Source organism: Manis pentadactyla, chromosome 12, assembly GCF_030020395.1.
Source record: "Manis pentadactyla isolate mManPen7 chromosome 12, mManPen7.hap1, whole genome shotgun sequence".
Lineage (NCBI taxonomy): Eukaryota > Metazoa > Chordata > Mammalia > Pholidota > Manidae > Manis > Manis pentadactyla.
The window spans coordinates 14,136,083-14,548,902 of NC_080030.1; the positions used below are offsets into that span (position 1 = coordinate 14,136,083).

General features: G+C 49.5%; 17 protein-coding genes and 6 long non-coding RNA genes across 42 annotated transcripts; 12 read left to right on the forward strand and 11 right to left on the reverse strand.

Annotated features, from left to right (window-relative positions):
- Nucleotides 1-5,888: 5,888 nt before the first annotated feature.
- LOC130679731 (interleukin-12 receptor subunit beta-1-like) lies at nt 5,889-20,318 on the reverse strand. Its single transcript, XM_057489169.1, has 15 exons — nt 20,270-20,318; nt 19,947-20,061; nt 19,291-19,460; nt 18,066-18,205; nt 15,223-15,322; nt 14,425-14,507; nt 13,354-13,591; nt 11,466-11,633; nt 10,622-10,759; nt 10,126-10,273; nt 8,911-8,918; nt 8,693-8,827; nt 7,671-7,776; nt 7,283-7,364; nt 5,889-6,548 (listed from the first exon to the last, which is right to left on the reverse strand). Exons 1-15 carry the CDS (start codon nt 20,316-20,318, stop codon nt 6,201-6,203), a joined length of 2,028 nt encoding a protein of 675 aa, XP_057345152.1. The 3' UTR covers nt 5,889-6,200.
- An 8,826-nt stretch (nt 20,319-29,144) lies between these two features.
- Nucleotides 29,145-65,144, forward strand: LOC130679732 (uncharacterized). Its single transcript, XM_057489170.1, has 7 exons — nt 29,145-29,176; nt 32,298-32,576; nt 35,820-35,883; nt 36,281-36,402; nt 57,322-57,416; nt 57,724-57,850; nt 64,366-65,144. Exons 1-7 carry the CDS (start codon nt 29,145-29,147, stop codon nt 64,430-64,432), a joined length of 786 nt encoding a protein of 261 aa, XP_057345153.1. The 3' UTR covers nt 64,433-65,144.
- Nucleotides 65,145-77,394: 12,250 nt separating this feature from the next.
- Nucleotides 77,395-272,973, forward strand: LOC130680073 (uncharacterized). 2 transcript variants are annotated; one of them, XR_008993085.1, is made up of 4 exons: nt 77,395-77,770; nt 81,068-81,132; nt 81,530-81,632; nt 271,172-272,973. It is a non-coding gene; the product is annotated as an uncharacterized LOC130680073 (long non-coding RNA). The 2 variants fall into 2 exon arrangements; XR_008993084.1 differs by lacking the exon at nt 81,068-81,132 and having other exon boundaries at nt 81,180-81,632.
- On the forward strand, nt 89,952-129,550 carry LOC130680075 (uncharacterized). The gene is made up of 2 exons (XR_008993087.1): nt 89,952-91,743; nt 128,866-129,550. It is a non-coding gene; the product is annotated as an uncharacterized LOC130680075 (long non-coding RNA).
- On the reverse strand, nt 100,376-105,458 carry LOC130680069 (uncharacterized). Its single transcript, XM_057490080.1, has 4 exons — nt 104,774-105,458; nt 101,202-101,323; nt 100,989-101,093; nt 100,376-100,618 (listed from the first exon to the last, which is right to left on the reverse strand). Exons 1-3 carry the CDS (start codon nt 105,341-105,343, stop codon nt 101,039-101,041), a joined length of 747 nt encoding a protein of 248 aa, XP_057346063.1. The 5' UTR covers nt 105,344-105,458; the 3' UTR covers nt 100,376-100,618; nt 100,989-101,038.
- On the reverse strand, nt 140,153-145,251 carry LOC130680071 (uncharacterized). Its single transcript, XM_057490082.1, has 4 exons — nt 144,551-145,251; nt 140,979-141,100; nt 140,766-140,870; nt 140,153-140,395 (listed from the first exon to the last, which is right to left on the reverse strand). Exons 1-3 carry the CDS (start codon nt 145,118-145,120, stop codon nt 140,816-140,818), a joined length of 747 nt encoding a protein of 248 aa, XP_057346065.1. The 5' UTR covers nt 145,121-145,251; the 3' UTR covers nt 140,153-140,395; nt 140,766-140,815.
- Nucleotides 145,265-193,235, forward strand: LOC130680072 (uncharacterized). Of its 2 annotated transcripts, XR_008993083.1 has the most exons (3): nt 145,265-150,660; nt 152,039-153,359; nt 193,119-193,235. It is a non-coding gene; the product is annotated as an uncharacterized LOC130680072 (long non-coding RNA). The 2 variants fall into 2 exon arrangements; XR_008993082.1 differs by lacking the exon at nt 193,119-193,235 and having other exon boundaries at nt 152,039-153,467.
- LOC130680070 (uncharacterized) lies at nt 179,921-185,019 on the reverse strand. The gene is made up of 4 exons (XM_057490081.1): nt 184,319-185,019; nt 180,747-180,868; nt 180,534-180,638; nt 179,921-180,163 (listed from the first exon to the last, which is right to left on the reverse strand). The coding sequence occupies exons 1-3, from the start codon at nt 184,886-184,888 to the stop codon at nt 180,584-180,586; spliced, it is 747 nt and encodes a 248-aa protein (XP_057346064.1). The 5' UTR covers nt 184,889-185,019; the 3' UTR covers nt 179,921-180,163; nt 180,534-180,583.
- Nucleotides 210,434-265,991, forward strand: LOC130680074 (uncharacterized). The gene is made up of 3 exons (XR_008993086.1): nt 210,434-213,409; nt 258,345-258,627; nt 260,867-265,991. It is a non-coding gene; the product is annotated as an uncharacterized LOC130680074 (long non-coding RNA).
- PDE4A (phosphodiesterase 4A) lies at nt 246,949-288,402 on the reverse strand. Its single transcript, XM_057490079.1, is given in 17 exon segments — nt 246,949-248,520; nt 248,523-248,597; nt 248,600-249,071; nt 250,835-251,017; nt 251,321-251,443; nt 251,651-251,805; nt 251,907-252,006; nt 252,107-252,271; nt 252,348-252,446; nt 253,472-253,695; nt 255,201-255,294; nt 258,428-258,540; nt 258,715-258,764; nt 259,489-259,559; nt 259,668-259,704; nt 260,477-260,668; nt 287,886-288,402. Coding segments are annotated over 17 exon segments (2,562 nt in total). The 5' UTR covers nt 288,200-288,402; the 3' UTR covers nt 246,949-248,425.
- Nucleotides 265,574-279,187, reverse strand: LOC118921411 (zinc finger protein 574-like). Of its 4 annotated transcripts, none has more exons than XR_008993080.1 (3): nt 278,555-279,187; nt 268,603-268,697; nt 265,574-265,660 (listed from the first exon to the last, which is right to left on the reverse strand). XR_008993080.1 is itself a non-coding variant. In XM_057490083.1 (2 exons), exons 1-2 carry the CDS (start codon nt 278,797-278,799, stop codon nt 268,679-268,681), a joined length of 264 nt encoding a protein of 87 aa, XP_057346066.1. In that variant the 5' UTR covers nt 278,800-279,187; the 3' UTR covers nt 267,920-268,678. The 4 variants fall into 4 exon arrangements, 2 of the variants coding, with proteins under 2 accessions (XP_057346066.1, XP_036759048.2); XR_008993081.1 differs by lacking the exons at nt 265,574-265,660; nt 268,603-268,697 and adding exons at nt 277,570-277,644; nt 278,379-278,441; XM_057490083.1 differs by lacking the exon at nt 265,574-265,660 and having other exon boundaries at nt 267,920-268,697.
- A 10,296-nt stretch (nt 288,403-298,698) lies between the features above and the next one.
- On the forward strand, nt 298,699-308,943 carry CDC37 (cell division cycle 37, HSP90 cochaperone). 2 transcript variants are annotated; one of them, XM_036903133.2, is made up of 8 exons: nt 298,699-298,910; nt 303,925-304,206; nt 304,513-304,621; nt 304,741-304,856; nt 304,942-305,064; nt 305,576-305,758; nt 305,853-305,924; nt 306,899-308,943. In XM_036903133.2, exons 1-8 carry the CDS (start codon nt 298,809-298,811, stop codon nt 307,052-307,054), a joined length of 1,143 nt encoding a protein of 380 aa, XP_036759028.2. In that variant the 5' UTR covers nt 298,699-298,808; the 3' UTR covers nt 307,055-308,943. The 2 variants fall into 2 exon arrangements, with proteins under 2 accessions (XP_036759028.2, XP_036759036.2); XM_036903141.2 differs by having other exon boundaries at nt 308,304-308,943.
- A 10,679-nt stretch (nt 308,944-319,622) lies between these two features.
- Nucleotides 319,623-337,995, forward strand: TYK2 (tyrosine kinase 2). 8 transcript variants are annotated; one of them, XM_036903186.2, is made up of 25 exons: nt 319,644-319,746; nt 320,549-320,742; nt 321,022-321,237; nt 323,847-323,970; nt 324,097-324,244; nt 324,596-324,759; nt 326,417-326,783; nt 327,213-327,416; nt 327,496-327,653; nt 329,160-329,268; nt 329,354-329,543; nt 329,624-329,727; nt 329,841-330,023; nt 330,106-330,193; nt 331,102-331,229; nt 332,073-332,208; nt 332,292-332,446; nt 333,204-333,354; nt 333,797-333,894; nt 334,172-334,364; nt 334,636-334,754; nt 335,120-335,292; nt 335,511-335,628; nt 336,571-336,681; nt 336,767-337,995. In XM_036903186.2, the coding sequence occupies exons 3-25, from the start codon at nt 321,042-321,044 to the stop codon at nt 336,899-336,901; spliced, it is 3,552 nt and encodes a 1,183-aa protein (XP_036759081.2). In that variant the 5' UTR covers nt 319,644-319,746; nt 320,549-320,742; nt 321,022-321,041; the 3' UTR covers nt 336,902-337,995. The 8 variants fall into 8 exon arrangements, 6 of the variants coding, with proteins under 6 accessions (XP_036759061.2, XP_057346068.1, XP_036759102.2 ...); XM_036903195.2 differs by lacking the exon at nt 319,644-319,746 and adding an exon at nt 319,756-320,047; XM_036903166.2 differs by lacking the exon at nt 320,549-320,742 and having other exon boundaries at nt 319,623-319,746.
- Nucleotides 337,996-340,455: 2,460 nt separating this feature from the next.
- On the forward strand, nt 340,456-346,649 carry ICAM3 (intercellular adhesion molecule 3). Of its 2 annotated transcripts, XM_036903252.2 has the most exons (7): nt 340,467-341,008; nt 341,623-341,889; nt 344,485-344,790; nt 345,130-345,411; nt 345,668-345,922; nt 346,031-346,279; nt 346,367-346,649. In XM_036903252.2, exons 1-7 carry the CDS (start codon nt 340,927-340,929, stop codon nt 346,558-346,560), a joined length of 1,635 nt encoding a protein of 544 aa, XP_036759147.2. In that variant the 5' UTR covers nt 340,467-340,926; the 3' UTR covers nt 346,561-346,649. The 2 variants fall into 2 exon arrangements, with proteins under 2 accessions (XP_036759154.2, XP_036759147.2); XM_036903259.2 differs by lacking the exon at nt 346,031-346,279 and having other exon boundaries at nt 340,456-341,008.
- LOC118921498 (uncharacterized) lies at nt 341,896-346,482 on the reverse strand. The gene is made up of 3 exons (XR_005028352.2): nt 346,348-346,482; nt 343,972-344,053; nt 341,896-343,439 (listed from the first exon to the last, which is right to left on the reverse strand). It is a non-coding gene; the product is annotated as an uncharacterized LOC118921498 (long non-coding RNA).
- A 222-nt stretch (nt 346,650-346,871) lies between the features above and the next one.
- RAVER1 (ribonucleoprotein, PTB binding 1) lies at nt 346,872-360,076 on the forward strand. Of its 2 annotated transcripts, XM_036903226.2 has the most exons (14): nt 346,872-347,100; nt 348,669-348,735; nt 350,903-351,372; nt 354,270-354,461; nt 354,736-354,865; nt 355,178-355,272; nt 356,011-356,098; nt 356,337-356,548; nt 356,645-356,738; nt 356,814-356,938; nt 357,561-357,635; nt 358,026-358,163; nt 358,537-358,620; nt 358,709-360,076. In XM_036903226.2, exons 1-14 carry the CDS (start codon nt 346,882-346,884, stop codon nt 358,853-358,855), a joined length of 2,136 nt encoding a protein of 711 aa, XP_036759121.1. In that variant the 5' UTR covers nt 346,872-346,881; the 3' UTR covers nt 358,856-360,076. The 2 variants fall into 2 exon arrangements, with proteins under 2 accessions (XP_036759121.1, XP_036759114.1); XM_036903219.2 differs by having other exon boundaries at nt 356,645-356,938.
- Nucleotides 360,077-360,236: 160 nt separating this feature from the next.
- FDX2 (ferredoxin 2) lies at nt 360,237-363,519 on the forward strand. Of its 2 annotated transcripts, none has more exons than XM_036903284.2 (5): nt 360,237-360,417; nt 360,504-360,558; nt 360,689-360,792; nt 362,731-362,818; nt 363,083-363,519. In XM_036903284.2, the coding sequence occupies exons 1-5, from the start codon at nt 360,273-360,275 to the stop codon at nt 363,237-363,239; spliced, it is 549 nt and encodes a 182-aa protein (XP_036759179.2). In that variant the 5' UTR covers nt 360,237-360,272; the 3' UTR covers nt 363,240-363,519. The 2 variants fall into 2 exon arrangements, with proteins under 2 accessions (XP_036759179.2, XP_036759170.2); XM_036903275.2 differs by having other exon boundaries at nt 360,750-360,856.
- Nucleotides 363,520-363,648: 129 nt separating this feature from the next.
- ZGLP1 (zinc finger GATA like protein 1) lies at nt 363,649-366,071 on the forward strand. The gene is made up of 5 exons (XM_057489526.1): nt 363,649-363,770; nt 363,948-364,159; nt 364,410-364,763; nt 365,815-365,908; nt 366,051-366,071. Exons 2-4 carry the CDS (start codon nt 364,023-364,025, stop codon nt 365,837-365,839), a joined length of 516 nt encoding a protein of 171 aa, XP_057345509.1. The 5' UTR covers nt 363,649-363,770; nt 363,948-364,022; the 3' UTR covers nt 365,840-365,908; nt 366,051-366,071.
- A 2,994-nt stretch (nt 366,072-369,065) lies between these two features.
- Nucleotides 369,066-375,962, reverse strand: ICAM5 (intercellular adhesion molecule 5). The gene is made up of 11 exons (XM_036903310.2): nt 375,440-375,962; nt 374,245-374,514; nt 373,734-374,054; nt 373,237-373,524; nt 372,625-372,879; nt 372,244-372,492; nt 371,531-371,773; nt 371,166-371,444; nt 370,843-371,082; nt 370,160-370,426; nt 369,066-369,476 (listed from the first exon to the last, which is right to left on the reverse strand). Exons 1-11 carry the CDS (start codon nt 375,519-375,521, stop codon nt 369,205-369,207), a joined length of 2,766 nt encoding a protein of 921 aa, XP_036759205.2. The 5' UTR covers nt 375,522-375,962; the 3' UTR covers nt 369,066-369,204.
- A 1,116-nt stretch (nt 375,963-377,078) lies between these two features.
- Nucleotides 377,079-378,327, reverse strand: ICAM4 (intercellular adhesion molecule 4 (Landsteiner-Wiener blood group)). The gene is made up of 3 exons (XM_057490087.1): nt 377,859-378,327; nt 377,434-377,739; nt 377,079-377,289 (listed from the first exon to the last, which is right to left on the reverse strand). The coding sequence occupies exons 1-3, from the start codon at nt 378,253-378,255 to the stop codon at nt 377,174-377,176; spliced, it is 819 nt and encodes a 272-aa protein (XP_057346070.1). The 5' UTR covers nt 378,256-378,327; the 3' UTR covers nt 377,079-377,173.
- A 127-nt stretch (nt 378,328-378,454) lies between these two features.
- On the reverse strand, nt 378,455-386,991 carry ICAM1 (intercellular adhesion molecule 1). Its single transcript, XM_036903329.2, has 7 exons — nt 386,797-386,991; nt 385,045-385,308; nt 381,394-381,699; nt 380,778-381,065; nt 380,445-380,699; nt 380,013-380,261; nt 378,455-379,890 (listed from the first exon to the last, which is right to left on the reverse strand). Exons 1-7 carry the CDS (start codon nt 386,861-386,863, stop codon nt 379,718-379,720), a joined length of 1,602 nt encoding a protein of 533 aa, XP_036759224.1. The 5' UTR covers nt 386,864-386,991; the 3' UTR covers nt 378,455-379,717.
- A 6,747-nt stretch (nt 386,992-393,738) lies between these two features.
- On the reverse strand, nt 393,739-400,154 carry MRPL4 (mitochondrial ribosomal protein L4). 2 transcript variants are annotated; one of them, XM_036903363.2, is made up of 9 exons: nt 399,875-400,143; nt 399,723-399,789; nt 399,487-399,637; nt 397,881-397,932; nt 396,673-396,790; nt 395,704-395,810; nt 395,499-395,608; nt 395,346-395,422; nt 393,739-394,586 (listed from the first exon to the last, which is right to left on the reverse strand). In XM_036903363.2, exons 1-9 carry the CDS (start codon nt 399,929-399,931, stop codon nt 394,441-394,443), a joined length of 885 nt encoding a protein of 294 aa, XP_036759258.2. In that variant the 5' UTR covers nt 399,932-400,143; the 3' UTR covers nt 393,739-394,440. The 2 variants fall into 2 exon arrangements, with proteins under 2 accessions (XP_036759258.2, XP_036759263.1); XM_036903368.2 differs by lacking the exons at nt 395,704-395,810; nt 397,881-397,932 and having other exon boundaries at nt 399,875-400,154.
- Nucleotides 400,155-400,333: 179 nt separating this feature from the next.
- LOC118921552 (uncharacterized) lies at nt 400,334-409,036 on the forward strand. 3 transcript variants are annotated; one of them, XR_008993089.1, is made up of 4 exons: nt 400,334-400,578; nt 400,783-400,954; nt 401,164-403,965; nt 408,538-409,036. It is a non-coding gene; the product is annotated as an uncharacterized LOC118921552 (long non-coding RNA). The 3 variants fall into 3 exon arrangements; XR_008993091.1 differs by having other exon boundaries at nt 401,850-403,965; XR_008993090.1 differs by lacking the exon at nt 401,164-403,965 and having other exon boundaries at nt 400,335-400,578.
- Nucleotides 409,037-412,820: the final 3,784 nt, after the last annotated feature.

A 412,820-nucleotide genomic window follows, 5' to 3' on the forward strand; every position in this document is an offset into this window, starting at 1 on the left:
TTCATCTATCGATGGACATTTAGGTTGCTTCCAATTCTTGGCTATTGTAAATAGTGCTGCGATAAACATAGGGGTGCACTGATCTTTCTCATACTTGATTGCTGCATTCTTAGGGTAAATTCCAAGGAGTGCAATTCCTGGGTCAAATGGTAAGTCTGTTTTGAGCATTTTGATGTACCTCCATACTGCTTTCCACAATGGTTGAACAAGTTTACATTCCCACCAGCAGTGTAGGAGGGTTCCCCTTTCTCCACAGCCTCGCCAACATTTGTTGTTGTTTGTCTTTTGGATGGCAGCCATCCTTACTGGTGTGAGGTGATACCTCATTGTAGTTTTAATTTGCATTTCTCTGATAATTAGCGATGTGGAGCATCGTTTCATGTGTCTGTTGGCCATCTGTATTTCTTTTTTGGAGAACCGTCTGTTCAGTTCCTTTGCCCATTTTTTAATTGGGTTATTTGTTTTTTGTTTGTTGAGGCGTGTGAGCTCTTTATATATTCTGGACGTCAAGCCTTTATCGGATGTGTCATTTTCAAAGATATTCTCCCATACTGTAGGGTTCCTTTTTGTTCTATTGATGGTATCTTTTGCTGTACAGAAGCTTTTCAGCTTAATATAGTCCCACTTGTTCATTTTTGCTGTTGTTTTCCTTGCCCGGGGAGATATGTTCAAGAAGAGGTCACTCATGTTTATGTCTAAGAGGTTTGTGCCTATGTTTTCTTCCAAGAGTTTAATGGTTTCATGACTTACATTCAGGTCTTTGATCCATTTTGAGTTTCCTTTTGTATATGGGGTTAGACGATGGTCCAGTTTCATTCTCCTACATGTAGCTGTCCAGTTTTGCCAGCACCATCTGTTGAAGAGACTGTCATTTCGCCATTGTATGTCCATGGCTCCTTTATCACATATTAATTGACCATATATGTCTGAGTTAATGTCTGGATTGTCTAGTCTGTTCCATTGGTCTGTGGCTCTGTTCTTGTGCCAGTACCAAATTGTCTTGATTACTATGGCTTTATAATAGAGGTTGAAGTTGGGGAGTGAGATCCCCCCTACTTTATTCTTCTTTCTCAGGATTGCTTTGGCTATTCGGGGTCTTTGGTGGTTCCATATGAATTTTTGAATTATTTGTTCCAGTTCATTGAAGAATGTTGCTGGTAGTTTCATAGGGATTGCATCAAATCTGTATATTGCTTTGGGCAGGATGGCCATTTTGACGATATTAATTCTTCCTAGCCATGAGCACGGGATGCGTTTCCATCTGTTAGTGTCCCCTTTAATTTCTTTTAAGAGTGACTTGTAGTTTTCAGAATATAAGTCTTTCACTTCTTCGGTTAGGTTTATTCCTAGGTATTTTATTTTTTTTTATGCAATTGTGAATGGAGTTGTTTTCCTGATTTCTCTTTCTGTTGGTTCATTGTTGGTATATAGGAAAGCCACAGATTTCTGTGTGTTGATTTTGTATCCTGCAACTTTGCTGTATTCCGATATCAGTTCTAGTAGTTCTGGGGTGGAGTCTTTAGGGTTTTTTATGTACAGTACCATGTCATCTGCAAATAGTGACAGTTTGACTTCTTCTTTGCCAATCTGGATTCCTTGTATTTTTTTGTTTTGTCTGATTGCCGTGGCTAGGACCTCTAGTACAATGTTAAATAACAGTGGGGAGAGTGGGCATCCCTGTCTAGTTCCCGATCTCAGCGGAAATGCTTTCAGCTTCTCGCTATTCAATATAATGTTGGCTGTGGGTTTTTCATAAATAGCCTTTATTATGTTGAGGTACTTGCCATCTATACCCATTTTGTTGAGAGTTTTTATCATGAATGGATGTTGAATTTTGTCGAGTGTTTTTTCAGCATCTATGGAGATGATCATGTGGTTTTTGTACTCCTCTTTCTTGATGTGATGGATGATGTTAATGGATTTTCTAATATTGTACCATCCTTGCATCCCTGGAATAAATCCTACTTGATCATGATGGATGATCTCTTTGATGTATTTTTGAATTTGGTGTGCTAATATTTTGTTGAGTATTTTTGCATCTGTGTTTGTCAGCGATATCGGTGTGTAACTTTTTGTGTGTGTGGTGGTTTCTTTGCTTGTTTTTGGTATTAGGGTGATGCTGGCCTCATAGAATGAGTTTGGAAATATTCCTTCCTCTTGTAGTTTTTGGAAAACTTTAAGGAGGACGGGTATTAGATCTTCACTGAATGTTTCATAAAATTCAGTGGTGAAGCCATCTGGCTTAGGAGTTTTGTTCTTAGGTAGTTTTTCGATTACCAGTTGAATTTTGTTCCTAGTAATTGGTCTGTTCAGATTTTCTGTTCTTTCTGGGTTAGCCTTGGAAGGTTGTATTTTTCTAGAAAGTTGTCCATTTCTTCTAGGTTATCCAGTTTGTTAGCACATAATTTTTCATCGTATTCTCTAATCATTCTTTGTATTTCTGTGGTGTCTGTAGTGATTTTTCTTTTCTCATTTCTGATTCTGTTCACATGTGTAGACTCTTTTTCCTTGATAAGTCTGCCTAGGGGTTTGTCTCTTTTGTTAATTTTCTCAAAGAACCAGCTCCTGCTTTCATCTATTCTCTATTGTTTTATTCTTCTCTATTTTGTTTATTTATTTTCTGAACTTTATTATGTCACTCCTACTGACTTTGGGGCTCAGTAGTTCTTTTTTTTCTAGTTTCATTAATTGTGAGTTCATATGGGATTGTTCTTTTTACCTTTGGTAGGTCTGTATTGCAGTGTACATCCCTACTAGCACAGCCTTCGCTGCGTCCCACAGATTTTTGCGGTGTTGAGTTACTGTTGTCATTTGTCTCCACATATTGCTTGATGTATGTTTTTATTTGGTCATTAATCCATTGATTATTTAGGAGCATGTTGTTAAGCCTCCGTGTGTTTGTGGGCTTTTTTGTTTTCTTTACATAATTTATTTCCAGTTTCATACTTTTGTGGTCTTAGAAGCTGGTTGGTACAATTTCAACCCTTGTGAATTTACTGAGGCTCTTTTTGTGGCTTCGTAAATGATCTATTCATGAAAATGTTCCATATGCACTTGAGAAGAATGGGTATCCTGCTGCTTTTGGGTGGAGAGTTCTGTAGATGTCCGTTAGGTCCATCTGTTCTAATGTGTTGTTCAGTGCCTCTGCGTCCTTCCTTATTTTCTGTCTGATTGATCTGTCCTTTGGAGTGAGTGGTGAATGTATTGCATTCTATTTCCCCCTTTAATTCTGTTAGTATTTGTTTCACATATGTTGGTGCTCTTACATTGGGTGCATATATATTTATAATGGTTATCTGCTCTTGTTGGGCTGACCCCTTTATCATTATGTAATGCTCTTCTTTGTCTCTTGTTACTTTCTTTGTTTTGAAGTCTGTTTGTCTGATACAAGCATTGTAACTCCTGCTTTTTTCTTCCTATTGTTTGCATGAAATATCTTTTTCCATCCCTTCAATTTTAGTCTGTGTATGTCTTAGGGTTTGAAGTGAGTTCCTTACAGGCAGCATATAGTCAGGTCTTGTGTGTTTATTCACTCAGTGACTGTGAAAAAATCTTCATAAAAATGACAAAACACCAAAAAACAAAAAAAGGAAGAATGGGCAGCTCACAAATTGTGAGGACACCCTCCCAAGCCTAAGAATAAAACCCATAGGTCCCTAGGCTATGACCTATAACCCCCACCCCAGGCAGATGGGACTTATTCTGACCTGTGAGAGAAAGGGGTTCGTATACAACAGGTGCTGAGCACTGACTTCCTACATCAGTGAATGAATGGAGCTCTGAATGAGGTCTCCCACAGTCCTGACTCCTGGAGCTGCTGGGAGGAGCTGCTGGACAGACACTTGTGAGTCCAAAGTATTGTGTATACAGCAGGTACTCAGTTAACCCTGGGCCAGGGCTCTGCCTGGCAGGGTTGCCCAAACCTAGAGATAGGGCCCAAAACCAGTGCTCTGAACTCCTTTCTACTTTACAAAGGCCCAGAGAGGAATCTCCTGTAGGCCATTTTCTAGATGGAAAGACAGAATCTGAGGTGGCTTCAGTAAAAAGAGACTGTGATGAAAAAAAATCCCAGAGTGGTGGGCGTCAGGCATGGCTAGATCTGAGGACTGGGGTCTGTCTGTCTGGGCCGCTGTCCTCCCTGCAGGCTTCTCTTCCAGGCAGTCTCAGCCTGCTCCCGGTAGGAACAGGGTGTCCATTTCCCCGTTCCTTTCAGCAAGAGCTTCAGGTGATGCTCAGTGAGAATCTAATGCCCAGGGCTTGGACCCAGGGGCTGTGTGGGGGGCTGAATTTGTCATCAGTACCAGAGGGCACCAAGCTGGGTGCTCTGCTACTACTGGGCACAAGACTGGATGACCACCATCGGGACATACAGCTTCCTAGAGTTTCCCTGGAGGCTGTTCATGGGGGGCTTAGGTGCCATTCTGGACTTGCGGGTAGCTCTGAGCCCCTGTGAAGTCAGGTCTCTAGGGTCTTTCTCATGTGGTTCCTGACCCGGCATCCCGTCCGGTCTGTCCGCTTGGCCGTGCCACTAGGCTGGAGTCCAGCCCTAAGGAATGAGAATTGGTCTTCAAGGGAGGGCATGCCTGGTGCCCCAAACTCACCCCTGGAGCACGGCTTGAGCAAAAGCTAGGAGGTGGCCAATCCAGGGAAGGGGCACTCGTGGAGCAGTGAGCAGTCACTGTAGCTGGGGCCCTGGGGCCTCCGTCTCCCCTTCTAAAGGCACAGATAGGGAAACTGAGCACCCCGAAAAAGGGCAGGACCTGGCCTTCTGCCTTGGGCCTCCCTAGCCCAGAGGCCTTGTCTCCTTTGCCACAAAATTCAGAGATTCTGGGTTTTAATCTCCACTTCCAACACCATCTTGCCTCGTCCCCCATTAAAACCAAAAACTTGATCTCGTTGAGCATCTCATAAATATATAATTATGGGGTCATCATGTTGTACATCTGAAACCAATATTGTATGTCAAGTATATTTGAATTTTTAAAGGGGAAAAAAAGAAAAAAACGGAGAAGTCTGTTTTGCAAACTCCATGAGAGGTGGCTGGGAGCAGGGCGGGGTGGGCCTGGGGGACATGTGCCACTGCTGCCGCCTGGTGGCCATGGGGGGGGGCGGGGAATCTGCGACAAACTCCTTGAAGGATGGCGCTGTCGGGGTGTGTACGGGGGAGGTGGGCACAGGTCCTCCTGCGTGGCTTTGGGTGTGAGGAGCAAGGAACCCCAGGTCTCGGGTCTGGGCTGATGGACGGACCAAGGCTTCTGTTATAGGGGTATCCCGCCCCATTCCCCCTCCGGCCGTCCCTCCCTTTGCTCAGGCGTGATTTTGCAGAGTTCCGAGTGACCATCCAGCTGTCTCCCCCAGAGTGGGTGCTCCTGGGGCGCCAGGGGGAAAGATTAATAAGTGCACCTGGAAAGAATGAATGAATTTTCCAGCTAGGGGGTTTTGAGCAGCACAGCCAGGCTTTGGCTGGGGGAGCGGATACCTAATAGGAGGTTCATTTATTAAGCCTTAGATGCACCTGCCCCACCCCAGAACAGCTCTGTAAGGTCAACATTACCACCACCCCCATTGTACAGGGGAGACTGAAGCCAGGGAGGGGCCACCACCTCCCTCAGAATGCTTGGGATCCCCCTTGATCCCCCTTCCTTTTCCCACACCGGGATCCTCCCACGTCTTGCAGTGTGGCTGAGCTCTGCACCCAACCTCCCCATCCAGTGCTTCTGGGACAGGACACCCAGCCCAGGGTCCTAGGATCAGCAGCAGCCCCCTTTGGGCCCTCTCCTGCCTATTCCACCCCTGAATAGACCAGTGACAGTGCCTGTCCATGCCCCCTGGATGTCAGGCCAGGGCCCAGTGTAGCCACTCGTTTATGGTGCTTTCTAGGGCTCCCACCACAGGTGCCAGACAGAGTAGGTGGGGGAACGAAGGAGAGTGAGGCCTGAGCTGGGGGCAGGAATGGGGTCTGGGCCCCTTGGCCCCAGTTTGAGTCCTGCCCATGCTGGAATCGGGTTAGCCACCACCCTCTCTGAGCCTTCGTGGTCACATCCGTAAAATACAACAGCCATGCACCTCTCCAGGGGGTTATGGGGGTTCAGGGCATCATGTGAGTGGATGGAACAGGCTGGGTGTACAATAAGCACATAATAACCAGCTTTCATCAGTCTTCCCATCCAAAAGACCAGACAGACGTTCCTGTTTCTCCCTCAGGCCTCCAGGTGCTGGGAGCCACTAAACCTGGGGCTCTGCATTAGATCTCCGAGCAGCAGTGGGAGTCCAGCCAGCTGCGCAGGGCTGCCCTCCAGACCATCCTGCCCACGAGGCTCCAGAGCCCTGGCCGTGGGGTGTCCATGCATCTGTGTCACATCCTCCAAGGGCAGCTCCGTGTCCAGGGCTGGCTGAGGGGTGCCCTGAGGCAGCTGTGTCTTCTCTGTGAAAGGCCCGGGAGTGTCCAGGTCAGCCCTCTCACTTTTGTCCCAGGACATGTTCACCACCAGGATATCTTCTGGTGTTGCCTCCTCCAGGAAGTCCACTGGGCTGGTCCACTGCCATGCCTGGAAAGGGAGAGTAGGGCCAAGGCTGTGGACGGATCCCTACTTCCCATCCACACAATCCCACCCTCCACCTGGGGTGGTCCATGTCCCTGCTGGCTAAATTCTCTTAAAATCCTGAGATCAATTAAAAGATCAAGTCTGCCTCAGTGACCCCCTTCAGACCCTCTTAGGAAGGGACCCCATTTCTTCTTGGGAAATTGCTGCTCCTCTTCGCACTTGATGCGGTAGGGCAGGGCAGTGGTGCCCAGCCAGTCAGAGCACTCCAGCCCCCTGATTCCAGTGATAAGTTCAGGGATGGGCATGTTACCCATGCTGGGCCAATCAGTGATGGCGCTGCGTCTTTTGCTGCAGCGAATGGGGGAAAAGGACAGCCAGCTCCCACAGGGGGAAGACCGAGCTTGCCTGAGAGAGAAGACCCTGCGGGCAGAACAGCAGCCCAGACAGATGGATCCAGCCATACCTGAAGCCTACCACTCTGGATATTTTTTTCCCCCATCGGGGTCCCCTCTGTCAAAATCACTTTGAGCTGTTTCTGTTCCTAGGAAATGACCCACGGGAGGTTCCTCTGTGAGCCACTGCTCCCCCATCTGTAAAACGGGACAGGCGTTTGGAGTCCATGCCTCAGTGGGTTGGGGAGAAAAAAATGAGCTAATGTATGGCCATTACCCTGCAGAGCCCTGGCCCACAGTATGGACCCAATAAGCAGGACCTGGAGTTCTGAAAGGAGCCCTTACCTGCTTCCCCTGGCTGCCAGGGAGGTCGACCGCGCTGCTGGCACAGGGTGTGGGCAGGGGCGGCCACAGGTGCCGTGCGGCCCTGGGAAAGAAGGGAAGCCGGTCAGAGGAACAGTGCTTCCAATGTTACTTTTTAACTTTTCTGATTTATTTTTTTAAATCTCTTATTAGGTTCTAAAGGGAGTGAAGGTGTGGATTGAGGGAGGGGCTACAGGAGTCTAACAGACCCAGGTCCAAACCCCCCACTGCCAGATGCCCTGAACATGACCACCTGGGCCTCAGTTTCCTTATCTGTAAAGTGGGCACAAATACCTAGCTGGTGTGAACAGTTATTACTGTTATGATTATTGCTATTATGGATCGTCTTGGAGGAGAGGGTGCAAGTTACCTGTTCAGGCTGAAGTACCCACAGATGCCCAGGAGAAGGATGCTCACAAAGCTCCCCAGACACACTAGGAATATGGACAAATCCGACAACTCAGAGACCTGGACTTCTGCGGGGGGGGAGAGCTTGGGTTGGGGGAGGGACACCTCCCGCCTCTCCTTGGGGAGGGCGGGGAGGGCAGGCCTCCCATCAACCTGCTGCTGACCCTGGCACATCACAGCCCCTCCATGCCTCGATTTCCTCACCTTTGAAGTGGGAGACAAAGAAACCCCCTTGTGCCATGTCTGTGGGGTAAAGGCCTTGACACGCCGCCAGTGTTCAGGACACCAGCGCCGAGGGCCCGCGGGTGCGGCCTGTATATTGCTGCCCTGGTCCCAGAACTGCCCTCCCCACACCAAGCCTGACTGACTGGCCCTCTTGAGGCCAGATTTCACTGCAAGGACAACAGGCAGGGACCCTAGCAGGAACAGGGGTCATTTGGTCTCCAATCCCTCAGGGTCATGATCCCCAAGACAACAGAGCCCACCTCCTTATCTTTGTGATGACAGAGACACACATTCATTGGTGGTCATTCATTCACTCAATAAATAGCACCCCCTGCTCCCTGCCACTCCCCAGGAGACCCTAGGCTGGGGGAGGCAGAGCCAAGACACACACACTCCTACCTACTCCCAAGGTGCCAGTCAGTCTCTGCTGAGGGAAAGCCTGGAAGGCTTGCTGGAGGAGGAGGCTTTTGAGCTGAGCTTTGAAAGGTGAAAAGGAGTTTGACGATAGAGAGAAGATGCATTCCAGGCAGAGGGGCTTCATGGGCAAGGCTACAGGGGTGTGAGAGAAGGTTCATGAGGGAAAGCGGCAGGTGACAAGCTGGTGAAGGAGGTGGGAGCAGGCCAGGCTGGGACTTTCTCCTGAGAGCAATGCATGGGGGGCCACGGAGCAGGGCCAGGTGGGACTGCTTGCAGAGACGTGGGAAGGGGCAGTACATACTAGGTGACTACCTAGCCCCGCCTCCCCTGCCCTCCACTCACCGATGCTAAAGTGCTGGGGCTGACTCCAGGCGCCCCACTGCGTCACCGCGTGTGCACGCACCTGCACAGTATAGGATGCACCAGCCTGCAGGCTGCCGAGGGTGACCTGGGTCTCTGTGGGCTTCACAGACAGCTCTGCAGGACAGAGGCACGCATGCATCCCTGGTGCAGCTTTACTCCCCAGAGGCTGAGCTTGCATGATGGGATGGCCATGTTGCTGAAAATTCTCCCCTTAATACACCCATTCACCCCCAATTTATTTAGAGAACTGTTCTTCATCAAAATATTCAGGGCATGATGCTATTTTTCTCCAGTTTTCACCTCCACTGGCTCTTTGCTCACTCCCCTCCTGCCCCATCTGCTTTTTCCTCCCAGATGCCTAAAAAATCAGATTCAGTCCTACCTCAGGGCCTTTGCACTGGAGGCTCCCCACACCTGGTTCACCTTTCCCCAGATACCTGCATGGCTTCCTCCCTCACCACTTTAAGGTCAAGGCCAAGGCCAAGGTCAACTTTAACTTTGTTTAACTTGCTCCCCCAGTGTCCCCAGCACTTACCTCAGTGTTTGTGAACTGAACAGCTTTAACGAATACAGCATTCCATAAACATCCTTAAAAAGAGAAGTACAAATTCCTAGAACCCTAAAGCCCTAACTTTTTCCTCTATTCAAGAGGAATATTCTTCAGTGGAAATTTTGGGGCATCTGGTCAGTTTGGCTAAATGGGCATTTGGTACGTTGATCTTCAGCAATTTGGCTTTCTGGCAAATTGATTTTCAGCAAATGGGCTGAGTCCAGCTGTGCCACCCTGAATAAGCCCCGAGTCCAGCTGTGCCACCCTGAATAAGCCCCCAGCCCCCACTTGGCCCCATTTCTGCCCTCTAAACAACGGAGGGATGGCGAGGCTGATGGCAGGATGTGTGTCTTTGATGCCAGAGCATCTCTCCTCCTCCCTCCCAAAGTCCTGCCTTGCCTCCTGCTGGACGCTGGCTGGGAAGGCAAGACACGAACTCACGGCCTCAGTGGCCTGGCCTGTGGCTGTGGGTGCTGGGTGGGCGAGGCTGTATTTGCAAGGCTGTGTCACCCAGGAAGAGAGGACGGGGTAAGTCCTGGTGATAGACCCTCCCCCTACATTCTCACCTCTTGCCTTCCTGAGACTGTCTGCCTCTGCTCTGTGGGAGTTGAGTTGCTGATGCACGTGAGGGCTTGCTACCCATTTGCCCGGCAATCATGAGCACTAAGCCGCTGCCCACTGGGACCTCTCTGGGGGTCTGGAAAGGGTAGCCAAGACCCTTGAGTCCAACCACCTTATTTTATGGGTGTGAAAAGGCCCCGAGTGGGTACAGTGAGGTCCCCTGGTCACACAGCAAGACAGAGCTCAAGCCCAGACCCCCTCCTTCCCCAGCCAGGCCCGTGCTGCCGCACTTACCTGACACTGGTTGCTGTCCTCATTCTGGCAGCGCAGGACGTACTCCTTCAGGGCGCCAGGGCAGAGGCTCAGTGGGGACGGCGTCCAGGCCACGGACACTGAGTCCCGGCTGAGTTTCCTCACCGACACGTGCTGTGGGCTCCCGGCTCCTGAGGCTGCAACCAGAGCCATTGCCGGGGTCAGCTCCCAGAGTGCTGGCTGAGCGCCGCCTGTACGCCCAGCCAGCCCCGCCAGAGGCCCAGGAGAACATGGCCACAGAGTCAGGTGGGACCGGGTTTGAATCTGCCATCACCTGTTCTCCTCTCTGGCCTCAGTTTGCTTATCTATGAAATGGTGCAATGCTGCTTGGGGTGTCTTAGCAATCAACTGAGGTGACTTCTATGTGTCCATCTTCTGGCCAGGGCCTGACACATGGTGCCTCTAAATGCTCGTCCCTCTTCCTGATACCCAAGACCACTGCCACGTCCTCCACAGAGACCACCCTGCAGGTTTGCGCCACTTACCATTGCCCCGAAAGTGGTAGGAATACAAGACTGTGGACCACGAGGTGGGCTTCTCCGGATGTGCAGAGGCAAAGATCATGACGTGATAACACGTCTTCTGCCCCATCGCCCCAGCTGCTTGGCTCCAGGTATGGGATGCTGGAAGGATTAGCAAGGGCCAGGCTAGTAAATAGGCTGTATTTCCACCTCTGCACCTTTGAACTGTCTGTGCCATCTGTCGGGAACTCCTAGAGCACTGCTATTCATGGTTCAAAGCCCTTGCACCAATGTCCCCTCCTCCAGAATCCCTTCCCTTGCCCCCCACAACCTTTTCCCACCCCCTCCGTCCAGCCCAGCCCTTTCTCCTTGGGGCTGTGGATGTTTGTATTTCTGGCTCCCCAGGATGGGAGCTCCTCGAGGGCCAAAACTGAGGTTGAAGTTTCTGGGGGCCCAGCCAGACCCAGGATAGTAAATGGGAGAGTGAGAGGCTGCCATGTGCCCCCAGCCCCCACATTTCCCTATAGAGGCCTCATTAATTTGCCACCAGCAGCTTGTTAGCTGCCACCTTCTCTGCCATGGGGGAATGTTTTACACACACCCTAGGATGTGAGACTCATTACCTGCTGCAGTGCAATCTGCCCGCGGCTGTACCCTGACACCCCAGGATCCCAGCAGGAGGCTCCAGACCCACATGGGTAGGAGAGGATGAGTCATAGGTGGTCCCTACCTCTATGTGACTTGGGGCAAGTGGCAAGACCTCTCTGGGCTTCAGACACTCCACATGGACAGCCCTGCAGGTCTGAGCTGACCAGGAGCTCTAACGGAGGGCACAGAAGCAGAGGCAGGAACCCCGACTTTACAGTACCCATGCCAGCAGGGTTCCGGTCCCGGGGTGCGATCAGGGTGTAGGCAGCGAGGCTTCCGTCCCAGCCCCGAGGTTGCCACTCAATGTAGTATGTCAGGCCCTGGGCCCGGGCTGGCCACTGCATAGTGGTCCCAGCCACTCTAGTCCTGACGCTCAGAGCTCCTGGTTCTGGAAGGAGACAGGCAAGCGCATCAGGATATTGGGTCACTCTCTCCCACCCAAAGGCCCCAGCAGCCCCATCCCACCCTCTGGCCAAGCTCTAAGCCCACGGGGGCAGAAGTGTCTGTGTATGGCTGTCTCCCCAAGCTGGGGGCTGCCAGGTTGGAGGCCGGGCACAGAGGGGGTGACAGCAGCTGTCTGACTGAGCTGAGTCCTCTTCCAGCCTGACCATGGGTTCCCCACCAGGACACCCACCACCAGTGCTCCCTGTGCTGCTGGGCTGCCCTGCCCCCCACCATGCTGGGTGGGCATGGGGCAGGACGGGCCGCCTGGGCTGGCCAAGGCTCGAGGCCCAAGGATACTCCCAGTCAATCCCCTGGGCTCATGTTTCCCACTCCCTACAGCAAGGGCATTAGCCACAAACTCAGAGATGGAGGTGCTGCTTCTGATTCTGAAGACAACTACCGTTTACTGAGCACCACCTTTATGCACCAAACCACTGCTGAGTGCGTACTTTGCTACAAAGTGGGATGTGATCACCCCAACAATACAGAAACTGAGGCTCAGAGAGGGGGAGCCACCAGCCCGTCACACAGCAAAGCCATGGGCCAAACCGGGCCAGGAGCTAAAAGGTGAAGCACCTTACCTTTCTGAGCCTCAGGTATCTCATCTCTGAAAATCGTGTCCTTGTAGCAGACCTGCCCTCCCAGAGCCGCTGGGTGCGCAGCAGGGCTACCGTCAGGGTAAGGCCAGTGAGGCACCGAGTAACTCAAGTCGGATAAAAACCATTTTAATGCAATATTTGTTTAAAAGCCAAAGGAATGCAAGAATATGTGATGGGCAGCAGCCCAAATGTCTGAGGGTGGATTAATAGATAAACAAAACATGGCCCATCCATACAGTGGGATATTACTCGGCCCTAAAAGGAATGAAGCCGTGATCCATGCTACAGTGTGGATGAACCTCAAAAGCATCATGTTGAATGAAAGAAGCCAGACATGAGGCCACACAGTGTGTGATTCCATTTGTATGAAATGTCTAGGATGGGTCAATCTACAGAGCAGAAAGATCGATCAGTGGGTGCCAGGGGCTGCATGAGGGGGGTGGGGGGTGGCTGATCACGGGGATGGGGTCTCATGGGGTGATGGGCATGCTCTCAAACCAGAGGTGGGGTTATACAATTTTGCGAGTGCACTCAATGCCACTGAATCATACATGTTAAAATGGTTAATTTGGTATGTAAATTTCACCTCAATAAGATGTATATGTCAATTACCTACATAGACACATAAATATAAATCTTTATTTTCATTATATAAATATATGTATAAACATATGTACATATGTGTATAATATAAACATATGTGTTCCTATATATAATGTGTGTGTGTATATATATATAATAAATAAAATATAAAGATTTTAAAATTAAGATAGGACCAGTCCTGTACTTGCCTGACTCTCCCTCACACGCCAGACCCTGACCCTGTCCCTGGTCCCAATAAAACTTTATTTATAAAAACAGGCAGTTAGCCTGGCAACTGTAGTTTCCCAGTTCGCCTTTGAAAATACGTTGTGTTATAACATTCTGTGTCTCGATTAAGATTTTTGACATCCTCTGAAACTGGACACCCCTCAGGTATTTGTGCCCCACCGAGCTCACTCTAGTCGCGCTGAGTCGCTCAGCTCCGAGGTGCCCCCCGCAGCCCTTCCTACCCGGAGGAGGCACCTGTGCTGGTGTGGGCAGGAATGTGCCACGTCTGGTTTGAGCCGGGGCCGAAGCAATTCCAGGAGACCACAGTCAGGTTGTAGGCGGCGCCCGAGAGCATAAGCACTTTCCTCAGATGCCGCATCCCCGTGGCCTTGCCCTTGCACGGCCAGGACAGCATGTGCAGGTGGATGTAGTAGGTCACCTCCATGCCAGAGCTGGGCCTGAGGCAGCCTTCCGGAGCCTCCAACTGGGGCAGCTGTCGTGAGTGCCAGAGATGGCTCATGGAGACCTGAACGTGCTCACTGTCCCTGTGATATACCAGGGAGCGGCCCACGGACACAGACCGACCCACAGGCCACAGCTTATGATCTGTGCCAAAATTTTGAAAAATAATAAACCTTGATGCTGGCAAGGCTGCTGGAAAACCGGTATTCTTGTCCAGTGCACATTAGTTTTGGGAGAAAATAATTTGGCAAAACCCACTGAGGGCCAGGGGTAAAAAAATGTTTCCATCTTTGGGCCCAGTTAACTCAAGCCTAGAAATGTTTCCTAATAAGGAATTTAAATTAGAGAAAACCCAGGAAGCAAAGGAACTTCCCAGCGACCTTACTGACAGCCCTTAGGTCCCTGGCTGAATCTATTATGGCAAAGCCAGGGGTGGAATATTTGGTGGTTTTTCCCCGGACTCTGGCAAGAGATTTTCCCTCTGAGCCTCAGTTTCCTTTTTCTGTAAAATGAGGCTAGTCAGACTGTACTTAATGGACTGTTTGGGGAACTTCAGAGAAATCATCTCCCATTCAGACCAACACAGTCGACTCCTTCCTGGCCCTTGACTTCCTCCTGAGCTCCCCACAATCTGTTCTGGCATCCAGACAGATCCTGTGAACACCTGAGTTCAGGCATCTCCTTCCCCTGCTCATACACGCTCCGTGGCTCCCCACTACCTTCAGAGTTACCTGCAGGCCTCCCAGTTCTGCCACCTCCATGTCTCAACCCTCTCTGTCTCCTGCCTGTGCACCTCCACTGCAGCCTCTCGGCTCCTTCCCCACTGCCCCAGATCACCCCATGGCCCTGTAGTGGCCCTGTTACCTGCCAGTGCAGGGCCACCTGCCTTCTCCCTTCCAGGCCAAGGGGCTCCACCGAGAAATTCACCTCAGGCTGTGGGGTAGTTTCTGCAATGAGACACTAAGACAGAGATAATGGGGCCGGTGCCCTTCCTCACAGCCTCCTGCAGACCTAGGTTGGGGGACCTTTACCTTCCTTCCCAAGAAACACGAGATTCCCATGAATTGTTAAATAGCATTCCAGATCTGAAAACCTGGAGATCCATTCCACAACAATGTGAAACTATTTTAAACTGTTGAACTGAACACTTAAAAATGGTTTAAATGGTACATTTTATGTTATGCTTTTTTTTACCACAGTGTTTTTAAAAATCTGAAAACAACCCTTGGAGTTGTTTCCCAGCAGAGAATGTACTTGGGCAGGAGGAGGCCCCAGATTACAGGGCAGAGGGGGCAAATGACAGTCACTCCATCCATCCCTCCCTCCCGGGCCACCTCTCCATTCCCGTCTCGAGCTTCCTGTGCCATTTGGGAAAGAATGTTTTCATGACACAGCCAGTGTCACCTGTCAACACCTCTGTGGCTTTAAAAGAGCAAAACCAACCAAACAAAATGGAAAGAGAGAAAGACAGAGAGATGTCTTCTTTTTAGATATGGACTGGCCACATTTTACAAAGTGAATCTTACTCACTGCCCTGCCACCTTTTGTGAATTTCACTAACTTCTCCTGCTGCCTTATTTCTAACACTCACCGCCTGATTTCAAATACCCCCCACTGGTTTCTAATGCCCGCCCCAGTTCCTGCATCTCCGGGTGCTCTCACCAGGGGGGATGCACACAGAGCTGCTCCAGCCACTCCAGGGACCTCCCGGAGCTGCCGCTGAGAGCTGCCGCCTCCGTGGCTGAAATTCCTGGGATGCATCCTTCTCCAGTGGACAGAGGCATGACTCTGGCAAGAAACAGGCCAAACATCAGGCCAAGGGGCTGTCCCCCATGTGACCAGGGCTTGGCACTGGTCACTGAGCCATCATGTACTTTCCGAGTACCAACTATGTACATGCACTTAGTGACTGCCAACTGTGCTGGGTCCTGGAGTCACAGCAAGAATAGGTTTGGCCCTGTCCTTTTGGGGCCTCAAGGATCCCACACTTCTGTCCCTGCCCCAGGTTCAAGCCCCAGGAAGGCCACCCACTGGGATGTGACCTTGTCCAAGGGCTTCTCACCCTTAAGAATTTGTTTCCTCACCTGTGAAATGGGAATAATCCAATACTGAGCTACAGGGTGGGCCAACAGGCACGCAAAGAATTTAGCACTGGGCCTGGCACACAGTGGGTGCTCAATGAATGCTAACTTGCTGCAGCTGTTGTTACTATTATTCTCACCGAAGCCAGCATCAGCCTGATGTCCGCAGTCACCCTAGGATGAGACAATATTCCTATATTGTTTTACATGTTGGTGTTGACAGGTATTAGCTCTGTTGAAATTTTAAACAATTAACTCTGTGAAATGCAATGTGGAAGCACGGATTGGATCCAGGAGCAAGAAAGGACATTCTTGGAAAACCAGATGACATCCAAATAACCTCTGGAGTTTAGTTGATAGCAACGTAGCAGCGTTCATCTCAGCAATGACAAACGCACTCAGGAATGTAAGACGTGAATACGCAGGGAAGCTGGGAGATGTTTCTACAGGAATTCTCTGTACTTCCTTGTAACTTTTCTGATCATCTAAGATTATTCCAGAATTAGAAAGTTTATTTAAAAGGATTATTTTAGGAGCAAAATTATTATTTTGCATTTCCCTGAAAAAAGAAATTATTTCAGGAGGCAAAATCTGTCTGTCTGTGGTATTGGGGGCGGGCAGAGCCAAGTTAAGCGTCACTACTGCAGAGTGTGCTCAAGGGGCTGGAAATAAAACATAGGGAGATAGATGTCTCTCCCCATCAGGGGTCCCATGTCGCCTGCGTCTGGCTGATCTCTACCCACTGTCCTAGTGGAGAAACCGAGGTTCAGAAAGACACACCACACTTAGGGGGATGAAAGGCCTGAAGCTGGCTTCCTGGCCTCCTGGTGCTCCCAGTCTGAGGGAGGAGGTGATGCCACAACTCAGAGGGTAGGGCTCTCTGTTCCTCCCAAACCACGGGCTCCTTGGGGACTAGGTCAGGGCTGAGGTTTCTTGCGGGCCCAGGCTTGCCCTACCCTTGGGGAGCAGAGGAGGCAATCAAGAGCAGCTGAAGAGTAATGAAGATCCTAAGAAGAGATCCGTGTGGCCAACAGACGTGTCAAAAGATGCTTGACATCACTAATCAGGGAAATGCAAGTCAAAACCACAGTGAGATGCCACCTCACATCTGTAGGAATGGCTATTACCAGAAAGACAAGAAATAACAAGTGTTGGCGAGGATGTGGAGAAAAGGGGACCCTGTGCACTGGTGGTGGGAATGCAAAGTGGCATGGCCACTATGGAAAACGGCACGGAGGTTCCTCAAAAAATTAAATACAGAGCTACCTACCATACAGCAATCCCACTTCTGGGTATTTATCTGAAGGAAACAAAAGCTCACTCAAAAAAGTATCTTGGACCTCTCTGTTCATTGCAACATTATGTACAATAGTCAAGACATGGAAGCAACCTAGGTGTCCATTAACGGATGAATGGATAAAGAAGAAGTGGTATATATCTATGCAATGGAATATTATCCAGCCATAAAAAAGGACATCTTGCCATTTGCAATCACATGAATGGGCCTTCATGGTATTTTGCTAAGTGAAATAAGTCAGAGAAAGACAAATACTGTATGATTTCACTTACATGTGGAATCTAAAACACAAAAAAGCAAAACAAAACCGACTTCAGAAACAGATAACGAATTGATGATTGCCAGCGGTGGGGAGTAGGGGTGGGCAAAATGGGCGAACGGAGGCAAAAGGGGTACAAACTTCCAGTTATAAAATAAGTCACGGGGATGTCATGTACAGCACTGTGACTATAGTTAACAGTACTGTGTTGTGTATTTGAAAGTCTCTAGGAGAGTAGATCCTAAAAGTTCTCATCGTAAGAAAATAAAATGTGTAATTACATGTGGTGATGGATGTTAACTAAGGCTTATTGCAGTGATCATTTCACAACATATACAAATATCGAATCTGTTTTATACCTGAGACTAATGTAATGTTGTATGTCAGTTACATCTCAAAAAAAGAAAAAAGGAAGGGAGGAATGGATGGAAGGTAGCTTCTTGGAAGAGGCAGCCCTTAAGCTGGACCCTGAAGGTGGGCTGGATTCTCATGTGCTCAGATGGAAAGGAGGGCATGCAGGTGAAGGAAACTGTGTGTGCAAAGATAATGTCTCTGGAAATCCAGGGCATGGGCAGAGAATGACAGCCATTCAGGAGGGGCGCAGAGGAAGCAAGAGACAGGTGAGAGCACATGGGGTCAGCCAAGGATGAGAATGCCCTTCTGAAGGTACTAGGGAGCCATGGAGGGTGTGTGAGTCAGAGAGGTCACAATCAGATCTGAGTATCAGAGACACCCCAGTGGCTAGACATGGGGCAAGAGTTGGATTGGGTTCGACGGGTGAGGTTGTAAATATGGTGAAATTAATTTGAGGGGTGAAGGTGTCCTGGGAGAGGGCTCTGCACACCCCTGACCTGGAGAGTGAACTTACCAACTTCCAAGGGCTGCCAGGTGTCCAGTGCCGGAACTGCACTTCAGCCCCATCCTGGCGGGCTGGGGTCTCCCACTCCATGCGCAGCTGCCCTGCTGACGTGGACACCTTGATGTCTTCCGGCAGAGGGTCGTATTTAACTGGAAGCATAAGAGGGGTTGCAGAGGGGAACCAGCATGTGTATGAACTGGTTCTGAAAATTCCAGAAAAACTGTCCATGCCCCACCCAGCCCCAGGTAACCAACTGAGTCCCCCAAATGTGAATCAGGAACACCTTGACAGTTTCTATCCAAGCCTTGGATTCAATGGGCCAAAGAGTCAAGATTTATACACAGCATTTTGATAGTGAAAATCTGCATCCTATTGGTACTCCTCGCTGGTACCAGTGTGGTGAGATAGGCACTTTTGAAAATAATTGATGAGAGGCTTAGTGACTTGATTTCTCTGGAGGTTTTGCCCTCTGACTAGAAGCTGCCCACTGCCGCACCTTTATTCTTTCTGGGTCCTTTTTATTCAGGGTTCGGCATGACCTGGAGGCCCCCTTGACCCCCTACCGGTATCCATCATGTGGCATGATCAGGCCTTGCCCATCATTCCCACCTTACTCTGGGCTCCGTGAAGGCAGAGACTGAGCTGGGATCAGGGGAAGACAAGAGAGGCAAGGCTGTACACATACAGGGGAAGATCCTATCTTTATTTAAAATTTTGATATTTTGTTCTTCATGGACTTTTTTGCATTAATTTTGATCTTATTCAAATATTGCATTACAGTATTGTTTATATTGACAGTACTGAGTTTTTTTTGACACACCCTTAAAATTGTGTGGCCAAGGTGGGTGTCTCACTTGCCTTATCCTAGCCCCACCTGGGCTACAACCTCCATTGACCTTGGCCATGCCTGCTGTGATTCAGCATGGCACCCAGTAGAACTCAATAACTATATGCTAAACGCATGTGTTTGAGTCATGGAAACAGATATTAAAGGCGTAACGGGGTCCTGGTGGCAGCATTTCAGTATCAGGGAGAAAACAAGTAATCCAAATGTCCAGCAGCTGGGGATTGGGGGACTGTGCAAGACTCTGCCATGCCACGCAACAGTGTGTGATGTGAAAATGGTTGGCATTATCAAGCTCCTTGCCAGAATCCCCCAAGGTCTAGGCTTGGAAACCAGAGGCCTCTCTGGGTGAGGAAGTGGGGGCCGAAAAGAGGAGAACAGGGAGCTGACCCAAGCTATAAAGCTTCAGGGTGACCTCAGGCGACTTCTCTGTCCGGTTCGCGGCCCGGGATTCCACGCGGAGCGTGACAGCATAGAGCACGGATACCCCATCCTGGTCGGAGAACTGCAGCTTGGTGGCTGATCCTGCGGCGAAGTAGCAGCAGCGCCCAGGCCTGAGGCTGTGGGAAGGAGGATGTTGGTGCTGAGCCTGGGGGTCCTAGTGGACCCCAGAGTGTCTCAGCAGCCACAGCGGTGTGCATCACATCCCAGCATCCTTTCTTGCCCCTTCTACTCCCCCTTCCCAGCCTGGGGGTTCCCCGGGGAATCATCCTGGGACTGAGGGGCTTGAGGACCCCCAGAATCTCCCAGCATGGGCTGCCACAGAGGGAAGGAAGAAATGAATGGGTGGACAAATGGATGAATAAGTGAGGGGGTGATGAAGGATGGGCTAGAGGGACCCTAACTGCCACCCAACACAGATGCCCACTCACACTGAATACAGGGCCCCCAAAATACAGGGCCCCAACCTTCCCTTCTCACATAAGATACTGAGCCCCAGGAAGGGGCCAGGACCCTGCCAAAGTCACACGTCAGAGAGCAGGGTCACGGAGCCAGGAGCAAGGATGAGATGGGGGTGAGTGTGGGGAATGGGATGGGGTCCTCACCAGCACCTCCGGAAGTGACTGACCCCGGCCGCAGGACCCTCATACTGCCAGGAGCATTCGTAACCAGCGCTGAACACCCGGTAGCAGGTCAGGTCCCTGGGGCCTGAAGCGGAGCCTAGAAGACATGCCAGAGGTTTGAGAATGGGCCATAGGGTGCGGCAGTCTCTGTACTGATGCACCCCCAGGATGGATCTTTGTGACAGTCGTGTAATCTGGTGTCACTGCAGCCTAAACCCACTCCCACTGCCCTCCCTCTGCCCTTCCCACCCGGCTCCTGCCATGTCCACCTGCTCACCTTACTGCAGCCACATCAGCTTCCTCACGGGTCCTCAGGCACATCAGGCTCACTCCCACCTCAGAGCCTTTGCACATGCTTGTCTTGATTACTGTGGCTTTGTAGTAGAGCTTGAAGTTGGGAAGCAAGATCCCCCTTGCTTTATTCTTCCTTCTCAGGATTGCTTTGGCTAGTCTGGGTCTTTCGTGGCTCCATATGAATTTTTGAACTATTTGTTCCAGTTTGTTGAAGAATGCTGTTGGCATTTTGAAAGCAATTGCATTGAATCTGTAGATTGCTTTAGGCAGGATGGCCATTTTGACAATATTAATTCTTCCTACACAAGAGCATGGGATAACTTTCCATTTGTTAGTGTCCTCTCTAATTTCTGTTTAGAGTGTCTTGTAGATTTCAGGGTATAGTAGGTCTTTCACTTCCTTCGTTAGGTTTATTCCTAGGTATTTTATTCTTGTTGATGCAATTGTGAATGGAATTGTTTTCCTGATTTCTCTTTCTGCTCATTCATCATTAGTGTATAGGAAAGCCACCGATTTCTGTGTATTAATTTTGTATCCTGCAGCTCTGCTGAATTCAGATGTTAGTTCTAGTAGTATTGGAGTGGAGCCTTTAGGGTTTTTTATGTACAATATCATGTCATCTGCAAATAGTGAGACTTCTTCTTTACCAATCTGGGTGCCTTGTATTTCTTTGTTTTGTCTGATTGCCGTGGCTAGGACCTCCAGTACTATGTTGAATAACAGTGGGGAGAGTGGGCATCCCTGTCTTGTTCCCGATCTCAGAGGAAAAACTTTCAGCTTCTCGCTGTTAAGTATGATGTTAGCTGTGGGCTTGTCATATATGGCCTTCATTATGTTGAGGTACTTGCCTTCTATACCCATTTTTTTGAGAGTTTTTATCATGAATGGATGTTGAGTTTTGTCGAATGCTTTTTCAGCGTGTGTGGAGATGATCCTATGGTTTTTGTCCTCCTTTTTGTTGATGTGGTGGATGATATTGATGGATTTTCAAATGTTGTACCATCCTTGCATCCCTGAGACGAATCCCACTTGATCATGGTGTGTGATCCTCTTGATGTATTTTTGAATTTGATGTGCTAATATTTTGTTGAGTATTTTTGCATCTATGTTCATCAGGGATATTGGTCTGTAATTTTCTTCTCTGTGGGGTCTTTGCCTGGTTTTGGTATTAGAGTGATGCTGGCTTCATAGAATGAGTTTGGAAGTATTCCGTCCTCTTCTATTTTTTGGAAAACTTTAAGGAGAATGGGTACTATGTCTTCTCTATATGTCTGATAGAATTCAGCGGTCAATCCGTCTGGCCCGGGGGTTTTGTTCTTGGGCAGGTTTTTGATTACCGATTCAGTTTCATTTTGCTGATAATTGGTCTGCTTAGGTTTTCTATTTCTTCCTGGGTCAGTCTTGGAGATTGCATTTTTCTAGGAAGTTCTCCACTTTTTCTTGGTTATCCAGTTTGTTAGCATATAGAGTTTCATAGTATTCTCTAATAATTGCTTGTATTTCTGTGGGGTCTGTCGTCATTTTTCTTTTCTCATTTCTGATTCTCTTTATGTGTGTAGACTCTCATTTTCTCTTAATAAGTCTGGCTAGGGGTTTATCTATTTTGTTTATTTTCTCAAAGAACCAGCTCTTGGTTTCATTGATTTTTTTCTATTGTTTTATTCTTCTCTGATCTTTATTATGTCCCTCCTTTTGCTGACTTTGGGCCTCATTTGTTGTTCTTTCTCCAGTTTCAATAATTGTGACTTTAGACTATTCATTTGGGATTGTTCTTCCTTCCTTAAACAGGCCTGGATTGCTATATACTTTCGTCTTAGAACTGCTTTCGCTACGTCCCACAGAAGTCGGGGATTTGTGCTGTTGTTGTCATTTGTTGGTCTCCATATATTGCTTAATCTCTGTTTTAATTTGGTCATTGATCCATTGATTATTTAGCAGCATGTCGTTAAGCCTCCATGTGTTTGTGAGCCTTTTTGTTTTCTTTGTATAACTTATTTCCAGTTTTATAGCTTTTTGATCTGAGAAGTTGCTTGGTAGAATTTCAATCTTTTTGAATTTACTGAGGCTCCTTTTGTGGCCTACTAATGTGGTCTATTCTGGAAAATGTTCTGTGTGCACTTGAGAAGAATGTGTATCCTGCTGCTTTTTGGGTGTAGAGTTCTGTAGATGTCTGTCTGGTCCATCTGTTCCTGGTGTCTTGTTCAGTGCCTCTGTGTCCTTACTTATTGTCTGTCTGGTGGATCTGACCTTTCAGATAGTGGTGTGTTGAAGTCTCCTAGAATGAATGCATTGCATTCTATTTCCCCCTTTAATTCGGTTAGTATTTGTTTCACATGTATCGATGCTCCCTGTGTTGGGTGCACATATATTTATAATGGTTATATCCTCTTGTTGGACTGCTGCCGTTACCATTCCGTAATGTCCTTCTTTATCTCTTGTTACTTTCTTTGTTTTGATGTCAATTTTGTCTGATACAAGTAGTGCAACAACTGCTTTTTTTTTGTTGTGTGTTTTTTGTTTTTTGGGGGGGTTTTTTTGGTATCATTAATCTACAATCTGCAATTACATGAGGAACGTTATGTTTACTAGATGTCCCCCATCACCAAGTCCCCTGCACAAACCCCATTAAAGTCACCGTCCGTCAGCATAGTAGGATGCTGTAAAATCACTACTTGTCTTCCCTGTGTTGCACAGCCCTCCCCGTGCCCCCCCCGACATTATACATGCCAATCATAAGGCCCCCTTTCTTCTTACCCCCCTTCTCCCTCCCTTCAAACCATCCTCCCCATTCCCTTTCCCTTTGGTAACTGTTAGTCCATTCTTGGGTTCTGTGATTCTACTTCTGTTTTGTTCCTTCAGTTTTTCCTTTGTTCTTATATTCCACATATGAGTAAAATCATTTGGTACTTGTCTTTCTCCGCCCGGCTTATTTCACTAAGCATAATACCCTCTAGCGCCATCCATGTTGTTGCAAATGGTAGGATTTGTTTATGGCTGAATAATATTCCATTGTGTGTATGTACCACTTCTTTATCCATTCATCTACTGATGGACACTTAGGTTGCTTCCAATTCCTGGCTCTTGTAGATAGTGCTGCGATAAACATAGGGGTGCATCTGTCTTTTTCAAACTGGGCTGCTGCATTCTTAGGGTAAATTCCTAGGAGTGGGATTCCTGGGTCAAATGGTATTTCTATTTTGAGCTTTATGAGGAACCTCCATACTGCTTTCCACAATGGTTGAACTAATTTACATTCCCACCAGCAGTGTAGGAGGGTTCCCCTTTCTCCACAACCTCACCAACATTTGTTGTTGTTTGTGTTTTGGATGGTGGCGATCCTTACCGGTGTGAGGTGATATCTCATTCTGGTTTTAATTTGCATTTCTCTGATGACAAGCGATGTGGAGCATCTTTTCATGTGTCTGTTGGCCATCTGAATTTCTTCTTTAGAGAACTGTCTATTCAGCTCCTCCGCCCATTTTTTAATTGGATTATTTGATTTTTGTTTGTTGAGGTGTGTGAGCTCTTTATATATTTTGGATGTCAACCCTTTATCGGATCTGTCATTTACGAATATATTCTCCCATACTGTAGGATACTTTTTTGTTCTATTGATGGTGTCCTTTGCTGTACAGAAGCTTTTCAGCTTGATATAGTCCCATTTGTTCATTTTTGCTTTTGTTTCCCTTGCCCGGGGAGATATGTTCAAGAAGAGGTCACTCATGTTTATGTCTAAGAGATTTTTCCTATGTGTTTTCCTAAGAGTTTTATTTTTTCATGACTTACATTCAAGTCTTTGATCCATTTCGAATTTACTTTTGTGTATGGGGTAAGACAGTGATCCAGTTTCATTCTCTTACATGTAGCTGTCCAGTTTTGCCAACACCAGATATTGAAGAGGCTGTCATTTCCCCATTGCATATCCGTGGCTCCTTCATCGTATATTAATTAACCATATATGTTTGGGTTAATGTCTGGAGACTCTATGCTGTTCCACTGGTCTTTGGCTCTGTTCTTGCACCAGGACCAGATTGTCTTGTTTATTACTGTGACTTTGTAGTAGAGCTTGGTGTTGGGGAGCAAGATCTCCCCTCCCCGACTTTATTCTTACTTCTCAGGATTGCTTTGGCTATTCGGGGTCTTCTCTGGTTCCATATGAATTTTAGAACTATTTGCTCCAGTTCGTTGAAGAATGCTGTTGATGATTTGATAGGGATCGCATTGAATCTGTAGTTTGCTTCCGGCAGGATGGCCATTTTGACAATATTAATTCTTCCTAGCCCAGAGCATGGGATGAGTTTCCGTTTGTTAGTGTCCTCTTTAATTTCTCTGAAGAGTGTCTTGTAGTTTTCAGGGTATAGGTCTTTCACTTCCTTGGTTAGGTTTATTCCTAGGTATTCTATTCTTGTTGATGCAGTTATGAATGGAATTGTTTTCCTGATTTCTCTTTCCATTAGTTCCTCGTTAGTGTATAGGAAAGGGTCAGATTTCTGTGCATTAATTTTTGTATCCTGCAACTTTGCTGTATTCCGATATTAGTTCTAGTAGTTTTGGAGTGGAGACTTCAGGGTTTGTTATGAACAATATCATGTCATCTGCAAATAGTGACTGTTTGACTTCTTCTTTTCGTATCTGGATTCCTTGTATTTCTGTGTTTTGTGTAAATGCCATGGCTAGGACCTCCAGTACTAGCAATACAGTGTCTAGTACTACATGGAGTGGGAGCTTCCCTGTCTTGTTTCCGATCTGGCAGAAAAGCTTTCAGCTTCTCGCTGTTCAATATCATGTTGACTGTGGGTTTTTCCTATATTGCTGTTATTCTGTTGAGGTACTTGCCCTCTGTACCCATGTTGTTGAGAGTTTTTATCATGAATGGATATTGAATTGTGTCGAATGCTTTTTCCCCGTCTATGGAGATGATCAGGTGATTTTTGTCCTCCTTTTTGTTGATGTGGTGGATGATGATGTTGATGAATTTTCGAATGTTGTACCATCCTTGCATCCCTGAGATGAATGCCACTTGATCACGGTGTATGATCCTCTTGATATATTTTTGAAATCATCTTGCTAATATTTTATTGATTATTTTTGCATCTATGTTCATCAGGGATATTGGTCTGTGATTTTCTTTTTTGTTGGGATCTTTGCCTGGTTTTTGTATTAGCGTGATGCTGGCTTCATAGAATGAGTCTGGAAGTATTCGCTCCTCTTCTATTTTTTGGAAAGCTTTAAGGAGAATGGGCATTATGTCTTCTCTGTATGTCTTATAAAACTCCACGGTCAATCCTTCCGGCCCGGGAGTTCTGCTCTTGGGTAGTTTTTTGATTACCACTTCAATTTCATTGCTGTTAATTGGTCTGCTCAGATTTTCTGTTTCTTCCTTGGTCAGCCTTGGAAGGTTGTATTTTTCTAGGAAGTTGTCCATTTCTTGTAGGTTTACCAGCTTGTTATCTTATAGTTTTTTATAGTATTCTCTAGTAATTCTTTATATTTCTGTGGGGTCCTTCATGAGTTTTCCTTTCTCATTTCTGATTATTTTGATGTGCGTAGATTCTCTTTTTCTCTTAATAAGTCTAGCTAGGGGTTTATCTATTTTGTTTATTTTCTCAAAGAACCAGCTCTTGGTTTCATTGATTTTTTCTATTGTTTTATTCTTCTCAATTTTATTTCTTCTCTGATCTTTATTATGTCCCTCCTTCTGCTGACTTTAGGTGTCATTTGTTCTTCTTTTTCCAATTTCGATAATTGTGACTTTAGACTATTCATTTGGGATTGTTCTTCCTTCTTTAAATAGGCCTGGTTTGCTATATACTTTCCTTTTAAAACTGCTTTGGCTGCGTCCCTCAGAAGTTGGGCCTTTGTGTTGTTGTTGTCCTTTTTTCCATATATTGCTTGATCTCTATTTTGATTTGTTCGTTGATCCATTGATTATTTAGGAGCATATTGTTAAGCCTCCATGTGTTTGTGAGCCTTTTTGCTTCCTTTATACAATTTTTTTCTAGTTTTATCCCTTTGTTGTCTGAGAAGTTGCTTGGTAGAATTTCAATCTTTTGGAACTTACTGAGGCTCTTTTTGTGGCCTTGTATGTGGTCTCTTCTGGAAAATGTTCTATGTGCACTTGAGAAGAATGTGTATCCTGTTGCTTTTGGGTGTAGAGTTCTATAGATGTCTATTAGGTCCATCTGTTCTAGTGTGTTGTTCAGTGCCTCTGTGTCCTTACTTATTTTGTGTCTGGTGGATCTGTCCTTTGGAGTGAGTGGTGTGTTGAAGTCTCGTAGAATGAATGCATTGCCTTCTATTTCCTCCTTTAATTCTGTTGGTATTAGTTTCACATATGTTGGTGCTCCTGTATTGGGTGCATATATATTTATAATGGTTATATCCTCTTGTAGGATTGAGCCCTTTGTCATTATGTAATGTCCTCCTTTATCTCTTGTGACTTTCTTTGTTTTGACGTCTATTTTGTCTGATACCAGTACTGCAACACCTGCTTTTTCTCCCTGTTGTTTGCATGAAATATCTTTTTTCATCCCTTCACTTTTAGTCTGTGTATGTATTTGGGTTTGAGGTGAGTCTCTTGTAAGCAGCATGTAGATGTGTCTTGCTTTTTTATCCATTCTGTTACTCTGTGTCTTCTGGTTGATACATTCAGTCCATTTACATTTAGGGTGATTATCAAAACATACGTGCTTATTGCCGTTGTAGGCTTTGAATTCGTGGTTACCAAAGGTTCATGGGTAGCTTCTTTACTATCTGACTGTCTAACTTAACTCTCTTATTAGGCTATTTATAAACACAGTCTGATGATTCTTTATTTCTCTCCCTTCTTACTCTTCCTCCTCCATTCTTTATATGTTAGGTGTTCTATTCTGTACTCCTTTGCGTTTCCTTTGACTGCTTTTATGGATAGTTGATTTTATTTTTTTGCCTTTAGTTAGTATTTGGTTGGTCTGCTTTCTTTGCTGTGATTTTGTTTTTTCTGGTGACATCTATTTGGCCTTAGGTGTGCTTCCATCTATAGCAGTCCCTTTAAAATATCCTGTAGAGGTGGTTTGTGGGAGGCAAATTTCCTCAACTTTTGCTTGTCTGGGAATTGTTCAATTCCTCCTTCAAATTTAAATGATAGTCATGCTGGATACAGTATTCTTAGGTCAAGGCCCTTCTTTCTGTTACATTACATTAAATATATCATGCCATTCTCTTCTATCCTGTAAGGTTTCTTCTGATAAGTCTGATGATAGCCTGATGGGTTTTCCCTTGTGTTGGGAGATCTGTGCACCTCCATGGACTGAGAGACTCTCTCCTCCCATATTGGGTAAGTGTGCAGCAATTACTTCCTCAAAGACACTTTCTATCCCTTTCTCTCTCTCCTTCTTCTTCTGGCACCCCTGTAATACGAATATTGTTCCATTTGGATTGGTCACACATTTCTGTCAGTATTCTTTCATTCCTAGAGATACTTTTTTCTCTCTGTGCCTCAGCTTCTTTATGTTCCTCTTCCCTAGTTTGTATTTTCATTTATCGTCTCCTCCACCAAGTCTAATCTGCTTTTAATACCCTCCATTGTGCTCTTCAACGATTGAATTTCAACGATTGAATCTCCGTCCTAAATTCTTTCCTGAGTTCTTGAATATTTTTCTGTACCTCCATGAGCATGTTTATGATTTTTATTTTGAAATCTCTTTCAGAAAGATTTATTAATTCAGTCTCAGTCCTTTCTCTGGTGGTGAGATTTTGCTTTGAACCAGGGTCCTTTGACGATTTGTATGTGGCGCCCTCTAGTGAACAGAAGCTCTCCTCTCTGGAGCTGCTCAGCCCCTGGAGCCGTGTCGGGGGTGGCAGGGGAGTGGTGCTGGTGCCCTGTTTCATGAAGTCCGCTCTCTTCTCCAGGTGTATGCAGTCTGGTGCAGCCCTCTTTACTGGTGCTCTTTCAGGACTAGTTGTGTTAATTATATTTCGTATTATATGTGGTTTTGGAGGGGGTCTCTGTCTCACCTCTCACGCCGCTGTCTTTAATCCAGTCTCAGTTGTTTTGATGCTCCACCCAGATTTGATGTTCTGACTTGTCAAATCTGTATGGCTCTGTTGGTTGCACTTAATTTACTGTCAGGAGAGGAGCTACTGTGATATCTGGGATTTACCTTTCTGCTTCAGAGTGAAGAAGTAGTAAGATTCTTAACTTATGCTTTAGCAGACAGACAATAACTCAGCCCACCTTGTGGACTGGGCGGGCGGCCTTGTCTGATATGCTCCCCGACCAAGACGCCAATATCCCAGGGAGAAACCAGAGCAGTAAATTTCGTTTGTTACGTTAATTTTAAATATTCAGGGACCACTTAACAAGTCCACACTGTTAAGTCTTTATCCAGTTCCCAAAAATCCTCAACTGCTTATAAAACCCCTAGACAATGCACAACTATGGGCTCTCTTGTCCCCTCCTGGTGCAGGGAGCCAGGAGCTCTGTCCTCTCACTGTATATCTCACTAAAAACCTCTCCTACCTTGGCTTGGGTGTTCGCTAAGTTCATTCTTCACCTCCGCATACAAGAAGAACCCCAGCATTGTTTTGGGAGGCTCGTCCAGGATAACATCGCAGGTGAGTTATCAGCATCCAAGCCTGCCATTTCTTTCACTGTCCTTATAGACGGAAGCCGTCTATGGCACACAACATTGGGTGCTCATCAGCCACTTAAATGGGACTAGCCCGGCTGCTGACCTCAAAGTCTCGAGTGACAGGTTCCCCTGCATCTCCCTCAGTGGATCCCCCGTCTTCCTTGGGAGCCGGGAAAGTCACCTGAGTGGAGGCCAGGATTCCCCTTCAGAGGCATCTCCTTGGACGCCAGGGACTGAGGAAGGCCGTGGGCACCTGCGAGAGTCTAGGCTGAGGATGCGCTTCAACGGCTTCACAAAGGCCCGCGTGTCTGGAATCAGACCCCGACAGCCCGACTGGGTATCCATGAGGAGTGTCTCTCTTTCTGTCTGCCTGACTTCCAGCCTGCTTCTCCAGGCCGCCCTGGCCTCTGAGTGAGGCGGGGGTGCGTCCCTAACTCTCTTCTAACTTCATCAAAGTCATGGAACCCGCTGCTCACCACCGCAGGGTAGGAGATCTACGCTTCGCTCTTATTCCTGATGAAATGCTGTATGTTTTACCTCATAAAAATGTATCTGGTTCATTGAAGAATCCTGTTGGTACTTTGATGGGTATTGCATTGAATCTATAGATTGCTTTAGGCAGGATGGCCATTTTGACAATATTAATTCTTCCTACACAAGAGCATGGGATGAATTTCCATTTATTAGTGTTCTTTTTAATTTCTCTTAAGATTGTCTTGTAGTTTTCAGGGTATCAGTGTTTCACTTCCTTGGTTAGATTTATTCCTAGGTATTTTATTCTTTTTGATGCAGTTGTGAATGTAAATGTTTTCCTGAATACTGTTTCTGCTAGTTCATCATTAGTGTACAGGAATGCAACAGATTCCTGTGTATTCATTTTGTATCCTGTAACTTTGCTGAATTCAGATATTAGTTCTAGTAGTTTTGGAGTGAATTCTTTAATGTTTTTTATATACGACATCATGTCATCTGCAAACAGTGACAGTTTGACTTCTTCCTTACCAATCTGGATGCCTTGTATTTCTTTGTGTTATCTGATTGCTGTGGCTACGACGCTCAATACTATGTTGAATAAAAGTGGGGAGAGCGGGCATCCTTGGCTTGTTCCCAACCTTAGGGGAAAAGCTTTCAGATTCCTGCTGTTAAGTATAATGGTGGCTGTGGGTTTGTCATATATGGCCTTTATTATGTTGAGGTACTTGCCCTCTATACCCATTTTGTTGAGAGTTTTTATCATGATGGCTGCTGAACTTTGTCAAATGCTTTTTCAGCATCTATGGAGATGATCATATGGTATTTTTCTTTCTTTTTGTTGATGTGGTGGATGATGATGATGTATTTTAGAATATTGTACCATCCTTGCATCCCTGAGATGAATCCCACTTGGTCATGGTGTATGATCCTTTTGATGTATTTTTGAGTTCTATTTGCAGATATTTTGTTGAGTATTTTTGCATCTATGTTCATCAGGGATATTGGTCTGTAGTTTTCTCTTTTTGTAGCGTCTTTGCTTGATTTTGGTACTTGAGTGATGCTGGCTTCATTGAATGAGTTTGGGAGTGTTCCCTCCTCTTCTGTTTTTTGGAGAACTTTAAGGAGAATGGGTAGTATGTCTTCTCTAAATGTCTCACAGAATTCAGCAGTCAATCTATCTGGTCCAGGTGGATTTTGTATTTGGATAGTTTTTTGATTACCAATTCAATTTTGTTGCTGTTGATTGGTCTGTTTCGATTTTATGTTTCTTCCTTGGTCAGTCTTGGAAGATTGTATTTTTCTCGAAGTTGTCCAAGTCTTCTAGTCTACCCAGTTTCTTAGCATATTGATTTTCGTAGTATTCTCTAATAAACCTTGTATTTCTATTGTGTCCATAGTGATTTTTTTCCTTTCTCATTTCTGATACTGTTGATGTGTACAGATTCTCTTGTCCTCTTAATAAGTCTGGCTAGGGGTTTATCTATTTTGTCTGTTTTCTCAAAGAACCAGCTCTTGGTTTCATTAATTTTTTTCTATTTTATTCTTCTCAATTTTATTTATTTATTCTCTTGTCTTTATTATTTCCCTCCTTCTGCTGACTTTGGGCCTCATTTGTTCTTCTTTTTCCCGTTTCAGTGATTGTGAAATTAGACTATTCATTTGGGATTTTTCTTCCTTCTTTAAATAGGCCTGGAGTGCTATGTACTTTCCTCTTAGAACTGCTTCGCTGTGTCCCAAAGAAGTTGGGTCGTTGTGCTGTTTTCATTTGTCTCCATATATTGCTTGATCTCTGTTTCAATTTGGTCATTGATTCATTGATTATTTAGGAGCATGTTGTTAAGCCTCCATGTGTTTGTGTGCCTTTTCGTTTTCTTTTTACAATTTATTTCTAGTTTCATACCTTTGTGATCTGAGAAGTTGGTTGGTAGAATTTCAATCTTTTTGAATTTACTGAGTTTCTTTTTGTGGCCTAGGATATGATCTATTCTGGAAAATGTTCCATGTGCTCTTGAGAAAAATGTGTATCCTGCAGCTTTTGGGTGTAGAGTTCTGTAGATGTCTGTTAGATCCATCTGTTCCTAGGATGTTGTTCAGTGCCTCTGTGTCCTTACTCATTTTCTGCCTGGTTGATCCGCCCTTTGGAGTGAGTGGTGTGTTGAAGTCTCCTAAAATGAATGCATTGCATTCTATTTCCCCCTTGAATTCTGTTGGTATTTGTTTCACATATGTAGGTGCTCCTGTGTTGGGTGCATAGATATTTATAATGGTTATATCCTCTTATTCTACTGATCCCTTTATCATTATGGAATGTCGTTCTTTTCTCTCTTGTTATAACTTTCTTTGTTTTGAAGTCTATTTGGCTGGCTGATACAAATACTGCAACTCCTTTTTTTTCTCCCTATTGTTTGCATGAAATATCTTTATCCATCCCTTCACTTTTAGCCTTTGGGTTTGAAGTGAGTCTCTTGTAGGCAGCATATAGCTGGGTCTTGCTTTTTTATCCACTCTAACTCTGTGACTTTTGGTTGCTGCATTCAGTTAATTTGCGTTTAGAGTGATTATCGGTAGTTGTGTACCTAACTGCCTTTGCAGGCTTTGGATTCGTGGTTACCAAAGGGTCAAGGACAGCAGTGCCTGCAGGGCCTGCCGCACGTCACTAGGGGGCGAAGCGGCGCAGGAAGCCGCCCCGGCCTCGCGGCTGTGCGCGAAATTCCAAGCGGGAGACCAGGCGAGTTAGAAAATAGGCGAGGGGGTGGGGGCTTGACGCGGGACCTCAAGCCTCCTCCCCTCGGCCATTCAGCGGCCGCGGCGGCCGCGGCGCGCGCCCTGTGCGGGGCACTTTCTCCTCTGCGCTGGGCGGGGAGGAAGGCAGAACCGGCGTCTCCTCTGCTCCAGTCGGACTCCTCGGGAGGCGCGGCGCGGCCCGGGCGCCCTGGCTGCGGGGCTGCTGAAGGCGGTCTGACGGAATTTCCCTGCTGACAACTTCGCCGCCGCCGCCGCCTTGTCCCGCGAGGCCTGCCGCCCGATATCGGGCCGCCCCGCGAGCGCGTGAGGACTTGGGGCCGGAGGCAGGCGACGGCCGCCCCTCAGTATGGCCCGCGGGGGTCCCCGCCTGGCCCCGAGCGGCGGCGGCGCGGCGGGTGGCCGACTCCAAAGTTGAGCGCAGGCGGGCGGCGCGGGTGGTGGCCTCTCGTGACGCTCTAGCTGCACTTGCTCCAGGCGCTGGTTCAAGGTAGGACGGGCGCTGGCGCGGGGACCCCTTTGGAGCGGGGCGGTGGGGGCGGTGGGTTTTGTGGGATGCGGCCGCCAGGCAGGGCGTTCTGTGAGTGTGCTGGTGTTTTTTCCTTCAGTTTTTCTTAGTTGTTACTCTCCACAAAAGAGGGAAATCACTTGGTACTTGTCTTTCTCCGCCTGGCTTATTTCACTGAGCATAATACCCTCTAGCTCCATCCATGCTGTTGCCAGTGTTAGTATTTGTTTTCTTCTTATCACTGAATAATATTCCATTGTATATATGGAGCACATCTTCTTTATCCATTCACCTAGTGATGGACACTTAGGTTGCTTCCATGTCTAGGCTATTGTAAATAGTGCTGTGATAAACACAGGGGTGTATCTGTCTTTTTGAGTCTGGGAAACTGCATTCTTAAGTAAATTTCTGCAGTGGAATTCCCGGATGAAATGGTATTTCTATTTTGAGTTTTTTGGGGAACCTCCATACTGCTTTCCACAATGGTTGAACTAGTTTACATTCCCACCAGCAGTTTCTCCACAACCTCGCCAGCATTTGTTGTTGTGTGTGATTTGGATGTTGGCCATCCTAACTGATGTGAGATGATATGTCTCTGTGGTTCTAATTTGCATTTCTCTGATGATTAGCGATGTGGAGCATGTTTTCATGTGTCTGTTGGCCATCTGAATTTCTTCTTTGGAGAATTGTCTGTTTAGGTCCTCTGCCCATTTTTTAATTGAATGATTTGCTTTTTGTTTGTTAAGGTGCATGAGCTCTTTATATATTTTGGATGTCAACCCCTTATCGGATATGTCATTTGTGAATATATTCTCCCATACTGTAGCATGTCTTTTTCTTCTACTGATGGTGTCCTTTGCTGTACAGAAGCTTCTTAGTTTGATATAGTGCCACTTGTTTATTTTTGCTTTTGTTTCCCTTGCCTGGGGAGATATGTTCCTGAAGAAATTCCTCATGTTTATGTCTAAGAGACTTTTGCCTGTGTTTTTTTTACCTAGCAGTGTTACGGTTTCATGACTTAGATTCAGGTCTTTCTTTAATACATTTTGAGTTTACTTTTGTATATGGGGTTAGACAATAATCCAGTTTCATTCTCTTACATGTAGCTGTCCAGTTTTGCCAACACCAGCTGTTGAAGAGGCTGTCATTTCCCCATTGCGTATCCATGGCTCCTTTATCGTATATTAATTGACCATATATGCTTGCGTTAATATCTGGACTCTCAATTCTGTTCCCCTGGTCTATGGGTCTGTTCTTGTGTCAGCACCAAATTATCTTCATTACTGTGGCTTTGTAGTAGAGCTTGAATTTGGGAAGTGAGATTTCCCCTGCTTTATTCTTCCTTCTGAGGATTGCTTTGGCTAGTCTGGGTCTTTTGTGGTTCCATATGAATTTTTGAACTATTTGTTCCAGTTCATTGAAGAATGCTGTTGGTATGTGGTAGGGATTGCTTTGAATCTGTAGATTGCTTTAGGCAGGATGGCCATTTTGACAATATTAATCCTTCCTAGCCAAGAGCATGGGATGAGTTTACATTTATTAGTGTCCTCTTTAATTTCTGTTTAGAGGGTCTTATAGTTTTCAGGGTACAGGCCTTTCACTTCATTTATTAGGTTGATTCCTAGGCATTTTATTCTTTTTGATGTAACTGTGAATGGAATTGTTTTCCTAATTACTCTTTTTGCTAGTTTATCATTAGTGTACAGGAATGCAACAGATTTCTGTGTATTCATTTTGTATCCTGCAACTTTGCTGAATTCAGAGATTAGTTCTAGTAGTTTTGGAGTGGATTCTTTATGGCTTTTTATGTACAATATCATGTCATCTGCAAATAGTGACAGTTTGACTTCTTCTTTACCAATCTGGATGCCTTGTATTTCTCTGTTTTGTCTGATTGCCATGGTGAGAACCTTCAGTAGTATGTTGAATAAAAGCGGTTAGAGTGGGCATCCTTGTCTTGTTCCCGATCTTAGAGGAAATGCTTTCAGCTTCTCTCTGTTAAGTATGACGTTTGCTGTGGGTTTGTCGTAAATGGCCCTTATTATGTTGAGGTACTTGCCCTCTATACCCATTTTGTTGAGAGTTTTTATCACGAATGGATGTTGAATTTTGTTGAATAAGTTTTCAGTGTCTGTGGAGATGATGATGTGGTTTTTGTCCTCCTTTTTGCTGATGCGGTGGATGATGTTGATGGATTTTCAAATGTTGTACCATCCTTGCATCCCTGGAATAAATCCTACTTGATGATGATGGATGATCTTTCTGATGTATTTTTGAAGTCAGTTTGTTAATATTTTGTTGAGTGTTTTTGCATCTATGTTCATCAGGGATATTGGTCTGTAATTTTCTTTTTTTATTGTGTCTTTGCCTGGTTTTTGGTATTAGGGTGATTCAGGTCTCATAGAATGAGTTTGGAAGTATTCCTTCCTCTTCTACTTTTTGGAAAAGTTTGAGGAGGATGGCTATTAGATCTTCACTAAATGTTTGATAAAATTCAGCGTTGAAGCCATCTGGTTCAGGTGTTTTGTTCTTAGGTAGTTTTTTGATTACCAGTTCAATTTCATTGCTAGTAATTGGTCTGTTTGGATTTTCTGTTCTGCCTGGGTTAGCCTTGGAAGATTGTAGTTTTCAAGAAAGTTGTCCATTTCTTCTAGGTTATCCAGTTTGTTAGCAGGTAATTTTTCATAGTATTCTCTAATAATTCTTTGTATTTCTGTGGTGTCCACAGTGATTTTTCCTTTCTGACTTCGGATTCTGTTTATGTGTGGAGACTCTTTTTTTCTTGAATAGTCTGGTGAGGGGTTTATCTATTTTGTTTATTTTCTCAAAGAACCAGCTCCTGTTTTCACTGATTCTTTGTATTGTTTTATTCTTCTCGATTTTACTTATTTCTGCTCTAATCTTTATTATGTTCCTCCTCCTGCTGACTTTGGGCCTCATTTGTTCTTCTTTTTCTAGTTTCGTTAATTTTGAGTTTAGAGTGCATATATGGGATTGTCCTTGTTTCCTGAGGTAGGCCTGTATTGCAATATACTTCCCTCTCAGCACCGCCTTGTCTGAGTCCCACAGATTTTGCATCACTGAATAATTGTTGTCATTTGTCTCCATATATCGCTTGATCTCTGTTTTTATTTGGTCATTGATCCGTTCGTTATTTAAGAGCATGTTGTTAAGCCTCCATGTGATGGTGTACTTTTTCGTTTTACTTGCGTCATTTATTTCTAGTTTCATACCCTTGTGGTGTGAGAAGCTGCATCATTTTGGGGGCTCACCCGGGATAACTTCGGAGGTGAGTATCAGCATCCAAGCCTGCCTTTTCTTTCACTGTCCTTATAGAAGGAAGCCGTCTATGGCACACAACATCGGGCGCTCGTCAGCCACTTAAATGGGACTAGCCCGGCTGCCGATCTCAAAGTCTCGAGTGACAGGTTCCCCTGCATCTCCCTCAGTGGATCCCCCGTCTCCCTTGGGAGCCTGGAATGTCACCTGAGTGGAGGCCAGGATTCCCCTTCCGAGGCATCTCCTTGGACGCCAGGGACTGAGGAAGGCCGTGGGCACCTGCGAGAGTCTAGGCTGAGGATGCGCTTCAGCGGCTTCTCAAAGACCCACGTGTCTGGAATCAGACCCTGACAGCCCGACTGGGTATCCGTGAGGAGTGTCTCTCTTTCTGTCTGTCTGTCTTCCAGCCTGCTTCTCCGGGCCGCCCCAGCCTCTGGGTGAGGCAAGGGTGCTCTTTACTTCCTTTACTCGCTCGATGTGTGCCTCTAACTCCGTCAGTGCCACGGACCCCGATGCTCAGCAACGCAAGGTAGGAGATCCACGCTTCACTCTTATTCCTGACTGAATGCTGTACTTTTTATATTTTGATATCGTTTATGTACAATTACTTTAACAACATTATAGTTACTATACTCCCCCTATTATCAAGTCCCCGCCACATATCCCATTACAGTCACTGTCCTTCAGCATAGTAAAATGGTATAGAATCTTTACTTGTCTTTTCTGTACATACTGCTTTTCCCATGTCCTCCCCTGCCCACTACATTATGTGTGGTAATCATAATGCTCCATTTTCCCCCTTATCCTCCCTCCCCACCCGTCCTCCACAGTCCCTTTCCCTTTGGTAACTGTTAGTCCATTCTTGGGTTTTGTGAGTCTGCTGCTGTTTTGTTCCTTCAGTTTTTGCTCTGTTCTTATACTCCACAGATGAATGAAATCATTTGATACTTGTCTTTCTCTTCCTGGCTTATTTCACTGAGCATAATACCCTCCAGCCCCATCCATGTTGTTGCAAATGGTAGGATTTGTTTTCTCCAAACTCTGCACCTGTGTTATGTTTCATTTCCAAAGCTATAATACAGAGTTTCCTCTACTTGAAATTTATTTTCCATCTTCGTTGTCCTGTTCCCTGTCTTCTTAGTAAAGCCTGCTCATCTTTTGCCCGTGGGCATCTCCTGGTCTGGAATGTCTTCTCCTCCTTCCAGATCTTAATAAGCTTCAATGTGCAGCCCCCCAGGTCACTCGGACCTGAAGTGGTGCCCCTCAATGTCCATAATGCCGGCCGGATCATTTTCTTCAAATTTCCTCGGAGGTTATATATTTTATTAGAGATTAATGTGTTTTCTTTAAAAATAGGTTATAAATTCCTCGAGACAGGAACTTTCTTTCTTATCCCCATAAAGGACAGCACAGGAGACACTTTGTACATAATTGTGCTTGTGTTGATTTTAGAGAAAAAGGAAAAAGAATAAAATGAAGTGACCAGTATGTGGCAGGGACTTCGTATAATTATCCCAAGTGCAGTAAAAAGTAAAATAGTTTTTTTTCTGTTGGTTATAATAGCTTTAGAGAAGAAATATATCTTCCTTAATCTCCATGTCCCAATTTGGAAAATGGAGCTTGGCCATATATTTTGTCCACTAGGTTTGACATAAAAAACCTGATGAATGGTTGTAAGCTGCTCGGAAACATTAAATGCAAGGGGAATACTAATTAAAAGGACTATCAATACCGAGTTCAGCTTTAAAATTCTTTCATCTACTAAAACTTTTTCTTGGCAGGGCCCACAAGATCTGGAATTTTTTTTTTTAAAGGAGCAATAGCTCTGTTTATTGATTATTCCATGCTAGATAATTCATACACAACATCTTAGACTCATAGCCACCTAGTCAACCCAGTATCCCCTTTCTCACAAGTAGAGAAATTGAGGTTTAGAGGGATTAAATAGTTCAAGGTCATTCAGTGTGTTGGGGCAGAGCTAGGATTCAAATCCAGGTCTGTCCCGCTCCCAAACCATGCTCTGTCCACTCTCCCATAAGGCAGCCTCAGCCTGGGTTAGGGTAGAAGGAGTGGGCATCGGGACGATGCGGAGGGTGGAGGAAACTTGGGGGAGGCCTGGGCAGGGGCACAGAGGCATCAGAGGCCAGGTGCCCTGTTTCTAGGACAGCGATCCGCTTCACTTGTGTAGGGACAGTCTGGACCCTCAGCCCTGGGATCCTGGGTCTCCCTGGTAATGGGCTCACCCAGATCTTTGGATGTGTTTCCCCTGGAAAAGGCACAGCGAGGGCAGTGCCCCTCCTTTCTCTCTGAGAGGTGGACCAGCTGCCTCCTAGGCTTCCTCTCCCCACTGACTGCTCACTCTCTCCACTCAAGCTGCAAGATCCGGAATGTTTAAAAAATAGTTCTTCTATATGTATTGATTGAACTTATTAAGATGCTTTATACCATAGCCATTGGCTTATGAGAAGACATCCAGCTACGTCAAAAGTAAATCTCAAAAGATAATCAGATAAATGAAAACAGGACAAAGCAGAGATTGCACAGCATTTGCAAACTGCATTTTTATTTGTTTTTATGCAGAGAAAAGAAAAAGAACAAAGGGTTGAAAGCCTTCCAGGGAAGTAAATGCCACAATTTAGTAGAGAAAACACATTTTAACTTGAGAACTTCCTGCACTGAGAGTGACAGAGGGAAAAGCAACTTGGCCTATTGACTCCTTAGCGTCTCAGTGCCTCTGAGGCTGTTAAGGGGACTAGACTGTCAGTTTCAGCCCATGGTCAAATGGAGGAGAAAAGTATGAAGACAGAAGTGTCCCATTCCCATACTGATTGTAAATCAGCCTCTCTTTTTTCTTCTTAAATATCCTATTGCCACTACGCGGATGGACAGTGACTATAATGGGGTATGTGGTGGGGACTTGATAATGGGGGGAGTCTAGTAACCATAATGTTGCTCATGTAATTGTACATTAATGATACCAAAAATATATATGTGTGTGTGTGTGTGTATCCTATTGCCAATTAACCTGTCTCCTGTTGGTCAGAAGCCAGGTTATAAATTTGCATCTACAAATAAGATGGGATTGTTGTGTTCTTTGCAACTGTAAACTGGAATGGTGGCTGAAAAAAGAAAGGAAAAAGTAAATTGGAGGTTTCTTAGGAAGAGGTGCAGTAGCTAAGGAGTATCTATATGAAATGGGATACATGATACATTATAGACCATAGGCAAGACAGCTGGTAAGGAAAAAAATTATACCTAAAGTAGTTGCACAGGATCCAGGTACCAAGGAATAAATGCCGTCCTCGTAGCCCAGGGAGATGTCTAGGAAGGAGCGATAAGGGCATATTAGTTCTTGATATGCATGGAGGTTACCTGGGTGGAACTCCCAGAAAATGACTGAGAGAATGGCCAAGATAAAGCAAAAAAGCCTGAACAGAGAAGCTAAGAATCAGGCTTTCACTTGGACAAAAATAAAACTCAGAGACGGCAAGTAATGATTCTATAGCCTCTTACTATGCTGATGGACAGTGACTGTAATGGGGTATGTGGGGGGAGGGATTTGATAATGGGGAGTCTAGTAACCATAATATTCAAGTAATTGTACAGTAATGATATCAATATAAAATAAAACTCATAGAAATAAATGAAAGAACATGAAATAAATTCCCCAGTAGTAATTCTGCAAATAGAAGATCTGGATCAGGAAAGCAGATGTGGGGTTAAGGTAAGGTGGGGTCAGGTATGTCTCAGAGCTGTATTGATGGCAGGGTAGGGGAAGGCACCAGAATCCCCAGTAAGTTAGACCCTGGGAAGCCTGACTTCAAGGGAAAGCATGAGTGGTGGACAAGACAGCTCATGAGGACCAGAAACCTAAAGATGGGAAAGTGCTAATGCGGCAGGCAAGAAGCGAAAGGGGGAGAGCCCAATGGAGCAGCTGGGATCAGGGATGTGGGCCAAAGGACCTGTCAATGGCCAGCGTGAGCTGGAAGACCAGGGGCAGATTCGGAGCCAAGTTTTTCCTTTAGACCCCAACTTTAAAGTTCCACCTGGGAGGCCCAGTGCCTTTGGGTGATGTTCCTAAAATGTCAGTGTCAGAAAGGATTTCCGAGACCGTCAGCAAAGTCCCTCCAGATGCACCAGGCCCTCGGCAATATTTCCCATAAGGAAAATGGGAACATTTAACGGAGCAGGGAAGAGGGGAGAGAAGTGGAGATTTCTGACTGACTTTATAAATGCCTGACTAGTGAGCTAGGCTATAATATAGTGACATTACAAAATAAGACTCCAAGTCATCTGTAATTTATCTTTTTATTTTGTATCCAAAGAACTCCATAGCTATATTCAATAACTTTTTGCACTGTAACAATCTTCACTGTTCATGTAGTGTTCAGACATTCCATCCGGGGGGTGGGGAGTGGGGCGGGAATTGCTGTATAAGTAGAAAGGAAATACTGCTTGCTCAAAGTCATGGTCCTTATAGGGAGACAGCTCTTCCCTGTGGGTGCTGGTGATGGAGATTTACAAGCCCTTCTATTTGAAGAAATCCTGTTGATTTGTCACACATTCCAACTTTAACTTTTATTTTAAAAAATAAGTTAGTGGATGAAAGATAGATAATTGAAAAAAACCTCAAAACCCTAGTTTTTGACACATGCAAGTACTCTTTTAAGACCATCTAACTCACACTCATAACTCACATAATGTAGGGGATGATCAATGATCATGAGATAAATTCCCATAAGACTTCTTTAAACAGTAAATTCCTTTGCTGTGTGTGGTCCACACATCAATTTATACAGAACTATTTCAGGTAATACAGTCAGTCTCCAGTTTATGAGAAAATACTATGTTTCACAAGTTGATTTTACGTGAATGGAGTCCAAAAGCAAGTGTCCCAAAGAGTAAGTGCTGAATGGGTTAAAGCCTCGGATCAGCGCACAAAAAACTTATTGCAGTAATTAATCTATGAGGCAAGCTTGCTTTATCCCTTTTTAGAAAAAAAGTCAGTGTAAAGCTATGAACCTGCTGTCTTAGTAAATTCACTTGCTATGATACATATGCACACAAAACCTGGCTCACACTTTGAAGGGGGGTGGGAACCCACTCGAATGTCCCCTAATTGAGGAACCCGAAAGTAGAGAATAAAATGGTAACCATATAAAACAAAATTCTTTAGGAGAAGACATACTGTATTTTGGTTTGATATGCTTAATAGGAGAGAGGACTCTCCATCCTTCATGTGGCTAAGAGTGAGCACCAGGGATTTCCCTTAATTCTAAAAATTAAGTAGCCTCTGAGGTGTGGCAGAACCTTTTTTTTTCACCCCGAATGTTGGTTCCAAAAAGGTCCAGCCTGCTTTGTAACCGAATGCCTCAATTGATTGCTTTTAAATCAGGGTTTCCCTTCCGTGTCCCCTGGGGAAGAACTTTCTGCGCTTTTCAGAACACATGAATAAATCTGTCAGTGACAGTGAGAAACCAGTGAGATATGAAGAGTCAGAATCTCTTCTCTTAGGTTCTGTGAAAGGGGGAAAAATGCAGAGAAACGATGACACTGCGCACGCAAAGGTTTGAAGTTAAGACCCAAGTGAGGCTGGCATTTTGGAGATTTCTTCCAACTGGCTCAGAGGTCTAGGCAGAAGCGATGTGTGACACCTAGAAGGACAGGGACACGGGATGGGTGGGGGCAGGGGACTTCATGAGCTTGCCGGCTCCAGGAGTGCAGGAGGAGGCAGGAATCTCCGTGCGTACACGTCCTGTATGCTTGACCTCCTCCTTCGGGCACTGACAGCCTTCTCCATGATGTCCCCTTCAGGGACTCCTCTCTCACTGAGTACAGAAAGGATGGGAAGAAAGAAAAAGGGGGAAATACCAAGGTGTGCCACAGAGGGAGAATTTGAGGGAGGAGTGAGTTCCTGTCTCTGTGGTCTGCCAGCTGACGTCATAGTTCAAGGTAGGCAGAGAAAGTATGGGAAATACGGGCTAGGGATATGCCAGCCAGGAGCTCCCGGAAGTTGTCTCATCAGTAGCAAACTCTCGCATACCGTTTTTTTCTGAGTCAAGAATTCTGATGAAAAGCTGTAAACTCACCTCACTTGCACCTGTATTCCCAGGCATCTGTGACATCACAGAGAGCCTGACGGCGGGAAAACTTCAGAGTCTACGGATACGCTAGGGAAGAAGGTGATAGTCGTGTTTTGTGTTGGGTACCAGGAGAAATCTACGTAAGCCCGATGGCCTGTTGGTGGTCTGGGAAGTAGGGTGGGAGGACTTAACAGTTTAGTTCTAGGGATCGAATAACCTCCTCCTGGGCTACTGAGCTTCCTCCTAAAACAACGAGGTGGGAAAACAACAACAACTGCGTTTCAGTCCCGGTGTTGGGACCAAGGCCTACTAAACATATGCTTTTGGGCAAACAGCAAGCAAGTGCTTCAGTGAAGCTCTGTTTCTCTCAAAGTCCTCTCATTCTCTCTTGGCGGCTTCATCTTTCGGATGAGGAAGATGGAAGTCTGCATACTTTAGAAAAATCAGCGAACGGTGGAGGCGTCAAGACTTGGGGTCCGCTAGCCAGCTCTGAACCCAGGGCCCTATCCCTGGACTATGAGGAAAGCCAGTGCAATTTTGCAGTCTTTCTTTCTCTCCCTCCCTCCCTCTGTCCCTCCCTCCCTGTCTTCCTTCCTTCTCCCCTCTGCAGGGTCTTCTTACCAGTTTCCATCCATTTTCTTATATAAAGCACTTTTGAATTCTAGCCATCTGTTAATATAAGGCAGTGAAAAATGTTGAAGTCACATGAAATTCCACTTGTTCTGCCAGTTAAAAATACAGATGCTTCCTGTTTTATGCTTTCCTTTCACTTTCTCTGAAGTTTAAACATGAAAATATGTTCAATGATAAAACCCAGCACTTACCCCCTTTCCTCAGGAAACATATTCCAAACAATGAAAGGTAAGGGATACTTTCCCAAGTCCAGCAGGGATACATAGATATTGGGGGAATCATATATAGAACCATAATTTCGTAGAACAGGAACATAATTATTCACAGCTATCACATTTTATAGATGAAGAAATTGAGATCGCAGGGCATTATTTGTACTTGTTCTCATATGTGCTATTCACAGACTTGCCAAAGTTCTCGTCAGCTTACATTTTCACGCAACAGAGTTGGGCCTCAATTTTGCCTCAATGTTTTTCGCTTTCAGAAAGGGCTCTTTTGGCTCCTGGGAGAGGCCAAATCACTGAACAGTGGGGCATTAGCTTAAAACCCAGTGATAGTGCTGAAGTGAAAAAAAACACAGGGCTGACAGTCAAGACACTTGGGTTCTAGTTATAACTCTATTACTAACCACCTGACAGACCTTGACAAAAATTCTACTCTTGGTCCATGAAGGCACTAGGTCAAAGGATCTCTAAATTTCCTTCCAGTTCTTTGAATCTTGATTGTTTTTCCTTCTCTTTTCTGCTGACTTAGAGTATATAACCTTGGCCAAGTTATTAACTGCCACAAATCTCAATTTTTCCAAGTGCAAAGGGAGAACACATTCCCCTATTTTCCTAGCAAATAGGTACCGAAAGATCTTACATTAAGTGGATTATCTTTAGAAATCACATTAGGTTTTTTGTATCTGTAGACATTTAACTTGTCCTTAGAGCTAGAATAGGACTATGGTCATGCCACTGGACAATGTCCTGGCTCTGGTTACATTATAAAACATGATGCAGTATGATTCCTACTCCTCTGTGCTTCTATCATGTCTTGTTGATAAGTTATTATAACCCTTAGATTACATTGTATGTCACAGGGCTCTGCTGGTCCGTGTCTGGTTCTATTCTGGTGTTTCTAAATGATTGCAATGATGAGCTCCTCCCTCATTTTACTAATGCAGGAGAGAAACTTTCTTCCTGTTTTTGTATTTCTCACTTCCACATCCAATGGTTCACCAAGTTCTTAATGGATTTTATCTCCGCCATGTCACTCAAATTCATTCACTTCTCCCTCTCCCACTGTGTCCTAGCCCAAGCCACAATGACCCCTCACATCAACCTGCCTATTCGACAGAGAAGTCAAAAAGATGATTTTCAATTGCAAATCTGACCGTGTTAGCCGCGCTACCTAAACCCCCGATGGCTTTCCATTGCTCTTCACGTAAAGACCGAAAATCCTCGCCAATCCCTACCCTGCAGGTGGTTCCTGGCCTTTCCTCTGTCCCCAGGTTCGTCGTCCCCCCTAACCTGCTGCCTTCCTTGGCTCCTCCCTGTCACCACCCTATGTTTGGAGACACAGGTTTTGCTGTTCCCTGTGGTTAGAATGCTCCAACTAGCAGTCATGTAATTCACTCTTACACTTTTGGGTTCTCATTAATGATCATGTGCTTAGAGAAGCCTTCTCTGACCTCCTAAGTCAATTCCCTCTATTATTTGTCCTCATTGCGCTTTTTCTTTTAATTTTGGTATCATTAATCTACAGTTACATGAGGAACATTATGTTTACTAGACTCCCCGCTTCCCCAAGTCCCCCCGCACACACCCCATTAGTCACTGTCCATCAGCGTAGGAAGATGCTGTAGAATCACTACTTGTCTTCTCTGTGTTGTACAGCCCTCCCCGTGTCCCCCCGACATTATACATGCTAATCGTAAGGCCCCCTTTCTTCTTCCCCCCCTTCTCCCTCCCTTCCCACCCATCCTCCCCACTCATGGCACTTTTTATCCTTGTTTTTATTGACTTATCATAGTTGTGATTTTATATATGCTCATTGAATTCTTTTTGGATAGCTTCTCCCCTGTTAGATTGTACATTCTATGTAGTACCATGTCTGTTTTTCTATCACTGTTGTAATTCCAGTGCCAGAACGGTATTTGACATGTAGTGGATACACACTAAAATGCTGAATAAATGAATAAATTAATTAATGAAAACTAAGAATAGAAGCTCCTGAGTTTAGAAGTTATATCCTCATTGTCTCACATTATAGGTTTGGAACCATAGAACATAATTAATAAAATAGTGTCTGAATAAAACTGAAAAGCAGTGAAGTGCCCACAGGGCTAGGAAGGTCAGAGAATTTTTTTAAGTACTGAGATATGTAATTAATGTTTTTAAAGATCAACACTATTAAATATGAAAGAACTATTCATTGATATAGCCTCCAACTAAATGCCAATATACTATAAAAAGAAATACTCCAAATTATTTTCCAATATTATAGCTCCCTTTCTTTGTATATATAAAGAGAAATATCAAGACAAAGTACAAGGGCTAGAAATCCAAATAAGAGAGAGACCAGTAAAAACTAGAGTCCCCGGGAAGCTCTCCCAAGAGGCCACACTTGAACTGTGCTTTGAAAAGTAATTACAGTTTGCACAGGAGATAGTGTGTGGCTTGTTTTTTAAGAGATTTGTTCATGTGATGATGATTCTCCATTTGAACTTCCCAACTGGCTCATTCAGGCTCTGTGGTCTGGGATGTCGGCATCTGTGGGCGGCATTAGCAGGACTCCCTTGCCCTCTGTCTTCAGGTTGCGTTTGTCCAGAGAGGCCCTGGTGAAGAGTTTGTAGGCTGGGGGGAGAGAGTCATAGGCATTCATTCCCGTGAGCTCTCTGCCTGACCACGGCTGGCCAGAGCTATTCCTCTTCTGACGGCCACGCTCCTGCCGGGTGCCTCGTCCTTCCAGCTTACAGTCCGCACTGGGCAACTACAGACCAGGGCTGGTAATGGGTTTTTTTATTCTCTGACCCCCAGAATACACTTCAACTCTCTTTATGTATCCATTATTGAGGTGTCATGTGTTTTCTGCCAAGAATGACAGAATCAGATACAAAAAGATAAAGAAACTTCTCTATCTTCAGAGAAAATAAGCCATGATTGATAATCCCCCACCTCTGCTCCCCTTCCTAGGGACACACATACAAACATTCCGTTTATTCCTGGCAAGACAGACTCAGGGAGGAAAGGAAACCGGAGGCGCTAGCCTGGCTGGAGGGCTTGGGAGCTCAGGGTGGGGGTGGAGAGCACAATTAGGGTGCAGGGGTAGGAACCCGGATGAGAGCTCTCTGTTGCATCCATCCTGATGGTCAGATCCACCCGAGCGCTAGAACGCTGGGCGCCTCCCCACTCCTGTGGCCCAGGAGCCTGCTGGGGGCCCTTGCTGCCTAGCCATGGTCCAGAGCGAGCCTCTGCTACTTCACCTGGCATCGGTTACACCTAGTGCGAGGAAAAGAATGCCAATGCACCCAGAAGCAAGCCTTCCTTGGGATGAACTTCCCAGTTGACTACGCAGTAGAATGCCAATGGATCACCACTTATTAGCATTGTCAGCAGCAGTAGCAAAAAACCAGTAGCTGAGTCAGAATAGTGTAGAACTATAAACTCTTAACTTCTAAAGTACACTAAGTAGTTAAAAAAAGAAATCAAGGTGTTCTGTGCAATTGGAAATAGGACTATTTCCTATAAAATTATTCCCAGTACTTTTTAAAATAGAGAAATGGTGGACAAAAATGGAGACTATGTAAGATAATTAGAATAATTGAATACATTACATAAATGCCTTTTGCCAAAAAGGTTTTATTATTACAATGGTTAGGAAGTCAGTTAATCTGAGTGAATTATTATAACAGTCCTAGTAATCATAATGGAATGAATCGCCCTATAATTATAATTCAAATATATGTATTTTAGAGGTCAACTCTTTCATGATATGTTGGGATGGAAGGTGGCCCTGGGAGAGCCAAGATTTTGGCTAACACATTAGATACTGAGTCAAGCTAGCATAATAGGAGAATTCATTTTCCCTACTGAGGTATTAAAAGTCCAAAGAAGTATTATGGGGCAGATAAAGAAACTGGCACAAGAAAAGAGCATGTTTCTTTCCCTGTGAGGCATTTTGTGGGAGCCAAGGTGGAAAAAGAGTAGAGTAATGAAGGGTGGTGTGGGAGAGAGAGTTCTGGAGGGAAAGCCTAGATCCCCACAGTAGCCGCTGTGCAGGCCGGGCCCCCTCTGTGGGAGGGCTCGGCCGATTTAAAGGGAATGAAGTGGACCGCCCAAGCATGCAGAGGAAGGATAATAAAAATAGCTCATATTTGGTGAGCCCTTGCTGTGTGCCTGCAACTGTGCAGAGTGTTTCCCAGAGATAATTCACATTCCTCCTCCTAACCACTCCTGAGACAAATCATTCTTCATTCTTCAGATGAGCATACTGAGGGTCCGGTGGTGTTAAGAAATATACTCAAGGTCACCCCGGTAGTCATTGTGTGGGGCTGGGATTTGAAGTCAACCTGACTCCAGAGCCATGTCCTTAACCAGGAAGTGAAATAAGATATATCTGCACATTCAGGACATCCGTATATGTATATACACAGTCAACTATTTGGAGGCAATGGGGCCCTAAGTCTAGGGTGGCGCTAATGCCAAAGTACTTATGGACATGTCCTTTATGAGCAAGAGATTTTAATCTTGCCACCTTTTGGTTGTGATTCAATTTCTTATGTACACATTCTTAAAAATGTATGAAAACTAGATTAAGACATGTAAGACATTTCATGGATTTTATAGACCATCTCTGTTTATGAACACTAGTACAGTTAGATGGATTCTTATCTTTCCTGTGAGTGGTGATTCCTAAAGCCTTTAAAAAAATGGTCAGTTCTACTATGGACTTGAAAACTTGTATCTTAGTATATTAATGCCTTTTGTCTTAAGGATGTTCACCTTGAAAATTGACATATTAGATAATGCCTACTCTGTAGATGGAGAAAGCGCGGCTGCAAGTGAAACAGCCTAAAATCCAGCCTAAGATAATTAAGCTCGCCCCTTGTTCCCCTGATCCAGATCACACTGCTGACGTCTTTAAGCATCCTCAGAAGGGAGTTGGTAGCATTCCAGGTCTTCAGTTTCTAACCATTAGCTAGACTTAGGAGAGTAAATGTAAATACTTTGCCTCATGAACCAGACTTTCTGGAGTTCTGGGTACTAATCTAGTTCCACTCCTGGTTTCCTCATCAAGCATTGCTTCCTTAGGAAGGGTTAAAACAATCACTACATTTCTAATCAAATAGTTGATATTGCCTTAAAAATGGTAAGCCATTAGATGAATTGTGATTACAAATTCTAAATGAGGAAACAATGAGAAATTGGAAAGTGTTTGGCAGAGGTTCCTGGAATCAATTAATTAAGGATGGAGAAAGGCCTGTAGAACAAGCTGGCAGTATTGCTGAAATGGGCCAAGAGCCTGTCCTCATATATATGTAGTAAAAGAGCCACTCATAAACCTAAAATTATAAAAATAAGTATAGGAGATATATAATGTTAGAGCATCCTCAGATGAAAAATGATCCTGTGTTTATATCAAAATAATGTGCAACCTAACTCATTTTATCTATGCATAGGCATTTCATTGGTATACTAACTGGTACGTGCAAACTTGAGAAAAAGAAGTTATTTTTATGATTTACTCAGGACATGCTGTTGTAAAAATAATAATAATAATAATGCCTGAATCTTAGTGTTTTAATATAACAAAAACTTGTATCTAGTTGGTTCAAGTTTTAGTAGTTTTTCTTGGTTGGGTTTCTCCTCCAAGAGGTGACTCAGGAATTTATTCTCCTCCTGTGCTGTAAAGGGAAGATGGTGCCTCCATCTTCAACACCTGGCTTCACGGTCATTCCTGCATTATGAAGCCAACATACTGTGGGCAGAATGAGGGTGTGAAAAAAGGCACATGTATGTATCCCCTCACACACACTCATTCTTAGTGCCTTGGTTTGTAAGTGGCACAGACCCGCTCACATTCCATTGGTCAAGATCAGCTACTTGGGCCCCCACCCACATCTAAGGAAGCTGGGAAATGTCGTTTGGTTTTTTGTCCAGGAAAAGGAAACAAATTTGGTACTCATTTAGTCAGTATCTATGATAGGATTGGTTCAAAAAGTGTACCAGTAAAGATAAAAATAATTCCATTTATTACATTCCACAAGATTAATTGATTAAAGTAAAATATATACACATACACTTCTCCCTTTGTATAGAGAAGCAAAGTGAAAAACCGTAATAAGCTAGTAATTTCAAAGCTTATAAGCATAAACTGCATGCACAGGTCTGTGATAAGAAAGAAATATTGGATTTCAGAAAATATTTTATCCATCATCATGGTATGCTGGCAACATAATCTATACCTGAAAATTGCCCAAATATCTGTACCGAAAGAGAGCATATCGGTCATCTCAGTTTTGTGAGAGTGTGTACAAATGTTTCACCATGGTTTCAGTTGTATTTCATGAGCATAGATATAAATTAAGCTAAAATACACAATGACAATACTGCAAAATTCACGGCAAAATCCTTGTTTTTTTCAGACTAAATATAAAGTGTGAAAAAATTCTAAGAACAAAATTATCCCAGGTAAATGAAATTTTTAAAAATTAATAAAACGGAAAACAAGAGTTGAACAGAGAGTATAATGAAAGGCCTCAGTTCCATGGGAAATATTTGCCAGTTGCTTCCATCTTCAGCAAAATTTGAGTTACCATGTGAACTCAAAACTCTTGTGTTATGACTAATCCTATAAGCTTTGTGAATTGGAGACTGGGTAGCAAATTCAGGGTGCAAAAAAATTGTAGGATTTACTCCTAAGTTCTTTTGAATTATAAATTTGAAAGAAAGCTGATGGCTGGACATTTGAGCTGTGTGTGATGACTGCCACCTGCTGGGGAAAATCTTTATTACATGGATATTAAACCTCACTCCCACCATGGGGTGAGGAGAAATGCAGTATAACCCAGCCACATCCCAGAGATAGTGAACATGATCTTTCCTTCAAAGTGGCTCTTGACCATCCCTCCCAACTTCCAAATGTGGCATGATTTAGGCTTGAAACTGCAAGGCAATGCTTATCCTATGAACAAAAGATTTATTTCTCCCCCAAAAGAAAAGCAAATGGGGAAAGACCTGGAGGGACAAATGGATCCACCATATTTATCCAATGGGTGGTTCAACTTGAAGGAAATAATGAGGCAGGAAGGGGACCCTTCTGGCAGGATGGTCCTCGGTCTTGGTTTTCCAGCCTGTGGACCCCAAAGGCGGGAACTTGTCCTTGTTCCTTGAGCGCCCTCCGCATGTACGCTCCCTCAGGCCTTCTTGGTAGATCTGAGAACACTGACTTCAGGAACAGAGAAGAGCTTCTAGCTCTCAAGAGCATTCTCTGCAGAAGAAAGTAGCAGAAATCCACAGGAATACAGTAGAATCCTTGAGCTGAGCATCAAATTATGGGCAGACTTGTTTCTAAGTGGTAGGGATGTTTTCTGTGGACATAGACCCAAAAAAAAAAACCCACATATAAGCATCTATGCTTAATAACTCCTTTCATCCTTGGCAAGAGAAGAAAGAAGTTGGAGGAAAGGCTTAGGAGCAAACATGGTTTGGGTTTTGTTTTCCTTTGCTTTGCTCACACCCCCTGCCCCAACCAGTAGTTTAGGGAGGAGAAGTCCAGAAATGTGATATTCTTTCGTCCCTAAGAATGGGGTCACAGTCCTTCATTGATGTCTGAGGTGTGTATCTACTCCATTTTAACTAATCTTCTCAGCCCTGGAAGAAAGCAGACATTACAAGCAAAGATGAGGACACTGGTGGGTCAGGAAAATAATTCATTTTAGGGTTCCTGACCCCTGAGTTCGGCTATTGCCTGATTGACGAAACTGAAGCAAAGAAAAATCAGGCAACACTGAGTTCCTGAGCTACTGGCTTCTGTATTTTCAGCGGCAATTGTGGTCTTCGTATGTGTGCCCTCGCACCTATACACACACCAATTCAATTTCTTATTTTTATTTTCTCCCTTTATCCACACCCCCCACCACAAACTAAACCTTTTATTCGTTCTTCATTCTATACGTTCTGTTGCCTTCATGTCTTCCTTCTCTTGATTCCCTATTCCCTATGCCCCTTTTTTTCTCTCCTCTCTTCAGCTGACCTATAATCATGTCCTCAGCTGTAAGCACCATGGAAAATGCTAATTTTATTTTCTCTGTTTAAAAAAAATATCGACCAAGGGAGAGGCCAACTATATCTGTCTTCAGTATCTATCTTTGAATTTGGTGGGCTTCCTGCCAAGGAAATTATCTTCTGAAATTCCCTGGATCTGGGCCGACTTTTTGCTGCTAACTGTTCCAGCCAGTGGGAGCAGATACCACAGGCCAGTGTTTCCCAGATAACTGGATTTTATGGAACAGTAAAACTCCAGAAGAAAAACACAGACTCATATAGATTGCCTTTCATTTAAACATTAACAGATAAAACGCTCTTTAAAAACTACTCCATTATCATCATTAGTACATTAAAAAGGAACACTTTAGGAAAGATAAGCTCAACATAAGTTGAATAAATTTAGCCTATGAAAAATCCACCGCTCTACCTTTATTTTCCCATTTTACCAAAAACTGGATATGGATATCAACCAGCACTGATACAACTTCGGGTCCTTAGGTCCAATAAAATTGTCCCTCTTCCCATGCAAATGATTAATGCCTTTGGGCTGATTGTTTTGCTTCTAAGGGGTTCTTATATCCTGATGCCTTTATGTTAAGGATTTCCAATTCATCCTTAAGAGTCTAAATGCTCCACAGGGCTGGGATATATTCTTCCTACAGTATAAATTGAGGCACTAAGAAATGAAATGAGTTTGACATACAGAGAAAAGCTAGTAAATGGGTCAACTTGATATGTCAGTCATATGAAATATATATGTCATTGTGGTAGAAATGGCAGGCATGGGGTAGGTAAGAGGTGGAAGGGAGGGGGTGTGTGAAACTTATTCTTGAGCAGATCGTAGGCCAATAAGAGACATGGGCCTGATTTAATATTAACAAGGCAGGCAGTAGTAAGTGCTGAATGGAGAAACCAGAAAATTACTATAGGAGAACAGAAAAAGGAGCACTTCATTTTACTAGAGAATCAAGGAAGAGATGGGGAAGTATTATGTGCAATTATGCATTCGTGTGATCACTTTGTAACTGTTTCCCTTCACAGCTACAAGATAAGTTCTGTGAGGGCAGCGTCTGTCAGATGTGCGAACCTCTGTATTTCAGTTCTTAGCACGGTACCTGGCATCTAGTACGTGACCCAGAATCTTTCCTGGATGACTAAATGAGTGCCTACAATGATGGGTGCCGGGAAAGATCCCAAGAAATTGATGTTTCATACATTGCCTTTAAAGCATCCGCAAGCAGGTAGGTTTTCAAACATTGCAGATGTGTTCAGTCCACTCATGGCTTGTGTACGAGCTCGCAGATGGTCACACCGGTGTGAAATAGAATAATTTCTTCCTCACTCAGCTTTTTCTCAGGCATGGGTTTTGAGGCCACATTTATCAAGACATCTACTTGGAAGTGAATGTCATGCCGTGAAGAATCATTATAGATAAAAGTTATAGGCACTTGGCAAGTAATGACTTACATTGGGCAGTTGCTTGCAAGGCTGATTTCTTTTTTTTTTTCATTTTATTTGTTACACTCCTCATGTATGTACTGGTTAGGGAGGGTAAGAAGGTTTTGTTTGTTTGTTTGTTTAACCCAGTAATTATCTGCAGAGGTCCTTGGGCAAAGTGCTCAGCTCACACCTGCGAACAGAATCCCAGGTTAGACAGTGGCTGTGGCGGTGCTTGCACATCTCCAGATTGCAGTTTGCCAACTGAAATGTAGACATATGCAGAAATGGCCTCATTGCTCATTCCTTGTTTTTGTAATATTATCCTTAGCTCAACAAGTTCATATTTTTCCTTCTTTTCCTGGCAACACTGTTTCAGCAGTGAGTTATATTATCCGGTGCCATCAGAGGAAGCAAACTTATGTGTGTCCGCTTGGCAGGAATTGTCCACTTGCAGCAAATGTGTGACAAGCTGCATTTTTCTACCATTTTCACCATGAGTGATGAAGTCTCTGTAGTTTAAGGAGACAGCATGGGGTCCCCCTTGATGGCCACAATGCTGGGTCTAGTTGGGCCACCGTGGCTTCAGTACTGGTTGGGAATGAGCCTGTGAATAATCCTTGCCTATCAACAGTGGGAATGTAACCCCAGAGTTGATTGCCTCTATGTATATAGGTAATAGAGACTTAACTGGCATTCTGCAAACTGATGAAATAACCTGAAGAACAATTCATGAACTGCTTATAGAAGAATACCTTTACCATTCAAAATGGACATTAACCTATGAGTGCTTTCATTGCCAGGCACAAGTTTCCCTCTGTATTTTCCATTTAGATCTGTATGCAGCCCACGGGGAATGGCAAAGGCTGTATCTCAGAGGAAAGGGTGAAGCTTTTAACCTAAGGAGTTTAAACTTTTAAGTGTTTTCTGTTATTTTTTTAAAAATCAGGGGTGACACATAATGAGGAGCCAATAAATGAATTTAGATGGAAGTCAAATTGGTATAAATTCAAGTCCAAATCCAGCTAGGGAAAGCCAGATAGGCGCATGGACTTATGATAGCCTCTGCCCCCATCCCTTGACCCACTGAAAGAAGAAAATTTTTGTTAAGATGCCACACCATATGTCATAGCAATCAGGTTCTAGAAAAATGCCTTGCATGTAATAGGCACTCAGTGGTTGATGACTGTATAACCCATCTTTGGTGAAGCAGCTTTGTTTCATTTTTTTTGAGTGGGGGTGGGGAGTTCTTTCAGAAAAAAGGGAGGGGAGAAAAGATCTCTCTAAAAGTATTCAGTACCGGTTGATATTCTTCCCAGATCTACCTTTCTTCACAAAGATCTTTTCCCACAGGGATTTGTGGCAGTTGCCATCCATGATAGGTTTGGATATGATAAAATGTAGAAAATGGCCAAATAGGAGAATACATGCTTTAAGAAATAGAATTTAAAATAATCGCTGTCAGCAGCAGATCTTTGTAGGAAGCACATACTGGGAAAATATAAACCCAACCCTGGTAAATGGCATCCAGTACAAATCTGAGAAATGAACTGGAAGAGAAATCAGAATGTGTCTTCAGCAGCCCTTAAGATCAAACCACTAGCGATAAGCATGGATATTTGGAAAGATCTGTGCGGTTCTGTACCTTCTTTTTGAAACAGCTAAAATCAGTAGGGGACTGAAAAGGAAGTGGCTTTATTTTCTGTGAATAGCTGGTCCCTCCCTTTGGATATCCAACTCTCCAAACGTGCATTTTGATATATTTGGGGAGTTCTCTTTATCTAATAGTTCCATTTAGAGAAAAATACACCCCACCCTGCCTACATCTGGCATTGTTACATCGCTGATTTCTCATCATGCTGATGCATTCAGTAATTTCTCATGTGCCTCAACTGAGAGAACAATCGTGGCCAGTGATGAGCTGGAAACAAGGATGGCCAAGAAAAATGGAAACTTGTAATCGTGGACAAAGCAGATCTTAAGTGGAAAAATCAATCCCAGTGATCAATGAATGCTCCAGTTGAATGGCATAAGTTCAAGAAATCGAATGCAACAGAAATTTATTAAGCACCTACTATGTCGCAGGATACGTCACTGAGCAACATAGTGCTCTTTGTCCTCTGGGGGCTTTTGTTGAGAACATTGCATGTCTCATTGGACTGCAACCATCCCTGTAGAAACCTGGAGCTGGAATAATCATGAAGTGAGGGTCCTTTTGCTGGTTGAATTTAGCCTTCTGCTATGAATGCCAAGCGCCCAATTTTTATCTGCATTCTGACGGCTTCTTACAAAGGGAATGTATTTTGACCTTTAACCAGAACTTTAAATTCTTGGAAAGTGAAATGTTTTAAAACATGAAATCCATGAAAAGAATTATAAAATCAAATGGTCCTTTTTAGAGGAATAGGAAAACTGGCTTGCCACTTCCCTCATATTTCAGCTCAGATATTTTTTTCAGCAAGCTTTTTTTTTCTTTTTTCTTTTTTATTAAGGTATTATTGATATACACTCTTATGAAGGTTTCACATGAGAAAACAATGTGGTTACTACATTTACCCATATTATCAAGTCCCCACCCATACCCCAATGCGGTCACTTTCCATCACTGTAGTAAGACAGCAGGATTTTCTTGACCACCCAACCCCTCCCTCCTTCTGGCACTCCCCAGCCTCCCTTATCTCTCTGTCTGGCTTATACCATCTGACACATTATAAATGTCCTATTTCTTTGCTTATTGTCTATCTCTTCACTCTGGAATATACACCCCATCACCACAGGGACTTTTCCCAGTTGTCCCCAAGGTGGTGTGTTAGAGAGCTCCCATCTAAGGCTGAGAGGAATAGCCCTTACTGGATCTGGAATCGCTGGCACTTTCCTGCCATTATCCCTATCACTACCGAGTTTAAGATTCCCTGTGCTAGTGTCATTGTCACAGATGTCTTTAGGTTTCTAAGACAGTAAGCAAGATGTTACAGTTGATTAAAACATTGCATATTCCCCCGTAAGGGAGCATCTCAGATTGATATGGAAACTTGATAGACTCAGTCTCCAAGTCACAAAACCAACTGATGTGCAACTGTTACAAGATACTCTGCTTTCTCTGCTAAATGTGTGGTTGGGTGGTCTCTTCTCCAGGTACTAAGTCATGGTGCAATTGGTTTTCATAAAACTGATTCTTTAATTCTACTTCTGCAACCATTAGTGAAGGAATTTTGAAAGTTTGTGGTGAGGAAACACTTAGGCATTTGAGATTTGTAAGAGTGAACGTAACAATTTGAGAGCAGGGTCCGACTGGACAAAAGAAAAGATGTTCTCATGTTAATAACAATTTGTCAGGGATTCACTAGGGCCAAGACTTCTGGGACTGAGTTGCTGGGAAGATGATGATTTTGTGATGAGTCTCCTGGTGGTAATTAGTGGGAATTCACCTCCCTAGACTTAGGTGGGGAAGATAAGGGGGAACCCCTGGTCAAAAAGTGAAATAGAAGGCTATAGTCTTACCACTGGAGGTGAAATATGTACGCAGTTGGCAGAGCAGAGAGTTTGCATTTTCTGGAAGCTTGTCCGGTCCTCTGTCTAGTCTAGTAAGAGGAGAAATAGTCAGAGAGTCTCAGCAGGTGAAATATCAGCCGTCAAGCCCAGGTGTCCGTCCGTACTCCTGCTTCTGGCTGCCCAGGTGAAGACTGACTTTCTGATGCCAATTGGGATTAGTCCTGGCTCTACAAAAGCTGGCAAATCGGACCCCAAAATTAGTTTAAAATGCATTGATTAAAGGTAATCACTCTCTTATTTTTCGAGTATGACGCTGATGCCTAAAAATCAACCTAGTACATTTCATCAAGTTGCATCACCTGGTTTTATATTTGATGTCTATAGCCTGTGGTTAATTTAGGGCTATCATGGTGAACAAACAAGGCGGGTTTTATTGAAAACGGTAATGATTTGTATCCAGCCTCCAAAAACGATTGCCCTAGACAACTGATCCACCTGTGTTTCTAGGCAATTTTTGTTTTTACTTTCCCCGAAGATCTTTTTCTGCTTTCCTGTTCAGTGGTAAACAGACTAGGCTGGGAGTTGTTTAACTGTGTCTTTTGCTTTTGGCGGGAAGGGTGTTCCCTGGCCCAGGGCGAATTGCCTGTGAAACCAATGAAACCAAAATAAGTCAAAGGAAAGGATTAGGTTGGGAGAAACTGTTTTTTAATGTGCACGGGTTGCTCAAATTCGCTGGCCAGGCCCGGCCCCTTCAGTCTCCTCCCAACCCCACTCACATTCTGCAACTACAGTGTGCTCTCTACTTCCCGCCCACCTCTTCCAGGAGGAACTCCATTGGTGTGTCCTTTGTGACTGACAGATGCCAGACCAATTATGTACCGGGAACAGAGAGGAGGAAAGAATGACCATTATCTCTTTACCTCTTGCCCCAGCCGCCCGGGGGGAAATCTGCAGCAGTAAATACCTATTGATATGTAAATAGACTAAGACCAGGCAGGAGATTCTGGAAATTCTGCGATTTACCCCAGTCTCTTAAATTCTACATTCTTCATATTACCCCTACATAGTTTCTTCCAATGATACAAGAGTATTATTTACTTCTGTCAATCAGTGGATTTTCTTTACTTCCTTTGTGTCTAGTTTGTTGGGGGGCGGAGAGTAGAAGAGAAAAGATGAGGTTTTATGCGTGTAATAGTTATGCAAAATCTACATCACTTGCTTTCTACACTTTATGAAGAAAAAATATGGACCAAAATACGCAAGAAAGCATATTTTTTAAAAAATTGTTTAGTAAATAATGATTTTTTTGCTTCAGGACTTAATAATAGAATATTCTATCTCTTACTCATTTAGTCAGGAGTCATCAATTCATATTTAGTGATGATGCAAATAGCAAAAATATGACATTTAATTTGACATTCTTAAACATAGATGTAGAAATATTGTCTGGAAAGATTATTACTCTATCAATATTTATTTTAAAGAGCAAATCTTATTACAAGCCTATCTTAGTCATCTATCCATTTAAAAATATTTACTGTCTACCAGATGCTGTGATAGAAGCTGGAAATGCAATGAGAACAAGAAGGTCACCATCCCTGGACTCCTGGGCCTTATCAACGGGGGTACAGACACACAAATAGGTGGGACAAGACTGTCTTCCTCAGAATATCTGCAAGAGGAGAGCTCTCTGGAATTGTGATCTGAAGAGTCAAGGGTATTTGTCAGAATAACAGGGCAGGGGAAAGGGAGGAGAAAGCTCTAAGAAAAGAAATAGTACCTTAAAAAGGCTGCCGTTCCAGGAGCCTGCAGGCCAACGGAGCCAAAAGTAATTTGGTTGAACAGTTTCTTAGTGTGAGAGGGAAGGAGTAGTGAGATGAAGGAAGATAGAATCAGAGGTCATGTTAAAGGACTTGTGCTTTAGTAAGGAATTCCCATTTCATTCTGAAGGCCATGGAGGGCTAAGAAGCAGGACAGTGATTAAGGAAACACACTCCGGCTTTCACGTGGAGAAGTGGCTGTCCTGGACAAAGTCAGCCGCGGCCAGGCCATGCCGGAAGCTGCTGCAGTACCAGAGGTGAGCCATAGGTGGCAGTAGCATTGGAAGTAGGAATGGAGGTAAATATATGAGGTAAAGACACGTTCAGAGGTAAGGTAGATAGGATTTGGTGATTTTATAAGTTTGGAAGTGGAGAAGAGGGAGGGTTTAGGTGCAGGGAAAGGACACAGATGGCGGCTGGAGGCATGAGCTGCTCTGGAAGGTGGTGTCACCCACAGCCTCACACTCAGGGTTCCCGAGGTTTCATGGAATTAAGGGAGGGAAGCACTCAGCTCCCACTGAGTTGGGGAACAGTACAGGGACAGCTGTTCCTGATACCCAACTGGAAAGAGAAAGTACCTTAGCACCCTGATAACTCACCCTCTGGGTTTATCAGCACACTTCAGCCTGAGAGGATTTACCCCTAGAACAACACTAGAAGGTAAACATCTGTTGGAAAATCACCATTTGTTCACACTGCTGAAAGGTTTTCTTATGTCTCTTTATTTGAGAGGAGTGAGGAACTTTCTCAGACAGTAAGTGCTACAGCTAATTATTTACCTAGCTAAGAAGCTTGGAAACTTTTGCCAGGATGCCCTTCTGGAAACTGACTACACCCCTGCAGAGCCCCCTCTTCCCGCGTCAGCGCCAGCAGTGCACCTGCCCTGTCCTCTTCCTCTCAGCTGTAAGATTGTGGGCAAATTACCTAACCTTATATTTAAAAGGATTAGAAGAGTTCTGGGAAATAAGAAGTGCTACAAATGCATTAAAATTTCATAATATTTATTTTATTGAGTAGCTTAGAAAATTATCTTGATGCTTTAAGCTCCTTGCTTCCATTTTCTGGACACTCCTACTGGCCCTTTACATCCTGGGTGAACCTTTCAACATTCGACTGTGTTACAACATGTAGTTACTCTGTTTCCAAAGCTCGGCTGAACAGACTGCTTTTCATATTCAGAATGTGTTCGGGGTCCATTAGCCCAGGCTGTCCAGTCTGACCAGTGACGCTGACAGTGGACCTTGATTCTCCTTCCCTTCAAGCACAAATGCCTTGTATCCCTTGGCTTTTCTCTATTAGTGATCCCTTGTGTTGATACATTATTTTAGGCCTTTTTTTGTTTGTTTTTTGTTTTGCATTTAACCCCAGCATCTTTGTAATTTATAATTCCTTTATTCTTTTTTTCAAAAAGGGTACATATAACAGTTTGAAGACCAGTGTGAGACTAGAAATGTATACAACCCCACACAAATTTGCCTCCATTCTAAGGCCGTTCACATTCTGAAGTTCTGTCTTTTTAAATCTGGGCACACATGTTCATTTTGAGCCTTTTTTACCCTTCTCTTTGTTAATACGGTCTAAAAGGGTCTTGTCAGGTAAATCTATGTTATACCTGGACAAAGCACTGCCTGATTTCCTTCTCAGTTCTTTTTGATACCCTGTTTCTGCATTTTTGGGTTTGGGGTCTGCAGTCCTTTCTAAAGGAATTCTCTTATACATCTCCTGTCACGGGCTTTTGCAGCCAATACATTCTGTTTGTGCGCATATTAACCGTCCTATTCTACTCCAGTCAGTCATATCCTCTCATCGTGATACTAAAAGTTTTGGTGCCCCGTAGACCCCTTGGAATTCTAGTAATGCTCGGGGACCCTTTCTCAGGAGACTGTCTTTAAGTGGATATGTAAAATACAGATGACAAAGACAGCCAATGAAACTGAAAGACAGGTAAATATTTTTTAAATTGTGATGTAGTAATAAATGAGCTTCTTTATTGGTACATTAGGTAATAAGATCTATCAGCAGGGCTAATAGCTGTTATTATTTCAGGAAATTTGATTTTTACTGGTGAGGAAAATCATAGGTGCCATTAATATTACTGTGATTTGTTGCCAACATTCCAAATTGATAGAAATAGTAATTTCCAGTTAGAGTTCAAGGAAAATAAGCATGTAAACATTTTTTTCACATCCCCAAGTGCATAGATCCCCTGTATTCTGTCCATAGCTGCCTAAGCAGGTTTCTATACACTCCGGGTTGATGACTCCCGCTAGTGGCCCTTCAGACTTTCAGACTCAGCTCAAATAACCATCTCCTCTGTAAAACTTTCTGTAAATTCACTGCGCTGTCTTGTACCATATAGGTACTTTGTTCATCCTCTAATACACAATATTCATTTATTATTACTACTACTACTATTATTACATAGTTTCCTGTATCTCTCCTCTTTGTAAATATCTCTGCAGTTTTTTTTTTTTCACTGTCATTTTTTGGTGTCCAGGACACTGTCTGGCATTTTGCAGGAGCTCAATACATATTTGTTTGATAAGTGAATTAAAACCTTACACAGCTCTGCTAAGTTTTCCCAAGTCTCCTTCTCAAGAGAAGTACCTGAATTTAAGTTATTCACTTCTACAAAGATGCAGTGTATAGCGCTGAACTTTATATTTTTACACAAGAGGTGTGCTTTTAGCAATGATTTCTTGACCTAGTCTTACCTTAACCTTTTACTGTGCATGACATATACCTGATCTCGCGTGAAGTCACAGCTACTGATTTATAACTGATTCTTCAAAATATTTTAACACCTTGTGAACATACAAATGGAAAATTAATTCCATTGTTAGATAAAACTGTGTTATAAGGATTACTAACAAACAAATACATATTCTTATTTCTAACTGAGAAAAAAAACCTGACAACAGAACATTAGTTGTTTACAAGCCTCTTATTCTGAATAACGAACGTACTGGGACATTATTAAATAACCTTAAGTGTCAGTAAAAAATGTGCTCACAGAAAAATTTGTTCTAATGAGTCTAAATGTACTAAACTTACCACTATGTAGCATGAAACAGCTACTATTTAAGTGTAGACTTTTGTTTCTGTATCACCCAGGTCTGTTCTGTATGAAGTCAAGCGTCAAAAGATCAGCATGATGTTTAGGCATTATTAGAAGGTGGAGGTGGACACAGTCTTTGTTAAATAATAATGACATGAGTTCTGATTCCAAGCATATTCCACCATCTGCATGATTACAGTAATGGTAAGGGACAATTCCATGCTATCTGAGCGATTAGATGATACTATCACTGAAATTGGAGGCATTAACAAGCAATCTAAAGAAATGCATGCAAAACTGAATGAGGCAAAGACTGCCTTGTGAGGAAGATGAGATGGAAGGAGCCTTAAGAATTCACAGATTAGCAACTGTCCAGTGTTCAGTTAGATTCTTAGAATCAACATGCAAGTCCAGTTAAACAAAAGGCTTCTGATCAACAGCATGCCCGGGGAAAACAGGAAATGGTGTCTTCCATAACGTTTGGCAAATACTTAACAGAACTACTAATGAATCCTATTCTGTCTGCCAGGAAAAGAGTCAATTTGATTTAAAAAATTGTGAGTGTAGAACACCCCCCAAATATGAAAAAGGTAACATTCAAATGAACATTTAAATGAAATCTATGTTTATGTTTTTCTACTTATGTCTATGGTTTTAAAAAATGACTACACACCAATGATTACTGTTATTATTTATCATTATTAATGACTACTTTTATGATTGTAGGGATATATCATAGATTAAAAATGGATTATATAGCTGAATACTAGTGCCTAATTTCTTTTTATGGACTCTGATAAATAGGCTGGTGTCATAAATCTCTTGTAATCAGGAAGGAAGACTTCATAGTTTTCAAAACATTTTCATTTATTTTAAGAACACCATCTCATGCAACTTTCAATTTCTCTTCCTCACCTCCACGCTAATTATCTTTATCTTCCTCAATCCACTTGCCATATATTTAATTCACATGTGTTATGCAAATAACTCAAATTTATATATACATATATATGTACATACACATATACAAACATACATGTGTACATACACCTGTATTTCTGTGTGTGGATACATTCACGTGTGTGGGTGTGTAGTTGTTTCTCTTTTCTGTTTTGGCGATGAGAAGCATCATCTCTATTTGAATGTGAGTCCATTAAAGGCCAGAGATGATATATTTTCTGTCCACTTTTTTCATATTGCTATCCCTTAGAATCCTCAGAGCCACACTTTACATCCAGTAAGCACTGAATAGTTTTGCATGGAATGAATTTCAGATAGAACAGGATAGGTATAAAAAGCCTGGTTCTGATATTACCATTTTCCATTAATCAATGACTCCCCACTTCTGACAGTCATCTTTGGCACCTTTACTGCATCCAGCCCATGCCCAAGTTCTGTGATTTTGACATTAGTCTCCTTTTATCCCTCTTCACCTAATACCACCCAAATCCAAGCCTTCATCTTTGCTTTGCTTTGACCACAGCAAAGGTTTCTCCCTGGAATCTTGATCCCTCCAAATACTTTGCAGAATATAGCAGTCAGAGTACTCTTTTTGAAATGCAAATCTAACCCAGTCACCCTTTGCTTACCAGAATCAGATCTAATGGCCTTGAAGGGTTAGGCTGGGCCTAACTCCAGCCTTATCTCATTGCGCTTCATCCTTCACTCTGTAGTTCATTCAAGGAGGTCTCTTTGCAACAAGCCTCTAACATTTGCCATTCTTTTGGGCCTCCGGGCCTTTGCACTTGCTGTTTCTTCTGCTCAATTTTTCTACAGCTACTACACTTTGCCTAATGCCACTTGCCTTTCAAGCTCCATTTGAATTCCAGTTGCTTGGAAGACCTTTCCATTACCTTGGGAAACCGACTCAATCTCCTATCACACTTTGTATCTCCATAATATTTCTTCCAGTTTGTTATTGCTATATCATTGTTTCTGTATTTTTTTTAAACAACTATCTGTTCCCACTGGGCGTTAATCTCTTTGATGGCAAACACTGTGATGATTTCAAGTTCCATATTATTATCTCTAGCACTGTGCCTGTCTCATCATAGCCAATTGCATACATTTTGTTAGCAGATGAGTAAATGAGGATAAAGAGAATTACTTTCATATGCACGTAAGACTGTGCATACCTGTTGTATTTGCATACTAAAGTTCATTGACCAAATTTTAAAGTGATAATGATGATTATGATACCAGGCATGACACTTGGGTTAACTTCTGTTGAAATAAGCCTTTCCAAGAACAAACACATAACATAAAAATCTTGACTAATAAGTATAATCTCTCAATACTTTAAGAGGTGAGGTAATAACTTTTGTAAAATGGTAAAACCCCAGAAAGGATAATGACATTTTTCCCTAAATTGCCTCTGCAAGTTTCACCTAGATGACATTGATTGTCTCCATTTCCTCTCTTGGATTCTTGGGAGGTGTCAGAGAGACCCATAAAACAGTGCGGTTTTATTTTAGCAAGGATGTTCTAACAAAACGGTAATGGTTGAAAACCTGCAAACTCTGCAAGCATTATTAACAGAGAGTGAAAAACCCCTTTGCAGCCTGGGCATAATCTAAGGCTTCTCTCCCCATAAGATTACTGTTTACTTCACAGACCAGCAGTAAATCTGTATGTGGTCATTGCAGCAAATTGCTCCCTCCCGGTAACCACCCTAGAACTAGCTTTGAATTTAGCTTTAATTCCTCTAATCTTCTTCTACCTTCCCATTGTCCATATCCATACAGCAAACGCAAAGGGATCTCTCCATAGGTATCTGAGGTTCACATTCTGTGTACATGTAATCTACAGCCAAGAGAGTCAGAGCTCTGTCTTTTAAGAGCCATCCCACAAGATCCTCTCTAAAGTTAACATCTTTCAAGAGGCACTTTATTCATTATTGTGAAAAGATTTACCCCTGTGACATTCATAATGATGTTCAAATATAAATTTAATGTCACGAGTGATGATTTAGGACTTCGAATGTCTAAACAGAGTAATTTAACGAATTAACTCTTTTCTTTGGTATGTGCCATAAAAGGCATCTGGTAGAAAGCATTTCCAAAACAGAGTATATCGTACATAGCTAATTACTTCATAATGTCATCATGATAACTGGGCTTTATGGAATGAAACACGGACCCACAACATTCTGTATCTGGCCCAGGCATTTAATAACACCATAGTTATTTTTTTTTCCTTCTTTCCCACATAATTCCTTCTCAGTTGCTTACTAAATCTTTATGACTACTTCCCTAACCCCCCCTTTTCTTTTCAGTTCCTCCTCATGTTAGAGACCAATACTTCATGCATCTGACCTGACTTGGGATTTTTAGTTTTAAGTGAAGAGTCAAGCGTGGAGTTCTCAGTGGAATGTAATAGTCATCTCCACCCCTGGACCCAGGCCTAGAATTCAGTCTTTCTGCTATGGACCAACTTTCAACGCACTGTATATTTGGGGAATTTTGTGTATCTGTGTGTTATATCTTTCAATTCCCATTCATTTGGGAAAAGAACCTCACAAGTATGACCAACTAAAAAAGTCATGTCATCTTTTTAAAGATGACATTAGCTAACAATTAGCTAACTTGACAAAAACCAAATGACTGTCCAAAACATAACTGGTGGCCAGCCCTGCAGAAGATAACATTCTTATGGAAAATGTTGTCTTTTCTGCTTAATCATAAAGATTGGATTTGTTCCAACTCTTTCCCATAGGTTCAAGATGGAAACCACCTCATTCAAGGAGCTCTGGGTCTTGCCTAGGGTCTTACCCAGCATGTAGGATTCTTTGGGGCCCAGAGAAATTCTTCGGGTGATCCTGGACCCTAGGTATACAGCTGGATATCTAAGAATATGTATGGATTAGCATTTGTGAGTGATCTTTGGTTCCAGAGTGGACTGAAATCTCTGAGATCCCATAGGGGCTGATGGATTCAGGCACAAAAATTCTGTCAGTCCAGTTGAGACTCCTGCGTTTAAGACTGACCAAAGCCAGCCCTGGTTTTACAGCTAAGAGGGAAAGTCACTTTTACTTAGGTGTCACTTATCTTGCTTTGGAATTAAATGCTCTTTTGTTCTGTTATTATTTTTGTTGCTTTCAAAAGACAGTCTAACAGAATGAGGGGGAGATTCACTATCACTTAATTTTCATGATAATAAGTAGACCCACTAGTGCCGGCAATGTGCTAGGATTTCCATCAGTGTGTGTTTATTACTATGGGTACTAAAGCTGTATAGTTCTACTTCAGAATGTCAAGAACTTCATATGTATTTTCTAAACCTCATTTTTTTCTTCTAAAATGTACTTGTTTTCCTCTTACCTAAGAAACTTGCATTAAACGGTTACGGATTCTTTCTGTCTCTTGTCCTATTGCTGTGCTCGCCCTGCCAAATGCCAGGTCCCACAGGTCCCGTTTCCTCCATGAACAGCATCCTTCCCCATTCTAACAGAGTAGCCGTGACCAAGCCTTGCTTTTGACTTTTCCTTTCCTCTTACCACCAAACACTCAATTCTTTCTCAGTTATCAGCTCATGGAATCCACCTCCTTCCCACCTCACCACCAATCTTATGAAAGTGCCCCAGATACCCCAGTGCCTTCCTAAGTGTCATAGGAAGTGCCCTCTTTACAGTCCTCATGCCTAGGGAGCACGGATCCCCGCATTATCTTGAAACCCATTCCTGAGACTCAGGTAATAGCTCAGTGGCAGAACTTTCTCTGTCTCTTTTCCTAAAATTCTTTTTTTTCCCCACCTGCCTCTTAAATGCTGGCTCATGGCCCAATATTTTAAACTTGTTTCTTCTTAAATGTATGACAATCCTATAAAAATGACATTCTCTGCCACCATCAGTTATTTTTAGAGGTTAGGTGTCTGGTCCCCATTCCCCTCCACCCCCCAGCGAAAACAGAATAGTATTCTTTTTTTTTTTTTTGTAGATAATTATTTTTTTATTGAAGGGTAGTTGACACACGGTATTACATTACATTAGTTTCAGCTGTACAACATAGTGATTCAACATTTATATACATGACAATTCTAGGTACCAGCTATCACCATACCAAGCTGTTACAATATCTTGACTATATTCATTAAATCCCGGTTACTTATTATTTTACCATTAGAAGTGTATACATTTTTTTTTTGTTTTGTTTTGTTTTTGTGAGGGCATCTCTCATATTTATTGATCAAATGGTTGTTCACAACAATAAAATTCTGTATAGGGGAGTCAATGCTCAATGCACAATCATTAATCCACCCCAAGCCTAATTTTCGTCAGTCTCCAATCTTCTGAGGCATAACAAACAAGTTCTTACATGGAGAACAAATTCTTACATAGTGAATAAGTTCTTACATGGTGAACAGTACAAGGGCAGCCATCACAGAAACCTTCGGTTTTGCTCATGCATTATGAACTATAAACAGTCAGTTCAAATATGAACACTCATTTGATTTTTATACTTGATTTATATGTGGATACCCCATTTCTCTCTTTACTATTATTATTTTTAATAAAATGCTGAAGTGGTAGGTAGATACGAGATAAAGGTAGAAAACATAGTTTAGTGTTGTAAGAGAGCAAATGTAGATGATCAGGTGTGTGCCTGTAGACTATGTGTTAATCCAAGCTAGACCAGGGCAATAAAACATCCATGTATGCAGAAGATTTCTCTCAGGACAGGGGGGGTGAGGTTCTAAGCCTCACCTCTGTTGATCCCCAATTTCTCACCTGATGACCCCCCTGCGACTGTGCCTGTCTTAGGTTGTTCCTCCCTTGAGGAATCTTACCCGTCTCTGGCTAACCAGTCATCTTCCGGGGCCATACAGGGAAATGTAAAGTTGGTAAGTGAGAGAGAAGCCTTATTGTTTGAAATGGTTAGCTTTTTATTTCTTTGCATATTTATGCCCTGTAGCTTCTATATCCAGCATTTGTCTTGAGGTATCTTTACCACTTGGAAGAATTATGATACTCGGTAAATTTGATATGAGGCACGAATTCTATTTAAGGGTTGGAATTAGGAAGGAAGAAGAAAAGCTATAGAAGTAGCAAGCGGAAGAAAACATGGGAAGATTGATTATTTCTTTGGCATATCTTCTTGTAGAGTAACTTCAGCATGTATAGGTTTTAAGCTACTACTTAAATTGCACACACACATTAACATAATAGGAGTATAGTTGCATAACCAAAGCATACCTGTAATTACCAGCCATCTCCAGTGAAACCAAGAAAACCAGTTAGGCACCTTAGGCATTTGTGAAAACTTATCTATGATATGGTGGATATGGTCCAACTGAACCTGAACAGTCTGAGAGAAATCAGGCAAATTAAAACAACCCATTCCTGGGGAATGTTCACATCCCTTATGTTCTTTTAACAGTAAATAGTCTGTAGTTGTAAGATTTTGGAGCGCTACAATTTGCCCTTCTCCTAATTCTTGATTGAGTTCCAACAGTACAGATCCAGTCAAATTTGTTGTTTTACTGTATGCACAGGCCAGCTTAGATATCTCCTTCCTCATTCCCATGGCAAGTCCAGGGACTGGTGGGATGGGTGCATCTACAGCTGTAGCAGTGCGTGGATCTTTGTTGGTGTTTTTTGATGATCATCTTCTGGCATGAGTCTTCCAGAGAGTGCTGATGTTGGAAGTTCTTTTTCATATTGTATCTTAGTTCATTTTCGGGGTAGCCCAATGAGGCTTTGGTCCTCTGTATAAACACAAACAGACCCTTTGCCTACACTTTTATATGCCCTTTATACTCTTGTGTAGAACTCATTGGAGGTTACCACACAGGAACTGCCCTTTTTTTTTTTTTTTTGGTATCACTAATCTACACTTACATGACGAATATTATGTTTACTAGGCTCTCCCCTATACCAGGTCCCCCCTATAAACCCCTTTACACTCACTGTCCATCCGCATAGCAAAATGTTGTAGAATCCCTACTTGCCTTCTCTGTGTTGTACAGCCCTCCCCTTTCTCCCACCCCCCTATGGATGCTAATCTTTTTTTTATTTTTTATTTTTTTTATTTTTTTATTTTTTATTGAAGGGTAATTGACAATTGACAACAGTATTACATTACATTAGTTTCAGGTGTACAACACAGTGATTCAACATTTATATACATGTTAATTCTAGGTACCAGCTATCACCATACCAAGTTGTTACAATATTTTGACTATATTCCTCATGCGATACGTTACATCCCGGTTACTTATTTATTTTACAATTGGAAGTGTGTTTATATATACATATATATATATATATATATATATTTTGTGAGGGCATCTCTCATATTTATTGATCAAATAGTTGTTAACCACAATAAATTTCTGTATAGGGGGGTCAATAGTCAATGCACAATCATTAATCCACCCAAAGCCTAATTTTCATCAGTCTCCAATCTTCTGATGCATAACGAACAAATTCTTACATGGAGTACAAATTCTTACATAGTGAATAAGTTACGTGGTGAACAGTGCAAGGGCAGTCATCACAGAAGCTTTCGGTTTTGTTCATGCATTATGAACTATACACAGTCAGTTCAAATATGAATATTCATTTGATTTTTAAACTTGATTTATATGTGGATACCACATTTCTCTATTACTATTATTTTTAATAAAATGCTGAAGTGGTAGGTAGATACGAGATAAAGGTAGAAAACAGAGTTTAGTGTTGTAGGAGAGCAAATGTAGATGATCAGGTGTGTGCCTGTAGACTATGTGTTAATCTGAGCTAGACGAGGGCAATAAACATCCATGTATGCAGAAGATTTCTCTCAGAATATGAGGGGGGAGGTTCTAAGCCTCCCTCTGCTGCTCCCCATTTTCTCACCAGATGGCCCCCTGCGACTGTGCCTGTCTTAGGTTGTTCCTCCCTTGAGGAATCTTACCTGTCTCTGGCTAACCAGTCATCTTCCGGGGCCATACAGGGAAATGTTAAGTTGGTAAGTGAGAGAGAAGCCTTATTGTTTGAAAAGGTTAGCTTTTTACTTCTTTGCATATTTATGCCCTGTGGCTTCTATGCCCAGCATTTGTCTTGAGGTGTCTTTACCACTTGGAAGAATTATGATACTCGAGAAATTCGACATGTGGCACAAGTTCTATTTAAAGGTTGTGATTAGGTAGGAAGAAGAAAAGCTATAGAAGTAGCAGGCATAGGAAAACCTGGGAAGATTGATTATTTCTTTGACATATCTTCTTGTAGAGTAACTTCAGCATGGATAGGTTTTAAACTACTAATTAAATTGTGCACACACATTAACATAATAGGAATATAGTTACCTAACCAAAGCATACCTGTAATTACCAGCCATCTCCAGTGAAACCAAGAAAACCAGTTAGGCACCTTAGGCATTTGTGAAAACTTACCTATGATATGGTGGATATTATCCGACTGAACTTAAACAGTCTGAGAGAATTCATATAAACTAGAACAACCCATTCCTGGGGACTGTTCATATCCCATATGTTCTTTTAACGATAAATAGTCTGTGGTTGTAAGATTTTGGAGTGCTACAATTTGCACTTCTCCTAATTCTTGGTTGAGTTCCAACATTATAGATCCAGTCCAATTTTTTGTTTTACTGTATGCACAGGCCAGCTTAGATATCTCCTTCATCATTCCCATGGCAAGTCCAGGAACTGGTGGGATGAGTGCATCTACACCTGTGACAGTGCGTGGATCTTTGTTGGAGTTTTTTTTTTTGCTGATCATCTTCTGTCATGAGTCTTCCCGAGAGTGCTGATGTTGGAAGTTCTTTTTCATATCGTATCTTAGTTCATTTTCGGGGTAGCCAAATTAGGCTTTGATCCTCTGTATAAACACAAACAGACCCTTTGCCTACACTTTTATATGCCCTTTATATCATTGTGTAGAACTCATTAGAGGTCACCACATAGGAACTGCTTTTTTTTTTTTCTTCATTAATCTACACTTATATGACGAATACTTTGTTTACTAGGCTCTCCCCTATACCAGGTCCCCCCTATATACTCCTTTACAGTCACTGTCCATCAGCGTAGCAAACTGTTGTAGAATCACTACTTGTCTTCTCTGTGTTGTACAGCCCTCCCCTTTCTCCCACCCCGCTATGGATGCTAATCTTAATACCCCTCTTTTTCTGCCCCCCCTTATCCCTCCCTACCCACCCATCCTCCCCAGTCCCTTTCCCTTTGGTACCTGTTAGTCCATTCTTGAGTTCTGTGATTCTGTTGCTGTTTTGTTCCTTCAGTTTTTCCTTTGTTCTTATATTCCACAGATGAGTGAAATCATTTGGTATTTCTATTTCTCCGCTTGGCTTGTTTCACTGAGCATAATACCCTCCAGCTCCATCCATGTTGCTGCAAATGATTGGATTTGCCCTTTTCTTATGGCTGAGTAGTATTCCATTGTGTATATGTACCACCTCTTCTTTATCCATTCATCTATCGATGGACATTTAGGTTGCTTCCAATTCTTGGCTATTGTAAATAGTGCTGCGATAAAATAGGAGTACATTGGTCTTTCTCATACTTGATTGCTGCATTCTTAGGGTAAATTCCTAGGAGTGCAATTCCTGGGTCAAATGGTATGTCTGTTTTGAGCATTTTGATGTACCTCCATACTGCTTTCCACAATGGTTGAACAAGTTTACATTCCCACCAGCAGTGTAGGAGGGTTCCCCTTTCTCCACAGCCTCGCCAACATTTGTTGTTGTTTGTCTTTTCGATGGCAGCCATCCTTACTGGTGTGAGGTGATACCTCATTGTAGTTTTAATTTGCATTTCTCTGATAATTCGCGATGTGGAGCATCTTTTCATGTGTCTGTTGGCCATCTGTATTTCTTTTTTGGAGAACTGTCTGTTCAGTTCCTCTGCCCATTTTTTAATTGGGTTATTTGTTTTTTGTTTGTTGAGGCGTGTGAGCTCTTTATATATTCTGGACGTCAAGCCTTTATCGGATGTGTCATTTTCAAATATATTCTCCCATACTGTAGGGATCCTTTTTGTTCTATTGATGGTATCTTTTGCTGTACAGAAGCTTTTCAGCTTAATATAGTCCCACTTGTTCATTTTTGCTGTTGTTTTCCTTGCCCGGGGAGATATGTTCAAGAAGAGGTCACTCATGTTTATGTCTAAGAGGTTTGTGCCTATGTTTTCTTCCAAGAGTTTAATGGTTTCGTGACTTACATTCAGGTCTTTGATCCATTTTGAGTTTACTTTTGTATATGGGGTTAGACAATGGTCCAGTTTCATTCTCCTACATGTAGCTGTCCAGTTTTGCCAGCACCATCTGTTGAGGAGACTGTCATTTTGCCATTGTATGTCCATGGCTCCTTTATCAAATATTAATTGACCATATATGTCTGGGTTAATGTCTGGATTGTCTAGTCTGTTCCATTGGTCTGTGGCTCTGTTCTTGTGCCAGTACCAAATTGTCTTGATTACTATGGCTTTATAATAGAGCTTGAAGTTGGGGAGTGAGATCCCCCCTACTTTATTCTTCTTTCTCAGGATTGCTTTGGGTATTCGGGGTCTTTGGTGGTTCCATATGAATTTTTGAATTATTTGTTCCAGTTCATTGAAGAATGTTGCTGGTAGTTTCATAGGGATTGCATCAAATTTGTATATTGCTTTGGGCAGGATGGCCATTTTGACGATATTAATTCTTCCTAGCCATGAGCATGGGATGCGTTTCCATCTGTTAGTGTTCCCTTTAATTTCTTTTAAGAGTGACTTGTAGTTTTCAGAGTATAAGTCTTTCACTTCTTCGGTTAGGTTTATTCCTAGGTATTTTATTTTTTTTGATGCAATTGTGAATGGAGTTGTTTTCCTGATTTCTCTTTCTGTTGGTTCATTGTTGGTATATAGGAAAGCCACAGATTTCTGTGTGTTGATTTTGTATCCTGCAACTTTGCTGTATTCCGATATCAGTTCTAGTAGTTCTGGGGTGGAGTCTTTAGGGTTTTTTATGTACAGTATCATGTCATCTGCAAATAGTGACAGTCTGACTTCTTCTTTGCCAATCTGGATTCCTTGTATTTTTTTGTTTTGTCTGATTGCCGTGGCTAGGACCTCCAGTACTATGTTAAATAACAGTGGGGAGAGTGGGCATCCCTGTCTAGTTCCCGATCTCAGCGGAAATGCTTTCAGCTTCTCGCTATTCAATATAATGTTGGCTGTGGGTTTTTCATAGATGTCCTTTATTATGTTGAGGTACTTGCCCTCTATTCCCATTTTGCTGAGAGTTTTTATCATGAATGGATGTTGAACTTTGTCAAATGCTTTTTCAGCATCTATGGAGATGATCATGTGGTTTTTGTCTTTCTTTTTGTTGATGTGGTGGATGATATTGATGGACTTTCGAACGTTGTGCCATCCTTGCATCCCTGGGATGAATCCCACTTGGTCATGGTGTACGATGGTTTTGATGTATTTTTGAATTCGGTTTGCTAAAATTTTGTTGAGTATTTTTGCATCTACGTTCATCAGGGATATTGGTCTGTAGTTTTCTTTTTTGGTGGTGTCTTTGCCTGGTTTTGGTATTAGGGTGATGTTAGCTTCATAGAATGAGTTTGGGAGTATCCCCTCCTCTTCTATTTCTTGGAAAACTTTAAGGAGAATGGGTATTATGTCTTCCCTGTATGTCTGATAAAATTCCGAGGTAAATCCATCTGGCCCGGGGGTTTTGTTCTTTGGTAGTTTTTGGATTACCGCTTCAATTTCGTTGCTGGTAATTGGTCTGTTTAGATTTTCTGTTTCTTTTTGGGTCAGTCTTGGAAGGTTGTATTTTTCTAGGAAGTTGTCCATTTCTCCTAGGTTTCCCAGCTTGTTAGCATATAGGTTTTCATAGTAGTCTCTAATAATTCTTTGTATTTCTGTGGGGTCCGTCGTGATTTTTCCTTTCTCGTTTCTGATACTGTTGATTTGTGTTGACTCTCTTTTCCTCTTAATCAGTCTGGCTAGAGGCTTATCTATTTTCTTTATTTTCTCGAAAAACCAGCTCTTGGTTTCATTGATTTTTGCTATTGGTTTATTCTTCTCAATTTTATTTATTTCTTCTCTGATCTTTATTATGTCCCTCCTTCTGCTGACCTTAGGCCTCATTTGTTCTTCTTTTTCCAATTTCGATAGTTGTGACATTAGACCGTTCATTTGGGATTGCTCTTCCTTTTTTAAATATGCTTGGATTGCTATATACTTTCCTCTTAAGACTGCTTTTGCTGTGTCCCACAGAAGTTGGGTCTTAGTGTTGTTGTTGTCATTTGTTTCCATATATTGCTGGATCTCCATTTTGATTTGGTCATTGATCCATTGATTATTTAGGAGCGTGTTGTTTAGCCTCCATGTGTTTGTGAGCCTTTTTGCTTTTTTTGAACAGTTTATTTCTAGTTTAATGCCTTTGTGGTCTGAAAAGTTGGTTGGTAGGGTTTCAATCTTTTGGAATTTTCTGAGGCTCTTTTTGTGTCCTAGTATGTGGTCTATTCTGGAGAATGTTCCATGTGCACTTGAGAAGAATGTGTATCCTGTTGCTTTTGGATGTAGAGTTCTGTAGATGTCTATTAGGTCCATCTGTTCTAGTGTGTTGTTCAGTGCCTCTGTGTCCTTACTTATTTTCTGTCTGGTGGATCTGTCCTTCGGAGTGAGTGGTGTGTTGAAGTCTCCTAGAATGAATGCATTGCATTCTACTTCCTCCTTTAGTTCTATTAATATTTGTTTCAGGTATGTTGGTGCTCCTGTATTGGGTGCATATATATTTATAATGGTTATATCCTCTTGATGGACTGAGCCCTTTATCATTATGTAATGTCCTTCTTTGTCTTTTGTTACTTTCTTTATTTTGAAGTCTGTTTTGTCTGATACCAGAATTGCAACACCTGCTTTCTTCTCTCTGTTGTTTGCTTGAAATATCTTTTTCCATCCCTTGACTTTAAGTCTGTGCGCGTCTTTGGGTTTGAGGTGAGTCTCTTGTAAGCAGCATATAGATGGATCTTGCTTTTTTATCCATTCTATTACTCTGTGTCTTTTGATTGGTGCATTCAGCCCATTTACATTTAGGGTGACTATTGAAAGATATGTACATTGCAGGCTTTAAATTTGTGGTTACCAAAGGTTCAAGGTTAGCCTCTTTAGTATCTTACTGCCTAACTTAGCTCGCTTATTGAGCTGTTATATACACTGTCTGGAGATTCTTTTCTTCTCTCCCTTCTTATTCCTCCTCCTCGATTCTTCATATGTTGGGTGTTTTGTTCTGTGCTCTTTCTAGGAGTGCTCCCAATTAGAGCAGTCCCTGTAAGATGTTCTGTAGAGCTGGTTTGTGGGAAGCAAATCCCCTCAGCTTTTGTTTGTCTGGGAATTGTTTAATCCCACCGTCATATTTGAATGATAGTCGTGCTGGATACAGTATCCTTGGTTCAAGGCCCTTCTGTTTCATTGTATTAAATATATCATGCCATTCTCTTCTGGCTTGTAGGGTTTCTGTCGAGAAGTCTGATGTTAGCCTGATGGGTTTTCCTTTATAGGTGACCTGTTTCTCTCTAGCTGCCTTTAAAACTCTTTCTTTGTCCTTGATCTTTGCCATTTTAAATATTATGTGTCTTGGTGTTGTCCTCCTTGGATCCTTTCTGTTGGGGGTTCTGTGTATTTCCGTGGTCTGTTCGATTATTTCCTCCCCCAGTTTGGGGAAGTTTTTTCAGCAATTATTTCTTCTAAGATACTTTCCATCTCTTTTCCTCTCTCTTCTTCTTCTGGAACCCCTATAATACGGATATTGTTCCTTTTGGATTGGTCACACAGTTCTCTTAACATTGTTTCATTCCTGGAGATCCTTTTGTCTCTCTCTCTGTCAGCTTCTATGCGTTCCTGTTCTGTGGTTTCAATTCCATCAATGGCCTCTTGCATCCTATCCGTTCTGCGTATAAACCCTTCCAGAGTTTGTTTCGTTTCTGCGATCTCCTTTCTGGCATCTGTGATCTCCCTCCGGACTTCATCCCATTTCTCTTGCGTATTTCTCTGCATCTCTGTCAGCATGTTTATGATTCTTATTTTGAATTCTTTTTCAGGAAGACTGGTTAGGTCTGTCTCCTTCTCTGGTGTTGTCTCTGTGATCTTTGTCAGCCTGTAGCTTTGCCTTTTCATGGTGATAGGAATAGTTTGCAGAGCTGGGACGAGTGACGGCTGGAAGAACTTCCCTTCTTGTTGGTTTGTGGCCCTCCTTTCCTTGGAGAACAGCGACCTCTAGTGGCTTGTGCTGAGCAGCTGTGCACAGACAGTGTTTCTGCTTCCTGCCCGGCTGCTATGGAGTTTATCTCCGCTGTTGCTGTGGGCGTGGCCTGGTTCGGGCCTCTGCTCCAAAGTGGTGGAGTCGCGTTGGAGGGGGAGCGGCCTGGACGCTATTTATCTCCGTGAGGGGCCTCCCTGCTCCCTGCAGCCCAGGGGTTAGAGTGCCCAGAGATCCCCGGATTCCCTACCCCTGGATTAAGTGACCCGCCCTGCCCCTTTAAGACTTCCAAAAAGCACCCGCCAAAACAAAACAATAACCACCAAAAAAAAAAAAAATTTAAATTAAAAAAAAAAATTTTTTTTTAATTAAAAAAGAAAAAAAGTGGCCGCTCGTTTTTCTTTATTCTCCAGCACCAGCCTCAGGCATCTGCTCACCGGTCTTGCTGCCCTGTTTCCCTAGTATTGGGGTCCCTATCCCTTTAAGACTTCCAAAAAGCGCTGGCCAAAACAAAACAGGAAAAAAAAAATGGTCGCGCGCTTTTCTTATGTCCTCCGGCCTCCGGTACACGCTCACTGTTCTTGCTGCCCTGTTTCCCTCGCATCCAGGGCCCCCTGGGCACGTACTGTGTCTGCACTCTGGTCCGGATGGCTGGGGCTGGGTGTTCGGCAGTCCTGGGCTCCGTCTCCCTCCCGCTCTGCCTATTCTTCTCCCCCCGGGAGCTGGGGGGAGGGGCGCTCGGCTCCCGCCGGGCCGGGGCTTGTATCTTACCCCCTTCGCGAGGCGCTGGGTTCTCTCAGGTGCGGATGTGGTCTGGATATTGTCCTGTGTCCTCTGGTCTTTATTCTAGGAAGGGTTGTCTTTGTTATATTTTCATAGATATATGTGGTTTGGGGAGGAGATTTCCGCTGCTCTGCTCACGCCGCCATCTTCCGCCCCTCAGAATAGTATTCTTATTAGAAGTTTCTAAGACGGGCTAATTCCAGCATGCAAAGTGTGACAGGTCATCGCCGGGAAGTTGAGAACCTGCAGCCATCATCTGGGATGATATATTCCTTCGTGGTCGCTCCTTGCAGCCTGCGGGTCCTCTGTGCCTCCCTCTCCATTAACTCCATTAACATGCAGGGTCCTCATTTGCCCTACAATGGTGCTTCTACCAGATTCTCCAGCACCGAGCAGTCGGCGGCGGCGGGGAGTGGGCTCGGCTCCGCGGGGAGGAGCGCGCGGACGGGCGCGGGGAGGGCGGTGCCGCCCGAACGAAGGGCAGTGCGCAGCTGCTCCCGCCCCTCTTAGCTGAGCCTGAGGAGGAGGAGCCGCCGCCGCTGCCGTCCCACCACCTTTACTGCCTCGGCCCGGGCCCCGCGGCTTCGCGGGGAGGGCGGGGGCGGACGGAGGGGGACCCTGATACTCTTTTATCTCAATGCTTTTCTACATAAAAAATGCTTTTGAAGCAGAGGAGAAGTACATTTTTGCACCAAAATAAAATTCATTGTGGAATACAATTAACACTGTCTTGTAAATATTTTACATTAATTAGATATATAATTATAAGAATTTTGTAGTCACCTAGAAAATGACCCGTCTCCTCCAAGACAACACAGGAGGGAAGAGAAGGGATTGTGGAAAGTATGTGTGGGTGTGTCTGTGTGTGAAAGACAGACACAGGGAAGAGGGCCAGCTTCTAGATCGATCATACCAGCATCCCTGAGAACTAGCAGACGGCCAAGTGCAAGAAATTCATGGATGGCTCTTCCTTGGCTCTAGCTCAGTAGAGGTGAATTTATTTACCAGGAAGCTCATGAAGCTTACTCTTCAGTGGCCTCTCTCACCCTACGACCCCTTGGACATTCTTGGATTTAAATTTGTATTTTTATTTTTGTGTTCTTTTCCTTTTAAAAGATGCCCCAAATGTTAAATGAGTTTTATTTGTAGTATAAGAATTTATTTGTATGCCTTTCTCACACTATTTTAGCTTTGTGAGATAAGGGCAATCTCTTCCTTTTTCTGTTTCTATGTTGTCTAGCATTTAGTTCAGTAAAGGATTGCTGAATGCAGGAATGAATACGTCCTGCACATTTAGGCATTGTTCTGGAGCTGGTTCTGATAAGTGAGATTTTCTTTTGCATTCATGCATCTTTGTTGCCTTCTTTGTCTTGAAGTCCATTTTGTGTGATACAGGTACTGCAACTGCTGCTCTTTTCTCCCTATTGTTTGCATGAAACATCTTTTTCCATCCCTTCACTTTTGGTCTTTGTATGTCTTTGGGTTTGAAGTTGTCTCTTGTAGGCAGCATATAGATGGGTATTGCTTTTTTACCCACTGTGTAACTCTGTGTCTTTTGGTTGCTGCATTCAGTCCATTTACATTTAGGGTGATTACTGATATGTACCTACTGCCCTTACAGGCTTTGGATTTGTGGTTACCAAAGGGTCAAGGGTAGCAGTACCTGCAGGGCCTGCTGCACGTCCCTAGGGGGCGAGGCGGTGCAGGAAGCCGTTCCTAGTGGGCGGGTCAGCGAGTTAGGAAACAGGCGAGGGGGTGGGGGCGGGGCGCGGGGCCGCGAGCCTCCTCCCCTCGGCCAATCAGCAGCTTCGGCAGCCCCTGGGAGGGCGCACTTTCTTCCCTGCACCCGGCGGGGAGGACGACGGCAGCGGCGTGTCCTCAACTGCAGGCGGACTCCTCAGGAGCCGCGGCGCGGCCCTGGCACTGGCTGCGGCGACGCCGAAGGCGTTCTGAGGAAATCTCCCTGCTTACAACGTCGCCGCCGCCGCGCTCCTGGAGGCCCGCCGCTGCCTGATAACGGGCCGCTCTGCTGCACCGTGGCGCCCAAGAGCCCGACAAAGTTGAGCGCAGGCCGGTGGCGCGGGTGGTGGCCGCTCCGGACGCTCCAGCTGCACTTGCTCCAGGCGCTGGTTCAAGGTAGGACGGGGCGCTGGCGCGGGGTCCCCTGAGGAGCGGGCCAGTGGTGCGCGTGGCCCCCTGAGGAGGGGGCTGGTGGGGTTGGTGGGTGTATTGGGATGTGGTCGCCAGGCATGGGTGCTCTGTGAGTCTGCTGCTGCTTTGTTCCTTCATTTTTTCTTTGTTGTTATACTTCACAAATGAGGGAAGTCATTTGGTACTTGTCTGTGTCCGCCTGGCTTATTTCACGGAGCATAATACCCTCTAGCTCCATCCATGTTGTTGCAAATGAGAGGATTTGTTTCTTTCTTATGGCTGAGTAGTATTCAATTCTGTATATTTACCACCTCTTCTTTTATCCATTCATCTACTGATGGGCACTTAGGTTGCTTACATATCTTGGCTCTTCTAAATAGTGCTGCGGTAAACATAAGGGTGGCACATGTCTTTTTGAATCTGAGAAGTTGTTTTCTTTGGGCAAATTCCTAGCAGTGGAATTCCTGGGTCAAATGGTATTTCTATTTCTAGTTTTTTGAGGAACCTCCGTATTGCTTTCCACAATGGTTGAACTAGGTCACATTCCCCCCAGCAGTGTAGGAGGGTTCCCTTTTCTCCACATCCTCGCCAGCATTTGTTGTTCCTAGTCTTTTGGATGCTGACCATCCTAACTGGTGTAAGGTGATACCTCATTGTGGCTTCAATTTGAATTTCCCTTATAATTAGCAAGGTGGAGCATCTTTTCATGTGCGTGTTGACCATCTGAATTTATTCTTTAAGAAGTGTCTGTTCAGATACTCTGCCCAATTTTTAATTGGATTATTTGCTTTTTGTTTGTTGAGGTGCGTGAGCTCTTTATATACTTTGGATGCCAACCCCTTATCGGATATGTCATTTATGAATATATTCTCCCATACTGTAGCATGTCTTTTTGTTCTACTGATGGTATCCTTTGCTGTACAGAAGCTTCTTAGTTTGATATAGTGCCACTTGTTTATTTTTGCCTTTGTTTCCCTTGCCTGGGGAGATATGTTCATGAAGAAATTCCTCATGTTTATGTCTAAGAGATTTTTGCCTGTGTTTTTTCCTGACAGTGCTCTGGTTTCATGACTTAGATTCAGGTCTTTCTTTAATACATTTTGAGTTTACTTTTGTATATGGGGTTAGACAATAATCCAGTTTCATTCTCCTACATGTAGCTGTCCAGTTTTGCCAACACCAGCTGTTGAAGAGGCTGTCATTTCCCCATTGCGTATCCATGGCTCCTTTATCGTATATTAATTGACCATATATGCTTGCGTTAATATCTGGACTCTCAATTCTGTTCCCCTGGTCTATGGGTCTGTTCTTGTGTCAGCACCAAATTGTCTTGATTACTGTGGGTTTGTAGTAGAGCTTGAAGTTGGGAAGCGAGATTCCCCCTGCTTTATTCTTCCTTCTGAGGATTGCTTTGGCTAGTCCGGGTGTTTTGTGGTTCCATATGAATTTTTGAACTATTTGTTCCAGTTCATTGAAGAATGCTGTTGGTATTTTCATAGGGAATGCATTGAATCTGTAGATTGCTTTAGGCAGGATGGCTATTTTGACAATATTAATTCTTCGTACCCAAGAGCATGGGATGAGTTTTTCCATTTATTAGTGTCCTCTTTAATTTCTGTTTAGAGTGTCTTATAGTTTTCAGGGTACAGGCCTTTCACTTAATTTGTTAGGTTTATTCCCAGGCATTTTATTCTTTTTGATGCAATTGTGAATAGAATTGTTTTCCTGATTACTCTTTCTGCTAGTTCATTGTTAGTGTACAGGAATGCAACAGATTTCTGTGTATCAACTTTGTATCCTGCAACTTTGCTGAATTCAGAGATTAGTTCTAGTAGTTTTGGAGTGGATTCTTTATGACTTTTTATGTACAATATCATGTGATCTGCAAACCGGGACAATTTGACTTCTTCTTTACCAATCTGGATGCCTTTTGTTTCTTTGTTTTGTCTGATTGCCGCGGCGAGGACCTTCAGTAGTATGTTGAATAAAAGCGGGTAAAGTGGGCATCCTTGTCTTGTTCCCGATCCTGGAAATGCTTCCAGCTTCTCACTGTTAAGTATGATGTTGGCTGTGGGTTTGTCATAAATGGCCTTTATTATGTTGAGGTACTTGCCCTCTATACCCATTTTGTTGAGAGTTTTTTATCACGAATGGATGTTGAATTTTGTTGAATATGTTTTCAGCGTCTGTGGAGATGATCATGTGGTTTTTGTCCTCCTTTTTGCTGATGCAGTGGATGATGTTGATGGATTTTCAAATGTTGAACCATCCTTGCATCCCTGGAATAAATCCTACTTGATCATGATGGATGACCTTTCTGGTGTATTTTTGAAGTCCGTTAGTTAATATTTTGTTGAGTATTTTTGCATCTATGTTCGTCAGGGATGTTGGTCTGTAATTTTCTTTTTTTATTGTGTCTTTACCTGGTTTTTGGTGTTAGGGTGATTCAGGTCTCATAGAATGAGTTTGGAAGTATTCCTTCCTCTTCTACTTTTTGGAGAAGTTTGAGGAGGATGGCTATTAGATCTTCACTAAATGTTTGATAAAATTCAGCGTTGAAGCCATCTGGCTCAGGTGTTTTGTTCTTAGGAAGTTGTTTGATTACCAGTTCAATTTCATTGCTAGTAATTGGTCTGTTTGGATTTTCTGTTCTGCCTGGGTTAGCCTTGGAAGATTGTATTTTTCAAGAAAGTTGTCCATTTCCTCTAGGTTATGCAGTTTGTTAGCAGATAATTTTTCATAGTATTCTCTAATAATTCTTTGTATTTCTGTGGTGTCCGTAGTGATTTTTCCTTTCTGACTTTGGATTCTGTTTATGTGTGGAGACTCTCTTTTTTCCTTGGTTAGTCTGGTGAGGGGTTTATGTATTTTGTTTATTTTCTCAAAGAACCAGCTCCTGTTTTCACTGATTCTTTGTATTGTTTTATTCTTCTCAATTTTACTTATTTCTGCTCTAATCTTTATTATGTTCCTCCTCCTGCTGACTTTGGGCCTCATTTGTTCTTCTTTTTCTAGTTTCGTTAATTTTGAGTTTAGAGTGCATATATGGGATTGTCCTTGTTTCCTGAGGTAGGCCTGTATTGCAATATACTTCCCTCTCAGCACCGCCTTGTCTGAGTCCCACAGATTTTGCATCACTGAATAATTGTTGTCATTTGTCTCCATCTATCGCTTGATCTCTGTTTGTATTTGGTCATTGATCCATTGTTTATTTAAGAGCATGTTGTTAAGCCTCCATGTGATGGTGCGCTTTTTCGTTTTACTTGCATCATTTATTTCTAGTTTCATACCCTTGTGGTGTGAGAAGCTGCACCATTTTTGGGGGCTCGTCCGGGATAACTTCGGAGGTGAGTATCAGCGTCCAAGCCTGCCTTTTCCTTCACTGTCCTTATAGACGGAAGCCGTCCCTGGCACACAACATCGGGCGCTCGTCAGCCACTTAAATGGGACTAGCCCGGCTGCCGATCTCAAAGTCTCGAGCGCCAGGTTCCCCTGCGTCTCCCTCAGTGGATCCCCCGTCTCCCTTGGGAGCCGGGAAAGTCACCTGAGTGGAGGCCAGGATTCCCCTTCAGAGGCATCTCCTTGGACGCCAGGGACTGAGGAAGGCCGTGGGCACCTGCGAGAGTCTAGGCTGAGGATGTGCTTCAGCGGCTTCTCAAAGGCCCGCGTGTCTGGAATCAGACCCCGACTGCCCGACTGGGTATCCATGAGGCGTGTCCCTCTTTCTGTCTCTCTGACTTCCAGCCTGCTTCTCCAGGCCACCCTGGCCTCTGAGTGAGGCAGGGGGCGTTCCTAACTCTCTTCTAACTTCATCGATTTCCCGGAAGCCGATGCCAACCACCACAAGGTAGGAGATCTACGCTTCACTTTTATTCCTGTCTACATGGTGTTCTTTTTATCTAATAAAAATGTGTCTGTGCATCCGTTACCCACGTAAAAGACAATTATCATCGGCTACCAGTCTTAAGTCTTGCTGAAAGTTTCCTGGTGTCTCCCGTCCATGATCCCCTCCTCTCGATAGATGGGAATGTCGGGCAGTGGCTGCACAGAGCTCCTGCTTTCCTCTCGTAAGCTGCGGGCTGGGACGGCAGACCGGACTAGTAGTCAGTGGTCCTTGGATCTCGGCTCCGGCCAATGGATCCGTTGGCGCGGAGTGAACCTCCGGCTAGGCTGCTGCCTATGGGAGAGTCACAGACGACCTCTGACCTCTTGTCTCACAGATCAGATTTCTTACCATAGGTGACCAGCACGGTGATTCCCAGGCAATGGCAGAAACAGGTGTTTAAGTGTATAGGACCCCCCCCTATAAATGTCCGTGGCAGCCTTTGAATTTTATCTCTCGCTTTGGAAATAGTTCGCTTGCTCCTCATTCAAAGCCATCTTGTTAGGGGTGGGCCACTTTCTCCTGTGTAATGTAAATGAAGTCTGTGCAGTAGTCAGGCTGAAACCTGAGTCCAACATGTAAATGATTCTATGCTATTGACCTCCCTTCCTTAGAGGCAGTCATCCTGGGGCTATGTCATTTCCCTACCTGTAGCCCCAGGGAAGGGAAACAGGCTTGAGTCTGACCAAAGCTCTGACAGAGAGATATCAGACAGTCCCTGCACTTATCGGACAGGCAGGGGACTCTCAAGGAATGATCCTGAGTGCACTATGCTAAAGCTTGTGCAAAGAAAACTACGATCTAGATTACAACTCCCAAAAGGCGTAAAGTAGGAGCACACTGGTAAGGTCGCACTAAAAATCCAGAGCTCTGAGGCGACTCTTGCTTAGTGGGAAGGCAAGAGGGAAATCAAGTCAAGGTGCAGGCCATGGTGGTAAGCAGTGGTGAAACCCAGTAGGCCTGGCAGAGGAGGTGATTGACCACTGTCAGCCAGGCTCCAAGGCAAGGGGACGCCCTCATGGAGAGAGAGGCTGACCAGGTGCTGGATGTGAGGCCCCACACAGGGAGCACCCTGGCTGGCCTGCGGGGGCCGAGACAGGTGCAGGCCCCGTAGGTCTTTGTGCCTGTGTGCTGATGTCACCCCCGTGGTCCGGCCTGGTGGCCATTCTCCAGAGAGCATGGGTAGTCACAGGTAAAGGAGCCTCCTTTTGGGGACACCCAGGGCTGGTGTTGGTTGGTGGCCCTTTGGTTGCTGAGTTGGCAGGCCAGCTAGATTGCTGGGAAACTGCTCCCCTCTGTGCTGTCAAGGTGTGAACATGGCATTTCACTGCATTTAGGCACTTAGATGTGAGTGAGTTCTCTTTGAAATGGAATAGTAGCTTTTAGAGCTATGTTTCTTTCCGTTCCTATGAAAAAGGTGCTGAGCCTAAGGAGTTGGGTGAAAGTGGCAGGAATTCTAGGAATATTTACTTCCTTGCATTTCTGTTTAGGGATGTGATTCTGAAGTAATTTTTTACTCATATATGAAAGTGATGAGTAACGTCACATTAAATCATGTCGAGATTAAGTGATGTAGTAGAAATAAAGCCCCTACACCTTGGCGTGATACATAGGAGACACACCATTGGTGCTCTTTGCACTCCTGTCCTGATTTTTTACCTTAACTAACTTCATGGTTCAGAGTGGTCCCAACCACATTTCAAGGAAAATCTTTCTAAAACTGCATAGAAACACTTGGCAGGATATCCTCAGAAGCTAGTGGAAAAATTACTCTTTCTGATCACTGTTTGTTTGCCAGTTGTTTTCTCTATCCTATGTTCCTTTCCTATTTTTGCGTTTCCTGTGATTGTAGACCGAGAGGGGCAGTGGTGCGCGTCTCTGCTAGACGAACCTTTGGGGCTGTTCAGAGGCCGTGCTTCTGTGGTGTTGGCAGTGCTCTTACCTTAAACATAGCCTGTCCTGTGAATTATTCACGTGGGGTTACTTCTCTTATGCAATCAAAAGTGTAGGAAAACCGTTAACTTTTTCTGTTCTGAGTTGTATTTCAGATCTAACCCGATTTCTTAGGCACGGTGTATGTTCCTTTTGAATTGTAAGCATAAAGCAACAGATCACTTTTTATGTTCACCTACATTATTAGCTATAAAAAATTACATCAACAAGTAAGTTATATCAAATTGTGGAGCATACCAGTGTTCTAGCTTTGAATAATTCTGTGTGATCACTTAAGTATCACTGAGGTCTGGCACACAGTGTACCAACACGTACTATCATTTGCAGGAATGTCTGCCAGTTCTAATTAGATTTTTTTTCACTGTTTGCTCACTTTCACCTAGGAACTGATGTTTGAATATGTTTTAGACATTTTCTGTTTGGAAAATATCAAGATGAACCATAGAATCTCTTCATGGTCACACGTTCTGTTCTCATTATTGTAATCTGAGTATTTGAATTACACTTGATTTTGTTTCATTACTGCTGAAATATAGAAGTATTCTTGGAGTTTGTGAACTAGTCACACTGGACCATTTTATTTTATGTTCTTATAAGCAGTCTTTTGAGTATGTTCAGCTTTGAAGTAAAATACACACCATAGTATCTGAATCTCTACATATATTTATGATGACATTTTTTCAGAGGGACCCCAAGGACACAACCATACCAGTGAAACAATGACTTCAAAAAGACCCTGCAAATAAAATTATGTATAATAAGTAAATATGCACATGCATTCTCCATTGAACGTGAAAACTGTAACACAGTTTGGAAATTATGTATCTTCCTGGGTTAATTATTTCTCTGTGACATAGAGTACTTTTAAAAAACAGTAGAACTAGTTGAGAATCAAAATCAATAGTAATTTCTAGCATATAGTTTAAAGATAGTAAGTGTTGAACTATGAAAATGTTTTAGTACGTTTTTATTTTAAGATAGTTTCAGAATTACAAAAAATTTGCAAAGATAGGGCAGGGTTTCGCAATTTGCTCAGATCACTTCCCCTCTTACTACCATCATTACAGTTCGTTGTTACAGTTACAGACAGTGACACTGCACTGTCACCATCCGCCATCGATTCTTTCCCTCAGATTTCCATAGTTGGACCCTTTCTCGCAGATCCAGTTCAGGACACCTCAGTACATCCAGTGACCTCGTCCCCTTCGGACACTCCTTGTTGTTGGCGTTTCTGAGACTTTCTTTGTTTTGGATGGTCTTTTCCATTTTCAAGATTCTTTGCCATTAATGTTGTAGAATTTTTCCCCGATCGCCCTTAAAGTGACGTTTCTCTTGTGATTACTTGGAGTTGTGTTTTATGGGGAAGAACGTCACAGAGGGCAAGTCCAGTTCACAGCACTTCATGTCAAGGTCAAGTGCTCTGAAGGAGACTTACATTGTTGATGTCCCAAATGGCAGGATTTTTTTTTCTTTTTGAAACCTGAGTAATATGCCACTGTGTGTGCGTGCGCGTGTGTGTTTCATATGTTTATCCATTCATGTATCTTTCAACATTTGGGCTGTTCCCATATGTTGTCTATTGTAAATAAAGCTGCATTGAACAGAGAGATGCATATGTCTTTGAAATTAGTATTTTCACTTTCTTGGGGTAAATACATAAAGCAAAATTGCTGGGTTATATGTGAGTTTTATTTTGAATTGTTTGAGGAGCCTCCATACTGTTCTTCACATTGGATACACCAATTCCTATTCCCAAACAATCAAGGGTTCCTTTTTCTCCACATCCTTGTATAGTTACTTTTTGTCTCCGATTCAAACTTCCATTCTAAAAGATTTGAATTGAGATCTCATTGTAGTTTTGATTTGTGTTTCCCTGACGATTAGTGATACTGAGACTCTTTCCATGTGTCGGTTGGCCATCTACATGTCTTCCTGGGAAAAATGCCTATCTAGGTCCTCTGCCCATTTTTTAAATTGGATTACGTTTTCATTAGTAGTTGTAGGGAGTACTTTGTATGTTTTACATGTTAACCCCAAAATTGAATATGTCATGTGCAGACATCTTCTACCATTGAGTACATTATTCTTCTGTATGGTTGATGGTGTCCTTCACAGTACAGAGCGTTTTAGTTGGATGGAGTCCCATTTGTTTATTTTAGCTTTTATTGTCATCGACTCGGGAGAGAGGTAGAAAAAAACTGTTGCTAAGAGCAGAGTCAAAGAGCTTGCTGCCCATATTTTCTTCCAAGAATTTTGTGGTATCAGGTCTTACATTTAAGTCTTTAATTCATTTTGAGTTTCCTTTTGGATATGTTTTAGGAAAGTGGTCCTCCTTTTATGTAGCTGTCCAGTATAACCCACACCATTTATTGAAGATATTTTTTCCCATTATATATTCTTACCTCCTTTGTCATAAACTACCTGACCATGTAAGTGTGGATTTAATTCTGGGCTCTTTAGTTTGTTCCATTGATATAAGGATCTATTTTTGTGCCAATACCATAATGTTTGGATTACTACAGCTTTGTAGTATAGTTAGAAATTGGGGAGCATCATACTTCCAGCTTTGTTGTTTCTCAGTATTGGTTTGGCTGTTTGGGGTCTTTTGTGGTTCCACAGACATTTTGGGATTATTCTGGCTCTGTGAAGAGTATGATAGGTATTTTTTTTTCAGGACTCTAACCTTCTTTATATTCTCTTTTTATTGGTGAAGGGGATACCTTGGTACATTCTTCAAATTATAAAATAATTTAGTCACAGGGATGGAAATATAGCATAGGTAATGTAGCTCCTAGCATTGTAATATCTTCTTGTGCTATGAGTACTTTGACAGAGATTGCATTGAATCTGTAGTCTGCTTTCCATAGTATGGACATTATCACAATGCTAATTCTTCCAATCCATGAGCGGGGTTTATCTTTCCGCTTATTTGCGTAAGTTCAAATGAATAATTTCAGCTTATTTCATCAGTATTTTGTGGTTTTGAGCATATGGTTATTTTACTTCTGTGGTTAAATTGATTCCTAGGTATTTTATTCTTTCTGCTGCATTTGTAAGTAGGAATGATTTTATAATTTCTTCTATTTTGCAATCATTCTTAGTGTATAGAAACACAACAGACTTTTGAATATTGATTTTGTATCCTGCACCTTTATTGAATTCATTTACTACTTCTAATACATTTTTGGTGGATGCTTTTGAGTTTTCTACATATAGCATGAAACCATCTGCAGATAGTGACAGTTTTACTACTTCCTTTCCAATATGAACATGTTTTATTTTTCTTGGCTAATTGCTATGGCTAGGACTTTGAGTATAATGTTGAACAAAAATGGCAAGAGAGGGTATCCTTGATTTGTTCCTGTTCTCAGAGAAAAGCTTTCAACTTTGCACTGTCGAGTATGATAGCTGTGGGTTTGTCATATATGTCTGTTTTTATGTTTAGGTGTGTTCTCTTCATACCCACTTTGTTTCAAATTTTTATCATAAATGTATATTGAATTTTGTCAAAAGTTTTTCTGCATGTGTTGAGATGACCATCTTTTTATCCTTCATTTTGTTGCTGTGATGTGTCAAATTGATTAATTGTGGATATTAAACTATCCTTGCATCCCCAGAGTAAATCCCACTTGATCATGATGCATGACTGTTTTATTGTATTGTTGAAATTCCCCTTTCTGGTCTCAGCCTATATGTGACCTCCTGGAAATGACTTCCTTTGGCCTGGTCCTCCTTCCCGTCATGAACTGCTATCTCAGTGCCCTGTTTAGTGACTTAATGTAACTGGTTACAACTGGATCTTGTCTTGTTTATCTTTTTTCTCACTTTGTTGACTTTGGTCTTCCTTCCATGCAGAAGACTGGTCTTGCATGATTGTACTCCCCTGGCCTGGCACAGCAGTGAGCATAACACAAGTAATGAACATTGTTTTGAATATTGTGATATAATCAATTATACAACATACATACTTGGTCATTCAGTAACCCAAATATATAATTGCCATGTATATTTCTTCCTCTTCCACACTTCCTGAAAACACTGCAGAGCCTTAAAGGTGAAGTCTGTGTCTTATCATGTTAATGAGAGACTTTTAGACCCCACCTGATGGTGGGGGCTGGAGGTTGAATCAGCCAATGGTAGAGTCAGTCATGACTATACAGTGAAGCCCTCAGCAACATCAGTGAGATGGGTATCTCTCTCGGGATCCTGCTTCTCTGTCGGAGAGAGCTTCCTCGCTTGGGGAACCAAAAGGATTCCGTGTGTAACAGAGCTAGTCCCCAGGCCCCAAACTCCGCAAGGATAGAACCTCCTTTATTTGGGAGCTTGCCCTACGTGTGTCTTCATTTGGCTGTTAAATTGCATTCTTTAGGGCACCCGTTTTTAAACTGCTAAATGTGTTTTTCTGAGTTCTGTGACCCCTCTAGCAAATTAATCAAATCTAAGTGGGAGGACATCGGAACCTGCAATCTGTAGCCAGTTCTGTAGAAGCACAGGTCACTGACTGGGGCCTGTGACAGGCATCTGGAGGGGCAGGTGGGGAGTCTTGTAGGATGGAGCCCTTCACCTGGGGAATCTGGTGCCGTCTCCAGGCAGATGCCATTAGAACTGAGTTGAGTTCTCAGACACACTGCCAGTGTTTAAGAATTGCCTGGTGTCTGTGAGATCTCACATTCACATACACACATGCACGCACATGCGCGTGCAGTGCTGGAATCATGTCCGCAAACTCAAAAGGAGTTGTATTATGATGTGAGAAAACACATTTGATGTCACGGTGCTGGGATTTGCTAGAATTGCCCACGTGCTCTGAAATACGTGGTTTTTGAAGAGGAAGAATGGAAGGGCAGGGAATGAGGAACCTTTGATGCCTGGACGGCTGCCCACTCACCCTTGGTATGAAGGAGCAGCTGCCCTAAAATTGGCTACTAAAGGGTAAAAGTTAGCAGTGGAATTTAGAAATAGCAGTGGACCCACCTCCTAAGGAGCTGGCTTGGTGCCTATGTAAGGAAGAGCAGATGAGTAAGAAGCAGGCTAAATAATCCTTTCCCTGGTTGTTGTTATCTGTAATAGTCAAAATGAAAATGAAAGAAAGTGCTGGGTCAGGGCTTGATGCGGAACCAAGCTGGGATTTGGGTCAACCTGAGCCTCGGCCATGAGCCTCAAAGCCGCCTAGAAAGGGAAAATGGTGTCAAGCAACACAAAGTACCTCTAAGACCTCTAGTCGCCAAGAAAATAATGTAGGAGGAGGCAAAAGCCAGGAAATGTGTGAAAGCAGGGAACATAGTGTAAGGGAACTGGCTCCCTGTGCGGACCGGTGTCCCCAGCCTCCTGAAGAACCTTTGGTAAAGGGCATCGTGAGGGCCCCAGCCTGGGGGCCGTGTCTGGTTTTGAATGCCTCCGAGTGGCAGGGCGTGTTTGGGCTGATGCGGGACCCTCTCTCCCTCTTGGGCAATCACAGGGGGCTGGGAGTGATCCAGACACACGGGAGGTTATTCCCGAGGGAACAGCCTGCCTGGCGGACTGTGTAAAAGCCACTGTGAGGTCTGTATGTCCTGAGAAGGGGGACTGCCCAGCCACCCCTCTAAGTGCAGATGGAGCACCCCAGATGGAAGAGCTGCTAATGCTTCCTATGTGGGACTGGCTTTGCAGTGACCGAGGTAGGCGCCCACTGAATGGTCCTGGTACACAGGTCATGGTGAGCGCTGAGGCTAAGGGCCCCAGTACATGGCAGCCCGTGTAACCTGACGGCTACAAAATCGAGCAGTTTGAGGAGGCTTCTCAGATTTCTTACCTCAGCTTCCCCTCGTGGGTCTTACGATACCAAGAACATGAGCATAACTAGGAAGATGGGGAGAGACAAAGGGGAGAGTGAAGGGACTCGGGCCAAGTGAGTGGGAGTTTTCAGATGGTCTTTGAAAAATTGTGTGAATCAAGCAGACACTGCTGGGGTTGAAAAAAGGTATTCATGCAGCACTACCAGAAATTGGGTGACCCGGTGGGAACCCCTGTTGTTGCTGCAACATTACAGCCCCCCAAAAACTCCACTCTGTGTACCCCAGTTCGGAGGAATTTAAAAAGCCTGAAGGCCATGATTACAATAAGAAAACTGACTGGGAATCCCTGGGAGTGGTGGTCAGGCAGGTTAATCAATCTAAAGATAGACAAAAGTGCCAGGGTCTTCTGGCCGCACCCCAGCCTGGGACCTGAGACCGTTCGCATGTATGTGGGAAAAATGGCCAGGGGGAGGAGGAAAATGGCCCTAGGGCTCCTTGGTACAGGAGCCCAATGCACTATGATACCAAAACCTGTTGGTGAAGTCTTAGCAGGGGCTAAGGTTAGAGTGGGAGGATATGGAGATGCAGTGGCTGATGGTATTGAGGTGGAAGTTTGGATGAAAATTGAGTGTTTGAGCACGTTTTGCTTGAGGTGGTTGCGTCCCCTTTACCTGAAAGGATTATTGGGGTGGATACTGTGTCTGACTGGGGTTGGCTTCCCCTGCCTAATACAGTAACACAGAAGGCATGTAAGCCCACCCTCAGGCCTGTTTAGTCGGACATGCTAAATTGGGAATGGCTGGAACTTGACAAACATATCACTATTCTTAGGAGTGCCATGCTGGAAGCTGGAGCGCTGCTATCCGCAGATCTGCTGTGCAGTAGTCCTGTGTGGCCTGTGCAGAGGTGGACGGCACATAGAGACTATTCAAGCTTAGATGAAGTGCGTGCCGCCCAAGGTCCCAGCAGTTCCAGGCATGGTCTCAGCCGTACAGAAAGTACAGCAGGTTGGAGGAGGCTGGTACCCCTGGATGGACCTTGCAAATGCTTTCTTCTCCATCTCAGTTCCTGAAAAGAGCCAAGCCCGGTTTGCCTTCAGGTGGGAAGGATCCCAGTTTGCCTCTGCTGTGCTAGGCGGGGATCTGAACTCCCCGGCTGATTGTCACTACGCAGTCAGGAGGGATTTGGACTTGGCGCAACGCTCGAGTGTAATAATACATGATGTTGGTGACATTATGATAATACCAGAAACGGAGGAGTGGCTAGGACTCATTTGAATGCAACAAGGACATACGTGCCCAACCAGGGCTGGTTAATAAATCCAGCGAAGGTCCAAGGTCCTGCTCAGTGAAATTCGTAGGAAGAACATGGGCAGGAGCCACCCAGGATATTCCAGAAGTGTGACTATCAATAAACTGCTGTCACTCCCCCACCAGGTCCAAACAAGAAGCACAGCACTTTCTTGGTTTATTTGGATTTTGGAGGACTCATATTCCACAGTGGGGACTATTTCTAGCTCCTGTGTGTAAGACTCCATGAAAGAAAGCTGCATCTGAGTGGGGTCCTGAACAGAAGCGGGCCACGTCAGAACTATACATGGCAGCTGTGTGCTTGACACCATCGGGCCCTTGTGACCCCCACTGAGACAGGATTTTGGTAGTGTCTGCCCCCCACACCCATGCAGACTGCAGCTTGTGGCAGTAAAAAGAAAACGAGCACCTCCCAGCTGTGACCCTTGGGATTCTGGACCAGAAAATTCCCACATGGTGCTGCCTGGTACACACCACTTGGGAGACAATTATGAACATGCTGTTGGGAATTAATCAAGACTGCTTAAGTGACCGAAGTAAATAAAACAATTTTGAAACCTGAGATACCCATACGTGTTGGGTGATGTCAGAGAAACACCCTAATAGGGAAGGCAGAGCCCAGAGGAGTCCCATAATCAAACGGATATGGTTCCTGCAGGGGCAGGCTGCCGGGGGGATGCAAGGAGGCCCCCACGGATCCATGAGCAGGCAGCCTCATCTCCTCTGGGACCGACGCTGGAGCCCCCGGGGAACTGCATGGACGGTGCCCTAGGAGCAGCTCTCAGCTGAACGACAGAGCTGCTTGGTTACAGATGGCAGTTCCAGGAGGCATGGACAGTATCCTGGTTGGAGAGCTGCTGCAGTAAGACCAGGGGATGGCAAGACTGGCTGGGAGGAAAGAGAAAAAAGTGATCTCAGTGGGCTGAATTCCAATCCCTTTTCTGGGCAGTGACGGGAGAATGGAGCAGTGAGGAAAGCCCCTCGTGCTGGGGTTCCTATGACCCGGGGCTGTGGCCACTGGCCTGGCTGTGTGGCCAGGTAGACGGGAAATAGAAACTGGACTATGAAAGGAATGCCTGTGTTGGCGACGGCCATATGAATATTGCCCTGGGAATTTGAGGGGCACATTAAAGCAGGCCATGTTGGTTTGCATCAGAAGAAGCCTTTCTAGGAGTGGGAGGTGACTGTAGCCACCAGGTGGACCTGCTGGTGCGGCCCTTGGAGGCAGCCGCCGGGGTCCATACAAAGAGTGGCTGTGGGGAGCTGCAGCAGCGCGCGCACAGGCTGAGTCTACGCGTATTCCTCTTGCACCCTGTGAGGCACGGAATGCCAGCAAGACCTGTTCCGACTGTCAGCTAAAGAGACAGACACTGCATTTGGCTATGGGGAAAGTTCCCCAGTGGGCACGCCCTGCACATAGCTGGCCAGTGGGTGAGATTGGATCAACGCTGCTACCGCTCGGAGGCTGTAAGTGGGTCGTTAGCAGAGTAGACACTTATTCGGGACTATGCTTTGCATACCCAGTGGTAGGTGAAATGCTGAAGACACCGTTTAAGGTTTGGAACTGAAGATTCTATACCAGTTTGGACAGCCAGGTTACATCTCCGACCAGGGGACACGCTTTACCGACCATGCTGTTCCACGGTGGGCCGAGAAACATCCCATCAGACGGATGTACAGTGTTGCATGTCACTCTCAGAGCAATGGTTTAATAGAAAATTGGAACGGGCTGTGGGAACATTGGCTGTGTAAAATGGGAGATAAAGGCACGAGGGGCTGGCTTACATGCCTTCAAGAGCGGGTGCTCACACTCAACGTGAGGCGGCTAAGGGAGGGTAGGTTCCTCTGCTTCTCCAGGGGTCTGGGGAAGGGGGTCTGGGAGCGGTTGCTAGTGCACTGTTCTGTTCTTACTCACACCACCACAACTTTGTTTTTTCCTAACCCATTCAATGGTTCCAGGAACACAGCTGCTTCTGAGGGTGCCAGCGCAGTGAACTTTACTAATTAAGCAAGAAGATGTAACCACACCCTTAAATCTTTATGCCATAATTCCTAAGCGCCTGCTGAGGTGAATGGTGCCTTGACCCCAGGTAGCCAGGTCAGAACTGATAGCAGAGCTGTGGCCGGGAAAGCCCCCAGGCTCTGCTCCTTGGTAACCCTACCTTCCTCGGGTGGGAGGGGGCTGAGGGGAGGCACTTGTGAGACTGGTATTGCTGCCAGCCATCTGGACCAGCACTGTAGCCAGACCTGATGTCCACTCCACAGGCAGAAAAATCTGGGTAAAGATAAATGGCAAATGAAGAGAGGAGGAAATTACAGCTTAGGGTACAGGGATGGATAAGTGGGTTATGCCTGGAGAGAGATCCAGCATTTTATTAATACCTCAATAGATAGAGCCTCAGACCAAGAAAATAGTACCTGTCGGCCAAAGCACACCACATGCCCCAAAGGGTGAAGCTCTGTGTTTGCCAAGACCACACTGCGTTTGCAGCCTGGCAAGGTTGAATGGCAGCCTGCAAAACGGAGGTACATCACTCTGGGAGAAACTCTGGTCATAAGATAACGTTGACAAACTGAACCAATATAAAATGCTTGTAATGAGTTTATAGGTCAAGTGAGTTATCAGTGTAAATCTGCCCCCACCCCACACTGGCGTCTCGAAATGTCAGGCCTGTTTGCACTGGTACTATCGTTCTATCTGTTGTATGAATGCTATGCCACATGTAAGGTCTGCGACAGGCATGATCGCTTTGCTGTGAGGAATCCGTGTTTGAGACCAAGGAGCGCGCTGCACGAAAATGCACTCCGGTTGCTCTGCTCTCTTCCTCACGTGCTGCCGTCTGCCCTGAATTCTTGCTCCCTGGGATCCTCCTCACCACTGCAACACCAGCGCAGACGGTGTTTAGCTCCGTCCTTCACCTGAGCTGAAAGGCAGGCGAGGAGCTGGCACTGCTGTGGGGCTGGGTAGCTGAGGACAGGACTGGTCCAGGGAGGGGCTGGCTCGTCCTCTGAGGCCTGAAGGTGGGTCGGATTGAAAAGGAACGGCAGGGGCAGGGCCAGAGCCTGGAGGAGTCCCGTGTGACGGCTGCGGAGGGGGCTCGGGCAGTGAGCAGCTTCCCCTGCACCTGGGGCTGCCAGCACACCTCCGGGTCCCATCATGTGGCCTCTCTGACAAGATGTTTTCAGGGGCTTTAAAAGAAAGAAAGAAAATGCTATTGTAATTCTCTTCCTGGTTTACTAAATAACGTGCATGTAAACCATAGAGCGTGACAAAGCAAACCCACTTCTCCCTCTCCCTGAATTGGTTGGGGACTTGGCCCACCCCCACTGCTGTGTAGTCACTGCTTGCCTTACGGCTCCCCCCATGCTCGGTGGGATAGGTGGACTTCAGTCTAGGCTGTTCCCTCTCTCCTGCCTGGCTTCTGGGGGGCCTGTGTGGCTGCCCTTCTGATCACAGCTGGGTTGGGCTGTGGCTCTTGGATACAGGGACAGGGATGTCTGTCCCCAGCCCTGGCCAGGACCCAGGCACGGCTCTCTTAACCTCACCTACCAGGACTGCACAGCCCTGAGGTGACCCAGCTTCCAGTTTCACTGACCAGCTTGAGGTTTCCATATCCCATCTTCTTTGGCCCTCTACTTGCCTTGCTGGAAATACTCCACTTAAAACTTCAGGGTATCTGCAAATACAAGATTTAATACATCCAGGTTATGGCAAAGGATCACTGGTATTTAATGATTGTGTGTGTGTGTGTGAGAGAGAGAGTGGGTGGGGGGTGGAGGGGAGAGGGCGAGGAGAGAGCATAAGCTAGCAGGAGAGCTCTTTAACGGCTTTATGCAGTTTTACCAGCATAATTTGTCAAAGATTCTGTCCTTTCCCCATTCCTGTTTACACTTGGTTCCTTAATAGTTGATTGTACGTGTTTATTTCTGGTCTCTCTCGTCTATTCTGTTGAGTTACATGTGCATCATTATGCCAGGACCTTACTGTTTTAATTACTGTAACTTGTAATATAGTTTGCAGTCCTGAAGTGTGGTTCCTCCCATTTTCTTCTTTCTCTAGATTGTTTAGCTCTTCTGGGTCTTTTGTGGTTCCAACTGAATCTTAGTTTTTGAAAAAGTATTTTTGAAAAGTAATCATTGTGGTATTTGTGGGGACAGTATTGAATCTGCTCATCACTTTAGGTCAGATGCTCCAAAGCACAGGTAACAAACAAAAACAAACGAGGGGCTGCATAAAACTAAAAAGCTCTGTACTGCAAAAGAAATAATCAAATGGAAAAGCAACCTACAGATTGGGGAAAATACTTGAAAATCGTGTATCTGGTAAGGGTTTAATATCCAAAAATATGTAAGTAATTTGTACAACTCAGGCAGGAAAAGAATTGGAACATGAGCCAAGAACTTGAATAGATACTTCTTTAAAAACAGAGAAATGGGATTCACATGAAGAGACGTTCAACATTACTAATAATCAGAGAACTAAATCAAAACCAAAATATAATCACTCCTCATGTAGAATGGCTATTATAAAAAGAAGTGTTGGCAGGGATATAGAAAAATCGGAATCCTTGTACATCCTTGGGCTGTGTCTGCATCTGTCTGTGTCTCAACAATTGATGTGGGAGATTCTTCCTCTGTCAGTAATTATTTGTAAATTCTGATTGCTGTGTGGGGTCCCAGGGGCTGCAGAGAGCACTGTGTATATCCATTCCGTATTCATGAGCATTTGGTTAGTTTCTAGAACAGTGATTTTGACTCTCGTTGTTGGGACCAAACAGGTGCGCAATATTGGGGATGTTTGTGTGCAGGGACCACTGTAGGCGTGTACACAGCCTTAGTAGATGCCGGCTGTTTTCCAAAGAGGTTCTACCAATTTAACTTCTCACTAGGCCTACATGAATGATCTGATTGTTCCAGAACCTGGGGAGCATGTGGTATTCCTGGTATTTTTTCATTCATCTAACCTGGTTTCTGTCTTACAACAGCTCATTGCAACTTTTATTAGCATTTCCCTTAAAATTAAACAGGGTAGAAAGCTTTTTAAAAACACTTCAGTTATTTGCTTATCCTCTTTTATCTAATGTCTATTCTAGCTTTGACGATATTTTTCTAGTGGGCTTTCAGTACTTTGTTTTATTGGATGAAATTATTTACCTAATTTGGCTTGATGTCCTTTAGCAGATGCAGGTAATTTGAGTCTCTCCCACTCAGGCTTTCCACTGCTCTATCTCACTGGTGAACTTTGATAAAAACCAGCTCATAATATATCTTAGTGTGATCCAGGTTGTCATTTTCTCCTCTCTGTGTTTCTCTGTATGAGGAAGGAAATGTTTTTCTCCTCATTGTGAAAGAGCTCTGCTGTGTTCCAAATTAATGGTGTATTTTGTGTTTATGTTAGAACTTAAATTAAGAAGTTAATTTAAGAAGTGATTGATTCCAGCAAAGGCTGGATTCCTGAATGGCAAGACAGTTGAAGAACCAATATCTCAACAAAAGCGCTGTGTGAACAATACTGGAGATGTCAGGACAGAGTGGAAGGAGAAGTGGGATGTGACTGAAAGAGGAGCAGAGGGAATGCGGGGTAAGGAATTGATACCACAGGTGAAAATACACAGCATGCTCCCCGCTGATAAAGGACAGCAATCCACACATGCAGTTAAGATTCCCTAAGCACAATATCTACACTGTATAAACCATAAGGGGTTACAGTATGATAGAAAAACCAGAATTAACGTAAAAGACTTCAGGGAAATCAGAGGCCAACCAAATAAGCAAGAAAAAGGCTGACAGGTGATGTCTAAACATATATGCATAAGGTAGATACATCAACAGAGCACCATTTTTAAAATGCCCCAAGAAATTTTCATGTCAAACCACAATTCTACACCCATCAGCAATATTAACCACAAAGGTGTTTTAAGAAAAAGTTAAAAGTGAGACACTTCATAGTTCGCAGCCTTGAATTAGAAGAACTACTAGAGTGAGTTCTAAAGTCCAAAGGAAAGTAACCCCAAGTTGAAAACCGGCAATGCAGGGAGAAACGAAGAGGAAAGGACAAGGCAATTTATGAAGAGAGGTGAATGTTAGTCTGTGAGTTCTAGAGTGAGCTCTCACGGAGATCAGACCATGTAGAATTAAAGTGCATGATAACAGTAATAAAAGTCAGGAAGGGTAGGAGAATTGAAAGTGTTTTAAGGTATTAATCAGGATTTGGGAAAGTGGTAAGAATAATTATTTTATTAGAATGTCTTTATTTTTTTTAAGTTTATTTGTTTTTTTATTTTGGTATCGTTAATGTACAATTACTTGAGCAACATTATGCTTACTAGACCCCCTTTTATTAAGTCCCCCCACATATCCCATTACAGTCACTGTCCATCAGTGTATAAGATGCCATAGAATCATTACTTGTCTTCTCTGTGTTATGCTGCCCTTCCCTTGTCCCCCCCACCCCCCACTACATTGTGTGTGCTTATCATAATGCCCCTTTCTCCCCCTTATCCCATCCCTTTCCCCCACCCTCCGCAGTCCCTTTCCCTTTCGTAACTGCTAGTTCATTCTTGGGTTCTGTGACTCTGCTGCTGTTTTGGTCCTTCAGTTTTTGCTTTGTTCTTAATACTCCACAGATGAGTGAAATCATTTGATACATGTCTTTCTCTGCCTGGCTTATTTCACTGAGTATAATACCATCGAGCTCCATCCATGTTGTTGCAAATGGTAGGATTTCTTTTCTTCTTATGGCTGCATAATATTCCATTGTGTATATGTACCACCTCTTCTTTATCCATTCATCTACTGATGGACACTTAGGTTGCTTCCATTTCTTGGCTATTGTAAATAGTGCTGCGATAAACATAGGGGTGCATATCTTTTTCAAACTGGGCTGCTGCATTCTTACGGTAAATTCCTAGGAGTGCAGTTCCTGGGTCAAATGGTCAAATTTCTATTTTTAGTTTTTTGAGGAACCTCCATATTGCTTTCCATAGTGGTTGAACTAATTTACATTCCCACCAGCAGTGTAGGAGGGTTCCCCTTTCTCCACATCGTCACCAACATTTGTTGTTGTTTATCTTTTGGGTGTTGGCCATCCTAACTGGTGTGAAGTGCTATCTCATTGTGGTTTTAATTGACAAAATTACACTTCAAATTTCTTAGGAAAAAGAGACCTACATGCATCTTAATAAACCTCGCAGTCTTTCCTTACGTAACCGCAGTAGAGCACTGTTTCCTCAGTTAAGTACCTGAGAAAGCAGCTGGTTTGCTCATCTTTAAACACCAAAATCACCCTCAGCTGGAGCCGCACAAAGCATGAAGAAATGAGACTAGTGACATAACCGCAGAATCACATTTCCCATCTCATAGATGCTCACTGCAGAACATATACTTGTCAGGAAACAATGCCTCATGAATATTCTTACATTTCTGTATGGTCAGGACTTTCTGAGCAAACAGCTTTGGTATCTGGGTTAAACATGACTGCATAAGGATCCAAAAGACAGAGCCCACCAGACAGAAAGTTTCCTCTCTCCCCAGAGCCTAATGTTTACACTCCAGGTTATTTAAGCAATAGAGGAGACCTTTCCTTCTCTTCCAGAGTGAGGATCTGTTTACATTCCAGAGCAAACATGTCTATTTCCATCTCCAGAAATGCAAATGGACCAAAGTGCCAGCTATCAATGTAAGCTCCAAGTTTCATGATTTCAGAATTCCTTCCTTGTGGTGCAAACCCCAGTGTGCACATAGGGTATTTTTGCCTCTCACTGCATTACCCTATGGAGAACTGAGACATAGGGAACCAACACCACTCACTCTCTGAGTAAATAAAAGGTATAATTTCAGATCCAAAACAAAAAAGAAAGAGAGAAAAGCTAATACAGCCGCTGTGGCCATTCAGGGAGGTCTCCCCCTTACCCCAATATACTTTCTGGGAATGAAGTGTGCTTGTCCTAGAGACAGACCACCAGGGGTTCAAATCCAAGCTGCTTCACCAGTTGCTGGTGCCCACACAGCACACCTGCTGGGCCTCACCTCTCCTCCTCATCCAGGGGCTCCACAGCCTGGAAAAACAACATGAAGTGCTCGTTGGGCTCCCGGTCACACAGCGCAGGCAAGTGCTTTTGCATCTGGATCTAGTGTAGGATGGAATCCACAATCATGCTCTGTCATCTCCAAGATCCATCTGTTTTCTCAGTGGGCCAAACGAGTGACTTGAATAAGGGTATGTGGAAATCACAACCCCTACATCTTTCAAATCCTTGGTGGCGACATCAGTTTGTAATCTCTCCTGGAATATATACTTTAGAGAGACTTCTAGAGGCTTGTACTTGACCTGCCACACAGCATGAATTCCTTGCTTCCCTATTCCCAGTCTGGGGCTCCACCTGCAGCATAAGACCTGAAGACTTGTCTCCAGCCTGGAGCCCCCCCAAGGAGGTGTTTGTGCTGATCGTGGAACTCCCCTCCAGGCCAGGCCTCCTCTCCTGGGAGGGTGAACACATCCCGAGAGCCCTTGGGGAGTGTTATGGGGAGACCAGAGCCAAGTGCCTCTGCTCAGCCTCCCGAGCCTTTTGTCACAGACGTCAGGCCGCTCAGCAGCCTGGCCTGGGGATGGATGGCTGAGGGGCACCATGGGGGAGGACTGGGGACCTGGGAGCTTTGGGGGGTGCTCTGAGGTGTGAAGTGTGGAGAAATTGGGCTCACAGAAAGCCCCCCAATGTAAGGAGTGCACCTCTTGGAGGTGCTTTGAGAGACCAAGTTCAGCGTTTTTTGAAAAGGAATTTTCTGGAATGTGTGGAGCAGCTGTGTCTCATTAAATGGGACAGTGCTAGACTGGTGCCCTGCAGCCGTGGGATCTACTTGGGTACGTCTGCAGTGGTGTTCAAGACCTGAAGAGACACCCTGGGGCTTCTAATCAGCAAGTTTCTGTGTCCGATCATAATCTATAGGTGACAGGAAATAAGGTTCACTTTCTGTTTGAACAGCCCTCCCCAGTGCTGTCAAGGTGTGCCAGCCTGGGGCTTAGTGCGCCCCGTTCTTCCTGAGCACCTTATGGGGGGAGAACAGAGGATAGAGGGAAACCTGGTGGAGGTCAGGGCCCCCCTGCGTCATAGAGTTTGAGGGCTGGGGGTGCGGTGGGCTGGGGCACACGATGTCTGCAGGAGGGGCAGAGCTTTGAGAAGAAAGAGCAGTGTGGTGGCGATCCGTTCATCATTTATTACATTCTGCACAGGGATGACCCCAACCCCCAGGAACCATTAACCTCAGACACAACACCCAGACCACACTGTGCCTGGGGAGGCTATTTCTCAGGGATTAGGGGAGGGAGTTGCACAAGGGCTCCGCTGGGAGCATGTCCTGGGACCCTGCGTCAGCCGGCCACCCTTGCAGCCTCGGATGCCTCCGCTGGGCACCCAGGGGGCGGTGGTCCCATGCAGCACTGCGCCGTCTCTGTGTCCATCCTGGGAAAGGCTGGCCATGGTGAGGACGGGCCCCAGCTCTTTCTGGACCATTGTGGCTACGACTCGGTGGCTGATGGCACCCAGGCAGCTGTTTGGCGTCACGGCGGGAGACCACCTACTCTAAGGGGAAAACCCTCCACACGGTGGGGTGGCTCGCCTTTGTCCAGCGGGCCACGAGCAGAGGGTAGGACACAGCACGAAGGCGGCCAGGTTGGCAGGGGCTACGTACAGGCCCTTGAGGAGGCAGCGGCAGCCCGGGGAGATGCCGAAGTCGGCCGACGGAGGAGGTGCCAGAGCAGCTGCCCCAGCAGAGGCTCAGGATGAGCAGCGGGAGGAGGAGGAGCAGCAAGCAGACTGGGGTCCTGGGGCGCCAGGGGCCGCCTGCCCGAAGGGGAAGCAGCTCTCCTCCACATGCAGCCAGGACACCAGCAGGGCCGCGGGCCCGATGACAGCAGCTACAGGGCCACACACGGGTGATCAGAAGAGGCAGGTTATCCCGGGTTCCCCCCATTATCCTGCTTCCACCCCGTCCCCACTGCCCTCTGGGCTCCGGGCCCTGTGCGGAGGGTCCTGTCCATCACCAGCACCCGGGGGGTCCCTGTCACGGGAAGGCTCCTGAGCGTCACCTACTTACAGAGGAGGAGGCTGGGTCCCGGAGGGGGAGGGGAAACACCCTTCAGTCTGACAGGCCTGGTCGGCCGTGGAGCTGGGACCCCAGCCCCACCTGTCTTTAGGACGCCCCCACACCCCACATGGCCTGAAGCTTCCCTGAGGCTGAGGAGCAGCCCACCACCCCCTGCCGATCGCCCCAGCCCAGAAACTCACCTGGCCCTGGCCGGCTGGTAAATTTACATCTTGTGGGGCCTGAAGAATAGTCACTTTCTGCCGGCCCCCTGGCCTGGGGGCTCCAGCTGGCAGGACAGGCTGTAGCTGCAGGACAAAGGGACACCTGTGAGCCCCTGGAGCCACACGTCAGGGGGCCCTTCTCCCAGAGCCTCCCGGCAGCTGCAGCCCACACCTGACTCTGGCCGGCCTCACCTCTCCTCCTCATCCAGGGGCTCCACGGCCTGGGCAAAGCACCGGAAGCGCTCATCAGGCTCCAGGTCATACACCTTGGCCAGCTTCCTCTGCATGGTGATCTCACTTTGGATGACAGGGAACTGGGGCAAAGAAAGAACAGGGTACAGAGAAGGAGGTGTGTGAGGAGTGGGGCACTATGATGGTCCCGGATCTTTGCTCATGGGAACCCGCCTTCCCTCCAATGCCATCCAGCCCTGCCTGTTCTGACAGTTGGGTCTCCAGCTCCTCCTCCAGGAAGTTGGCCTTGATGCCACACCCCATCCCCCACCTGACAAAGCCTTGAGTGTCATGAGATCTGGGTGTCTTAACTTTCTCAAGACACATTAGGCCCAGAGGATGGGCTGGACAGGGTCCTGCCCAGGGGGTCTTGATGGCAGGAAGGAAACCAAAGTGCATCAGAAACAGCCCCCTGAGCCCAGAACAAGGCCGGAACATCCTCACCCTTTCTCAAGTTGGAGGCCCACCAGGGCCTCCAAGGCTGTCCTGCCCAGAAACAGCACCCAGACCTGGCCCAGGCTCGGGGCTACCGAGAAGCAGGGACTGCACTGGGGAGCTGAGGCCTCCGGTGGGAAGGCACTGCCAGCCCCCTGATGTGCTTCCTGCCCTGAAGGAGCAGCATCCCTCCCCCTGGGCAGGGCCTGAGGAGGAGGCCAGTCCTGCCCAGATGCTGCCCCCTGGAGCCCTCAGCCCCACCTGCCCTGGGGCCAGGACCGGGGCTTAAGCCGGTCCTTCTGGCAGTCCTCTCCAAGAAGCCCTGCTCTTGGGGTGGAGGGGGGACTCAGGAGTGTGGGAGGCCCGGTGCTGAGAGGTCTGGGCTCACTGGGGGCTCTCTCCTCTCTAAAGCTCACCATCCTACCCCCCTGTGCCCCTCTGGGCTCACTCACATCCTCATATTCCAGGTGTTTGTCTATGGAATCGTCCAGGATCAGTCCAAGGTAGGGGACCACGTCCTGTGCACCGGGTTGGGGAGGTGATGAGTCCCTGCCTGCCTCAGGGGCGCCCACAGAGCCTCCCCTGAACCCCACATCCGCAGCCCCCAGCTACCTTGGACCACCCTGTGCTGCCTCCCCACCTCCCTTCGCCCAGCTCTCCCCTCCTGGGCCCTCCCAGGGCTGGCTTTTGGCCAATCCCAGGCCCTGTGGTCCCTGCTCCTGTCCTCCAACTTCCCCCTGTACCCAGCTGCTCTCGCCCTCCTCCTGGTCACCCCAGTGCTGGCAGCTCAGGGCTGGTGGCACCAGGAGCAGGTGCAGGGTTGCCCCCACAGCCCCGAACCTGGCCACGCCTCTCTCACCTTTGTCCTCCTCTCCTCGGGTCCCATGCGGCCCCGCTGCCTTGCCCTCAATATGGACTCCAGCTCCTGCAAGGTCCAGGACACTCAGGTGCTCATGCTCCCCTCCCACGTGGCCTCCCACAACCAGTCCATGGTTGATGGATGCCAGGCCCCCAGTAAAGTGGAGCCAGGGAGGGAGACAGATGAGGCCCTTGGGGGCCTGGGGAACCCTACCTCCATCAGCTCCCCCCTCTCACCCCGCACACCTGGAGTCCTTCCCAAAGCTGTGCCACAGCACGGAAGGGGACTTGCCCCGAGGACCCCTCCCTTCCAGACCTCCATTTACCTTGAACAGCCGCTTCCTGTGAACCCAGTTGTCCTGTGTTTTCAGGTCTTCATATACCATCAGGCAGACACTAAGGGGAGAGGAGAGGAGGAGGTAGATACATGGCCAGCAGGTGGAGAGCCTCGGGACCGACCCCATTTCCTGGAGATCCTAGAAGGCCCACTAGCCTGCAGGAGGCTTTCCACCACGGCCCTGAGCCCTGGGGAATCCATGGCCTGTGGAGGGGGCTTCATGTTTCCACCCAGGGCCTCCATTCCCAGTTCTCCCCAGGGGCGAATCTGCTTTGGGCGAGGTCGCTGTCCTTGGGGCAGAGACCTCCTGCTGCAGAGCACAAGCTCAAGATCTCCAGTGGGCTTCAACCCACACTTGACATTGCAGGAAACTGATTACTGCAGGGGTACCCGTGGCCTAACCCACAGGGGGCCCCAAGAGCCTGCCATCCCTGTCCTTAAGCTCCGCCACCTCCCAGGAAGTCCCAGCCAACTGAGGGAACACTGCCAGATGTCGGTGTGTCCCTGTCCACTCAGGTGCCCTGGTTCCAGGGACAGGAGTACCCACCAGGAAACATGTCCCCAGGTGCTTTCCAGACGATGAATAGCAGGGCTCTGCAGGGCCAAGACAATGGCATGGAGGGCAGTGTAGTTCCTGAGGTTCAGACTCCCCTGGGACGGAAGACAGAGCTGAGAGCGTGGCCTGCTTCTCTACTCTGTCCCCCCATGAACTCCTGTCCTTAAGGAGACAGACATCCAGGGAGCCCAGCACACCTACTACCTGCTGAGCAGCCCTCCTGGGTGGAGGACTGTAGCTCAACCCAAGGAAGGGGCCAGGGATGGCTGTCCCCCCCTTGGGACCTGTGAGTGCAGGTCTGCACACCCCTGGCAGGAGGGGCCCAGGGACTGTGCAGGGCAGACCACAGGCACCCATTCTGAGAGCTGGCCAAGGAGGGGACCCCGGGGGCATCCCATGACATACCATGGCCACCCAGATCCAGAACCTAACCACTTCGGCCCTGTCCGAGGCCATCATGCTCGGGGTCCCGAGGCAGGTGGTGGTGACCAACTTAACCAAGGCATCAAATTCCCTGAGGACCCTATACGTCCTATACGTGGTGAGAGCCAGGCGCTCAATGTCTCCCATCTGTGGCTGGTTCCGTAAGTAACTGTTAAATTCCGCAAAGTCCATCCTGTCGTACAGCCCCTGGGGATCACAAGGGAGGGTCATCCAGCTGTGCCCCTGGTGCCCCTGTTCCCAGGCAGGGTCACCGGTCAGAGCTGGAGCCCAGGCAGCTGAGGACGTGCTGTGAGCCTCGTGGCCATCCGGACTTCAGACCCTGTCCACTGAGGCACCCAGTGGTGGGGAACAGAGGGGCTTTGCTCACAGGCACCCTCACTCACCTCCTCCCTGCAACAAAAGGCAGCTCACGCCTGCCCAAACTGGGGCATCTGCCACCCCGTGGACCCCACTACCCACTCAGGTGCAGTTTCCCCCAAAACAACTCCACCCAGAGCCTTTGTTGGTGTCAGTGTCTCCCACAGTCAGTCCATGGCAGGGGCCTCTGAAGTGTGGAGGCTGTGGAAGCCTGCCAGGCCAATGGCCCGAGGACCTAAGGCCCTGGCAGCACCTCCCTGAGCACCCCTCCCCTGCCCTGCCCCTCCCAGCCCGGCCAGGCCCTGCCCACCTTCCCTCCGCTCCAAATCATTGGTCTGCAAGGATCCCTAAGGGCCGGCCCTATTGTCCCCGTGTGGTCAGTGAGGGCTTGGGGGCGAGGAGAGTCTTTCAGGGCACATGGTGAGTCTGGGGGGAAGCTGGGACATGGGCCCAGATCACAGGAGTCCACGTCAGGGACGGCAGGTCTGGGGCAGCCCGTGACACAGGGAAGGCCCACCCCCGACCCTGAGAGCCCGCTCAGCTCACCGCACAGATCAGGGTCAGCTGCTCGGCCACCAGGCCATGGGGAAATGCCAGAATGGTCCACTCCTCCTTCCTCCACACGTGCCGGGTGATGGCGACACAGGCGCGGGTGGGCTCCGGGTCCGCCTCTGGCTCTGCCAGTCCCGGTGCCATTCCTGCAGGTGCCACGGGACCCGGGACCAAGGGCTCATGGGGCTCCAGCTCGGGGCCTGGCACCGGGGCTGAAACCACTCCTGGGATGTCCCAGGGGCTCATGGGGTCTGGACATGGCTCTGGCTCTGTAAGGCCTGGTACCATCACGGCAGTTGCTCTGCGCACCAGGCCTGAGGGCTCCTGGGGCTCCAGCTTGGGTCCTTGCCTCAGAGCTGAGGCCTCTGCTGGGATGTCCTCCAGCTCTGCAGGGGCTGAGGCGGATGACAATGGCCGTAGCTCCCGCACAGGGGTCTGAAAGAGCGCCTGGACTCGCTGTAGCCACGAAGCCAGCCTTCCCTTTGTCACTGGAGCCAGCTGCGTCTGCCGTGGGTCTGGAGCGCAGGACACAGAGAAAGGGTCACCCCGGGGCTGATTTCGCATGACTTACAATGACATCTTGAAGAGCCCTCAGTGCCTTGAAGGGAACCCCAGTCTGGGAAGCCCACCCTAGACAGTCCCCTGGCCGCAGCCCCTCACCTTCCAGCTCTGAAAGCGTGGGCCCCAGTTGCTCGTCCTGCCAGGTAACGTGCCTAGCCCGTCCCATCCTGCGGCTGGGGTAAGGCCTGGGGGTGGCAGAGTGAGAAGCCTGGTCTTTCCAGCCGCACTGCCCTCCGGGTCCACCCTTGTGTGGGCCTGGCCGCTGTGCGCTCCCCTGCCTGTCCCGGCACCTGCCCCTCCCCCTTCCTGACCCTGCGTGTCTGTCCTGGGACCCCATCCTCTCCCATCCTCCCGAATAGGAAGTCCCCAGTCGTCAGCCCCCCCATGGGAATCCAAAGCTGAGTGACCTGTTGGGCTCTGCTGTGGGCTCATGGGGCTCCCGCTCGGGGCCTGGCTCTGAGGCTGAGGCCACTGCTGGGACATCCTCCAGCTCTGCAGGAGCTGAAGCAGGTGACACCAGCCGTCTTGCCAGCACAGGGGTCTCAGGGAGCTCCTGGATGGGCTCTAGCCGTGAAGCCGGCCCTCCCCGTGTCTCTGGAGCCAGCTGCCTCTGCCGTGGGTCTGGAGCGGGACACAGAGAAAGGGTCACCGTGGGCCTGATTCCCCGCGCCTTACAATGACAGAAGAGCCCTCAGTGCCTTGAAGGGAACCCCAGTCCGGGAAGCCCACCCTAGACGGTCCCCTGGCTGCAGCCCCTCACCTTCCAGCACCGCCACCGTGGGCCCCAGGTGCTCCTCCTGGACCAAGTGGTGGAGGACTTGGCCCACCAGGGTGGATGAAGGCTGGCTGCCGTGGAGGTCGCTGGGCACGCTCTCAGGCTCCCAGGCAAGGCGCCTAGCCCGTCCCATCCTGCGGCTGGGGTAAGGCCTGGGGGTGGCAGAGTGAGAAGCCTGGTCTTTCCAGCCGCACTGCCCTCCGGGTCCACCCTTGTGTGGGCCTGGCCGCTGTGCACTCCCCTGCCTGTCCAGGCACCTGCCCCTCCCCCTTCCTGACCCTGCGTGTCTGTCCTGGGACCCCATCCTCTCCCATCCTCCCGAATAGGAAGTCCCCAGTCGTCAGCCCACCCATGGGAACCCAAAGATGAGTGACCTGCTGGGCTCTGCTGTGCTCCCCCAACCCCAAGCCCCAAACTCCTCCTCCCCCCATTCTGTGAGATGGGCAGCACCTCCTCTGGACCCAGTGAACGCTCACATTTTCAGTTCCCCCTCTGGCCCCTCGTCATGCCCCCTGTTGCTTGAGGAGGCCGTGACGGCATCAGTCGTGACACTCCCTGGCCGTGACCTGCGGATGATGCCTGAAGTGACTGCCCGAGTCCACCCGGGATGGGGTCCCAGTATTGTGTCTGCTTCCTTCACTCAGTTGTGCTAAGTGTCCCCAAAGGGTCTGCACAAAGTGGGCACTGCGTACCTATTGTTGCTTAAGGAAGTCCTACCAGAACTTCTCCAGGTACCCCTCTCCTGCCCCCAGAGGTCCCTCATGTGGCGACAGTGAGGACAAGGACCCGGCCCAAACACAGGGAATCGCGAGCCTCCGTTCCAAAGGCTGCTTCCCATGTGCTTTTCCAAATGAGCCAGGCTCCAGGCCACTGACGGGTGAGGCCAAAGGCTTTCATCGGGTACAGAGAAGTAAGCCCCGAAGTGGCCCAGCTTGGCCGGCAGTCCTTTACCATGCCGGGCACCAGGGGAACCCCTCTAAGGCTCCTCCCATGTTCCCCATGGGCACCCTAACAGGCTGATCGCCAGCCTCCCTGCCTGTCAGAGGAGCACGCTGAGGCTCAGACACGTGGGGACATGCAAGACACACCGCGGGCTGTGGGCAGAGGCCCGACTGGCCAAGGAGGGGTTGGGTGCTCACCGGGGGAGCCGCTGGCCCGTGGTCAGCTGGTCAGCATCATCGGGTGGGAGTGTGGCCTCGGGAGCGCTCCGGCTGGTGTTTGGAGCTGGTTCCACTCGTGCCTTTCGCTTTCTCCACTTCCTCCTCACACCTATCCAGGGATCCCTGCACTTGCGGACCTCAGTCCCATGGACAGATGGCTCAGGTTCAGGCTAAGGGGGGAAACAGGGATATAGTCAGTGGGAAACCCAGGAATCACCAGGACGAGGCAGGTTTGCAGCTCACCCGAGAGCCCCCAGCCCCCTGGGGTGCGAGCAAGGAGAGGCACGGGGTGCCCCCGGGAACAAGGTTCCAGGCCCTCTGGAGTGGTCCTGTCAGCCACTCTCGTGGGGAAGCCCTGGGAGGGAAGGGATCCTGGGTGTAGACAGCCTGCCCCAGGTCCAGGGAGATGGAGTAGGTGAATCCATCCACCAGCTCCTCCACGCTCCCCAGGGTGGAGCTCTGCAAAGCCGGCACCTGGTAGCTGGGGAGGAGGCACCCATGGTTGCGTGGACCTCCCCACAGGGGGCAATGTGGGCCCCCAACTCTGCCCCCGAGATCAGGCCCACAGGGCCATCTGCATAGACATCCAGTCCCTCAGGGAAGAGGAGGACACCCCTGGGCTCAGGATTAACATGTGGGTGGAAGTACCTGGTCCCAACACTCACCTCCATGTCCTGAATCATGAGACCAGAGCTGTGACACTGACTGCCCCCTGCTCCCCAGCCTTCAGTCCCACCCATGCCCCATGCCCACCGCACACACACAAGGGGCCTGGGGAAACGTCAGCCAGGATGGGTCACACTCGTGGCCTGGCCCTGGAATGGCCCGCTCTGGGCTGCCCTGTGTTACCTCGGGGCTCCTCGGGATACACGGATAGAGGCGTTGGAGGAGGTCACTGAGCCAACGCCCACAGCGAGCAGGAAGACTCTCCCTCTCGGCTTCCCTGACTCCCTCGCTTTCAGAAGGCTCCGCACAACAAGACCGCATGTTGCTCTGTCGAGCGCCTCCGGTCAAGTGAGCTGGACTGGGTTCTGCGACCAGGAGCTGGGTTCCATCCGTCCGGGTCACAATTGAGGTTCTACTTGGCATGTCATCAGTGACATCACTTCTTCAAGGGCCCCTCCCTGCATTCAGACACGCCCACGTGCCCCTCTGGGCTGCTGACTGCCCCCCCTCCTGGCCCTTGCCATGCATGAGTACACACATCTCCACCAGAGCCCTCCCCACGCTCTCTGGCAATGTCACCGGGGTCCCAGCTCTGAGGAGACAAGAGCTGAGCTCAGTCCGCTTTTTCTCACTAGTTCCCTGTCCTGCTGAGGCCACAGCACCTCCCAGGACCTGCCCAACATCCCAACCTGCACAGGGAGGGTCACGCCAGACATTTCTCCCTAAGGACATCCCCAGGGATACATGGATGACACCTCCAGCTCCTGGGGACTGGCGTCACATGTGTCTGACACACAGACTCAGAGATGGAAGAATGCCAACCAGGCTTGGCATGGAGCATGGAACACCACGCAGGTCAGGCCGGGGTCCAGGCCGTGTGATCTTGGGCAAGTCAGTCCCCTTCTAGGCCGTTTTCAGGTGTGCACCTTGAAGGGGCAGCAATGAGAGGAGATCCAGGTGTTGCCATCTACTGCCTTCCACCTTCCACAGGTCCAGGCTGCTCTCAAATCTGAAATCCGCACCAGGCGTGTGTGTGTGTTTGGGGTGGTGGTGCAGATACAGCATCTTATTCTTCACCTTAGAAGGGATAGCTTGGCATGCCCACAAGATAGATTTCTAGTAACTTCTCTAAGATGAAAGGTCCCTCAATTTTTGTTGGATTTAGTCCACCTTCTGACATGTGACTGCGCTGTCAATATGCCTAGATGAGCTGTACTTCCTGATCACTGGGTCCAGTCAGCCTAGTACCATCAATGGGATGGGCCAGTGTGACGGCTTCTGGAAGAAAAAGGAGATGAAGCTTCCTTCTGTCTAAATGACAACCCAAGTCTGGAGGTCTGATATGCCTCTGAGATAGTTTTCTCTCCTTGCCGGCTGAAAGCTAACTGCCCTGCTGGTCTTTACTCACAGGAAGAGAACAAAGAGCATTTTCCTGACCAATACTTACACACTGGGTGCTTGGGGACCAAGTGATGAAGCCCCATGTGCAGCAGGAACTGCAGTTTGAGACACTCTGATTACACTGACAATCATTCACTGTCATCTCCAAGATTCGTCTGTTTTCTAAGTAGGCTAAATGAGTGACTTCAATAAGGGTATGTGGAAATCACCACCCGTTCTTCTTTCAAATCCTTGGTGTCACCAGGCATTACTGCTTTCAATGTATACAGGGAGTTCTAGAGGCTTGTACTTGCCCTGCCACACAGCATGAACTCCTGGCCGGCACAGTCCCCCGTGTCTAGCAAGGAGGAAGCCGGGAGCTCTGCGTCCCTGACAGCTCGGCCCTGTGGCCTCTGACACTGAAGGAGCGGCACTGCGGGCACTTGGTCGGGGTGGGGGGTGCTGCTCCTGATACCAAGACCCGGTCCTCGTCCCTGAGGTCAAACCACAAAACACAATGACAAGGGTTTGAAGAAAGGAAAGAATAGTTTATTGACTTGCTAGCAAATGAGGGAGTGGCCAGCTCCTGCCTTGAAGAACCACCGTCCTCCTGACACAAGCGGTCAGGGCTTTTCAAGGGGAAATGGTAGGAGAGGGGCTGGGGTGCCGACACATGAAGTAGCAGCCTGCAAAGGTCCAAGCAGACATTCCTCCTCCGATTCACTAGCTTTGTGTTTTTCTTTTCTGATGCTCCTCAGTTCCTGGGGACTGGATGCTTGGGGTTGAACAAAATCAGCTTTCAGCTTTAACTCTGACCCTCAGACTAGGAAAATCTGAAGAACAAGAAGAAACTGCCACCCCATCCACCTCTGCCCATTAGTGGACAAAGTTTCTGGGGCTGTTTGAGTTCACTTTCTAGTAAATGTTAGTGTTCAGTTTTGAACAAAGATTTGATTCCCCTTTTCTTCTATTACAAATTCATTTCTTACTGTTACATTCCTTAACAGCAGCCCAAAAACTGATCATGAAATGCCTTGAGGGAGAGTTTCTGACTATTACCTGAAGATAGGCACAAGTTGAAAAACACAGCTCTAAGCGTTTCTTGGAATATCAGTGCTGGCTGATAAGACAGGAACTGCCATCTGCGGTTCAGATTTCCAGTGGACTTGGCTTATGTGTTCAAATTCTGCAAATGTTGCTGTTAGAATCAGCAAGGGGCTGTCTCCTTGCAAGTGCTTGGAGCTGACAGCCTTGCATTTAATACTCGCATGCAGAATTTTCTCAAGAGCCCCTCTCCCACTTCTAGCACATGAAGAAGTTGGGGAAATGAGAAGAGGGGGCCCACAGATGCCTTTATGTCCAGACCCACTGCCCCACTCCCTCCACAGAGGCCTCAGGAGCCAAGGGGGCAGTGCTTGCAAGCCTAGGGCCTCCACTTTGCCTTCCAGGCTGCTCCCCCTGCTGCTGCTGCTGCTGCTGTTGCTAAGCTTGTTAGCACTTTCAGAAACTTAGGAGAGAAACACAAGCGCAACTTGGGCCTCACTGAGGTTTCGGTTCAGTGAACAGGTGAGCCTACAGCTCCCAGGAGTCAGCCTGACCTGGCCCTGCCCCTGCCAGTCCTTCAGTTCTATCTGTGCTGTGAGTACCAGCGCTGGCCCTTCCTGCTGGGAACCTGTTAGCCGATGCCGTTGCTGAGTGCCTCCTGCCTTGTGCAGCCGGCCGGGTATGCAGCTGCCCCCATGCTGCCCCCTCTCCACACAATACCCTGGGACTCTGATACTACGTTCATGTCTTCTCTCATTCAAGTTTTTAATTTTAGCCATTCTCATGTGCATTGTCTATGTTTTCCACCTACATTTCACTTCCATGTCCCTCATGAGTCATTAAGAAAAAAAAAAGTCGAGCCACACATGGACTTGGAGCAAATTCTTGCAAGTCATACCTCAACAAAGGACTTGTATTTACAGTATATAAAGACCTGCTACAGCCCAATGGCAAGAAGACAAGTAACCGTTCCTTGTTCCCCTGGAAACAGGAGGAAAGGCAAGTGAGGTGTCCCAGGAGTCCCGCCAGTTAGGTGAGGGAGATGGCCCCCATCACCAGCCATTGTCAAACTTGACCTCCATTGCTGCCCAGCCCTGGCCATCCTTCCCTGGACTCCCAAAGTGTCCCCAGCCCTGACCCCACATCCTGTCCCCAGCCTGCAGCACAAAAGGGTGGCGTCCTACTCTGATGTAAACCTTTGTGTGGCCTTACCACTCTCAGACTAAGGGCCAAAGCTGCCTCCCCCTGGAAAACCGTGTGGTTTAACCCAGCCACTCTCCTCTTGGCCACAACAGAGGAGACTCCAGGAGCTCAGCCCTCTTAGGTTCTGGGTGGGCCGCCTTCACCGGTGTCCCAGTGCCCAGGACAGTGTCTACAATGTGGTGGGTTTTGATAAACTTGATATGTCAAAACCATTAGCTCTCCTGCCTAAACCAGGATGGGGCACTGGGGGAAGTTCAAGAGACTCTGTCAAGTTCCACATAATGGACGGCTACCCCTCAGCTTGGCAACCTGCTATATAGCCCTATACCGTCCCTTAGCTGGAAGGGCCTGGGTCTCTGACACCAGTTCCCCGAAGGGATTACTTACGAAAGTGACTCCAGGGGGCTGTTGCCTGGGGAAGATGCTCAAGGTGGCGCTGTGATGTGGTGAGGACCAGGGCGGGTGAGCCCACTGCCTCCATGTGCTGACCGACAGCCTGAGCCCAAAGGCCCCATCCTTCCCGGGCCTCTGCATGGGAAGATTCCTGGGGAACAGCCACACACAACTTCCTAGAGCTGAACCTGGCCAGCTGAGCCTAGAGGGCAGTCACTTTTCACCAGTGCTGAGCACACACGGACAGGTGGAGGCAGAGCGTCTGGCCATCCACGTCCCTGTACACTCTGGATTCTCTTCCCAGGCCCAGCACCCTCCTGGCGACCCAGGTGTGCCTGCTTCCGGGAGCGCCTTCCTTATACACTGGAGGGCGGGACCAGGCCAGGTGGGGTGGGGCTCCATTCCCCAGAGTTTCTGTGTTGGGAAGGGGACAGAGGTCGGGCCAGGGCCTCCCGTCCTCCTGTGGCCAGTGGGTGGGAACCCGCTTTCCGATGAACAGCTGTTCCGATCCGTGTATGGCTTGTTAGAGGTAAAACTTATTTTTTCTAGGTATTGGAAGAGCCTTTTGCCATATATATTATATACATACATCCTCCGTCGGACCTGGAGATGGGGCTGAGGGAAGCGGGCAGTGAATGGGATTTTTTTTTTTCCTGTCAGAAAACGTGACAGGACATGCTTAAATATAGCATTACCTGGCAAAAAAATATCATCCTTCCGTCCGGATTCTACCTTTTTCAGTGAATGGATGTCAGCCAGAGGGGAGGAAGGGTCTCCGGTTTCGGGTTCCCACCCAGCGCCTGCAGGCATCCTCCCCTCCGAGCACAGCCTCAAGGGCCCCCCTGGGCTTCCCGACACTAAAGCGGCCTCGTCCCGTGGGGGCATCAGGCTTAGACCCTCTGTGCCTGCTGCTTTCAAGTCAAGGCGGAAGACTTGGGTGTGGAGTTCACGTGGCCACTAGGAGTTCGTGGCTACTCGGAAAGCGCGTGTCTCCGCAGCCCAGGATCACCCCCGACAAAAGCCGATTGTGCCAAGGCATTCCTCAAATGAAAAGGGAAATTAATGATTCCTTCTGTTAGAATCCCTTTCCATCCTAAAAACGGCATTTTTGCATACTTATTCGTACATTTCCTTAATAGCCCTCGCATAGAGATGTGTACAGGTGCGAGGAGAGCAGTGATTGTCCAAACCCTTAAAGAGCCCAACAGTGGCTCCTGCACTCAGACTCTTAGTAATCACTCCTGGCTGGTGCTGGGGTGACTGTGACAGTGGTGACAGCGTTCACACGAATAGCATGTTCAACAGCATGGGTCCTCTGAGACCTCTGGCAATTTTATGTATCACCTCACTTTGCCACTCGCCACATTTTGCCTTGTGTTGTAGTTATTTCTAAACAAATGCTTGAGTAGGAGGATTGTGTTTACTTATTTCCATTTACTCCATGAGGGAGAGCACTAGGTTCATGTATATTAATTAGTAAGTGCTTTAGGGTATGTATGTAATTGAAAATCTGTACACCTGAAACTCATGTATCAACTATATCTCGATTTTAAAACAAGAAAGAAATTGGTGGTAATGGTTGTTCAGTAACTGCTTTTCTTAGAACCATATAGAAGTGCTTGGCCGTGGCCAAGAATGTTTGACCACCTTGGTGCAAACTGCCTAGCTTATTGCAGTAATTTCCTAACTGGTTCCACCAAGTCTTTTCTTGCCACTCTTGAACAGAATTTCTTTTTTTTTTTTTTTTTTAGATAATTATTTTTTTATGGAAGGGTAGTTGACACGCAGTATTACATTACATTAGTTTCAGGTGTACAACATAGTGATTCAACATTTATATACATAATTCTAGGTTCCAGCTATCACCCTACCAAGCTGTTACAATATCTTGACCATATTCCTTATGCTATACATTACATCCTGGTTACTTATTTATTTTAGCATTGGAAGTTTGTCCTTTTTTTTTTTTTTTTTTTGTGAGGGCATCACTCATATTTCTTGATCAAATGGTTGTTAACGACTATAAAATTCTATATAGGGGAGTCAATGCTCAATGTACAATCATTAATCCACCCCGAGCCTAATTTTCGTCAGTCTCCAATCTTCTGAGGCATAACAAACAAGTTCTTACTTGTAGAACAAATTCTTACATAATGAATAAGTTACATAGTGAACAGTACAAGGGCAGTCATCACAGAAACTTTCGGTTTTGCTCATGCATTATGAACTATAAACAGTCAGTTCAAATATGAATACTCATTTGGTTTTTATACTTGATTTATATGTGGATACCACATTTCTCTCTTTATTATTATTATTTTTAATAAAATGCTGAAGTGGTAGGTAGATACAAGGTATAGGTAGAAAACACAGTTTAGTGTTGTAAGAGAGCAAATGTAGATGATCAGGTGTCTGCCTGTAGACTATGTGTTAATCCAAGCTAGACAAGGGCAATAAAACACCCACGTATGCAGAAGATTTCTCTCAGAACAGGGGGGGTGAGGTTCTAAGCCTCACCTCTGTTGATCCCCAATTTCTCACCTGATGGCCCCCCTGCGACTGTGCCTGTCTTAGGTTGTTCCTCCCTTGAGGAATCTTACCCGTCTCTGGCTAACCAGTCATCTTCCGGGGCCATACAGGGAAATGTGAAGTTGATAAGTGAGAGGGAAGCCTTATTGTTTGAAAAGGTTAGCTTTTTACTTCTTTGCATATTTATGCCCTGTGGCTTCTATGCCCAGCATTTGTCTTGAGGTGTCTTTACCACTTGGAAGAATTATGATACTCGGTAAATTCGATATGAGGCACGAATTCTATTTAAGGGTTGTAATTAGGAAAGGAGAAGAAAAGCTATAGAAGTAGCAGGCAGCAAAAAACCTGGGAAGATTGATTATTTCTTTGACATATCTTCTCGTAGAGTACTTCAGCATGTATAGGTTTTAAGCTACTACTTAAATTGCGCACACACATTAACATAATAGGAGTATAGTTACATAACCAAAGCATATCTGTAATTACCAGCCATCTCCAGTGAAACCAAGAAAACCAGTTAGGCACCTTAGGCATTTGTGAAAACTTATCTATGATATGGTGGATATGGTCCAACTGAACTTGAACAGTCTGAGAGAAATCAGACAAATTAAAACAACCCATTCCTGGGGAATGTTCACATCCCTTATGTTCTTTTAACAGTAAATAGTCTGTAGTTGTAAGATTTTGGAGCGCTACAATTTGCACTTCTCCTAGTTCTTGGTTGAGTTCCAACAGTATAGATCCAGTCAAATTTGTTGTTTTACTGTATGCACAGGCCAGCTTAGATACCTCCTTCCTCATTCCCATGGCAAGTCCAGGAGCTGGTGGGATGAGTGCATCTACAGCTGTAGCAGTGCGTGGATCTTTGGTGGGGTTTTTTCATGATCATCTTCTGGCATGCGTCTTCCAGAGAGTGCTGATGTTGGAAGTTCTCTTTCATATCGTATCTTAGTTCATTTTCGGGGTAGCCCAATTAGGCTTTGATCTTCTGTATAGACGCAAACAGACCCTTTGCCTACACTCATATATGCCCTTTATACCCTTGTGTAGAACTCATTGGAGGTTACCACACAGGAACTGCCCTTTTTTTTTTTTTTGCTTTGTTTTTGGAATCGCTAATCTACACTTACATGACGAATATTATGTTTACTAGGCTCTCCCCTATACCAGGTCTCCCCTATAAACCCCTTTACAGTCAGTGTCCATCAGCTTAGCAAAATGTTGTAGAATCCCTACTTGCCTTCTCTGTGTTGTACAGCCCTCCCTTTTCTCCTACCCCCCCATGCATGTTAATCTTAAAACCCCCCTACTTCTCCCCCCCTTATCCCTCCCTACCCACCCATCCTCCCCAGTCCCTTTCCCTTTGGTACCTGTTAGTCCATTCTTGAGTTCTGTGATTCTGCTGCTGTTTTGTTCCTTCAGTTTTTCCTTTGTTCTTATATTCCACAGATAAGTGAAATCATTTGGTATTTCTCTTTCTCCGCTTGGCTTGTTTCACTGAGCATAATACCCTCCAGCTCCATCCATGTTGCTGCAAATGATTGGATTTGCCCTTTTCTTATGGCTGAGTAGTATTCCATTGTGTATATGTACCACATCTTCTTTATGCATTCATCTATCGATGGACATTTAGGTTGCGTCCAATTCTTGGCTATTGTAAATAGTGCTGCGATAAACATAGGGGTGCATCTGTCTTTCTCAAACTTGATTGCTGCGTTCTTAGGGTAAATTCCTAGGAGTGGGATTCCTGGGTCAAATGGTAATTCTGTTTTGAGCATTTTGATGTACCTCCATACTGCTTTCCACAATGGTTGAACTAACTTACATTCCCACCAGCAGTGTAGGAGGGTTCCCCTTTCTCCACAGCCTCGCCAACATTTGTTGTTCTCTGTCTTTTGGATGGCAGCCATCCTTACTGGTGTGAGGTGATACCTCATTGTAGTTTTAATTTGCATTTCTCTGATAATTAGCGATGTGGAGCATCTTTTCGTGTGTCTGTTGGCCATCTGTATTTCTTTTTTGGAGAACTGTCTGTTCAGTTCCTCTGCCCATTTTTTAATTGGGTTATTTGTTTTTTGTTTGTTGAGGCGTGTAAGCTCTTTATATATTCTGGATGTCAAGCCTTTATCGGATGTGTCATTTTCAAATATATTCTCCCATACTGTAGGGATCCTTTTTGTTCTATCGATGGTGTCTTTTGCTGTACAGAAGCTTTTCAGCTTAATATAGTCCCACTTACTCATTTTTGCTGTTGTTTTCCTTGCCCGGGGAGATATGTTCAAGAAGAGGTCACTCATGTTTATGTCTAAGAGGTTTTCGCCTATGTTTTCTTCCAAGAGTTTAATGGTTTCATGGCTTACATTCAGGTCTTTGATCCATTTTGAGTTTACTTTTGTATATGGGGTTAGACAATGGTCCAGTTTCATTCTCCTACACGTAGCTGTCCAGTTTTGCCAGCACCACCTGTTGAAGAGACTGTCATTTTGCCATTGTATGTCCATGGCTCGTTTATCAAATATTAATTGACCATATATGTCTGGGTTAATGTCTGGATTGTCTAGTCTGTTCCATTGGTCTGTGGCTCTGTTCTTGTGCCAGTACCAAATTGTCTTGATTACTATGGCTTTATAGTAGAGCTTGAAGTTGGGGAGTGAGATCCCCCCTACTTTATTCTTCTTTCTCAGGATTGCTTTGGCTATTCGAGGTCTCTGGTGTTTCCATATGAATTTTTGAATTATTTGTTCCAGTTCATTGAAGAATGTTGCTGGTAGTTTCATAGGGATTGCATCAAATCTGTATATTGCTTTGGGCAGGATGGCCATTTTGACGATATTAATTCTTCCTAGCCACGAGCATGGGATGAGTTTCCATCTGTTAGTGTCCCCTTTAATTTCTCTTAAGAGTGACTTGTAGTTTTCAGAGTATAAGTCTTTCACTTCCTTGGTTAGGTTTATTCCTAGGTATTTTATTTTTTTTGATGCAATTGTGAATGAAGTTGTTTTCCTGATTTCTCTTTCTGTTGGTTCATTGTTAGTATATAGGAAAGCCACGGATTTCTGTGTGTTGATTTTGTATCCTGCAACTTTGCTGTATTCCGATATCAGTTCTAGTAGTTTTGGGTGGAGTGTTTAGGGTTTTTTATGTACAGTATCATGTCATCTGCAAATAGTGACAGTTTAACTTCTTCTTTACCAATCTGGATTCCTTGTATTTCTTTGTTTCGTCTGATTGCCGTGGCTCGGACCTCCAGTACTATGTTAAATAACAGTGGAGAGAGTGGGCATCCCTGTCTAGTTCCCGATCTCAGAGGAAATGCTTTCAGTTTCTCGCTGTTCAATATAATGTTGGCTGTGGGTTTATCATAGATGGCCTTTATTATGTTGAGGTACTTGCCCTCTATTCCCATTTTGCTGAGAGTTTTTATCATGAATGGATGTTGAACTTTGTCAAATGCTTTTTCAGCATCTATGGAGATGATCATGTGGTTTTTGTCTTTCTTTTTGTTGATGTGGTGGATGATGTTGATGGACTTTCGAATGTTGTACCATCCTTGCATCCCTGGGATGAATCCACTTGGTCATGGTGTATGATCCTTTTGATGTATTTTTGAATTCGGTTTGCTAATATTTTGTTGAGTATTTTTGCATCTACGTTCATCAGGGATATTGGTCTGTAGTTTTCTTTTTTGGTGGGGTCTTTGCCTGGTTTTGGTATTAGGGTGATGTTAGCTTCATAGAATGAGTTTGGGAGTATCCCCTCCTCCTCTATTTTTTGGAAAACTCTAAGGAGAATGGGTATTACGTCTTCCCTGTATGTCTGATAAAATTCCGAGGTAAATCCATCTGGCCCGGGGGTTTTGTTCTTTGGTAGTGTTTTGATTACCGCTTCAATTTTGTTGCTGGTAATTGATCTGTTTAGATTTTCTGTTTCTTTCTGGGTCAATCGTGGAAGGTTGTATTTTTCTAGGAAGTTGTCCATTTCTCCTAGGTTTCCCAGCTTGTTAGCATATAGGTTTTCATAGTATTCTCTAATAATTCTTTGTATTTCTGTTGGGGTCCGTCGTGATTTTTCCTTTCTCGTTTCTGATACTGTTGATTTGTGTTAACTCTCTTTTCTTCTTGATAAGTCTGGCTAGAGGCTTATCTATTTTGTTTATTTTCTCGAAGAACCAACTCTTGGTTTCATTGATTTTTGCTATTGTTTTATTCTCAATTTTATTTATTTCTTCTCTGATCTTTATTATATCCCTCCTTCTGCTGACCTTAGGCCTCATTTGTTCTTCTTTTTCCAATTTCGATAATTGTGACATTAGACCATTCATTTGGGATTGCTCTTCCTTTTTTAAATATGCTTGGATTGCTATATACTTTCCTCTTAAGACTGCTTTTGCTGCGTCCCACAGAAGTTGGGGCTTAGTGTTGTTGTTGTCATTTTTTTCCATATATTGCTGGATCTCCATTTTGATTTGGTCATTGATCCATTGATTATTTAGGAGCGTGTTGTTAAGCCTCCATGTGTTTGTGAGCCTCTTTCCTTTCTTTGTACAGTTTATTTCTAGTTTTATGCCTTTGTGGTCTGAAAAGTTGGTTGGTAGGATTTCAATCTTTTGTAATTTTCTGAGGCTCTTTTTGTGGCCTAGTATGTGCTCTATTCTGGAGAATGTTCCATGTGCACTTGAGAAGAATGTATATCCTGTTGCTTTTGGATGTAGAGTTCTATAGATGTCTATTAGGTCCATCTGCTCTACTGTGTTGTTCAGTGCTTCCGTGTCCTTACTTATTTTCTGCCCAGTGGATCTATCCTTTGGGGTGAGTGATGTGTTGAAGTCTCCTAGAATGAATGCATTGCAGTCTATTTCCCCCTTTAGTTCTGTTAGTATTTGTTTCACATATGCTGGTGCTCCTGTGTTGGGTGCATATATATTTAGAATTGTTATATCCTCTTGTTGGACTGAGCCGTTTATCATTATGTAGTGTCCTTCTTTATCTCTTGTTACTTTCTTTGTTTTGAAGTCTATTTTGTCTGATATTAGTACGCAACCCCTGCTTTCTTCTCGCTGTTGTTTGCCTGAAATGTGTTTTTCCATCCCTTGAATTTTAGTCTGTACATGTCTTTGGGTTTGAGGTGAGTTTCTTGTAAGCAGCATATAGATGGGTCTTGCTTTTTTATCCATTCTGTTACTCTGTGTCTTTTGATTGGTGCATTCAGTCCATTTACATTTAGGGTGACTATTGAAAGATATGTACTTATTGCCATTGCAGGCCTTAAATTCGTGGTTACCAAAGGTTCAAGGTTAGCCTCTTTAGTATCTTACTGCCTAACTTAGCTCGCTTATTGAGCTGTTATATACACTGTCTGGAGATTCTTTTCTTCTCTCCCTTCTTGTTCCTCCTCCTCGATTCTTCATATGTTGGGTGTTTTGTGCTGTGCTCTTTCTAGGAGTGCTCCCATCTAGAGCGGTCCCTGTAAGATGTCCTGTAGAGGTGGTTTGTGGGAAGCAAATTCCCTCACCTTTTTTCTTGTCTGGGAATTGTTTAATCCCACCGTCATATTTGAATGATAGTCGTGCTGGATACAGTATCCTTGGTTCAAGGCCCTTCTGTTTCATTGTATTAAATATATCATGCCATTCTCTTCTGGCCTGTAGGGTTTCTGTCAAGAAGTCTGATGTTAGCATGATGGGTTTTCCTTTATAGGTGACCTTTTTCTCTCTAGCTGCCTTTAAAACTCTTTCTTTGTCCTTGATCTTTGCCATTTTAATTATTATGTGTCTTGGTGTTGTCCTCCTTGGATCCTTTCTGTTGGGGGTTCTGTGTATTTCCGTGGTCTGTTCGATTATTTCCTCCCCCAGTTTGGGGAAGTTTTCAGCAATTATTTCTTCTAAGATACTTTCCATCTCTTTTCCTCTCTCTTCTTCTTCTGTAACCCCTATAATATGGATATTGTTCCTTTTGGATTGGTCACACAGTTCTCTTAACATTGTTTCATTCCTGGAGATCCTTTTATCTCTCTCTCTGTCAGCTTCTATGTGTTCCTGTTCTCTGGTTTCAATTCCATCAATGGCCTCTTGCATCCTATCCATTCTGCTTGTAAACCCTTCCAGAGTTTGTTTCATTTCTGCGATCTCCTTTCTGGCATCTGTGATCTCCGTCCGGACTTCATCCCATTTCTCTTGCGTATTTCTCTGCATCTCTGTCAGCATGTTTATGATTCTTATTTTGAATTCTTTGTCAGGAAGACTGGTTAGGTCTGTCTCCTTCTCTGGTGTTGTCTCTGTGATCTTTGTCAGCCTGTAGCTTTGCCTTTTCATGGTGATAGGAATAGTCTGCAGAACTGGGACGAGTGACGGCTGGAAGGACTTCCTTTCTTGTTGGTTTGTGGCCCTCCTCTCCTGGGAGAACAGCGACCTCTAGTGGCTTGTGCTGCGCAGCTGCGCGCAGACAGGGTTTCTGCTTCCTGCCCGGCTGCTATGGAGTTAATCTCCGCTGTTGCTGTGGGCGTGGCCTGGCTCGGGCAGCTGCTCCAAAATGGTGGAGTCGCGTTGGAGCAGGAGCTGCTGGGAGGCTATTTATCTCCGTAAGGGGCCTCCCTGCTCCCTGCAGCCCAGGGCTTAGGGTGCCCAGGGATCCCCGGATTCCCTACCTCTGGATTAAGTGTCCCGCCCTGCCCCTTTAAGACTTCCAAAAAGCACCTGGCAAAACAAAACAACAACCACAAAGAAAAAAAATATTTAAATTTAATTAAAAAAAAAAAAAAGGTGGCCGCTCGTTTTTCTTTATTCTCTGGCGCCTGCCTCAGGCATCTGCTCACCAGTCTTGCTGCCCTGTTTCCCTAGTATTGGGGTCCCTATTCCTTTAAGACTTCCAAAAAGCACTAGCCAAAACAAAACAGCAAAAAAAAGAAAAAATGGTCACTCGCTTTTCTGGTGTCCTCTGGCGCCAGGCCACCGGTGCCCGCTCACTGTTCTTGCTGCCCTGTTTCCCTAGTATTGGGGGCCCTATCCCTTTAAGACTTCCAAAAACCACTCGCCAAAACAAAACAGCAAAAAAAAAAAAAAAAAAAATTGGTCGCTCGCTTTTCTTATGTCCTCTGGCGCCCAGCCTCCGGTGCCTGCTCACTGTTCTTGCTGCTCTGTTTTCCTAGTATCCAGGGCCCTGCACTCTGGCCCGGATGGCGGGGGCTGGGTGTTCGGCAGTCCTGGGCTCCGTCTCCCTCCCGCTCTGCCTATTCTTCTCCCGCCGGGATTTGGGGCGATGGACGCTCGGCTCCTTCCGGGCCAGGGCTTGTATCTTACCCCGTTCGCGAGGCGCTGGGTTCTCTCAGGTGCGGATGTGGTCTGGATATTGTCCTGTGTCCTCTGGTCTTTATTCTAGGAAGGGTTGTCTTTGTTATATTTTCATAGATATATGTTGTTTTGGGAGGAGATTTCTGCTGCTCTACTCACGCCGCCATCTTCCGCCCCTCCTCTCCACACCATTTATTGAGGAGATTTTTTTCCCATTATATATTCTTACCTCCTTTGTCGTGAACTACCTGACCATGTAAGTGTGGATTTAATTATGGGCTCTTTACTTTGTTCCACTGATATAAGGATCTGTTTTTTTGTGCCAATACCATAATGTTTTGATTACTACAGCTTTGTAGTATAGTTAGAAACTGGGGAGCATAATACTTCCAGCTTCGTTGTTTCTCAGTATTGCTTTGGCTGTTTGGGGTCTTTTGTGGTTCCACAGACATTTTGGGATTATTCTAGTTCTGTGAAGAATATGATAGGTATTTTTTTTCAGGATTCTAACCTTCTTTATACTCTCTTTTTATTGGTGAAGGGGATAACTTGGTACATTCTTCAAATTATAAAATAATTTAGTCACAGGGATGGAAATATAGCATAGGTAATGTAGCTCCTAGCATTGTAATATCTTCTTGTGCTATGAGTACTTTGACAGAGATTGCATTGAATCTGTAGTTTGCTTTCCATGGTGTGGACATTATCACAATACTAATTCTTCCAATCCATGAGCGGGGTTTATCTTTCCACTTATTTGCGTAGTTCAGCTTATTTCATCAGTATTTTGTGGTTTTGAGCATATGGTTATTTTACTTCTGTGGTTAAATTGATTCCTAGGTATTTTATTCTTTCTGCGGCATTTGTAAGTAGGAATGATGTTATAATTTCTTGCATTTTGCAATCATTCTTAGTGTATAGAAACACAACAGACTTTTGAATATTGATTTTGTATCCTGCACCTTTTTTGAATTCATTTACTACTTCTAATACATTTTTGGTGAATGCTTTTGAGTTTTCTACATATAGCATGAAGCCATCTGCAGATAGTGACAGTTTTAATACTTCCTTTCCAATTTGAACATCTTTTATTTTTCTTGGCTAATTGCTATGGCTAGGACTTTGAGTATAATGTTGAACAAAAATGGCAAGAGAGGGTATCCTTAACTTGTTCCTGTTCTCAGAAAAAAGCTTTCAACTTTGCACTGTCGAGTATGATAGCTGTGGGTTTGTCATATATGTCTGTTTTTATGTTCATACCCACTTTGTTTCAAATTTTTATCATAAATGTATATTGAATTTTGTCAAAAGTTTTTCTGCATGTGTTGAGATGATCATATTTTTATCCTTCATTTTGTTGCTGTAATGTGTCAAATTGATTAATTGTGGATATTAAACTATCCTTGCATCCCCAGAGTAAATCCCACTTGATCATGATGCATGACCGTTTTATTGTATTGTTGAAATTCCCCTTTCCGGTCTCAGCCTATATGTGACCTCCTAGAAATGACTTCCTTTAGCCTGGTCCTCCTTCCCGTCATGAACTGCTATCTCAGTGCCCTGTTTAGTGACTTAATGTAACTGGTTACAACTGGATTTTGTCTTATTTATCTTTTTCCTCATTTTGTTTACTTTGGTCTTCCTTCCATGCAGAAGACTGGTCTTGCATGATTGTACTCCCCTGGCCTGGCACAGCAGTGAGCGTAACACAAGTTATGAACATTATTTTGAATATTGTCATATAATGATTATACAACTTGCATACTTGGTCATTCAGTAACCCAAATATATAATTGCCATGTATATTTCTTCCTCTTCCACACTTCCTGAAAACACTGCAGAGCCTTAAAGGTGAAGTCTGTGTCTTATCATGTTAATGAGAGACTTTTAGACCCCACCTGATGGTGGGGGCTGGAGGTTGAATCAGCCAATGGTAGAGTCAGTCATGACTATGCAGTGAAGCCCTCAGCAACATCAATGAGATGGGTATCTCTCTCGGGATCCTGCTTCTCTGTCGGAGAGAGCTTCCTCGCTTGGGGAACCAAAAGGATTCCGTGTGTAACAGAGCTAGTCCCCAGGCCCCAAACTCCGCAAGGATAGAACCTCCTTTATTTGGGAGCTTGCCCTACGTGTGTCTTCATTTGGCTGTTAAATTGCATTCTTTAGGACACCCGTTTTTTTTGTTTTGTTTTGTTTTTTTAATAATTATTTTTTATTGAAGAGTAGTTGACGCACAGTATTACATTACATTAGTTTCAAGTGTACAACACAGTGGTAGAACATTTATATACATAATTCTAGGTTCCAGCTATCACCCTACCAAGCTGTTACAATATCTTGACTATATTCCTTATGCTATACATTACATCCCGGTTACTTATTTATTTTACCATTGGAAGTCTGTCCTTTTTTTTTTTTTTTTTTTTTTTTTTGTGAGGGCATCTCTCATATTTATTGATCAAATGGTTGTTAACGACAATAAAATTCTGTATAGGGGAGTCAATGCTCAATGCACAATCATTAATCCACCCCAAGCCTAATTTTCGTCAGTCTCCAGTCTTCTGAGGCATAACAAACAAGTTCTTACATGGAGAACAAATTCTTACATAATGAATAAGTTACATGGTGAACAGTACAAGGGCAGTCATCACAGAAACTTTCGGTTTTGCTCATGCATTATGAACTATAAACAGTCAGTTCAAATATGAATACTAATTTGGTTTTTATACTTGATTTATATGTGGATACCACATTTCTCTCTTTATTATTATTATTTTTAATAAAATGCTGAAGTGGTAGGTAGATACAAGATAAAGGTAGAAAACATAGTTTAGTGTTGTAAGAGAGCAAATGCAGATGATCAGGTGTGTGCCTGTAGACTGTGTGTTAATCCAAGCTAGACCAGGGCAATAAAACATCCACGTATGCAGAAGATTTCTCTCAGAACAGGGGGGGTGAGGTTCTAAGCCTCACCTCTGTTGATCCCCAATTTCTCACCTGATGACCCCCTGCGACCGTGCCTGTCTTAGGTTGTTCCTCCCTTGAGGAATCTTACCCGTCTCTGGCTAACCAGTCATCTTCCGGGGCCATACAGGGAAATGTGAAGTTGGTAAGTGAGAGGGAAGCCTTATTGTTTGAAAAGGTTAGCTTTTTACTTCTTTGCATATTTATGCCCTGTGGCTTCTATGCCCAGCATTTGTCTTGAGGTATCTTTACCACTTGGAAGAATTATGATACTCGGTAAATTTGATATGAGGCACGAATTCTATTTAAGGGTTGTAATTAGGAAGGAAGAAGAAAAGCTATAGAAGTAGCAGGCGGAAGAAAACATGGGAAGATTGATTATTTCTTTGACTAGGGCACCCGTTTTTAAACTGCTAAATGTGTTTTTCTGAGTTCTGTGACCACTCCAGCAAATTAATCAAATCTAAGTGGGAGGACATCGGAACCTGCAATCTGTAGCCAGTTCTGTAGAAGCACAAGTCACTGACTGGGGCCTGCGACAGGCATCTGGAGGGGCAGGTGGGGAGTCTTGTAGGATGGAGCCCTTCACCTGGGAAATCTGGTGCCGTCTCCAGGCAGATGCCATTAGAACTGAGTTGAGTTCGTAGACACGTTACCAGTGTTTAAGAATTGCCTGGTGTCTGTGAGATTACACACACATGCACACACACACGCCCAATCTTGGAATCGTGTCCACAAACTCAAAAGGAGTTGTACTACGATTTGTATGAGAAAACACATTTGGTGTCACGGTGCTGGGATTTGCTAGAATTGCCCACGTGCTCTGAAATATGTGGTTTTTGAAGTGAAAGAATGGAAGGGCAGGGGATGAGGAACCTTTGATGCCTGGACGGCTGCCCACTCACCCTTGGTATGAAGGAGTAGCTGCCCTAAAATTGGTTACTAAAGGTAAAAGTTAGCAGTGGAATTTAGAAATAGCAGTGGACCCACCTCCTAAGGAGTTGGCTTGGTGGCTATGTAAGGAAATGCAGATGAGTAAGAAGCAGGCTAAATAATCCTTTCCCTGGTTGTTGTTATCTGTAATAGTCAAAATGAAAATGAAAGAAAGTGCTGGGTCAGGGCTTGATGCAGAACCAAGCTGGGATTTGGGTCAACCTGAGCCTCGGCCATGAGCCTCAAAGCCGCCTAGAAAGGGAAAATGATGTCAAGCAACACAGAGTACCTCTAAGACCTCAAGTCGCCAAGAAAATAATGTAGGAGGAGGCAAAAGTCAGGAAATGTGTGAAAGCAGGGAACATAGTGTAAGGGAACTGGCTCCCTGTGTGGACCGGTGTCCCCAGCTTCCTGAAGAATTTTTAGTAAAGGGCATCGTGAGGGCCCCAGCCTGGGGGCCGTGTCTGGTTTTGAATGCCTCCGAGTGGCAGGGCGTGTTTGGGCTGATGCGGGACCCTCTCTCCCTCTTGGGCAATCACAGGGGGCTGGGAGTGATCCAGACACACGGGAGGTTATTCCCGAGGGAACAGCCTGCCTGGCGGACTGTGTAAAAGCCACTGTGAGGTCTGTATGTCCTGAGAAGGGGGACTGCCCAGCCGCCCCTCTAAGTGCAGATGGAGCACCCCAGATGGAAGAGCTGCTAATGCTTCCTATGTGGGACTGGCTTTGCAGTGACCGAGGTAGGCGCCCACTGAATGGTCCTGGTACACAGGTCATGGTGAGTGCTGAGGCTAAGGGCCCCAGTACATGGCAGCCCGTGTAACCTGACGGCTACAAAATCGAGCAGTTTGAGGAGGCTTCTCAGATTTCTTACCTCAGCTTCCCCTCGTGGGTCTTACGATACCAAGAACATGAGCATAACTAGGAAGATGGGGAGAGACAAAGGGGAGAGTGAAGGGACTCGGGCCAAGTGAGTGGGAGTTTTCAGATGGTTATTGAAAAACTGTGTGAATCAAGCAGACACTGCTGGGGTTGAAAAAAGGTATTAATGTAGCAGTACCAGAAAGTGGGTGAGCCGGTGGGAACCCCTGTTGTTGCTGCAACATTACAGCAGCCCAAAAACTCCACTCTGTGTACCCCAGTTCGGAGGAATTTAAAAAGCCTGAAGTCCATGATTACAATAAGGAAACTGACTGGGAATCCCCGGGAGTGGTGGTCAGGCAGGTTAATCAATCTAAAGATAGACAAAAGTGCCAGGGTCTTCTGGCCGCACCCCAGCCTGGGACCTGAGACCGTTCGCATGTATGTGGGAAAAATGGCCAGGGGGAGGAGGAAAATGGCCCTGGGGCTCCTTGGTACAGGAGCCCAATGCACTATGATACCAAAACCTGTTGGTGAAGTCTTAGCAGGGGCTAAGGTTAGAGTGGGAGGATATGGAGATGCAGTGGCTGATGGTATTGAGGTGGAAGTTTGGATGAAAATTGAGTGTTTGAGCACGTTTTGCTTGAGGTGGTTGCGTCCCCTTTACCTGAAAGGATTATTGGGATGGATACTGTGTCTGACTGGGGTTGGCTTCCCCTGCCTAATACAGTAACACAGAAGGCATGTAAGCCCACCCTCAGGCCTGTTTAGTCGGACATGCTAAATTGGGAATGGCTGGAACTTGACAAACATATCACCATTCTTAGGAGTGCCATGCTGGAAGCTGGAGCGCTGCTGTCCGCAGATCTGCTGTGCAGTAGTCCTGTGTGGCCTGTGCAGAGGTGGACGGCACATAGAGACTATTCAAGCTTAAATGAAATGGGTGCCGCCCAAGGTCCCAGCAGTTCCAGGCATGGTCTCAGCCGTAGAGAAAGTACAGCAGGTTGGAGGAGGCTGGTACACCTGGACGGACCTTACAGATGCTCTCTTCTCCGAGCCCGGTTTGCCTTCAGGTGGGAAGGATCCCAGTTTGCCTCTGCTGTGCTAGGCGGGGATCTGAGCTCCACGGCTGATTGTCACCACGTGGTCAGGAGGGATATGGACTTGGCGCAACGCTTGAGTGTAATAATACACGATGTTGGTGACATTATGGTAATACCAGAAACGGAGGAGCTGGCTAGGACTCATTTGAATGCAACAAGGACATACGTGCCCAACCAGGGCTGGTTAATAAATCCAGCGAAGGTCCAAGGTCCTGCTCAGTGAAATTCGTAGGAAGAACATGGGCAGGAGCCACCCAGGATATTCCAGAAGTGTGACTATCAGTAAACTGCTGTCACTCCCCCACCAGGTCCAAACAAGAAGCCCAGCACTTGCTTGATTTATTTGGGTTTTGGAGGACTCGCATTCCACACCGGGAACTATTTCTAGCTCCTGTGTGTAAGACTCCATTAAAGAAACCTGCATCTGAGTGGGGTCCTGAACAGAAGCAGGCCACGTCAGAACTATACATGGCAGCTGTGTGCTTGACACCATCGGGCCCTTGTGACCCCCACTGAGACAGGATTTTGGAAGTGTCTGCCCCCCACACCCATGCAGACTGCAGCTTGTGGGAATAAAAAGAAAACGAGCACCTCCCAGCTGTGACCCTTGGGATTCTGGACCAGAAAATTCCCACATGGTGCTGCCTGGTACACACCACTTGGGAGACAATTATGAACATGCTGTTGGGAATTAATCAAGACTGCTTAAGTGACCGAAGTAAGTAAAACAATTTTGAAACCTGAGATACCCATACGTGTTGGGTGATGTCAGAGAAACACCCTAATGGGGAAAACAGAGCCGAGAAGAGTCCCATAATCAAACTGATATCGTTCCTGCAGGGGCAGGCTGCCAGGAGGATGCAAGGAGGCGCCCATGGATCCACGAGCAGGCAGCCTCATCTCCTCTGGGACCGACGCTGGAGCCCCCCGGGAACTGCATGGACGGTGCCCTAGGAGCAGCTCTCAGCTGAACAACAGAGCTGCTTGGTTTACAGAGGGCAGTTCCAGGAGGCATGGACTCCTTCCTGGTTGGAGGGCTGCTGCAGTAAGACCAGGGGATGGCAAGACTGGCTGGGAGGAAGGAGATAAACGTGATCTCAGTGGGCTGAATTCCATGCCCTTTTCTGGGCAGTGACGGGAGAATGGAGCAGTGAGGAAAGCCCCTCGTGCTGGGGTTCCTATGACTTGGGGCTGTGGATACTGGCCTGACTGTGTGGCCACGTAGACAGGAAATGGGAAACTGGACTATGAAAGCAATGCCCACGTGGACAACGGCCATATGGATATTGCCCTGGGAATTTGAGGGGCACGTTAAAGCAGGCCATGTTGGTTTGTATCAGAAGAAGCCTTTCTAGGAGTGGGAGGTGACTGTAGCCACCAGGTGGGCCTGCTGGTGCGGCCCTTGGAGGCAGCCGCCGGGGTCCATACAAAGAGTGGCTGTGGGGAGCTGCAGCAGCGCGCGCACAGGCTGAGTCTACGCGTATTCCTCTTGCACCCTGTGAGGCACGGAATGCCAGCAAGACCTGTTCCGACTGTCAGCTAAAGAGACAGACACTGCATTTGGCTATGGGGAAAGTTCCCCAGTGGGCACGCCCTGCACATAGCTGGCCAGTGGGTGAGATTGGATCAACGCTGCTACCGCTCGGAGGCTGTAAGTGGGTCGTTAGCAGAGTAGACACTTATTCGGGACTATGCTTTGCATACCCAGTGGTAGGTGAAATGCTGAAGACACCGTTTAAGGTTTGGAACTGAAGATTCTATACCAGTTTGGACAGCCAGGTTACATCTCCGACCAGGGGACACGCTTTACCGACCATGCTGTTCCACGGTGGGCCGAGAAACATCCCATCAGACGGATGTACAGTGTTGCATGTCACTCTCAGAGCAATGGTTTAATAGAAAATTGGAACGGGCTGTGGGAACATTGGCTGTGTAAAATGGGAGATAAAGGCACGAGGGGCTGGCTTACATGCCTTCAAGAGCGGGTGCTCACACTCAACGTGAGGCGGCTAAGGGAGGGTAGGTTCCTCTGCTTCTCCAGGGGTCTGGGGAAGGGGGTCTGGGAGCGGTTGCTAGTGCACTGTTCTGTTCTTACTCACACCACCACAACTTTGTTTTTTCCTAACCCATTCAATGGTTCCAGGAACACAGCTGCTTCTGAGGGTGCCAGCGCAGTGAACTTTACTAATTAAGCAAGAAGATGTAACCACACCCTTAAATCTTTATGCCATAATTCCTAAGCGCCTGCTGAGGTGAATGGTGCCTTGACCCCAGGTAGCCAGGTCAGAACTGATAGCAGAGCTGTGGCCGGGAAAGCCCCCAGGCTCTGCTCCTTGGTAACCCTACCTTCCTCGGGTGGGAGGGGGCTGAGGGGAGGCACTTGTGAGACTGGTATTGCTGCCAGCCATCTGGACCAGCACTGTAGCCAGACCTGATGTCCACTCCACAGGCAGAAAAATCTGGGTAAAGATAAATGGCAAATGAAGAGAGGAGGAAATTACAGCTTAGGGTACAGGGATGGATAAGTGGGTTATGCCTGGAGAGAGATCCAGCATTTTATTAATACCTCAATAGATAGAGCCTCAGACCAAGAAAATAGTACCTGTCGGCCAAAGCACACCACATGCCCCAAAGGGTGAAGCTCTGTGTTTGCCAAGACCACCACTGCGTTTGCAGCCTGGCAAGGTTGAATGGCAGCCTGCAAAACGGAGTTACATCACTCTGGGAGAAACTCTGGTCATAAGATAACGTTGACAAACTGAACCAATATAAAATGCTTGTAATGAGTTTATAGGTCAAGTGAGTTATCAGTGTAAATCTGTCCCCACCCCACACTGGCGTCTCCAAATGTCAGGCCTGTTTGCACTGGTACTATTGTTCTATCTGTTGTATGAATGCTATGCCACATATAAGGGCTGCGACAGGCATGATCGCTTTTCTGTGAGGAATCCGTGTTTGAGACCAAGGAGTGTGCTGCACAAAAATGCACTCCGGTTGCTCTGCTCTCTTCCTCACGTGCTGCCGTCTGCCCTGAATTCTTGCTCCCTGGTATCCTCCTCACCACTGCAACAGCAGCGCAGACGGTGTTGAGCTCCATCCTTCACCTGAGCTGAAAGGCAGGCAAGGAGCTGGCACTGCTGTGGGGCTGGGTAGCTGAGGACAGGACTGGTCCAGGGAGGGGCTGGCTCGTCCTCTGGGGCCTGAAGGTGGGTCGGATTGAAAAGGAACGGCAGGGGCAGGGCCAGAGCCTGGAGGAGTCCCGTGTGACGGCTGCGGAGGGGGCTCGGGCAGTGAGCAGCTTCCCCTGCACCTGGGGCTGCCAGCACACCTCCGGGTCCCGTCATGTGGCCTCTCTGACAAGATGTTTTCAGAGGTTTTTAAAGAAAGAAAGAAAATGCTATTGTAAGTCTCTTCCTGTTTTACTAAATAACCTGCATGTGAACCATAGAGTATAACAATGCAATCCCACTTCTACCTTTCCCTGAATTGGTTGGGGACTTGGCCCACCCCCACTGCTGTGTAGTCACTGCTTGCCTTACAGCTCCCCCCATGCTCGGTGGGAGAGCTGGATTTCAGTCTAGGCTGTTCCCTCTCTCCTGCCTGGCTTCTGGGGGGCCTGTGTGGCTGCCCTCCTGATCACAGCTGGGTTGGGCTGGGGCTTCTGGATACAGGGATGTCTGTCCCCAGCCCTGGCCAGGACCCAGGCACAGCTCTCTTAACCTCACCTACCAGGACTGCACAGCCCTGAGGTGACCCAGCTTCTAGTCCCACTGACCAGCTTGAGGTTTCCCTATCCCATCTTCTTTGGCCCTCTACTTTCCTGCTGGAAACACTCCACTTAAAACTTCAGGGTATCTGCAGATACAGGATTTAATACATCCAGGTTATGGCAAAGGATCACTGGTATTTAATGTGTGTGTGTGTGTGTGTGTGTGGTGTGTGTGTGTGTGTGTGTGTGTGTGTGTGTGTGTGTGTGAGAGAGAGAGAGAGAGAGAGAGAGAGAGAGAGAGAGAGAGGCAGAGGGTGTGAAGGGGAGAGGGCATAAGCTATCAGGAGAGCTCTTTACCGGATTTATCCAGTTTTCCCAGCATTATTTGTCAAAGATTCTATCCTTTCCCCATTCCTATTTACACTTGGTTCCTTACTGGTTGATTGTATATATTTATTTCTGGGCTCTCTCTCTTCTGTTCTGTTGGGTTACATGTGCATCATTCATTATGCCAGAACCATACTGATTTAGTTACTATAACTTGTAATATAGTTTGCAGTCAGGAAATGTGGTTCCTCCCATTGTCTTCTTTCTCAAGATTGTTTATCTCTTCTGGGTGTTTTGTGGTTCCATCTGAATCTTAGGTTTTTTAAAAATATTTTTGTAAAATAATCATTGTGATATTTGTGGGGACAATATTGAATCTGCTGATCACTTTAGGTCAGATGCTCCAAAGCACAGGTAACAAACAAAAACAAATGAGGGGCTGCATAAAACTAAAGAGCTCTGTACTGCAAAAGAAATAATCAAATGGAAAAGCAACCTACAGATTGGGGAAAATACTTGAAAATGGTGTATCTGATAAGGGGTAATATCCAAAATATGTAAGTAATTTGTACAACTCAGGAGGGAAAAGAATTGGAACATGAGCTAAGAACTTGGATACTTCTTTAAAGACAGAGAAATGGGAAAGATTCACATGAAGAGATGTTCAACATTACTAATAATCAGAGAACTGTAAATCAAAACCAATATATAATCACTCCTCATGTAGAATGGCTATTATAAAAAGAAGTGTTGGCAGGGATATAGAAAAATCGGAATCCTTGTACATCCATGGGCTGTGTCTGCATCTGTCTGTGTCTCAACAATTGATGTGGGAGATTCTTCCTCTGTCAGTAATTATTTGTAAATTCTGATTGCTGTGTGGGGTCCCAGGGGCTGCAGAGAGCACTGTGTATATCCATTCCCTATTCATGAGCATTTGGTTAGTTTCTAGAACAGTGATTTTGACTCTGGTTGTTGGGACCAAACAGGTGCACAATATTGGGGATGTTTGTGTGCAGGGACCACTGTAGGTGTGTACACAGCCTTAGTAGATGCCGGCTGTTTTCCAAAGAGGTTCTACCAATTTAACTTCTCACTAGCCCTACATGAATGATCTGATTGTTCCAGAACCTGAGGAGCATGTGGTATTCCTGGTATTTTTTCATTCATCTAACCTGATTTCTGTCTTAAAACAGCTCATCGCAACTTTTATTAGCATTTCCCTGAAATTAAACAGGGTAGAAAGCTTTTTAAAAACACTTCAGTTATTTGCTTATCCTCTTTTATCTAATGTCTGTTCTAGCTTTGGCCATATTTTTCTAGTGGGCTTTCAGTACTTTGTTTTATTGGATGAAATTATTTACCTAATTTGGCTTGATGTCCTTTAGCAGATGCAGGTAATTTGAGTCTCTCCCACTCAGGCTTTCCACTGCTCTATCTCACTGGTGAACTTTGATAAAAACCAGCTCATAATATATCTTAGTGTGATCCAGGTTGTCATTTTCTCCTCTCTGTGTTTCTCTGTATGAGGAAGGAAATGTTTTTCTCCTCATTGTGAAAGAGCTCTGCTGTGTTCCAAATTAAGGCTATGTTTTGTGTTTATGTTAGAACTTAAATTAAGAAGTTTATTTAAGAAGTGATTGATCCCAGCAAAGGCTGGGTTCCTGAATGGCAAGACATTTGAAGAACCAATATCTCAACCAAAACGCTGTGTGAACAATACTGGAGATGTCAGGACAGAGTGGAAGGAGAAGTGGGATGTGACTGAAAGAGGAGCAGAGGGAATGTGGGGTAAGGAATTGATACCACAGGTGAAAATACACAGCATGCTCCCCGCTGTTGAAGGACAGCAATCCACACATGCAGTTAAGATTCCCTAAGCACAATATCTACACTGTATAAACCATAAGGGGTTACAGTATGATAGAAAAACCAGAATTAACGTAACAGACTTCAGGGAAATCAGAGGCCAAATAAGCAAGAAAAAGGCTGACAGGTGATGTCTAAACATATATGCATAAGGTAGATACATCAACAGAGCACCATTTTTAAAATGCCCCAAGAAATTTTCATGTCAAACCACAATTCTATACCCATCAGCAGTATTAACCACAAAGATGTTTTAAGAAAAAGTTAAAGTGAGACACTTCAAAGTTGGCAGCCTTGAATTAGAAGAACTACTAGAATGAGTTCTTAAGTCCAAAGGAAAGTAACCCCAAGTTGAAAACCGGCAATGTAGGGAGAAACGAAGAGGAAAGGACAAGGCAATTTATGAAGAGAGGTGAATGTTAGTCTGTGAGTTCTAGAGTGAGCTCTCATGGAGATCAGACCATGTAGAATTAAAGTGCATGATAACAGTAATAAAAGTCAGGAAGGGTAGGAGAATTGAAAGTGTTCTAAGGTATTAATCAGCATTTGGGAAAGTGGTAAGAGTAATTATTTTATTAGACTGTCTTTATTTTTTTTAAGTTTATTTATTTTTTCTATTTTGGTATCATTAATGTACAATTACTTGAACAATATTATGGTTACTAGACTCCCCCTTTTATTAAGTCCCCCCACATACCCCATTACAGTCACTGTCCATCAGTGTATAAGATGCCATAGAATCATTACTTGTCTTCTCTGTGTTTACTGCCTTTCCCTTGTTCCCCCCACCCCCCACTACATTGTGTGTGCTAATCATAATGCCCCTTTCTCCCCCTTATCCCTCCCTTTCCCCCAACCCTCCCCAGTCCCTTTCCCTTTGTTAACTGTTAGTTCATTCTCTTTTTTTTTTTTGAGAGGGCATCTCTCATATTTATTGATCAAATGGTTGTTAACAGTTAACAACAATAAAATTCTGTACAGGGGACTCAATGCCCAATCATTAATCCACCCCAAGCCTAATTCTCATCAGTCTCCGATCTTCTGAAGCACAACGAACAAGTTCTTACATGGTGAACAGTACAAGGGCAGTCATCACAGAAACTTTCAGTTTTGATCACGCATTATGAACTACAAACAATCAGGTCAGATATGAATATTCGTTTGATTTTTTATTTTTTTTTAATTTTTTTCATTTTTTTTATTGAAGGGTAGTTGACACACAGTATTACATTAGTTTCAGGTGTACAACACAGTGATTCAACATTTATATACATGATAATTCTAGGTACCAGCTATCACCATACCAAGTTGTTACAATATTTTGACTATATTCCTTATGCTATACATTACATCCCGGTTACTTATTTATTTTACAATTGGAAGTGCGTGTATATATATATATATGTTTTTTGTGTGTGTGAGGGCATCTCTCATATTTATTGATCAGATGGTTGTTGACAACAATAAAATTCTGTATAGGGGGGTCAATGCTCAATGCACAATCATTAATCCACCCCAAGCCTAATTTTCGTCAGTCTCCAATCTTTTGAAGCTTAACGAACAAGTTCTTACATGGAGAACAAATTCTTACATAGTGAATAAGTTACATGGTGAACATTACAGGGGCAGTCATCACAGAAGCTTTCGGTTTTGCTCATGCATTATGAACTATAAACAGTCAGTTCAAGTATGAATATTCATTTGATTTATATGTGGATATCACATTTCTCTCTTTATTATTATTATTTTTAATAAAATGCTGAAGTGGTAGGTAGATACGAGATAAAGGTAGAAAACATAGTTTAGTGTTGTAAGAGAGCAAATGTAGATGATCAGGTGTGTGCCTGTAGCCTATGTGTTAATCCACGCTAGACAAGGGCAATAAAACATCCACGTATGGGGAAGATTTCTCTCAGAACAAGGGGGGCGAGGTTCTAAGCCTCACCTCTGCTGCTCCCCAATTTCTCACCTGATGACCCCCCTGCGACTGTGCCTGTCTTAGGTTGTTCCTCCCTTGAGGAATCTTACCTGTCTCTGGCTAACCAGTCATCTTCCGGGGCCATACAGGGAAATGTTAAGTTGGTAAGTGAGAGAGAGGCCATATTGTTTGAAAAGGTTAGCTTTTTACTTCTTTGCAGATTTATGCCCTGTGGGTTTTATGCCCAGCATTTGTCTTGAGGTATCTTTACCACTTGGAGGAGTTATGATACTCGGTAAATTCGATATGAGGCACGAATTCTATTTAAGGGTTGTAATTAGGAAGGAAGAAGAAAAGCTATAGAAGTAGCAGGCGGCAGAAAACATGGGAAGATTGGTTATTTCTTTGACATATCTTCTTGTAGAGTAACTTAAGCATGCATAGGTTTTAAACTACTAATTAAATTGCGCTCACACATTTACATAATAGGAATACAGTTACATAACCAAAGCAGACCTACAATTACCAGCCATCTCCAGTGAAACCAAGTAAACCAGTTAGGCACCCTAAGCGTTTGTGAAAACTTATCTATGATATGATGGATATTGTCTAACTGAATTTGAATAGTTTGAGAAAAATCAGACAATTTAAAACAACACATTCCTGGGAACTGTTCACATCCCATATGTTCTTTTAACAGTAGATAGTCTGTAGTCTCAAGATTTTGGAGCGCTGCAACTTGCACTTCTCCTAATTCTTGGCTGAGTTCCAACAGTATAGATCCAGTCAAGTTTGTTATTTTACTGTATGCACAGGCCAGCTTAGATATCTCCCCCTTCATTCCAATGGCAAGTCCAGGAACCGGTGGGATGAATGCAGCTACAACTGCAACAGCGCCAGGATCTTTGTTGACATTTTTTTATGATCATCTTCTGGAATGACTCTTCCAGAGTATGTTGATGTTGAAACTTCTTCTTCATATCGTATCTTATTTCGTTTTCTGGGTGACCAAATTGGGCTTTGATCCTCTGTATAAACACAAACAGACCCTTTGCCCACACTTTGATATGCCCTTTATACCATTGTGAAGAACTTATTGGAGGTCACCACACAGGAACTGCTTTTTTTTTTTTTAAGAGAAAGAAATATTATCAGAAAAATGTACTTCCATAGCTGATCATCTGACACCCTTTAAATGATCAAAATTAAGGATATTTAAAGCATGCATTAATCGTTGATTTACAGTTAGTTTTATCCTATCAGGGAGTAATCCCCCTTTTCTTACTTTTTCTTTTTTGTTATCCTTAATCTACAATTACATGAAGAATATTATGTTTACTAGGCTCTCCCCTATACCAGGTCCCCCTCACAAACCCCTTTACAGTCACTGTCATCAGCATCGCAAAATGTTGTAGAATCACTACTTGTCTTCTCTGTGTTGCACAGCCCTCCCCTTCCCCCCCCCCCCCCCATTATGCATGCTAATCATAATACCCCCTTTCTTCTCCCCCCTCCCTTATCCCTCCCTACCAACCCATCCTCCCCAGTCCCTTTCCCTTTGGTACCTGTTAGTCCATTCTTGGGTTCTGTGAGTCTGCTGCTGTTTTGTTCCTTCAGTTTTTCCTTTGTTCTTATATTCCACAGATGAGTGAAATCATTTGGTATTTCTCTTTCTCCGCTTGGCTTATTTCACTGAGCATAATACCCTCTAGCTCCATCCATGTTGTTGCAAATGGTAGGATTTGTTTTCTTCTTACGGCTGAAAAATATTCCATTGTGTATATGTACCACATCTTCTTTATCCATTCATCTACTGATGGATACTTGGGTTGCTTCCATTTCCTGGCTATTGTAAATAATGCTACGACAAACATAGGGGTGCATATGTCTTTGTCAAACTGGGCTGCTGCATTCTTATGGTAAATTCCTAGGAGTGTAATTCCTGGGTCAAATGGTAAGTCTATTTTTAGTTTTTTGAGTAACCTCCATATTGCTTTCCACAGTGGTTGAACTAATTTACATTCCCACCAACAGTGTAGGAGGGTTCCCCTTTCTCCACATCGTCACCAATATTTGTTGTTGTTTATCTTTTGGGTGTTGGCCATCCTAACTGGTGTGAAGTGATATCTCACTGTGGTTTTAATTGACAAAATTACACTTCTAATTTCTCAGGAAAAAGAGACCTACGTGAATCTTAATAAACCTCGCAGGCTTTCCTTACGTAACCGCAGTAGAGCACTGTTTCCTCAGTTAAGTACCTGAGGAAGCAGCTGGTTTGCTCATCTTTAAACACCAAAATCACCCTCAGCTGGAGCCGCACAAAGCACGAAGAAATGAGACTAGTGACATAACCGCAGAATCACATTTCCCATTTCATAGATGCTCACTGCAGAACGTATACTTGTCAGGAAACAATGCTTCATGAATATTGTTACATTTCTGTATGGTCAGGACTTTCTTAGCAAACAGCTTTGGTATCTGGGTTAAATATGACTGCATAAGGATCCAAAAGACAGAGCCCACGAGACAGATAGAAAGTTTCCTCTCTCCCTAGAGCCTTACGTTTACACTCCAGGTTATTTAAGCGATAGAGGAGACCTTTCCTTCTCTTCCGGAGTGAGGATCTGTTTACATTCCAGAGCAAACATCTCTATTTCCATCTCCAGAAATGCAAATGGACCAAAGTGCCAGCTATCAATGTAAGCTCCAAGTTTCATGATTTCAGAATTCCTTCCTTGTGGTGCAAACCCCAGTGTGTTCATAGGGTGTTTTTGCCTCTCACGGCATTACCCTGTGGAGAACTGAGACATAGGGAACCAACACCACTCACTCTCTGAGTAAATAAAAGGTATGATTTCAGATCCAAAACAAAAAAAATGAAAGAAAGGGAAGGTAGGACAGCTGCTGTGGCCATTCAGGGAGGTCTCGCCCTTACCCCGATATACTTTCTGGGAATGAAATGTGCTTGTCCTAGAGAGAGACCACCAGGGGTTCAAATCCAAGCTCCTTCCCCAGTTGCTGGAGCCCACACAGCACACCTGCTGTGCCTCACCTCTCGTCCTCATCCAGGGGCTCCATTGCTTGGAAAAACGACATGAATTGCTCGTCGTGCTCCAGGTCACACAGCGCAGCCAAGTGCTTTTGCATCTGGATCTAGTGTAGGATGGAAGCCACAATCATGCACTGTCATCTCCAAGATTCATCTGTTTTCTCAGTGGGCCAAATGAGGACTTGAATAAGGGTATGTGGAAATCACAACCCCTACATCTTTCAAATCCTTGGTGGTGACATCAGTGTGTAATCTCTCCTGGAATATATACTTTAGGGGGAGTTCTAGAGGCTTGTACTTGACCTGCCACACAGCATGAATTCCTTGCTTCCCTATTCTCGGTCTGAGGCTTCACCTGCAGCATAAGACCTGGAGACTTGTCTCCAGCCTGGAGCACCCCCAAGGGGATGTTTGTGCTGATCGTGGAACTCCCCTCCAGGCCAGGCCTCCTCTCCTGGGTGGGTGAACACATCCCGAGAGCCCTTGGGGAGTGTTATGGGGAGACCAGAGCCAAGTGCCTCTGCTCAGCCTCCCGAGCCTTTTGTCACAGACGTCAGGCCGCTCAGCAGCCTGGCCTGGGGATGGATGGCTGAGGGGCACCATGGGGGAGGACTGGGGACCTGGGAGCTTTGGGGGGTGCTCTGAGGTGTGAAGTGTGGAGAAATTGGGCTCACAGAAAGCCCCCCAATGTAAGGAGTGCACCTCTTGGAGGTGCTTTGAGAGACCAAGTTCAGCGTTTTTTGAAAAGGAATTTTCTGGAATGTGTGGAGCAGCTGTGTCTCATTAAATGGGACAGTGCTAGACTGGTGCCCTGCAGCCGTGGGATCTACTTGGGTACGTCTGCAGTGGTGTTCAAGACCTGAAGAGACACCCTGGGGCTTCTAATCAGCAAGTTTCTGTGTCTGATCATAATCTATAGGTGACAGGAAATAAGGTTCACTTTCTGTTTGAACAGCCCTCCCCAGTGCTGTCAAGGTGTGCCAGCCTGGGGCTTAGTGCGCCCCGTTCTTCCTGAGCACCTTATGGGGGGAGAACAGAGGATAGAGGGAAACCTGGTGGAGGTCAGGGCCCCCCTGCGTCATAGAGTTTGAGGGCTGGGGGTGCAGTGGGCTGGGGCACACGATGTCTGCAGGAGGGGCAGAGCTTTGAGAAGAAAGAGCAGTGTGGTGGCGATCCGTTCATCATTTATTACATTCTGCACAGGGATGACCCCAACCCCCAGGAACCATTAACCTCAGACACAACACCCAGACCACACTGTGCCTGGGGAGGCTATTTCTCAGGGATTAGGGGAGGGAGTTGCACAAGGGCTCCGCTGGGAGCATGTCCTGGGACCCTGCGTCAGCCGGCCACCCTTGCAGCCTCGGATGCCTCCGCTGGGCACCCAGGGGGCGGTGGTCCCATGCAGCACTGCGCCGTCTCTGTGTCCATCCTGGGAAAGGCTGGCCATGGTGAGGACGGGCCCCAGCTCTTTCTGGACCATTGTGGCTACGACTCGGTGGCTGATGGCACCCAGGCAGCTGTTTGGCGTCACGGCGGGAGACCACCTACTCTAAGGGGAAAACCCTCCACACGGTGGGGTGGCTCGCCTTTGTCCAGCGGGCCACGAGCAGAGGGTAGGACACAGCACGAAGGCGGCCAGGTTGGCAGGGGCTACGTACAGGCCCTTGAGGAGGCAGCGGCAGCCCGGGGAGATGCCGAAGTCGGCCGACGGAGGAGGTGCCAGAGCAGCTGCCCCAGCAGAGGCTCAGGATGAGCAGCGGGAGGAGGAGGAGCAGCAAGCAGACTGGGGTCCTGGGGCGCCAGGGGCCGCCTGCCCGAAGGGGAAGCAGCTCTCCTCCACATGCAGCCAGGACACCAGCAGGGCCGCGGGCCCGATGACAGCAGCTACAGGGCCACACACGGGTGATCAGAAGAGGCAGGTTATCCCGGGTTCCCCCCATTATCCTGCTTCCACCCCGTCCCCACTGCCCTCTGGGCTCCGGGCCCTGTGCGGAGGGTCCTGTCCATCACCAGCACCCGGGGGGTCCCTGTCACGGGAAGGCTCCTGAGCGTCACCTACTTACAGAGGAGGAGGCTGGGTCCCGGAGGGGGAGGGGAAACACCCTTCAGTCTGACAGGCCTGGTCGGCCGTGGAGCTGGGACCCCAGCCCCACCTGTCTTTAGGACGCCCCCACACCCCACATGGCCTGAAGCTTCCCTGAGGCTGAGGAGCAGCCCACCACCCCCTGCCGATCGCCCCAGCCCAGAAACTCACCTGGCCCTGGCCGGCTGGTAAATTTACATCTTGTGGGGCCTGAAGAATAGTCACTTTCTGCCGGCCCCCTGGCCTGGGGGCTCCAGCTGGCAGGACAGGCTGTAGCTGCAGGACAGAGGGACACCTGTGAACCCCTGGAGCCACATGTCAGGGGGCCCTTCTCCCAGAGCCTCCCGGCAGCTGCAGCCCACACCTGACTCTGGCCGGCCTCACCTCTCCTCCTCATCCAGGGGCTCCACGGCCTGGGCAAAGCACCGGAAGCGCTCATCAGGCTCCAGGTCATACACCTTGGCCAGCTTCCTCTGCATGGTGATCTCACTTTGGATGACAGGGAACTGGGGCAAAGAAAGAACAGGGTACAGAGAAGGAGGTGTGTGAGGAGTGGGGCACTATGATGGTCCCGGATCTTTGCTCATGGGAACCCGCCTTCCCTCCAATGCCATCCAGCCCTGCCTGTTCTGACAGTTGGGTCTCCAGCTCCTCCTCCAGGAAGTTGGCCTTGATGCCACACCCCATCCCCCACCTGACAAAGCCTTGAGTGTCATGAGATCTGGGTGTCTTAACTTTCTCAAGACACATTAGGCCCAGAGGATGGGCTGGACAGGGTCCTGCCCAGGGGGTCTTGATGGCAGGAAGGAAACCAAAGTGCATCAGAAACAGCCCCCTGAGCCCAGAACAAGGCCGGAACATCCTCACCCTTTCTCAAGTTGGAGGCCCACCAGGGCCTCCAAGGCTGTCCTGCCCAGAAACAGCACCCAGACCTGGCCCAGGCTCGGGGCTACCGAGAAGCAGGGACTGCACTGGGGAGCTGAGGCCTCCGGTGGGAAGGCACTGCCAGCCCCCTGATGTGCTTCCTGCCCTGAAGGAGCAGCATCCCTCCCCCTGGGCAGGGCCTGAGGAGGAGGCCAGTCCTGCCCAGATGCTGCCCCCTGGAGCCCTCAGCCCCACCTGCCCTGGGGCCAGGACCGGGGCTTAAGCCGGTCCTTCTGGCAGTCCTCTCCAAGAAGCCCTGCTCTTGGGGTGGAGGGGGGACTCAGGAGTGTGGGAGGCCCGGTGCTGAGAGGTCTGGGCTCACTGGGGGCTCTCTCCTCTCTAAAGCTCACCATCCTACCCCCCTGTGCCCCTCTGGGCTCACTCACATCCTCATATTCCAGGTGTTTGTCTATGGAATCGTCCAGGATCAGTCCAAGGTAGGGGACCACGTCCTGTGCACCGGGTTGGGGAGGTGATGAGTCCCTGCCTGCCTCAGGGGCGCCCACAGAGCCTCCCCTGAACCCCACATCCGCAGCCCCCAGCTACCTTGGACCACCCTGTGCTGCCTCCCCACCTCCCTTCGCCCAGCTCTCCCCTCCTGGGCCCTCCCAGGGCTGGCTTTTGGCCAATCCCAGGCCCTGTGGTCCCTGCTCCTGTCCTCCAACTTCCCCCTGTACCCAGCTGCTCTCGCCCTCCTCCTGGTCACCCCAGTGCTGGCAGCTCAGGGCTGGTGGCACCAGGAGCAGGTGCAGGGTTGCCCCCACAGCCCCGAACCTGGCCACGCCTCTCTCACCTTTGTCCTCCTCTCCTCGGGTCCCATGCGGCCCCGCTGCCTTGCCCTCAATATGGACTCCAGCTCCTGCAAGGTCCAGGACACTCAGGTGCTCATGCTCCCCTCCCACGTGGCCTCCCACAACCAGTCCATGGTTGATGGATGCCAGGCCCCCAGTAAAGTGGAGCCAGGGAGGGAGACAGATGAGGCCCTTGGGGGCCTGGGGAACCCTACCTCCATCAGCTCCCCCCTCTCACCCCGCACACCTGGAGTCCTTCCCAAAGCTGTGCCACAGCACGGAAGGGGACTTGCCCCGAGGACCCCTCCCTTCCAGACCTCCATTTACCTTGAACAGCCGCTTCCTGTGAACCCAGTTGTCCTGTGTTTTCAGGTCTTCATATACCATCAGGCAGACACTAAGGGGAGAGGAGAGGAGGAGGTAGATACATGGCCAGCAGGTGGAGAGCCTCGGGACCGACCCCATTTCCTGGAGATCCTAGAAGGCCCACTAGCCTGCAGGAGGCTTTCCACCACGGCCCTGAGCCCTGGGGAATCCATGGCCTGTGGAGGGGGCTTCATGTTTCCACCCAGGGCCTCCATTCCCAGTTCTCCCCAGGGGCGAATCTGCTTTGGGCGAGGTCGCTGTCCTTGGGGCAGAGACCTCCTGCTGCAGAGCACAAGCTCAAGATCTCCAGTGGGCTTCAACCCACACTTGACATTGCAGGAAACTGATTACTGCAGGGGTACCCGTGGCCTAACCCACAGGGGGCCCCAAGAGCCTGCCATCCCTGTCCTTAAGCTCCGCCACCTCCCAGGAAGTCCCAGCCAACTGAGGGAACACTGCCAGATGTCGGTGTGTCCCTGTCCACTCAGGTGCCCTGGTTCCAGGGACAGGAGTACCCACCAGGAAACATGTCCCCAGGTGCTTTCCAGACGATGAATAGCAGGGCTCTGCAGGGCCAAGACAATGGCATGGAGGGCAGTGTAGTTCCTGAGGTTCAGACTCCCCTGGGACGGAAGACAGAGCTGAGAGCGTGGCCTGCTTCTCTACTCTGTCCCCCCATGAACTCCTGTCCTTAAGGAGACAGACATCCAGGGAGCCCAGCACACCTACTACCTGCTGAGCAGCCCTCCTGGGTGGAGGACTGTAGCTCAACCCAAGGAAGGGGCCAGGGATGGCTGTCCCCCCCTTGGGACCTGTGAGTGCAGGTCTGCACACCCCTGGCAGGAGGGGCCCAGGGACTGTGCAGGGCAGACCACAGGCACCCATTCTGAGAGCTGGCCAAGGAGGGGACCCCGGGGGCATCCCATGACATACCATGGCCACCCAGATCCAGAACCTAACCACTTCGGCCCTGTCCGAGGCCATCATGCTCGGGGTCCCGAGGCAGGTGGTGGTGACCAACTTAACCAAGGCATCAAATTCCCTGAGGACCCTATACGTCCTATACGTGGTGAGAGCCAGGCGCTCAATGTCTCCCATCTGTGGCTGGTTCCGTAAGTAACTGTTAAATTCCGCAAAGTCCATCCTGTCGTACAGCCCCTGGGGATCACAAGGGAGGGTCATCCAGCTGTGCCCCTGGTGCCCCTGTTCCCAGGCAGGGTCACCGGTCAGAGCTGGAGCCCAGGCAGCTGAGGACGTGCTGTGAGCCTCGTGGCCATCCGGACTTCAGACCCTGTCCACTGAGGCACCCAGTGGTGGGGAACAGAGGGGCTTTGCTCACAGGCACCCTCACTCACCTCCTCCCTGCAACAAAAGGCAGCTCACGCCTGCCCAAACTGGGGCATCTGCCACCCCGTGGACCCCACTACCCACTCAGGTGCAGTTTCCCCCAAAACAACTCCACCCAGAGCCTTTGTTGGTGTCAGTGTCTCCCACAGTCAGTCCATGGCAGGGGCCTCTGAAGTGTGGAGGCTGTGGAAGCCTGCCAGGCCAATGGCCCGAGGACCTAAGGCCCTGGCAGCACCTCCCTGAGCACCCCTCCCCTGCCCTGCCCCTCCCAGCCCGGCCAGGCCCTGCCCACCTTCCCTCCGCTCCAAATCATTGGTCTGCAAGGATCCCTAAGGGCCGGCCCTATTGTCCCCGTGTGGTCAGTGAGGGCTTGGGGGCGAGGAGAGTCTTTCAGGGCACATGGTGAGTCTGGGGGGAAGCTGGGACATGGGCCCAGATCACAGGAGTCCACGTCAGGGACGGCAGGTCTGGGGCAGCCCGTGACACAGGGAAGGCCCACCCCCGACCCTGAGAGCCCGCTCAGCTCACCGCACAGATCAGGGTCAGCTGCTCGGCCACCAGGCCATGGGGAAATGCCAGAATGGTCCACTCCTCCTTCCTCCACACGTGCCGGGTGATGGCGACACAGGCGCGGGTGGGCTCCGGGTCCGCCTCTGGCTCTGCCAGTCCCGGTGCCATTCCTGCAGGTGCCACGGGACCCGGGACCAAGGGCTCATGGGGCTCCAGCTCGGGGCCTGGCACCGGGGCTGAAACCACTCCTGGGATGTCCCAGGGGCTCATGGGGTCTGGACATGGCTCTGGCTCTGTAAGGCCTGGTACCATCACGGCAGTTGCTCTGCGCACCAGGCCTGAGGGCTCCTGGGGCTCCAGCTTGGGTCCTTGCCTCAGAGCTGAGGCCTCTGCTGGGATGTCCTCCAGCTCTGCAGGGGCTGAGGCGGATGACAATGGCCGTAGCTCCCGCACAGGGGTCTGAAAGAGCGCCTGGACTCGCTGTAGCCACGAAGCCAGCCTTCCCTTTGTCTCTGGAGCCAGCTGCGTCTGCCGTGGGTCTGGAGCGCAGGACACAGAGAAAGGGTCACCCCGGGGCTGATTTCGCATGACTTACAATGACAGAAGAGCCCTCAGTGCCTTGAAGGGAACCCCAGTCTGGGAAGCCCACCCTAGACAGTCCCCTGGCCGCAGCCCCTCACCTTCCAGCTCTGAAAGCGTGGGCCCCAGTTGCTCGTCCTGCCAGGTAACGTGCCTAGCCCGTCCCATCCTGCGGCTGCGGGAAGGCCTGGGGGTGGCAGAGTGAGAAGCCTGGTCTTTCCAGCCGCACTGCCCTCCGGGTCCACCCTTGTGTGGGCCTGGCCGCTGTGCACTCCCCTGCCTGTCCCGGCACCTGCCCCTCCCCCTTCCTGACCCTGCGTGTCTGTCCTGGGACCCCATCCTCTCCCATCCTCCCGAATAGGAAGTCCCCAGTCGTCAGCCCCCCCATGGGAATCCAAAGCTGAGTGACCTGTTGGGCTCTGCTGTGGGCTCATGGGGCTCCCGCTCGGGGCCTGGCTCTGAGGCTGAGGCCACTGCTGGGACATCCTCCAGCTCTGCAGGAGCTGAAGCAGGTGACACCAGCCGTCTTGCCAGCACAGGGGTCTCAGGGAGCTCCTGGATGGGCTCTAGCCGTGAAGCCGGCCCTCCCCGTGTCTCTGGAGCCAGCTGCCTCTGCCGTGGGTCTGGAGCGGGACACAGAGAAAGGGTCACCGTGGGCCTGATTCCCCGCGCCTTACAATGACAGAAGAGCCCTCAGTGCCTTGAAGGGAACCCCAGTCCGGGAAGCCCACCCTAGACGGTCCCCTGGCTGCAGCCCCTCACCTTCCAGCACTGCCACCGTGGGCCCCAGGTGCTCCTCCTGGACCAAGTGGTGGAGGACTTGGCCCACCAGGGTGGATGAAGGCTGGCTGCCGTGGAGGTCGCTGGGCACGCTCTCAGGCTCCCAGGCAAGGCGCCTAGCCCGTCCCATCCTGCGGCTGGGGTAAGGCCTGGGGGTGGCAGAGTGAGAAGCCTGGTCTTTCCAGCCGCACTGCCCTCCGGGTCCACCCTTGTGTGGGCCTGGCCGCTGTGCACTCCCCTGCCTGTCCAGGCACCTGCCCCTCCCCCTTCCTGACCCTGCGTGTCTGTCCTGGGACCCCATCCTCTCCCATCCTCCCGAATAGGAAGTCCCCAGTCGTCAGCCCACCCATGGGAACCCAAAGATGAGTGACCTGCTGGGCTCTGCTGTGCTCCCCCAACCCCAAGCCCCAAACTCCTCCTCCCCCCATTCTGTGAGATGGGCAGCACCTCCTCTGGACCCAGTGAACGCTCACATTTTCAATTCCCCCTCTGGCCCCTCGTCATGCCCCCTGTTGCTTGAGGAGGCCGTGACGGCATCAGTCGTGACACTCCCTGGCCGTGACCTGCGGATGATGCCTGAAGTGACTGCCCGAGTCCACCCGGGATGGGGTCCCAGTATTGTGTCTGCTTCCTTCACTCAGTTGTGCTAAGTGTCCCCAAAGGGTCTGCACAAAGTGGGCACTGCGTACCTATTGTTGCTTAAGGAAGTCCTACCAGAACTTCTCCAGGTACCCCTCTCCTGCCCCCAGAGGTCCCTCATGTGGCGACAGTGAGGACAAGGACCCGGCCCAAACACAGGGAATCGCGAGCCTCCGTTCCAAAGGCTGCTTCCCATGTGCTTTTCCAAATGAGCCAGGCTCCAGGCCACTGACGGGTGAGGCCAAAGGCTTTCATCGGGTACAGAGAAGTAAGCCCCGAAGTGGCCCAGCTTGGCCGGCAGTCCTTTACCATGCCGGGCACCAGGGGAACCCCTCTAAGGCTCCTCCCATGTTCCCCATGGGCACCCTAACAGGCTGATCGCCAGCCTCCCTGCCTGTCAGAGGAGCACGCTGAGGCTCAGACACGTGGGGACATGCAAGACACACCGCGGGCTGTGGGCAGAGGCCCGACTGGCCAAGGAGGGGTTGGGTGCTCACCGGGGGAGCCGCTGGCCCGTGGTCAGCTGGTCAGCATCATCGGGTGGGAGTGTGGCCTCGGGAGCGCTCCGGCTGGTGTTTGGAGCTGGTTCCACTCGTGCCTTTCGCTTTCTCCACTTCCTCCTCACACCTATCCAGGGATCCCTGCACTTGCGGACCTCAGTCCCATGGACAGATGGCTCAGGTTCAGGCTAAGGGGGGAAACAGGGATATAGTCAGTGGGAAACCCAGGAATCACCAGGACGAGGCAGGTTTGCAGCTCACCCGAGAGCCCCCAGCCCCCTGGGGTGCGAGCAAGGAGAGGCACGGGGTGCCCCCGGGAACAAGGTTCCAGGCCCTCTGGAGTGGTCCTGTCAGCCACTCTCGTGGGGAAGCCCTGGGAGGGAAGGGATCCTGGGTGTAGACAGCCTGCCCCAGGTCCAGGGAGATGGAGTAGGTGAATCCATCCACCAGCTCCTCCACGCTCCCCAGGGTGGAGCTCTGCAAAGCCGGCACCTGGTAGCTGGGGAGGAGGCACCCATGGTTGCGTGGACCTCCCCACAGGGGGCAATGTGGGCCCCCAACTCTGCCCCCGAGATCAGGCCCACAGGGCCATCTGCATAGACATCCAGTCCCTCAGGGAAGAGGAGGACACCCCTGGGCTCAGGATTAACATGTGGGTGGAAGTACCTGGTCCCAACACTCACCTCCATGTCCTGAATCATGAGACCAGAGCTGTGACACTGACTGCCCCCTGCTCCCCAGCCTTCAGTCCCACCCATGCCCCATGCCCACCGCACACACACAAGGGGCCTGGGGAAACGTCAGCCAGGATGGGTCACACTCGTGGCCTGGCCCTGGAATGGCCCGCTCTGGGCTGCCCTGTGTTACCTCGGGGCTCCTCGGGATACACGGATAGAGGCGTTGGAGGAGGTCACTGAGCCAACGCCCACAGCGAGCAGGAAGACTCTCCCTCTCGGCTTCCCTGACTCCCTCGCTTTCAGAAGGCTCCGCACAACAAGACCGCATGTTGCTCTGTCGAGCGCCTCCGGTCAAGTGAGCTGGACTGGGTTCTGCGACCAGGAGCTGGGTTCCATCCGTCCGGGTCACAATTGAGGTTCTACTTGGCATGTCATCAGTGACATCACTTCTTCAAGGGCCCCTCCCTGCATTCAGACACGCCCACGTGCCCCTCTGGGCTGCTGACTGCCCCCCCTCCTGGCCCTTGCCATGCATGAGTACACACATCTCCACCAGAGCCCTCCCCACGCTCTCTGGCAATGTCACCGGGGTCCCAGCTCTGAGGAGACAAGAGCTGAGCTCAGTCCGCTTTTTCTCACTAGTTCCCTGTCCTGCTGAGGCCACAGCACCTCCCAGGACCTGCCCAACATCCCAACCTGCACAGGGAGGGTCACGCCAGACATTTCTCCCTAAGGACATCCCCAGGGATACATGGATGACACCTCCAGCTCCTGGGGACTGGCGTCACATGTGTCTGACACACAGACTCAGAGATGGAAGAATGCCAACCAGGCTTGGCATGGAGCGTGGAACACCACGCAGGTCAGGCCGGGGTCCAGGCCGTGTGATCTTGGGCAAGTCAGTCCCCTTCTAGGCCGTTTTCAGGTGTGCACCTTGAAGGGGCAGCAATGAGAGGAGATCCAGGTGTTGCCATCTACTGCCTTCCACCTTCCACAGGTCCAGGCTGCTCTCAAATCTGAAATCCGCACCAGGCGTGTGTGTGTGTTTGGGGTGGTGGTGCAGATACAGCATCTTATTCTTCACCTTAGAAGGGATAGCTTGGCATGCCCACAAGATAGATTTCTAGTAACTTCTCTAAGATGAAAGGTCCCTCAATTTTTGTTGGATTTAGTCCACCTTCTGACATGTGACTGCGCTGTCAATATGCCTAGATGAGCTGTACTTCCTGATCACTGGGTCCAGTCAGCCTAGTACCATCAATGGGATGGGCCAGTGTGACGGCTTCTGGAAGAAAAAGGAGATGAAGCTTCCTTCTGTCTAAATGACAACCCAAGTCTGGAGGTCTGATATGCCTCTGAGATAGTTTTCTCTCCTTGCCGGCTGAAAGCTAACTGCCCTGCTGGTCTTTACTCACAGGAAGAGAACAAAGAGCATTTTCCTGACCAATACTTACACACTGGGTGCTTGGGGACCAAGTGATGAAGCCCCATGTGCAGCAGGAACTGCAGTTTGAGACACTCTGATTACACTGACAATCATTCACTGTCATCTCCAAGATTCGTCTGTTTTCTAAGTAGGCTAAATGAGTGACTTCAATAAGGGTATGTGGAAATCACCACCCGTTCTTCTTTCAAATCCTTGGTGTCACCAGGCATTACTGCTTTCAATGTATACAGGGAGTTCTAGAGGCTTGTACTTGCCCTGCCACACAGCATGAACTCCTGGCCGGCACAGTCCCCCGTGTCTAGCAAGGAGGAAGCCGGGAGCTCTGCGTCCCTGACAGCTCGGCCCTGTGGCCTCTGACACTGAAGGAGCGGCACTGCGGGCACTTGGTCGGGGTGGGGGGTGCTGCTCCTGATACCAAGACCCGGTCCTCGTCCCTGAGGTCAAACCACAAAACACAATGACAAGGGTTTGAAGAAAGGAAAGAATAGTTTATTGACTTGCTAGCAAATGAGGGAGTGGCCAGCTCCTGCCTTGAAGAACCACCGTCCTCCTGACACAAGCGGTCAGGGCTTTTCAAGGGGAAATGGTAGGAGAGGGGCTGGGGTGCCGACACATGAAGTAGCAGCCTGCAAAGGTCCAAGCAGACATTCCTCCTCCGATTCACTAGCTTTGTGTTTTTCTTTTCTGATGCTCCTCAGTTCCCGGGGACTGGATGCTTGGGGTTGAACAAAATCAGCTTTCAGCTTTAACTCTGACCCTCAGACTAGGAAAATCTGAAGAACAAGAAGAAACTGCCACCCCATCCACCTCTGCCCATTAGTGGACAAAGTTTCTGGGGCTGTTTGAGTTCACTTTCTAGTAAATGTTAGTGTTCAGTTTTGAACAAAGATTTGATTCCCCTTTTCTTCTATTACAAATTCATTTCTTACTGTTACATTCCTTAACAGCAGCCCAAAAACTGATCATGAAATGCCTTGAGGGAGAGTTTCTGACTATTACCTGAAGATAGGCACAAGTTGAAAAACACAGCTCTAAGCGTTTCTTGGAATATCAGTGCTGGCTGATAAGACAGGAACTGCCATCTGCGGTTCAGATTTCCAGTGGACTTGGCTTATGTGTTCAAATTCTGCAAATGTTGCTGTTAGAATCAGCAAGGGGCTGTCTCCTTGCAAGTGCTTGGAGCTGACAGCCTTGCATTTAATACTCGCATGCAGAATTTTCTCAAGAGCCCCTCCCCCACTTCTAGCACATGAAGAAGTTGGGGAAATGAGAAGAGGGGGCCCACAGATGCCTTTATGTCCAGACCCACTGCCCCACTCCCTCCACAGAGGCCTCAGGAGCCAAGGGGGCAGTGCTTGCAAGCCTAGGGCCTCCACTTTGCCTTCCAGGCTGCTCCCCCTGCTGCTGCTGCTGCTGCTGTTGCTAAGCTTGTTAGCACTTTCAGAAACTTAGGAGAGAAACACAAGCGCAACTTGGGCCTCACTGAGGTTTCGGTTCAGTGAACAGGTGAGCCTACAGCTCCCAGGAGTCAGCCTGACCTGGCCCTGCCCCTGCCAGTCCTTCAGTTCTATCTGTGCTGTGAGTACCAGCGCTGGCCCTTCCTGCTGGGAACCTGTTAGCCGATGCCGTTGCTGAGTGCCTCCTGCCTTGTGCAGCCGGCCGGGTATGCAGCTGCCCCCATGCTGCCCCCTCTCCACACAATACCCTGGGACTCTGATACTACGTTCATGTCTTCTCTCATTCAAGTTTTTAATTTTAGCCATTCTCATGTGCATTGTCTATGTTTTCCACCTACATTTCACTTCCATGTCCCTCATGAGTCATTAAGAAAAAAAAAAGTCGAGCCACACATGGACTTGGAGCAAATTCTTGCAAGTCATACCTCAACAAAGGACTTGTATTTACAGTATATAAAGACCTGCTACAGCCCAATGGCAAGAAGACAAGTAACCGTTCCTTGTTCCCCTGGAAACAGGAGGAAAGGCAAGTGAGGTGTCCCAGGAGTCCCGCCAGTTAGGTGAGGGAGATGGCCCCCATCACCAGCCATTGTCAAACTTGACCTCCATTGCTGCCCAGCCCTGGCCATCCTTCCCTGGACTCCCAAAGTGTCCCCAGCCCTGACCCCACATCCTGTCCCCAGCCTGCAGCACAAAAGGGTGGCGTCCTACTCTGATGTAAACCTTTGTGTGGCCTTACCACTCTCAGACTAAGGGCCAAAGCTGCCTCCCCCTGGAAAACCGTGTGGTTTAACCCAGCCACTCTCCTCTTGGCCACAACAGAGGAGACTCCAGGAGCTCAGCCCTCTTAGGTTCTGGGTGGGCCGCCTTCACCGGTGTCCCAGTGCCCAGGACAGTGTCTACAATGTGGTGGGTTTTGATAAACTTGATATGTCAAAACCATTAGCTCTCCTGCCTAAACCAGGATGGGGCACTGGGGGAAGTTCAAGAGACTCTGTCAAGTTCCACATAATGGACGGCTACCCCTCAGCTTGGCAACCTGCTATATAGCCCTATACCGTCCCTTAGCTGGAAGGGCCTGGGTCTCTGACACCAGTTCCCCGAAGGGATTACTTACGAAAGTGACTCCAGGGGGCTGTTGCCTGGGGAAGATGCTCAAGGTGGCGCTGTGATGTGGTGAGGACCAGGGCGGGTGAGCCCACTGCCTCCATGTGCTGACCGACAGCCTGAGCCCAAAGGCCCCATCCTTCCCGGGCCTCTGCATGGGAAGATTCCTGGGGAACAGCCACACACAACTTCCTAGAGCTGAACCTGGCCAGCTGAGCCTAGAGGGCAGTCACTTTTCACCAGTGCTGAGCACACACGGACAGGTGGAGGCAGAGCGTCTGGCCATCCACGTCCCTGTACACTCTGGATTCTCTTCCCAGGCCCAGCACCCTCCTGGCGACCCAGGTGTGCCTGCTTCCGGGAGCGCCTTCCTTATACACTGGAGGGCGGGACCAGGCCAGGTGGGGTGGGGCTCCATTCCCCAGAGTTTCTGTGTTGGGAAGGGGACAGAGGTCGGGCCAGGGCCTCCCGTCCTCCTGTGGCCAGTGGGTGGGAACCCGCTTTCCGATGAACAGCTGTTCCGATCCGTGTATGGCTTGTTAGAGGTAAAACTTATTTTTTCTAGGTATTGGAAGAGCCTTTTGCCATATATATTATATACATACATCCTCCGTCGGACCTGGAGATGGGGCTGAGGGAAGCGGGCAGTGAATGGGATTTTTTTTTTTCCTGTCAGAAAACGTGACAGGACATGCTTAAATATAGCATTACCTGGCAAAAAAATATCATCCTTCCGTCCGGATTCTACCTTTTTCAGTGAATGGATGTCAGCCAGAGGGGAGGAAGGGTCTCCGGTTTCGGGTTCCCACCCAGCGCCTGCAGGCATCCTCCCCTCCGCGCACAGCCTCAAGGGCCCCCCTGGGCTTCCCGACACTAAAGCGGCCTCGTCCCGTGGGGGCATCAGGCTTAGACCCTCTGTGCCTGCTGCTTTCAAGTCAAGGCGGAAGACTTGGGTGTGGAGTTCACGTGGCCACTAGGAGTTCGTGGCTACTCGGAAAGCGCGTGTCTCCGCAGCCCAGGATCACCCCCGACAAAAGCCGATTGTGCCAAGGCATTCCTCAAATGAAAAGGGAAATTAATGATTCCTTCTGTTAGAATCCCTTTCCATCCTAAAAACGGCATTTTTGCATACTTATTCGTACATTTCCTTAATAGCCCTCGCATAGAGATGTGTACAGGTGCGAGGAGAGCAGTGATTGTCCAAACCCTTAAAGAGCCCAACAGTGGCTCCTGCACTCAGACTCTTAGTAATCACTCCTGGCTGGTGCTGGGGTGACTGTGACAGTGGTGACAGCGTTCACACGAATAGCATGTTCAACAGCATGGGTCCTCTGAGACCTCTGGCAATTTTATGTATCACCTCACTTTGCCACTCGCCACATTTTGCCTTGTGTTGTAGTTATTTCTAAACAAATGCTTGAGTAGGAGGATTGTGTTTACTTATTTCCATTTACTCCATGAGGGAGAGCACTAGGTTCATGTATATTAATTAGTAAGTGCTTTAGGGTATGTATGTAATTGAAAATCTGTACACCTGAAACTCATGTATCAACTATATCTCGATTTTAAAACAAGAAAGAAATTGGTGGTAATGGTTGTTCAGTAACTGCTTTTCTTAGAACCATATAGAAGTGCTTGGCCGTGGCCAAGAATGTTTGACCACCTTGGTGCAAACTGCCTAGCTTATTGCAGTAATTTCCTAACTGGTTCCACCAAGTCTTTTCTTGCCACTCTTGAACAGAATTTCTTTTTTTTTTTTTTTTTTAGATAATTATTTTTTTATGGAAGGGTAGTTGACACGCAGTATTACATTACATTAGTTTCAGGTGTACAACATAGTGATTCAACATTTATATACATAATTCTAGGTTCCAGCTATCACCCTACCAAGCTGTTACAATATCTTGACCATATTCCTTATGCTATACATTACATCCTGGTTACTTATTTATTTTAGCATTGGAAGTTTGTCCTTTTTTTTTTTTTTTTTTTGTGAGGGCATCACTCATATTTCTTGATCAAATGGTTGTTAACGACAATAAAATTCTATATAGGGGAGTCAATGCTCAATGTACAATCATTAATCCACCCCGAGCCTAATTTTCGTCAGTCTCCAATCTTCTGAGGCATAACAAACAAGTTCTTACTTGTAGAACAAATTCTTACATAATGAATAAGTTACATAGTGAACAGTACAAGGGCAGTCATCACAGAAACTTTCGGTTTTGCTCATGCATTATGAACTATAAACAGTCAGTTCAAATATGAATACTCATTTGGTTTTTATACTTGATTTATATGTGGATACCACATTTCTCTCTTTATTATTATTATTTTTAATAAAATGCTGAAGTGGTAGGTAGATACAAGGTATAGGTAGAAAACACAGTTTAGTGTTGTAAGAGAGCAAATGTAGATGATCAGGTGTCTGCCTGTAGACTATGTGTTAATCCAAGCTAGACAAGGGCAATAAAACACCCACGTATGCAGAAGATTTCTCTCAGAACAGGGGGGGTGAGGTTCTAAGCCTCACCTCTGTTGATCCCCAATTTCTCACCTGATGGCCCCCCTGCGACTGTGCCTGTCTTAGGTTGTTCCTCCCTTGAGGAATCTTACCCGTCTCTGGCTAACCAGTCATCTTCCGGGGCCATACAGGGAAATGTGAAGTTGATAAGTGAGAGGGAAGCCTTATTGTTTGAAAAGGTTAGCTTTTTACTTCTTTGCATATTTATGCCCTGTGGCTTCTATGCCCAGCATTTGTCTTGAGGTGTCTTTACCACTTGGAAGAATTATGATACTCGGTAAATTCGATATGAGGCACGAATTCTATTTAAGGGTTGTAATTAGGAAAGGAGAAGAAAAGCTATAGAAGTAGCAGGCAGCAAAAAACCTGGGAAGATTGATTATTTCTTTGACATATCTTCTCGTAGAGTACTTCAGCATGTATAGGTTTTAAGCTACTACTTAAATTGCGCACACACATTAACATAATAGGAGTATAGTTACATAACCAAAGCATATCTGTAATTACCAGCCATCTCCAGTGAAACCAAGAAAACCAGTTAGGCACCTTAGGCATTTGTGAAAACTTATCTATGATATGGTGGATATGGTCCAACTGAACTTGAACAGTCTGAGAGAAATCAGACAAATTAAAACAACCCATTCCTGGGGAATGTTCACATCCCTTATGTTCTTTTAACAGTAAATAGTCTGTAGTTGTAAGATTTTGGAGCGCTACAATTTGCACTTCTCCTAGTTCTTGGTTGAGTTCCAACAGTATAGATCCAGTCAAATTTGTTGTTTTACTGTATGCACAGGCCAGCTTAGATACCTCCTTCCTCATTCCCATGGCAAGTCCAGGAGCTGGTGGGATGAGTGCATCTACAGCTGTAGCAGTGCGTGGATCTTTGGTGGGGTTTTTTCATGATCATCTTCTGGCATGCGTCTTCCAGAGAGTGCTGATGTTGGAAGTTCTCTTTCATATCGTATCTTAGTTCATTTTCGGGGTAGCCCAATTAGGCTTTGATCTTCTGTATAGACGCAAACAGACCCTTTGCCTACACTCATATATGCCCTTTATACCCTTGTGTAGAACTCATTGGAGGTTACCACACAGGAACTGCCCTTTTTTTTTTTTTTGCTTTGTTTTTGGAATCGCTAATCTACACTTACATGACGAATATTATGTTTACTAGGCTCTCCCCTATACCAGGTCTCCCCTATAAACCCCTTTACAGTCAGTGTCCATCAGCTTAGCAAAATGTTGTAGAATCCCTACTTGCCTTCTCTGTGTTGTACAGCCCTCCCTTTTCTCCTACCCCCCCATGCATGTTAATCTTAAAACCCCCCTACTTCTCCCCCCCTTATCCCTCCCTACCCACCCATCCTCCCCAGTCCCTTTCCCTTTGGTACCTGTTAGTCCATTCTTGAGTTCTGTGATTCTGCTGCTGTTTTGTTCCTTCAGTTTTTCCTTTGTTCTTATATTCCACAGATAAGTGAAATCATTTGGTATTTCTCTTTCTCCGCTTGGCTTGTTTCACTGAGCATAATACCCTCCAGCTCCATCCATGTTGCTGCAAATGATTGGATTTGCCCTTTTCTTATGGCTGAGTAGTATTCCATTGTGTATATGTACCACATCTTCTTTATGCATTCATCTATCGATGGACATTTAGGTTGCGTCCAATTCTTGGCTATTGTAAATAGTGCTGCGATAAACATAGGGGTGCATCTGTCTTTCTCAAACTTGATTGCTGCGTTCTTAGGGTAAATTCCTAGGAGTGGGATTCCTGGGTCAAATGGTAATTCTGTTTTGAGCATTTTGATGTACCTCCATACTGCTTTCCACAATGGTTGAACTAACTTACATTCCCACCAGCAGTGTAGGAGGGTTCCCCTTTCTCCACAGCCTCGCCAACATTTGTTGTTCTCTGTCTTTTGGATGGCAGCCATCCTTACTGGTGTGAGGTGATACCTCATTGTAGTTTTAATTTGCATTTCTCTGATAATTAGCGATGTGGAGCATCTTTTCGTGTGTCTGTTGGCCATCTGTATTTCTTTTTTGGAGAACTGTCTGTTCAGTTCCTCTGCCCATTTTTTAATTGGGTTATTTGTTTTTTGTTTGTTGAGGCGTGTAAGCTCTTTATATATTCTGGATGTCAAGCCTTTATCGGATGTGTCATTTTCAAATATATTCTCCCATACTGTAGGGATCCTTTTTGTTCTATCGATGGTGTCTTTTGCTGTACAGAAGCTTTTCAGCTTAATATAGTCCCACTTACTCATTTTTGCTGTTGTTTTCCTTGCCCGGGGAGATATGTTCAAGAAGAGGTCACTCATGTTTATGTCTAAGAGGTTTTCGCCTATGTTTTCTTCCAAGAGTTTAATGGTTTCATGGCTTACATTCAGGTCTTTGATCCATTTTGAGTTTACTTTTGTATATGGGGTTAGACAATGGTCCAGTTTCATTCTCCTACACGTAGCTGTCCAGTTTTGCCAGCACCACCTGTTGAAGAGACTGTCATTTTGCCATTGTATGTCCATGGCTCGTTTATCAAATATTAATTGACCATATATGTCTGGGTTAATGTCTGGATTGTCTAGTCTGTTCCATTGGTCTGTGGCTCTGTTCTTGTGCCAGTACCAAATTGTCTTGATTACTATGGCTTTATAGTAGAGCTTGAAGTTGGGGAGTGAGATCCCCCCTACTTTATTCTTCTTTCTCAGGATTGCTTTGGCTATTCGAGGTCTCTGGTGTTTCCATATGAATTTTTGAATTATTTGTTCCAGTTCATTGAAGAATGTTGCTGGTAGTTTCATAGGGATTGCATCAAATCTGTATATTGCTTTGGGCAGGATGGCCATTTTGACGATATTAATTCTTCCTAGCCACGAGCATGGGATGAGTTTCCATCTGTTAGTGTCCCCTTTAATTTCTCTTAAGAGTGACTTGTAGTTTTCAGAGTATAAGTCTTTCACTTCCTTGGTTAGGTTTATTCCTAGGTATTTTATTTTTTTTGATGCAATTGTGAATGAAGTTGTTTTCCTGATTTCTCTTTCTGTTGGTTCATTGTTAGTATATAGGAAAGCCACGGATTTCTGTGTGTTGATTTTGTATCCTGCAACTTTGCTGTATTCCGATATCAGTTCTAGTAGTTTTGGGTGGAGTGTTTAGGGTTTTTTATGTACAGTATCATGTCATCTGCAAATAGTGACAGTTTAACTTCTTCTTTACCAATCTGGATTCCTTGTATTTCTTTGTTTCGTCTGATTGCCGTGGCTCGGACCTCCAGTACTATGTTAAATAACAGTGGAGAGAGTGGGCATCCCTGTCTAGTTCCCGATCTCAGAGGAAATGCTTTCAGTTTCTCGCTGTTCAATATAATGTTGGCTGTGGGTTTATCATAGATGGCCTTTATTATGTTGAGGTACTTGCCCTCTATTCCCATTTTGCTGAGAGTTTTTATCATGAATGGATGTTGAACTTTGTCAAATGCTTTTTCAGCATCTATGGAGATGATCATGTGGTTTTTGTCTTTCTTTTTGTTGATGTGGTGGATGATGTTGATGGACTTTCGAATGTTGTACCATCCTTGCATCCCTGGGATGAATCCACTTGGTCATGGTGTATGATCCTTTTGATGTATTTTTGAATTCGGTTTGCTAATATTTTGTTGAGTATTTTTGCATCTACGTTCATCAGGGATATTGGTCTGTAGTTTTCTTTTTTGGTGGGGTCTTTGCCTGGTTTTGGTATTAGGGTGATGTTAGCTTCATAGAATGAGTTTGGGAGTATCCCCTCCTCCTCTATTTTTTGGAAAACTCTAAGGAGAATGGGTATTACGTCTTCCCTGTATGTCTGATAAAATTCCGAGGTAAATCCATCTGGCCCGGGGGTTTTGTTCTTTGGTAGTGTTTTGATTACCGCTTCAATTTTGTTGCTGGTAATTGATCTGTTTAGATTTTCTGTTTCTTTCTGGGTCAATCGTGGAAGGTTGTATTTTTCTAGGAAGTTGTCCATTTCTCCTAGGTTTCCCAGCTTGTTAGCATATAGGTTTTCATAGTATTCTCTAATAATTCTTTGTATTTCTGTTGGGGTCCGTCGTGATTTTTCCTTTCTCGTTTCTGATACTGTTGATTTGTGTTAACTCTCTTTTCTTCTTGATAAGTCTGGCTAGAGGCTTATCTATTTTGTTTATTTTCTCGAAGAACCAACTCTTGGTTTCATTGATTTTTGCTATTGTTTTATTCTCAATTTTATTTATTTCTTCTCTGATCTTTATTATATCCCTCCTTCTGCTGACCTTAGGCCTCATTTGTTCTTCTTTTTCCAATTTCGATAATTGTGACATTAGACCATTCATTTGGGATTGCTCTTCCTTTTTTAAATATGCTTGGATTGCTATATACTTTCCTCTTAAGACTGCTTTTGCTGCGTCCCACAGAAGTTGGGGCTTAGTGTTGTTGTTGTCATTTTTTTCCATATATTGCTGGATCTCCATTTTGATTTGGTCATTGATCCATTGATTATTTAGGAGCGTGTTGTTAAGCCTCCATGTGTTTGTGAGCCTCTTTCCTTTCTTTGTACAGTTTATTTCTAGTTTTATGCCTTTGTGGTCTGAAAAGTTGGTTGGTAGGATTTCAATCTTTTGTAATTTTCTGAGGCTCTTTTTGTGGCCTAGTATGTGCTCTATTCTGGAGAATGTTCCATGTGCACTTGAGAAGAATGTATATCCTGTTGCTTTTGGATGTAGAGTTCTATAGATGTCTATTAGGTCCATCTGCTCTACTGTGTTGTTCAGTGCTTCCGTGTCCTTACTTATTTTCTGCCCAGTGGATCTATCCTTTGGGGTGAGTGATGTGTTGAAGTCTCCTAGAATGAATGCATTGCAGTCTATTTCCCCCTTTAGTTCTGTTAGTATTTGTTTCACATATGCTGGTGCTCCTGTGTTGGGTGCATATATATTTAGAATTGTTATATCCTCTTGTTGGACTGAGCCGTTTATCATTATGTAGTGTCCTTCTTTATCTCTTGTTACTTTCTTTGTTTTGAAGTCTATTTTGTCTGATATTAGTACGCAACCCCTGCTTTCTTCTCGCTGTTGTTTGCCTGAAATGTGTTTTTCCATCCCTTGAATTTTAGTCTGTACATGTCTTTGGGTTTGAGGTGAGTTTCTTGTAAGCAGCATATAGATGGGTCTTGCTTTTTTATCCATTCTGTTACTCTGTGTCTTTTGATTGGTGCATTCAGTCCATTTACATTTAGGGTGACTATTGAAAGATATGTACTTATTGCCATTGCAGGCCTTAAATTCGTGGTTACCAAAGGTTCAAGGTTAGCCTCTTTAGTATCTTACTGCCTAACTTAGCTCGCTTATTGAGCTGTTATATACACTGTCTGGAGATTCTTTTCTTCTCTCCCTTCTTGTTCCTCCTCCTCGATTCTTCATATGTTGGGTGTTTTGTGCTGTGCTCTTTCTAGGAGTGCTCCCATCTAGAGCGGTCCCTGTAAGATGTCCTGTAGAGGTGGTTTGTGGGAAGCAAATTCCCTCACCTTTTTTCTTGTCTGGGAATTGTTTAATCCCACCGTCATATTTGAATGATAGTCGTGCTGGATACAGTATCCTTGGTTCAAGGCCCTTCTGTTTCATTGTATTAAATATATCATGCCATTCTCTTCTGGCCTGTAGGGTTTCTGTCAAGAAGTCTGATGTTAGCATGATGGGTTTTCCTTTATAGGTGACCTTTTTCTCTCTAGCTGCCTTTAAAACTCTTTCTTTGTCCTTGATCTTTGCCATTTTAATTATTATGTGTCTTGGTGTTGTCCTCCTTGGATCCTTTCTGTTGGGGGTTCTGTGTATTTCCGTGGTCTGTTCGATTATTTCCTCCCCCAGTTTGGGGAAGTTTTCAGCAATTATTTCTTCTAAGATACTTTCCATCTCTTTTCCTCTCTCTTCTTCTTCTGTAACCCCTATAATATGGATATTGTTCCTTTTGGATTGGTCACACAGTTCTCTTAACATTGTTTCATTCCTGGAGATCCTTTTATCTCTCTCTCTGTCAGCTTCTATGTGTTCCTGTTCTCTGGTTTCAATTCCATCAATGGCCTCTTGCATCCTATCCATTCTGCTTGTAAACCCTTCCAGAGTTTGTTTCATTTCTGCGATCTCCTTTCTGGCATCTGTGATCTCCGTCCGGACTTCATCCCATTTCTCTTGCGTATTTCTCTGCATCTCTGTCAGCATGTTTATGATTCTTATTTTGAATTCTTTGTCAGGAAGACTGGTTAGGTCTGTCTCCTTCTCTGGTGTTGTCTCTGTGATCTTTGTCAGCCTGTAGCTTTGCCTTTTCATGGTGATAGGAATAGTCTGCAGAACTGGGACGAGTGACGGCTGGAAGGACTTCCTTTCTTGTTGGTTTGTGGCCCTCCTCTCCTGGGAGAACAGCGACCTCTAGTGGCTTGTGCTGCGCAGCTGCGCGCAGACAGGGTTTCTGCTTCCTGCCCGGCTGCTATGGAGTTAATCTCCGCTGTTGCTGTGGGCGTGGCCTGGCTCGGGCAGCTGCTCCAAAATGGTGGAGTCGCGTTGGAGCAGGAGCTGCTGGGAGGCTATTTATCTCCGTAAGGGGCCTCCCTGCTCCCTGCAGCCCAGGGCTTAGGGTGCCCAGGGATCCCCGGATTCCCTACCTCTGGATTAAGTGTCCCGCCCTGCCCCTTTAAGACTTCCAAAAAGCACCTGGCAAAACAAAACAACAACCACAAAGAAAAAAAATATTTAAATTTAATTAAAAAAAAAAAAAAGGTGGCCGCTCGTTTTTCTTTATTCTCTGGCGCCTGCCTCAGGCATCTGCTCACCAGTCTTGCTGCCCTGTTTCCCTAGTATTGGGGTCCCTATTCCTTTAAGACTTCCAAAAAGCACTAGCCAAAACAAAACAGCAAAAAAAAGAAAAAATGGTCACTCGCTTTTCTGGTGTCCTCTGGCGCCAGGCCACCGGTGCCCGCTCACTGTTCTTGCTGCCCTGTTTCCCTAGTATTGGGGGCCCTATCCCTTTAAGACTTCCAAAAACCACTCGCCAAAACAAAACAGCAAAAAAAAAAAAAAAAAAAATTGGTCGCTCGCTTTTCTTATGTCCTCTGGCGCCCGGCCTCCGGTGCCTGCTCACTGTTCTTGCTGCTCTGTTTTCCTAGTATCCAGGGCCCTGCACTCTGGCCCGGATGGCGGGGGCTGGGTGTTCGGCAGTCCTGGGCTCCGTCTCCCTCCCGCTCTGCCTATTCTTCTCCCGCCGGGATTTGGGGCGATGGACGCTCGGCTCCTTCCGGGCCAGGGCTTGTATCTTACCCCGTTCGCGAGGCGCTGGGTTCTCTCAGGTGCGGATGTGGTCTGGATATTGTCCTGTGTCCTCTGGTCTTTATTCTAGGAAGGGTTGTCTTTGTTATATTTTCATAGATATATGTTGTTTTGGGAGGAGATTTCTGCTGCTCTACTCACGCCGCCATCTTCCGCCCCTCCTCTCCACACCATTTATTGAGGAGATTTTTTTCCCATTATATATTCTTACCTCCTTTGTCGTGAACTACCTGACCATGTAAGTGTGGATTTAATTATGGGCTCTTTACTTTGTTCCACTGATATAAGGATCTGTTTTTTTGTGCCAATACCATAATGTTTTGATTACTACAGCTTTGTAGTATAGTTAGAAACTGGGGAGCATAATACTTCCAGCTTCGTTGTTTCTCAGTATTGCTTTGGCTGTTTGGGGTCTTTTGTGGTTCCACAGACATTTTGGGATTATTCTAGTTCTGTGAAGAATATGATAGGTATTTTTTTTCAGGATTCTAACCTTCTTTATACTCTCTTTTTATTGGTGAAGGGGATAACTTGGTACATTCTTCAAATTATAAAATAATTTAGTCACAGGGATGGAAATATAGCATAGGTAATGTAGCTCCTAGCATTGTAATATCTTCTTGTGCTATGAGTACTTTGACAGAGATTGCATTGAATCTGTAGTTTGCTTTCCATGGTGTGGACATTATCACAATACTAATTCTTCCAATCCATGAGCGGGGTTTATCTTTCCACTTATTTGCGTAGTTCAGCTTATTTCATCAGTATTTTGTGGTTTTGAGCATATGGTTATTTTACTTCTGTGGTTAAATTGATTCCTAGGTATTTTATTCTTTCTGCGGCATTTGTAAGTAGGAATGATGTTATAATTTCTTGCATTTTGCAATCATTCTTAGTGTATAGAAACACAACAGACTTTTGAATATTGATTTTGTATCCTGCACCTTTTTTGAATTCATTTACTACTTCTAATACATTTTTGGTGAATGCTTTTGAGTTTTCTACATATAGCATGAAGCCATCTGCAGATAGTGACAGTTTTAATACTTCCTTTCCAATTTGAACATCTTTTATTTTTCTTGGCTAATTGCTATGGCTAGGACTTTGAGTATAATGTTGAACAAAAATGGCAAGAGAGGGTATCCTTAACTTGTTCCTGTTCTCAGAAAAAAGCTTTCAACTTTGCACTGTCGAGTATGATAGCTGTGGGTTTGTCATATATGTCTGTTTTTATGTTCATACCCACTTTGTTTCAAATTTTTATCATAAATGTATATTGAATTTTGTCAAAAGTTTTTCTGCATGTGTTGAGATGATCATATTTTTATCCTTCATTTTGTTGCTGTAATGTGTCAAATTGATTAATTGTGGATATTAAACTATCCTTGCATCCCCAGAGTAAATCCCACTTGATCATGATGCATGACCGTTTTATTGTATTGTTGAAATTCCCCTTTCCGGTCTCAGCCTATATGTGACCTCCTAGAAATGACTTCCTTTAGCCTGGTCCTCCTTCCCGTCATGAACTGCTATCTCAGTGCCCTGTTTAGTGACTTAATGTAACTGGTTACAACTGGATTTTGTCTTATTTATCTTTTTCCTCATTTTGTTTACTTTGGTCTTCCTTCCATGCAGAAGACTGGTCTTGCATGATTGTACTCCCCTGGCCTGGCACAGCAGTGAGCGTAACACAAGTTATGAACATTATTTTGAATATTGTCATATAATGATTATACAACTTGCATACTTGGTCATTCAGTAACCCAAATATATAATTGCCATGTATATTTCTTCCTCTTCCACACTTCCTGAAAACACTGCAGAGCCTTAAAGGTGAAGTCTGTGTCTTATCATGTTAATGAGAGACTTTTAGACCCCACCTGATGGTGGGGGCTGGAGGTTGAATCAGCCAATGGTAGAGTCAGTCATGACTATGCAGTGAAGCCCTCAGCAACATCAATGAGATGGGTATCTCTCTCGGGATCCTGCTTCTCTGTCGGAGAGAGCTTCCTCGCTTGGGGAACCAAAAGGATTCCGTGTGTAACAGAGCTAATCCCCAGGCCCCAAACTCCGCAAGGATAGAACCTCCTTTATTTGGGAGCTTGCCCTACGTGTGTCTTCATTTGGCTGTTAAATTGCATTCTTTAGGACACCCGTTTTTTTTGTTTTGTTTTGTTTTTTTAATAATTATTTTTTATTGAAGAGTAGTTGACGCACAGTATTACATTACATTAGTTTCAAGTGTACAACACAGTGGTAGAACATTTATATACATAATTCTAGGTTCCAGCTATCACCCTACCAAGCTGTTACAATATCTTGACTATATTCCTTATGCTATACATTACATCCCGGTTACTTATTTATTTTACCATTGGAAGTCTGTCCTTTTTTTTTTTTTTTTTTTTTTTTTTTGTGAGGGCATCTCTCATATTTATTGATCAAATGGTTGTTAACGACAATAAAATTCTGTATAGGGGAGTCAATGCTCAATGCACAATCATTAATCCACCCCAAGCCTAATTTTCGTCAGTCTCCAGTCTTCTGAGGCATAACAAACAAGTTCTTACATGGAGAACAAATTCTTACATAATGAATAAGTTACATGGTGAACAGTACAAGGGCAGTCATCACAGAAACTTTCGGTTTTGCTCATGCATTATGAACTATAAACAGTCAGTTCAAATATGAATACTAATTTGGTTTTTATACTTGATTTATATGTGGATACCACATTTCTCTCTTTATTATTATTATTTTTAATAAAATGCTGAAGTGGTAGGTAGATACAAGATAAAGGTAGAAAACATAGTTTAGTGTTGTAAGAGAGCAAATGCAGATGATCAGGTGTGTGCCTGTAGACTGTGTGTTAATCCAAGCTAGACCAGGGCAATAAAACATCCACGTATGCAGAAGATTTCTCTCAGAACAGGGGGGGTGAGGTTCTAAGCCTCACCTCTGTTGATCCCCAATTTCTCACCTGATGACCCCCTGCGACCGTGCCTGTCTTAGGTTGTTCCTCCCTTGAGGAATCTTACCCGTCTCTGGCTAACCAGTCATCTTCCGGGGCCATACAGGGAAATGTGAAGTTGGTAAGTGAGAGGGAAGCCTTATTGTTTGAAAAGGTTAGCTTTTTACTTCTTTGCATATTTATGCCCTGTGGCTTCTATGCCCAGCATTTGTCTTGAGGTATCTTTACCACTTGGAAGAATTATGATACTCGGTAAATTTGATATGAGGCACGAATTCTATTTAAGGGTTGTAATTAGGAAGGAAGAAGAAAAGCTATAGAAGTAGCAGGCGGAAGAAAACATGGGAAGATTGATTATTTCTTTGACTAGGGCACCCGTTTTTAAACTGCTAAATGTGTTTTTCTGAGTTCTGTGACCACTCCAGCAAATTAATCAAATCTAAGTGGGAGGACATCGGAACCTGCAATCTGTAGCCAGTTCTGTAGAAGCACAAGTCACTGACTGGGGCCTGCGACAGGCATCTGGAGGGGCAGGTGGGGAGTCTTGTAGGATGGAGCCCTTCACCTGGGAAATCTGGTGCCGTCTCCAGGCAGATGCCATTAGAACTGAGTTGAGTTCGTAGACACGTTACCAGTGTTTAAGAATTGCCTGGTGTCTGTGAGATTACACACACATGCACACACACACGCCCAATCTTGGAATCGTGTCCACAAACTCAAAAGGAGTTGTACTACGATTTGTATGAGAAAACACATTTGGTGTCACGGTGCTGGGATTTGCTAGAATTGCCCACGTGCTCTGAAATATGTGGTTTTTGAAGTGAAAGAATGGAAGGGCAGGGGATGAGGAACCTTTGATGCCTGGACGGCTGCCCACTCACCCTTGGTATGAAGGAGTAGCTGCCCTAAAATTGGTTACTAAAGGTAAAAGTTAGCAGTGGAATTTAGAAATAGCAGTGGACCCACCTCCTAAGGAGTTGGCTTGGTGGCTATGTAAGGAAATGCAGATGAGTAAGAAGCAGGCTAAATAATCCTTTCCCTGGTTGTTGTTATCTGTAATAGTCAAAATGAAAATGAAAGAAAGTGCTGGGTCAGGGCTTGATGCAGAACCAAGCTGGGATTTGGGTCAACCTGAGCCTCGGCCATGAGCCTCAAAGCCGCCTAGAAAGGGAAAATGATGTCAAGCAACACAGAGTACCTCTAAGACCTCAAGTCGCCAAGAAAATAATGTAGGAGGAGGCAAAAGTCAGGAAATGTGTGAAAGCAGGGAACATAGTGTAAGGGAACTGGCTCCCTGTGTGGACCGGTGTCCCCAGCTTCCTGAAGAATTTTTAGTAAAGGGCATCGTGAGGGCCCCAGCCTGGGGGCCGTGTCTGGTTTTGAATGCCTCCGAGTGGCAGGGCGTGTTTGGGCTGATGCGGGACCCTCTCTCCCTCTTGGGCAATCACAGGGGGCTGGGAGTGATCCAGACACACGGGAGGTTATTCCCGAGGGAACAGCCTGCCTGGCGGACTGTGTAAAAGCCACTGTGAGGTCTGTATGTCCTGAGAAGGGGGACTGCCCAGCCGCCCCTCTAAGTGCAGATGGAGCACCCCAGATGGAAGAGCTGCTAATGCTTCCTATGTGGGACTGGCTTTGCAGTGACCGAGGTAGGCGCCCACTGAATGGTCCTGGTACACAGGTCATGGTGAGTGCTGAGGCTAAGGGCCCCAGTACATGGCAGCCCGTGTAACCTGACGGCTACAAAATCGAGCAGTTTGAGGAGGCTTCTCAGATTTCTTACCTCAGCTTCCCCTCGTGGGTCTTACGATACCAAGAACATGAGCATAACTAGGAAGATGGGGAGAGACAAAGGGGAGAGTGAAGGGACTCGGGCCAAGTGAGTGGGAGTTTTCAGATGGTTATTGAAAAACTGTGTGAATCAAGCAGACACTGCTGGGGTTGAAAAAAGGTATTAATGTAGCAGTACCAGAAAGTGGGTGAGCCGGTGGGAACCCCTGTTGTTGCTGCAACATTACAGCAGCCCAAAAACTCCACTCTGTGTACCCCAGTTCGGAGGAATTTAAAAAGCCTGAAGTCCATGATTACAATAAGGAAACTGACTGGGAATCCCCGGGAGTGGTGGTCAGGCAGGTTAATCAATCTAAAGATAGACAAAAGTGCCAGGGTCTTCTGGCCGCACCCCAGCCTGGGACCTGAGACCGTTCGCATGTATGTGGGAAAAATGGCCAGGGGGAGGAGGAAAATGGCCCTGGGGCTCCTTGGTACAGGAGCCCAATGCACTATGATACCAAAACCTGTTGGTGAAGTCTTAGCAGGGGCTAAGGTTAGAGTGGGAGGATATGGAGATGCAGTGGCTGATGGTATTGAGGTGGAAGTTTGGATGAAAATTGAGTGTTTGAGCACGTTTTGCTTGAGGTGGTTGCGTCCCCTTTACCTGAAAGGATTATTGGGATGGATACTGTGTCTGACTGGGGTTGGCTTCCCCTGCCTAATACAGTAACACAGAAGGCATGTAAGCCCACCCTCAGGCCTGTTTAGTCGGACATGCTAAATTGGGAATGGCTGGAACTTGACAAACATATCACCATTCTTAGGAGTGCCATGCTGGAAGCTGGAGCGCTGCTGTCCGCAGATCTGCTGTGCAGTAGTCCTGTGTGGCCTGTGCAGAGGTGGACGGCACATAGAGACTATTCAAGCTTAAATGAAATGGGTGCCGCCCAAGGTCCCAGCAGTTCCAGGCATGGTCTCAGCCGTAGAGAAAGTACAGCAGGTTGGAGGAGGCTGGTACCCCTGGATGGACCTTACAGATGCTCTCTTCTCCGAGCCCGGTTTGCCTTCAGGTGGGAAGGATCCCAGTTTGCCTCTGCTGTGCTAGGCGGGGATCTGAGCTCCACGGCTGATTGTCACCACGTGGTCAGGAGGGATATGGACTTGGCGCAACGCTTGAGTGTAATAATACACGATGTTGGTGACATTATGGTAATACCAGAAACGGAGGAGCTGGCTAGGACTCATTTGAATGCAACAAGGACATACGTGCCCAACCAGGGCTGGTTAATAAATCCAGCGAAGGTCCAAGGTCCTGCTCAGTGAAATTCGTAGGAAGAACATGGGCAGGAGCCACCCAGGATATTCCAGAAGTGTGACTATCAATAAACTGCTGTCACTCCCCCACCAGGTCCAAACAAGAAGCCCAGCACTTGCTTGATTTATTTGGGTTTTGGAGGACTCGCATTCCACACCGGGAACTATTTCTAGCTCCTGTGTGTAAGACTCCATTAAAGAAAGCTGCATCTGAGTGGGGTCCTGAACAGAAGCAGGCCACGTCAGAACTATACATGGCAGCTGTGTGCTTGACACCATCGGGCCCTTGTGACCCCCACTGAGACAGGATTTTGGAAGTGTCTGCCCCCCACACCCATGCAGACTGCAGCTTGTGGGAATAAAAAGAAAACGAGCACCTCCCAGCTGTGACCCTTGGGATTCTGGACCAGAAAATTCCCACATGGTGCTGCCTGGTACACACCACTTGGGAGACAATTATGAACATGCTGTTGGGAATTAATCAAGACTGCTTAAGTGACCGAAGTAAGTAAAACAATTTTGAAACCTGAGATACCCATACGTGTTGGGTGATGTCAGAGAAACACCCTAATGGGGAAAACAGAGCCGAGAAGAGTCCCATAATCAAACTGATATCGTTCCTGCAGGGGCAGGCTGCCAGGAGGATGCAAGGAGGCGCCCATGGATCCACGAGCAGGCAGCCTCATCTCCTCTGGGACCGACGCTGGAGCCCCCCGGGAACTGCATGGACGGTGCCCTAGGAGCAGCTCTCAGCTGAACAACAGAGCTGCTTGGTTTACAGAGGGCAGTTCCAGGAGGCATGGACTCCTTCCTGGTTGGAGGGCTGCTGCAGTAAGACCAGGGGATGGCAAGACTGGCTGGGAGGAAGGAGATAAACGTGATCTCAGTGGGCTGAATTCCATGCCCTTTTCTGGGCAGTGACGGGAGAATGGAGCAGTGAGGAAAGCCCCTCGTGCTGGGGTTCCTATGACTTGGGGCTGTGGATACTGGCCTGACTGTGTGGCCACGTAGACAGGAAATGGGAAACTGGACTATGAAAGCAATGCCCACGTGGACAACGGCCATATGGATATTGCCCTGGGAATTTGAGGGGCACGTTAAAGCAGGCCATGTTGGTTTGTATCAGAAGAAGCCTTTCTAGGAGTGGGAGGTGACTGTAGCCACCAGGTGGGCCTGCTGGTGCGGCCCTTGGAGGCAGCCGCCGGGGTCCATACAAAGAGTGGCTGTGGGGAGCTGCAGCAGCGCGCGCACAGGCTGAGTCTACGCGTATTCCTCTTGCACCCTGTGAGGCACGGAATGCCAGCAAGACCTGTTCCGACTGTCAGCTAAAGAGACAGACACTGCATTTGGCTATGGGGAAAGTTCCCCAGTGGGCACGCCCTGCACATAGCTGGCCAGTGGGTGAGATTGGATCAACGCTGCTACCGCTCGGAGGCTGTAAGTGGGTCGTTAGCAGAGTAGACACTTATTCGGGACTATGCTTTGCATACCCAGTGGTAGGTGAAATGCTGAAGACACCGTTTAAGGTTTGGAACTGAAGATTCTATACCAGTTTGGACAGCCAGGTTACATCTCCGACCAGGGGACACGCTTTACCGACCATGCTGTTCCACGGTGGGCCGAGAAACATCCCATCAGACGGATGTACAGTGTTGCATGTCACTCTCAGAGCAATGGTTTAATAGAAAATTGGAACGGGCTGTGGGAACATTGGCTGTGTAAAATGGGAGATAAAGGCACGAGGGGCTGGCTTACATGCCTTCAAGAGCGGGTGCTCACACTCAACGTGAGGCGGCTAAGGGAGGGTAGGTTCCTCTGCTTCTCCAGGGGTCTGGGGAAGGGGGTCTGGGAGCGGTTGCTAGTGCACTGTTCTGTTCTTACTCACACCACCACAACTTTGTTTTTTCCTAACCCATTCAATGGTTCCAGGAACACAGCTGCTTCTGAGGGTGCCAGCGCAGTGAACTTTACTAATTAAGCAAGAAGATGTAACCACACCCTTAAATCTTTATGCCATAATTCCTAAGCGCCTGCTGAGGTGAATGGTGCCTTGACCCCAGGTAGCCAGGTCAGAACTGATAGCAGAGCTGTGGCCGGGAAAGCCCCCAGGCTCTGCTCCTTGGTAACCCTACCTTCCTTGGGTGGGAGGGGGCTGAGGGGAGGCACTTGTGAGACTGGTATTGCTGCCAGCCATCTGGACCAGCACTGTAGCCAGACCTGATGTCCACTCCACAGGCAGAAAAATCTGGGTAAAGATAAATGGCAAATGAAGAGAGGAGGAAATTACAGCTTAGGGTACAGGGATGGATAAGTGGGTTATGCCTGGAGAGAGATCCAGCATTTTATTAATACCTCAATAGATAGAGCCTCAGACCAAGAAAATAGTACCTGTCGGCCAAAGCACACCACATGCCCCAAAGGGTGAAGCTCTGTGTTTGCCAAGACCACCACTGCGTTTGCAGCCTGGCAAGGTTGAATGGCAGCCTGCAAAACGGAGTTACATCACTCTGGGAGAAACTCTGGTCATAAGATAACGTTGACAAACTGAACCAATATAAAATGCTTGTAATGAGTTTATAGGTCAAGTGAGTTATCAGTGTAAATCTGTCCCCACCCCACACTGGCGTCTCCAAATGTCAGGCCTGTTTGCACTGGTACTATTGTTCTATCTGTTGTATGAATGCTATGCCACATATAAGGGCTGCGACAGGCATGATCGCTTTTCTGTGAGGAATCCGTGTTTGAGACCAAGGAGTGTGCTGCACAAAAATGCACTCCGGTTGCTCTGCTCTCTTCCTCACGTGCTGCCGTCTGCCCTGAATTCTTGCTCCCTGGTATCCTCCTCACCACTGCAACAGCAGCGCAGACGGTGTTGAGCTCCATCCTTCACCTGAGCTGAAAGGCAGGCAAGGAGCTGGCACTGCTGTGGGGCTGGGTAGCTGAGGACAGGACTGGTCCAGGGAGGGGCTGGCTCGTCCTCTGGGGCCTGAAGGTGGGTCGGATTGAAAAGGAACGGCAGGGGCAGGGCCAGAGCCTGGAGGAGTCCCGTGTGACGGCTGCGGAGGGGGCTCGGGCAGTGAGCAGCTTCCCCTGCACCTGGGGCTGCCAGCACACCTCCGGGTCCCGTCATGTGGCCTCTCTGACAAGATGTTTTCAGAGGTTTTTAAAGAAAGAAAGAAAATGCTATTGTAAGTCTCTTCCTGTTTTACTAAATAACCTGCATGTGAACCATAGAGTATAACAATGCAATCCCACTTCTACCTTTCCCTGAATTGGTTGGGGACTTGGCCCACCCCCACTGCTGTGTAGTCACTGCTTGCCTTACAGCTCCCCCCATGCTCGGTGGGAGAGCTGGATTTCAGTCTAGGCTGTTCCCTCTCTCCTGCCTGGCTTCTGGGGGGCCTGTGTGGCTGCCCTCCTGATCACAGCTGGGTTGGGCTGGGGCTTCTGGATACAGGGATGTCTGTCCCCAGCCCTGGCCAGGACCCAGGCACAGCTCTCTTAACCTCACCTACCAGGACTGCACAGCCCTGAGGTGACCCAGCTTCTAGTCCCACTGACCAGCTTGAGGTTTCCCTATCCCATCTTCTTTGGCCCTCTACTTTCCTGCTGGAAACACTCCACTTAAAACTTCAGGGTATCTGCAGATACAGGATTTAATACATCCAGGTTATGGCAAAGGATCACTGGTATTTAATGTGTGTGTGTGTGTGTGTGTGTGGTGTGTGTGTGTGTGTGTGTGTGTGTGTGTGTGTGTGTGAGAGAGAGAGAGAGAGAGAGAGAGAGAGAGAGAGAGAGGCAGAGGGTGTGAAGGGGAGAGGGCATAAGCTATCAGGAGAGCTCTTTACCGGATTTATCCAGTTTTCCCAGCATTATTTGTCAAAGATTCTATCCTTTCCCCATTCCTATTTACACTTGGTTCCTTACTGGTTGATTGTATATATTTATTTCTGGGCTCTCTCTCTTCTGTTCTGTTGAGTTACATGTGCATCATTCATTATGCCAGAACCATACTGATTTAGTTACTATAACTTGTAATATAGTTTGCAGTCAGGAAATGTGGTTCCTCCCATTGTCTTCTTTCTCAAGATTGTTTATCTCTTCTGGGTGTTTTGTGGTTCCATCTGAATCTTAGGTTTTTTAAAAATATTTTTGTAAAATAATCATTGTGATATTTGTGGGGACAATATTGAATCTGCTGATCACTTTAGGTCAGATGCTCCAAAGCACAGGTAACAAACAAAAACAAATGAGGGGCTGCATAAAACTAAAGAGCTCTGTACTGCAAAAGAAATAATCAAATGGAAAAGCAACCTACAGATTGGGGAAAATACTTGAAAATGGTGTATCTGATAAGGGGTAATATCCAAAATATGTAAGTAATTTGTACAACTCAGGAGGGAAAAGAATTGGAACATGAGCTAAGAACTTGGATACTTCTTTAAAGACAGAGAAATGGGAAAGATTCACATGAAGAGATGTTCAACATTACTAATAATCAGAGAACTGTAAATCAAAACCAATATATAATCACTCCTCATGTAGAATGGCTATTATAAAAAGAAGTGTTGGCAGGGATATAGAAAAATCGGAATCCTTGTACATCCATGGGCTGTGTCTGCATCTGTCTGTGTCTCAACAATTGATGTGGGAGATTCTTCCTCTGTCAGTAATTATTTGTAAATTCTGATTGCTGTGTGGGGTCCCAGGGGCTGCAGAGAGCACTGTGTATATCCATTCCCTATTCATGAGCATTTGGTTAGTTTCTAGAACAGTGATTTTGACTCTGGTTGTTGGGACCAAACAGGTGCACAATATTGGGGATGTTTGTGTGCAGGGACCACTGTAGGTGTGTACACAGCCTTAGTAGATGCCGGCTGTTTTCCAAAGAGGTTCTACCAATTTAACTTCTCACTAGCCCTACATGAATGATCTGATTGTTCCAGAACCTGAGGAGCATGTGGTATTCCTGGTATTTTTTCATTCATCTAACCTGATTTCTGTCTTAAAACAGCTCATCGCAACTTTTATTAGCATTTCCCTGAAATTAAACAGGGTAGAAAGCTTTTTAAAAACACTTCAGTTATTTGCTTATCCTCTTTTATCTAATGTCTGTTCTAGCTTTGGCCATATTTTTCTAGTGGGCTTTCAGTACTTTGTTTTATTGGATGAAATTATTTACCTAATTTGGCTTGATGTCCTTTAGCAGATGCAGGTAATTTGAGTCTCTCCCACTCAGGCTTTCCACTGCTCTATCTCACTGGTGAACTTTGATAAAAACCAGCTCATAATATATCTTAGTGTGATCCAGGTTGTCATTTTCTCCTCTCTGTGTTTCTCTGTATGAGGAAGGAAATGTTTTTCTCCTCATTGTGAAAGAGCTCTGCTGTGTTCCAAATTAAGGCTATGTTTTGTGTTTATGTTAGAACTTAAATTAAGAAGTTTATTTAAGAAGTGATTGATCCCAGCAAAGGCTGGGTTCCTGAATGGCAAGACATTTGAAGAACCAATATCTCAACCAAAACGCTGTGTGAACAATACTGGAGATGTCAGGACAGAGTGGAAGGAGAAGTGGGATGTGACTGAAAGAGGAGCAGAGGGAATGTGGGGTAAGGAATTGATACCACAGGTGAAAATACACAGCATGCTCCCCGCTGTTGAAGGACAGCAATCCACACATGCAGTTAAGATTCCCTAAGCACAATATCTACACTGTATAAACCATAAGGGGTTACAGTATGATAGAAAAACCAGAATTAACGTAACAGACTTCAGGGAAATCAGAGGCCAAATAAGCAAGAAAAAGGCTGACAGGTGATGTCTAAACATATATGCATAAGGTAGATACATCAACAGAGCACCATTTTTAAAATGCCCCAAGAAATTTTCATGTCAAACCACAATTCTATACCCATCAGCAGTATTAACCACAAAGATGTTTTAAGAAAAAGTTAAAGTGAGACACTTCAAAGTTGGCAGCCTTGAATTAGAAGAACTACTAGAATGAGTTCTTAAGTCCAAAGGAAAGTAACCCCAAGTTGAAAACCGGCAATGTAGGGAGAAACGAAGAGGAAAGGACAAGGCAATTTATGAAGAGAGGTGAATGTTAGTCTGTGAGTTCTAGAGTGAGCTCTCATGGAGATCAGACCATGTAGAATTAAAGTGCATGATAACAGTAATAAAAGTCAGGAAGGGTAGGAGAATTGAAAGTGTTCTAAGGTATTAATCAGCATTTGGGAAAGTGGTAAGAGTAATTATTTTATTAGACTGTCTTTATTTTTTTTAAGTTTATTTATTTTTTCTATTTTGGTATCATTAATGTACAATTACTTGAACAATATTATGGTTACTAGACTCCCCCTTTTATTAAGTCCCCCCACATACCCCATTACAGTCACTGTCCATCAGTGTATAAGATGCCATAGAATCATTACTTGTCTTCTCTGTGTTTACTGCCTTTCCCTTGTTCCCCCCACCCCCCACTACATTGTGTGTGCTAATCATAATGCCCCTTTCTCCCCCTTATCCCTCCCTTTCCCCCAACCCTCCCCAGTCCCTTTCCCTTTGTTAACTGTTAGTTCATTCTCTTTTTTTTTTTTGAGAGGGCATCTCTCATATTTATTGATCAAATGGTTGTTAACAGTTAACAACAATAAAATTCTGTACAGGGGACTCAATGCCCAATCATTAATCCACCCCAAGCCTAATTCTCATCAGTCTCCGATCTTCTGAAGCACAACGAACAAGTTCTTACATGGTGAACAGTACAAGGGCAGTCATCACAGAAACTTTCAGTTTTGATCACGCATTATGAACTACAAACAATCAGGTCAGATATGAATATTCGTTTGATTTTTTATTTTTTTTTAATTTTTTTCATTTTTTTTATTGAAGGGTAGTTGACACACAGTATTACATTAGTTTCAGGTGTACAACACAGTGATTCAACATTTATATACATGATAATTCTAGGTACCAGCTATCACCATACCAAGTTGTTACAATATTTTGACTATATTCCTTATGCTATACATTACATCCCGGTTACTTATTTATTTTACAATTGGAAGTGCGTGTATATATATATATATATGTTTTTTGTGTGTGTGAGGGCATCTCTCATATTTATTGATCAGATGGTTGTTGACAACAATAAAATTCTGTATAGGGGGGTCAATGCTCAATGCACAATCATTAATCCACCCCAAGCCTAATTTTCGTCAGTCTCCAATCTTTTGAAGCTTAACGAACAAGTTCTTACATGGAGAACAAATTCTTACATAGTGAATAAGTTACATGGTGAACATTACAGGGGCAGTCATCACAGAAGCTTTCGGTTTTGCTCATGCATTATGAACTATAAACAGTCAGTTCAAGTATGAATATTCATTTGATTTATATGTGGATATCACATTTCTCTCTTTATTATTATTATTTTTAATAAAATGCTGAAGTGGTAGGTAGATACGAGATAAAGGTAGAAAACATAGTTTAGTGTTGTAAGAGAGCAAATGTAGATGATCAGGTGTGTGCCTGTAGACTATGTGTTAATCCACGCTAGACACGGGCAATAAAACATCCACGTATGCGGAAGATTTCTCTCAGAACAAGGGGGGCGAGGTTCTAAGCCTCACCTCTGTTGATCCGCAATTTCTCACCTGATGGCCCCCCTGCGACTGTGCCTGTCTTAGGTTGTTCCTCCCTTGAGGAATCTTACCTGTCTCTGGCTAACCAGTCATCTTCCGGGGCCATACAGGGAAATGTTAAGTTGGTAAGTGAGAGAGAGGCCATATTGTTTGAAAAGGTTAGCTTTTTACTTCTTTGCAGATTTATGCCCTGTGGGTTTTATGCCCAGCATTTGTCTTGAGGTATCTTTACCACTTGGAGGAGTTATGATACTCGGTAAATTCGATATGAGGCACGAATTCTATTTAAGGGTTGTAATTAGGAAGGAAGAAGAAAAGCTATAGAAGTAGCAGGCGGCAGAAAACATGGGAAGATTGGTTATTTCTTTGACATATCTTCTTGTAGAGTAACTTAAGCATGCATAGGTTTTAAACTACTAATTAAATTGCGCTCACACATTTACATAATAGGAATACAGTTACATAACCAAAGCAGACCTACAATTACCAGCCATCTCCAGTGAAACCAAGTAAACCAGTTAGGCACCCTAAGCGTTTGTGAAAACTTATCTATGATATGATGGATATTGTCTAACTGAATTTGAATAGTTTGAGAAAAATCAGACAATTTAAAACAACACATTCCTGGGAACTGTTCACATCCCATATGTTCTTTTAACAGTAGATAGTCTGTAGTCTCAAGATTTTGGAGCGCTGCAACTTGCACTTCTCCTAATTCTTGGCTGAGTTCCAACAGTATAGATCCAGTCAAGTTTGTTATTTTACTGTATGCACAGGCCAGCTTAGATATCTCCCCCTTCATTCCAATGGCAAGTCCAGGAACCGGTGGGATGAATGCAGCTACAACTGCAACAGCGCCAGGATCTTTGTTGACATTTTTTTATGATCATCTTCTGGAATGACTCTTCCAGAGTATGTTGATGTTGAAACTTCTTCTTCATATCGTATCTTATTTCGTTTTCTGGGTGACCAAATTGGGCTTTGATCCTCTGTATAAACACAAACAGACCCTTTGCCCACACTTTGATATGCCCTTTATACCATTGTGAAGAACTTATTGGAGGTCACCACACAGGAACTGCTTTTTTTTTTTTTAAGAGAAAGAAATATTATCAGAAAAATGTACTTCCATAGCTGATCATCTGACACCCTTTAAATGATCAAAATTAAGGATATTTAAAGCATGCATTAATCGTTGATTTACAGTTAGTTTTATCCTATCAGGGAGTAATCCCCCTTTTCTTACTTTTTCTTTTTTGTTATCCTTAATCTACAATTACATGAAGAATATTATGTTTACTAGGCTCTCCCCTATACCAGGTCCCCCTCACAAACCCCTTTACAGTCACTGTCATCAGCATCGCAAAATGTTGTAGAATCACTACTTGTCTTCTCTGTGTTGCACAGCCCTCCCCTTCCCCCCCCCCCATTATGCATGCTAATCATAATACCCCCTTTCTTCTCCCCCCTCCCTTATCCCTCCCTACCAACCCATCCTCCCCAGTCCCTTTCCCTTTGGTACCTGTTAGTCCATTCTTGGGTTCTGTGAGTCTGCTGCTGTTTTGTTCCTTCAGTTTTTCCTTTGTTCTTATATTCCACAGATGAGTGAAATCATTTGGTATTTCTCTTTCTCCGCTTGGCTTATTTCACTGAGCATAATACCCTCTAGCTCCATCCATGTTGTTGCAAATGGTAGGATTTGTTTTCTTCTTACGGCTGAAAAATATTCCATTGTGTATATGTACCACATCTTCTTTATCCATTCATCTACTGATGGATACTTGGGTTGCTTCCATTTCCTGGCTATTGTAAATAATGCTACGACAAACATAGGGGTGCATATGTCTTTGTCAAACTGGGCTGCTGCATTCTTATGGTAAATTCCTAGGAGTGTAATTCCTGGGTCAAATGGTAAGTCTATTTTTAGTTTTTTGAGTAACCTCCATATTGCTTTCCACAGTGGTTGAACTAATTTACATTCCCACCAACAGTGTAGGAGGGTTCCCCTTTCTCCACATCGTCACCAATATTTGTTGTTGTTTATCTTTTGGGTGTTGGCCATCCTAACTGGTGTGAAGTGATATCTCACTGTGGTTTTAATTGACAAAATTACACTTCTAATTTCTCAGGAAAAAGAGACCTACGTGAATCTTAATAAACCTCGCAGGCTTTCCTTACGTAACCGCAGTAGAGCACTGTTTCCTCAGTTAAGTACCTGAGGAAGCAGCTGGTTTGCTCATCTTTAAACACCAAAATCACCCTCAGCTGGAGCCGCACAAAGCACGAAGAAATGAGACTAGTGACATAACCGCAGAATCACATTTCCCATTTCATAGATGCTCACTGCAGAACGTATACTTGTCAGGAAACAATGCTTCATGAATATTGTTACATTTCTGTATGGTCAGGACTTTCTTAGCAAACAGCTTTGGTATCTGGGTTAAATATGACTGCATAAGGATCCAAAAGACAGAGCCCACGAGACAGATAGAAAGTTTCCTCTCTCCCTAGAGCCTTACGTTTACACTCCAGGTTATTTAAGCGATAGAGGAGACCTTTCCTTCTCTTCCGGAGTGAGGATCTGTTTACATTCCAGAGCAAACATCTCTATTTCCATCTCCAGAAATGCAAATGGACCAAAGTGCCAGCTATCAATGTAAGCTCCAAGTTTCATGATTTCAGAATTCCTTCCTTGTGGTGCAAACCCCAGTGTGTTCATAGGGTGTTTTTGCCTCTCACGGCATTACCCTGTGGAGAACTGAGACATAGGGAACCAACACCACTCACTCTCTGAGTAAATAAAAGGTATGATTTCAGATCCAAAACAAAAAAAATGAAAGAAAGGGAAGGTAGGACAGCTGCTGTGGCCATTCAGGGAGGTCTCGCCCTTACCCCGATATACTTTCTGGGAATGAAATGTGCTTGTCCTAGAGAGAGACCACCAGGGGTTCAAATCCAAGCTCCTTCCCCAGTTGCTGGAGCCCACACAGCACACCTGCTGTGCCTCACCTCTCGTCCTCATCCAGGGGCTCCATTGCTTGGAAAAACGACATGAATTGCTCGTCGTGCTCCAGGTCACACAGCGCAGCCAAGTGCTTTTGCATCTGGATCTAGTGTAGGATGGAAGCCACAATCATGCACTGTCATCTCCAAGATTCATCTGTTTTCTCAGTGGGCCAAATGAGGACTTGAATAAGGGTATGTGGAAATCACAACCCCTACATCTTTCAAATCCTTGGTGGTGACATCAGTGTGTAATCTCTCCTGGAATATATACTTTAGGGGGAGTTCTAGAGGCTTGTACTTGACCTGCCACACAGCATGAATTCCTTGCTTCCCTATTCTCGGTCTGAGGCTTCACCTGCAGCATAAGACCTGGAGACTTGTCTCCAGCCTGGAGCACCCCCAAGGGGATGTTTGTGCTGATCGTGGAACTCCCCTCCAGGCCAGGCCTCCTCTCCTGGGAGGGTGAACACATCCCGAGAGCCCTTGGGGAGTGTTATGGGGAGACCAGAGCCAATTGCCTCTGCTCAGCCTCCCGAGCCTTTTGTCACAGACGTCAGGCCGCTCAGCAGCCTGGCCTGGGGATGGATGGCTGAGGGGCACCATGGGGGAGGACTGGGGACCTGGGAGCTTTGGGGGGTGCTCTGAGGTGTGAAGTGTGGAGAAATTGGGCTCACAGAAAGCCCCCCAATGTAAGGAGTGCACCTCTTGGAGGTGCTTTGAGAGACCAAGTTCAGCGTTTTTTGAAAAGGAATTTTCTGGAATGTGTGGAGCAGCTGTGTCTCATTAAATGGGACAGTGCTAGACTGGTGCCCTGCAGCCGTGGGATCTACTTGGGTACGTCTGCAGTGGTGTTCAAGACCTGAAGAGACACCCTGGGGCTTCTAATCAGCAAGTTTCTGTGTCCGATCATAATCTATAGGTGACAGGAAATAAGGTTCACTTTCTGTTTGAACAGCCCTCCCCAGTGCTGTCAAGGTGTGCCAGCCTGGGGCTTAGTGCGCCCCGTTCTTCCTGAGCACCTTATGGGGGGAGAACAGAGGATAGAGGGAAACCTGGTGGAGGTCAGGGCCCCCCTGCGTCATAGAGTTTGAGGGCTGGGGGTGCGGTGGGCTGGGGCACACGATGTCTGCAGGAGGGGCAGAGCTTTGAGAAGAAAGAGCAGTGTGGTGGCGATCCGTTCATCATTTATTACATTCTGCACAGGGATGACCCCAACCCCCAGGAACCATTAACCTCAGACACAACACCCAGACCACACTGTGCCTGGGGAGGCTATTTCTCAGGGATTAGGGGAGGGAGTTGCACAAGGGCTCCGCTGGGAGCATGTCCTGGGACCCTGCGTCAGCCGGCCACCCTTGCAGCCTCGGATGCCTCCGCTGGGCACCCAGGGGGCGGTGGTCCCATGCAGCACTGCGCCGTCTCTGTGTCCATCCTGGGAAAGGCTGGCCATGGTGAGGACGGGCCCCAGCTCTTTCTGGACCATTGTGGCTACGACTCGGTGGCTGATGGCACCCAGGCAGCTGTTTGGCGTCACGGCGGGAGACCACCTACTCTAAGGGGAAAACCCTCCACACGGTGGGGTGGCTCGCCTTTGTCCAGCGGGCCACGAGCAGAGGGTAGGACACAGCACGAAGGCGGCCAGGTTGGCAGGGGCTACGTACAGGCCCTTGAGGAGGCAGCGGCAGCCCGGGGAGATGCCGAAGTCGGCCGACGGAGGAGGTGCCAGAGCAGCTGCCCCAGCAGAGGCTCAGGATGAGCAGCGGGAGGAGGAGGAGCAGCAAGCAGACTGGGGTCCTGGGGCGCCAGGGGCCGCCTGCCCGAAGGGGAAGCAGCTCTCCTCCACATGCAGCCAGGACACCAGCAGGGCCGCGGGCCCGATGACAGCAGCTACAGGGCCACACACGGGTGATCAGAAGAGGCAGGTTATCCCGGGTTCCCCCCATTATCCTGCTTCCACCCCGTCCCCACTGCCCTCTGGGCTCCGGGCCCTGTGCGGAGGGTCCTGTCCATCACCAGCACCCGGGGGGTCCCTGTCACGGGAAGGCTCCTGAGCGTCACCTACTTACAGAGGAGGAGGCTGGGTCCCGGAGGGGGAGGGGAAACACCCTTCAGTCTGACAGGCCTGGTCGGCCGTGGAGCTGGGACCCCAGCCCCACCTGTCTTTAGGACGCCCCCACACCCCACATGGCCTGAAGCTTCCCTGAGGCTGAGGAGCAGCCCACCACCCCCTGCCGATCGCCCCAGCCCAGAAACTCACCTGGCCCTGGCCGGCTGGTAAATTTACATCTTGTGGGGCCTGAAGAATAGTCACTTTCTGCCGGCCCCCTGGCCTGGGGGCTCCAGCTGGCAGGACAGGCTGTAGCTGCAGGACAAAGGGACACCTGTGAGCCCCTGGAGCCACACGTCAGGGGGCCCTTCTCCCAGAGCCTCCCGGCAGCTGCAGCCCACACCTGACTCTGGCCGGCCTCACCTCTCCTCCTCATCCAGGGGCTCCACGGCCTGGGCAAAGCACCGGAAGCGCTCATCAGGCTCCAGGTCATACACCTTGGCCAGCTTCCTCTGCATGGTGATCTCACTTTGGATGACAGGGAACTGGGGCAAAGAAAGAACAGGGTACAGAGAAGGAGGTGTGTGAGGAGTGGGGCACTATGATGGTCCCGGATCTTTGCTCATGGGAACCCGCCTTCCCTCCAATGCCATCCAGCCCTGCCTGTTCTGACAGTTGGGTCTCCAGCTCCTCCTCCAGGAAGTTGGCCTTGATGCCACACCCCATCCCCCACCTGACAAAGCCTTGAGTGTCATGAGATCTGGGTGTCTTAACTTTCTCAAGACACATTAGGCCCAGAGGATGGGCTGGACAGGGTCCTGCCCAGGGGGTCTTGATGGCAGGAAGGAAACCAAAGTGCATCAGAAACAGCCCCCTGAGCCCAGAACAAGGCCGGAACATCCTCACCCTTTCTCAAGTTGGAGGCCCACCAGGGCCTCCAAGGCTGTCCTGCCCAGAAACAGCACCCAGACCTGGCCCAGGCTCGGGGCTACCGAGAAGCAGGGACTGCACTGGGGAGCTGAGGCCTCCGGTGGGAAGGCACTGCCAGCCCCCTGATGTGCTTCCTGCCCTGAAGGAGCAGCATCCCTCCCCCTGGGCAGGGCCTGAGGAGGAGGCCAGTCCTGCCCAGATGCTGCCCCCTGGAGCCCTCAGCCCCACCTGCCCTGGGGCCAGGACCGGGGCTTAAGCCGGTCCTTCTGGCAGTCCTCTCCAAGAAGCCCTGCTCTTGGGGTGGAGGGGGGACTCAGGAGTGTGGGAGGCCCGGTGCTGAGAGGTCTGGGCTCACTGGGGGCTCTCTCCTCTCTAAAGCTCACCATCCTACCCCCCTGTGCCCCTCTGGGCTCACTCACATCCTCATATTCCAGGTGTTTGTCTATGGAATCGTCCAGGATCAGTCCAAGGTAGGGGACCACGTCCTGTGCACCGGGTTGGGGAGGTGATGAGTCCCTGCCTGCCTCAGGGGCGCCCACAGAGCCTCCCCTGAACCCCACATCCGCAGCCCCCAGCTACCTTGGACCACCCTGTGCTGCCTCCCCACCTCCCTTCGCCCAGCTCTCCCCTCCTGGGCCCTCCCAGGGCTGGCTTTTGGCCAATCCCAGGCCCTGTGGTCCCTGCTCCTGTCCTCCAACTTCCCCCTGTACCCAGCTGCTCTCGCCCTCCTCCTGGTCACCCCAGTGCTGGCAGCTCAGGGCTGGTGGCACCAGGAGCAGGTGCAGGGTTGCCCCCACAGCCCCGAACCTGGCCACGCCTCTCTCACCTTTGTCCTCCTCTCCTCGGGTCCCATGCGGCCCCGCTGCCTTGCCCTCAATATGGACTCCAGCTCCTGCAAGGTCCAGGACACTCAGGTGCTCATGCTCCCCTCCCACGTGGCCTCCCACAACCAGTCCATGGTTGATGGATGCCAGGCCCCCAGTAAAGTGGAGCCAGGGAGGGAGACAGATGAGGCCCTTGGGGGCCTGGGGAACCCTACCTCCATCAGCTCCCCCCTCTCACCCCGCACACCTGGAGTCCTTCCCAAAGCTGTGCCACAGCACGGAAGGGGACTTGCCCCGAGGACCCCTCCCTTCCAGACCTCCATTTACCTTGAACAGCCGCTTCCTGTGAACCCAGTTGTCCTGTGTTTTCAGGTCTTCATATACCATCAGGCAGACACTAAGGGGAGAGGAGAGGAGGAGGTAGATACATGGCCAGCAGGTGGAGAGCCTCGGGACCGACCCCATTTCCTGGAGATCCTAGAAGGCCCACTAGCCTGCAGGAGGCTTTCCACCACGGCCCTGAGCCCTGGGGAATCCATGGCCTGTGGAGGGGGCTTCATGTTTCCACCCAGGGCCTCCATTCCCAGTTCTCCCCAGGGGCGAATCTGCTTTGGGCGAGGTCGCTGTCCTTGGGGCAGAGACCTCCTGCTGCAGAGCACAAGCTCAAGATCTCCAGTGGGCTTCAACCCACACTTGACATTGCAGGAAACTGATTACTGCAGGGGTACCCGTGGCCTAACCCACAGGGGGCCCCAAGAGCCTGCCATCCCTGTCCTTAAGCTCCGCCACCTCCCAGGAAGTCCCAGCCAACTGAGGGAACACTGCCAGATGTCGGTGTGTCCCTGTCCACTCAGGTGCCCTGGTTCCAGGGACAGGAGTACCCACCAGGAAACATGTCCCCAGGTGCTTTCCAGACGATGAATAGCAGGGCTCTGCAGGGCCAAGACAATGGCATGGAGGGCAGTGTAGTTCCTGAGGTTCAGACTCCCCTGGGACGGAAGACAGAGCTGAGAGCGTGGCCTGCTTCTCTACTCTGTCCCCCCATGAACTCCTGTCCTTAAGGAGACAGACATCCAGGGAGCCCAGCACACCTACTACCTGCTGAGCAGCCCTCCTGGGTGGAGGACTGTAGCTCAACCCAAGGAAGGGGCCAGGGATGGCTGTCCCCCCCTTGGGACCTGTGAGTGCAGGTCTGCACACCCCTGGCAGGAGGGGCCCAGGGACTGTGCAGGGCAGACCACAGGCACCCATTCTGAGAGCTGGCCAAGGAGGGGACCCCGGGGGCATCCCATGACATACCATGGCCACCCAGATCCAGAACCTAACCACTTCGGCCCTGTCCGAGGCCATCATGCTCGGGGTCCCGAGGCAGGTGGTGGTGACCAACTTAACCAAGGCATCAAATTCCCTGAGGACCCTATACGTCCTATACGTGGTGAGAGCCAGGCGCTCAATGTCTCCCATCTGTGGCTGGTTCCGTAAGTAACTGTTAAATTCCGCAAAGTCCATCCTGTCGTACAGCCCCTGGGGATCACAAGGGAGGGTCATCCAGCTGTGCCCCTGGTGCCCCTGTTCCCAGGCAGGGTCACCGGTCAGAGCTGGAGCCCAGGCAGCTGAGGACGTGCTGTGAGCCTCGTGGCCATCCGGACTTCAGACCCTGTCCACTGAGGCACCCAGTGGTGGGGAACAGAGGGGCTTTGCTCACAGGCACCCTCACTCACCTCCTCCCTGCAACAAAAGGCAGCTCACGCCTGCCCAAACTGGGGCATCTGCCACCCCGTGGACCCCACTACCCACTCAGGTGCAGTTTCCCCCAAAACAACTCCACCCAGAGCCTTTGTTGGTGTCAGTGTCTCCCACAGTCAGTCCATGGCAGGGGCCTCTGAAGTGTGGAGGCTGTGGAAGCCTGCCAGGCCAATGGCCCGAGGACCTAAGGCCCTGGCAGCACCTCCCTGAGCACCCCTCCCCTGCCCTGCCCCTCCCAGCCCGGCCAGGCCCTGCCCACCTTCCCTCCGCTCCAAATCATTGGTCTGCAAGGATCCCTAAGGGCCGGCCCTATTGTCCCCGTGTGGTCAGTGAGGGCTTGGGGGCGAGGAGAGTCTTTCAGGGCACATGGTGAGTCTGGGGGGAAGCTGGGACATGGGCCCAGATCACAGGAGTCCACGTCAGGGACGGCAGGTCTGGGGCAGCCCGTGACACAGGGAAGGCCCACCCCCGACCCTGAGAGCCCGCTCAGCTCACCGCACAGATCAGGGTCAGCTGCTCGGCCACCAGGCCATGGGGAAATGCCAGAATGGTCCACTCCTCCTTCCTCCACACGTGCCGGGTGATGGCGACACAGGCGCGGGTGGGCTCCGGGTCCGCCTCTGGCTCTGCCAGTCCCGGTGCCATTCCTGCAGGTGCCACGGGACCCGGGACCAAGGGCTCATGGGGCTCCAGCTCGGGGCCTGGCACCGGGGCTGAAACCACTCCTGGGATGTCCCAGGGGCTCATGGGGTCTGGACATGGCTCTGGCTCTGTAAGGCCTGGTACCATCACGGCAGTTGCTCTGCGCACCAGGCCTGAGGGCTCCTGGGGCTCCAGCTTGGGTCCTTGCCTCAGAGCTGAGGCCTCTGCTGGGATGTCCTCCAGCTCTGCAGGGGCTGAGGCGGATGACAATGGCCGTAGCTCCCGCACAGGGGTCTGAAAGAGCGCCTGGACTCGCTGTAGCCACGAAGCCAGCCTTCCCTTTGTCTCTGGAGCCAGCTGCGTCTGCCGTGGGTCTGGAGCGCAGGACACAGAGAAAGGGTCACCCCGGGGCTGATTTCGCATGACTTACAATGACAGAAGAGCCCTCAGTGCCTTGAAGGGAACCCCAGTCTGGGAAGCCCACCCTAGACAGTCCCCTGGCCGCAGCCCCTCACCTTCCAGCTCTGAAAGCGTGGGCCCCAGTTGCTCGTCCTGCCAGGTAACGTGCCTAGCCCGTCCCATCCTGCGGCTGCGGGAAGGCCTGGGGGTGGCAGAGTGAGAAGCCTGGTCTTTCCAGCCGCACTGCCCTCCGGGTCCACCCTTGTGTGGGCCTGGCCGCTGTGCACTCCCCTGCCTGTCCCGGCACCTGCCCCTCCCCCTTCCTGACCCTGCGTGTCTGTCCTGGGACCCCATCCTCTCCCATCCTCCCGAATAGGAAGTCCCCAGTCGTCAGCCCCCCCATGGGAATCCAAAGCTGAGTGACCTGTTGGGCTCTGCTGTGGGCTCATGGGGCTCCCGCTCGGGGCCTGGCTCTGAGGCTGAGGCCACTGCTGGGACATCCTCCAGCTCTGCAGGAGCTGAAGCAGGTGACACCAGCCGTCTTGCCAGCACAGGGGTCTCAGGGAGCTCCTGGATGGGCTCTAGCCGTGAAGCCGGCCCTCCCCGTGTCTCTGGAGCCAGCTGCCTCTGCCGTGGGTCTGGAGCGGGACACAGAGAAAGGGTCACCGTGGGCCTGATTCCCCGCGCCTTACAATGACAGAAGAGCCCTCAGTGCCTTGAAGGGAACCCCAGTCCGGGAAGCCCACCCTAGACGGTCCCCTGGCTGCAGCCCCTCACCTTCCAGCACTGCCACCGTGGGCCCCAGGTGCTCCTCCTGGACCAAGTGGTGGAGGACTTGGCCCACCAGGGTGGATGAAGGCTGGCTGCCGTGGAGGTCGCTGGGCACGCTCTCAGGCTCCCAGGCAAGGCGCCTAGCCCGTCCCATCCTGCGGCTGGGGTAAGGCCTGGGGGTGGCAGAGTGAGAAGCCTGGTCTTTCCAGCCGCACTGCCCTCCGGGTCCACCCTTGTGTGGGCCTGGCCGCTGTGCACTCCCCTGCCTGTCCAGGCACCTGCCCCTCCCCCTTCCTGACCCTGCGTGTCTGTCCTGGGACCCCATCCTCTCCCATCCTCCCGAATAGGAAGTCCCCAGTCGTCAGCCCACCCATGGGAACCCAAAGATGAGTGACCTGCTGGGCTCTGCTGTGCTCCCCCAACCCCAAGCCCCAAACTCCTCCTCCCCCCATTCTGTGAGATGGGCAGCACCTCCTCTGGACCCAGTGAACGCTCACATTTTCAATTCCCCCTCTGGCCCCTCGTCATGCCCCCTGTTGCTTGAGGAGGCCGTGACGGCATCAGTCGTGACACTCCCTGGCCGTGACCTGCGGATGATGCCTGAAGTGACTGCCCGAGTCCACCCGGGATGGGGTCCCAGTATTGTGTCTGCTTCCTTCACTCAGTTGTGCTAAGTGTCCCCAAAGGGTCTGCACAAAGTGGGCACTGCGTACCTATTGTTGCTTAAGGAAGTCCTACCAGAACTTCTCCAGGTACCCCTCTCCTGCCCCCAGAGGTCCCTCATGTGGCGACAGTGAGGACAAGGACCCGGCCCAAACACAGGGAATCGCGAGCCTCCGTTCCAAAGGCTGCTTCCCATGTGCTTTTCCAAATGAGCCAGGCTCCAGGCCACTGACGGGTGAGGCCAAAGGCTTTCATCGGGTACAGAGAAGTAAGCCCCGAAGTGGCCCAGCTTGGCCGGCAGTCCTTTACCATGCCGGGCACCAGGGGAACCCCTCTAAGGCTCCTCCCATGTTCCCCATGGGCACCCTAACAGGCTGATCGCCAGCCTCCCTGCCTGTCAGAGGAGCACGCTGAGGCTCAGACACGTGGGGACATGCAAGACACACCGCGGGCTGTGGGCAGAGGCCCGACTGGCCAAGGAGGGGTTGGGTGCTCACCGGGGGAGCCGCTGGCCCGTGGTCAGCTGGTCAGCATCATCGGGTGGGAGTGTGGCCTCGGGAGCGCTCCGGCTGGTGTTTGGAGCTGGTTCCACTCGTGCCTTTCGCTTTCTCCACTTCCTCCTCACACCTATCCAGGGATCCCTGCACTTGCGGACCTCAGTCCCATGGACAGATGGCTCAGGTTCAGGCTAAGGGGGGAAACAGGGATATAGTCAGTGGGAAACCCAGGAATCACCAGGACGAGGCAGGTTTGCAGCTCACCCGAGAGCCCCCAGCCCCCTGGGGTGCGAGCAAGGAGAGGCACGGGGTGCCCCCGGGAACAAGGTTCCAGGCCCTCTGGAGTGGTCCTGTCAGCCACTCTCGTGGGGAAGCCCTGGGAGGGAAGGGATCCTGGGTGTAGACAGCCTGCCCCAGGTCCAGGGAGATGGAGTAGGTGAATCCATCCACCAGCTCCTCCACGCTCCCCAGGGTGGAGCTCTGCAAAGCCGGCACCTGGTAGCTGGGGAGGAGGCACCCATGGTTGCGTGGACCTCCCCACAGGGGGCAATGTGGGCCCCCAACTCTGCCCCCGAGATCAGGCCCACAGGGCCATCTGCATAGACATCCAGTCCCTCAGGGAAGAGGAGGACACCCCTGGGCTCAGGATTAACATGTGGGTGGAAGTACCTGGTCCCAACACTCACCTCCATGTCCTGAATCATGAGACCAGAGCTGTGACACTGACTGCCCCCTGCTCCCCAGCCTTCAGTCCCACCCATGCCCCATGCCCACCGCACACACACAAGGGGCCTGGGGAAACGTCAGCCAGGATGGGTCACACTCGTGGCCTGGCCCTGGAATGGCCCGCTCTGGGCTGCCCTGTGTTACCTCGGGGCTCCTCGGGATACACGGATAGAGGCGTTGGAGGAGGTCACTGAGCCAACGCCCACAGCGAGCAGGAAGACTCTCCCTCTCGGCTTCCCTGACTCCCTCGCTTTCAGAAGGCTCCGCACAACAAGACCGCATGTTGCTCTGTCGAGCGCCTCCGGTCAAGTGAGCTGGACTGGGTTCTGCGACCAGGAGCTGGGTTCCATCCGTCCGGGTCACAATTGAGGTTCTACTTGGCATGTCATCAGTGACATCACTTCTTCAAGGGCCCCTCCCTGCATTCAGACACGCCCACGTGCCCCTCTGGGCTGCTGACTGCCCCCCCTCCTGGCCCTTGCCATGCATGAGTACACACATCTCCACCAGAGCCCTCCCCACGCTCTCTGGCAATGTCACCGGGGTCCCAGCTCTGAGGAGACAAGAGCTGAGCTCAGTCCGCTTTTTCTCACTAGTTCCCTGTCCTGCTGAGGCCACAGCACCTCCCAGGACCTGCCCAACATCCCAACCTGCACAGGGAGGGTCACGCCAGACATTTCTCCCTAAGGACATCCCCAGGGATACATGGATGACACCTCCAGCTCCTGGGGACTGGCGTCACATGTGTCTGACACACAGACTCAGAGATGGAAGAATGCCAACCAGGCTTGGCATGGAGCGTGGAACACCACGCAGGTCAGGCCGGGGTCCAGGCCGTGTGATCTTGGGCAAGTCAGTCCCCTTCTAGGCCGTTTTCAGGTGTGCACCTTGAAGGGGCAGCAATGAGAGGAGATCCAGGTGTTGCCATCTACTGCCTTCCACCTTCCACAGGTCCAGGCTGCTCTCAAATCTGAAATCCGCACCAGGCGTGTGTGTGTGTTTGGGGTGGTGGTGCAGATACAGCATCTTATTCTTCACCTTAGAAGGGATAGCTTGGCATGCCCACAAGATAGATTTCTAGTAACTTCTCTAAGATGAAAGGTCCCTCAATTTTTGTTGGATTTAGTCCACCTTCTGACATGTGACTGCGCTGTCAATATGCCTAGATGAGCTGTACTTCCTGATCACTGGGTCCAGTCAGCCTAGTACCATCAATGGGATGGGCCAGTGTGACGGCTTCTGGAAGAAAAAGGAGATGAAGCTTCCTTCTGTCTAAATGACAACCCAAGTCTGGAGGTCTGATATGCCTCTGAGATAGTTTTCTCTCCTTGCCGGCTGAAAGCTAACTGCCCTGCTGGTCTTTACTCACAGGAAGAGAACAAAGAGCATTTTCCTGACCAATACTTACACACTGGGTGCTTGGGGACCAAGTGATGAAGCCCCATGTGCAGCAGGAACTGCAGTTTGAGACACTCTGATTACACTGACAATCATTCACTGTCATCTCCAAGATTCGTCTGTTTTCTAAGTAGGCTAAATGAGTGACTTCAATAAGGGTATGTGGAAATCACCACCCGTTCTTCTTTCAAATCCTTGGTGTCACCAGGCATTACTGCTTTCAATGTATACAGGGAGTTCTAGAGGCTTGTACTTGCCCTGCCACACAGCATGAACTCCTGGCCGGCACAGTCCCCCGTGTCTAGCAAGGAGGAAGCCGGGAGCTCTGCGTCCCTGACAGCTCGGCCCTGTGGCCTCTGACACTGAAGGAGCGGCACTGCGGGCACTTGGTCGGGGTGGGGGGTGCTGCTCCTGATACCAAGACCCGGTCCTCGTCCCTGAGGTCAAACCACAAAACACAATGACAAGGGTTTGAAGAAAGGAAAGAATAGTTTATTGACTTGCTAGCAAATGAGGGAGTGGCCAGCTCCTGCCTTGAAGAACCACCGTCCTCCTGACACAAGCGGTCAGGGCTTTTCAAGGGGAAATGGTAGGAGAGGGGCTGGGGTGCCGACACATGAAGTAGCAGCCTGCAAAGGTCCAAGCAGACATTCCTCCTCCGATTCACTAGCTTTGTGTTTTTCTTTTCTGATGCTCCTCAGTTCCTGGGGACTGGATGCTTGGGGTTGAACAAAATCAGCTTTCAGCTTTAACTCTGACCCTCAGACTAGGAAAATCTGAAGAACAAGAAGAAACTGCCACCCCATCCACCTCTGCCCATTAGTGGACAAAGTTTCTGGGGCTGTTTGAGTTCACTTTCTAGTAAATGTTAGTGTTCAGTTTTGAACAAAGATTTGATTCCCCTTTTCTTCTATTACAAATTCATTTCTTACTGTTACATTCCTTAACAGCAGCCCAAAAACTGATCATGAAATGCCTTGAGGGAGAGTTTCTGACTATTACCTGAAGATAGGCACAAGTTGAAAAACACAGCTCTAAGCGTTTCTTGGAATATCAGTGCTGGCTGATAAGACAGGAACTGCCATCTGCGGTTCAGATTTCCAGTGGACTTGGCTTATGTGTTCAAATTCTGCAAATGTTGCTGTTAGAATCAGCAAGGGGCTGTCTCCTTGCAAGTGCTTGGAGCTGACAGCCTTGCATTTAATACTCGCATGCAGAATTTTCTCAAGAGCCCCTCTCCCACTTCTAGCACATGAAGAAGTTGGGGAAATGAGAAGAGGGGGCCCACAGATGCCTTTATGTCCAGACCCACTGCCCCACTCCCTCCACAGAGGCCTCAGGAGCCAAGGGGGCAGTGCTTGCAAGCCTAGGGCCTCCACTTTGCCTTCCAGGCTGCTCCCCCTGCTGCTGCTGCTGCTGCTGTTGCTAAGCTTGTTAGCACTTTCAGAAACTTAGGAGAGAAACACAAGCGCAACTTGGGCCTCACTGAGGTTTCGGTTCAGTGAACAGGTGAGCCTACAGCTCCCAGGAGTCAGCCTGACCTGGCCCTGCCCCTGCCAGTCCTTCAGTTCTATCTGTGCTGTGAGTACCAGCGCTGGCCCTTCCTGCTGGGAACCTGTTAGCCGATGCCGTTGCTGAGTGCCTCCTGCCTTGTGCAGCCGGCCGGGTATGCAGCTGCCCCCATGCTGCCCCCTCTCCACACAATACCCTGGGACTCTGATACTACGTTCATGTCTTCTCTCATTCAAGTTTTTAATTTTAGCCATTCTCATGTGCATTGTCTATGTTTTCCACCTACATTTCACTTCCATGTCCCTCATGAGTCATTAAGAAAAAAAAAAGTCGAGCCACACATGGACTTGGAGCAAATTCTTGCAAGTCATACCTCAACAAAGGACTTGTATTTACAGTATATAAAGACCTGCTACAGCCCAATGGCAAGAAGACAAGTAACCGTTCCTTGTTCCCCTGGAAACAGGAGGAAAGGCAAGTGAGGTGTCCCAGGAGTCCCGCCAGTTAGGTGAGGGAGATGGCCCCCATCACCAGCCATTGTCAAACTTGACCTCCATTGCTGCCCAGCCCTGGCCATCCTTCCCTGGACTCCCAAAGTGTCCCCAGCCCTGACCCCACATCCTGTCCCCAGCCTGCAGCACAAAAGGGTGGCGTCCTACTCTGATGTAAACCTTTGTGTGGCCTTACCACTCTCAGACTAAGGGCCAAAGCTGCCTCCCCCTGGAAAACCGTGTGGTTTAACCCAGCCACTCTCCTCTTGGCCACAACAGAGGAGACTCCAGGAGCTCAGCCCTCTTAGGTTCTGGGTGGGCCGCCTTCACCGGTGTCCCAGTGCCCAGGACAGTGTCTACAATGTGGTGGGTTTTGATAAACTTGATATGTCAAAACCATTAGCTCTCCTGCCTAAACCAGGATGGGGCACTGGGGGAAGTTCAAGAGACTCTGTCAAGTTCCACATAATGGACGGCTACCCCTCAGCTTGGCAACCTGCTATATAGCCCTATACCGTCCCTTAGCTGGAAGGGCCTGGGTCTCTGACACCAGTTCCCCGAAGGGATTACTTACGAAAGTGACTCCAGGGGGCTGTTGCCTGGGGAAGATGCTCAAGGTGGCGCTGTGATGTGGTGAGGACCAGGGCGGGTGAGCCCACTGCCTCCATGTGCTGACCGACAGCCTGAGCCCAAAGGCCCCATCCTTCCCGGGCCTCTGCATGGGAAGATTCCTGGGGAACAGCCACACACAACTTCCTAGAGCTGAACCTGGCCAGCTGAGCCTAGAGGGCAGTCACTTTTCACCAGTGCTGAGCACACACGGACAGGTGGAGGCAGAGCGTCTGGCCATCCACGTCCCTGTACACTCTGGATTCTCTTCCCAGGCCCAGCACCCTCCTGGCGACCCAGGTGTGCCTGCTTCCGGGAGCGCCTTCCTTATACACTGGAGGGCGGGACCAGGCCAGGTGGGGTGGGGCTCCATTCCCCAGAGTTTCTGTGTTGGGAAGGGGACAGAGGTCGGGCCAGGGCCTCCCGTCCTCCTGTGGCCAGTGGGTGGGAACCCGCTTTCCGATGAACAGCTGTTCCGATCCGTGTATGGCTTGTTAGAGGTAAAACTTATTTTTTCTAGGTATTGGAAGAGCCTTTTGCCATATATATTATATACATACATCCTCCGTCGGACCTGGAGATGGGGCTGAGGGAAGCGGGCAGTGAATGGGATTTTTTTTTTTCCTGTCAGAAAACGTGACAGGACATGCTTAAATATAGCATTACCTGGCAAAAAAATATCATCCTTCCGTCCGGATTCTACCTTTTTCAGTGAATGGATGTCAGCCAGAGGGGAGGAAGGGTCTCCGGTTTCGGGTTCCCACCCAGCGCCTGCAGGCATCCTCCCCTCCGAGCACAGCCTCAAGGGCCCCCCTGGGCTTCCCGACACTAAAGCGGCCTCGTCCCGTGGGGGCATCAGGCTTAGACCCTCTGTGCCTGCTGCTTTCAAGTCAAGGCGGAAGACTTGGGTGTGGAGTTCACGTGGCCACTAGGAGTTCGTGGCTACTCGGAAAGCGCGTGTCTCCGCAGCCCAGGATCACCCCCGACAAAAGCCGATTGTGCCAAGGCATTCCTCAAATGAAAAGGGAAATTAATGATTCCTTCTGTTAGAATCCCTTTCCATCCTAAAAACGGCATTTTTGCATACTTATTCGTACATTTCCTTAATAGCCCTCGCATAGAGATGTGTACAGGTGCGAGGAGAGCAGTGATTGTCCAAACCCTTAAAGAGCCCAACAGTGGCTCCTGCACTCAGACTCTTAGTAATCACTCCTGGCTGGTGCTGGGGTGACTGTGACAGTGGTGACAGCGTTCACACGAATAGCATGTTCAACAGCATGGGTCCTCTGAGACCTCTGGCAATTTTATGTATCACCTCACTTTGCCACTCGCCACATTTTGCCTTGTGTTGTAGTTATTTCTAAACAAATGCTTGAGTAGGAGGATTGTGTTTACTTATTTCCATTTACTCCATGAGGGAGAGCACTAGGTTCATGTATATTAATTAGTAAGTGCTTTAGGGTATGTATGTAATTGAAAATCTGTACACCTGAAACTCATGTATCAACTATATCTCGATTTTAAAACAAGAAAGAAATTGGTGGTAATGGTTGTTCAGTAACTGCTTTTCTTAGAACCATATAGAAGTGCTTGGCCGTGGCCAAGAATGTTTGACCACCTTGGTGCAAACTGCCTAGCTTATTGCAGTAATTTCCTAACTGGTTCCACCAAGTCTTTTCTTGCCACTCTTGAACAGAATTTCTTTTTTTTTTTTTTTTTTAGATAATTATTTTTTTATGGAAGGGTAGTTGACACGCAGTATTACATTACATTAGTTTCAGGTGTACAACATAGTGATTCAACATTTATATACATGACAATTCTAGGTACCAGCTATCACCATACCAAAGCAAGCTGTTACAATATCTTGACTATATTCATTACATCCCGGTTACTTATTATTTTACCATTGGAAGTGTATACTTTTTTTTTTTTTTTGTGAGGGCATCTCTCATATTTATTGATCAAATGGTTGTTCACAACAATAAAATTCTGTATAGGGGAGTCAATGCTCAATGCACAATCATTAATCCACCCCAAGCCTAATTTTCATCAGTCTCCAATCTTCTGAGGCATAACAAACAAGTTCTTACATGGAGAACAAATTCTTACATAGTGAATAAGTTCTTACATGGTGAACATTACAAGGGCAGCCATCACAGAAACCTTCGGTTTTGCTCATGCATTATGAACTATAAACAGTCAGTTCAAATATGAATACTCATTTGACTTATATACTTGATTTATATGTGGATAACACATTTCTCTCTTTATTATTACTATTTTTAATAAAATGCTGAAGTGGTAGGTAGGTACAAGATAAAGGTAGAAAACATAGTTTAGTGTTGTAAGAGAGCAAATGTAGATGATCAGGTGTGTGCCTGTAGACTATGTGTTGATCCAAGCTAGACAAGGGCAATAAAACATCCACGTATGCAGAAGATTTCTCTCAGAGCGGGGGGGTGAGGTTCTAAGCCTCACCTCTGTTGATCCCCAATTTCTCACCTGATGACCCCCCTGCGACTGTGCCTGTCTTAGGTTGTTCCTCCCTTGAGGAATCTTACCCGTCTCTGGCTAACCAGTCATCTTCCGGGGCCATACAGGGAAACGTAAAGTTGGTAAGTGAAAGAGAAGCCTTATTGTTTGAAGTGGTTAGCTTTTTATTTCTTTGCATATTTATGCCCTGTAGCTTCTATGCCCAGCATTTGTCTTGAGGTATCTTTACCACTTGGAAGAATTATGATACTCGGTAAATTTGATATGAGGCACGAATTCTATTTAAGGGTTGTAATTAGGAAGGAAGAAGAAAAGCTATAGAAGTAGCAGGCGGCAAAAAACCTGGGAAGATTGGTTATTTCTTTCACATATCTTCTTGTAGAGTAACTTCAGCATGTATAGGTTTTAAGCTACTACTTAAATTGTGCACACACATTAACATAATAGGAGTATAGTTACATAACCAAAGCATACCTGTAATTACCAGCCATCTCCAGTGAAACCAAGAAAACCAGTTAGGCACCTTAGGCATTTGTGAAAACTTATCTATGATATGGTGGATATGGTCCAACTGAACTTGAAGTCTGAGAGAAATCAGACAAATTAAAACAACCCATTCCTGGGGAATGTTCACATCCCTTATGTTCTTTTAACAGTAAATAGTCTGTAGTTGTAAGATTTTGGAGCGCTACAATTTGCCCTTCTCCTAATTCTTGGTTGAGTTCCAACAGTATAGATCCAGTCAAATTTGTTGTTTTACTGTATGCACAGGCCAGCTTAGATATCTCCTTCATTCCCATGGCAAGTCCAGGAACTGGTGGGATGAGTGCATCTACAGCTGTAGCAGTGCATGGATCTTTGTTGGGGTTTTTTCATGATCATCTTCTGGCATGAGTCTTCCAGAGTGCTGATGTTGGAAGTTCTTTTTCATATCGTATCCTAGTTCATTTTCGGGGTAGCGCAATTAGGCTTTGATCCTCCGTATAAACACAAACAGACCCTTTGCCTACACTTTTATATGCCCTTTATACTCTTGTGTAGAACTCATTGGAGGTTACCACACAGGAACTGCCCCTTTTTTTTTTTTTTCGTATCACTAATCTACACTTACATGACGAATATTATGTTTACTAGGCTCTCTCCTATACCAGGTCCCCCCCATATAAACCCCTTTACAGTCACTGTCCATCAGCTTAGCAAAATGTTGTAGAATCCCTACTTGCCTTCTCTGTGTTGTACAGCCCTCCCTTTTCTCCTACCCCCCCATGCATGCTAATCTTAATACCCCCCTACTTCTCCCCCCCCTATCCCTCCCTACCCACCCATCCTCCCCAGTCCCTTTCCCTTTGGTACCTGTTAGTCCATTCTTGAGTTCTGTGATTCTGCTGCTGTTTTGTTCCTTCAGTTTTTCCTTTGTTCTTATATTCCACAGATAAGTGAAATCATTTGGTATTTCTCTTTCTCCGCTTGGCTTGTTTCACTGAGCATAATACCCTCCAGCTCCATCCATGTTGCTGCAAATGATTGGATTTGCCCTTTTCTTATGGCTGAGTAGTATTCCATTGTGTATATGTACCACATCTTCTTTATACATTCATCTATCGATGGACATTTAGGTTGCTTCCAATTCTTGGCTATTGTAAATAGTGCTGCGATAAACATAGGGGTGCATCTGTCTTTCTCAAACTTGATTGCTGCGTTCTTAGGGTAAATTCCTAGGAGTGGGATTCCTGGGTCAAATGGTAATTCTGTTTTGAGCATTTTGATGTACCTCCATACTGCTTTCCACAATGGTTGAACTAACTTACATTCCCACCAGCAGTGTAGGAGGGTTCCCCTTTCTCCACAGCCTCGCCAACATTTGTTGTTGTTTGTCTTTTGGATGGCAGCCATCCTTACTGGTGTGAGGTGATACCTCATTGTAGTTTTAATTTGCATTTCTCTGATAATTCGCGATGTGGAGCATCTTTTCATGTGTCTGTTGGCCATCTGTATTTCTTTTTTGGAGAACTGTCTGTTCAGTTCCTCTGCCCATTTTTTAATTGGGTTATTTGTTTTTTGTTTGTTGAGGCGTGTGAGCTCTTTATATATTCTGGACGTCAAGCCTTTATCGGATGTGTCATTTTCAAATATATTCTCCCATACTGTAGGGTTCCTTTTTGTTCTATCGATGGTGTCTTTTGCTGTACAGAAGCTTTTCAGCTTAATATAGTCCCACTTATTCATTTTTGCTGTTGTTTTCCTTGCCCGGGGAGATATGTTCAAGAAGAGGTCACTCATGTTTATGCAGAATTTCTTAAAGAACCAATACATTTTATTTGCCACCGTTTTTTTCATCACTTTATTGAAAAATAATCCAAATGTCACATAATTCACCCATTTAAACTGTACAATTCAATGATTTGTAGTATATTCACAGAATTGTACAATCATCACCATATTCAATTTTGGAACATTTTCATCACCAAAAGAAGAAAACTCATATCCTGTACTTATCATACCCCTGAGTTATCATACCCCAGGCTCCCCCAATTCTATCCCTCCACAGCATTAGGCAACCACTAATCTACTTTCTGTCTCTACAGATTTGCCTGTTCTGGACATGTAATGTAAATGGATTCATGCGATATGTGCTCTTTTATGACTGCCTTCTTTCACTCAGCATAAATTTTCCCAGTAAAGAGTTGTGACAATATGTGTGAAATGTCGTTTGTGAGGGAATCTCATTGGAGCCTCAAGGCCCAGGGTTTTTATCGGGGGCTGGTCATGCAGACACCCTCTTCCTTGCACATACCAAAACCCAAACTCCCAGTAGAAAAGCTGATTACCACAAATCATATTGTTTGCACAATGAAGGCACAGTGAGCTACTCTTATCAGTTAGGGTGGTGGGAGCCCTCCCCCAGTTCCCAGATCCTAGTCAAGGCCCCAACTTGCCAGCAGGATTCTCAAAGAATAGCGCTCTCAGGCCTGTTATGTTAACTCATTTCTACACATATTTTGATAGGGATTGCATTGATTCCGTAGATCCATTTGTGGAGGATTGCCATCAACCATATTAAGTATTATATTCAGTGAACACGGGGATGTCTTTATAGTTATTTAGGTGTTTAATCTCTCTTGATGTCTTGTGGTTTTCAGCATAGAAGTCTTATACTTCTGTTAAATTTATTTCTAAGTATTTTACTTTGATGCCTTTGTAAGTGGAATTTTCTTAATTATTTTTCAGATTGTTCTTTGCACATGTATAGAAATACAGTTGAGTTTTGTATGTTGATCTTGTATCCTACAACCTTGAACTCATTTACTAGTTCTAATAGTGTTCTTATTTTTGTGGATTCTGTAGCCTGTTAATATGGTGAATTACGTGGATTGGTTTTTTTCAACCAGTCTTGCATCCCCAGAATAAACTCCATTTGGTCATGGTGTATAATACTTTTTATATATTGCTGCATTTTGTTTGCTAATATCTTGCTAAAGATTTTGCAGCTATTTTTATGAGAACTGTAGTGTTCTTTTTTTCATACTGTCTTTGTATGGTTTTGGTATCTTCTTGAAAGCTTTCTCATATAACTTGGGAAGTTTTCCCTCCTCTTCTGTTTTCTGGGAGAGATGGTCTAGAATTGGTGTTAATCATTTTTTAAACACTTGATTTAATTATCCAGTGAAGTTATCTGAGCCTGGAGACTTTTTTTAAATTGCAAATTGAATTTCCTTTAAAGTTTGGAGCTATGCAAATGATTTAGTTCAAACTGGATGTATTATGGTTGTTCATGATTTCCAAGGAATTTGTCCATTTCAATTAAGTTGTCAAATTTATGTGTGTATAGTTCCTAGTATTCCTTTATTACCCTTTTGATGTCAGTAGGGTCTGCAATGATATCCTTTGTTTCATTCTGATATTGCTAATTTGTCTTTTTTCTTTGTCGATCTTGTTAGAGGTTTGTCAGTTTTATTGATCTTATCAAAGAACCAGCTTTTTGTTTTATTGATTTTCACTATTGGTTTTTCTGTTTCTTTTTTTTTAAATCATAGGAGCTATTTCACTTGCATCATAGGATCAGTTTTTATTAAAGTATAGTTGACACAATATTATATTAGTTTTAGGTGTACAACAGTGATTCAACAGTAATATACATTAAAAATGCTCACCACAATAAATGTAGTTACCATCTGTCACCACACAAAGTTATTACAGTATTATTTATTTATAACAATATATCAATAATATAATATGATTATTGACTATGTGCCCTATACTGTACTTTTCATCCCTGTGGCTTACTTGTTTTGTAATGGGAAGTTTGTACCTCTTTATCCCCTTCACCTGTTCTGTCCATCCCTCCATTCTTCCCTCCCTATGGCAACCACCAGCCTGTTCTCTGTGTCTATGAGTCTATTTCTGTTTCATTTGTTTTTAGTTTTCATATATCATATTCCACAAATTTCAATACATTGTAGTTTCATTTTCATTCAGTTCAGTGTATTTTTTGATTTGCCCTAAGACTTGCTCTTTGATGGATGAGGTATGTTGTTTAGTTTCCAAGTGTTTGGGGATTTTCCTGTTATTTTTGTTATTGATTCCATTGTGGTCAGAGAACACACTCGGTTCTGATTTCAATTATCTGGCATTTGCTGAGGTTTGTTTTATGATTGAGGGTATGGTCTATTTGGTAAGTGTTCCACGGGAGCTTGGAAAGAATGGGTATTCCCCGGTTATTGTATGGGGTGCTCTATAAACGTCAATTAGATTCTGTTGATCGTGGTCTTGAGTTCTTCTATATCCTTGCTGATCTCTCCTTTCAGTTCTGTCAGATTTTGCTTCATATATTTTGCAGGCCTGTTGGTTGATGCAGACACATTCAGGAATGCTGTGTCTTCTTGGTGGATTGGCCCTTTTATCATTATACAGTATTAGCCTCTGTCCCTGGTAATTTACTCTGCTCTGAAGTTTACATCTGGTATTAATATTGCTGCTACTGCTTTTTTTTCTTTTTTTAAAATTAATGTATGTATGGGATATCTTTTTCCACTTTTCCATTTTCAACCTACTCATATCATTATATTTGAAGGGGGTTTCTTGCTGACAACATACCGCTGGGTCATGATTTTTGAAAATTGACTTTGCCAGTCTCTCTTTTCATTCCTTAAAATGATTTACATTTAATGTGATTATTGATCTCGTAGGGCTAGATTTCACCATTTTATTTTTTGTTTTCTGACTATTCCTTCTGTTTCTCATTTGTGTATTTTCTTTGTCCCAACTTCCAGTCCATTACCAAGACGTTTAAGCTTTATTTTATTATTTTTTGTACATAACTCCTTCACGCACATGGCTTCGAGTGCTGTGTGTGATGCGACCTAAGGATCCAATTTAATTGTTTTCAACATGGACTCTCACTTCCCAGGTCCTTTTGTGGAATAGCTTCCCCTTCCCCGCTGCTGGGACACAGACCCTCTCCATCTTGGAACCAATTCCTGACCTGCATCGGGTGTCTGTGGGCAGTTAATTCCCATCAGTTGGTCAACATGCTTCTCCCTGTGCCAATATTTCTGACTTAATTACAGGCTTTGTAATGGGCCCCAGTGTCTGGTAGGACAGGTAACACCGCCCTGTTCTACTGTAGAAGTGTCCTGGCTATTTCCAATCTTCTGACCTTCCAGATAAATTTTAGAGCTGTCATTTATTCCTCTTCCCGCTATGAGGCTTTTTTTGGATGAACCCACTTTCACACGGCCGGCGTCTTCCCCTTCCTGTTTGGGGATGAACGTCAAGTTCATTTTAAGCTCCTGGCTGTCTGTGTGCCCTTCTGTTCCCACTCTGGGTAGAGGCCATGGTTCAGAGATTTTTTTTCCTGGTTAAATGCTGGGTCTCTCCAGAGCTGCTCATTTGGGTGGTAGCCCCGTTGCTCAGGGATATCAGTGATAAGGCCAGCCCCAGTGCTCGGGTCTTGGGGAATGGGGTGACACCCCAAGTCTCCTCAAAACCCCCTCACTTCCTGTGTCTGGGCTTCCCTCAGCATCACCGGGAAGTCAGCCCTGGGGAGGCAGATTGCTCTGTGCACTGCACGGGCCCACCCAGGAGTGAGGAGGGGGGCCACCAGTGGGGTACTCCAGCTTCGGGGGGCAGGTGCGGCGCGCACCCATGGTTCTGCTGTGGCAGGAGGATGCTCAGAGCAGAATCTCCAGCTTCCGCCTTGAGGCAGCCTGCTGCCTCTGTCTCAGGCCTCGGGTATCCTTGGGTTTCCTCCAGCACCTCTGGCCTGGTCTCCAAGAGCTGCTGAGGTGTCCCTGGATCCTGGACATCAGTCCTGAGATCAGCCCTCAGGAGCCCAGAGGTCATTTTTAAAACACTTTATGTCAGGGAAAATCTCAAGAATGTGGTGACCCACGGGCTGTCCCCAGATTCACAGTAACCCAGGCGGTGCTGACCCCATTTCCACCCCCGCCTTCCCCCTCTATCTTACTAGGTCCCTGTGAATCCCAGGGTCACATTCCCCATCCAAGATGTGGGATTCTTCCTACAGAACAAGCCTGGCTCCAAAACCCACGGGGCAGCACAGGCCCTTCTGTTCCTCCTCCGCAGCCTTTGGGGCCCTCCCTATACTCCATCCTCAGGGCCCACATGCAGGTTGGCAGCTCGGGGCCTCAGTTTCCCTATATGTATGTAGGACGGGCATCCACCGGGTTGGGGCCTGGGGAGGGGTCCAGGCCGGACCTGGGAGATGGGATTAAAGGCCCAGGAGCTCTCCCTGTTTTTCTGTCTCCCTGGTCTCTCTCTCCCCATCTCTCCACTATCTCTCTTTTTCCTTGTCTCTGTGTCTTTGTCCCTCCCTGTCTCTCTCTTCTCTCCCTGGCTTTCTCTACCTGTACCTTGATCCAGGGCTTCCTAGCCTCTGGACCTGTGAGAAATAAAATGTTTGTTGTTTAGGCCACGCATGCCGTGGGATTTTTGTCTTAACTGCCCAACTAAGACCCCTTAGTCCTGGAGTCAACCTCGAGCCCTCAGCTAGCAGCTTCACCTCGGGACTCTGTTTCCCTGTCTGTAAAGTAGGGATGCTATGGGACCATCCTGGGGGCTATTAAATGATGCCTCTCCTGGCACTTGTAGCCCCTAGGCTATTATTATTACTGCGGTTGCTATTGTTGCCATCCCAGCCTTGGTTCTGTCCTGAGAGTTCCCGGCTGGCTGTCCCAAAGCTCTTCTGTCTGTCCTGACTCCACCCCACCCAGCATCCTGGGGCCCTGTCCCATTCCTCCTGTCCCACAGCCCATGACGCAGTTACAACAGTGAGGGAGAGAAGGGTCCACCCACTAGGCAGGTGGCTTAGGAAATTCCAGGGCAGAGCAGTACTGGGCACTGTTCATCTGGCACCCACCTGCACCCAGGAAGTGCTGGGTGGGCTTTTGTCTTTGCCCTTGTGAGCGGTTGAAGGAGCACATCCTGCACTTGCCAGGCAGCCCTGGCCATCCTAAGCTCAGCTGTGTCAACTGTCTGCTGGAACCTGCAGATTGTCAAGGCGGTTGGAGGCAACACAAAGACAGCTCCTCATATGGTGCTCACTCCCACTCCAGGCCCTTTGCACATGCTGTGCCCTCTGCCTAGGACCCTCTAACCCATTTGTACCTACAAATCTCTTCTTCCAGGTCTCTGTCAGGTGTGACCTCCTCCAGGAAACCTTCCGAGACCCCATGCAGGAGGTCCTAGCCCTGGTGTCTCCCTTTGGCAGATCTTGTCCAGGTTGTAATTTTGCATTCATGGTGATATTTGGATTAGTATTCATCTCCCTTGTTGATGAGGAGCCCTGGGCAGGCAGGGAGTGGGGTATCTGGCACACAGTAAGTATTTAATAAAGAAAGGTGGACTCAGTCTTTGAGTTTAGTAACTATTTATTAAGTCCCATCTTTCGTTCATGCAACAACTTTTACTGATCCCTGCAGGGCATCAGGCCGGGCTCTGGGTGCTGGGGACATGCTGTGAATGAAGAACCCTGGCACTCTTCCTGCAGGACCCCTGCAGTCTGAAGCTTCTTGCTGACATTCTGGTGCAACTCATTCTTGTCACCCAGGGCCTGTTTCCTAGAGACAGACAATGCACTTACGAGCCAGCTGTCAGACCTTACTTGGACCCATCCCCATGAGCTCCTGGCAGAGGCAAGGATAGTGTCACAACACAGTGGTCATGCTATGTTCCAATAAAACTTTACTTATGGACACTGACATTTGAATTTCATATAGTTCATATAGTTTCACCGGTCATGGAAGTTTCATCATTGGTGAGCCAGATTTAGCAAATAAACATCTAGGCACCCAATTAATTATGAGTTTCAGGTAACAGCCAATACATTTTTTAGTATTATTATATCCCAAGTATTGCTTGCAATATACTTACACTAAAAAAAGAAAAACCAAACACCGTTCATTGTTTATCTGATAGCCAAGGCTAACTAGGTATCCCATATTTTGTCTGGCACCCGTGATCCATCTCATGCCCATTTTGCAGATAAGGAAGTAGAGGCCCAGAGAGGGTAAGTGATGTGCTCAAGGTGGTACAGCCAGGGATGAGCAGAGGCTGAATACAAGCCAGACTACGGGACCCAATGCCTTCAGCGCTCATTTCCTGCCTCCCCGGAGCCCAGCCTGAGTATGGGGGCCCTGAATGAGCAAAATCCCCCTTTGCCTGGGTTAGGAGCACTTTTCTCATTTTGAGGAGGGTGTCCCCAGGCCCAGGGCCCTCTGCTGGCATCCGTAGAGAAGCCTGTCCCACCGGCCGTCTGGACTCCAGCATCTGGAAATAGGGCAGCTGGTCCCCTGTAAACAGCCGGTGTCTAGAGGTGTTGTCAGAGGGCCCAAATCTTGGTGTGATGGTGCTGTGACTTGATACCCTGCCACTGGTCCCTGTCACTGGATACTTGGTAAACAGTTTTCTGAGCAAGAGCAGCAGCGCCCCACCTGGTCAGTGCGGTGCGGGAAGTGGGGGGCTGGGTCCAACCGAAACCCAGCTCCTGACACCCCGTTAGCCATCATGCCTGCTCTGCCCTGATCCTTTGTCAACATCAAGCCCTGATACCTGTTACTTGTCAAGGATCAGACACTGTTAATCATCAACCCACCCTAGTATTTCTTAGCTGGAGACCTGGAAGCACTATAAACAGAGCTCGGATACTTTGTAAACAATGAATCCTGACATTTTGTTTCCCATCAGGAGCTTCATCCGGGGGCTGGCAAACCCCAGCCCTAGGGCCACCACCTAGAAATGACTTTTACACTATTCAATGTTTGGAAACATACCAAAGGAAGATTTGTGACACATGAACACCAGATGAAATTCAAATTTCCGTGTCCACAAATAAGGTTTCCTGGGGACACAGCCATGCCCCCTCACTTGTGTATTGTTTATGGCTGAGTTGAGCAGTTGGGACAGAGATTGTATGGCCTCTAGAGCCTCAACTATTTATTATCTGACTTTTTCTGGGAAAAGTTTGTCAATTCCTGATCTAAGCTCTTAGGAGGTCCCTGTTCCCGGTACTGCACTTAGTATTCTGTCAGTAGTCAGTGGTTCCTGGTGTTCACCTGCTCCGCAGAGAATGAGCACAGTGATCCATGATGTTCCCATACGAGGCATATGAGTCCCCTCACTCTGTAAGAGTCACGTGCAGCCTCATGTGCTAACCTGCTCCGTGTGGCAAACATTTGGTCTCTGACAGCAGTTAATGTGTCCTGGGACTGTATCAACAGTCAATACCGGGAAATGCAACCAAGACAAGACCCAAGAGTGACTGAGAATCAGGCGAAGATTGAAAAGAAAGGATCTTGCCACACACGGGCAGGGCCTTGAATGCTGAGCCAGAGCTGGGCTTTCTCCTGTGGAGCGGTGGCTGGTGTGTGAGCAGAGGAGGGACATGCTGAGCCTGGCCGCATGAACAGGACCTCTCCTGGCCTTGGATTCCCCATCTGTGCTGTGAGCTGGGGTGGCCAGAATGAGGAGCTTCCTAAGCTTCGAGTCTGGAAGGAGAGGGTGCTCAGGATCATGAGGGGAGAGTTTCCTGGGAGAGGCCAGTGCACAAAAAAACTGAGCAGGGCCTTCTGCCCCCTGAGACACCATGCAGGGTCTGTGGGAGGAAGTCAGCAAGAAGCTGGAGGCCAGAGGCAAGGATAGGAGACTTTCCTTTACGGGGGCGCACTCTGGGTTCCTGCACTTGCAGGCTGCAGCCCTACCTTCACGGAGCTCCCATTACAGAAAGGAGGCGGAGGACGGCTGTGGACTCACCGGTGTGTCATGATTCCGAATTATCAGAAGCACAAGGGAGGGGCTGAGAGCGAGAACTAGGCAGCTTCGGTTGGGGCAGGCCAAGGGGCATCTGTGGAGGGGACATTTGAACTTAGACCTGAAAGAGGAGCTTGTGAAGAGTGAGGGAAGGGCTATATGAGCAGAAGGAACAGCAAGAGCAAAGGCCCTGAGGTGGGATTGAGCCTCATGATAGGGGCTATGGGGGCCAGGCCACAGGGGGCTCTGTAGGTTTCAGGAGTGTGTGAGGGGCTGCGGCATTGAGACATGGGCAGGAAGCCCCCAGCACAGTACCTGGGCCTCGGAATGTCTCTGGTCCATTTCACAGGTGAACCAGCCCGACATGAGCCAAGGCCACAGGGGCCACGGACCTGGGCAGGGCAGTTACCAGAACACATGGGCCTCAGGGGCAAGTGGGAGTATCTTGCCTGCCCTTTGAAATCGCAGAGCTCGGCAGGTCCTGAGGGTGAATGGCAGCAAGAGGCACCTCCTGGGGATCAGGCACGGCAAGGGCAGAGGGCCAGCTCCAGAAACTCAGCATGTGGGCGCCATGGCCCCGTGCTCCTGGCTGGCTGATGCTAGGCTCCTGAAAGGCCTCAGCTCTGGCCTGACGGGAGCGTACAGACACGGCCAGGCACAAATGCTCTCAGCCCATGGGGTCAGGACTGAGTTGGAAAAAGCGGGTATTAGGGATTGGAGAAGTTTGCCAGCAAGAGGCAGGCGTCCCAGGAATGTGACATAGCGGAGGCCCCAGTTTGGCCCCACCCGGCTCCTGTGACTGAGTGACCCCAGACTGTCCCTGACCCTTGGTGTTTCCCCCACTTGATATGAGCAAGGACAAAGCTTGAGATCAGGCCGGCCCAGGTTTGAATCGAGGCTTTTCTGCTCCCTGGGTGACTGGGCAAATGAGGCCACACCACGAGTGGCCCCAGTTTACAGAAGAATAACCTGAGGCTTATAGAGGGAGCCACTCACCCTAGCATGCAGAGGAAAGTAGTAAAAGCTGGGGGACTGGGATCAGGACTGGGAGGAGGGCAAGAAGCAGGAAGGAGGAGGTGATTGCCCAAAGGGTTCCTGCACTTGCAGGCTGCAGCCCTACCTTCACAGAGCTCTCATTACAGAAAGGAGGCAAACGTGTAGGAGGTGCATGTAGACAAGCCTGAGAGACGGAGAGAAGGGGAGGGAAGAGCAGCCTGGCCAGTGGGCATAACAGGTGCAAAGGCACTGAGGTAGGAATATATTTGGCAGCCTCCCAGAAAAGCAGGGAGGCAGGTGGAAGGAAAGGTGGGCATGGTAGTCACAGGGTCCATGCAGGGCCTTGGGGACCAGGAAGAGCCATGGTGGGTTTGGAGCAGCAAAGAGAAAGAATCTGAGTGACCACTCGCAGCTGAATCGGGGCCAGCCTGGGGATTCAGAGGCCTTGGAGCTGTCACACGGGTTCCTATTAGCCAGCACACCTCAGCACGCACCAGTCCTTAATCAGCACTAGCCTGCACAGACTGGTATGCTCCTACACAAGCCAGCTCTTGGCAGCATACAGCAGTGCTCACTGCCGACACACTCCCATGCCCAACATTGAGACCCAGACTTGCAAATGCTCCAACCAGCCCACATCTGCTCCCATGTTGCCTGAGATGTGGAAACCCTCAGTCAAGTACATGCAGCACACGTGCACGTGCCTCTGGGCACCTCCACAGACAAGGCTGACATGCAAACACAAGCATACACTGCGGCTCCACCTATTTCCATACATACACACACACCAGCATGCGTCAAGAGGAGGCTCAGGAAGCACTGCTGGGAGCTCCCGTGAGAACTGGTTTCCTGTTTTCAGAGAGATCAGGAACTGTTGATGGAGTATTCTGGATGGGCCGGCCCCTCTCCCACTGCCTCAGCACCCTGCCATCTAGTTCCATAGACCTTGCCCTCCTTCTGTACCCAGGACTGACCCTGTCCTCAGCAAGGTCAAGTTCCAGCCAAGGAAACTGAAGCTCAGAGAGGTGTTGCAACTAGCCCAGGGTCACACAGGAAGGAAGATATGGTGTTGGGTGTCTAGATCCTGAGATCTAACTTGCGTCCCTCTGGAGTGCCAGGCGCAGGGCAGTGGTTCACCCACGCAAAGACACCAGGAGCAAATGAACAGACACATCTGCACCTGCTGCTGCTAGGCTCCAGCCCACAGAGCCGCTGGGATGGCTGAGGATATGTGTGGCTCTCTCTTGCCAGCTGAGGCTGCATAGGATGTTTCCTTTGCCTGGAATGCCCTTCTCTAGCTCCCTGGTGAACTCCTCTTCATCCTTCAAAGCTCCAACTCTGTTGTCCTCTCCTCCCAGAAGCCCTCTCAGAATCCTCCAGCCCCCAATGTTCCCTCTAGCTCCACAGACGGCCCCTATCATCACCTCCACTATCATCCCTTCTGGAAAGACCCCAAGCTCCCAGGGTGATTGGCCCAGTCAGAGTCACCTGCCTATCCCTGAACTGTACTGTAGTTGGTGGACACAAGGGGCTCTAACTGGCCAGAACTGGTCATATGTCCACTTCTGGAGCCATGAGGTGGACCCGGCTTCTTTTGCCCACCAAAAGGCAGGCAGGGACTGTCGATGTGCCCAAGACCCTTTTATGAAGGGCTTAGGACTTAGAGGTCCTCTGTCTGTACCATCCTGGCTGGGAGGCCCTGGGGAAGTCACCTGTTCTCAGTGCCTCAGTTTCCCCACCTGTGAATAAGGCTCCGCAGGGCTGACATGTTGGAGTACAGTGGGCCCACTGAGGCGTGCCCCTCCCTTTGGTCTGCTGTGTGGGCCATTTACTCTGCAGCCCCATACCCCTTATTGTTGTTCTCTATGAATCCTGCGTTGGGGCCGCTCAGCTTGGCAGGCGCTGATGGCTGCCAGCTGAGTCACTGCTCCCTCCTGGGCCTCTCGTCTGGCCCGATGCTTTCTGGGGACTTCCCTGGCCTTTCCTCAACATCAAAAAAAGGATGGGGTACAAGTCCTAGGTGGGGGAAAAGAGGGCAGAGGCGCATGTAGACAAGTCTGTGCACACCCTGGCATGGGTTCAAACCCTATGTCCTGTCTCCACCTGTAACATGGAAGGCATGACTGTTTCTTCGAGGTGGGGAACTCCACACGTGAACACCCCACCAGCCCTCAGCTGGGCCAATGGGCACCAGGAACTGGTCATTACTATTGTTTTTGTTCCAATAGGGGTTAACATGCTTTATGCGCATATGTAGACACACATGCACCTGGTCTGCATTAGCTGAGGTCTCAGCCATGTGTGCCAGAGTCTGCTGGCCTGTTTCTGTGTCTGCACGCATGCTCATGTATTTCTGCACACGTGTGTGTACATCATGGTTGTCCCTGTGTGTGGAGCCCAGTGGGCCTGAAAAGTAGTGAGACCCAGCTCCTCGCAGAAAAGGTGTATCTGGAGGCAGGAACTCGCTGGGCAAAGGGGGAAGGACTGGGAGATTGCTGCTGTGTCAGGGTGCAAGGAACAGCAGGGGGTGCAGGGAACAGTGAGGGCAGCAGAGTCAGGAGGCAGGGGTGGGGGAGGTCAGGCAGGCTGAGAGGATGAGGAGCTATGGGTGTGAGCCTGGGCGGCTCAAGCAGAGCTGAGCTTTGGGAGGAAATGATGTCAATCCTAACATATTCCCTGAGCACCTATTGTGTGTGCCCAGGGCTAAGGCTACAGTGGGGCCCTGGGGTAACAGATAACATATCAACAAACAAGTAAATATATAATTCTGGGGAAGTGGTGGAAAGATCAGGAAGGAAAATGCATCAGGGCAGAAGCAGGGGAATCAAGGGAGCATTCTGGCCTAAGGACAAGGAGTGCATCTTGAGGTGGGTGTGATCTAAGCCTGCAGAGAACTCCAGGTGGACAGCATAGCAGGTGCAAAGGCCCTGAGGTGAGGATGAGCTAACACAGAGGCCCCATTCAGGAAGACCTAAGCCCAAACCAGGGAGGGGAGGTGTGAGGGGGCAGTGCTGGTGGGAAGGAAGGCCACCAGGACAATCTGTCCTGTAACTGGAGCCCAGCAGGAATGCCCTCACCGCCCTGGCCTCTGCCCGCCCCCAGTGCTTCCTGCTCAGGACAGAATGTGCTGGGAGGAGAGGCCGTTGGCTTCTGTGTCTGGTGACTGGAGCAGGGTGGCCAGAGAATTCCTGAACAGCGGCCCAGCTGGGCCCCTTGCCAGTGAGGGCAGGAAAACAAGTGGCAGGAGCCCTGCCTGCCTGTCACTCCACATCCCGTCCCAGGCCCGGCCTGGCCAGGGCAGGAGACAGAGACTGAGATACATGGAGAAATGGTGAGCAAGAAACAGACATGCAGAGACAGTGAGCCAGAGACAGGGGGAGACAGAGACAATGAGAGACAGACGGAGAAACTGAATAAAAGAGACAGCGAGAACACAACGCGGAGAAGCAGAGATGGGGGAGACAAAGAGGATGAGAGACGGTAGTAAGAGAGAGAGAGAGAAGGCTGGTGTTTGACTCTCTGTATGGGTGGCAGGTCTGATTCTGGGGGTTCCTGGGAACAAGTGTAAGACCCCAACACTCCCACCCTCATCAGCATCTTCACCCCCGCTAGTCACTTAGTCAACAACCACCCTCATGTCAGCTGTGTGCTGGGGCAAGAAACACAGCCCTGACCCAGCACTGCTCTGGGAAGTTCAGAGCAGTACCTTTCTCCGCCTGGCTTTTTTCACTGAGCATAACACCCTCTAGCTCCATCCATGTTGATGTAAATGATAGGATTTATTTTCTTCTTATGGCTGAATACTACTCCATTGTGTATATGTATCACCTCTTCTTTATCCTTTCATCTACTGATGGGCACTTAGGTTGCTTCTATATCTCGTCTCTTGTAGATAGTGCTGCAGTAAACTTAGGGGTGCACATGTCTTTTTGAATCTGAGAGGTTGTTTTCTTTGGGCAAATTCCTAGGAGTGGAATTCCTGGGTCAAACGATATTTCTATTTTTAGTTTTTTGAGCAACCTCCACACTGCTTTCCACAATGGTTGAACTAGTTTACGTTCCCACCAGCAGTGTAGCAGGGTTCCCTTTTCTCCGCATTCTCGCCAGCATTTGTTGTTCCTAGTCTTTTCGATGTTGACCATCCTAAACTGGTTGAAGTGATACCCCATTGTGGTTTTAAGTTGCATTTCCCTGATAATTAGCGACGTGGAGCATCTTTTCATGTGCCAGTTGATCATCTGAATTTCTTTCTTTGGAGAAGTGTCTGTTCATATCCTCTGACCATTTTTAATATGTTATTTCTTTTTGGGTGTCGAGGCACGTGAGTTCTTTGTATATTTTGTATGTTAACCCCTTATCGGATGTGTCATTTAGAAATATATTCTCCTATAGTGTAAGATACCTTTTGTTCTGCTGATGGTGTCCTTTGCTGTACAGAAGCCTTTTCCCTTGATGTAGTCTCATTTGTTCATTTTTGCTTTTGTTTCCCTTGCCCAAGGATATTTGTTCAGGATAAAGTTTCTCACATTTATATTCAAGAGATTTTTGCTATGTTTTCTTCTAATAAGAGTTTTATGGTTTCATGACATACATTCAGGTCTTTGATCCATTTTGAGTTTACTTTTGTATATGGGGTTAGACAATGATCTAGTTTCATTCTCTTACATGTAGCTGTCCAGTTTTGACAACACCAGGCTGTCATTTCCCCACTGTATATCCATGGTTCCTTTATTGTATATTAATTGACCATATGTACTTGGGTTAATATCTGGACTCTTTATTCTGTACCCCTGGTCTATGGGTCTTTTCGTGTGCCAGGACCAAATTGTCTTGATTACTGTGGCTTTGTAGTAGAGCTTGAAGTTGGGAAGTGAGATCCCCCCCGTTTTATTCTTCCTTCTCAGGATTGCTTTGGTTAGTCTGGGTCTTTTGTGGTTCCATATGAATTTTTGAACTATTTGTTCCAGTTTGTAGAAGAATGCTGTTGGCATTTTGAACACAATTGCATTGAATCTGTAGATTGCTTTAGGAGGACGGCTATTTTGACAATATTAATTCTTCCTACACAAGACCATGGGATTAATGTCCATTTATTAGTGTTCTTTTTAATTTCTCTTGAGAGTGTCTTGTAATTTTCAGGGTATCGGTCTTTCACTTCCTTGATTAGGTTTATTCCTAGATATTTTATTCTTTTTGATGCAGTTGTGAATGGAAATGTTTTCCTGAATACTGTTTCTGCTGGTTCATCATTAGTGTACAGGAATGCAACAGATTCCTGTGTATTCATTTTGTATCCTGTAACTTTGCTGAATTCAGATACTAGTTCTAGTAGTTTTGGAGTGGATTCTTCAATGTTTTTTATATACGACATCATGTCATCTGGAAAAAGTGACAGTTTGACTTCTTCCTTACCAATCTGGATGCCTTGTATTTCTTTGTGTTATCTGATTGCTGTGGCTAGGACCTTCAATCCTATGTTGAATAAAAGCGGGGAGAGTGGGCATCCTTGGCTTGTTCCCAACCTTAGGGGAAAAGCTTTCAGATTCTCGCTGTTAAGTATAATGTTGGCTGTGGGTTTGTCATATATGGCCTTCATTATGTTGAGGTACTTGCCCTCTATACCCATTTTGTTGAGAGCTTTTATCATGATGGCTGCTGAACTTTGTCGAATGCTTTTTCAGCATCTATGGAGATGATCATATGGTGTTTATCCTTCTTTTTGTTGATGTGGTATATGGTGATGATGGATTTTCGAATGTTGTACCATCCTTGCATCCCTGAGATGAATCCCACTTGGTCATGGTGTATGATCCTTTTGATGTATTTTTGAGTTCTATTTGCAGATATTTTGTTGAGTATTTTTGCATGTATGTTCATCAGGGATATTGGTCTGTAGTTTTCTCTTTTTGTAGCATCTTTGCTTGATTTTGGTACTTGAGTGATGCTGGCTTTATAGAATGAGTTTGGGAGTGTTCCCTCCTCTTCTATTTTTTGGAGAACTTTAAGGAGAATGGGTATTATGTCTTCTCTAAATGTCTCACAGAATGCAGCAGTCAATCTATCTGGTCCAGGTGGATTTTGTATTTGGATAGTTTTTTGATTACCAATTCAATTTTGTTGCTGTTGATTGGTCTGTTTCGATTTTATGTTTCTTCCTTGGTCAGTCTTGGAAGATTGTATTTTTCTCGAAGTTGTCCAAGTCTTCTAGTTTACCCAGTTTCTTAGCATATTGATTTTCGTAGTATTCTCTAATAAACCTTGTATTTCTGTTGTGTCCATAGTGATTTTTTTCCTTTCTCATTTCTGATACTGTTGATGTGTATAGATTCTCTTTTCCTCTTAATAAGTCTGGCTAGGGGTTTATCTATTTTGTCTGTTTTCTCAAAGAACCAGCTCTTGGTTTCATTAATTTTTTTCTATTTTATTCTTCTCAATTTTATTTATTTATTCTCTTGTCTTTATTATTTCCCTCCTTCTGCTGACTTGGGGCCTCATTTGTTCTTCTTTTTCCAGTTTCAATGATTGTGAAATTAGACTATTCATTTGGGATTGTTCTTCCTTCTTTAAATAGGCCTGGAGTACTGTATACTTTCCTCTTAGAACTGCTTCGCTGTGTCCCACAGAAGTTGGGTCGTTGTGCTGTTTTCATTTGTCTCCATATATTGCTTGATCTCTGTTTCAGTTTGGTCATTGATCCATTGATTATTTAGGAGCATGTTGTTAAGCCTCGATGTGTTTGTGTGCCTTTTTTGTTTTCTTTGTACAATTTATTTCTAGTTTTATACCTTTGTGATCTGAGAAGTTGGTTGGTAGAATATCAATCTTTTTGAATTTACTGAGTCTCTTTTTGTGGCCTAGTATGTGGTCTATTCTGGAAAATGTTCCATGTGCCCTTGAGAAAAATGTGTATCCTGCAGCTTTTGGGTGTAGAGTTCTGTAGATGTCTGTTAGATCCATCAGTTCTAGGATGTTGTTCAGTGCCTCTGTGTCCTTACTTATTTTCTGCCTGGTTGATCTGTCCTTTGGAGTGAGTGCTGTGTTGAAGTCTCCTAAAATGAGTGCATTGCATTCTATTTCCCCCTTGTATCTGTTTCATGTATGTAGGTGCTCCTGTGTTGGGTGCATAGATAATTATAATGGTTATATCCTCTTGTTCTACTGACCCCTTTATCATTATGGAATGTCGTTATTCTCTCTCTTGTTATAACTTTCTTTGTTTTGAAGTCTATTTTGTCTGATACAAGTACTGCAACTCCTTTTTTTTCTCCCTATTGTTTGCATGAAATATGTTTATCCATCCCTTCACTTTTAGTCTGTGTATGTCTTTGGGTTTGAAGTGAGTCTCTTGTAGGCAGCATATATCTGGGTCTTGCTTTTTTATCCACTCTAACTCTGTGTCTTTTGGTTGGTGCATTCAGTCCATTAACATTTAGAGTGATTATCCGTAGTTATGTACTTAACTACCTTTGCAGGCTTTGGATTCGTGGTTACCAAAGGGTCAAGGGCAGCAGTGCCTGCAGTGCCTGCCGCACGTCACTAGGGGGCGAAGCGGCGCAGGAAGCCGCCCCGGGCTCGCGGGCTCTGCGCGAAAGTCCAAGCGGGCGGCCTGGCGCGTTAGAAAACTGGCGAGGCGGTGGGGGCGGGGCGCGGGGCCGCGAGCCTCCTCCCCTCGGCCAATCAGCGACCGCGGCGGGCGCCTGTGTGCAGCGCGCGCCCTGTGCGGGGCACTTATCCTCTGCGCCGGGCGGGGAGGACGGCAGAACCGGCGTCTCCTCTGTTCCAGTCGGACTCCTCGGGAGGCGCGGCGCTGCCCGGGCGCCCTGGCTGCGGGGCTGCTGAAGGCGGTCTGACGGAATTTCCCTGCTGACAACTTCGCCACCGCCTCCGCCCTGTCCCGCGAGGGCAGCCGCCCGATATCGGGCCTCCCCTCGAGCGCGTGAGGACTTGGGGCCGGAGGCAGGCGACGGCCGCCCCTCAGTATGGCCCGCGGGGGTCCCCGCCTGGCCCCGAGCGGCGGCGGCGCGGCGGGCGACCGACTCCAAAGTTGAGCGCAGGCCGGTGGCGCTGGTGGTGGCCGCTCATGACGCTCCAGCTGCACTTGCTCCAGGTGCTGGTTCAAGGTAGGACGGGCGCTGGCGCGGGGACCCCTTTGGAGCGGGGCGGTGGGGGCGGTGGGTTTGCTGGGATGCGGCCGCCAAGCAGGGGGTTCTGTGAGTCTGCTGGTGTTTTTTTCAGTTTTTCTTTGCTGTTATTCTCCACAAATGAGGGAAAATCGCTTTGTACTTGTCTTTCTCCGCCTGGCTTCTTTCACTGAGCATAATACCCTCTAGCCCCATCCATTTTGTTGCAAATGGTAGGATTTGTTCTCTTCTTATAACTGAATAATACTCCATTGCATATATGTACCACATCTTTATCCATTCATGTAGTGATGGACACTTAGGTTGCTTCCATGTCTAGGCTATTGTAAATAGTGCTGTGATAAGCATAGGGGTGCATCTGTCTTTTTGAGACTGTTAAACTGCATTTTTAAGTAAATTCCTGGAGTGGAATTCCCGGGTGAAATGGTATTTCTATTTAGAGTTTTTTGAGGAACCCCCATACTGCTTTCCACAATGTTTGAACTAGTTTACATTCCCACCAGCAGTGTAGGAGGGGTCCCCTTTCTCCGCAACCTCGCCAACATTTGTTGTGTGTGTTTTGGATATTGGCCATCCTAACTGGTGTGAGGTGATATGTCTTTGTGGTTCTGATTTGCATTTCTCTGATGATTAGCGATGTGGAGCATGTTTTCATGTGCCTGTTGGCCATCTGAATTTCTTCTTTGGAAAAGTGTCTGTTCAGCTCCTCTGCCAATTTTTTGATTGGATGATTTGCTTTTTGTTTGTTAAGGTGCATGAGCTCTTTATATAATTTGAATGTCAACCCCTTATCGGGTATGTCATTTATGAATATATTCTCCCATACTGTAGTATGTCTTTTTGTTGTACTGATGGTGTCTTTTGCTTTACACAAGCCTGTTCGCTTGATGTAGTCCCATTTGTTCATGTTTGCTTTCTTTCCCTTGCCCAAGGAGATGGATTCATGATAATGTCTCTCATATTTATATTCAAGAGATTTCTGCCTATGTTTTCTTCTTAAAGTTTTATGGTTTCATGGCATATATTCACGTCTTTGATCCATTTTGAGTTTACTTTTGCGTGTGGGACTACACAGTAATCCAGTTTTGCCAACACCAGTTGTTGAAGAGAGTGTCATTTCCCCATAGTATATCCATGGCCCCTTTATCATATATTAATTGTCCATATATTCTTGGGTTTACATCTTAGCTCTCTGGTCTGTGAGTCTGTTCTTGTGCCAGTACCGAATTGTCTTGATTACTGTGGCTTTGTAGTAGAGCTTGAAGTTGGGGAGCATAATCCCCCCTGCTTTTCTTTTCCTTCTCAGGATTGCTTTGCCTATTCAGGGTCTTTTGGGTTCCAAATGAGTTTTAGAACTATTTGCTCTTGTTTGTTGAAGAATGCTGTTGGTATTTGGATAGGGATTGCATTGAATCTGTAGATTGCTTTAGATAGGATGGCCATTTTGACAATATTAATTCTTCCTATCCATAAGCATGGGATGCGTTACCATTTATTGGTGTCCTTAGTTTCTCTAATGAGTGTCTTGTAGTTTCATGGTATAGGTCTTTCACTTCCTTGGTTAGGTTTATTCCTAGGTATTTTATTCTTTTGATGCAATTGTGAATGGAATTGATTTACTGATTCTTTCTCCTAGTTCATCATTAGTGTATACGAATGCAACAGATTTCTATGTATTAATTTTGTATCCTGCAAGTTTGCTGAATTCAGATATTAGATCTAGTAGTTTTGGAGTGGATCCTTTATGTTTTTTTTTTTAATTATTATTTTTTATTGAAGGGTAGTTGATGCACAGTATTACATTACATTAGTTTCAAGTGTACAACACAGTGATAAAACATTTATATACATAATTCTAGGTTCCAACTATCACCCTACCAAGCTGTTACAATATCTTGACTATATTCCTTATGCTATACATTACATCCTGGTTACTTATTTATTTTAGCATTGGAAGTCTGTCCTTTTTTTTTTTTTTTTTGTGAGGGCATCCCTCATATTTCTTGATCAAATGGTTGTTAACGACAATAAAATTCTATATAGGGGAGTCAATGCTCAATGTACAATCATTAATCCACCCCGAGCCTAATTTTCGTCAGTCTCCAATCTTCTGAGGCATAACAAACAAGTTCTTACTTGTAGAACAAATTCTTACATAATGAATAAGTTACATAGTGAACAGTACAAGGGCAGTCATCACAGAAACTTTCGGTTTTGCTCATGCATTATGAACTATAAACAGTCAGTTCAAATATGAATACTCATTTGGTTTTTATACTTGATTTATATGTGGATACCACATTTCTCTCTTTATTATTATTATTTTTAATAAAATGCTGAAGTGGTAGGTAGATACAAGGTATAGGTAGAAAACATAGTTTAGTGTTGTAAGAGAGTAAATGTAGATGATCAGGTGTGTGCCTGTAGACTATGTGTTAATCCAAGCTAGACAAGGGCAATAAAACACCCACGTATGCAGAAGATTTCTCTCAGAACAGGGGGGGTGAGGTTCTAAGCCTCACCTCTGTTGATCCCCAATTTCTCACCTGATGGCCCCCCTGCGACTGTGCCTGTCTTAGGTTGTTCCTCCCTTCAGGAATCTTACCCGTCTCTGGCTAACCAGTCATCTTCCGGGGCCATACAGGGAAATGTGAAGTTGATAAGTGAGAGGGAAGCCTTATTGTTTGAAAAGGTTAGCTTTTTACTTCTTTGCATATTTATGCCCTGTGGCTTCTATGCCCAGCATTTGTCTTGAGGTGTCTTTACCACTTGGAGGAATTATGATACTCGGTAAATTCGATATGAGGCACGAATTCTATTTAAGGGTTGTAATTAGGAAAGGAGAAGAAAAGCTATAGAAGTAGCAGGCAGCAAAAAACCTGGGAAGATTGATTATTTCTTTGACATATCTTCTCGTAGAGTACTTCAGCATGTATAGGTTTTAAGCTACTACTTAAATTGCGCACACACATTAACATAATAGGAGTATAGTTACATAACCAAAGCATATCTGTAATTACCAGCCATCTCCAGTGAAACCAAGAAAACCAGTTAGGCACCTTAGGCATTTGTGAAAACTTATCTATGATATGGTGGATATGGTCCAACTGAACTTGAACAGTCTGAGAGAAATCAGACAAATTAAAACAACCCATTCCTGGGGAATGTTCACATCCCTTATGTTCTTTTAACAGTAAATAGTCTGTAGTTGTAAGATTTTGGAGCGCTACAATTTGCACTTCTCCTAGTTCTTGGTTGAGTTCCAACAGTATAGATCCAGTCAAATTTGTTGTTTTACTGTATGCACAGGCCAGCTTAGATATCTCCTTCCTCATTCCCATGGCAAGTCCAGGAGCTGGTGGGATGAGTGCATCTACAGCTGTAGCAGTGCGTGGATCTTTGGTGGGGTTTTTTCATGATCATCTTCTGGCATGCGTCTTCCAGAGAGTGCTGATGTTGGAAGTTCTCTTTCATATCGTATCTTAGTTCATTTTCGGGGTAGCCCAATTAGGCTTTGATCTTCTGTATAGACACAAACAGACCCTTTGCCTACACTCATATATGCCCTTTATACCCTTGTGTAGAACTCATTGGAGGTTACCACACAGGAACTGCCCTTTTTTTTTTTTTTTGCTTTGTTTTTGGTATCACTAATCTACACTTACATGACGAATATTATGTTTACTAGGCTCTCCCCTATACCAGGTCTCCCCTATAAACCCCTTTACAGTCACTGTCCATCAGCATAGCAAAATGTTGTAGAATCACTACTTGTCTTCTCTGTGTTGTACAGCCCTCCCCTTTCTCCCACCCCGCTATGGATGCTAATCTTAATACCCCCCTATTTCTCCCCCCCTTATCCCTCCCTACCCACCCATCCTCCCCAGTCCCTTTCCCTTTGGTACCAGTTAGTCCATTCTTGAGTTCTGTGATTCTGCTGCTGTTTTGTTCCTTCAGTTTTTCCTTTGTTCTTATATTCCACAGATGAGTGAAATCATTTGGTATTTCTCTTTCTCTGCTTGGCTTGTTTCACTGAGCATAATACCCTCCAGCTCCATCCATGTTGCTGCAAATGGTTGGATTTGCCCTTTTCTTATGGCTGAGTAGTATTCCATTGTGTATATGTACCACATCTTCTTTATCCATTCATCTATCGATGGACATTTAGGTTGCTTCCAATTCTTGGCTATTGTAAATAGTGCTGCGATAAACATAGGGGTGCACTGATCTTTCTCATACTTGATTGCTGCATTCTTAGGGTAAATTCCAAGGAGTGCAATTCCTGGGTCAAATGGTAATTCTGTTTTGAGCATTTTGATGTACCTCCATACTGCTTTCCACAATGGTTGAACAAGTTTACATTCCCACCAGCAGTGTAGGAGGGTTCCCCTTTCTCCACAGCCTCGCCAACATTTGTTGTTGTTTGTCTTTTGGATGGCAGCCATCCTTACTGGTGTGAGGTGATACCTCATTGTAGTTTTAATTTGCATTTCTCTGATAATTAGCGATGTGGAGCATCGTTTCATGTGTCTGTTGGCCATCTGTATTTCTTTTTTGGAGAACCGTCTGTTCAGTTCCTTTGCCCATTTTTTAATTGGGTTATTTGTTTTTTGTTTGTTGAGGCGTGTGAGCTCTTTATATATTCTGGACGTCAAGCCTTTATCGGATGTGTCATTTTCAAAGATATTCTCCCATACTGTAGGGTTCCTTTTTGTTCTATTGATGGTGTCTTTTGCTGTACAGAAGCTTTTCAGCTTAATATAGTCCCACTTGTTCATTTTTGCTGTTGTTTTCCTTGCCCGGGGAGATATGTTCAAGAAGAGGTCACTCATGTTTATGTCTAAGAGGTTTGTGCCTATGTTTTCTTCCAAGAGTTTAATGGTTTCATGACTTACATTCAGGTCTTTGATCCATTTTGAGTTTACTTTTGTATATGGGGTTAGACGATGGTCCAGTTTCATTCTCCTACATGTAGCTGTCCAGTTTTGCCAGCACCATCTGTTGAAGAGACTGTCATTTTGCCATTGTATGTCCATGGCTCCTTTATCAAATATTAATTGACCATATATGTCTGAGTTAATGTCTGGATTGTCTAGTCTGTTCCATTGGTCTGTGGCTCTGTTCTTGTGCCAGTACCAAATTGTCTTGATTACTATGGCTTTATAATAGAGCTTGAAGTTGGGGAGTGAGATCCCCCCTACTTTATTCTTCTTTCTCAGGATTGCTTTGGCTATTCGGGGTCTTTGGTGGTTCCATATGAATTTTTGAATTATTTGTTCCAGTTCATTGAAGAATGTTGCTGGTAGTTTCATAGGGATTGCATCAAATCTGTATATTGATTTGGGCAGGATGGCCATTTTGACGATATTAATTCTTCCTAGCCATGAGCATGGGATGCGTTTCCATCTGTTAGTGTCCCCTTTAATTTCTTTTAAGAGTGACTTGTAGTTTTCAGAATATAAGTCTTTCACTTCTTCGGTTAGGTTTATTCCTAGGTATTTTATTTTTTTTTATGCAATTGTGAATGGAGTTGTTTTCCTGATTTCTCTTTCTGTTGGTTCATTGTTGGTATATAGGAAAGCCACAGATTTCTGTGTGTTGATTTTGTATCCTGCAACTTTGCTGTATTCCGATATCAGTTCTAGTAGTTCTGGGGTGGAGTCTTTAGGGTTTTTTATGTACAGTACCATGTCATCTGCAAATAGTGACAGTTTGACTTCTTCTTTGCCAATCTGGATTCCTTGTAATTTTTTGTTTTGTCTGATTGCCGTGGCTAGGACCTCTAGTACAATGTTAAATAACAGTGGGGAGAGTGGGCATCCCTGTCTAGTTCCCGATCTCAGCGGAAATGCTTTCAGCTTCTCGCTATTCAATATAATGTTGGCTGTGGGTTTTTCATAGATGGCCTTTATTATGTTGAGGTACTTGCCCTCTATTCCCATTTTGCTGAGAGTTTTTATCATTAATGGATGTTAAACTTTGTCAAATGCTTTTTCAGCATCTATGGAGATGATCATGTGGTTTTTGTCTTTCTTTTTGTTGATGTGGTGGATGATATTGATGGACTTTCGAATGTTGTGCCATCCTTGCATCCCTGGGATGAATCCCACTTGGTCATGGTGTACGATGGTTTTGATGTATTTTTGAATTCGGTTTGCTAAAATTTTGTTGAGTATTTTTGCGTCTACGTTCATCAGGGATATTGGTCTGTAGTTTTCTTTTTTGGTGGTGTCTTTGCCTGGTTTTGGTATTAGGGTGATGTTTGCTTCATAGAATGAGTTTGGGAGTATCCCCTCCTCTTCTATTTCTTGGAAAACTTTAAGGAGAATGGGTATTATGTCTTCCCTGTATGTCTGATAAAATTCCGAGGTAAATCCATCTGGCCCGGGGGTTTTGTTCTTTGATAGTTTTTTGATTACCACTTCAATTTCGTTGCTGGTAATTGGTCTGTTTAGATTTTCTGTTTCTTTTTGGGTCAGTCTTGGAAGGTTGTATTTTTCTAGGAAGTTGTCCATTTCTCCTAGGTTTCCCAGCTTGTTAGCATATAGGTTTTCATAGTAGTCTCTAATAATTCTTTGTATTTCTGCGGGATCTGTTGTGATTTTTCCTTTCTCATTTCTGATACTGTTGATTTGTGTTGACTCTCTTTTCCTCTTAATCAGTCTGGCTAGAGGCTTATCTATTTTGTTTATTTTCTCGAAGAACCAGCTCTTGGTTTCATTGATTTTTGCTATTGTTTTATTCTTCTCAATTTTATTTATTTCTTCTCTGACCTTTATTATGTCCCTCCTTCTGCTGACCTTAGGCCTCATTTGCTCTTCTTTTTCCAATTTTGATAGTTGTGACATTAGACCGTTCATTTGGGATTGCTCTTCCTTTTTTAAATATGCTTGGAGTGCTATATACTTTCCTCTTAAGACTGCTTTTGCTGCGTCCCACAGAAGTTGGGGCTTAGTGTTGTTGTTGTCATTTGTTTCCATATATTGCTGGATCTCCATTTTGATTTGGTCATTGATCCATTGATTATTTAGGAGCGTGTTGTTTAGCCTCCATGTGTTTGTGAGCCTTTTTGCTTTCTTTGAACAGTTTATTTCTAGTTTAATGCCTTTGTGGTCTGAAAAGTTGGTTGGTAGGATTTCAATCTTTTGGAATTTACTGAGGCTCTTTTTGTGTCCTAGTATGTGGTCTATTCTGGAGAATGTTCCATGTGCACTTGAGAAGAACGTGTATCCTGTTGCTTTTGGATGTAGAGTTCTGTAGATGTCTATTAGGTCCATCTGTTCTAGTGTGTTGTTCAGTGCCTCTGTGTCCTTACTTATTTTCTGTCTGGTGGATCTGTCCTTCGGAGTGAGTGGTGTGTTGAAGTCTCCTAGAATGAATGCATTGCATTCTATTTCCTCCTTTAGTTCTGATAATATTTGTTTCAGGTATGTTGGTGCTCCTGTATTGGGTGCATATATATTTATAATGGTTATATCCTCTTGATGGACTGAGCCCTTTATCATTATGTAATGTCCTTCTTTGTCTTTTGTTACTTTCTTTATTTTGAAGTCTGTTTTGTCTGATACCAGAATTGCAACACCTGCTTTCTTCTCTCTGTTGTTTGCTTGAAATATCTTTTTCCATCCCTTGACTTTAAGTCTGTGCGCGTCTTTGGGTTTGAGGTGAGTCTCTTGTAAGCAGCATATGGATGGATCTTGCTTTTTTATCCATTCTATTACTCTGTGTCTTTTGATTGGTGCATTCAGTCCATTTACATTTAGGGTGATTATTGAAAGGTATGAATTTATTGCCATTGCAGGCTTTAAGTTTGTGGTTACCAAAGGTTTAGGGTTAGCTTCTTTACTGTCTTACTGTCTAACTTAACTCGCTTGTTGAGCTATTATAAACACAATCTGATGATTCTTTATTTCTCTCCCTTCTTATTCCTTCTCCTCCCTTCTTCATATGTTGGGTGTTTTGTTGTGTGTTCTTTTTAGGAGTGCTCCCATCTAGAGCAGTCCCTGTAGGATGCCCTGTAGAGGTGGTTTGTGGGAGGCAAATTCCCTCAACTTTTGCTTGTCTGGGAATTGTTTAATCCCTCCTTCATATTTAAATGATATTCGTGCTGGATACAGTAGTCTTGGTTCGAGGCCCTCCTGTTTCATTGCATTAAGTATATCATGCCATTCTCTTCTGGCCTGTAGGGTTTCTGTTGAGAAGTCTGATGATAGCCTGATAGGTTTTCCTTTGTAGGTAACCTTTTTTTTCTCTCTGGCTGCTTGTAATACTTTGTCCTTGTCTTTGATCTTTGCCATTTTAATTATTATGTGTCTTGGTGTTGCCCTCCTTGGATCCCTTGTCATGGGAGTTCTGTGTACCTCTGTGGTCTGAGAGGCCATTTCTTCCCCTAGTTTGGGGAAATTTTCAGCAATTATTTCTTCAAGGACATTTTCTATCCCCTTTTCTCTCTCTACTTCTTCTGGAATGCCTATGATTCTTATATTATTCCTTTTATATTGATCGCTCAGCTCTCTTAAAATTCTTTCATTCCTGGAGATCCTTTTATCTCTCTCTGCATCAGCTTCTCTGCGTTCCTGTTCTCTGTTTTCTAGTCCATTAATGGTCTCTTGCATCTCGTCCATTCTGTTTTGAAGTCCTTCCAGAGCTTGTTTTATTTCTGAATTCTCCTTCCTTAGTTCTTGCATATTTCTCTGCAAGTCCATCAGCATGGTTATGACTTTTGTTTTGAATTCTTTTTCAGGTAGACTGGCTAAATCTATCTCCCCAGATTCCTTCTCAGGGGAAGATGTAGCAGATGCCGAAGCTGTCTGGGTTAGTCTTGTCTGGATCATATTTTTTTGCCTTTTCATGTTGACAGGTGCTATTGACTGTCAGCTGGGAGGGCCAAAATTTTCACTTACTACTGGCCTTTCTTTACTGGGGCAACTGCGACCCCTAGTGGCTTGTGTTGGGTAATTGCGTGTAGAGTGGGTCTTTGTGTCTTGCCTGGCCGGGAGGGAGAAATTTCCCTTTCTGTGGGCGGAATTTGTCTCAGGCTGCTTCTCTGCTTTCGCAGCGCCCGGTGGGGTGATGGATGGGGGGGCTGCTTGACTGTTTGCCTCCGTGAGGGGTCTCGGAGCTGTTGCCCAGGGGGTTAGTGCACCCGGTTTTCCCTGTAATTTCCAGCTTCTGTACTGTGACCTGGGTTGTTTCCATCAAGCTGTTAAGTCCCTGTCCCTTTAAGACTTTCAAAAAGCCCCCGCTTTTCTTTGTCACAGGGGCATCAGCTTCGGCACCCGCTCAGAGGTCTTACTCCCTGTTCCCCCAGTATCCAGGGCCCCCTGGGCATGTACTGTGTCTGCGCTCTGGCCCGGATGGCTGGGGCTGGGTGTTCGGCAGTCCTGGGCTCCGTCTCCCTCCCGCTCTGCCTATTGTTCTCCCGCCGGGAGCTGGGGGGAGGGGCGCTCGGGTCCCGCCGGGCCGGGGCTTGTATCTTACCCCTTTCACCAGTCGCTGGGTTCTCGCTGGTGTAGCTGCAGTCTGGCCACTGTCCTGCGTCTTCTGGTCTCTCTTTTAGGGCTAGTTGTGTTTGTTGTATTTTCAAAAGTATATATGTTTTTGGGAGGAGATTCCCACTGTCCTACTCACGCCGCCATGTTGGCTCCGCCTCTGTTAGTCCATTCTTGAGTTCTGTGATTCTGGTGCTGTTTTGTTCCTTCAGTTTTTCTTTTGTTCTTATATTCCACAAATAACTGAAATCATTTAGTATTTCTCTCTCTCCGCTTTGCTTGTTTCACTGAGCATAATACCCTCCAGCTCCATCCATGTTGCTGCAAATGGTTGGATTTGCCCTTTTCTTATGGCTGAGTAGTATTCCATTGTGTATATGTACCACATCTTCTTTATCCATTCATCTATTGATGGACATTTAGGTTGCTTCCAATTCTTGGCTATTGTAAATAGTGCTGCGATAAACATAGGGGTGCACTGATCTTTCTCATTCTTGATTGCTGCATTCTTAGGGTAAATTCCTAGGAGTGCAATTCCTGGGTCAAATGGTAGGTCTGTTTTGAGCATTTTGATGTACCTCCATACTGCTTTCCACAATGGTTGAACTAACTTACATTCCCACCAGCAGTGTAGGAGGGTTCCTCTTTCTCCACAGCCTCACCAATATTTTTTGTTGTTTGTCTTTTGGATGGCAGCCATCCTTACTGGTGTGAGGTGATACCTCATTGTAGTTTTAATTTGCATTTCTCTGATAATTAGCGATGTGGAGCATCTTTTCATGTGTCTGTTGGCCATCTGTATTTCTTTTTTGGAGAACCGTCTGTTCAGTTCCTTTGCCCATTTTTTAATTGGGTTATTTGTTTTTTTGTTTGTTGAGGCGTGTGATCTCTTTATATATTCTGGATGTCAAGCCTTTATCGGATGTGTCATTTTCAAATATATTCTCCCATACTGTAGGGTTCCTTTTTGTTCTATTGATGGTATCTTTTGCTGTACAGAAGCTTTTCAGTTTAATATAGTCCCACTTGTTCATTTTTGCTGTTGTTTTCCTTGCCCGGGGAGATATGTTCAAGAAGAGGTCACTCATGTTTATGTCTAAGTGGTTTTTGCCTATGTTTTCTTCCAAGAGTTTAATGGTTTCATGACTTACATTCAGGTCTTTGATCCATTTTGAGTTTACTTTTGTATATGGGGTTAGACAATGGTCCAGTTTCATTCTCCTACATGTAGCTGTCCAGTTTTGCCAGCACCATCTGTTGAAGAGACTGTCATTTTGCCATTGTATGTCCATGGCTCCTTTATCAAATATTAATTGACCATATATGTCTGGGTTAATGTCTGGATTGTCTAGTCTGTTCCATTGGTCTGTGGCTCTGTTCTTGTGCCAGTACCAAATTGTCTTGATTACTATGGCTTTATAATAGAGCTTGAAGTTGAGGAGTGAGATCCCCCCTACTTTATTCTTCTTTCTCAGGATTGCTTTGGCTATTCGGGGTCTTTGGTGGTTCCATATGAATTTTTGAATTATTTGTTCCAGTTCATTGAAGAATGTTGCTGGTAGTTTCATAGGGATTGCATCAAATCTGTATATTGCTTTGGGCAGGATGGCCATTTTGACGACATTAATTCTTCCTAGCCACGAGCATGGGATGCGTTTCCATCTGTTAGTGTCTCCTTTAATTTCTCTTAAGAGTGACTTGTAGTTTTCAGAATATAAGTCTTTCACTTCTTCGGTTAGGTTTATTCCTAGGTATTTTATTTTTTTTGATGCAATTGTGAATGGAGTTGTTTTCCTGATTTCTCTTTCTGTTGGTTCATTGTTAGTGTATAGGAAAGCCACAGATTTCTGTGTGTTGATTTTGTATCCTGCAACTTTGCTGTATTCCGATATCAGTTCTAGTAGTTTTGGGGTGGTGTCTTTAGGGTTTTTTATGTACAGTATCATGTCATCTGCAAATAGTGACAGTTTAACTTCTTCTTTATCAATCTGGATTCCTTGTATTTCTTTGTTTTGTCTGATTGCCGTGGCTAGGACCTCCAGTACTATGTTATATAATAGTGGAGAGAGTGGGCATCCCTGTCTAGTTCCCGATCTCAGAGGAAATGCTTTCAGTTTCTCGCTGTTCAATATAATGTTGGCTGTGGGTTTATCATAGATGGCCTTTATTATGTTGAGGTACTTGCCCTCTATTCCCATTTTGCTGAGAGTTTTTATCATGAATGGATGTTGAACTTTGTCAAATGCTTTTTCAGCATCTATGGAGATGATCATGTCGTTTTTGTCTTTCTTTTTGTTGATGTGGTGGATGATGTTGATGGACTTTCGAATGTTGTACCATCCTTGCATCCCTGGGATGAATCCCACTTGGTCATGGTGTATGATCCTTTTGATGTATTTTTGAATTCGGTTTGCTAATATTTTGTTGAGTATTTTTGCATCTACGTTCATCAGGGATATTGGTCTGTAGTTTTCTTTTTTGGTGGGGTCTTTGCCTGGTTTTGGTATTAGGGTGATGTTAGCTTCATAGAATGAGTTTGGGAGTATCCCCTCCTCCTCTATTTTTTGGAAAACTCTAAGGAGAATGGGTATTATGTCTTCCCTGTATGTCTGATAAAATTCCGAGGTAAATCCATCTGGCCCGGGGGTTTTGTTCTTTGGTAGTGTTTTGATTACCGCTTCAATTTTGTTGCTGGTAATTGATCTGTTTAGATTTTCTGTTTCTTTCTGGGTCAATCGTGGAAGGTTGTATTTTTCTAGGAAGTTGTCCATTTCTCCTAGGTTTCCCAGCTTGTTAGCATATAGGTTTTCATAGTATTCTCTAATAATTCTTTGTATTTCTGTTGGGGTCCGTCGTGATTTTTCCTTTCTCGTTTCTGATACTGTTGATTTGTGTTAACTCTCTTTTCTTCTTGATAAGTCTGGCTAGAGGCTTATCTATTTTGTTTATTTTCTCGAAGAACCAACTCTTGGTTTCATTGATTTTTGCTATTGTTTTATTCTCAATTTTATTTATTTCTTCTCTGATCTTTATTATATCCCTCCTTCTGCTGACCTTAGGCCTCATTTGTTCTTCTTTTTCCAATTTCGATAATTGTGACATTAGACCATTCATTTGGGATTGTTCTTCGTTTTTTAAATATGCTTGGATTGCTATATACTTTCCTCTTAAGACTGCTTTTGTTGCATCCCACAGAAGTTGGGGCTTAGTGTTGTTGTTGTCATTTTTTTCCATATATTGCTGGATCTCCATTTTGATTTGGTCATTGACCCATTGATTATTTAGGAGCGTGTTGTTAAGCCTCCATGTGTTTGTGAGCCTCTTTGCTTTCTTTGTACAGTTTATTTCTAGTTTTATGCCTTTGTGGTCTGAAAAGTTGGTTGGTAGGATTTCAATCTTTTGGAATTTTCTGAGGCTCTTTTTGTGGCCTAGTATGTGGTCTATTCTGGAGAATGTTCCATGTGCACTTGAGAAGAATGTATATCCTGTTGCTTTTGGATGTAGAGTTCTATAGATGTCTATTAGGTCCATCTGCTCTACTGTGTTGTTCAGTGCTTCCGTGTCCTTACTTATTTTCTGCCCAGTGGATCTATCCTTTGGGGTGAGTGATGTGTTGAAGTCTCCTAGAATGAATGCATTGCAGTCTATTTCCCCCTTTAGTTCTGTTAGTATTTGTTTCACATATGCTGGTGCTCCTGTGTTGGGTGCATATATATTTAGAATTGTTATATCCTCTTGTTGGACTGAGCCCTTTATCATTATGTAGTGTCCTTCTTTATCTCTTGTTACTTTCTTTGTTTTGAAGTCTATTTTGTCTGATATTAGTACGCAACCCCTGCTTTCTTCTCGCTGTTGTTTGCCTGAAATGTGTTTTTCCATCCCTTGAATTTTAGTCTGTACATGTCTTTGGGTTTGAGGTGAGTTTCTTGTAAGCAGCATATAGATGGGTCTTGCTTTTTTATCCATTCTATTACTCTATGTCTTTTGATTGGTGCATTCAGTCCATTAACATTTAGGGTGACTATTGAAAGATATGTCTTTATTGCCATTGCAGGCTTTAAATTCGTGGTTACCAAAGGTTCAAGGTTAGCCTCTTTAGTATCTTACTGCCTAACTTAGCTCGCTTATTGAGCTGTTATATACACTGTCTGGAGATTCTTTTCTTCTCTCCCTTCTTATTCCTCCTCCTCGATTCTTCATATGTTGGGTGTTTTGTTCTGTGCTCTTTCTAGGAGTGCTCCCATCTAGAGCGGTCCCTGTAAGATGTCCTGTAGAGGTGGTTTGTGGGAAGCAAATTCCCTCACCTTTTTTCTTGTCTGGGAATTGTTTAATCCCACCGTCATATTTGAATGATAGTCGTGCTGGATACAGTATCCTTGGTTCAAGGCCCTTCTGTTTCATTGTATTAAATATATCATGCCATTCTCTTCTGGCCTGTAGGGTTTCTGTCGAGAAGTCTGATGTTAGCATGATGGGTTTTCCTTTATAGGTGACCTTTTTCTCTCTAGCTGCCTTTAAAACTCTTTCTTTGTCCTTGATCTTTGCCATTTTAATTATTATGTGTCTTGGTGTTGTCCTCCTTGGATCCTTTCTGTTGGGGGTTCTGTGTATTTCCGTGGTCTGTTCGATTATTTCCTCCCCCAGTTTGGGGAAGTTTTCAGCAATTATTTCTTCTAAGATACTTTCCATCTCTTTTCCTCTCTCTTCTTCTTCTGTAACCCCTATAATATGGATATTGTTCCTTTTGGATTGGTCACACAGTTCTCTTAACATTGTTTCATTCCTGGAGATCCTTTTATCTCTCTCTCTGTCAGCTTCTATGTGTTCCTGTTCTCTGGTTTCAATTCCATCAATGGCCTCTTGCATCCTATCCATTCTGCTTGTAAACCCTTCCAGAGTTTGTTTCATTTCTGCGATCTCCTTTCTGGCATCTGTGATCTCCGTCCGGACTTCATCCCATTTCTCTTGCGTATTTCTCTGCATCTCTGTCAGCATGTTTATGATTTTTATTTTGACTTCTTTGTCAGGAAGACTGGTTAGGTCTGTCTCCTTCTCTGGTGTTGTCTCTGTGATCTTTGTCAGCCTGTAGCTTTGCCTTTTCATGGTGATAGGAATAGTTTGCAGAGCTGGGACAAGTGACGGCTGGAAGAACTTCCCTTCTTGTTGGTTTGTGGCCCTCCTCTCCTGGGAGAACAGCGACCTCTAGTGGCTTGTGCTGCGCAGCTGCACGCAGACAGGGTTTCTGCTTCCTGCCCGGCTGCTATGGAGTTAATCTCCGCTGTTGCTGTGGGCGTGGCCTGGCTCGGGCAGCTGCTCCAAAATGGTGGAGTCGCGTTGGAGCAGGAGCTGCTGGGAGGCTATTTATCTCCGTAAGGGGCCTCCCTGCTCCCTGCAGCCCAGGGGTTAGGGTGCCCAGGGATCCCCGGATTCCCTACCTCTGGATTAAGTGTCCCGCCCTGCCCCTTTAAGACTTCCAAAAAGTACCTGGCAAAACAAAACAACGACCACAAAGAAAAAAAAAAATTTTAATTTAATTAAAAAAAAAAAAAAGGTGGCCGCTCGTTTTTCTTTATTTTCTGGCGCCTGCCTCAGGCCTCTGCTCACCGGTCTTGCTGCCCTGTTCCCCTAGTATTGGGGTCCCTATCCCTTTAAGACTTCCAAAAAGCACTCACCAAAACAAAACAGCAAAAAAAAGAAAAAATGGGCACTCGCTTTTCTGGTGTCCTCTGGTGCCAGGCCACCGGTGCCCGCTCACTGTTCTTGCTGCCCTGTTTCCCTAGTATTGGGGGCCCTATCCCTTTAAGACTTCCAAAAAGCACTCGCCAAAACAAAACAGCAAAAAAAAAAAAAAAAAATTGGTCGCTCGCTTTTCTTATGTCCTCTGGCGCCCGGCCTCCGGTGCCTGCTCACTGTTCTTGCTGCTCTGTTTTCCTAGTATCCAGGGCCCTGCACTCTGGCCCGGATGGCTGGGGCTGGGTGTTCGGCAGTCCTGTGCTCCGTCTCCCTCCCGCTCTGCCTATTCTTCTCCCGCCGGGATTTGGGGCGATGGACGCTCGGCTCCTTCCGGGCCAGGGCTTGTATCTTCCCCCTTTCGCGAGGCGCTGGGTTCTCTCAGGTGCGGATGTGGTCTGGATATTGTCCTGTGTCCTCTGGTCTTTATTCTAGGAAGGGTTGTCTTTGTTATATTTTCATAGATATATGTTGTTTTGGGAGGAGATTTCTGCTGCTCTACTCACGCCGCCATCTTCCGCCCCTCCTCTCCACACCATTTATTGAGGAGATTTTTTTCCCATTATATATTCTTACCTCCTTTGTCGTGAACTACCTGACCATGTAAGTGTGGATTTAATTATGGGCTCTTTACTTTGTTCCACTGATATAAGGATCTGTTTTTTTGTGCCAATACCATAATGTTTTGATTACTACAGCTTTGTAGTATAGTTAGAAACTGGGGAGCATAATACTTCCAGCTTCGTTGTTTCTCAGTATTGCTTTGGCTGTTTGGGGTCTTTTGTGGTTCCACAGACATTTTGGGATTATTCTAGTTCTGTGAAGAATATGATAGGTATTTTTTTTCAGGATTCTAACCTTCTTTATACTCTCTTTTTATTGGTGAAGGGGATAACTTGGTACATTCTTCAAATTATAAAATAATTTAGTCACAGGGATGGAAATATAGCATAGGTAATGTAGCTCCTAGCATTGTAATATCTTCTTGTGCTATGAGTACTTTGACAGAGATTGCATTGAATCTGTAGTTTGCTTTCCATGGTGTGGACATTATCACAATACTAATTCTTCCAATCCATGAGCGGGGTTTATCTTTCCACTTATTTGCGTAGTTCAGCTTATTTCATCAGTATTTTGTGGTTTTGAGCATATGGTTATTTTACTTCTGTGGTTAAATTGATTCCTAGGTATTTTATTCTTTCTGCGGCATTTGTAAGTAGGAATGATGTTATAATTTCTTGCATTTTGCAATCATTCTTAGTGTATAGAAACACAACAGACTTTTGAATATTGATTTTGTATCCTGCACCTTTTTTGAATTCATTTACTACTTCTAATACATTTTTGGTGAATGCTTTTGAGTTTTCTACATATAGCATGAAGCCATCTGCAGATAGTGACAGTTTTAATACTTCCTTTCCAATTTGAACATCTTTTATTTTTCTTGGCTAATTGCTATGGCTAGGAGTTTGAGTATAATGTTGAACAAAAATGGCAAAAGAGGGTATCCTTGACTTGTTCCTGTTCTCAGAAAAAAGCTTTCAACTTTGCACTGTCGAGTATGATAGCTGTGGGTTTGTCATATATGTCTGTTTTTATGTTCATACCCACTTTGTTTCAAATTTTTATCATAAATGTATATTGAATTTTGTCAAAAGTTTTTCTGCATGTATTGAGATGATCATATTTTTATCCTTCATTTTGTTGCTGTAATGTGTCAAATTGATTAATTGTGGATATTAAACTATCCTTGCATCCCCAGAGTAAATCCCACTTCATCATGATGCATGACCCTTTTATTGTATTGTTGAAATTCCCCTTTCCGGTCTCAGCCTATATGTGACCTCCTGGAAATGACTTCCTTTGGCCTGGTCCTCCTTCCCGTCATGAACTGCTATCTCAGTGCCCTGTTTAGTGACTTAATGTAACTGTTTACAACTGGATTTTGTCTTATTTATCTTTTTCCTCATTTTGTTTACTTTGGTCTTCCTTCCATGCAGAAGACTGGTCTTGCATGATTGTACTCCCCTGGCCTGGCACAGCAGTGAGCGTAACACAAGTTATAAACATTATTTTGAATATTGTCATATAATGATTATACAACTTGCATACTTGGTCATTCAGTAACCCAAATATATAATTGCCATGTATATTTCTTCTTCTTCCACACTTCCTGAAAACACTGCAGAGCCTTAAAGGTGAAGTCTGTGTCTTGTCATGTTAATGAGAGACTTTTAGACCCCACCTGATGGTGGGGGCTGGAGGTTGAATCAGCCAATGGTAGAGTCAGTCATGACTATACAGTGAAGCCCTCAGCAACATCAATGAGATGGGTATCTCTCTCGGGATCCTGCTTCTCTGTCGGAGAGAGCTTCCTCGCTTGGGGAACCAAAAGGATTCCGTGTGTAACAGAGCTAGTCCCCAGGCCCCAAACTCCGCAAGGATAGAACCTCCTTTATTTGGGAGCTTGCCCTACGTGTGTCTTCATTTGGCTGTTAAATTGCATTCTTTAGGGCACCCGTTTTTAAACTGCTAAATGTGTTTTTCTGAGTTCTGTGACCACTCTAGCAAATTAATCAAATCTAAGTGGGAGGACATCGGAACCTGCAATCTGTAGCCAGTTCTGTAGAAGCACAAGTCACTGACTGGGGCCTGCGACAGGCATCTGGAGGGGCAGGTGGGGAGTCTTGTAGGATGGAGCCCTTCACCTGGGAAATCTGGTGCCGTCTCCAGGCAGATGCCATTAGAACTGAGTTGAGTTCGTAGACACGTTACCAGTGTTTAAGAATTGCCTGGTGTCTGTGAGATTACACACACATGCACACACACACGCCCAATCTTGGAATCGTGTCCACAAACTCAAAAGGAGTTGTACTACGATTTGTATGAGAAAACACATTTGGTGTCACGGTGCTGGGATTTGCTAGAATTGCCCACGTGCTCTGAAATATGTGGTTTTTGAAGTGAAAGAATGGAAGGGCAGGGGATGAGGAACCTTTGATGCCTGGACGGCTGCCCACTCACCCTTGGTATGAAGGAGTAGCTGCCCTAAAATTGGTTACTAAAGGTAAAAGTTAGCAGTGGAATTTAGAAATAGCAGTGGACCCACCTCCTAAGGAGTTGGCTTGGTGGCTATGTAAGGAAATGCAGATGAGTAAGAAGCAGGCTAAATAATCCTTTCCCTGGTTGTTGTTATCTGTAATAGTCAAAATGAAAATGAAAGAAAGTGCTGGGTCAGGGCTTGATGCAGAACCAAGCTGGGATTTGGGTCAACCTGAGCCTCGGCCATGAGCCTCAAAGCCGCCTAGAAAGGGAAAATGATGTCAAGCAACACAGAGTACCTCTAAGACCTCAAGTCGCCAAGAAAATAATGTAGGAGGAGGCAAAAGTCAGGAAATGTGTGAAAGCAGGGAACATAGTGTAAGGGAACTGGCTCCCTGTGTGGACCGGTGTCCCCAGCTTCCTGAAGAATTTTTAGTAAAGGGCATCGTGAGGGCCCCAGCCTGGGGGCCGTGTCTGGTTTTGAATGCCTCCGAGTGGCAGGGCGTGTTTGGGCTGATGCGGGACCCTCTCTCCCTCTTGGGCAGTCACAGGGGTCTGGGAGTGATCCAGACACACGGGAGGTTATTCCCGAGGGAACAGCCTGCCTGGCGGACTGTGTAAAAGCCACTGTGAGGTCTGTATGTCCTGAGAAGGGGGACTGCCCAGCCGCCCCTCTAAGTGCAGATGGAGCACCCCAGATGGAAGAGCTGCTAATGCTTCCTATGTGGGACTGGCTTTGCAGTGACCGAGGTAGGCGCCCACTGAATGGTCCTGGTACACAGGTCACGGTGAGCGCTGAGGCTAAGGGCCCCAGTACATGGCAGCCCGTGTAACCTGACGGCTACAAAATCGAGCAGTTTGAGGAGGCTGCTCAGATTTCTTACCTCAGCTTCCCCTCGTGGGTCTTACGATACCAGGAACAAGAGCATAACGAGGAAGATGGGGAGAGACAAAGGGGAGAGTGAAGGGACTTGGGCCAAGTGAGTGGGAGTTTTCAGATGGTTATTGAAAAATTGTGTGAATCAAGCAGACACTGCTGGGGTTGAAAAAAGGTATTAATGTAGCAGTACCAGAAAGTGGGTGAGCCGGTGGGAACCCCTGTTGTTGCTGCAACATTACAGCAGCCCAAAAACTCCACTCTGTGTACCCCAGTTCGGAGGAATTTAAAAAGCCTGAAGTCCATGATTACAATAAGGAAACTGACTGGGAATCCCCGGGAGTGGTGGTCAGGCAGGTTAATCAATCTAAAGATAGACAAAAGTGCCAGGGTCTTCTGGCCGCACCCCAGCCTGGGACCTGAGACCGTTCGCATGTATGTGGGAAAAATGGCCAGGGGGAGGAGGAAAATGGCCCTGGGGCTCCTTGGTACAGGAGCCCAATGCACTATGATACCAAAACCTGTTGGTGAAGTCTTAGCAGGGGCTAAGGTTAGAGTGGGAGGATATGGAGATGCAGTGGCTGATGGTATTGAGGTGGAAGTTTGGATGAAAATTGAGTGTTTGAGCACGTTTTGCTTGAGGTGGTTGCGTCCCCTTTACCTGAAAGGATTATTGGGATGGATACTGTGTCTGACTGGGGTTGGCTTCCCCTGCCTAATACAGTAACACAGAAGGCATGTAAGCCCCACCCTCAGGCCTGTTTAGTCGGACATGCTAAATTGGGAATGGCTGGAACTTGACAAACATATCACCATTCTTAGGAGTGCCATGCTGGAAGCTGGAGCGCTGCTGTCTGCAGATCTGCTGTGCAGTAGTCCTGTGTGGCCTGTGCAGAGGTTTATGGCACATAGAGACTATTCAAGCTTAAATGAAATGGGTGCCGCCCAAGGTCCCAGCAGTTCCAGGCATGGTCTCAGCCGTAGAGAAAGTACAGCAGGTTGGAGGAGGCTGGTACCCCTGGATGGACCTTACAGATGCTCTCTTCTCCGAGCCCGGTTTGCCTTCAGGTGGGAAGGATCCCAGTTTGCCTCTGCTGTGCTAGGCGGGGATCTGAGCTCCACGGCTGATTGTCACCACGTGGTCAGGAGGGATATGGACTTGGCGCAACGCTTGAGTGTAATAATACACGATGTTGGTGACATTATGGTAATACCAGAAACGGAGGAGCTGGCTAGGACTCATTTGAATGCAACAAGGACATACGTGCCCAACCAGGGCTGGTTAATAAATCCAGCGAAGGTCCAAGGTCCTGCTCAGTGAAATTCGTAGGAAGAACATGGGCAGGAGCCACCCAGGATATTCCAGAAGTGTGACTATCAATAAACTGCTGTCACTCCCCCACCAGGTCCAAACAAGAAGCCCAGCACTTGCTTGATTTATTTGGGTTTTGGAGGACTCGCATTCCACACCGGGAACTATTTCTAGCTCCTGTGTGTAAGACTCCATTAAAGAAACCTGCATCTGAGTGGGGTCCTGAACAGAAGCAGGCCACATCAGAACTATACATGGCAGCTGTGTGCTTGACACCATCGGGCCCTTGTGACCCCCACTGAGACAGGATTTTGGAAGTGTCTGCCCCCCACACCCATGCAGACTGCAGCTTGTGGGAATAAAAAGAAAACGAGCACCTCCCAGCTGTGACCCTTGGGATTCTGGACCAGAAAATTCCCACATGGTGCTGCCTGGTACACACCACTTGGGAGACAATTATGAACATGCTGTTGGGAATTAATCAAGACTGCTTAAGTGACCGAAGTAAGTAAAACAATTTTGAAACCTGAGATACCCATACGTGTTGGGTGATGTCAGAGAAACACCCTAATGGGGAAAACAGAGCCGAGAAGAGTCCCATAATCAAACTGATATCGTTCCTGCAGGGGCAGGCTGCCAGGAGGATGCAAGGAGGCGCCCATGGATCCACGAGCAAGCAGCCTCATCTCCTCTGGGACCGACACTGGAGCCCCCGGGGAACTGCATGGACGGTGCCCTAGGAGCAGCTCTCAGCTGAACAACAGAGCTGCTTGGTTTACAGAGGGCAGTTCCAGGAGGCATGGACAGTATCCTGGTTGGAGGGCTGCTGCAGTAAGACCAGGGGATGGCAAGACTGGCTGGGAGGAAGGAGATAAACGTGATCTCAGTGGGCTGAATTCCATGCCCTTTTCTGGGCAGTGACGGGAGAATGGAGCAGTGAGGAAAGCCCCTCGTGCTGGGGTTCCTATGACTTGGGGCTGTGGATACTGGCCTGACTGTGTGGCCACGTAGACAGGAAATGGGAAACTGTACTATGAAAGCAATGCCCACGTGGACAACGGCCATATGAATATTGCCCTGGGAATTTGAGGGGCACGTTAAAGCAGGCCATGTTGGTTTGCATCAGAAGAAGCCTTTCTAGGAGTGGGAGGTGACTGTAGCCACCAGGTGGGCCTGCTTGTGCTGCCCTTGGAGGCAGCCGTCGGGGTCCATACAAAGAGTGGCTGTGGGGAGCTGCAGCAGCGCCCGCACAGGCTGAGTCTACGCGTATTCCTCTTGCACCCTGTGAGGCACGGAATGCCAGCAAGACCTGTTCCGACTGTCAGCTAAAGAGACAGACACTGCATTTGGCTATGGGGAAAGTTCCCCAGTGGGCACGCCCTGCACATAGCTGGCCAGTGGGTGAGATTGGATCAACGCTGCTACCGCTCGGAGGCTGTAAGTGGGTCGTTAGCAGAGTAGACACTTATTCGGGACTATGCTTTGCATACCCAGTGGTAGGTGAAATGCTGAAGACACCGTTTAAGGTTTGGAACTGAAGATTCTATACCAGTTTGGACAGCCAGGTTACATCTCCGACCAGGGGACACGCTTTACCGACCATGCTGTTCCACGGTGGGCCGAGAAACATCCCATCAGACGGATGTACAGTGTTGCATGTCACTCTCAGAGCAATGGTTTAATAGAAAATTGGAACGGGCTGTGGGAACATTGGCTGTGTAAAATGGGAGATAAAGGCACGAGGGGCTGGCTTACATGCCTTCAAGAGCGGGTGCTCACACTCAACGTGAGGCGGCTAAGGGAGGGTAGGTTCCTCTGCTTCTCCAGGGGTCTGGGGAAGGGGGTCTGGGAGCGGTTGCTAGTGCACTGTTCTGTTCTTACTCACACCACCACAACTTTGTTTTTTCCTAACCCATTCAATGGTTCCAGGAACACAGCTGCTTCTGAGGGTGCCAGCGCAGTGAACTTTACTAATTAAGCAAGAAGATGTAACCACACCCTTAAATCTTTATGCCATAATTCCTAAGCGCCTGCTGAGGTGAATGGTGCCTTGACCCCAGGTAGCCAGGTCAGAACTGATAGCAGAGCTGTGGCCGGGAAAGCCCCCAGGCTCTGCTCCTTGGTAACCCTACCTTCCTCGGGTGGGAGGGGGCTGAGGGGAGGCACTTGTGAGACTGGTATTGCTGCCAGCCATCTGGACCAGCACTGTAGCCAGACCTGATGTCCACTCCACAGGCAAAAAAATCTGGGTAAAGATAAATGGCAAATGAAGAGAGGAGGAAATTACAGCTTAGGGTACAGGGATGGATAAGTGGGTTATGCCTGGAGGGAGATCCAGCATTTTATTAATACCTCAATAGATAGAGCCTCAGACCAAGAAAATAGTACCTGTCGGCCAAAGCACACCACATGCCCCAAAGGGTGAAGCTCTGAGTTTGCCAAGATCACCACTGCTTTTGCAGCCTGGCAAGGTTGAATGGCAGCCTGCAAAACGGAGTTACATCACTCTGGGAGAAACTCTGGTCATAAGATAACGTTGACAAACTGAACCAATATAAAATGCTTGTAATGAGTTTATAGGTCAAGTGAGTTATCAGTGTAAATCTGTCCCCACCCCACACTGGCGTCTCCAAATGTCAGGCCTGTTTGCACTGGTACTATTGTTCTATCTGTTGTATGAATGCTATGCCACATATAAGGGCTGCAACAGGCATGATCGCTTTTCTGTGAAGAATCCGTGTTTGAGACCAAGGAGTGTGCTGCACAAAAATGCACTCCGGTTGCTCTGCTCTCTTCCTCACGTGCTGCCGTCTGCCCTGAATTCTTGCTCCCTGGTATCCTCCTCACCACTGCAACAGCAGCGCAGACGGTGTTTAGCTCCATCCTTCACCTGAGCTGAAAGGCAGGCAAGGAGCTGGCACTGCTGAGGGGCTGGGTAGCTGAGGACAGGACTGGTCCAGGGAGGGGCTGGCTCGTCCTCTGGGGCCTGAAGGTGGGTCGGATTGAAAAGGAAGGGCAGGGGCAGGGCCAGAGCCTGGAGGAGTCCCATGTGACTGCTGCGGAGGAGGCTCGGGCAGTGACCAGCTTCCCCTGCACCTGGGGCTGCCAGCACACCTCCGGGTCCCGTCATGTGGCCTCTCTGACAAGATGTTTTCAGAGGTTTTTAAAGAAAGAAAGAAAATGCTATTGTAAGTCTCTTCCTGATTTACTAAATAACCTGCATGTGAACCATAGAGTATAACAATGCAATCCCACTTCTACCTTTCCCTGAATTGGTTGGGGACTTGGCCCACCCCCACTGCTGTGTAGTCACTGCTTGCCTTACAGCTCCCCCCATGCTCGGTGGGAGAGCTGGATTTCAGTCTAGGCTGTTCCCTCTCTCCTGCCTGGCTTCTGGGGGGCCTGTGTGGCTGCCCTCCTGATCACAGCTGGGTTGGGCTGGGGCTTCTGGATACAGGGATGTCTGTCCCCAGCCCTGGCCAGGACCCAGGCACAGCTCTCTTAACCTCACCTACCAGGACTGCACAGCCCTGAGGTGACCCAGCTTCTAGTCCCACTGACCAGCTTGAGGTTTCCCTATCCCATCTTCTTTGGCCCTCTACTTTCCTGCTGGAAACACTCCACTTAAAACTTCAGGGTATCTGCAGATACAGGATTTAATACATCCAGGTTATGGCAAAGGATCACTGGTATTTAATGTGTGTGTGTGTGTGTGTGTGTGTGTGTGAGAGAGAGAGAGGCAGAGGGTGTGAAGGGGAGAGGGCATAAGCTATCAGGAGAGCTCTTTACCGGATTTATCCAGTTTTCCCAGCATTATTTGTCAAAGATTCTATCCTTTCCCCATTCCTATTTACACTTGGTTCCTTACTGGTTGATTGTATATATTTATTTCTGGGCTCTCTCTCTTCTGTTCTGTTGAGTTACATGTGCATCATTCATTATGCCAGAACCATACTGATTTAGTTACTATAACTTGTAATATAGTTTGCAGTCAGGAAATGTGGTTCCTCCCATTGTCTTCTTTCTCAAGATTGTTTATCTCTTCTGGGTGTTTTGTGGTTCCATCTGAATCTTAGGTTTTTTTTAAATATTTTTGTAAAATAATCATTGTGATATTTGTGGGGACAATATTGAATCTGCTGATCACTTTAGGTCAGATGCTCCAAAGCACAGGTAACAAACAAAAACAAATGAGGGGCTGCATAAAACTAAAGAGCTCTGTACTGCAAAAGAAATAATCAAATGGAAAAGCAACCTACAGATTGGGGAAAATACTTGAAAATGGTGTATCTGATAAGGGGTAATATCCAAAATATGTAAGTAATTTGTACAACTCAGGAGGGAAAAGAATTGGAACATGAGCTAAGAACTTGGATACTTCTTTAAAGAGAGAAATGGGAAAGATTCACATGAAGAGAAGTTCAACATTACTAATAATCAGAGAACTGTAAGTCAAAACCAATATATAATCACTCCTCATGTAGAATGGCTATTATAAAAAGAAGTGTTGGCAGGGATGTAGAAAAATCGGAATCCTTGTATATCCTTGGGCTGTGTCGGCATCTGTCTGTGTCTCAACAGTTGATGTGGGAGATTCTTCCTCTGTCAGTAATTATTTGTCAATTCTGGTTGCTGTGTAGGGTTCCATGGGGTGCAGAAAGTGCTGTGTATATCCATTCCCTGTTTGTGAGCATTTGGTTAGTTTCTAGAACAGTGATTTTGTCTCTGGTTGTTTGGACCGAACAGGTGCACAATATTGGGGATGTTTGTGTGCAGGGACCACTGTAGGCAGGTACACAGCCTTAGTAGATGCCGGCTGTTTTCCAAAGAGGTTCTACCAATTTAAATTCTGACTAGCCCGACATGAATGATCTGATTGTTCCAGAACCTGGAGAGCATGTGGTATTCCTGGTATTTTTTCATTCATCTAACCTGATTTCTGTCTTAAAACAGCTCATTGCAACTTTTATTAGCATTTCCCTGAAATTAAACAGGGTAAAGCTTTTTAAAAACACTTCAGTTATTTGCTTATCCTCTTTTATCTAATGTCTATTCTAGCTTTGGCCATATTTTTCTAGTGGGCTTTCAGTACTTTGTTTTATTGGATGAAATTATTTACCTAATTTGGCTTGATGTCCTTTAGCAGATGCAGGTAATTTGAGTCTCTCCCACTCAGGCTTTCCACTGCTCTATCTCACTGGTGAACTTTGATAAAAACCAGCTCATAATATATCTTAGTGTGATCCAGGTTGTCATTTTCTCCTCTCTGTGTTTCTCTGTATGAGGAAGGAAATGTTTTTCTCCTCATTGTGAAAGAGCTCTGCTGTGTTCCAAATTAATGGTGTATTTTGTGTTTATGTTAGAACTTAAATTAAGAAGTTAATTTAAGAAGTGATTGATTCCAGCAAAGGCTGGATTCCTGAATGGCAAGACAGTTGAAGAACCAATATCTCAACAAAAGCGCTGTGTGAACAATACTGGAGATGTCAGGACAGAGTGGAAGGAGAAGTGGGATGTGACTGAAAGAGGAGCAGAGGGAATGCGGGGTAAGGAATTGATACCACAGGTGAAAATACACAGCATGCTCCCCGCTGATAAAGGACAGCAATCCACACATGCAGTTAAGATTCCCTAAGCACAATATCTACACTGTATAAACCATAAGGGGTTACAGTATGATAGAAAAACCAGAATTAACGTAAAAGACTTCAGGGAAATCAGAGGCCAAATAAGCAAGAAAAAGGCTGACAGGTGATGTCTAAACATATATGCATAAGGTAGATACATCAACAGAGCACCATTTTTAAAATGCCCCAAGAAATTTTCATGTCAAACCAGAATTCTACACCCTTCAGGAGTATTAACCACAAAGATGTTTTAAGAAAAAGTTAAAGTGAGACACTTCATAGTTGGCAGCCTTGAATTAGAAGAACTACTAGAGTGAGTTCTAAAGTCCAAGGGAAAGTAACTCCAAGTTGAAAACCGGCAATGCAGGGAGAAATGAAGAGGAAAGGACAAGGCAATTTATGAAAAGAGGTGAATGTTAGTCTGTGAGTTCTAGAGTGAGCTCTCATGGAGATCAGACCATGTAGAATTAAAGTGCATGATAACAGTAATAAAAGTCAGGAAGGGTAGGAGAATTGAAAATGTTCTAAGGTATTAATTAGCATTAGGAAAGTGGTAAAAGAAATTATTTTATTAGACTACCTTACATGAAGAATTCATGATCTAATCATTACTGTCGCTGCAGAAATATTTGTTTATGATTGCAAGTACACAAGTTCATAGAGGAAATAATGGAATAGCAAATGAGGAAAACCAATGTCAGAAAGTAAAGTGAGTGAGATGAACTAGGTATGTCGAAGGGTAGGGACAGTGTAAGAAGATTGAAATAACGTGAAATGTACTAAGATAGGTGAAATCTTAATGTATAAATCACGGGTTTATTTAAATGGACATATGATATGTTGTATAGTATTGTTAAATAATTTGGACACTCGTATTCTCTAATGTTTCCTATTAGGATGTAAGTCGTTTGGAAGTCTCTGTACATAGACATTTCCACTCCTGTTGAATATATCCAAAGGGAGGAAGAAACGTGCACATGTTGAAGGGAAGGCACCACCTCCCCTTACACAGATGTATTACATTTATTTTCACCTACAGCACCATGTGACAGTATCAGTAACCCCTATATTGCTGTGTTTCTGTACAAAGATTTAGAGGAGCTTTTCAAGTGTCACTGAAAGAAAACTTGTCTTCTCTGGATTATCCAGTGTACTGGATGATCCATTCCTTTCCTCTGTAAAAGGGGAAGCAGATGGGGATGTCACTGTCACTACATTTTCCAGTAAATCACAGGCTTCTGCACCTCAGGAGTGGGGGTGTTAGGGCAGCCCTCTAACATGGGGAATCCACTTGAACCCCTTGTGGTGAGTGGGGCCTGTTCTGGTGAGCAAGGAATCCAGATCGACAGCAAGTATCCACTTGTATACTTTTCCCTCTGTGAGACCTCTCCAAGTTGGCAGATAGTAGCTCTTCAAAGCACAAGATACCTCACTGAAAGTTATTTCCCAGGTATTAATGTTGGTTAGATAATGTTCAAGGCATTGTACTGTTTTGTATATGAAGTTCCTTGGGATAAAACAGAGAAGATGGAGGACAGGCAACGATGAGTACCCCCACAGAGGCTCCGTCTGGCCCTCAGCACACCCTCCCACATGCCCTGGAAGTCTCACCCAGGAGGGAAGAGCCCGTCCGGGTGTCATGCTGTTGGTTATTCATGGGCTGGGAACCGGAGGTCCTTTAGTTTTCAGAGTGTAGGTCTTTCACCTCCTTGGTTAGGTTTATTCTTAGGTATTTTCTTCTTTCTGATGCAATTGTAAATGGAGTTGCTTTCCTGATTTCTCTTTCTGCTAGTTCATTGTTAGTATATAGGAATGTAACAGGTTTCTGTGTATTAATTTTCTGTCCTGCAACTTTGCTAAATTCAGTTAGTTCTAGTAGTTTTTTGGTGGATTCCTTAGGGTTTTCTATGGATATCATGTCATCTGCAAATAGTGAGAGTTTCACTTCTTCCTTACCAATTTGGATGCCTTTTATCTCTTTGTGTTGTCTGGACCTCCAGTACTATATTGAATAAAGTAGTGAGAGTGGGCTTCCCTGTCTTGTTCCCAATCTTAGAGGAAAGACCTTCAGCCTTTCACTGTTAAGTATGATGTTGGTGGTAGGTTCGTCATATATGGCTTTTGTCATGTTGAGGTACATACCCTCTATACCCATTTTGTTGAGTGTTTATCATGAATGTATATTGAATTGTGGCAAATGCTTTTTCAGCATCTATTGAGATGATCATGTGGTTTTTATCCTTTCTTTCTTTAATGGGATGTATCACATTGTCTCATTTATAAACTCGCATCCCTGAGATATATCCCACTTGGTCATGATGAATGATGCTTTTGATGTATTTTTTAATTCAGTTTGCTGATATTCTGTTGAGGATTTTTGTATCTATGTTCATCAGGGGTAGTGGTCTGTAATTTTCTATTTTTGTGTTTGTCTGGTTTTGTATTGAAGTGAAGCTGGCCTCATAGAATGAGTTTGGAAGTATTCCCTCCTCTTCTACTTTTTGGAATACATTAAGAAGGGTGGGTATTAGCTCTTCTTTAAATGTGTAGTAGAATTCATCTGTGAAGCCATCTGAACCTGGAATTTTATTTGGGGGGAGTTTTTTCCAATTTTATTTCATTGCTGGTAATCGGTGTGTTCAGATTTTCTGTTTCTTCCTGGGTCAATCTTGGAAGGTTGTATTTTTGTAGGAATTTTTTTATTCTCGGTTGTGCTATTTATTGACATAATTTTTCATAGTACCATAAGTCCAGGGAGGAGAAATCCTGGGGCAAAATACCTCTAAAAACTGAAATCAGTAAAAGGGAGAGATAAAGTTTAAAACCCGTTTATTGCTTACAAACTGCAGTCCAGGGCTGTCTCTCTCCTCTGCTCTGGAAGAAGCCCGCAAGGAAGCCAACCCCTCCCCTTAAACTATCAGGTTCAGACACGCCCTCAGTTGCCCAGGTAATTACCCACTGACCTGGAGATGAACTTCTCTCCACCCCTGAGGATATGCAAATACGCTAAGCGGGGGAAATACTCTGGAAATGTTACAATTTTACCCACAGGCCACCCCTCTAGAAATCTCGCCTTACAATCTACTTGTTCCCCTTCCACAATGGTCCCTGGGCAAGAAAACTGGAGCATAGTGACCAAACTAAATGACATACAGTAGCAACAGCAATAAAATCATGATAATCCTCAAGCCAGAGGATTCTGCCTATGCAGCACAAAATACATTTCTACACTTGTTTACTCATTCCTAACAACCATGTTGCCAAACATTAGACAGAGTCAAGCCTCTCTTTAGGCACTTTTTTCTTGACAACAGCAACACAATCATGATAATTCTCAAGCCAGAGGATTCAGCTGGGTTCAAAGTTCCATGCAGATTAAGTCCATAGCCCATCCATTCCATAGGCAGCAGTAGCTGAGGGTTCAGAGCAGTCATCACACAGCAACTGCAGCCAGGGGGCACATTCAGGCTACAAGGACTGTAGGAGAAAATAACCTCAAGGGTGATAAGATATATGTTTTAATGATACCAGCATAGGCAAATCTTGTCCATCAGGTAGGATACATGCAAGAAGGTGGTCTTGTAACAAAACAGTGGCAGGAATGAGATCTCATCCTGGTCTAGTATATGAGACTTTCACCCCCCTCCCTGTGGGAGTTACAGGGCTATGAGAGGTACATGCGCTGGCCATAAAGATAAAACAAAACTTCCTCACAAGATACTCATCTCCTGGATGCTTTGGGTACACTACCATGACCTTTGGGGGCCATTCAGCTGTTACTCCAGGAACACACAGGAGGCCAGCTTCCAGGCCTTTCTCCCAAGGTGCCAGAAGGGCCAGCCATTGCTGGTCCATGTGTCAAAATGTCCAGGGCCAGGTCCATTCAACAGTGTCTCCAGGGCTTAATGCAGTAGGGGCTGGCAGCAGAATATTTCTCTGCTGGCAATATCCTGGTTTCAATAACTCTTCTTTGGTTTGGACATACAATTGTATCAGAGAGGCAGCAAGGCATGTGAGCGTATCCACAGGGCTCAAGGCTCCTTTATGTGGCTTCTCATTCAAACGCCACAGCACTGTCCACAGGTGAACTGACCAGCCCCATAGACTATTGGTGTCTGACTTCAGGCCAGATTTCAACAAACGATTGTACCTCTCTATCATGCCTGCCCTGGTAGGATTATATGGTATGTGAAATTTCCACTTTATTCCTAATTGCTGCACCCATTCTTGTAACGCATGTCCAGTAAAGTGGGTGCCTTGATCACTCTCAACCACCTGCAGCAGGCCATAGGCTGCAAAGAGACGCTCCAGGCCCCTCTTGGTAGTTTGCTGATCTGCACGACATGAAGGAAAAGCAACCAATAGTCCAGTAGCCGTGTCCACACAAGTTATGGCATACCGATGTCCTTCTAATATGGGAAGAGGCCCAATATAGTCTATTTGCCACCTGACAAGGGGTATTGGCCCCCTTACTATTGTCCCATGTTGCTGTGGGACTTGGAGTACCAAGTGCCTCTTAGAGAACCCAAGGCACGCCTGGGCTCTGCTGGCAAGAAACTCTGGAAATGTTACAATTTTACCCACAGGCCACCCCTCTAGAAATCTCGCCTTACAATCTACGTGTTCCCCTTCTTCCACAATGGTCCCTGGGCGATAAAACTGGAGCATAGTGACCAAACTAATGACATACAGTAGCAACAGCAATAAAATCATGATAATCCTCAAGCCAGAGGATTCTGCCTATGCAGCATGAAATACATTTCTACACTTGTTTACTCATTCCTAACAGTCCACATTGTCTTTTGCCCCACGTGCAACAAACACTGGTGTAGCCATTGGGCCACATCAGAGGCAGGCTTTCCTTCTAGCCAGCACACCTGGGCCAGTGTGTCTGCGTCATCGTTCCCTGGGGAGGCCAAAGGCAAATGGCCAGTCACATGATATACAGTAACAGTCTTAGTCTGACCAGAGGCCCATAGGTCTTGCCACAACTCTTGTCCCCAAAGGGGCCAATGACCAACCAACCATCCAGTTGGCATGATACCATGTCGGTAGCCACAGGATCAAGCCCCAATAGACTGCCCAGCTGTCAGTGCAGACAACTATTGGGGAAGGCTCCTGGGTGATCACGAGCCATGCTGCCCACAGCTCAGCCCACTGGCTGCTCTTCCCCTTCCCATCCTCCATCCATACTGTCTCAGTCTTAGGATGGAAAGCCACAGCCCTCCACTTCGGGTCTGCCCATGACTGGAGCTGTGTACCAACCATCTTCAGGTATAGGGGCTTTTCTATTCTGATAAGGAGTCTCGGCTACCAAGGGGTGAAAAGCAAGTTCTTCCTGTTTTCCACTGGTATAGGTCACTGGCCCCAATAAGCGTTGGAGTTCTCCACTTAACGAGTAGTAGAGAGGGTGCTGTGCTGCTTTAAATATGCGACCCATTTGGCCAGTGTAGATGTCTGTGCCACGCCACTCCACGGCCTTTGGGTCCAGTCTCACACCCACCCCACGATGAGATAGGTTGTTATTACCTTGGTTGGAGCTGTTCTAGCAATGGGCTCCATAGCCAGCAAGGTGAGGTACACAGCAGCCAGTTGCTTCTCTATCAAGATGTACAAGACCTCTGCTCCTTTCCATAGCTGTGACCAGAATCCAATAGGTTGGCGTGTCCATTCAAGCCGCTGCCAAAGACCCCATCCATAATCATCTTCGGTTACGTGAACATCTAGTTCACATGGCCTTGATGGTTCCATTATATTCAAGGCCTATACGGCCTTGACTGCTTGCTTGGCAGCAGTAAAAGCAGTAAAAACAGCTGCACATGTCTCATTCCAGTCCCACCTGATGCCCTTTCGTACCAACCGGTATAACGGCTTCAGAATTTGTGCCAAGTGTGGGATAAACACTCTCCAGTAGCCCAAAAGACCCCAAAAACACTTGTAATACTGCCACAGTGGTAGGGGTGGGGAAAGCCTGGACCTTGTCTATAACTGCTTCAGAAACAGCTTTAGTTTTACCCGACCAGACAACCCCCCAAAATTTCATACACGAACCAGGTCCCTGAACCTTGGTGCTGTTCACAGCCCATCCTTTCTCCTGCACATCTTGCAGCAGTCTAGGAACTGCCCCTTCTAAATCTGGAAGAGAATCAGGTGTGAGCATAATGTCATCAATATAATGATCCAGATGCACCATTGGAAGTTTCTCCCATGCTGCCACATCCTGGGCTACAAGTCCATGACACAGGGTGGGACTGTGGAGGTGTCCCTGTAGATGAACAGTCAACATTCTCTGCTGGCCTTCCCATGGGAAGGCAAACTGTTTCTGACTTCCTGTGTTATGTCAATAGAGAAGAAAGCATCAGCAAGGCCCTCAACATAATAATAGGTCACACCAAGGAATTAAAAGGACTTTGAGAGTGCTTTATGATGCCCACCTTGTCCAGCTCCTGTAGAGTTTCTCCAATTTCTTTGTGCCCCCCTGGCAATGTATACTGCTTAGTATTTGTTACCTGCTGAAGTACAGGCAGAGCTACAGGAGGGTGCTTAGCATGTCCCCTCCGAGCTGCCTTTACCACACATCATCAGTCTGAACTCACCTACAGTGGTCTGTAACCACAGGCCCTGCAGGATATCCACCCCCAAAATATATTCAGGGATGGGAGAAATATACACAGTGTACTGCTTTGGGGGTAAATGCCCCATTCACTGGGGGATTTGGGATTTCTTCACTTTTAACTGCCTTACCCCCATAGCCACCTATCACAGTAGGGGGGTCCCAGGAAAACCCGCAGGGTTACCATAAATCAGAGAACATTCAGCTCCCGACTGCACTAGTGCCAGCACATGTTGTACATTCACTGGGGACCAGTTAATTGCTAATTGTACATGTGGCCTCCAGTCCTCACCATGTCCCCAAAGTGGGGGCCTTGACCCCCCCCCCTCAGTCAAACCACAATACCCAATCACCCTCCTGTGGGAGCAAGGACCCAGGCAGGGTGTGGGTACTGTCCCCCAGGAAGTCCTGCAGGAACATGGGCCAGATGTGGGGCTTATTGTACCTCAGCAGCTTGAACTGCTGCCTTGGCTTTAGTCAGTGCCACAGTTCTAGGAAGATTCTATTGGGCTCTCCTTGCGGTATTTCTTTCACTGCCCCCGCCTTTATCAAATCAACTCATAATCTGGTCCTTGAGGCCTTGACAGGACCCTTTAAACCTCTTCTTTCAGTCACAGACCACATTTCCTTGTGTGCTCTTACTATTTCAGCCATCCCTAGATATACTGCAGTAGGTTATCACTTACGGGTTTTCCTATGTGGAGGAGCAAGAATAGTCCCTAGGGAGCCAAAGAAGGACAGAGGAGCCTATGGCACAGTTTGTATAATACAGCAGGAATGGGGCTCTCCCTTTGGAAGACTCCCAGCCCACCTTCCCCTCACTGGGTCAGCGAAGGACAAGTTTATTTTCCCTTTTTGCCTCTATAGAATAATTTACAAACCAACTTTACAGTATGTACAAAAAAAAAAAAAAAAAACCAAAAACCAAGGCCCACTCCGGTGGCCAGCTGGGACAGGAATTACTACTGCTACGAAAAATGAACCCTGTACAGCGTCATGGGGGTGGGAGCGGGTGGGACTCCCCCTGGAACGGACAGACAGATGGGAGGCTCGGGGGAGCAGGGAGCTACAGTACCGTGTGCTCAGGGAGGGAATGAGAGAGAGGTGCACTGCCCGGCTGCAGACCCGGGCCACGGGGCATAGCAGAGGGGGAAGTGGGGATGTCTCCTTCCAAACAGTTCCCCATGGCTTGGAAAAAAATGACCCTGCATCTGTCTGTCGTATTGCTCAGGGACTAGCTAGGGGCAAAGGGTGAGGCTTGGCCAGGTTGGGGCAAAGGAGCAATGACTTTGGTACCAGGGTGGGAATGGGCTGCCCACAAAAGGGGAATGTGGGGGTACACCATTATTGCTTCCTCCTAGAGCAAAGTATCAGGGAGGCGGGCAGGAGGATGCTGGGGGTGCCCAGGATGGGGGCTCTGGGCCTGGCCCCACCCTACCCAAGGTGCAGGTGGGGGCCACTGCAACCCCACTCCTATGGCCTTGGAAAGCATAAGGCAGAAACAAGAGGAGAAGCAACTAGAAGGAGAGGGGCTGGGAGCCGTTCCCTGCAGACAAAGAAAACCCAAAGTAGAAGGAGAAGGGGGTGGCAAGCAGAGAGGGTATCAGGCCCTCTTCAAACCTCAGACCCCAGGCTGGTGGTGTGAGTGTGCCCCCAACAGCCCCTCGCTGCCTCCTGTAGCACACAGGCCCCCGTGCCCATCCCCCTAGTATTGCCAGGTTTGTGCAAAATGAGTCAGAAGACTGGGGAGGCTGCAGTGAACCAGGGAGGGGCTGGAGCTGGGGCCTCCCACAGTGGCACCCCCACCCTGTACCCCTGGTGCCATCCAGAATGGCTATTCCTGGCTGAGTTCCAGAGATGCTCCAAAATTCAGAAGAAAACCCTGGAGGGAGACACTGTGCCTGCTGGGGCCCAGGTGAAGGGCCCCGGGAGGCCGGAAGACTGAGTCTCGAGCCCGGGCTGGAGACAGACGGGGGCAGCCAGGAACAGGAGCGTCTACAGTTGCTGTGTTTCATCCTGATGTTTTTTTTTTTTTCTTTTTCTTTTTCTAAAAATATAACAATTAAAATTCAAAAAATAAAAACCCTTCCAGGACCTCTGCCCCTTGTTCCCCAGCCCCCACCTCCAAAAAGAGGCCCTGTGGGATGGAGGGAAAGGGGCAAAAAAGAAAAGAGAAAAAACCCCACTTTTCTGTTTTCTTTTTTCTCAGGAGGCCCAAGAGTCTTTGAGGCAGTGGAGGAGGTGGCTGGGGGGTGATGGTGATCAAGGGAGGCAGGGAGGCAGCAGGGAGTAGGGGCTGGGGCTCAGGTGGGGCCTCCAGCCGACCCCCGTCCACCAGGAGCTGGGAGCGCGGGTGGGTCCTTGCCGCATGTCCCTGGGCAGGCACAGCACGCCCTGTGGCAGCCCCGTGCTCTTTTTGGGCCTCCACCTCGGCCGCCGTGGAGGGGAGGCCCAGGAGGCCTGGGGCCTCCTCTAGAGGGGCAGGGTCCTCAAGGCAGGCAGAGGGGGGTTCTCAGGAGACAGGGCCGGGGGGCTGCCGCAGCCTGCGGCACCAATGGGTGCATCTGGGGACATGGCCTTGTCCTGGCCCGTGGTCGTACGATCTGCCGCGTCTGCTTGCTGCGTCAAACCCATTTCCTCTACCTCCACCCCCGTGGATGCATCCTGGGCTGTGGACAGTTCCTCCACTCCCGATGCACCCGGGGTGGTAGACACCTCCTCCTCCTCTTCCTCCTCCAGGGTCAGCTTAAACTGGAACTTATCCGGTGGTGGGGGGTGGCCTGGCCCCCCAGGCTCTCCCTCAGGCGGTGGTGAAGGGCTCTGCCGAATGGCACTGTAGTACCAGTCCCGGTTCTCCTTCAGTGTGTCTAGGATCTCCTGGGCATCTGGGTGGACCAGGTCAGCCCACGTCTCCCACAGCGGGTGCACGATATAGTCAATGAAGCCCACCTGGGAGAGGGGAGGAAGGTACAAACTGGTGGCCTCATGGTGCTGATGGCACCGCCATGCTACGGAATCTAATACAATGTAAAAGATGCTGATAGCATTGGACCCAGCAATCTTACTTCTCCAGACCCACCCTGGAAAATCTCTTGCGTAAGGAAAAAAAAAAATCACACATGAGATGTAAATAAAAACTGGAAATACTTCCACTTATCCATCAACTGGGGATTCACTTTAAAAAATTATAGTACATCACAGCTATGCATTATGGCAATTTTTGCAGCAGAGAGAAACTGGAAATAACTTCACGGCAGACTACTACTGGTTAACACCCTGATATGTCTTCCTTCCTTCTTCCAGACAGAATCTGATTTTTCTTGGGCAATGCTTCTCATGAGGCAATGCTGCCCCCCATGTAGCTGAAAACTACATTGCCCACTTCTTTTGCAAATAGAGAATGGCAATGTGACTACCAGTAGCTAGAAGGTATCAGTGGCTGCCTTAGCTGGCAGAGGCCTTTCCTCCCTAGAATACAGCCCGCACGGCTGGAGCTACCATAGTATCTCTTACCATGAGAGGACAGAAACCCACTTTAGATGATAGAAGCAAAACACTGAAATTTCCTAGGTGCCTGACAACTTCCTGGAGCCAAAGGGAGCCAATTCTTTCTCCAGACTTTTCTTACATCAGAGAAAAACAAGAATAATTTATCATGTTTGAGTCATTGTGAATTCCTAACTCCTAAACACTTAAATGTCCATCAACAGGAGAAGAACTACACAAACCATTTTCTAGCTGCATCTGTGGGAATACTATACAGTAATGAAAAACAATGTACTCAATCTATGTGTAATAATTTGGACAGAGCTCCAAGTCATTGTTCAGAAGCAAATACAGGCTGTATAAAAACAGGTATACACTGACAGATCATATTTTAAGAAACACTAACCACACGAACTATAGTTTGTTATTTATTTGCCTATGAACCTAACTATAAAATAAAATCCAGGAAACTTTTTCCCAGGCTTTGCACGCTCAGGGGACATTTGGAAGTATCTGGAGACATTTTTGGTTGTTGCCACTGGAATGGGAGGGTGCTCTTGGCATTTAGTGGGTGGGGGTCAGGGACACTGCTCAACCCCCAGCAATGCATAGGGCAGCCCCTACCGCGGAGGAGGATCTGGCCCCAAATGTCAGCAGCACCAAGGCTGGGTAACCTGGGTCTGCAAGGGCATATACTCCAAACTGGGGAGACTAGGTCTCCCCAGGGTGGGGACTGGAAGGTGGTAAGGTGAAAAACTCTCACATTGACACGTCAGTGTCTTTTACCAGATTGTGTTTCTGTCCCTTTTGTTAAATTAGGTGGGCACTTGATGAAGACGGTTCATTTCACATCATTTCAAAATCCAATGAAAACCAAGGACAGTATCAGTGAGCAGATTACAGGGCAACTGAGAGGCTGAATTGAGATGTCTGTAATTAAGAGCTGGGTAAATAGTATTACGGATACTGTGCAGTTGCTACAAATGAGTTAGAGTTGTGAGCTCAGGTCTACAACTTGCTAGCCCCGAGGCTCAGGTGGCTTGCCCTTTGGAGGGGAAATGTCGCATATTGCGCATCAAGACAGAAAAGGAACAAAATGAACAAAGAGAAATTTGACTTTGTGGAGAGGCAGGTCAGGGCTTCCTGAGTCTCAGGGCTCCAGGCCAGAATGGGATGGAATGGGGAGGTCAGCCCTGCTCTCTTTCCTCTGTCCCCTGAAACTGTACCTGAGACTTCTCCACCGAGGCCGTGTGCTTGTCACACATGGGGCTGATCTCCATGCCCCGCTCCCGTTCCCTGTCGCCCTGCTGGAAGAACTCAGCCATGATGCGGTCCGTCCACTGGCGATAGAGCTCCAGAGGCTTGGTGGGGTTGCTGAGGTCTGCACAGTGCACCATGTTCCGCAGGACCTGCGTGGGAGTGGGGGTCTTCAGAGGCCATGGCCCTGTCCCAGTTTGGGGGCTCGGGCTTCCTTCCCTCCTGCCTTGAGGGGAGAGTGGGGACTCTTGAGGGGAAAGCGGGAGACAGGTGGGCATTGTGGGAGGGAGGGGAGTGGCCAGTGAGGGACAGGGAAGAAGGAGATTGTGGGACAGAGAGAAAAAGGCAGGAAGATAGGCAATGCGAGGGCTGGTGGCCAAGGAACAGGAGCAGCCCAGACCTAACAGGTGGAGGGACAGGGACCCCAGTCTCTATGAGGTGCATGAGGCAGGCACCTGGATGCGGTCAGAGTAGTTGTCCAGCAGGAGGACCCCCGAGCTGGTCACTTTTTTGGTCTCTACCATGGTCTTCAGGTCTGCCAGGAGGGTCATGTGCTTGGACATGTCCGTGGCCAGCACCTGTGGGCAAGGAGGCATCACAGGGGCCGCGAAAAACCCACCATCCACAGTCCAACTCGACCTGGGCCACTTAAATTTTTCCAGAAGCACCCCTAGACACATTTCCCCACAGGGGCCTCCCCGTCAGACTCAGAGCCGGCCCCTCCCCACACCCCCACCTCAAAGACAACCTTTCCCACTCTTCCCCGTCCCCGCCCCCCCACCCACCATGTCGATGACCATCTTGCGCAGGCTCTGCCACTGGCGCTTGCTGAGGTTCTGGAAGATGTCACAGTTGTCCTCCTGCAGCAGCTTGAAGCCCACAGCCAGGTGGTGGTTCTCCAGCACCGACTCGTCGTTGTACATGAGTGCCAGCTCTGAATCTGCGGCCGCCGTTGTAGTGGTCAGAGGATGTGAGGGGAGGGGCCACCTGGCAGCCCCACTTCCAGCCCAGCATTCCCCGTCCCCGTGGAGGGCCACTCACTGGTGTTGATGAGGAACTGGTTGGAGACCCCGGGGTGGTCCACGTCATGGATGGCAGCCGCGAATAGGGCGGCAAGAATCTCCAGGTCCGTGAACACTGCCTGGGGGCAGAGAGGGAGGGTCAGAGAGATGAGGATCAGACAGAGGAACCGGGTCCCAGAGAGATGGGGCTGGGGAGTTCGGGGGCCAGGTGGTGCTCACGTCCAGGGCAGGTGTGGCCAGCAGCACGTGGGTGGACTGGAGCACGTCAGCCGCGTGCAGGCTGTTGTGGTAGGCCACATCGGGGTGGTAGTGGTCCTCTAGGGTCTGCATATACCTCATGATTGTGTCCACCGGAATGTGGAACTTCTTCAGCAGGTCCCGCTCCTGAGGGCAGGTATGGGGGGGCGGTGACCCCTGCTGGCGCTCAGCTCCCTGCCCTGCCCCGCTCAGGCCACCCTACCTGGAAGATGGTGTACATGATGCAGCTGAGGGACCGATCTCCAGCATAATCCGACACGCAGAAGATGTTCAGGCCCCACTTGTTCAAATTTTCCAGTTCCTGGGGGACACAGAGGTCAGAGGTCAGGACCCCACAAGGCCCCTGATCCCTCTAGATTCTTCCCTAGGAGTTCAGAGCTCTGGTGTGAAAGTGGTACTGGGTGGTGTGCTCAGCAGCACCCAATTTACTGTCCATGCCTGCTGGGCTGCAAAGTAACAGCAACCATGGGTAATTGTCTCATAAATGCTTACTCTCCCCTGAGCAGTGAGATAAGGGGCTTGATCTCATTCATGAGGGAATCAAAGCTCAGAGTAGTGACTTGACTTACCCTAGACCTTGCATCTCACAAACGGCAAAGCTGGGACGTGAACCGCTCTTGGCTGATCTGAAAGCACTGCTCAGCCATGGAGCTAAACTGCTCATGAGCACAGGGATGAAAGGAACACTAATTTTCTACATCCCCCCAGCCTGTAGAACAATGCAGGCATACAGGAGGTACACAGAAATACTAGGTGGCCAAATGTAGCACTGGCTCCCTGAGGGTTACAATAAGTGGCAGCTGAGTGAGCACCATGCGTGCATCCCATCTGGTGCACAAACCAGAGTGGAAGCTGGACCCAGGTCTGGCCTGTAGTGGATGCTGTTGGGGTCCTGCCCAGAACCCCTTCCTTTGCTGGCCATTGCTCCCATCCTCCAGCTGCTGGGACTGTTGCTTACAAAGTCTCAGGGCTGTCCCATTCTCCAGAAAACTGCCACAGGATGACACCCTCCACCTTGGGGGCTGCCCCTAGCCAATGACTGACGGGGTACAAAAGGCCAGCACGCAATGTGACAAGATGGGCTCAACCTTATGGTGCTGTTCGCACTCTAGAGCAGCCTGTGGGGTCAGGCTGAGGCCAGAGTCCAGCTGAGACCTCCTCGTTGCTGAGCTCCTTCCTGTTCTGTTTGCTTCTCTCCCTTTCCACAGCCTCATAAAGCACCCCCAACCTGAATCCTCATCTCAGGCTGACCCAAGGCCCAGCCCTTCTTTAGGCCCCAGGAGATACCCGTCCCTCTCCAGCCCAGCCCCCCGATGCCCCACCCACGTGGGCCAGGAGCTCCTCTTGGTCGGTCTTCACCTTGAAGTGGGGGATACTGGAATCGTTAGGGCTGCTCCTATGCATTAGCTTCTTCACCCCCATGATCTGAGACATGGGCTGAAATTGTGGCCCAGGAGGTTGGGGCAGCTGGGAGGGTCTCTGCCGTGCTGCTTCCAGTTTTTCTTGATCCTTTACCGTGGGTGATGGGATCTCCACTTCATTCTGCTTGTCTGCAGAAGATGGAGGACAGGCAATGATGAGTACCCCACGGAGGCTCCGTCTGGCCCTCAGCACGCCCTCCCACATGCCCTGGGAAGTCTCACCCAGGAGGGCAGAGCTCTTCCAGGTGTCATGCTGTTGGTTATTCATGGGCTGGGAACTGGAGGGGATGCAGGAATTTTTCTGGGCAGTGGTGGACTGGAGTGGGGACCTCAGGGCCAGCCCAGAACTGTGGGGTGGCTCCAGTCCAATTGCCAGGTTTGGCAAAAGGGTGTCATGAGAAGTCAGGAAGTGGGGTGGGAATGCTAAAGAGAGCCTCTGCCTGCCCCAGATGGGCAGGGAGCACAACCCCATGGTGACCGAGAGTGTTGGGGGTGAACAGCACTTGGAGGGAGGGAAGGGTGGTCTCTGGCTCTGTGGGCCAACCCCCCCACCCCCTTGACACCAACCTGCCTAGGGGCTAGCGCCAGGAACCCTTTTCCTGAGCCTTCAAGAACTTCCAAAGCACAGCCCTGGACACTCATTAAGACGTGGGGTACATCAGTCAATGACAGGGCCTAATAGGGGTCATTTGCATGCCTTGTTCCCAGTGGCCAGATCTCAGAACTCGGCTTGCCACACCCGTACTGGTGGAAGCATTTGAAACTGAAGCTTCTCTATAACTTGTTGGGGGTGGTGCTGTGGAATTTAGGGACCTTCTGCTGATTGAGTAAGAAATTGTCCTGAGTTTGTGGGGTATGCTTCACCAGTCCTTGGGCCCTTGGCTTCAGAGGTTAGGATTCATTGGAGGTCCCCCGGTGAATGAGCTTGAGGGTTCCAATTAATTTGGGGCTCTATTGAGTTAGGAAATTCTCCTAAGTTTGGAAGATCTCTTATAGGTTCTTAAGCTTGAGAATTCTATTGTGTTTGGGTATTTAAAGTTAGGGGGATCTACTGAATTTGAGGGGGGTCAGACCAAGTTTGGCAGTTCTATTGAATTTGGGAGACTTTTCAGCTTGGAGTTTTTTTAACATTTGGGGGTCTTTTATGGACTTTTAATGCCAGAGGCTCCCTTAAGTTTGAGAACCCCAGTGAGTTTTCAAATCTCTCTTGAGTTTGGAGGGAGTCTTCTGAATTTGGGGGAAATCCAGGTTTAGAGATTCTATTGAATTTTGGGAGGCTTTTCAGCCTTCAAGCATCTTAAAGTTCAGGGATTTTATTTGAGTTCAGGGGTTTCTTGTGGTCTTGAGTTAAAGAGTTCCATTGAGGTTCCACTGAGTTTGAAGGGGCCTCTCTGCATGGAGAGATTTTCAAATGCGGGGGGTTTCATAGAAGCTGCAATCCCACTGAGTTTGGGGGAGTCATGAGTGTGGGAACTCCTGATCATGGTTGACTTGGACTTTCGGGGAGTTAAGAGACCGAGTTAGGGTTAGGGCTCTCTTGGGTTAATGTGGGCGACAGGACCTGGGGTGTGGTGCGCGGCCCCCTCCAGTCCAGGTGTGCACCCCCTGACACATAAGTGCCGTACTTCACTCACCCAGGAATGTAGAGGAGATGTACTCAGAGACCTGGTTTCCTGACCTGCTCATCTCTGACAGGTGTGTGAGTTCACGGTTTAACATCCTCTTGAACTAAGGAGCAGGAGGCAGGAAGGAAGGAATGATGGGGTCATGGCAGGGAAGGGGGAAGTCAGCCCCTCCCAAGAAACTTCCGGAGACCCCATGAGTCTCTCCTTTGCTCAGTCACCAGAACTCTCAGCAGGCTGCTAGAGGGGAGGGGTCAGCCCTTCCTTTCCTCTCAGATTTGGATGGGGGTCCCCAGCTCGGGGGAGTCAGGACTCAGCATGCCCCTCCCTGCCTGTGGAAGGGAGGAGCACCTGCTTAACAGGGAACCAATAGGGTGTCAGGAGACTCTCGTTGCCATGGCGATGGCAGTCTCCTTAGCAACTCTCCCTCCAACCAGCTGCTGAGCTGGGGAAAGGGGGCCAGGCCGCAGGCCTCTTAACCCTTGCCTTCCCAGAGCTACCCCGGCCCAGGTCTTCCCAGACACGGAGCCCCACACCCTTGGGGGTCCTGGCCCCCAGCTCTCAGCCCCGAGTCCGGTTTGGAAGGAAGGAATGCAGACCTCAAGTTCTGGGTGAAGAGAAGGTTTGGCTGGGGTGGGGAAGATGAGTGAGCTGAGGAAACCCTAGTTTGGTCACCCAGGGGGGGGGGTTCCCATCATAGGCCCCTCTCCCCCAACCTCAGAGGGGTTGACAGATGCACAGATGACTGGACTATACCCAGAACCGGGCTTGGGGACCCCTCCTGGTCCCCCCATGCCATTCACACAAGCATCTGCTGTGACATTGTGCATGGAGGAGGAAGGGCATCGGCTCCCCGCCCCCAAGCTCTGCCAAAACACCCCCAAAACAGGAGCAGATTCAGTCCACAGAGGCAGGAAGGGTGAGCCTACATGGCCCACCCTAGGACAGGGTGCTCACTCCTCCCAGTGTGTGTGTGTGTCCCTGGGCACACGAAAGGACACACACACACAAGATGGACCCACAAAGTCACACAGTTGCACAGACTCCCAGTTGACACAGTTCTGCACAGCCCCGAGCACACAAATCAAGGGGTATACACAATAAAGCAGTCGTTGACACCCAGGATCACATGCCCCAGACAAAGCACACAACTCTGGGCTCACAAACATGGCCCAAGACACACCACCACAATCAGAGCCACATGATCTCAGAGAGGGCCACGCCATGGCCAGGCACACAAGCATATGGTCAGGCAGCCCCACACCACTGCAGACACACATGTGTGCACTGACGGTCACATCCAGCAAGAGACCCATACCCCCAGCCACCCGCCATCCACACCCAGCCCTGGACACCACACACAGAGGCACAGTCACAAAGCATATCCAGGCCACACACGTGCACAGCTGCACACACAGGCCCAGACCGGGTGCTGGAGGGTCCGAGGTAGGTGGGCCAGGGCCAGGTCTCCTGCCCATCCTCCACCCTGATTTCCCTACCTGATCCCACCAGCCCACCAGCCACGGCTTGGAACAGGTCTCACAGAAGAAATCCACCAAGGGCATCTTGGAGTCTTAGCCCCGCTCGGGGCTGCCGCACACAGAGGCTGGGCTTGGGGAGTCCCGGGGTTAACAGCCACTGTTGTAGGGGTGGGATGCTGGGCAGGTGGGCATCGGAAGGGGGAGCGGAGCCGCGGAGGGGCCTGGGCCGGCCCAGCAGGGCTGGGGGCTCCCTTCCCCTCCGCGCTCCCAGCAGCAGCCCTGGTTACATGGTCCGCTAGTCCCCGGCCTCCCCGACAGTGGAGGCTGGAGGCAGCCGGGGACCCCTGCCCATGGGAGGCAGGGCGAGGGTCCCGGGAGGAGGCTTCGGAGGCTCTGGGCTCCGTGTGTGCGTGTGCGTGCTCACTGCAGCACTGGCAGGCTGCATGCGACATCAGGTGGTGCTGGGGGTGGGGGGGCGTTAAAGGGGCATCAGAGCCCACAGGCCTCAGCCAGGACCCAGGTGGAGCTGCTGGGGACAGGCAGGGAGACACACACACCCTTGAGAGGACATGCCCCCTCTGTGGACACACCCAGAGACAAAGACATACACCCAGACACTCTACATACTCAGACACACAAACACTCTGAGACACAGCTTCCACACCAATACACACACAGTCACGACTCTGATGTCCAACACATTCATAGGTATGCTGTTGACACACAGAGATACAAATAACGTCAGACACACCCCCTCCAAGAACACAGACCCACACCCAGGCAAGTGGACACACACCTAGGGACAAACACCCAGAGAGCGGACTCACCAATGCACACTCAACTTACCCACAGACGTACTTTCAAACAAACACAAAACCCATGTGGCCTTAGACACAAACATATCCTGACAAACCCTTAAGAGAGTGCTCACACTCATACCCACAGATACACACACACAGACCATCGCAGAAACCCACCCACAAATCTACAGGCAGAGACAGTCACATTCTCGTATGCTCATCACACCCTCAGAGACACAACTGCCCTCATACCCGCACATTCTCCAACACCCACCCATAGGGGTATGCGCCCCCCTCCCCCTGTGCACAGACACGCCCACATGCACACTTGCTTTTGGATAGACGTTCTCCCACAGGGGCTGCCACCATGCTGCACAACTCCAGGAAGTACCATTCACATTGCCTGCTCTCTGAACGGTGCCCCCTGGAGCTGGGCAGGACACAGTCTGCACAGCTGTACATGGAAGCCCTGCATCTGCCCCTGCGGTCCTGCAAGTGGGAACGCACAGTCGCAAACGCAGGATGACACATACTCAGATTCACACCTGGGCCAACTCTTACCTGTGGGTGCACACACTCCTCCCACAGAGCCCCACACAGCCCTGCATAAATCAGCTGTGCATACCCATACACCCTCCACAGAGTCACCTCTGCACACCAGTCCCCACGGATCCTCTGGAGATACATCCCACCCTGCGCTGCAAATGGGTAGCCGGCAAATTGACAGCCACACAGACCCACAACCACATTTACATATCCATAGATCATGCAAGTATACGACGCCCCCTAAGAGATGGTCACCTATAGACAGTACACACACACAGAGGGAGAAACTGGAATCTATAGAAGCTACATCCTGAACCTGCCTTCCACAGGTTGGCCCCGCCCCCACAATTAGCCCCGCCCCAAGACCTGCCACGCCCACGTGTTCCATCCAATTGGTCCTGGGCTTGCACACCTTGTGGGACGCCATCTCGCTGACGGAGCGGTAGGTCTGCATGGTCTCCAGCTGCTCCAGACACCAGTCCAACTCCTCCAACGTCTCCCGGGCCAACTGCTGACACGTCTCCTCTGGAGAAGGGGGAGTGGGGTGGTGACTGACAGAGTCCACAGGGAGACCCCCAAAGGCCCCAGCCCATGGTGATTCGGGCCTGGCAGGTGAGTGGCATGCTGGGAAAAGGGGGGGTGAGGGGCCCCTATTGGGCAGCAGAAGGGGCCCTTTTGCACCACCGTGGGTTTAGTTACCTGACAGTGTGGCCTTGCAGACGGGGGTTGGGCCGCCCAGGGGGGACCGCCTGCAAAGAAACGGAGCTCCAACATCGTCCTGTACCCCTACCGCCACCTCTCCGTGCATAGTGCTGGTTTCCCTTTTTCTGAGGGCTCACTGTGTCCCAGGCCTCTCAGCAGCCCCACAATAACCCAATTCACAGATGAGGAAATTGAGGCTCAGGAAGTAAACTGGCTTCCTCAATACTACATGGCAGTCAGTCCTATGCCTCTAAACGCTTCCTTGACTATCCCTTCCCTCCACTCCAAGAGGGACCAGCAACCCTCAGCCGCAGCCCTAACCCCAAATAATAAGTACTCTTATTTAGTGAGCACTTACTATGTGCTGGGCAATGTTCTAGCACATTCTATATATCATCTTCTGTAGTCCTCATGGCAGCCATCTAATTCAGGTACTACGGAATTCCCATTTTCTGTGGGGTGGGAAGGGGAAGAGCAGAGGCACCATAGGATGCTATTTGCCCAGCAAGTTGGCATTAGGGCCAGGAGTGGCCCCAGACTTGGGTGGTTGACTGCGGCACAGCCTTGCCACCGTGCCTCTCAACCCCTCAGTCTCTATTGGTAAAAGTTTCCACTGCTTAGTCATTTGAATCACAATGGTTTACTGGCTCAGAGGGTGCTGTTGCCTGAATAGAGATTCAGAGAGTTCACACGTGCCTGCCTGAGGTCACACAGCAGAGCTGAGATGTGTTCATGTTATGATCATGGGCAGTGGGGCCTAGCCTCACTTACTTGTTGCTGGGAATGGGCACATTGGTCAGGAGTGAAAAGTTGCTGCGCACACTCCGGAGACTGGCCAGCACCTGGAAGGGGGAGCATCAGTGAGACCTGGGGTGCCCCCAGAGGACCAACCTGTCCCCGAGGGTAGGGGAGGGCTGGAGACCCTTTCCTCCTCAGGGGAGGAATCTTACCTGGGCAAACGGTGTCACGATGAGGTCCTCAGCATGCCTGCAGTCAAGGACAGGGGCTTGTCAGGGGTCCTCACAGTGGGATCCCCAAGGGCGTGGGTGGAGAGGGGCTGGGTGCCAGAGAAGTAACTCTCTAGGGGGTACACTCTAGGGGGGACTGATGGAGGCCAGTGGGCAGGGAGGGGGCTCTGCGGGGTCGGGGGAGAGGCATTTTATACCTCACAAGGGTGCACGTGCTGCAGGGGCTGGTCCTAGAGGAAATGGGTCAGGGAGAGGAGCTTAGTGGGTGAGTGGGGAGGGAGCGCACAAAGGGGAGTCTGTGACCACACTGCAGGGGCTTGGCTCAGTGACAGCAGTGGGTGGGGAGAGCTAGAGGAGGGCCCAGGGCGAGGGGAGGGGGCTACAGGTGGTCATGATAAGAGGGAGGGCTGGCTTAGGGAAGCCTGGAGGGGGGAACAAACAGGGGACTCCACCAAGGTGGGGGGAAGCAGTGGTAGGAAGAGGCTCAAGTGGATTTCCCCCTCCTAATGGAGGGACAGGCTGAGGTCTTGGCAGCCAGTGGTAGCAGCAGGCTTGGGCTGGGTCTGAGGGAGGGGTTCAGAGTGGGTGGGTGGGGGTTGGAGACAGGGTAGGTGCCCATATCTCACTGGGTGGACATGCTCTTGATGGGGCACAGGGATCTTTTCCTTTTCACTGACAAGGACAGGTCCCAGTGGTGGGCTTGGCCAGTGCCCCTTTCCCTGTCTGGAAAGGGCAGCGTTGCTGGGGCCAGGCCTGGGAATTGCCAGCTGGTGGGGGATAGGGGTACTCACGCCTCGCTGGTGACCGATGAGTTCCGTGACATGGTCTTGGGGGACATGTCATAGTCGCTGTCTGAGCGGTAGAGGAAGGACTCACGGCGCTGGCTGGTGGCCACCCCGGCGTGTAGCACGAGGCCTGGGCTCGCCTGCGAGTCCAGGGGGCTGCGGCCAGGAGATGACGTTGGTCCATTTTCTGCCTCGAAGCTGCAAGGTGGTGGGCGGGACAAGGGGTCAGGGGGGCCGAGATGTCATTGGGGAGGTCAAGAGGAATAAAGAGACCAAGGAAATTCCTGGCAGAGGAGGGAGGGGGCAGATAGAGGACACTAAAGAGAGACCAACACACCAAAAGAGATGAAAGATGGGGAATTGCAGAGATCAGTTACTGAGCCCTTTGTGTGCCAGGTGCTGGGGACACAGCAGTCACCAAGATGCACCATGATCCGGCCCTCACAGAGATGACACGGGCGGTGTGGACTATGAAGAGGCTAGCCTAGCAGCAGTGCACACCCCAAAAGCTGTGAGGTCCTCCTTAGCTTTATTCCTCCTGACCACCCAAACCTATTCAGAATCTACCTGGTCCTCAGCCCATGCTTGGTCAGCCCCTATCATTGCTTGCCCAGACTAGAGCATTCGTCGCTGCCCTGGTCCCCAGCTCCTGGCTTTGCCTCTCCGTGTAGTCTGCCAATGGTGACCAGAGGGCACCTAAGTCAGGTCACAGCCCTCCTCTGCTCAGAACTTTCTATGGCTCCCAGCTCCCTCAAAGCTAAAGCCACAGTCCTCACTGTAGCCTGCAAGGTCCTGCCCTATGACTTCCCATGCCACCCCCTCACTTACTCTGCTCCAACCACAGTAGCCTCTTTGCTATTCCCTAAACATTCTGATACATTCCTGCCTCAGGGCCTTTGCACAGGCTGTTTCCCTGTGCCCAGATCTCCAATGGCTGTTCCCTCACCTCCTTCAGGTCACCAGCTAAATGTCACCTCCTCAGGGAGGCCTTCCCTGACCAACCCATTTCAAATTTCAACCCCTGCCCTAATATTTTGTATTTCCTTTCCTTAAAAAAAAAATTCTACTTACCTGACCCAGTCTGTTTCACTTCTTTACTGTCTGCCTTTCCTTCTAAAACTAAACTCTGCAGCAAAGCAGAGTCTGCTTTGTTTGCTGCTGTGTCCCTTGGGCCAAGAACATGGCCTGGCACACAGCAGATGCCCAATAAATGTTTATCGAATGAATCATAAAATGTACAAATGAATGAATGACTATACGGACTGGATTGTGCTGTGCCGAGAATTAAAACTAGGTGGATGTCTGCAAGTTACTGGAGGAGAGACTTTAGCTGTTGTGGTTGAGGCAGGCCTCTCTGAGGAGGTGACACCTGAGCAGGGCCTGAAAGATGAGAAGGAACAGGCCACCAGTCAGAAGGTAGGAGAATGCCCACCAGGTGGAGGGAACACCCAAGTGCAAAGCCTGGTAGCAGGATTCGGGTTTTGTCTGAAGCCCAGAAAGGAAGCTGGTGTGGCTGGAGTGAACATACAGTCTATGACAGAGACAGCTTCAGAGAGAGGGGAGACAGTGGCACCCCAGACCGGGGGCAATGGCAGAATGGAGACCATCAGGATGAGGACGGGAGACACTGACTCTGCCCCTTCCCAGCTGTATGACTTGGGGAAAATGACTGTATTTCAGTTCCCTCATCCAAAATATGGGGACAGCCACAACATCCCTTCAGTCATCTGGGTGATCAGAGTTAACACAGGTAAAATGCTTAGACTGGTGCCTGGCACAGAGGTCAAAAAACACTGGCAATTGTTAAGGCTCTGGGCCCCGTATATTCCACTTGAGGAGTGGACACAGCAAGGCAGTCAATAGAACTGAGGACAAGAGTGGGGAGCTGTGTGGCTTTTGGAAGTCCACTGCCCTCTCTGGCCCATTACTCCATTGTTAAAATGAGCAGATTAGACTTTAGCTATGGTCTGATGGGTGCAAGGGAGTGGAGGAGCAAACGCAACCCTCCCCTTTCTGGTTCTACCTATTGAGAGCTAGCGTACAATTTTATTTGAATGGTCCCTCTGCTAAGAAATAAGTTTGAAATCTTCCAGACCAGGACAGCAATACCAGTTTCCATATATTCAGCCATTTTTTCTGAGCCAGTCCTGTGGTGAGGGAACAGGGAGGGATTTCATTGACTCCATTTTACAGACGAAGAAACAGGTTCAGGGAGGCAAATGATTAGCTCTGGGTCAGAGAGCAAGGTCATGATGTCAGAATTCAAACCCAAGTCATGGGAGTCCTCAGACCAAAATGTTAACTGCTGCCCTCTGCCTTCTCAATCCCCATTTGAGCACATTCTTCCCAATAGAGCAAATGTTCCCAGGGGCCAGGCAGATGCCACCCAAAGCAGAATGGAGTGGGAGCTCTAAGAACCAAATCTCCCAATTTTAGGAAAGAAACTAGAAATTTTAAATAGCCAAAAATTCAAACTTCTTTTAAAAACAAACTTCCAAGAACACTGTGAAAACTTCTGCTCAGCAGAAGACACCCGCAAAAGAACGAAAAGACAAGCCACAGGCTGGGAGACAATATATGACAATGGACTTGTATCCAAAATATATAATGAAGTCTCAAAACTCAATAATAAGATGACAAACATCTCAATTAAAGAATGAGCAAAAGTTTTTGGACAGGTCACCAAAGAGGATATGCCGATGGCCAATAAGCACAGGTGACATCCGTCTTCCTTTAGGAAATGCAAATTAAAGCCAGCAAGTATCACTTCACACCTACTAGTGTGGCAGAAACAAACAAGAAACAAAAACTGACAGTACTATCAACTGGTGGAAAGGATGGGAGCAACTGGAATGCTCACTCATCGCCAAGTGGTATTGCCGCTCTGGAAGACAACCAGTCAGTTTCTGATGAAATTAAACTCACACTTAGCGTATAAGCCAACAAACCCACTCCTATGTATTTACCCAAGATAAATGAAACTACATGTCCACTCAAAAACCTGCAGACAATGGTGGGAATGTAAACTAGTTCAACTGTTGTGGAAAGCAGTATGGAGGTTCCTCAAAAAACTCAAAATAGAAGTACCATTTGACCCAGGAATTCCACTTCTAGGAATTTACCCTAAGAATGCAGCAGCCCAGTTTGAAAAAGACATATGCACCCCTGTTTATCACAGCACTATTTACAATAGCCAAGAAATGGAAGCAACCTAAGTGTCCATCAGTAGATGAATGGATAAAGAAGAGGTGGTACATATACACAATGGAATATTATTCAGCCATAAGAAGAAAAGAAATCCTACCATTTGCAACAACATGGATGGAGCTAGAGGGTATTATGCTCAGTGAAATAAGCCAGGTGGAGAAAGACAAGTATCAAATGATTTCACTCATATGTGGAGTATAAGAACAAAGAAAAAACTGAAGGAACAAAACAGCAGCAGACTCACAGAACCCAAGAATGGACTAACAGTTGCCAAAGGGAAAGGGCCTGGGGCAGGGATTGGGGGTTGGGGGGTGGAAAGGGAGGGATAAGGGGGAAAAAGGGGCGTTATGATTAGCACGTATAATGTCAGGTCGGGGGGGGTGCACGGGGTAGGCAGTATAACACAGAGGAGACAAGTAGTGACTCTACAGCATCTTACTACGCTGATGGACTATGACTGTAATGGGGTATGTGGGGGAGCTTGATAATGGGGGGAATCTAGTAACCACAATGTTGCTCATGTAATTGTATATTAATGATACAAAAAAAAAAAAAAACCTGCAGACAAATGTTTACAGAAGTTCTGTTCATAATCACCAAATCCTGGAAACAGCCAAGCCAAATGTGCATCACATAGTGAGTGGATTAAACTGTGGCAGATCCATACCCTCGGGTACTATTCAGCAATTTAAAGAAAAAGAACTACTGTGAAATAATGAGAAATGTGTGATATATTTGGTCTCTGCCCTGGCTTCCTGGTACACAGTTCCTGAAACCCTGGTGATCTCCACGGTGAAAAGTGTCTCTCTGTGTATTAAGGAGATGCCAGCCTTCTGGGGACTCCCTGTGAGCCCCTGAATGGGGGCTCGGTGCCAAGGAAGCCAGTGGTGTGGTGGGTGGGATGGAACTTTCAGCTCCACTTCCACATCTCTGGGGAGGGATGATGGAATGGCGGTGGAGTTCATTATCAATGCAATGGCCAATGATTAATCAGTCATGCCTTCACAACCAATCATCCATCAAAATCCCAGAGAGCTTCCTGGTGGCTGCACATGTCAAGGTGCTGGGAGGGTTGTGCACCCGGAGGGGCCAGAAAGGCTCCATGTTCCTGCCCCCATACTTTGTTCTATGCCCTTTGCTCTTGCTTTTCCAAACATCTGGCTGTTCCTGAGTTACATCTTTTATAAGAAATTGGTGACCCAGCAGTGACTGTAATGGGGTATGTGGTGGGGACTTGATAATAGTGGGGAATGTAGTGACCACCATGCTGCTCATGTGAAACCTTCATAAGATTGTATATCAGTGATACCTTAAAAAAAAAAAAGACACCTCCCACCAAAAAAGAAAAAAGAAATTGGTGATCCAGTAAGTAAACTGTTTTCCTGAGTTCTGTGAACTACTCTAGCAAATTAACTGAACCTGAGGAGAGGGTCATGGGAATCTGATTCATAGCCAGGTGGTCAGAAGCACAGGTGACGACCTGGGCTTGCATCTGGCATGAGAGAGAGAGTCTTGTGGAGTGAGCCCCGCACTGACTCCAGGAAGTTAGTATCAGAACTGAATTAGACTGTAGTCCAGCCGGTTGGCTCCACGGAGAATTGGAGAATTGGTTGGTGTGGGAAAAACCCACACACATTTGGTGTTCTGCAAGAGTAGAAAAGAAACAGCGTTTTCCTTTTTAACTACTGATCCACAAAACAACTTGGATGAGTCTCAGATGAATTTTGCTGAGAGAAGGAAGCCAGTGGTGGGGATTACATGTGTCAAAACTCATTAGAACTAATAAATGAAGTTAGCGAAGTTGCACAATACAAAATCAACACACAAAAATCAGTCACTTTTCTATACGCTAACAATGTACAATCTGAAAAGGATATCATGGAAACGATTCCACTTATATTAGCATCAAAATGAAAAAGATACTTAGGAATCCACTTAACTGGGGAGGCAAGACTCTTGTACACTGAAGATGACAAAATGTCGCTGAAAGAAATTAAAGGAGACACAAATAAATGAAAAGATATCCTGTATTCATGGACTGGAATAATAAATTAAGGCTTAATAATGCTAAAATGTCAATACTACTCAAAATGATCTACAGGTTCAGTGCCATCTCTATTGAAATCTCTGTAAGAATAGTCCCAAGCAGCAACATGGATGGAGCTGGAGGGTATTATGCTCAGTGAAACAAGCCAAGCGGAGAAAGAGAAATACCAAATGATTTCACTTATCTGTGGAATATAAGAACAAAGGAAAAACTGAAGGAACAAAACAGCAGCAGAATCACAGAACTCAAGAATGGACTAACAGGTACCAAAGGGAAAGGGACTAGGGAGGATGGGTGGGTAGGGAGGGATAAGGGGGGGAGAAGTAGGGGGGTATTAAGATTAACATGCATGGGGGGGTAGGAGAAAAGGGAGGGCTGTACAACACAGAGAAGGCAAGTAGTGATTCTACAACATTTTGCTATGCTGATGGACAGTGACTGTAAAGGGGTTTATAGGGGAGACCTGGTATAGGGGAGAGCCTATATTCGTCATGTAAGTGTAGATTAGTGATAGCAAAAAAAAAAAAAAGGGCAGTTCCTGTGTGGTAACCTCCAACGAGTTCTACACAAGGGTATAAAGGGCATATAAAAGTGTAGGCAAAGGGTCTGTTTGTGTTTATACAGAGGATCAAAGCCTAATTGCGCTACCCCGAAAATGAACTAAGATACGATATGAAAAAGAACTTCCAACATCAGCACTCTCTGGAAGACTCATGCCAGAAGATGATCATCAAAAAACCCCAACAAAGATCCACGCACTGCTACAGCTGTAGATGCACTCATCCCACCAGTTCCTGGACTTGCCATGGGAATGAGGAAGGAGATATCTAAGCTGGCCTGTGCATACAGTAAAACAACAAAATTTGACTGGATCTATACTGTTGGAACTCAACCAAGAATTTGGAGAAGTGCAAATTGTAGCGCTCCAAAGTCTTACAACTACAAACTATTTACTGTTAAAAGAACATATGGCATGTGAACAGTCCCCAGGAATGGGTTGTTTTAATTTGTCTGATTTCTCTCAGACTGTTCAAGTTCAGTTGGACAATATCCACCATATCATAGATAAGTTCTCACAAATGCCTAAGGTGCCTAACTGGTTTTCTTGGTTTCACTGGAGATGACTGGTAATTACAGATATGCTTTGGTTATGTAACTATACTCCTATTATGTTAATGTGTGTGCGCAATTTAAGTAGTAGCTTAAAACCTATACATGCTGAAGTTACTCTACAAGAAGATATGTCAAAGAAATAATCAATCTTCCCATGTTTTCTTCCGCCTGCTACTTCTATAGCTTTTCTTCTTCCTTCCTAATTACAACCCTTAAATAGAATTCGTGCCTCATATCAAATTTACCGAGTATCATAATTCTTCCAAGTGGTAAAGATACCTCAAGACAAATGCTGGGCATAGAAGCCACAGGGCATAAATATGCAAAGAAGTAAAAAGCTAACTTTTTCAAACAATAAGGCTTCTCTCTCACTTACCAACTTCACATTTCCCTGTATGGCCCCGGAAGATGACTGGTTAGCCAGAGACGGGTAAGATTCCTCAAGGGAGGAACAACCTAAGACAGGCACAGTCGCAGGGGGGCCATCAGGTGAGAAATTGGGGATCAACAGAGGTGAGGCTTAGAACCTCACCCCCCCGTTCTGAGAGAAATCTTCTGCATACGTGGATGTTTTATTGCCCTGGTCTAGCTTGGATCAACACATAGTCTACAGGCACACACACCTGATCATCTACATGTGCTCTCTTACAACACTAAACTATGTTTTCTACCTTTATCTTGTATCTACCTACCACTTCAGCATTTTATTTAAAATAATAATAATAAAGAGAGAAATGTGGTATCCACATATAAATCAAGTATAAAAACCAAATGAGTATTCATATTTGAACTGACTGTTTATAGTTCATAATGCATGAGCAAAACCGAAAGTTTCTGTGATGACTGCCCTTGTACTGTTCACTATGTAACTTATTCATTATGTAAGAATTTGTTCTACATGTAAAAACTTGTTTGTTATGCCTCAGAAGATTGGAGACTGACAAAAATTAGGCTTGGGGTGGAATAATGATTGTGCATTGAGCATTGACTCCCCTATACAGAATTTTATTGTCGTTAACAACCATTTGATCAATAAATATGAGAGATGCCCTCACAAAAAAAAAAAAAAAAAAAAAAAAAAAAAGGACAGACTTCCAATGGTAAAATAAATTAGTAACCGGGATGTAATGTATAGCATAAGGAATATAGTCAAGATATTGTAACAGCTTGGTAGGGTGATAGCTGGAACCTAGAATTATGTATATAAATGTTCTACCACTGTGTTGTACACTTGAAACTCATGTAATGTAATACTGTGTGTCAACTACCCTTCAATAAAAAATAATTATTTAAAAAAAAAAAAAAAAAAAAGAATAGTCCCAAGCACATAAGCCAGTGAGAATTATGCCTGGGCTTGCCTGGGACTTGCCTGGGCTTACCCGGCCTTATCTCTAAACATCCCGACCTTCCCCCAAACCAACAGGCCGAGCGGATACGCCACAATAAAAGGCACCACGCTGCTGCCCCCTCTCTCTCTCCGTCTGTGTCTGTCTCTCTTTGTCTGTCTCTCTGTCCCCCTGCTCTCCCTCCCCCTTCTCTCTCTCTCCCCACCCCCCTCTGGGGCAGCCACTCTCTCCTTCAGATAATAAAGTCTCTTCGTGGGCCCGTGTCTCCTGAGTCATTCTGGGTAAGGAGGGTCGCGGCGAGATACCCTTTCATTGGTGCCGTGACTTCGGATGAGGCTCTCCCATTGACTCTGCTCTTCCTCCGGGAACCTGAGCTGCTCTGGGAACCCTCACTGCCCGATCCTCCTCCACGGGCTCACCGTTCATTTCCCTGGTTGCTCGTCTTCTCGCCCAACACTGGCCTTCGATTTGGTGAGTCTCCCCTTCATGGTCGACTTAAATGTCCCTTTGGAACCTGGAAAGTGACCATTGAGTATCCGGCACCCCCAAGGCCTCTTCTGGGACAGGGGCACCCCCAACCACGACTTTCAGAGTCACGGTTGATCCCCATAGTCGACCCTTCTCTGCCTCCCCATGGTGAGAATCCTCATCCACTGAGGCCCGGTCTCCCTTTATCTACGTTTCTACTCTACTCATAAACTCCTGGTACCAGGTACTGAGCCTCCTTGGCGTTTTCGCCTCGACCCCACAGTTAGAGGTGGTGACGACCCCCTAACTGTGCCTGGTCTCCGCGACCTTCTCAATCACTCAGGGACTCCTCAGCGACTTCTGAACGGTCTCGTTCTCACCATGGGATCTGGCCCCTCCATTCCCGCAGATTCACCACTAGGGTGCTTACTCAATAATCTAAAGCCCCTCCACCTCACTCCAGACCTCAAACCTGTTCGCTACTATAATGAGATCTGGCCACAATATCCCTTAGACAATCAGTCTAAATGGCCCCCAAATGGCTCTTTAGATCATAAAATTCTCCGTGACTTATACAACTTCTGTGAGCGCATGGGCAAATGGAAAGAGATCCCATATATCCAGGCTTTCTCCTACCTCCAAACCAAGCTCTCTGTCTCCCCTGCAATCCTAAACACCTACTACTTGCCTTAAAGTCCACACCCCTAAGCTTTTTTCATGTTCCCAAATATCCTCAACTGCCTATAAAACTAGACAATGCACCACCACGGGCTCTCTTGTCCCCTCCTGGCTCATGCCAGGAGCTCTGTCTGTCCTCTCACTGTATCATTACATCTCAATCTATATGTTTGTGTCTAAGTGTGTAAATGAAAAATATTTTTCTACCTCCGGATGGTATTAATAAAAATTGATTTAAAGACAAGCGCTTGTAAAAATTGGGCATTCTAAAACTTAGAAAATTCTAATAGAAGATATTAAGCATTAATGCTAATTTAAGTTGAACTGAATAGACATGTCCTTATGGTTATCAGCTGCCTAAGTTTACCTAAAGTAATTTAAGTTGATGGTATCTGTTAAATCTTTCAAAGAAAAATGCTTAAAGTGAAGTATAGCTTTGTCTAATGTGAGTAACTATTTAAGCAAGTGCCTTAAAACTTTTAACAGCTTCCCAAAATCAAATTCAAAAAAGTGCTTTTTACCTCTAGTTCACTCTTGATATTTTCCAGAGGGCCCCTGGAACATGTCAGAGGAATTTTTTCTCATTGGAGAAAATATTTGGCTAATTTGGCTTATTTACCTGCTTAATTACCTAGAAGGCACTGTCACAGGGAATGATGCTAAACTTTGTTACTGAATGTTTTGTGTTACAGAAGTATCCAAATTGCCTTATGACAACTGTCTTACAGTAAGCTCTCATCAGATCTTTAACCATTGTCATTTATAAGTCTTTTGTCATCTATACTCACTGTTTTATTACTCCTAAACTAGTAAAAAACTAGATTTCAGCAGAACAGGTATTAGTTACATAAGATTAATTAAACTAAGGAAGATGATTTTGTAGCTTTTTGTTTCAAGTGTTGTTGATAAAGTGTTTTAAGCTTTTTCTCTTAAGCTGACAACAGTTTAGTAAATGACTGCCTTTATAAGCAGAATTGAAACTTTATCTTTCTCTCTACCTGATCCCTCCAGAATTTAAAAACTCTCAGTGACTATTTTTATATTTCATGGCAGTATGTTTATTTGCACAAGTTCAATAAGAATCTGCTTTCCTTGTAAGAGGACCAATTAAAAACACTGGTTATATTACCAAGGCTTTGACTGGAATGTCATACCTGAGAGACATGTGTGTAAACTCAGATATGAACAGACAGCTTTAAGGAACTAAGATTGACTTTATAAAGCCAACAAAGCCCCTTAGAAGAACTGGCCTGGTACCTAGCGTACAGGGTTCCCAGCAGCCTTATCAGGTGAGTAAGGAAGGTCACTTCCTGGCAGGTGCAGGAACCTCAGGAATGTCTTGGGAACCTCAAGAAGAGAGAAATTCACCCAAATCTACAGGTACTGCAGGCACAACCTGATGGCAAGTCTGGCCTCGAGAGGCCTTTAAAAGTTCAATCTAAAATTCCTTACAAAAAGTTTCAGCAGAGCACATTTAAAAGATCCCATGTAATCAATTACTCTTCTTGCTGCACTTATGCAAATAATAAGCCAACTGTTAATTATTTTCTTAATCTGGTTACTTCTAATAAAAATGAGGGTGATTTTAAAGAAAAGTATTGTTTCAATAATGCAATCTTGTCTATACTAAATCCTAATACCAGTCATTGAGATGTAAACTCGATCCAGAATTCTAGTTTCCCCATGATACCTGGCTATGATTCTCAGTTAGACTCTTCATATTTCTAGTTCTCATATTCAGCCATGCATTCTTAATCTCGTCAAGTTTGTCCTTCCAGAATGGAAAATCCAACTCCAGATGTTGCTACCTAACCTAATAACAATTTGTTCTATCTTGCCTAGAAGCCACAAAACTGCAAATAGTAATAGAAATGAAACCCAGAATAGAAGTGCCAACCTTCCAAGGCCCTCTCAACTGACCAGTGATGGAGACCTAGCTGCACCCCCTACTGCGCCCCCTCTCAGCATGAAGCAGCCAGAGCGGTCTTCGCCCCTTTTCCCTAGCAGCAGCTACAGTCTCCATCTGTAGAGGGGGAATGAGACAGGGACCAAAGGCTTAGAATAAGGTGAGAGCCTCTGGAGAAAGTAAGGCAGGATTCTTTAGCAAATAGACAATACCTCAGCCCACCTTGGGAGCTGAGCAGGCAGCCTTTTGATATGCTCCCAGACCAAGACGCCGGTATCCCAGAGAAAAATCAAGGCAGGAAATTCCTTATGTTAAGTTAATTTTTAATATTCAGAGAACACTTAACAAGTCCTTCCCCAAGGCTTTAGGGATAGTCCCCACCTTTTTGGACAGGCTCTAGCACAAGACCTCAAATCCCTTACTCTCTCGAGCTCCACCCTCCTTCAATATGTAGATGATCTCCTGTGCAGTCCCTCCCTACAAACCTCACAACAGGATACTACTCTCCTTTTAAACTTTCAGAACACGGCTATCCGGTCTCACCCTCCAAAGTTCAGCTGTCTGACGCTCAGGTCACAAAGCTGGGAGTTCAGCTCTCCCTGCGCTACAAGGCCATTGCCATAGATAGGAAAAAACTTCTCCAAACCATGCCCATTCCAAACACCATCCCTAACTCCCAAATGGCAAGGACCATACACAGTAATCCTTTCCACGCCAACTGCAGTTAAACTCCAGGGTCTTCCCCTCTAGATACACAACTCCCACCATAAGCCATTTGTCTCCCCTTATTCCCCTCCCACCAAATCTCCCACAGGTTCCTACTCCTCCACCCTGATGGGACCTCTTACTCTCCACATTTCGTGCTGCTCATCTCCACTTCCACTCATCACTGAAGAAGTTTCTGCCAGCATGGAGTCCTAAGACCTCCCTTACAACTGCCATGCGTCATTGCCTCAGGATTGTTAACCCTGGTCTCAACACTTATTCTCTCACCAGACCTATCTTCCCAACACCAGCCCTTCTCTTTCAGACTGTCCAAAAAATTGCACCATCAAGGATTCCCTTTGCCCTACCAGTTGCTTTTCTGCCTACACATAGGTCCCCATCAATGCTGTAATTCAGCCACCCTATGTAAACATAGCAATCAGCCCAAATGCAAAAAATTTCTAACCAAACCTTTAACCAGCTTATATTACAGGATTATCAACCCCTCTCCAAAGGTGATGATCCTTATTGAACCTGGAACACACCATAGCCACTGCAGACCAAGGGCTCATCTGAGGACCACCCCCCATCAATACAAAAATGAACTTCATCGCCCCTAATCGGCAGGAAGCAGTTACTGAAGACTAACCTTCACCTCTTCCCAAATCCTCTCCCACTTATAAAACAGAAAAGGGAGGAATGTAAGAATATAGTAATTTATCCTCCATTTGCCCCATGGTCCCAAGCACATAAGCTGGTGAGAATTATGCCTGGGACTTGCCTGGGCTTACCCCGCCTTATCTCTAAACATCCCAACCCTCCCCCAAAGCAACAGGCCTAGCGCATCTGCCACAAAAAAAGGCACCACACTGCTGCCCCCTCCCTCTCTCTCTCTCTGTCTGTGTCTGTCTGTCTCTCTCTCTTTGTCTCTGTCTCTCTGTCCCCCTGCTCTCCCCTCTCTCTCTCTCTCTCTCTCCCCACCCCACTCTGGGGCAGCCACTCTCTCCTTCAGATAATAAAGTCTCTTCGTGGGCCCTGTCTCCTGAGTTGTCCTGGGTAAGGAGGGTCGCGGCAAGATACCCTTTCAATCTCAACAGTGTAATTTGCAGAAAATTTTTTAAAAAGAAGAAGAAAAACATCCTAGAATCTGTATGGAATCTCAAAGAACCCAGAATAGTCAAAACAATCTGGAAAAAGAACAAAATTGAAGACTCACACTTCCTGATTTCAGAACTCACTACAAAGCTACAGTAATCAAAACAGTGTGGTGCTGCATAAAGGGAGACAACAGACCGATGGACCCAATAGAGAGCCCAGACTTAAACCCATGCATATATGGTCAAATGATTTTCGACCAGGGTGCCAAGACTATTATTCAAAAGGAAAAGGACAGTCTTTTCAACAAATGGTGTTAGGAAAACTGGATATCCATATGCAAAAGAACTAAGTTGGATTTTTACCTTACACTATATACAAAAATTAACTCAAACTGGATCAGAGACCTAAATGTAAGAGTTAAAACTATAAAACTCTTAGAAGCTTTAAGACAATGGATTTGGCAGTGATTTCTTAGATATGACACCAAAAGCACAGGCAACCAAAGAAAAATTAAATTGGATTTCATCAAAATTAATAACTGCATCAGAAGACACAATTCAAGGAATGAAAAGACAATCCATAGAATGGGAGAACACTTTTGCAATGCATATATCTGATAAGGGATTAATATCTAGGATGTATAAAGAATTCCTAAAACTCAACAATCATGAAAACAAACAACCTAGTTAAAAAGTGGGCAAAGGACTTAAATATTTCTGCAAAGAAGATAGATGGATGGACAATAAGCACAGAAGATGCTCAACACCATTAGTCATTAGGGAAACACAAATCAACACCACAAGGGGACACCACTGCACACCCATTAGGATGGCTATTTAAAAAAAAAAAAAAAAGAAAATAACAGGTGTTGGTGAGGATGTGGAGAAGTTGGAACACTTGAATATTGAATTACCATGTGGCCCAAAAATTCCACTTCTAGGTATATATACCCCAAAGAATTGAAAGCAAAGACTCAAATAGATGCTTGTACACCCATGTTCACAGCAGCAGGATTCACAACAGCCAAGAGGTGGGAGCAGCCCAAGTGTCCATTGACAGGTGAGTGGATAAACAAAATAGGATCTATCCCTGCAATGGAACATGAGTCAGCCTTAAAAAAGGAAGAGATTCTGACACCTGCTACAATGTAGATGAACCTGGAGAACATGGTGCCCAATGATATAAGTGAGACACAAAGGACAGACCCTGTCTGATCCCACTCCTAGGAGGTCCCTAGAGGAGCCCCATCCACAGAGACAGAAAGTGGGTGGTGGGCACCAGGGGCTGGGGGTTAGTGTTTCATGGGGACAGAGTTTCAGTTTCACAAAATGGAAAGTTCTGGGGATGGATAGTGAGGATGGCTGCATGACATGTGAATGTGCTTAATGCCATTGAAACAGACAGTCAAAAATGGTTAAATGAGAAATTTTATGTTAGGTTTATTTCACCACAAAAATACCCTCATACACTATATACTGAAAAAGATGAATTTTACTATGTTCATTTTTAAAAAGTAAATTTAAAAAAAAGTAAAGTGGTGCTGGTACTCCTACACCCACTTACACCCACTCTGCACACAGGGGGTGTTCTGGAGCCCTGAGCGAGCCCATTAGCTGGTTAGGCTGTGGGCCTGGACCCAGAAGGCAGGGAGAGGCCAGAATAAAGTCCATGTGCCACACCAAAACAAACACACAAAAACCACACTTAAGATGGAATATTCTTTGACCATGAGCTTGCTCCTTTGATAATAATGCCCATTTAACTGAGCATCTGCTCTGTACCAGGTCCAGGTGCCAGGTTAGACACGTTTAGGTATACAGTGATGATAAGGCACTTATTAAGTACTTGCTGTGTGCCTGGCACTATCAAAGTGCTTTATACACATGAGCCCAGTTATGTCTCTCACCAACTCTTGAGTTGCGTTCTGTTAATGTTCCAGGTCAACAAAGGGACTGAGGCACAGAGGGACAGTGGGGTTGGTGGCTTCACTGCCTGAGAATCACATCCTGCTTCCCAAAGCCAGCCTGGATTTTTGGGGCTCTGCCGAGTGCCACCAGGGAGAGGAACATACCTACATAGTGAGCCCCCTCCCACCCTGGGAGCTGAAGGCGCAGTTTAGGGAAGGCGAGACCCAGCCCCAGAGGACTCAGCTCACGTAAGCAGGAGCCCAGGGACCAGCATGGGAAGAAGAGGCTCCCAGGGCCCTGCTGTTTGTGCTCCAGGAGGGGAGGTCCCCTGGGCTGCAAAAGGGCAGACAGGATGAGGATTAGGCATGTTGAACTGCAGCCTGAGAGTTGTGGGGGTCTCAGCTACCCCCAGAACTGGACAGAGGCTGTGGGGAGTCACCCCTCCCTGGTCTGCTATTGCTCAGTGTGGCCCAAAGTGAGGCTGGAGGCTGCTCCAGCAGTGTCCCAATGAAAACCAAAGCCACAAACCAGAATGGAGGTAGCTGACAGGTGCTGACAGCATAGCCATACGTCAGGACAGTCGATCAAAAGAGAAATGACTTAGCCAGGATCCCCTTTGGACAGGCTGACCACTTGGTCGTGTTCTCAGGTGAAACTGCTGCCTGCCTGTGGTCACCCCTCGGGGGCCCCTCAGCCTGCCCACCTGGGCTCCCTGAGCATCACACTGGGCCTCTGGGGGACTGTGTAGCCCTAGGATAGATCCAGGCCTCAGAGAGCTCTGCTGTAGAGGCCTATAGCAAACAAACTGGGAGGGTGGCCGGGAAAGGCGACATGTTCTAGTTGTTAAAAATCCTAACGGTAAAAGTAGCCAACTGCTGTTGAGTACCACATGCTCAGCATTGTGCAATGCTTGGACCCACACTAATGTCCCATTGTCAAGAGAATCTGAGGCAGAGAAAGGATGGAAAAACCTGGCGACTTGGTAGTAGAAGGATTTGAACCCAAGCAGCTGGGCTACAAACCTGCACACTGAATCACTGGACATCTGTCTCCCCCCAGGCAGGCCTGGCATCTCCCCGGGCTCCCTGCCCCACTCCACCTGACTCCTTGTAGGAGGTGCCAGGCAACCTTTATGGAGAGGCCTGGCGTTTGCGTTGTGAAGGTCACATGGAGGTTGAGGGCGGGCACTGGCGTGTGTCTGCCAGGCAGGCGTGTGGTGCCAGGTGACACGGCTGTGGGGCTGGGTGTGCAAGGAGGGTCTGTATCTGTGTGTCTGCGAATCTCTGTGCGAGTGACCATGTGCCACACACATGCTCTGACTGCCCCTGACTCCCGAGTTGGTATGAGGAGTGCTCCTGCGTGTGGCCGAGTACATCCGGACATCAGGCACCTGGGTGTGTGTTGCCATGAGGTGTGAGGCCAGGGCTTCTCTGTTCTGTCCCTGAGTCACTGTGACCATAGGTCAGCTGTGGGGTTCTGTGTGTCCTCACGAGGAGCCCCATGCCTAGCATAGGAAATACCAGGTGACCCCAAATGCCTTGTGTGTGGGTGTGTCTGTGTACCCGTGTGGAAAGCATGTGTGTTTCCAAGGGGTCTGAAGAGACTGGTGGGTGGCAGCAAGAACAAAGTTAGAGTACCCTGAGAATTCTGAGAACCTAAAGGCCACTGCCCTGCCCCAGCATTGTCCAGCGAAGTCTAAATACCCCCCAGGAGTTCCTGCAGGAGCCTTCCTCCCCACCTCCACCCCAGACTGGTCTTCAGCCTGGCAGGCCCAGCATGGGAGTGGGGGAGTAAAGTTGGAGGCACCAAGCAGAGCAGAGCTAGAGGGACCTGGCTCAAGTCCAGTGGCCTGGGAGCAGAGCCCAGGTGAAGCAGGACACCCTTATTTACTGCCAGGGTGAGTGCCAGAGCCCAAGTTTAGGGGCACAAAGAGGGTGAAGGGATTCCATCTTGGATAGGCAGAAAGGGGGCAGGACCCTGCATGCATTTTGGGGGCCACCACCTGCCGGAAGCCCTCAGCAGCACCCAAACGTTAAGGGTTAGGGAAGGGGGTAGGGTTCCAGGCAGACCCTGGAAGCCACTTTGGGGATTCCCCCCAAGGGAGCCTGGGGCTCCCCCCAGAGCAGCCAGAGCCCTCCCTTGGCAAATGAGGGTACTGGCCACCAGCCACCCACCTGACAGGTCTGCCTGGAGGATGCCAACAGGTGTCCTCATCGCTGAAGGAGAAGTGGACCACCGACTCAGTGCCGACGGGGGGCAGTGCCAGGGCTGGGGGCCGGGGCCAGGCCTGGGGCCTTGTACCAGAGCGCATGGGTGCCAGGCGCCGTCGGGGGCCGCATGGGAAGGGACGTCCAGTGGTGTGGCGTGCACTGCTCACCCAGCCGGCCCGAGGTGTCTGTCGCAGCTGCGGGCGCCGCCTCCACACCCGTCCTCCCAGTGACACCCCCAGGGACCGCCCCGGGCGCTCGGGCGTCCCCGTGCCCTCAGCGCTGGGGCCCTGAGGAACTCTGTGCACACTTCCCGCCTGCCCTCCTCCCCCAGCGCCTGGAGGGGGCCCCTGAGCTCCGGTTTCCCGGGCTCCAGGCCCGCCCCGCTTGCCTCTGGCACCGCCTCCTCTCTCCCGTCCCTGACGTCGAGCTGGGACAGCTGGAGGTCTCTGAACAGTCTCTGCCCCAGAGGGAACCAGACACGCCTGCCGACTGAAGGGTCCGGTGACAAAAACTCAGGGGAGGGACGACCAATGGGGGGAAGGTGGAGCAGGGGGCCCGTAGGGGGTGCGGAAAAGGACAGACAGGACAAGAAACCCAGAGAGAGGCACTGATTCCCCCACCACACCCTACCCGACCCCACGCGAGGCGCCCAGAGGCCGCCACCCCTCTTCCCCTTCTCTCCCTGCCCCAGTCCTCCCCGAGTCCCGACGCTGGGCCTGCGCCCTGTCACTGCAGTGCCCCCTCGCAGTCTGTCTCGGGACCCAGGTTCTACACAAGTGCGTGCGGACAGAGCAGCGAGAGAGGACGAAGCAGAGGACCCTCTCCTGGCTTCGGAGAAGCCCCCAGAGCCAGCCCGTGCCCACCTCCGGGCTGCCAACCTCCAATTCCAAGATAAACGCACACCGGGGAGCCAGACAGGATGCGGCCTCCAGGCTCCTCACCCCCAGGCTTCCCGCCCCCAGCGTCCCTCCCCGGGGCTGGCCAGGAAAGGAACTGCCGTTCTCAGAGCCCGGCGCACGCGGTAACATCACCGGGCCACTTGGAAGGCCACCCCCAGAGGGCAGCGCTGGCCCCGTTTCACAGGCCGCTAGACTGAGGCTAACAACACACGTCCCCAGATCACTCTGGGTGGCAGGCAGATTGGCCTCAGCCCCCCAGAGCCTGACCGCAGCCTCAAGTCTGCACCGGAAGTGGGAGGGATGGAGTGTTTATTGAGCGCTTACTGCATGCCCTGCCGGCTGTCTCCACGGCAACCCTGCCGGGCAAGGATGATTTTTTATCTCAGCCTGGTGACGGAAAAGGAAAAGTGAGGCTGGGGAGGGCCAGCTACAAACCCCAGACCTGGGGCGCCCGGCTGACCAGAGCAGACTCGAGCCCACGGCCACTGGCGTGCACTTACCCGGCACACGCCTGGCGGCCAAAATCCTGGAAGCTGCGGAGAAGCCGAAGGCGCCTGCGGAGAGTCGGGGACGGGCTGGCGAAGAAGACGGGCGAGGAGGGCGGCGACCGCGGGCGGCGGGGTGCGCGCGGGGCCGGGGGCTCGGGCAGGAATGCCTCGTCCTCGGCTGCTGCCGCCGCCGCCGCCGCCGGGAAGGCCGCCAGTTGCATTTCGGGGATGCGGCCCAGGCCATGCGGCCGCGCCATGGCCGCGGGGGGCCCCTGGCGGCCCCGCCTTGGCGGGCGCTGGGGAGCAGCGCTGCCCGTCCCGCGCAGGCCGGCAGCCCAGTCCTGGGGCCCACGGGCCCCACCCCTTCAGGCCGCCTCGGCCCTTCCGGCTTCGCGCTGGGGCCGCCCCTGGGGCGGGGCGGGCCTGGGGCGCTCGCACCCCAAAGGGCCCCCGCAGCTCTCACAGCCACCAGAAACGTCTTTACAAACACCTGAGGTGCCCCCGTGGTGTTGAGAGGCCCCACAGACTTCAGGGGCGACTCCAAAGTTCCTCAGACGTCCCCCAAAATCCCACAGAGGACCACTATACCTACAATGTTCTCGCACAACCCAGAAGTACCCCCAAAATCCCTGGGTTCCCCACTAAAACCTAGAGGTGCTCTGAGAGGACCCCATAGACTCCAAGACACTCCCATAGCTCCCCAGATGGCCCCTTGTAGTATCTGTATTATTACTGAGACATCCCCCACAAATCCCAAGAATCCCCAGATGCACCCACAAATGCCAGGGATGCTCAGAGCCCATGAGAAATTCCTTCAGATCCCAGGACCACCATGCTTCCACAGATGTCCCCCAAATTCCCTAGAGGACCCTCCCAACACCCATAAGTCATGTGGAGACCCCTTGAGGCACCCCTAGAATTCCCCACACCCACAAAGCATCCCCACAGACCACATGAGAGTCCCCTAAATCCTGGGGTCCCTCACAGACCCCAGGAATGCTCCCAGTTCCTCAGATGTCCCCAAATCCCTGAGGGGCTCCACACATCCCTGAGATGTCCACACAAATTGCAGGGACCCCAATATAAACTCAGGGGGTACCCCCATAACCATGGAGATGCCACCAAAATCCTGGAGTGCCCCACAGGCCCCACGGGCACAACCAGATTCCTCCACAACTCCAAAGATATATACAACTTTAGTCTCTCCAACATGCACCCATAATCCTTAGGGACACCCCCAGAAAGCCCCCACAGCTTGAGACATGCTTTATAACTGAGGTATCCCTAGAAGCTCCGAGTGCACTCACAACTCCTAGACACACCTAAGACTCCCCTAAGTCCTGCCACTCCTTAGAATCTCTGAGGCATCTCTTAGATTTGAGGCCCCCGCAACTCACAAGGTGGCCCCAAGAACCCAGCCTCCCCTCAGCATAACAACATACACAGATGGAGACTTTGGATTCTCCAGGGATGGCTCTGTATGCCCACCCACTGTGAGTCTGTGGGGGGTGGGGGTAAACATCCTTTTATAGATAAGAATCAGATGAACATTCTTGAACTGTCAGCCTGTGAATACCTTTCTCTCTCTACTGTTGGCCCCGATGTCCTGGGGTCCAGAGTTGAGTGGCCTAGGCTTGAGTCTGGCCTCTGTGACTTCTTAGTCATTTGACCTTGGGCCAATCAGTACATTTCATTGAGCCTTGGCTTTCCCACCTGTAAAATGGGTATAATAATACTATGCACCTCATGGATGGACGTGTCAAAGGTTCATAAGAGCGTTTGGACGTAAAAAGCACTCTGAATGTTACCTACAGTTGTTATTATTTGATGAAACATTTATGGAGCGCTCATAATGTGCAAGCCACTGTACTAGCCAGAAGACGCAGATGATGATGGTGGTGGTGGTGGTGGTGGTGGTGGCTAAGCTCAGAATGCTTCCTGTGCATTCAGTGCCTCTAGGTATGATCTCATTTAATGCTCACAGAACACCTGCACTGTGATACTATTGTTGTCCCCATTTTACAGCTGGGAAAACCAAGTCTTGGAGAGAAGCAACCTGTTCAAGATCACACAGCCAATGAGTGGCTGAAGCAGGCCCTGGACCAATGCTTGCCATCCTCTACAGGCATACTTCAGAGATACTGTGGGCTTGGTTCCAGATCATCACAATTTAGTAAATATCACAGTAAAGCAAATCAAATGAATGTGCTAGTTTTCCAATGCATATAAAAAGTATGTTTATACTATACTGTGGTCTATTAAGTGTGTAATATCATTATGTCTAAAAAAGTGTATGTACCTTAATTTAAAACTACTTTATTGCTAAAAACATGCTAACTAACCATTATCTGAGATTTCAGCAAGTCATAAACTTTTTGCAGGTGGAGGGTCTTGCCTTGATGCTGATGGTTGCTGGACTGATCAGGGAGGTGGTTGCTGAAGGCTGGGGGTGGCTGTGGCAATTTCTTAAAGTAAGGCAGCAGTGAAATTTGCCACATTGATGGACCCGTTCTTTCATGAATGATTTCTCTGTAGCATGTGATGCTGTTTGATAGCATTTTGCCCACAGTAGAATTTCTTTCAAAATTAGAGTCAATCCTCTGAAACCTTGCCACTGCTTTATCAACTAAGTTCATGTAATATTCTAAATCCATTGTCATGATTTCAACATGGCCCTGGAAGCCCTACCTGAGCTTCTGGGTCACCTCCCTGCCTCATTTCCTCCTACTCACCCCCTTCCGCACTCTGCCCCAGCCACACTCTTCCTCCAACACATCAGACACAATTCTACCTCAGGACCTTTTTTACTGGCTAGTTCCTCTGCTTGTCATCTCTTCACAGAAACTTCAACAGGAGTAGATTCCATCTCAAGAAATCACTTTCTTTGCTCATCCATAAGAAGCAACCAGAACAGCTGGTCAGTGGAGCAGCCAGAACATACACATTTATTAAGTTCACCATTGTATATGGGCCCAGTTCTGGCTCCCCAAAACAATTACAATAGTAACATCAAAGATCACTGATCACAGATCACCATGACGAATATAATGATAATGAAAAAGTCTGAAAAACTGTGAGAATTACCAAAATGTGACAGACACAAAGGGAGCAAATGCTGTTGGAAAAATAGCACCAACAGACTTGTTTGAGGCAAGATTGCCACATATCTTCAATTTTAGGAATACAGTATCTTTGAAGTGCAATAAAGTGAAGCACAATAACGTGAGGTATGCTTGTATTTCATTACTGCCTTCCTAGAGAGTAGCCTGTTCCGACATTTCCCCCTCAATTGCCTCTTCCATGAAATGTTAATGCCACTGATAAACTGTGTAACTGCTTATGTACCGTGTGTATACTTGGGCTTTACACATTAAAGGAAGATTTTCAAGAACCAATTTTTACTCCCTTGGAGGTGATATCACCTCATCAGGAATGCCAGGTTTCCCAACCTTGACACTATTGATATTTGGTACTGAATAATCCTTTATCTCAGAGGGTAATCCTATGCTGTTAGTAGCAGGAGAGAGAATCCCTGGCCTCTCCCCACTATATGCCAGCAGCATCCACTTAGACATGACAACTGAAATGTCTCCAGCCATTGCTACATATCCCTTGGGGGGCACAACTGCTCCCAGGTGAGAACTCTTACTTTAAGCCCACTGAGACCCATGCCCTGGTTATGAGGACCCCTTGTCTAGGTACAAACACAAAGAATATGCATTCATAAAGTGACTTGGCCAGGGTCACCCAGCCTGGAAGGAACACAGTTGGATTATGGGTCCACTTGTCTAGCTGCAGAGACTGGGATTTTAAGTACTGGTTGACACAGGCCCTGCACAGTTCAGCTTCTTTCCAGCCTAGTGACCTGTGTCCTTCCTAGGAAGTCAGATGTAAACTGAGATCTACATTCAACCCTCACCACGGCCCTGGAAGCCCTACCTGAGCTTCTGGGTCACCTCCCTGCCTCGTTTCCTCCTACTCACCCCTTTTGCACTCTGCCTCAGCCACACTCTTCCTCCAACACATCAGACACATTTCCTACCTCAGGACCTTTGCACTGGCTATTCCCTCTGCTTGTTATCCTCTTCCCTTAGGCTCACTTAGTGTCTTCTCCCACTTCATTTAGGTCTCTGCTGAAATGTCACCTGCTCAAAGAGGCCTTTCCTGACCCCAGGGCCCCCCTCTTTTCTCCACGTCCCACATCACCATCTGGAATTATCATATTCCTTTACTTGCTATTTCTTCCTCACCCACTAGTCTGAGAACTCCAGAATGGCAGAGACTGGGTTTGTTTCACTCTTCATCATAACCTGAAGATGCCCAGTGAGTGAGTGTTTGTGGAACAAATGGCCCTGTTACAGATGAGGAAAGTGAGGCTCAGACAGGTGAAATCGTTTCTCAAGGTCACACAGCAAGTCCAGGGCAAAGCTTCCTGACTGAGCTCTTACCAGTGGGTTTAGATATGCGCCCGCCACCTAAACTCCATCCTTACCCTGCCAATCTGCAGTTCCCCCGTGTCGAAACCCTAATTTCCTGCAACCCTGCAATTGAAGAGATTGCAATCAATCTGTTACTGGTGAGAGGGGGGGCACTCTGGCAGCCAGGACCCAAGTTTGTGGTTTTGGGGAGGGATTGGAGAACACCCTCTTTCTCTCTGCTGATGTCATTTTAAGGAAGTGCAGTTCTCAAAACACCAGCTCCTGGCTGCCTAGCCCAACGTCAGCCATCTCGGCCTTACCACAACCCTGGGGGTGGGCAGATGGTATTCAGCCCGGGTTTACCTATGGGGAAAGGGAGGCACAGGAGGCAGATCACTGACCCAGTTTACACAGCGAGTCAGCGGGCAGGGCTGCAATCTGAATCTCGCCCACTAGTCTGGAGTCCAGCAGACCTGGTTGTAATCCCAGTTCTGTTCTATGACGGTGGGCAAGTCACTTTGAGACAGGGACCGTGGGTGTAGTCAGAGAAGGGTGAGGGCCTCCGGGAAAAGCAAGGCAGGATATTTGCAGTCAGAGCAATGTAACGACATGCAAGGAAACCCCCCTACCAAAACTCTGTGTTAAACATTAAGCTCTAGTCATTCTTCAGTGAAATCAGTTGGTGTACCCCAGATAAAGAAGAGTACTACATGTTTATTTTAAGCTAATTATTTATAATCATGTGTAAGATTCACTTTAGCATGCTAAAAGGCCCAGGCCTATGTGCTGTCTTTCCTCATTCAGATCTAATGAGGTGATTTTGCAAACTGGGCAAACTAATTTAGCATGCAGACCCAGCCATAACACAGTAAAAGGCAAGAAGGATTCCACCTTAAAGATAAGATTGCACTTAACTTACTCTTTAGCAAACAATGCCTCAGCCTACCTTGGGGGCTGAGCAGGTGGCCTTGTTTCCTATGCCCCCAGACCAAGATGCTGTTATCTCAGGGAGAAATCAACAGAGCAGGAGGTTACTTGTGTCAAGTTACTTGTAAATATACTAGGACCACTTAGTAAGTCCACACCCCTAAGCTTTTTTCATGTTCTGGAAAAATCCTCATCTGCCTATAAAACCTCTAGACAATGCACTCTCTTGTCCACTCCTAGCGTGAGCCGGGTGCTCTGTCCTTTCACTTTATCTCTAAATAAAAGCCTGTTCCTTGCTCTCCTACCTTGATTGTTTGTAAAGCTCATTCTTCGGCTTCGTGAACAGGAACCCCAGCATCAACTTGGTCTCTTTCCTCGGCAGGAATGGAAAGCCAAAGATACTGGACATTGAAAACGCAAGTTGGTGTTGGGAGGCCCTGGCAGGGGTATCCGCCTGGGCAAGGGCGCGGAGGTTAGACGGGAACTCAGCGTCCGCAACTTTTCCGCCAAGTTCCTCTCCATCCGCCAGGCGGCCGCTTCCACCGCGCTCGGCTGGAGGCGGAGGATGCGGGTAGCGGCCTGGTTCCAACTCGGGCAGGGCGAGGGCCTCACCCGCAGCCTGCGGTCGGCCGGACTGGCGCCCGCCCTCCGGGACGTTCGATAAACATGAAATAATAATACGGGACGCCGCGATAGTGGCGACGGCAGCGACTTTGCTCTGCGTGGGGACCAGAGTCCCGGGGGCGTGTCCGGACTCGGAGCGCACACTCAGCCTGTTCCTTTGTCGTCGCCCAGCAGAGGGCGCGCGGAGGGCGGGGCACGAGCAGAGACCCGCTCCCAGACACATCCAGGGATTGGGAGCGCCAAGAACACGTGGAGGCGAGGACCCAAGCGGGAGACTGTGCCCAGAGGCCAGGGAGAGACCCCAGTCTGGCTGCCCCCACGCCCTCCTGGGGCCAGGCAGTGTCCCCCTCGGTGGGGAGAGTTTGGGGGGTCGGTACGTTGGCCCCGCCCCCAATTCAGGCAAGTACCCCCACCCCAACCATCACCACCAGTTCTTTTTCTCCATCTGCCTCTTGACAGATCGTGGTGGTGCCGTGACTCAGCCCCACAGGGCGCCAGGAGCGCGGGCTCATCCATCCCCAGGTCTGGAGGGGGTTGTGGATGCCATCTCGGATGGGGAACAGTACACTCTGAGAGGGGGAGAGTGTTCCCTGTGGTTCAAGTGTGGACCCTGTTTTTGGTTACTGCGCGGACTGCAAGGAGGGTAGTGGCAGAACCCCCTTTCTGGAGCAGCTTTCTGGCCGGCGGGATGCCCATGCAAAAGAGAGAAGTTCCCATTGGAGGCCCTCTCAGTTCCCCCTTTCTCTCTGTGCCCCGGGGTAAGGGGAGGATGCTGGCACCAATGCCCTCCCTCCCACCACAGCCACTGGAGTACACTATACAGGCCCCACAGTGAAACAGAAACCTGACCGGCTGCCGGGATGTGGTGGAGGTTCCTGTTTTTATTTCCCACCTTGGAAAAGGAGGGTCAACCCAGGCCCCACCTTCTCTTCCCTGAGTCCTGGTCCCTGAGTGACTCTACTGCACATTCACTGTATGTAGTCCTGAACACATCCCCAATCTCACAGAACTCTCACACTGACCCTCGCCAGGCAATGCCTGTAAGAACCCCACTTTACAGATGGGGAAACTGAGGCTCAGAGAGGGCAGAACATTTTTGCGTCCAACATTTGTGCTAGGACACACAGGCATCAGACAGATCTGTACTGGAATGGCAGCGCTGCCATATCCTGGTTGTACAAGCTTGGGCAAGAAAGAGAAGGGGCTTTGTTCCTCTGGGCCTCAGTTTCCCTATCTGTCTAATCTCCTGGGGCACCGGGAATGAGGACTTGTGGTAAAGTTCCTGCCATGGAGCCCAAGAGTGAGCCATTATGAGATGGATACCACTAAGTTAATGATGATTATCAGCACTCAGCCACTGTCCCCTGAGCGTCAGCACTCTAGACAACAGGGTAGGGGAATCCCTGGGGCATAAAAGGAAATAGGGCCCAGTTCCTACTGCGCCGCACCCCCGCGCCTCAGTCTCCAGGACAGTGGCCTACACCAGTTTGGCGCACTGCCCCTGGTCTCGGCATTTCCTGTTGATTCCAGCTTGTTTTCCTTGAGCGTCTTTCCAGGTCTCTTGGGAAATAGCACGCCATGTGTGCTGGGCCCATGACACTCCCTCCCTGGCGGGGGAGGGATGCTGGGGCTGGATATGCCCTGAATGGAGGTGGGTGGGGGTGGCCTGGGGGTCTGGGGGACCTGCTGGTCATCCCCAGAGAGAGCTAGAACGGTAGAGTCATTGCCTAGCAGGGCCTCCCCTGGGAACTCCAGGAGTGAGAAAGCCTTGGTGATGCTCCGAGCAGAGAGGCACCCATGGGGGCCAGCACAGCCCACAGTCAAAGCAGCCAGTCGCACATGTCACTGGAGCACACAAAATCAGATCCTGAGCACCACCAGAGCAGGTACATTTAGAAGGGGTTGGAGCACAGCACACCAAGCAGGCGAGAACACACCCCAAAAGTCAGAGCACTGACTCCAGACAGTGGGCACACACATAGCCTAGAGCCCTCAGTGTCTCAGTCAGTGTCCCAGGGAACACAGATGGTCCCACTGACACAGTCACACTGTCCTGGAGGGTACACATCACAGTACTGCCATCACTGCATGCTGGGAACACACAGTGTCCTAGGAGCACACACAGTCACTGTTACAATCACAGCCTCTCAGGGGCATATACAATGTCCTGGGAGCACATACAGCCACACTGCCAGTCAGTATTCCAGTGGCACACAGTCAACGCTGTCACAGTCACTGTTCCAGAGGCACACAGAGTCACCCTGCAAAATCACTGCATGCCAGGAGCACCCAATGTCACTGTCACAATCCTGTCCCAGATGCACAGTCACATAACCACAATCCTGGGAGCACACGCACTGTCACAATCACTGTGTCCCTGAAGCACAAAAGCCTCACTGTCCTGGGAGCACACAGTCACCATATCACAACTATTTTCCTGGAAGCACACACAGTCATGCTGTCTCAATCCCTGCCTCAGAATCACACACAGTCCCACTGCCATGTTGACAGGACCTGGAAGCCCAGGCAGAGCAAACAGCCAAGGCAGCCACAGCTGGACAGACCCCCCACAGCTGGACAGAGCCCAACAGCTGCGGCACACTCAGGCCAGTGGCAGGCTGCTTTCAGAGCAGGCCGGACTTGCTCCTAATCATCACTATCCCCTCAGGGAGGCAGGGACTCCCACACCCTGCACTAGGGCTGTATACCCCCTGGGCACTGTTCCCTCCCTCTGGGCAGCTCCTGAACCCCAACACTCCTGCCTGGAGAGGGGACTCCAACCCAGCACACAGGCCGCCAACACCGTGCGCCCCCAAGAGACCCCTCTGGATTTCTGACCCCAGATGCTGCAGGGTGAGCGCACAAACGCCCCCCCACCTCCATCCCAAACGGTCTGCCACTCCCTAGACCCTAATAACTCCTCAGCCTAGAAGAAACAAGGCTCTGGAGGAAACACCGTGGTCCTTGCAGGTCCCCCCTATAGAGTGCTCCTCGGACCTCACCAAATACAGTGAATCCAGCTTTCAGTACAGCCCCTTGCAGGGAAGTACCCAGCCTAGCCACTGTCCTGCATTGTCACTCACTAAGGATATAGATCTCTAAAGCGGCAGCCCTCAGCCAAGACCCCCTTTATAACCACAAGCAGCATGGCGACCCCTAGATAGACTCCAGGACCGGCTTCAGTAGTAAGCCTCTTGGACAGTGCACCACCGGGGACCAGGCCCCGGACGCCCCCGCAGTAGAACTTCCCCCATCCCACCCCCGCCAGTCACACTGACCCCACCCGCATCACAGCGCCCCCTGCGGCCAGGGGGGCGATATTCGCCCTCTGCGCGCCTATCCGCTCCGCGCGCATCCGCCGCCCGGAGTCTTACCGCCTGCAGCTGCCTCCGCCCGCGCCGCCGCTGCCGGTGCCGTGGAAGGACGAGGGCCAGGACATGCGGGACGTACGCAGGCCGGGCCGGTCGCCGGTGTCCACGGCGTCGGCGCGCTCTATGGGTCGGTGTGGATGCCGCTCGGGCTCGGCGCGCTCCGCGCTGTCCGAGTAGCCGCGCTGCTGGATACGGATGGGGGTCCGCGGCTGCCGCCACAGGTGCTGTGGAGGCGGCTTTAGGGTGGCCTGGCCCTCCCGAGGCCCAGGGAGAGACAGAGACAGGCTCCTCTCCGAGGGGACGGCCGGGGGCTCCATGGCGCGGCCCCTACCTGCGCCTCGGGGAGCCCTGGTCTCTGAGCTCAGGTCCCTGCTCAGCTACGCGCGGGCCGACGCGTCCAGGGCCCCTCGGGTGCGCTCGGCCTCTGTGGGGCCATGGCGCCCCGGGGACAGACCCGGGGGCGCTACTGGCCGATCGCCCCCGGGCCCGGCGCCGAGGCTTCCTGTCGGCACCTAGCGCTCTGCTCCGTGCTGGGCAGCGCTCTCCGCGCTCGGAGCCCCGCTCGGCGCCAGCCCCGGCTCCTCCGCCCCGTCCCGCCCCTCCCCGCCCCCCGCCCGCCGCGGCTGTCAGCGCCGCCCCCCTCCTCCTCCGTCCGGGCCAGTGGGGGGCAGTCACCCAAGGAGGGGGGGCCCCCTCCCCGCCCACGCAGAACCCCGCTCCCGGAGGGGAGGAGGCACCGGAACTCGGCTCTCTATAGAGCGCTCAGTGTGGCCGCGGAGTGCACGGGATCGAAGGAGTTAAACGGTTAATCCGATCGGGAAGACGACACCCGACTGGTTGCCGCTATGTCAGTCAGTCCGTCCATCATGGCGAGGGCGGAGTCGGGTGCTGGCTTGTCCTCGCCGCTACCCCCGGCCATGGGGATCTCGTGGGGAGTGGTCCCTGCGCCACGGACGCTGTCCCTGCGGCGGGCAGCGGCTGTGTTCGGGGAATCTCGTTGGTGGGTCGGAAGATGGAGATGGTGTGTGCCCAGGGCGGGACGTGCGCGCACGTGGCCCCTTCCGAGGGTTGTCTGTGTTTTGGGTGTCGGCTGGAAGTGTGTTTGCGCACGTGGTTGGCTGCTGCGGTCTGCCTGATTCTCTGGATTTCGCTGATGTGTATCTGTGTGGGTCTGTGGGTGAAGGATGTGGGCGCACGCGTGCTGCCTGTTTGGAGGGTGTGCGCCTCTGTGGGGTCTGTTTGGGTTGCCTGGGACTGTTTGTGTACCCACGCGTTTACGTGTGTATTGTGGCCGGTCCGTGCTTGTGGAGTTGTGCACGCGTTTCAGCCTCTGTTGTTTGGGGTGTCTAAGGGAGTCTATGTGCGTTGGTGTGTGTGTACTGTCGGCCTGGGGCCGCTTTGGGTTTTTTCTGGGGTGTGTTCTTTTGGTTCCGTGCAGATCCAGAACACCAGGTGTCTGATACCCTGGCTACCCTCCCACCGTTCTGTGTATCACCGCCTTTTGTAAAAAGATTCTGCAGAGGTAAACTGAGGCAGGTCGTCGGCAGCCGCGGGACGCATCCCTGTGCCCTTTTCAGGCGAGTAAACAGCCGCGCCTCCTCCCCGCAGCCCCCACCAGCAAAGCCCCCCTTCCGGCACCTAAATCGGGAGTCGCCGTGACTCACGCTCCCGCCTCCCCCAGCGCCGCGCCGAGCCAGCGAGCAGAGAGCGAGCGGCATCCGAGCGCCCCCCTCACCCCCGCCCCGGCCCCGGCCAAGCCCTGATGGTGGCCCCATAGGGAGAGCGCACTGGCCTTAAGGCCCCACCTCCAGGACTGCTGAGCTCTCGGACACTAACCCGCTCGGGAGCACGTTCGCGGAACGAGGCCCCTGCCCCCATGCGCCCCCCTTACGGGCTCCCTGGGGCAGGCCCTGCAGCCTGCCACCACCCTCCCCCCAACCCCTGCACTGTTCTTTAAAAAAGAAAAACAGAAAGAAAAAACAAAAAAAGAACTCCCCCCACCCCACAAAATTCTGGTAATCAACCCTCACAGCCGCTTTTCTTCCTGCCAGAGGGGGCTCTGCGTGTGGGTGAGCGTTGAGCAAGAATCGACAGCCCCCCACCAGCAGACGCTGGGTATACCAAAATCCAGGACTGTGTCCCCCCACTTCTCTCAGGGACCCTCCCCCCTAAGAATATCCCCCAAGTAAACGGCTTCTAAGGGGCCGGCAAGGGCTTGTGGGTCTTCCCCAGATCATTTGAGGAGCCTGGGCTGCGCCAAATTGTAGGGGCGTCAGGGCTGGAGCGCTGAGCAGCGCTCTGGGAGGGTAGTGTGTGGGATGGTGGGTGGGGGTCAGGCCACAGCAGGAATTGCAGCAGGAAGGTAGTAGATAGTAGGAGCCATGGGATGGATCAGGCTGAACCTGAACCCGAAAAAAGCTAGTTTTGGGTTTTTTTTGGTGCGGGGTGTGTGTGTGTGTGGGATTAGGTAATTAGACTACTCGAGCAGGGATGACAGTCATTTCCAGCCCCCACCTGCAAATGAACCATGGTACCATGACCCAAGAGGAGACCAGCTGAGTAGATAAGGGGGTGGGGAGCTTGAGGATGCAAACAATAGTGGCTTGGGGAGGATGGTGTGTGTGTGGAGAGGGGGTGGCATTGGGGCGGATAGGGGCCTGGTAGGCAGTTGGAACCAGCTCAGCTGACCAGCTTTCAAACTCATCTTTGGGCCAAGATGGGACTGAAGTGCCCCCAGAAGACCCCAGATGAGAAAGATCAAGAAAGTGCAGTGTGAAGCTGGGAGTCACAGACAGCTCTGACATATCTCTAGGAGAAAAAAAAAATGCCCGTCCAGACCTCCTTCAGGATCCTAACATCCCCTTTAAGGCCTGGAAGAAACTGCCTCCTCTCAGGGGTAAATAGAGGCACACAGCAGCCTGGCGGGAGGCTCACTCCCTAGCTTGTGGGAGCTCTCTGAATGTGGGAGTATCACTGAGGACTTCAAGAGTTGCCACCCTTTCTGCATTCCTTTCTCTTACTGACTCAGGCAGATGCATAATGGAAGAAGGGGTTCCTTGAGGCTGTAAGGGGTGCGGGAGGGATGTCTGACCCACCAGGCTCCAGTTTCAGCTAGTTTCAGCTAGTTTTGCAAATGCAGGGAGCCTAGAGCACAGAACGGTCTGGTGGCTGGACCCAGCCCAGCTGGCCCTGTCCCTCCGTCTCACCTCCCAGCCTGGCCCCCCTCTCTTGCCTACCTGTCAGCTCTGGTGATGGAAATCCGCGGAGGGATCAGCAGTGGCAGTGTGGTGGGACGCGACGGCCAAGGGACCCCAGGGTTGGAGGGCTCAGGCTCAGCCCAGCCCAAGCCGGGACCCGTGGAGAGGCGACGTCGAGGGCGTCGGAGGTCAGCCCCTAGCATGTTGGAACGGCCGGGCTCGGGGTTCTCCCGCGGCCCCTGAGGAGGGTCAAGGGCAGGATGGGGGCACAGCATGGCCAGGGAGCTCTGGGCCCCTGCCCCCAGTAACATCCCTCTCTAACCACCTGAGAGTGGCTGCTGGGGGTGTAGGGTCCTTGTGTCCCCCACATGTCTTGGCCATTAGCTGATCCCTCGCACAGAGGGTGCCTTCTCACCCCTTATATTTGAGGGGTAGCCCTTCTTAGATGTAATTTTTGTGGGGCTCCCTTTTGCTGTCCTCATGCCTGTACACTGTCCCTCACTGTGAAATCGCTGTAACACAACACCACCCTCCTCTTGATCCTAATGTCTGCCCACCCCACACCTGAGATCCTCAAGACCTGATTTCCAGCACCCTGCCTCCACCCCACAACCCTCTCCCCACTTGAGTATCCTTCTGCCTCTGGGCTGAACGTCTGTTAATCCGGGCAGCAGGAGAATAAAGGAATCAAGGATGTAAATTGAGGCACGAGAGGGCAGGACTCCCCGAGGTCTCTTCGAAGTGAAACCGCTGGTGGTGAACAGCGGTGGTCACTAGAGGGCGCCCGTCTCCCCCTCCCACGGTCCAAGCCCCGCCCCCAGTCCGGGCCCCGCACCTCGCACCTCGTCCGGGATCCCGGCTACAGACAGGGCACTGAGACTCCTCTTCATCCCGCCAACCTAGCGCGCCGTGGGGGTCCCGGGGGCCATGTCGACCCTGGCCAGCGCCTCCTGCAGGACCAAGCCGAAGGCATCCGCCATTAGCTCCCTGGGGCTCCCCCTGCCGGCCGAGCCTGAATCCTCTTGCACCCGAGCCGATTGTCTCTCCTGGGGCATGACGTCAGCAAGTGGTTGACGCACTGCCTGTCGGTGACATCGCCCGCCCGTTGCCAGAGCGACAGCTGACGCACAGCGGGGCTCGGGACAGCGCCAATGCCCGGATCGGCCACTGGGAGGCTGGGTCGCCCCAACCCCCACCCGTACACACGCAGGGGCTTCCCCGCCCCGGGGATCCCGCGGAGAAGACCGGGAACTCCCAGCGCCGGCCGCGTACAGCGCGTGGTCCGAGCCGGGGGCCGGAGGAAGCGTCTCCGAGCTGTTGGGCTTTGATGCCTAAACCCGAAATAGCTCCAATGTGCGGGGGCCGGCCTCAGCGAGACGGCGTCTTGGGCACAGATGGGGGACGCGCAGGCAGAGGCGCGCGGAGACAGACAGGGACGCGTGGAAATAGAAACAGACAGGGACACAGACGCAGCTCCCAATGATAAGCGCGCTCTGCTGCCGGCGATCCTTGTCTAAAAGCTTGCGGAAGGCAGAGGCCGGCTCAAATTCACCTTGGCACTAGGAGCTGCAGATTATTGCTGTGTGGCCATGGATTAGTAACTTAAACACTCTGAGCCTCAGTTTCTCCTCTGTAAAATGGGAAGATAATTTCTACAGGGTCCATGTGAGAATGAAATGAGATCAGACCATATTGAGTTCTCACAGAACAGTGTCTGGCGCTCAGTAAGTGTTCAATAAATGCTACTAGCATCTGAGTCTGTGTGAGTCTGTTAAACCCCAAGTCAGATCAGGTCCCTCCTCTGCTCAGAGCCCTCAGTTGCTTACACCTGACTCAGAGGCAAAGTCAAAGTATTCAATAGGAGGCCCACACAGTGTGACACGATGTGCCCAGTCATCTCCCTGTTTTCACCTTCTCCCACTTTCTCCTTGGCTGACTCTGCTCCATCCACAATGGCCTCTTGGCTGTTTCTGGACACAGCAGGCAGGCTCCATCCAACCTCAGGGCCTTTTTTGCACCTGCTGTTCTGTTTGCTTGGAACTCTCTTTATCTCAAATATCAATAGGTCCCTCTTATCATTTGGGTCTGTGCTCATATCTCACCTCTTCAGACATTCCTCTTGGCATTTCTCTCCACCCAACCCATGTTTAAAGTTGCTAGCCCCTCAGGACTCCTGATACCCCTCATCCTGCTCTATTTTTCCACAATGCTTATCACTTTATAGCATACTATGTAATTTACCTATTACATTTATTGTCTGTCTCTTCTCACACTAGGATATCAGCTTGCTTGAGGACAAGAATATTTTATTCAATACTGTGTCCCCAGTGTCTAGAACTGAATCTGGAACATAGTAATCTCTTAAGTGTTTGTGCAATGTCTGGCTATTATTTTAAGGACTCAATAGCATATTTATAAAGTTCCTAGCAGGTCTACTATGGTGTAGCTACTTTCCCTTTCCTTTGGCTCTTATTTCTTTTCTTGCCTTATTGCACTAGCTAGCATTTCCGTTCAATGTCAACTAGTAGAAATGAGTATAAACACCAAACTAGTGCTTAGCACCAGCCAAGTCCACAATAGGTAGTTCTGAATAAATGGTTGAATGTATAAAGGTAGCTTAAAGGTCACTTCTACATCTCAGCCAGACTGATCCAGTCCATGTTCTAGGTGCCCACTGCTGCTTATTCTGTTCCCATTAAAGCACTTATTATTCTGGTTTGCAATTATCTGTATTCCTCAGTAGACAGAGCTCTGTGTGGGCAAGAAATGGTGCCCATTGATCATGGTCCCCCACACATAGTCTCAGGAACACTGAATGAATGAATGAATAAGGGAATAAATAAGACAGACACAGGCAGAGAGTGGCACCTCTCTATATATATGCAGACAGATACACATGCTTGGGCAGGCAGAGAAAAAGCCATGTAGTAAGGGCCACGCTCAGGCTCCAGAATTACACTGACAGACCTGCATTCAAATCCTGGCTCTGCCACTTACTGTCTGTATGCAGTTGGGCAAGTCACCTAGCCTCTCTGAGCCTCAGTTTCCTTATCTGTAAAACGGGGATAACATTCGTAACTACCTGAGAGGATTGTCGTGAGGATGAAGTGAAACAATATACATAAGGTTCTTAGTACAGTGCCTGGTTCATAGGAGGTGCTCATAAAACAGCAGCTGCTATCATACTAATGATAAGTTATCATGATTGTTCACTCACATGGAGCTAGACAGAAATGGGAGACGGCACTCATTCTTAGAGACTTCACTTTCTCCCATCTTCCCCCTTGCCCCGGGCCTCCTTGCTGTACCTCACACCCTTCAAGCATATTTGTACCTCAGGACCTTTGAGCTTACTCTTCCCTTCACCAGGAAAACCAGCCTCAGATATCCTGTGCTCCTCCTACCCCACCTTGATCTCCCTGACTTAGCTTTCATTTGGTTTGTTTCCTCTGGACTTGAAACATTCTACAAGATATAAAATTTACCTACTACTTTAATGAGCAATGGCCTGTCCTTTGATTAGGGCATGAGGTCAGGATGTTGGTCTTATTTGTCCCCTGCTAGATCTCTCAGACCTAGGACAATACTGTCATATAGTAGGTGCTCAACAAATCTCTTGAATGAATGAATAAACCCACTTGATTTCTTCACCTTCTTTGGTTCGCTGCTCAAAGGCATCTTCTTCCAGTGGGCTTTTCTGACACGGATGCCTCCCCAGCCCATCACTCTGTTTCTCACTCAGTCTTATTTTTCTTATTTATTTATGTCCCCTGATATATCATGTATTGGTTTTTGCTCTCCCCAACCTCTAATCCTGCCTTCCCCTCTTCTGGGAAGCAGGCTGGCTGAGGAGGGGTTCCAGATGGCACAGCAAGCCACTCTCAGCAGCTGCCACCAAGCTCAGGTTAAGAGAGGCCTCTCCCCTCAATCAAATTGTCAGCAAGATCAGCCACCAGCCCAACCTGGGAGCTCCTGGCCTGAACTGAGAAAATACTGGCTTCATCCAGCTCCCCTCCCTCAGAAGAGTGACCAACAGGAGGGGAAGAAGGGAGGATAAAAGTCCTTGTCTGCACCTTGGCCCTGAGCACTCAGGTCTCAAGAAGGACAGTTACTACCCAAGCTCCATGCCTGGCACTGAAGCAGGGCTCAAAAGACTGTCAAGGGCCCCAGACATGCATGCATGAGTGTGCATATGTGTTTGCATGAGACTTTGTACACAGTTGTCCATGCGCAACTGGATAGGTGGAACTTTCTGCAAATCTGAGTGTTCCATAGGTGAGACCAGACTGTTCTTGCAGAAGTGTATGTATGTGACAAGGTGTTGCCATATCAGTCTATGTGGGCATGAGATTGGATGTATCAATTAGTGATAACAGTTTGTGTGTGGCAGGGAGGAGGGACTGTGTGCACGTGGCAAGCAGCATTTCATAGTGGTTAGAAATGCAGATTCTGTGTTTAAATCTCTCCTTAGTCACTCACTAGCTATGTGGCCTCAGGTACATTATGTAGGCTCTTGGCTTGTGCCTGTATATGATATTTGTTAGTATAATTACATTTGTCTGGATTTAAGTGTGTGTGTGTATGTTGAAAAGTAATTTGTCTTCTCTGGCAGATCTTCCCAGATAGCCAGCCTAAAGTGGACCCTTCCATTTTCCTCTTTTATCACAAGCCATCTATTTCCATCACAGCCCTAATAATTTGTTATATATTTCTTTGTTTGTCTATGTTGTTTCTTTTTCTGTTTTCCCCACTAAATGTCAACTCCTCCATGGTGGTGGGGAGATATGTTCTGTTCACTGCTGTGTCTCTAGCACCTGGCATATAGTATTCCTGAATACTTGTTCAATAGAGGAGAGTAGAGCTGTGTCTTTTTGGAATGGGTAGAGAGTTGGGTGCTGGCTAGGTGAGTTTCTGGAGGTCCTTATGATCAAACCTGGTCTCTACTCCCTTCCTTCCCCTGTTGTTCACAATTCCTTCAGCCATCCTCACTTTATGAGAATGATGATACCCCATCAACTCCCAGTATTGCCTTTGACATCTTTCCCCTTTTCTGGGTCTTAAGGACTCACTTGCCTCACCTGTAAAATGGGAAGAGGATGGGCTGGTTCTTGATAAGCCTCCTTACTGATCTAAAGTGCTATGAAAAGAGTTTTAACCTAATCCCTTCTTTAATTTATTCAACACTTATACATCTCCTACTGTGTGCCAGGCACTGTTCTAGACCTGGCCCTGCCCTCACGGAGCTAAAGCAAACAGGGAAGGTAAATGTGAACCAGAAATGCCTATCTCAAAGCACCTTCCCAGAGAGTCACTCTGTATGCCTGATGGAATTTTAGTCTTTACATCTGAAATCACCTCGGGTGGTTCTGTTTATATACTGATCTTGCTCCCTCACCAGCCATGAGGGGCACCAGAGCAGGCGCCCAGCTGGTTTTGGTTGCTGCAGCCCCACTGCCTGGTTACAGCCTACTGGAACATAGCAGGCACTTCAGAAACAGGAGGGAAATGGCCTAAGAAATAAATGATGGAGCACAGGCAGGCTCACATGCACGACCTCACGGAATTCTCCCTTGAGGATTGGGTGTCATCACCCACTTTGCAGATGAGGAAATTGAGGCTCAGGAAGACAAAGCTGTTCCCTGGGTCCCACCTCAGCTAAGTTGTGTGTGGCTGTGGCATGCAGCAGAAGCAGCTTCGATGACCCAGAGAAGCATTCCCAGCCCCCACCCCACCCCACTTCACAGGTACAAGTGACATAGCAGGGGATGCGCTGAAGGGGATGGAGTAAGAGACTGAGGGACAGTGCAAAGCAACTCGGCGATCTCTGTTTCAGTCCCCCAGGGCCAGAGATGCTGGTCTGGCACGCGGTTAAGAAATGCTTGGAGCTGATGCGGGAGCTACCGGCGCCCTATCCCCAGTTTAGGGAGGTGGGGCCCAAGGGACTCCATTTCCATAAAGCTGAGCAGCTCTGATCTCCGAAGCCAGGAAGAGACCCCCTTGCCTTCCCGGGAATCCCTGGCGTCCGGGATCGTCCCCACATACACCCAGCTTGGAGGCCTGCGGAAGCCCTTAAAGGGCGTACCTGGAGGCCCTGGCTTTCTTTTCTGGGGAAGCCCCGATCGTCCTAGCCCCCTCCCTCCGGGGTGCTGGGTCCCCTGCCCCACCAGAGCCCAAAGCTTACCTTGCAGAGGGGCTGGGGAGTGGAGGCCCCGCCCTCTCTGGCCTCGGGGTCAGGAGAGGACAGGGGTGTCCGGACCCTTTGTTTGCTTGTGTGTGTATGTGTGGGTGCGCGATTGTTAGACCCGCTGGGATGTGGGTCCGTGTGCGCGCGTGCCCGGGCCGTGAAGGCCGCTGAGATACTGGACTGCCCAGGCTGGAGGAGGAAGGAGAGGAGATGGGGACTCCGCCGCCCCCGCCTGCCCACTCGCCTGAATGGAGTTCGAGGAGGAGCGGCTGCAGCGGGCGGGCGCTTTTGTGTGGATTGCACCTCCCTCTCCCCGGGCCAGGGAATCCCCCCCATCTAGAGCCCTTAACTCCAGTCCCTCCAGCCCCCTCCCTCTAAACACCCACTGTGGGGGAATCTGGGGAGAGGCGCCGCTCCGCGCTGGAGCTGGAGCTCATCCCATCCCACCCGCCCCCCACAGAACGCCCTTTAATCCGAGATAATCTTGACCCTAGGCTGCAACACGGCCTTTTATCTTGGTATCAAAGCGTGGATTGGGATGTTTCAAAGTGTGCGGTTGGGTTTGCCCAAGCTCAGAGTAACGGAGACCTCAGAAGCACGGCCAAGGGGACCCCAGGGGAAAGGTGAGGGGCTACGAGCGGTCCTAGAGTACCGCCAAAGGGAAAGCCCCCAACCGTATTTCCACATCTCCCCCGCCCCCAGAGCGCGGGGCCAGGAGCACTGGCCGCTGGCTAGACATTAGCGACATCCAGCGGCTGCACGGGGAGGCGTCGCGGACAGAAACCTGACTCCCATTAGAGGCGCCCGGGTGATTCCAGAGGGGGAGTGAGCGCGCGCAAATCCCCGCTCAGGAGTAGCTGAAAGTGGGAACACCATGGGGAGGCAGTGGTTCGAGCCGGGGAAACACCAGCCCCCAAGGCAGGACCACATCGTCCCTACCTCCGACCTCCGAACAGCAGGGCCACATTCGTTCTCCACTTAGAGCTTCCCAGGGCAGGGCCCTGGACCCCTAGGATTGGGAAGGTCCCCTCAGAGCAGTCACCCCTTCCCAGGGTAGGGTTAGTTCCGCCTTCACGCGGGGCAGGGGGCGAGGTCTTCTTGCCGAGGCCCCGCCCCTGCAGTGGCTTCGGGCTTACGTCTCTGCAGCGTGGCTAGGGGGACAAATCTTCTGTCTCGCCATCTGCCCGCCCTCCGTGGCCGCCGTAAACGCCCACTGGAGGGCAGCGTGAGATGAAGGACGCTCGAGGCTCGAGAACCAGCCCGTTTGCCCTCAGGAAATGCCTAGCGGAGACTCCACGCCCGATGAGGCGAGGTCTTGGCGGGAGCGCCCAGGGGCCAGAACACGTGCGCAGGGCCCTTTAAGACGAGCTCGGTCACCAGTGCCGCCGCTGCGGTTACTAAGGTTATGACGTCATGGAGGGAGGGGGCGGGAGCGTCCGGGCGGAAGCGGAAGGGGCGGGCCCGGGGCCCCACGGCCGAGTCTGCGCGTCTGCGGCCGCCGACACTGCCTTTAGAGCCCCCAGCGAGCTGGGCCTCCGAGGCAAGATGGTGGACTACAGCGTGTGGGACCACATCGAGGTATCTGACGATGAGGACGAGACGCACCCCAACATCGACACAGCCAGCCTCTTCCGCTGGCGGCACCAGGTAGAGCGCGCGCGCCCAGCCCCTTCCCCCGCTCGGGACTCCGCTCCAAAGTTCTGACCCCTACCCCTGCTAGGGACCCCTCCATTGACACCTAGGATACCCTTCCCACAGTCTGGACTTAAGCATCTCCCGGACTTCCTTGATTGAACTCCGGGTCCCCGAACTGCCGGGACTCGGGGGCCCTGCCCGCGATCCCGGGTCCCCGACTCCAGTTTCTACAGGAACTTCCCAGTTGACTCCTAGGGCACCTTCCTCAGAGTCTAGACTCCCAAGATAAGCTTTGAGGGTGCCCCCATCCCGTCTGGTACCTTCCGTTTACTCCTAGAAATCTGCCTGAGAGTCTCGACTCTGATCCTACTCGGGTATCCACTTATGATTTTGGATGTGCACATCGGCCCCTCCCCAATCCCTAGAAACCCTAATACTTTGAATCTATCCTAGGATCCGCCTCCCTACGGCTTGAGGGGGATTCCCATTCAGATCCAGAGATCCCACTCCTTCTCCAAACAGCAAGGAACTCTAATCTGTGAGATATCTTGTTACTGGCCTGGGATTTCAACCCACACCCAGTGTCTCTTCCCTAGAACATACACCAGGGCTCTCAGTCCCAACTAGAACTGGAGTTTGGGAACCCAGTTCCCCTGCAGACTGAATGACCAGCTCCACCACCCAGATGGAGCCTCCGATTCCAGCCATTCTCCATTAGCTTTACCTACTGTAGAACCCATTTTCCATTACACCAGGGAACTCTACCCCTGTAGCTTCCGGCCTAGCCACAGCCACTGCTCCTACTTGGTGTTGCAGACCCAGGCACCGCTCACCTCCTAAGATGGGCTTCCCGTAGGAAACTGCCAGCGTTGGAATGTCTCATCAGAGGCCAAGTTCAGAACCCAAGCCCCTCTGGCGTCAAGCCCTCCTCCTGACCCCAGCTTGGTCTGCTGCTCTCAAACACCCAGGTTGGCCCTGCTCTCACCAGGGACCCTCCTGGTCTGATTCCAAATTCACTGCTCCTTCCTTGATTTGTCCACAAATCCAGACCCCAGATTCTCTAGTCTGGGTGTCCTTCCACCCTTGTCCCTTTCTAGCAGTGCTCACAGGCCAACAGGGTGGCTCCCCTAAGATCTAATGCTCTAACTTCTTGCTCCCACAAATCAGCTCCTACACCCACATACCGTGCCTGTTCTACTGAAACTGAGGGTGTACACTTCTCAGAACCTCTTGGTTAGGAATTCCTCACCCCACCCTCCCATATGGCAATTCCCAGTCATTTATCTAGAACCTCCTAGAAGGACCCTTCTCTATCCTGCCAAGAACTACATCTGGTCCCCAGTCTCATCCCCAACCCATTTCTTAAAGCAGCAGTGTCTTGGGTAGCATACTGACCAGGCAAACTGTAGTGTAAGAAGAAAGTTCTAGCACTTCTATATCTTGCCATGTGTACCATTTTATTATGAAGTATTTAAGGCTTCTGCAAAACCCTAAGGACTATGCTTGGGAATACCCATTTCTGTCACATAAAGGATTTGGTGTATACTGCTGTGGGAGAACGGTTTGGTCCTGCTAGGTGGGAGACCCATGGCCCCCTCTCCTGAAGCATCCTCCCACCATGCCTTCCTCCCTCCTGTCACAGAACCTTTTCCTGGCCTGCTGCTCAGGGCCCAAGGCTGAGGACCGGTTGGGGGGCCTTAGCATCTCCATCAGGTGACAGGCAAGCTTGGGTTCTCATCTCAGTGCTCACACTTCTTTACTCTGGGTTGTGGGGGAGACCTCTCTCTTTACTGACCACTGTAGGAACAAAATGAGATTCGGTTTAAAAGGGACTTGGCTTGGGGCCTGTATGGAATAAGCATATGGGTGAGTGGATAGTAAAAAGGTAGCCTGGTGTGCTGAGCACAGGCCTGCCCACCCAAGTTCAAATCCTGGCTCCCGAATCACTGACTTGCCTCACAGCCTCTAGGGAGTTGTTTGACTGCTCTGTGCCTCAGTTTCCCAAGCTGGGAACATATAATAGTGTTCACCCCACAGGGTGATTGTGGGGGTTACCTTATTTATTTAATGTGTATAATATCCGTGGGACAGTACCTGGCATGTTATAATAAGCTCTCTGTAAACTTCAGCCAAGGTTGTCATCATTGTTATTTAGGTAATTTGTGCTCATGGTAAAAAAAATTTTTTTAATTCCAGAGGTTCCAGAATGGGACAAATGAGACTTCCCAGCCCCAGTTCCCCCAATTCCCTTGTCCAGAGACAGCCACCATTACTGGTTTCATCCATGAGTCCTGGTTTCCCTAACTGTAAGGCAGGAAGGCAGTAACACACGTGGGCCCTTCTTGCAGCCGTGGCCTCTGCCCTGCCAGCCTGCTACATCCCCTCCCGGAGGCGTAAAGCCCAGGCCAGGCACGCTGCCGCCCCCGTCAGCTCCAGGAGGCCTTTATTTAGCTTCGGCCTCCCTGGCGGCTGCTCAGAGGACACTGAGGAGAGCTTGGTGGCTGCTCAGTGGAAACCAGCAGGGTGGCAGGTTCCTGATGCCAGCCCCCAAGAGCCCCTCGCAGGACAGCAAGAAGGCTCCACGGTGACACAGGCTCATCATGGAGAAAGGGAGGCAGCAGAGGCCAGGGCTGCCTTCTCTTTCCTCTCCGTGAGCCTTATCCACTTGGGGAAAAATGAGGCTCAAGATGAGCCCAGTCAGGCCCGTGGGGCCCTGGGAAGGGCCCAGGTCCCCTGAGTCTCGCCTGCCATGTGTCCGGCCCTGTGCTGGAACCTGGGGCTAGGGCCTCGGATAAGGCTGACGCAAGTTAGTAGACCCTTGTGTCATGGCCACGACAGTGGTGATCGCAGTGGGACCCATTTTCCAAGTACTGTGTTGCAAGCAGTTTCCGTGGAGTAACTCACTTAGTCCTCACAGCCTATCAAGCCGGTTTTCGCAGAGGGGAACACCAAGACAGGGAGAAGTTTAAACAACCTGGTCAGGGTCGCATCACCGGTGGTGTGCAGTGGCAGTGCAGTGACCACCACTCCCCGTTACCAGGCGTTTCCTCCAGGCTGGAAAATGATGGAAGCATTTGAAGTGTTTTATTGCCTGAGCGCCAGAATGATCCACAGGGAGAGATTGTCCCCTCGGACAGACTATAACGACAAGCTGGCCTGGGAGTAGCTCTGGACTGTCCCTTGAAATTATAACCTCCTTTGCTTCTCTGCAGCTCTGTGTGGTGAGGTAGCCACTGTTGTCTGCATTTGAGAGATGAGGAAACAGGTTCAGAGGGGTTAGGGAATCAGCCCAGGGACACCCAGCCATTATTCAGTGACAATGGGACACAACCCCAAGTCTTGGGACCCCAGGGCCATCCTCCAGCATTTCATCATGTCGTCTGATGATCATGAGGGGCCTTTGGGGTTCAGTGACATGGGGTGGGGTCACCTGGGGAGGGCTGTGTGGAAGCTGAGACCTAGGGCAGAGCAAGTAGAGAAAGAGAGAATGAGTTCTAGGTAAAAGGGCAGCACGTGCAGGGCTGAGAGGCAGGAGAGCTGATGCATTCGGGGGGCTGCAAGGGCCAGCACCCCCTGGGACCCAGATTTTGGAGAGGAGAGTGGGACCCAGCGCCCCACAAGGCCTTGGGGTCATCTCGGCAGCTTGGGGCAAGGGGCAGGGGCCCCATCTGATCACAGGCACTCCAGGTTGGGGCGGGAGAGAGACCACAGGCAGATGTGTGTGTATTTCAAGGCTTCTGCGGCAGCTTCTGAGCCTGGGTTGGGGGCAGCGATTGAAGGCAGTGGCACCTTTCAGGGTTCAGTCAGTGGCTCTGTATTGAACAGGTCCTGTTGGAGGTCAGGGGAGATGATGGCGGAGCCCAGCCAGTGAGGGAGGCAGACAGGGCAGCAAGAACGGGGGAGGGAGGAAACGGGTGCCGTCACCCGGCTTGGGCCACAGCAGAAGGGGAGGTCTGAGGAGTGACCTCCAGGGGCAGGTGGCGGATGGACACTGACCTGGGCACAGGCGGGGGGTGCCGGCCTCCAGACAGAACTGGGTCCAGGGCCAACACCCGAGGTGGAACAAATTGGAGGACCATTTTCAAATGAAAACTGTCAGAACTTTGGGGTGGGGCGGGGCCAGTGAGCAGGCATGGGGTGGGGGGCTTCCCTGAGGGGGAACACTCCAGAAGCCTGGGTTTTGGGGGCTAAGATAGTGAGTTCAGTTTGGGGTGCGGAGGTGGAGATGCCTGCATGACACCCAGGCAGAGGTGTCCACAGGGCACCCAAGTGTGGCTGAGGGCCACTCCAGGGAGATGGGGGAGCTCAGACCATGGTGGGGTGAGGCCCCCATCCAAGGTCTCCATCTCCTTATTTTATTCACCCAACAAGCATTTTCTAAGCTCCTGCTGGGCGCCAGTGTGTGGATACAGGGCAGTAAAAATCTGTGGAGCCAGTGTCCTTTGAAGGGGACAGTGCCCAAAACATAATTCAGCAGTGGTCACTGGAGGTTAGCAGGTAACAAGTGCTGAGGAAGAAGATAAAGCAGGACACGAGCCAGGGGAGCTCGCGGTCTTCAGTGGGCTGGTCAGGGAAGCCCTGAACTGTAAGGCAACATTGCAACCAAAAGGGTAAGAAGTCAGGTGGGGAACTTGGGAGAGAACAGAAAGAACAGCCAGTGCAAAGGCCCTGAGGTTTGAAGTTGGTTGGAGAAAAGTGTGGCTGGAGGAAGAGGGTTCAAGTGGGAGGAAGCGAGGGCAGGGAGGTGGCCGACAGAGTGTGCAGGACCTTGTGGCCATGGAGATGACTTGGGCTTTCACTCTGAGTGAGGTGGGAGCCATAGGGGGTTCTTAGCAGAGGAGGGACTCTGACCAAGTGTGCACAGGTACAGGGAGGGTGAGGGTGAAAGCTGGGGCGTCCAGGACATGGAGACTGGTGCAGATGTTCCTGGGGCCATCCCAGGTGCAGCCAGTGGGAGCCCTAGGCCGGGGTGGTGCCGTGAGAGGGGCAGGCCTTTCCCCAGAGTGAAGGGCCTGCCCACCCGCAGGCCCGGGTGGAGCGCATGGAGCAATTCCAGAAGGAAAAGGAGGAGCTGGACAGGGGCTGCCGCGAGTGCAGGCGCAAGGTGGCTGAGTGCCAGCGGAAGCTGAGGGCGCTGGAGGCGGCTGAGGGTGACGGCAGCAAGGCCGAGCTGGAGCGGCTGCAGTCCGAGGCCCAGCAGCTACGCAGGGAGGAGCGGAGCTGGGAGCAGAAGCTGGAGGAGGTGCACAGGAAGGAGAAGAACATGCCCTGGAATGTGGACACGCTCAGCAGAGATGGCTTCAGCAAGGTGTGGGGGCGCCGGGCGGGCTCAGTGGCTGGCGGCAGGTGGAAGCAGGGGGAGGGCCAGGCTGGGGGCACAAGCTTGGGGAGCAGGTGTGGGGGTGGGGTGGATGAAGCCCCCCCTCTGATCTGCCTGAAGGCCATAGTCTGAGGCCACACCTGCCACACTCACGCTGCTGCCACACTGATGTTCATGGCACCGTCACCGCCTGCACCGTGGATGGGATGGGCACTGCGGCCGCGGCCCACCTGGCCAGGCGCGAGGCTCTCCTCGGCCTCGCCCCAGCCCACTCCTCCTCTCACCCCACCACAGAGCATGGTCAATACGAAGCCTGAGCAGGCGGAGGAGGAACCAGAGGAGGTGAGGGAGCAGAAACACAAGACCTTCGTAGACAAGCACGAGAGACAGATCAAGCACTTTGGTGAGTTGGGGAGGGGCTTGGGGGGTTTCTGCTTGGGGAATGGGGATGCGCATGGGGCAGGAGTCGGCCCCCTGCCTCCAGGGCCCTCCTTCCAGTACCTCACCGACCCCTTCTCACAGGCATGCTCCGTCGCTGGGATGACAGCCAGAAGTACCTGTCAGACAATGTCCACCTGGTGTGCGAGGAGACAGCCAACTACCTGGTCATCTGGTGCATCGACCTGGAGGTGGAGGAGGTGAGCAGGGCCCACTCCAGGGCAGCGGAAGGGCTGTGGCCTGAGGCTGCCACATGGTGACGCCATGCCTGTGCTCGCTTGGCAGAAACGCGCGCTCATGGAGCAGGTGGCCCACCAGACCATCGTCATGCAGTTCATCCTGGAGCTGGCCAAGAGCCTCAAGGTGGACCCCCGCGCCTGTTTCCGGCAGTTCTTCACTAAGATCAAGGTGGGCGCCTTGAGCGGCTGGGGTGGGGTGTGGCCGGGGGTGTGTGGGCAGAGGTCTAGTCAGACTGAAGCCCCGCGATCGCACCTCATCCATTAGCTGCTGGCAGGGCTGTGGAGTGGCTGGCCCCTGGACACATTTGAAAGTGGGTAGCTGACAGGATGTGCTTAAAACCCTGAGGCAGGGTGAGGGACAGAGTCAAGGACATCTTGGGAACCCCTTCTTATCTGAGCATCCAGAAGAGGAACAGAGCTACCCATGCTGCGGTGCGGGCAGCTGGGGGCAGCGCAGTCCCAGAGCCTGATCCAGAGCTCGGACATGGCACTGTCGAGTTTGAGGTCCCGCAAAACTCCCTGAGGAGGACGTGGAGGAGGTGGTGGCACGGGTCAGCGGTTCAGGGGGACCTGCAGGCAGGTGGCCGTTAGCATAGAGGAGGTAAAAGCAGGCTTAGAGGTGGAGGGGGGCTGAGCTCCAGGGTCCACCTGTGAACACCTTCCAACCCCTGACCCCACAGACAGCTGACCACCAGTACATGGAGGGCTTCAACGACGAGCTGGAGGCCTTCAAGGAGCGTGTGCGGGGCCGGGCCAAGCTGCGCATCGAGAAGGCTATGAAGGAATACGAGGAGGAGGAGCGCCAGAAGCGGCTCGGCCCTGGCGGCCTGGACCCCGTCGAGGTCTACGAGTCCCTCCCTGAGGTGGGCTCCCCAGCCCTGGCGGGCAGGCGGCAGATAGACCCCCCCCAGGGTCCCAGGGGTCCAGGCCCTGACTACAACGCATCTGCTCCCACAGAAACTCCAGAAGTGCTTTGACGTAAAGGACGTGCAGATGCTCCAAGAAACCATCAGCAAGATGGACCCCACCGTGAGTAACCGGGCCCTGGGCACACCTGCCAGCCACACTGAGCGCCCGGGAAAGCAATGGGCCCCCATCCCTCCAGCTTACTGGCGCAGGACACAACCAGGCTATCATGCCACATGCACACATTTATTGAGCACCCACTGTGTGCCTGGCATTCAGTAGTGAACTGGAAGCTTTCATTGACAGGTCACCCCTGCCATTGGGTGTCACTGTCTCTGGGCCATTTATGCAGACAGCCAGCACCCTGGGCTCGGCCGCTTTGCCCAAGAGGGTGGCTCCTCCCCAGCCTCAGTTTACCCATCAAACCACAATATTAACTAGGAAGAGCCTGGGGGTGGGGGTTGACCACATGATAGGTGTGGGTAAACATCAGTTGCTATTGCTAGAAGCGGTAACGGTGCTGGTAGGTGGGGACTTTGAGCCTTGATAGGCCTTGGTTTGACCCCATTCCTGGCCTAGTGGTTGGCCGCGCTGGTTCCTTCACCTGTAAAGTGGGTCAAGTCACAGGACCTGTCCCTAGGCTTTTCGAAGCTTCCATAGGAATGAGCATCTAGACCAAGGGTCTTCAAACTACAGCTTGCAGGCTCTCTGCCTGTCTTTACAAATAAAATTTTATTGGCACACAGCAGCCATACTCATTTATATTTCCATTTTGTCTGACTGACTGTGTGCTCCAAGCACACAGTCAAGGATTGTGGGTCGAGTGATTACAGCAGAGACCCTGTGGCCCACAAGCTAAAAACACCTGCCCTCTGGCCCTTTGCCAGATAAAGTTTGCAGACCCTTCTTCTCAGCATTCACCATTTAAGCTCCAGTTAAGTAAAACTCAAAGTCCCGTCTCTCGTCTGCACCAGCCACGTTCGCAGGCCACTGGCTCAGAAATAACGAGCAGTCAGCAAAAGCTTGAGGATGAGCGGGGCGCGGGCGGGCCGCCAGCAGGTGGCAGCGCAGCCTCACCCGCCGCCTTCTCCCTGCAGGACGCGAAGTACCACATGCAGCGCTGCATCGACTCGGGCCTCTGGGTCCCCAACTCCAAGTCCAGCGAGGCCAAGGAGGGGGAGGAGGCGGGCCCCGGGGACCCCTTGTTGGGAGCCAGCCCCAAGCCGGGCGACAAGAAGGGTATCAGCGGATGATCTGCCCCAGCCGCCTGCCTGCCTACAGGCCCCTGTGCACCCCTTTCCAGAAAACAAAAATAGATGCCACTTCCCCAGCTCCTGGTTTCCTCCACTTTTGCTGCTCCCGCCCAACCTGAGATAGGGGTCAGGGGGCCTGTCCCCCTCCACTGCCCTCACCCCCCCCACCAGCACTCATCCGAGTCTCTGCTTTGAGTCAAGGGGCTTCACTGCCTGCGGCCCCCTCGTCAGCATTATGCCAAAAGCCCCAAGGGTCCGGGGAGGGTAGAGGTTGCCAGGCTAGTCCACAGGGTGTGGGTGGGGGGTCCCCAGCTGAGGGGCCTGCCCTGGTCGCTGGTGCTCTGTCTTCACTGTCGGTCTGCTGTGGAGCCTTGAATATGGTAAATAACAATCATCTTCCAATAAAGGATTTCAGATGCTCAGCAGGGTGTCACGAGGGCTGTTGGCACAGCTCTTCTCTTCGGGCTGGGAGGGAAGCCCCGGGACTGTTGGCAGCCTGGCCTGTGACACCCCAGCTTTGCCCTCAGCTACCTAGGCAGCTTCCTCTGTACTCCAGGCTCTTGTATATGCTGTTCCACAGCCTGGAACGTCCTCCCCTGGGGGTCCCTACCACCGTCCATTCAGGAGCTTCATTGCCCACCAGGTCTCCCTTTCCACATGGCCAGCTCTGCCTCCCAAGCAGATCCTGAGCCCGCCCCCCCTGCGCTGCACACCGGCCCCAGCCTCCTAGTGCTCGCCCTCTTCCATACTGGGTGGACCCCAACAGGTGCCAGAATGTGGGGTCCAGGCATATCCCTTCTTCAGCTGAAACCACAAGTTCTTGCAGCTCACCAGCCCCTGCTCCCTATACCCAGTCACCTCCCTGCCCCCGTCTTGGGTTCCCCCCACATCCCCATTCTTCCTTACCCATCCTTGAGCACTTTATCAGTGTGACCTTGGGCAACTTAGCCTCAGTGCCCCCCTCGGTATGATGAGAGTATTGTCAGTGCCTTCCTCCCCACAGGAGCCATGAGACGCCACAGGCAGGCTCGGTGCCTGGCCCTCAGATGCTCTAAATGCAGGCCTTGGCGTGTGTCTGTTCCTCTGCCTGAACACCCTTTCCTGCAGCCTGCTAGGAGGGCTCCTCTAAAAAGCAGTGAAATATTTGGGCCACAGAAAGGGCTTTAAAAATAGTACAATGAACAAGGACACCTCAGCTTAAGATGGAAGAATCCACAAACCAGTGAGGCCCTCTGCCTTCCCCTCCCAGGAGACACCCCTGGCGGCTGCTTGTCACCTGGACCGGAGCTCGGTGTTCCTGCTGGAGGCCTTCAACCCGCCTGAGGCGGCCCTGATGCCCAGCCAAGCAGCTTGCCTCGTGTCCAGCCTCACCGACCTGTGTATTGTCTCCCTTATGCTGTGAGCACCACCAGGGCACAGAGCACGTCTTCCCCGGTCCTGAGGTATTCGCAGCACCCCAAAGGGGTCCTGTCACAGAGTGGGCCCTCGGTAAATGTTTGCCAAAGCAGAGAGCCCCAGAATGCCGTTGTGCCCAAGATGGTCGCGACCAGGGGGTAATAGTGAGCTGCAGACCCTGGTGACATCCCCTAAATTTAGTAGCGTTTCATGTGGACGAGGAAGGCAGGCGGGGGCCTCGGAGGGCTTGAGGAGAGCCAGGCATCCTAACGCCCTGGATAAACCATCCATCCAGGATTGTCACTTAGTTCTTTACTGTGAAGACTGGTCAAAGATGAAACTCGAATTACTGATTTTTCCTTTCGCCTCAGGCTCCGATAGAACGCAGCACTGTTAATGATTCTTAAAATTTTGGTATTTTGTTCATCATGCGTTTTTTTTTCCACGTTAATTGTGCTTTTTGAAAATATCGCATTAAAGTTTTATCTTGGTTACTGAGTTTCCCAGCACCCTCTTTGCTTTCATCCCTCACCTGCCGCACCACCCCAGCTCTGGCCTTGGAAGGACACAGCATTTAAAACGTCAAGTGATACTAAGATCACAGTGAGGCAGCAGCGTCTCTACTCCCTTCTCTTGTGTGGTTCCCTGCCTCCAACCACAGGAATCCACTGTCTACGCTTTCTTGTGACTCCTTACAGGCTTTTGATAAAATCAAATATATTCCTCCCTTTCATTATCCCTGCCCCTCCATTTTACACAGAACATAGCACATCCTACAATCTGAAATGCACCTTGCCTTTTTCACTGAACAATATGGCCTGCAGACTTTATCATGAGATTGATACTTCTGTTGCCGGGCAGTCCAACCTGGGGAGATCTCCCTGCGCGCTTGGTGAGACCTCAGCCCAGAAAAGGGTTCTCGACTCTGATGGAGAAAGAATTCATGAACAGGTTAGATAAATGTAGGGAACAGACAAATTCATTAGGGCCAGAGTGGTAGTAAAGGGCAGCAGCTGTGCAGGCTATAGAGTGCAAGGAAGAGATAGAAAGGGGAAGTTAATTGCAAATCCCTCGCCAACTCCAGCAGCCAGGATCAGCTGTCATTCAGTGTTAGCTCGAATCTGCACCATGTGGGAACTAAGCCCCTACCACCCCAAGACTGGGGGGAAGCCACAGAGCACTGGACGGAGTGAGATTATATTCTGGGAACTTCCCAAAGATTTTTCAGCAGGCTACAAAAGAGCATGATCATACAGCCGCAGTCCTGTGCAGGTCACCCAGGCAATGGGAACTTGCAAGCCCAAATCAGGGATCTCAGTAGCCCTTCCCTACTTTCCTAGAATAGAACAGAGACAGATTGAAGATCTGTGCTTAAGTCTAGAAAACAAAATGAAATAGCAAAGTAACAAAGACACCGCTGGAAGAGCACAGAGACAAATGCAGTAAGTTGAGCAGCGAGAAGGCTTTATTTAAGGCAAAAAGTACACACTCAAAAGGGGAGCAAGGGGCAACCTCAGAGAGCATGTGCGCTTAAGAGCTTAGGATTCTGTCTTTTAAGGCTTTCAAGAAGGGGGGAAAGGTTGGAGTGGTACGTAGACATGTGGTCTCATGATGTCTGTCTCTGGTGAGAGACATGTCACCATCCATAGTCCTCTAGATATTCTGTAAGATAAACTTCATACAAGGAATTTTGTGATACCTGTTCTTCTCAAGATAGTGGTTACCCTTAAGCAGTGGGGACATATCATTTAGAACTGCTTGTCCTGCCTTAAGATAGGCTTGGTTATTGGGTGATTACCATAAAATATGTTAGGAATCTCACCTCTTAACTCCCTGGTTTTTAAAATGGAATCTTAAGATGAAGTCCCTTCTGTTCTGACTAAACTATTTATACATATCGACATTTTTCATCACAGGCAGGAAAAATTAATCATGATGCTTGTCCCATGTCCCTGCCCTACCTTGCTTCCTCTTTCTTTCTATCCTGCTAGAAAGTTCTAGTACGTGTATATTCAATGTTCACTTCACCTGCCCTCTTGATTAACAGTTGGGCTTTTTCCAGTCTCTAATTTTGCAAACAGTGCTTCCAGAAATACCCTTGTGCGCCACTTCCCATGAGTACAGATGCCCTGCCTGTAGGAAACATTCCCACAAGTAGGTTGGCTGGGTCTTCGTGGGAAACAGAATTGCACTCAGAAAGTTTTAACTGAACAGCCATCATGAATTCAGGCACTGATGCCAGTGATCCGAGCTCAGGTTGGAGAACCAAACAATGCATCCGTTTCTTAAGGCTGCTGTAACAAACAGCCACAGACTTAGCAGGCTCAGCACAAATATATTATCTTACAGTTCTACAGGTCAGAAGTCTGACCCAGGTCTCATCAAGCTAAAATCAAGGCATTGATTGGTAGGACCGCCATTCTGGAGGCTCTGGGTAGGATCCATTTCTCCATTTCCTTGCCTTTTCTGGGTTCTAGAAGCTGTCTGCATTTGTTGGCTCATGGCCCCCCTTCTCCAGGCTTCAAAGATGGCAAAGATACAGCAGCATGGAGCTCTTAACACATCCAGAGGTAGAACTTGCTGAAATCTGGAGCTGCAAACAAGGAGCTCCTCCCTATGGGATATGTGGCTCCAGAGAAACCCAGCCACTGCCTGAACTATGGCCAGGGAGTAGCGCCTGCCCTCATGGGTCTCCCACCGCCAGCCCCTGCCAGGCTTCCGCACTGGCAGAACCCACCAGAAGCCAGGGATGTGGAAGCTGAGTGACACAATTTGTTTATTCTGTGGCCACAGGAAGAAGCCCTCAATACACAGCTGCTCATAAGCAACAAGTCCCCTGCTGGGTGCTGGGCACAGATCCTAGAACAAGTTACTCCATCACCGATCCCCTTTCCCTGCTTACCTTCTCTCCCTGCGTGCCACGAAACCCACTTATTAGTATTTATCTGGTTTATATCAGCTCCTTGAAGTCAGGGATTCCTGTGTTTTGTTCATGGCTAAATCCCCAGATCCTACAATACAAGGTGTCCATAAGGGTTTTTTTTTTTTAATTGCAGTAAAATGCACGTACCGTAAAATCTACCACTTGAGACATTTTCAGGTATATGATTCAGTGGCATTAAGTACAAGAAACTTGGTTCCTATTAAATGTAACTCCCCACTCATAGAATATCTGTAATTTTGTGACTTACAATGCTTATTTTATTTCACACAATGTTTTCAAGGTTCATCCACTGTGTAGCATGTATCAGAAATTCATTCCTTTCTAAGGCTGAATAATATTCCTCTGTAGGACACAATTTTGTTTATCCATTCATCTGTCAGTGTACACGTGGGTTGCTTCCCCTGCTTGGCTACTGTGAATTATGCTGCTATGAACATAGATGTACAGACATCTCTTTGAGTCCTGCTTTCTTCTTTTAATTAAAGTATCATTAATATATAATGTATATTTGAAACAATCTTGCATTTGTTTCAAACATACATCACAGTGGTTCATCAGTTCCCATGATCAACTTACATTGTGATTGGCAATTATTGTGCTCTTTTATCCTTCCCCCACTCCCCACCCCCTGCACCCACCCCTCCCCTTTGGTGACCACTAGTCCCGTCTCAGTGTCTGTGAGTCCTGCTTTCTTTTGCGTGCCGGAAGTGGAATTGCTGGAGTCCACCCTAAAGTGGAATTGCTCACCTCTGAGGAATGACTAACCCATAAATGTGTTTTGAATTTAGTAATTCAACATTGGGGCCCCAGACACAAAGTGGGGGCTTCTTCTCAAAACCTTTGTGTGTCGTTTGGAACCACGTGAGTGAATTACAAATTTAAAAATAAGGAAATAGTTTTTTTTAACATTAAAACAAAAAGAATGGTGGTACAAGGATATTTTTTGGAGCCACTGAAAGCACAATGTTGGTAACCACAGGATTGTCCATGTATAGGAAAAGGGACAAATTCTAGCCCATTCATGTGTAAAATACTACACGATACAGCGGTGAAATGCAGTGAAATACGGTGACTCACATCAATGTGGATGAAATTCATGAACAGAAATGTGGGCATAACGTGATTCAAAGAAATAGATGGGTTCCCCCATCCTTTCTTGTATGACTTCAATTTTCACACGCATATGAAAAATTTCTCATAGCATGAGAAAATGCTAAACATCAACTACATAGGACATGACACAAAACTGTGTGTTCAGGAAGATGTCACATATTGAGAGAGATGTGGACACAGCCAGCAAGTTACAGAGTCCAGTGGAGGCATAGGATTACGTAACGTTCAGGCACAGGCTCTCCCTTGCCTCAGCTGTAACCCCTGCTGGGGACACCCTTCCCCTGACATTCATGTGCCTGGGAAAATGATCCCAGGCCACCTAATCACAAATGGCATCTCAGCTGCCTGCTTTGCATTGTCCCTATCATGTCATTGTCGACCACACTATATTTTTCTTATTTATTCTTTTCCTCAGCTGTCTTCCTGTCCAGAGCATCTATGCCACAGGGGCAGATTTACCCACTCTCTTCTCTGCTGCGTTCCTAGAACCTAGAGCAGGGCTGGCTACACCGTAGGTGTTCAAGAAATGTGTATCAACTAAATGGCAGGTAGCCTTCTTCATTGCTTAGGCGGCAGGAATGGACACCACCAGCTTCCGGACAGCTGCTCCCTCAGAGGATGGAAATGTGGAGTGAAAAGCAGAAATTCACTATGGTATTTTGTGTTTTATTTTTCTGCCAAAGTGGATAGCACAGGTGATTTTTTTTCTTTCTTTTCTTTATTCTAGTAAAATATACATCATGTAAAACCTTCCATTTTAACCCTTCCTGGGTGCACGGCTAAGTGGCATTACGCGCATTCACACGGCCGTGCAACTGCCCCCACCATCCATCTCCAGAACCTTCTCATCCTCCTAAGTGAAACCTGTCCCTGTGAGACAGTCACTCCCCACCCCCTCCCCCAGTCCCCGGCCCCCCCAACCCACTTTCTGCCTCCGTGAATCTTGAGTCCTCTGGGGATCTCCTAGGAGTGGGATCAGACAGGATCTGTCCTTGTCTGGCTTCTTGCTCTTAACATAATTCTTTCAAGGTTCATTCACATTATAGCAGTTGTCAGAGCTTCACTTCATTTTTTTTCCCCCAGATTTTTTTTTATTATCAAATGTGGTTCAACTATCCCATTCCCCCTCCCCCGCCCCCATCCACTACCCCCTCCCCCTTGGTAACCACTAGATGCTGCTCTGCGTCTGAGTCTAATGCTGTTTTGTTCCTCCTGTTTTGCTTTGTTTTTATACTCCACAGGTAAGTGAAATCATATGGTATTTGTCTTTCTCCACCTGGCTTATTTCACTAAACCTAATACCCTCTAGATCCATCCATGTGGCTGCAAATTACAGGATTTCTTTCCCCTTGTTTAGCTGAATAATATTGCATTGTGTATATGTGCCACATCTTCTTTATACATTCATCTATTGATGGACAAGAACTTCATTTCTTATAACAGCTGAGTACTATTCTGCAAGGCCAGACCACATTTTATTTACACCTTCATCTGTGGATGGACACTTAGTTTGTTTCCACCTTTTGCCTAGGCAGGTGATGTTTTTATTTATCTCTCTGCCTTTTTCAAGGCCTGAAATATTTCCTAATAAAACAATTCTGCCATTCACATATAAATCAAGTATAAAATCAAACGAATATTCATATTTGACCTGATTGTTTATAGTTCATGATGCGTGATCAAAACCGAAAGTTTCTGTGATGACTGCCCTTGTCCTGTTCACCATGTAAGAACTTATTCACCATGTAAGAACTTGTTCGTTATGCTTCAGAAGATCGGAGACTGATGAGAATTAGGCTTGGGGTGGATTAATGATTGTGCATTGAGTCCCCTATACAGAATTTTATTGTTGTTAACAACCATTTGATCAATAAATATGAGACATGCCCTCTCAAAAAAAAAAAACACAATTCTGCCAAAGAGACCTGTACATAGTAGAAAGGAAAGGTCACCAAGAAATATCATTAAATGAAAAAGTTAACACTCACTCTCTGGGGTGGGGTGGGGGGGAGGGGCGAGGGGGATAAAGGGGCACAAAAACCTCAATCATAATATAAGTTGGTCAGGGGGGATGGACGTACGGCATGGAGAATATAGCCAATGGTTCTGTGACACCGTCCTGTGTTGACAGATAATAACTGCCCCAGTTGGGGTGAGGATTTAATAATGTGTGTAACTACTGAACCACTATATTTGTATACTTGAAACTAATAGAATATTGTGCATCAACTACACTTCAATAAGAAAAAAATAGCACTCACTCTGCACCTGGCTGTATATGTGTCACATCTCTGAGTATGGATCTTCAATTAGCCCCCATTTTGCAGAAGGAGAAACTGAGGTCCAGTAGTTAAGGGACTTCCCAGGATCACACAGTGGCCGGCCTGGGATTTGAACTCAGACTTTCCAGCTCCAGCCTTTGTATGTATGACTCCTGTGTTTCCACCCAGGGCCAGCATGGCATGTCCTGTCTGTGGCTGCTCATGGAAGCTTCTAGAGGCCAGGTATTCACAAGCATAGTTGGTGGGGTATAGGACTTCCTTCATGGCTGTTTCAGAGAGGGGGACTGACTATTCCCTGACCCCTCCCATTCTAAAGGAGACAAAAGAATTTTGTTCTTAAGTCACCAGCTTTTGGCTTTTCCCTGTCTAGTGGGAACTTTGGAAAGCCCCCCAACCCCAGCCCTGCAGAGTCTGGGGAGTCCCCGAATTTATCTTCCTCCTGCAAACCCACGAAGAAAGCATGACCAGTTGTTCCAATTTGCCCAGTGCCCTCTCTGGGAAACCCCCTCAGTCCTGGGCAAACCCCAACAGCGGGCAGGGTGACCTGGAGCCTTCCTCTTGGGCCTGGCGCCATCTGTCTGTGATGGAGTACTTCAGGAAGGAGGCCTGGGCCCTGTGGACAGGCCTCGGTGGCCTCTGGCTTCTTCAACTGTCAAGTGCAGGCTCTGGTCCCACTTTAAAGGAACCAGCGAAGGCTCAGAGAATTCTCAGCACCCAGCCCAGGGCCCAGCATCTGGGCTGGCACAGTGCGAGCTGTTATAATAGTTTATTATTATCAGATTTATTGCCATCGCTATTGTTAGTCACCCTATCTGATATTTTTCTGTTGGTTCCTGCTGGGTGGTGGGCACTGGGCCCACCAGACTCTTTGTGGCCCAGTGGCGGTCACCCCCCCACCTCACCCGGGCTCGACTATTGAGGAATCTGGCACCCTCAGCTTGCTGCAGCTGCACCCCCAGTGGCAGAGAGGAAGCTGAGGCCGGAAGGCCATAGCCAGCCCTTCGGCAGTGGCTCAGGGCCCAGCTGGCTCCTGAGGCTGTTCACTCCACCAGCTTTTCAGGCACTGCCTGGAGGCCAGGCAAATTCCAGGTGCTGAGGACACCGCGGTGAATCGCACAGACCCCTCCCTTGTGGAGCTGACATTTTGGAAAGGAAGACAGATATTAACACTGGTGCTCAAAGAGACCCCCAGTGAAGTGTCAGGTTGTCACAAAGTCCCCAAAGAAAATCACAGCAGGTAAAGAGACAGAGAAATGGGGTTTGCTGGTTTAGAATAAGGAGTATGAGGCTTTATTTCTTGGCCTGGGTAGTTGTTCATTTTATTTTTGTTCTTTAAAACTGGGCTTGCGGGTGAAGCCCATAAAAGCTTTCTTTTTTAAGGCATGGTTTAGGAAACACTTCTGACACCCAACATGTGGGTTTTCCACACCATGCAATTCCCCAGTTTTCTGTGGGCACTAACTGGGTGTTCTGTAATTCAACTCAGTCCTGATGCTACCTACCCAGAGTTATTGCAGATCACCTAGGATAAGGGCTCAGTCCCATGAGCACCCCCCCACCCCACCCCAGCAAACTACAGATACCAGTCACAAGTCCCCAGTTGTCACCTGTAGGTCTGACCCACCAGCTATAAATTGGGAGTTCCCAGAACCTTTCTCAGATTCAATAATTTGCTCTAAAGATTCACACAGCTTAGAGAAACATCTACTTAAGTGTACCAATTTATTGTAAAGGATATAAAAGATGCAGAGAAAAAGGTTGCATGAATCTGGACAAGGTCTGGAAGGGTCCTGAGTGCAGACCTTCTGTCCCTGAGGATTAGGGGATGCCATCCTCCCAGTTAGTGGCTGTGTTCACAGACCTGAAACTCACTAAATCCTGTTGTTTGGGGCTTCTATGGAGGCTTCATTACATAGGCATGATTGATTGATAAATCACTGGCTGTTGGTAATTGAACTCCATCTCCAGCCCCTCTCCCCTCCCTGGTTGGACAGGAAAGGTCTGATCCTCTAATCATATGGCTGGTTCCCCTAGCAACCAGCCCCTTCCTCTAAGAATTATTCCTAAGCATAAACTCAGTAAGATTAAATGATAAAAGGTAAGATAGAAGGAGGCTTATTATGAATAACAAAAGATGGCTGCTATCACCTCTCTCCCCCTGGAGGTTACCAGTGTTTTAGAAGCTCTGTACCAGGATTCAGGATAAAGAGCAAATATACATTTCTTTTATATTACAGTATCTGGAAAGGCCAATTCCTTCAGACGAGGGCATCTATTAGTTGAAAGTTCTTGGGCTCAATCATTTGCGTCTGCATAATATTGCCATTCCAAACTTCAGGAGCGCATTCCTTCTCGATCAGTGCCAATTTCTTACCTTAGCATTAAGAGACCTTTGGGATTGTGTATTTAAGTGGCTTTACAATTCTGTAATCCGTACAATCAGGCCTCGGGCAGATCACCTGCATCTCTAAAAGATAAGTGATTCTGTGGCTTTACACCAAAAACAAAACAGAGCAACCCGAACCCTTTCATTCTCTCACACCCAAAAATTGGAAATCCCATGGGAGCCATCAACAGGAGACTGGACTCTTAAGTTTTGAAATATTGAATTGCATAGGTGGAACAGGATACTGTGTAGAAAAGGAGTGTTCTAGGGCCACCTGCGTCAGCATGAATGAATCTCAAGAATGTATTACTGAGTAAACACAGCCAAGTGGCAGAAGGACATGTATAGCATATTTTTATAAAGTCAAAAAGTGCACAGGACAGCATTTATTATTTGAAGATCTAAGTAAAGAAAGGGGAGAAGCCATACGAAAATCTGAAGAAGTGTACACCAGGAAGTAGAAGCAGGCAGCACAAAGGTCCTGTGGCCAGACTGTGGCTGGTATGTTGCACGAACAGTGAGGAGGCTACAGTGGCTGAGGCAGAGTGAGCAAGGGGGAGAGAAGGAGGAGATGAGGGCGGGGGTGGGGGGATGAGGCACTTGGTGCAGGGCCTGGCGGCCATATAGAGGACTTCAGCTTTTCCTTTGAGTTAGGGGGTAACCAAGGAGGGTTCTGAGCAGATAAGGGACAGGGCTCGACTCAAGTGCTCACAGGCTCTCTCTGGCTTCTGCAGAGAGAATAGACACGGGGACCAAGGGCAGGAGCCCCCCACGAGGACAGAGGCACTGTATCAGTCTAGGGGTTTATTGAAGAGGCTGGACCAGGAGGGGTGAGAAGCAGGCAGATGTTGCCAATGTAAGAAACGGGGAGGTACGGAAGAGCCTAAGATTTCCCTCTGAACTAGTCAATATTTCCATTTTTCTCATGAGTCCTTCCACAGATGGGCTGAGTGGGCACAGTAAAATACAAGGCATTCTTTTTAATTCCTCTTCTTTATTAAAAAATACATAGGTACTTTGGAGGCGCCTCCGTATCAGCAACAGACCCTCATTCTCTTTCCCATGTGCATGTACCCCATTGTCAAGATGAATCACCCAGCCCCCGCCAGGATCCTAGCATCCACTGCTGTCCAGGTACTGGGCTAGGTTCAACTTCAAATTGAATCTCCATAGCTGTCTTGTGAAGAAGCCTCTGTCTTTCTCCCTATTTTTTCAGGCTCAGGGAGGAGCAGCCACATGCCCTTGGCGACTCCAGAAATAAACCTGGCCCTGCCCTTTTATGCTATATGAATTTGGAAAGGTACTCAACTTCTATTGAAGAAAAAATTGTTCTGACACTTGTTAAAACGGTAAGGAAGACTTTATTCAGGGCTGCTGCAATAGGGAGATTGCAAAAAGGGAGAGAGATTGGGCTCAACTCTGAGTACAGCAAAGACAGCTGGGGATTGCTAGCGAAAGAGGGTGCATGGACAGAAAATTATTAAGGAGAGACATCGGAGGTAAGGGGATTCTCGCCAAGCTGACCTACCAGTATTCTTGCTTAAGAGTGGTCACCCACTCATACATCAAAGGTGGGCGAGGAGAAACTTGATAAGGTATCAAAGATAAAGGGGTTGACTTAGAAGGTGTCTTTGCTGGGAGTGTACCGATGAGGCCACAGACAGGACCCAGGCCAAGATCGAGGGACAGTCAAGAAGAGGGCTCAGATAAGCTTGGTCAAGGAGAGGGTCTCTGTCACCTGTTTGTGCCTCAGTTTCTTTCTCTGAGATATGGGGCTAATAGGCACCCCCAGAAGACTGCTGCCAAGATCAAATGAGATAATGTTTGCAAAACGCCCAGTGCCTAGTCTTCTCAGTAAACTACAACGATTTGTGGGGGGGATTTGAACTCAGATCTGTGAGGACTTCCAAGCTGCTAACTTGATAGCAAGGGAGTTTCCCAGGACAGGGTTGCAGGTGATCAGGACAGGGATGCGAGTAGGTGATCAGGACAGGGATGCGAGTAGGTGAGCCAGAAATGCCTCCAGTAGAAAAGTCGGGGGCCGGGAGGTCTCAGCCAGCGAGGCGGAGATGGCCAGGCAGAGACAAGGGCAGAGAGGCAAGATGTAATCGGGAGACACATGGCAGGGGGTTGGAGGCGTGAATGGCGGCTGACTGCAGCCTTGATAGCCAGGTGAGGACAAGGGGCTTGCACCCAGTTCAGGGACAAAGAGTCACTTGGACCCACCGTCCCGGTGGGCAAGAGTGATCGCTGCGCCGCGGATGGATCCTCTCTCGCGTGCTAGTCCGCCCCTTCCGCGTCTCCGCCCACGCCAAGCCAGCCAATCGCTGACGCCGGTGTGGGGACTACTTAGCCAATCGTGGTTGAGCAAAACTGTGAAGCCGGAGACCAATAGGAGCGTCTCCGTTCCAGCGAAACACCAATAGCTACGGGGTGTGGAGACGGAATTCAGCCAGTGAGTGTGACCGTTTCAGGCTGCCAATGGGAGGCGGCGTCTCGGTGGCGATGAGATGGTTGCTGCCGGCGGCAGCGGGGCGGGGTCCCGGGTTAGAGCCTGAGTTCCCGGGCAAGGGTGAGTCTGGAGTGGGGCGAGGAGGGGGCGCCCCTGGGAGGTCAGCAGGAAGGATGCGATCGGCCAAAGGCGCGGGGACTGGCTGTGTTTGGCAGGTGGATAGAAGCACCCGCTGCCTCGGGACTGGTTGATGCCCTGTGGGCGCATATCGCTGCGCCTGCCCCTGCCCGCGGGGTTTGGAGCCTTGCAGACCTCACCCCGACCCCATCTTCAAAGCTGGGTCTGAGCCCAGTGGGATCGAGGAGGGGGGAGATGGACACCCCAAAGGCCGAATCCACGATCTTTTCTCAGACGTTAATAGGTAATCACAGCGACCATTCACCAGGCGCTGACTGCTTGCCAGGCCCTGTGCAGCCCCCTGTCCCTGTCTCATGTCGTTGAGTCCTCCCAGCATCTCTTTAAGGGAGAGGTTGCTGCGTGCCCATTCTCCAGATAAGGAAACAGGCCCAGAGAGGAGCTGATTCCTAAGAGATCCGACATTGTGCTGTTAGAACATTTTCTGCTTCACATCACTGTTTGTCTTAAAGCAGCAACATGTGTGGAGGAATGCCTGACGGCCTTTCCCAGGAGACACTGGGCCTGGCTCTGGAAAAATCTCGGAGCTACATTGGGCAGAGAGAGCTCAATACAACCTTTCTAGGCTGGGTGGAGGGCAGTAATCAGGGCTTGGGGTCGCTCATGAGGGTGGATGTGGGAGGGAGGAATCAGCCTCAGAGAAAAACAATCAGGATGATATAACGAGCAATAATGATTTTATTCTTGTTTTTGTCATATTGGTTATTTTTTCATGCCTTGTATCAAGGTCTGTGCTGAGCGTGTAACATGCAGGACTGCGTTGAAATGTCACACCCATTTCATGGCAATGCTCTGAGCATCTCCATTTTCCACATGGGGAAACTGAGGCTGGGTGTGGCCAAGTGACTTGCCTGAACTGACACAGGGAGAGCCAGGATTTGCCCCCAGGCCCACACCTGCCTGCCTGATTATTTTGGGAAGGTGGGTTCAGAACAGATTGTTATATTGGTGCAAATTTGTTCAACAAAGGGGTTCAGTGTTATTATTGTCCATAACAATCTAATAGGTGGGGATGCATCCCCCAACTTCCATCAAACATGTGAAAACAGGCTCAGGGAGGGGAATTGGGTCTGTAAGTTTGCATGATGAGGAGGGTCCAGAATATTCCCCTCAGGCCTGAGCCTGGACAGGTGGAAGGTTGAGCTGATGAAAGGGCCCTCCGGGCCAAGGCCCTGGGGCTGATGGACTGTCCCTTCTCAGCCAAGCCAGCTGTCAAGAGCATGCCACTGTGGCACCGGAGGCCCGCCACCAGGGCCAGCAAGCCCGATGAAGATGAAACTCAGCCCCTGGCCACCAGAGGTGGTCTGAAGGTCCTTCTGCACTGGGCTGGCCCTGGTGGGGGGGAGCCCTGGGTCACCTTCAGCGAGGCCACACTGACTGCAGAGGAGGTCTGCATCCACATTGCACACAAAGTCGGTGAGTCTGGGGCATGGGCTCCATGGGGTGGGGGGTGGAGGTGCGGGCAGCAGCTGGGCCCTGTCCATCCCACCATCCATCTGTCCATTCATTCAGCAGAATTGAGTGAGCAACCACCATGTGCCAGTCTCAAGTCAGTGCCTTTGTAGAGGTGGTATTCCAATGAGAAAATCAGCAGGAAACACAATAAATAAGAAAACCATGTAGGAGGGCAGGATAAATGATGGAGAGAAATTTAAAATTTCAGGTAATAAGAGAGAGAGTTGCAGGAATATCTCAGGGAAGATGGCACTGGGCAGAGGGAATAGCACATGCAAAGGCCCTGAGGTGGAGCTTGCTAGGAAGAGTGAGGACAGGAGGCTGAAGCAGAGTGAGGCAACAGGAAACAGGAGGAGGGGAGGGCAGGGAGGTGACTGGGCAGGTTGAGCAAAGTCCTCAGGGAAGACTTTGGATTTTACTGCAAGTGAGGTGGGAGCCACAGAGGACTGTGAGCTGAGGAGGGGAGTGACTGGACTTGACTTAGGGGTCACAGGTACAGGTGCTCTCTGGCTGCTGTGGGGGAACAGACTGTAGTGGGTGAGGGCAGGGGTGGGAAGATGAGGCTGGAGGAGACCATCAGGTAGGAGATGACAGGGGAGAGGGTATCCAGGGCCAGATCTGTAGTGCCTTCAGTGCCAGAGGGAAGAGTTTAGACTTTGTCCTGAGAGCAGTGGAACCATGCAGTGGCTGAGAGCCTGCAAGGGAGGTGCTCAGAAGTGTAATTTCTTCTGCCAGAGGAGGTCTGTCCAAGGGGACCTGGCTTACATGCCCCTTCCTCCGGGAAGTACTCTTAAATCCCATTCCCTGCAACTGGATGGGATCCTAACAGTGGATTTCTTCAACACCTGGTTCTTTCCCATCAATGGCTGATTCTTAAAGAACTCACACAGGCATGCTGGGTGATGTAAAAACATGTCTGGCAGGGGGAACGGTGTGTGCAGAAGGCTCAGACAGCTTGATCCTTTATAGGAAGTAAAGACTTTTAGAGTAACTGGAGTGTCAGTTTCAAGAATTTAGAAGGGGAAGTAGGAATTGAAACCAGTGGGTAATTGTCAGGGTCCAAGTCATGGCTTTTCCATGCTGAGGGAGTTGGGCTTCTCAAAGGCAATGGGGAGCCATAGAAAGTTTAAGCCAGAGAGTGAAACAGATTGGTTCTTTAAGAAGCTGTCCCTCAGGGAGGCATTCTCCTTCTGTGGGAGGCAGTATACTTGGATATAGTGACTTTGGAGATTGGTATCATCTAACAACATTGAAATATACATTGCTTGGGGCCACACAGTTCCTACTCTTAGATATGACTCTACAAACACTCAGTTCATGTGTTCCAGGAGACACATATGAGAATGTTCAGAACTGCCTCATTTATCTTAGTGAAGAATGGGAGACCATCTCAGAGTTCCTCTACAGGGATTTTGTCGTAGGGTTGAGCACTGGAATGCTGTACAGCCAGGGAAAGGGAACTTAACTGATGTTACACACAACACATGTGAAGCTTTAAAAGCTATCATAGTATGAAAAAGCAAATTGCAGAAGGACACCTATAGTATAATATAATACTGTATTTAGAGTATAATATTCAAGACTAGCTCATAGAGAATATTATAAACTCTAGTTCAGGAATGTGGTTACCTCTGTAGGAGAGGGGAAAGGAGGTGGATGTAGGCAGGGGCTTCAATTATACTTGCCAAATTTTATTTCCTTATTTCTGGTGGCTCGTACTTAAATGATTATAAGTTATCCTGAATGGACTATTTTAGATTTTAGATAGAATTTTTAAGTGATGTGTATAAAAGCTGTCTTGGGCAGCTGGGAGTGACAGTGCATCTGGGGGCTGGACTAGGGCCGAGCTTTGATTGGAAGGGAGTGGGTGGACCCCAGAGAGCAGGACTCATAACTGATCTGATGTGGGGGAGAGCAGGGAAGAGGAGTTGAGGATGAGAACCAAGTCCTGGCTGAAAGAACTGGGTAGAGAAGGGGCAGGTTTGGGGGCCTCAGATGAGATCTGTTTGGAACAAGTCATGTCTAAGGGGGCTTGTGATGTCCAGTGGGAGACAGCTGGGAGGTAGTTGGATATTTCTTGGGCTGGAGTTCAGGGGAGACCAGCCAAAGAGCCAGCTGTTTGTAGAGTTGTATTAGTCAGTTTAGGATAGCTTTAGTTGGAGTAACAGTCATTCCCCCAGATTTTCCTGGGTCAAGACAATGAAGGTTTACCTCAAATCTAACATAGGTCAGATGGTTCATCTCTATCTTGTAGCTTCACCACCAACACAAGGGGTCTGCAACATACCTGGGCCAGGGAAGATGGCAAGACGGTTTATTTCCAGGCCTGGAAACCTGTGCGTCTCTTCTGCCCACATCCTGTTGGCCAGAAGCTAGCGCAATGGCCCCATCCCAGTTGCAAAGGAGTCTTGGAGATGTAGTCCCCTGTGAGGCCACAGCATGGTCAACATATTGCATTGTCCTCTTGTCAACAGGGGAGGAGGCTCAGGGAGGGGAGACAGTGGGTCTGGGGGTCCACAGGGGAGATGGCAGTAGACACTGACTCCTGACCTCCTTTCTCCCCATTCCAGGCATCACTCCTCCCTGCTTCAATCTCTTTGCCCTCTTCGATGCTCAGGCCCAGGTCTGGCTGCCCCCAAACCATGTCCTGGAGGTCTCCAGAGACATAAGCCTGACATTGTACTTCCGTATGAGGTAAGTGAAGGCCTCCTGAAAGGCTTGTCCCCTTTTGTTCTGTCCTATCCCTTCCCATCACTCCACCTTCCTAGAGCTCATCTGGGTCCATGATAAGCCCCAGTTATGCCCTCTGCCTTCCTGCAGGTTTTATTTCCGGAACTGGCATGGCATGAATCCTCAGGAGCCGGCTGTGTATCGCTGTGCACCCCCAGGGACCGAGGCTTCCTCAGAACAGGCAGAGCAGGGGGTGCAACTCCTAGACCCAGCCTCCTTTGAGTACCTCTTTGAGCAGGTGTGAGCAGAGCTAGGAAGGCTGGATGATTTGTGGGGGGCTTAGGGACAGTTGAAGAGCACCCCCCTTTCCTCCCAATTCACTATAGCTAATAGGTTTCAACTCATGCCATCTGGGATTCTTTGGCTGCCTGAACCAAAGGGTTCTGAGACTCTTAGGATTGCATTGGAAAGAAGGCTGTGATTGATTAGTGATGTCTGCCACAGGCCTGGGTTTAGACAGACGAGGCATGCTTGCTGAATATTGGCCTTACCAGAAAATGCAGGGACCCTTCTGTCCCCAAAGTGGCCAGAAGCTGGGTAGTGAATAGGCTCTCATGCCTCCCTTTCTGCCCGGTTCCCCCATCTCCAGGGCAAGCATGAGTTTGTAAATGATGTGGCATCACTGTGGGAGCTGTCAAATGAAGAAGAGATCCACCACTTTAAGAACGAGAGTCTGGGCATGGCCTTTCTGCACCTCTGCCACTTTGCTGTCTGCCACGGTGTTCCCCTGGAGAAGGTGGCCAAGAAAATCAGGTGTCTGGGATATGGGTGGGGACGCTTTGTAAGTGGGTGGAAATCCCTGGACATTTGGGAGTCAGGGTAGATGTTCCAGACTGCCATGCCTTCATTTATTCAACAAACATTTATTGAGCATCTGCTGTATGCTGGCACTAGTTCTGGGTGTTGAGGACACCACAGTAAGCAAGTCACAGAAACCCCTGCCTTCCTGGAGCTCACATCTGGTGGAGGAGACAGGCAATAAACAATACAAATATAAAAGGTCCAGTGTTTCAGATGGTAATAAATGCAACAAGGAAAACTTAAGCAGAAAGAAGAAGAAGGGGAGTGTCAGGGAGGGAGGAGTGTGTAATTTAAAATTGGGTAGTCTGGGAATTCCTCACTGAGAAGGTGACGTTCAAATTCAAATATTGAAGGAATATCAGGGAGTACCTGGAAGAGCATTCTATACAGAAGGAACAGCCATTGCAAAGGCCCTGGGGCCTCCCTGATATGTTGGCAGAAGTGTGGTTTGGAATCGAGTGAGTTTGGTGAACTGCATAGAATTCAAGGGAGGGATAAAAGGAGGCAGGAGGCTGGGGAGTGGATCTGGGGGCCAGCTATGCTCACCTCTATTGCACTGAGGGTTGGGGCAGTCTGGGCACACTGCTGGGAGGGGGCAGCAGGAGAAATGGGTCTTTTAGGACCAGTGGTTCTTCTTAAAGCACGTATTTTTTTTGGTCCCTATGATGTTATCTCTCTGGAGGACTAGGGCTGGGACAGTGAAGCCCAGGGCGCTGGGAAGCTGAATAGCTTGGAGATCAGGTCAAGTGACATTTCTGCTAGTGCCTGAAGGTTGAATTGGCTTTTTTCAGTTTTGAAGTGTGTTGGCAAAGCATTCTAGACAAAGGAAATAACATATACAAAGGCCCAGAGGCAGTAGGAGGCAAGGCCTGTTTCTGGGGGAAATGAACTTGGAGTACAATTGCCTGAGAGTGGGAGTCAGCCGGCACTAGTCAGGGGGCCTTTTTCCTGAGGATGCTAGGGAGCCCTGGAAAGCTTGGAAGTAGGAGCAGAAGGTGGCTACAACCTCAGGCATTAGGATCTCTCTGCTCAAGGGGTGGGAGACAAGGCTTAGGATATGGAGACTGAAGCTCAGAAATCTGTGGGCTGTACTGGGGGTCAGGTGAGGGGCAGGCAGCAGAAGAAGGGATGGGCTTTGTAAGGAACAGAGGGGCCTCCCAGAGCTGTGCCTTTTATTGCTATTCATAATATTAATGATATAAGCAATAGTGATTTCAATAATAGTAACACCTGACAGGTAGTCCTTATCACATGCCAGTCACTAGTCCTGATTCTCTCATCAGCCTGAGAGGTGGCCACTGTGTGATCCCATTTTATGGATGAGAAGACAGAGCCCTTTGGAGCTTCAGGAAGTTGCCCAAGAGCTGGGATTTCAGCCTCTTCTGGGGTTCTGTGCCCTTGACCCCAAAACCATCGGGTTCCCTGTGCCGGCCCCTTACCGTGTTCCACCTTTCCACCTTCACGACAGCCTGCCTGTTTTCTGGACAAGGCGGCTGAGGTTCAGAGAGGTTAAGCCACTCGCCCCATGTCACCCAGCGGAGTCTGCGCCCCAAGCTCCTGACCAGCCCCCCTCCTGCCCCCTTCCCCCCGCCACTGGCTGTCCCCACAGCTTCAAGGACTGCATCCCACGCTCCTTCCGCCTGCAGATCCAGCAGCACAATGCGCTGACCCGGTTGCGCCTACGGAGCATCTTCCGCAGGTTCCTGCGGACCTTCCAGCCAGGCCGCCTCTCCCAGCAGGTCATCATGGTCAAGTACCTGGCCACACTAGAGCAGCTGGCGCCCCGCTTCGGCACAGAGTGCGTGCCCGTGTGCCACCTGGAGCCGCTGGCCCGGGCCGAGGGGGAGCCCTGCTACATCCGGGACAGCAGCCGGGCCCCTCCGGAGCCCCAGCCCGAGTCCGCCGCCAGAGCCCCCACCCATGAGGTGCTGGTGACGGGCACCGGTGGTATCCAGTGGCGGCAGATGGAGGCAGAGGTGAGCAAGATGCCTCTTCTGTCCGCGGGTCCGGGGAGGGCCGGGCGGGAGCTCCTGTTTAGCCTTGGCCACGGTCTCTGAGGGTGGCTGCCGTGAGCTCTTTCCCCACGTGGCTCTGGAAGGTGTCCGTCTGTCTCCTGGGGTCTGTTTCCTGGGAGGTGTCCTCTGTTTGTCCCCCAGGGACCTGGTTTCTGGGGTCTTCACCTCTTGTGGTGAGAAGGGTAGAGACTTTCCTCCTCGAGGTTCTGACTTCTGGCCTGTGTCTCTTGAGGGCGGATCCTCTGTCCTTCCTGTGACCCCCGGCTCCAGGAGGGATGCCTAAGAAGCATCCCTGGTGCCTCCAGCTCCTGCCTTTCCCTGGGGGGAATGTGTGGAGACAATGTAGGTATGGCGTTGCTCCTTCCACCCACCCCACCTGCTGGTTTCCAGGGTCCCCGTGGTGATGGCAGGGACAGCAGCCGAAATTGCCATGCTGGCCCATTTGGGAAGAAAGCTAAGGCCCAAGAGGTGGGCAGCCAGCCAGCAGACAGGCCTCAGGAGGCACCGTGGACTGACTTCTGTGACTTCCGGGACATCACTCACGTGGTGCTGAAAGAACGCCACGTCAGCGTGCACTGTCAGGACAAGTGCCTGGTGGGGCTGGGGGCTGGGGCATTGTGGGGGGGGGGCACCCCTGGCCTGCGGTGCCTGCCTGACGTCCCCTGGCCTGCAGGAGCTGACCCTGCCTTCCCGGGCTGCAGCCCTGTCCTTGGTGTCGCTGGTGGATGGCTATTTCCGCCTGACAGCCGACTCAAGCCACTACCTGTGCCACGAGGTGGCCCCTCCACGGCTGGTGATGAGCATCCAGGACGGCATCCATGGGCCCCTGATGTGAGTGCCGGGCAGGGCAGGTGCTGCCAAGGGCCAAGGTGGGGGCTGCTGGCAAGACCATGAGCCACAGGGTCTGCGGGGCTTGAACGAGGTGTGTGTGTGTGTCTATGTGCATTTGTGTCTCTGTGTGTGAGTGTGTGTGTTCACTTGTGTGAGAGGGCACATGCAGGTACAGGTGCCCCTGTCTTAATGTGTTTGCACATGTGAGCACATGTGTACAAGCATTTAGTGTGTACATGTAACTGCCATGTACATGTAGTGTGTACATGTGAGCACATGTGTACAAGCATGTAATGTGTACATGTGTGCCAGTATCCACTCATACCACAGTGTGTGTGTGTGTGTGTGTGTGCATGTCATTGCGTGCGTGGGTGTGCACACCAGGAGTAATGGGAGATGCACTTGCAGTGGTGCAGGTGTGTCTAAGGAGCACCTGCATTTGGGACTGTCACCCTGCACATCTGGGTGTTTAACAGCTATGTAGGGGGTGGTTGCACCACTGCTCCAGTAACTGTATAAAATCATCAGCGCCTGTTTTCTCATGTGGCGGGACAGGTGATTTCTGTGAGGCTGCATGTTGCACAAGCTCTCACGGCCATTCCACTATATCTGTGGGAATTTCCAGCCTGCAGGTGTGTGTCCCAATAATTGTGAGTCACTGTCTAAGCAATTCTGTTGGGACATGTGGGGTGGAGAATGTGAGGTGGTCATCAGACGTGTGTGTGGCCATCCTGCATGCCGCCAGGTTGGGGTTGGTGACTGTCAGCTTGTCTGGTCATTATCCCTGTGCCTGAATGTCTCCTATCCTGTCTGTGACCGCCTGGGACTGGTCCCTGGGGGTGTCTCCAAGGTCTGATCCTCTGAGCCTCTTCTCTACACCAGGGGAGGGCAAGCTGTTCCATCTCTTGAGGGCCATGGCCGTGCCACATCACAGCTAAGTGTGTGCCACCCATACAGGGGTCTGTGGGTCACGTCAGTGTGTGTCTTAGTCCATCCATATGGGCTGGGACAGAATACCACTGACTAGGGGGCCTTGAAACAACAGACATTTATTGTTCACAGTTCTGGAGGCTGCAAGTCTAAGGTCAAAGTGCTGGTAGATCTGGTGTCTGGTGAGAGCCTGCTTCCTGGTTCATAGATGGTATCTTCTCACCATGTCCATACCCGGCGGATGGGTTGAGGGAGCTCTCTGGGGTTTCTGCTATAAGGACACTGATCCCATTCATGACAGCTGCACCCTCAGAACCTAACCAACTCCCAAAGGCCCCACCTCCAAACACCTTCCCCTTGGGGGTTAGGATTTCAGCATGTGAATCTGGGGGGACAGACGTTGAGTCCATAGCACTATGTGAGCCACATGCGTGTAGGTGTCTGGGCCTGTTGGCTTTGTTATCTTGTCCCAGTGGGGAGTGTTCCCCTCTGGGCAGGTTTTTTGGTTCTTTGTGGCCTTGCATAGGTCCAGCCATGACCCCAGGTGCCCTGACAGTGCCCCCTTGTCCCCTGCAGGGAGCCATTCGTGCTGGCCAAGCTGCAGCCCGAGGATGGCCTCTACCTCATCCACTGGAGCACCAGCCACCTCAGCCGCCTCATCCTCACGGTGGCACAGCGCGACCAGGTGGGCCTGGGGCAGGGGTCCTGGGCTGGGTCTGGGCACGCTCCCTGCCTGGACCTCTGCTCACCGCCCCTGCCACCCTCCCCAGGCACCTGGCGCCGGGTGCTTGCGTCTGCGCAGGTTCCCCATCGAGCTGCAGGCTGGGGTCTTCAGGCTAGAGGGCTGGGACCGGTCCTTCCCCAGCGCGCGGGAGCTGCGGGCTGCCCTGCAAGGCTGCTCGCTGCGGACCGGCAACGACTGCTTCTCCTTGCACCGCTGCTGCCTGCCACAGCCAGGAGGTATGCAGGGGCCGTGGGGTGGGGATGGCATCTCCCCGCGCCCTCCATGCCAGCCCTCCTAACTTGACTTCTCCTCACAGAAATCTCCAATCTCATCATCATGCGGGGACCTCGGGCCAACACCAGGCCACTTAACCTCAGCCAGCTCAGCTTCCACCGGATCTGCCAGGACGACATCACCCAGGTGCGTGCAGCTGGCTGCCCCTGCCCCTCCGACCACCCCCCCTCCCCCGCTGGGCCCTGGGGAGGGCAGCCTGGTGCTGTTGTCATGGAGATGTTCCATGCATGTTCCCCCAGCTGTCCCACCTGGGCCAGGGCACCAGGACCAACGTGTATGAAGGCCTCTTGCGAGTGGGGGGCCAAAGCCCCAAGGAGGGCAGGGCAGACGGTGGGGACTCCCCCTTGCCCAGCGGGGGCCGCGGGCAAGAACTGCGAGTGGTACTCAAGGTGCTGGACCCCAGCCATCACGACATTGCCCTGGTAAGTGAGCTCAGCCAGGGGACGGGGCAAGAGGAGGGGCGGCGCAGGGTCTGTAGTCACCTGCCCTGCCCTGTCCCCACAGGCCTTCTATGAGACAGCCAGTCTCATGAGCCAGGTCTCCCATGTGCACCTGGCCTTCATGCATGGCGTCTGCGTGCATGGCTCTGAGAGTGAGTGGGCCCATCTCAACCACCCCTGTTTACAGGCCGACTCCCACTTATGCCCACCCCGGGTACCCCCCAAGCAGCTGCATCCTTACCCCAACTACATGCTGACCCTTGATCTGCATCCTGACCCCTCACTACATCCCAGTCTGACTATTCAGCTCAACTCTACCCTAACACCTGGCTATACCTTGACCCTCATCCTATACCCCAACCCCTGGCTACACCTTGACCATTATCTGTACCCTGATCCCTGGCTGGCTACACCCCAACCCTCAACCAACACCCTGACTCCCCACTGCTTTCCACATTCCAGATATCATCTAAACCCCTCTACAGCCCAGCCCCTGTCTCCCCTCTAACCCATTGGCACTGTGACCCCTGCAGACCCCAGCCCTGATGGGTGCCCCAGTCCTCCAGATCTCAGCCCCTGTTCTACCCCCACCTCTACCCCTACCCTGTGTATACCCCAAAACTCCTTGTGTGGGTAACCCCTGCCAGCCCATGTGTCCATCTCCTGCCTTCCCCCCAACCATGGCTTAACCCTTACTTTGCTTACCTCCCACCCCATGAGCACCCCTGCTCAGGGGACCCTAACGGCACTTATGCCCAGCCTCAGGCTCCACACCTCCTCTCGTCTGCACCCACGCCCCGTTGCCCCGTGTCCATCCTCATCGTGGCCATTTAAACATCAGCCTCCCATGTGCCCCAGCCCCCCTCTGCACCCAGATGCCCATACTCACCTCTGTCTTACCCTGCATACACCTCGGCCTGTGCTCCATCCTGCATTTCTCCTCTCCCCAGTCCCTCCCAAATGCCCCCTCACCTTCCCTACCCACAGCCCCGGCCCCAGCCCTGGCACCCTGGAGGGCGGGGGCAGGCGGGTGTCCCCTGCAGCGGCTGGGCCTTTGCAGACATCATGGTGACGGAGTTCGTGGAGCGTGGGCCCCTGGATGTGTGGCTGCGGCGGGAGAGGGGCCACGTGCCTGTGGCCTGGAAGGTGGTGGTGGCCCAGCAGCTGGCCAGCGCCCTCAGCTACCTGGTGTGTGGCCTGTGGGAGGGGCCGGGTGGGTGGGGAGGCCAGGGTGGCCTCAGCTTTGGCTGTGGAGGTCTGACCCGTTCCTCAATCCACACGCTGGCCCTGGGAGATCTTTCCACGGACCTCCTCTGCTCACACACTCCTGGGGCTCCCATCTCCCCTAGGGAAGAATAGCAAACTCTGCCCCCTGGTATCTGAAGCCCTGGGGGCCCATTCACCCTTAGCCCCTCCTGGTCCAGTCACCCCACTTTTCAGAGCATCCCCTCTGTGGCCAAGGCTCTAAGGACAGACCTGAGGATAAAACAGAAGTCTATTCTCCAGGATCTGGCATTTTAGTTGGGAAGAACGAATGAGAGAAATATTAAGTACATTGTTTAATAAGTTAGAAGGTAGTAAGAACCATGAAAAACAAAGCCAGGGGGCAGATAAGGAGTTGCTGCAGTTGGGAAAGAGGTGACTTTTTAAATACATGGGTGGGGGAAGGCCTCACTAAGGTGGCCTGGAAGGGAGAGGGGGAGCCGAGAGGGTGTCCGGGGGAAGCACATTCCAGGTGTAGAGAACAGCTAGTGCAAAGGCCCTGGGGCAGCAGCATGCCTGGCATGGATTTGAGGACAACAGTCAGGTCCTCTGGCCTTTTGTCCCTGGACGAGCGCCTTGGCCACCAGCTCTGAGAGAACAGAAAATACTCACTGGGCACCCAGAGCTGCCTGCTCACGATGACAATGTATCAGGGTCCTAGGAATGACTATGCGTGTCTTTTTCACATGGGCTGTCCCTGTGAGAACCAGGGTTGGGTCGGGGTTTACAATCCCCTAGTGGCCACGGCCCCTTTCCACCCCTCCCCAGGAAGATAAGAGCCTGGTTCATGGAAATGTGTGTGGGCGGAATATCCTGCTGGCACGGCTGGGGCTGGCAGAAGGCACCAGCCCATTCATCAAGCTGAGTGACCCCGGCGTGGGTCTGAACGTCCTCTCCAGGGAGGGTAAAGACCAGGATGGGGCTGGGCATGGGGCCGGGCTTTCCCTACTCCTTTCATCCTTGGTGACATCTGACCCTGGCCCCCAGAGCGGGTAGAGCGGATCCCCTGGACAGCGCCCGAGTGCCTGTCTGGTGGGGCCAATAGCCTAAGCACTGCGGCTGACAAGTGGGGCTTTGGTGCCACTCTGCTGGAGATCTGCTTCGACGGGGAGGCCCCCCTGCAGGGCCGTGGCCCCTCTGAGGTATGTCCAGGGGCCCCCGAGGTATTTCCCACAGAGGGGCCTGGCAACTTCAAGAAGTCCATGGGCACATTCTGGGCCAAAGCTGCCTTCCCTCTGGCCTCACATTGCACCATCTCTTTGGGGCTCTGTCAGGTCATCTGTCACTTGGGGTTAACTATAGTACCTACTTCATAAGGTTGTTGTGGCACACAGCATATAATCAGCATGCTTCAGTTTTAAGCAGAGTGACCAGGGCAATGATGGGGAAAAGCACAGGCTGGGGTGGAGAGAGGGTCCCAGAGGATGTCCCTGAACCAGCTGAAGGATCAGGCAAGGCTTCCCTTGAGCAGGTTTTAATCTTAAGTACAGAAATATTGCAGGGACCCAGGCTAGGAAGGGCCTAAGCAAAGAGCACAGCATGTGCAAAGGCCCAGAGGCTTTAGTGCCTTCTGGGAGGTACAGTCTGCAAAAGCTTGCTGGAGACAGAGAGATGAGCTGGGGGCAGAGGTGGGTGGAAGCCAGGGCAGGAAGGGCCACGTGTGCGATGCGTCCACACAGCAGAATCAGCAGGTCTTGCTCAAAGTCAGCACTGACTGCAGTGGTGGCTGGCTAAGTCTGCTTCGCTTTGCAACCTTCAGTGGCCTTATCTGTAAAATGGGAATCACAAGAGCAAGGACCTACGTAGTCCAGTCCTTCGCTCTCTAAGCCTGACTCTGCCTTTGGGAGAAGAGGACTTGGGGGAAGGGACACTGACTCCCCTGGCTCCCCTTCCCCACAGAAAGAGCGCTTCTACCAGAAGCAGCACCAGCTGCCGGAGCCCTCTTGCCCAGACCTGGCAACGCTCACCAGTCAATGCCTGACCTACGAGCCGGCACAGCGGCCGTCTTTCCGTACCATCCTGCGGGACCTCACTAGGCTGCAGCCCCAGAGTGAGCCCCGCCCAATGCTGGGACTCTGGGGGACCGGGAGGGGGCTCGGGTCCCCGCTGACACAGGCATGGCGCTCCCAGTCTCTGCATCGACCCCGTGTGTGCGGATGTCTAATGTACTTAAGAGCGTGTAGAAGCCAAGCGCTTTAATACTTGGTTTGGAGGGAGTTACAGCTCTTAAGGTGAATTAGACCCTAGTTATTTGTTTCTCCCTTGATGGAAAGTTTGCCCTTTACCCAATCTCAGAACATCCCAGGTATCGCTTTTGATGCAGCCAACTCTGCATGTTGGGTAAGAAGTGGAATTTTCCAGGTGTTGCAAATGTTTCCTTATCTCTGGGATCAGATGCTCGGGGAGCAGGCACCCGCTTTCTGTGACCCCAAGTGTGGGCCTGCTGGGGAAAGCAGCAGGGGGTCCGGGCTCATCCACTGTGGCTCTTCCAGATCTCGTTGACGTCTTGGCGGTGAACCTGGACTCGCCAGCGTCAGACCCCACGGTTTTCCATAAGCGCTATTTGAAGAAGATCCGGGATCTGGGCGAGGTGAGGGTGGGGCTCGGAGGATGGGGCGGGGCCTCGGTGCTTCCACCTGGTAGGAGAAAGGGTTTGGGTCTAATTCGGGAGATGTGGGTGGAACTTGGCCTACAAGACCCTCATGTTCAAGGGAGGCCCAGGGAAATTGAAAGGAGAGCCTAGGGTCCAAGGAGACCCTCCAGCGCGGAGTTGGTGGGGCCTGGGTAGGATCTTCCAAACCCACCTGCCCGGAGGCGCGGCCTAGGGAGCCGCGGGTGGATCCGACCCTCCCGCGTGCTCCGGCCAGGGCCACTTTGGCAAGGTCAGCCTGTACTGCTACGACCCGACCAACGACGGCACTGGCGAGATGGTGGCCGTCAAGGCCCTCAAGGCTGGCTGCGGGCCCCAGCTTCGCAGGGGCTGGAGGCGGGAGATCGACATCCTGCGCACGCTGTACCACGAGCACATCGTCAAGTACAAGGGCTGCTGCGGGGATCAAGGTGGGCGGGGCCGGAAGGCCCGGGCCACTCAGGGCCTCTCAGTCCCGGGGGGGGGGGGGGGCGCAGTTTGTGGTCGGCCTCCGTCCAGCCGCGGGCGCCGGGATGGGCGGCAGCCACCTTCAGACCTTCGCCACGGTCTGTCCCACCTGAGAGCTGGGCCTAGTGTGGGCGAGTCTTAGTGTCCCCTGCCCACCTTGGGGTGGGGAGCCGCAGGGCTCAGAGCCCACCCCTGCCTCTGTCGTCCGCACGGGTCGCCCCTGTCCCGCGCCAGGCGAGAAATCCGTGCAGCTCGTCATGGAGTACGTGCCTCTGGGCAGCCTCCGAGACTACCTGCCCCGGCACAGCGTCGGGCTGGCCCAGCTTCTGCTCTTCGCCCAGCAGATCTGCGAGGTGGGCCGCCCCGCGCCCCTGCTCCCAGAGCCTGTCCCCTCCTCCTAGGCCAGGCCTGAAGGTCCCACCCCGCCTGCTCGCCGGCTTGGCCCGCCCCTGAGCTGGCTTCCCTGCATCCGTGCCTATTCAGCTTTGCATCGGGCCCCACCCACGCCGGTCCCTCCGGATTCGCCCGGCCTCTAGGACGGAGAGCATCGCCCCGCCCCCGCTGTCCCCCTCTGCTTCCTTCTGCTCTGCCCCACCTGCCATCCTTCCCGCTCTCCTGCCTGGTCCGCGCAGGCCTGACCTGACTGTCCCGCAGCCAAACTGATCACAGCTCCTCAGGCCTGCCCCTGACCCCTGATCCTGACCCGCTCCGCCTCCAGGGCATGGCCTACCTGCACGCACAGCACTACATCCATCGCGACCTGGCTGCCCGCAACGTGTTGCTGGACAACGACAGGCTGGTCAAGATCGGGGACTTTGGCCTAGCCAAGGCTGTGCCTGAAGGCCATGAGTACTACTGCGTGCGAGAGGATGGGGACAGCCCCGTGTTCTGGTGATCAGGCGGGACCCACCCGGAGGGGGGTGCCAGGGTTAGCTGGAGCAGACAGGGTGGAGGACACAGATGCTGGGCTCTCAGATGGCAGGTCCTGGGCCCAGTGAGACTGCCCCTCCCTTCAGGGTTGGGGCTCTCATTGGGCCAGAGAGCTCCGAAGCCCCAGGGAAGGCTTTTAGCCTGGTCTGGCCCAGCACCTGAGTGTCCCGTCTCTGCAGGTACGCCCCAGAGTGCCTAAAGGAATGTAAGTTCTACTATTCATCTGACGTCTGGTCTTTTGGAGTCACCATGTATGAGCTCCTGACCTACTGTGACTCCAGCCAGAGCCCTCCTTCGGTAAGAGCCAAGCCTGCGCCCACAACGCGCACTCGAGGAGTTAGAAAGGCATGCGTTCAGTTCCCAGTGCTCCACCTTAGCAGGTGCCTAGTCCATGTGAGTCTTACATCACGACCTGCACATTGGGCCTCTTGCAGTGCAGGAGGCTCTGATTGTAACACAAACCCAACTCAAATAGGGATAGTTTATTCTGCCGTTTGCAAACTCCAGGAGAGACAGTGGGCATGGCTTGATCTAGACCCTCAGGTGTTATCAGGTATTCCATTTTCTCCATCTCTCCCTGTTCTCTGTGGTAGCATGTCTCAGACAGGCCCTCCCTCCCTTTGTTGTGGCAACAGTGGCCCCTCCCACCCAGCCCTCCAAGCACGCATCCCCCTCAGCTGAGGGGACCCAGGGCCCTCTTTGCAGCATAATTCAAGCCTTTCTCTGATTGGCCCAGCTTGGTTCACATGTCCAACCCTGTATTTCCTGTGATATTCCAAACTTTCTTATTATTATGTTTGTGATGGCGGTCTGTGGTGGGTGGTTATGATTTGCTGAAAGCTCAGTTGATGATTAGCATTTTTTTAGCAAGAAAGTATTTTTTAATTGAGGTATATATATTGTTCTTTAAGACAATGCTGTTCTGTTCCTAATAGACTACAGTATAATGTGAACATAACCTTTATAGGCACTGGGGAACAAAAAAAATTCATCTGATTTGCTTTAATGTGATACTTGCTTTTTGCAGCCATCTGGAACTGAACTTGTGATACCTCCAAGATATCCCTGTCTTAGTTTATGTAATTTTCATAATAGTTCCAATGGTAGTATTGTTACCACATCATTTTAGTGATGAGAAAACTGAGGTGCAGAGGGGTGACGTCCTAAGTCCAAAGTTATGCAGCTGACAAGTGATAGTGGGTTCAGAACTCCTGCAAAAAAGTCCTGTTTCTTCTGTAGAAATTCATCGAGCTCATCGGCCTCACACAGGGACAGATGACGGTGCTGAGGCTCACCGAGGTGCTGGAACGAGGGGAGAGGCTGCCTCGGCCGGAGAAATGTCCCTGTGAGGTGAGCACCTCCCTGCCCTCCCCCTGCTGCCACCAGCAGACCACAGAGAGAGCAGCAACCGCAACGCTGGTTTTTTGTTCCCCAGATCTACGTCCTGATGAAGAACTGCTGGGAGGCCGACGCCTCATTCCGCCCCACCTTCCAGAACCTCATACCCATCCTCAAGATGGCCCACGAGAAGTACCAAGGCCAGCCCCCTTCAGTGTTCAGCGTGTGCTGAAGCCCACCCACCAGCGGCTCGGCCCTGGGGACTGGAGCAGGCGGTCACTAAGAGGGCCTCCCGCTCCCTCATCTAAGAGGGACCCGAGGAAGAGGCCAGCCTCATCACCTGTGTGCCTTACTCCTATCTGGAAATGCCACCTCTGTGAACTGGCTTTTCTTCTGTCTCAGTCCATTTGGGCTGCTGTGACAGTAGTGCAGATTGGGTGGCTTATAAACAACAGACATTTATTTCTCATGGCTCTGGAGGCTGGAAGTCCACGATCAGGGTCTTGTTTTGGTGAAGGCCCTCTTCCTGGTTCATAGTCTGTCCTTCTCGCTGTGTCTTCACATGGTGGAAGGGGGTCTGGAAGCTCTCTGGGGTCTCTTTTATGTGGGCACTAATCCCATTCGGGAGGGCCCCACCCTCGACCTGAGCACCTCCCAAAGGCCCACCTCCATATACCATCACATTGGGCATTAGGATTTCAGCATAGGAATTTTGAAGGACACAAACATTCAACCATAGCATTGTCCATGGTCATGAGCTGGACACAGGCCCTTGAGGGACAAGCAAGGAGCTAATCAGGCCCTTGAATCTTTTCACCTTGCCCAGCTCCCACCCTTGGGTCTTGTCATTTCCACCAGCTGGGAATAAACTCATATGTCCAATGCTGGAAGCAGTGGTCCTTGGGTCCCTCTTCTGCAAGAGTCTGTTCTCCCGGGGGCTGTAGCTAGAACAAGATGCATGCTGCAGAAGCCAGATTCAATTATTCAACCTCTGCTCACATCTAAATCACCAGCTAGCAGTTAGACCAGTGCTTGGAACACAGGATCCTCAAACACTGCTCATTAAGTATACTAACAAAGGATTTATTGCAGGGAGGCACATGGCATGTAGGTAAGACTCCATGCCAGTTTCTCCCTTTCCTCCCTGTGTGACTTCAGGCAAGTGGCTCCCCCTCTATGGGCCTCAGTTCTCAACCCCAAGCTGAGGATGGTCATGCTTGCTACCTCACAGGACTAATGTAAAGAGCTCATGAGGTTGTGGATGTCAAACGCTTCACAGGGAAATGTGTGAACAAGTGCTTAATAAATATTTGATATTATTCATAATCTGGTGTTTGCCAACGTGTTTCTACTTAACACGTGTACTTGAGCCAGGTTATGCATCAGCCACATTGTGAAAGACATTTAAATAATTATCTTACCCATAGGACTTAAGACCACGTGCATTGCAGCCCTCCTGCCCAGACAGTGCTACACTTTTGTAGTTACATTTGCTTTTTATAACAGTTCTCAAAATTAAATACTCATTATAATTTATAATTATAAATCTTTATTTTTTGGCTAGGTAATATTGACATAAGCAATAAAATAAGTCCCTTCTCTGTCCATAAGCACCACTGTTATCTCCCCCGAGGCCATAAATATCATTTGCTTCCAGAGACACTTCTTATCCACATACAGAGAGATTTGGGCACATACGCTTTCCCATCTTTTGCAAAAATAGTAGCGTGCGCTCACTACTCTATGGAGCTCTAATCTGTAGCTTTTCCTTTTTTTTTTCTTTTTTGCCACGTAATAGGTCTTGGAGATGGCCCCGTAAATCCAGGCATACAGCATTTTCTTGTTCTGTTTTATGGCTGTGTTGTAGTCCAGCACTGACATATCCCCAACGTCTGCACCCGACTGGGGTTCATGTAGTCATTCCCAACCCTTTGCCATGCCCATGCTGCTGCTAAAGTGAGTAACTGTCTTATGTGTGTCATTTCACCCATGTTCAAGGGTATCTGTAGGACAGATTCCGAAGGGTAGTAGCTGCCTGCAGCTGTAATAGACTGGTAATAGACCATCTGCTTGCTGAAGGATGTTGCCACGAGAATATATTTACAGGGCAGGTCTCTCTTATTTTTTATTTTATCTTTTCAAAATTATCTTGGCTCAGTCTTGTGCAGCTACTATTTAAGAAACTTTCATTCTGGACAAGCATATGCAAAGTAAGGGAAAATAATGTAATGAACTTGTAGTTAACCAACAGCCAACATCAATAATTTCCAACACCCGCGACCAGACTCATTTCAGCTCTATCCCCACCCCTACTCCTGCCACTGGATAATTTGGAAACAAATCCCAGATACTGTATCATCTGACCTGTAAAAACTTCCATATGTATTCTGAAAAGACATAACCACAAACCCTAACTGTAACATCACTATCACACCTAAAAAGCTTAGTAATTGCTCAATATTACTGCGTCGCTGGTTGAGTGTCTAGATTCCCCCAATTGTCTCTTAAGTATTTGGTGTGTGTTTGTTTACAGTTTGTTCAAATAAAAACACCAAACTGCTTTTGGTTGGTGACAGATTCTTTTAAGTTCCGGGTTCCTCTTTCTTTTTTGTTAAACCACTTGCAACATATTTGTTGAAGAAACTAGGTTATTCCTCATGTAGAGCTTATTAGCCTGATGTCAACCTTATGGTACAATTGAATTCATCCCTCTGTCCTCACTTGACCAACCCATGATCAGGTTTCTGATTTTTTTTTGGATTGTGCCTTTTCAGCAGGAGGTACTGAGGATCAGCCTGCCCCTCTGGCGACACCATGAGCAGCCACCCAGATCCATCAGGGAAGCAGTTTCAATTTTTCAACATTTTATTCTGAAAAATTGCAAACATTTCAGGGAAGCACTGGAAGAATAGTACAGAGACCCCCTAGATTCTACAATTACCAGGTTGCTGAATTTACTCCGTCTTTCCTCTGTCTAACAGTTAGCTGTAAAACCACCCAGATCGCTACTTTCACTCCCCACCCCCCACCCGGCTTTGTTTCCGTTAGAGAAAACAGGTCCTCCTGTAGGTCTTTTGCAAATGTGAAGTGGCTCAATGTGAACGTTCTCGAAAAGCAGGGAAGGCCTGTATTGTTTACAAATAAACTTGATTCGGGTTTTGGTTTCTCTCTCAGGATTGTGTGTGGTAAGGAGTGGCAGGGGCAGGGCAGCAGGGCAGAGGCCTGATTGGAGGGAGGGGGTGCGCCAGGTGAAGGGGGGCGCATGGCCTGGGGTTGAGGAGAGTGGAGGGATGCTAGCTGAAATCACAGCCCTCAACAAAGTCCCTCTCTGCAGCTGAGGTCAGACGCACAGGGAGCAGGCCAGAAGCCTGAGAGAGGGAGCGGATGAAGGTGGAGAGTGCCCACCTGACCCCCCCAGTTCAAGAGAAGTTTTGGGGTGTAAACCTTCCTGGAGGAAGGGGCAGGGGCATGAGATTGGGAAAGGGCCAGTTACAAGTAGCATCTGTGACAGACAACAGGTAGTGGATGAAGATCCGGCTCTCCCCAAACAGGGTGTGGGGGATCCCCAAGATCTTCAAAGGTAAAGGGCCCTACAGAAGCCACTCAGGAGATCAACCCAGATCCAGGCCCATAAGTGCCCAACAAATGTGGGCTCTGTTCCCTGTCATGTCTTCCCTCAGCTTAACCGTCCCTCGTGATCAAGCCCAAAAGTCTTATTTACCCAGGAACGTTGAGATCTCCTACTAACTCCTTGAGACCTTGCCTAGAAGTCCCTGCCTTGTCCCCTCAAAATGTTGCCCTGAAACGTTACCTTATCACCTTGAGGAAGCACAGCGCCTGGAGGTCCCCCATTAACTTCCTCTCTGGGAAGAGAACACCCCCCTTCACTTCAGTGCAACAGGAAGGAGGTGTCTCATCCCCCTGCACCGCACCCGCAGGCTTCCCAGTGCTGAGAACAAAGGAAGCCGATTGTGTTAGTATTTCCTGTGGGTTCATTTGGGGGCCAGCGCCGGGTAACAGTTCTGGCCTGGTGGAGACTCACAGGTGCTCTCCACCTCATTGGACCCCGGCTCTGGACCCCCGTGGCCACAGAGTGTCCATCCGCCCCCTGCCCCTCCCCACGTCTAGGCAAGGTGCAGCCTCTGGACTTCTGCAATCTTAGCTGCTGTGACTGCACTTCCGTTCCCCGGGTGGCCCTGCCTGCTCCCTACTGCGTGGCACCTCGTTAAAGCAGCTTCCTCCTGCAGGCTGGCCACCATGGTGCCCTCGGGGCTGCTGCCTGGGGCCTGCCAGACTTCGCTCATCTCCCTGCTTCTGGTCTGCTGTCTGCTGCCCCCAGGTGAGCTGGGGAGGGCTGGAGTTGGGCAACTGGTAGAGGATGGGGACCTGGAGAAAGCAAAGCTCCCCAGGCCCTGCTGTCCTGGCTGCCGCAAGATTTCCTTAAACTCATTTGATGGGGGGAGGTAGTGCGGGCTCACCAGTGTCCTCGAGAGGAAGTTGTGACTCTTTAACTCAGCCTTCAGGGCTCTTTGAGGCCCAGTACTGCCTGTGACTTGCTTCCCACCAAAATTCGTGCACGCGAACACATACCCACACACACTCCCTGCTCTATCTGGACCCTTGACCTCTGCCTATGTTCTCTCCTCTGCCAGGATCACTGTTTCTTCTCACTTGGCTGACTCCTGCTTACCCTTCAAAACTGGCCATAGCTGTCCCCTCCTCCAGGAAGCTTTCCCTGAGTTCCTTCCTTCTACAGGCTGGATCAGGGCATCCCCTGGCCTCCCACTGACCTCTCCCCAGTTCTTGATCCATCATCTGTCTTCCCCACAAGACTGAAGCAACATGAAGGCAAGGGACCATTTTATCTCAGCAGGAGCTGTTGAATGCTGGGGCTTGCAGCCTGGGGTGGGGGGACACCAGAACTACCAGTGGAGCATCATTCTGTTCCCACAGGTGCCCAAGGGCAGCAATTCCCTCTGCGGGTGGAGCCCCAGGACCCGGTGGTGCCTGCTGGAGGGTCCCTTTTGGTCAACTGCACTACAAATTGTCCCCATGCTGAACTTCTCACCCTGGAGACATCCCTAATCAAGAAACCGGTGGGCAATGGCATGGGCTGGACAGCCTTCCAGCTCAGTGGCGTGACTGGTGACAGCCAGGTCCTCTGCTCTGGCTACTGCAACGGCTCCCAAGTTACAGGTTCATCAAGTATCACAGTGTACGGTGAGTAGATGTGCCTGGAGGTGGGGCTAGCCTCGGGCAGTGGAGAGGGTAGGTGACCAGTGGCATGCGGCAGCAGGTGGCCCTGAGTCTGCAGGAATGGACCAGGGCTCTGTCCCAGAGGTTGGCCCTGGATGTGTGTGTGCACACGTGCAGGTGGACAGAGTCAGAAAGACAGGGAGATGCATCTCAACCGTATGCCAGAGCAGCAGCTGTGCAATCAACCTATTTGGGTCCCAAGAAGCATTTTTTAAATGACATTTAATGTTTTTTATTTGTTCCTTTTCTTTTTATGCTAGGGAACTCACATGGTTCCAAAATCAAAAAGTATAAACACATGTAAATGTCAAATCTCCATTTACTTAGCACTGGCTTCAGTGGTTGCTGGTTTGCATGTTGACACTAGGTGCCCATTCAATGCTTACCAAAGCCCCAGGGTGGGGAGGTGTACTTGTGAGCCTCATTTCAGACAGGAAAACCAGAGCTCACTGGGGTAAAGCTTCTTGTCAAGGTTCACAGGCCATTAGCAGAGGAGCTGTGACCCCTAAGTCCTTGCCACTTAACAGGAGAGGTCTTCCTCCAAAGACCCCGTACCCTGTCACCAGTTTCCTACGGATCTTTTCAGACTTTCTCTGCATTTAAAAGACCACAGAAAACTAGAATATACATCTTGTGAAGCCTTCACAGATAAGTGTAGTGTACATGTACCTGTGTCCATGAGCATATGTATTTGTGTTATTACCCGTGTGCCTGTGTATGTTTGTATGTCTGTGTGTGAATACTTGTGAACATATGCCCATGTGTGTGTCAGTATCCATAGCTGTGTATCTGTGTCTGTCTGGGTATCTGTGTAGCTGTGTATGTGTATGTCTGTGTCAGTATGTTTGTTTCTGTATTTCTGTATAATGGGTACATCTGCAGGTGCGTCCCTGTCTCTGTGTCTGAGATGCCTCTGTCCAGTGCTCTTCAGGAGCCTGTTGATTCTGGCTCACAAGAACCGACTGAGCTCATCTCTACGTAATTCTGTGTCACGCTGGGTGGCTTGAAATCAGCCATTGCGGAAGTATTTACACCACAGAAATTGGCAAATGCTCCCTGTCAGTATGCCCCCCACCAAGTCCCCCAAGCCCAAGCACTACCAGCATTTTCCAGCATACCATGATCCCTGACTAATGGTACCCAAGGTTGCAGTGGAGGCCTCCTTGTTAAAGTTTCTAAAATTGTATATTACAGGTTTCCATCTCACTCTGCAAGTACAGTGTTCCTACCAAACCTTTCAAAGCCAAAATGATGCAAAGCCAAAGAGGCAATTACCAATAATTTATATGGAAAAATGTTTTAGTATTCTAAGACCTAAAAATGACATCTCTTAGGCTTTTCTCACACCTTAGGACACAGCTTGTTAACAGATGCACAACATAAATCGAGAGAAAACCCAGATGACACAGCTCAGGGCTCTGGCAGCTTGGTGCTGAGGTGCTGACTGTAGTTCCTGAAGGAGTTTGGCGGCACCATCTCACTGCTGGGGCGCCTGCCACCTCTATGAGGGCTCGCTGCAACAACAAGGCAGAAGGCTTTTTTGCTTTCTTTTGTAAAAGTGAAAATTCTCTTCCGGGTTTTTTTGCGTAGCGAAAACAGGTTCTAATGTAGGTCTTTCATAAAAGCCAAGTGGTGTAACTTGAACTTTCGAAAAGTGGGCGGATACCTGTAGTAAGATGTTAAATATTTTTCATGGCAACGAGTCTGTGGGCCTCCATGTGACAGACAGATACACATTCGATTTGTCCAGGGTGAGTAAGATGCCTCCCAAGGAGGCCCAGGGTTTGGTAGTGTGCCTGCAGATGGCACTATGGAGTAACCCAGAGATGACCCGGCCTGGGGGTACATGTTCCCCTGCCTGCCACGACTTCCCCAGGCAGGTGGCAGTGACAGCCTTGAGTGCCTAGGGCTGATTGGGAGGAGCCAGACCAAGCTCTGGGAGGGGCCAAGGCCCGAATCCAGTCCAGAAGCTGGGAGGAGAGGCCAAGGGAGTCCCTAAACCTTGGAGGCAGGTAGACAGATGTGTCTGGAATTTGAGAGACCCACCTTCTAAGCTGGGTTCTGCCCCTTCCTGGCTATGTGTCCTTGGGGCAGATCACCTCCCTACCCTGGCTCTCAGTTCCTCCATCTGTAAAAGGGAAAAGTAATAGAGATTTCACTTGGTTGCTGTGTGAATGAAGGGTAACATCTGGAAAGTCACTCAACAGGAACTTTTATGAGCACTGTTAATTAGCAATCATAATCATAAACGTTTGTTCCCTTTTTTTTTTTCCTAAAAAAAAAACACGAGTTCTTGGAAACAGAGGAGGTTCTGTGAGTCCTCGAGAACAGAAAATCTGACTTTTATTTCAGTGGCTGGCAAGGTGTCTGACAAAACAGGAAATAATAACCATGATACTGATAACAGCAAACACTTGGCACTGACGTTCTTCTAAGTCTTCTAGATTTAACAACTCAAAAAGTTCACAGTTCTTCCCTGGGCCACCTCTCCTCTCCCTGACGTGGGGGTTGCAGGGCTGGCTGATAAGTGCTATTCTCCTCTCTCTATCCCCACCGCAGGGGTCCCGGAGCGCGTGGAGCTGGCCCCCCTGCCCGAGTGGCAGCCGGTGGGTGAGAACTTCACCCTGCGCTGCCGGGTGGAGGGCGGGGCGCCCCGGACAAACCTCACGGTGGTGCTGCTCCGCGGGGAGGAGGAGCTGAGCCGGCAGCCGGCGGTGGGGGAGCCCGCCGAGGTCACGGCCATGGTGCGGGCGGGCAGAGACGACCACGGCGCCAGTTTCTCGTGCCGCACGGAACTGGACCTGCGACCCCGAGGGTTGGGGCTGTTCCTGAACAGTTCGGCCCCCAGGCAGCTCCAAACATTCGGTGAGGGGAGGGACTGCAGACGGTGGCAGAAGAGCTGAGCCAAAATAGTTGTGCCCTTTGGTCAAGAGGCTCCTGAGAATGGGGTGGCCGGGTTCCAAGGGCTTCTGGGAAGGCATGCCCTTGGCCATTGGGCGAGGCGGCCTCAGACCTCAGGCTCGGGGCTGAGGGAACTTTTGAAAAGGCTGTGTGGGTGTGTCCTGGTAAAGGAGTGACCCAAGTCGCAAGACATTCTGGGAAAGAAGGACCCTGGGTCGGAGGTGTGTGTGTGTGTGTCATGGGGAAAAGGGCGTCTACGGTTGTGTGAGACCACCTCCTGCTCACGCCCACCGTTCTCCCCAGCCCTGACCATGCCGCTCCTCGATGTCTCCCCGTTGTTGGAGGTGGAAACCTCGTGGTCCGTTGACTGCATTCTCACCGGGCTGTTCCCAGCCTCTGAGGCCCAGGTCCAGGTGGCTCTGGGAGACCAAATGTTGAATGCCACAGTCGAGAGCCACGGGGACAATCTCACGGCCACAGCCACAGCCACAGCGAGTGCGGAGCAAGAGGGCACCCGGCAGATTGTCTGCAACGTGACCCTGGGAGGCGACAGCCGGGAAACCCGGAAGAACGTTACCATCTATAGTAAGAGGGGGCGGGGCCAAACGGGTCCCGGGGGGCTAGATGAAGGGGCAGGGCCTGGATCGCCAGAGTGGGAGGACTTTGACATGGGCGGGGGCTAAGTAACCTGAACTGTACAGCTTGAGTGACCCGGGTTGGGCGAGGGCCGCAGAGAGAGGCGTGGCCTGGATACCCCGAAGAGAAAGAGGTGGGCGAAGGGCAGGGCTTGACCACATGAGGGACGTGGTCAGCAAGATCCCAGACAATGCCCTGCATTCAGGCTTCCTAGGGCCCATCCTGAACCTGAGTGAGCCCACCGCCCCCGAGGGGACCACAGTGACTGTGACTTGCGCGGCTGGAGCTCAAGTCCAGGTCACACTAGACGGAATTTCGTCCGCGGGCCCGGGGCAGCTCGCCCAGCTTCAGCTAAATGCCACCGAGGAGGACGACAGGCGCAGCTTCTTCTGCAATGCCACTCTTCGAGTGGATGGGGGGATCTTTCACAGGAACAGGAGCGTCCAATTGCGTGTTCTTTGTGAGTAGTTCATTCTGACCTTTAATCTCTTGATCCTCTGGTTTAAGAAGACTTGACTCCTCTACCATTATGCCTTGGGTGTGTCTGATTATTTTGGCGGTCCCACAGACGGTCCCAAGATTGACCGAACCAAATGTCCCCAGAGTGTGACATGGCAAGAGAAGACTACTCATGTCCTGCAGTGCCAGGCCCGGGGCAACCCGGACCCTCAGCTGCAGTGTCTGAAGGAAGGCTCCACGGTCAAGGTGCCCGTTGGGACCCCATTCTTTGTCAAGTTAAAACATAATGGTACCTACAGTTGCCGGGCGAACAGCTCACTGGGCGAGTACAGTCTGACTGTGGTGATGAACGTTCAGGGTGAGCCGAGGCAGGGCCACGGGTCTAGACCGGCAAGCCTAGGGAGGGGCCAGGGCACGTGTACTTACTCCTTGTTTTTCTGAACAGATCGGAATCCCATCGCCGTGAGCATAGGCATGGGGGTGTTAGTGATCCTGGGCCTGGTGATGATCTTTGCGGCCTTAGCGTACGTCTTCGGGATGAAGAAGCGGAGTGACAGCTACCATGTGAATCAGGGGAGCACCTGGTTGCCTCTCACGTCGAAACAGCCAAACGAGGAGGTGGGGGAGGAGCCATCCTGAGCCTAAGGCCGCCAGGACACTAGGCTGACAAGGACAGGGGTTTCGCTGTATGTCCGAGTTACACATCAATAAAGCCGTCGAAATCCGGAGTCTGTGGCTTAATTCCTACGGCGCGACGGTCAAGTGACATCTCTGGCGGAACCTGTGGCGCCCAGACTCTGCTCGAACTCTGAGAGGCGGGCTGCGCCTTAGCCAATAGGCTGAGGGTGTCTTGAGGAGGAGGAGGGGCTTCTCCCGGCGAATCGGCGAACGAGTCCTTGTTGCCGCTCTATGCCGCTCCGCCCCGGCTCGCTGGTCCCAGAAGGCGCCGGGTTTCCCAAGATGGCGGCCGATGTGTCCGTTCCTCACCGGCCCCCGCTGAGTCCGGAGGCTGGGGCCGAAGTTGAAGCTGATGATGCCACCGAGCGCCGGGCGCCCGAGGAAGAGCTGCCGCTGCTAGACCCAGAGGAGATCCGGAAACGACTGGGACACACCGAGCGTCAGTTCCGTAACCGCCGCAAGATTCTGATCCGGGGCCTCCCGGGGGACGTGACCAACCAGGTATGGTGGGGGGGCGGTGAGGGAGCGTGGCGGGAAATACCACCGTGCGCGTGCGCGGGGGAAGCGGGCGACACCAAGGTTGGCGTGCGCGGGGGGGTGTCGGCGGGACAGTCCAACCGAGGGATCCACGCAGGATCGGGAGAGACCAAGAGCGAAATGTGGGCGCCCGGCAATGGAGGAAGAAACCAACTTTGGACTGAGGGAAGACGTTGCAAGGGGTGACCACAGGCTTGGATAAGACCCAAGTGATTGAAAGGGGGCGGGGTATGGAAGGGGGTGGGCAGCTTTGGCTACGTTGAGGGATTGTGACTGAGCAGCTAGATTGGGACTGTGGAAATAGGGTCTCCAGTGGCTCCCTGCTTTAATTGTTTTTCCCCACCCCCTCTACCATGGGATGGTGGGACCTCATATCCAGAAGTTGTGAGGGTTGGCTAGAGTATACCTTTCCATAGCACGCGTTTAATATTACTAACTCTTCTGCGAGGTAGATGGGGAAGTTGTAGCAGCTCTTGGGGGTCTTTCTTCCCTCAAAGCTCCAGGATTAATTTGGAAAAATGGCGTCTCCTGCCCACAGACCTTCCAGAAAAGGGACCATTGTTCTGTGGACAAACCCACCCCCCTGCCTGATCTTCTGGCAAGGGGTGCCCTTCTCTTGGGGCCTACATGGGGCAGGGCTTCCCGGTGTTCTTTGGACCGGGGAGGTTGCATCTAGCTTGCCCTGCCCTTCCACAGGGAGGCAGGGTGGAATAGTTTCTTCCTGCTGCTGAGAATCCCTGCTCCCTAGCCCACCAGCCCATCTGCCACTGAGCCTCTTCGGTTGTAGGTGGGCATGTGACTGGTGGGGTCTCAGGAGTGTTGGGAGGGGCATATCTTGGGGACAGACCTGGGGCAGACTCCACTAAGTGTTGTGGTTTGTTTCTAGAGCTACCCCTCCTCCTAGTCCTTCCATTTCTCAGCTGGGAGCACGTTGTCTCTCCTGCTTGGCTGCACAGTGTGTGTGGCACAAATGGGTCCCCGAGCCTCATCCCGAAGCTGGCTTGCAAGAAGGCCAGCCCTGTCAGTAGCAGGGAATCGGGAGGCACATAGTGTGGGCCTTTTAAGTCCACAGGATCCCCAGTCAGGTACCCCTGGGTGCCATTCCCACCGCTGCGCTGACATGACAGGTTCTCTCACGTCTCTGAGCTTCAACTTCCTTATCTACAAAACAGTTTTGTTAATACCTAATTTGTTGGATTGTTGGTAGGAGTCAGTCTTGCCAACTGAGGCTCAGACAGGTTAAATGACTTCCCTAAGGGCGCACAGCAGAGCTGAGCCTTGAACTCAGACCCACTTGACTTGATAAGCATTGTATTGGTTGAAAGCATGAGGCCTGCAGCTAGCTGGCATCCAAGGACTGCCAAGTGCAGCCACAGTGGCCTAGGCAAGTACCTGTCCTGAGCTTCAGTTTCCTCAGTTGTAAAATGGGGATGATGATTGACCTGCCTGACAGCTGGTCCATATGAAGGTGGCACCTGGTTGCTCCCTTCAGCTGCTGGTGACTCCCTGTCTTTTGGCTTCTGTCTCCACAGGAAGTGCACGATCTGCTCAGCGACTATGAGCTCAAGTACTGTTTTGTGGACAAATACAAAGGGACAGGTTTGTGGGGCTGTGGCGTGAGCTAGCAGCAGGAGGAGGTGACAGTTCCTGAAGCTAGGAGGGCTGTAGTCCAGCGTTTCCTCTCCTGAACTTGGGGCCTAACATTGTCCTGTAGGCCACTGTAGGACAGACTGTTGCCCACATCTGTCCCTCATCCTGGGTGCCCATCCTCCTCTGGACTGCCTAGCCAGATACCTGGACATTGGGCTCCCCACCCCCCGCACACACCACACCCCCTAGCCAGCCAATCACCCAGGCCTGTCTGGTCTTCACCTTCAAGCTGTCCAGAACAATTGGTGCCCCACCACTCCCTTGGCCTCCATCTGGTCCATGCCCTCTCTGTCTCTGCTGAAATGGCAGCCTCCCTCTCACCTCTCTGCCTACATGATTTTATGACCCTGCTTGCCCTCCCCCAGGCAGCCAGCTCCAATCTGATTGCAAATCTGATCAAACCTGGTTCTAACCCTACTCGTTCTCAAAACCTGTGATGTTCCTCCTGGCACTACCTTGCGAGGATGTGCCCTAGCCTTGCCATCTCCAGGTTCTGAGCTGTTCCCTCTTCCACCAGGTGCCATCAGAGCTCTGAGCACTTCCCCCACCCTGGGCTGTTGTTGCTGACTCACCCACTTGCTTCCTGCCTGAGTGGTCAGCTCCATGAGAATAGGGACGGGCCTTATTAGCCTTGTTCCCCCAACCCCCATGTGTGGGAAGTTTTGAGTGGGAGTCTTTGCCTGCTAGGCATTATGCCAGCCTTAAACCCTCCAGGGCCTTTGCTTACAATCAGTAACATGGGTGAGAAGGAGCTGAGATCAGGCGACCCCTTGAGACTTACCTGACAGGCTAAGTAAGGGTAGTGGTTAGGATCTTGGGCCCTGGAGGCAAAGGACCTGGGTTCAAGTCCTGGGCCATCCTCACTATGTGGCCCTAGGCAAGTTTGCCTTCCTGAGCTTCTGTTTCTCACCAGCAAGGTAGGCATGACCTGCTTGGGTTGGCCATGAAGTGAAATACATTAAAATACCTAAAAAGCTGTGGGTGCCTAGCACCTAGTAGGTGCTTAGGAAACAGTGATATGGGCAACAGGCCAAAACTACTTGCTGAGCTCCTAGTGTGTGTACGTTCCAGGCATTGAGGATCCAGAGGTTAAATGACACTTTCTTTCATATGGTCTTCCAGCAAATGTTTAGTGAGCACTTACTTTGTGCTAAGTGCTGGCAACACAGCTGTGGAGCAAACAGATAGTCTAGTCTGGGGAGGAGGATGTTATTCAAACAGCTGCACACATGAAGGTGAAATGGTCATGGGACCAGAAACTCAAGGACACTAGGCGTACAGAGCTGGGGTCTGACACAGGAACGGTCAGAGGCTTCTTCCTGGGGGACATGATGTTTACAGGCACATTAAACGGGGGTCAGGGTTAACCAGGTGAAAAGGTGTAGGTCAGTGTTCCACGGCTCAGGGAAAAGCAGGTGCAGAGGCCTGAGGCCGAGCACACCTGGCGGGGTCCAGAAAGTAGTGGCAAGAGATGGGAAGGAGGTCAGCAAGGCCGTGCAGGCTCCACTGGTCCCTGCAGGGGGAAGCCCCTGGGCAAGGGTGTGGCACAATCTGATGGTCCTTTCGAAAAGGTCCCTGTGGCTACTGGGTGGAGAGCAAACCAGGCGGGGCCAGGCAGGGCCTCAGATATGAGAGGGGCTGCTGGTCTGGACAGGTGGTGAGGAAAGGGTGCAGAGTACAGAGTGGGGCACTAGGGCAGGTTCAAGTCCAGGCTCCTCCATTTGGGCAGGGGGCCACGGCTGTGGTCCCATTTCCTTGTGGCAAAATGGTGGTTGTCAGGAGTAAGTTATTTCCATTTGACATATGAGGACACTGAAATCCCAAAGCCTCTCAGAGGCTGGAGCTGAAAACCAGCTCAGGGACCACATACTTAACCATTACCCTCTGTGTCACTAGGGTTCCCCACGTAGTCCTCAGGGCCAAGCCGGGTGCACGGAGGGTGAACGGGGTGAGGGTGGGAAGCAGGTGGCATCTGCTGCCGGAGTTGCTCAAGGCTGGCAGCTGTTCCAATCGGCTAGTGGATGAGCTCTCCTGGTTGTTTGGTATGCCAGAGTCACACGAGGTTTAAGGCGTGGGGGGGCAGCCCCCCTTGACCCCACGCCCTGTCTTGCCGCAGCCTTTGTGACCCTGTTGAATGGGGAGCAGGCCGAGGCAGCCATTAGCACCTTCCACCAGAGCCGCCTGCGGGACCGCGAGCTGTCGGTGCAGCTGCAGCCCACAGACGCCCTGCTGTGTGTGGCCAACCTGCCCCCGAGCCTGACGCAGCAGCAGTTCGAGGAGCTGGTGCGGCCCTTCGGCAGCTTGGAGCGCTGCTTCCTGGTCTACAGTGAGCGCACCGGCCACTCCAAGGGCTACGGCTTTGCCGAGTACATGAAGAAGGACTCGGCCGCCCGCGCCAAGTCGGACCTGCTGGGCAAGCCGCTGGGCCCACGCACCCTCTACGTTCATTGGACAGACGCCGGGCAGCTGACGCCTGCCCTGCTCCACTCCCACTGCCTCTGTGTCGACCGCCTGCCAGCTGGCTTCAATGACGTGGATGCCCTGCACCAGGCGCTCTCAGCTGTCCACACACCTACCTTCTGCCAGGTGAGCCCTGTGCCTGGGGCAGGGGCCTGGGGGTGCAGAAGCCAGGCCAGAGCACCCCAGAGGGGCCCTTTGGAGCCACCTGGCTCCCTAGTCTCTTGGTCTCTGCAGTAAAGCTGCAGCGGCGCCTTTTTGAATGGGGTTCTTGTTGGAGAGGCCATGTGGAACAGTGGGTGACAGCCCAGCTAGGAGCCAAATGGCTGGGGCTTAGAGTCCCGCACACCCTCCAGTGACTCGCTTAACACCCCTGGCCTCTGTTTCCCCGTAAAGTGCAAACGAGGCTGCCACTAGGTGTTGGTGGCAAGACTTGCCCACCCCTCACCCCTGCACACATCGTATTTTGCTGAGCACGTACTGGACCTCAAGTGTCGAGGAAGCTACTCCAGTGGAGCCCACGCTCCATATAAGCCTTGAGGTCAAGAAGTCGGGTGTGGCCGGATCCCGTCCCTGCTCTGTGGCCCCAGGCAAGTCACTGGCTCCCTGAGCTTTGGTTTCCCCCTCCATAAGAAGGGATTCCGAAGGCATGCACTGGGTCGACAAAACAGTCCCTTGTTCATTTAAGTCATTTGTCAGGCACTTCTGTGTGTGCCTGTCCCCATAACAGGCTCGGGGGGTGATAATAGGCCAGTCCCAGTTCTCAGAGGTCCCCCAGATCTCTGGTCTTGCCTGCAAGCCCCCAAGGCAGCGGATGTTCTTGGAGCATTCACTGGGTTCCGAGCATGTTACCTGCCATCTTTCATCCTCAGACAGGCCAGAGAGGCCAGTGGTATCACCAGTTTTAGGCGGGAACACTGAGGCAGAAAAGGCAAGTGACATGTCCAGGGTCATAGAGCCAGGGTCAGAGGCCATAGCCTGGCTCAAGAGCCCCAGGTCAGCCTGGAGGAGGAGGCCCGTGTGGGGTCAGACTCCATGCTGGGGCCTTGAGTGGGTCCCACTCCCCTCATGTGGTTGGGGTGCTGGGGCCTGGGGAACCCCTCTCCTGATCACTTCACATGCATTCATGCTGCTGCCTGCGGGGGCCAGGCCTTGGTAGGGCATAGCACACAGATGCCTTAGTCTGGTGGTCACATCATCTTGTGTGGAGACTGAGCACAGCAGGGCCGTGACCCGTTCCAGGTTGTCTCTTGGCCTCCACCTTCCCATCGTGATGTGGGCTGGCAGTGCTTTGTGGTTGGGTTACTGTGACCACTTAACACTGGGCATCCCGGAGAACTGTCTCAAGTCAGGCAGGTTGAGGTTTCATCCTCAGTCTCCCAGCTGAGTAGCTGTGCAGCCTTGGTTGCCTTTTGCCCTGTCTAGGCATCTGTGAGGGGCGTGTTGGGAGGTGTGCCTGCAGGCCTTGCCCGCAAGCCTTCCAGAAGTGAAAGTGACATGCTCACTGGAGGTGGGCCAACAGCCAGAGCTCACCCTGCCTGGGCACCCAGTGGGCGCCCAGGCCAGGAGCCTCCCCTGCTGCTGTGCACCCCTGCTGAGCATCTTACTGAATCCCTACAGTCTTGCAGGTGGGTCCAGGCCGGCACTCTTACAGCTGAGAGCGCTGAGGCCCAGGGATTGGCCTGTTGGTCAGAGGAGGGCTGGGAGCCGCCGACCCCAGGGCCCACCTTCCCAGAAGGCCGGATGACAAGCATGGCGTTTGTTGTCCTTGTGGGGAGCATTTATTTTCAACACAGGACAAGAACGTCATGGAAATCTCATAGTGACCCCTCCAGCATGCTTTGCCAGTTATTTGCAAGCAGTTTATATAGCTGATTTGCTTTATTTTATTATAGAGTTGTTAGAAATATTTGAATGCTATAGACGGGTACAAAGCTGCCACAAGACCTCAGGTGTTATACAAGCGTTTTTTGTTCACTTTTGCTTTATTTACTTCTGTGAATGGGCAGCCCTGCCCTGTTCTGAAATGGGACATGTCCAGCAGGGTCAGCCGTGAGGGCTCCCTCTGGCCCCCCGGCACCTTTGCCTGCACCTTTGTCATCTCCTTCCCGCAGGTTTTATTACGCATTTCAGACGTGTGTGTGTGTGTCCCTGTGTCCTCCCTCTCCTCACCTGATACGGCCCGGGCTGCTTTGGTTTGGTTTTTCCATTTAGTTCATTTGGGCATCTTTCTGTGTTCAGACATGAGAGCTTTCTCACTTCTTTTGTGGCTGTGCCAGATTCCATCAGATGGACCCTGTGCTGTCCCCTACCAACAGATGTCAGGTTGGTCCCAAACCATGCAGTGTGTCATTCGGGACCAAGAAGATGCCACTGGCTCTTGCAACACATATTGCCATGCCAGGGTGGCCACTGTCCTTAAGGGCATCAGCCTGGCCTTGTCTGATCCCAGCTTCAGCTCTGTGGCCTGGACAAGGGTCTGCCCTCTCTGAGCCTGTTTCCTCGTTTGCAGACTGGCCGTGCTGACAGCACCTGGCCCTGGGATGCAGTGAAAACCACACTTGTGGCACTTGGCCTGTGGCACACAGGGCCCAGCTTGCCTGGGACAGCATGTGCCCACAATGCCAGCATCTATCTGCTGTGCTGGCGCCCACAATGCCCTGAACACCAAGAGGTTTGTTCCCCTGAATTGGGCAGGCTCACTTGGCCACGGAGCCTCACCTGAACTGGACCATGGACTGCTCAAGAGCTCCACCCTCCCACCAGCTGTGTGACCTTCAGTGTGCTAACCTCTCTGAGCCACAATTGCCCCCTCTGTAAAGTGGGTAGGAAGGAGCCTCCCAGGGCCATGGGGAAGATTCCAGAAGCTAACATCTGAACGGGGCTCAGGACTTACCAGGCTTGGAATCCACCCTCTTGGGTGGCACTGTCATGATAAGGACCCAAGTTTGGTCGCTGTGGTCACTTCGTGTGAGGGTGGTCACGCCCCGCTGTGTGCTCATGTCTGCCTCTTCCCCCCACCACAGCTGGCGTATGGCCAGGATGGGCAGCTGAAAGGCTTCGCCGTGCTAGAGTACGAGACAGCGGCCATGGCAGAAGAGGCGCAGCAGCAGGCAGATGGCCTGGCCCTGGGGGGCAGCCACCTGCGTGTCTCCTTCTGCGCCCCAGGGCCCCCTGGCCGCAGCATGCTAGCTGCGCTCATCGCCGCCCAGGCCACCGTGAGTGCGCGCCCCGAAGGATGCCCTGGGGGGTGGGGGAGCCGGGGATCAGACTCTCATCCCTCCAAACGTCAGGGCCCCTGATGGGCACCCGTGGGCAGGAGGGACAAGGCCCCATCCCTGCTGGGTGGTGGTGGGGAAGCTCTGAGCTGCCCCAGTCCACTTCTCAGGCCCTGAACTGAGGCAGAGGTCTCCTGCTGGGGGTGAGTGGGAGGGGCGAGGCCCCATCACTAGGGCTGGGCGGGGCTCTGAGCCACCCCGTTCCTTTCCCCAGGCGCTCAATCGGGGCAAAGGACTCCTGCCTGAACCTAACATCCTGCAGCTGCTCAACAACCTGGGGCCTTCTGCCTCTCTCCAGCTGCTGCTCAACCCTCTGCTCCACAGCAATGCAGGGGGCAAGCAAGGTAAGACCAGGCACCTCCCCAAGACTGTTTTCCCATCTTAACTCTAAGTAATGTGCCCACGGACAGGGGCCAGGATGAGAGTGGCAGTAGCCAGAGGGAGCTGGTGCCTGGAGTCCCTCGCACTGGAGCAGAGCAGCCTGCAGCGAAGGGGGGGTAGAAGGAGGAGTCATTCCTTGCTGGGGCAGACTCCCCTGCCCAGCCCTTCCTTCAGGCATGTCACTTGCCTTCTGGGAGCTGCAGGCCAGGGCTGTGCTTACTGGGGAAGAGGCTTCCATCCAGGGTGTACCGCCCATTTGGTGGGTCTTCCCCCAGGCCTGCTGGGCGCCCCCCCAGCCATGCCGCTGCTCAGTGGGCCCGCCTTGTCCACGGCGCTGCTGCAGCTCGCCCTGCAGACCCAGAGTCAGAAGGTAAGGCTGCCTGCGGGCCCCCAGGCTCTCTCATCACCCACCTCCACACCCCCTTGAATGTCCATCCCAAACCCCAGTCACGCCTGCCAGGGGCTCGCCACCAGCTGGGTTACCTGGCCATGTCCCTGGGACTCAGTCCTGAGCCTGTCTTGTCCCAGGTGCTTAGGACTCAGGAAGTAACTCAGTCTGGGGGTGAAAGTCCAGGCCTCATGGGGGAGTAGAGTGGCCTCTCACCACCCTGCCAACACATACACACGGACAACTGAAGCACACGCACAGTGTAAACATGCGACACAAAGACACACGCTTTGCCCTGGCTGGTGTGGTTCACTGGGGCAAGTCAGTGGCCTGGCTGTGTCTGATGGAGACTGACAGAATTGTGGGCTTGGGTCTTTGTGTGGCCACGAGTGACTGAATCTATGCATGGCTGTCACACACTGTGTCTACCATCAGTGCTGCAGTGTGTGTGTGGGACAGTGCAGTGTGCCTAAGAATGACTGTCACCGTGTGTCTGTTTCACAGTGACTGGCAGCATGGCGATGACAGGCCCTGACACGTGGAGTGTATGGCCTGTGTTCCCCTGGTCTCCTTAGGGCCTTCCTGGCACCCAGGAGGCCCTTGGTCATGTCTGCTTGGGACTGGCTGTGCTGGGCACTGGGACCACTGTGACTGGGTGACGCCTGTCTGCTGCCCAGGCTACACCGCCCCCATCTCCAGCTAACTGTGCTCTGTCTCCAGAAGCCTGGGATCCTGGGAGACTCTCCTCTGGGCACCCTCCAGCCTGGGGCCCAGCCCGCCAACCCCCTCCTTGGGGAGCTGTCTGCAGGTAACAGACACAGACCGCAGCTGTCCCCACATCTGTGGGCCTCCTCTTCTAACCCTGCCCAAGCCCCTTCCCTCACTGAGCCTGGGAGACTCCTAGCTGCATGGCCTTGGGCAAATGACCTCATTTCTGGGTCTCAGTGTCCTTGTCTGTCAGTTGGCACCGCCTCCAAGCAGAAGCTCTAGGGTCTCAGGAGGAGGGTCCTATGGCCAGGCTGCTGAAGCCCACCTTCTCTCTGTAGGCGGGGGTCTGCCCCCGGAGCTGCCTCCCCCACGAGGGAAGCCACCACCCCTGCTGCCGCCATTGCTTGGCCCCTCTGGTGGTGACCGGGAAGCCATGGGCCTGGGTCCCCCAGCCGCCCGGCTCACTCCACCCCCTGCCCCTGTGGGGCTCCGGGGCCCCAGCCTCAGAGGCCTCCAGAAGGACAGTGGGCCTCTGCCAACACCCACTGGGGTAAGGCCCCGCCCTGTACCCAGCACCATTCCAGCCTCCTGCCCTGCGCAGTCTCCCTTAGCAGGGGCCCTCTCAAATCTGGCCCTTCTGCCACAGGTATCGCTGCTGGGGGAGCCCCCCAAGGACTTCCGGATACCCCTGAATCCCTACCTGAACCTGCACAGCCTGCTCCCAGCCAGCAACCTGGCGGGTAAGGAGGTCCGGGGCTGGGGAGGCTCCGGGAGAAGCCGTCGCCCAGCTGAGGGCCCCCTGCCTGACCCCCCAGCCCCTGGAGGTGGTGGTGGCAGCAGAGCCTTCCAGCTCAAGTCCCGCCTGCTCAGCCCCCTCGCCAGCACCCGTCTGCCCCCCGAACCAGGGCTGCCCGACAGCTATGGCTTCGATTTCCCCTCGGTGAGTACATGGCTGCCCTGTGGTCAGGCCTACTGAGGGCCACCTGCTGTCGCCCTTGTCCCAGAGAGCAAATAATTTCCAAACCATACTTCTCTAGTACTGTCAGGCTGAGCTCTAGGGACACAGGGGAACATGCTGGACATGGTCCTTGCCCTTAGGTCTCATGTCTCTGCACAGCAGACCCTGCCTCCTGTCTGTCCATCCCCCAGTCCTGGACTTTCTCACCCTGCTTCTGTCTGTTCTCTCCCCTCTGTGATTCCTGTCTCAGTCTCTGTCCCAATCATGTTGTAGACCAGTTGCCAGCAGGCCGCCTGTGTTGTGTTTGGCCCACACTGGGATTAAAAAAAGAAGAAAGAAAAAAAAAAAACGTATGAAAACTGCCAGAGCTCACACAGTCCACATGCCCAGCCGACCCTGAAAACTCCAAACACCTGGCCCTGCTGGGGCCGCCCTCCTTCATAGCAGGCGTCTCCGGGGGCTGGGCACTCATGCTGGCTGCCCCACTCACAGGCCAAGTTGGCCCTCTACTAGAGCCCCCAGCTTCCTTGATGACGGCTGTGCTGTGGGGTTCAGCTAGGTTGGTGCAGACCCCGATGCAGTGTGCTTCTCCCCTTTCCTTCAGGACATGGGACCTCAGCGGCTCCTCTCCCACTCACGGGAGCCAGCCCTTGGGCCTCACGGACCCAGCCGGCACAGAGTAAGGGCCTCCCGGCTGCCTCACCACCTGGGTGCATCGCTAGCTTTTGCTACATAACAAGCAGTCCTACCACTTTGTGGATTAGAACAGCACACGTTTTACTATTTCTCCGCATTCTTCGGAGTGGTGGGTGGGCAGTTCTCTGCAGTTACCTCGCTGCACAGCTGGGGCTCAGTGGTCCCCAACAGCCTAACTCATATGTCTGGTGGTCAGTAGGCTGGTGAGGGGGCCTCTCCTGGGATGGCAGGCACCCCTGTTGGCATCGTCATGCTGTGCTGTCCTGTTGACCAAAGCTGGTCACACGACAAACCTTGGAGTCGTTTGGGGAGGTCTACAAAAGGGGTGGGTGCCACAGTCGTCGGCCTCGCTCAGCCAGCTCCCTCTCTGCAGATGTCACCCCCACCCAGTGGCTTTGGTGAACGGAGTGGTGGGGGCAGCGGTGGGCCCCTCTCCCACTTCTATTCAGGCTCGCCCACTTCCTACTTCACCAGCGGCCTCCAGGCTGGCCTCAAGCAGAGCCACCTTAAGGTGAGGAGCTCCCACAGGCCAAGGATGGGTGCCCAGGGAGAGCCTCTGCGACCCTGCATGCCTAGGCCAAGTCTGGGGTGCTGGCAGGGGTCGGCTTTGCTCAGGGCTGAGCTGAAACACCATCCTCTCCACGCTGGGGTGTCACACCTAGTACTTACCACACAGCCTTCCCACCTCTTCTCTCCCCCTCCCAGCAACCCAGGGTGTGGGTGGTATTAGCCCCAGTTGACAGATGAAGAAACCGAGGCTTAGAGAAAGGAAGTAATCTTCCTCAAGTAATCTGGAGTGGCAGAGGCAGGGTTTGAACCTGAAACCCCTCACCTTTGCTCAGGCTGCTTCCTCTCCCATCCTATCTTCCTTTCCTTTCCCCCAGGTGGTTGGCTCCTCTCCCCTGGGCTCCGGAGAAGGGCTCCTGGGCCTCGGCCCTGGACCCAACGGCCACAGCCACCTGCTAAAGGTATGGGCAGGGGGTGGGGACATGCTGGGCTGGGAGCAGTGGCCCCTGGGTGGCCCCTGACCTGCTGCCCCTTCCCCTCTGTCTCCAGACCCCACTGGGTGGCCAGAAACGCAGCTTTGCCCACCTGCTGCCCTCACCCGAACCCAGCCCAGAAGGCAGCTACGTGGGCCAGCACTCCCAGGGCCTTGGTGGCCACTATGCAGATTCCTACCTAAAGCGCAAGAGGATTTTCTAAGGGGCCAGTGCCAGAGATGCTCAAGGGCCTGCACCAAATTGCTTTTGGGTGTTCTGGTGTTTTGTGTTTTTGTGTTTTTTCCCCTTTTGGTAATAGAAAAATCTGAAAGACTTTGCTGACCAACCAGCCGGAGCCCCAGGAGCCCAAGGAGTGTGGGGCATCGGGGGGGCCACTCTGCTCCTCTTAGTTGCTCCCGGCGGCATGGAAACCCTGCAGCCTTAAGAGAAGGGCCCAGCCTGCTCTTTCTCCCCTCACCTGTGTCCGTCTGTAGGAGCCCTCTCCTGCCTCCTCACTCCTGTATCCTGGCCTTTGGAGTGCCTTCGAGGTTTCCTTAACCTCCCGTGAAGATCAGAGACTGTCCCCCTTTTTTAACTTTGACAATTGACTTGTTCCCTTTTCTAATTTTTATTATTTTTTAAACGATCCAGGATGACCCCCAGCTCTGATTCCAAGGTCCAGTATATCTGGGCCTCCATTCCACACTTTTTGGGTTGAAATGGCCCAACTCCTGTCATCCCATGTCTGCTGCAGGCATGGCTGTCCCTTGCCCCTGCCTGCCCACCCTGGCCTGTACTCCAGCTCCGGGTCCCTGGCTCCCTGCCATAATCCCCTCACTTCCTGATGCCTTACAGCCAGGCCCCACTGGCCAGAGCCTCTCAGATGCCGAGCTCTGGAAGCTTGACTCAGGACCAAATGGCTCTGGCTTGGGGATTAATGGGCCCTTCACCCAGGGTCCCCACCCTGGTGACAGCAGAAGGCCAAAGCTTGGTCTTGGCAAACCAACCCACCATCACCCTGCCCAGGTCTAGGTGCAGAGACACGCTTTCTCTGCTGGCTTAGACCAGTCCCCCTGCTGTCCCAGTGTTCTGGGAGTTGGGCATTGTGCATCTCACCGAGCCTCTGCTCTCTCCCTGCAGTGTTGAATATAAGCACCACTTCTCCATCCCCCCAGCCATGTCTTCCGGAGCTGGCTTCCTGGCCTCCCTTTGGTCCAGCGCCAGAATCCATCAACCTCATGCAGGAAGTTCTGCCCCTGTGCACCAGCAGGACCTGTTAGCCTGAGCTGACCCTAGGCCCTGCCCCTGGCCGGCTGAGCCACCAGCTTCCCTTCCCTGACTCTGGTGGGGGTCCATATTCACTCCAGGGGGGTGTCCTCTCCCCAACCTTCTCACACAGACCTTTGCTGAATTAAAGTTTGTTAAGTAAATGGTTTTAAAGAAAGCAGAGCTGCCTGGTTCTTGGGACAGATGGCCTGGGTGGGAGGTTGGGATGGCCCCGCAGGTCATGCTGCTCTCCCGCCTAGGCTGCTGTGCATAACCCACGCAAATGCCCGCACTTTTATTTGGGTAATTACGGGCCCTTCGCCTCCCTGTCCGCCACTGAGCATGCCTAGCCCGCGGGTCACGTGACGTCTGTCATGGCCGCTTCCGTATCGCGGGGCGGCGTGAATGCGGGGTTCCTCCTGCGGGCAGCCAGGGGTACCTGGTGGAGCCGCCCTGGGGCCTTTTGGGGGTCGGGGGAGGCGGCAGCGCCAGCGACAGTCAGGAAATTCCGGGTGACAGGTACCTGGAGCGCCTTAAGTGGGGCGGTGTTAACCTGTCGGACTTAGGCTGGGCGGGGAGCGGCCGCTCACCCAACCGTTTTCCAGGCTCGAGCCCAGCGCGGGAGGAGGAAGCCAGTGGTCCCGAGCGGCCCGGGGACGTGTGAGTGTGGGGGGCCAAGGCCCCCGTCCCTCATCCCACGAGTCTCCTGCATTCCCCGTCCCAGGTTCCCCGTTCTGCGTTGCCCTACTCCCCTATCCATCAAGCCTCAACCCCACCTTCCTAACCCTAGATTCCACCAGGGCCCCGGGCCCATCGTCCATTTCGGCATCCGCACCCCCATCTGTCCTCAGGGTGAACGTGGTGTTTGTAGACCGGTCAGGCCAGCGGATTCCGGTGAGCGGCAGAGTTGGGGACAATGTTCTACACCTGGCCCAGCGCCATGGGGTGGACCTGGAAGGTGGGAGCCGGGCAAGGGGAATTGGGGAGGTCCTGTTGATTCGTTAAAACAAAACCCACAAATCAGATAAGTCTCTGCACTACTTAACCCTAACATGGCTGCCCACCAGACATGGTAAAAATCCAGACTCCTCACCACTGATCTCATCCCCTGGCCAGCTCTTAACCTTCATTCTTTCAGCAATTATAGATCATTTACTAGAGGTTACTAGAACTGCCCTCTGGGAGTTTGCATTCTTTCCCTCCTTCCTTTAGAGACCAGTCACACTAGCTATCTTGCTGTTCCTCAAACTGCCAAGTTTATCCCTGCCTCAGGGCCTTTGCACTTGCTGTTCTCATCTGAATGGCTTTCCTACCCCATCTTCTAGCTTCTTTGCATCCTTCCAGTCTCAACGTAAACATCATCTTTCTCAGCCCAGCTAAAGTCCCTGTGCCCAAGCACTCCACCATATCAGGGCGTTCTATTGTCTTCCTAGTACGGCTTACAGTTTTCTTTCCTTTTTGTCATCTCTCCCCAGGATGAGATGAGACACCCTGTTTATCTTATTCACACTTATCAGTTATGTGTGTGGCTATTTAGATGTAACAGGTGTTATTATCAGTATTTGTTGAAGGAAAGAAACAGTGGTCTTTACTTGAAGTGTGTTAAACACACATTAACAGGTTGAGTCTTCAATGACAACTTTATGCCATAGAGGATATTGTTATCTCATTTTATAGATGAGGAGACTGAGTTCCAGGTTAAGTAGACCAGGCCCAAGTTCAATTAAATGTCAAAACTAGATTCAAACCCAGCGTGTTTTAGCCACTAACCTTAGGGCTGCTCTTCTGTGAATACTGCACACCTACTGTTTGCCAGGTAGTGATACACAAAACAGATTAGGTCCCTGTCATTTAGCACTAATTTCAATATATTAGGGACAATATTCCCACATAGACATGTAATCATATAGTGAACAAGTGGGCAGGGTGGTCTGAAAAAAATATATAGGGTTATTTGTTGGTTGAATGTAACAGGGGACCTGATTCAATCATTCGAGGAGGTGGGGATGGATAAGAAACAAGAAGTGGGGGATCTGGGGCACAGTTGAGTCATGGAAGACAAAAAGGATCTAGCCATGGAGAAAGTGGAGGGAAGAGTATTCCAGACCAAGAGTACAGCAAGTGTAAAGGTCCTGTGGTGGGGATGAACTTAGTGTGTTGGAGTTGAGCAAGGGAGCCAGTGTGGCTGAAGTGGAATGAGTTGGGGAGAGGTGGGAGACTCTCAAGGACTGAGTGACAGAATTTGGATTTTATGCTGGCCGCAAAAACCCTTTGGAGGGTTTTAGGCTGGGGGATGGGGGGGACATTATTCCCAAGCACAGTAATTGGGGATCAATCCAAAAGTCGAGAATGTATCCAGGGGCAAGCATAAAACCCCAGCTTCTGCATCTGTCAACCCTTATTCCTTGACCCTTTTCCTGCCACACCAGATGAGCCAGTACTTCCTTCAGGAGCAACAGGGAAAAGGGAACACATCTGCCCAGCACAGTGACAGGGTTTCAGCAAAGGCCCCCAGACTACAGGGATCCTGCATGGCCTTTCACCTCTGAGCTACACCAAAGTCAAATCTACACTCAGTGGTTCCAAGCACCTAGCCTGGTCCTCAGCCTGCTGGGGAGTCTTGGGAAACAGGACATCCTGAACATCCCCTTGCAAAACCCAGACACAGCTCAGGAACAGCTAGCTGAGTAAATGACAGGGAGGGTGTGCAGGCCAGGGAGGGAAAGGTGGGGGCAGCAGGGAGAAACAAAGGGCTTCTCCTTAACGTCTTTCACCAAATGGCACCTGCCTGACTGTGCCCCTCACCGGCATTCCCTCACTTGTTGCCCCCAGGGGCCTGTGAAGCCTCCCTGGCCTGCTCCACCTGCCACGTCTACGTAAGTGAGGACCACCTGGACCTTCTGCCTCCTCCTGATGAAAGGTGAGCAGAGCAGCCCCTCCCAGCTCTAGGTTGCAGAGTTTGGCCCCTGAGCCTCTGCATTTTCATTGTCCCCTGGGCAGCCCCAGCTCTTCTCCCACCTCCAGCTGCTGGCAGGGCTACTGCTCTTCTGATTGCTCCCCGAGACTCACCCTGCTGCCACCCCTTCCCAAACCCACAGCCTGAGAGGTGCCTCCTTCCTGCCCTCTGTGCCCTTACCAGCTGGACCAGTGTGCCCACTGCTAACTGCTGTCCTCCTTTCCCCAGGGAGGACGACATGCTGGACATGGCCCCCCTCCTCCAGGAGAACTCCAGGCTGGGCTGCCAGATTGTGCTCATGCCCGAGCTGGAAGGAGCTGAATTCACCCTCCCCAAGATCACCAGGAACTTCTACGTGGATGGCCATGTGCCCAAGCCCCACTGACACGGGCAGTTGGACTCCCATGGTCCCAGATACCCATAGCTCCAGCACCAGGACTGGAGGAAGAGCTAAGTTGCCAGCCCAGCCCAGAGCTTGGACAGGCCGGAGAGACATGTCAGAAGCATCCAGAAGACCAAACAAAGCCCTTGCTTCAGAGAGACCCCATGGCCAGGCTCTGGTGGTGGACAGGGCCCCTGCTGTGGTGACCACCCCCAAACTCCTGAGAATGGGAGTGTAGATGGGTGGAATTGAGTTGGAGTGACAATAAAACGGTTTCACAGACCTCCAGGACTTTTGTGTTCTTGTGGGGGCGGGGGAGGCCCGACCACAGGGTCTACACTGTATCTTCCAGACTCCCAACTCTCCCCTTCCACGGCAGTGATGGGGCCCGTGGGGAACTGAGGCGGAGGCCTGTAAACCCGTCCCTGAAGAAGGCCTAGGAGTCTGAGAGCCCACGTGGGTCAGCGTGCAACGCCCCGCCCCAGAAGCCGCGGAGGGATTCGGAGGGGCCTAGGCCGCCCTTGGCGGCGAGAGGTGTGCAAGCCACCTGAGAAGAGGGGTGTGCAGGCCCGAGGGTGGGCATGCGGAAGTGGGCACCCGGCATCGCCTGCCCGGGGTATCGGGCCCTGCAGGCCCCGCCTCACTTGCTCAGGTGGGGTTCATTGCGCCCTCTGCCTGGAGCGCCTGACCGGCGGGTACCGCCCCATACAGGTGCGGCTGTTTGGGTGGCCCGGGGCAGGAACAGGGACGGGCTTGATTTTGGAAGTGGGGGCGAGCTGGAGTTCGATGGAGGCCGATCCTGCCCCGGACTTCTTGAAGCTGCGAGGGCTGCTGGCACAGCCCCGTCTGGACCCCAAGCTGCCCCCGGACTCCCCTGTCCAGCAGGCGCTAAGGACCCCGGGATGCGGCAGACTAAGTGGCAGGTGCGTTAATGAGAGGCTCCTTCCCCGAACCTGACCCATCCAGTGGTCAAAGCGTCATGACCTCGGGCTCCTGGGGTTACCCAGGGGTCACAATGTTAGTTACTGGTATTTACAAAAGAGAGGTTCTAGTCCCCAAGGATACTTTGGGTCACATGGGGGTCTGAGGCCACAATCCCCCTCAGCCCACGTCTTTGAGGCTTATATAGGTACTGCCGAGGGAAGGCGAGGTCATACGACCCCTTGTCCCCAGGTCCTTCTGGTCTGCATGCCAGGACTCAGTCACTGCCCTGAGCTTCCTCCAAGAGACGGCAGAGGGCCCCCCCAACTGGGGGGACACCCAGGCCCTGGGGCCCTGCTGGGAGCTGAAGGCCCTGGGGACTCTGCGACCCCTACCCCTGGCCCAGGATGCCAGGAACATGCTGACCCCAATCAGCCAGCAACGCCACAGCCTGGGGTCCTGGGAGGCTCCCCCAGCCCAGAGGAGGCCCCGGAAGCAGTCGAACCCCCAGCAGGGTGCTGAGAAAGTGGATCCCCAGTTCGAGGGGGTGACTCTGAAGTTTCAGATAAATCCGGATTCCAGCCTACAGATCATACACAGCTACAGGTAGGGGGCGGCCCAGGACTGGGCCCTTCGTGCAAGTATTTATGATAATGGTGGGGGCAGGGGCTTCCACGCATCTGCTCCTGGACTCCCACACCAGCCCTGCTTTACAAATGACCCAGTCTCTGGGCAAGACATCAGACTGGTGCCAGTCCCAGCCCCACAGCTGTAAGCCACTCATGTCCAGGTCTAAACCCAAGTCCTTTTTATAAGAAGGGCCTGCCCATCCTGAGGGCTGCTGCTGCTCAGTTTTTCCAATAATGATAATGGCTACCGTTTATCAGGAACAACAATAAGAGGTAACAGGTAGCACTTGGTGTATGTGGGCTCACTGGAGCTCTGTGAAGCCCATGTTACAGATGTGGAAACTGAGGCCTAGAGGACAGATTCACTTGTTCAGGGTCACACAGAGAGGACATAGGAGAAATGGGATTTCAAGCTGTTAGGCTGGCCCCAGGCTTCTCACATCTCCAAATGATAATCCTTGTTCTTATGAGCAGTGAGGGGCAAAGCCAGGCCTTTCAGACATCAGATACTTCCTCAGGGAATGCCTGTTACCTTAATAGTAAGTCTCATTTTGGGGAGCTGCCCGGCATGGGACACATGCTGATGACTTGTCTACTCCCCAGCCTGGCCTGCAGCAGCAGCTCTCCAGGGCCCCCTGCAGTCCCTGCCAGGGGCCCTGAGGCCAGCTCCAGAGGCAGCGAGGCTCTGGGTGAGTCCCTGACGCCTGAGAGCCGTAAGTGTTGGAGGTGGGGGCAATTTCCTGTCTTCCCTGTCTTTCTCCCATCCTCCTTCCCCATTTAGACCCATCCAGGAGTCACAGCTCCCCGCTCCAGTCGGGCTGAGTCACCCCACCTCCAGATTCCTCCTCTGCCGAGCTGTACCATCTGTCTCCCTTCCTGGCTTCCCCTCCTCCTTAGATTTGGCAACGCCCAGAGCCCAGGGGTGGGGAACTTCACAGAGACCCCCACAAAATGCCCTACTCCACACAGGCCTCCTAAGCTCAGACTCTTGGTCTCTGACCTCTACCCTTTGACCTCTGCCTCTTCAGGGCCCCGGCGCTGTGCTTCCTGTAAGACCCAGAGGACCCCACTTTGGAGAGATGCGGAAGATGGGACTCCTCTCTGCAATGCCTGTGGTATCAGGTCCTCAGAATGGAGGATGGAGCGGGGTTTGGAGAGGGGGTCCCAAATCACCCCAACTTGGGATTCTGGGAAGTGGTTCCTTTGTGGCGGTTTCTGGGCCCCTCCTGCATCCTGATGTTGGTTTTTTGTACCCCTACTCCAGGTATAAGAAATATGGCACCCGGTGCTCCAGCTGCTGGCTGGTGCCCAGGAAAAATATCCAGCCCAAGAGGCTATGTGGCAGATGCGGGGTATCCCTGGGCCCCCACCAAGGCACAGCTCAGGATGGGTAAGCCCTTCCTCACCCAGCCAAGGCTCTGCTGCCTCAGTTTCTCCAGGGGGGAGAATGGGCAGAAGCCCTCCTAGGAGGAATGGGGAAGAACACTTGGGTCTTGAGGGGTCTAACTTGCTTCCTCTCTGCCCCTTCCCCATTCAGGGATCCCAGGTGGAAGACCCAGGCCTCAGGCCCCAGGGCCCCTGTCTCAGGGGGTCAACTGGCCTCCATTGCCTCTGCTCCAGCCAGGCTTGGCTGAGCGTCTGCTCAGGAAATGCTCTCAGCTGTGACACTCAATTTTGTTAACATGAATACCAATAAAGAGCAGAACTACTCAGAGAAGGAGCTGTGACTCCGGGGTTCCCACCTGCGCACCCTCCCTGCCTCTCCCTGATCCAGGGAATGTGGGGGCAGGTGTTTTCTTACTGGGGTTCTGAAGGCTACAACACACACATGGAGTCATATATTCAGATACCAGCCCTCCACAGGGAATTAGCTACATTCACCACGGAGTATCATACAGGGAAACAGCCATCACAGACAGAGATGGACAGACATGGTCACACACACACACACACAGGGAAACAGCCATCACAGACAGAGATGGACAGACATGGTCACACACACACATACACACACACTCAACAGATCCTCCCGTGAGACATGGTGACACACACACACACACACACACTCTCTCTCTCAACAGATCCTCCCGTGAGACACAGAGACCAAGACAGAAAGACACATGCATTGATGACACACATCCACTGATAGACATACACATCTGCACACAGGAACCCCACACATGATACAGTGACACACAGTGGGCCCTTCATCTGCCAGCTCCACCCCTGCTTGCAGCTTGTCACCTGCCTGTGTCCTCATACGTACCAGTCTCTGCTGTGTCCTCCTCCGATCTGTCTCCCCAAAGGAGAATCTGAATCTCTGGGATTCTGATGGGGTGTCCCCAAACTGAGTCGGGCCCTGGGCAGAGCTCAGCCCTACCATTATCTTCCAGGACACACAGGCCACCAGTGGTGACGGGCAGGGAGGTAGGAGGTGGGAATCAAGGGTGGGAGCAGTGAAGCCAGGACAGCTGTGGTCCCTCCGGTGGGGGTGAGACCTGCCTGGCCACACGCCCCAGGAAGGTGAGCCCCCCTTTGTCTCTGCTGGGTGGGCCTGGGAGGAAGGCCTGGCCCCAGATCCCTCCCCTTTCAGATCCCTGACCCATGCCATCCCACCCTTCTTCAGCCCTGAACACCTGCCCCTCACAGCTTACAGAGCTGCCACCTTCTCATCATTTGAGGTGGCAGGGGTGGGGGAGGGCGGTGATCAGCCCCAAACACTGTGCCTTTCTTGACCACCTAGTCAAAAATAGACACCCAACTCCCATGCCACATCAGGTGGTCATTCAGCCCCTCACTAGTCTCCGTCTTAGAACTTCCCAGAATTTTCCATTTTCTACTGAATCAGGACTATTTCACATTCATCTGTGCTCCTTGGGCATGACTTATGAGGTTCAAAGCCACTGCCACATCAGCGCCCCTGACCATGATAGGCCACCCCACTGCCTAGTGTGGAGAAGCTCTTTGGGGATATACATTGAACACACGAAGTTCTCAGACTATGTTTCTGCAAACTCATGGCTTTTATCCATTTATTCAGCATTTACTGAGCAACTACTATGCACCAGGCCCCAGTGGGAACACTGATAACGATCCATGCCCTAGCGAAGCCAATATTAGAGAGCGACAGTAGACAGAGATTCAGTTAACTAACAGAATATCGAGTAGTGATTGCTGCTACAGAAAAACTAAAGTATGGAAGGCAGAGCTGGGAGCTACCCTAGCCATGGTTCTTGCAGAAGGCCTCTCTGAGGAGGTGCTATTTTCAGTGAGACACAGGATAAAGAACTAGCTATGGGACTGTTTGAGGTGAGGACACTGCAGGCAGAGGAATGACAAGAGCAAAGGTCCTGTGGCAGGCAGGACTTCATGGGGCTCAAGAAACCGCCAGGCGGCCAGTGGAAGCAGAGAGGTAATCAAGGTGGGGGATGGGACAGCAGGGGCTGCCCCACCCTCGCACCTTGTCTCATGTCCCTGGCACTGGTGTGGCCTCTAGTGCCCCTTTTACCGGCTCTCTTCTTTGCTCATGAAATATTTCCAGTGGGCAGCTGATGATGCTGGAGCTTCCAGGGCTGCTTCCTTCCCTCTGGCTCTGTTCCTGCTTTTCGGGGAGGAGGAGACTTGCGGTGGGGGGAGGCCTAGCTGCTCTCTCCTTATGCAGGGAGGTGGGAGGTGGGGGAGGGGGGTGCACATTGCAGGTTGCAGCTGATTCCCTGTTCCATTTTTCTGAATCCCAATGAGACCAGTTGAAAGGCAGGTTGGGAGTAAACGGAGGCACAGTGGGCAGACGCACGATGGAGGAAGGTTGAGGGTGGGGCAGGGGTGCACCTTTTAATAGGACGGGCACCCATAGCTGCAGCCCCTGTCTGGCCAGGCCTGAGAGCAGGGGCCCAATGGCCAGACCCCTGGGAAGGGCCCCCACCCATCCTGGGAAGGCAGCCTGAGCTGTGCCCAGAACAGGCCTGGGGGAAGCACCAGCTCCCACGCCCAGAAGGTAGCCGGATTAGAGGGCAGTGCTGCACGGAAGAGATAAGCTGTGGAGAAAGGGAGGAAGGAGCAGGAATCCCCACCCCGGCCCAAGGGTCTGGTCAGAGCAGGAAACAGGGGCAAGGAGAACACGAGCTCCAGGTCACGCCATGACAAGGCAGCTTGGATTGGGCCGGACACACAGTAGGCCCTCAAAAACAAAAGCAGAGCTTTGTATGAATAACCGGCGGGCTTGGGATGCAAACCCTGGACTGCTCCCACATCTCAGAGAATTAAGCAGACCGACCGGATGTCCCTTATAAAAATTTTATTGGGGTGGAGAAGAAAAGGGGAGTGATGCCCTTCGAAGTGAATAATAAATAAATAAAATAAATAAGCCCCAGTGTGAGTCTAGGGGGCGTCCCCCGGCCCGCGGGGAAAGGGAAGCGGGCTCACGCTGAGGTCAGCTGGATAGCAAAGACCTCTCCCCCTGCAGGCGCCTCCGCGGCGCCCGCAGCCTCTGTTCCACCTTCTACGCCCGTGCCCCCGCCCGAGCCACCTGCGCCGTTGAGGCACACGGCTTCGCCCGAGCTCTCGGCCTCCTGTACATTATACTCGCCCTTCTTGCAGGCCGTAGATTGCACGTAGAAGGCCAGGCCGGCCCCCGCAGCCAGCAGCGCTGCGCCCCCTGCCGCACCGCCTACAGCGACCCACAGCCACGGACCTAAGGGATGGAGACCCTCAGAGGGTGGAGCAGCTCGGGATTCTCACCACCACCACGGGATGCCACGCCCTGGTCACCTCTGTCCCCTCTCCACAGGCACACGGTCAGCTCTTAGAGACCTTGCAGGGAACCCCAGAGGAGAGGTGACTCCAGTAAGGCCACTCCCAGCGCCAGTGCTACCCCAGACTCATTTCACACGGTACTTCAGCAGCCCATAGGGCTCTGAGCCTCTAGCCCCAGGGATACCCACATGCCAACTAACTCTCCTCACCCTCAAAAGGATGAGGGTAGGGATGGGCGCGGGGTCATTCCTTCACCCCAGAAAGACCCCAGCCCCAGAGATACACGAAGTAGGGGAGGGGATCTAGTTGGGACCCCCACCCCATCCTCTGTCCCTGATTCCTCTCCAAAATCCCTTCACAGTGACACAGTGGAGGAGGGTGAACTGGATCAAGTCTCCACCACGAAGAACCCAGCCCAAATTAACAGTCACACCCCTCCACCTCCCACCCTCAACCTGCCGTTAAAGCCCCGCCCGCCCGGGGTCCCCTGTCTTCTACCCTGATTTATTTCAGTCTTATCTGGTGGGGACTGATAGGGAGGCAGGGCCTGGGTCAGGAAGCCCGAGGGCGCAGGCCACGCCTCCTGCAAATCGCTCACCCCGTCCCCCAGCTGCCACTCACCAGCCACGCGCACGGTTATGCGCCGTGCGTGGCGCCCATGGGCGTTGGTGGCCGCGCACTCGTATTCGCCGCCGTGGCTGCCCATGGCGCCCGCCACGCTCAGCGTGCTGTTGTTGCTCGACAGGCCGATGTTGAGCGCCCCCGGGGGCGCGCGCCAGCTGATCTGGGCGGGAGGCCAGGCCTCGGCACGGCAGGTCAACGTGAAGTTCCCGCCTGGCCGCACGCCTCCTGAAGGCGAGGCGGTCAGCTCCGTCACTATCGGCCGGTCTGCAAGGGCAGGAGGTTGGACAGGGGGTGCTCAGCGCCCGCGCAGCCTCCGACCACGTGCTCTCCTTCCACCCCTGCAACCTGAGACCATCCCTCCCCAGACGGGCAGGCAAGAATCCTGCTCCCATCAGAGCCACCAGACGCTACAATCGGGCTGTTGTCTGGACTAAAATCCCGCTCTTTGCTTCACGGAATGGGAGAAGGTGGGGACCCGCACCAACGCCCTTTTGACCCAGAACTTGAGAGGGGCCGGGCTCCTGTTCCCTAGTTTTCATTACCCTCAGGTTTAGGTTGGGATTCCTTGTACTCAAAAATGGGACTGAGTGAAGTGCCCTTTAACTCCCCTGGCAATCCCAGCGCTGCAAGTCACTGTTCTGGGGACCGCGGGCCTTCTCTCTGGTGCTGCTGCCACTCACATTCCACGCCCACGGTGACAGTCCTGGCCTCGGTGCCGTGCACGTTGGTGGCCAAGCAGCGGTAGGTGCCTGCATCCTCTCGCGACACGCGCAGCCTTTGAGGCTGGGGTACGCCCTCTCGGGAGCAGCGCACTTGCGGGAAGGGGCGACCACGGGCGGCGCAAGCCAGGGAGGTAGCCTCGGCTCCTTCTAGCCACGTCTGGTGACTTGGACAGGTGGACTCATTCATCTGCGGCGGCGCTGCAAAGCAGCCACGGGGTCGTCAGGGAGGGGCCCGGACCCCGGGGCACCTGCTACTCCCCAACCGCCTGGGCCCTGCTCACACTCCGCGCTCACGGAGACTGTCTTGACCATGGAGCCGTGCCGGTTGGTGGCGTTGCAGATGTAGACTCCGGGAGGCAGTTCACTTGGGATGCTGGGCACTCCAGGACTGGGCTCTGGGAGGGCCAGTGGCAGAGGCACCCCCTCACTGGTGCCCCCGGAGCCGATACACTGCACGCTTGGCTCCGGCCTCCCATCGACCTCACAAGAAAACAGCCGCCCAGATCCTTCCACCCAAGTCCAATTGCTGGGGCAGCTCAGCTCTTCAAAACGGGGACCATCTAGAAAGCAGAGGGTCACACAGGAATAGAATTCATGCCTGGGTCATCCGAAAATATCCTACCTTGCCCTGGGCTTCTCCGCTCACATTCCACTGTGACAACCACATTTTTGGCTGCAGAGCCTCGAGCATTGGTGGCCTCACAGCGGTAGGTGCCTGCGTGCTCCCTGGCCACAAGCAGCAGACCCTCCATGATGTTCTCCTCTCCAGAGCGCACACAGCTCACGGTGGGCGGCGGGACCCCGTGCGCCACACAGCTCAGAGAGGCCTCTGTTCCTTCCAGCCATGTAAGGCGTTCCGGGCAGCCCACACTGTCCAGTGCTGGGGCGTCTGCAGGGGGGAGTGTTGTTGGATTTGAGGTCTCAAGACCAGCCTAATATCCCTAGAGCCTCTTTCCCATCCTAGGGTGGCCATGAAGGGCTGGACAGGCTATACCTGCACAGGGACTCCCGAACAAACCGTGTATTTGGGGGCTTCGTGAGCCCTGAGGGGCGCTTCTTGCAAAGTGTCCACAGAACCCTTCCCCAGTCTTTGGCCTAAAAACTGTTAGATGGCTTGGAGCGCCCACCTTTCCAAGACTGTGCCCAAAAGCTACTTCCCAAACCCCTATGGACAGTCCTACCGCTTCCCCTCAGTTCTTCTCCAAGATCTTCCCCTAATGCTGCTCACCAGCCTCCTTCCCTTTCCCCAAATCACAATCAAAGGCACACCGCAGACCCTGTTCCCACTCTTCTCTGTAGACTGGTCACCCCTTCACCCCGAGACCCAGACAGACATGTGCCTTGCGCACCCCCACTCACACTCCACCGTCAGAGTCACATCCTTGACCGCCTCGCCCTGGATGTTGGCGGCGGTGCAGCGGTAGGTGCCGGCGAGCGCGCGAGTGACCGGACCCAGCAGGCCCAGCGCCAGCACGGCTCCGCCGTCGGGCCGCGCGCAGTGCACTGAGGGCGCTGGGTTTCCGCGGGCCTCGCAGTGCAGCGTCTGCTCTGGGCCCTCTGACCACGTCCAGCTCCCGGGACAGTCCGAATCATCCATCCGGGGTGCGACTGCGGGCAGGAGTGGTACACAGAGAAGCTAGACATGGTCTTGAGGAAAAGCCCCACTTCCACGACACCTAGGGCCCAGGGAGGGCCTTGGAGACCACGAGGAGGGAGGCGAGAAGTTAGAGGCCAACTCACACAGGACGCGCAGCTCCGCACTCTGATTCTTGCTCAGGGTCTCTCCGTCCACCTCCAGGGTGGCGTCGCAGAAGAAGCCGCGCCTGTCGTCGTTCTCGGTGGCGTTTAGCTGGAGCTGGGCGGGCTGCCCCGGGCCCGCGGCTGGAATTCCGTCCAGTGCGACCACCGCTCGGGCCCCACCTTCGCAGATTACTGTCACCGTCTTCCCCGCTGGGGCGTTGGGCTCGCTCAAGGTCAGAAGGGGTGCCGGGAAGCCTGGGGGCGGGGCATTGGCTGGGAGCCCACTGACCACGTCCCTTCTGCGGGTCAAGGCTGCCCTTACCTGCCTGAACCCTCCCGGCGCAGCTTCCAAACTGTGGGTACCTCGCCCTGCCTCCTGAGCCGCTTAGACTCCGCCCCCTGCTCGCCCTGCCCCCTGGAGGTGGTCAGGCGCAGCTGTAGAGTTCTTGGCGGGGCTTGAGACCTTGACTCCGCCTCTCCAGCTAACCAGTCTGTACTCCATCTGCCCCGCCCCTTTGGGGGATTCTGGGCCCCGCCCACTCATTCGCCCCGCCTTCGCGTTCCTCAGGCTCCACCCCCGAGCCGCAGAGTTCCCCCTACACTTCCTCTTACTGTACACAGTCACGTTCTCCCGGGTCTCGCGGCTCTCGCCCCCTAGGGTCACGGTGCAGACCAGCTGCCTGGCGCCCTCCTGCTCTGCGCTCGCTGTGGCTGTGGCGGTGGCCATGAGCGCGTCCCCCTTGAGGGTGATATCTGGACTCAATCTCTGATCCTCCAGCGCCAGGTAGACCCCAGCCTCCGAGGCTGGAAACAGCCCGTCCAAGGCGCAGCTCACGGGTCTTTCTGAACCCACTTCCAAGAGCCGAGGGGCAGCGAGGCGCGGGGGGTCTGGAGACAGCGCTGGGAGTGGAAAAACAGAGCTTGAACTTACATATTGAACACTTAATATGTACTAAGCACATTACCTGCACTATAGGATAAATATTATCCTCAAGGTACAGAGGGGAAGACAACTTTTGGAGTAAGAGTAGAATTTGGATTTTTCTGCCTCCAAACTTCTTAAACACCGACCGATCCCTCTTGGTTTCCTTCTCCTCACACCCACTCACCGAAGGTTCGGAGCTCTCTGGGGGCCGAGGTGTTTTCAAACAGCCCCAGACCCTGCGGCCGCAGGTCCAGCTCCGCGAGGCACGAGAAATTAGCCCCATGGTCCTCCCTCCGCGCCAGGACCGTGGCGGTGAGCACCGCACCGCGCGCTCGGGGTGGCTCCCCGGCAAAGCTGCGGCGAATCAGTTCCTGGGCGCCCCGCAGCAAGGTCAATGTGAGGCTCCCCCGAGGCCCAGCGCCGGGGACCCTACAGCTCAGGGTGAAGTTCTCGCCCACAGGTTGCCAGGCAGGAAGCGGCACCAGCTCTACGCGATCCGGCCGCTCTGCAAGGGGGAACCACGGCTCTTGAAAACGTCAGGGCTCAGCAATAAGTAGTGTGGAACCCAGGGGCCAAGAAGGGGAGGACGTGGGGATTCAGAGGGTGGGGCCTGGGGGTGGACCCCGCGACCCAGGGGGCGGGGCTTGGAAGGGAGGGAAAGCAGTCGAGTCCCAGCTTGGCAGCAGAGAACTTACGAAAAGTGCGAATGAGCCCACGCGCCTGTAGTGTGCGCCGCGCACAGCGGAAGAAGCAGACCGGCTGGGTCTCCGGCTCGCGGATGTCCACCAGCTGCCGCGCCAGCCAGCGCAAACCCCTCTGTGTCCCATTCCGCCGCAGCGAGGTCTCCAGGCCCCCACGCTCAGGCCGTGGGCAATTGGTGCTGCAATTCAGCCACAACGAGCCCCCGCGCTCCACGAGCGCCACGCGAGGCTGCAAGTCCGCCCAGAAAGGCTCCTGCGCGACCGCTGCCCGGGAAAACGCAGACTCAGCCTGGGGAGCCACCTCCCTGGAATCTTAGTACCCCTATGTCTAATCAGGGATTCCCGGGGAATGATTAGAGGCCACAGCCACGAAATAACTCAGGAGTACCGCGTCCCGCCCAGGCCTCAGGTCTGGAGGCGTGCTCCCAGGGTGGAAACCACGAGGATGTCCCTGGGACTTGGCAGTAGAGTCCTGGTCTTCAAGGTGCCAATGGAGTGGTGAGAAAGCACGAGGGGAGGGGAAGATGAGAGGAAAGATGGGGTTCCTCGATGCACACAGCAATGCTGGGAGGAAGGGGCCCTCGGTGGGGGTAGGGAAACGAACTGGTTCTCACGGTTCTTGCAGCATACCCTGCAAGAGCTTGAGGGAGACTGAGGTTGAGGCAAAGGCCACGGAGAGATGAGACTGAGTCAAGAATAAGTGAGGACTCCAAAACCGGGGGAAAAGCACGGAAAAGGGACGCAGGGCTGGGCTTATGGAAGGAACAGCGGGAACAGCCGAGAACTCGGTTGCCAGGGCTCCGGGTGGAGCGGGAACAGCGCTTCTGAGTCACGGCAGTTGAGAGATCGGGTCTTCACGCACCGCAAGTAGGGAAGATAGAAATCCGTGGACCGTGATGCATAGCAGACGTGAGGCGGTGCCCCGGGAGGGGACAAGGGAGACACGGGGTCTCCAGGGTGAGAGGTGGGATGCAGAACACCCAAGGTCTCGAAGAAGGTAGAGACCTGGGCGATCAAGGTCTCCACGGTGTGTTGGTGGGAAGGGATAGAGGAGAAGGCCAGGGTTTAAGGTGGGGCAGGAGCTCGGGAGAGAGGCGAAGGAGGGAGCTGGGAGGGGCTTTTGGCCGCTTCTCAGGTCCGGGAACTCCACCCCCGCCCTGTCCACCCTGAGCAGGGACCCGGCTCTTACCTGAGAGGCGGAGGAGCCCCAGGCCCAGGGCAGCCCAGAGGCCGAGCAGCCCCCGGCGCAGCCCTGGCGAGGGCCCGGGCATCGCCGCCGCCGGGGAAGCGCAGGAGGCGAGGGGACGCGAGCGCTGAGCTGGGCTAGAAGACCGCGCGGCGCGGCACGGCGCGGCGGGTGGGGTGTGGAGGAGGCACAGTTGCGCCCGGGGATTGGTTTAACGTTGGTAACTTGGTTTCCAAGGAGGGGGCGGTGGCAGAGGCGGCGGGGGGGGGCGGAGGGCGAGCGTGCGCAAGGCTCCCGGCCTTGGCGAAGGAGTGTTGGCAGGAGCGAGCGACCCCCGGGGTCTACGTGGAGGTCGGCCCCATCTCCCGGAGCCTTCTGGGGGCGGCCGCGCGCTCCCGCGTCATTTCAAGCGGCGGCGACGCGGAGGTGGGGGGATGCTGGGTTGCCCTTCTCAAACCCCCACCCCATCCCTAGCTTAGATGCTATGATAATAAGCTGGACTTAGAGCTCCGCCCCACATTTTGTTCCTCCCACCAGCGCCCCTTGGGCAAATCTGGGAAGCGCGGTATGGGGAATGCATGGTTCTAGGGGGGTATTCAGGATGCCTCCCTCACTGCTCCTTCTCCTTTTGACTCCGAAGAGCTGAGCATTACAGCCACGGCTCAAGTCCCCCTCCGGCTCCGCCCCCGCACGCGACACTGGGGGCGGGGACGAAAGTGCCAGCGAGTCGGGAACACGTGTGCATGCGCGCAGCGTTCAGGGGCGTCTAAATTAGGGTCGGCTCAGCTCTGGGTCTGTATTTACCCAGCGTGCAGCGGGCACGTGTCTACGCGGCGAGTGTGAGCGCGAGCCTCTGAATTCGTTTTCTGAGCGGCGGGCGGAGCCCTGCACCGTGAGGGCCCTGTCAGGCATCCAGTGGGGGCCCGGAGTTGATTCGCTGTCCACGCGAGACCAAGAGACCAACTGTGACACTTTTGACACCGCATCCTGGCCCCAAACTTTGACACCCCCCCACCCTCATGTGCCCACCAGGCCCGGTGACTGTCGAGACGTTGCCAGCAAATATGTTAACACCCCCCCGTGGATCATCTCATTGCGCCTTCCCCGTAGTCTCCAAATGGGTACCTTTTCTTTGCATCCACGTCCTTCAGTGTGTCTGTGTGACCCCGCTCACTTGTGCTTTCACACACAAGCCCTCCCCTAATGTGCTCATGCGAACTTGGGGATCTGTTCTCATGCCATTCCTCTGCTCCCCCAAAGTGCAGGGTCTAAGGTGGGGGGGGTGGAAATGGAGAGGAAACAACATCCAATCAGAGCTGCTGCGTGGTAGCGGTGAAGCCAATCAGGAAAAGACACACCCCGAAAAAGCCCGCCCACAACCCAAAGCCTCCAGGGGCCCAGCCTGTGCCCTTCTGCACCGCACTGATAATCCCTGCAGGAGACATTTTTACTACACAGGCTGGGAATGCAGAAGGATTGGGGCTCTAGGGAATCCCAGGTGGAACAGAGTGAGGAAACCTGAGGTGTCCTGAGAGAGACAAAGAACTTGGAGAAAGCTAGTCTAAGGCATGGACAAAACTTAGAATGGAGAAGAACACTTCCTCGGAGGAAGGGCATTAATGGAAGACATTTAGGCCCGGGACAGAGGCTGAGGGAGGCTTTATTGATCCAGGCAGAGTTCCCCAGATTGTCCCGGATTCCATCTTCCTCTGGTTCAGCCAGCATGGACCACCCCCTCTATCCCCTGGACTGCAATAGGCGCTTTCGCAGGTAAATGGCCCCCACGACAAGAAGGATCCCCACAAAGGCTGTGATGGAGGTGGAGGCCAAGGTTTTGGACGTGGGGCTCCAAGCTGGGGACAATAGGTGAGAATTAGGAACGAGGCATATGGAAGTGTGACAACTGGCGTGGGGCTCATGGTTGGCCTGTGCAACTTCCTAGGGTAATAACCTTTCCAAACCCTCCCCAAATCCCCAGGATCATAAAAGCACCTCACCGAAGACTGTCAGCATGATGGGTGCCGAGCTGTTGCGAACTACCTGGCCATTGAGAGTGAGGCGCGCGTGGCAGGTCACGGGTTGCCAGAAGTCGCGGGGCCTGGGGCGCAACGTGTAAGTCAGTGTCACGTTGGCCAGATCCTGGCTGGTGAAGCGCTCTAGGCTCTCGGAGTAGATGACCCGGCCGCCGATCCTCAGAGTCACCACTAGGAAGCCCACAGGGAACACGTGGGTCACGTGGCAGCGTAGAGTGTACAGACCGTCCTCTGGGATCGGAGGCTCCAGGATCACGCTGCGTGGCCGTTCTAAAGCAGAGGGGGCAGCTGAGTCAGGTCCACGAGCGCCCCCTATCGCGACTGTCAACTTCCCCTCCCCACCCGTCCCTTCCCATCCACCCAGTCGATCCCGAGCCCCAGTCCCTCACTGTAGGTGTTGATCCTGGCCGCGGCCCACAGCATTTCTCCTGCGCAGGTGACGAAGCAGCGCACGTCGGAGCTCCAGGCCCTCACATCCAGCAGCTGGTAGGATACCCAGCCGGGTCCACTGTGGGACTTGCCCCGCCGCAGCGGAGTGCTGAGGCTGAAGTTCAACGGCAGGGGGCAGCTGCTGCTGCAGTTGAGCCACACTGAGTCCCCCGGCTGCACGGTGGTAAACTTGGGGCTTAAGCGCACCCAGAACAGCTGCGCTGAGGTCGCCGAGGACGCGGGAAAGCTGCCTCCGTGACCTTGCGTCCCTGCCGCCCGGTGCCTCCGCGTGCTCCCGCCTCCCGCGGAGGTGGCCGCCAGCAAAACCAGCAGCGAGATGGGGCACAGAGACCCCATGGCAAAGAGTCGAGACTGAGGGGCCCCGCACCAGGGAACCAAGGCTGGCTTTGAAGATAAGAAGTCCTGCAGCCCCACCTCCTTGGCCCCACCCGGAGAGAGACAGAGCTCCTACAGGACCCAGGCACCCTGCCACATAGATCCCTTCCCTCAGCCCAAGAATGGGTTTCCCGACCCCACTAAAAAGCATGTCACGGCGTTTTTCTTAATAGGGATCTTTAATTTGCACTGGAGTCTCCAAAGGGCCTACACCAAGCCTCAGATCTGGATTACAGCCTCAGGGGTGGGCCTTGAACTGGCCACCTTTTCTTGTTGGAGGAAATAAGAGGAAAAAGCTGTGGTATGGTGGTTAGAAAGGGCTCCAGCTGGCTATGACACCTTCCTTCAACTCACACAAGGCTGGGGTGGATGAAAAAGTGAGAGGCTTCCGGAGCTGGGAAGGGGGGTCCTCCCAGGCCTCTCCTCCTCACTGCCTGCAGGAATTTGGAGCGGCCAGAGTGTTCTGTTGCATGGTAGCACCGAGATGGAAACAGGTAAGACAAGGCAGGGGCACACGGTGAGCCATAGTTTCCAGGATTCTGTGTTTTAGCTGGCAAGGAGTTGGCACTCATGGTTAGGCATGCCACCAAGTGTCACTGTGAGCACTAGCAGAGATGCATATGGGCAAAGAGGTCTAATAGAGGTCAGTGTCAGTGCTGGGGTTAAGAGCTCTGTGGGTCATCTCTGGGCATGTTACCAGCTAAACCATGTCACCATTGCTAGTTCCCTTCTGGAGGAAAGCAGCTTGGACAATGGAATGGGAAATTCCAGCCCCACTTGATCTTTTTGCCAGGGACTCCTGTACAGTGCACAGCCAGTACAACTGTACCTGGCAACCCTGCATGTGAACTCCCTGAGGGCAAAACCTATGTTTACTCATTTTTGCCCACATAAAAGGCACTCAATAAATAGCTTTTAAAAGAATAAATGAATAAATATGTTACCATCAAGATTTGGGAACAGTCAGGGGACAGTAGTTCGGGAGCTGGCATCTGGGGATGTGTTTCAATGCTACATGTGTTTGTGTGAGGCCATTTCTCTCTTTGGGCAGCAGGGCCTCATCACACACAGTAGGTGGCGAGTTTCAACATTTCCCAGTTGGGTGTCCCAGACTCAGAGGTCTGTGTCTCCATCACACCTGCTCTGGCCAGGTCAGCCTTTGACATCCCTCACAGTCACGCCCTGAGTCTTCCACCTCCTCTTCACTAGGTCCTGTGTCTACAGGTCAGGTGTGAGGCCTGGGGGTCTTAAGTGTTCGGGTGCCATGACCCCAAATGCTATCTGTATCCCAATGAGGCCTCGGTCCTGTCCCCTGGCATCCTGGAAAGGTGGGTTGTAGGTGAATGGTAATATGCCCATCACTGTTCAATGTGGCATTGCGGCCACCACACAGAGAGCTGCAAAGCCCTGTCTTAGGACAGGCTCAGGGAGGCGTGGCTGGTCTCTTCAGTCTCATGGCAGCCGCCTCCCGGGCCTTCTGTAGTTTGTATTCCCGGATCTTCCGCTGGCGGTTATAGAGGTAAAGGGCTATGCCCACAGCACTTACGATGACTAGAGCTGTCACCAGACCGATGGTGAGCATGTTATTCTGGTGGTCTGTTGAGGGGAACACAGGGGACAGTGAGGGTTGAGCTGGGCTCCCTCGTGGGGTTCCCAGCTGGGGTCACGAGGTGAGAATTAGGGTTGCCCTACCCAGCCCAGAACACTGGCATACTCACAGATCACATTCACGACCACTTCACGGGTGATCTCACCACGGGAGCTCTTAGCCTCACACAGGTAGGTGCCTGCAACCTCCCGCCTGACGGGCCTCAGATCCCCAATGGGCAGCAAAGCCTGATCCCCTTTCCTGAGACATCTCAGTTTGGGGGTCGGGTTCCCCCAGGCCTGGCAGGTCAGGGTCTGATGGGAGCCTTCCTCCCACGTCCAGTTTCCCAGGCAATCTCTCTCATCTAGTCGGGGGCCATCTGGAGAAACACAAGATGAGGGACAGGCTCAGAGACCAGGATCTCTGTCCCCATCTTAGGACTGCAGGACCCGTAAGAATCTGGGGAGAGGGCTAGGGGTGTGCGTTCAGAAGACAGGAGCCCATGGGATCTTAGGGGTTGGGTCTTGGAGATTAGGGGTCGCTGTCCAGCAGTCCCACTCACACAGGACTCGGAGCTCCCGCGTCTGGTTCTTGCGCAGCACCTGTCCATCCACCTTCAGGGCAGCAGAGCAGGTGAAGCTGCGCCTGTTGTCCTCCGCGCTGGCGTTCAGTTCTAACTGGGCGCTGGGGGCCGGAAGCCCGGATGGGGCCCCACTCAGCATCACCTCGGCTCCACCATGGGCCGTGCATTCCACGATCACGTTAGTCCCTTCTGAGACCTCGGGCTGGCTGAGGGTCAGGTTGGGGGCCGGGAAGCCTGGGGGCGGGACACACAGTGAGCCCCGCCCCCGGAATCGGCCCCACCCCTCAGAAGCCCCGCCCCTGTCCTACTTACTGTAAATGGTCACTTGCTCCTGTGTCCTCCGGCTGAGGTTTCCCAGCATTACCACACACGTCAGCTGCTGGGTGCCCTCCTCCTCCGCGTTCGCCTTGACCAACGCCGAGGCAGAGAGAAAGTCCTCCTTATGTATGACGGTGGGATACAATCTCTGGTCCCCCAGTGCCAGGTGGACGTTGGCCTCGGCGGCTGGGAACAGTCCACTGAGGGTGCAATTCACGGGCTGCTCTGTGCCCACTTCCATGATCGGGACGGTAGCAAGGTCGGGGACGGTCCCTGGCAGGACTGGTGGCAAGAGAGGTTCGGTGTGAACAGAGAGGCGCGAGCATCCTGAAGCTCTTTTCTGGGACATTTTCATTGCCCCACCTGGCAAATACTCTTCCGCCTGGGTCACCCCTTCCCCGCGCGGGTCACAGGCTTCTCAGATCCTGAGACCAGAGCATCCCCATCCCAGGGGCCAAGAACATGCTTTTCCCAGAAGCCTCTGCAATCTTGGTCACCACCTGCTCAACACCCCCACGGCCAGTGCCCCTGCTTCCAAGGAACCCCGCACCTCAAGTGGGGGCAGCCCCTGAGCCCGTCCTCTCTCCCTGCGGGCTCCCCAGTGCCTCACCGAAGGTTCGGAGCTGCCTGGTGGTCGAGTTCTTCACAAACAGTTCCAACCCTCGGGGTCGCAGGTCCAGTTCCGTGCGGCACGAGAAACTGGCGCCGTGGTCGTCTCTGCCCGCCCGCACCGTGACCGTGATCTCGGCGGGCTCCCCCACCGCTGGCTGCCGGCTCAGCTCCTCCTCCCCGCGGAGCAGCACCACCATGAGGTTCGTCCGGGGCGCCCCGCCCTCCACCCGGCAGCGCAGGGTGAAGTTCTCATCCACCAGCTGCCACTCGGGCAGGGGGGCCAGCTCCACACGCTCCGGGACCCCTGCGGGTGGAGGGAGTGTGGCATGAGCTGGACGGGCTGCCCGCCTGCAAGGGGCGCTGGGGCGCTGGCTGCACCTGCCCGGGAGCCTCCCCAAACGCACTGAAAACCACCTAAGCCGGAGGGGAATGTTAAGAGCTTCAGGATAAACCGGTGGTAAGTCCCCAAGTGACCTAGACGAGGGTGAAACAATTCTTTTCTTCTGTAGCACCCAAGAGTGAAATGAGAAGCAGAAAAGGAACTGAGTCTATCACCAGGAGTCCCACCAAACAAATACAGTGAATTTAAGAGGTTTAGTTCCGTTGAGATGGTTTCCAAAGGATCCTTGCTCTCCCTTCTCTTCTTAGTCATATTTTTCTCCATAACATCCCTCACCCTCTGACATGCAAGACCATATCTGCTCAGTTAACACACTTCTCTGCTATTTCCCTTCATGGAATGTCAGCTCATGGGGACATGAGTTTCTGCCTGCTTTGCCCCTGTTGTGTTGAGGTCTCTACATTTATGGAAAGGATAAAGTTGCACCACCCACACTGATTTGAGGCCTTTTGGGAGTTGGCCTGTAAGGGAAAAACAGTTCCTGAATGTGCCATGTGATCCCCTGAAATGTTAAAAACATAAGAACAGCACATAGAGGCTCAAAACGAAACTGTGAATATCCCCAACACAGGCTTGGTTTTTGAAGGCCAGGGAGGGTCTCTATTCCTCACGAGATAACAGAAGTCCAAGCCTGAATTGCTAGTGAAAATTGATAGCAGAGCCCAATGACCTGGGACATAGCTCAGAGAGTCCCCTCACCCTCCCACCAGGCTCACCAGAGAGGGTGTCTTGAGGTCACTCACTATTCCCTTCTCAAAAGACCTGGAAATGTCACTGGGCAAGGTTGTCAAAATTGTCCAAGACCTGGGTCTGACTCCCAGCTTTGCTGCTTCTTTGCTATGGGGTGTAGAGAAGAGATTTTTCCCTCTGGAACAGTCCTAGCCCTTGGAGCTACAGAAACCAGGCCTCAGTGTTCTTAGCTGTAAAATGGGGCTGTGAAGCAGGATGGATTTACACGGATCATTAATCTGTGTAAAAGACTGAGGGAGTGACTGCAAGTAGGCATGAGGTTTCTTTTTAGGTGAGGAACTGTTCCAAAATTAGATCATGATGTTTGTACAGCTCTATACAAACACTAAAATTCATTGAATTGTACATGTGAAAGGTGTGACTTTTATGGTATGTAAATGGTATCTCAAGAAAGATTGAGATTAAAAAAAAAGCAGGGGTCCAAGAAAACTTTCAGACCTCCAGCTCTTACCTCTAACCACGTGCTGCAAACAGCAACTTGCAGAACATTAGACCCCCGTCCCCTCAAAACCTCAGCCCTCAAAAGGGAACTCACTCTGAGCCCAGCTCCTGGCCCTGGAGGCCAGAGGGGGGCTGTCCTGCCTCTCTCCTTGACCAATCAGCTTCAGTCCCTTACCAAGCCCTAGTCACTCTACTCTTTCAAATATTTGTCTACCGCTCCCTTCCTGCACTCAGCCATTGCCTACATATGTGTGGCTTGGACAAGGCCCACAGCCAAATGCTCTCTGGCTTCCCATAATGCCAGCCTTCTGCTGTCAATCCCTTCTGCTCACATACCCTCTATCACCCAGAGGAGATGGTCCCAGCTCCTCATCCTGGCATTTGAGGCCCTGCCAGGCACAGCTCCAGCCCTACCAATCTGTTGATGTTAAGTTCCTCCTGCCCCCACCTGCCCCTTCAGCATGCCTAGGCTGCTCCCTCTAGCCAGGTAGACAGAGTACCTGTCTACCAGCTCCTGTGCACCCTTCAAGGCCCAGTTGAGTCGCCTTCTGCAGGAATTACAACTCTAATCTTTCTAGAGAAAGCTCAGCCACCCAGGGATGCTTCCTCATTTTTACACTGGGGACAGGGTAGGTCCAAAGTAGAGTCTCTCCTAGGTGACCCACCCTGCTACTGTGTGCCAGTCATCTGCTCCATTTCACAGAGCAAGAAACTAAGACAAAGTACAATAGCCAAAGTCACAGAGGGACAGATGTGGCAGAGCCAAGACTCAAACCTGGAGAGTTGGGCTTTCAATTCTCAGGCCCAGATACAGATGGTCCTTCAAGGAGGTTTCCCCGGGGTTTTCAGAGGCCATTGGAAATGTTTGGGGACTTCCCTCACCTGGCCAGCATCTGCTCAAACATCTCTAAATTAGAAGCAAAGCTGGTATGTGCCCAAAGGCTTCCTTTGCCAGGCAGGCCCTGTGAAGACAGAATGTCCTCGATGCCTGATTGCATCACTGCGTCCATCTGAGGAGCTCACAAGTGAGCAAATCCAGAAGCCATGTACCCCAGGGCCCCCAGGTAGTAAGGATCCTGCTGGGACTGGAACCCCAGGCTGTCTAAATCCAGGCCAGTTGACCAGTTCTCTTTCTTTGTTTCTTTGTTCTGTTTTAATCTGATTCTTATTTATTTACTTATTGCCTAGGACAATAGGAGCTTATCCTTATGGTTCAAAATGCCCAAAGGAAAAGAAAGGGACACGAGAAAACTTGCCCCACACCTTTACCCCATCCCTGCTGCCCCCTAACACCAGGGATGGTATACCGCTCATTCTGGGCATACTTCTTTTGCACTTGACGATACACCGTGGAGGTCATCCTCTTGCAGGACACAAGAAGCTGCCTCATAATTTTACACAGTTGCACGCTATTTCATCACGTGGTCAAACCACAGTGGATCTCCCCAGCCCCCTACATTTGCGTGGTTTGCAACTTTCGCCCTTCCAAATAAAGCCACAGTGAGTAACCCCGCCCCCGGTGAACAGGGATACACGTAAGCCCGACTCCCAGGGTGTGATGTCTGTGTCAAAGGACACATGCACTGTCACTGGAGAACTAACACCCACCTCCCCACCTGGGGGTATGCTTTTCACTCCCACATTGTCACCAATGTTCCAGGATGGCCTGCTTCCTGGCACCCTGCCAGCAACAGCTGTTATCAATTCTTCTGACTGTGGCCAATATGTGCAAAGTGCCCTCTCAGGGCTAATTTCAATTTGCACCTTCTTTTAAAGAGTCACATTTAGGGCCTTGTCCTGTGCTTAAAGTGGCCTAGAGGGTCAGCATTTTCAAATGCACTGAATCCCTGTTGACACTCTAAATGTACCCAGGGAAGTTCAAGGAAGGGCTTCAAATGACGATGGGGTTTCTCTGGAGCTGGGCCCATCTGGCCTCCAGTGAGACCCTCCCTGGTCCCACCACCAAGCAACAAAGGCTGTCCCAGCCTGCTAGGGACCCCCACTGGCCTCCTCCCCCAGGCAGCTTCCCTGATCCAGCCTCTGGGCCCAACCACTCACAGAAGACAGTGACGGATACTGAAGCTGTACTCTGGCCACCAGTGACACAGTTTGTAAAGCATATTGGAGAGCTGTTTTCTTGAACGTCACTCAATTCATAGGCTTTCCAGTTGTCTCCATGGTTCACTTCCAACTTATTTAACTGAGTCTCCAGGCCAAAGAGAGTGTAGCTGTCACAGGAAGTGCTACAGTTCACGCTCATGGAGCCTCCTCGGGGTATGATAGCTTCTGGGGGGTATACTGAGGTTTGGGTACCTCCAGGCCCTGGAATAAAGCAATGAGCAGGGGACAGGCATTGTAAATTGGTTTCATCAATATTACCATGTGACGCTGGGCACACAGCCTTGAACAAGACAAAACCCTCTGCCTTCAGTGTGGGAAGACAGAAAAATTCATGAGCAAACACAGTTATAATAACTGATATTGATAAGAGCTTTGACAAATACAAAGGACGACGGAACAGTGTCTTGATGGCCCGGTAATGTGCGAGCACAGGTCTGAATGATGAGAAGAGGCTGGCCATCCAGAGAAAAGGGAAATGAGTTTCAGGCAGTAGGAACAAGAGCAAAGGTCCTGAGGTGGGGAGCCCCAAGCAAAGTGGGCAAGGGGAAACGGGAGAAATGAGGTCAAAAAGATCATGTGGGCAGTGTGGTCAGTCCAAGGCTGTGTTCTTCCTTCTGAGGGTGATGGGAAGCCATGGAGGTTTTTAGCAGAGGAGGGACACTGAAGTCACTGTCCTCTCTTCCAAGAGGTCAGGAGGAGAGGGCCAGCCCTCCAGCGATGGAGGGGTTTCAATCAGGGTGGCCCCTTACTCCCTTGGACAAGTGGCTTCCCCCCTCTGGGCCTCAATTTCCCCATCTGTAAGGTGGGTGAGCATAGCCACCCCACCCCCTGTCCTAGCACTTGCAGCCCAGGGCAGGTAGCCAGTGGCTGCAGGTAAGAAGGGAGTTATGATTAGCTGATGTGTGACTGAGGCCACCCCGCAAAGATTCCTGCCCTCAGCTTTGGGCCTAACTCTTGCTGGCGTAGAGGTCTGTGAAAGCAGCAGCTCTGGGAATTCTCCAAGGGTGATTCTGGTATCATTCCCATTTCAAAGGGGGATATGGCGTGGCTTTTGGAGGTGACGTTACTCAGCTACAAAGCAGCAGAATCCAGATGGGAGTGGGGATTAGAGCTTTTTGTTGAGCTGGAAACCACAGTGGCAATCCGGCTGCCCAGCACTGACCACCATTCGAGCCCAGCTGTCACCCTTCCCCTGGCCCTCCAGGCTGGGGTTGGTGGCAGGGTGCCCAGGACATCCCACTTGTCAGCCTCGGATCCCTGGGCAAGTCAGCTCTGGATTTCCCCTGAGCAGAAGCCACCCTGGACTTTCCCAGGACCAGGGCATGAGGAACAGAATGTGCATGTGTGGGGGGGTCCCCAGCCTATTCAGTTTGGCACCAGGCCATATCGCCTCCTGAGACCAGGTGCGGCGCTGGGCCAAACCACTGGGAGACGGCCGGCCACTCTTATGTTCCCCATTTTACCGCTGAGACGCTGAGGCTCCGGGGAGGCTCAGCCTATAACTCAAGGCCACCCATCGAGGTGATGAGGGTCTGGATTCGAACCTGTAGCTAGTGACTTTCAACGGTGGCTTTAGTCCCAACTTCCCATAAATAGCTGCCTACCTAAGTACGAACGGCCTCATCCCCAGCCAGCCGGGCGCAGGGCCTCCGACCCCTGGCCCGACGGAAGCCCCCACCCCGGACTCACCTGGGAGCAGAGCCCAGAGCAGGGCCAGGAGGGCTGGCAGCATGGGACGGGCGGCGCCGGGAGCCATAGCGGGCCGAAGAGGACGGACACGCAGAGGGTAGACGTCGCGGCGCCGAGGTGCACAGCACGGACTGCTGCGCCCAGCGAGTGAGGGGCTTTTATAGCGGCCCGGCACGGGCGCCGAGGGGAGGTGCTGCTTTCCCGGAAACCTCGCGCCTTCCCCTCCGGAACGAGGGCTCCGGCATTTCCGGAATGAGATGGTTCGGAGTCCGAGGTGGGTTGTCCCGCTTCGCGGGTCGCTCGAGAGCTGGAATTTCCGAATTGAAGCAATTGGGGCCGCACCGGCAGCAGCGGCGCGGGGGCTGCTCCTGGCTCTGGGGGTCCGGTCCCAGGATCAGGCTAACTTTGATTCTGCGTTTATACTGCCCTAAGCGCTTTGCTGAATACTGCCAATTACCCTGGACGGTAGGGACTGTCCTTCTGTCCATTCCACGGAGGGGTAAACTGAGGCTCCGAGCGGTGAAGGGGGGATTTGAACTCAAGTCTGACGCGCCCGTCCCCGCCCCTGCAGAGACGATCGGGTGGACGGTCGTCGCTTGTATGGGGCCCAGGAATCCTCCCCGGGCGCCTCTATCAGGGTGCCCCTCCCCCAGGGGCAAGTCCCCACCTAGCTGACACTGAGTCGTCCTGAGCAGCGGCTGCAGCAAGCCCAGGCACTTCCCGGCACCCGTGAACCCTGAGGCGAGGACGCGCGGCGTCATCACTGCCGGGGACCCGCATGCTCCCACCGATGGGCGCTTCCACCCCCGCGGCCTCGCTTCCCCTTTCGGCCTCGGCCGCGGGGGCGTCTTAAAATCTCCAGAAAAAGGAAGGAAGCCACGTGCTCCTGACACGCCGAATCCCCTCACCCCGCAGGCCGTTCCCAGGCTCTGCGGGGAAACTGAGGCAGCAGACCTTGACGGGAGAGGGGAGAGGGAGTGCTCGATACCTCCTTGCGCAGGGTAACAGGCAGCTCCCAGGCTCCGAAGTGACTCGGGGGGAGTTGGTGCCCAAACCCCTGCCCTCCCGCGCGCGGCTCCCGAAACTTGAATCCCGGGAGTCAGTCCTAAACGAGTGAGGGTCTATGCGGGTTTTTGCTCGGCTAGTTACAGTACGGCGTTGGGGGCTGCTGTGTCTACACACCGCCCTCAGAACCCCCACCCCGAGGCCACGGCCTGCGCGTGTGACCCCAAGACTCGGCATCCGCCACGTGGAGGTCGGGGACCCCGGGGACCCAAGCCACATCGCCTAAGGCTTCCTGTTGTTCCGTCGCCATGGAGACCTCGGAAGGGCCAGGGAGGTCGCTCAGCAGAAGGGGAAGGGAGGGAGCCTGGGGGATGCTCGGGCCCTTCCTCCACGAGGTGGGGCTGCGAGTTAGTTACCCGCCGTCCAGAAACGCGGCCCTTCCCCCGCCCCGATCGTTTCTAAGGAATTTCCACGGGGATCTTCCTTCTCGAGGGGTGGGGGGTACTGCATTTCCACCCAGAACGTCCGGTCAAAGAGGCGTTGTGGGGACCGGGGACTGCAACAGCGCCTTGACGGTCTGGGACAATCCGGCCCGGGGGATTATTTTCCGGCCGATTTTTCCCAGGCGCGCCCCAAGGAGTTCCTGGATCTTTGTCCCAAGTGCGCAGTCGACGAGCGCCCCCGCGCGGCCGCAGGTCCTCCTTGCAGCCACGAAAGTGTTCTTTTCCTCCTGACGTGCGGGCTCAGTGTTGATTGAGCGCTTGCTGTGTGCCAGACATGGTTCCAGGTGCTGGGGACACAACAATGAAGAGAAAAGAAAAACATTCCTGCCATCGTGCAGACATGGTCTTAGTGAAGGGGCGACAAACAAGAAACAAAAATGGAATGTATGGAGGGTTAGCATGTGATTTATGCTAAGGAGAAAAATTAAGCAGGGGAGGCGATAGGGAATATGAGGGTTAATGAACTCTTAAATAGAGTGTTCTCGGAAAGATTGAGTAGGTGACATTGGAGCAAGAGGGAGGTGAGGAGGAAGCCATAATAATATCAGGAAGGGGCATATCCTGGATGTGCAAAGGCCCTGAGGTAGGAACTGCCTTAAGGAACAGCCAGGCCAGTGGGGCTGGAGTGTAGTGAAGAACGGAGGGTCTGGAGGAGGGGAAGGAAGGGACAAATGGGCAGAGTGGGCAGGCGCTTGTCAGCCCACGGGACTTGGGTTGTTCCTCTGAGTGAGGTGGGAGCCATGAAGGGCTCTGAGCAGAGGGGGGACATGCCCTAATGCAGGTGTTTACAGGAGCCCTCCTGAGACTACAGTGAGGAACTACAGTCAGGGCGTGGGGAGGACAAGGTGAGAACCAGAAGACGGGAAAGAAAGTGATGGCTCCAGTCCAGGTGACTAATGATGAACCTGGGCTGGGCAGTGAGGCTGGAGAAGTGGTTATGTTTGGCATCCGTTATGGAGGCAGGGCTGGCTGGACTTGCTGGGATCTGGGGATGGGGCAGAGTCAAGGAGGACCCCTCCATCCTGGTCTGAGCCCCTGGGAAGATGGAGGGCCATTTTCTGAGGTGAGGATGGGATGGCAATGGGGACAGGTCGGCAGAAATAGCACACACCTCTCAGTCTTACACTCCCTTTGCGTTTCCTCAAGGAAAAGGGAACAGATGTTCCCCAGCCCTCTGCAACTGCTGCCAGGAAGGGCAGGGCTTCCTCCAGGGTGCCAGGCAGTCACAGGCAGCCCAAAGAATGGGTCCGCTTCAGACCAGAGGCTGCAGACCCAGGGCAGAAGTATCTGTACCCAACTCAGTGCCATTATGCCTGCTCTGCCCTCACTCTGAGCTCTGTGGTGGCCACCTTCTTATCCCTCAGCCCAGAATGCTCTTCCCCTCATTCCTGTATGGCCGGCCTTTCCATTCTTGAGGCCTGAGCCTCCTCCTAAAAGCTTTCCTGAATGCCCCTGCCCCTTCCATCCAGGACCACACCCTAGTCATTTGCCCTAATGGTTCCATGACTGCAACTCCATTCATGTGTGGAGTTCTGATTTACTTGATTGTCACCTCCATTTCTGTGAGCTCCAGAAGGGCAGGGACCTTGTCAGCCCTAGCCCTTGAATCAATGTCTAGTCATTATAGGCAGGCGGTCAATACATATTTGTTGAATAAATAAACTTCTCTTACCTCTGAGCATTCTACACATGCTGTTCCTCCAGCCCAGAATTCCTTTCCTACTACTTTTATGAATGGTTCCCAAAGCATTTCATCCATGATGTTGTAATGGGGTTAGGAACACAAGTTCTGAACAGACTGGGGTTTAAATGCAAGCTCTGTCCCTCTTTGGGCGCTGGCTGTGTCAGGAATGTCATTTCCCCAATACTTCACATTTATAGTTTTTTTTAGTTCCTAGGTTGAACATTATAATCCCAGAGCTGAAGTTTGCAACTTTTGACACTTTCACCGGTTTCTCCACCCCCCTCGCCACACCTCTGGCAACCAGCAAACTGTTCTCTATCTATAAGTTCACTTGTTGTATTTTCAGATTCCACATAAAAGTGAGATCACACAGTATTTGTTTTTCTCCATCTGATGTATTTCACTTGGCATAATGCCTTCAAGGCCCATCCACGTTGTTGGAAACGGCAGGATTTTTTCTTTTTTATGGCTAATATTCCATTATATATATGGACCACACTTTCTTTATCCACTCATCACCAATGGACATTTAGCTTGTGTCAGTGTCTTAGAGGCTATTGCTAATAATGCCACAGTGGAGATGCAGGTGTCATTTCCTCTGGCTAAATACCCAGAAGTGGGATTGCTGGTTCTATTTTCTAGTTCTGTTTCTAATTTTTTTTGAGGAACCTCTGTACTGTTTTTCACAGTGGCTGCACCAATTTACATTCCCAGCAACATGCATGTATTTAATAAACAGAAATTCACATAAAATTCCCACCTTTGCCTTTTACTGGTACCTCCCAATCCTCCCTCCCCCAGCCCCTGGCAACCACTTATCTGCTTTCTTCTTCTATGGATTTGCATATTCTGGACATTTCATATAAATGGACTCATACACTCTGCGGCCTTTTGTATTGAGCTTCTTGCTGTAACATAATGTTTAGAGGGTTGCTCTATCTTGCAACGTGCACAGTACTTATTTTCTTCTTAAGGCTGAATACCATTCCATTGTAAGGATATGTCTCATCTTGTTTATCCACTCACCTGTTGATGGACACGTAGGTCGCTTCCTTTGTTTTGGTTATCGTGAATTATGCTGCAGGGACCATATGAGTATCTGTTTGAGTCCCTGTCTTCTTTTGGGTACACTTTATCTCTTTTTATGGCTGAGCAATAGTCCGTTGTACAGGTGGACCCTATCTTGTTTATCCATTCAAACGTCAGTGGACACTTGGGTTGTGTCTACCTTTTGGCTATTGTGAATCATGCTGGTCTGAGTATTTGTGTACAAGTGTTTGTATGAACAGGTTTTCAGTTCTTTTGGGTACATACTTGGGAGTGGAATGGCTGGATCATAGGATAACTCTCTGCTCAACGTTTTGAGGAACTATCAGACTGCTTTCCACAGCAGTTGCACCATTTTTACATTCCCACCAGAGTTGCAATGTCTCCACGTCCTTGCCAACACTGATTCTCTGCTTTTTAAACATTATTGTTTTTACTATTGCCATCTTAATGGTTCCCCATCCGTCCTGTCCAGTTGACGAGCCTGGCACAGTCCTGCAGCATAGGCAGCTAGGGCTGTGCACCAGGCAGCAAGAGCCAAGGGGGATGTGGTCGGGGCGCTGCTACTAGCTGTAACCTTGAGCAAGTCACTCGCCCTGGTTGCATATTAATGGCCTAAGCTGTTGAAGAGGAAGATAACATCCCTGCAAGGGTGGCTCTGAGCTTTCCGTAAGACAATTTGTGTGCGGCGCGGGGCAGAGCCGAACACGGAGCAAAAACAGATAGCGGTAATTAGCTTTCTTTTTGACTCGGCGCTGAGAATCCCTCCTCAAATTTCCTAAGCAGAAATACATGCTTCCTCCTCTGTGTCCCCACACATCTTGTTTATTATGTGGGCATCTTTGTTCCCCCCTAGCAGCTCTAGGGTGGAAACCAAACATCCTGACGTTTGGACGTGGGTCAAAACACAACTTTGCTTCTTTCTTCACCCCTTTGTTCTGTGGCGGAGTCTTGCCCTGCCTCTGGCTGAGGATTCCTGCCCACGGCTCAGGCCCAGGCCCGTGCCACATTCAAATCTCTGAACCTGAATTGCTGTTGGATGGGCGCCTCCCCAGGCTGGAGGCTTCCGTGGGAAGGGGCCTGGTGGCTCTGCTGCTGACCTTCCTCCTGGCTGCCCCCACCCCGCCCCCTCTCATCAGCCCGTTGGGTTCGCCCCGCACAGGTGCAGGTAGGAGGGCCCAGGGCAGGTCCTCCTTGGCTGGTGGCTTTACCCTCTTTGATGACCTAGCAGTGTGTTAAAGTGGCACCCCTGTGAATCTGGTGTGTGTTCTGGGGCTTGGAAGCTCTTTCCTAGAGACCCCTTTGTTGGGGTTGGGGCATCTTTGATCTGGGCTGCGGCTGAGGGGAGCCCCCCCACCCGGTGGGCCTCCAAGCCAACTACCAAGAAGCACACACCCTGGATGCACCATCCCAGCTGCCTGCCTCTCACCCTCTGGGTGTCCTGGGAGTCAGATCTGAGCCCTCTCGGCTCACTCTAGCTCTCTTAAACCAGAGCCGGCTTGAGTCCTGGGTGGCCTGCCTTCAGGGACACTTTTGAAAGGCTGTGAAGTCCCCTCCCTCTCTGGGCTCCCATGTCCCAAGATGCTGGATGGGGACTTACAGGTAGCCACGGCTCCGCTGAAGAAATGTCTTCGCTCATCTCTTTTTTGAAAAAGGCTTTTTATTTGAGAGAATTTAACCAGGACAACAGCAGAGGGTGGATCTGATGAAAGCACAGGTGCTGGCTTCCTAACCCCTGGTACCTGCAAATGTGACCCAATTTGGACATAGGGTCAAGATAGGGTGAGGTCATTAAGGTGGCCCTGACCCGACATGACTGGCATCTTTATAAAAAGAGGGAATTTGGACACACAGATACCCCATGAAGGTGGAGGCAGAGATGAGGGTGATCTGCGTGTAAGCCCAGGAAGGCCGAGGGCTGCCAGCAAGCCACTGGGAGTCTGGGGAGAGGCCTGGGACAGACCTTCCTCAGCCTCAGGAGGACCGGCCCTGCCACCTTGATCTTCGATTTCTGGCTTCTAGAACCAAGCATTTCTGGAGCTAAACCACCCAGCCTGTGGCAGTTCAGGCAGCTCTAGCAGACGGCACACACGCTACCCCCACCCAGCCCCGATTATTTGAAAGCATACTCTGGACATCAGATTTTTCTGGGTGCATTTCTTTTGAAAATCTGCAAGAGCAGGGGTCGGCCCCACTGTTTCCTGACAGCTCTGATGTGGACCGCTGAGTCCTATTCCTCCTAGTTACAACTGTGTAGACTAGTCCAGGTGCTGTCAGGACACCAGGGGGGTGGTCCTCTAGGCCTCGGTGTCCCCAAGGGGCTGGTGAGAGGTGCAGGGAGAGGCAGACAATGGCTTGGCTTCAGCCCAAGCAGCATTTCCCACCTGCCACTTCACCCCTCCTTACTGGCTCCAAGTGGCCGGGCTTTTTTTAGTCAAATCTGGTGCCTTAAGGATTGAAGTTTCTGTTCACCGAGGATTTCTAAAGAATATGTTGCAAGCTCTGAAGGCACCCCCCAGAGAGGCATTCCACACGTTTCCAGTGAGGGGCAGCCCCGCTGATGGGGGGGTCAGTGGGGCAATGGCTCTGGCTGACCAAGGAAACTGACCACACTGTTGCACAGTCTGTGTGACAACTGTTAACAAACATTAACGTGGGGAGAAAATGACATTGGCTGACATAAGAATCAGGATAGTGGTTGGGTGTTTTTTAAGAATGCGTTTATTTGCTCACTTATTGGCCACGTGGATCCTGACTCTGTACTTAGGGGTGATTACCATGACGAGCACAGTTTTGCACCTCATACCTACTTGTGGAATCAAGCCCGCATTCCTGGACCAAAGGACCACAACCAACAGGACCACAAATCCCGCCCAGGGGGTGAATGCCCGGGAGCAGGGAGGCCCAGGAGTGAGGCCCCAGAGACGGTGGCATACACAGGCATTCCTCTGCATGTGCCCAGGGTCTGACTTGCCCACAAAAGGTGAGTCTGGGCCTCTTCTAAAAACAGCACCAAGGCCTCCCCTTGAAAAGAGACGTGCCTGGCACCACGGAAAGAGCCCAACTTGCCAATTGGAATTATTCACAAAATGGCAACTAGTGTCCTGCTTCTCCTTTTTAATTAAAATATAAAATTCACCTTACAAACGAAAAGGAGAGAACTGGAGCAGGACCTTGGGTGGGCTCTCTGCCAGGCTACCCCCTTCCTGGCAGTGGTGCCTGCTGGGTTCACTGTGTGGCCTCAGCTTCTTACTGGGATGGGGAGTCTGGGCAGCGCCACCCTCATGGGGTGGTTGTGAGGCTCCCGAGCCTGCCAAGGGCTTGGCCTGGCTTGCAGCAGGCAACTGGCATGAACAGTGCAGGAAGGCGGGCGGCCGATGGGCCCTGGGGTGCAAGGGTGGGGGCTCAGGGGAGGTCGCGGTAGGGCAGGCGGAAGGGGTAGAGGGGAGTGTAGCGCGAGTCTTGCCAGAGCAGCTTCTCCTCCAGGAAGGCCACGGTCTGCAGGGTCAGGACCAGTGTCTGGTGCTTCAGCATGCTGTGCACATTCAGGCCTGGCAAGCGGGCATTCGGGTGCAGTCAGGGACGGTAAGGCGGTCCCGTGTCTGGAGCCCCTTTCCCTCCTTGGGAAGCACCCCCCCTTACACAGAGACTGTGGTTGGGGGTGGGTCATGAGCCCTGCAGACTGGGTTCAAATACCAGCTCAGCCACTCCCTGCCAGCAAGACCCTGGATGACAGAGACCACAGCTCCCAACTCGCCACCCGGAGCCTCCCACAGTCACTGCCACCTCCCACCCACAGAGCATCAGCAGAGCAGGTGAATGAGCACAATGTGCTGAGGCGGCTGTGTGTCTGTGGTCAGTGAGCCAGGGGCAGGTCCTGCAGGGCCTGTGGGCAGACGGGGCCCAGATGCAGGCGCTCACAGGTGCCCCCTTGTGGCTGCTGCGGGGAGGACAGAGTGGGGGCCAAGGATAGGACCTGCTGCTAGTGGTGGCAGTGGTGGGGAACACCCTGCGTAAGAGCAGGCGCAGCACCCAGGACAACGGCCACTGTGCTGGCCCTGGTAGGAGACTGTGGGGCCAGGTGGTGAGAAGTGGCCGGTTCTGGATGTGTTTAAAGAAGGGTGAGCTAACAGAGCGGAGGGTATCTGGGGCCTGAGCCACTGCAAGGCCGGCGATCTTGTGCCTGTGTGACCCCCGTGTGTCTGGAGACATGCAGTGAGGAGGGGAGAGCACCCTGAGCAGGAGCTCGCATGGCGAAGGATGTGAACAGGCCTGTGTGCTCTCTGGGGACCTGGGGGCCCTCTGCTCACCCACAGCTGGGACCAGGGTGAAGGTCTTGAGTTTGGAGGTGGCGGCCACAACATTCTGAGGCATGTCCTCATGTGCTCTGAAAAGGAGGCCAGGAGGTGAGTCCTGCGGTGGACGGAGGTGGGCCCCCACCCAGCTCTACCCTGCACCCTCACAGGTCCACGAGGAGCACGGAGTCCCCCCAGCGGCGGTAGTGGGCCAGTTCTGTCAGGTACTGGGGGTCTGCGGTTGGCAGCTCCAGGGAGTCCACGATGTGCAGGTCGTCCTGGGGGGTGGGGAGGAGGATGGTGTGAGCCCCCGATTGCTCCCCAGCCTCCTCCCCAAGGACCCTGGCAGCGCCAGGCATGATGGGGGCTGTACCTGGGCCAGCTTGACGGTCAGCGCCACCTTGAGCCCCTGCACCCGCATTTTCATGGGCAGCATGTAGTAGTAGCTCGTGGGGCCCCGGGGGCCGTGGGCAACGCCTCCTGAGGGGACAGAGGTGTGCACAGGTGAGGGGCTGGGCTGGGAGGTCAGAAATTTGCTCCAGTGATTGTGTGCACAGGCTGCCAGCAGCCAGATTGAATTCCAGCAAAGAGGGCAGGGCCTTGGTACGGATGGAGAGGGAAGGCTGGATCAGACATCACCTGGGACAGGTGACTTCACTCACTGGGCCTGTTTCCTCAGCCATTGAACCCTGCGTGATGGCCATCTACCCATGTGTCCACTCCCTGTGGGGCCCTGGGAGTACAGCAGGGAACAAGATGGACAGGATCCCGGCCCTCAAACCATTCGTATTCAGAGGCTTGACTGCTGAGGTAATCACGGCTGTGTGGGGCAGCACAAGGGGGGTGCACGGGCAGGGGGACCCAAGGGAGGTCTAGGAGGAGGCATGGCCCAAACACATCAGAGAGGTGATGGGAGTTGGTCAGGCAAACGGCAGATGACTGGGTGAGCTCTGTCTGGTCAGAGAGAGTGTGGAGGGGACAAAGGGGAGAGGATCTGCAGCCTGGAATGCCAAGTAAAGAGCTCAGACTTCATACAAAGACGACAGGAACGGAGAAGTTTAGGAAAATCCCTCCGGGTGCTGTGGGAAGTGGGGGCCAGGAGAGGTGAGATGGGAGGGAGGGCCACAGGGGCTGCGGCCACAGTCTGACGGGAGAGGCCAAGACTAGAGTGGAGGCTCCCAGATCCGACCCACACAGGGGCGGGGAGGTGCGTGGGCCTGAGGCCTACCACCCCTGCCAAGGTGGAGGGAATGGGGCTCACGAGACTTCTCAATGGGTGTGTGTGAACAGACACCGAGACCTCCATTAACGCGGAGCCCCCTGCATGCGCTGCCTCACTTACCTCCTCGCCAGATCGGGGAGCGGATGCTGCCATGTCTCGCACGCCCACTACCTTTCTGCGGCCAGGGCTTCCGGCCACCACCCTGCACCTCGGCCCTAGTCTTGGTCTTGGCATAGCTCTGTGGGCACAAAGTGAGGAGAGGGTCAGGTGCATGAGGCTGATGGCACTGTGGTCCAAAGGTGCCAGGCCCAGAAATACAGCAGTGAGCTGGGCAGACTGGGCCTGCCGCTGTGGAGCCCGATGGGGGGCAGAGATGGGGGCTCTGCTGGACAAGCCGGAGGGTTCTGGGAGGGAGGGAGGGAGGGAAGGAGAAATAAATCAAGCATTTCTTCCTCCCCTCCCAAAGCTGGCCTTAAAGGCAGGGGCTGTGCTACCTGGCATGCAGTGAGGGCTATTTTTCAAATGATTTTAGTGTGGGGAGAGTCGTGGCTAGAATCAGGAAGAGGTGTGGGGGTGGGGGCTTCTGATGGCAGGTTGATTTCACTCCTACTTCATTCCTCGGGTGATGGGGAGCCAGGGAGGATGTGAGCAGGGATAGTGACCTCAATGCTGTATGCCCAACACCTCGAATGGAACCTGGCACATGATAGGTGCCTTGTGAGTATTTACAGAATAAACAAAATACATTGTGTTTGTAACTCTTTTTGGCACCCTCTACTAGACTGGGACTCCGCAAAGGCAGGGGGCAAACCATACAAATAACTGGATGGACTTCTGAGGGGGGCAGAGGGAAGGCAGAGAAGCCCTGATCGGTAATGGCCTCTTCCATGCTCTTGGCCTAAAATCCAAACTCCTCACCACTGCTGACCTCTATGGCCACACTGGGCTCCTCCTGGTCCCTGCCCCAGTCCTCTGCATGTGCTGTTCTCACCACCTCTACCGCAGGCCCTCTGCCCCCTTTACCTAATTAGTTCCTATTGCACACCTGTGGTTAAATGCCTCTTTCTCTGGGACAACTTCCCTAATTATACATCTCCATGAGTGACTACTTGATTCACGTTCACTTCTCCAACTAGATGGTGAACTTGGTAAGGGCAGGAATCTTGTCTGCTGGCACAATACCCAGTGCAGGGTGGTTGTTCAAGAAACGCCTGGCAAGTGACTCGTTAGCCAACGGTTCAGGAGAATGCGCCCAGCCATCTGGAGAAGACACACTGAGGGGCTTGCTCAGCCTCTGTACTCCCACCTCATCCCCCTGGGGCACTCACAATTCTCTTGAAGTTCTTCTGCCAGATGGCAACCTGGTGCAGGATATCCAGCCTGTGGAGGAAGAAGGCAACATGAGGCCCACATCCACTTAAGCTCTCCACACTCCAAAAGATGAAAAGTCGTGCTCCTTCCATCCACTTCCAGGGCCCTGTGTGCCCTGCCTCTGCCCTTCTCTGACCCCATCTCATACCACCTCCAGCGCCATTCCATTTCCATTCTGTGAAACAGGCTCCAGCCTCCATACCTTTGTGCTCGCTATTCCCCTCGCTTGTTCCTTCTCAGCCTGCAGGTCTCAGGCCAAATATCTGAGAGAGAGGCCCCTTCCTCCTTCTCACAGTACCTTACTTCTTCCCTAGCATTACAACTCGCTGGTTGCAAACGTCCTCCTGGTTTTACCTCCCTATCCCTGTGCTGTCCCCTACAGCAGACACTGGCCACATGTTAAAGTCACAGCATTTCAGATACATCAGGTTAAATAAAATATACTACTGAAATCAATCTCACTTGTTTCTTTCTACTTAAAAAAAAAAAACGTGGCTTAGAGAAAAGTGTAAATGAACACATGTGGCTCACATTATGCACTGGACATGGCTGCCAGGCGTTGGCAAGCTGTCTAGCAGGCCAAATCTGGCCAGCTGCCTGTTTTTGTAAACATGTTTTACTGGAACACAGCCATGCTCATTCACTTACAAATTGTCTGTGGCTGCTTTTGCACTACACGGGCAGACGCGAGTAATTGCCATGGAGATGTTGTAGCCTGCAAAGCCTAAAATACTTTCTTCCTGGCCCTTTATAGAGTTTGCTGACTCCTGCAACATCAGTGACCTCAATGCTGTATGCCCAACACCTCGAATGGAACCTGGCACATGACAGTGCCTTGTAAGTATTTACAGAATAAACAAAATACACTGTGTTTGGAACTTTTTTTGGCACCCTCTACTAGACTGGGACTCTGCAAAGGCAGGGGGAAAACCGTACAAATAATAGTAATAGTGATAAACTAAGTATCAAAGTGCTATACACAGTTGGCAAGTGATAACCTGGTCCTGGGAGTTAGCCCACAGAAGTTTGAGATCCTGGCTCTAAAGCTTACAAGCTGTGTGACCTTGGGAAAATTTCTTAAGCTGTCTGTGCTCAGTTTCCTTATACACAAAGTAAGGATAGCAGAACCCCTTCCTAGGGTTGCTATGAGGATCTAGTTAACTCAAAGGCAAATAGGCTGTGCCAGGCATATAGTAAGGACTTCATTGTTGGTGGTCATTTTTGCAAAAACCATTAACAGTAACGATAATCAACATTTCTATAGAACTTCTTATGTGCCAGAATTAACTCATTTAATCTCTTGAGTTTTGACAAGAATGGAGACACCGTAGGGCAAATGGAGGAAGGCAGGATTTGAATCCAGCTACTCTGGCTCCACAGTTCTGCGTGCTTAACACCTACAGGATGTTACCTCTGAGCTCTCAACCTCACAGAACTCCGCAAAGACCATCATCCTCTTTTGACAGGTGGAGAAACTGAGGCTGGAGCCCAGATCATCCTGATTCCTACCACCCATCCCTCCGTTCCTCGGCCACCCAGTTCCTCTTTTCAGCTTCCTCTCACCTGGGCGCTGTAGAGAAAACTTCGGGGTGCAGCTCAGCTAGACCCACGCGCTCTTGCTCGTAGCCCCGCAGGGACTCTATCCAGGCTTGTACCGGACGCCGGTGGGGAGATACCGGGAGCTCGCACCTGCGCAGCACAGGCGCCTGGGGAACTAAAGCGATTGGGAGGTCAAGGGTCAGGGCCAAGGGTCAGAATTCCTTGTCGCCGGCTCTCCTGGGCGACCCCGGCAACCTCACCCGCGCTCGCCACCGGCTCTGGCTTCTCCGCCGGCTGCACGGCCTCTTCCGCCAGTGCGTTCAGGCTCTGTAAACGGTGGGCGGGAGTAAGAGACAACCCCCGGTCCCTCCGGCCTTTGTCCTCCGACTCCGCCCCCAGACCCCGGCCTCACCCGACAGCCGGGCCGCCGCAGCCAGCCCCGCGCCCCTGCCCGAACTAGCTGCAGCATCTCCGCGCAGCTTCCCACGCCGAGAGGTCAGAGCTCCCTCCAGACGCGCGCGACGCCTCGCGATGACATCACGCTCGCGACACCGCCCGCCCCGCTTAGATTCGATGTTGGAAAGCGGGGCATGCAAGAGCGAGGGTGTTGGGGCCGGGCCCAGTGTGCCCCCACCTCCGCCCCAACACTACCCGGCCAGACCACAGTTTTCACGCTTGGCCTAAAGGGCCCGGCGCGACAACTCCACAACGCAAACCCACAGCAAGAAGCCCCGCCCCCTCCGTAGGTCTTGCCCTCCTGAGTACCGCCCCTAAGAGCAGGTAAGGGAATTCAGCCAATGAGAGCTCTCCTGCCCTCGTTCAGCCAATGAGAGCGCTAAGTCTGGAGGAGTGGCCCACCCATGGCTGGGAGGTTCTGGGGCGGGCACCTAAGGGAATGGGACCAGTAACTGTCACTCTGTGGCTGCCGGTCTCGCCCTCCAGGCTCCGCCCCCTCCTGGCCTCCGAGACGTTTTGGCATTGGTTTTTCTGTGCCCATCAGCGTGTTTTTGCCTGTTTGCTTGTTTGTTTGAATATAGGGCCTTAGCTCCCAGAGCTAAGGAATCCTCAGGAATGCGCTTGTCGGACGGTGCCTCTCCTCTTAGATCCTCCTGTCAGGTCTGTGTCCCCCTCTGACCTTTCGGGTTAGGTCTGTGTCACCCCCACCGCCACCTCCTAAGCCAGGGTCCTGTCCCCTGCCAGGGCTCTCCGAGAATAGTGGGGAGCAAAGTGGGAGTCCACAGATCCTGGATTGCCCCCCTCGTTGCCCATCTTCAAAAGAAATCCAAAGGCTCATTAGGTTCTTTGCCACACTTCCCGCAGGACCTCCAGGGGACGCCACGAATCCATAGCAGCCTTCCCTGCCGGGCCAGGCCTACTCACCTCGACCGAGCTCGGGGGCCCAGCAAACATGGTTTCGGAGTCCTCATCTGGAAAATGAGGAAGTCAGAAGACTTCGATGGAACGATGGAGGCAAAGCATGCTATAGCACAAGGTGAAAACAGTAATAAGTAGCGTTGTTGTTGTTCGATGGAACGATGGAGGCAAAGCATGCTATAGCACAAGGTGAAAACAGTAATAAGTAGCGTTGTTGTTCGATGGAACGATGGAGGCAAAGCATGCTATAGCACAAGGTGAAAACTTACTAAGTAGCATTGTTGTTGTTCGATGGAACGATGAAGGCAAAGCATGCTATAGCATAAGGTGAAAACTTACTAAGTAGCATTGTTGTTGTTGTTGATGATATTATTATTATTATTACTGAATGTGAGTTTTGTCATCAAAGCAAGGCCAGAGCCAAGGCAGAGGACTCAGAATGCTGTGGTAAAGATGTGGGTGCCTTTTTTTTGTGTGTATGTGATGTATAATATGTGGATATTTTTGTGAGGTGTTAATGAACATTTACATTTCATTGTGTATTCCATCCCTGCAAGAGTGACTGAGGATGTGTTTAAAACTCTGTTCGCTTTGCAATTTAAAAAGGTCTTTTAATCCTTTATTTTGTAGAGTTGGTTCATCCTATATTTGCATAGGTAATTCATACACCTGGTAAAGAAACTTTCAAAAACTACCCAAGGATAGCTAGAGTGAAAAGTCTGTCTCCTCCAGCCTCTGTTCCCTGACCCTCCCAGTGCCCCTCCCAGAAGCCAGCACCACAACCAGTTGTGTGTCTCCTCCCAGAACCAGTTTAGGATTTTACAGGCAGATTTACACAGTGCCCACTGTGTCCGCCCTGTGCTCTCTAGTGGGCTCCTCTGGAGCAGGGAGGCCTCGCCTGGGTGGGTCTGCATGTGGAACCTTGGGGTTGGGCTGCAGCTTAGCATGTCCCCCAGCCAACCACGTCTCCAGCCACACGGTTTTTGCTACCCGTGCTCCCTCTCTTTTCCCAGCTGGTGGCCTCAGGAGCTTCTCTTGCTGGACTTCCCTACCCCGTGGGGAAGAGTGGCTTTTGTAGAAAGTATACCCCGACGTCTGTATTTACCAGCTCCACTGACACGTGTGTGGCCAGAGCTGGGCCTGTCCCCCTAGTCCCCACAGATGGCGTCCTGCGGAACCTTGCCCCTGGGGCCACACTCCTAGTGGCAGGCCCTGGCCCTCTGGAGACCCTGAGCGCCTGGGGCTGACTGCAGCACGCCTTTACCTGGCAGCAGAGCCGGGGGTGGGGGGCTGGGGGGCGTGGCGCCCACAGGAGTCAGGAGGCCGCGCTGGGAGCTGTCTCTCTGTGTCTCCCTCTCCCACAGCTCCCCCTCCTGGACCCCCTAGGTCTTGCAGGCAGCTGGTCTCAGGCAGCTCCAAGCCTTTCCCACCTCATTTATGATTTTCTAGGCCACCACGCACTCTTACCGCGGAGGCGTCCCCAGCCCCAAGGCTGCACCCCACCAGGCCTCCCCGCCCCTCCCCAGCAGCCCCTCAGGCCTTCAGCCTCTGGCTTCCCCACCCCCAACCCCCTCCTTGTTCTTTTTGCTGCCTCTGTATCTGATTGGGTACTTTTGTGCGTCTGACTGGGACATAGTGCAGGGGTAACATGGGGCCTCCTGACCCTGAGTCACTGCTGCTCCCTGAGTGTCACAGAGACCCATCGAGCCTTCCAGCCTCAGCCCCCTGGTTCTCTGCCCTGCTCATGGGCTCTTCTCTGCCTGGAGCACCTCCTACTCTCCCTTTCCCTGGGGACACTGCCCCCCTTCCCACCACTCACCCTTCAAAATCCAGCCGCAGGTGCACCCCCACACACTGTTCTCCTGCTGGGCAAGGGGGCTCGGGGTCTTCTCTTCAGCTCTGCATCCTCCTTCCAGCAACCAAGGCTCTGTGAATGTCTGTAGGACGAGCGGGAGGGTGATGGTGCACGCTTGGGTTCTGGGGGGTCAGAGAGCCTGTGGTTGGTGTGGCGGCCTGGCCCAGGACCTGACCACTGCCTCCTACAGGAGCGCCAGGTGTGGCCGTCCCCAGGTGGAGGCATGTTGTCTGAACCGCATCCCGTGGGTATGCCAGCAGAGAGGGACACGAGCTAAGGTCTCGGAATCATGCCTGCCCCCCCTGGCTGGGTCCTGCTGCACCAGTCCTTCCTAGAGTGTTCCTCCCTCCCCTCTGGGGCTAGCTCTGCTCACGTCCAAGCATCTTTTTTTTTTAAATTTTGGTATCATTAATGTACAAGTACATGAGCAACATTATGGTTACTAGACTCCCCCCATCATCAAGTCTGCCCCACACACCCCATTATAGTCACTGTCCATCAGTGTGCTAAGATGCTATTGAATCACTGCTTGTCTTTTCTGTGTTGTACTGCCTTTCCCATGTCCCCCCACTACATTATGTGTGCTAATCTCGTAATGCCCCTTTTCCCCCCTTCACCCTCCCTTCCCACCCACCCTCCCCAGTCCCTTTCCCTTTGGTAACTGTTAGTCCATCCTTGGGTTCTGTGAGTCTGCTGCTGTTTTGTTCCTTCAGTTTTTTTCTTTGTTCTTAGATGAATAAAATCATTTGATACTTGTCTTTCTCCGCCTGGCTTATTTCACTGAGCATAATACCCTCTAGCTCCATCCATGTTGTTGGAAATGGTAGAATTTGTTTTCTTCTTATAGCTGAATAATATTCCATTGTGTATATGCACTACATCTTCTTTATCCATTCATCTACTGGTGGATACTTAGGTTGCTTCCATTTCTTGGCTATTGTAAGTAGTGCTGCAATAAACATAGGGGTGCATCTGTCTTTTTCAAACTGCATTCTTAGGGTAAATTCCTAGCAGTGAAATTCCTGGGTCAAATGGTATTTCTATTTTGAGTTTTTTGAGGAAACTCCATACTGCTTTCCACAATGGTTGAACTAATTTCCATTCCCACCAGCAGTGTAGGAGGGTTCCCCTTTGAGTTATGACTTTTATTTTGAATTCTTTCCCAGGAAGATTGGTTATATCTACCTCGCCAGGCCTTCTTTCTGGCGTTGTTTGAGTGATTTTGGACTGGACCAGGTTCTTCTGCCTTTTCATGGTGATAGAAGTTATTGCTGGTGAGTGGCATGTGTGTCAGCTGGGAGAACAAAGTCCCTTCCTGCTTGCTGATCTCCTTGCCCTCTCCACTGCCTGTGCCAGTTACCCGCACACAGGGAGCAGTCTCTAGGTTGATCCCCTGAGCTGCCGTGGGTGGGGCGGCCCTCAGGATAGCCTAGGGCACTGTGTGGGTCACAGGTGCGCGGCGTGTGTTCTCCTGTGAGAATAGCACCTCTTCTTGCCTTCCGGACTTTGCGCCGGCTTCCTCTGCCTGTGCCGGGTGGCTGAACGCTGGGAACAGCCTCTGGGCCAGCCCAGTTAGCTGCACGCTGGGAGAAGACTCTGTATGGTTGCTGTGGGTGGGGCTGCTCCCTGGCTGGTCCACAGCAATGGTGGGTCAGCTGGTTTGCTTGCAGTGCCGGCAGGGGTAGGGGACAGGAATGAATGGCAGGCTGCTTATCACCATGAGGGGCTTCAGAGCTGTGCTGCATTGCCACTGTGGGGTTAGGGTGCCCAAAGTTCCTTAAAATTCCCAGCCTGCCGGGCTGAGTGTTCCAGGGCAATTTTGTCTTTTAAGACTTTTAAAGTGCCCACTTTTCTTTTTTCCCAGGGCAGCAGGCTGTGGGAACCTGTTCACAGTCGCAGTCTCAGATTTTACTTTTCCGTTTCTAATATCCAGTACACCATGCAATGTGTGTCTGTGCTCCCGGTGCAGATTACTAGTGCTGGTTATTTAGCAGTCCTGTGCTTCCACGCCCTCCCCACTCTGATTCTTTTCCTCCTGCCAGTGAGCTTGGGTTGGGGGAGTGCTCAGGTCCCACCAGGTCACAGCTTTGTATCTTACCCTTTTCGTGAGATGCTGAGTTCTCACAGATGTAGATGTAGTCTGGCTCATATACTATATCTTCTGGTCTCTCTTTTAGGGATGGTTGTATTTGCTGTATTTTCTAAAATATATATGGTTTTTGGAGGAGATTTCCGCCACCCTACTCACGCCACCATCTTGAGAAAAATCCCATTACCCTTCTTAAGTGTAATTTATTAGTATGGTAACCTTCCAAATTCCTTTCTGTATATTTAACAAAAATACACACACACAAACACACATATCTGTACTTTGTAGATTTCTTTTTGCTTCATTGGATAAAATGGTGCCATACTTCAGTATGGTTCTGTAACTTGTGTTTCTAATTTACTAAGTAATAAGCTTTTCATTGACACAGATCAATGTAACATTAAGACTACATGGGAGCTTAGTAAATGATAAACTTTACATTTCAAAATAGTAAAGAATGGCTGTGGGTCAGCCACCCATTCGGAGAACAAATTTCTATCTACACCATTTGCAAAAACAAATTCCAGGTAGAATAAATAGTTAAACTGAAGTATATTAGAAGGAAATGTAAATAGATTTTTCCTTAGAAGAGGGAGGGCTTTCTTAAGGTTTTTATGATAAGGCAACTTTTGTAAAGGAATGTTTAACACTGCAGGGGGCAGTAGGGCACTCAGGCATGGAGCAGCAGGGCTGTGCCACCTCAGTGGGTACAACAGGAGACATCCAGGGGCCAGACCAGCTGCCACACTGGAGATCTTCACTATTCTGTGAGAAAATGGATTGTAAAGCTAGATTTCTACGCCCCAAGATACTCAAGTTTGAGGGCAAAATAATGTTTTCAAGCTTGCAAGGATTCAGATTAACACTTATAAATTTATCTAAAAGAGTTTCTAAAGGTTTTATTCCAGTGAAATAGAAAGTGAATTTAAGACTAAAAGAATTGTCAGGTCTGCCGATTCAAAATAAAAAAACAGGGAAATCTGTGTGATTGTATGTTACAATGTGAATTTTGCGGAATGAAAACACTCCAACGATTTCAGCAGGAGAGGCACCAAGGCTTCTGTGGAGAGTTACAGCTAATTCTCTTGCTGGTGAGCTTGTGTGTGGGAGCAGGAAACAGAAATTTGGGCTCACTCCCATTGTCTATTAAGTACTAGGGGTTTAGGTGTTAAAAATACAAAATGCCAAGGCAAGACCCAGCAATGCCATTCCTAAGTATCCAGGAGAAGAGAAGAGAAAACACACCCCACAAGTTGTACACAAAGATACTCATATGGTCTTAGTCATATTAGTCAAAAACTGGAAACCCAAAGCTCCATCAGCTGGTGAATGGGAAAACACTGTGTGCGATATTCATACGCAAGCAAACTATGGAGACAGAGACTGAGCAAAAGGAAATGGAAATTAAGAAAAAGGAACCAACTATTGATAAACATGATACAGAATTTCAAAACCATACTAAATGAAAGAAACCAGACACAACAAATGACATACTGTATGATTCCATTTATGTGAAATTCTAGAAAAGATAAAACTATAGTGACAAAGCACATTGGTGGTCACCTGACTGAAAAGGACATGAGGGAATTTTTTTGGAGTAATGGAAATATTCTATATTTTAATCATTGTTAAACAGCTATACATTTGCCAAAACTCATTGAAGCTTGAAGAGGACACTTAAAAATGGGTGAATTTTATTAATACATATCTCAAAGCTACATACCTTTAAAAACAATGATACCCACTAAAAGTATAAAAATAGAGTAGCTCCAACCACTGTAGGGAAGTGGGGAGTAGGATGGGGTTTTCAAAGCAGTCACCCACATTGAGAGAGCCGCCTGCAGAGCCCCACCAGTTCCAGCTCCAGCTGCTGTGTCTTCCCAGCACAAGTGCCAGAGAGGCAGGAGAGAGCCCCCGGGGGATCCTGGCACCCAGGCTTTGGGCGGCCCCAGCTGACACTGAGTGGAACAGACTCTCAGGCCTGACTCGCTTGGCCTTTTCATCAATGTTTCAGAAGCAGAGCAGTTTTGCACCTGGGTGAACCTGCCCAAATAAAGTCCTTCATTTCTGTATACACGGTTTCTAGTGAAACTACGTTAAGACTTAACTCACTTGATACATAAGGAAGAACTTAGAAAATCAAGACAATCCTTTTTCTCTACCAAGTCCTGGAATTAAAACTATTGAAATAACTGAAACTATTATCTCATTGGCAATTTAGGAAAATTAACCTCAAGATTCAAAGGTCACTGGGCGTCATATTAGTTTAATATTTTGAAATATTTATTGTCTCTACATGGCTCTCCAGGACAGAAACCTGGTTCAGTTCCTACCTGCTCACTGCACACCACATAGGCCACGCTGAGAGGTGATGTCTGCAATTCCTACCCTGTTACTTTCACCTAAAGACTATTCTTTTTCTACCTTATTTTGAAGCTCAGAGCATCCAGCTAGAACGGTGGTTCTCAACCAGGGGCAATTTTGTACCGCTCCCACCTTTCCGCACTGCCAGAACCCTCCCCCAGCCCCTGCCCCCCCAGGACATTTAAGTCTGGAGACAGTTTTAGTTGCAATTGGGGGCAGGGGTGTACTGCCGGCATCTAGTGCTTAGAGGCCGGAGATGCTAAACAACCTACAAAGCCCAGGACAAGCCCTGCACCAAGCCCCGCCCCCATCATAAAGCATTCCCCAGCCCGTTTAAAGGTCAACAGGGCTGAGGTTGAGAGGCCCTGAACTAGATTAGTGTCTCCTCTGACCCTGTTAATGCCAACTAATGATCCCTCAGGTGCCCCCTCACCTCTCATTGCAATATCTCTGCCCCCTACTTCTGGGACTGATTCCTAGGCCGCACGTGGACTTTGTCATTGCCAAGAACTGCCCCCCTCCTGAAATCCTATGGCCTTACGGTCTCTCCCACCAGCGTGCTTTCTCCCTTGCTCCCTCTTTGTTCTTTGATGTCACCTAGACCTCTCTCTAGTTTTATCCACTGCTCCCTTTTCCCCCAATGTGACCTTCTAGGCCAGCACTAGAATTAGAAATATATTGCAAGCTGCATATGTAATTTAAACTATTCTAGTAGCTGCGGTTTAAAAGAGTGACTATACAATTGCACTTAATTTTCATAATGTATTTCATTTACCCAATATATTCAAAATGTCAATTCAGCATTAATATACAAAATAATTGATGGAACATTTTACATTTTTTTTGTACAAAGTCTTTGAAATCCCATGTAGTTTATTTATTTATTAAGGTATTATTCCTTGTATTTTAGTTATGGCACATTGCTATGCACACTGACCACTTTGCAGGTGCTCAACAGCCACGCATGTCACTGAAGCTAGTTTCTTTCCACCACCCATGACCTCCTGTTGATAAATCCAATGGGCCCTCTTCAGACTCTATAACTCCACCAGCCTTTGACATGATTGCCCACCGCAGCACCTCTCACATCATTGGAATGTGGTGGTTATGAGTCAGGCTCTGGAGCCATGCTGCCTGGGTTCTAATTCCAGTTCTACCACTTATTAGCTGTGGGACCTGAGGTAAATAACCTGCCCTGTCTGTGCACCAGAGATAATAATTGTACCTACTTCTAGGGTTGTTTTGCAGTTTAAATGTGTTAATAGAGAACACTTAACTAGTCCTATTCTAAATGCTCTACATGTATTAATTGTTACCTAAAACAGTGCCTAGCCCCTAGTAACGTGTATGTATCTATACGAATAGCATTTTACCATTTCCAATCACTGCCCAGGTGAGAAGCTCCCCTGGCTAGGATCACAGCTTGGCCACAGCTGCAGAGACAAGGAGCAGATCTGCTCTCCATGCTCTCCTCCCTAGCCTAAGCTTGCTGATTGTTATGAATTGAATTATGTCACCCTGAAAAGATATATTGGAGTTTTTACCACCAGGACCTTATTGGGACATAAGGGCCTTGCAGATGTGATTAAGATGAAGTCACACTGGTTTAGGGTTGGCCTCTAATGCAACGTGACTGGTGAAATGACGTGCAGACCCGCATAAAAACCCCCAGGATTCTACAAGTCAAAGCGACTGGCACAGATGCCCCCTTGGCCCTCAGACCTAATCCTGCTGACACCTTTTTCTGGGCTTCTAGCCTCCAGAACTGGGAGACCTTCCATTTCTGTTGATTAGGGCGCCCTCACTGTGCAATTTGTGGTCCTTCATTATGGCAGCCCTACCAGACTAACCCACTGAAGGGAGGAAGGAGGCCGGCGGGAGATCGCGGGGCAGGTCGGAAGGACGGGCAGCAGCCGCGCAGGCTGGGAGCCAGCGGAAGATGCGGCCCCTACGCTCCGACCCGACCCAGGGAACCCACCGTTCGCCCGCAGCCCCACCCTGGCTCGCAATGAGGTGCAGGAGCAGGCCAGACCGGCAGTGGGGGGTGGGGGGAAGAAGGGGTCGAGAATGAGGCTGACTCCTGTTCACTGAACCGAAACCTCAGTGAGGCCCAAGTTGCGCTTGTGTTCTTCTCGTAGGTTTCCGAAAGTGGTAACAAGTGTAGCAGCAGCAGGGGGAGCAGCCTGGAAGGCAAAGTGGAGGCCCTGGGCTTGCAAGCACTGCCCCCTCGGCTCCTGAGGCCTCTGTGGAGGGAGTGGGGCAGTGGGTCTAGACATAAAGGCATCTTGTGAGTCCCCTCTTCTCATTTCCCCAACTTGTTCATGTGCTAGAAATGGGGGAGGGGCTCTTGAGAAAATTCTGCATGCGAGTATTCAATGCAAGGCTGTCAGCTCCAGGCAGTTGCAAGGAGACAGTCCCTTGCTGATTCTAACAGTAACATTTGCAGAATTTGAACACATAAGCCAAGTCCACTGGAAATCTGCACCGCAGATGGCAGTTCCTGTTTTGTCAGCCGCACTGATATTCCAAGAAACGCTTAGAGCTGTTTTTCAACTTGTGGCTATCTTGAGGAAATAAGGTCAGAAACTCTCCTTAAAGGTGTTTCATGATATGTTTTGCAACACCTGGTAAGACCGTGGAGGAGGGAATGTAACAGTAATAAATGAATTTGTAGTAGAGGAAAAGGGGAACGAAATCTTTGTTCAAAACTGAACACTAACATTCACTGGAAAGTGAACTCAAGCAGCCCCAGAAACTTTGTCCACTAATGGGCAGAGGTGGATGGGGTGGCAGTTTCTTCTTCTTCTCCAGATTTTCTTAGTCTGAGGGTCAGAGTTAAAGCTGAAAGCTGATTTTGTTCAACCCCAAGAATCCTGTCCCAGGGGACTGAGGAGGAGCAGAAAAAAACAAAAAGCTAGTGAATCGGCACAGGAATGTCTGCCTGGACCCTTGCAAGCTCTACTTCATGTGTCGGCACCCCAGCCCCTCTCCCACGATTTCCCCTCGAAAAGCCCTGACCGCTTGTGTGTCAGGAGGACGGTGGTTCTTCAAGGCAGGAGCTGGCCACTCCCTCATTTGCTAACAAGTCAATAAACTATTCTTTCCTTTCCTCAAAACCTTGTCATTGTGTTTTGTGGTTTGACCTCAGGGACGAGGACCGGGTCTTGGTATCAGGAGCAGCACCCCCCACCCCGGCCAAGTGCCCGCAGTGCCGCTCCTTCAGTGTCAGAGGCCACAGGGTCAGGGACGCAGAGCTCCCGGCTTCCTCCTTGCTAGCCACAGGGGACTGTGCGGGCCAGGAATTCATGCTGTGTGGCAGGGCAAGTACAAGCCTCTAGAACTCCCTGTATACATTGAAAGCAGTAATGCCTGGTGACACCAAGGATTTGAAAGAAGAACGGGTGGTGATTTCCACATACCCTTATTGAAGTCACTCATTTAGCCTACTTAGAAAACAGACGAATCTTGGAGATGACAGTGAATGATTGTCATGTAATCAGAGTGTCTCAAACTGCAGTTCCTGCTGCACATGGGGCTTCATCACTTGGTCCCCAAGCACCCAGTGTGTAAGTATTGGTCAGGAAAATGCTCTTTGTTCTCTTCCTGTGAGTAAAGACCAGCAGGGCAGTTAGCTTTCAGCCGGCAAGGAGAGAAAACTATCTCAGAGGTATATCAGACCTCCAGACTTGGGTTGTCATTTAGAGAGAAGGAAGCTTCATCTCCTTTTTCTTCCAGAAGCCGTCACACTGGCCCATCCCATTGATGGTACTAGGCTGACTGGACCCAGTGATCAGGAAGTACAGCTCATCTAGGCATATTGACAGTGCAGTCACATGTCAGAAGGTGGGAAATAAATCCAACAAAAATTCAGGGACCTTTCATCTTAGAGAAGTTACTAGAAATCTATCTTGTGGGCATGCCAAGCTATCCCTTCTAAGGTGAAGAATAAGATGCTGTATCTGCACCCCCACCCCAAACACACACACACACACACACACACACACACACAGAGCACAGCGGCCTGGTGGACCACCTCGGATTTCAGAGGCAGCATAGACCTCATTTCCAGTGGGCTACTCTGACCCATTTACTGATTGGTCTGAAAAGCACCTAGTTTGAGAGCAGCCTGGACCTTTGGAAGGTGGAAGGCAGTAGATGGCAACACCTGGATCTCCTCTCATTGCCACCCCTTCCAGGTGCACACCTGAAAACGGCCTAGCGTGAGACGGACTTGCCCAAGATCACACGGCCCGGACCCTGGCCTGACCTGCGTGGTGGTCCACGCTCCATGCCAAGCCTGGTTGGCATTCTTCCGTCTCTGAGTCTGTGTGTCAGACACACGTAACACCAGTCCCCAGGAGCTGGAGGTGTCATCTATATATCCCTGGGGATGTCCCTAGGGAGGAATGTCTGGCGTGACCCTCCCTGTGCAGGTCGGGATGTTGGGCAGGTCCTGGGAGGTGCTGTGGCCTCAGCAGGACAGGGAACTGGTGAGAAAAAGCAGCCTGAGCTCAGCTCTTGTCTCCTCAGAGCTGGGACCCCGGTGACATTGTGAAAGAGTGAGGGGACGGCTCTGGTGGAGATGTGTGTACTCATGCATGGCAAGGGCCAGGAGGGGGGGCAGTCAGCAGCCCAGAGGGGCATGTGGGCGTGTCTGAATGCAGGGAGGGGCCCTTGAAGAAGTGATGTCACTGATGACACGCCCAGTAGAACCTCAATTGTGACCCGGATGGACGGAACCCAGCTCCTGGTCGCAGACCCCAGTCCTGCTCACTTGACCGGAGGTGCTCGACAGAGCAACATGCGGTCTTGTTGTGCGGAGCCTTCTGAAGGCGTGGGAGTCAGGGAAGCCGAGAGGGAGAGTCTTCCTGCTCGCTGTGGGCGTTGGCTCAGTGACCTCCTCCAACTCCTCTGTCTGTGTCTCCCGAGGAGCCCCGAGGTAACACAGGGCAGCCCAGAGGGGCCACTCCAGGGCCAGGCCACGAGTGTGACCCATCCTGGCTGACGTTTCCCCCAGCCCCGTGTGTGTGCGCGGTGGGCATGGGGCATGGGTGGGACTGAAGGCTGGGGAGCAGGGGGCAGTCAGTGTCACAGCTCTGGTCTCATCATTCAGGACATGGAGGTGAGTGTTGGGACCAGGTACTTCCACCCACATGTTAATCCTGAGCCCAGGGGTGTCCTCCTCTTCCCTGAGGGACTGGATGTCTACGCAGATGGCCCTGTGGGCCTGATCTCGGGGGCAGAGTTGGGGGCCCACATTGCCCCCTGTGGGGAGGTCCACGCAACCATGGGTGCCTCCTCCCCAGCTACCAGGTGCCGGCTTTGCAGAGCTCCACCCTGGGGAGCGTGGAGGAGCTGGTGGATGGATTCACCTACTCCATCTCCCTGGACCTGGGGCAGGCTGTCTACACCCAGGATCCCTTCCCTCCCAGGGCTTCCCCACGAGAGTGGCTGACAGGACCACTCCAGAGGGCCTGGAACATTGTTCCCGGGGGCACCCCGTGCCTCTCCTTGCTCGCACCCCAGGGGGCTGGGGGCTCTCGGGTGAGCTGCAAACCTCCCTTGTCCTGGTGGTTCCTGGGTTTCCCACTGACTATCTCCCTCCTGCCCCCCTCAGCATGAACCTGAGCCATCTGTCCATGGGACTGAGGTCCCCAAGCGCAGGGCTTCCTGGAC

What these genes read in the sequence shown, in the direction of transcription:
- FDX2 (XM_036903275.2), top strand. Translation starts at nt 360,273, where the DNA reads ATGGCCGCTTCCGTATCGCGGGGCGGCGTGAATGCGGGGTTCCTCCTG. An exon ending in CCATGGGGTGGACCTGGAAG is followed by an intron (nt 360,857 to 362,730) that starts GTGGGAGCCGGG and finishes TGTTGCCCCCAG; the next exon opens with GGGCCTGTGAAGCCTCCCTG. An exon ending in CTGCCTCCTCCTGATGAAAG is followed by an intron (nt 362,819 to 363,082) that starts GTGAGCAGAGCA and finishes TCCTTTCCCCAG; the next exon opens with GGAGGACGACATGCTGGACA.
- ICAM3 (XM_036903252.2), top strand. Translation starts at nt 340,927, where the DNA reads ATGGTGCCCTCGGGGCTGCTGCCTGGGGCCTGCCAGACTTCGCTCATC. An exon ending in CTGCTGTCTGCTGCCCCCAG is followed by an intron (nt 341,009 to 341,622) that starts GTGAGCTGGGGA and finishes CTGTTCCCACAG; the next exon opens with GTGCCCAAGGGCAGCAATTC. An exon ending in TGTGGTGATGAACGTTCAGG is followed by an intron (nt 346,280 to 346,366) that starts GTGAGCCGAGGC and finishes TTTTCTGAACAG; the next exon opens with ATCGGAATCCCATCGCCGTG.
- LOC130680071 (XM_057490082.1), bottom strand. Translation starts at nt 145,120, where the DNA reads ATGCGAAATCAGCCCCGGGGTGACCCTTTCTCTGTGTCCTGCGCTCCA. An exon ending in AGCTGACCCTGATCTGTGCG is followed by an intron (nt 141,101 to 144,550) that starts GTGAGCTGAGCG and finishes TCTTTGCCCCAG; the next exon opens with TTCCCTGTCATCCAAAGTGA. An exon ending in CCCCTGGATGAGGAGGAGAG is followed by an intron (nt 140,871 to 140,978) that starts GTGAGGCCGGCC and finishes TCTGTCCTGCAG; the next exon opens with CTACAGCCTGTCCTGCCAGC.
- LOC118921411 (XM_057490083.1), bottom strand. Translation starts at nt 278,799, where the DNA reads ATGGCGCGGCCGCATGGCCTGGGCCGCATCCCCGAAATGCAACTGGCG.
- LOC130680069 (XM_057490080.1), bottom strand. Translation starts at nt 105,343, where the DNA reads ATGCGAAATCAGCCCCGGGGTGACCCTTTCTCTGTGTCCTGCGCTCCA. An exon ending in AGCTGACCCTGATCTGTGCG is followed by an intron (nt 101,324 to 104,773) that starts GTGAGCTGAGCG and finishes TCTTTGCCCCAG; the next exon opens with TTCCCTGTCATCCAAAGTGA. An exon ending in CCCCTGGATGAGGAGGAGAG is followed by an intron (nt 101,094 to 101,201) that starts GTGAGGCCGGCC and finishes TTTGTCCTGCAG; the next exon opens with CTACAGCCTGTCCTGCCAGC.
- ICAM4 (XM_057490087.1), bottom strand. Translation starts at nt 378,255, where the DNA reads ATGGGGTCTCTGTGCCCCATCTCGCTGCTGGTTTTGCTGGCGGCCACC. An exon ending in GGCCAGGATCAACACCTACA is followed by an intron (nt 377,740 to 377,858) that starts GTGAGGGACTGG and finishes CCTCTGCTTTAG; the next exon opens with AACGGCCACGCAGCGTGATC. An exon ending in CATCATGCTGACAGTCTTCG is followed by an intron (nt 377,290 to 377,433) that starts GTGAGGTGCTTT and finishes TATTGTCCCCAG; the next exon opens with CTTGGAGCCCCACGTCCAAA.
- LOC130680070 (XM_057490081.1), bottom strand. Translation starts at nt 184,888, where the DNA reads ATGCGAAATCAGCCCCGGGGTGACCCTTTCTCTGTGTCCTGCGCTCCA. An exon ending in AGCTGACCCTGATCTGTGCG is followed by an intron (nt 180,869 to 184,318) that starts GTGAGCTGAGCG and finishes TCTTTGCCCCAG; the next exon opens with TTCCCTGTCATCCAAAGTGA. An exon ending in CCCCTGGATGAGGAGGAGAG is followed by an intron (nt 180,639 to 180,746) that starts GTGAGGCCGGCC and finishes TTTGTCCTGCAG; the next exon opens with CTACAGCCTGTCCTGCCAGC.
- LOC130679731 (XM_057489169.1), bottom strand. Translation starts at nt 20,318, where the DNA reads ATGTGCAAAGGCTCTGAGGTGGGAGTGAGCCTGATGTGCCTGAGGACC. An exon ending in TCCTGCCCACACCAGCACAG is followed by an intron (nt 11,634 to 13,353) that starts GTGCCTCCTCCG and finishes GTCTCCTTCCAG; the next exon opens with AACCAGGAGCTCTGAGCGTC. An exon ending in CTGGCAGCCAGGGGAAGCAG is followed by an intron (nt 6,549 to 7,282) that starts GTAAGGGCTCCT and finishes CTCCCTTTCCAG; the next exon opens with GCATGGCAGTGGACCAGCCC.
- ICAM5 (XM_036903310.2), bottom strand. Translation starts at nt 375,521, where the DNA reads ATGCCCGGGCCCTCGCCAGGGCTGCGCCGGGGGCTGCTCGGCCTCTGG. An exon ending in TGGGCTCATTCGCACTTTTC is followed by an intron (nt 374,055 to 374,244) that starts GTAAGTTCTCTG and finishes TCCCCCTTGCAG; the next exon opens with AGCGGCCGGATCGCGTAGAG. An exon ending in GGAGAACGTGACTGTGTACA is followed by an intron (nt 372,880 to 373,236) that starts GTAAGAGGAAGT and finishes CCCCGCCCCCAG; the next exon opens with GCTTCCCGGCACCCCTTCTG.
- MRPL4 (XM_036903363.2), bottom strand. Translation starts at nt 399,931, where the DNA reads ATGCTGCAGCTAGTTCGGGCAGGGGCGCGGGGCTGGCTGCGGCGGCCC. An exon ending in CTCCCCGATCTGGCGAGGAG is followed by an intron (nt 395,811 to 396,672) that starts GTAAGTGAGGCA and finishes CTGTCCCCTCAG; the next exon opens with GAGGCGTTGCCCACGGCCCC. An exon ending in TCCGTGCTCCTCGTGGACCT is followed by an intron (nt 395,423 to 395,498) that starts GTGAGGGTGCAG and finishes CCTCCTTTTCAG; the next exon opens with AGCACATGAGGACATGCCTC.
- RAVER1 (XM_036903219.2), top strand. Translation starts at nt 346,882, where the DNA reads ATGGCGGCCGATGTGTCCGTTCCTCACCGGCCCCCGCTGAGTCCGGAG. An exon ending in GGACAAATACAAAGGGACAG is followed by an intron (nt 348,736 to 350,902) that starts GTTTGTGGGGCT and finishes GTCTTGCCGCAG; the next exon opens with CCTTTGTGACCCTGTTGAAT. An exon ending in ACACACCTACCTTCTGCCAG is followed by an intron (nt 351,373 to 354,269) that starts GTGAGCCCTGTG and finishes CCCCCACCACAG; the next exon opens with CTGGCGTATGGCCAGGATGG.
- ICAM1 (XM_036903329.2), bottom strand. Translation starts at nt 386,863, where the DNA reads ATGGCTCCCGGCGCCGCCCGTCCCATGCTGCCAGCCCTCCTGGCCCTG. An exon ending in AGTATCCGTCACTGTCTTCT is followed by an intron (nt 381,700 to 385,044) that starts GTGAGTGGTTGG and finishes CTCCACCCGCAG; the next exon opens with GGGTCCCGGAGCGTGTGGAG. An exon ending in AGTGGTCGTGAATGTGATCT is followed by an intron (nt 379,891 to 380,012) that starts GTGAGTATGCCA and finishes TCCCCTCAACAG; the next exon opens with ACCACCAGAATAACATGCTC.
- LOC130679732 (XM_057489170.1), top strand. Translation starts at nt 29,145, where the DNA reads ATGCGCTTCAACGGCTTCACAAAGGCCCGCGT. An exon ending in CACCCGGGATAACTTCGGAG is followed by an intron (nt 35,884 to 36,280) that starts GTGAGTATCAGC and finishes TCTGTCTTCCAG; the next exon opens with CCTGCTTCTCCGGGCCGCCC. An exon ending in CCGATGCTCAGCAACGCAAG is followed by an intron (nt 36,403 to 57,321) that starts GTAGGAGATCCA and finishes ACTGTCTACCAG; the next exon opens with ATGCTGTGATAGAAGCTGGA.
- ZGLP1 (XM_057489526.1), top strand. Translation starts at nt 364,023, where the DNA reads ATGGAGGCCGATCCTGCCCCGGACTTCTTGAAGCTGCGAGGGCTGCTG. An exon ending in TGCGGCAGACTAAGTGGCAG is followed by an intron (nt 364,160 to 364,409) that starts GTGCGTTAATGA and finishes CCTTGTCCCCAG; the next exon opens with GTCCTTCTGGTCTGCATGCC. An exon ending in CAGATCATACACAGCTACAG is followed by an intron (nt 364,764 to 365,814) that starts GTAGGGGGCGGC and finishes CTGCCTCTTCAG; the next exon opens with GGCCCCGGCGCTGTGCTTCC.
- TYK2 (XM_036903166.2), top strand. Translation starts at nt 319,656, where the DNA reads ATGGGAGGCGGCGTCTCGGTGGCGATGAGATGGTTGCTGCCGGCGGCA. An exon ending in CTGCCTGCCACAGCCAGGAG is followed by an intron (nt 329,544 to 329,623) that starts GTATGCAGGGGC and finishes TTCTCCTCACAG; the next exon opens with AAATCTCCAATCTCATCATC. An exon ending in GGGGACAGCCCCGTGTTCTG is followed by an intron (nt 335,293 to 335,510) that starts GTGATCAGGCGG and finishes CCGTCTCTGCAG; the next exon opens with GTACGCCCCAGAGTGCCTAA.
- CDC37 (XM_036903133.2), top strand. Translation starts at nt 298,809, where the DNA reads ATGGTGGACTACAGCGTGTGGGACCACATCGAGGTATCTGACGATGAG. An exon ending in TCGACCTGGAGGTGGAGGAG is followed by an intron (nt 304,857 to 304,941) that starts GTGAGCAGGGCC and finishes CTCGCTTGGCAG; the next exon opens with AAACGCGCGCTCATGGAGCA. An exon ending in TCTACGAGTCCCTCCCTGAG is followed by an intron (nt 305,759 to 305,852) that starts GTGGGCTCCCCA and finishes CTGCTCCCACAG; the next exon opens with AAACTCCAGAAGTGCTTTGA.